The 576,716-nt window shown below is 37.9% G+C and overlaps 2 protein-coding genes and 2 long non-coding RNA genes across 10 annotated transcripts; 1 reads left to right on the top strand and 3 right to left on the bottom strand.

Moving 5' to 3' along the window:
- Positions 1-122,678: 122,678 nt before the first annotated feature.
- SYT1 (synaptotagmin 1) lies at positions 122,679-468,057 on the top strand. 7 transcript variants are annotated; one of them, XM_083859065.1, is made up of 11 exons: positions 122,679-122,728; positions 212,208-212,295; positions 252,747-252,808; positions 343,981-344,169; positions 379,533-379,717; positions 392,148-392,270; positions 395,771-395,938; positions 399,202-399,369; positions 417,925-418,042; positions 460,492-460,625; positions 464,948-468,057. In XM_083859065.1, exons 4-11 carry the CDS (start codon positions 343,998-344,000, stop codon positions 465,152-465,154), a joined length of 1,275 nt encoding a protein of 424 aa, XP_083715191.1. In that variant the 5' UTR covers positions 122,679-122,728; positions 212,208-212,295; positions 252,747-252,808; positions 343,981-343,997; the 3' UTR covers positions 465,155-468,057. The 7 variants fall into 7 exon arrangements, with proteins under 7 accessions (XP_083715191.1, XP_083715195.1, XP_083715196.1 ...); XM_083859070.1 differs by lacking the exon at positions 122,679-122,728 and adding an exon at positions 123,324-123,410 and having other exon boundaries at positions 392,157-392,270; XM_083859064.1 differs by lacking the exon at positions 122,679-122,728 and adding an exon at positions 123,324-123,410.
- LOC310908958 lies at positions 150,376-150,794 on the bottom strand. The gene is made up of 2 exons (XR_014589986.1): positions 150,458-150,794; positions 150,376-150,415 (listed from the first exon to the last, which is right to left on the bottom strand). It is a non-coding gene; the product is annotated as an uncharacterized lncRNA (long non-coding RNA).
- A 23,343-nt stretch (positions 468,058-491,400) lies between the features above and the next one.
- Positions 491,401-564,298, bottom strand: PAWR (pro-apoptotic WT1 regulator). The gene is made up of 6 exons (XM_083859263.1): positions 563,772-564,298; positions 526,768-526,896; positions 508,480-508,514; positions 499,833-499,980; positions 498,414-498,518; positions 491,401-493,990 (listed from the first exon to the last, which is right to left on the bottom strand). The coding sequence occupies exons 1-6, from the start codon at positions 564,267-564,269 to the stop codon at positions 493,904-493,906; spliced, it is 1,002 nt and encodes a 333-aa protein (XP_083715389.1). The 5' UTR covers positions 564,270-564,298; the 3' UTR covers positions 491,401-493,903.
- Positions 564,299-567,438: 3,140 nt separating this feature from the next.
- Positions 567,439-574,198, bottom strand: LOC310909009. The gene is made up of 3 exons (XR_014589992.1): positions 574,004-574,198; positions 569,823-569,970; positions 567,439-568,031 (listed from the first exon to the last, which is right to left on the bottom strand). It is a non-coding gene; the product is annotated as an uncharacterized lncRNA (long non-coding RNA).
- Between the last annotated feature and the right edge of the window lie 2,518 nt (positions 574,199-576,716).

The following is a 576,716-nucleotide window of genomic DNA, read 5'->3' as shown; positions in this document are numbered from 1 at the left end:
GTTAAGAGGCAAACTGTGACTTTCAGAAAAATTACTGTGAGTGTTATGTGATCAAAAAGAGGGCGCATCCCAACAGTAGGCCCCATCAAAGGATTAGACCTGCAACATCAGGGTGCTCTTTAATAAACCGCTATCAGAGTATTGACTCAGTGCAGACTTAAAAGGAAGACTGCAGTCTAGTGAATCACCAGCACTGTTTAGTGCAGACTGAGTGTAATGTCACTTCACTTGAAGGATTTGACATGATGAGAACACAGAGTGGTGAGATGTACAGCCTACAACCACCAAGGACTTATGCTTTTAGGAAACACTTTAAATATATTGTACTAAATTTACAAGGACTATATTCAACTCACTGCTATACTGGGTAATTATTACCATGGTAAGTGGTGCACCTGTAAGAAAGATTAAGAATATCCTGCACACATTACTGTGAGATCCTCTTATTAAATGCCTATAACATTAAACAACTTGAATGGTTAAAAATCATGGGTTTTTTCTGCTCAAGTGCATCATTTGTTTGTTTTTGAAAGTTTAAGGTGTTTCCAAGATTGATATTATTAACAAAAGAATATTTTTTCACATTAAAAGGTAACGTGTTTAACTGAGAAACACTGTTCTCTAATATTCTCTATTAGTTTTTGATTTCTCACTTCTAATAATAATTAGTCCATATTTTATTCTTTTTAGTATCTTTTTTCCTCTAGTAGGGCCTTTACTACACATATAAACTTGTGCTGCCTAGAGCTGTTTAAATCTTCCGTGGATGCTCCCGGCACCACCTGGTTCTCTAACAAGGGTTTCCAGGTCCCAGGTTCTGGCAAGGCTCAGGGGTGATGTTTGGGTGCCCCTGAGCTCAGGAGCCCCCTGTACAGCCGGATCTAACACTCACTCCAGGATAATCTCTGTCACCACCACTGCCACTTCATGGACTACTGTTTTGAAAGATAGAGTATCTTGCTAATTTTTTAAAAATCAATTACAGAGAGCCAAAAATACACGTTTATGTTACTGTAAGCAGTAACTTATAAATAGGATAGCACAATTCTGACACATTGCAGCAAATGGCCTGGACTTGACATCCTGCCTTCTTGTCCAAGGAACAACTTTCACCTGCTGGCCCTTCTAAGTTTTGTTAGGAAACAGGTTTTTTTTCTCTTCAGTGGGAAGAGGTTGGACCAAAAGCACAGACAAATGAAGAACTGGTGGTAGGAGATGTACAGAAGGGAAGACAGAACAGAGGACAATAGCGAGAGCTAGAACTGGGAACAATTAATTTGAAACAGAAAATCTATAAGGGAAAGAAAACAACAGAGTGGAGAGTTACTTTGAAAAGGAAGGTTTAAGGAATGAAAAATAAGCCAGCTTGTATTCAGTGGCAATAAAGAATAGGAAGCATTTTAGGCATGATGACAGAGGTAGGCAGTGGAGAGAAAGGATGAAAAGAGGTAGGCAAGATTCAAGAACAGAGGAGATGAATATTAGTATAACAAAATTTCCTGAAACGGCAGCTCTTGATACAGCTCAGTAGAAATTCCTCCCTTAGATTTTAAGGGTTTTTCTCCCTCTCAAACTTGCATAAGGTTGGCTTTGCTCAAAGCTTGGTAAAACAGCTAAGATATGAACTCAGATTCTAGGAAATGACAGAACCAACAGTGAGTGTTTCTGTCAGATTTTATCTGGTTTGGGCATTTTTTTTCTTTTGTTGCAATGAATACCTTTTATTAAATCTGGGCAGTTATCTATGGGGAGAGAAGTAAATCTACATCTATTAAAAAAGAAAGGGAGAAGCTGAAATAAAAAGATCAAGGGAGGGGGTGATCAGTTGGAATGGGGCAATATTTTGGAGCCTTTTCTGGACCCTATTGTTGGTCACAATTGAGCCCAGTCCAATTAAGATTGAAAGTGATAGTCATCTGCTATCATATGAAATGCTTCAAGTTTTGATAGAAAGTAAAGTATAATTTTCTTGTTTTGACAGGAAAAAAAAAAAAAGAAAGAGCTCTGAAAACAAATTCAATGGGTATGGAATATGAGTTTTGTTGTTGACAGCTGGGACATTGTGAATGCCACATGGTGAGAGCAGAAGCACACACACCACACAAAGTTTTGGCACACTGGGAACAACTTCAAGAGTTAAAATGATGTTGCTTTCCCATGACCCCTTAATGGAAGGCTCCAGGCTACTTCGCAGACTCTTGATACCAATGGTGAACCTGACATTACTGCAGGATAACTGCAAATCACTTGCATGCACTATTCAGAAGTTGCTGAAGGAGGATCCTTGGTTTATTTCTTTGACCAAATAAAAGGTGTAAACCTGCCTGCTTTGCTAAAGCCCTTCTTAAATTTGCAATAGCTTTGCTTGTAGACAGAGGAGATTTAAAGGTGTGTACAAAAACAGTATCTGACAGCGAATTCCTCCCTTTTGTATCATCACTATCTGGGATACCTTTCAGAATCCTTAGGGAGAGCATGTCTTTCCAGTCCTTCGCTTGCTCCGCTCAGCCCTCTGATGTGGTTGGTGATTCGTCTCTTTTTGTTCTTCTTGAAGAGCCTGTCTCTTTGATGACAGTCTTTGATGTTCCTGTTTAAGATTCAAAGATACTGCCTTTTTCTACCATAAAAAGGAAGTTTTAAAGCAAAGCAGAGGTCATAATAATAAATAGAGTTCATAAAATCAAACAAAATTAATTAAGATTGTATCATCAGATTCCTCATAGTTTCTAGTGGAGTGAAAATCACTGATACTTTATGGATTTTTCTGTATATATTTTTGAATTTAGGTTTCAGGGGATTTTGTTTTGGTTTTGTTTAGGGTTTTTTAGTACTGCTATATGTTTGCACAATTTAGATAAAATGTAAATTATTGCAATTTCTATGAATAATTGTAGATGGTATTCATGGATTTATTACAGTCTTTATGACGGTAGTTTCAACTCTTTCAGATGTAGCTTACGTTACTGAAAGACATTTTTGCTGCTATTGAGAGTATTTGTTTAGAGAGAGGAGGAGTCTCATAATAATGGCATCCATCCCTTTTCTCCTTAGGAATTCCTCCAAATCATTTCCTTCTGGTTCCTGGAGAATTTGCCCAAACTCTGCAGTGGCACAGCAGTGACAAAATAATCATAAGTAGAATGCGTAATTTCTTTTATTGGGAAGATACTGACAGTTATGGACAAGAAAAAGTCTTTTCCTTCTAGTGCAATACATCTTCCATTGCGGCAGTGCTTTCAGACATAGGAAGGTGCTCAAGGATTGAAACGAGCTCTGCAGAGCAGTGTGTCATGCCTTGCCTGTTGGGTTTATTCTCTCTCCATTATTCCTAACTGGTGTCATAGATTGTCACTTTTGAATTTTAAAGCAATGAAATACGCCATTAATATAATAGACTCCCTGATTTGCATGAGTTTGGATCATCAGAAAATTCATTCCCCAGTAGGGATTTTTAAACTGCAATGAAAAATTAAAAAAACTCTCACTGCATGTTAAGGAACCTGCCAAATTTTCCTAAGCTCTTCTACTTATAAGGTAGAAAAGGACAGAGAGTCCAGCTGTTAAAGGAAATTATAGAGTAGAGCTAGAACTTTGCCCAGCAGAACTGTTTGGGCTCTACACAGGCCAGTGAGCTGCAAGCAAGTTTAAAAAATGGATGCTTGGGAAGGACTATATGTGCATTAAATCACTGTATATATTTTCCTCAGAAAGCACCAAATTAGGATTTCAACCATTCTGACTGGTATTATTACAATTTGGACAATGAGCTGGGAGAGGATACTCATGCAATTTTCAGAACAATATGGTTGTATATAGAAATTTCATGGTTGGAGTCACTAACAGTGAAATTAGACTAGTAATTTTTTACAGCAAAAAACACCCCATCTCTTCCAAAAAGCATCAGAAAGTGGAAATTTCATCTCTGAAGAGTCTGACACAATTATGTGAGGTGTTGAGAACATATTAGCTGTAAGCCATAGTTCTATTCAGAGCCTCGCTCTATAAATGACATTGCAACTACTTTGTTGAGGAGAAAAGAAAGTGAAGATCTGTAATTTGTGCTGTAGGATTCACTGAAGAGAGTGGGATATAACAAGCAAGCCTCAACTTGCCCATTACTTGGGGAAATGAAATATCTATTTAAGGCAAATGCTTTGAGGCATGTAAATTTTAAAGTTCAGACTAGCTCTCAAACAGTATAGATTGAATATGTATAAATAACTGGCCACAGTTACACCATTATATTAACCCTCATAAGGCTGTTATCACAGTGATGCCTCTGCTTGTCATCTTCCAGGATGTGTCTTAGGATTTGGGTTGGGAATCACAGTGATGGAGAGTAAGAGACAAGTCCTGTGCCTTCCCCAGCTCAACAAGATTCTGAGGATGGTCTGGGGCTGATCAAGATCAGCAGGGTAGGTAAAGGGAACCATTGAGATTCAGCTGAGTACTAGGAATTTACCTCTTTACCTGTCCATCAGATCAATGAAGAACTAGGGGAAGTGGGAAATGGGGCAAACTGAGATGTGAGGAAGTATCAAGGGCAGATGGTAGAACAGAGGAAGAGATGGACAAGTGTCGGTTCCTCCACCCATGCCTTGGCTAATGATTTGGAGTGCAGCTACCACCATCCACAGCCCCACACCCACAGGGTAAGCCCAACCCAGGGACACTGGAAAAGTGCCTTTAGATGAGCCATAACCCAAAACTCACAGCTGGTAACAGCCAGTTGGAAATAACTTCATCTATAGGTATTGATACTTTAGACAAATATTCTCTGCTACATGACACATGACACAGGTAAAGAGATTAACAGAGAATGTGGTCTGGGCAACAGAACAAGAAATGTGAACAGCAGTCTATAGACAGACTCAGGGAGGAGGAGCCTGGGAGTCGAAAGAGTGAAAAAGATATGCACTGGGCTAATACCTGTGGCCTTTCAAACCCTTCACCTCTCCCTGTTGCCTTTACCACTTACACACATAGCTTGACAGATTCTCTAGATAAATTATCAGTGCTACTTTCCCCTAATTTTATTTATGCTTATTTTGCAGCCTGAATATGTACTTTTAAGATGGTCTCTGCAACACTGAGAAGCACTTTATGAAACAAGTTGCATGAGCATTCACCAAAGTGGAGACAATTAATTTCCTACTTCTTACACATGGGTCTGAGCAGCAAGAATAATAAAGCACAATGGGTGAAAGCAAATGAAAGAAAAAACAAACAAATTTCTCAGTAAAGCTTCTTGGGGTGGCTTAGAATACAGCTTTTAAGGTAGAACAATAATTGGAGCGTATTTTCACTTTGACTGTATTTCTGTTAGATTTGTGCCAAATTTTGCAAATTTTCTGGCATTGACACAGAAAGGGAGCACCTGCATCTACTTCAAAAATCTGAAAATTTTTGTCTTAAAAATAGATCCTCAGACAGTAAGGCATTTCTCTATCACACATGTCGTTTTTCTTTATCAATTTACAACCTGGATCAGGAAAGGAATTCTGTGGTTTTTGTTTGAGGATGTTTTCCTTCCCTGGGGGCTTTTGGAACTTGAAGGTAGAAAATCCTTAAGTAGGGGTAGATTTTATTCTTGAACAGTGAAACTGCATTCAGTTTTGACTGATGTGAGAGTTATTTATAATAATTAATTGCCTTCAGTAATGTCTGTTGATTGGAAAGATTCTTCAGTGTGTTAAAACTATCATCTAAAAATGCTGTACGGAGGCTTGCTCACTAGCTTGATCAGCATCTCTAGCACCAGTTGCATCACCTACTGTGCCCTAAAATATCTCCGGGCTCAAAATATATCACCAGTGCCACTGTCTTATTTTGTATGTGTCACCCTTCCCACTCCTGCTGATTGGAGAAAAATACACAGAGCTCTCTGGGATTACAGTTGGCTCCAGCCCCACTCCTGTGGTGAGACGATAAGGAAAGTCATCATGGGGAGTTTCCAGACCCCTCACTTCTCTGTGTGTGGGTGTTAAGTGCAGAAGCCCCAAATTTGTTGGACTTGATTCTTCTGCACTGTCCCTTAGAACAAGAGACTTCTCCTTTATCTACTGCTTATGAGCAGATACTCTGTGAGATGTCTGTTCTGGAGGCCTGCAGTCCAAACAATCCTCATGTGAAATGCTGGGTTGGCTATGAAAAGGTACACCCTACTTAAATTGAAAGGCCAAACTTCTGACATATAGGATGTTTCTGTAATTAGCTTGTCTGTGTAATCTTAATTTACATACAAATTTCTGTGGACAGCTACAGTTCTTAAAGTTTTCACCACAGGAGCCAGGTCTTGGTAAAAATACATTCTGCATGCAAAGGAGGCAGAGCTAAGGATTTCCAGGCAACCAGAAAAGGTATTTTCTAACCTATTAATCTCCAAATCCTGTGGACCTGCCAGGATTCCTGATGTAGATGCAGAAAATCCCTAGGCAGTATAGAATAATGCAGGGTAAACCTAAAGCTGCTCATCACAGAAGGATTTCAAAAAGGCTTTTGAGGCTGCTCATCCAAAAAGAAAAGACTGTTGCCAATACTAGGTCAGATCAGCCATGACTGTGTGTAGCTGCATCTTGAAAACCTCAAAAATGGATGGAAATTTCAGAGTTTACCTGCACAGCTTGACAGGGCTACACTGCAAAGGTTTCCTTCTTAATTTCCTTAATTCCTTTTTTTTTTTAAACTCCTCATCAAATACTTGTTGCCTACTTCTAGACCAAGCCTAAGACTTTTCAGCAGTCTAAGGATCTCTCAGTATTTCCTTGTCCAGTAGATTGTCCAAAACTTGATTCACTTTTTCACATGAAGCCTCCCAAGCTCCAGGCACATGGGAAAAACAACTTCCTCATCTCTTTTAGGGACTCCTTTCAACACAGGGTGATCTTGCTTTTTACCTTATTCAGAGGGAGAGAGACTATTCAAACTAGAGTCCAACAATAATCTTCTTTTCAGCAGGACCACTACAAATTCTTTAATCACATATGAATCTATACTATTCCAAGAGCAGAAGTTTGCTTGTCTCCTTGTTGGACATCCTGAAGTTCTCTTGTTTATCAAAATCCCTGTGGATTCAAGTTATGACATTCATTTTGCAAGCAACTCCTTCTAATTTAGCATAATTCATAAATTTGCAGATGGTACATCCTAGGTCATCACCTAGATCATTGATCCAACAGTAAGAAAGAGCTCTGCTCTTTGACTGCTTTACTCCCTGCTGGCCTCCAAGCAGATCCTGAGCTACTCATTGATAAATTTTAAGCCCAGAGGCACTGTTAATTTTTAGTCCATCTAAACATAATTTCTTCCAGTCCACAATTTCTCAGCTGCCAGCTGGCAGAGTATGGAGTCAAAAGCTATCCTAATGCTGAGATAAATGACATCCACGAACCTCACTTTGTTGAAGGAGGCATCCAGGTTTGCTGAACATGATTTGTCCCTGGTAAATCTGGGGATTTCTGATTAAAGCTTTAAAGTTTTTGTTCTTCACATGCTTATTAATGCATCCCAACAAGACAGGCTGTGTGATTTTTCCAAGGTCTGAGGTAAGCCTGGCTGACCTGTAAGTCCCCAGACCCTTCCTCTTGTTTTTAGAGATGGCACCCAACACCACTGTGCAAACCACCCAGGGAAATGTGTGTTTTCTATGTGTTTTCTTTGTGAAGGGCAGAATATCCTGGAATGGTTTTGCCATAACAGAGGGGTCTGAGCCTGGGAAAACATCATGATCATGGCAGCATTCAGTGAGCTCTTGCTGCTCCTTGAAAATTTGGAGGAGACTGTAAATCTCATGCCAGGCCATGCCCATATGTGCAGACGTATTTTTCCCAGCTGACTGTTGTTAATTTTTGTGCAGTCATACCAGTTTTTGGCTTCTCACTTAGACACCTGAATTAGGAGGACAAGTCACCACATACACAATAATTCCTCTACTAAATAATCCAAAACTCTCATTTTAATCAATATTTTAGCTCAGCTTCATTCTGTGTTTTTCCCTCTTGGGGGTATAATGATAATAAAGGAATCTGACTCAGTCCCCTGAGTTAAGAAATTGCTCCCTTAGGCAGTGTGACTTGTCCTACTGAGTTCAACTGGAAATTTATTTTGTTGCATAAAATAGAAAAATATGATTCATATACTGTTAATACTCCACTGCATGTTTGCAATTTGAGCATTTAATGAATTTCAGTTCAACAAATTAATTGCTAGTTTAGCCTGAAAATGTTTCAGAGGTCCTTGGGAGTAAGAAAGAACACAATTGCCTTCCCTCTGGATGGATCAGCACATGACCTCTGCAGCTAAGACTGTCTTAAGAAAAATGTTTTTTCTATTTAGAATAGCAATCATCAAGCCAGCAAAACCATTCTAAAAGTGAGGTCACATGCTAAGGGTGCTTTTCCTAATTATTTCTGGGCATTAATGCAAAGAAGATAATTCGAATTTCATCCAAAGTAATCAACTTTCTAGTTAAAAACAGTCACAGGACCATCAAGTTTTGAAACTAATAGAGCCTAAACTAATTTTAAAATACTTCTTTAGGAAAATATTTGAAGATTGATTATTTTTTCGAGGTAGTTGCACTTGGAAGTGCCTTAGTAATTGTGGTTTTAATTTTACATCTTGTGCATTGGGAAAAACTTTCGGCCCACTGGAGTCTTGCTGCAATGTAGGCAGGCACTGAACTGCTCATCCTTGATCCTTTAGCTTAAGTGACAGGATGGGGAATATCTACACAGAGGGCACAAGCAGCAGCAGCAGCAGTCCGTGTTTTGGAAAAGCTACATTTCAAGACTGAGAACATTGGCAGAACAAAATCAGGAAACCTCTCCCCATGGATTTAGTTGTTTCTAAACCTCAGATTTAAGAATTTGCTTCTGCCCTGTAGATGATACTGCTGCAAGTGATAACGAACAGGAAATGCTAATAGGGATTTTTGGAGAGGGTTACTGAAAGGCCAAATGAAAGCTTTGGGAGAAGCATTGTGTGGTTTTGTACTTCCCAGGTTTGTGACTCTGGAGCCTGTTAACACAAACACAGGAAAAAATCCATCCCAGCATGGATGCCACTGGAATGGTGTTAATCGAGAGCATGGGTCATGAAAATATTACCAGCACTTGTCATTTGCAACAAGTTGTTGATTTATATGGGAAATGAGAGCTACAAAGGTGTGTTTGCGGATAAGTATTCATGTTTCTCTCTTGGTATAAAGGGTGGAGAATAGAGGTGGAAAAGCCAAGAAATGAGAAGAATACAAAAGATACCCACACATCTAGTGAATATTATCTTGTTCAGTAAGTGACATGCTAATTTCCTCTTTGAGCATACATACTGCAGACCTTCTAAAGCTTATTATCAAGTAAATTAAACTGGAACCTTTGGTATCTCAGTCAGTCCAGAGAATAAATGCATTTTATTATTATTTAAAAAAAAATAGAAAAGAAATGTGATTTTATTTTCAAAAAATAGTCAGGTGGAGTTATGCATGCTGTCTGTGCTATATTTTCAGTGGTTTATCATGCGATTTCCCATCTCTACATGAAGTTGCCTATAAGCCAAAGCAAAACAGCAAAAAAATTTAGAATTTCCAATTTCTTAAATGCTTGTCACTTTGACTGTATATTAACTGGTTCTTTAAGTGATGGGTGAAGGACGAAATATGCTAACCTTGCCTCATGTCTCTGAGCTACTCCTGAAGACAAATTTCTGCTTTACTCACTGTCCTTATTTCAAAAGCATACAGCAATGAGTTCACAAAAGTGTGATCTAAACTCAGCTTCCATGTATGAGACTTCAGTAAAGAGTGAAAAAAATGTGTCTCCAATCCAAAAGACAATAGTTTGATCACTGAGAGTTCATGGTCTTTTTGCAGTAGAGTTGCATTTTTAAATATATCTGAAAGCCAAAAGATCTAGACATGATTACTCAAACCAGCAATCTTGGTTGTTCTCTTTTTTGAAGCTGGACTGCAAGGCATGTGCTGTTGTCTTGGAAATTCATATCTGTATTTCTCAGAGTTCCTCAAGTAATTAGATTTTTAGGAATTTATTTGGATTTCATTTGAAGTAGTTAGAGTAATGTATGCTAGGGAAGACAGTAAAAGGTTAGGCATAGAGGAGATGTCAGTTATTTAGCTGTTGTGACATTCAGTCTTCTTTATTCTTTCTAAATTTGCCATTAGCAGGTTACAATGAAGTTTACTCCCTCAAATCTATAAAATCTCAGTAATTCCTTAAAATCAAATTTGCAAACTCCTCAATAGGCTATGCAAGAGAATTTCTTTGAAAAATGAATTTGATTAGTTCTTGAAAACAGAACTCCGGATGATTAAGCCTTTGTCAGGTAGTGGCTTGGGGTTTTGTGTTGTTTTGGTTTCCTTTTTTTCCATAAATGTAATATTTCCTAAGAAATAAAGGAATTTTCTTCTACTGCCATTGCTGAACTGACTGATGGCTCTGTGTGGGTGTTGCTTATTGTGGTTATGCAAAAGAAATCATGAGTCACAAGCAAGTGGAAGAAAGCAGTTGCTGTAGGCACTGCCACCAACCCTGGGAGTGGCAGAGTGCTGCAGGCTTGGGGAGAGCTGCAGTTCTCTCCCATTTTGGCTCCTCATTTTTCCTTCAGTGCTGCATTTGACATGTCATTTAAATGGTGAAGAGAATGGCTGCAAAACAGAAAGAGGAGCTGGGACTGGAACTAGGCTAAAATACAAGAATAAGAAGGATTAGGCACAATGAAGAATCAGAAACTGAGAAGTATACTAGTAATGATAAAAGAATTATAGTGAAATTTGATTAGGGATCTGTTTATTACAACCCCCAAACCTAGAGCATGATTTGCCCACCTGTAGCAGCTGTGATGAAGGATAATGTTTTCCCACCTCATTTCATTCAAGTGAGACAAACAAGATCAGCAGCAAATCTGCCTTTGGAACAAGTTTCTCATTCCACTAATCCATCAGTGTTATCTCCTGAGCCGCTTCCTTCTCTTGTGAGGCTGCAACAGATGTAGTTACATTGCAAAAAACCCCATGGAAATCACTTTCCAAGTCATTTCAGTCAGTACCATAAGATTACTTAAGAAATGCTACACTGACCACTTGCAATGAGTCTAAGACCCTCCATCTGAGACCCTCCTCTGAGCCTCTCCCTCTGTTCTGACTCACGATCAGTGAGGTATCAGCAGCAAGAAGTGTCAGAGAAGAATTATCAAAACCCCAGGAAAAATTAAAAAATAACCAGCCAGATGTGTGCTGTCAAAATAAAAGGCAATTGGGTTAGAAGGGGAAATAGCAACACATGAATCTTTGCATCATAGAAAGATGTGAATAAAAATTAAGTGGCCAAAAAAATCACTGTCCTAGTTGTTTAATAAAGATATAAAAATAATAAAACTTTTCTTTGACAGAATTATCTGAGATTTTCTATTCAAATCCATCAAGGGCTCTTTATTTATTAAGAAAAATAGCACTGGAAGATATATACAGCAAAAGTTTAGCTGGGGAAAAAACCTTTTTGGTGCAAAACCTTTTTGTGCAAAAATCAATTGAATACAGTGTTGCTGCAAATAATCCCAAGGTTTTTGTTCTACACTGCCCGTAGCTAGCTCCTACTCCAGACAGTAACTAATAGCTTGCAGTTTGGCCTTGTTTTTCTGGGATAGCAGAACAGTGCTTAGAGTGAATTTGAACTAGAAGGAAGAGGCATTAAGACAACACTGAAGCATATCCCTGACCTCAGGTAACAAATGCCAGCCTGTGTCTGTGAAACACATTAAAGTAGCTTCAGGGCTGCTGTCACTCATGCTGTCTGCCTGCTCCAGAAGTGCCATTAGGGTTGCTGGAGAGAAGATGAATGGAATGACTCTTCAGCAATTTCTGGAGGCTTAGCTTTGAAGGGGTGGCATGGCACCCTCTTTTATGACGTGGTGACAAGCTGGTTGCATACCAAGCCAGTAAAAACTGGAAACTGAAGTTTGTCATGTGGCTGAGAGTTTGAATGCACTCACTGGATTTTGGTTTAACAAAAGTGCCAGTGTCCACAGACTTTCCAATTTGAATATTCCTGTAAAACAAAGCACATGTTTTGCCTTTACCCTTCGAAGAACTGACAGACTAGCTGCCAAATGTAACTCTCTTTTGTGCTGAAATATGTACCACCATTTCCTTTCTGTCACTATCATCTTTAGATTTACTAATTAGTGCCCTTCAGGGCTGGTAGGTGAAGAGCTGATGGACAGAGTAAGATTTCTTTCCGCAGCATTTTGTTCAGACAGGTAGTCAAGAAGATCAAACTGTGTCCTGTATAATATTCTCCAAGAGCAACACCTGTTCAAAAAACATTGGTCTTACAGTTTTCTGACAGCAGTTCTCTTTATGAAATTATCCTCCTAATTGATGCCAAAAACAGAGGTCTGCTATTAACAGAAGGCTGGTGCAGAGCCCAGAAGGCAGGGTACTCTGCATGCTTTGAGCAGGCTCACTTTCTATTCCTAAATGTTTCCTTTAATCCTTCAAACCTCTGCAAAGCCAGGTTTTTTCTTTTACTGCAAATGGACCATTTTGAGATAAATATGTGCTAGAAAATTGAAGCACTTTAATGCTCACATCCACCAGACTAATTTTTATGGCATGGCAATGTTTGACAGATAGAAAAGTAGTTGGGTTTTTCTAAGAACTTAAGAAATGAAAAGAAATAAGCTTATAACAAACCTAGTCTCTGAAACTGCAGGCTGCTTCTGAGACTGACAACACAGAAAGTGCTCTGTGCTGAAGAACACTAAATTCTGGGAAAAACAGGTATGTGAAAACTCAGTAAGGAGTAAAGACAAAACTAATGGAGCATTTCAGTCTCATTTTTCAATCCATAAATGTTTCCATTTATATACTTATTTATGTAGGTGATGATCTGTAGTTTTCACAAATTGAGACACAGAACATTGCTATGCAGATAGGACAAATAACCATGATGAGTAGCAACAGAAGTGACTAAAAAGCTTTAAACATTACAGGGCAAAGTATTTGCATGTACCAGGCACTCCAGATATAGATAGATATAGAGAGATAGATAGATAGATAGATAGATAGATAGATAGATAGATAGAGATACAGATATAGATATAGTAGAGATAGAGATAGAGATAGATCGATGGATATAGGCATGTGTGCTATAAGCAAAGATAATCATGTGGTAATCTAGTCTGATATTACAGTCTTTATAGCTTTATGATTTCTGCATGCAAGTTTTGCCACACAGCTTGCTCTGTGGTTTGTTTCTTTATTTCTTTAGGCTGTTTGTCCACCATTTCTAATGTGCAGTAGTAGATAGAGTTCCAATTCTGCCAGGTTCTTCTTTTTCTGTTCTCTATCATCTGTGAATTAACATTCCAGGCAAGTATCTTTGTCACAAACAGAAAATGTAAGAAAAGGTAACCTGTATGTGGCAAGATTCAATTCTTGTCACTTGCTCAAAAAGAAAAAAACCTTACTTTTCCTTATTGTTTTGAATCATATTTAAAAGGCAGTGATAATCCGTCTACAACGGATTGCAATGTGTCTCTGCTCCCAGAATTATAAATAGGACTTTATAATGCAAAAGTTGTTATAAGGTATAGTTACCTTAGACACATGGTCCTAATTAACAACACATTAATTAGCAGTACTTAAAAATGCATCAGAAGAGATATCTTTATTTTTTTGCAAAATTTTGCTCTTAATGTCCCTGAAGTGGCTAAATATCTTCATCAATAAAGTAGACATTGACCAAAATTTCATGGACATGTGATCTATGGTGGACATTTTTCTGAACATGAATAATTAAATATTACATAAGTCATTAATTGTCAGGAATGTTTGGGAGCTTTTTTTCTCCATTAAAAAGCCTTAGAAATCTCAGATTTCCTTCTTGAGAGTTGATATTAGTTGCTAGAAAGGCTGCTTCGTGGAGACCTAATATGTCTGGTGAGCAGCTATGTCCAAACCACATCCGAAACACTTATCTTGTCTGGGGAGCTGATGTCTGAACAGTACCCTTCTGCTTTAGAGACTGGGTTTTGACATTATAAATGGTGCTTAATTTTGGCAGCCACCACCTTTCATTCTCCAGAGTTACAAAAAAACCCTTCCAGGCATATTTGTAGGGAAACAGGGCATTCAGAGTCACTCTTTGTTCATTTGAAAATGAAATTGATAGGCAATGTGCTCTCCATGTTTGTCACAAAGGCTAGTATTATTGCTATTTAACCAATGACTGTCATTTACTGAAATACCAAAACACATATTTAATTTTAATGTTACTGTCACATCTGAATTGATAAGTTAGGTATGCAAATTTGATTGCAAATGAGAAATTAAGTGGCTAATCAGCTGATCGTTACACTCATAGTATGTCATTAGCATTTTTGGGTTTGCATTATTATTTATCTTTGACTACTGGGTAGTTTTACTCTCACAACACGTTATTTAATCCCACTGCCATTTTTCTTGTTATATTTAATTAAAATTTATGAAAAAAACAGTTACATGGGAAATAAAATTGATGTTTTAAAATAGCCTAGTATATACCTCACAGAGGTAGGAACAATGCTAGAAAAACATGTCTGTGCATGTAAGATACCACATATACACCTTCAGCACACAGGCCATTCTCCTGAACTAGAACTTACACATTTTCCATTGAGTGCTAAATTTATATTGAATGAGGTAGAACAAATTAAAGACAGTAACTAGTTGATTTTATGCTTTTCCAGTGTTTTGGATTGGTTTCCAGCTGGTCCACTGAACTGATAGCAGGTTACTCCTGGAGCATGTCAGGGGAGGTTTTTCTTATACCTGGTTCTCTAGTTTGAGCTTCAAGCTCCAGTCCTCAGATGGTCATTCTCTGTGGAAAGCATTAGCAGATTGTTGGAATTTTTTCCCCTGTAACTTATTTTTTTTGTACTGTAGATGAATTTGGAAGAATGCTAAGAAGATTGTTTAAGACTCTTATAAACCACTATCTTCCCTTTTTTAAAGAGGGAGATGGGGGTAGAGAAAGCTTGGAGGTAATATACATTGTCGGAACTACCTTTTTGCCTAGAAACTCCAGTAGGTCTTGGCTTGGAGCAAATTTTACCTTTAGTGAGGAGCAACTTCTTTATACATGAAAACCCACACATACTTGATAAGTACGTGTAGACAGATCACACATTTTGAAATTCCAGAATATAAGTGCCCTGAAAATGTCATTTTCTCTGAATGTGGAATGGAAGGAAATATCTTCCTGCCATTGCAGCTCTGTGGTGCTGTGACTGTACATGGTCGACACCCCCACACTGGATGAGTTGTGTGCTTTTCCAGTTCTCTTCCTGTCCCTTGATCCAGCAGTTTGCAAAAAGTTAACTAGATATTATGCACAGGCAGCAAGGCAGAACTGAGGTAAAGACACTGGAAAAGTGCATGGCAAACAAAGTGAGAAACTTAGACTGTGAGTTGGACTGGGGGACAAAATTGGGAATTTGGGATAGAGCTTCTGTCAGAGACTTTTAAATGTTTTCAGGCAAGACTGGGAACCTCTGAGAGTAGCCAGTGCTCTTGATCTCTTAAGCAGCTTGCACAGTGATCCAGGAACTGGTGAAATTTGAAAAAAAGGAGAAATGAGTCTGAAAAGAAGCTTCAGTACCATCAGGAAAGCAGCAACTTCTTAGGCACTGATGATAATGGGGAGCAAAACTGAAGGAGGTAACTGGAACAGATACAGAGTTTAGAAGACAACTGAATACCCAGTGAGACAAGAAAAATAAAATCAAGCTACCAGAAAGGGAAAATGAGACTAGTTAACAAGACTACTGGGTGAGAGAGAAGGCAATGCGGCAGTGAGTGGGCAGCAGTGCAGAAAAGTAGAGGAGGGTTGGTTATGCAAAAGAACAGGGAGTAGGATGAGAAATTAGAATACTTCTCTGGGACTAATGAAGTGAGAGGATGTGTCTTAGGAGCAACCAGAAGTAGAGAAGTAGAGAAGAGGCATTTGAGGAACATGGGCACACTGACTGAAGTTTTGAGAAGCTGGAGAACAAATCACCAAAGTCTGTTCCCAGTAAAGCAAATTTTTCTACAGAGCCTGGCACTGGACCTGAGATCCAAAGCTTCTGACATACAATAGTATGCTATTGTTTCCAATAAAGGCCAGGTGTCCATGAATTTGGAACAAATGTCACCCGTGTCAGTTTTCTCAATTTAGATAAGATAATAATGAGGATATGGCATTTTGGTCTCCTTTAGGTGTGACTGCACCTGATCAGAGACCCAGGAAGGGTCATTCCAAGGCCTCTGACACCAGATACACATTAGGGTTAAGTAAAAGCTCACATGGTATACAACAAACTACAATATATAAATACACCATGGTGTGTTCCACACCAGCGTCTGTTTGATACACACTGCTTTTGCAGTCTGTGATAGACAGTACCAGTTCTCAGGCCAAAAAAAATCACCATATCTACATAAGAAGTCAGAAGTCTGTCCCAGTTCTGATCTGGATGAAAGCTCTCACATATGCAGCTGCAACTGTTGAGAGAGTTTAATTTCAATAAAATAAGGAACACCCCAGTGGCAAAAACATATTGCTTGTTGTAAAGCATTAAGAGGGTGGATCCAATAGGTCTAGATGTGGTGGGTCGGGTGTCAACCTGAACACCATGTTGAACTTGGCCTTTTTCTACACCCTGATAGTGAACCTCACCCTTAGCCCCCAGACACCCACGCCTGTGACAGTAATTTTCCTAATCTAGCTAAATCTTTTAAATCTTGACAATGCTGAATAACTATCCATCTTACAACTAAATGCTGTCCAGATTCACAAATTGCCATTCTTTTGCCTATATTTTTTTATTAGGTAGCTATTCCAGAGACTATTAGATTAAGCTTTGTGCAACACAGGATGTCACTGGCAAAGGCACTGTCACGAGTACTTTTTCAGAATTCCAGTTTCTGGAATATCCACATAGATGTGGGAAACTCAGCTGAAATAATTAAACCAGAAGCTGTACTGTAATGACTGTATTGAATGGTAGTCTTCAGCATAAAAAAACTCAGTGATTTCTGCTGACTCTTCTCTGTTCTGGCTAAAACAGTTAAAACATTCAGTTCAAGTAGTATCAGAACTTGTTCCCTAGGTTTTGCACCTACTACTCATAAGTACATGTGATACTGAGTAGCACGTGGCCAGAGTGTAATAAGCCACGTGCTAATATATCAGTCTCTGAGGGACCAGTCGTCTGCAGAGAAGTGGCTATAATTAATTAGTGAGATTTCTCCTCAGAGGTGTTTTGTAAACCAGAAGGTTTAATTAGGAAAAATATCCAAATAACAAACATTACAGAAAACAAATGAAAAAGCTGCATACAGGTGTCTGAGAAACCTCTTGCACCTTGCTAAGACACCCCAAAAAGCTCCTCACTTCTTTAGTGCTCTTTCCTAAATACGGAATTTCTAGGAGGGATAACCTAGCTTGCAGCCAATAGGATCACCAAGAGACTTTGAGTTACCCTCTCAGAGCCCAATCTACGTCCCTGTGCTAGTGCTGAGCCAATCTCTGTCAGCAGGGTGTGGAAGTTTCTGGGTTCTTTACCTTAAGGGATGAGCCTTAAACTTTTCCCTATATGGAAAACACTTACTGGGTGTGGGAAATGCTTTACTACATACATGTCCATGAATGTTAAGTGTGAAGCTTTTTCTGCTTCCCTAGTCCAACAAACACATGTTTATTTCACACAATGGGAAATAGGTTCCACTGAGGATTTGTGAATAAGCAAGTCTGTGAATTCTGCTCTTAGATGCTGTGCAGGGAACATGCGCCTGTAGAAACCTGCAAATGGACTGGGTCCAGTGTATGGAGTCTGAGGTGTTGGTCTATCCAGCTTTAAATCAGTGCTTAGCTTTGCACTGATACACAGTGCTTTCATCCTTTGGCTTCCAGAGCTTCGCCTGGGACATGTGCTTTGATTTCCAGGAGTACCATATGAGCTTCATTATAACTGATGCAGTAGCAGCTACACTTGGGGTGGATATGGTAGTGCATAAGTCTGACTATTTTGAGCATTTAAGCTCTGGGGTTCAGACTGAGCACCCAAACATTGTGAAGGCTCCATGCTTGGGCTCTTTGGCTGTCCAAGGGAATTGACACCATTCCTGACAATGCCTAAGGCTGCCCTGCGCACAGTGTGTGTGAAACATACAAATTGTGTTTTGAAGAGCACCAGAGAAAAACCTTTAAGGTGAATAAACTTCAGAAGGGTTTGTTTTATGTGTAGTGTCTGAATCTAAAACCAAAAAATGAGGAGAAGGAAAACAGTCACAGTCAACTCATTAAGTGAGATGGGGGGAAAAAAGAGTATATAACTGTTAAATTGGATAATATATCATCTTGTAGATGTGCGTGATATTGAGTATGCTAGCATTAATTTCTTAATTTCTAAATTTTTGAGTGTTAGACATTGTGATCCATTAATGTAGTTCTGCATTTATTTTTTATATATGACTTCTACTATGACAGATAGTAAGCTTTTGCAATTATTATCCCTTTATTTCCTCCGAATGTGACCTAGTAGTTTTTGGAATATATGCCTAAGGGAAATGTTGGTTGTTTCAGTGGTTATGTAAGTAAAAACTGTAGCATACAATATAATGCAAAGGACAATTCTATAGTGGTAAGTCAGAGGACCGTATGACTTCAAAGGGCCATTTTCTATTTGTGCTTTGTGTGGTTCTGGAAAAGGGAGTTAGCTTTTCTCTTGTTATCCTGCTGCTCTGCCTCAGGGAAAGACTGGACTTGGACAGGATAAATTAATTTTCATTTGGGCTGTGTCTCTCTCCCTTTCTCCCAACATCGCATTTGAAGTTGCTGTGTTCTGTGATCAAAAGGCATGTGATGCAGAAAGTCAGTCAGCTCTGCTACCATCAGCACAACTGTGTACAATACAGATGGTACTAGGGATTATGGAGATACTATCTGACCAGTAAAGAGAAGAAAAGCACCCAGTCTTTAATAAAATGGTTGCATCAGTAGGAGTAGAAAAAACATTTGATCAGTGTAGACAAGGTAACACTTAGTAAAAAGCTTAAGGATTAACTTCTAAATGATGTGGAGAAAGGAAAAAGGAAAATGTTTACCTTCTGAAATCAAACGCATTTTCTTCCCAGGGTACTAAACATCCTGCACAGAAAAATCTTCCTACGGCCAACATGCATTGCCTAACTCCAGAAATAGCACCCTAAACCAGGTTAGTCAAAGAAAATCAGGCTTCCCAAAATTTGACCCTGCCTGCTAATTGTCTTTGGAGTTAAGCAATGAAATTGAGAGCATCTCAATTTGTACGATTGGGATTTTCTCCCCTTCCCCTTCCCTTTCCTCTTGCCTTTCCCCTTCTCCTTCCCCTTTCCCTCCCTTCCCTCTCTCCCTCTCTCTCCATCTTCAGACACAACACCCTTTCAGTTGCAGTCTCTCTGTATCATGTGTCTGTACCCTTTTTTCCTCTGTAAACTCAGCATGCTCAGGTCTTGGTCCAGTTGGCAGGACTGCTGATACATGAACTGTTCTCAGTCCTCCTGATGTGCCTGGAGCTGCCTGAAGGAAAAAGGTGTTGCTGTACAAATGGGATAACTAGCAAGGGATAATCTTGCCAAAAATAATTTCTATTAGCACTGTGGAATTTGACATGATTTTGTTGATTACCTGTTCTGGAAATAATGTATTTTCTAACTGCAGCAATGTGTGTAATGCCTACTCCAGCTAAGTTTTGGAAAACATTTATCATTCTGATGCTGCTTTCAGGTGCTCATAGCTTTATGGAAGCATTCAAATTTCATTCTTCAACCCCGCGTAGCTACTGACAGCTAAAGACCTTCACAATGCCTTCTGCTGCTAATTATGTAGAGCAATGTGGTATTGTGGAGAAAACAGTATTCTACAACTTGAAAAGAAAAGTAGGAGCTGGAAATGTGATCATTTTAATTTAATAGACACTATTTATTCTTGTGCTCTATTAAAGAAGAAATACCCCGCTTTATAGGACTAGGTATCTTCTACTTGGCTAATGACAGATCGCGAGTCTAATTGTCCATTGTTGTGTTCTGTCTTCTTACAACAGCATAAAACTTGTCTATACAAAAGCAGTGTTACAAAGATGAACCAAATGAAGCAATAAATTCACTTTCTGTTCTAGAAAGTCTCAAGAGTCTTCAACAAAAGCTGCCTTGTGGGTTTCATTGTTCTTTCATCCCAAGGGACACAGTTGCCAGCCTTCATCTTCAAAGTTCTCTCTGCCATATAGATGAACATAAATATGTCCTCTGTCTTTTCTTCAGCTTCCTGAAGCTGGAAGGGAGAACAGGAAACAGTTTCCCCTGAATGGACCAACAAAAAATGTGTTTACTATGTAACTGCATACCACTCAGTTCTGCAGGAACTCCAAACACCATTTAGTATTGTTCTTGCAAAATTGTGTTTATCAGGGAATTCCACGGACAGGCTGAGAACTCTTTTTGAAATTGTCTATTGTGTGGCTTTCAAGAGTTCATTTCTTCTTTTCAATCTAGATCAAAAACATCTACAAATCTTCTGCAAAATTACTTTAATATTACAGCTGATAGCAAAGGAATCTATGCAAGAGAGAAACATACTTCTTTAATTGTTCCAAAACTGTATTCTGTTTGCCAGTCTAGTTTAGACTGCTCTATATCAAGTTATTTTGGAGGCTACCTGCTCTAACAAAACCTGAAACAGTCGCTCCTTAAATGCTGCCTTGTTGTTTAACAAGTGCCACCCTTGGTCAAGAGAACAAGAAGTTTCTCCTGTACAAGGTAACATGAAATGAATTTGAAAAATGACCTGCCACTTGTGTTTGTGGGAAAAATTTATGAGAGCTTTGTCATGGTCAACAGGGAAGATTAATGGAAGCTGGGACTTGCGTCAATCAGCGTTGAAACACAGCAAACCAATTAAATAAATGGAAACATTTAACAGAGCCTGTACCAATAAATACAGATGAATATTAATGCAGATCTGTAAGATTTGGAGTGGGGAGAAACAGTGTAAAGAATAGAAAATGCTTAAAGGAGAAGAGTTTCACTACATTTCTGCTGCTGATTACCCAGAAGGATTTGGCACTGAAAGGAAAACTGTGCTAAGAATTGTACAGAATATCTGAAACTGCATTATTTTTTCATAATATATCTACTTTACCTTTCTCTCCTATTTTTTAGCTGTAATCTTCACATATCTTTTACATTTTTGGGGTTTGTGTTGTTGATATTATTGATTCATAAAAGAGAATAGACATGAATTCTTGTATTTTATTATGTTTGCCTTAATCATGTCAAGGCAAAGTTAATGATTGGGTTTTGAAATGTACAGCACCACAGGATAGTTAATATAAATATGGACATTGCCTTTTCCCTAGGTCAGTTATTCAGTGGGTGGAAATTCCTTCTAGCTGTGTATACTAAGATCATCCTTGTGGCTGGGGAAGTTTCTCTAGACATTAGTTTTCAGAATTTTCCCAGAGACTGTATATATCTCAAGTTTATAACTTGAGAATACAAGGTTGTTGAAGATGGCAGGAGTCTTAGGACTGCAATTAAACGGCTCTTCAGAGATGTTTAGGTTTAATGCTGCAGAGGTATCTTTTAAGAGCATGAGAAACTGCTGGGCAGTGCTTGAAGGGGGTCTGACTGTGACAATAAGGAATACTGTGGTGAAATACAAATACTGAGGATTAGTAAGTGGATACAAAGATATTAAAATTCTTATATCAAAGAAAGTGGCACTCAAAAACAATTTATAGATTCTGGTGTGCTGGAGGAAAAAGTATGTCTTTCAGATTGGAAATTTTGCAGAACTTTGGAAAAAAATTAATTATTATAAAAATCATGGGGCATTTCTTGTCTTTCAAATGACTGAAAAGGGGAATACACATTCAGAATAAGAAATGGATTAATTTGTGTCTTTCTCCTCCACTTCCGGGCCACGGCATTAGTAACCGAGACTTACACACACACACACACGCACAAGGTTTTGAAAAAATACTAAATTTTCTTAAGAACTTGATTTCTGCATGGCAACCAGTTATCTTTGGGGTGCAGCTTTCTTTCATAAGAGAACACTGCTGAAAGGGCTCTAAACAAGCTTCCTTCTATATAACCCTAATTGAATTCAAGTGTTCCTCGGAGCTGGCATGTGTCCCTGAAAGACAGAAGAAACCAAAAAGAGCATCATGCAGTTAAATTCACCTTGCTATATCTCAGCTTCAGTAAGCTGGTGGATGGTATGATCTCAGAGAGGTTCATCTCACTGCTAAGGGGAATTGTTCAGCTGAGTGAGAGCAGACAGAAAAACAAGCAAACAAGTCACCACCGGCAACAACAACAAAAATTGCTGCTTCTAATTACAGACTGAACTGAAAAGGATCAAAATCTACTCTCTGAGCCTGATGTAGTTGCTTATAAAATCGTATATTCTACACTAACATAATTTGGAGCAGTTTGAAATTTGATTTCTCTTTTTTAGTTCCAAGAGGCACCTTTTTATTGCTTTATAATGACATGAACATCAAAATGTTCAATATTTTTAGAAGTTAAGTAGGAAAATAAGTTTGCTTGCTGCCTTCCTCTCTTTCCCAGGAGAGCAACGGAGCACCTGCATATAAATAAGAATACAGCTTTGACCAGTTTTCAGAAAAGAAGGGGAAATACCTATTACTTAGCAAAGAAATAGGTTTTAAAATTTAAATCTAGTGTGGAGGCAATACCAAAAAGATGCATACAAACACAACCACATTGTCTAATTTTGATCTAATCTTGATCCCCTATTAATTTTGATCCCCTTTTTTTATCCTTAGGACTCTTGAACTGGGCTATTGTAGCTTGACAACACCACAAAAATGAACATAACAATTCTTTTGGGTTTAGACACCCTTTAGTTTTCGGGCAAGGTAAGTTTTCTCAAGGTAACCACTCTAATAGTATATAAATACATTCTTAATCATATTGTGATGGGTTATAAATGTGTTCTTAATCATGTTGTGAAAATCACTGCAGAAATGTGCTGGTTGTTTGTCCCATTCTTGCTGTGCTTTACAGACCTACTGTATTATATTGGCATGAACACTTTTATAACATCATTTTCACTAGAGGAATTCTGAAATTCTGAAAACTTTTCTGGCATATTCTAAACACGCAAAATATTCTTTAAAAGGACAAGACAGCAAGAAGTCTCTCTTTACTATCGGTCCTTTGGCACATTTGATTTTTATTTTGATTTGTAACTTGTGTTAGTTGTTGTAAGTTGTCTATGGGATGATTCTTGAAATGAGAAAAAGAATTAAAAGAACACCAATATCAATTCTGACACTAGCAGAAGCCCCTTCTCATCCAGTCCTCAGGTCTGTGCCTTCCATGACTACTCATAACGTCAAAGAAAATCCAATTTAAATTAAGATGCTCTAATAATCTCTTGAGACTTTTCCTAATGATTGCATCCATATGTAGGAATAGGAGGAATTTATAGGTAATACTCTATGCTTCATAACAAATAAGAATGGATGAGACTGTCAACTGTTTTTTGTGAAAATAATCTCCCTAAATGTCCATCACTCAATTAAGATAATTCCTCAGAAAGTGAAAGTGAACAACCGAGAGTATAATTGTAGCATATTACAGAATTATGGGATGGGTTGGATTGGAACTGACCTTAAAGATCATCTAATTCCCTCTCATGGGGGTATAGTTTCATTATAATTGTCTAGTTTTACAGCTTTCTGATATAGATTCTCGTTACTGATTCCAAACTGTAGATGAAATTAAACTGCATAATTCTAGATGGTGAAGGGTGGCTTATACCAAGTGAGACTTGCAGGTCCTATCAATTTTTTTGTAGTATTGAATTGTTTGCCCAAAAGAAGAAGTTAAAAGCCCATGTTCACCCTACATGATAGCACAGAATAAGTGAGGATGTTTTCCTGTTATGGCTGAAAAGAACCCCTGCTCCGGGTGCTGTTGGGATTAATGGAGTTTTGTTGGCTCAGCATGGTGTGCCTCCATTTTAGACTCTGGGATAGGAATTCCGCGGAGATTATTATGAGAGCTCCTGTCTTCCCAACATCTCAAACAAAAACTGAGCCAAATCAGTAGGAAAATACATAACTCACGTAAGTTATAGACATTGCTAGACAAGAATTTTTAATTTTAGAGCAAGCCACAGGCCACATTTTTAAATGTTTTGTGTTTTCTCAAAGCCAACTGAGTTATCAAAATAAGGTTCTTATTAGCTGAGCTATGTAACAGCTCAAGCAGACAGTTTTATCCAATAAGGATGAGAGGAGTTTCTTCAAAGGACTCAAAAAATCAACCCAATGTCCTGATCCCCAGTGTCATGTCCTGCAGAATAGAGGTATCCCAGTGGCTTCCTGCATCAAGTGACAGTAAATGATTTTTCTTTTCATTACCATATTAAATGGGATAGTGCTTTACTTTCCTATTCAGAGACACTTTGCTGGATTGTTCAACATAATTAGTTAAAAGCATACTATTTCAGCAGAACATAGCTGACTAATTTCCTATCTTAGAAGACACAGGTGTGTGAGGATAAAAGCTTTCTTTGAATAAATAAAAAAATATCCCATAGCTTTTCAAATAACTTCCTTTAAAGGAATCTAGGTAAATGAAGACAGAAGTACCTATTCGATATTTATTCATTGAAAACCAGAGAGATTTCTGCTCTGTCTTGTTTTTGAAACAATGTTAGAAGCTGTCCTAGAGTAATTGTATTGAGTCTAATGAATTGTCACTGGAGATGAATTTGGTCCTGGTATCTCTGTTTTCACCTGCCAGACAAAAAAAAAATGTTTTTAATCTGACTTTACATATTAATCACTCACAGACAAGGAGACAAGTCCTGGAACAATTCTGTCTTCTTTATACAGACTTTCTAATTCAGCTTGTTGTATAATGAGGTGAAAGGAAAGTCAAGATCACTCAATTTTTGTAATGACTTTGAATCAGTTCCACAGATTTTATCAGGTTTACCCCCAAACTCAAGAATTTCTAGCTGGATTAATCATTGTGTGTGAAGTATACATGGAAAAAGAAAAAAGACCTTGGAAATTTATTAGCTGACTTGTGTACAAATGGTTGCTTTAAAAGAAATTTGTATTACTTTTAAATATCTTGAATTCTCTGACTTTCAGAGTGGTAGGAAAAGTGCTGTGTTCATGCTCTGCCTAGACAGGCAAGATACTCCTGCCAGCACTGAGAGAGTGGCCCTGCAGTGTCTGGGCAAAAGGCCTGGGATCTCTGGGCTGGCAGTGGCCATGAAGGTGCTCTGGAGGTAAGGCAAGGCTGTGCTCTTCTCTTGCCTTCCCTCAGACCTTCCCCAAAACTTCTAGCACATCCTACAGGCTCCAGCTCCCTGCGCCCAGATTAGAGGGAAATATGTTGAATTTAAAAAGCAGTCTCTTCTGTCTACATTTACCATGGACTAAGAGTTTTCTTGGAAAATATATGACTTTCACAGTCTCATGGCTTTCAAATTCTGTATTGATATCATGCATCTCCTGGAGAGCTTTAATTTAAGACTAATTCTGCCAGGTAGCCTAATTTGGAAATCAGATTAAAGAGATCTTTAATCAGTAACATTTCTCTCATTAATGAAAACTTGTCTCTATCAGATGTATTGACTTACAGACCTAGTCAAAATTATTTGTTGTTTTGGCTTGCTCTAAAAAGTCACATTATATAATACAGATTTCAAGATACTGCCATTTTCAAAGTGTTGTGTTTTTGTGATTTCTCTTTTAAAAGAGAGATTGGTTTCTCTTCCCTTACCATGAATAATTGGTGGGCTGGCGTGAATGAGTCATGAGCTGCATACATCAGGGCTACTTAAGTCAACTTAAAGTCCTTCAAACCTCAGTTGATAATTAGAAATGAGAGTATAGGCAGGGTTCTCAAATCCTGATTAGAAGTCACTTAGAATAATTACAGAAGGAATAGATGCAATTTGAAATATTCTCACCCTGGTAGGCTAATTCTAGTTGGTGAGCAGAAATCTCCATAAAATATGCTTGAATTTGATAATGTAAAATTTCAGATTACGTGTTTTAAAAAAATCATTGCTTAGATATATAAAAATAGCCTAAAGTAGACAGAGAAAAATGTGAGCAGTAAGTTAGCAGCCAGATAGTGTTTGAGTGTTATGTTCTCTATTACACTATTTAGAATTGCTATTATTACATTGTCTTTAATAGTGGAAATATTACTTTGATAAACCAGCTATACTTAGGCATATCTACCCTAACTTTTTTATCATTCATGACATTCACTTGCAAAACACCCATGTGATTTCGTTATATGAGTCTATTTGCACTCTCATCTCCTTATATTTTAACCTGAATTTTCCCCCATGTATGCAATTATTTCCTCCTTTTACTTTTCCTGTTTTGATTTCTGCATTTGTGAGACACTGATTGAGAATCACAGCTGTTTAGGAATGAGGTTAAATATATCTGCTTGGGCCCACTGTAAAGCTTCAGGACTATTTTTATGTTTGGAGACCCCTTGTATTTCCCCAGAATCTTCAGAACAGTAATATGCACATTCTGGAGTACTGCTGTCATCCCAAGGCAGCCTTCCATAAAGTATTGACCATTAGTGCACTCTCTGTCCTGCTGCATCATTCACATGATTCATCAAGAGCCAAGAAGGAGCAGTTGGATTTTTCTGGCTAGTACACAATCATCCTTAATGTATTTGCTGAGATTTAAATTCAAAGCCAGGTATTGCAAGGATTTCAGATAATACAGTGTCATTAAAAGCTTTTGTATCCTCATCAAGAGCTGTAGTTTAAGCCACATGTATCCTACACCTTCCTATTATGACTGTTTGTTAGGTTTTTTTGTTGATTCCCACTTGCTCTTGCTCAGAATTCACATTGCCTTGGGAATAGATTTGCAGCTTTGTCCTGATCTGTGAGCTATAAGGATTTCTAAAGGAAAAAAAAAAAAAAAAAAAAAAAAAAAAAAAAAAAAAAAAGGAACTGAGTAACTCTTTCTGCCAACAGAAATGAGAGCAGTAACTTCCTTTTATGCTCCAGCTGAATTTTATTTTTTTAAATTATATTTAGTTAGGACAGAATGAGAAGAGAACTTCTGGAAGGATATCCATCCTAGTAGATAGATGTTCATAATCCTTTCCAGGAGAACTGCATGTGACTGATGGAGCCACATGCACACCTCTTGTACACATCTGTTTCCTCTTCTGCTTTGTGCTGACCATTTTGTTTTTGTGTAACAGGAGACCAGGAAAGCATTGGCAGGATTGCATGCAGGTGTCCAAAAGTTCCTTAAACATGTTGGAAGGATTTTAAAGTATATGCATTTTGCTGAGCCAGGAACCAAACAGACTCTCAGAAACCTGCAGGCTAAGGATGTCCGAACACAGTTTCGGATCTTCCATTTTGAGGAGTATGCCTGTCCACAGAGGGCAACTGTGAAAAGTTGTGGTTTTGAGCTGGTGGCGCTCCTTGTATCTGTATGTTGTCCAGAAATGTGTGGTCACCATCCCTGGATGAGAAATGACTGGACATGGCACTTTGTGTTACAGTATAGTTGACACGGTGGTTTTTCACCAAAGTTTGCACTTGATCATCTTGGACGTCTTTTCCAATCTAAATGATTTTACGGTTCTGTAATGTGAGAAGCAAGCATTTCTGATCAATTAACTCACTTATAGAGAACTCTTATGAAGACTCAGTCACATGAAGGAATACATGGAAAGAAAGTGTTAATTCTTCATTTAGGGCTTGTTTAAGCTTAGATAGGTTTATAACAATTTTTATTATAAAATCAAAATGACAGGAGCAGAAAAAGATGCTTATTTCAAGATACTTCACCCAGCACTTTGAGCCATGCATAAACTAGTTTTAATTCATATATCTTATTGATCTCAATAGAAAAAAACAGTGCTGCAAATTTCCTTAGCTGAATGAGGAAAGGTTACTTTTTAGGGGAACAAAGTAGAAATGTGTGTGTTTAGTAGCAAACTATGCTGGCTATGTATTTATGGACCTTTACATCACTTAAGTACTTTTCCTGTCCTCGAAAATATAGATGCTCAAAAATTCTTTGTAGAGTGCTTCATAAAAGACAGTGGTCAAACAGGAGTGATGATGCAGGTACTGAAGCTCACAGCAACATTTATTTTATCTTTTCAAAAAGATATTGCGTTTGCAGTTAATCTCTAAGTTCTTTTCTCTTTTGAGATTACTTTGATAAAATAGGGGAAGATAAACTATGTATCAAGTTATGACTGTTTTTTAAAAATCAGGTAGAATTTTGTGAATTTGTCAGAATATTCTGATCATTTATTCTGCATGCTACCTTAGTTTGAAAATCTCAGGATGAATTATCTCCTTTTCCTTTATTATCTAAGGCTGTCTACTTCTAGGTAATCCATGCTGATGTTGCTCATAGAAGGGCGATATAGCAGAAAGCATTTTCATTCTTGGTTTGTTACAGAAAAAAGCCTGAATTTCTTTTTAAAGACCAATAATAAACATGCACAAAAATGCATGTTCATTCCAATGAAATATTGAGATCAAGTTGTGAGATTTAATTTATTTTTGTCTTCCCTCAGCTTGATGGGTATAGTAAGTACTAAAGCGATCCTTCGTAGAGCATAGCACCTCAATTTAATGGGTATATGGCATAAGGTCAACTTTGGGAAATTGTCATTCTTACATTCCATCTTTGCCAAAACGTTGTTATTGAATTTTATAAACACTAATTTAGAGTTTTTAATACAGAATGTCAGGAATATATCAGACGAAGGCTTGATAATAAAGCTTTTATATAGGATAGATTATAGCTGAGAATCCTCAAATATCACTTCTTGCAAAGCCAGCTTTTAAGCTAAACCCCACAGTGTTGGCTAGACTATGCAATTCCCAGTGGAGTGATAATGAGACAGAGGGAAAAAAGTGCCTGTTCCACTCTGTGCTCAGCTTCCGCCTCTGACCCTCCATTTAATGCCTCACACAGACTGTACCTGGCTTACTTTCAAGCCTTTACACAAACATGTTTTTGCCTGCAAAAGGCTTTGGTCTTACTGGCTCCACTGTAGATTCCTAACACTAATTTGCACCTATAACACCCAACAAACTGGACATGATGTTTGTTGGATGGCTTCAGTTGTTACTGCCAGCCAGGAGGACACCATCAGAGTCTGGCCAGTATAACTCCACTGCACTTAACTTATAACTCCAAATTGCACTTAAATGTCTTCACTTCCAGTCTGGGAACATGTTTGGTGGTAAAGTGAGAAGCGGTACAAGGAGACACCTAATCCTTTCTGATATCTGTTCCCCTCAGGGAATTTATTCCTTCTAACAGAGACTGTTTCCACTTAACAAGGCACTTCTGGAACTTTCCACATGGCCAAGAGAAGAAGGTACAACTAAGCTGAGATGTTCAGGTGTCACCTGACCCACAGCTGGGGCCACCTCAGCAGCCACTGCTGCTAACCTCTGCAGAGTCTTTTTTTGGACACCATCCTGTGTGTGCCAGGCCAGAGCAGCTCTCCATGCACAGGAAGAAGCTCCAGCACAGGGGTTTCACACCTGCTATCTCCACAGGGCTGTTTGGCCTCTGCCCTGCTGCTGCTCACACTGCATCGCACTCTGTCCACATATTGTTTTTCCATTCTGATGCCCGCAAAGGACCTCACAAAAATGTTGTGGCTCTTTTCCTTGAGGTCTGGGTAAGTACATTTGTAGGAGTCTTTCTTCCTCTACTTTGGGGTCCTGAGACCCTAGTCTACACCCATGTCATTTCATTCCTTATTTAAACATATGACCTGTACTTGTTGGCAGAAATGAAAGTTTTGATCTGAGACAAGGGGTGAACATGTTCTGAGTGTCATGTATTACCAGCAGAGATCACTACATATGAGGAGTCCTTCACAATCAAAGACATTGCAGGCCCCCATGGCAATAAATGTTCTAATAGAGGAAAGCTACATTTAAAAAATTCTGAGAAACAGAAAAGTCTTATTCTCCATGCACAAGGTTGGATTTTAATATATGCTCAGGTATCTACAAAAATTAATGAAATGTCAGTTTGATGGCTGGAAATATATTTTTAGATAATATTTTAATATGAGCTGGTGAAGATAAAGTACATGCCATGTAGTCAGATAAATAGGAAAGTCTGCTGCACTTACTTGCCAAGCATGCATGCAAATAATTGAAGATGAGCAGTATTTAGACCAGGTGAGAATTAATACCATGTTTAGCAGGATGCATGGAAAAATGGATACTCTGCTTCACCTGTGCAATGTATTCTTATTTCCATAAGGGCCAAAATTATTAGGAATTACTGAAAGAGATTTCAGTACCTTCTGTTAGGTACAGTGTGATAATAGTGTGCTAATGGAAATCAAACAGTATGAGTTGAAAGTAGCCGTAATCTTCAAGCCTGTTAACAGTTGCAAAATCACTGACATTAACTGTAATATTATTCAGGATGGAGTTTAAGGCATTGGTAGGCAGATGGAGGAAAGGGGAATTAAATCACATTTTCTTTGAAAAACTGGAAATAATCCTTTGCTTTGTCTTTCATGCCTGCTCTCACACTAAAAAGTAATCTCAACATTTTATTATGATTATTAGTCATAGTAGTAGTAGTAGTAGCAGTAGTAATAGTTGTAGTAGCAGCCACCAGTTTCAACTAAATTTGGCAGAAAAACTGAAGTTCTCAAAATTATTTAACTTTGTCAAGTCTTACGGAGCTGTTGCAGTAGGCCCAGTAAAGAAAGTCTAGTGTTAGCTCACCAATCAATGCTTGGTCTCATAAACAGCCTCCATATGCTTTGGTATTTCTTGTACCTTCTAACATAAATATCACCCACAGGGCACTGACCTGTAGGAAGACATACGGTTTGGTGACTGCTGAACTAGTTTTTTAGTTCACAGGGGATGTTGCTTAAAAATTCAATCCTCAACTATCAGTAGAAATATTGCATTTTTGCTATATCTTGGAAATGGCTGGATGTTGATTTGATTTGCTTTCATTTTAAATCAACAGTGTAGTCATAAGTGACTGGTTGAATGATATGCACAACACTTCTATTCTTTCCTAACAGAGGACAGTGACTTTCCACCTATTTCTTTTCTTTTTGAAGCTGTAACTTGTGGTTATAATTCTATTTCAAATATTAATATACAGAGCTATTTCCATGAAATTCAACATTAGGAGTGACAGGGAAAGAAATGGTGAAGAATGCAAGATGTTAAGCAAAACTCTTGCTAAGCAGGATTAGTCTTTAACAGTCTCCAAAATCTGATAGTTGAACTTTAAAGGTTGTGTATGCTTCAGTAGGCAAAAGCTGTGCTTCAGCAAACCTTAGAGTCTAAGTGGCACTAATGCTAAATGCACATTGCCCACTTCCATAAAAAGAGCAGTAAAAAGCCCCTCAGAATCACACTTACTTAAGGATTTAGGAAAAAAAGTGACTTGTGGGTGGATGAGATTTAAGCATCATATAAATAAGCCAAGTGTTCTGAGGAAACTTGAATGTCTTTAGGAAATGGACTTGACACAGAGGAAGCAATAAGTCTTAAACCAACAAAGGACCCCATTGCAATATCTCATTGATAAGGCATTGTGGCTTTATGATACCTTTATTTTTAGGGAATTTCTGTGATGACTCAGGTACATTAATGCCAATTACTTGAGTATCATTTTCTTTTTTATGTCTCAGAGGAATTGACTCACGATGATAATTAAATACATTTACCCAAGGAAAAAAAAAAAAGTAGGTAAAAGCAGTATTATGTTCATTAAATGTTACCCAGTTTTAATAGGAATGCATTTAGCAGCACATGAACCTTATTTACTATGAAGTGTAAGAAGATCTGCAGGTACAGCATTCAGGATTCTTGGCGATATCAAGCAATCATGCTTGTAAATGAAGTTACTTTTCTTCTCAGTATTGTTTACAAGAAGCACTTTTCAAGAGATGCTGTTTTGATATTTATTTAAGCAGTTTTCAAACAAAGCCTCAGGTTGTGGAATCATATGCATATCACTGGTTTTTTCTTCAAATTGACAGCCAATGCATATTTTCAACAAGTCTTAGATAGTTTATAGTTAGCTGGCCATGTTAAAGATTTAAACTCTCAGTTTATGTTTGCCTTTTTCAAGGGAAGACAGTTTGCTACATCTTGCTCTCCTGCAGATCTGTGTACATCCTTTCTCCTGACAAATGGTGCTAATTCTGGACTACAGTTTCAGCCCTGCTGCCCACTACTTTATTTTCAGATAAACAGAAGCCATTTACCTGGTGGCCAGAAAATGTACACCATTCAGCTTTGTCAGAAGGAAGATATGACAGTCAAAAGAATTGCAGTGGCTACAGAAGTAAATGCTGTCCTTGGCCATGTCAATTTACAAATCTCTTTTCCATGCTTGTTTTTTGATAAGTTTAGCACAGTTCAGACCCTGTATCTGATGTGGGGCCATAAGACTATACCTGCAGTGTTTAGCTGCTAGTGCTTTGTTAGAAATTCACGTACAGTTTCTGTTAGTTAGCATCTTTCTTTCATGTCTATACTGCTGGAAACCCTGAGGCATAGGCCTAAGGCAAAATAATCACGCTATGAGAATCTCCCAAATGAAAATAGTTTCCCTTTCCTTCCTTTTTCATTTTTAGATTTTTGTTCTTTTGTCCAATGTAGTACCAAATAGGTAAACTGTGGCACATAACTATTATTCAGGTGAAACACCTCCCACTTTTCTGCGTTGTTTTTTCCTATTCTTTTTGGTTTATTTCTTCTATTCATTTTGTTTCTTTCTTTAAATCTTCCTTAAGAGGCTTTCAGAAATCCATTTAGTTTGACTCAGTTTGAAATATAAATAGCAGGCAGATCACTGTCCCAAATATCATCTGTGTGACTCTCTTTAGCACTTAAACAGCATCCGGTATGTGCCTGGCACTGGCACAGAGAGAAGAGTCTCTGCAGACTAAGCTGATTTAGACACACGTCATGAGACCAGCATGTCACTAATTGCCAGTTTACACACTGAAGAGCTCCTATCTGGTAGTGAAGGAGAAAATTTTCTGATAAATTACCATGGAGTGGGTCTTACTATATATAGGTCATGTATATTTTTACTGTGTACCAGGTTAACTCCTTAATGACTCCTGCAGTAGCACATTTGTCTGGCTGTACCCAAAGATGAGAATTTCCCAGAGGGAGAGGTCTGTATCATTGTTAAAGTACCTGCGGTATCTACCAGACCTTTCATGTAAAGATTTTTAAGAAGAAGAAAACGGAGCAATTTAATTACTGTGGTTTTAGCACTTTTCACCCCTGTTTCTGTTCCATGGCATGTCTTAATTTACCAAAAATACTACCTGGAGGATAACCTGTGGACTCTTATCTCTCTTATGCTTCTGCATGGTTCAAGATGAGGTCACCACCTGTCTTGGAGTTGTAAATCCTGGCCTTAAAACATGCAAGCTCAACCTGTATGTGTCAGTATTTCGTTTATCTATGCAGATGTGGAAAGATTATATGCAGGACTGATAGCATTCAGGAGGTATTTTTTATAAAAAATAAATGGTTGGAAATACCACTGACAAATTTTACAAACAGGTAAAATTTCCATCAAATGTCTACTTTAGCAAGAGATTTAAATTTTAAGAATTTTCCAAAAATGTAATAATGTTTTAGATTTCTTTATTTAATTTAATTATATTGCATGATCTATATGATAAAATTGCATGTGTAAAAAGTTCTACTTTTTTATATCTTTGAGTAGGAGTATCTATTTTGGTATTATGACTCTAAGGAAAACCACCTGTCTTTAAGTCCAATTTTTGAACAGTTGAACATATCCCCATTAATATGGTTTGGTTTGATTTAACTTCAGATTAAAGAAGAAAAATAAATTACTTGTTTCAAGAGAGGCATAAAAAAATCATTTTTATGTCCCCTTGTGATATCAGCACACCATGTTCAGCTGCCTAAAACACTTTGTAGGAGTCAAGTTTGAGTTTTGCCCTCAGCTGTCTGGAATAAACAGACTGAAAATCTGTGAGTACAGGAAGGGTGAGACAGGACATGTAGGCACGATGCTCCAAAACTGGAAGCTGTTTGCTTTCACAGGTTTGGTCCAATTAGCTCTTCATTTTTCAGTGTAGCAGATACATCCGCTCTCAATTTTCTGATGGTCACACTAAAGTACTTGCATGAAGATTTATTATGCTGGTGAAAAGAAAGGTGACTTTCTTTCCAAAATAGATCCACAGGTAAAATGAACACTGAATTTTAAATTTTCTTTCTTTGTGTCAAGCTTTGTCCTCAGAATTCTGAAGTTGTTTTTTATGTAGCATTTTTGGAGCATGTTATCTTTAAATGATCCTTATCATTCCAATGACTATATATTTAAAAAGAGGTAAAAGGAATACATACTGCATCGTCTTTGAACTTTAGAAGTGTAGTATATGCTACAGGTCATATCAGAAAAAATGTAAGTGTACTCTCTGCTAGAAGCCATTTCAACCACAGAACTTTATTAACAGTGTTCTTTTCTCTGATCATGATGCACTGCGTCACAAATATAATTTTTTATCAGTATTAAGGTTTGCTACAAGCAGGTGAAGCAAGAAAATATATAAATAAAGTGGCATAAAGCAGGATTAAGTGGAATCACTCCTCAAGGATTATCAGAGCACCTTATATCTCACAGAGCCTTATATCATCATATCATGTGGAAACAGCTTCTATTTTATGAGATTCTTTTTAATTCCTAACCCTTGCCCTCCTTCATTACAGCAGATATTTTTGCTTGATATAAGTATTTTAACCACTTAGTACCTTAAATTTAGCCATTTAGCCTTACGAGGCATTCAACTTCATACATTTTTAACATAATTTCATTATTTACTACTACACCACTGTTTCATTTTTACATTTAAATAATATTTTCCATTTTCTTGCCAATTCATGTAAATTGGTAAAAGTCTTTAAACATGACACAGTTGTTTTTTTCTTCTTGCACTGATGTCTGCTAAAGAGCTTTTTAAGAGCAAGATGTTGCAATATGTCCTGCATATTCAAGACCATAAATGCAAGAAGATACTTAGAAGATCATCTGAAAGAAATATAAGTATCCAATATTTCTCAATGCATATACCATTTTTGATTACACAATATTTGGCCAAGATGAGTGGTTTTCATTGTTGTCTTGCTGTCTAAGCAGGAGAATTTCAAACCCATTTATTTTTCTAGGCCTGTGACATTAAAAGTCAGTTGTGACTATTGAAAAAGTGTTGAGATATAGTTGATAACCTGAGCTGGTTGAGCAGAGGCTAGCAAGGTACCATCTGCCTAACATGGTAGAGAACTCTCAAACTGCATAGTCAAGATAAATCTCAGTTTATCCAAGACTTAGGACAGCTTAATTCTATATATAATGTAAATGCTCTGTGTAACTCATCATAATGGTTTATCTGTATACTCAATTGTCTAATATGCATTTGGCTGACAGTTGGAAAATAAATCAAGGCTGTATGTCTCTACACCAGGTCATTATCCTGAGTTCAAAGTGCTCCTTTCTGATGGAAGATTCTGACCCTTAAGGAACCATCCATCTGCCCAAAGTTAAGATCAGTTGGCCATGTAATTTCTGAAAATGTCCAATGCTGACACTTCAATCACTCCTGTAAGAAATCTCTTCCATTTCTTACCACTTCTTACAGGTAATTTCCATCACCCTCACTCCAAATGCCCAGCCTAAGACCTTGGCTTACATTTATGAGATCTTTTTTTCCTGCTATTCCTTCTCAGAGCAGTAGAAACAAGTTATGAGGACTGTCTAGATTGAATTGTTCAACAATTCCCATCATACCTATTTGCATTAGGAAGTTTCCACCTGGTCAAGCGCTCTCCGGGCTGGATAAACAAAGACAATTACAGTGTCAGTGTTTTCCAAATAGCCACTTTTGCAGAAAATGGCTTTCCTTTTATCTAATAAAAGTGCAATTGAATGTAATTTTGTTCTTTTAAGTAAACGGTTCTCTAAAAGAGATACAATTACAAAATCAACTCAATCTGTAAAAAGACGATGTTCAACAGGTTCCAAGAAGTAGAGTCTGGATTATCTTTTGAGTTCTTCAAAGCAGTCTTTCAAGTGCCACTGCTTAATAACAACTGATAGTTGCACTCTTTGTACATAAACTTAGTCCTTTTAGACTTGTAGCATAAGATAGCCATCTTGTCTTCTTTTGTTGTTAGTGGAAAATAGAGGCACTGAATTGCCTTATGGCTGCTCCTGACAATAGATAAAACCTAGACAACAATCTATGACTGGCCAGTACATTTTTTATCTTTCACTAAAAGAAGCTTTATAAAATCAATCCTATTTGTAAAGTCACCATCCTCTGGTGAATCTTGAGAGGATTCCAGCTGTTCCTCCAATCCCTACAAAACTCTAGAATATCTCTGGCTTATTTCTTTCTTTTGCAGAAAGAAGACTCTTGTCCAGTCTTGTAGAGTTCATAGTCACTTCACTCTACTTGCTAGTTCTTACTCAGATCATATGAACCTTTACTAAAGGTCTACACAAGTCGCTATTAATTTAATTGAAAGTTTCTCTCTGATTTCACAAGGCTCTGAACCAAGCCTTTTTGCTTGCATTGTGGCCCTATAGGATTTTTCTAGTCAACTCTCTAAACTTGATCAGCTTCTGATTCAAACAGCTGCCAACTATCCTGCTGGGCACTAAGTAACTGCTGCTAATTTCCCATTGCATAGATAATGAAGCCTGACATATATACAACACAGCACATGAGATTCAATCTCAGCTTCCTAAACTATACTAAATGGAGACATTAGCTGTAAATTCACAGTTTATTTTCTTTGATTTCTGAGTAGACAGAGCTTGAAACTATCCCTAATCCTTCATGTGTATCTTTTTGATGCACACTTGATTTCTCCCATATTCCATTAATAAGAGCATCCAAGAGGGTTACTCTTGTCTCTCACAAACACATGCTCTGTGCCAAAACACCTTTTTTACCCATGTATTGTCATCTTTGTTAATGGCAGGGTATAAGAGTCTGAGGAGAAAAAACACTTCAAGGCACAGGCTCTGCTCTTGCAAGCAGGAACCGATTAGGAGTCTCATGCAAGTGTGGAGACTTGCCCACCACAACTTCTTTCTCACTGTGCTGCTGTTTCAACTACCTGAGAGCCCAGATCTGTTTAGTGCAATGGGTCTGCTTGTCATTTTTTGGGAGGTTACAATAGGAAGCTGTCACCTGTCTCATGAAGCTCCCAGTTCTCTGTCACATAGCCAGTGCCAGTGTTTCCCATACCAGTCTGGGCTGCTATTCCAATGCTCCTCTCTGCCGCCTTCATGACAGATGGTGAACAGCTCTGCAGCGGCCACAGCCAAAAGTGACTCGTGGAGGTGTGATTCCACTGTAAAGATTTTCCAGCATTGCTGCTCAGAAAAACTCCAGTGACAGGAAGTGACAGTAAAAAATTCTATTATGTACCTAGAAGCATTATTCACCCCTCATTGAACACAGAGCTGGAGGGTACCACTGTGCCTATTAGTGCCAATTTGCATTACCTGAGCATCATGTATTTCTGCTGCATCAAAGCTAACATGTTGCATTCTGACTTGCCAAGCTGGAACAGCTATAAAGTTGTGGAGGTCTTTAACGGTCATTGGAACCACACATGACTGAGAAGCTGCATGGTCAGGAAATGGGCTAGCAGTGTGGGCTTGTCATCTGGGGCCAGTGCACATTGCCAACCTTGCACACAAAGCAGTTGGACCAAGGAAAAGAGCAAGAGCAGTGCAGCTGGGTGGGCTATGTGAGTCTGGTGGCAGCACCTCAGTAGCACAGTTACCCAGCCTTTGCCTGCCCATGGCTAGCTCACAGCTGACTTAGGGACATATGTGAGCATCACATGGAAAATGAGGAAGAGCCTTGCCTGATACTCAGCCTGCAGAAAGCCCAGATTTAAGGCAGTCTCGAGAAAAGACAAGAAGATGCAGTCCAGAAACAAAAAGTATTATGTGAGTTCTTAGGAGGCATAAAGAAAAATCTGTAGCATAGGGGCAATAATTGAAGTTAGAGAGGTTTCTTTTAAAATAGGCTGCCTATTCCCCAAAAATGCTAAGACTACAGGTAGTTCTACTGGGACCCTATAAAGGGGAACAATAGTTTTTAATACATGTTTTTTTAAAAATAACACAAAAATAGAACTTCTGGGGAAAAAATTAACATGCCTTTCACCTCAGTGACCTAATAGTGATAATGAGTATTATAAAGTTAGGTCTACAGAGGCATATTTGTGCCTCTTTGGATACTAAAAACATTTAGGTTCCTCAGTAACAGGATCCATACTGGCAGTCATATTCTAAAAGAATGTAGGCTAGCAACCTATGGAATTTGCATTTAAACATCTTAGAGCTGAAGGCAGGGGTTGAATTTTCAGTTAAGAGGGTTATAAATTGACTTTAACTCTCTTCCTTTCTCATGCTGGCTTTAGATGGCTTCACTTCTCCACTGATGTTCTTCACTTCTATGATTTCTAAACTTGAGGCAGTATGATTGCTTGTTGACAGTGAATATACTGTACAATGTGTGTACCTCTAAATTGCTTTTGAGCTGATAACTGTTTCTAATAAGCTTTGAGACAGTGCTCAGCATGTTTAATGTTTCTATTATTTTTCTACGTAATTAAAAACCATTGCCAATTTTTTTTCCTTGTTTAAATCTTCTTACCCCCAATGAGCTGGAAGAGGGAGAGGACTTATGCTACAGGTGCACAATTCTGAGCACAGCTGTCTCTCCTGGCTGTGTATGAAGGCTTGTCATAGAAAACAAGACCACTGCCAACCTAGCTTGTAACAGGAAAATATGTATTCACTGATTATTATTTTTGTTTGGGTTTTAATCCTCTGTAAAATAAAAATGCAGATGTAGAGCTCTATGTGTTGTTGGCACTGGTGCCCCATAGGTTTTGTCACAGAAAATTAAAATAAAATAGATATTTGCTAATTTGTGGTTAGAAAAAACTAAAATCAAAAAAAGGCATTAAAGTGATAGACCCTTCATAAGTCTGGCAACAACAGGGAAAAACAACTTCACAGCCTGATGTTGTTGCAGCTTGGCAGTTAAATGGGTTTGTGTAGGCTGCTGTTGGCAGCAGTTTTCATTAGCTTAGGGCCTCTTTTCTGGAAAGACAGAGCTGAGCTGCCAGACACAGATGTCCAGTCTGTGCAAGCAGGACTCACTAGTACACTGTCCTGCTGGGCAACCCCCTTGAGCATCTCCCATCTGCCTGCCTTTAAGTGCAATTCTCTTATCATTATGACATCTTCCTTAAGTGTCCAGGCTTTAATTTATATGTTTGCTTTAAGCTAAATTTCCTGTTTTGTTAAAGTAACCATTAATAATCACGGCAGAACTTCTCAGTAAGGAGAAAGAACTCACATTTCTGTATACTTTGAATAAATGCCACCCTCACTACAAACTTCTGATTGGTATAGGGCACTGTTTGAATTATTATTAGTATTTATGCTTCACCTAGTAAGCTAATATACAAAACTAATCTAGGATCACTGTAATGTTTACTGATTACCTTTGGTATATCCCACAAATGAAAGAGCACTTGCAAAAAAAGAAATCAGCATCAGCATGGATCAGATTATTGTTATCCTCCTGGTACATCTGGTCCCATGACTGCAATAAGATCGGAAGGATCTAGATCTTTTTGTTTCTGACTCCCTGAAAAGAAATATGAAATTATGAATTCTTCCCTGAGAGACAAAATAGAAGGAATTAATCATGTCCTCAGGACAAGAGAATTCTCTTCAAGTAATGGCTGTTACTAGAAAATATTTTAAAACATTTTTTAGAAAAAAGTATTCTTATTGATGCTGTACTGATTTTATAATTCAGCAAATATTCTCTATATGATGAAGTTTTGAAAATTAGATCTTTCCAGAACTCTGGAGATGAACGTGGTGAAGATTCTGAATTTTTCAGGATTCAGAAAGACTCCTAGATAAATAGTGCATAAGGAATAATGTGTAGCTTTAGTATCTTCCTCTTACAAAACTTTTCTCAACATCTCTGTACTAAGACAAATTTTTCAGTGCAGCTAGCATTTGGACTGGAAGGAATAAAATTTTGGAACATGAAGGGATAAACTTTCAGGATGCAGTCATATTTGCTCTGGTATTGTATATGTTCCAACAATGTGGGTTTTTTATTCTGTACATGAGAGTTTGAGGGCTCTCCAGAAAATAAAAACTTATTTGCTATTTTATTTTCACTCCCTCCTGAGAAGGGAGCTTTATTCAATCAACAAAAGAAAAGATCACTACCGTACCTTACCCTGCTGGCAGCAATGTTTTAAGAGAACAACTACATCAAAATCTTAGGTGATAGAAATTAATTTGTGTGAGCAAGAAATTGCCCCCATTGTGCAGCTAAGTAGGTGTACTATGGCAGCTCTTTGTTTTGCTTCTGAACTGTGGTGGAGTTTTTGCAGGTTGGAGGGGGCTGGTTGGTTATATTAGAGTTCATTATTTTGTAGCTCTGCACCTTGATGTGTATACCCAATCCAGTACAGCCCAGTACTTAGAGTGACACAACTGAAGACTTTTCCTGGCATCGTCCTAAATATCTCATTTGTGGCTCTAAACTCAATGTGGTTATGGCAAGGTTAAGACCAGGCAAACAAATATGTCATATGCCCATCTCCTGTCTCTGCATATTCAAATAGCAGTGGAATTCTGTCTCCATTTACTTCTTCTTTGGCTTAACTGGTATGTATTTAGCCCTTCTAATATTTCCATAAATCTGTTTTGCAACTGAATTTTCACTTTTGTTTTGCCACCCTGGATTTCTTTCAATCTGTCACTGTCTCTTGTGTAATGAGATGTCCAGAGCTGCAGGTGTAGCTGTATTTATTTCCCTACATAGATGAAATACCTTCTGTAGATTGAACGCCACTGAAAAAGCTGTGGACTTTCTGCTGTCAAGTTGTATTGCAAAAGAATTTCTTGATTGCTTCCATATCATGACCAGGTCTCTTTCTGTGTGTTCAACAGAGAGATGTTAATTTTGATTTTTTTTTTTTTTTAATTAATGGAAACAACTGGAGAAACAGTCTTTTCATTCCCACAGAACTCTGAGGTAGTTAAGCTGATTAGTAGCTCCCTATTACTCGGCTGAGGTTAAGTAATATGTGCCCAGTATGAAATTTGCAAAAATTAAGCTACAGCCCAAGTGACATGGAAGTGAACTGCAGAGAAGGTGGGCATGAATCTGTGAAAGAATGACAGTTCAGTCCATGCTCACATCTTCTGGTACATATAAATGACAAATACAAATTCCTTTTTGATTGACTCATTATGTAGACGGCAGAACTAATGCATAGCTAACTTGTATATTAGGCATGCCTTACATAAGGCGAGCAGAGGCATCTCTCTGACATTAAAAAGTGCACATTAAAAGATCTGAAGGAGTAGTGGTCAAAAATTGCAGTAAAGAATGTTATTTTTCTGTCAGACAATATGACATCTTTAAAATTCAGCAGTTCCCTTGATGTCTGTCAATGTGTCTGTTTGTTTTGAGGAAGAAAAAGATGAAACGCTGCTTTTTGGTAAGGTCAAAACCTTTCCTTTTCAAGCATACCTGGAATGTTTTGATTGTTTCAAGACTCACATTCTTATTTTGCAAAAAAAGTAAATGTGTAGATCAGTATGCTCTAAAATTGATAGCATATTTATGTTTATTTATTTTAATAGACTAATCAAAAGAAATTTATTTAGGGTTGTCTAAAACATATACTTTAGTTGATGCTGCTGGCTCTATGAATAAAAAAGAAGTCATTTAGAAGTTTTTATTTCTCTTTACTATTAGAACACCATTTTGAAATAGATTAGATAAGATATTGAGCTACCTTTGAAATACTGAACACTGTGTGCAAGGTCAACATAGCAAAAAAGCTAGGTTAGGTCACACACAGATGCAAGAACACAATCCCAAATACCAATATTAGTATACAAGCTGCGCTCAGCTGTTCTATTTCAAACACCAGCTCAGATAATTCAGCTTAATAGGGACATGTTTTATAGTAACTCTTATTGCAATCTTCCTTCAGAGCTAGTAACATACGTAAAATCAAAGCTCCATTGAGGAGTGAAGCTCTGCCTATGACTTTAACCTATGTCTTTGTCAGAACCTTGAACAAGACCAAATGAGTCAGCAACCTCCTGTTCTTTTTTGGAAAGATTCTGAGAGAGAATTTTTGAAGAATTTTCCTCTAAGGAAGTTCATTTTCATCTAATGAAAACATATGGTTTTGGCAGCACCAATCTCTAAGGAATGCAGTCAACCTTTCTTTTATTTTTCTCCTTTAGGAAGAATCAGCGTAAGTACTGAGCTCACTACCAGTAAATCACCAAGTAGCATGAAGTATTCCAAATGTAATCATAACTATCCTCACTTGAAGAAGGCTTGGAATGATGTGAATCATAACCGCACTTCATAACAAAGATAATATTGTGAAAATGTTCCTATTCAGAAGCAATGAGTCATGCTACAATGACCATCACTTAATCATTCTGACTAAACAGAGATCAACATTTACAACTGAATGTGTTATTACATTTTGAAATATTTTGGAGACAGAAATAAGGCAAAGTATAAAAAACTTGTAAAAGCTACCCCTGTATATTAATTCGTGTGACCTAAAAGCTACTAGTTTTACTTGCAAAGACTGTGGTCGGTGAGGTGTGAAAGGCACTTATTATTTCAAAAATGTCTTGAAAACATTTTTCAGTATCAGGAATAATCCACTTCAGCTTTTAACACACTGTTTATGTTCCTTTCACAGGAGATTAATGCAATGATAAATGCTTGGTATAGTTGAGAATAAAAACAGCATGGATGATCACAAAAGCAGAATTTTGCTTTTCCCTTAATGTAACTTAGTATTCAAAAAGAATATAAAGTAAGTTTTCCAATGACTCTAAACTAGGACCAGCTGTCAATTCCCTTGAGAGCAAAAAGGGCCTACAGAGAGACCTTGATAAATCATAAAGATGGGCAATCACCAACCACCACGAAGTTTAACAAGGAAAAGTGCCAGATTCTGCACCTGGGATGAGGCTACCCTGATTGTGTGCACAGACTGGGGAATGAGAGGCCAGAGGGCAGCATTATGGAAAGGGACCTGGGAGTCCTGGTCCACGGCAAGTTGAACACGAGTCAGCAGTGCCCTGGCAGCCAGGAGGGCCAACCCTGTCCTGGGGGGGCATCAGGCACAGCATCACCAGCCGGGCAAAGGAGGGGATTGCCCTTGTCCCCTCTGCTCTGCACTGGGGCAACATCACCTTGAATATTGTGTGAAGTTTTGGTCACCACAATATAAGAAAGATGTTAAATTATTAGAAAGTGCCCAAAGGAGGACAACAAGGGTGATGAAAGGCTTTGAGGTGAAACTGTATGAGGAGTGGCTGAGGACACTTGATTTGTTCAGCAGGAGATTGAGAGGACACCTCATTGCACTTTTCAACATCCTTGCAGGGAAGTGGAAGGGCAGGTACCAGTCTCTTTACTCTCATGACCAGTGAGAGGACTCAATGAAATGGGCTGAAGTTGTTTCAGGTGAGGTTTAGGTTGGATAAAGGGAAAAATCTTTTCACCAAGAGGGTCTTTGAGCACTTGGACCTGTGCAAAGTGGTCACAGCACCAAGCCTAAGTTCAAGAAGGATTTGGATAATGCTTTTTAGGCAGATGGTGTGACTCCTGGGGTGCCTGTGCAGGGCCAAGATTTGGACTTCATTATTTTTTCAGGTGCCTTCCAACACAGCATAATCTATGATTCTATGACTTTTCTGTACTTTAACTATTGATAAAAACCTATTATTGAGTATCATCTTGCAATCAAATGGCCCTTTAAAGGACTGGTTTATAATCCCATATCTAAGGACCTTGAATTCCTCTTGGTCTGGTTAGATTTAATATCTTCCCCTTGCTAACTCGTTAAAAAATAATCTTTTTTCTAAAAAAATCAAGTTTAAAAGCAAAAATCTCAAGCACATTATTTTTTTTTTTTCATACTGTCAAAGATTAAGCATGAAACAGCAATGTGCCCTCACTGTAATAACAGCTTGTGGTGTCCTGGACTGTATTAGAAGTGCTAAGGGAGTGGGTCAAGGAAGATTATCCTTTCCCTCCACTCAGCACCGGGGAAGCTACGCTTGGAGTTCTGTGCTCAGTGCTGGGCTCCCCAATACAAGTGAGACTTGGACACAGTGCAAAGAGTCAAGTGCACCACCAATAGGAAGATTAATAGACTTAAACTAGAGCATCTCTATATCAGGAAAGGCTGAGAGACTATGAACCATTCAAGCTGGATAAGAGAAAACTCATAAGGATTTTCTCAGTGCATGTCAATACCTGAAGGGTAGGTATACAGAAGAAGGAGCCAGGCTCTTTTCAGTGGTGGCAAGGGACAGAAGCAGAGTCATTGGGCACAAAGTGAAATACAGGAGTTCCCTTGTGAACATCAGGAAACACTTTTTATTGTGAAGGTGACCAAGTACTGGCACAGGTTGCCCAGAGACGTTGTGGAGTCTCCATCATTGAAGGTATTCAAAAATTACCTGGATATATTCTTGAGCAAAGAGTTGTTGCTGTCCCTGCTTGAGCAGGGGTGCTGGACCAGATGGCCTCCCAAGTCCTTTCAAACCTCAGACATTCTGTGATTTTGTGATCTCTTCTAACTAAGTATCTGAGTATTGATGATGATCAGAATTGATAATGCTTGAGTAAAACAAGAAGCACTGGACTCAATTCTAAATTTATATTGGATCACTACTAACCTTCATAAACTTTGGAGAGTATCTTTGTTCTGACTTTTTTTCCTGGACTCTGCTGTTCCTGTACATCTGACACAACTTTTGCACACAATGCTTTCTGGCTTAGTCCATGTACTTCCCCTGTGACTAGGGTGAATCTTCTGCAGAGCTATTTCTAATTTACAGTCCTCCTCCAAGTGCTTTTACTGATACCATATCCATCTGGTGGTGCTGTGCTGATACTGTCATGTCTCCTGCTGAACACTATTCTCTTACTTCTTTGTAGCATCCTGTCTCTATCCATCCTTTGAGGCAGGGAACATCTGGTTTTTGTACACTGATTAACCTTGAATGGAGAGTCCAGGGCTCTCAGGTAATACAAATAGATGATGACGATAGCAATATGATGTGAGGCTCCAGCCTAGCATATTGATTTCACCTACATATGAATATCAAGTTTTGGAATAAAATCTGCTTCAAAATCAGTTTTTAAACAGTTAGATATTTCCCTGAAACCATTATTTTGTCTTTGCTTTTCTAGGTAATACAAAATTGAAATTTTGAATAATTTCCTGTTCAGGTAGCGTGGTAATTTATACCTACTCAATGGAGTTAAATAATACTTTCTATAGAGAAGTGAAGCACATAAATATTTTCATAGATTATGAGAGGAAAATTTTGTAAACATATGAATAATGTGCTGATTGGAGCACAGAAAGCCTATAAGATATTTTTCTTTTTCCTTCAGAAAAAATAAGAACAGCGACTGTTTTTACACAAAGATGTTATCAAAACCATTCTACACAATTGTGCAGGCCTTCTTGTCCTTGAGCAAAATACGATGGAATGAAGTCAGTAAAGGAATCAAAGTTTAAAACATCAAGAAATTAATAAGGGTTTTTAAGAGCAAAAAGTGTCATGTGCTTTTTGGAGAATCATAATTCTAGATGTCAAGGATACAACACATTTTTAATCATTATTTTTCTCACTGATTTTGTTGGGCCTTTCTTACTCTGAATGTAACAATTTTAGATCCCTAATGAAAGCAAATGAAAAAATTTGGATGATGCTAAAGGTGAACTTGGGAAAAAATATAAAACTGACCACAGCTGGATAAATCCACTTTCTTAGTGTTAATTCAGACAAACAGTAGATATTATCTTTTTAAAGGCAGTTTAAGCACCGTGTGGTGCATTCCCTTTCTAGAAAGAGGACTAGGTCATTCTTTGTATAGTAGGACTGTAATAGGGTGGTAGGAAACTTGGTTTCCTAACTTCAATCTTAGTGAGACAATCTAGTCAGACTTTACATTTGTACAATCTCTTGCTATCAGGGAAAAATGTAGAGCGTTAATAATGTCAAAGAACAAGATAGCTAGCACAATTGCCGGTTGCTATTTTTGCACTCTACAAGAAAGCAGGCGCTGTTTTTTGTCCTCTCATAAAACCCCTTCTGCTTGGGGTCATAGCCAGGCCCTGCAGCCATTACACTCATCTCTTCATGCATTGTACCAGCACATCTGGCTGTGTCACCACCTACTCCCACCCATCCACAGCTCCTGTTAGAACAGCTCTGCTTTTCCAGCAGGGCAATATGCCCTGGAACAGGTAGGGTTCCCAGTACATGGAATAGCCAAGATACCCCTCTGAAAACAAGCTGGAAACCAGTCCCTTTCAATAGGAGGTGTTCAGGCAGCTCAGCTGGATGGAATGAGCACACTGGATCTCTGTGAGAGGTTTATGCAGCCAGTCATATATCCAGAAGTGGAAGGTCTGCCTTGGTTTAGATGCTGCTAACAGTGGAGAGGGTCCGCCTTGAAAGTAGTTTCTGTGTCAGTGTGTGGTGGGTTGACTCCAGTTAGATACCAGGTGCCCACCAAAGCTTCTCTATCCCTTTCCTCCTCTGGACAGGGGAGAGAAAATATAATGAAAGGCTCCTGGACTGAGAAAAAGACAAGGAGAGATCTTTCACTGTTACCATCATAGGCCAAACAGACTCAGTTTAATCTATTACCAATCAAATCAGATTAGGGTAATGAGAAATAAAAACTAAACCTTAAACTATCCACCCCCCACCCCCCCCCCCCCCCCGCCCCTTCTTCCCAGGTTTAACCTCAGTCCAGATTTTGTCTATCTCCTTCTCCCCAGTGGAGAAGGGAGCTACGGTCAATCCATCACACATCATCTCTGCTGTTCTTTCCTTTTCCAGGGGAGGACTCCTCACACTCTTCCTCTGCTCCAGTGTGGGGTCCCTCCCCCATGAGACAGTCCTTCACAAACTTCTCTTCCTTCCCACAGGCTGCAGCTGTTCACACACGGCTCCAGCACATCCCTCCCTCAGGGTGCAGTCCTTCAGGAACACCCTGCTGCAGAGTGGGTCCTCCATGGGGTCACCTGTTCTGTCAGCAAACCTGCTCAGTGTGGGCTCCTCTCTCCGTGGGGCCACACGTCCTGCCAGGGCCCTGCTCCAGCACAGGTTTCCCACAGGGTCACAGCCCCCTTCAGGCCTCCACCTGCTCCACTGTGGGGTCCTCCAGAGGCTGCAGTTGGATCTCTGCTCCTCCATGGAGCTCCACAGACTGGAGGGTCCCATCCTGCCTCACCATGGGCTGCACCACGGGCTGCAGGGAAATCTCTGCTCCAGGGCCTGGAGTGTCTCCTGCCCCTCCTTCCAAAACTGGTGTCTGCAGAGCTGTTTCTCCCACATATTCTCACTCCTCTCTCTGGCTGCTGTTCCAGAAGTTTCCCCCTTTTTTAAATGTATTATCCCAGAGGCACTAACAGCACTGCTGGTGGGCTCAGCCTTGGCCAGCAGCAGGTCCATCCTGGGGCTGGCTGGAATTAGCTTTTTGCTCATGGGGGAATCTTCTAGCAGTTTCTCACAGAAGCCACCCCTGTAGCTCCCTCATTACCAAAACCTGGTCACGCAAGAGCTCTTGCAGCAAACACAAGGGCCAGCACTGGATGCCTGCCTGCCTCATCTGGGCGCTGCAGGCACCGTGGGGCATGTGCTGCCACAGCTGAGGAGGCCTGAACGTCTCCCATTGCTCCTGCCAGACGGAGTCCTGGCTGAGACCAACAGAGGGAGCCTAGGAGGAGACTGGGAACACCATCAGTAAATGATAGCAAGGTTAGACAATGGTGACTGGCACTGAAAGCAAACCAAAAACAGATGCAAACCAGCCCAGTCAAATTAGCAGGTGTTTAACTCCACGCTCGTTGTGCTCTCTGAAGTGGTGGCTCTGGCTCCAACATTAGCTGGTCACCTGGAAAGTGTTTGTCTTTGCGTAGAAGATCAGTGTACAATATGTCTATAGAAAACAAAAATTGAGAGTTATAAGTCATCAAGACAGGTGTTATTTTCTGACAGAAGTATAGTGATCTAGTTTATTTACAGCCAGTCATAACAGCAAAAGAGCAGAACATAAATCTTGAAAAGAGTGTCAAAGGTGGAAAGACGACTGTGGAAGAACATACATGCCAGGAGAAAGGAAACATTGGAGACTGTGATTATTTTTGCCTTATTTATCCCTACACATCATAGATACATTATTAATTAAAATTATATCAGTGTGACGGCATGTATTTTACCCTGCAGATAGGTTGTGAGGAAATAGAAATTCTGAACCTTCTTCATGTAATATGCTATAGCAAAATTTAACATGTAGAAAAAAAATATAATTCTGGAGAAGAGATCAGTAAGGATCACCTAGTTCAGTAGAACATGACCCAAATTCAAACTCCTTTTAATTGTTTACATCTCTGCTTTTGTTTTGTATCTCTGCTGGCTATCATCTAGGCTGTACACAATCTGAATTCATAGAGATGAAAATATCCCTTAAAAGTCAGACTTTTCATTATATGAGTTACACATCAAAATCTATTTAAGTTATTATATGAGTTACGCATCAAAAATCTATTGAATAAAATAGGAAGTCCATGAACATATCCTATCTTCCCTTCATCTAATCACAGAGGTAATGACTCATTTTTATGACACAGATGATATTGATACATCAATAAACTATTACTTTTGGTTCTTAATTTTGATTCTTAATCCAATTAATTAAACTTTTTTAATAGTTATACATTCTATTCATGGTTACCATGGAGAGTGAAAGTACACAGTGTAACATCCGTTCTGAATCTATTAATATGAAATTAGCAGTTTGGTTATGTTTCAGTTATTTCACCAGTAATAACTATGAAAGTGAAGAGAACCACAATGAGACCATTATGTGCTGCTAACCACTAAATGATACGGCAGCACGTGATTTCTTGACATTTATTAGGAAGCTCTGTTCCCTATCATAAAGAATTGTCACCCAAAAATAAATATATGTATATATTCAGAAGACTCTCATCCACTATGTTAAGAATGTTTTTTATCTCATTGTACCACATCTTTGCTGTGCAAAGAGATGGCATTGCTGCAAAAGAACTGTTTTTCACAGACAAGTGGATCCAAACTTTCCAGCCTTCACAGTGCTCAAAAGCTGCTATTATTGGAAAGGAGATTATCTCTGCCATTTGTGTGATATCATGGTAGTTTTTCAAGTTGCATCAGGTGACTTTGAATTTCCCCTGTCTTGTGAAGACCAAACAGCTGCTGATGGGCTCTTGTAAATCTGAGCTACAGCTTTAAATGAATTCGTAACATTTAGATACCAAACAGAATACCTATTGGTAAAGAATTATTTGGTTTTGTCTTGAAAAATGTGTATTTGCATTCCATCAAGTTAGTGCAAAAATCGCTAAAGCAATTTTATTTGCTTTTGCAAAGTATTTTTAAGAGGAGTCTCTCTTGAAAAGAATCTATGACCTTGAAAGTTTTGAAATACACACAAATAAATGAGTAAAGGAAATTAAACCCTTGCAAAAAGGAAATGGAAAAGCTTATCAAGTATCTATCCAATTTTGAATACTAGAATTTTTTATCAATACTCACGAAGAAGTTACAAACAGCTAAGAGAGCCACTGATAGCTATTGATATTTATATACAGATTTATGAACTGATCCTTTTCAATCTGCAGCTTAATGCACATTCCTACTCTAAGGAGCAATTCATCCATAGGGAAAACAGAACAAACTTCATAATATAAAGTTGCAGTTATGGTGCATCTGTGGTTCTCCCTCTTCCCCCTTTAGACAGGAATATGCTACAGAAAGCAGCTAGGTACGGCCAATGTGATTTCACACAGAAAGTATTTCACATGGATGTCAAGAAAACAGTTGCTATTATCAGCACTCTTGAAGTGAGATCAGAGGACTCTCAGGATATACTTGCAATCTGTTTTGAATTAATATATTTTTCTGGTTTTGTCTGTTTTTCTTTTTAATCTAATATAGATATATGTATATATATATAATATATATTTTTTAAAATAAAATTTTGAGTCAAGTAATCTTTATCTTATGAGGAAAAGAAGTGGCTACAGTAACATTATTTCTACATCTTTTGTTTTATTATTTACATAATAATATTTTTAAATTTTTAACACCATAGTCTTCTTATGTGTATGCAGACACATCTCAGGACTTTCACAGCTTTCAGATGACAAAATCCTTTTACATTTTCTGCCTCTCATAGAATCAAACCTCATCTCCTAAGAAGTAGGAATGAAAGTCTTCAGAGCAAAGAGTTGAATATTACTAAAGTAGTAGCCATGAAAATTGATTCTATAATGCGCTGCAAAATTACATGATCTTCTAAATTATTGTGGGACACCTTAAAATTTTATACAGACAGACAGGATAGAAAGTCACACGATGAGTTAAAAGATTCAGTAAAATATGACAAGGAAATTGTTTAGATTTAAACATGGATATCACAAGAAGAGAGAAGACATGTTACATCAGTCAGTGTTTTATTTCTCAATAGATTTTAGAATGATATCTTCTTTTCTGAAGAAGCACTAAATCCATCAAAAATCAGATTTCTTAAATGGCTTAGCAGTAATTTGCAAGCAGAAATATTGCACAAAATTTTACTGGTTTAGTGGATAAACTATGGGGCTCAAAGTTAAATGACGTGAGTGAGCATCCATAGATACTCTGGTAACTTGACTGGACATTAGGTGAAATTCAAAAACAGACAGTGTTCATAAAACCTCAAATAACAACTTCACTAACTTTCAGCCCTAAAAAAAAAAAGGGGGAAAAAAAGGATTAAAAAAAATAGAAAAAAAATAAAGTGGGAAAACCCCACACGTTTAAATAAATTTTGCATACAAAAGTAAAGACCAGTTTGAGGGCACTCGAAAACTCTTCTTGAAATTCTTTTTCCATTCCAGTACTCACATATTGGTACAAGTAGCACAGTCTTATTTGCTTCTGTCAGGTTGAAGAAATAAAACAAAACAAACACTAAATCCCAGGTAAAGGAGAAAAAAATCTCCATACCTATGAAAGTTAAGCAGGAAAAATATAGTTGTTTTTTCTTGATCCAGACTGACCTTGCATACCAGTAGTTTCAGCATTTTTCTGCAGCATTTTGTGAGCAACTTTCACATTATATAAGTGATAAAAAGAATTTGTGAAAGGTACTGCATAAATGATTTCACACATGATTTTCTGCTACTTCACAGGTTACAGAATCAAATATCCATAACTTTCTGTCATACTAAGGTGAAATAAGCATAATAAGCACCCCAATTTTCTCAGTTCTTGCCCAACCTTAAAAATAAAAAAGTACTGTTTGCACTTACATATAAACAAGGACAACCACACAGCAATGCAAAAAGATACTTTGGTGTTTCTCAGCTTTGGGATTTTGCTAGTAATTGAATATTACTAGGGCTTTAATAGTTGACAATTACATACTTTCAATTTAAAATAAAAATCCCAGTTCTACGTAGTTCACCTTAATTTATGGATTGCCTATTGCCTTTGAGCCTTAATCAGTGTATGTTACCAATCTCTTTGCTGTAGTGCTTGCAGGAGTTAAAACTGGAGGCTAGCTAAACACATTGGTTTACACCACTTTATTTATGTTTCTTTATGCTTCATATGCTTCCATAGAGCTTCACAACATTCATCCATTTCCCATCTGCTTATCTGAAAAGCAGAAGGTTCAAAAATACCAATACATACCAGACATACAAATCATTATTACTGGCTTTGTCTGGCAGTCTTAAAAATGGTAACGTTCAGGTGCATACAAATCATCTGTTGTTTTCACAGAGAAGTAAATTCTTACTAAACAGGATTTTTTAAGCTTTTTTCAAAACCAGAGCTTCAAAAAGTCATTGGGACACTGGGAATTACCAGTTCTCCATCTGATACAATACAGAAAATGACTTTCAACACACACAGAGACACACACACACAGATGCACATACAAATTAAAATAACTACATAAACCAAGTTGTGTTAGTTACAAGAAAACACCCTAAATTACTTCCAATGTATGACACTCAGTAGAAATTCAGTAAAATAAAAAAAGACAGAGAATTGGTAGAGTGCACATGCAATTCCATCATTAACCTTCAGTGCTATGGGATTTACTTCATTCTCTAATGCACTAAAGATATCTCAAAGTCAAAACAACAACAAAACCCTGATATTACTCTTGAGCCGGGAGAAACTTTGCCAAATTTAAGAAAAGATTATTGACAATATCTCATAATGTACACGATGCATAGACAAAAAAAAAAAATCTGAGAATTATCTCATGGCTATTGCTAACCCCATCTGATAGTGCTTGCAATTGACAGAAGGAAGAGGTATTGAAACAAATCAAAACATATTTATGCTTATATTAATTATGGTCTGCTTTCTCTTCCTTTTTTCTCTTGAAGCCAGGAGTAACTCAGAAAACCGATCTCAAATAGGGCTATTTCCCAAAATGACTCTGACTTGACATTGGAAAAAAAAATTAGTCTGATTTCTTGCCTTACTGAGATGCTGGCTGTCAGATTCATTAATTCTTCAATCATGGGATTATATGAAAAACTGCTATCTAAAAATTGACTAGGTGTTTGAAAGCACCTGAATCTTCTAAATCTATTTAGCTTCCTTGGGAATCCAATAATTTCACCCTGAGGCAAGAAAAAAAAAGTAATAATTTTTCCTCTCTCTGAATTTAAATTTACATTAGGCCAAAGAATCCTTTAAAAATGGGCCTTCTTCAGGGCCGAGCCTTCTTGTTTCCCCTTTGCTCTGGGCCAAGGCATTCTGTCCTGCCTTCTCTAAACTGAAACTGCCACAGATTGACTGAATTAAAGGCTCTGTAAAGATATAGGCCAAAATTTACTGACATTCAGAATGTTTGTTGGAAATACTATTTCTGCAATTGCAGCTTAACGTAGGCTGGGAAAAAAAAATCCTATTTGGGAGGGCATTGAAATCAAAGCAAAGAAAAACAAAAAACAGCTTATTGCTCTTCTACCCTTCTACCTGCAAACACAAGGAAAGTTTGATAAGGAAAATTCAGCACAGGAATAGAAAGACTTATTTATATAGGTAGACTGACAGGTCTGTCACTCTATTCCTCCTCTTTGCATCTTGTTATCAAATCAGACACCCTTGGAAAACATTTTAGGTTGCCTCATGATGCAGGGAGTTCCCAAATGTTTCAACTTCAGGTTTATTTCTCTGTTCTTTGGTCAAGCAGACTGTTTTTCCACCTTCACAAATGAAAAGTTCAAAAGGCTTGGGGTGTTTAGTGGTTTCATTTTAAAACACCATCCTGAAATCCTGGTTGGAGCACACATTTTTGGAATGATATACATAGACCAGTGTCATTCTTTCAATATTAAAAAACAAAACAAAACAAAACAAAAAAACCCACCACAATAAAATCAGTTTAGGAAACAGAACACCTGATTTTTGAAAACCGTATACATGTATAAGCAGTATGTCTGACTTATTTTATTCAAAAGCTTTATAGAGAGCTCTCAGATTGTAAGAAAAGCAAAGTCTGAAATTAGCATGGGTGTATTTAGCTTAGCTTTATCTCCAGACCGGCAGCTAGCTGCCTGTCAAAAGGTTTTAAGTAAAGTTCTTGATTGTAGGTCAGTCCTCAGTAGATAAATCACAGAAGCAGGCACAGATAAGGTGCATGATTGGCTGTTCTCCTGCTGAGGAGAGACTGCATTAAGTTAGACTAATGAATACTGAATCATTTTCTCATCCTCAGGGTGGACACCACTGTCAGGGCTGAGTCACTGTGCAAGCAGTATGCTGAAGTGATTTAAAATGCAGCAGCCTTTAGCGCTGGTGACAGATGGATATAAACTTTGGGCATGATGCACTCATTTCTAGGCCTTCACAAGCTATAAGTACAAATATATATAAGAAACCAAAAGATAAACTGTGGTAGAAGTCCTCCATTTGTGCACACTTGAGGAAAGTGTAAAGTGGACACTTTTTCACAGCCTTTTAAAATGACCAAAGAGGATTCTCTTCTAGGGTAGTCAAAGGTGGATACTTAATTCCGAGGTGACTTTTTTGCCTTTTTTTTTTTCTTTCCAGAACACTGCAGAACCCCTTTGCAATAAGCAATGTGTTACCTCTGCATAATGAAAACGCAACTCTTACATTTTCTGCTGAAAACTTCTGATGTACTCACCACTTTACCTAGTCATTTGGAGATATAACAGAATCAAAATGCAGATATGAAAAGCTAGAGGTACATTTTGATTTTGTCACTTGCATTTTAAATAGAAATACATGGTCTTTGAAAGAGAGAAGATAAAAGGGTAACGTCAGCAGTACCCAACACTGAAGGAAAGGATTGATCAAATGAATATTACTAGACTCTGGATGAGAAATTACACAATATTTTCCAACCTGGCTGAGAGATAATGTCTTATGGACTTGACTTTGCTCTGGATTATGATTTTTGTTTGTATGATCCTGGTGTTTGGCATGGGCAACTACTCACAAGCCTTGTAAGTAGGGAATTGCGGGGAGCTCCCAGGGGCCTTTCATGGCAATCAGTGACCAGGTTGGGACCAGCCCAGGAAACATGTTAGCTCATACTGCTTGCCAGGGGGACTTTCATTCATTGCTTTCAAAAGTTGCCTTCTGTTGAGCCTTTGAAAAAAAACTTTGCACAACCCTGTGATTTATTTCTCTGTGGTGAACCCTCATTAGTCAAGAAGTGCAAATAATGCTGCCTTGGCACAGAGTACTCACAGAACACATCCTCTAAGGAATTCTATTCATGAAAGAAAAAAGGATAATGAAACTTCATAATATACATGCATGAATTCTTCTAGTTAGTCTGTCAAACCGTAGTCTATGGAAACCTAAATTGGAAAGCTGCTTAGGAAAGGAATCATGTGGCAAAGGGTGGCTATGAATAGTCACCAGCAGAATAGCTTAATGAAAACAATAGCCCTAATGCTTGCATGCTCTTCTATGTCATCTAAAGAATTGCTGTTCAATGTAGAAAATGGGATTTTAAGCTGACCTTCTGTTTTATCATTGGGAAAGCTAATGCTTGCATTGCAAGGGGAAAACTGGTTGGTTGTTTTTCGTTCTGGTATGTGCCACAAATGAGAATGTCAGGAAGGTCTGAAATTTCATCTCATCCAAATCGATTAGTGTTAATGTTTTCCTCATTATGATTTCATCAGGATTAATTAATGGGATCTGTGAATAATATGCTGCACATATTTGATATGCAAAACCAAACCAACTGTACAATTTATGTTTCCTTACACCTGGTGTTTTCCATATTTAGTTAGGAATATATACATGTCCACGGTGTAGACTAATACAGCTCACCTTCCTGAACTCTGAAGTGCCCTGGATGTCAGTGAAGCCTGTGCTAGCAGCTGACCCTGCTGGAGTCACAGCTTCTGCCCTGCACAGCCTGCCCAGAAAGCAACAGACTCATTTCCTTACCAGCTCAGGAGGTCCAATGCATGTTTAGATTATGTTGGTATAAATGCATCTTGGCTACTGCATTTAAAAATAGTTCAAGATAAACTTAGAGAGTGTCCAATATTTTTTTTTTTCACTCATCCAGTGGTCACTCAGAGTGCTTTATAAATTGTCTGTCTGACATGATTCATCAGTAAGTATACAGAGCAGACACAGGAGTGGGTTCCTTATAATTTTCAGGGAAGTGCTCACGATCAGCAGAAAGAAATTGCTTTTGATAACAATGGGAGTGTCCAATTAACCCCTCTCTACCTAAATATCTGAATTTTCAGAAAAGCCATTTTTAAGTGTCTTTTTTTAAAAAAAAAATTTGTTGACAGATCAGAGGATAAAAAATTTATGTCCTTTGTACCTTTTTTAAAACATGACAAACTATTTTACAGGCAATAAGATCTTGATATATCGTTATATTTTGAGGCACAGAAGCAAAATAGTGCAAATCTGTTTTCTGATTTCACTGGTCTTGGCACTGGCTCCTGGATATTTACATCTTAATTTCTTCCCCTCAGATGTGGTATTTGATTTAAGTGTTTGTGAAAACTACCAATCTGACAGTCCTGCGGATTGAAGCCTTCCATTTATTCATCCATTAACTACAAAGTTCAAGTTTTCCTTTCGAATTGAAGTCCTTGTATCTGTGTTGGCCAGACCACCTGGAGGGAGGAATCATTTAGATTCTAACCACACTCTTACCCCATCCCCGCTCTTGCAAACGCCAGCAAGAAGCCGATCTGTGCCAGCTGTTGCATATTTCTAATGGACACACTTGTCTATAGGGAATAATGTGATCAGGTAACTTCAAGAAGATGAAAATTTCAGGTTACTACCAGTCTGGGCTGGATTTGAACTGACACTCCAGAAGGAAATTATTATCTCACATTACCATTCCAGATACACTTTGGATTTTCTTTGGGGCTCTAAGAAGTATCTTAATGAAAGTAGACCTATTTTAAAAATGTATTTACTAACAAATCAATGGACTATTCAAATTTCAGTCTGTATTAATTGCACTGAGCTGTAGTTTATACTTAATAGGTAAGGAAAACAGAGCATAGTATGAATGCAACCTGTTATATCTGGTACACATTTACTGAAACAATGTCAAGTTTTGAAACAGCTTGCATCGAATCTGTACCTGTACAGTGGAGAAAGAATCCAGAAAGAAGTTGAATCCAGAAAGAAGTTAGTTTGCTCAGCTAAATCCTTTTTTCAGGCAGCTCAGGAGTTTTTTAGTGATTATTTCCTCAATTTTTTCATATTTCCATAAAGGACATAAATAAAAATAGATTGAATCCAAAGTAACAGAAGGACCAACATAGAGATGATGAGCATATTCTAGTCATATGGATTACGGAAAAAATTCAGAATTTCCAGGTTCTCATTTTTCCATAAGACAGCCAATTCTGACTCTTTAATATATAGGCATAGATATGCCAGAGGGGGAGCAAAGAGGACATTCTTTCCTATCTGTTGTTGAAGCTTGATGTGCTACACATGCTATTTGCACTGCACTGCAGCAGCTAATGAAGAGCCCCACTGTTTTGGAGAGAAAGTAGAGAGAGATGTGGTAGATTCTCCAGAAGCTGTATTAAGCCTCTCATTTGTGCTGTTGGCACTGGTTTGGGATGGAAAGGAGCTTGGTTAGGACTTCAGGATGCTGTATGTGGCACACTTGGTTCTTGGTGTAACCACAGAGAGTGCTGAGCTCATCATTCATGTTATAAAGGCATGTTTCTGGATTATTGATTTCTCCAGTGTTTCCCACTACTTCAAGTGCCCTGAAAACCCACTATAATTTTTTTTTTCTGGTGGAGAAAAGTATGAGCTCTGCTAGTGTGGGCTCTCATAAGGAGTTGAGAAGGCAAATAGGACAAATGCTCTCAGGGGCAGTGGGGATGCATGTACTGTAGAGCTGAAGGCTTGACAACAGCTAGCAATTGCTGCCAGTAATATGACCAGTCTGTAAGTTCAGTCCAGACTCCCATGTCAAACAAGAGACCTCATCCTATTGAATTTGAACTGTGAACTTGGAAAAGAACTCGCAGTAGATGAGACAGAAAAGTAAAATGCCTACATGCCTTTCCCTGTTTCAGTTTCCTACCTTTCTCTGCTGCTCAGAATGGTTTTATTTGCTTCTTGTGATGTTTTGTTAAGGAACCAATCAAAATCCTCCAAGTTTTACTCAGGTAGAATTTTTCTTCCACATCTTATTCCTTTTCTGTCTTTTTTAGTGTCTAGAACAACAAGCCTTAAGCCCTTGAAAAAAATCTTGACAAACAACTGCATATTCTGCTTTGCCAGCTGACTGATGGATTAGTTACAGGTACCCTTGCCTAGGCTGCCTCTTCTGCCGAGCTGCCAACAGTGCTTCCATACAAATGAACGATCACCAGCACTCACAGTCCTCTTCCGTTAGACCTGTATCACTTTCTACCTCTACACAGATGAAGATACCTGGATAGACAAAAGCTTCAATCAATTTACGGTTTGGAGCCTGTCACATACAGTGTGAGTCTGTAGTATTAAAGAGAACTCACAGGAGTTGAAGCAGATGTAAGAAAAACCTAGCACTTGCAAGCCGAGTGCAAATAGCTAGTCCTGTAATGATCTGAGAAATCTAAGTCTCTCAGCTGGAATCCATCTATTTTTCCCTTGTATAAGGCCTTTGGGTTTATTATAGTGGTATTTTAGCCTACTAGTAGACTGAAAGCAATATGAGGCATAGTCATTACATTCAGGAGGGAAATTTTGTACATTGTAAGGATGCTGCAAGCTTTTTTCTTCCTAGCAGGCAGGAAGAAATAGATTTGCCAATTCCCCAATCTGCAGTGCTTTTCTGAGAACTTTGAATTTCAAGCTCCAACCTTTACCAGCTCAGGTCAAAAAACTGACTAATTCCTAGCTGTATGTTAAGACTGGTCTTCAATCTGTAGAAGGTAAATTTACACTGTGGGAATCTCTTTTTCTCTGAGGTAGAGGTTGCACTATAGACTAAACAGAGAAAAAACAGTGCCTTTTGCCTCTTGCCCTTTCCTGGAAGATGCATTGGGGAGTTCAAGCAAGTATTTAGGTTAATTTTGTTTGAAAGCCTTATGCCACATGAGCAGCTCCCACACGAGAAGAGAAAAGAAACAAGAAGTAAAGAGAAGCTGGATGTGGAGAACTTCTAGTCCCTACCCCAATTTTGTCAGAGAATTCTCCCGGAGGGCGAAGATGGACCCTAGACAGTAACTCAGCCTTACCCTGCACCAGTGATTGCATCGCTGAGTGCTGCTTTGACACTGTTTCCCTTTAGCTTTCTCTTTTTAATCTATAAGAGCCCTACAAACCAAGGCAAATATCTTAAATGGAGAAACAGACAATGTAGATAGAGCATGCATGCAAATAGCATGCAGAACCATAAGAAATATCCCAGAAAACATTCTGAGGTTATGTTTAGGATAGTTGCAGCTAGACTAGACAGCTTGTTAATGGACATTAGGAGAGTGTAGTTTGGAGCAGGCATTTCCAAACATTCATAAAAGATTGAGAAGCCTTGGGTGGTCAACCCAAATCGTTTCGTGGATTATCAGATCCCATTGACCAGTTTAGCATTTCTGGCTTCTATTATAGAGCATATGCTCCTTATATCCACCTACATCCACCATGATTCTCAAAGCCAGTGGCAACTCACTAAAACGTCAGCATGCAGTATGAGACCCTTTGGTTTAAAATTTATATATTTTCAGCTCAGCTTCTAATTTTGCAATATAAGGTTTCTCAGCATGCATCAGTAAGAGATTAATCTTACATCCCTCTCAAAAATTACTGCTCATAGTTTTTCTTGTCAGCAACTGTCCTTTTTTTCTCAGCAAGTATTTTCCTGTTATATGGATGATGTGCAGATGGTCATTTCACCTTTAGATCCTGTAGTGGGAAGATTTAGTAAGCAGTGGTCCTTCCAATGTGCAAAGCACTCTGTCAAAGGCCTTTCATTTCTTAAAAGAAGTTAATAGCACAGTGGATTCATTTAATTTGATTCTTTGTTTAATTGTGCCCAGCCATCTTGGTGTTACAACACAAAAAGCTAATGGACAGTTAAGGTTGTGCAGAGTCATTAGAAAAGCCAGCTTAAATCTTGATGTCTGCCAGACATAGGTGACTGGAGGTCAGGTACTGCAATTTTTAATTTTACAACTACTAAGACTGAGTTTGGAAAAGGATAGGCAATTTACTTATCTTTTGTTAAAGCATGGGTAAATACATTAATGCCACTAAAATATTTGCCTTATTAAAATATTTGAATGAACATGAATAAATTACTTACCTGAAAAGGTTGTAATTATTTTTTCTCAGACAAGAATAAATAACTTTTTTTGCAGCATCTTTAGGCTTGGACGATCCTTTTGCCCTTGTGTATTTGTAAACTCATATACCAGTTGAGTCACCTGGATCAAAGCCACTTTTTAGTAAGACATAGAAAAAATAACATTTATTTTCTGTCAGTCTCCTCCACTGGAACTACAAAATCATTGTACTTGATTTTACGTCTTTGGGGAAAAAAAAACCAAAACAGAAACAAAAACAAAAGAAAAAAAGACCACCAAAAAAACCAAACAACAACAACAAAACAAAACAAAAACCAAACACCACACTAACCCTTAATTTACTTGGAAAAAATGAAATGGTGTTACCATCTTCACTGACCTCTTAGCTGACAGTTGGTTTGTGACAGACAAAGCTGAGTAATAAGCCACAGGTGGTAAAAAACAAAGACATGAACCTCGTACAGTCTGATTCTGAACTATTATTTGTGATACCTGGGGATTCCTTAGGAATGCTTCAATGTTTTGAAAATTTTGTCTTTCTGTCCAGACACTGAAAAAATTTTCAAGACTGTTTATTGACAGAAAATATTTATTTCACTTCTAAATATACAGAGCTGAATTTAAAAGCATTTTTGTTTCCTTTTTTTCCTAGAAACTTTCCTTTCCTTCTAGCTTTGGGAATTCCAAATATCTCCAGTTTTCAACATTTTCTCTAGCATAAGAGGTAGCATACAAACATTTGAAGGAACTGACATGAAAAAAGACTGACTCATTTTAAATGTCTCTCTTGCCAAAACAAAAAAAGAGAAGAACCACTAGTGGAAACATGGGAAATTATGATTAGGTGCTAGGAACACAGTGAGGCTGATCATCCTCTGGAACAGCCTGTCAAGAGATGTTGCATGATCTCCACCCTTACAGATATTCAAAATTCAACAGGATATGGCCCTGAGCAAGTTGATGTAAGTTGTCCTTGCTTTTGAAGAAGCAGAAGGAGCTGAATAAGGTGACCTCTGGATGTCCCTTCCAACTTGAGTGATTCTGTAGTTCAGAGTCTGACACATGACAGCGAAGTATTGTCTACAATCATTGTCAGTTCTCAGATCTTAGATTCAAGATATAATTCTCTTTCCTGGTGCATATATTGCTCTGAATTCTAGAGGAAGAAAGATTTCATATATTCATATTCATGCCACTGTCTGTATAAAACAGACCTGCAATCATTTGTTTCTTGGAAAATTGTTCTTAATGTAGCAAGTTCTTGTTCAAGCAGGAACAATCCCATAAAAGTTTGTAAATTATGTTTTGGTGGAATGTTAGGATTAGATTGTGCTGGCAAACAGAACATAGAAATGAAACATGCTCCTTTAAGTTTACTGAATGCTTCAAGATAAGTTTATTTCATATATTATATATATGTCTTACACATGAAATTAATTTACTGATAACTATTTTGAAAATTAAGAGGTCTTTGGAAATCAAAGCAATGATAATGAAACAACTGTTCATGACTTCCTGTGACATGCACTGAAAGAATCAAAATTGGTCTGGAGGAGATCAGGTGTGCTTACCATATGCACATACGGTTTGTACCTGCTGCAGGCAACAGTGAAATGCCTCAGCAATTGAACAAACAAACATAGATGAATATCTCATTTGAAGCATACTTTTTTCCTTTTTTTTTTTAATTTTTTTTTCTTTCTCCCTTCTCTGCTGCTTCTTGAAGTTGTTCAGCTTAGCATGTTGGAAATATCCAATTTGATTTTGCTTTATTTGATAAAGAAATCATTAATGATGGGATGACAAAGGATGGGGAAATGAGAAATATACTCCTCAGTATTTAGTTTGTCTCTCAGTTTTACTTGGTTAGAGAAGTTTTCTGTAGAAAATACAGAATGAAGAAAAGTTTGCAGTCTGACTGAATTTATTGTCAAATAGTTGTTTTTGTCATACTCTGCCTTCCTTTGAGACTTATATTTTATTAAGCAAAAAGTAAAGCAAAACGCATAAATAATGTATTAGCTCAAGGCATCCTCATCCATTACTTAATAGTAGTAAAGAAAAAGATTTCCCGTCTTTTCACACATTTTTAAAAATAAGACATGGAGCTTTGGAGAAAAGAATTTCAGGTTCTGAGCAGCACCACCACACCTATTGTTACTAGTTAAACCAATTCTAGGAATGTCTTGAGAATATGGATTAGTTGAGCTAGTATACATAATCACTAATGACTGCTCATGCTCTTTCATGAGAGTCAGCACTACCAAAGACATACACACGAGAACCAGATCTGCTGCACATAAATCCTTCACAGGGGAGAGACATATTGCTAAGATTCTCGTAATTGCAACAGGCAAAAGTGGTCGAGTGGTGGTCCTGTGCAGTAGCAGTCTATAATCCTTGTTTCCCATTTATGCTTTAGGAGATGTTTCACATTTGGGAATAAGATGCAGGAGAGTGCTATAGGAAAACACTTGTCCTGAACAGATCCTTACACCATAATGTGGAAGTAAAAGAAAATTTCAAACAGCATGGATCATCAGAAAATCATGCCTCTCCTGGGGACAAGCTGATAACTCAGGAATTATCCTTGCATCCAGATTTGTTAATAAGAAAGAGAAGACATGTCAGAATAGTATTTTATAAATTACTGATACTTCAAATCACATTCTGTCCAGTGCTGTCTAATCCAGTGACTAAATTACATCAACCATCACAGCTCTTGGTTGATTGGAGACCTTACTGTCTCCAGCTTCTTGCTTTCTTCTTTTCTTTAAGAAAAGACTAACCCAAGACTACTACTTACCAGCTCTTTTCCATGGTGCAAACACAGATCAGGATTTCCTTTTTTTCACCTCTCTTATGCTCTGTCAGTGAGGTCTGTCAGAGTGGTTGGGAAGGACCAAACTAGTAAAAACATAAGGACGTATGTATTATAGTTTTTCTTGGATAGATATATTTTAGATCTTCAACCAGATGAGTGTGCTGCAATCTGTGTAAGGATGATCTTTGAACTTTTTCAATCCATCTGGAACGTGTTGGACAGGTTGTGAGATGCTGAAGATTAGTGTCTAGCCATTTCCACTCCTATATCTTCTTACAGAAGGAAATTCTCTGCAAAGGTGTTACTGTGACAGGATAACCCAAAATGAGGCACAGAGCACGTATCACATGTATCACAAAAGCACCACTAAATGACCCATTACTAGACTTCTTTGAAAACAACTCATGTTTTTTTCCTATTGTAGATTTAACACCTCCTATTTTAAGACATTTGACTTAATTTTTCCTGGTAATAGAAGTTTTTTTCATTTAGGAACAAAATCAAAAGATGAGCTAGCAGGCTCCTGTAGCTCCCGGGCTAACAGCTCTGTTTCTGGCTGAAGTTTTGACAGCAGGCTAAAATATGGCAATGGATCTGTGAACTTACTTATCCAAAAATTATTATGAATATATTTCCCAGTTTTTCTACTTGTTACTTAGAATTTAGTACATGTTCAAGGTTAAGATTGCACTATTTCATAGGAGCAATAGTTCATTGATTATAATTCATAAAAAATGCAATTTCTTGTTTATTTTTTCTGACTCTGAACTATCTTCTGACTGAGTTCATATGTTTTTTGCTTTTCACCATACCATTCAGTCTTTCAAAGGCAACTGCTCCACTATGAAGGTGAAAAGGCAACTGAAATAATACAACGTATCATCAAAATAAAATGTGGTACAATTTTAGTTTAATTGCTACTCAGGGAATTCTATCTCAGTATTTTACCCTCTTTGGGAGATAAATTAGTGAGCATTGACACTTCTGGTCAGAAATTTTCAGTTATTATATAACTGGAATATAAGTGTTATTTATACAAGACAGAAGCAAAATATATTCCCTCTAGACAAAAGACCATTGCCTTAAAATTTTCATTACTTCTAGATTTGTGGTATCCTGAAGATAAAAAACTTGTATTCTTTTCCAAGAAAAAAAGCCTCGAGCCTCCAGCAAAAGATGCACAGCAGCCTCCTCACAGTATTGAAATTTTTAAAACTGCCTCATTAAAGCCTTGAGGCTTTAATCTGCTTTTGGTTCCTCTATGTAGCATTAAGCGTATTTCCGAAGGTCAACTGAGTTATTGATAAACATAAAACAGCAGGTTTTTGTGATAGTGGCACTCAGTAGTAGCTGCTCCCAGATCCTCTCTACACACCTGCCAGAGACCACAGTCGGGGTTTGAGGATCTGTTTTTTTTGACTATAAAGTTATAGGGGAGATTAATGGTCTCTCTGCAAAGAATACCTGAACTGAGATGAGATCAATTAGTCAGAGTAAGAAATTATAGGAAACAGAAGGAGATGAGTTTGAAGCAAGCTAAGGTGCTTTCTTCTGTATTTGACACTTCACTCAGACTTTCCACAAAATGTCTATAAAGCAAAAAGATAAAAACAAATTAATTTGACTCAAATCCAGAAAGCATACTGTGGTTTCTGCAGTAAGGAATGTTTTTTCAAGATTCAGTAATGGTTCTATAGTTCCCCAGTTTCCTGGAATATAGCATGCATAACTCCTTGATTTTTTTTTTAACTGAATATTATTTAAACTAGATGTTTTATAGGATAAAAACTGATGGTAAAATATAATTTCATAAAATGCCACTCACTGGACAGAGGTGGATCCCAAAAGATGGATTAGATGTCACATTAGAACTGTGAGCAGAAAAACAACCGTTATGTAAGCAAAATAACCAAAAGGTAAAGTAAAAAAAATATAGCAGCTATCAAAGTATAAATACTTTATTGTTCCTCATTTTCACATAGGCAATTCCTTTTTTCCTTTGACAGAAGCAAATGCATTCAGCACTGAATGCTCTGTTGGCAGCCCAAAGCGCTCCAAATCTTGAATAAATCCCAGGACCAACTTCCATGTTTTCTGCACTAAATCATGATGACAAAGATAACGGCCCAGCCGATTCCTCCCTGAGCATGCCCCAGTTCAGATCAACATAAATTTGGAATAGTTCAGTTGAAGGTAAAGAAGTTATTTTAAATTGATACTGTAATAAGACAGAACAAGCCCTGATTCACAATGGGAAGATCAGATAATGTCATATGTTGAGTACAGACAAAAGTGCAAGGCTTCATTTACTGAGAAGTGAATTAAAAATAGATATTTAATATATTGTTTAACTACCATTTAATTAATTTGCCTAATGTTCTATCCATTGATAAATAATATTTGCATTGACAGCAATTGTACTCCTGGCTGTCTTGCTCTGTACTGCTGTGATAATTATTATTTCAATACAAAAGTCAGTCGTTTTCCCTAATTTGGGAGATACCATCCATCATATGGATATGGATTTTTTTTTTAGAGCATACTGAAGCCCATTGGAAAAACTTCTGCAGCCTTTGGAGAGGTTTAGATCACTCTCTTCAGGTCAGGATTCTTGTGGAAAATAATAGCATGAGAGCTTTTAATTTTCTCAAAATACATAAAGCTTGTGCACAGGGTATGTATTTGAAAGAATCACAAAATCTCAGAACAGATGAAGCTGGAAGAGACCTTTGGAGGCCACCTACTCCACTCCCCTTGGCCAAGGAAGGGTCAATTACAGTTTGTTTCTCCAGGGTCATGCAGGAACATAACTCTATTTCTTTACTTATAAATGATCAACTTTCCAAATTTATGTTTCTCTTACATTAAACTCTGTACTATATCTTACTCTGCAATTATTGGATCATTTTGGAAACTCTTTTCTGGCCTCTTGTCGAGAGAGTGGAATCCTGTTGTGCATTTTCTATTGAGTATTACAATTTATTTTTTCACTGAATAGGTCATCAGGATCTGAAGTTTTAATGTAATTTCACAAATTATTGTAATTATTTGTAATTTTGACCTTTTTATGGCTCTATATTTTGATTGCAAAGCACTACACTTCTTTAGTGTGAGCCAGTGAGACTGCAATCAGTGGAGAAAAGGCTTAAATAGAACTAATGTAAAATGGATACCTTTGAAGGGTAGATAGATAAATACCTTTAAAATTGTCAAGACCTAGCACAAATGTAACACTCTGAGCCTCTTTGCTATCAGACATCACTGCTGAGCTTCAAAGAAGAGAGATGCTAAATAGCCACCTATGTTTCTACACAGATAATGCTGAATTCTTGTCCCACTGCTTTCAACTTAATTGTTTCCACAGATTATGGCATCCATAATCAATTCTAGAACTGCTCCACTGAATATGTTTTCATTTTCCCCAGAAGTTTATTAGCTGGCATCTCACAACATCCATGTTCTCATGAATCTGCTTATTTTTCCCACTGAGAACTGTAGAACAACTAGCTGAGAATAAGACCAATTACAAGTGATTGATTGATTGATTGATTGATGTTTTCCATGAGTACATGATACTGGTTGTTGATGAGTTATACATTAATTAAAATCACATCTTCTCTTACTACTAGTTGAATATCAGCCTTCATGCTTTTATGTCTTCTGGTCACAGCAAGGCCAGAAATACATGGAACAAGGGGCCGGAAAGAGCAAATCTCCAGGGTTACTGCCTGTTTAATGAGGGTGTTTTCCTTTGAACAGGAAAATAGGGAGTGCAAATTAAAAGAGGATTTTAATATTAGTCCTAATCTGAATTGCCATCTTACATTTTCACATAGAAAGAAATAGAGGGACATTTGTTTCACAGGTTGTATTTGATTTCTTCTGTTCCTTTATTCTGATAAGGTCCCTAATTCAAGCACATTTCCAATTTTCACAAATTTAGAAGTGGCTGCAATGTTTTCTATGAGTAAAGTATATTCTCAAATACAAGAATTGAAAAATTAAATTTATATATTTTTAGCTTTTATTTAGTGTGTTTTGTTGAATGAAAATTGTGTGTACGTTTTCAAAAAGATCTTATTTAAATTCCAAAGATCAGAACATACCAGTCTGAACTGTATAAAATTAAAAAAGTACTATTTTAGAGAGAGAGAGCTTATGAAACTGTTTTCAGAAGGGCCAACTGTGTCCTGCGGGAGGACAGGCCCAGCATTGCCAGCCAGGCAAGGGAGGGAATTGTCCCACTCTCGTCTGCCCTGGGGTGGCATTACCTTGAGTGCTGGAGGCAGTTTTGAGTGCCACAATATCAAAAAGGCATGAAGCTCTTATAGAGTGTCCAAAAAGTGCGATGAAGGTGGTGAGGGTCTGGAGGGGAAGCCCTGTGAGGAGAGGCTGAGGTCGCTTGGTCTGTTCAGCCTGGAGGAGGCTGAGGGGAGACCTCATGGCAGCAACAACTTCCTCATGAGGGGAAGAGGAGGGGCTGACACTGACCTTTCCTCTCTGGTGACCAGTGACAGAACCTGAGGGAATGTCCTGAAGTTCTTTTAGGCAAAGTTTATGTTAGATACTAGGAAAAGGCTCTTCGTTGAGGGTGGTTGGGCACTGGAACGGGCTCCCCAGGGAGGTGGTCACAGCACCAAGCCTGACAGAGCTCAAGAAGAGTTTGAACAGTGCTCTCAGGTACATGGTGTGATTCTTGTGGATGGTCCCATGCAGGATCAGGAGCTGGACTCAATGATCCTCATGGGTCCCTTCCAATGCAGCATATTCTGTGATCCTGTGATTTGTGTCTTGTATATTACCAACACATTTCTGAATTCCTTAGATTACTGATATTTTTATGGTGGGAAGAATAAATGCAGTGGCAAAGAACAGTGATTGACAGTGACCTGAAGACAATGAGGGACACAGTCCATCTGATCTTACCTAAAATGATGTTTCAGATATCACAGCTTGCACTGAGAAAGCTCTTTTATCAATCAGCGACCTTGTTAGCAGTTGCAGTGGGCAGGCTAATTAATGATACTGCTTTGCACAGATTTGGGGGATGAGTAGGAAATGGATATAATATAATTAAACTATTGTAAAGTCTCAGATTTGCACTGTTACTTCTAAAAATGTTGGTGGCTATGTCAGTTTAATCAAAACTAATAAATATGCATGGATTTACTTTGCATCAGTTAATTTTGGAGCACAATCCCAAATACAGCTCTGTTAAATGCTGCTTTTGGAAGTACGTGCTGAGAATTCAGAGGTGAGCAGCATTTCCTACAGACTTTCATTCCCTGGGCAGAATGGGAACTGTTACCTAGGAAGAGCTTCCCAGTCTGTGCTTTGCTGCGTGCCATCACAGTGGCTCAAGCCTCCAGCGTCCATGCTAGTGTGAAACATGACACTGCAGGGATGACAGGACAGGGGACTGGGGATACATATTACTGTTGTGAGGGGTATCAAAATGTCTCAGGATGTCGCTGCTTACAACTCATTCATCAGCAGGTCAGTATTCTTATCTTAGTAGACACAGTGCCACATTTAGTTGACTTGCTCTGACTGTTTTCAACTTTTAACCTGTTTTATATTGCACTGCAGGGTTAAACTAATAATATTGAGTTAAATTTCCTTGCATATTTTAAAAATATACAGACTTTGCAGATTGCACATCCACTAAATGGAAGTTATGCCAGTTTCTAGGAAAAATAAACACAGAATCACAGAATATTCTGAGTTAGAAGGGATCCACAAGATTCGTCGAAGTCTATCTCCTGGCCCTTCACAAGACAGCCCCAATAATCACTATGTGTACCTGACAGTGTTGTTCAAATGTGCATTTAAAAGACATTATCTCCAAACATACATATTAAAAGAGCACATACCCAAGGTTCAGCAAGGAGTACAGCATGGAACATGCCAATATTCTTGTTGCAGATAACCAGCTTCAGAGGTTTCATTGTATTAAGCCAGAATTTATCAGTGTGGTGGTATTTTGCCAGATGGCACAGGGATAGTTAAATGAGGTATTTTTTTAGAGTGAAGAATAAGGAAAAATGAAAAATAAAACAATAAATAAAAAAATATATAAAAGATTAAGCTCTTCAGCCAGTGAGGCACTGATAACAGGCCAGTAATCCTACTTGGCTCCTTCTAAACTAGAGAGGTTTAATCTTTGCAGTCCTAAGGCTAGGATCAAGAATTCTGAACAACTGACTTAGAGAACACCAAGAAAGTTGAACCAGTTGTTTGCAATTGCTTGAGGGGAATCTCAGATATACAGGCTGCCAGCAAATGCTTCAAGAAGACCTCTCTCTTTCCCCTCGAGTCCCTGGAATTAATGAGACTCATCAAAGCTTGCAAAGGAGGATACAAATTCAGGGAAAAGATGATAAAATGGGCCTGTGGCTCCTGCATGAGCAAACACCATGTGCTGGTATCAAAATTGATGGAAAACTCACAAAATGTCTTCACCAAACACAACAGAGATAACAGTAAATGTCACCTCTGTTTGTTACCATAGTGCCTGCCTTTTTGATTAACCCAGCGACTTTTGTTTTTTCACAGACACTTGATTGTTCTAGCTGCTTGGCAATCTAGTCCCTTTAAGTTTTTCTATTGTGTTGTCTCAACTGTATTTTATGCAGTACAGCTCTTAGACAAAAATACTGACTTCAGAGTAACTTACAGCTGAAGAAAGTGATACAAACAGCTGAAATGGGCTTACAAAAATCTGCCACATTCCATCACAAATCTGGGACATATTGAATACAAAATTTTCCAACATGCGGTCAAGCTTAGAAATGTTAGCTGTTTTGGACAAAAGGGTTATGATGCAACTCTAAAAAATGTCATGTGCATCCAGTGTTTTATAATGATTTTTATCAGGTAATCTGGAATAGTAGGCAGCCCACCAGCAAAATAACCATTTCAAGCTTAAAGGTGACTCCAGAACTGCCAGAGGAATGTGCCAAGGAGCCAGATGTTACTAGGAATATTCCTGTCACTAGCTGATGAGTCCTGTGGCTGCCACCAAACAGGAGAAGGAAAGGGATAATGTATCATCTTATTTTTCTGAGGCTGGCAGTCTCTGCACCAATCTACCACATTCTTTTACCATTTGAAGTAAATATTTTAAAGTCTTTTCATTTTCTTCCAAGCTTAAACATGTTTATGTATGTCAGGAAATAAAGCTTCTATCATTTGAAAAATGAAATTGTTGTTTATTATTGATCACTACTGCCGTACATTCTCAGCCTTCAGTGTCATAGTTTGAGAGTGGCAGTGTTCAAGGCAAGGTTGGAGCAGTCTGGCCTAGTGAAAGGCGTCCCCACCCATGGCAAGGGGGTTGGAACTATATATTCTTTAAGGACCCCTCCAACCCTAACCATTTTGATACTATGAAATGATACTCTATTCTGGATATGTTCTGATCTCGTGGCTTAGTAATTCTTTGATTGTCCATGAGGATGAAATAAGTAGACCTTAGAGCCTTTATGGAATTAAGGCTCTACTATAACTTTCTCCCATTCAGAAACATCCAAAGTCACAATGACAGTGTCCAAAGAAGGGTCTTCTTCATTCACTTTAGTCAGTCACAAGGCAACACAAATACATTCTAGAAGGCATTGAACTTTTTTTGATCTGTGATACCCCATTCTGATACAGATTAATATTAATTCCATGGGCAGTTATATTCTCTTTATCCTTATGTTGTTAAGGACTACCCTTCACTCCAGCAGTATAGATAAGTTTAACTTGAATATCATTCATCTGGAAAGCAGGCCAGTCCTAGATGTTTTTTCAGAGTAAAGCCTAGGCTGATATACTGATATACTGCATATAAGCTCTGGCTTGTCCTTCAACCTTAGAAAGCTTTTCTGCTTCTGATGCACACATGGGTTAAATTCAGTGAACAAATAAAAAAAACCAAAACATTTCTACACTCTCAGTTAAACTGAGGTCAGTAAACAGAGGTTTGAGCCCATCTGAATCCAGATATTTTTCTATCTCCCAACATGGTTTCCTTCAGAGATCCTTTTCAGGATTGGGCTGAGGGCTGCCAGACTCTGCAAGGAGAGAAGTCAGAGCAGAACTCAATTGCTTTCTAGGGAAAAAAACATCCAGGACATAGCTACCCATTTTTGTCTCCATCTCTCTGACACACTGCTCTGCTGCTTCAATTGTAATTTAACACTGTGACCAATAGCTTAAAAAGTGGGCACTCAAATTTCACTCTTCTGTCACTTAAAACATTATTATAATGTGCTTTCCCTCTTCTGCCACATGCAGGTTTGTCTAATTACAGTCCAGCATTTACCATGCAAGATGAACCTTGGAATTCCTCAACTATGGACTTAACTAAAGCAAAGGAAGAAGCTGCAAATATTAAGTTAACCATATTTCCCTAAACTGCCAAAGCAACCTTTTTGCTACTTTCACTTTCATGCAGTAAGCAAGAAGAGGGTTTGGCCATTTTGTTTTTGTTTTGTATCCACAGCACACAAGAAAAAGGGTAAGATTACACAGCAATTGGATCAAATAAGATATTTGTAAGCCTGAGTTTTTATTTCTAATGTATTGACAGACTCTGCCCATTTGAGTTGAATGTCTTATAACTCACCTTGTGTAAGACAGCCTGCTATTGGAACCTATGATACCAGCAACCTCTGGTTTGTCAAGTCTTTACGTAGAAAGAGAAATCAAAATATTTCTAAAAAGCGACTGTTCTGTTAGATTGGACCTTAGAGTCCAAGGCCATGAAGACCAAGTGGATTAGGTCCAGGTATTTGACCTTAAGTTGATTACAGAAAATTATCAAGCCCTTAGGATGCCACAGGAATTCTCTCTTTACATACAGAGATAATTTCCTCCCCAGTATGGATCTGGAAATTCATCCTCTTTATTTCTTTGAGAGATTTCTACTTTCAGTATTTTCATCAAGAAGGAAAGGATGGAGTGACCAGCAAAGGTGTTGACCAGTGTTGAAAATGATCAAAGAAAATGGCACAGCAATTGGCATTTCACATAGGACCAGAAGAGCTCTTATGTGAGAGCCCATCCAGCATCCCTGAGCACATAACTGGCCAGCTGAACAATTGCTCTCCTGTGCCTTTCAAGCCTGAAAAGTGATTTTTAAAAAGCTGGTACATTGGTAACTTTTATTGTGAAAAAATTATAATTTTTCATGTGTGAAGGCAAGTTGCTGGAGAAAAAAAAAAATATCAGTCTATTTTCCCTCCCAAAAATTTCCTCTGAACCCCCTTTTTCTGCCCCAGGATGCCACCTGTCTTCATCATTGGTGGAATCTGTGAAAATGCACTCCATTGTGTTCCTGAGGCTGTCTCATGTTTCTCTGCTTCTAATGCAAGCTATCAAACCTGTGGGTTTTTTCCTCTAACTAAAATACAAAGTGACTAAATTTGAAGCATCAGAACACTTAAAAGGTAGAAAAAGATATTGTAAGGCCCATAGAGCTGGGTTTTTTTGACCCACACATCATCTCTTGTCTGCCTTGAAGGTTTTTAGTCCTGTGGTTATCTGGGACTGAGGCATAAGCATCTGTAGCTCCCTTCCTCCCTCTATTATCTCTGTTGAAGAAAACAAGGAGATTTATTTATGCTGTCTTTAAAACATCCTTTCAAATTTAAAAGAAAAATCCAAGACCTGCATAAGCTTTAGCTGAGAGCTAGCAGGGATGAGAATATGGCCTTAATATCTTTCTTTCAGTGTAAACAGAGATATTTTTAAATAAAGGAAAAAACCCAGTAATTCTGACTCATCTTTTTTTCTTGAATTGATGTAATTTCAGCTGGCCTTCTGTGGAGATAAAGAATAAGGGAAAATAAGTGGGATAAATATAAGATGCAGCAACAGAAATTCATAAATTCATTTACCATAAGTATTCTTCATTAAGTTTTTGCTGTTCTTTGTTTTTGGGTTTATATTGCCATATATCATATTTCAACGGTTTTGGAGTCTTTATTTTTATTCCTGAGAGATACTAGGACTTTTCTACATAAATTAAACATATGTTGTTTAAAACTCACTAGAACATATTTTTGACCAGTTAAGCATTACTCAAATCCTTTTATCATAAAAGTCTATTCTCAAAAGATCACCTTATTCTAAGGTTACTAAAATGAAAGTAAAAGCCCTTGCACATTAAGAGTCTTTTTTTTCCCAAAAGATTTCCATTTTCTTCTCCAGACCTGCCACTTTACTTGCCAGTTGTATCATGAAAAGCTGTGCTTATAGCAGACCTATTGTACAGTGAAAAGAGAAAATGCTTTGCTACAAGGCAGTAGCTAATTCACTATTCTTCAGGGACTGATATTCATCTATCCTTCAATAAAAGCTAATGGTTAAATAGACCCAATACACTCAGCTAATCTAGGAAGAAGCTGATGGCTGGGGGTTGGGATTCAAAGTTCATGCTGAAATGCTATTCCTGAAGACAAAGATATTCTTGCATTTGCCTTAGAAAAAAATGACAATCCTAAAAACATCACATGGCTTTAATTCTCAAATACATAGTTTTATGAAACAGAACCTATGGCATGTTAAAAAGTTTAATTGTATTAATTTTTAACCATGCACCGCTTCTATGAATTTTCCTTTTTAAGGGATGTGAATATTTAAACAAAGGGATTACATTTTAAATAACCTTCTGTCTAGTCTTTTGCTACTTGAATTCCAACACCCTTAAGAAGATTCAACTATTTTTTTTCATGAAAAGCAATTTTTGCAAAGCCCTCCCAGAAGGAAGGGAGATGACAACACCACGTTTCTCTCTGTATAACTACCATCCCAGTTAAAAGTACTGCTGTGCTGTGCATATCAAACAGTCCAGTGCAAGAAGGAAAGCTCACTTGAGAAATCAACAACAAAAACAAAAGCCCACAATCAACCCAACAGAATGCACAAGGGCAGAGGAAATTTTTATAAGCAAGGCTGTGACTTAAAATACAGTGTTATATATTCTGAACAACTGCCGTAGCAGTTGTGCATGAGTGCAGATATGTCATTGCTTTTAATAGGTAACCCAAAAGTATTTTATCTGTGCTGCAGAACATTTAAATTAGTCATACTGTAAATGATCCTGGAAACAAAATTACCTGAATATATAGATGTATTGTTTAACTGCAGGACTTTAGTCACAAAAGACCTTATCCTGGGATCCCTGAAAACAGTGGCAATGCTCTCCCTGATTTCACCAGAAACAGGAGAGAATAGTAATTAGGAGCATAGCTGAAACTGTGGCTGAAGTCCTTGTTTCAGGACCTTCTCATAATGTAGATGATGAAATGCCATGCACTGCAGCAAAATGTCACACCTCTGCACACTAGTGGGTTGTTGGCAGAACATACGTGTTTTCTCAGAAACACAGAGCCATGACTGGACACATGCTTGGTGAGAGGGTTTCAAGATTTGTCTTTCCACAAACTCAATACTGCTAATATTTGTTCTCTTTCTGCATCTTTCTCCTCATTTATCAGTCAAATAATATCAACCTGTATGCATATCTTTCATGCCATAGGTTTTGGGCACTTTCTCAGTGCTGTTTTTTTAATCCCTCTTTTAAAGGATATTTGTTGGAAGGGCATCATCTTTCTGTCTGAAGCCAGACTTGATGCAAAGGGAACTAGTACTAGGACAACAGCTCTTCTTTCCCTTCAGCATGCATCAGTGAGGAAGTCTGGGGAGACATACAGTCTTGCAATAAGCTGAAAACAATTCATTTGCCTTGCAATGCTAAGGAAGTGGAACCTCTGTGACCTGCATATTGGCACCAAGTGGATTGAGCTACTCAAGGGTTTGGGGATGGAATAAAGACACTCACACAGCAGATCTCACACGTTATTTTTGTGCAGGTCTCTCAGTCCTTATCACTGTAGAATTGGTATCATAGTAGTTCAGAAGTGCAAAGCAATATATGAGTCCAAGTAGTCAGTGCTGGAGACATATCTGAGATAATGAATCAAATAGATGGAGGCCATAGAGCCAGTAAAAGGACAGAAATTTTAATGAGCTGTTCAAAATATCTCAGATTATTAAGTAAACTCAAGGTGTTTCAACATATATGAAAGGTGTGATTTGATATCTGAGATAAATTTGCTATATATTACTGCCTTCATCTGAAAGCTATCTCAAAATCTATTATAAAGGTCAAGACCTGTTAAGACAGATCTTGCTAAGACAATTTGAGAGGTAATTATTTTTAGATTTTCAGATATTGCAATTAAATAGGAAAGACACATATTTGACATTCATAAATGAGTCAAACACTATTTTGGACATCATAAAATTGACCCAGAAATAAATTTTTTCAGTCGATTTTTGTAACATGGTAGGTTACTTTTTTTGTTTGTAGCTACTGAATTTTGATAAAAGTAGATTTGGCTGAGCAGCTCACAGGTACCCCCAGCAGTAAGAGCTGCTGTGACAGGTTGTCACTAGGCAGTGTAATACAGGTATGCTACCACTAAGGGTATGGATGGGACCTGGCTGTTTCTACTGCTGTCTCTGGAAAAATAACCCAGAAGAGCTACAGCACCTGGATCCTGTCAATGCAAGATGAGATGGTGTCTTACTGTGTGACTGCATTTACATTCTTAATGCTCTTGGCTCTGGCAGGATGATAAACCAGGAAATGAAGATTGTGAATTCATTACAGCCCCTGTCTCTCGTTCTGTCATTGCGACACACTGACGCATGTTTCTAACCCTGTCACTGAGAAGTTCGGTCACTTGATCTTTTCTCATTGCACATTACTTTTCAATTACCTATTTTTTCCATGACAATCTTCCATTCTGTTACAGCTTGCCTCTTGAGTGTTGTTCTGACAAAGACTGTAGTAGGAGGTACTGTCACACTCAGCACGGGCAATTGGGAGAACCAGCTTTCTGCTACAACCTGCTGAAAAACACTTTCCAACAAGAAAGTTTTCAAACTTGTCAGAAGCAAAACATCTTTCCCTTCAGTTTGTTAACATTCGGCAAGTCAATTCCTTTGAATGTGCCTGTGAGACAGACTTGTTTAAAGAGTAATCACTGAAGGCTTTGACTGATCTGTATCACACAGTTAGCAATTTATGAGTACATGCCATTTCATTTTCTCAGGGTGTCATTTTTTTTGCTAAATTTAAGCGACACTGATAAATTAAAATATTTGGAGGGTTCTCTGACTCTGTCTTTTCAATCAGTTATACTGAATGATTACAAGTGGAAAGGCCTGGGTCATTCAAATGTACTGTTTTCCACTGAAAAAACACTGCAAAATGCAGATGAGGCATTTGATATAAGACAAAGGGATCACAGTCATCATGAAAAACAGAACTAGGAGTACAAAATAGTCAATATATGAGGAGAACACATGTAAAAATATTATTTCTCAACATAAATACATACTAAATTTCTTTTTGCCTCTTCTGCTTTTCTAGAAACAGCCTCCTCTGCTTTTTAAATGTCATCCATATTTATCAGACTGCATGGTTCTTGACATTTAGGAATTTTTTTTCATCAAACTGTAACTGAAGCTTTGACAAAGGGTACTAATTATCAAGGGACTAGATTTTTTTCTTTTTTTCTCCCCTTTTTGAAGGAGCAGCAGGCTGTAGAGAAAATGGAAATTATCAGCTACTTTTAATACTCCTATAGCAGTTTCTCTGTCCTTACTGTGAAACATAACAAGAAATAAGAACTTAAGTGTTTGCTGAAGAATGTAGAAAATGCAGTTGGAATTAACTTGATTTTAAATGATAGAATTCATTAGATTATTTACTACAGTAAAAAGTTTCCACCTGTTAAAACTACATATAATCCCTACTGAAGGAAATTTTACTAATATTTTTAAATTTAGTTAGTGATTATTCACTAATGATGATTTAATCGACTATGGGATGCATAGCTTGTACAGTGCCACAATATAGTGACTAAAAAATTGAAGCATGAAAATATGAGAAAATGCTCAGCTACTAAACAGAAGACTGCATAAAAAAAAAAAAAAAAAAAAAAAAAAAAAAAAAAAAAAAAAAAAAAAAAAAAAAAAAAGACACTGCTGTTTATCAACGAAAGTTGTTCCTGTTAGAAATAATCTACTTTCTTGTCCTTATTGGCAGCAAAGACATATTGGACCCTGATCAGAAAAATGATAGTTTTTCACAAATCCCTTTCATGAGCCTGCAAATGAAGCCTAATGCAAGTGTATAGATATACATCTGAAATCTATTATTCATCCATTTTCAGTTGCCTAGCAATGGCACAACTGCAAGAACAGTATGTGGTGAGTACTACATGGGTTTTTTATTGTTATCGATAACTTTGTGTCCATATATATCTTCATTATGATCTTGCCTGCCATCACATATAAATTATTTGATTTCCTTGACTTGTCAAACACAAGCCACTTAGCTTGAAGTGAGATTTTTAAGTAAGAAAAAATACCAGATATTCCCATTACAAAATCAATTTTAATTTAGTTACAATATCAAAGCCTGCTTTGAATGCACGCTTCATGAATTCAGCTGTGTTAACAGCAACACTTAGGTCAGATTATCTGAGCAAGTTTTATAAAAATTCAAGGCTAAACACAACTTTCATTTCTGGCTCAGCCTTGTTTTAATGTCATTGATTGCAAATTGACACTCTGTCTTTGCCTACTGTTTATCTAACCATAGTATAAGAAAAGAATAAGTCCAGTCCTAGTAAATCTTCAGGTATGACCACTGCCAAAGTTGTTACCTGTAACATCAGGAAAGAAATATAGATCTTGGTATTCTTCAAACTCAGCACCTTCTATACAGTCAACTTTACTTCTTGTCACTCCTTTTTATCCTGCACATAATCCCTACCAGTGTTTTCATGTTATAGCTTTTAAATAATCAGACATTTAGGAAACAGAAAAGAAAAGAAATAATTATAGTTCAACCCCTGAAAAAATGCATAAGAGACCACGTCTGCCTAGCTCTGCATAATTTACAACTTACAGTTTTCTCCCTGAGACACAATGCATCATTACTGACCTAAAGCAAACAAACAAAAAACCAGAAAAAACTCTCTCTGACTTCACTTTTTTCAGACGTTAATGAAAACTAAGGCATTCTTGGCAACACTGTGCCTCTTATTGATTAGTGTCTCCAAAAGCATAGAATATTGATTGACACTGATTTATGTCTTACAGCTCCACATCAATTTGATACTCTTTTCCTCTTTTTGGTTTATCCACCTCAGCATCAACTCACAGAAACTATGGACTTCAGTGCATCAAGAAAGGTTTAAGGATGCAAGGAGATGCAGTACTACGAAAGACATGCTTCTGTTGGACTTGGTTTTTTCCAGGCTATGGGTTTCAGGCATTGCAGAATGTATGGCAAAAAAAAATTGTTGTTCTGTACAGAATGAATTGCTCACTGGCCATTTTCCCTGTGGGGTGGTGGAAAGGATGATCTGATTCTTCTTCCCTCATGGAAAATGTCATCTTCCCTCTTGAGCTTTTCTAATAACTAGAAAACCAAGAAATTGTCCTTCCTACTCTCAGCAATTCTACCAGTATATAGCTGTTACAGATATTTTCATGTCAGTCATTTGATTTAAGGAACCACTGAAGTTTTGCACTGTTGTACCAAGTTCTGAAGGCACTTTTGTACCAAGTGCTGAACACATGTACATTTCAATAGGATTTTGCTCACTTGTGTTTTACATGTGTATACGTAGATAATTCATTAGCAGACCAAAATTAAAGCAAGACTGCAGAAGTTACAGAGACAAATGGGTGTACCTTTCCTGCATGGAGGAGAATCCTTGAGGGCTTCAAGAGGAAAGTCCTCAATGGATCATATTCTGCAGGCTCTCCCCACCTGTGTTTGGCTCTCCAGCCTCTTTCATTGCTGGACATTGCTGGACATTCTCCATTATTTAAGTGGTTGGTATAAATTCACTACTTCACTTCAAATAGTTGTAAAACATTACCTGTGATCTGAGAAATAATCAACTATTTATTCCGATCATGAAAAATTTCTGTTGTACTTACTATGTGGGAGGACTTCCACATATGGTGAATTTACCCAACCTCATATAAATGCTGAAGCCAGGTGTGCCAAATAAGATGGGCATCCCTTCCCTTCTGCAAGCGCCTACTTTTGATTACTTTTGCTGGCAGACAGAGTGCAGAAATTTCATGGTGGAGTATAAACAGCCTTAAGGAAATAGAACATTTGAAGGCTGGTGTACAGAGGAGAAAAGAGAGAAGTATGTAGAATTAAAATGTAGCAGACCCCCTGAGAGAAATTATTGCCTGGCAATTTAGAGTAATTTCCATTTTTAAGTAGTCCTCGTGAGGAAGAACAAGAGTCATTTTCAGTCTAGCATTTGAATATTGAACTAATGGAGAAATGGCAGCTCTGCAGTGGCTTCGGCAGAGATCCAAGTGGTTTTTTCCAGAGAGACCTTTTTCTGCTCCGTATTTAAACTACATTTGCCTTAGAACTGCTGGAGTCTATTTTAAGGTAAACTAAGATCTCATTTAGCCTTGTGATATTTTCAAGCTTCACCAAGAAGCAGTGACAGTATGAAGGGATCAAAACTATTACACTCTAGTGAACAACAACGTTGGGTAAAAGGACTTGGGTAAACAGGTGCAGGACATTAAAGACAGGAATGCATACACCACCGATACTTTGGCTTACGTGTCATTTTAAACTATCCTCCATAAAGCACCCATGTATGCCCAAGGAGGCTGTGGAGGTGCTGAGAGAATCATCTGCTGTAAACTAGCTGGCTGGTGGAAGTGAGGAGTGACCCAAGTCCCTGTCCTCTGAGTAACCTCCCACACTGCAGACCTCTGCTGGTACTCTGATCACAACCCCAAAGTACATGTCTGCAGCTATACACATACTATGTCTTTTGCTCTGAAGTGCCTGGAAAGAAGTGTCCCACAGAGCAGTGTATTTACAGACTGACAGCGGGAGGATATGTTGGATGCTCTGAGGCCTGCCAGGAGGTTAAGGGAAGGCAGTACGCTCAGCAGGGCAAGGTTTGCAAATCTGTGGAGAGTCAACATCTCAAAAGCTATCAGAGCCACACTCAGGCTCTGTGTCTTGGATTCACTCTAGAGACACCTCAGGAGGCCACAGGACTCCTTCTTCAGCCATGTGGTTCATCAGGACCCAGCAACAAACCAGGAAACTGGGTTACAGGACAGCACAAATATAATATAGGTCACACATCTCACTGGCTGAAAGCACCCCAATATTCTGTTTGAACAGAAAGATGTTTGCTTCACTCAGACGTCTATATTTTTTTACCTATGAGGTTGAGTTACACAAAGCTACCCTGAGTTGTCCATGCTTTGGGCTGATGCACATAATATTATGCTTCTGGTATAGGCATAGATTCGAAACCTAGGGAAAATAAGGATAATTTTTTTTTAATTATTTAAGGTCTTTATTCCAATAGAATTTTGCTAGAAAAATCTTTCACTTTATTAGCATGCATGTATTCACACAGCATTTGGTGGCAGAAGACAGGAGGAATTTGTGACTTCTGAATGCCAAGATAATATCCCTGTCACCTGTAAAATAGCTTTAATATCCCTACCAGCTGTAAAAGGTGTGTATCAGAATGAGGTCACCAATCTATTGCCCCAAGATGGATTTGCATCACCTATTTAGTCAAACAAGTCAATAATCGGCTAATTTCTTTCATTCTTCTGAAACATTTAAGTTAATTATTTTGTTTAATAAAGTTGCTAAGTATCTTCCCGGTTTTAAGACTCAGAAATTCCTTGTTTTTAGAAGCATAATTTTTTAAAGAACAATGAAAAAATTGAAAAGACTTTGTTACTTCTATAAATAAAAGACAGCTTGAGAATTTGGATTTTGTTTGGAAGGTATATTTTAAAACTAGATTTAATCCAGACAGTCACAAAGAAAATCTGCTTTGTGCAGTCAGTGCATAGCCTAACAGCAATTTTGTGAGGTTTGGCACAAAATGCAGTAAAAGGAAGCTTTTCTGGAGATTGCCAGCATTTCCAAATCCCTTTTAAAAGCATAATGAAATAGCTTCCTTTTCTATTCCTATTCTTTCAATTAAAAAGAAAACCCCCTCATGCTACGTGAGCTACTGTTCCTATTTTAATCGCAGAGAAGGGAATGTAGGGCAGTCTTACTGTTGCAGTCAGTGGATATAAAAATCACACTTCCATGGCAGGACTACACTAGACATTAAAACAGGGGAGGGATGCCCAGTCCAGCAAGGCTGAGCTGAGCTGTTTAGCCTGGCAATCAATGCATGTTTATTGAGCTGGTAAGAAGCTACGGATCTAGAGAAGGGCAACTGAAATGATTAAAGATAGAGCAGTTGCCTACATAAAGAGACAACTACAACTTCTCAGTTTGGAGAAGGAAAAATTGGAGGGGGTGCCATAGCTTAAGGGCAGCTGGAAATCAAGCACCACACAGCCATTTGGCCAGCTCCCTTCCTCCCCACAATGTGGTGGAATAGGGAGGAGAATCAAAGTAAAACTGGTAGGTTGAGAGAAAAACAGTTTAATCTGGAAAGCAAAAGGTGCACACACAAGCAAAGAAAAATAACAACAAAAAAATTACCACTTTCCATAGGCAAGCAGGAGTTCAGCCATCTCCAGGAGAGCACGGCCCCATCATGTGTGACAGTGACCTGGTAAGAGAAATCCCATCACTCCAAACGCCCCTCTGTTCCTCCTTCTTTCACCAACTTTATACACTGAGCATGATGTCATATGGTCTGGAGTCTCCCTTTGGTCAGTTGGGGTCACATGTCCAGGGTGTGTCCCTTCAACCTCCCAGGCACCCCCATTCTCCTTGCCAGTGCAGCACTACAAAAAGCAGAAATGGCCTTGGCTCTGTGGAAGCCTTCCTCAGTAATAACAAAAACATCTCTATATTATCAACTCTGTATTCAGCACAAATCCAAAGTGTGGCCCCAATGCCAGCCACAGAGAAGACAATTAATTCTACCCCAGCCAAAACCACCACGAGGAGTTATGATGAAAACGTGAATGTGCTGGTGAGCGAAATTAATGCAGTCTATCTTTCAACAAATTCTGTGGGACAAGAACTAGATACCAGCCAATGAAACTCAGAAAATCTGTAGGAGAATATTGACATCATCATGTTCATGAAGGGATTAGACAAATCCATGGTCAAAAAATTAATAGATACTAAAGGGTCATGGATGTATCCTCTAGCAACATGCATCCAGTGATTTTGGATGCTGGGAGACAATCAAGAGAAATGGCCAGGGTTGCTCTTCCCAGTGCCAGACAGAAGAGAGGTCTAGACAGACCATTGTTCCGATGCACAGGGTGTTTCTTATGCTCACACTGATGGACATACGTGCTCTGGTGTAACTGAAGTGTACCTACACAATGTTCTGTTGTGCTACAAATATGTGGGATTTTTCTAAGAAACAGAAAATACAACTATGAACTAGATTTAAAAGATGTATGCAAGGGAGTTCTGTGTACCGGTTGATGAGCAGAATTAAAGTACTGCCATTTCACAGAGTACAAGACAAAACATTAACTGACCTGACTTCAAAGAGGCTGACCACATGTAGAATACCATGGTAAGACTGATTTTTGCCCTAAATAAACTAAACCTAAACTGCAATTTGCTCTTGTCTTTTTTTTATACAGAGGATACATTACCAGTTTCACTGGTTGCTACCTGATGAATCTCTGCCCTGTGTTAACCCTGAGGTAAAAATTCAAATGGAGCTTTCTAGTTCCATTCCTGCTGCCTATGTGTAGCTGTGAGAAAGACAGTTAATTTTTGAGAGTGCATGTTCAGGAGTTCTGGATCTGGCTACATTAGTACTTAATATTTTCTGCAAATTTATTGGGAATTTTGGCTACTCTGTAACACCATAAATTAAGCAAGGTTTTCTAAGATTAACCCAAGTGGCATTGCTGAGAGCTTTGACCATAATTTTTTTCATTCCTTATTTTCTCCTATCTGTAAAATGGAGACTCCACAGGTTGTAGAACTTTTGCTGTTATTAATGTTTATACAGTGCTCAGGAAAAAAAACCCACCATACAAAGCCAAGATATTATTGCTTTTATAAAAGTTCGAGGTCTTGTATTTATTTTTTTTTTAAATTCCCATTTGACCTTTCAAAGGGGTGAAAGCTGAATTTTCTGCAATTCCTAAATATCATTTCAGGTCTTATGATTTTAAACCTTTGGCGTCTTTGCTTTAGCATTAGTAATCATTAATGTCTAAAGCACATACATCCCCCATCTGATATTTTGAAATTGAGGACTAGACATTTTTAAAACAGTGATGGCTAGGAAACAGACATATTTTAGCCATACTTTATTGGACCACAGAACTTAAAGGAATTGGATTTTAAAATAGTATTTTCAGTAAACTCCTGTGGTGTGTAGCAATTGAAGAGCAACACTTTCCCACCTTATCATTTATTGTGCTCACCCTCTCTTTTCTCAAGGAACCAGCTGACTCAGGCTACAAAAGCCATGTAGTTAGATAGACAGCCCTGGATATGGCTGTGGGTGTATGCAGTACCTGCACACTCTTGTACCTCAAAAATGACACTGCAGTTCCCCCCCTCCCCCCCCCCCCCCCCCCCCCACAAAAGCACCTTTCCAGATGACACCGTCTTCTAAGAAAATACAGTATGTTTTTAGGCTACAGCTTCAGCAGATGCAATTATGAATATCTGCAACCTGTTAAATTTTTTGAATACTGTGTTGCTTGAAGATAAGTGGTTATCTGGCAGTGCAGAAGTTCAGTTGTCAATCATGAGTTAGATAAGCAGAATGTTTATGCCTATCACATCTCTTTTAAAAAGTAATGATATGATGACAGTAAAAAAACTAGCACAAACAGTTCTGACATCATAAGGCAACTACAATAAAGTCAGCTACATCAGCATGACCATTTTTAACAGACTGTTTAACATGACTTTTTTTATATAAGTCAAATGTGGATTTCAGGAATGCATTTCTGGCTGTGCAAATTTTTAATGATCTGTAAAATCACATTCAGCCATATAAATTATTCATATATTTGTATACAAAGATTCAAATCTGGAAAACGTCTTTGTAATATATTTAAAGAACCACTTTGTTAATAGAAAAATATGGGTATTATTTTTAGAAGAACTGATGGTCTGATTTTATTGCCAATTGTAAGAAAAATGCAAGGTGACATTGTCTTCTGAAAGAAATTTTAACATAAAGGTTATTATTCAAACTCATAGTCAATATATAGAAGTTGCTCCTTCAGGAGACTTCACTTGCATAAAAGCCATTCTCTCTTGCCATTAGAACTCATTGACAAATGTATTTAATTTATGTTCAGTGTAATGGAACGACTCTGTCATTTCTTCCTGTTTGGACAGTTATTGCCACTTAGGAGTTTTAAGTCACATTCAACCTTGGACAATACTGATTTTTCCTTTTGATGGTCTCTGGACCAAGAAATTGTAGCCTGGCTGCACTCAGCAGTTTTGTCTTTAGTGCCCATCTTCTTCTTGGTTCATTTATGTGTTTCCCAAGGTATATTTTCTCAATATAAGCTGCTTTAATAAAGGAAATGTACAATTTCCATGTTCTTAGTTATTTGTTGCCTTTATGTTTTAAATATCTTTACATTTCTCTGTAATTTTTTCCATGTCGTTATATTTGTCAGTGCTAACAGAACATATTTGGCCATTTTGTCTCATATTTGGCCCTTAACATTTAATATCCATCAAGAATATAATGGCATCATAAAGCTTCTATCTGTTACAGCATATCACCCCTTTTATTTGTAAGCTGTTGAGCTTTTCCAGTTGTTGGCATCTTAGGGTATTCATTTTCCTACAGACTGGTAACATCTTTTTGAGGGGGACAAATGTGTATATAAGGAATACAGTCCTGAAAGGACAACCTCAGGCATCACCCTAATAAGGCTCAGGGAGTAACTAGCAAGGCTGAGCATTCAACAGGTTTTAAAAGTAGTGTGCTAAAAAAAAAAAAAATCCAGACTGGGCCTTACAGAAGTGAGGAAACTTCTGTGGTTGCAGATATTTATGTATACCTGCAGATATTCAGAATATTATGAACTCCTCCAGTCAGAACTATTGAAATTTTGAGAATTCTCTGTAATACAGATGTAATAATTATATCTGGAAGCAATCTTGATGTGTGTTTTGCAGTTTAGAAGAAGAAACAAAGAAATCAGTTAACCAAGGATGAAGTACTTATCAAAGTGAAGTTATTTCCCCATTTACATGCCCCAGTTCCATACTAGAGAAACTATAGAATGTTTCTGAACTTTTTCTGCTGCTTCTGTTTCTTAAAATCAATTAAGATATTTTTAAATGAAAGGACTGACCATAAACAAGAATTTTTTACTTATATTTTTTTTAATATTCAGCTAGCAGAAAATGAGGAAGAAAAAAATGAAAATAAAAACAAAAAGAGAAAGTAAAGAAAATGTATAAGGAAAAAAAAAAGAAAGAAGGACTATATTATACAGAAGAAGATTCTGTAATAAAAATAAAATTGGTAGCTATTGTTTCGCAGACACATCCTGGAGAAGATGACTACTCAACAGCATTGTAATGCTGCTGTTTAGTTATATGTCCAAGACTGCTCATTAGCATTCCCAAGCATGCATCAATTTGAAAGTGTCTTCCTTTCAACTCGTCGATATGGAGCCCCAAAGTGCACTTTATTTGCGTAATAGGTTTTTTCAAGATGTTCAAAATCACTTTTGGCTCCTCTGGTTATATTCAAGTGACATCCACTCAGAGGGGGAAAAAAGTTTCTTCTTGCTAAATAATAAAAGCCTAGAGTGCAAAGAAATAATGTGTTCTGGGCAGATTGCTTTAAGCAGTGACAAGAAATACATGGCATTCTCAGACACTGAATCTGATTCCCAGGTTTAGCAGATATCCCCAAAAGAACCCCTGTATATAATATTATTTCACTTACCAGGAACTTATTTTTACATGATTAGTATATTTATCACCTAAACATGCCTAAATCTAACACCTAAATCTAGACACTGATGAGTCCAGTTTCATTCAGAGTACAAGACTAACTTTTTTAATTTTTCTGCTCTAACAGGAGCTGTACAAGCCTTCTTCCTTTCCCCACTCACCCAGTAAATATTAATCTGTAAAGGAATTGGGCTCTGAGAGAAGAAAATTCAATGTATGTTTTGTTAACCTATATTTGTAGCTCACTTCTGTTGTGCTGTGTTCAGATGCTGGGTATTGTCATTCATCCTACATCATATGCTTCTTAGGAGCTGGGAGAGAGTGGATACCTATTTACAAGCCAGATGGAGTCTCTCTCGTAAGAACTTACATCAGAGTTACCTGAGCTGGAAGGGACTAGTTTAAAGACCATCTAGTTCCAACCCTCCTACCACACAGGCAGGGACTCCTTCCTCTAGACCAAGTTGCTCAAAGACCCATCAAACTCAGACTACAACACCTGAACACAAATGTAGTCCCTGAGTAACCCAACTGTTAGCAGCTTTCCACCATGTATCTCATCATGTGTTCCAAGAAAAAGCAGTTTGTGGATATGAAATTTCATAAAATCATGAAGCATTGAAGAAACAGTAAATATAAGGGTTCTGTAGCATGTAAACTGCAACTATAACCAGTGTGGCTGTTAAGTTAAGTACTTTATAAGGCACTTTCACAGCTATTACTGCCTAATTTGCCTTCACTCAATTGGTTAAAGGCATTTTTAAAACACAGTAGAATTTGTTCCTTTCCATCCTAGACTGCTGTAAAACTGAGCAGCAATACTTACATACCTTGCAGGGTTGTGACAAGGATTCACTAATTAGATATAGATCAGTTTTCAAACAGGATGACTCAACCACTTCTCGATCCCTCCACACTTGCCCTGCAGCACCTTCTTCACTGATTCTCTCTTCAGGGCTTTGGTGAAACAGCAAAGCAGGACTTTCAGCGATCTTGCTTTGCTTTACACTGCAAACTGTTTCAGATCAACTATTAGATCACTTAGCACTGGTATAACAATAAGCAGGGAACATGCTTAGAGTTGGCATCAAACACCATATGCTGCATGAGGCCAAAGATCTGAAAAAGCCTACAGACTACCTGTAGCGTCTCAGTTTCTTCTTGGAGAATTTGGGATGGGCTTTTCATCCAACCCTGTTTTCCCATGCTGTCCTCTAGCCCCTTGGAACATTCTCTTACTCCTGATGCATATTGCAACAGCTTTTCAAGAGGAATGTGAAGCTACATGCAAGACCTCCTACTCCTGTAGAGTGCAAAAATAATTTTTTTAAAAGCCTGTGAAACTTCCATTTCTTGGAAGAGAGAAAAGGAAATCTCAGTGAGGAAACCCTTTGTAGGCAAGTTTAAAATGCATGGTTTGATCTACTTCCAGCAGATTTATTCTTATGTATCTCAGTTATTCATAGCAAAGTAAGTTTAATTGGACATAGGGTAATACTTTCCTGTCTTAGAGAGGGGAAAAAACTAGTTATTTCCACACTTAAGCCACATGCAAAGGTATTTTTTCTCAAAGGTTGATACAAGAGAAAATAATTCCTACAGTTTCAGAATTGCACCATTTGTGCAGTTGTGAATCATTCCTGCCTTTAAAACTTGACAGCATGTAAAGTAGATGGACTGGTTTTTTGCTCATATTCACTACATATCTGCTTTCCCCTGACAATACAATTTCGGCTTCATAATAAATCCCTACAGCAAATCATCTTAAGAATTCTTGTCCCATAATTCACCCAATGCTTTTTGACCTTGTTAACTACAGATTTTAGAGTAGGAGATTGAAATAAATGTCAGTCTTGCTGATGTGGCCTTATTGTTTAGGGTTTTTTTCCCAAGAAGACAGCTTAATATGCTTAGACCACTGGAAGTGCTTCATGAATTTCAAGAACCATAATTAATTTATTTTAGTAATGAAAAGCAAAACAGAATGTGACAATAACTTTTTCCTGTATGCTAATGAAGCTCTAAGATCTGTAATGAAACACTGTTACATATGAAAGGAGGAAGCAGAAGAAATCCATGTTACTGTAATTCAGTGTCCATTAGATTGTCATCGCTGAACATGATCTTAAAAAACCTTAGTGTGCTGACCTGGCAATGATGAAGGGAAGTATGCTTTTTACCTCAATTGCTGCCAAACTTTAAAAATACATTTTGTGCCTAGATAAGTAACTTCATCAAAGTCCTGTTTTTTTCCTGCTGAAGTCAATACACAAATTGCTATTATCAGAAAAAGTCAGAAGGTGCCGTAGTAAAAGCTTTTCAGCATTGGACTTGAATGGCAATAGGTAAGGAGCTAAATAGGAACTCAGACTTTTTGATTCTTTTCTGTATGCATTTACAGAGGAAAATACTATAGTGGAAATATTTTTCTTATTTATATATCTTTTTTTCTTAATGGAAATAGAGGACATTAGGAGAAAAGTTGAGATCTTGGAAGGCTTGTAGGTACCTGGTGCCTTCAGTACTGAAATGTCCTACAAGAATCATCAGCTACACTGGAGACCACACTTGAAAAACAGTCATAACCATAAAAGAATGCTGCATAGGATTTTGCTGATGAGAAATGGGATAAGGTTGAAAACACTTGGGACACTTGTAGAAGGATAGTATTTAAAAAAAAAAATAAATTAAAAGTCCAACTATATAGCCATAGTATAAGCCTGCTGATGCTGATGTTGACTGCATCAGAAACCTCTACAAAAAACTGTAAGGCTGTCACTGAATTTTATGGAGTGTAAGATTATGGATAAATATTCCTATTTGTAGGAGTTTGTAGGTGGTTTTGATACACAGTGAATGCTGGAGACAGAACACGTGAAGCAAAGAAAGGAAAAAGTACTCCCCTTGGTGATGTATGATACCAAAGCTACCAAGGACCCTCTTTGGTCTTGTCACATTCATACCAATTTCTGGACATGATGCTGAGCTGAGCATCTGAAATTTCAGTGGTTTTTCAGAAGGATTTAAGAGATTCTAAATTAGTTAATACCTGCCAAGGTATCTTGCTTCTTTTTGGAAGCAATTTCATGTGATTCTAAGCTGTCATTTCTTAAGTGAAAGTGATTCATGATGCATTGAAATGGAATTTTAATTTTTTTTCCCAAATTTAATGTTTGTGAGAGCAGATGACGTAAGTGAGGCATGATGCAAATAGAAGTAAAACAGAGCAAACTGTCCCAGTAAGTTCTGGTTATCCTCCTTGCCCTGAAAAACAAAATTCTGTAGCATTAGCCTTAAGTTTCTCATTAAGAAATCCACACTATCTGCATTTGCTCAGGCTACAGGAAAAAAGGGGTTGTGTTCAGTCTTTGTGTTCAGTCTTTATGTTCAGTCTTTTTAATCAGCTTAAACCTGTTTTTTCCTGTTCAATTTGCGTCAGTGAATTTAGAGGCACTGAGTTAACAGAATTGATTTTAAAATAGATTTCAATTAAACCATGTAATTTATGACTTTAGAAAAGCCATACTTGGCTCAACATGTAAACGCAGACATGGTAAGTGCATTGACACACAGCTTTTCCTCAAGACCTATGATGGGCATGTTAAACATCTAACCTTAAGGTGCAAACATTCCCTCTACTTTTCTGGCAGTAACTTTCCAGACATAGAGCTGTAGCAGTACTATTTGATCCTGTGTAGTTCTTGAAGTTCATTTTACTTTCCCTAGTGTTTTTGGATAGGCTGTTTTGGATGTTAAATGGACTCTTCCCTCATACCATAGAGAATTATTATTCTGTATTTAAGGTATAAGAGCAGGCATGTTCTATGTCTGATTTAGGCAGTATTGGTTTGGTAGTCACAAGGAAATAAAGGATCATGATGGTGGTTCATAATTTGAATTTTTATCTTGAGGCTTAGAATGCAGCTTTATTTTTTTGGAATTATACAGAGTTTATATGAGGCTCTTTGAATTTGCAGCTATGCTTAGCATGGAAAACACAACTTTTCTCCCGTGTGAAATAAATGGTGACAACATGTAATTTTCTTCTTTGCTATAGTCCTCACTATAATTTTCTTCCTTTCAAGCAATAGTTATTCTGATAAAACCTTTTCCATTAGTCTTGTCACTGTCTGACTACTTGCATGTAACTGTTGTATGGCAAAACACACTAATTGTTTGGAGAGGTATACTTCAAAAGTTGTTTTTTATGTGAAGTAAATATTTCCCAAGAAAACATTATGGATATAATTCACTGAAGCACTTCAGTTTCAGCAATCAAAAAGAATATTTCCGCTGAAAATGTACTCAGTGTTAATTCAAACATTACTACACACACTCCTTTTGGCAGATGAATCTTCCTTCTAATTGAAGTGCTAGTAAGAATATATATAGTTGTATATATATGTCCACATATAACTATAATATTTCTAATATACTCCCAAAATATGACCTACTTCTCAGGGCTAACAATGGTTTCAGGTCAGGCTATTTCAGTTCCAAAGCTGAAAGAAGTGAAGAATGAACATCTCCGTGCAGGCAGCTGTACTGTCAGCGCCTCTGGCCAAAGAGGGTCAGTCATGGAGACGGCGCAGGGGAACAATGCAGCGAGATGGGGAGGGATGTTATGGCCAACCATGGGAGCTTTTTGGGAGATCATGACATGTTAGCAAAGGTGTTCTGACTTTAGCTTGGGACCTAGCTGAACCCTCAGTCCTTTCTTCCCCACTTCATGAGCCCCACTTTACCTTCAAAACCAAACGAAAGCTTTCTGCTCACTTTAAGTCTCCAGAGATTTTGACTTCATCACCATCTTTGTCTGTACCCCTGTCCCCACCCTCTGTGTGTCTGTGATGCTTTCAACTGTTGGTTTTCAGAAGTCTCCCACTGGTATTGTTTCTCCTGATCCCAGCAGCCAAACTGGGAGGCAGCAGGTTCAAATTTCAGCAGAGTTCACAGAGGAGAATTATGCTCTTTTGCACATTATGTTGAATTAGGCAGGAGGGATTTGTTGCTAGGGTGTTTTTTTCATCATATTTTCTTATCTTTGGTCCCTTCCTCTCTTCTCGTCTTCCTTTTTTTTTCTTTTTTTTTTTTTTTTCCTTAGCAGCTTATATTTCCTTGTTTTATCAAACCACTTGTTATCATTTGATGACACTCGTCATTCCTGATAGGCTTCTATACAGAATCGTATCTTCATGATGTAAAAGTGGAACACAGCAGTGGCCAATAAAAATAGAGTAGATGACTCTCTTAAGATAATATTCCTTTGTCGTCAAAAGAAGCAGGCAAGCACTACTGCTTCTTTCAAGCAAAAGGATAAGGTCTTCAGCCTAAAGAAAATGAATTGATAGAAGGAAACTGGGCTGATTTATTCTTGCTTAGTCATAGGCTGTATTGCTTTCAGTATGCCTGCAATTACAGAACAGCCATACAATTTGGAAGGGTGCACAACAAATGATTCTCTAAACAGAAAAGCAGCCCATTGGGTTTAAAAACATATAGCAATTCTTTAGATATTCAAGAAAATTTTCAAGCAAGTTCTTCAAGTTAACTAATTTCAAAAATCATTATTTGGATAATTACTAATTATGAGCTTTGAAAAAAGAAAGCTTTTTTTCTCTTCTTGAAATGCCAATGGCACCTAAAACAATGGCTCTTTGTTTACTAGAACCTATATGTTTCAAGTGCATTGTAGATAAATTTTCTCCCTGGACTTCTGCGCTAGCCTTGGTATGGAAGGCTACAAAAATATTTAATTTCATGCTTCTGCTATGTCAATATTAGTTAACTTTGGCAACTCCATGATTATCAGTGGGAGACATTAATTTAGAGCCCTGCAGGCTCTTCCCAGAGCATTAAATGTTCTTTTAAAAATATAGCTGGGACTTCAGTGTATGGAGATCATATCTTCAAAACTGCACACCACCAAAGGTTTTCTCTTAGAAGTCCACATCTAATTAAAGAGTATTGGTTGTAGGAGAAATATATATGGACACTGTTGCTTTTAATGAAAAAAACACAGTGCATCATAGGGTGCATATCTGGGGGCAGGGAGGGGGAGACACTTCTAGCCTTCGAAGCAGTAAGGAAAAAACATGTTCTGCATGGTGTTTACTTACATGAACTGTGAAAAGGAACAGAAATGAAACTGGAAATTGTTAAATGCAAAACCAGTCAACAGCAAGATAATGACACAATACAGTGCAGAAAGATTGATTTTTGTCTCTCTATCACACTGAGGCTTAAGTTTATTTGCTAACATAGTGATTAGAAAACAGGTGGAATCTAACAAGTATGATTCACAAGAAAGCAGTGTTTAGATAGAAAAACACTATATTATTTAGATCATGGTGTAAATATCCAGTCTTTCTGCATGAATTCACTTCTGGATTAAGCCACAACACAAATTATGATTGCAAATAAAGAACTCTGTTCCATCCATAATCAGACCCTTAGAAAATGCAAAAAACCTTCTCCCTTCTAATATCCCAGTTTGAAAATATTATAAACTATAGCAAATTGAGAACAGAGGTGGTAGTCCTTCAAGACCTACTATAGTTCCCACTTCAGCAATTTTGCTGGAACAGTAAAGTAGTTTGGATGCAAGATTCTTCATGAAACTCAAGTCTGCCTCACATCATGAGAGTTATATTTGATTGCTAATAGTTCTCTCACTAAATAACATGTCAGGGCATTTCTGGTTAGAGAATACCAAGAGGGAAGTTTCTGATTAGTAGCCAGACATTTTGAGACTAATAATTTGTTCTTTTCAATGAGGTTGCATTTGCTAGACAGATTATGAGATGAACCTACAGCTGTGCCAGTCTCTTCCATAGCAACCAAGAGAGAGCTCCCCACCTTCCCCAAAAGACCCCACTTCTCTCAAGCTGATCACACTCACAAGAGGGAAAATTCGGTACTATACCAGCAAGCTTGATTCAGTAGCCAGCGGTTTGCATGCAATGTCAGTGTGAAAATGGCAACCTCTTGCTTTGGTTCATTTGTCACTGTAATAAAAGCAAAATGAAATTTGCCAAATAATCAAACAAACCTTTGCAAAGAAACATTAAAGGAACATAATTGTTGATTAAACTTTCTTCTTGGTGTAAAATTCATCCTGAGGAAACCTAGGTGTTTAGCAAAAAGCCAGCCGCAAAGTGGCTGTGATTGTTCTTTTCTCTTGTCGTAAGATTGAATTAAAATAGGACCTGGAACACAAAGTGTCCCTGAAGCTTCATTTTGAAGACTTTGCTTCTTATTCATGATTCACAGGAGAGTTAGTATTTCTTTTTTAGGCTGTGTAATACATGCAAGTGAGAGCTTTGAAAAAACAGTAATAAGGCATTTTCTTCTGACAAACTCTGAAAGTTTATAAGTAGGGATCATATCAGGACTCTGTAAATTTTAATCCAGTTTGCATCCTATAAAAATAGCAGCACTTCATCTCTTACGAAGCTTTACTGTTTTACATTGCTGGTATAGACTGATTTGTTAAGGAGAGTGTTAAAGGAGAATCATTTAGTGTAACTGTAAAGAGAAATGTGTTTTCTGTGAACTGGGAACATGAACAACATGAAGACAGAATAATACAGCCAGAAAAGGCAAAAACCTGAGAGTGATTAAGAAAATTATGAATATTCTCTCTCTGAAGAGACTGCAATAAGTAGCAGCATCTTCACATATAATCACTTTTACATTATTGTGGCATTTATTATCAAAGGAGCTATTTTCTCTCAAAAACCTGTGAAGTGAAATTACTTTGTCTGCCACTGAAAAGACATATTCTGTCTGAATATTCTGTTGAAAGTGTCGTCTACCTGATAATTTTTAAGATAGGAGAAAATTGTGTAACTAAATACTAAAACTGTGAGAAAATTTAATATTCACAGTGCAGGTGCTGATGGATGAATATTAAAAGACATTATGTTTACAAATTAATGAAAAATAAATGTTTACAGCTGATGCCCAGTTCATATACCAAATATGCAGCAAAGAATGCTTTAGAGATCATTCTGTATAATATCTTTGTTACATGACATTCAAAATGATAAAGCCTCTAACATTTTTTTTAATCAGCTCAGATAGATCTCAGGAGGCACATACCTCCTTCAATATATGGAGATCTTGAGATGAGTTCTCAAGGGAGAGTTCTTTGTCCATCTGGCACCTAGAAAGGTATTTTTGCAATTAGACTTTTGTAACTAGCATGTTCATGTGCAACTGTGTGTTCTCCAAGGGTGACACAAACCAGACAAGAGAAGATCACTTCCTGTGTTAATTATATGCTTTCACAGTCTGCTTCTTATGACATCAGTCATATTTATATGTCATGAATCTGTGAGACAACAAATTAATGGCAAAGTAATGAGCTAATGAGAACTTCTAGCCAAAGAAGTACTATGATAAAGCAGTCCAGTCAAGGGAGGGCCACCAAGATGGTCAGGGGGCTGGTGCACATGGTGTACAAGGAGAGGCTTAGAGAGTCGGGTCTGTTCAACCCAGAGAAGGTGGCTGTGGAAAGACATTATGACTGCAAACACCTCCTTAATAGGAGGGTGTAGATAAGATGGAAACTGACTTTTTGGAGAAACATGATGAAAGGAAAGGAGGAATGAATGAAAATTCCAGCAAGTAAAACTGTGGTTAGATATAAAGAAAAAGTTTTTCACAGTAATAGCAGACAAACACTGAGAGATACTCTCCAGAGGGACTATAGAATATATATCCTTGGAGATGTTCAAACTCAGCTGGGACAAGGGCCAGATTAACCCAATGAGTGGGGCATTGAACAAAACAGCTTCTACAAGTCCTTTTCACCCTAAACTATTTTATAGTTGTATAACTGCATAAATTACTCAAGGGCTGAAACTGTGATATGAGATGCAAACTTTTTTTTTTAAAGAGTGTTGTATACATATGTATACATGGTTTGTAACTGTATAATGTTCAAACTTAAAACCCTAACTTGGAATTCTAAAGCTTGCTGACAGTGACATATTCATGGCTCTTTCAAATTTGCTGGAAAAATCCTCTTTCCTTGTGGAAACAGACTTGAACATACCGTGAAAATTTGTTAAAATCTGAATAATTTCCAGACAGGTTACAAACTGCAATTAATTTCAGTGATACAAGCAGAAAAAAATTATGAACTGAGGTAGAAAGCCAAAGATGTATTGAATTGCATTGAAGCTGATAATTAGTTTCCAACAAAAAAAAAAAAAAAAAACCTGAAGCTTTTCACAATTGAATTACAGTAGAAACACACAGATGAGAGAAAGCAGCATAATGGCTAATTGAAATTATATTTTATCTAAAATTTCTCTTAAACTAAAACACTTTTTCATTCTTCTCATGCAACTTATCTGTAACTACTAAAAACCATCACTCAGGTTTGACATGACTGTGGTCACTCTTCTACCAAAGCTGTTTAGTACATGACAGTACCTCTTAACTCTGAGTAATACATGTTCCTGCCAGGAAATTTAGTCTAAAAGCAAAATACCACTACCAAATGCCAGTGGTTAGTGGTAGTATCCTCTCCTTGGTAATGCAGTTCAGAGCTGCAGCAGCTCAAAATTAATTCCTTCTACCTGCACAAGGACTGGATATGAAACAATTTAGTTTAGGAACATCCAACTATTTTATTTCAGCTTTAAGTGTTTTTTAGTCTTTTTCAAGTGTTTGGGTATTTAGTCTTGGTTTAAGATACATCCAAAAACTACTCACAGTAAAATTCAGGATTTTAGATGTTTATAGAGGCAGTTCCCTTATAATCAGCAGTCAGTTAAACAAACATTTATCCTGGGCAAGAAAAATTACAAATTAGCATGTCAATTCTTTACAAGGCATCTCCTACACCGAAATAATGTTAGCACAGTGCAGAGGACTGTTTTTCTCCCAGTCTCAAACCTCTATCTCAAAATAAAGGTATCTTTGAGGGATTTTTTTCTGTAACTGCTATCTAAAAAAAAAAAAAAAAGTAATATAAAAATGAGTCCATTTCTATAGAAATGTTCTTGTTATTATTAATCGGGCCAGCATCTGAGTGATTCATGAACAGCAGGTTGTCATTCAGTAAGTAGTTCACGCATCTCTGAGTTGAGAAAATTTGAAGGGAAGAAAAACGAGAAGAAAAACAAAACAACCCTTCCCCACAGGACTTATAAAACACTCTGTCCATGATAAATACTATCTGATTTACTTTAAAGCAGTTAACATCTACTCAGTTCCCTACCTTATTCAGTGTTCACTTACAGGAATAGTTGGGCAATAGTGATGCATAATGCTAGGCGCTGTATAAACCCATAGCAAAAGAAGAAATAACCAGTAACTTAGAAAAATTTACTGCACAAAGCTGTTGTGATGGGAGTTAATTGACATCTAGGAGTATTTTAAACAAGCCCAAATTTTTTTTCCACAAAGTAAAATGCATTGGAAAAAAAAAAGCTGCCTCATGGAGGAACCTTTATATTAATCCCAAAGATGTTGGTTTTTGTGAGACCTAAATTCCTGACCCAAGGTCAGGAAAAGTGTCCTTTATTTCTTTCCTCCTTCCAGAAGGTGTCTGTCAGCTTGTGTAGGTAGGTATGCACACACAGAGAAACATATGCTTGTGTGCATTATGGGCACTTCCAGGTTCACCTTAAAAACACCTTGTAGTTACAATGCTAAGAAAAGGACTATTATTCTAACATTCCCACAGGGCGATTTTAGTAAGACTGTGAAAGAGTTGCAGTTAGCTGGAGCTTAAAATAAGCAAATGGAGGAAGAAAATTTGCACTGGAGTTTAGTTTGATGTGTTAGATAGTGATAGTTAGAATGAGCCCAGACAGCTACAGCATCTTGATTTGTAGAAGAGTGATACTGCTTTTCCAGGGAACGAAAATATTCTGTCCAACTTTCTTCATTGCCCTTTAGTTCCTACTCTCCCACTAGTCAAGTTAAATTGAAAAGGACAACAGTTGAAGGGGGTAGGTGGAGAGAACACTGCTGGAGCAAATGATGCAGTTCATATTCTCATTCTATCCCCATCTTTTGACTGGAGATATGTATGGCTTTTCAAAATAAAGTCATCTTTCTAGAGCATCTGACTGCTTTTAAGTCACATAATTTTTTTTCTGCCTGCTTTCATCTACCTTTCTTGTATCAAATATAAATGTGATTCAATCTCTTTATCTGGCACAGAGAGCTCCTACTAATACTTCATCAAGATAAAAAATACTATAAAAGCCAAAACACATTTTCCAGATTATTGTTGTAACCTCAGTTATATCTAAAATACAGTGTTGTTAGACAGAATATCAAGAAAAATGAGAGGGTTTTTTTAAGATGATTCTGCAACTATTCTTGCTGCAGGGGCATTGGAAACTTTGGAACATATGTGTTTTACTGAATAAGGACAATCACGGTGCTGCTAGTAGTACTGATGTGATTCTAAAAGGTGGTGAGAGAGTATGGCTAGTGAATAAAAATTGATAGGATAAAAGAAGCTGTGTAACAGAGACTTTATGTAAAATGAAAAATAAATAGCACATGGACAGTCACTGGGTTTCTGCCCATTTCAGTTTCTGCCTTTTGTAAGACGAAACCACGTTGACAAATGATGGAAGTTGGGAAGAGTTCACTGTATATTTGCAGTTTGCTAGAAAACAGAGGTGATATGATATTATCTTCCCCCACTTCATAAAATCATTGTGTTGCACTACTGACCATTGCTCTATGTAAGTGCATCAGCTAATAATGTTAGAAGAACTCCCCAGGATATCTGATAATTTGTGTGGAAAGGGGTCACTCTACACACCAGTGAGACCATTTTTTAATGTTTTCCAGCTATATGCACAGTGAGAGTTTCAGCTGTTTCAGGTGAGGTACAAATTCAGATGCTCATCAAAAAAGCAAAAAAAAAAAGGCTCTTCCTTATGTCTCCAAGGCCCTGTAACTGGCCATCGACTGGGTGGTTGACAAAAGGCCAGTACAGGATACAGCCTGGAGCCACAATTGTGGGGAATAGCAACATTGTCCTAAGTGAAGGTGGGTATTACAGGTAGATTCTATGCTGGGTCAGAAAGACTCACAAGTTTTCCAGCTGGGAAACAGAGAGAGGAGAATTCTGAGAGGCCATGAAAAAGCTCATCTAGGAAGGCCCCAGGACTGGAACTGGGAATGATCTCCTCAAAGGAAGTTTTGACTCAACCTCTTGCTATGAAGGTACATGTAAGTGGAAATTAATCTACACCAAAAGCAAAGACCTGGAGAGCTGGGGTTTTTTTCTGTCAAAAATTTCTGTAATGCTTAGAGCAAAGGTCAAGCATCTCCATGAATGGATTGAAAACTGCACTTAGAGGCTCTGACAAAGTCCTTTTAGAGCAGAAGATGCAAGCGCCTTTGCAGTATGGCAGTGTCACATCCTCATCCCCAGGTCAGGGCAGGTGACTTTCCCTGAAAGAAACATCTAGCAGAAAAGAGTTTCATAAAGACATGCTTTTGCAGAGTTGTCAAAGTTTTAATGCCCAACTCCTAATATTTTAGTTGTCAGAGATGGAATTAGTTAGGCTATTTATATTCAGCCATGACTTGTGGCACATTACACTGACAATAAAATGGAGTTTGTAAAGATAATAACTTACCCAAAACACAAGGAGTGGTTGTTAAATATTTGACTGCAATGGGAAGTTTTGAAACAAGAACAAACTTGTTTAAGACCAGAAGAAAGCAGTGAGATGTATGATACATCTCTGTGGTAGTCTGACAAACCTAAGTCTGAAAGATTCTTGCTCAAGAGAGCTGACCAGGTCAATATTTTGATTTTTGTGGGGGCACTGGTGTCCCTGTTTTATTATCTCTTATTACAGATCCATTGCCTGTTTGCCTGTTTGAAGGATCAGGATCTAAATGTAACAAAATCCATGAGGAAAAAAAGAAAGAAGAAAGTATGTATAACAGAAAAAACATTTCTAAGAGAGAATAAAATAGAAAATTCAACAAATAATTTCAGTAATACTTATCTTCTTAGTCTGAGGTTATTAGGAACATGATCACTATGGTAGAGTATCAAATTATAAAGAAGAACTGATTGATGTTCAAGAGATGAGAAGCTCTGCCTGAGCACTGTTGGCTGAGAGATCAGGCAACAGCAGGGAACACAAAATGTGTCCACAAGCAGTGTTGTTCAGAATCTTAGAAGTGATGATGGAGTGAGTGTCAATCACTTACATGGAAAGCTACAGCCCATTTTCCTTATCATATTCACCAAAAAACACGTGGAAACTTCGTATTTTGCAATCTCCAAGTCCAACCTTATTATACAGGGACTGTCACTGTGAATAAATCAGAACAGTTTAAAACCCCGTAGGCTGTTCACACAACTCAAGGCCACCTGTTCTTGGTTCTGGTGCCTTTCTGTGGCTTGCTGTAAACCCAGCATCCCGAAGGTCAGCAACTGTGAGATGTGGCAGCCTGGCTGCCCTCCGTTCTGTGCAGCCACAGTCCCATTACGTTACTGCTCACACGGCGGCCTTGCAGGACTGCCATGGATAAATGTCCTCTGCAGACAGCGGCTCTGCATTCTGAGAGAGTACATTTATAAAGCAGACACTTACTCCACACTTATTTCTATGTATGAATATATAATCAAGGAGAGAAAGACCGACAGTGGTGCAGTTTAAAAGCTACAGCAAGAAATCTGTGCCAAAGGCAACACCAAGGCAGCCTTTCCACTTGGGTTTCTGAATGCTTTGTTGCAAACATAGGACAGGGATGGAGCATGTCTTTTAAATGCACTGCCCACAAGCAGGGCAAGAATCCACTTAGTTCTTAACAAATGAACTCCTGTCACTGGAACTAACTCTGCAGCAAAGATAGATTGTTAGGCTACGTTTTCACTGAAGAACTGACACAAGAGGGTGGTCATACTCACAGACTATGCCTCCAGCAGAACAGAATGATTGTGCAACCAACTCGACTTGAAAACATGCTTGAATAAAATGTTTTTATGTTTAGTTCTACTCAGGCCCGAGTTCAGTTATAATGTAATTCTCAACCTGGAGTTGAGAAGCAAGGGCCTTCCTACACTAATCTTTTTGTTTGCAGAACATCAGATTTCACTTGTTTGGGCTAGTTCATATATTGTGGCATGCATATGGACTCCACGAGCTATTTGTGCTGCTCCCAAGGCAGGAGCATCAGCTAGAAGATCCTAGTGAAACACGACATTACTTTGTTCACGAGCAGCTAAACTTATGTGTCATCTGAAACAGACAGCTGAAACTCTGTGAAGTCTGAAGCTATCAAAAAGAGATCTCACAGGTGTGCTAATTAAAGTGGTCTTCTCCAGCTGAAAGGGGACCTAAAGAGAAGGGTTCAATCAGTAAAATAACTACAGCAGGTCGTTTGGTAATGTGGAAGTAAAAACTGGGAGTACATTTATATCTAACCTAAGAATTTCATAGTAAATGATAAAGATTTAAGTAGTGTTGGCATAGGCTTCATCAGTGAATGCCCTTAGTGCCTTGCCAAAATACCTTACCAAGCTTTTTCTTGTTCAAACTGATCTGATATGAATGTTGGGTTCCCATGCATATGTTATGGACTTTATTGGCACTGTTGAGCTGGCAAGTGGATCCAGTCAAATTCATGAGCACTATCTTTCTGACTCCAGAGCATCTGGATACTGTGGGCAGACTGTTCAAAGAACATGTAAACTACTTATGCATCAAACAGAAGCAATATTCGTGCCAGTTTAGCATGTGGTTTTTGAAATGCAAATTAAAAGGTTGAAGACAGGCTTCTGAAGCACGCTGGTGAATGCAAAGATATCTGAAAGAAATCTTTTGTCAAGCGATCCAAACACTGTCTTTCTAGCAATCAGTTTATGTAGTCCTGAAGGCTGCATAGGCCATGGGAAGGCTATTTTAGATCCTTCCCCATCTATTTCACACTCTCTTGCTTTTTTACCAGCAGAAAGTTTTAACATATTGCTGGTGCTATTCATTATTGAAGTCTTCAGAGAAATACAGACCCATGGACATATTAGTAAAGAACTTCTGCACCCTACTGCTGTTCTTCATCACTACCCATGTCTTTCTGCCTTGGACAAGTCTTTTTATTCCCTTGTAGTTTAGCTTTTGATGGCTGACATACTCAAACTCACCCACAATTTTACATTTGACACAGTTATTTGGTGCTTCATCTCTTAGGGTAGGTAAGACCTCCTGTGTTGATTGGTTGAAGAAATACATTACCAGGCTACATTTGGTAACTTCCTGTGGTATTTAACCAATATTCTCTAACCCATAATGTCTCTAATGAGCTCTGCTCCACCATTTGTTGTGGACAAAAGAGCAAGTTTGCACTTGTCTGTATCATATTTATTCTCCATTGAAAATATAACTGCTACTTTCTTCTATTCTCCAACCATATAGTAACAGTTCTTACTGAAAAGATTAGCTTAAAATACACAGTATTGGCTTTTTAAGCTCATAATGACATTTCTATCAAAATTAGTGGAAATTATCTACACCCATTTTCTTTGCATTGCCCTCTAGCTTTGCCCTGCCAGTTCTTGTCGCAGTTCAGTTTTTAAAAGCAAAAAATTATTTGTGCTAATAAAGGAATGATGCCAAAGCTCATATTTTCTTCCTACTGTATGGAACCCTGGGTATTTCTGTTCTCTTTTTACGTATATTACTGGAGAACCTTTTATTATTTAGATATATTTCTCAAATCCTTTCTTGTCCCTGCCCTTTTTGACCTCTTAAGTGTTTCTTTGCTAATCAGGCCTTATTCCTTCCTGAATAGGCTTTCTCCTTGTTCCAAAGTGTCCTTCATGAAGTAGTCAGCCAGCCAGCAGAACAGTAGCCTGCAGCTTTTTTAACCTGTGTTGTTTGTAATATAAATCCTAGACAGTTTTATATCCATTGACTGGAGGGAATTTAAATCTTCCTTACATGTGAGTCCTGGTGTCCTCAATGTGACTCTTAATACTAAGAAATATCTTCAGTTTATCCAAGTTTCTCCAAATTTCTCCTCTTGCCTTCTCCTATTTGCAACAGCTTTCTTCAATCAATGTGAAACCAGCCCAAGAGGGAATACATTTTGTAATAAAATTTTCTTTATCTTTCAACACATTTTTTTTTCATCTGTGAGTACAAGATGAATCATATCTTTACCAAACAACCAAGGTTATTTCCCATGGTCAGTTCTTCTGTAACAGCCGTGCTGCTCCCCAGTGCCAACTCTCAAAGCTCCATCTCTTGATTCACAGACAGCTTCACCACCAAAATTAAGGAATCTTTAATAAGCAATTAACTTTGTCCTGAAAGATTTGGCAATGCAAATCCCTGTCTTGCAGGTTGATCAGCAGTGTGCTTTAATGCGGAGGGGAAGCATGAAGTAAAAGGAATGACTCAGCAATCAGATTTAGGAACTCCTCTGTTCTCTAGGCCATTTGCTGGAGCTTTTTAGTTCTAATAATGTACCACAGATTAGGCATTTTGTTGTCAGAAAGAGAATGCATAAGGTGTTGCTTTTTTTACTGTCTGTACTGACTTCAAAGCTGAAAATGACTGTTTTTAGAGCTTTATAACTATTTCAGCTTTTTAACACCCAAATTGGAATTTTTCCTCTCTTTGTAAGAGACAAAATTTTAAATAAAATCAATTAATTGCTGTTATTGTTTGTGACATGGTTGGATAAAATATTTCCAAAAATTGTATTGAAATCCTTTATTTGATAAAGGCATGCTGTTAGTTATACATGGTTCAAAATAATGATTTAGAATATTGACAAAAACGTTATACTTTGTGTTTGCAAATTTTTATGAGAATATCACAAACCTACAAAATTTCAATTAACCTTTGTTCATTTACTTTCAGCACCTGTTGCTTTGTTTCTAAAGTCATGAATACGTGTGGCAAACAAGGGGTAAGGAAACACGCAGTTTTAATTAAATATAAAATGTGCTCCTCAGCCATTCATCTCAGAAAATCTTGGTGAGACAAATTAAAAATAACTTTTAATTCTGCAGTGATATTCAAGTTTACTCACCAGTTCTCAATACAGCAGCATCTACCTACTCTTCTCTTTATAAAGCAGGCAGCACAGGTAAGTTATGAATTAATCATTAATAGTATGAGTTCATTTTTTCCCTAGTGAAAAAAACTCTGTATAAACTGCTTGTAAAAAGCTACCAAATCTGATTCTTCATTACTTTTATTTGTGTAGCTTTTCAAAACAGATGCAAAGTCTGAAATCAACACAATTAACATTTAGTATTCCCAGTTGACCCCACAAGACACAAGGATTTGGATAACTTGGATTGTACAAGAGAGGGACAAGTTACAAAGGTATCTTCTCTGCTGAGAGAGAAGAGAAAGGAGAGCCCATAAGTTAAAAACCAAAGAGTTCTTACAAAGATTTGTGCTTAACGGCTGAGAAATAGTACCCTATATATTATTCCACACACAGTTTTTGCAACTGGGTTGTAACTAATTCTAAAAGCAAAACGAAAATGAAAATTGAAATTTAAAAAAAGTGTCTTTATCAAACATCAGATAATCCTTTTCTTGAAGGAAAGGTCTATTACTGTGAGTGTCAACCCTGATTCCTCCCAGTTTTTCTGTCAGGCAAAAATCCCAGTCAGTGTCAGCCTAACTGTTTGCTGTTCTCCTCCCATTCCCTCAAGACCAGGCCTGCTGTGCAGTACTGGAGCTGAAGGTAATCAGTTTAGCACATGAATATGATTTGATTATTTTTGTTTTACATAGGCTATAAACCTGTCCAATCTGTTTTAAAAATCTTTTCAGTGTTCAATTCACTTAGCTTTTGCTGATTGAATTCCCTGCCTGAAATATATTAAGCAACTGGGGTTAAAAGAGGGTAGTAATTTTTATTTTTTCACTGTAAACTCAAAGCTCTCTTACTTTCTTGAAAGAATTTTTCATTAGAAATACAAGGATTTGGTACAGAGGTTCCCACTAGCACTGTATCTGAAATTTTTAATCATGTACCAACCTAGTATTACTTTAGTGGATTTTGTATGTGATTTTATCCTTCTTTGCAGTTCAGTCATGGTCTCCTGCTGGCTGGCACTGGTGAACAGGCTACAGGCAGCAGCTGCCGGTTTGACAGCCAGTTCTGTTCAAGGAGACAGTAACTGCAGGGCAGTGCATGCCCAATAAAACAAGCTAAAATTGTCAGGGGATCCCCAAACAAGACCCTGCTATGTTGAAAAAGAGTCAGTCTCTAAATAAACTCTAAAAGGTTTCTAGCAGCCAGGATGCAAGTGGAAGAAGTCCTCCTTTGGAAGTTTACATAATCATTTAATTTAATCCTTCCTGTGGTGTTTCCCAGCCACTGCTTTATTTCTTTGATTATAATCTGCTAGGACAAATGTCAGGAAATATGAGTCTACAAAGTGATGTGAATCTTGTTCCCTATCAGAGATGTGACTATGAGCATTACCTTCATGATATTTTCTTTCTCATGTATGTATTCATTTCTGCTCAGTGTTTTTCCAGTCTTTGATGACAGAGAAAAGCAATGACTTTCAAGCTTAAAAACAAAGTTTTATTATTCACACCCTGGCGATGAGTGTACTTCAGCTTGCAAGGTGGAGAAAGGCCATAGTAGCATGGATATAACCTGTAAGGTTTATTATAATGTGGTATTTGCAACAAACCATGGCTTTTGGCTTTCATATTGTTTTGTACTTGCTGCAGCTCCATCATGGCATGTGTGATGAGACCTGCTTGTATATTTTTGTCTCACACCAGTCAAACGTAACCACTTCTTGACTTCCAGTAGCTTTATAGCCTTATGAGTTTTATGAATTACACTGAATTAAAAAAAAGGTCTTCAAAACAATAAATTTATGCCATCAGTTACACAGAAATATATACACATATATAAAAACAATGTGCATCCATAATGTAATACAGACTATAAATACAGAAATTACCATCAAATAATATTTGGACATCAATACTTTTCTGGTTCATTTAAACTTTGCATTTACTAATTTAAAAATAGAAAGAAAGAGAAAGAAGAAAAAAAATAGAAAGAAAGAAGCTAAGAAGCATTCCATCATTGTGGAAGCATATATTTTATATCCATTCGACATCTCAAGTGATTACAACGTGCAGATGAGGTCATTACACTAAAGGGAAAATAATGGTAGAATGTAGAAGACAGTGAACCAAACAAGAAAATGTTTTGCTACTGCTAATATTTTGGTGTCTATTAGGTAAGGGTTTTTTCTTTTGACAGTGAAGTCCTAGCTTGCTTTTAACCAATGTTGCATTACTCTTTTTAATAATAGCATCTATTTAAGATATCATTAATAACAACATCTATTGAAGACACTAAGTCTTAGCATTAATTTAATGGGAGCATTAAAAAGCATCTATTATATATTCCCAGTTAAATTAGCATGATGTTTTTTTAATGGATGTTTTAATAGACATTATTAACCAGAATATTATAAAATTAAAACAGAACTCAATGGGTTCTTTGGGTTCCTGTCATAATACTCTCTGAAGCCACAGATTCTAAAAAAATAACAGTGTATGTATTTTTAATTTAATATAATGGCATTTGGCAAGAGCTAGAACACACACATGCTTTTCTATGGCACAAGTAAAAACAAATATTCATTGAATTAAGACACGGCTGATCTAAAACCTATCTTACATTTTGATCCTGTGGGTCAAATTAATTAATAAAGGGTTCTTTATAAACATCTGTATACAAAGAGACATAGTTACACTTTTTTTACTATCTGAAGTGTGTTGAATCTCCTGCTGAAATCACCTCTGAAAATAATTGAGAGTCAACATTTCTTCAGAGAAAGAAACATTCTTTTAATAAATTACTATTTCCCATATTATCATAAAAACTAATTTTCTCTTTGTTTATGAAACTACACAGTGGGTGTGAAGAGTAAGTCCCAATTCCAACTTTTTCACCAGTTTCAAAGTGCAAAGCTGTAAAACTCAACAGCTCATAGCTCTGTCTATTAAGCTCTCATTTTGGCCAGTAAACATTTAGTACACAGGCAGCAGAATTTGAACCTTCTCCTTATTGATTTTCTGTTTGTGAGCCACATTCCTGAAAGTATATATTTTATCCACAGTAAACGTTATTGTTCTCATCAATTAAGAAAGTCATTGGTCATTATCTTTCCATTTCAGCAGCAATTATGATCAATTCCTATTTTCTGTACTGATCTTTGTTTCATTGTGGGAATGTGGTAGACACCTGTCATACGTTAAAAAGCTTAGAGAAAAGTGGTTTGTATAATCATTTAGCTGACATTTTGAATGCCAATAACTCTTATGTTTGGGTGAACCTTTTTCTGGAAATCTCTGAGTCCTATAAAAGCAACCCTCCACAAATTATTGTATAACACTTCTGAGTCAGACAAGACCTTTTAGCTAAATTTCTTGAATCACCAGTATTTTCTTTGCAATCCTAATAGTCTTACTCGAATACAAATCCATCATTTCATGCAACAAAGCTGCCGGACCTAATAGGAATTTCCCATTGGACTTGCTTGAGAATATGAATCCAACTTTCACTGAAGGACTAAGCAAATCCCTTCCCATCTCTCAGAGTGACTTGTCAGGAAGCACAAATGAAAATCTTTACTTTTTACATAGCTCTCTTGCTACCTGTCTGTATCCATCTGGCACTTTGAGATAAGGTCATGCACAAATGGTGTTTCCAGGTTGATCCGTGTGCATTTAGAAAATACATGCAACCAGTAAAACTGTGAAGGTATAGCCTGAAAGTGGCAAAGCAAACATACAGATCAAGAAAACAAAGGGTTTTGCTGTGTTTTCTAAACGCTCAACCTTTTAAAGGTATGTCTTAAACTCATGTGTCTAAAATAATCTTTAGATAAATGGGAGGAAGATTTTTCCTGTAACAGTGAACTTTACACTGCATTCTCTAATGTTGTGAACAGAAGCTTCTGTTGAAAGAACTTGCCCAAAGGTTCTTTCAAGAAAAGAAGATGCTTTTATTTATAATTTCTAGAATTCCCAAAATGCAATGGTGTACAAAGACACTTCAAAGTAGACTTTATGATAATATGGGGAAAAAAGATGTGAATTCCTGCTGTGCTGAGCTGGTTTGATTATAGTAAAGTCCTTAAAAACTGTATTTAACATGACTTTTGGGAGAAAAAGGAAACTTAAAAAAGGTCTTCATAACAGGCCTATATGAGTTACGAATAAACTGCTTACTATATGTGCCAGTTTGCCTTGCTTTTTCTTCTAGTTTGGATTAAAATAGCTCATACTTGTAAATCTAGGGAGAGAATGAAGTAAACACAAGAGTTCAATACTTCAAATAGATGTCGAACTTCTAAATTTCCTTTTACCAGCCTTCTCCCTTAAGAGAATAAAAACTGCTTCAGGCAAGTTCTGCTGCTACTATTATCTGGGCACAAATCTCTTCTGTTATTTTCCAGCCTTGGACCAGGGAATGGAGGGTTGGGCTGTTATAAGGCTAAGCATCAAGGGGGAATGGGGAACCCCAGTTACCTCTCCATATTTCCTGCCTTTATCTCTGGACAAAACAGAATATCTCTGCAGTGCCAGAGAGAGTGGCAGCCCAGGACTTCACAGGAGTGCCAGCTGGAGTGTAAAAATTCTGTTTAGCAAGGCTTTTGATATTCCCTTACTGGAAAGAAATGGGTCTATTGAAACTGAGTCTGTTCCTGGAACTGTCAAATGGCTCAGGACAGGAAGGGGAGCACAGGGAGCCTGGTGTCTCCTCTGTATAGCATGGAAGAAGATAAACCCCTCCTATGCAAAACTTCATTACATGAAAAACATTTGCTGAATAGGGGATGGTGACTTCTTGGCTTGCTGAGCAGGATGCTTGCCTGAAATGCAGATGACCCAGATCCAATTTTCTGTTCCAATCCCAGTTCCAAATTGGATGGAACAGGGACTTGAACTTGCAGCCTCAATTCCCAAGAGAGTGCCACTACCTTAAAACCTAGTAGCTAGAAAAGCTCTTGGGATTATTTTAATTTTAATTTTGTTACAGGGATTCAGAATTGGAGCCTATAATTGCTTTCAGCTGTAGTTTCACTGAAACAAATACATTCCTATAGAATTTGATTAAAACAGATCAGCATTTTTTGCCAACATCAATGAATCAAGAGTATTTTGGGGAGCTACACTAAAGAAAAATTATTTCAGAGTAGGGAAATGGGAAGGGTAAACGAGGAGAATGGCATGGGACCAGAGATAAGCCAAAATCCTATTTGGAAAGGAAAAGTCCTATTTGGAAAGGAAACAAAAACATCCTTTTTAATAATATCTCTAGAGCATTCCTGTTGAGTATCTGTCCTGCTTACAAGGCCAATAGACTTTCTGCTCACCAGTGATCACCTGATCAGAGAAGGAGCTGTTTATTTTTTTTAGTTCACTGAATTATCTAACTCAGGTTCAATTCGGAAAACTGCATTTACAGACAGAAATCCATCAGAGCCTTTAGGCTCAAGAACCTCAATGTCTATTGTAGCCAGCAAATCTTTCTCTTCTAGCTTTTTCCTCATCCTCTTATCCTTACACTTTCTGATGTATATTTCTATAAGCCCCCTTTTGTTTTCTACCACTTCCTTCTAATTGCACTGAGATTTTTTGTCCAGAAGTTTCAAAATCATTCATATCTCCTGCTTCAATCCTTTGAGTATACATGTGCTGATGCATTTGTTTTCCTCAGAAAGACTGATTTAATCATTTGAGCAAATCATCTACATCGAGGGAAGAATTTTGCATTCTAGTAGTCTCAAAGTGAAAGAGGTTAAATTTGTTAATGAGATAATATCATTTGGTTACAGTGAAGAAGGACAATACCTGGAAAATAGTGAGAGCTTTTTTCATCTCTCCCACATTATTCAGATACAAAACAGTCTCAATCTTGCCTGTTTTCCAGCTCAATTCCTAGGTAACTTTTGGCAAAGTGAAACGATGGAAATTGCAAAGATTAGGCAAATTGTTAAGAACCACTACAGATATATGCAAACTCAACGATATGAAAACATCTATAGCCCTGTCAACTGCATTTTACAGATTCTGTGCAGACTCCTTAGAAGGTCATGAATTCTAGACCAAATGAATGTGATGAGAATCCAGACAAGTAGGGACACAAGAACAGGTTACTAAACTGGTGAAGAAAACCTCAGACCAGGAAAAGCACCAGAGCTCTAAACTACCAGAAAGCAGTCACGTTTACTGAGATATAAAAGGAAAGGTATAGAAGAAAATCTTACAGACTTTTTTCTTGAGAAAAACATAAAAATTTGCCTTCTGACATTCAACTGAGTTGGAAAATCAATCTTTGTAATAAAGCAATACTGCCACTTCAGCATATGCCAAAATCCATGGCCCATTTATGCCAAGTGATTTTTGCTCATCCTTCCTTTCTGATAATGCTTTGTTATAAGTTCAACTAACATCAATTCTTATGTATTGGTATTGTGACTAGATTGATGAAGATTTGAGAATCATTAGTACTGCAACTATTTTAAAAATATCAAAATCCAAAAGACTGGCTTGAAAATGAAATTTAGAAAAATACATGAATTTGGAGATTGCACTTTCACTGTGTTATTTGACACTTGGGTGCTGGTTTTTTCAAGCTTTACTGCATAATGTTTTTAAGCTAGCTGCAAATGTAAAACAAGTGAAAAAATAAATCTGAAATGTTCACAAAATCCCAAGGCTCAGAGTACAGCTGGGAAGAGTTCTTGATGCCAAGAGAAAATGAGATGTTTGAAGCAGAATTTCAGATTTTTTTTTTCCATTTGTTGTTTTACTATAGGCAAATTGCAATACCAGTGTCTCCTGGTTCTGTAAAAATGCACATTTGAAATATTACTAATTAATGAAATGTGGTACATCAATTTGGAATCAAGTTTAAACTGCATGACTCATGTCATGTCGCATCATTCCACATAATCTGTTTACAAAACAACTTGTTTCCTGCAATGATAGCATGCATGTTTTAGGGAGCAGTCATTATTAAACTGGTTTACAGATTTTGATTGTGAAAAGGAACGTATCTGCATTCTCTAAATATATATGCAATTACCTGAATTCCAGCTACATTATGTTAATTCTGCTGTTTCTTTTCCTGGTTGGAAAGAGAAAGATCTGTTCTTAAAACAAGCTGATAGACTTCAAACTACAAGCTTCAATGAATCATTGAAAAAACAGAAATGGTAGAAGACTGAAATTGTGATGGAATCAGAAACAAGGATATGCAGAACAGACATCAGAAATTATGGATGCCAATGCAATGATTATGCTAAATGTGTTCTAGTGCTCTAACATCACTGGTATTTTAATGACAGGAAACATCTGAGAGTTTGTTTTATAAGCAGGATGCTATGTGCTTCTAGACCATGTGGAAGCTACTGAGAGCTGCTAGGACAGGTTTCACATAAAACAGTTTTTATACTTTTAAAAACCTTTCCTGATTAGTATTCCTGTTACATCTGCCATAGCAGACACAGTCTAAAGAGGTCACAGCCCTGATGTGAATTTGATCTCTTAGTCAGGACCCTGGGTAATGGATGGGTTTAGGCTCACTTTCTCAAGCCCAGAAGCAGGAGAACAGTTTATGACCTGGAGCCCTACCTACACAGTAGAAAAAGACCCTCAATAAATGCTCTGTTAGTCAGGGCATCCTAGTACAGACATAGCTATAATATGGTAATCTGGATTTCCAGAGTCTTCATTGTCCTCCTCCACATCCCTACCATATTGTATTTCCAGCACAATTCCACTGGGAATCTGTCATTTACAGATTGCCTATCTTTCTTCAACTAGGTAGAGACTGAGCACCAATAAAAGCACCTTGGATCTCTTTTCTTAGGTAAATTTGACTTTGTGTAAAACTGTGGCTCTGTTTTCCACTGCAAAATGACCTTTCTCTGAGCACACATCTCTGGTTTTGGGATGCAGGTTTCAAATCTGCCTTCGTTTTAACAGCAAACTGGTTCTGCCAAGGTAAGAGCCAACATGAATCCTTGAGATGTGAACAGAAGTGAAACCACTTTTAGAAATATATAGCTTTTTGCTGCTACAAGCAGTGGTTTTGTGCCCATCTGAGCTTCTTTGATTTTTTTAAAAAAGCATTAAGTTTTATTTAAAGCAAATTATAATAATAAAGACTTAAAAATGTTATATTTTTACTATAAACATTGGATTAAAGCTGAATAATGCATTAACAGGTATCTGTCAAGTGATACCAAAAATATAGAGGAAATTTGCAGAGGGAAACCTGAGATTCAGCAGCTTCTGAGTAGCCAGGCTGACATTAAATTAGGCTGCTAGAATAGAATATGCAAGTGAAGGGCCAGTGTTCTTGGGGTCAATGCCATCAAGTGAATATATAAAGAATCAGAAGAAAATTAGGGCATTTAACTAAAAGATTTGAATTTGAGAAGATAGGATAGTCAAAGATCAAACTAGCTTTACGCTCCTAAATTAGTTCTAATTGGAGAAATGCAGATTCTATTAAATCCGCCTTGAGACCAGTAAAATGTCCAAATGGAAAACAGTAAGAACGTGTCCCAAAACTGTCAGTCATCTTGTGAGCAATGGATTTTTGAGGAGTTTCATAATGGAAAATTTGGGCTAAATAATGCAATTAGTATACAGCAAGTCAGATATAGAAAGTCTAGTTCAAATGCAATTTAAATATTACACACAGGGGTAGAGAAGGAAAAATAGGGGAAGAACTTTAGAGAACTTGGAGTAAAATTATACAGCTAAATACAAACAAGACATGAAAAGGAAAATAATATGAAAAAGGCAAACAGAACCCCTGTACTCTCATAGCCAAACATCTCTCTCACATTAGGAAGAATAAAGGCCAGAAAATATCTACATGACCTTCATTTAAATCATTAAACCTATATTTAGATATCAACAGAAAATAGATGTGTTCAGTTTTGATCATAGGCATCCTCAGACTTTAGATTACCTGTGTTCTTTCACCAGGATCTCTATTTTAGAAATTCTGAATCACAAAAGGCCCATATTTCTGTTATATCTGTGGAGAGATCTGAGTACACCACTATAAGCTTAACTGTATGTCAGTGCAATTTATTACATGATTCAAATCAGAATGTACTTTTGGAAACCTTCCCAAAAGTTTACATTAGCTGATTCTTACTCTTCTCTTTAGGACTATTAACATTATACAATGCATTAGAGGCTGAAGGCATAGAGCAAAGAAAATGTTTAGTTACAGTTCCTGTGTGGAAGCTATAAATATGTGGCAAGGATAAAGAAGAAAAGATAAGAAACCAAAACCAAAAACAAAACTTAAAAAAAAAAAAATTAAGTGATGAGAAAATCACCTTAGAAATGACATCCTGAGGCAGAGGATATTGTGATAGATAGTGCTGATGGTTCCAGCAAGAGCTGCATGGATTATCATTGTATTAGTCACTTTTCTGTGGCTTATTAGGAGAATTTTAGTTCAGTCAATCTCCAGTTCTGGCTCAAGTGTTATGACCTGAAGGCAAAGATTACTCTGTTATACTTTCTATCATGAAAAAATACATTAGATATCTTTTTTAATTAGAAGAATAAACATACATAATTTTCTGCAGCAAAAGTACTATAGGAGGAATTGTTACTGAGACTGTATTAAAAATGTAGTTCTTACTGTGAAAGTGAAGTGACTTTTGCATATTTTAAGGTCGCTTCAGGGTATTCCAGCAACCCCTTGAAGTTAAAAAGAATAATATCAGAAAGAGCCTTTTTCATCTTTTTCCAGACAGTACAAACCTCAATTCCAAAACAAACTTTAAACTCACTCTCCACGACAAGAGAAGAGTGTCTTAATTGCTATACTAGCTTCACTACCACTATAGTAGCCTCACTGTAAAACTTACTATATCCTTTACTGCTACAGTATATATCTTTAATACTATTACAGGTCTACTAGCTTTGCTAATTTATATTTTGTTTTATTTTACTTTATACATGATTTCTGGTTAATTTAGAAAATACAGATTTATTTTATTTTTGTATTAATTAATTTCATTTCTAATACTGCTATGCTAGCTTTACTACTTTATACTAGCTTCATTACTACTATATAGGCTTTCCTACTGCTTTAATAGAGGTAAGTATATAAGTTATCACAGAGCTCATAACACTTAATTGTAGAAAATGTAAGTACCATTTTCCCATCTCAGTATGAATCTGTGCATGACTGCTCGGAAAGGAAGTCTCCAATGTATAATGAGAAGGCTCAAAAAGTAAGCAAGGAAAAGGTCCTGAGATACGTACTCCAAGGCTAGATTATATGAAGGAAGATGAAAAGCTCAAGTAGAAATCTCGAGCTACATGAACGGTTTAGTATACCTCCTATACTCTGCAAAGGTGATTCATAGACTAAGTCTGTATTTGCTGCACAACTGAGCTGTATCCACATTGCTGCAGTCTGTAGATTGTGTCCCAGACTGGCTTCCCCTCACTACAAAATTGTAGTGGTTATAGATAATTATAGACCATTATTTTGCATCTATTGACCCTCAATTTCTGTTTCAAACACATGCTGTAACTGTCCCAAACACAGGAGTAGCTCTCTGTTTCCCAAAGCCCATAGAGCATTATGACAATCTAAATCTGCTTTGCAGACATCCTGCAGATGAGTGGTCATTCACTTCTACTCTTCCACCTGAAGAACCAGGACAAAATCTCTTAAGCAAATCCTAACCTCCTACCAGGACAGACTGGGCCATAGCTGCATGAGCACAATCTGTTCTTTGCTGTCTGGAAACTTTGGACAAATGAAATTAATTTCAGATAGTGGAAAAACATCCATCTCCAGACCTGGAACAGCTTAAAGCAGATTTTCAGGATGACCGTGAGTTTCAGGACAAGAATAATTGTATTTGACAAGTGTTTGGTATACTTCTCTGAAGCTCCAGATCTTAGAAGGATGTCATTACCCTTTCATGCTTAGTCACTCCTGAGCATTAGTTTGAGATAGGAGAATCTACTGTCAAGATCATAAAATTGCTCACAGACTTCATGTATATTATCCATAATGAAATGGTTTCAGAAGAATCACAATACTCCTCCAGGTATTACACAGCTTCCCCAACTTTTTAGAGTGATAAATAGTGTTAATATGACCAGTAGACCACCACCGTAGGAGACACAACTCTCTAACAGGAGGGATGGGTATGGCCCCTCACAGATTGGTTTGTGGACTCCCTGACAGCAAATTCATGAAGGAGGTGTGGGAAGCTGACCCACTTTGGCTGATTCTGATCAAGGATGGACATAAACATACACAGGCTTTCAAATTCTCAATGTATAGCTGTACTTCTGAATCATGAACATGAAACAGCAGCATGTTGTTGCAGCAAAAGTGTCAAACTACATCCTTGGCAGTGTCAGCAAGAGAAGACCCAGGAGCTCAAGGCAAGAAATCTTATCCCTTTATTCAGTACTTGTGAGGAGGTCTGGAGGGACACCTACATGACTTGAAACCCTTCATCCCTCATGGAGCTTACAACTTGACTTAAAAAGCTCTGAGGAACCTGTTCTATCAGGATCTGCTTTGAGCATGTGGTTGTAACAGATGACCCCTAAGTCTCTCATAACCTCAGTTACTTTATAAATACAGACTACATGTTACTAGCAGCAAAACTTCATGGCTATGAAATTTAGTGGCTATTGATGCAGGGGCATCAAATCTTTTTTTCTCACATAACTCTAACCAGCACCAGAAATAGGAACAGAACCCCAGATAGATCCTCTGTATACTACAAATACAGTTATTTGTAGTATGGCATTACAACCTCCTTTCTGAAGGTCCTTCCAGAAAGGTACATAGATTTCTGAGATCTTTGTGGAGGACTGTAAGCTGACATCAGATATATGATAGCATCTGTAGTGAAGTGAGACAAAACATGCTAGAAGTATCAGCTAGTCTCTGTATTCATGCTCTGAGATGTTTTTTTTCTAGCACAACCACTGAATGTGTTCACCAATACACAGGTGGTAAAGAAAGTCAGTGCACTATACATCAGTGGCAAAATCTGGGAGCATAAAAACACCACAATACTGAAATACTCCAAATAGGCTGGTCAGAGAATTTTTCATGTTCTGATCATCACTAGAGGGCTGGTACAGTTTTTCAGGGCAGGTCTGCCGACATCAGAGTGAGCCTGCCCAGCTTCAGACACAGGTGAATCTGTTGCCACTGTGACTCCTACCATCTATCACAGGTCAGCCTGCAGGGTACAGTGTGTCACAGTAAATGAGACATTGGATTGTAATTAAACTGGCAATTAAACTGTAAATAACTTTGGCAAATAACCTTTTTTTTTCCTGAAAAGAAAGCCATCAAGGATTTTTTAGAAATGACTGCAGGAAAAAAAGTCAAACAAGTTCTATTTAAATAAGAGTAGAAGGGAAAGAAAACTAATATAAATCTTCTGGAAAAAGTCAAATGTAAACATTTTTATGAACCCCTGTATGGCAGAAATGGCATGATCGGTTTCCTTAAGAAAAGAAAACAGTTAGGTCAGAGATAAAGCTTAATAATTTTCAGAGGAAAAGCCAAACTGAAGAGGAAGCTAATAAAAAAACCCTTAGCATTGAACAGGTATTTTTCAACTTAGAACGAATGATGCTCTAAAAAATCCCTGAGGTTATTCCACAGATACCTTTATATGTATGAGGGAATAATGATTATAATGCCTTTCTGTGATTATGGTGGGAAAGTGTAGGCCATAGATTCCAGCAGAAGTAAGAAAGGAAGGAAGGAGTCCACTCTAAGTCCCAGAATAACTTAATCTAGGCTCTCATCTTCAGAAAGAACATTTTAATTTAGAGTTCCAACATCAAAGACCATATGAAATCACCATTTCTTTGAAAAGCCACACTAAAGGACGAGGAGATATTAACCAAAATCCTTAAACTAATTAGTACCAAACACTCCTTTGGGCTGAACTTTTCCCTAGGATCAAATTACTGAGCTTAAGTTAGCAAGCTCTTAGTCCAATCTCAGTGTGGGCAAAGACAAGTTTCTAGTGATGAGAACCTTTATCATCCCCATTCTAAATTGCTTTTTAGTCTGCCTTTATTCTTTTCTTTTTCTGTTTCTTTAAATTTTGTTTCTATCCAGGAAGCAACCTTCCTTAGTAGCTACTTCTGTTCACATACAAATAAGAATGAAAAACCCAACCAATGACTTAATGACCTTTCCATTCCTCAGCAGGAACCACTTTATTACTGCACCTCATCATCTGACAGAATTATGACTGCAGACCTCACCTCCATCCCTAACAGAAAAGAACCAATCCTGATTCTTGCAGAAATGCATCTAACATCAGGCTGAAGAGGATGACTGTAACTGTTCAGACCATTTCACAGAGGACTGGTAATGTTACCCCAAAATGTATTCTCGGATGAACAGAAAGGACTGAGAAGGAAGGTGAAAGGACTGCAAAAAGCAAGAAGCCTAGGAAGGTGATAGGGGATTCTCAGCACAGATTTATGAGCACCTATGGAAGATGACCTTGCTCCAGACTAAGTAGGAACTATGGAGTAAAGTAGAAACTATGTCCCCAGAGTGCAACTGGAGTCTCTGCTACCTTAAAACTTTGTGTTTAAATTCAGCACTTGAATTAAAAATTATGCATTGGTACATTAACTTCTTTAGGACTCTGAGGCAGTTTGATTTATAGAAGATAACAGTTGTGAAAACTGTGCTTTTAAGACGGCAGGTCTTACTACAGATTTATAACTAACTGTGAGGAGAATTAGGTTCACTGAGTAGGATTTATTTTTCTTTGCCTAAATTTTTTAAAATGCAAGAAAGGCCTTCTTTTCACTAACATACTGAAATGAATAAAAATTCAGCTTTGACCTGGATAAATATCTATCAAGGTTTGCAGAAGAGACATTACTATTGACCTTATCATCTTAACAACACAGTTGGAGAGCTTTATTTCCTTCTAATTTATACTCACACAATTTGAAGGCTATGGCATATGCTATAGAAAAAGCAGTAGGGCAAACAAAACAATTTTTTTTAGTTTGTAAACAAAGCAGTGTTGCTGACAGACAGAACTGCCAGAGTAAATGCTAGTTTACCATATTGTATTCTGGCTAAAACATTGCTATGAAGAAAGCAAAATCCAAAAAAATTTTCTACTAATTATATTAATGACATAATTTTCATTTATCTATGTGGTTTGCAAGCTCTTGAGCTCAATAAAATTCTAGACAGCAGACTTTTTAAGAGAAGTAAATACATTTTTTAAACAGACAAATTATTGTGAAGTAATGATTACTGTAAAAAAAAGAATACTGATCCTTTCTTGATTTGGCATTTTAAATACAAATGCTAGGATAATTTTACTTTGAATGAAATGACAGTGTGAGCTAAATGAAAACAAACTCCCTTGAGAATTATTTATCATGCTACTAATATTCAGAAGTATTTTCTGAAATTTAAAATACATTAACTACTTCTTTAGTAACTCTATCCCATCTTTAATTCACCTGGAAGTTCTTGACCTATTCTGCATAGTTAGATGGTAGAACTTACCGTGCTTTGTGGCTGGGCTGGCTTCCTGGGGCATTCTTGCTGTATATCTGCTGCATGGTGAAGGTTTTGTGGACACCTCAAATTAGAGACGTGAAATCTAGAAAGCCTGAAGCCTTAAGATTTTACCTCTATTTCAGTGTAATAGTTTGATACTTATATTATTCACCCGCACTCCACTCTCAAGTTAGTGTAAATATAAGCATATTTTGTATTTAAAAGGCAATTCATTTGAGTCTCTCCATAAGGAATTACGCTTAATTTGTATTGGAGACATGGAATGTGCTCCCTTATGTGCATTGTGATGATGATTCATTCTGATTTGAAATGACATTGTTTAAGTCTCGACCCTCTCCTCAAAGGTATCACTGACTGCCATTACACAGATCTTCCACCTGCTTTGTAAAGTCACTCCTCAAAATTAAATTAGAAATCCCATTTCACATTCTTTTTACTACACAGCCATCCACGTGATGCATATACTAACAGTGGATTAGAAATTTACATGAAGGAAGCCATAAGGTAAGGAGATTGATAATATCTGGGTGTTCTGGAAGCTAAGAGCTCAGTAGTTTTTCATTTCATAACGTAGATTTTGCCTGAGAAGATAACTGGGACTTCAGTCCAGCCCATCTTACCTGCACTGAAAACATTTTTTTTGGAGTATCATCCTGCGCGTCTCTTTGGTGAAAACTGACTTTCAAAGTGGGGAGGGGGATTAGGGATGCAGATCTGACAACCTGAAAGAGAATCCCTGAACTAGGGGCACCATCTACAGGGGAACAGACTGACACTGACTCAGATCAGTTCTCACATTAAACAGCTGACATCTGTGCAAAGCATATGCAAGTTGGTTTGGCTACACTTGAACACCCCCTCAGAGTACTTCTGTTTTCATTTTCATTTCTGCTGCCACAGTGTCCAGGAGCCCTGGGCACAAAGCAGGAGTTCTCAGTGTCAGCTGCTATACAAATGCAGACTAAAAGAGACCATCTCTGCCTAAACAACTTAGAAGCAGCAGCAGATGTGTACAGATCAAACAGAAGAAAACAATGAAATCAGATGACAAACTGAGACAAACACCAGTGAGTGGACTAACAAATGCTTTGATTTTACCCTTTGATTTTTAGCTGTAATCAAAACCACAAACCCCCAACGTTTATTCTCCATTCTCTCTACCTAAATGGTAATCACATACAATTGTTAGAAAAATAATATTCAAAGGTGATTTACTTCATATAACACTTCCATTAGTTGTGTATGGATGAATAGTTACTCCAGTATTTATTAATTTTACTGAAGGTTAATTCTCACTTTGGGGACGTAGCTTTCTCTCTTCTGCTTTCATGTCTTATATTCTAAGTGCATCATCACCACTCAGTAGGTATCATGTACACTTTACTGAAATCAAGAGGTGTGACAACAGAACACCAAAATGGGATTCCAAGTGTTTAATTTTCAGCTATACAGACTAGCCCTTGGATTCCTAGTCAACTGGAAAAAACACCAAAACAATCAAGAACAGACATTTAATATGCTAAAATAAATTTCAGAAACATGTTCTTCAACTCCAGCAATCAGAGCCCAATTTGAAAAGCTGTTCCATTTCCCTAAGCAAACCCCAATTCCTTTATCTCTCCACATACGAACATATCTAAAAATGAAAAACTTGAGGATGGAAAAGACCAAATCAAAGCATAAATAGGAGTAAATTACATGATAATGAAGAACAAAAAAGCATTTTTCTGCTAAAGACAGGGATCTTTAAGCTTGTGGAACACAAAGCCAGTGAATCACAACAGTCACAGTTCAGCTGGTTTACAGGTCTACCTGTTAAGTAAATTAACATGCCACCAATTTTATTTACTTATTTATCTGTCAGTGGTTTGGTCTCATTATTTATCTGACTTCCCATCTTGTACAACTATTTGTGGCAGTTGTGATACTTGGTCACACAAAGGGTGACCTACAAAAGGAAAGAAGTCAGAGCCCTGATTGCTTTTTTTTATGTGTAACAACTGCTGTTGCTCCTGAATTAGCCTCAGTTCAGTGACTGCCATTCTAGTATCTGCTCTTTATATGCCATAAAACTTGCCAAGATAGGCCTGAGAATATTGGTTTCATTGGCTTTGGCTCAGGCTTCCTCCTTCTTTATGGATCAAGCAGGAGTCTTTCTTTTTCAAAATCTAGTTTTTATGGCTCATTTTGCTTTCTAATATTGAGGTTGTATCTTGAAGTCACAATATACAGAAAGTAAAAAATAAAAATTACAAACACGGAATAATTTCTAGTCTTGCTTTTTATTCAAATTTTTTTTCTGACACTCCTGTACCTTTGGCTCGGTCAAAATCTAAAACAAAACCAGGATACATGAAGAATATAATGGAGTCTAGTTCTTCATTTGTACGTAGTAGGATTCCTGATGGAACTTCTGAATGGCTGACACTATTTGAAGTTCTCTTCTGATGCACTAAAACACATTAAAAAATTTAAAATTCCAAACAAAACAACAAAATAGAGTTTAGAATATAATTTCTTCTGGATTTGCATGGATTTATTCCTCATAATAGGATGTCTTCCTCTTCTCTAAACAGAACTGTGGAAGAGTTAACAATATAAATACAGTGATCTATGTTTCAGGATTTTAAGGCTGGCATTTGGCTAGCACTGCAAGCATTCATCAAACGGCTCCAGAGCTCTTCTAGAGCATCCTTGCCCATCCAGGATATGTTTGTCATTCCTCAAGCCTCACAGTTTCCTTTGGTTTAATTAACATAATGACTGGATTGTAACTACCTATTTCCTTGAAAATGCAGGAGTGAAATAAAAATCACAGGACTGAAAACCTCTTTCTGTAGGAATAAACCTTTGAACTTGAAAGAAACTGAAGGAAGCACCTTTTGCAGCAATTTTTTCATTGCAAACAACCAAACTCAGGAAATAATAGGCGAAAACTCTCCCAGAAATATGACAGCTGGTTTGGGGGGTTTCTTTCTTTGTTTTGTTTTGTGTTTGTGTTGTTTTGGTTTTTTTTTAACCCAGCAGAAAAATTATGTATGGGCTACCATAGTCAAAGAGTGCAAAAATTATGGTATCCTCTTCAGGGCTACTACTAGATAGCATTTCTGTTCCTTTCAGTCTGTACACTCAGGAAGGGCCACTGGCCTTCAGTGATGTCTCTCGTCTTTGCTCAAATACTAAGACAGCATATGATGTGTCATGCCTTGTGAATGTCAGACTCCCACAGACTTCTGGCTGTGTGGCTGTTAGGAACTCAGCATCAAGTCCTCATAATTACTAGCACTGAAATGTGTGGGGTTTTTTAACTGACCAGATAAATGATCCTAGAGAAAACAATCCTTGATATCTGTTGTATTGGGACAGAGAAAACAGCAACCCTTTAAAATCATACAGAATAATCTGAGCACAGGTGACACTCCTGCATATGCAGTTTAAATTATGGTTGTTCTTCCTTTCCGTAGCTCAGTAAAAGCTTACAACATAATTTTTTTGCATTTGCTTTCCTTCTTTCCTCTCATAACCTAATGTGCCCACACAAGAAAAACTGCTATTCTGACTAACAGACTTAAAACCAAATGTGATCAGAAAAGCTGGACTAGAAAAGGGCTGTGAATTTTAGAGCCAAATCCCAGCATGAAAGTATAGAAGGGGAATAGCCGACTACAGCTCTGCTGAAGGCACAATAAGTCACCCCCGAGATGTGCCTGGGGGCTGCGTGACTTTGTTACCTGCTGACGATGGCACACGGACTCATCTCTCTGCCAACATCTGCTGTTTATATTAAGATGTACTTTAGATAAATTCCATTCTCGTGTACTAACTGAAACCAACTAAATGGTTGTAAAATATATTACTACTTTCTCAAGTTTTCTTAGAGCAACTGTAATCCAGCAGGATCCTGTACAGTAGTGCATCAAACCTGGGCTACAACCTGTATGTGCAGTACCCTGTAACCAATTAAAGGTTATGGGGAACACTGGCATAAATACCACCCTGTTATGTTTGCAATCCTGCAGGTAAAATTGTTTTCCTCCTCTTCGAGGAATATTGCTTGTTATCCGCTTTGAGGCTATAAATGCAGCAATAATATATGCTGAGGAACAAAGAACTTTAGTCTGTTGTGTTTTTAAAAGCTAAGCTTATATCTAAATCTATTTCCATTTCCCTCTGGAGCCTGAGCAACTTTTTATGTTATATTAAACATTAGACAAATAGGGTAGATCTAATTAAAAGTTGAAGAAATGTGCTTCCCTTAATTGAATTTGTTACAGTTACATTTTGCAGACCAATGTTAATCAAAGCTCCAGTTCAGAGTGGATGGATCAAGGGAATTAGGTTAACCCTTGCACGCCCTTACCTGAACAGCGAACACGGTCTGCTCTCGCCTGAGCCACAGACGCCAATTACGACCCATCGCTCGGTGGCGGCTGCCCGGGGCGGGAGCGGCGGGAGGGCTGCGCCCGCGCCCCGCTCACACACCCAACCGCGCCTGCCGGGGGTCGCCGCCGCCCCGCCACCTACGGGCCACGGCCACCGCCTCGCCCGGGGCACCCGGCTCGCCCGACGGGCTTGCGGCGCGGTGTGTCGTGCCGCCCAGCGGCGGCCCCGGGGGGCCCGCGGCCACCAGGCTCGCCCGCCGAGGGCGGGGATACCCCCCTCCTCCTCCCCGGGCTCCCCCCGCTCCCCCGCCCGGCCCCGCCCGACGGGGCGTACGGGGACCCGCGGCCGCGGGATGGGCGCGGCCGGCGCGGCGGCTCCACCCTCGCTGTGCGCCGCGCGATTGGCGGCGGGAGCGCGTCTCCCCGCCCCGCAGCCAATGAGGGCGGCGGGCCGGGGGTGATGGGCTGCCTCTCGCGGGAGGGATTCCTGGAGACGCTGCAGTGTGGCGGCGCTCCCGGCGCCGCGCAGCCCCCGTGCCGCCTCCGCCGCCCCGCCTGCCTCGCCTCGCCCTGCCCGGCCCTGCCCTGCCCTGCCCTGCCCTGCCCGCCGGCGGCCGCCACCGCCGCTGCTGAAACTTAACGCCCGGCGCGCCGCCAGCCCGCCCAGCGCAGGGGGCCGGGGCAGCCCGCCTGCCGTGCCGGGGGCGCTCCGCCCGCGCACCGCAGCCTCGCCCCGGGAGCTGCCGCCGCGGGGAGAGAGAGGCTGAAGGACGGAGCCGGCTGCGCCCGCCCCGGTTGCCAGGTAAGGCAGCGCTCCGGGGCCGCCCGCAGCCGCGCCCGGGTGGTGTCGCCTGGGGCGGGGGGGCTGCGGGCGGGGGGAGCGCACACGCTCCGGGGGCGGCGGGAACCCGCCGGCTCTGCCCGCACCGCCCGCGCTGCCCGCACTGCCGCGGGGCGGGGGCCCGCCCCCGGGGCGCTCCCGGCGGGGGTGGGGGCGTTTACGGGAGGGGCGACACAGACAAAGGGGACGCCCGCGCCCCCCCGCCCTCCTTGCTCCCCGCCCTCGCGGAGCTCCGCCGTCGCCCCCCGCCCCGGCTGCATCCCTCCATCCCTGCATCCCTGCCCGCCGCTGCCCGGAGCGGGCGCCGAGGCGGCCGCCGGACCAACTTGTTTGTGCGGGTGTCACCTGGCCGCTGCCCGCCGTGCCCCCGCCCTCGGCAGGGTCTGTCCCGCCGTGCCCCCGCCCTCGGCAGGGTGTCTGTCCCGGCGGAGGGCGGTGGGGCGCGGCCCTGTGCCCCGCCCCGCCCGGCGCTGGTCCTCTGGACCGCAGGACAGCAGCTAATCTTTTATGTATCAATTCACAAAAGCCTTTCCCACATTACTTAGGAAGGCTGTCGGGCTAATGTGTTTTCTTTCCGTGCAATTTCATCTTCTCTGACATTGTTTCCTTCATACCGGGTACCACTTGCTCTGCTTTGCTTTGGGTACGTTCTGTTCTGGTTCCTGGCGCACACGGTATGGGCAGGGGATCAGCGCTCTGTTTAAAAGTTAATTTTTGCCTATCTTACTACTAGGTGCAGTAGTAAGAAAGTGGCAAAGAATGTTAATATTTCTTTTGTTTCCAGCCTTCTGAAATAAAGCCATCAAACGACTACTAGCTTCTGGTAGTCAGTATAGTAAATAAATTAAATGTAGTCATTGGAATGAGCCTTTATGGCACTTTCAACAATCTGTAATTCAGTCATCTCTGATACAAGCTGCCTTTTGCTATTATTCATCAGACCCAGCTGAGTGATTTCTGTCAGATGGGAAGTGGTAGAGAGAAATCTCTAGGTAGATGTAACTGAAAAGCTTTCCAAGTACAGTCCTAAATGAGCACAGAAAAGCACTTGGCCAGAATCTCAAGACAGATGTTGGCATCCAAATAAATAATTTCTTTTGATATTCTGGGGGATGTCAAGTTTTATTTTCCTTATTTAATAGCCATTTGCGTGTGAGGAAGTAGCTCTGTCTTTATTACCTTGTAAACTCAATGCAAAATGTTGTAGTGCAATAATGTTTCACTGTCTCCGAAACAATATTTTCTGTACAAAGGTCAGTAGAGTAGTTTTAGATACGCATACATGTTGTAGATGACAAGTGGACTGCTAATCTGCAGCGATGATATTGATCCCCAGAGCTGCTGTGCACTGTGCCATCCATGTTGTACGTTAATCTCTTATGCGCTGTTTAAATTGCTTTATTGTCCGAGAGAGTTACTTCATCCTGGGAAAGGGAAGGATGGTACTTGTAGACCCAAGAGGAGTTTCCTTTCCTGGTGAGTTGACATCTAGAGTTACAGATGGGCAGTTGTTTTAGGAGTGTCCCTGGAAAAGGGGGCAGGGGGGAGCTTTTGGGTACAAGGACAAGTAGGCAGTGAACTAATTTGCTTTGTGAGGATATGAAATGACATCTCCTGCTATGCTTAAATAAACCTGCTCGGGAAAAGCATAAGGAGATTGCACATGTGTCTAGAATAGTATTTTCTTGTCTGTCTTGGAAACAAATGTCCTGATTTTATGTCTTGAGTCAAATATATATCTTTTTTTGTTCCAAGCTTTTTGGGTTTTTAGTTCTATTAGTAGTGTCTGAGGGAAATATACTTTAATGTGGTCTATTACTTGGCTTGTGGTATAGTTGCTCAAAATTTGCATGCATACAATTCATAAATTGAAACTATATAGCTGAAAAACATAGTGTAGGCAGTATGAGTGAGAAGAGATAATTTCCAAAAGAACCACAGGGCATAAGATAATGACATACTGTAGGAAATAATCATACTCCTGCACTTGCAAAAGCATGAAATGTTCCAGTGTAGCCATTTCATACAAGCCAAATTTTCCTTCACATTAAGAGCGCCTAAGTGAGCCTTATTAATGTTTGATGCGAAAGATGCTAAATCCATTTTAAGGATTGATACTGGAATTTAAAGAGGTAGCTCACAGACTAACAGAGCAGTTCTAATACTTCCTTAAAACAAATGTGAAAAATAATTAGTTGCCACGTCTGCCATAGCAGTACAAGTGGGATATAGCTTCCTGTCTAACAGTGATGGGCAAGAAACCCCTTAAAACTGTGGCTATAGAACAGTGTTTGATTTAACAATCTGAAATGTTCTCCTACCTTAATCGTAACCTAAATCAGATGTAAGAGGTGACCACAAGGATGTTCGGTGTTTGTTAGAGTAGTGAAGGTGTGAGATAAGGGAAGGTTGTGTTTGTCAGAAACCTAGGGGGGGGAAAAAAATAAATCTATATTCTTCCACCTAGCATAGAGACACCGGAAACATAAAATCAATTTTTATGGTCTTTTGTCAGGGTTGGCTGTAATAAGTAAAAAGAAGGAGCAGCTTAGTGTCTTGGCAGAAGTTTTTAAGCCACTCAGCTGTACAGCACTCAGTTAATTGATGTTTTCTCACATGAAAATGAAGCTCTTATTTAGTGTACTGTTGTCTTTCCCTGTCAACTCAGCAGTCTGCTTCCAATTTTAAAGATATTTGTATGTAGTTTTAGATTTGCATGCATGTTTAAGCACACAGATGAACTCTTTACTGGGAACGGCTTTCTGAATAAAGGGTGCACACAGCCTTGTATTACCTGCTGTGGAAGAGACATTAAAGTTTGTGATACAGTTGAAAAGGACAAGAAAATATTTTGGCATATCTGGAAGAAAAGCATGGAGGAATTATTATGCATGGATACCATTATCTCCTTCCCTCTGCTGGTGATGCCTATATAAATATGCAGTTCCACAAAGAAATACTTCATCATTTGATTTTACTTTGATTCTCTATAGAGTATTTGTTTTAGGCATAACTCTGTATCTAGGAAAAAACTTAATTAGAAATACAGATAAGGGAGCAAACTATCAAATTGTGTTTACAGCTGACATTTACTAAAGATACTCAGGTTAAAATAAAAGCATTTGCCAGACTAAGTAAACAAAGTGTTGGGTTTACAAATATTTTCAGGATCGTTAGGTACAAATGTCATCTTTGCTAGAGTAGGCTTTACTCCTCCCTCATACACCCCAGTAAAAGAGGGGATTAGGAAATGGGGGTTATAGCGTTACATCTTTACAGAAATACCAGACACCAAAGCAGAATGCGTTAGGAGGAGGACAACTGACAAGGGTTTTTCGTGATTTCTTCTGGTGATAGGCTAAGAGCAGGCTACAGGCAATCTCTTTCAGGGGCTACATGGATTAGCTGAGCCATTTGTGCAGCAACATGTGGAAAATTTTTTCTTGTTTAAATAAGAAAATGAGTTAAAATATTTACTAATACTCATTTTTTCTTTGAGTCCTGTGATAACTGAAAGCTGGATAGGAACTGTAATAAGAACGTCTCCTTACTCGCTACTTTTGACAAATGTTAATCAGTATGTTTTAGAGGCTGGCTTTTCTCTTCTGCCGTTTTCCCCAAGTAGCTAAAGGAGGAGCACATGAGTGGCTTATGAGAGAGCTGACCATTTTTCTTAACCTGCTTTCTTATCCCTGCCAGTCTGGAGGTATTTCCCTGAAACAGCAGGCACTGAACACTTCTCCCTCTCCATACTAGAGGGAGTGGTGTTGCCATCTTTTAAATTCTCAGAGAATTGCAAACTCGGGATGCCACTTCTCTTTTCTAGACATCCCTAAATAGACTCAGAGAAATCTATCAGAACATGAAATAAATCTGGAATGTCTCCTGTGTAGTTATCTGATAACCTTCTAATATTATAATATCTTTTTAAATGGAGATGATTCAACAAATTTTAAAACAGTAAAACAGTCAGGAGGAATTATCTAAATAATCATCTCTGAATTATTATAGTTATATAAAAATTTCAGGGAAGTAAAATTTTATTTAGGAGTGGCTAAATACAGTTTGGTTCTTTTAAGGATGCTTCTGTATGTTTCCTGGACACTGTTCAGGATTTATGGCAAAATGTATTGTAGTAGCTTTAATAATGTAGCCATGGCTCTAGTGACTTGGTAGTACGGTGCCTCAAAGCTGCTCAGTGATGTTTTATTGAATTGATTTAAAATCCATTTACAAGTTCTATTTTGCACCTTTATCTTAAGGATATTGTTTTCCTGTAATCATGTGGTTGAAAAATCAGTGTAGCAGTTGCAAAATGGGAAAGCTGGTAATCATTCCTCAGCTTGGCTCAGAGACATGAGTTTACCCATGAACTCTCATGTCCATGTATTTAAACAACTGTGTAGATAGTGCTGTTAAAAATAATTGGAGTGCTTTTGTGCAAAGCACTGTGGAAATAAAGATTGCTTGACAATTGCCTGATCTGGTTCAGGATAACAGTCATGTTTTGCATAGAAAATATGTATATGTACAAATGAACACTAGATCTAACTCTTATTTGGAAAACTTAATGGCCACTAGTAGCATGTATGTTTTTTTAATTGTTGTTTTGGAGTTAATTTTTTTTATTTAGTTTGTTTGGGGTTTTTTGTGGTTGGTTGGTTTTTGTTCTACTTTATTCCAAAGATATGGACAGCATTTCTTTATAAACATTTATTTGTAAGATTAAGTATTAGAGTTGGGAGGAATTCTTAAAATATGTGATGATACAGATAGAGATGGGGAGGGTTATATTTTTAAATTTTTAAAGGATAAAGTGATAAGGAAAACTTAGTGTTATGATGTGTTGATAGAAGATAGTTGAGGGTTAAAGAAGGATTGTGTAATACATCCTTGTCAAAAGAGTTTTGAAACTTTTTTTTGAGTAAAAAGGGACTCTTTGTGTTTCTTGTTGAAATTGTAAGCTTTGTGTTTTGAATTCAGTAAGACATTTTATTTAGTTCAAGGTGATGTTCTAGTTGTAAAAATAATACTGTAGAACAGCACTGTTGTCCGTGTGAACAGATTTTTTTTTTTCCCATGTAATAAATTCCAGAACAGATAGTGGACGGGGAATTGCCATCTCCATTATTCCAACTCTTTTCATTACATTTGACAATGATCTGGAATAAAATACAAAATCCATATTCATGAGAATACTTCTGGGTTTTTTTGTGCCAATTTTAATAAAGTTTGAAAAAGTGCTATTATAGACTGATTTCATTTGGTTTCTCATTCTACATCTGAATGTGTTTTAACAAAGTGCACTGTAATACTTATGGCTACTTCAGTTTTAAAAAAAAGTGAGTCCCTCTAAATACTGGTTCTGAGAAGGATTTGGGATTACAGCTGGGTAACATGATCTAGTCTTATTTTAAAGAGAAAAAAAAATATATGCAGCTGTAAACACTGGAGTGTTGAGGATAGGAAGAGTGCCTGTCTCAGAAAGGGTGTTGGACTAGAATTAGTTTAGAGGAGGGACTTGAGTTGTCTCAACTGAAATGTCTAGTCTGTTTCCTCATGGGACCCCTAAAAGCTTACGGTTCTCTTTGGAAAGCTGGATATGCAGAAAGGCTCCTTGATCCTCACACAGTGAAAATACCAGTATTAAGTTGTGCCCTGATATGTGGAATTTCACACAGCAACGTGGCTGGGCATACAAGCTACAAGAGCGCAGACTCAAAATGACGTATCAGTGTTTTGTCCATCAGAGTAGCAAGTGTGTGAACTGCCTTACTGAGCAGATGACACCTTTCTACTTCAAGTCTGTAGATGAGTATTTTCTTTTCTTTTAACTAGACCAGGTACAAGTTCTAGATTTGAAGTTGAAATTGCTGGATTTTGTGATTTGTGTTAATCCTTGAGAATGGAGGAGGTAATCGCCTGTCCTTTTGACCTAAAAATCACCAACCCGTTGAACTTGCTGCTATTAGCTTCTATTGTGTCTCTTGGATTAAATAGCATTTGTTGTAAAAGGTGTGACACGTTGTGTGGTGTGAAGAGGTTCTGTCTGAACTTCCCTTAAGCTGCCCTTGTATGTTATAATCCTATTTCATCCATTGTAACTGATGAGAAATTTTTGTTTATTTATCCAACTAGTGCTCATCTTTGAGACCTGATTTAAAGCTTCTTGAAGTTGCTAACTCTTCTTTCCATTTATTGTGTTCCTCTGATGTGTCCATTTATATTGTTTCTCTGATGTCCTAAATAAATTGTGGTTATTAGTAGGTGCTTCACTTAAAAAGAGACTTCCTGTTACTCTTTAAGATGTGGGAGTGCCAGTGCCCTGTGTCTTACTGTTATGGCCTGGATTTGTGTAAATAGGTTTTAGTTTCCAGATGCCCATCAGTGAGATGATACTGGAAGGACCATTCTGGTTTTGGAACTGGCTGTGCAGGTGGCAAACCTTGTGGCTGGCATTTGAACCAGGATATCCTGTCACGATTCTGCTTCGAACTAGGATAAACTTGGCTTGATTAGCATCTTCCATATCCTCTTTCCGTGTGTCAGTCTAGTGGTAGTTAATTGGTGGTACTGGAAAGAATACAGGTGTCTCTAATGAGGGTCTACCTTTGAGAGTGTACTCCCACTGAATTGCCAAAGATGTTCTCCAATAGTCCAGCTGAGGGTAGAAGGCAAATATGGGTTTTTTTGACTGCAAGTGGAATATTGGTTGAATTGCAGGATTACTAGATACTGAAATTAAAGTTTATGTATTTTCTAACAGCCCAAATATTTAATTAAAGATCTGTCTGTTATACTGTTGCATTTGATAACCGTATCTGGGACATACCAATATTTCCTTAATGAAAAGCCTGACAGTGGATGCCTTTCTTTTTGAGATATTGAATTTCTTCATAGTTGTTTTCCATATGCTAATAACAAGCAGTAACCTTGCATTTGCTCATCATCTTTGATTTTCTTACTTCATGTTTTGTTAGCTTACTCAGCTGCTAGTTAGAGCCGGGAAACACCAGGCAATATCCATGTGACCTTGACAGAGGTCACTTGCTTCTTTCATGGTGTACTATAGCTGTGTAAGGCCTTTGCTGCTCTTATTTTGTATATTTGCTTTATTTTTGTAAATCTGGCGTAACAGGATTGATCTGTTTGGGGTTTTTATTAATGTGTGTTTACACTTTTATTTTTTTTAGCATACTAAGAAAACGCTGGTAGTGAAAAATTGAAGTAAAAATCATCTAGCACAAAAACTACCTGAAGTCACATGCTATGGTTTTTTCTTGCACTTGTCATTTTCAAAATGTCTGTTTTTAATAATGGGCTTACTTTCATATTTGATATGCAAATATTTGCTTTATAAATTGTACTCTGGCTAATAATTGTGAGCTGTTTACTCAAAATCAATTATTCGTTAGAAATATTGATGAAAGTTGTGTTATAGGTGAGCAAGGCATCAAACTCACTATGGAAATCAGCATTTTAGAATAATAGTAATGAATATTTTATCTTTATATCAAGCAGCTAGAACTCAGATTTTTGAACTGAGCACTGATTATTCATGTAGTGTCAATTAGATTCTAAAGGAAAAACCAGCTAAACTGATGAACAAGTCTTTTGCAGGTATAGTAGGGACTGTCTGCACTGTTACTTAAGGATTCAAATGAATCTCCAAAGCCAAAACTTTTTTCTGCCTTTCTAGATATCTGTGCCCATCAATGGAATTCCAAAATGCATGTATTGCATATATGTGAAAGGAATAACAGTTGGCAAAATTTTGATGGAATGTGTCAGTATTACTCTGGTTAATAGATTTTTAAAATTTCCTTTCAGTATTAAAATTAAACTTGGAGCAGTTAACTTGCTTTATGTTGAAATTTGGCTCTTAGAATGTCTATGCACTTTAGCTCCTAAAACAATGTATGAATTCAGTGGTGTTTATTGATTTCACAGAACAAAGCTAAATTATTTGCTGGAAGGGATCAACACCTGGCATTCTCTAGTCTGTGGTGTCACTGTGCCTTCTTCCACTCAATTCACTGACACTTTCTGTGATGAAGAAAAGTAGTCTTTACTGGGGAGGTAAAAATCCATCCACTTGGCATAGTTTGCAGTGTTGGCTTTAAGGGGTTTCAAGTAGGTGAATGTGTAAGTCTGAAAGAATGAACTCAAGGGTGGACAAAAAGATCATAGGTGGATGTAATGAGTACTGAGCCTAGTTGAGATTGTTATAGTTAAATTGTTTAAAGTTTTGTCTTCTAGTAGGCCAAATATTGGTATTTTCATGGGTCCTTTGGGGATAAGTGTATTGATCATTCTGAATACCTTAGGGATTATGCTGATGAAGTAATACAAGGATTTGTCTTCAAACTGTGAAAAATATTAGCTTAGCCTGTCCTACTTATAGTTGTAGTACTGTTAAGATACTTACAGGTAGTTGCTTCAATCAGACTTAGAGGTAATTGTATTGAATATATTCTAGGTACAAAGTTGAAGAGGTTGTATGGTAAATAGTGCAGAACTGTGCTTAGTGCTTATCTTAAGCTGTAGTACTTAAAAAAGAGTGGGGGAACATACTGAAACTTTCCTACTCCTAAAGACCATTGGCAAATTTATTGATTGTGGCTAGTCAAGTCAAGCTGTTGTCCCATTGTTATTGACTATATTAGTTTTCTGTAGCATCTTCTGTGTAGCAAGATGAGGAGGAATTAGAAGTAATGGGCTTAGCAGTGAGGTGTGTGATGTGTGAGTGGAGAGGCTCCATGTTGTTCTGCGACAGTCAAACGTTTCGTACCTGTTGGTGCAGAGATAAAGGTGATGACCTACACAAACTGCCTAGCAGAGTTAGAACTAAACCTTAGCTGTCTGATTTCAGCAAGTTAGTGCCTAAGACTGACATGTAATAAGCATATTGACCATATGGGACAGCACGTGTGGGTACAGTCACAGCATGTACTTGCTGTGAGTTTTAATAGTAGTAAATACATGTGAGCTTTTCCCTAGATAAGGCACAGAAAGAGAGCCTGAAATAAACATACTAAAATTTTTCCTGTTACAAAACAACTGCTTCAGGCCATGTTGCTTTTTCCATTGGACTTGGTCTAGTATTGTCCTTCCAATTCTGGCTCACATAGACCAGAATTCTTGTTAATGTGTTTCTAGTGAATCATATTTTGTTTTAGATGAGCAGAACTATGTCCCAGAAATACAGCTCTATTTTTTCCCTTCAAAGGACTTTTATAGTTGAGTTGGAAGACTGCATAAGAAGTCATTTATTGTCACCATCACTTCAAATAGCTATTTAGGCTTTTTTAAATCTGTTTACCTGTTTTGTTTTTTAGGCTGCTTGCTTGCCTGGACACATGGGAAAAATCAAAAGCAAACATCATACAGTGTGGTGGCCATATTCCTTCTTTATTTTCTTTTTAAATTTTATTTTATATTATTTTTATGTATGAAGGCTCTGTTAACACCTGAATTCCAAATATAGGTTGTAACTGGTGACAGCTGTTTCATCAAGAGCTGCTTCATATTTGCAAGGAACAGTGTTTGCTCTGCAGTCTCTTTAGAACAGGGCCTGCCATATCTTGTAATGTGTTTATACTGTGCCTAACATAATAGGATCCAGATCTTTGACTGGGGACATGGACTGTTGTGCAAAAAACAAACAAAAGAAATGTTGGAAAAAGTGCCATCATTTAAGGCCCCCAGAGATCAATAACTCACTGCTGTAACCATATCAACCTTCTCCTTCAAAGGGATTTTAATTGTATCATGGAAACTTCAGACCTGCGAATCTAAGCACTTGTCTGTTAGGCATTCTGCCAGATAAAAGTATATTTTGCTGGTTATTAAGTATCTTTCATACTAGAGGATTTGGACATCCAGTTTGGAGCTCTGTTCTGAAAGTATGCTGAGTTACTCTTTAAAACCTCTTTACCTTCACCTTGGCATAAATTATAAATTTTTCAGTTTTAAATAGAAGAAAGTTTCCTGTTTCCCAGTAATCATGATTTGCCATTTTCCAGGTGGAAACTAGGTAAGCTGTTTGACTTGCTACTGAAGAAAGCTATTTTATGTATAATGCTGTGCTCACAACTGGGATTTGAATTATTTACGGGTGGGACGGTACAAAGGACCTGGATTTTAGCCTTCTGCGGCCAGGAGAGAATTCATCTGACATAAAGGAGATAAACTAGTTTCAGCTCCAGTTATATGGAAAGACCAGCTACTTCATACCAGGAAGCAGTTTCTATGATAAAGGAATTAGCAAAATTCTGCTACAGCAGCTTCCCCAGTACAAGAGCCAGTTTATCTGTCCAGAGGTTGATGTAATTATTGGAGCTTTCTGCTCCCCCCCTCAATGAGAGGCTGATACAGGAGAACCTAGTACTACTCTGATTTGTGATAGCGTAAACGGGCAAAACAAGTGCAAAGTCAAAACCATAGCTGCCCAGATAGCCCAGATAGTTTTGAATGTAGACATAAAGATTTCAGGTAAAGGTCTTAGGAATAGCTTTTTGTGGAGAGTGCAAGTCTGTACACATCAGACAGTCATTTACATTGTGTAGGCGCCAATCAAAGTAGTGTCCTATTGATGTGTTGAAACATAAATCCCATATGACTGATGGAGATCAATGGCAGAGGGAGATTAGGATAGGATTCATCTCATTTAAGTTTAAATACCTTCAGAAGGTGATTCATTTGACCTACCTTAGACCTCTGTCTTGGTGTGAGATGGACTGCTGTCTGGAGGTGGGATGGACTCTGGAGCTATCTGTTCCTTTCCAGTGACTGTAAGAAGTGTGGGATCACTAGACGAGACTTAGCCAGCCAACCTGAGATGGGACACTGGAATCCTAAGTGATGTGTCTAAAGCCTCATGGGGAGTCTGTGGCAGTGCTGGGAACTGAACTCATGTTTTCTGGTTCCAAGTTAATGCAGATGCACAATATGTCATTCTGCAGAATCTTATAATGCAAAAGAAGCATTAAGAATAAACTTTATATCTCAGGGTCTTAATAGTAGTGAAAAGTTTACTGTCAGCTCCACAGAAGGATGGGTATCTTGTCAGTAAACAAAGATCCTTGGTATTGGGAGTGACAAGATTTTACTTGCAGTTACGGGCAGTTTGAAGGCAGACTTGTCCAGTCAGTGCTGATGGAAGTGGGCTTCCTTGAAAGGAAATGCCTTATATCACTGTGGATCACAACAGTTAAGAGACCCTATGTTTCCTGAAACCAGAATATGAAAGCTAATATGGGGAGTGATAGTGGCTCCAGCAGGGTTTGGGTCTTGCCTGAAGCATGCAGGGAATCAATGAGGTCTGCAAAGTGGTCTGCACAATGAGGTCTGCATACTGGGCAGAGTGCTAGAATTGCCTCTCCTCTGGTCATCTGGTCAGTAAAGCTCTCAGTGGAGAGAAGAAAAGCAGCAGCTCAGGTGCTGCTTGTGTGTATTTTCCCTCTCTGAATCTGCAGTAAGTGTTGCACCTGAATGAGCACAGTGCTTTTAGGGGTTAGCTTGGTTCTTCTTTGCTTGCCTCCCTGCACATACCCAACCCATCCCTTCCTCCTTAACCTAATTCAAGGCTGTAGTTTTAGTGTAGCTTGTAAACGAGATGAAATCATGCTTTCTGAGCTGTAGTGCAAGATCTGTTTAAACAGCTTTATGTAATTTATATGTAGAAATCTTCTCAAATGATCCTGTCCGAGCTGTGAACCAGAACATCTTAGTAATACGTGACCCTCTTTAATTGATGGCATCACATTTCTTTATGTGGGAATATACTGCAAATTTAAAGGTTCAGGATGTAAATGTCAGGGACTTTTTCTTCCAATCGATTGCTGTGGTAAAAAGAAGGAAATAAAATGTGCTATATTAAGAAGCTAAAAGAAAAGCTGGCAATGTCAGGAGTAAAATAGGATGTGTATTTTAAGCTTATGTAGTTTCTGCCTCTAAAAATTGGAAATTGGCCACTGGTTTCATAGTACTGTGTACAGTAAAAATTGGATCTTCATGTTAGATCTAAAGTAAAGTTAAATCAGAATGGCCTAGAAAGAAAAATCTAGTACTCTGAAAAACTATTTTACAGCAAAATGGTTGTCTTGTTCACACAGATCATCAGATTTTCTCATTCTGTTCCAGCCTCCTTTCAGCCACTGAACATGATGATTTTCTAGCTAAATGAACCTCTATAAGCTAGACATCAACTATGTATAAATGCAGAACAGTACATCTAAAACCTGTCACGCTGTCAGAGTACAACTGCTTTCTCTACAAATATGGAAATTGTCACTTATCTGCATTCTCTCCTTGCCCTATTTCTCCCCCATATGTTGATATTCACCCATGTGAAAGAGGCCAATTATAGTTTGGCCGTTGTATAAATAATGCAGAAGTCGTCAGTGGCAGAAAAAAAATTATGTTAGAAGACTGAAGGATTCAATAAGGAAATAGAAGCACCTTTTAATGAGGGTAGTGATGTCTGTTTCTGTATTACTTCATGTTAAAAATGGTATTTAACCCCCTCCAACTTTTAGGAGTTATAATCCTTAATCTGAGGACTGTTTTTAATAATAAAATCCTGGTTCAATTTTCAATCAGAATATTTTGCTCTGCAATATTTTACCTTTTGGCTTTTTTCCCCAGGCACTCCTGGAAGCAGGCAATGTGTCCTTCCCCTTTGGCAGGTGTTAAACAGCACCTGAACTGGAGGGATACCCCAGGACCATGTTGAGGCTCGTAGGGAGTGGGCATCTCTTCCCCCGGCTTTGCAGAAAACATTTGGAAAGCACAGTGCAATCTGGAGTCAGGCTACCTTGAAAGTAAATTAATTAGGCTCATTAAAGGTGAAGTCACAAACTTCAGAGCAGCTGGGGTTGATTCTCAATAGCTGCTGCTGGTGTAGCTGGAGCCTGGGCACGTGCTGGGGCTCAGGCAGGCTTGGAGTTGCTGTGAAGTTGGCCAAGCTAAAATAGCACATTGTTAGCTTGGCTTTCATTGGCCTGTGCTTCTGTACAGTGGACAAAGTGTGATCCCAGATGATGGACTGAATTTGCTTAACTTCTTGTCTCCCTCCCTCCAACTGCTGTTTCTCTTCGTGTTATAGAGGCTGCTGTGGCCTTAGGTTTAGTCATATTTAAGCATCCCCTGGCGAGGTCTCAGTGGCCTGACAGCCTTCAGCAAAGCTGGCTGGGCTGCAGGGCTGCTGCCTCTGTGGGGCCTTGCACCAAAGCACCAGGTGAACGATGTGCCTTGCCTTGCCTCTCGTATCTGACTCCTCATTTCCCATGGTGATGATTTTAATGTAGCTAAAAAGGATAGTTACAGAAGGAGACAAAGAAAAGCCCTCATCTTTTGTGAGTCTTAAAACAGGAGTAGTGAGGTGGTAAGCAAGTACCTCTTTATTTTTGTTGTTCTGTTTTAGTTGGTGTTTTTTTTTTTTTTTTTTTTTTTTTTTTTTTTTTTTTTTTTTTTTTTGGGGTGGGGGGGGGTGTTGGGTTTTTTTTTAATCAGGAAGCTGCAATTTTCCTCGTTAGCTTTACTCTTTCATGATTGAGCTGTTTGTTTCCAGATGGCTCCTATGTATGCAGGGACAGGGACACACACAGCCCAATCTGTTCAGCTGCCGGCCTTGCATCGAACAGCCCAAGGTGCTGGGCATGCTGACTCATTCGGAGCAGTTGGGCAGCCCCTCCTGTAGCAGCTACTCTGGTGCTTCAATTTCCAGATAGGAAGGTTTTTTGTGGAAAGGAGAGATTTCAAGGTTCAGAAATTGATATGTAAAACTGCAGCCTCTTATCACCTTTCTAATGAAATTGAATTTATCAGTGTTTCTAAATGTGTCTGCTGTTGCAAAGCACTTTGAACTTTTTTATTCTGGGTGTTGCTTTTGGTAAGCTATCTCTCTTATCCATTCTGCTATAGCTGAGTTCTTAGTGTAATGTCAGGTGAAGTGTGTAAACATTATTTTTTTTCACATTTGACAATAGTATTCACCAGAGAACAGGGATGGTGTGTGAAAATACAAAGTTAGCACCATGTGTTTACAGGTACAATGTCAATCTTGCAATGACCTTAAGCAACACATGCTTTTTTTTTTTTGGAACACCCAAATACAATTCTTTGATTGATTTTACCTATGGCTGTTAGGATTTGAATTGACCAAACAGTTTCTGCACATTTCTTTCCTTACATGTGCCCTTCTCTTCTGTACTCTTTAAAACTGTGAGGGGAGAAGGATGGAGAATGTAATTAAAAACAGATACTGCAGTAAGCTCTGGTTAGGAGGCAAACAACATTTAATGTACTGTAAAGGCTAAAGAGATGACCTGTGTATAATCAAAAAGTAACTGTCATTAATGCAGTAGACAAGGTGATTAGGTACCACCCTAATGAAACTGTTTATGACTGATTTAATGAATTAATCAACTGTTCTTCAGTTGTTAGAATCTGGATTTCTGAATGCTTCTGTTGTATTTTCCCAGAAACAATAGTGGTGGATGGGTAAGCCCTGAAGTTCCCATGGTAAGATGCTCATTCTGTGCAGCGCTATGTGCATGTGAATTGCTGAGCATCTGGAAGTCCCTCTGACATTAAAGTGATCTGTACAAGTGAAGGTGTACTCCTAGCTAAAATACAAACTTCTGAAATGGAAGTGTGAGGTACCACTAAAAATGACTACTATGTATAGATTTAATTTTTCTGGAAGGTTTTGTTGAAACCTTTCATCATACCATGTTATTTACATAAGAGAAACATAGCATATCTGAGCCGAGAATCCCTTCAGACAACAAATTATTAATATGTTAATGTGAGAATAGATTCACAGAATCATTTAGCTTGAAAAAGGCCTTTAAGATCATTGAGTCCAACCATTAAAGGTTGGGAAGGTGTACCAGAGAGATAAGGTGAATTTTATGAAATATTTAAAATAGCTTACGAAAAGCGCGTAGTATTCTGGTAAGGTTTGTTTGTATTGGGTTGCTTGTTTGTGTGTGTGGAATTACTTGGGGTTTTTTGTGTGTGTATGTGGTTTCGTTGGTTGGTTGGTTTGTTCCTTGCTCTCTTCCCAACTCTTCCAAACATTTGAACAATTAAAGCAGGGACTGCTTTAGTCAAAGCAATGCTATTGAACCCTAGGCCTTCCTATTAATGTTTAATCAGCAAATGTGAGGTCTTCTGAAACCTTGGTCACCTGGTTCTTATTGCTGCAATATTTTGTCTCGAGAATTTTGTATGGTTTAAATTTTCTGAAGTTTCTCTTCAAAATATCACTTAAAAATCAAAGTTGTTCTTACCTCTGCTGTATTACAGCAGTGTTTAAAAATAACTCCAAGTGTGTAAGTTCAGATGGCTATCACATCAGTGTCTGAAAAGGAAGTATAAATCCCACATGGAAAACATGAGTGTGTGATCTAAGCACTCCAGAGAAGGCTGGTTTTTTTAGACTCCTTAATGCCGAATGCTAATAAAATAAAGCTTTTAGAAATAAATGGCTGAGTAGCTTTAGTTTTTGTTCAACAGCAGAAAATCAGTCATTACTCAAATAATTTTGGACACTGGATACTTTAGACGTATCAGTCTTTGTCAAAATGAATAGTCATTTTTAATTCTGCATATTATAAAAAATAATATAACCCTGTGAATTGTTCTTGAACATACTTGTGATGAGCAGCATTGTACAAACTAGAGTTCATTAAAACTTCCAAATTCCAATTATGCAAGTAGTAGGGCCTTAAGATTATCCTTATTGTGGAACAGAATGTCTTAATGCTTTCCGTTGACATTTTAACAAAAACTGGGTGTACTAAAAGTATAAGTAGTTCGGATTTTAAGAATGTCAAAGTAGTGGATTTTTTTTTTTTTTTTTAATGTTTTACCTTTATGACCTGATTTCATTGTAGCATTCATAGAATTGGACAATTGTTATTGTTGAGATAAGGGAAGGTTTCAAGCTGCCAGAGAATTTTGGGGTGATATAGAAACGTGACACAAAATATTTTTACATGGATAGTTTTCAGTACTGTTTTAGTTCTCAGTAGATTATAATTTTTGGAAGGAAAAAAGTCACTTATACTGACAATAGCGGTAGTCACACAGTGTATAAGGAGTTCAAAGGTTACTTCTTGCTCCAAGAAGTAAAACTGCCCAGAAGTTCCCTTCCATGGTAAAAGATAGTGGCATATAATTCTGTTCAAATTTAGGTTGTGCTTCATTGCTTTTGTAATAGATCTACTTGGGACAAATGCCCAAATTCAAGATGTGGTCAATGTGCTGCCACAATTACTTCATTGCTGAAGAGCTTTCTTTGCCAGAAAAAGACATCTAAGACAGAGGCTACTGTGACAAACAGCTTGAAACTCGCTACAATAGATACTGAAAAAATTCGTATGGTAAGAAAGTAACAGTGTCAATAGTTAACAATTTTGCTGGCTTAAGCTGACAGGTCAGGAAACACCACTCAGATGCTTGCTCACTCCCTTTCCCAGTAGAATAGGGAGAGGACTAGAGGGAAGGGCACAGGAAGTAAAATTGAGGATTGAGATGAAGGCATTTTGGTAGTACAGAAATAGAAGTAATAATGATGTAATAATTTGAATATACAAAATGATGCACAATGCAATTACTGTAAGTGGTAGCTACTGACTGATGCCCATTCCAAGTATCCAAGAAATAGGGCCAGCTCTCCCCTCAGTTTATATACTAAGCTTGCCATCATACGGTATGGAATATCTCAGCGGTCAGCTGGGGTCATCTGTCCTGACTGTGTCCTCTCCCAGCTTCTATGGGCCCCCAGCCTCCTTGCTTTGGGGTGGTGTGAGAAGCAGAAAAGGTCCTTGACTTATTGTAAACCCTGCTCAGCCACAGCTAAAACATCAATCAATGTGTTCACAATATTATTTTCTGAAATTCAAAATACAACACTATACCAGCAACTATAAAGAAAATCACAACCAAAGCAATGACACAGTCCTGTCCATCTTAAATATATGAGAGGCAATACTTGACCGATCTCTCCTAGTTTTTGGAATCAAGGGCAAAATTACTACTGTTTAAGCAGGTCAGGATTTGTAAATGACCAGTTCTACCAGCAGTGCCCAGCTTGAAGCACATTTGGAAGTGTCTTGTTTTCAGCAGGTGCTGGGCATGCATGCTGCTAAAATCAGGCTTAATTCATGCTTGGCCCAAAGGCAAATTTTATTCATCTGTTAGAGAAACTATGAGATAGAGGCACTTTGACCACATGACTGATGGGACTGTAGAGAATGCTGCCTGATGGAAAGCCTGACCCTGTGTTGTAGGGCTGTCTTCACAGTCCAGGATATTCTGGGTGTTAGTCTGATGCATTCCACATAAGATCTTTGAGATGAATGCAGCTGTACTGGGTAATGTGATTACTAGGTAAAACTCACTTTGCTAGGCCCGTCCAGTGGCTTTTAGCATTTTTTGAAAGTAGTGGGTTTCTACTTACTCCTTGACACAGAACGCTATTGAATAAAGGTGAATAGTGTGTTCATAATACAGGCTTTGTGATCAGGATGCCTGTCTTCTGTCCTTGTAATTTTGTCTTCTTTCATACTTGTACTTGATTTGTACAATCACTGTTTAGTAGTCTCATATATGATACTTTGATTATGCAAACCTGAATGAATTTCCAAATTGCCTCAGGAACAAATAAAATGCAAACTGGGTGGTGGATTAAAAAGTTACTAAGAGATTTCTGTTGAGTACCTTTCAGTGTCCTGCTGTTTACATGATCACTTAATGGGATCCAGGGAGATCAGTCATTAAGCATTTTTTCTGAAGGTCTTGGAAGCAGGATACCTGCTGGTACATCCAAACAGATTTCTGAAAACTCTATAAAATCTCAGCAGAGGTCTCTTGCTGATGCTTCATTTCTTATTCTTACTGCATATATGGTGCTGTGAGTCTCACATATATAAGTAATGATGTTGCTTCTTCAGCTGAGTTGAATGTGCACGCGTGACTGTAGGTCTGTGTGGAGTATACATTGGTATCGTGCAACTTGCATGCCTTGGCCAATTAGGATGTTTCTAGCCTGGCATGGTTATTTTTCCTGGCCTTGGGCATGTCTTTGCTATTCTTAGGAGCTTGGACATTGCCTCATATTCTGTCATACTGTATTTGTGGGAAAAAGTTTGGGGGTGCTAAATAAATGTCATTTAGCTAGGATACTTTAGGAGTGACCTTGAAGTATTGTCTTGGGTAGCTATGCTCAGCATTTAAGCATTAAACAGCCTCTCCAGTTCTTCAGAGTGAAGCCTTGGATTATAAACTTTCTGTGGATGTGCAGTCTTGAGGGTGAGTATGAAAATACGTGCATGCAAATATGTGTGAAAATACTGGGTATTTTATATCCTTAGGCGTGAACATGTGCGGTTGTTTTGTTCAAGCTACCTATATTAGCTGTCCATCAGTTAAATTAGAATAAAAAGGCTGGAATGAAGAATAAAGATGTTTTAGAGGTGCTAAATTAATTATTTTGTGCAAACAAGATGTTCTTTTAATAAAACATAATAAAATGACATGTAAGGAAGCAACCACAAAACCTACAAACTGATGATTGTAATGCCAATGTCTAGCACCAGTAAAACAAATAAGGCTATGAAGAGTTAGCCCATCACCTGATGTTTGTTTTTTTGGGTTTTATTTCCAAATACAAATTTCCAAGTTTTTCACATTGGCATTGTGCTGAAGTCTTTTTTGAGAATTCAAGGGGTGGAGCATTAGATTTCAATGGCAAGAATACTAGAGAATTCGGGGGAATAACTGAGCAACAAACTCTCATTCTCCCCATGTTCCTGAAACAAAGGTAGGGTCTTAGGCTTTTGTTCCTAGTGGCAGCAAGCAGATTTCATAAAACAACTCCAAAGATTTAAGTGACAACTTTCATTAATAGTGAAAGATTTTAAATTAATAACTCAAAGTAGTTGAAGAAAACAAAACTCCAATCAACAGCCAACATCTTTTGAGATTTTTTTTTTACCTCCTCCTAACAGTATACTGCTCTCTAAGTTCATAGCAATGGCTACTAAAGGACATTGGTTTTTCAGCAATCAAAAAGTAAAATATTTGGACAGTTAATGGCTGAAGGTTTTTTGTTTGTTCAACGTTGTGCTCAGGTTATTTACTCTAGTATCCTCAAAGAATCTTCAACACTTTCAACGCTGTGATGTTGAAAAATCATAATTATTTTGCCATTAGGCAAGTTAATTTATAATACTTTGTTTTGCGCAAGAACCTTAAGGCCATGTACGAGTTGGGCATCTCAGGTTTTCCAAAAGCTGGAATGGTAGCTCTTTAATGTTGCAAGATGTTGCTAAATAAAGATATTTTTTGCTCGGTGCTACCACTCAGCTCCTTTGTTTAGGCAGCCTGCAGGCATTCTGAAGGACTTAAGTTTTAGCAGCCCCAAGCCCTCTTCTGAAAATAAGTGTGTATATATAATTCCCATAAAGATACCTCTGTCCGTTTACCTTCCCTTAAGAAGGGAAAAAATACTGCTAAATATTCCTCTTACAGTGATTGGTTCCTTCAAATCCATCATCTCTCAGAAGGGGTTCAGAATGAACATAATTGGCTTTTCAGTCTTGTTATTAGGATTGTTCCTTTTTTTTTTTTCTGGTTTTAGACACTGAATAAAATACATAACTTGTCACTATTTCTTTGGCTATTAATTAAAATGGAAAATACATTTTTGCTTCCTCATGTGACCACATTTATGGAGTAAATATATTGCCTACAGTTGACCAGTGCAGATGCTCAAAACCTACCCCTGGTGTACCCTCAGGAGATAGGTAAATGAATCTTAATGTACGTGTTCTGAAAGTGCAAATTGAAGCAGTTTTAATGAAGAAATCTAAAGACATCAGCCTAGAAGAGCTGAGCAAGAAAAAAACAAACAAGCAGTTTTGCTTGTTTTTTCCTGTAAAGAATAAATCTCAATAGAAGCATCTCTAAGACTTGGCAGTTTCAGCATCTAGACCAAAGGAGAGAGCTGTCAGAATTATTGAAGAATGCCAAATTAACCTGAAGTGGGAATTAAAATGAACTTTTGGAATTACAGGGTGAATGAGAAATGGTTAAATCTATTTCCTGTTTTGTCTTCAGAAAAAAAAATGCATTATAGCTCTGTATTTATTTTAATAAAGCTTGGATGCTTTAGCTGATGTTAGTCTATCAAATAGTATAAAAAAGAAGTGGTAACACTGTGGAGTATCATATTTTAACTGTCAGTGGTTTTGGTGGCATGTTGTTTCTTGTTGTGTTACTTGTAATTTGAGATGTTTGATATCTAGCTTTGCTGTCTAGTTTTTATGAGCTACTCAAATGCTACAGATTTAATGAATCTCTGTAGACTGTGCATTAGAAAGAAATCTTTCTAACGTGTCCACAAACTTGCACAACATGAAAGAAGTAAAAAAAGTGTTCAGAACACTTATAATAATGCAAGTTCACAAATTTCTAAAAGCAGAATATAGCACTGCTGTATAACTATCAGTTTCTAAAAGTTTCAGTTTAACAAATACATGAACTTCCACTTCAGTTTCTTACTGTTAAGAATTTGTTCTGTGCAGTTTCCTTCCAAGAAAACTTCACAAAAACAGGTCAACATAGGGAATAGAGTTATAAGTGCAAGTATTTCAGGAATTTAGAAATTAATGTCAGCGGTGTGTATTCGATCAAATAATAGCATTTTCATTTGGTTTTGTGAACTGCTTAAGCGAGTCATACAAGTCAATCGCTCTGAGAATTATTTGAGATGAAGTGAAGTAATGCATATAAGATAATGGTCCTTCTATAACATTGTCTAACAAGGCAAATGTAGTTTCCTACCTTGTATTCTGTTTGTTCCTTCATGGTAACAAAAAACGTTATTCAAATGCTGTAGTAGAAAGGCGAACTCAAAAAGATCATTGACGGCAAACCTGAAACACTGCAAGAGGGAGGAATGAAGTTGTTAAATAAATATACTGTTAGTTTATGGCATTGGTTGAAAGGATGTTGTAGTTTTTGAGCTGAGTAAAAATCAGTATTGTACATAAACAGATAAAGGACCCACAAACATGAGGAGCACAAGTTTAGAGTGTAGGAATTCTGCAGTGGCAGTAGAACCAGCACTGGTGCTTCTCACAGCTGTGGGAACATTCAGGTCTGGAGAACAGGATACAGTGGATGTGTCATGTGCATGGTGAGTGAGGAAGTCTGCACATGATGTGGCAACCAGGAGCACATCTTTGCCTGAGGGTACCACTCAGCAGGGGAGTAAAAGCTGTAATGCTGTAAGACTTACTATGCAGAAGTGTAGGTGAAGTGATGAAGTCAGTACTGAAGCTGGGTGTTTTTTCAGCATGAATACCTATATGAATTTTAAAAAACCTGATAAAGCCTTGAATTTTGAGTTTTGTGGTCTGACAGATTTGTAAGGTGATTTGAAATGTTACATTTTCTGTTTTTTTCTTTGGGAAGAACAGCTTAAACTGATTTATCCAAACAGCATTTGTAGTTTTTCTGGGACTTAGATGGATAGTTTAAACAATTAAAAAAAAATGTATTCTTGTATAACAATTGTAGAAATATGCCTACATTCATGACATTGGGTTTTTAAATTTTAGTTATTTATTTATTGGTCATTATTAATGTATTCCTCATTGTTCCTAGAAGTTGGTGTGTAGGATCACATGTTGAGCATCGTGGAGAAAGTCCAGTTTGATTTTTTTCATTAAGCCTTAGCTATTTTAAGAATATTTATTATGATATTCAGGAAATGTAAATTAGACCTAAAATATGAAACTGGCAAAAATTTTTATTTTACAGATTACTTTTAATGTTTATGTGGGTTTTTTTATTTGAGAACTAGAAACTCAATTACATAATGAAAAGTCATGTACATAGTCATGATTCATGAAGCTTTAAGTCTTTCCTGGGAAAAAACCCGCAAATAAATATTCAATTGCTGTGCTGTAGTTAGAATGTGAAACATATATAGAGTAGTATCAATTGTAAGTGCAGGATTAGAGTTATAGTTCACACGTTTACTAACCCAAAATATAAGTGCAAGGAATAAAACCAAATTGAGTTTTCCAACTAGCCAGCTGCTCTTTCTGCCCGTTACTCCAGCAGCATACAACTCGGGGCTGTATGAAATACGTCACTTGAGAGTTTCAGCTGGAGCAGGTTCAATTAATAGGTGTCACTGGGTATGGTGTTAGCTACCACAACTGCATATAAATCTGTTTGTGATTCTAATGCTCAGTAATGACTTCATGTTTTTGTCACTGCCACCTACACTTTGGCAAACTGCAAAAAGTGTTGCATCTGGGCACGTAAAAAAGGGTGCTACGTGATTTGTTTTCTTGATGTGATAGATTCTAATTGAATAGCAACTCCTAGAAATTTTATACTGACTTATAAAGTAATTGCTTTTTAAAGTGTAGGTGATATCCAGCTGTTCTGGTGGGGCTGTGTATAAAACAGAGATAAGGCTCTAGCTACTCAATATTTTAGATCTGGAAGTTTTTGCTCTGCATTGTTAATGAATGAAAGTTGAAGTAGTTATTTTAGTAGGAAAGTTATTTAATATGAATAACTCATTAATTAGTATAATGTTAGTAATAATTTGAAAGTATTTCTAAAAAATGTGTCCAGGAAGACTGAGTTTGCTTACTTTGCTCCATGAATTCAATGGCAAAGCAACAAACCATGCCCAGAGTGTGGGAGCTATCAAAATAGGTAGCAGCCACCAAAATAGGTTATAGCCACTCTCTCTTACTTTTTGTATATTGATTATCTCAGGATCTGGTGGCAACTTGGCACAGCAGAGAGCCCTGGGTATGGAAGCTGCACATCCCCTCTCTCCTCCCTGGAGCTGCCCAGACAGTGTGTAGAGGGAGCCTGTCCTTGTTGTTCTTCTTCAGGTGATGGTACCAACATGGAGACAGATGCTGTTATTGGGGATGAGAAATTGTAGGGAAGAGGTGAAATGCCTAGTCAAAGGTGTTACAACTTGGAGAGAGCAAATGTGAATCAGGGAAATATGAAGGAAGAATGATCTGGGAGCAATTGGTGGAAAGGAAGGGATTAAGCCACTCCTCTGCTTCATTTACTACACACTTTGCTGTTACTGCAGTAAATGAAGCTGGAATTCTACTGACAGTCTTCTTCACTACATAACCTAAATTAATCCCCAGAGCATTCTGTGCGCTAAATGATGCAAGATCCTGTGGAGAAAAATAGTGGAGCTTTAAAGACTGTGTTGCACTAGGGGGTCAAGTTAACTTTGTACCAGAAATCTTACTTCTGGCTTCTCTTAACTTCAGAGTGCTTGTCTTAGCAACCATAGCACTATTTTTACCTAAGTTGGGGGAGCATATGAGGTGTCTGGAAAGAGGGAGTAGGGGCCAAGAGGGTTGTGATAGATATACACAGATTACATGCACAACTGTAGAGTATGCAGGAAACATTCAACTGGATGTATTCCCATGGAAGTACGACTCTTCCTGACCTCATTGTGTCTTTGCTTTGAGGAGACAGTTTTCCTACTACTTAATAATTTTTGTTTTCAAAATATTATGGAAAGACTTACAGAGAGAAATGTAGGAAGGGGTTTCCTTAAAGAAGGACACATAGAAGGGAGATACCTGCAAAACAGCAGTTAGAGTTGCCAGGAAAATGATTTATAAATCCTAGCACATCTCTTCAATAGTCTCATCTTTCTTACGTAAACAGCCATTGCTTCCATGTGTGCTGACCCACCTAGCAGACTGAAAGTGAGGGCTCTTTTTGAATTATTTAATAGTTGGATTACAAATATTAATCGTAATGAGGACTGAAGCATTTTATTAAAACACTTTTTGAATCTGAAGCTTTGTTTGCAGGTCTCTTAATGCAGCCTGGGACTGTAACTAATAGATGCGCGTGAAGAAAAACATTTCACTCTGCAGCCTTTTCCACCCACATCTTTAGGGTTGCCAGAAATCCTATCTGTCAGCTAAAATGATGTTAAGTTCTGCACAGCTCTAAATCCAAATTTGACAGAGAATAGGATTAGCAGAAGCTGTTCAAATGTGATAAAATAAATGAATAAAAATGAGTTGAAGAGGAAAGCATGATATTAGTGGAACATGACCCAATTATATATGTAAAAAATACGCTCAACAAAATAGGTCAGAAGTATTGACTAGACACATTTACATACTGTTTTGAATCTGGAGTCTCTGTGTAGCCATAATAGTATTATATAAGAATTTGATATCCATGTATATTTATCTATTATTAACTCACAAAAATGTATGTAATTGAAGTGAGACATTGGAATCTGACTCTTTTCTAGAACATGAGAAACTGCATAAGCCAGAGGTTCCTGCATTGATGCAGACTTCATATTGTTTCTTTTTTATAACTCTTGACAATAAAAAATGAACAGGTAATTTATATAAATTGAGAAAATAGATTTATTAATATCAAAATACTTAGAATGCAGCTGAAAGAAGAAAGAATTTAATTCTTTCAATAATAAATTTCCCCAGAAACAAGCTTCAAGAGTACACCCATATTAATAATACAAAGTAAGCAGAGCTTCCTAAAGAGTAATGTAACTCTAAACTCTCAGATTTTATTGTGCCTATTTTTTATGCTGAGAAAATGTTAATTTGCTAATTCAAAGAGGCAATATACACAGCTTACAATTTGAAGCTATTATCCAGTTCTGAAAATATTAAGAAATACTACAAGTGGCTCTTTTCTTTCTCTAATGGTAATAAAAGAAATACTGATCTAAAAAAAAATTATATTCATGTCAAATGTAGCTGTTTATTTTTGGTTCCCTTATTTGGGTACTTTATTATTTATATATTTGGTTCCTTTATCATATGAGTGACCCACCTCTATATGTTGATTAGAAAAGTCTAATTTTGTAAAATTAAAATGTCTTGATATATTTTTAAGTAGCCAGAACTACTACCATTAATTGAAGAACATAGTAAATTTGAAATTTATAGGGCATTTCCTGGGATTTGCTTTAAAAATCTGTGCTTATTTTCTGTGTTCTATAAATAAAAGCAGTCTGAAAATCAGTGTCTTTAAAACAGCCATCAGACTTACAGTGAGAATTAGTTGAACAAGCAAGTGACCTTTTAGTGTATAGTGAAGCTAGATGAAAATGGTCTTTAAATCCTGCTTTATCTTTCTTTAGCTAAAGAAAGCTCACAATTAGAGACTGAGTTAACTCTTTGCTCAAGAAAGGTGAGAGCAAACAAGACAACAGTGAAGGTGAGAACAGCAGTTTAGAAGGAAATTTTTTTTGTCAGTCTGCTGAAAACTGAGCAACATGAATTGCTGTTGTATAGATGATTCTTACCTTATTGTACAGAAGTTTAAAATATTAGTACTAGATAATTCCAGTTTTCTAAACAAATCAAAAAGAACTTGCAATACAGAAGAATGCTTTAGTTTTATGGGCGACTATTCAGAATAACTAGCTATATCTAAAAAATCAGACCTGTATTTTAAAGTAGATTTTATAGCTTAATTCTAACTTGGTGTCATTGAAAGTACTTTACCCAATAGTAGAAATCCATAGGAATTCATTTTCCTATCCCCTGGAAATCCAGAGACTTATAATGAGTGGTCTTTCACTGGTGTGAATTTAATCAGGTGTAGATAATTCTAGCAGGTAGATGTCATGTGGTTTGATTGTTAATAGATTTCACATCACATTAATGAAATGTACTTTTTTGAACTGACTTCCTCCAGCCATACTAGGGTTGGTATGTATTTGAACAGTGGCAGAATTTGTCTCTGTAAAGGTAATGAACTAAATAGCATACTGGGGTTTTTCTATGAATGTGTCTAGAAGGACATGTCTTCCACCAGAGTAGAGCCAGTGCCAACCTACAGTACCTCAGCTTGGGCTGCTGTCAAACCTTCCCTCCCCTCCCTTTCTCCCCTGACTTTGTGGTTCTGCCCCCACTTACACCATTTCTTGCTCTTGTATGAGCAGATGGTAAGTCACTTCAAGGAACTGAGCCAACAGAGAGTGGATCTAGGAGAAGAACAATAGTAATTATTTTGGCTGGCTCAGATCATTGGAGTTGCTCATAACCTAGTCATTTAAGCATGAGTGCCAGTGCAAAGAAAGCAGCATGACTGCCTGGACGAGAGCACCGAGAGGAGCAAGAGGCTGGGAGCCTTCATTTAGATGCTTCTAGGGAGCTGTATAGTGAGTAGTAACTTCCTAGATGAGTTGAGGGACTAATAGCAGTTGGAATTGATTATCTGTGTTAGGTGATTGGGGGAGGAAAGGGAGAAGATTGTTTCTTCTTGTTGCCAATCTACATGGAACTATTTCTCCTAGAACAAACAGAATGTGCTTATTCTTTCATTCCTAAATCCTGCCTGTCAAATGGGTTGATTTGTTACTTGTCTTGAAGGAAGTACTTTGCACTTACATTTGAGATATTATGCTTTCCCAGTTTGGCATCCCCAAATATCTTCCCCTGCATTACTGCATCTGTAAGGAATCTTGACTGTTCTTTTGGTGGTGGTTGTATTTTTTGGTTTTTTGGGCTTTTTTTTGGAGGGGGGTGGGGGGAGAGGGGCACATTTAATAATTCTTCCCAGTGCTGTACATAATAGACTATTACATCAGTACATTCATGTGTAGAAGTAGAGATGATCTAATATTCTCTTCTGTAGCGTATCCTGGCCATTACTGATCCAGGTGTTAGTGTAGGGCACAATGCAGCTGAGCCATTGATGGTGCAGAGTGCTAATTTCTGGAGCTAAGGAAGCTCCATGTGTTAGGCCTTGATACAGTTTCTTGTAAACCAAACTGCGTAATCAGTAAGAGGGAGGAAAAGAGGAAGATCCTGCCTGTACATTCACAAATGTCACTTCATGAAGTTCCTGATTTCAGGTGACTGATAATGAGTGTGCTCGCAGAGCATAAAAGGCCAAAATCACTTCTGTCTGCTGGTCACTCGTTTGCTTCAGTAGTTAGCTGAGAACTGGGACTCTTGGCTTTGGTCCAATGCACAACAGAGGAAATGGGATGGATAAACAGCTTTTTATCACCAGATTTTCAGTGTCTACACTTTGTTCTGAGAAAAAAAGCCTTGTATAGGACACTCATTTATTTTTACCTTGTCCTGCAAATATTAAATGTTTGTTCTGCTAGGCATATTGACAACATTTAGTGACCTTCTTAGCAGAACCTCTACTGTGTCTCTGTTTTACTTGGACTTGCTCATGAATAATTGCTACTGGACAGGCTTAAGATCAATAGAAGTTGGATTTCTAGAGGACTTTGGCATCAGAGCCTTAAAGTTTAGCAGTTAACACTTTCTCATCATTGCATTCATATTGCATGTGCCCCTTACCAGCGGGATCAAGACCTCCTTTGCACTCTGCCCTCTGTGTTTAGATCTTTGTTTTATTACTCAGGATGTTGGAAAAGTTGCATTTCCAAATTGTGTTAGTGATTGACCCCATCTTTTTGGGACTTGCTGTTACAGAGAAGGAACAAGGTAATTTAGAAGCAGAGGGCACAGAAGATGGACCTGAGTAAGGTTACAGGGGAATGAGTAATTCTAAATTACTCAGTAAGATTGCTGCTTTTTTTTTTTTCTTTTTTTTTTTTCTTTTTTTTTTTTTTTCTTTTTTTTTTACCTCCTTTGGACAGGGGAAATACAGAAATTTTCTTTATTGTGATGACTCTAGAAGTCATTGCCTGGATACTACTAAACTGGATCAACATACCTGCTTTTGCTTCACCTGGGGAAAACTGTAATTTATAGATCTCATAATGATATCTCAAAATAACTGGGCATTCTTTATAATAATGTGTTGCACTTAGAGTTTTATTTGTAAGCTTTGTATGACATCTGAGAACCTGCTAAACACTGTAGTCTTCACATCCCAACTTCAATGTGTGATCTCTCTTCTCTCCATCCATGCCAGCTCCTGTGAGGGTCAGAACCACTGGTAAATGTGGTTTTGTGCTTGAGTGAGAAACTCAAGATCTATTGCTGCTTATTTAGTTCTTGTTCAACTGGGTTTTTGAAAGTCATCTGATGAATTCCTTGCAGGGCTGTGAACAGACTTCGTATTTCAAAATTTTTTCCACTTAGACTTATCTGAGTGTTAAAAGGATTTAACAAATACAGTGACATAAACCTTGCAAATACTGATCAGAGCAAGCAAGTGTTATTATCCATGGTTTAACAGATGGCTAATCTTAGAATATGTGCTTGTTTCATCTTTACTAGCACTGCAGACAGCTTTGCTAGTGTTGAGTAACTCCTGTCTGCTGAAACTGGGAATGGGGTTCCCATCTTCAGCAGCTGTTCATCTGAAACCAAAGTTTAACTGTTGAACTTCTCCTTTCACTATCATTAATATTAAAATTAAAGTGAGATGCTTAACTATTCAATAAAATTTTTAAACTATTGCAGTTTTTCTTCAGTGATTTATTTATGATTTTGGTTATTGTTTTTTAGGTCTTCTTGAAACTTTTAAAGCCTGACAGATCCAAAGAAAAACTCTGACTTAAAAAATGATCTCACAGTAATTTATTAAACTAAACTGCTATTTTCATTTAGGCAAACACCTTGTGTTGCCTAGAATAAACTTTGATAATGTTGCCTGTCAAAAGCTGTGACAGAACTACTGGATGCCTGGCAGTGAAAGAACTATGTTAAATAAAATCTAAATCATGTTTCTAAATCACATAACAGGAAAATAGGAATAGGAGCACCTTTTGAGGAAGAGCCATTTTTACATTGCTTGTTTTCCTATTCTACTGAAGCTGTAGGTACTGCTTGATGTTTAGAGTTTGAAAGGGGAGAAGAGTGGGAACGTGCCTTGAGCATGTGTGGTGTTATTTTTCGGGTCAGTTTTTTTCTTTTGTGTGTTCAGCCCCCACCCATAAGCATTTTGATGCTGAATGTTTCTTCCACATCATGGGGAAAATGTAAAAACCTGGAGGGGTAAAAAGAAGTTAATTGGTCTTTGCAAAGCTATAAAGCTACTATGTGATGTCACATAGGCCAAGGCATGGGAGAGAATTGAAAACCGATTGTGTCTTTGCTTTGTCTGTATAGCTTGTGGTGTTTTACTGCTATATTATAGTGCCTTTTATCTCATAGAAGGTTTGACTGAGTGCCTGCCTTGAGTGTGATTCTTAATAGAAAGCACTGAATGTTTATCTTGCACTGTTTGGACAGCGAATCTCAGAAAACTGGTGAGAACTGGTGGCAGTGATCAATTTAAGACTAGGATTCTTCTTTATTTCATATTTTGGTAAACAAAGGTGTTGACATTATTGAAGTTTTTCCCCTTTAGACACGGGAGGCAACAGGCACTTTAAATCAAGCTGACGCTGGGTTGTGCTTGTGCAAGAACTCAGTTTTTCACCTGGTGATGAAATGATGGTGACTTGTGGGTCAGGACAGACACCTCCTCATCATACCAAGTGATCTGCTGGCTAGTGCCTCTACAGGAGGCCAATTCATCTTCACCTTGAGAGGGAAATATGTAGTGCCAGCAGAAGACTTGGTGTCCAAGTACTGCATGGATGCTATTCCAGGAACTTGCACTTTGTACTTAGTGATTTTTTTGTAGAAAAAAATTTCAATAATGTTTTAAAATTTATGATATGTTTTAAAGAATTTATTAGTATGCAGAAATTATTAAAATTAAACCCTCCTTCCCTGTCTATTTTTTCTTTCATTCATGTTTGCAGCAGTACCAGGTTGAGAGACTACACTTCAAAATTTGGAAGCATACATGGGATTTTCAAACAGCCTAATTTTTTTATATTCTCTAATTCCTTTTTTTAGTTTTCATGATGTCATTTCTATCTTGTTCATTGGTAAAATGGGTTTGTTAAAGCATCATTAATAATGATGTTATTAATGCTGCTTGTTTAAACATTTTGTTCTGCTGACACTTGGCCAAAACAGATTGTAGGAAGAAATACTAATTAGAAACTTCTAATCACCATCCATACTTTTGCCTTGTGTCATAAAGATGGAGATCAAGCAAAAGCAGAATGATGTCTCTGCTGCCTTTGAAGTCCTAGGAGCTTTGGTTACAAGGTTGCACTGAAGAAATAGGTAATGTTATACCTGATTTCAGGTATTAGCTCTTACTACATGTTAAAGTCGACTGAAAGTTAATTTATACACACTGATAGTTGGGTTCAGAGAGTGGATTTTAGCTCAGAGTAGTGGTTAAAATTTTAATAGAGCAGTGATTCTGCTCACTTGGCCTGTTGGTGACACTTACTCATGGTGACTATAGCGTGTGGTGCTAAGTCTTGTTGTTTAAGACTGTGTGTGTGTATTTGATTTGAATGACAAAAAATCAGCACTGTAGCTGCTGAGGTCTGTATCACCACTGGAAACTTTTGGGACTTTTTATAAATGTGAAATTGCTCACATTTGGATCAAATTAAAGTGGAGTCTGTATTCTTCAAGGCTAAAAGAGAAGCAGCTTTCCTCAAAAGCCAGCTTCTCTGAATGAAGAAAATCATACAGAATTTCATAGTCATTTCCATACAAAGAGTGAATGCCTGAGCAGCCTCAGAGTAGGTACCAAAAACTGTGCAACCAGTGCTGTAACTGAAGGAAAGTGGTGGAGTGACCCTGCTTCAGAGAGCAGTTACCAGGCTCAGTGTGGCTGCTCTCTCCAGCAGTGCTACCCCCTTCAGGGTGAAAATCCTTGGAATAGGGTGGCTGCTGTTTGAAATGAAACATGATTTGCAAATTAGTTACCAGTACCATATATACTTGTAAGACTGCAGCTTCATTCTTTCAGGTTTTCAGTGCAGCCTTGAAGAACAAAAGGACAGAGCTAGAATTTAACTCAGTCTTTAAGTCATATGAGTCAGAGCAGTTCTGGGCTGTGCTTGGAGCCCCTTGAATATTCTGCCTATGAAAGGAAAGAGTAAGATACCTCATGGCACAGTCTCCTCTCAGATAATCTCAGAGATTGTAATGTGAATGGTCAGGAGAGAGAGACCTGGTGGAACTTTATGATCTGTTTAATGAAAATGCTTTATCGAGAAGGTCATGTTGATGATCACTCAAACTTTCATTTAACAAAAAGTGAATTATAAATAAAAACCTTTGCAATTACATATTTTTTAAAGCAAAATGGATTTATTTGAGGTAAAGAAATGTTTTTGTGGCAGCATAAATTTGCCTTTTTCTTAAACTTGAGTTCTTTTACTGTGTCAGTTAAAATAATTTTGTATGTTACAGTTTAAGTATTATATCAACTTTTAGGAAGCACAAGTGTGAGTTTTGGTGCAAAACTTTTATGCTGCACTTTAGTAATTAAAGTGATCAGAATAGGAACTACTTTATGCCATGTGTAAAGTGATCAAAAGTATGTACTTGATTTTTTATGAAAAAGAATACATGATATGTTACTTTATTTGTCAGCATCTTCAGAGTTTTCACTTTACCTAGGATGACTAACATGTTTTAGGATTCATCTTATAATTTCAACTTTCTATTTGAAATATTGCATTTTTTAAGAAAGTTACTGATGAAAATGATCTTTTGAAAATATCGATTCATCTGGCTTTCACTTCTAGGCCAGTGTTTGAAAATGGCAATCAACTTGTTTAAAGGGAAATAAACCCAACAAATCCAAAAACTAAACAAACCAGAAAAGCAAACAAGAAGAAGGAAAAAACAAGACAAATAAAACCCGCAAACAAACAAGCAAAAAAAAAACCTAAAGAAAACACTTCAAAAGCACAGAGATCAGCAGGATATTAATATCTGTGGATGGTTAGCAATCAACTTGGGGAAGTAACAAATGTGCCAGAGAGCTTCTTTATGTCAGGGAAGGAAACTCTGCAACAAAACACTTGATATGCACTCTCCACAATGCTACCCAAAATGTGTTATAAGATCTAAACATCTTTTCTAATCTTTCTGCCCAAGGCTAATTTTCATTTGGAAAGCATAATAAAGTAGCAGAATAATTAAAACTTACAGTACAAAAGATGAAGCAATGCAGAATTCTAGATTAGTTCCGGTTGTTCCAATTTCAACATCAATAACCCAAAATAACTGTTCTAAAGATGAAGTATACCCTCTGAAAATCATATTGGAATTATCCAGTGAGAGAGACATTGAACTAGAGGTAATTCTGGTTACTATTTTTCAGTAGGGTTCAGAATGCTAATGCTTTGGTTTGTAATAGGATGCCAGAGCAGGTATAGTGATGCTGAGATGGCTGTTCAGCTGCTTCAATGTGCGGTCACGTTTGGTTTTTTCTCTTACTAGACAAAAAAATTTTTATTCATGAATTTATACTAATCAAGAAATAGATTTTAAAGCAATTATGCCATCTACAGAGTTGGTTGTAATTATGAAGAACATTAATCAACAGTTCTCATCTGTCTGATTAGTAATTTTTAATCATAAGCAAAGAAGAAAACACAATTGTGTTGTAAATAAAAGTAATTGAACTCCATACCCTGGCTTGTGTTCAAATGTATGCCAAGAGGCAGTCAGCATGGCCTAGGCTAGTTGGTGAGAGATGCAAGAGTACATTGGTTTGCCCAGGTTTTAAATGAACTAGGAATATAAGGATGTCTTTCAGTCAGCCACCTGTCTGTGCTACTTCATTATTGTCCAGTCTTCCATGTTGTATGGTCAGCACCAAAATAGTGTCCTGCATGTGTATCAGCAGGTTTCTTGCTTTTGTGCATTTATTGTTTTTTCCAGAAAAAGCTAAAACCACCTGGAAAAAAAAAAAAAAACAACAAACCAGAAATCAAGCCAAGCCCCAAACCTTGTCTCCTCTGATTTACTCTTCTAGTTGGAGTCATTTTGGTCTCCTGCAGGTGGTTTCTCCCCCTTTATAGTAAATTTGCCTTCTCTGCCCTGGGGCGAGGGGAAGCTAATCTTTTTTGATATATTGGTAGACCTGCCAAAAACTATATACAGAGAATAATTTTACTTACCTCTAACTAAAATAACTGCTCTTCTTTGTTTTTTTTTTTTTCACTTGGTAATGTTGTCACATTAAAATACAGTAATAAAATTTCATAGTGAGGCTTATGAAGACAGTGATATTCATGAAAGTCAGAACAAGTAGATAAACAACATCCAGCTCTTGACCAAAACAGGCTACAGAGTGCTTGGGGTAAGCAAATGTCAACATGCCTAACAAATTTGATCACAGCCTATATGCATGGCATATTTTGGAATATTGTAGGGCAATTATAGCAACTTCCCTTGACTAAGTTTAGATAGAAGGGGACTACACATGGTCAGTGCTATGAAACAGTCTTGATATTCAGTTATAGTGGCTTTATAACTAAACTTACTTTGTAGTAGGAAAATTATCTCAGATGCATAGTTTAATTGGGCATAAACACCAAGTTATGTTTCTTTCCTCAAATAATGTGTTACTGTGTAAGTTGAATCTTCTCTTGCCCTCAGTCTTTTATATAAACACTATTTCCTTAGCACTTTACGTAGTGCTCTTCAGGTTCAAAACCCTTTACAGAAATTATTGTAATTAATTCTCACATCTCCTGTGAGAGAGGTAAGTAAATATCATTATCCTCATTTTTACAGATGGGGACTCTCATCTGGAGAGGTTAAGTAACTTACCCAAGGCCACAAGGGGGAATATTGTCATAGCTAGTCCTGCAAACTCAAGAGCTGTTACCTTAGTCCTTTACTTCATTTGCTAGATGACAACTCAAGTTGTTAATGGTTACTTCTGTGTTATAGAAACTGGCTCTGTGGCTCCCTGTGTCTTAGCCATAATTGAAAGAAGAAATTGGATTTTCTGTAGTTAGATTTACAGTATAATAATACAGCTTCTTTCAACAGGAATGCCAGGTGACTTTCCTGCTATGCCTGTAATTAAGTAGAAAAGGTAGAAGGCAATGCCCTTTACAGTTTTCCATGTGATACTGCCCAGTCCACAGAGACTTTGTCAGTTCAGGTCATGTTGTGCCTGCAGCTCTGCTTTTTTGGAGATGGACAATGTGCAGCCTATGGAGTTTTTTCCAAGCTGTGTATGTTGGACCTCAGAAAAATACAGATACTGATTGTGTATGCTTCTGTAGAGAGCTCTTTTTTCTTACATAAAGAACATACAGAAGCAGGGATCTGTGGGCTGTTATTTAAGTAATTCAAAATACTACATGCCTTTTGTAGTGTTTTGCAGACTGTTGCATTGAATATCTGAAAAAAAAAATCTTGTTTCTTGGTCTCATCCCCAACTAGAAGATGTTTAAGGAATTGAGTTTTCTGTTTGACTTTTCGGTTTCTTAAACTTTGGGGAAAGTTTAGTAACAATGCAAAGAATTCAAGGAATTTAGAGGACTACTTAAAAGGATATTGAAAGGAAAAAGATGAGAAGGTTGTATTTTAAAAGGATAATGAATGGAAAAGAATGAGAAGGAATAGAGATATCTTAGAAATATATTACTTGTCCCTTAACAGTTATATCATGAAAAATGGAATTGTAGCCAAGATATATAATATTTATATAATGTTAGTACAGCTAGTGTCTTTTAGATCCACTCACTCTTAGACTGTGCAGACATTAGGACAGTGGTACAGTGCAGGAAGCCGTGAGGCTCAAGTTACCAATAAATGGGGAAATGGGTTTGTAGGTTATAAATGGCTTTGTAGCCAATAAATGGCTGGTAGGTTTCCAGTCATGAAAGAAGTGATGGAGAACAAAAGGGAGAGGGGAGGTTTTTTAAGGAAGGTTGTCCAAGCAGTAGTTGTAATGATTAAGATAGGAACTCAAACTCAGGATGGAGCTCGTGCTCTCTTCTTCAGTCAGACCTTTCGTTTGCTAACTTGAACTTAAATTATTGTGAGCTTTTTCTATCATCTAGTGTCATAGCGTCAGGTGTGGAACTTGATTGACTTACCCATAAAGACAGAGGCGCCTATATTTTTTGGTATTGCATAGATGGTGTAAGATTTGTCTGTAGGGCTGCTGGGTGCTATGCAAGAGCCATGAGATGTCTGCATCCCATTTCTGGAAGATGCTTGGTGTACTTAAGGGTATGTTTGATAGCAGCATGTGGCTTGTTGGGGCTTCTCTTGATGTTGTATTCTGAGTCCTGTAAAACACTTAACAAGTTATAAAACTCTTAGTTGCCTCGCACAGGCATTTATACCAGAATGGAAAGATGAAAAGGTGGAAGGAGCCCAAGCAAGAGAGTGACATAACATGGTTTATGAATCCAAGTGAAGGAAAAAATACTGAGTATTTTGCCAGACATTCTGTGAGCTATGTGCTCAGCATATGTGCAGCAACAGAGATTTGATCAGCTGCCACTGGGGTGGCAAAATTAGTCATCAGTGGAAGTGTTAGGTAATTTTTCATGCTAATGATTAAACTAACTGGAGTCTTCACAGAAAGTTAGGATGTAAAGCTTGAAAAATTAAATTCCTATTTGCTAGCATGCTATTCCACCTTCCTTCCAGACATACATACTCCCTTTTATATTGAGTTATGGATTATTTTGTTTGTAAAATTCAACCAGAAACTCACCAGGAATAACCAAATCACAAATTTTTGTTTGTAGTATGTGTTATAAAATTATCTTCTTTTGAGTGTCCTACTCTTTGGTTTTAAAACCTATGCATTTATTTAAACATGATTTGCTAGGGTTTTATTCTTTAATTAGGCTGAAAAAGCTGGTCCTTTTTGTTTTTTCATAGTCTGAATACTGGGTTATCTTCAAGTATTTGTATAACTCGAAAGTAAATACTCTCTCTGTTGTTGGATTTTGCCAATTAAAGGAATTAACTATACAAAATAACTATTTAAATTTCTTCATTTCCATACACTAAAGTCACCGAGGTTTGCTTGCTTTTGGAACATCATCTAGAAATCTTCTTAGTAAAACTTTATCACTATATCATTATTCTCTGTTATGATGAACTAAGGGTATCCTTCACTTTTGCTTTGCCCAGTGGCAAAGCATAGTGTACTTTGGTGGCTGTCATAGCTTGCTAAATGAGATCACTGCAAGCAGTTCAGGATTTTAATTTACTTCTTTCTTTTGCAAACTCTTTGGCATTATTTAGATGATAAATATGCCCTACAAAAAAAGCACGAAGATTTATGTGTTGGTGATGAAGATGTAGGTGTGATTTCATGTTCTCTGACTTGACTCTCTTTTCTGGCTCGATGTCATCACTGGCAGCAGAATCAGCAGTGTAAGCCTCATGTCTCCTGAAGTCGTGGTATCTCAACTAATCGAAATTGGTAAAACTTTCTGTCTGGCACCTGTGTTACTCCTGTGTGTCTATAACATTATGCAGCAGAAGGACAGGGTTACTGAAAAGATAAAGAGGAAGGTAAAATATGGATGTGATAAAGGCAAAGATTGTTTAGATAAATGTTGAAAGGAACATTTTGGAAACCTCTAATCAAATATAGGCTATGCTCTTTTTTAAACAGAAAAGAGAACTTAGAAAAGAAGCTATGCAGGTCCTGTTGTCTACCTGCTTTGGGCTCTTGCAGGCAAGTAGGAAAGCCTGTTGATTAAGAAAGCAAACACCACTCTGCCAAATTCACCATCGAGGCAGAAAGAGGAGCCAGAGAAAAAAAAATCCCCAATACTGATTATATCAAGATCAGGAGTCCTTGATAATGATTCCATAGAGCAAAGGATAAGCTAAGATCGGAAGTCAAGAGCAAACACTGGAATGAAAGGAATGAGTAAGCCAGTAAACTCATCCTGCTGCTCAGAGGTTTTCCATGTGGCTGCCTTCTGACTCCTTGGGGTAGGTTCTCTTCTTGCAGAAGAAATTGCAGCTGTGACAGTTGATTTGCCCCCAGACAGACAATGATTCATTATTGTCCATGTGTGATAGGGTCTCTAAAAGTCATGGTGTCGGAAGAAATTACTGCAGGATTGCAGAAGACAACAATTTCTGTTCAAAACACTCTTTCTGAACTGATGTGCAAAATTCTGAGCAAATGCTTGGAAACAAACATTTTCAAATGTTGTTCTTTCTAAAGAAAATAGTATCTTAAGACAAATATGCAGAGATAGTAACAGGACAAAGTGATGAACAATCGTGTTGCCATTTTCAGTACCATGTTCACTTCTCACCAAAGAATTAATGTTCCTGTCATGTTCAATGCTGAAGTTTAAACAGTTCTCAGGAAGTCCTTTCTCTTCCTGAAATCTGTGGTGCTGCTTTGTTATGCTAACTTGAGTAATGGCAACAATCTGGCTTTGAACTCTAATAGAATGTGAGTTACATAAAGAGGAATTTTAATCAGTCTATAGTGTCTATATACTCCTGGCAGGGTGATGATTGCATCCTTCTAGGTAATGTTTACTTGGATTGTAATACATGAATAAATGGCAAGCTAACCTGACTTCAGTTAATAGAATCATCTTCCTTTTTGTCAAGGTTGCTTTGTTTTAGTGTGATTATTAACTGTTCAACTCACATTAGGTGCAAAAATACACACTTCTTTTATCACCTTACTTCAGAGAAAAAAATGTCCCAAACCTCTTATTTATTTGCATATACAGGAATTCTGGACTGTGCAGGCACTTCTCAGACCTCAAGGACCAATGCAATTACTTCTGTAGATGGTCTGAGTCTTTCCCTGGCTTTTAATGAGAGATTAATCACACTTCAGAATAATCATTCTGAAAGGAAAACAAAACAACTGAAAAAATAGTCAGGTATTATGTAATATATACTAAACTTACAAAAATTAATCATGTAGCAACAAAAGTGGGTGCTATGATTACTAGCTTTGACGAGGAAATTGCTCTTGCCAGGAAGAGTCCAATTACATGAACAGCTCTAATAAATAAGCATGAATCTTCCTTCCCCCTTTTTCTGATAGGATAGGGAAGTGAGATTTCAAATTGGAGCTAGAAAATAACTAAGTTTTACTCTTCAGTTTTCTTTTATAAAAACTTAATTTGTTGTGAATTATAGATGAAGTTATACCTACTGTAGGAATGATAATCTGTGATACTGCTGAATGTTAATTACACTGCTGATGACTTTAAAGAGTTTATCATTTAATACAGCCCTGCCTGGTAAAACTACAACTTGTAACATGTGCTAAATTAAGGTTTTAGTTGCACAGGGAAAGGGAGTGACAGCTTTTGTGGTGCCTTGTCGTATGGCCTTTTGTTTCAACATAATATTTTTTAGTGGACAGTGATTTTTTTTAAAAAAGTGAAATACAGAAATATTAATTAAGCTTAATTCAGCTACATGCTGACAAGCTGTTTTGAAAATCTAGTTATATCTGTAAGCTAAACATAATCTCTTATTAAAATGAGAAAATACTACATTTTCTTCACAAGTAAAATGTTTCTTTTTTTAACAGAAAGAGAGAACATGGAGCAGCATACCACTATATTTGGATATTCTTCCAGTCTTAAAGTACAGTTCAGCTTTTATTGTGGTGAGAGACCATTTTGTGGAACTGGGGTATAAGCCTATGAACTCAGCTGTTGAACTCAGCTGTTCTTCTCACAATTAAGCACATATATGCAGGATAAAATTACAGAGAAGATTAATGTAAAAGCTGTGAAGTCAAGCACTAAAAAACCTGGGCAGTGCTGACTATTATGTTGCCCAGGCAACTTTATTTCCATTGTCTTCATGTATTGGGGTAGGTTTCTTTCCCTATGATCATACAGGAATAGAAGAAGCATTTGTTTCTTGATCAGTGACTCTAGTCTCCAGACATAATTCTCAGTTTTTGTGCAGTGCTCAGTCTTGTCTACTGCCCATTATGTTGTCCGGCTGAGATGGATGACTGAAAGCTTGATATAAAATTTAAGACCCACAAGAAAGCTAAATTAAGGTCGTATCTTGCTCTACATGGTACCAGTAAAATGCAAAACATTATTGATATGCATGTTGGAGGAAGTGGATGTGGAGTTCATAGTGTTATTAGTTTTGTGCCAGCTTTCTCTAGCAAGAATAACAGGTCAGATTTAGGATCAGCCACAGCTAGCAATTTTTAATAGCTTCAGCCTGATCAAATTTGCATGTATTTTCATGGGTCAGTGGTTTTGACTCTTTTCCTATATCCTCTCATATTTTAAACAAAACAAGTGGACTGGAAAGAGTGTGGAGAAGGTGGATGGAAGTGCAAGAATACCAGCACATAGAAAATTACATATTTATGCCTCAGCTTCATTTTTGAAAATCAGTATTTCAATCTACAAGCTAGTCGTGTCTCTTCCACCCCCTCCTCTGAAGACTGACAGAGTAGGAGATGAAGCATGGATTATTTTAGCCCCATTGTTCAGTCTGCCAGAGCTATAAGCAACTAAACAATGACTGTGTACTTAAAAAAACATTAGTTAAGTGTAATGTGGGTGTTGTGAGCTCTGCGATAAAATAAGATGAACCATATTTTAATGATTAATCAGCTAGATACCAGCAAGCCTGGATAGCAGTTGAAGAACCTTTTACTCCTAAGAAGGAATGTTAAAAGGAGAAGAACACCATAGGTCCATCTGAGCCTATCATAAAATAATATGGCTTAAGGAGAAAAAGAAAGTTAACTGCTAGGTATGACCATTTTGGAAGTCATGGAAAATTGTTTGTGTGACCTTACAAGCCATTTAATAATCAGCAAGACTAGAGAACAGTAAATATGTTTATTGATCCAACAGTAGTAATTTAGTTTCAACGCACCATGTTTTGGGTCTGATTCATGGTGCACTAAAGTGAAAACTTTTCAGTAACTCATGTGGAACCATCTGCAATACTTGAGGAATACTTAATTTGGATGTAGCCTTTCCAGTGTTATTTCTTAAAGGAATAGATTAGTTTAACTCCGGTATGTACATTTTTTGTTTTTTCAGATGCAAGGGGGAGAATGGTTTTGGATGGCTGGTTCTTAATCAGATGCAAAATGTAGTTGAACTTTATTGCACCAGATAAGCAAAAGCGCAAATATTGAAGATTTGTGAAGAGACAATGCCAGGAACATTAACACTGACAAGTCTTGTCTTGTTTCTGGCCAATCTGCAAATCTAACCTGACAAAGAAATGCAAAAACCACAAAGCTCCAAGGTCCAGAGCAATCCTGCCAGGTATAAAAAGCACAGAGAGAAAAAGAAACCAAGAAGAGAGAAAAAAAACAGGTCTTACTTAGGCATCTTAATAGGATGGAGATTACACAGTTTATGAAATAGAGAAATACACTGTTCTAAATGAAAAAAACTTCTCTGGAGGTTTGCTGTTGTTCATAAACTTTTCTTCTCACAAGGAATGCTGTTGGCAAAGACTGGAGAGCCATGCTCTTGGAAAAAGACTAGCTGAATCTTTGGCTCACTCTTACAGTTGTGGGAACACATAGGTCACTTTGCCTAGAATATTTCTAAAATTAGAAAGCTGTGAAATTTCCTACTAAAACGTGAGTCCATAACAGTTAAGTTCACATGAAGAAGACAAACCCAAAGCAGCAAACTGAAACCACTCAAAAAACGCTTGTTCCGGAAATAACTGACAGTCCTACTGTTGTGGCAAGCCCTTCAGTCCAAGGATCTTGGTCTAGCCTTTAAATTATTTTGGACAGCTAGGCAAAGTTAAGCTAAATTAATTGATCTCAGGCCATAAGCTCTGAACTTTGGAAAAGTACATCTTCAGGTAAGAAATTCAGACCTTGGTACATTTCAGTTATGTATAGAGCAGATTAAATCAGTTAGGGTATGTAGCTGGGGCTTCAAAGAGCTGTTCTCAAAAAATATTTCTTGACAACGTAATCCACCTGGACTATGAAATGCAACAGCATCTGTGATTTCTGATAATAATGCATTTTTCTGTAGACCATAACATGTTGGTGTTGACGTTTAAGTATTGCTCAGTGAAGATGTTTCACAGCTTGAAGAAGAGGAAAATTTTCTCTTTCTCAGCACATCATCATTCTTTTTTTCTGAGTGGCTAATTTCAGCAGTAGGAGAAGGAAACGGGCTGAGCAGCAGCAGCAGCAGAAGGATCGCTAAAGGATGACCGTTTCAGTGTAGCCTTCCCCCTGTGTGCCATTTTCTGTTTGAGTTCTGCAGCTGCTCTGTTCTTTTTTACTAATTGGCCCCTGTTGCCCCTTCAGGTTCCCTCTCAGTGATGACTCTTCCCACCATCCTTCATTGTCATCTGAAAGGCTGGTACTACTCTTTATCCAAATACTGGATGCCATTCCTAGGAGAGGCTGTAACTCCAGGCAAGGAGAGAAGAGAGCGTAAGACCCCAGTAAATCTGCCCACCCACAGCACCACTGGCCATCTCCATGTAGCACAGCAGTCCAGCGTATCTCTGCACTCCACAAGGTGTTTTGGAAGGCCTGGAGGGTGGCTCATGACCTTTCTGCACTCATGTGATCTCATACAAGTACTTCATTTAGAAATACTCGCAAAGAAAATAGATTAGGTTTTTTTCGGTCCCTGTCTCTTTGGTTATGGTCTATATTTGCCACAAAACTTTGACTCCATAATTGTTAGGGTTTGCCAAGATCTGATTTCCTCAACGTGTCAACAGAGAACAGTATGCCCTAGTATACTTCAGTCAGGGAATAAATGCATCATTAGCTAACCTCACTTACTAGCTGGGACATTTTAGATAGACATCAGATATGATCAGTACACAGCAGAAGGATGCTTCCTCTCTGAACTACTCCTCAAGGAAAAAAACAGTAGTAAAGTGACCTCATGTTATTTCTCTTCTCATATTTCATGATGAGTTACATGGACTGACCATTATTGTGAGTTACTGCATTTATAAGCACATTTTAAAGTTGACAACTCACAGTGACATCTGCAACTCGGTTTCCTCAGTGCAGGTGTAGAAAATCTTTGGTGATTAACCTGTAGTATTGGGGTTTGTTATGTAAATAGAACTCAAACTGTTTTTTCCCCAAGCTAGCAGCTCATAGTGTTGTGGGAACATCCCCAAGGCAGCGTCTGTTGGAATTACTAATAACGTTACATCCTTTTATTTATTTATTTTTAAACAGAGAGAATTTTTTTTAAGCCTGTAGCAAACAGGAGGGATAAGGAATATTTTAGTCTCTCGTCTTGTGGTCATAAAGTTTTTGTCTCCTTCTTGTGACAAAAGCTTCACATAAGGCAGTAGAATCATAAAACAGCTCAGTTGGAATGGACCCATCAGGATCATCAAGTGAACCTCCTGGCCCTCTGCAGGACACTCCGAGAATGACACCATGTACCTAAAAAGCATTGTCCAAATACTTCTTGCATTCTTTCAGGCGTGGTGGTGTGACCACTTCCCTGGGGAGCCAGGGCGACCACCCTCTGAGTGAAAAGCTTTTCCTGATCTCCAACCTAAACCTCCCCTGAGTTGGCTTTGTGCCATTCCCCTGAGTCCTGTCACTGATCATGAGAGAGATCAGTACCTTCCCCTCCCCCTCTCCTTGTAGGGATGTTGAAGACCGTGATGAGGTCTTCCCTCAGTCTCTTCCAGGGTGAAGAAACAAAGTGACCCCAGCTGCTCCTCCTCTGCCTTCCCCTCCAGACCCTTTATCATGCTTGTTGCCCTCCTTTGGATGCTCTCTAATAGCTTCTTCATGTCTTATATTGTGACGCCCTATACACAAGATTTGAGATGAGACTGCCCCTGTGCAGAGCAGAGTGGGACAATCCCCTCCCTTGCCCAGCTGTCAGTGCTGTGCCTGATGTCCCCCCAGGACAGGGTTGGCACTGCTGGCTCATGTCCAACTTGCCATCCACAGGATCCCCAGGTCTCTTTCTGCCGTGCTTCTCCCCAGCCTCTTGTTACCCAGTCTGTGCACACAACCAGGATTGCCCCATTCCCAGAGCAGAATCTCCACTTACTCTTGTTAAACTTCATATGATTAGTAATAAAAGAAACTGGTATGACTAAGGCCTCATTTGAGTGAAAAAATAATAGTCTGAGGTCTGATTAACTTGCACAGAGTTGTCCGTGATCCTGAAGTAATTTACACTAAGGCTATGCTTGTGGAGAACTGTCAACAACTGTGTATTCAAATATGCAGAGTAAATAGCCGTTCAGGCTTCTTCTTATTCTGTATTTGTTTTGTTGTGCGTGTGTCCCATGGATTCTCCTACCGTGGAATATATAGTACTGCAGCACAAATATCAATCTGTCAGGAAGAGATTCAGTTAATCCAGACCTACCTCCCCTCACTGCAGCAAAGCTACAGTTTTGTGTGTTCCCAGCTGACTGGCAGAGCTTTTTCTAAGCCCAGAAGAGCATTTTACAGCATGAGCATCTGTAAGCCGTGGCTTCTGGCATGTGTCAGTAGCAGACACGTCACACGATGCAGACATTCTACGTACGCTCAGACTGCTTCCTCCTCTGAGCAGGTGAGCCTTTTGGTGGAGTCTCACATGATCATGTAGGAAAGGGGAAGGTTCATGGAAAGGATGTACGGGTTTCTCCAGGAGCAATTTCTGGAGTAAGTAGCTAGGTAGAGTTAGGGTAGTAAAAGCTATATTGTCTTTTTTTGTTTAAATGTACCACTTCTGCCTCAGGTATTTTCATTGTCTTGTGACTCTTTTAACTCCTCACAGGCAGTCATGGTAACAAATAGCAGTTGTCAACCTACTCATTTTCAAATACGGTCAAGTTAAATTTATAGGTCTGAATTAAGATGTCTTGTAAAGCTTTAAGCTTTTGACAGTTTAATGCTGAGAGGAGTAAGTAGACAGTCTCAGGAAACTTGAGGAGTTTTCAAAAGATAGCAGCTCTGCTGTTCTTATTGATGGATTCACTAAAGCTATGTAATAAAATGATGCTGTATTTTGAGTAATAGCATGGGAAGGTGCATGGGTGAGATTTGTATTTCTGATCTTCTACTATATTCTTTCATCTGGAAGAAACCATGAACTTTTTGAACAGGTGAACCCTAAAAGCATAGTATCTGTGTTTATTAGATCCCTAGGGTTTGTTTGTTTTTTTTTTTTGTTAATCTCCCTGATTTTATTATACATTATCCATCTCCTTTGATTTATAGATCTATATTAATCGGATTGTTTGTTTGTTTGTTTGTTTTTAATTTAAAAGCACTTAAAGATCTTAAATTAAGTATGCACTAGAGAGAGGCCATTTTATAAATGCTAAATTTATAAATGTCCTTTTGTTTAGTTAGCAAAATAAAACCTGGAATGGTAATAGCTTTGTGTGGAAAAAAACCCCCAAACAAAACAAACCACTAATTTTTACTATGAGCTGGTAAGATAACCATAATAATTTCCTAGAAAAAAAACATTTTTTGTTTGACCAGGTAAAATTGAGTCTCTGCCATTTTGGAAAACAAACCTCTTTATTGTTAATATATTATCTTACCTTTGGTTGTCAGCATCATCTGTATTATGATCTTAAAACTTCACCAACATTGACACACACAACAGTTGTTCAGGTGTTATATTCAGTATTTTGTTCATGGGAAAACTGTAGGAGATTGAGTCCATCCTTAAGAAGATAAACTCTTCTGTGATCCTTACTTCCAGACTGGAACAGGCAAAGGACCCACAATTTGCAAATGAGAGGTCTTTGTGATTTACACCAAGTTACTTCATGAATACGTTGTAGGGTAGAAAATCTGATGAACCTTGCTTGAAAATCTGGAATTCTCCAGGCTGAGTCAGGGAACAGATGTGAGTTCCTCCTTCTAGTTCATATTGCTCTGTGAAAAGAACCAAGAGAAGTAACCAGGACAAAAAGGACCACAGCTTAAGGATTTTAAGGATTGTCTCCAAGTAGCTGGCATGAGCTCTGTAAGAGTTAAAGGGCAAGGTGAGGCTGCCGTGTGTTGCTAACGCGCCCTGTTGTGTCTAAGCACTGCAGCCCATATGGCCTTCTCTCAGGAGCAGTGGGAACAGTGGGAGAGTGGGGGTGCCATATGTTCTGCTACACCTAGTCACTCGCAGGAAGTTAAGGACAATGTGGCAGCTCTAACTTATAATTTCCTTTTATTGGTGTGTATCTCAGCTTTAATGTCCTTATTTGCATAAGTTTAAATAACTATGTAAATTATAGCTTTGAAACTGACATATGGTATTTTATGTGCACATCTATCCTCTGATGTATACTTAAGGAATACAACACTTTGACTAATAGAGCCCAAATGCTGCACTAGAGACTGTTCTCTGCTTCTAGTGTTCCTGTATTTTATGCCTGAAAGAAAGAAAAAACCTCATTTTATTCCAGGACAGTTACATTATGTAGGAGGTTGTTGAGTCTATATGGAATTCAGACTGAGCACAGTATAACATAAACAGTTTGTCTCTTCAGAGATTAATGATTTTCAGAAATTCAGTTATTTAGATTTTTCAAGTCCAGATGAAACTAAAATTTCCAATGCCTGAGCTTTTGAGGAGATTACTGATGTAAAATAAATATTGTGGTACTGTTGACAAATATATTTGTAGTTGTTCTCTTTTTCACACTTGTGAGATTACAGTAGGAACCAATATTAATTTGTACTATAATACTATTTACAGTTTTCCTGTGCAAAGACAAACTGTAATAAGGTGAGTTCCACAATGTTTAGTTAATGTGACTACCTTACTGCCTTTATTATTTTTTCAATGGTAATTTACTATATTTAAGGTCCAGAGGACAGTTTATGCTGCATAACATAATCCAGTTACCTTTTTACCTGTGTGTGTTTTACTCAACCAGTATCAAGCATAGCTTACAAATGGGAAGCAAGTAGACACAAGTTATATTCTCATACTATAGCATTTTAATTCTTTTGCATGTTTTATGCTAATATTCACTTTGCTGTTCCATTTCCTAACAATGCAGATAGTGAGTAACTTACGCAGTCAGAGGAATGATGTAGGAAGCTTTTACAAGTGACATCATTGCAGATGTCAGAGTTTGCCAAGTCTTGGTCTGTGCTCCTACCATTGATCCTGTGTAGGCTCTGAGACAATGCAAACTGCTTCTCTTTACTGTACTTACTATCCAATCAGTTTCAAAGCCACAGAAGGTACTTGGTAGAACCCTGTACAACATAATAAAAGTAGACAGTGTGAGGAAATGTCCCTTGGCATCTTCACAGGTTTGGCATTCTGCATGCCAGGAAGCCCTGCAGTCTATCACTGTTACTGTACAACAGTTCTTCTGGACCATTTGAATACCTGTTCTTTATATGCCCTTTGCAGCATGTACATGGACATGCTCCTTTATTCTTTGGCTACTTGGAGAACACAAGCTTGATTACTGGATGTGAAATACATGTAAGATGTCTGTTAAGTATAAAAGATATGAAAGAAGTGAAAGGTAGATTATGCTAGACTTCTCTACTACAAAAATGTCATCAGAAGTATTTTTCTCCCTCTCTTCCCACCTTCTCCGTATTCTCCCTTCATCCAGCAGACTTGCTGTGTACTTCTGAGATTCTCAGGTGCCCAGGAATTCTGCAGTTCAGTAACTCTTGATTACATCCATCTTTCTGATTAATTTCCTTCTTGAAATCCTTCAGGAGATCAATGCAGATTGATATTTTATTTGTCCTTTTCCTTAATCAGTGTATTTCTTAACTACAATAAAGATCCTTCTCTTCCTTCACAGACATAAATAACTGTTTGTTAGACACATGTTGCTTTCTGTATTGATTAAACAGTTAACAATTCATCAACTCGATGAGAGATAATAGTCTCTCCATATTTTCTCTTGGAGACTTAGAAGAGGATTCCAGACAATTCATTCCAAGCAATAGGAAATGTTTCTGTTCATTGTCTCTTCTTGATCTTTCTTTTCTAGTCCTAGTGCTTAAATTGAGATGGGAATGGAACCAACCAAGAACTGGTTCAGCCTGCTTGATTAGTATATTTACTTGAGGCATTTACTTATATTAGTACATTTACTTAAATTAGTACATTTACTTACAATGTTTCTCATTGAGAGACGGAGTGACAATAATTCACTGCTTTGGGCTAACACTGCATTTACAATGACTGACACCCTAGATTTTCATTCATAGGATACCATAGCACTGGGATAAAGGCAAAGAAAGGAGCAAGTAAGATATCTTGCATTTTTCCTTATTTTAGCTGTAATGTTTGTTCCTAAGAAGGTCCAGAACTTGCTTAAAAGTCTAGAGTGGAACAAATATGTGCTTGTCTATCAATGAAAAGTTGCTTTTTGGGTATGGTTGATATGCTCCTAAGTTCCATAACAATCCCAGATACAGAACCCCCGGTGAAGGAAAGAAAGGCTGTAATAAGCATTGCAGTTAGTCTGTTGGTAAGATAAAAATTTTGTTTTGAGTAACTGGTTATTTAATTCAGTAAACATTGCTATATTTTCATTCACCATCTAAAATGGTTTAAGTATACGTCAAGTTTCCCTGAATATGGGTGGCAGTATGTTATTCATGTGCAATATTTAATCTGACCTGTATTTGTCATCAGAACCTGACCACTTTCTGTACTATACTGCAATTGTGTTTTAAGAAGGGGCCTATGAAAAAAGGCTAGTTGATAAATTTTACAATAAGACTACTGAAATCTTTTGTGTCAGCAAAGCAATTTGTGAGCATAAATACTGAGCATTAAAATACTAACATTTTCGTCAAATTCATACTATCGTAGCTGACAATAGAGATTGATCCAGCTTTGATTTATTTTCCAGACTCTGTTGGAGGGGTTTTTTTTGAAAGGTGGTGACTAGTAGTCATTGGTGACTAAAGTCTAGTACTTTTAGTTTATGAGGAACTGAGGTGTCATAGCTGATCTGAGAGCTTATACTCAGAAATTGCAAGGAACTAAAATTCTTCATAGAGACCCTTTTGTAAAAAGTGTTTTAAGTATGCATACATGATTAATTATTTAAAATCCAGATTATAACAACAGTATCAAGTAAATAATAAATGATTGTTGTTATGTTACATCTTTAGGTACTGTAACATGATTCATCATATATATTCAACACGTGTATAACTTTTCCAATGTTGTATGATAAAAGAAAGCAGTTGATTTTTTTTTTCAATCAATTTTTTATGATCTGTTAGTTTACCAGGCTGATACTGAATTGAGTTACAGTCCCAGCTGTACCAGTGGCAGGTGCTGACCCTAGACAAATTATTTACCATCTCCATCTGAGCTGTTGAGAAAGTGGTGCTGCTTTCCCTGATAAAATGTTTTGGATTGGCTGATCAGTGGCATTGTAAGGTGAATTGCTACTGGTTATGAGTCAACACGTGTTCCCTACCTCTTAAGATTAGTAGGTAGTGTAGCAAAAATGCACCTGTTTGGGTTTTTTTCTCCTATTTTGATTCTAACTTCATTAAGGCAGAACGCTTCAGTCAGTGATATAGCACTGGCATTAAGATAGACAAAGTCTGGTAGGTTAGGCCTGCACTCATCTAAATTGTGATCAAAGTGATGCATTATTCTGTTACACATCATCTGGATGGTTTTCTTTCTTGCCTACCATCATTAAATGAGTTTTTATTTTGTGTTAGTAGGAGGGAGAGAGCAAAAATACTCTTACTAGCTTTCATTCATGTTAATAACAATATTTCTTCCATGAAACCTGAAGTGATCACTAGCCAGTTAGGTAAGGAAACACAGAGAAGTTTCCCCACCCTACCTTGATGGGCAAAGTCTGTTATATTTTCTGTGGGCAGGAATGCCAGCTGCCATAGGTGGATGTATAAGTAGTTCAAAAATCTGGATTCACACATTCCTCCACATTCCTGACCTACTTAAAGCAACCTCACTGGAATGTAAGTAACTGGGTTGTTGACAAGCAGATGCTTTTTCATCCTCTTGGTGCAGTGAATATTCACATTGTTTCCTTGCATGGTAGATGATGTACCTGGGTGGATTTTACCAAGGTTGTAGCTACTACATTCCAGTGTAACCTGTTCTTTATTAATTTCACTTTTTTTTTTTACTGTTACCTTTAAAATGAGCAGAACACTTTGATTAGGAACAAGCTTGATTAGCTCTCTCCATTATGAAGCAATCAACTGCTTTTAATTACTTCCATGACTATGTTTGTTTGATAATATTCTTTCAGTCTGAGGCTTTAATTGCTTCTAATTTTTGTAGAATAATCAGTTGAATGAATCTCTCCACTTAACCAGTCTCTTTGTATTTTTATATAAATTTCTGAAGTGTGACTGTGCTATAACTTCTACCTATGTCTAAGTCAATATTTTTTTTAATAGTAGCAGGCTCTCCTATTTTCTTTCCTTGACAAGAATTATAGAAGTATGTGTGTAAAAACACTTGGGAGACTGCAGTGACCCTCTTTGGATCAACTGTTTATTGACGGTCTCTCATCTCGCTTACACTGCTGGAAAAGCCCTAGCTCATGTTTTTCTTTTTGTCCTCCAGAGGAAAGCTCCCTTATGGAGCAACCCTCCTTTCTACTTTGAAAGCTAATGACTTGCTGTAGTTCTTACCAGTATCACTAAGAAGGAAAAGCCCTGGAATTCTTCCAGGTGTAAGACTGTGGCCTCACCTTCCTATTATTGCAGCCTTGGAGTCAACACAAAGGGTGCCATAAGGAAATGAAAACCCAAAGAACCTAACTGGTCCGTTTCCGTTGTTTTTCCACAGTACTCATGTCATAGATGTCATATCTCCATTTTCAAGGGACTGAGAAAACAAATTCACCCAATTGAGAGATTCACCCAGCTGAGAGCTGAGAAAACAGATGGAGCTTCTCTGGTCTTTTGAGCAGTTTTTCAAGGAGACATGTGTAATGATGCAAAATTGCTTTAAGTCTTGAAGTTAGAAAAGGAAATTTGAATCCTTTTTTGTTGGAGCTAGTTGCATCTTGAATGCTCAGCCAGTTATGTGTAGTAAGAAGTATTGAATCTAAAAGCCTCCCTATTTTTTAGGAGAAATGTGCCAAAAGCATTGTCTTGGTTTAAGACAATTTAAAGAGATGGATACTCTAAAATTATTTACATTGGCTTGAGGTTTAACCAGTCTCTTTCCACCTATGAGGAATGGATACAAGTAGATATAAGTGAAAAAATAACAGTTTACTAAGAATTGAAACACCAACAGAAAAAAAATAACAGTAACTAATTCCTAGATACAAAATTGCTCAATTTCACAACCCCCATGGGAACAAAGAGTCACCCGAATTGTCAGGGTACTGCCCCTCTCTAAGAGGGCACCTGCCACGGGCATCCATGTGTTAGGAGACAAAGGGAGGATGGTGGCTGACCCTGCCCACAAAACGGCGCCCTCCAGGTGACTGGGTCGCCGGGACAAAAGGGCTCTCTTCCATAAAATGGTGCTCGCCAGGTGACTGTGTGGTGTGGGAAACAAATGGGAAAGAGGTGGCAGACAAAAAGAACCCTTGTAGGAAGGCAAGAGCTTACAGGACAGCTCCAAGTTGCTGATGAAGACTTGCCCCTGTATGTGTGGCATCAGTGCCACTTTCTCCTGCTGCCTGCAGGATGCCACCAGTGTTGTGCTAATGTCATCCTTGCTGCAGGTGTGTGCGTGGGGGGAATGGGTTTGTTTGCCTCCATATGGGGTGGCCCAGCCCTAGGGACCATCTCAAGCTTTGCCACTGGTGGGGTTTGCAAAGAAACTGTTCTGAAAACAGTTTCTAATTGTGGAATGCAGCTGTTATAAATGCAAAGGCAAATTTCAGGTTAATAAATGACAATTTATTAATAACAGAATATCGAGCACCTGAAAAAGAGAAAAACCACAATAATAGGAAATTGTCAGCGCGCGCTGGGTGGATAGAGGTCCGCACCGATGTGCCAGACGCCCTAGTCCACGCCAGTGCAGCTCTCAGTCCACCGTTTTATAGGAATTTTCTGCCCTTAGGCAGTCCAGGTGTCCAAGGTGGGTTGAATAGTCCGGATTTCTTTTCGATGGCCCTCCCGGACCTCATTAAGTCTAGTTGTCTCATTCCGGGAAGGCTCCTTTCTTATGTCAATTCCAAAAGTCCGTCTTATGTTGATTTCATTCCGCTTGTGGCACCAGAAGGTTGGTGAAATTGGCATCGTCGTCAGGAAGGAATTTCTCCTTGCCTTGGCGAGGAAGTGATTCTTATCAGGGTTGGCCAGTGTCTTTTGTCTAAGTTGATGACCTTCGTCCTGTCTTTGCAACTGAGATTAACAGGCTGAGAGAGAACGGTTACCCTTCTATTGGATTTTACAATTTTACTTTAGCTTTGTTTCATTATACATCGAATTATTATTTTATACACGAATTTTTACCCTATTTTTATCACAGTCCCCCACCTAATAATTCATCAAATTAAAAATTCGCTTTTCTCCCTTTATTGACCTCAATTTTAGTTTAAAAAGTCACATTCTTCCCAGTCCTCCTGGGAGGATTCATCACCTTGTTGGAGCTTCCGCTCCTTTTCGAATTCCCTTAGGGCCTCTGCAGCCCTTCTTTTACCTTTTTCTTCCTCAAGTTTCATTATTTTGGACACAGTTTTCCCTTGTGCTGCCTCTGGATCCATGGGAAGGGATGCTATTTGCATCCCTTGGACGACTGAATGTATCAGTCGAATGAAACAAGGGATCAGACACGGGAGGAAGACAATGCCTGCAATGGAGCACGTTATAAAGAATATTACCTTCTTCCACCATTCCCCCTGTCCGAACAGCTGGTCCCACCATGAAGCTTGAAGAATTGAATTCCACTTCTGGACTGGCACATGTGCCACCTTTTTTATTTCCTGTGCTAACCCTTTGATAGTCTCCCCATAGTCATCGATTTCGATGCAGCATTCTGATTCATTGAATCTGCCGCAGACCCCTCCTTCCTCTGCTAGCAGGTAGTCCAGGGCAAGCCGATTTTGATACACAAAAGCCCTCATTTGTGAATGCTGTTTTGCTAGGAGTTCCAAGGCCTCTGAGGTGTGGTTAGAAACCACTTCTACCACTGCTTGCAGCCGAATTAACCTATTCAGGAGGTAAATGGGTGTTCGATATCCCCAACTGCCATCGTTCGCCCAGGTGGCTGGCCCATAATACTCAATGATTCTTTCAGCGGGCCACTCCTCCTCCCCCCATTTCTGGTTGCCTCCGGCTATGGGTAGCACCCGTCTTATCTCTCTTCTCTGTCGGTTTAATGTTTCGAACAGAGGAGCTCCTAACAAACTGCTTTCGGCTCTGGGCAAGGTGAAAAAGAAGGGTCTTATCATTCCTAGGGTACAGGACCCCTTCCATTTCCGGGGAAGTTCGCTATAGGCCTTCTTTCCACAAATCCAATATATCCCATCTGGAGCTTTCCAGCCTATATTGGTTCTACCCGGCTCGTCCCAGTACTCTCTCAGTCCCGCTAGTGCCTGAAATGGATTAGCCCCGGGACTTTTGTGCCAACAAAGTCCCATAGTCTCAAACCACTCACAATCTTTTTCTCGAATTTGGCTCCAATATCCGGAGGGTGGTTCAGGTTGCCAGACCCGTGTTTTGTCATTCACCGTTAGGGTATTTATGCAAGGAGTATAACCCACCAGGTTGGTGAACTCCTTCCCCTCCCGGCTGATGCAGATAGTTCCTACTATCCTTTTTTCCAAAATCCATCCTTCCGGTCTCTTTACTATTTTTGACAATTTAGAGCTTTCCCATTTTAGAAGTTGTTCCGGGGCTAATCCTTCTCCTTTCCAGGGCCACCTTTCGGCTGACTTTAATCCCCCACAAATCCAGCAATCCGTCAGCCCCAATTCAGTGGCTATCTCCTGCATTAGTTCTACAAAGAGGTTTTGGTTAGGGGCCGGAAATCCCCCATCCCCGTATTGCCTTTCCAATTGCTCGTACTGTTCACTGAGCGATTTCAACCTTTCCTGCTCAATTCTCCTCTTTCTGGCCTCAGCTTCCTTTTTCCTGAGTTCTAATGTTACCTGTTTCATTTTACTTTCAGGGTCCATCCCTTCCTCGTCCCTTGAAAAACAAAAAACTTGGTCAAACTGCAAACACACACGCTTATCTTCTGGAGGCAATAACTCGAAAATGATGGGTTCTGAGTCCAAGAAACCCGTTTCCTCATGTTTGAGATTCCTCCCTTCCCAATACAATTTTCCACCCATATTACATATTTTTAGTTTCGCTTTGTCGTAGCACAGGGGGTTCACCTTATAGTAGGCAAGGAAGGTAGATTGCCTTTTTTCTCCCATCCATACAGTTTTGTTACATTGTTGACATGTTGGTACCGGGTAAGGAGTTTCGAGTTCTCGCCTTCGTCTAACGAGTGAGTGAGCAGGATCCCTGAACAGCCCGCCCTTAGGACTTGCCCCTGAGCGTTGGCACCGGACCCTTCCTTCCAATTCACAAAGGTGAAATCGAGTGCCATTAGCCCAACAATCACCCAACTGCCTTTTTAGAGGACAATCCATTATCGGCCCGGTTTCTGGTGCTGTTAAGCACCATTCACACTTCGCGGGAGGATTCTCCCCCAGGAGCGCCCCTGGAAGGGCCCCCTTGGCCCAGCACACGGCTAGGCTCAGGACCGTCAGGATTCCCCACCGAAAAACCCCTCTGCTTTGCCCATCGCCCGTATGTGAACATACGGCGGGGTAAACCATCTTCCCGACAGCAAGGGTTTGCTTCAGGGGCCCGTGTGGTCCTGATGGCAAACCTTCTCTTATAGGTTGCCCACCGGGATAATTTGATTGTATCTCCTCGGCAAGGTACCTTGATGGTCCTCTGGCACTCAGTTGCTAAGGGTTCTGCTTTAGCGTCCAATTTTCCCTTTATTCCCTTTTTGAAAATCTGATACCACTCAGGAGAATCTAATTCAAAAAGTCCGGCCCGAGTGGCAAGTACTAAGAGGCGGTCTGTGTTAACCTGCTCCTCGATTAGACAGTTAGTGCACAGACCTTTAGGTCGACTCCCTCTCCAACAATGGGTGACCCAAACCTGTTTACAGTACACGCATTCAAAGTGAATGAAAGGAAAGCACTCACAACCTGGGGTATTACAACTTATCTGGTCGGTCATCTAGGTTGACGCCTGAGTTTGATTTTGAGCTTTCCAGGAGGAGTGGTGACCTTCCAGTCCGAGGTTTTTGGGTCCTCGATCTTTTTCACCCTTGAGGAATGAGTCCAACCCTTCTCAGCGGTTCGGACTGCGGTGTCAGTTGTGAGTAGTACCAGGAACGGTCCTTCCCACTGCGGGGCGAGAGGAATCTCTTTCCAAGTCCTGATTAACACTTTATCTCCGGGCCGAATGTGATGAATCGCAAATCCGAGAGGGGCACTTTGGGGGATGAGTCCACGCCTTCTGAGCTCCTGTAAATTTTTGTTTACAGTGATGAGATAAGGTTGTAACTGCACATCCTCGACTCGGGGATGTCCCACAGGCATTCCGTGTTTGTATGGCATCCCATACAACATTTCAAAGGGGGACAGTCCCGTATCAGAATGAGGCATGGTTCTTATGTTCAACAAAGCAAGGGGAAGGCATTTTACCCAACACATCTTAGTTTCCAGCATGAGTTTTGCCAACTGAGTTTTTAAGGTCTGATTCATTCTTTCTACTTGCCCTGAACTTTGAGGGTGCCAGGGGGTGTGATATTGCCATCTGATTCCCAAGGCCTCGGTTAATTGTTTTATGATTTTCGAGGTAAAATGAGTCCCTTGATCTGAATCTATGCAATCCACGATTCCATACCTGGGGACTATTTCCTCTAATAATACTTTGGAAACCGTTTGAGCCGTGGCTTTTGCCCTTGGGTACGCCTCTACCCAATGTGTCAATTTGTCCACAATAACCAATAAGTACCTATACCTCCCGACCTTTGGTAATTCAGTGAAATCCACCTGGATCCTTTCAAACGGCCGGTATGAAAGAGGACGACCTCCCCAAGCCGCTTGTCTGGATCTGGATCGATTCACTTTCTGGCAAGTCACGCACCCCTGTACCTCTTGTTTTGCCAACTCAAAGATCCCCTTGCACCCAAAGAATTTCAGAAACTGGTCAGCCAATGCCCGTGTTCCCCAGTGGGTCTGTTCGTGCAGGCGTCTCAGGATCCCTCTGGCCACACCTTTCGGGACCAATTCCCTTCCATCCGGCAATTTCCATTTTCCCATCTCCAATGCCCCTCCCATCTCCTTAAATCCTTCAATGTCCCTTTCAGAGGGACATATTTGGATTCCGGAGTTTTCCTCCCCAATCACCTCGGGGATTCTTACTGTGAGTAATGCTGCCCTTTTTGCCTCTTGGTCAGCCAGGTTATTCCCACGCGTCTGAAATTGCAATCCGATCTGATGCCCTTTCACATGCACTACCGCAATCTCTTTTGGTTCCCTGATTGCCTCTAAGATTTGTCGAATCATTTCGCCGTGGACCAAACCTTTCCCTTTTGTGTTTATCAAGCCTCTTTCTTCCCAAATTTTCCCAAAAGTGTGAACCACCCCAAACGCATACCGAGAATCAGTGAATATGGTCCCCTTCTTTCCCTTTAACCCTTTGAGAGCTCTCAGCAGAGCATAAAGCTCACAAGCCTGGGCCGACCATTCGGGTCTTAGGGGACCCGATTCCACCACTCTTCCTGTTCTGCCATCCACCACTGCGTATCCTGATTTTCTTTTCCCCTCGACTACTCTTGCCGACCCATCCACAAACCATTTCTCTCCCCCCTCCAATTCCTGATCCTCCAAATCTGATCTTACTTTTGTCTGAAGTTCCACGATCTCAGCACAATCATGCAATAGTTCCTCAGAAAGGTCTCCAAACATGAACTGTGCAGGGTTTTGTGCCGAGGTGGTTTTCAACTCCAATCCCGGGGAGCTGATCAGAATGGCTTCATATTTCAGAAGCCTGGAATCGGTCAGCCACTTTTCCGCTTTTTGTTGCAGAATGTTTCTCACATTGTGAGGGGTGTAAACTACCAGAGAGGCTCCGAAGGTAATCTTTCTCGCCTCTTCCACCAGGAGTGCCACTGCAACTATAGCCTGCAAACACGTAGGCCAACCTCGACTCACAGGATCCAGGATTTTTGATAAAAATCCTATGGGTTTCTTTTTGTTGGCCCATTCCTGAGTCAGGACTCCCTGTGCAGTTTGCCCACTAACATCTACAAACAACTGGAATTCTTTATTCACATCTGGAAGGGTCAGTACTGGGGCTGTCATGAGAACCTCTTTTAGTTTTTGAAAGTCTAATTCATCCTGTTCAGTCCACTTCACCCTGTCGGTGTTTAATCTTTCATACAGAAATTTTACCTTTTCACTGAAACCCTCAATCCACTGCCTGCAGTATCCCAGGAGCCCTAATAATTGGCGTATTTGCCTTTTAGTTTTTGGCGCGGGCAACGCTATAATTCCCGCGACTCTCTCAGGGTCCAATTTCTTTTTCCCTTGGGACAGCCAATGCCCCAGGTACTTCACTTCGGGCTCCGTGAACTGCAGTTTGGATTTTGAAACTTTCAGACCCTTAGCTCCAATAAAGTTTAACAATTCCACTGTACATTCCCTCACCCGCTCCTCTGAAGATCCTGCTATTAGCAGATCATCCACATACTGCAACAATTTCGTCCCTGCCTTTGGGGTAAACTGAGTCAAGAGGTGCTCCAGGGCCTGCCCGAATAGATTAGGGGATTCTACAAATCCTTGCGGAAGCACTGTCCATCTCAACTGCTGTTTTCTGTTGGTATCGGGGTCCTCCCACTGAAAAGCAAAGTAATCCCTGCTTTTCTCATCCAAAGGGCAAGTCCAAAATGCATCCTTCAGGTCAATCACACTATACCACACATCCTCAGGCGTGAGCCGATTCAACAAAGTATACGGATTGGCCACTACCGGAAACCTAGTCCTGGTTCGGGCATTCACTGCCCTCAAATCTTGAACTAACCGATAGCTTCCATCTGCCTTCTTTACAGCCAGTATAGGGGTGTTATGGGGGGACATGCATGGCTCTATTGTTCCTCCCCTCAAGAGGTCATCAATAACCTGCTTCAATCCCTTTCTCCCTTCCAGGGGAATGGGATACTGTTTGACCCGTATAGGGTCCTCGGGGTTCTCGATTATAATATGAATAGGGTCTATTTCTAGCTTCCCCACCTCCCCTTTAGAGTGCCATACCTCTGGATTGATGTCTGCTTCATCCTTCTCAGTGAGTTTAAACATTTTCACCACAAGATCGGAACTTCTTACAACTATGCTAATTCCAAGGGCGATAATCATATCTCTCCCTAGCAAGTTGTAATCAGCTTCCTCTACCAACAACAAATTCCCTAGGCAGACTTTATTTTCTGATTCAATTTCCACGCTTTCTATCACAGGTACTCTAAAGGGATCCCCTTTTGCACCCACCACCACAACTTTCTCCTTACCGACCGTGCACCCTATTGGTAGATTTTGTAAAGTGCTCCTTTCTGCCCCGGTATCCACCAGAAAAACGGTTTCTTGACGCTGGGGACCTACTTTTAGTTTTACCAGGGGCTCGTTAGATGTCCTGGTCCCCAAGGTGAAGAGCCCCTGACACCCCTAATCTTCTTGAAATACTTTTTCATCTTTCATTCTCTTTTTGCAGTCCCTCCGAAGGTGTCCTACCCTTTTGCAATAGTAGCACTCGGGCAGTTCCCTTCTTGTGTCTGGGGCTGCTTTTCGGGGGCCTTGAGACTTTCGGGGTAAGGTTTTATATTTCCCCGAAGCCTGTTCCTGTCTCTGGACCTCCTTCACCGCAGCTACCAAAACCTTAGCTTGTACTTTCTGTTTTTCATCCTCCCTCCTCATGTATATTTTCTGGGCTTCCCGCAACAATTCCTGCAAGCTTTTGTCCTGCCAACCCTCTATCTTTTCCAATTTTTTCCGAATGTCCTCCCATGACCTTGCCACAAACTGAGTTTTGAGCAGAACTTCCCCCACAGGGGAATTAGGGTCCGTCTCAGAATATATCTGTAGACTTCGCCTTAATCGCTCAATCCATTCAGTGGGGGATTCATCTTTCCCCTGACATTCATTGAAAACCTTGCTAATGTTCTGACCCCTTGGGACAGCTTCCCGGATGCCCTGAATTATGATGTTCCTTAGATCTACCATGCTCCTTCTCTCGTCCTCTGTTTGTGCATTCCAGTTTGGGCTAGAGCTGGGCCACTTTTGATCCCCAGGTGTCCCCTGTGGGTTCCTCCGGTCCCAGTCTCTGATACCCGCCTGTTTTATCATCTCTCTTTCCTCACTATTGAATAAAGACCTCAGGATTGCCATCAGGTCCTCATATGTATAAATGCTGCTCCCTAGGAACTCATCCAACCTGTCCGCCACACCAAAAGGATCATCCAACAATCGCCCCATTTCCTTTTTGAACGCTCTTACGTCTCCTGTGTTGAGAGGCACATTCACAAATCCAATGATCCCTGGGGCCGTTGGTACTTCCCTTAATGGAAGTAAACTGTGTCCCACATTCTCATTCTCTCCCCATTCATCACCCACTATCCTTGCTTTCAATCGGGTTCTGCTAGCAGGGGGAGAACTGGTAGCAGTGGGTTGTCTCCCTTTCCCGGACTGCGGGGGCGGGACTGCCACCTGTGCAGCAGAGGGGGGTCTTTCCTCCGCTCGGAGCAACCCTGGTGGCGGCGGAAAAGGTGACCGAGAGTGCCCCCAAGCTGGCGCAGACGGGATCTCAGAGGGGGCTCCCACGGTCATGGCATCTATCGGCGGGGGCGCCGCCGACGGACCCAGGCCAGACGGGAGAGGCAGGAGCGGGGGTGGCAGTGAGGGAGCTGCCAGTGGGGACAATGGAGGGGAGGCATGACTCCCCACCTGAGATGCCTGTGCCCCCAAAAGCTGGTTTGGAGGATCGGAGGGGGCTGTGGGCACCACCTGCTCTGGAGAGGGTGGGGAATTCAGCCCAATGTAGGGAGGTGGGAGGTGATCTAGGGGCTCCCAGGGCTCGGTCCCGGTTCCGGGCCGCCCTTTCTGTTTTATCGGGAACAAACCAGCTCGGGTGTTTAGCCAAAGCCGGGCGTATTCCTTCTTCTCGGGATCCGAGGGGCTCTTGTTTTTCACATAGCGATTTAACTTACTACATGTCCAGCTTTCAAATGATCCCATTACCGGCCATGTGAGGTGTTCCCCCAATTTCTCTCCACCCCACACATCCATGCAATAGTAAATCATTCTTTCCTTAGATTTCTCTTTCCTCTGTGGACAATCTCCCCAATGCTCCAACATCCACCCCAAGGGACTATTTCGAGGGATTTTCATGGTTCCCTTTCCCTTACCAGTGGGGGGTCTTTCTGGGGTTTTTTTCTGGGGTTTACTCTTTTTCTGTCCCATGTTTCGCGAATTTCCTTACCAAATCTTCGAAATTCCCTGCAAGTCGACTTTTCTGCCTGTGCGTTGTGTCTTTGGTTGTTTCTCAGGGGATGGGGCTTTTCGATCACTCCCCCTCCAGCGAGCTGTGCCGAGGGTTCCTGATCGGTTCTCTAATCCTTTCGGATTTTCTTTGGACCCTTACCTTGGTCCGCTGGCAAAAAGGGTTTACCGATTCCCGAGCTCAACAGGACGTACCCTTCCCCTTTTTGCCCACTCCGTGATCGGTCCCCGAGACTTCCCTCGTCCCGGTTTTGACGAGCAATGTAAGAGAGTTTCACACGAAATCGCTTCCTTCGCGGCCGACCGCTCCCCTCGCGGGAAAAGACGGAACTGCGACCTTGAAGTCCACACTCGCTTCGTGATCAGATCACGTCTCACACACTCGCCCGATCACCCGCTCAACTAGCAGTACTTACAGCTCCTTTTCCTGCGTGGATGTCTTCGTGCACTTAGACGTTTTACGAGCAGTTGCAAGCCGCGGCTTTTCCGAAGGCCCTTTGCCTTCTCGAGCTCTCTTTGCCCCCGGATCCGTTCTTTCCCCTGTCCTATTTTTGTGGTTTTCTCGCTCCTAAATTTGGTTCGGAGGTTCGGGTGGAGCCGCGGGGTCTCCTCACTCACCAGGCCGCCGAAATCAGCGGGGGTACCCTCCTGGATCGCAGGTCCCCGCAGCCTCCTCCAAATCCGAGTCACGGCACCAAATCTGTTATAAATGCAAAGGCAAATTTCAGGTTAATAAATGACAATTTATTAATAACAGAATATCGAGCACCTGAAAAAGAGAAAAACCACAATAATAGGAAATTGTCAGCGCGCGCTGGGTGGATAGAGGTCCGCACCGATGTGCCAGACGCCCTAGTCCACGCCAGTGCAGCTCTCAGTCCACCGTTTTATAGGAATTTTCTGCCCTTAGGCAGTCCAGGTGTCCAAGGTGGGTTGAATAGTCCGGATTTCTTTTCGATGGCCCTCCCGGACCTCATTAAGTCTAGTTGTCTCATTCCGGGAAGGCTCCTTTCTTATGTCAATTCCAAAAGTCCGTCTTATGTTGATTTCATTCCGCTTGTGGCACCAGAAGGTTGGTGAAATTGGCATCGTCGTCAGGAAGGAATTTCTCCTTGCCTTGGCGAGGAAGTGATTCTTATCAGGGTTGGCCAGTGTCTTTTGTCTAAGTTGATGACCTTCGTCCTGTCTTTGCAACTGAGATTAACAGGCTGAGAGAGAACGGTTACCCTTCTATTGGATTTTACAATTTTACTTTAGCTTTGTTTCATTATACATCGAATTATTATTTTATACACGAATTTTTACCCTATTTTTATCACACAGCTTTTCTGAGTGGCTACAGTTGCAAGCCCAGAATCCCACCCAAAGCAGAACCTTCGCTTTCAGCAAGCACCCTCAGGTGGAAGGGCAGGTTGGCTTGGGTGCTCTAATCTTTTCAAGTGACCAGCACTTCCTGACCGTCACACAATTCCAGTTCTGGCCATGCTGGGTCTTAAAGAAACTGACCGTTCTTGGGCACAGATGGACATGGAATACAGTAATGTTGTAGGTTATCCAGAACAAGTACATGTTAATTTTTTTTCAGGTTGTATTGTTTTTTTACATAACAGGCTGATTTGCTGGGGATAGACTCATTTTTTAACATAAGTAGACTCTACTCTGTACATGCACTTGCATTCATGTGCTTCCCCTTTCCCTTGCATCTTAAATAGCTGCTCATGAGCTGGATTGAGCTATTGATGTTCACCTTTCTGAGATCAAGTTTGAGTCTGCTATATCCATATTAGGTATTGAATATGGTCAATAAAATGCAGCCATATTCTCTTCCTCACAGTTACAGCAGAGAAGTATTCCTATTCCCTTTGGTTTCCCATGCAGTGCACCTGTACAGAAATTATGCTTACAGCATGTTTTACTCTGTTATATTTTTGTACACAATAAAATGTGGGGTTTTTTTCCTGTAGAGATTTGATTAAGAACTTAAAGGAAAGATGGAAATACCTATTTATAAGATCTCAAGTATTAATGTAAAGTCTTTCAGAATTCACTGTGCTCCCTTTTGAGATTTGACTTACCGAGATCTAATAAAATTTGCAGTGCTCACAATCCCTCTGCCCACATTTTGTTTCCGCTATTCTCTGCAGATGCAGAAGGTTTCTAGTAGAATTTCTTTTCATGCTTGTTTTAGTCTACTAATGGAGTGACAAGTAATACTTAATTTCTTTAAATAAGTGTTATAACTACCAGTGTTTGCTTCAAATGGGCCCAGATTAGTTGTTAGGGTTTATTTTAAGTCACTCAGTTTCATCTGGGACTACTTCTGAGCATGATACAGTAAAATTTCTGTTGTCAGTGGTTGCACACTGATCCCATTTTGGATGTAACAGCACAAATGCAAGTAGAAGGACCATTAAGTGTTCTTTCCACCATCATAAGGGACACAGAAAACCAACCACAGCTAATGTTAATGGGGTAGGGAGGAAATGAATGATTCATTCCTGTAGTCATACACACCGTATAAAAATGCTGAATAGAAAGATACACACAAAAGCTATAGAATTCCACTAGAATTAATAGAAGTGTTAAAAGGAATTCTGAGATAGCTAATACATTCATTTCATACTTTTGTTGCAAGGGTACTTAGTAGGAAGTGAAGAGTTTGAGGAGGCAGATTGAATTGCAAACTATAAGGTGCAAAAAAACCAAGGATTGTCTTGACATTGTCCCTCTCCATTACAAGGCACAGTACCACTCTAGGTTAGTAATTCAGTAAGAAAATGCTTGGTTTGGGTGTTGAGTCTCAGTCACAAAAAGCATGTGATTTTTGTATAATCTATAGAGTATCATCATACTGTTGTGCTTAATCAAATTCACCAAAAAGTTTGATTAATTCCAAAATACTTCAGATTTTTTTTATTATAATTGTTTATCAAGAGCTAAAATCAGTTCAGTGGAAGTGGTGGAAAATGTGTAAAGATTGTCATACATCAGTGCTGGAAAAAGAAGGGAGTAAAAGGGAGGCAGAAAGAAATGTCCCTGTGTGGCAAAAAGATGGAAAGAGAAAAGAGGGAGAAAACAGGGATGGTTAAGGATAATGAGTGGATACTGCTGATGATCAACACACTCTTAAAAGCAAAACAGAGCAGTCAGTTTATATCTTTTGGATTGGACAGACATGGAATGCAAAGTTGCCCTCCAAGCACCATTAAGCAGACATCAAAGCTTGCTCTTTTTTTTTTTTTCCATTTTTTTTTCTGCACTTTTTTTTGTTTTTTAATGAGAGAATACTGCTTTTTAAAAATTTCTCAGATAAAACAGAAGCATTTTTTTAGCTTATGTAACTTTTCTACTGGGATTTTTCCAGTTAGACATGACATTTTGGTAGAGGGTAAGAAAAGTGAATGTGTTTGGTTCACGAAAAATTATTGGCATGGAGGAAATAAAGACAAGATAGTGCCTCTTGTGGCCATGAGTAAGGACTTTCAGTCCTTACTTGGAATTAACTGAGCGTAAGCTCACTGAGTCAAGGAGACTTGATGGCTTCCTTGAGACTTTAAGACATGAAGCGAGTGTTAATGGTGGATAAGCACTCTCCTAACTGTGCCTTGCCAAGGCTCTGTTGATGATGGGATTGGGAGAGGGGGGAAAAAGGCGGGTAGAACACTGGCAGCAGCAAAACTGGCAATGAACACAAAGTATTAAATCATTACTGGGACTTGGAATATGATTAGGGAAAGTTAATGGAAAACGAAGCCACTGTGCCAAATGACTGTTGCTGGGTTAAAGGAGGCTAATTTGCAACACTGTAATGAAATTAGGCATGCTGCCTTTGTTTCTGACACTGAACAGTGCTTAAAAAAAAAAAAGTATGGGTTGTGCATTTGTGGGCCCTCAAGTTCTCTACTAGATTTGAAAGCTGGAATGGTGCTGCCAAGGTTGGAGTAGCACTGCTTTCTGAGGGGCTTTGGAAAAGTGATGGACGATAGAATGGGTGTGTAAGATGGACACTGAACCCTTCAGCCAAGAACTGCTCTTATCATAGAGGAATTATAAGGACAATTTCTCGTCTGTCCCCTACCTTTTAAACCGAAATAATTTCCAGGAGGTATCAGCTCTTTTAGCAAAATTCATAGGGGTGGATATTTTACAGCTTTCTTAGGAAGTCTGTTTAGGCTTAGACAGCAATTAGCTGGCCATTAGAAAGGTAATCCTAACTGGAGGTCTGAATCTGCATGGCTGCAATTTAAATCCATTGATGGATCTGCTGTCCTGGGTGAAGGGTGAAGACCTTTTATCTCTCTCCTTTTTGTAGGTAATCTTACTGCACTGAAGTCTTGCTCTTTAAACTAAGTAAATCCTTCTTACCAATAATATTGTTTTGCAGTTTCTTTGAGAGAGAGGGAGTGTTGTGTTTTGGGGTGGAATTTTTGCCATTGTCTGGAAACGGTGGGTAGAATTCAACTCAGATTTTGAATATCTACATTTGCAGCCATCAGACTGTGATCTATCATCTCTTTTTAGAGAAGAGAAAAATTCCTTGCTAAAATCAGTTAACCTAAAGCAGATACATGAACTAAGCTAAATGAACCGTCTAATATATTTATTCCTTTCTGACTGTAAAAAGAACCTGAGGTACAGATGTCAATACTGTTCCTTTTTAATTCCTGCTCTTAACATCCTTCTGTCCTATTTACAAAACTCCCAAGGAGTATTTTAGCTTTTTGTTTGTTGGCTTATTTAATAGTTTCATTAAATGAGTAATATTCTATATTGCTTTTTAAATTTATGTAAGTTGCAGAAGCAGTAAAAGCCAGACTTTTCAGCATGAGTCACTGGAATGTCAGGAATTTAATATTCATATATAATATACTTTGTTGAAATACACTGCAAGTACATATTAGTATTTTAATTCATCATATCTCTGTTAAAACTTGTAAATAAAATTCGTTAACAATATGTTCATTTTTTTCTCTTATTGAGCTTGACCTAGTATATAATATTCCGTAGCTTTAAAGATGCTCCCTTAACCATAATTTTCTGTCTTCAAATATGTTGGAATGGCCTAAACGTTTTAAAGTGTAAATATTTTATTAAACTTTTATTAAACAGAGCGAAGTGTTGAAGTAGGGTAACTCTTTTGCAGCTTCTTTAGAAGGTGAATCACTTGACCCAATGTGCCTTGTTTAAGACATTTCATCTTGTTCTTGTGTGTGGGTGCTCCTGGCTCATCCCATGGCCATTTCCCTGCTACATTATACTGCAGATGGGTGCAAGTCTCCTCTCGGATTCAAGGTAACCAGATTTTGGGATGGGAGTTGTATGTGCAGGCTGAGGAGACTATTTCAACTGATGTTTAGATATTGTCACATTTTTTATTATTAGACAGCAGGTGTGAGTTTTGCTTTGCAGAGATCTTTGTATTTAAGGGATATCTGGGTGGGATTTATGCATACATGTTACATGAAAGAATGAGTTGCTCTTTTTTTCTGTTTCTGTACAAAAATGGGTGTTAGAACAAGAATGGCAACCAGAGTGGATTATAGCTCTGCTGGAACGATGCCAGAAACTCACTAAGATTCATGTAACTCTGTAATTTATCATACTTCTTTGCCTTTTAAAGGGAGGCTTTTTGTTCTAACTGTGACCTTACCCTATAGGCTATTGCCTAGGCAACATTCCCCCTCAGAAATTACCATCAAAAAACTGTTTTGTATCACAAGCACATTCATTACATAATTTTATTTATATTGTCACTCAAATAGCGTACATTGTAGATTTTATGTATCTCCCTCAGACTGAAGGTGGCATAGTATCATTTGCATTAGGGGGCTGATTCTCTCCTTCATTATATCAGCTAGTGTAAATGGCAAAAATTGTGATTTTAGTCTAATACAGAGCCACTCAAGACTTTCTAGTACTTAGATAAAAATTATATTTCCTACCTAAAGATGGAGGGTCTGTGCCCTTGTGCTGATCAAGAGGGTGTGGAGGAAAGAGTAGAGTTCAAATACCTTGTGGGAGTCCCCTTTGCCAGGGAGGTGGGAGAAGAAGGTGTCCTGCCAGCTGCTCCAGCTACTCCCCAGTCCTTCCATGTTCATCACCTGAGGCCTCCCAGGGGAAGCAGGATAGCTTTCCAGGCAGAGGAGCATTTTCTGGCTGAGCTCAGCTCTGGTTGTGTTGCTCAGGGTGTCTTAGAGCACTGCTATGGGTTCTTATAAAGGGGGCCCACTAGTTCAAGGCACCAAACTGCACACTTCTCTTTGCCATTCTGGCACCACCTGAAGATGCTGGAGAGGATTGTCACCAGAGACATTGACCACTGCTAGACATGTGCACTTACCACCTTCTCACATGCAATTACTCTAGAAATAGATATCTAAGTACAGGTTTGCTATACAGAATGTAATGCTAAGCACTGGCAATTAACATAACTGCTTCCTATTTGTGATGTGCAGGGATACAGAATTGTATAGGAGACTGATGTTTTTCTAGATACAAAATATTCCTCTTACAAAATGAGTTATTTTAATTTATATTTCCATGCAATTATCAATAGCAGCAATCAGGTAGGTGAGTACATTTTTTTCAAGGTTACATAGATTATGAAGCAATTGCATGCATTTTTATGTAGGTTTACTTCATTAAATTCAAAATGCGTGTGGATTCATGTCCTACGGCAAATTTTTATTGTGATTTAATTTAGCATTTCAGGCATTTCACTATTCAGTATCTTGCTTTCTACATATGTATATTTAATATGTATAATTTTGATCTACTGCTATCAAATAAGCTGAATTAGTAAAAGGCAACACAGTATTCAAATAATTTTGCTTGATGAATACTTTAAAGCCTATAGAAAATACAGTGGAAATGCTTAAATTCTTGTTAAAATCTGTCTATTTTACTCAGTGTTTTGCACAGTAATACACACTAAAGCCCTTTAATTTCTTGGTAATTTCTTGGGCAGTTTTCACAGTGGTAACATGGTTGTCTATCTTTTATCTAGAGATACTTCACTGTAAAACATGCTCCATAAAAAGGAGGGGGTTTAATTAACAAATCCAGTAGTATTAATTTTAAACCCAGTTGAAGTCAAAAACCAGGAGGTTTTGCATTTAAATGTAAAAAATGCTGTTCAGATGAACACTGGTCTCATCTTCCACATTAGTTTTTTTAAAATGGAGGATCATATGTCTTCCTTGAGAGCTGAATAGCTTATCAGTGTTTCATTTCCTGAGCAGTAGATGTTTGGACCAGGTTACTTCAAATTAATCTGTATCATCATATGTCTTGGTCTGTTGGAGGGCTCTGCTGACGTTAGGGGTCTTCACAGGAGCAAAGCACAGAAATGCAGGTTTCTTCCTTGGAAAGGAACAAATAGTTTTATTTGAAAATACCTAGTAATGGTACTTAAAGTATTGAAAATTCTGTTGAAGTCTTATAGGGTCTTTTAGTTTAGCATGTTAAACTGGTGCTTCCTTAAAGGGGTATCATATCCCATCATTCAACTTCCATTTTGAACCTTTATTGTATCCATGTATATTTGAGCACTTTCATCTAAACTTGATTTTCCTCCTCCCTTTTTTAAACTGAATGTCAGATACTGGGGAAATCAGATTTGATAGGTATTGTTTATTTTAAAACTGTTGAAGTGTTGCAAAATGTAATGAGATTGAGTATCAGCCTAGACATTTCATTTTAGTTTTGCATCATCCTGGGGTTTTTTTTGTCCATTTCTTAATATGTTTCTGTACCCTTGAGGTGTAGAATGCTCTCTGGTTTTGCTTACTTGGTGGATATATCTGAATTAGACATTATGTGTAATTTTCTTAATTGTATTTGATTTGTGCTTATAATAGTATGAAAACTACCAAATAGTGAAATAACCTCTTCTTCAAAACAGATATTTTAAAAAAATAAGTATATTACCTTTTTTTTAAGGACCCTCCATGTCTTTAGATTACACTCTTCATAAAGAAACACATTTGTAAAACGCTTCGTGTTTTCATGAGGTTAATGCCTATACTAAAAAAAAAAAAAGGTGCTGATAGCAATTTAATTGTTCATGCCATAGGGTGAGAGTTATTCCAGAGGAGAAGCATTCTCTGTGGGGTGTTGGGGAGGCCTCAGTGAGCATCACTCACCAGCCACCTCTGGGCAGCACCTCAAAGAGCAGTTGCTCACAGAGCTGCACGTTCGCAGCAGCAAGGGAGCAGCTGCTGCCTTTGTGTGCTTTTGCAGCTCCCTTAACAAATGGCTGATTAGAAATTGAGCAAAAAATTATACTCAGCACAAAACAGGAAGGTGTCTTGTGCTTCTGAAGTGTGCATGTGACATGGTGAGAGGAAAAGGAGATGCAGTAGGAGGAAACATTGTCTCCCTAGAGAGATTTGGCTTTTCAGCACCAGGGAAAATGAGTCTTATTTTGTGTCATGGAAAGTCAGGTGCTGCAACCCATCAGCAGCTTTTTTGGGAAGGGGCAGTGAGGGGAAGAAAAAAATCAAATCAAGATGTGTAACTGTGTCTGAGGCAGTATTTTGGGCCTGTCTGCTGTGAATTGCCATAAGTGATTAAAATGTCCCTTAAAAATGTCTAATTTCTTCTGTCATGTGAAAATACTGAGGTGAACACCAGTAGCTTAACTTGGAGGTTTGTTGGAAGTTCTGGTGTAAATAATGCCTATCAAATTAACTGCTAGAGAGCTGACCATGATCGTATGGATTTTCCCCCAAGTGTTGCTCTAAGTATTCATCAGTTCCAGCTAAATTTCAAGGAAACCATGGTGGCAAATGCCTCCATTTGGTGATAAATGGCAACCCATGTGAATTTACAGGGAATAGGAGAGGACATGGTCGATGAAATAGCTGCTTTTGGCATAGGGCTCCTCCAGATTAATCCACCTGGGTAACTGATCTGCCTTTAAGCAAACAAAAGAACAGAAGATACATCCTGGTTGAACAGAGAGGTGTAAAGAAAAGCACCCTTGCTTATCAAAAGTAGGGATTGCTGTCCTACATTATCGAGTCACCTCATGCCATCCTCTTTTCCTGTCCATTTCTCCTGGAAATGGCAACAATACTTATCTTTATTATAGAGATACTGTGATGACTGCATTAAAAAGACAATTTAGATTTGTTTGGAAATCTTTGGTGACCTTCAGGTCACAGGCCTCTAATTAGTCGAAGAGATTTTTTTCTTTGAATTATTGGCCCTTGTACTGTCATACATAGTCAGTGGGGGCCCATTTGTGTTTCAGCCACAACTGCCTCCTGATACTGAGTAAACAGCACTTTTCAAATGCAAAATAAATTGTTGGCACCGGATGCTGGTTCAGAATTAACATTATTTTTAAAGCCCTAGTCCTCTGCTCCTGACTGCTCAGGCTTATTTCGTGGCACACCAGGTATTGTAGAAAGTAGGGCAAGCGTGGAGAATGGGTTTGCATCCCCTCTCTCCTGCCACCCTCTTGTGCATATGAGAGACCTTCCTCAAAAGCCAGACCTCGGTACAAACACAGTCCAGACTGTTTACAATGAGAGAACACCTCAATTCAAACAGCTGTCAGGGAGCAGGTATTAATCATGCCAATATTCAGCAAGCCATGTGTGAGAGCTTTCTTGTTCCTTTGAGCTTAATATGGATAAAGCCAGTAAAGAAAGAGAAAATGGAAAAGGTGGCTTCACTGATAAGAAAACCTACCATAAACTCTGAATTATTGACAGTGTGTACCAGATTTGCCTCTGGAGTGTTTCATTAGTATTGTGTACTGCCTCTGCTGCATGTTAGCTTTCTGCTGACATGTCACCTGAGATAACAACATCATCTATTTAAAAGACCCAGGAAAGAGACAAATTAGTTTCCTAGTGTCCTAAGAAAAATGTGAGCACTAAATACATTCACAGTGTTTCCACACTCAGTGGAAATTGTTCTGTGTTTGTGATTTACACATTTTTCTTAGTAAAGCCAAAAAAAAAACCCCAAATTATTTTTTTCCTCAGAGCATGTGACAGACTGGATCAGGGAGATAAATCTCATTCAGGAGATGAAGCAATGTACAATAACATTATGGGACCAGCTGCTCTCTTTGTATAATTTGCTGCATGGACTGCATTCGCAGAGCCCAACAAGGTCGAAACCAATTAGCTGATTGTGCCAGAAATAAGATAGAACACTTAAGTGACAGCAGAAGTAAATGCAGTTCTCCAGTCATTTTGCTCAGCAATACTGATCTAAAGACTTATATGGAAAACACTGAGCAGTATATTGTGCCTAAGATTATATTTATCCAACATCTTTTTTTTAAAACTTACTTAAGAAATCCTGATGAATTTGCAGTACTAACAAGAACAAATTCTGCAGATGAAATGAAAGATTTTAATAAATGGAACAGCTGAGTATTGATCTAAGTCAATCCTCAAGAGCTACATAAAAGCAGCTACATAAAAACTGAATGTTTTAATAGGTTTATGATAAGATTTTTTTTATATTATCTCATTTAATGTGGGGTTCAATTATCAAAGTGTTTTTTTAATTATTCTATGTTTCTACGGATATAGGATCAGAGTCATATATTTCACTTGCAAGCAAGATGGCTGGTGATGAGATGTGAGCTACCCGGAAGGTAGCATTCAGAGCAAATGCTAAAAAAATAAACAAACAGAAAGTGGATTCTGGAGGGCTCCATGTTTTAAAGATATGAGCGGTACTTTTCAGCTCTCAAATTACCTCATGAAAGCTATAATTTGTCAAATTCTCTCTAGGCTGGTGCAGGAAAGCCCAAGGGCGGCAAAGAAATTGGGAATGATGGTAGGCTTTGCGCGTAGGGTCTACAGAAGCACAGCAGAATGTCCCATGACACCACTTATATCCGTGGGTGCGGGACAAATTGCATCTTGGGTAGGAGAAATGGAGCCAGCCGGGTGTAAACAGAAGCATTTATAGCTCTCCCGTCACAGGCACTGCCGTGACCTCAGCGTGGCTGCTGATACATATCCTTGAGCCCTGCTAGAGCAGAACATCTTTCATTAAACTCCAAGCACCTATCTGGGCTCACACAAGGCTCTCTCTAGGATGGATGTCTCTGTAAGCCAAGTCCAAATAGTTCCTGCAAGTTCTGTGGTAGAGGAGGGTGAGCAATATTTTATTTAGAGCAGGCTGAATTGAAGGCACTGAGCTGTATTCTTTCATCCCTTAACATGTATAAATGCTGTGTAACACTGCTGTCAGGAAATATTGGGAAATAACTGTAATAAGTGACATACTAAAAGAGGTGGCAAGTGTGAATACCTGTTTGTTGTAGGGCAGTGTTGGAGACAATATACTTGTGTACACAGTCACAGATAATTGTTTTCTGAATGAAATTGTTTGTCCATAGTTGTTTACTCTTTCTATTGTATTTGTATAGCGATAGTGCATCTCTGATGTTGCTATTAATATTGCATTTTGCTAGAGTTGAAACAGGCTCTAAATATCACTACTGCTAATGATACCATTTTTTGGACAACTGTTTGTTTTTTATATAGGTGGGGTTTTATTAATTTCTTTAAAATAAACTTTAAATAACTTACAAATAAAATAAGCAACTATTGCAATAGGCAACTGAATAAAAGGCATGGGCTTTTTCTGGGGAAATGCACAATTGACTTCAAAAGAAGAATGTTTACATTTAATAGTAACTGAATTTGCTAACTAGTTTTTGGAGCAATTTACAGCTCTTTCAGTCAGGTGCCTGGAGTAGGGAGCGGTGCAATCTGGTAAATGATCCATAATATGAAAATACCAAATATATGGAAAATGGGAAAATGTATTGTGGCCATAGCCCAGAGGCTGAACTGGGGACAGTTAGCCAGGATACTATTCAGTCAACACCTGGATTACTAATTTAGCTTTGAAAATTCCTTCTCAAGATTCTCCTGCAGTTACTTTCTAGGTCACCTTCTTTTGGTCCAATAAAAAATCCTGAGTTTGTTGTAAAAGAACTGCCAAGGTCTCACTGCCACTTACTCTTCCTTGCTCCTCAGTCATTTCTGCTCAGAAAAATGAAAAGCTTACTGCTCTTTAAATACCCCTTCTCAAGGTTCTGTGAGAACTGAACTGTCTAAATTCACATATCTGGTTAGGTAAGCCTCTTTCTTTATGAAAAATAAATACTTGACTTTTGTCAGTTCTTACCTCCTCAGGAAGAAACCCCATGTGTGAGCCTGTTTTGGAAAGTGGCCGTTAATGAGAGAGTGGTACAGTGGTGCTACAAAGTTCTTCTGTCCCCTCCATTCAAATTTCATCAACAGCAACTCTTATACTACATCTGAACAGTTCTGTAAAACCAGCAAAACTAAATTACCATGCCTGCAGAATTATTCTGTCTGAATCTATTAGAAATGTAGATATATTGAGATGAAGTTAAGTTATAGATTTGTGATCTCAGAACTTGAGGTCTTATGGATATGGTCCTGGATAGTCTTTTTCCTATGTATTTTGAATTATATAAGGTAGAGATGATATTCAAGTATATCAAAATGTCACTTAACTACATGTTATTACTGAACTGTTGAAGTGGAAAGATCACAAATATCTCAGGGGCTTGAAATCATGAGTTCTACAAAAAAGTTAAGTAGATTGCTTTAATTAGCACATTTAGTCTATGGAAAAAGAGTGTATGATTCTGTAAACTGAAGACTTATATTCTGTTATCTTCTGTTTATCATACATAGCTTCTCCTGAAAAATGGTAGTTGTGCTTTAGGAATTTTGAAAAGAAAGATAGGGATCTCCTTGGCTGCCAACTCCAGCTCCTTACTGTTTCAAGTAGCCCTTCATATTGATCTACTTTCTGTGCTTGTAAAACACACTGCAGGTACATGTAGTTCTGGGAAAGGGATGGAAGCTGCATCCCTTTTTCCTATTCCAAGTCTGTTACAGGTTTTCATTGGTTTAATGTTTAGACTTTTTAAAAATTTTATTTATTTTTTGATTTGCAGCCTAACTTTATTCATGGCCACCTTATATTTATTTATTCTTATGCCAGCTCAGGCTCCTAGACTGAATAATTTCTCCTTCCTTTCATTATTCAGTTCCCTGGCATATTTTCTCTTGACTTTCATTTCACCAGACCAGATATGCTTAAGCATTTTCAGTGTCTTTTTGTCAGATAGATTTTCTGTTTCTCTGATCATGTTGGCACCTCTTTTCTGAACTTCTTCCAATTTAAGCTTATCATTCTTTAACATGAGTGAACAGGGTTCTATGGCAATTTAGAGATAGCAATGATTAGATTTTGCTCATATCACTATTTCCTTCTCTGCTGAAAAATCTTGTTTGATGCAGCTTAGAGTTGCATTGTCCATATAACACTCATACTTAAATCCTATGACTTATCCTTTTCCACCTCAGTCATTTTCAACTGACAAAATTCTGGCTTATGAAGAAATTATTTTATTAGTCCTTAGGGGGATGGTCTTGCCATTTATATGCTAATTTTTATTTCATTGGTGTTATTCATGTTCTCAAGGTCACCCAGTTCTTTGCATACCAATATCCCAATGCTCCTCGGTATTGATTATCTCCCCTGAAATGAATTACCAGGATAGGTCACTAATATAGTTCTGACACTTTGGCTAAAGTAGTTACAAAAATAACAAGATTTCTCTCAAGACTGATCCTTGAGGAACTCTCTTAATAGCTTCCCTCTTGCCTAAAACTTTCTAACAGTAATCACTTTCATTTCCCCTTTAGTTACTTACTGACCTAATATTTATGATTTTAATCCTGATTTTATGTCAACTGAGTAATGATTTCCCATATGGCATGATATGAAAAATGCTTATCTGAACTTCTGATATGTGAGATCTCTCACATTTCCAGTATCTAATTATCCTCAGAACCTTGATGATAGCTACTGAATTGATACAATGTGATCTGCCTACTCATGCTCCCTTGACCTGCACGTCTTTAAATTAAATACATTTATTCTGAACACTTTATTTGAAAAAATACACATTTTTTAAAAGTTTTCCAACCATGTGATGCTATAATTGCTTTCTCCTCTTTCCTACTTTGCTGCCCTATGCTAGTCTACTCTCTTCTATACCTATAGAAGATAATGATCCTGCTACCTGAAATACCCTCTTCCTGTTCTTTCAGACTTTAGGCTGGAAATTGTTCTGTAACCCTCAGCTTAATCCTCTTGAGCCTTTCTTCTAGTTTTATAATTAACTGATCATTTATATTTTTTACTCCTGTTACACATCTTCATCTCTGCATTCAATATTTTCATCCTAATCCTAAATTCTCTACCATCTTCACTACATTTTTATATGTTTATCTGGGGTTTTTTTGTATTTTATTCATATAGGTGAAAAATACTTTACTGTTTGTTCTTATGTGCAGACATATTTATTGCTAATCCCAGCCGGTGTGCATGCATATAGTTGTTTATGAATAGCAAATATTTTTGAGTAATAAAATATCTTTGAATTAAACAATAAACCCTCTAGATCTTAATTCCATACACAAATCTTTGAAGTAACTTTTTGCTTGCAATACACTCCTTATACAGAGGGTTAGGCAGGTATTTGAAGGAGCAACATAATTTATTTGCTTAGGTTTTAGTCTAGCCTATCCTGTGCAAATAAAATTAAAGAATAGTTTTCAGACTTCATATTACAATCTGTGTTAGAAGAACAACTTAATTTCTCTTTTATGTGCTAAATCAACCTAGTGTTCAGATTAAGTACAGTTTTGGAAGACTGAAAGGAGGAAATGGAAAATACCAGTCCAATGGTGGTTGGGAGACTGTTCCCCAGACAAGTTAAATGAGTGAGATTAGTAAGGATGAAATTAAGCACCCTAGAGTGAAAACTTTGACGTTGGACGCAGAGAGCAGAAATCAATGCAAAAGGAGAAAATAGTAAAATAAAAAAAGCCAGAAGGAAGGCCATCACTAAGCAGGAACAGACTGTACAGGGGAAGCAAGAGCCAGGAGGGTCATGGGGTTTAGGTCTTTCACTGGGGTAGAACTGGGTTTCCTGCTGTGAGATGGGGGGGTGACTGTGAAAGATAGCAATGTGAAAGATAAGGAGAGAAAAGGAAGAGGAAAAAGATTTCAAGCCTTGCAGAGAAAGATGTTCACTGGAGGCAACTACAGCTTCAATGACACAGTGAAATAAAGTCTAATATAAAGACAGTGTATACTAATGTACTATAATAATTTATTCACCTGAGAGCACACAGTGACAGTGAATGGTTCTAGACATGTGCTTGTTGGAGAATCTTATGGAGTTCCCAGCAGTTCCTGCTATGGGGCTGCTCTAACACCTAGTCAAGATGTAGATCCATCATTTAATGTGGATCCATCATTTGTGGTGTTTAGTGTATATAATATAATATAGGATGCCAGTGGCATGGGAGTTCAGTTTAAGCCAGGAGGCAGCAGATACAACATTGAAAGGAGGTACAAGTCCCAGGAAACAGGTTTGAAAGAATAAACATAAGGTCAGCTTTGATCATAGCCAGAATTACACGGCTCCTTTTCTGCAGTTTTTGTGCTGAGTAGGGTTTGGCCAGGCTAGTAATAATACTACTGACTGCTTTAATATGTCTGTTCTTTGCAGACACTGTTTTAAGGCTCCACATAGTCAGGAACCACTATTTGGGTTCGTTTTGTTTGGGGTTTTTTATTTTATTTTATTTTAGTGGCTTCTGCATCATTGAGAGGACTTAGGAAATGTAAACTTTGGGGTTTTATTTTTTCCTCAGAAATTTAATTTGTAACAAAAAATAACCAATGAAGGCTGTTTCACAGAATCTGTTACTAGAAAAACTTACTTTCACCAGGAGAGTATATTCTCTGTTACTGGTTTGTTGTTCTCATAATTTTAAGTATTTATAAAGGGCTCATTTTAAGGGTTAGTTAAGTTATATGGGGGGAAAACATTTCACTAGCAAGTAAGTTCCCAGGGGAACAGTAACAGCAAGAAAACCCTGTTATGGTAATAGAAAGGTTTGTAGTTATATGAGTCTATATGGGAGTCTTATGCAAGCCCCTACTCTGATAAATCACTGAGATATTAGATTATACGGAAAAAGATGAAGATGCTCAGCTGACTGAGTTTTCAGCTACATCAGTAGTTAAGTCAGTGCTAAGAAATTATACAGATGTTTTAGTGATTTAAAGGAGTAGAATAAAAATGCACTTCTTTCTAAATGGCATGCCAGTTTAATGAATATTACTGAGAATGGTTGTAAGAAAACAGTAGGTAACAAAGTAAATTCTATTCACTCAGCTTTAACACTGTAATTAAAATACAAATGCTATTTATGGAAAAATCTGTTGTTAAAAAACAATTACAGTAGCTTGTTTTATTCTGTTCTTTCATTGAAAGACAATAAAAAATGCTACTATATTTTTCTGTTTTCAACTAAAATGCTATTGAATTTTCATACATGATCATTTTGCTCTTTTACTTTCTTCCATCTGTGTCTTTCACCTTTAAGTTTTAAAGAGCTATTTTTTCCAGAAATAATTGGGTCATTTTTAATTTGCTGTCAGCAATTTGTTAGTCAGAGTAAAGCTTACTCTAGTTTCAGCCATGGATTTGTGAAAGCTTCCAGTATTAACTGCTGCAAATAGCTTTTGTGGCAGCACACTGCTCTCCTCCCCAGCCCAGCTCGCTGGACATCCATGTTCTCTGTTATTTAAATGAAGGTGGAACATCCAGCCCTGAGATGTTGCATTCTTGTTATACTAGGTTTTTTTCTGAGCATAGTATTCAAAGAATAGACAAAACCATGCCAAAATAGTGATGATTATTAGTATATCCTAAACTGCAGATGTATTTTATATTATAAATCCTTATTTTCACGAGTTTAATAATGCATATTAGAATAGTCATATTAGAAGGGTTTCATATTTTCAAATGGATACACTTCAAAGTAAGTTCTACACAAACACAACGTTGTAATTAGCTAACATGTCACTGCTGTGAATTTTGTTCATTTGTTTTTCCATTGCCTTGATAATTATTGTGGTGAGATGATCTCCTTATTTACTGACATTCTGTAGGATCACACCAGTAATTCACCTGAAATGACTGTCTGCAGTCTTACAGGATCTTACTGCTGAGGCTTTTCGAATGCTAATGTAGGTCATAATTAATCAATAGTGATTGTGCAAAACATAAAACATTTATATGATCTTCATAGCTGGCATCTAAATTCTCCACAAGAGAGAGCCTGAAATAGTAGCAGAGCTTGTCCTTGTATCTCTCTGTTGTAGGCTTGTCCTGTTTGATGTTCTGGTGTGCTTGCCCTAAATAGTCTCCAAGGTGAGTTGTTTGTATGTCATTTCAAGTGAATATAGCTTTCCATACTCCTGTAGCACATAAAGGAATAGACTACTGGGAGAAATTCCGAATAGCATACAGCAAAATATGAAACGTTATTCTTTTCTGCTAGTCTTACAGAAGCAGCACATTAATCTATCAATTAATATTATTTCTTGAAATACTATTTTGAGTAGTTAATAAAGAAAAAGCTTTATGTGCCTATTCAAAGACTAATGGTTTGCTTCCTGTGTGAATCACAGTCTTAAGCTTCTTCTAATGTTAAGAACAAGCACATTCTTTTCTCATCTGTTTATGTTTTGTCTTTATACCTTCATTAGGATGAGAGTTTATAGCTTACATTCTCTGTTCTAACATTTTTACTACTATGTTTTTGCTTGATAGGCATTATGGTAGACTTTCCAACAGAAATAGGACTTAAAACTGGCAATTTACTTAAAGTAACTGGCTACTGTGTCCTGATTCTCCAGTGCCTAAGTCAGTATATGTTTAAACTCTGGTATATTGCCATAACTTTTTTTCCTTCTGACTGCATATTTGCACAGTACCCAGCACACTAGGAATCTGATCTTAATTAAATCTCAGGACTGACTGAAAAAAGTGAGTATTTATTATCTGGGAAAACTATGAAAGGGAAGGATCTGGGATCCAATAAACACAGGTAAAATGAAGTAAGAAATTCCCTTCTCACTCTTGTCCACTCAGAAATCCACCCACCAACAACTAGAGGAGCAGTTAAAAAATTAATTTAGGTTCTTAATTCTTCAGATGCACATGGGAGACTGAGTGGTTGTCAAATTCATTAGTGTTCTTTTAAGTCAGCACTGACGCAATATTGTGTTTACAAAAAGTGATCTATGCAATTAATTTGTAATTCTTCCTTAGGAGTGCGTAAAAAAGTGAAATCACATGAAGCTGAGGGAAAGCTTTGGTATACCATGAACATTATGTTGCATTATATTGTATAAAGGTAATAATCTAAAACTGTATGGATGCCAGGAAGTACAACTCTGCAATTGCAAAACCTGAAGATGAAGCTGATTCTGTTACCTAAGTTGTTGTTTTTTCCAAAAAATAGAGCTAATAATTTTTTCATACCCTAGTTTAAATTTTGCTTTATTGTTTTGAGTGATACATTTTGATGTTCACCTTTAGGAAAAAGAGATTTCTGACTGACATTATTAAGGATTTTGTTAAGAAGTACTGGAGGTATTGGAGGTGACCAAAGTTAAACATGGTAGGTTTTACTGAAATTACTAACTATAATAGATGCCTGACTCCCATGAAAGTTGCTGGAAATTAGGTGCTTACTCATTTAGGTGCTTTTATAATCTCCATTAGGTGTTTTTGTGCACCTTTAGACATGTAAATACTGCATCTGCTGGTCTAAACAAGGAACTGTATGCACTGGCAACATATGCAATGACTGAAGCCAGGTATGCTTTGTCAGGTCAGTGGGCTTTGTTCATTTATGCCTCTGTCTGAAGATAGTCCAGGTGTAATCAGTTTGGTTGCCAGCTGACAAAAAAAAAAATCAAGTGAGAAATTATACTTCAGGAGGACAAATGTATTTTGAAGACGAGGAGGCAAAAACTAAAATCACTTCCATATGACACAAAGCTATAAGTGTGTGATGTATCTGGGTTAGTTTCATATATAACAATAGCTGATGCTAAACACTTGGCCAAAAAACCAGAAAATTGGAACCACACAATACAGAGCTCTTCTGTTTGACAGCGGTTCCATAATACAATAGAACTTATTATTTGTAAGCTTGTCTGGTTTTCAGTAAAAGACTGAGAACAGTTTGATCTGTCTTGATACATCAAACAATATGGTGCAGGTGGTTTAAAAACAAAACAGTTAATCAAGCAAAATTCTACTTAAACTACCTTATGATTCATTAACCAGTCTATGCACACTGTCAGTTGTGCCTTTCTGAGCAATTATTTATAGAATATTTAAGTAGCCTGGACAGCATGTGGAACTGCTAAGAATAATACTGTATTATGAATTACTTCTTCAGTTTGTTTTAGTTCAGTATGGACAGACAACACGACAGTGAGTCAAGAAAACTTTTTTTCTTTAATGCAATGCAGTATAACATTTATACTGGAAGGTAAGTTTTGCCTCAAGTAATGTTTTTTCATGTTAAAATATTCCTGAAATAAACTATGAAATGGTGTGAGAAACAGAATTACTTATTTAATCTTATTTAATTGTATTTCTACTTCTTTTTACATATCATAAGTTTTTTACTATCATAAACTTTAGAAGTTGCACTTCTGTCAGTAAGGGTCACTACTGAGTTCTTACCTGCATGATTCCAATTCAAGCACAAAACACCAACTTGGAAACACCAACAGACAATATGATGGAGAAGTTCCGTAGTGCACTGAATACTAGTTGAATTTTTTAGGGAAATCAAAGAAACGTATGGAGTACTGTTGCTTCGCGTATCTGGCTCTCAGGCCAGCCCAGCATTCGGCTGAGCCACTCTGCTAGCTCTGATACGCCCAACAGTACCTTTGCGTGGGTCTTGGCTCCGCAGTACCTTTGCCTTGGCTGTCACGGCCGTGGTTCGAAAGAGGGGACACTCTTTAAGGCTTAGGAAGAAGGTTTTATTCGGGGATCACAGGAGCAGTCCCTGGTTCCAGGCCTGTGCCTCTGGGGAGTGACCCCTGGCCTCGTTTGCAGGGGGTTTTTGTTCCCCAGAAATCTCAGGGGTGGGCACAAGTTACAAGACCAATGAAACAAAGCCAGGTGGGTAAGGCCAAATGCAATACACAACATCAACAAATCAGGTAAATTGGGATGGGGTCCTGGGAGATACACCAATCACTGTCCGACACCTCTCTGAGAAGGTTTCAGGCCTGGGAGATGATGGGCGGGGAGGGGAGATGCATTGAGATGAGGGAGAAAGACAATGGGATGACCTAAACTCTGGGCAGAGAATTAGGTTGCCTTGGAAACTCTTAGCAACTTCTGATAAGAACATTCCAAGCCAAGAACTTTACCTGGCTGGGGTTAAAGTCCAAATCACATCAAACCTACAACTAAAAAACCTATGAAACAATTTCAGCACCCCCACAGAGTACAAGGGAGCTGAGAGATGTCAAATATATCAGGAATTTCAAGAACTGGACAAGCTTGACAGGCTGTAAATTAAGGGAAAGGAATTGGAAAAATTAGAAAGGCAAAAAAAAAAGAAAAAAAGGGGGGGGAAGAGTGATAATGCAGTTAGGGACATGAAGTATTTATAAAGTTTATTATATACTACCTGGAGCAAAGACAGTTGAGTAACTTTTCTTGTGCTGCACTTTGGAAAGTGGAATGACAAGGAGATGGACGTGAAGCTGGTGGCATCAGAGGTGACATCTGGTTTGAGGACTGTGACCTCAGTAGTTGCATTTAGACTGCTGAGTAATGCTTTTGGGTGTCCTGGTTGCTTGTTCATCAGTGTGCCTGGAAACCAGGGTGGAAATGGTAAGAGAAAGAAAATGAGGGAAGGTCACTGTGTACAGTTAGATATTCTGGCTAACTTGAGACATGAGCTGGGACTGAGTATCTGTACTGAGTCTGGGTCAGATGGAACTAACTTCCTTCATCACAGCTCATACGCTGCTGATTTAGGTTAGTGACTAAAACGGTGGTAACACACCAGGGTTTTACCTATTGCAGAGCAGCACCTGCATAACAAAAAGGCCTTTTCTAACTTTGCCCATAGCAAGTAGGCTGGGGGTAGGTGTGCAAAAGCTTGGGAGGGAACGGAGCTAAGACAAGTGACCCAAATTGACCAAAAGGCTGTTCTGTGACTTAGAATGTCATGCTAAATGATAAAACCTGCAGGCTGGTCTTTCCGAAGTAGTTGTTGTTTGGAGGCTATTTGAGCACTGGGATGCTGGTGGGAGGGCCTTTGTTCCACTTGCGTATTTTTGTCCTATTTTTTTGCTTTCCTTTTTAAATTGGCTTTGTCTCAACCCAAGAGTTTTTCTTTCTTCTATGATTCAAATTCTCCCCTGCATGCTTGGAGGTGGTGTGAATGGGTGGCTGGTGGGCACTTAATTTTTGGCCAGGGTCAACCCACCACAGTATCTGAAACTTCAGTGTCCTTTTGAATCCTACTGTTCAGAGATGGTCAGAAAGCTGCCAACTAGAAATGAAGCAGTAGTGTCGGTTTATCTATAGTTGAAAGAAGAATATTTGATTCAAAAATTTAAAACAAAAAAAGTAATATTAATATAAATGTTTTACAGGAACTGATTATTTCAATGCCCATTTGGGGGTTTTGGACATTTTTATGGCATTGTGGTATTACTTTTCAAGTAAGTAAAATTATCTGTATCACTTAATATTCCATTGCAGGTTCCCAGTAAACAGTTGTTTTTATGATACATTACTTCACACCTTTTAACCCTGATCATCTAATATTTATGAACCTCAGGAAATCCATAGAAAACTATGAAGACTTTTTATCTGCCTACATCAGTGTTTTGGGTTTTTTCAGTAGTATTTTTGAAGTAATGGCTTAAAGACTGATTGAGCCATTGGTCATGACATTTTGCTCATCACTTGGGGACTATCTCAATGAGTACAAACTTTTGGTACTCAGGTAGTCAACCAATACTGAAGTTGTATCTGCTTATTTACTTTCTTTTTTGAGTCTTGAGAGAAATATTAGTATCTATCATACATCATGTCTTTCAGAATGTCTTGTTAAGGTGCAAACTAAAAGACTCTAAAACTGTGACTCACCTACACCTTTATATAGGCACTACAGACTAGTTTCCTCTCCTGTTAAGTGACAGGCACTTCCATATAGTTAAGAAAGTAGTGACTCAAAGACAAATGAAAGTTATTTAAAATGCTATCTTTGCTACAGCCTGGTTGTCCTGGAATTAGTTGGTTATTAATACATTTATGTTCATAGATTTATATGCATATAATATGTGTGAAAGTTAACAATAGAAGATGCAGATTGAAAAAATATGTGGGCCTGGCACTCTTTCCTCTACCAAGGCAGAATTAACTATTTGTTAATTTGTTTGTCTGAACTAATTATAAAATCTCAAATGTGTTGCAATCTATCTCATTCTTGATGAAAACCTGGTTTCACTGTTGTGGGTTTCCTGTTTCCAAATAAGTGCAACTCTAAAAACTTGCTGTCTAAATGTGTTGCCCAACTGGACAGCAAGAATTTCAAGCTTAAAATACAAATCATTCCCACTCTTAAATGACACTTTGTTGTAATTTACTATAATTTGACTGCTTTATGTGTGCACCTATTCATGGTTTGGGTATAGATTCTGACGAAGAAGCTTCCTGGAAAGTGGATGATAAAGGCATGATGATGAACTTGTCCTTCGTTCTAAATGCAAACACCAATTTTCAAGGGAGCTAATTAAAATCTTTATCTGCTCCCTCACTGCAAGAGAGCTCTGCCTGGTCGTGTGTGATAAGTTCATGCTGATAGAGATTTCTAATTTGATTGGGGTTTTTTTTTCCTGATTTTATGAGTACAGCTCTTTTTTTTTTTTTTTATGTTCATAAGTCTTTGCCAGAGGAAATGGCAATCTTCCCCTTAAACGTTGCAGTTGGGAAACAATGCTTGGCAAGTGGATTTTGATTTTTTTTTTTCCTTTGTGTATGTGAGAAAAATGGCAACTCAGCTCATCAAAGCTGTTTGTGAAGAAAAATACTTCTTTCCAACCCAATTGGCTAATGAATGATTGTTTTGAGGAGAGCTGAGTCTGAGGTAGCATACAAGATTTTGATAAACTGTGAACTTCTATTACCAGAGTTTTGTGAAGATTGTTTTGTCATCTTAAAAAGGACATGCTAAGTTTTCTAGATATAGAGTGTATATAGATATAGAGGGGCATACTGTACATCAGCTTGATTCTGGCAAAGAACATTAAATGACTAATCTGGCATTACAAGTTGTCAGCTGGTCACGTTAGTTGACTTTAATAATTGCTAGTTGAGCAAGTCCAGAGACAGACTGGAAGACAGAACATCAAAAACTTGTCCTTCCTTTGTCAACTTGTTGACTGTATGTCCTTAAGTTAGTCTCACTTGTGGCATGAAAAAATCCATTCTTCCTTCTGCAGAGAGTTCTATATGAGATACTTTGATATCTTTCATAAATTAAAGGTTATACTTTTAGTTTAAGCTGGAAATTGTTTTTAGTAGCAAGTAAATGAATTGATCAGTGTGGAATTAGAGGTCATGAAATTAGTGTGGTACCAGAGGTCAGAGTGAGAGTTTGAGGGTAGGAGTTAGGACAATAAAGGGAAATAATTTTTTTTTAATCTGTAGTGAACTATTGATTCTTACTTTTAATTGCATGCTTCAGCATTCATGTGGAAGAAAAATGTTTACAGCAAAGCAAGATATCTGTCACAGTCCGCTTTTGCTGTAGTAAAAAAAATAATGTTTATGATCAATGAAGCAAAGGCAGAAAGAATATTACTAAGTAGCATCTATACCTAAGTGAAATGGAAGCTGGAGTGTGATATTTACACAAAATTTCAAATGGGAACCAATAAAGTAGGGTGCTAGTTGAAATAATCTTTTTGTTTTCTTGTCATTTAAGTGCAGATCGAAGTGTGTATTTGCCCATATGTATTGTGGGCTGGTTTTGATTAGGAAGTAGAGAAATGGGCCAGAATTTCCTTCACTAATATTGTATCATTTTAATAGATAAACAAGAACTGCAGTGCAAATTCTTCTGGAAGAAAACATCCCCAAAAACAAGGTTAAAAAATATCCTGAAATAAGAGAGACCAGAAAATGCATATAAGCTTGAATACTGACATGTGGGACAGGCGCATTTTTTTGGAATGGTGACAACTCAAAGATGTTGGGCACATATCACCAAGGTCTTTTTTTTATGTGTCTAGCTGTGTGCTACCATATGGATACCTAAAACAACACACAGGGAAAGAAAAAATTTGCAAGTTGCAGTTACCAGATCAGACAGTTCTAAGTCTGTGTTCACATGACTCTGTACTATAGTCACTTTGTGTTCTGCTCTTGCTTTACCAGATAAAATGAAGCATAGTTCCTCCTATTGTCCTGTTGGATTCTGTGCTTACACTTGTCTGTCTTACACTTGTCTATGACACGTAAGGAAAGAAAATTTATGTAGCAGTTATTATTATTTAATTTTTCTCCTTCACCATTCTGAATAACAGGAGCCACTACTAATGAAATTAAGATCATGGACATACCCAGTTTAAGCCATACAAATTTGTTCAGTACAAGTGGTCTCACAGTGCTAAGAACCAGTGGGTGATGCACATGTGTCATGCAGTGGTTTTGACTAATTCCTGGAAAATGAAGACATCAATTTCCTTGCCTTTGCTTAGGCAGAAATATAAAAAAAAATCAGATCACGTAGTTGAAATGGAAGAATGGTTCCAAAAATTCAGACCAGGGATGCTCTTAGCCTTGGATCTACATTGTTAAGTATCTTATCTCCAATAAGCCACAGCAGATTTTCAGAGAAGAGAAGAATATGGTAAGAATACATAACACATCTCTAGAAAATTCCCATCTCCCAACTGTTTTCAGCTCAAGAGATTCCTTAAACCTGGTTTGATATCACCAGCTCTCAATGAATCTTTTTTCTAAATTCATGTTAAGTTTCCCCATACAGCTTTTTAAAATTTTCTTGTACCCCTTAATATATTTCTGGCAGTTTCATAGATCTTTCACTTGTTGGGCAGAGAAGCACTTTCTTCTGTTTGTTTAACGCTTTGCTCCAGCTTCTTTTAATGTTACTAGTTTTCCTATATGTGTTATGCCAAACCTAAAATGATACAGAGTTTGAGTCCTCTGTCCTGATGAAAATTATTGCAGAAGATTAGAGAAACCCAACTTTGCAACTGAACTTATTTACAAACAGCTTTACAGAAGGATAGTATAATTTTTAAGGCACAAAGAGGACAGAAATTGTCTGATGATACTTTTCCTCGCAAAACCATGCATGCCTGCTCTATATGGATGATAAAAGGCACTATGATCAAGTAGCTTTTGTTTTTTGGTTCTGTGGTAGGTACTCATACTTAACACAAGTTATCCTAGAAAGCTACAAGGATAGTGATATAAGCTGGATTTTGTGGATAGTTTGAATAACAGCCAGTGTTTAGAAGATGAGGGGAAGATCTGATAAAAGTAATACAGGCTAGAATGATGTCTGTATTCACTTCTTATTTAAATCATTTATCATGTAACAAAGACTTCATAACATTGCTTGGGTTGAAGCTTAAAATTCGTGCTTTGGTGTAATTAACAACCATTTGCAGTAAAATAAAGAGATTGTCCAAATCTCTGCATATGTCGCCTGATAAATTTAGGTCAAGGCTGACTGAAAGATCTTGCTGGTCCAGATTGTTAAAGACTTCTGTGATTTTTTTCAGAGTGGGGAATATGCTTCAGAATGGAAGGGATTGTTTTTGTTTAGTACTAGAGATAAAAAATACCATCAGAAGCCCCTGAAAAAAAAATAAAAATTACTACTGTCTTCCAAAAATAAAAGAAGTTTGCAGTTCTTGGAGTTTTGGTCCTTCTTTTTTTTTTCTTGCCTGAATAATGATGATCCATGGAATTAGTCTCTTTCTATGTTTCTAAATATTGTGAACTTTTAAAAAAGAGAGACCAGTGCACACAGTGGAGAGATACATTTTTAAAACTAACTGAAGGGATTAAAGAATGTGTGAATTTTGTACCTCAACAGTTTGTGTTGGTAATAAAAGTATTTTGCATTACTAGATTTTGTTATGAGCACTGAATATTGGGAGCATGTCATAGTCAAATATGTGATAGGTGGGCCACAGCTGTAGCATTATCATCAGCAGTGGAACAGACTACTATACTTATTGACAGCAACAGAAAAAAACAACTAAATAGTTTTCTTCTGAATGTTGGTTAAAATTACTTTGTTGAGAAGATACCTTTATATTGCAATCTGAGGTAATGCTGTGCTTCCTTCCAAAATATCACATAAAGTTTTCTAGTGAAAAAAATAAAAATCTGTCAGAACATACACATCTGAAGGCATTTAATCCTAATCATTTGTGGTAGAGGTGGCAGCAGGATGACATTGTAAATTTGCTCAGTTTTACACTTTTACTCTCTGAATCTGCTTGTTCTTTATAACGTAACTGCAGACAAGCCCTTAAGTTTGCAGATGTAAATAGCCACTGTCAGAATGTGTTTTGTGCAGACCAGAGCTATACCTTCACCTGAATACCTCTCAAGGTGAAGCTGCCTGCTTACCCTCATTGTAGCTCATGTTACAGAAATGAATGGTTAATCTTTTCTGTGGACAGATTTGTTTTTTTCCCTGAAGCAATGGGAGCAAACTGAATGCATCTTCATCTTCCAGTGTTTCTGGTAGCATCCTTTATAAGTTGGTCATTGATCTTTCTTGATAAGAAAACCTTTTCCCATCATCTTTTAATACTTGCTGCCTCCTTTCTCTCTCATGATGTTCATACTTTCTCTCCCCATGATGTTCATACTACTGAGGAGGTGTCTGAGAACCAGGCTTTTGATAGAGAAGAACTGATCCATTAAAAATATACCACTAGCTTAAGTATCTTTTTATGCAATTAAAGCAAGACACAGCAAAACAAAACAACTCCTAGTCCCAACTTCCATTTTGTTTGGGTTTTGTATCTCCATAGACGACACATAAAGGTTTTCCACAGACAGTATTAGTATTCTGGCAAGCTCTCACTTGTCATCTGTAGATCACCAAAATGCTGACAGATGCACTGTTTTACAGAAATGCAAAAATTGTATTTGTGTTTCTGTATGTATCCTGCAAAACCCCAAACCATTCAGATCTCTCCTTGCTGTTCCAGCTCACTCAAGCCATCTGCTTGGTTTTCCTGCTGCATTTGGTCTCATTAGTCATGTTCACATGTACTTCAGGCTGCTTAATTTCATTATGCAAAGTATTATGCACTGTTCATCCAATAAGTGAGAGAGGTTCCTTCTGCTCCCTAAGGGGACTTGTAAAAAGAAATTTTAAGTCTCTAAGAAAACCTAAAAAATCTTCTTGAAACGTGGTTCATGCTTCATTGTTACCTATATTAAAACATACTAAAACTGTATAGATTTATCAGTCTTTTCCTGACTCCCAAATGTTAACTCCTCTCTCCTTAGAAATATTTGCATCTAGCTAGGATTTTTCAACTCAGTTAAGATCTCAGCAAAAAACTACATGTCATATTTGAAAGTTTCCTTTTTGTCAGATTTAGGTTTTCTGCCTAGGAGTGAGATTGCCAGTTCTGACAGAATGTGTTTGTGGCCATCCCTGTGAATATTGCCTAGAATTAGCAGAATCATAAGCCTTTTGAAAAGGAAAAAAATTCACAGAGGGAAGAGGGATCTGTTAATGAAACAAAGATGAAAAATCTCCATTTGCAGTCATTGCTAAGTGTGCTCTGGCTTCTCAAAACTCCAGAGGCTGACTACAGTAAACTCTAGCGTCCCTATTACCCAACAGACTTTGTGTTGCGAGATGAAAAAGATCTAAAAAGAGTTTCCCATAAGATGGCTTTTGGTACTCCTTCTATGTGTTTTCCAAGATAGAACTCTGCCAGGACCCCAGTGGACAGAAGAGTATCAGAAAACTGGACAGCCTGGAGCTGAGGAGGAAATGGCTGAGGCTTGATGGGCAAAGCCAGTCAATTAATAGTCAACTTGGATAATGAGAAAGGGCATAAAAATTGGAAATGGAATGGGAAACTGGGACTGACTAGACAAAAAGAGTCAGAATTGGCAGGGAGCTCTAGAGAAGACAGATTTAATAAGGAATTGGATATCTGGACAGCACATGTAGAGCTGCCAACATAACTGCCAGTAGTATCAGCCAGTAATCCTAGCTCGAGAGAACTGGGGATGGTTGAGAAATGAGCCAGGAAGGCAGGAAAATGGAATTAATTGTCTTGGATATATGGGAATGTACAATATATGCTACATGCTCTGAAGAAAAAAAAAAAAAAAAGAAGGAGATGGAGAGGAAATAAAGATCCATTATTCAGTGTATAAAATTAGTGGATTTTTTTAATCTTAAAAAATTCATCATGAAAAGAATTATTTTATTTTAAGAATCTGCTCTATAAGGTATTTGAATTCTAGAGCATTCGCAGAATAGAGGGTAAACCCCTTAAATTCCTTAAAAAAACAACCTAGGCACTGAATAAGCATAGCTCCCCACAAAAGAATTGTGACTGAGAGACTGTCATAAAGCCTCAGAAATCGTCTGAATTAAACTTTGACTGCTTGACATTGCAGTGATGTTCTTTTATTAATGTTGTGGTTTGCATCTAATGAGTTTAATTTCACTTTGTTGTTTTGATAAATAAAGATATTCTATCCAGACAGCCACAAGCTACAAAATAATTGTTGACTGTGAAAGTCAGAACATTTTTAACCAGCTTTTCCTGATAGTTATTTCATTAAACTCTAAGTCCTGGAGTAATTTAAAGACTTTAGTCTTTCTTTCCTTTTCTGATGGAAAAATAACATTATGTGGAGCTGTAAATTCTTGTACCTCCAGACTTTGATGACTTTAAATTCAGTGGAATGCATCTTGCTGTTATGGACTTATTCTAAAAATTAGAAGAAAAATAATAGGTATATACATTTACAGAAAATTCCATCTTCTTTACAGTATTGATTTCTTTGTACTTAACTAGTGAAAAATGAAAGCTTCCAAAGTATTTAAAATAATTTTAATGTAATTTTGATTTAATTCAGTGCTTTGATTGTTTTAAAAAATATCTTTATTTGCAATATTACAGTTTTAAATATTGTCAAGTCCAACAAAATTAAATACTGGTAGTACTTCCTCCTAAGGATAATAATCAAAAGTGCTACATGTAAGATCTGGGGACTGAGGACAGGCTTTATAGGGTGTGATTCAGGTACTGGACAAGGATTCAAGGCATTTCAGACTGAGAAGGATCCTTGAACCAGACTGGTGTGACTTTCAGAATATTGTTTAATATTTATGTACCTTAGCTTTCATCTGTAGAACAAATAAATTGATACAGCTTTACTCATATCCTTTACTGTCTAAGGGATTTGATTTATAAAAATCTTAAATATGCCTAACAGCCTTGTTCAAACAACTTCCAGCACAGTGAGCATTCAGTCTTAACTGGAGCTTCTAGTTGTAGCTGTGGGGAAAAAGTCACGTGAATTCCTTTAATTTACCAGAATAGGAGACTCTGGAAAAAGCAAATAGAGGAGCAGACAAGGGGAAAAAAATCTAATATAATCTGAATAGTTCTAGGAAATTGTTGTGTCTAAGATTGAATTGACTGATGTCACTTTTCCCCCTAAATGCAAACTGTTATGAAGTTGTCTGTGTATAGAAGTTAAAAATGTTCAAGAATAAATCCATGTCTTTCCAATATCCTGTGAATTCACTGAGCATGCTAAGTTAAGGAATCTTGTGGCTTACAGCAGTAGAAAAGCATGATGTGAGATCATTACAATTCACTTTATTTGGCTTATGATGAAATCTACAGGAATATATAACATTGGAGCACACTGAGAAAACAGTCCAAATCAGTCCATGATGAAGAAATCTTGTCCACATATTTTTCTTCTGCGTCTCTTAACAGTCTGATTAAATCTCATGATAATCAGCTACCGGCAATCAGCTGAAAGGCAGTGAACAAACCAAGTCCATTTAAAGGAGGTTTTCAGCTGCAGTTGTTCGTGGGCAAAGTTGGAAAATACAGCACTATAGGTACTGGCAGTGTTTACATGGAATGTCTTTCTTTTAAAGGGAGAAAAGGGATATTTTACTGAACTGTGAAGAAGAACTTTCATTCAAGATTACCCTGTGAACACTGCATTGATGCCAATCATATAAGGTATTTGAAAAAAAAACAAGATTCTGTTATCTTCTACAACCTATTAAATGCTTTAATCCATGGCACTTTCCAAGAATTAAAATGGAGATAGTAAAGAAATTAAAGAAGTCATTTTTTCTGATGCAAAGTTTGTTAGATTAATGAACATGCAATTTTGTGGTAATACATGATATTTCATTCTGAGATTAAAAATTAAAAAATCCAGTTGATTTGCATTTCTTATTCAGATAGTAGTTGTATTCTTTGCCTTCTCTCTCCATCAATTTGTGTTTTATCAAATCCCAAGCTGTCATGGTTCATTATCCATAGATGATCTTGAGCAGCCTTGCATCACAAAAAAATATGCTGTGGCATCTGCCATTGTGCACCACTAAACAGATCATTTCTGAGTAAGGCTTGTCTTTGATTAGTACATTCAGTAGTGTGTATCCTTATATTTTTGCCTGTGAGTAGTATCTTATGCAATGCAGCTGCATGTATTAAGATACTGTGATTTTTCAGGTTGCAGATAGAATGTCTGCTGTGCCTTTTTAGCTGATGAGTTCTGTTTGAGTTAATGCTTGTACACCTCAGTCTCCACCAGGCAGTCCCATTGCTTCGGTAGTCATTTCATAAAATTCACTACCAGTGATGTAGAGAGCAGAGTGAAATTAGGAGATGTGATTATAGTATCAGGCTTGCATTCTAGACCATTTTCTGATTTTAGGAGGCAAAAATTAAATTCACGTCACAATTGTATTAACAGCGCAATAACATCCAAATATAAATATATTTATTAAGGAAGTCCTTATTTCCTGCAAGGTGCTTACATTCATAAAGAGACTCCTCATTTTGGAAAGACAGGAGTTAGACTCAATGATCCTGATGAGTCCCTTCCAATTCAGCATATTCTATGATTTTATAAAAAATATTTAATCTTCTAATTCCCCCAAATCTGTTCCTGTTCCACCAAAACTTGCAAATAAATTTTGATTGAAGTAGTAGTGTGCTCATCACAGTGATAAAATTAATTTTCATCTCTGTTCACTATCATGCATATCTCACTTACAGGCAGTATCTTCTGAGAGTATGAAATACTGTCTTACGAATGTGTCTGGGAATAAGTCACTAATGTTATAACTCAAACTAATTTAAATGAAAGCAAATGTTTTGGGATTCGAAAGTTGAATTTTCATTTGAACAATAGCTTCAAGGACTTGAATGCACATTTGACTGTCTTGTGCCCTGAAGAGTATTGCTACTAAAGAGATTATCCACACAGACCCGTGAGCTACAATAAGGTTCTCAGGAATGTGAAATAGAATAAAGTTGTCTGTAAGGTAAATATGAAGTGGAAAAGCAAATTAAAGCAAAAATGGATATGAATGAATCTAGAAGAGTTTTTTTAAAAAATCTATACCAGTAACCTAAGGTTGTGACAAAACCTGAGGGTCTCATGCACAAATCTGAACTAGAAATGCTTCTTAATTTGTCATCTGAGTCAGAGAATTTGTTGGGTAGGTGTCCTAGAGTGTTGATGTCTATATAATATACTACAAATTGGGTTAAAGGGGTTACTCTAATAAGCAGAGTCAGTAGGAAATGCCTTCTGAGACTTTTTGAGTATTAGGAAGTGTTTAGTGAAATAGAAAAAAATTGGAAATTTTTAAGTGTTACAAGGAGTCTTCCTACTTAAAGACGCCATGATACTGGCTTTAAGCGTTTCAGATGCAATTTCTCTTTAATACTACTTTTCATTTAGAAATATTTCTGGTGTGTTGATTTTGGTGGTATTTTTCACTTTGGAGGTATTTTTTTCCTTGATAGTAACAGGGATGAAAGCAATTCTTCTCTCACAGGAACTATTACTTCCAGTGTAGTTGCTGTGAACATTTTAAAAAGGCAGAATGGCGCTCAGGCCACCTAAGGGAATCTCCACAGAGCACAAAGACTGAAAATAGTACAGATCCAGAATCAGGAGGTCCCAGACCAAGCAGTCTCAATGGTCTGACCCATTTAAATTCAAGATACATGGTAGCTGATAGCAAAATTCTCATGAGTTCTTTCCCGTTTTCCTGCCCTAGAAGTGTTTTGTTTCTGGCCCATTTGTGAAAAACAAGGAACCCTGCAATGCTGGGACTGTGCAAGAAATAAGGACTAAGTTACTGTTGAAATGAACACCAAAATTATAGGCAAACAAAGGTTGATAGTAAACTGTAAACCTGCTTCTAAAAATAGAAATATTTTAAATATTTCCTATTACTATGTTTTTTACCTCCTTTTTTTCTGAACTAACTCTTCACTTAATTTCTCTCTTGAGACCAAACTTTCCACTGATAAAGTCCTTAGGCTGTAGATTGATACATCTTGCTTCCTTTAATCATCAGCATCTTAAAGGTAAACCATTAAGCAACAGTTAAAATAGAATGTTACATAGATCTATTGTGTGCATCCATTAAAAATAGAGAGAACAATAAATGCAAAAATTACTTTAATCAATGTGTTGAAATTTATTAAGCTCTTTATAACCTCGTTAGCTGGAAGTAAATTTAACTATTTTATATTGGCAACATAGGCTGCAATGAGATTTGTGGGCTTGGAGGACTCAGATTGAATCAGGTATACCAAAGACTTCATTGGTGAAAATAAAATTTCACGAAGTAACACAGTCAAGTTCAGATCTTATTCTTCCTGAAAGAAAGAGAATAAAACTGCTGGTGCAAAACCAGGCCTCATTCTTCCCACAGCGCTGCACTTACTGTGTGTTACAGTCTAAACCAGCAGCAATTATATATAAGCTGTTAAACAACATGAGAACAATCAAACATTTGGCTCACTGAGCCAGAGGTGGTACTTGGAACTCTTGCTGTTTATTCCAGTCAATCTCAGCATCAGTAATGGTCAGAAACCAGATGCTAATTCTCCTTCATATGTTTATGTGGCAGGGGAACATGCCTTTCCTCTCCTTTTTGGCCAGCAAAAAAGAAACTAAAACTATGTGGGAAAATAATGGTTTTATGGGGAAAGTATGCACCTACAAGTGCACACCGTATCTGGGAAGAGAACTGTGGTTTTTAGATGGCTGGATAAAAGCCCCATTAGATTACTGAAGGACAAAGCCAAGATGCTGGGAAAATTCAGAATGGTTTTGAATTGACAGGTTGGTGAGAGTTGTAACAGTGGGGTTCCAAAGGGCTCTATCCTGGGCCCAGTTTTCTTCAATGTCTTCATTAATGACTTGGACACAAATGAATGCTAAATAAGTTTGCTGACAACACTAAATTAGGGAGAGCTGTCAGCTCTCTTGAGAGCAGAGAGGCCCTACAGAGGGACCTTGACCCACTGTATGAAGTTCAACAAGAGCAAGTGCTGGATTCTGTACCTGGGATGGGGCAACCCTGAATGTACAGACAGACTGGGGAATGAGATGCTGGAGAGCAGTGCCATGGAAAGGGACCTAGGGGTCCTGGCTGATGGCAAAATGAGTCAGCAGTGCCCTGGCAGCCAGGAGGGCCAACCCTGTCCTGGGGGGCATCAGGGACAGCATCACCAGCAAGGCAAAGGAGGGGATTGTCCTTGTCCCCTCTGCTCTGCACTGGGGTCTTGAGTGCTGGGGGCAGGTTTGGGTGGCACAATCTAAAAAAGATATTAAGCTCTTAGAGGGCTTCCAGAGGATGGTAAAGGGTCCAGAGGGGAGACTGTATGAGGAACAGCTGAGGTCACTCGTTTTGTTCAGCCTGGAGTAGACTGAGGGAGGGCCTCAGTCTCCAGGGTTTTCAATATCCTCATGAGGGAGAAGAGCAGCAGGTACCAATCTCTTCACTGTCGTGACCAGTGACAGGACCCAAGTGAATGCCTGAAGTTGTGTTGAGGGAGGTTTAGGCTGGATATCTGCAAATATCTTTTCAGACAGAGGGTGGTTGGGCACAGATTCCCCAGAAGAAGTGGTCACTTCACCAAGCCTGACAGAGTTCAAGAAGTGTTTGGACAATGCTTTTTAGGCACTTGGTGGAATTCTTGGGGCCAGGAGTTGGACCCTTCCAACTCAAGTTGGGTGCTTTCCAATTTGGCATATTCTATGTTTCTATGAGTCAATTATTGCAAGATTTTAGGAGGAAGAAAAAGATCCCAGGTGTAGGGCAAAATAAATGGATAAGTGGGTAGGGTATTCTTTCATGGAAAGAATTATGTTACAGATTACTGCAGGAGGTCATGCACATTTGTTAAGTGATTGACCTTGTCACAAAGAGGATACCAGATTAGTAGACCATAAATTTAGATTGGTTCAGAAAATCCTCCGGTCCTGTCACAGGTTTGGGCAAACAATGTTGAAAAAATTTTGTGACGAATTGGCTCAGAAAAACCCAGCACGATATTTCTTACTATCTTTACATCTGAATAAATCAGGATGGACATTTTAAGAAACCCCAGTGTGAAGCAAAGGGAACAGCTATGATCCAAGTCTCATAAGCATAGTTATTTTCTGAGGTACTTTGAAATCATGAGCCTGAAGCACACCAAGGGTATAGTTTCATGATAGCATGTTTGCTGGAAGTGATGATCTTATGCTCCCTTTTTGTTCCAGTGCTAAAAATGAACAGTAGTTTTCAGCCAGATAAGCCTTATTGCTGCCTCACAAGAAAATAGTGCAATGATGTGCGTGTGAAAAGTAGGGCAGGATCTCTTCTCTTCTGGCAGTACCAAAGCCTTGAGTCAGTTTAAGCAGCTTTGGAAACCACTCCAGAACTTTGAGCCTTCACAGAAGGTGGCTGGGGGCATCAGGTGGTGGAACCAGCATGTGCTTTCTGTGTAGCAAGTATTGCTCACCTCACTATTAGCAAGGGTGCTTAGCGTTGTAATGAATAATGAACTTTGGTCACTTTTATATAATCCACTACCTAAATTTATAAGATTCAGTTTCCAAGTTTGATTCCCAAGAGCAGTAGGCTGACCTCAGCTGGCTGCCAGGCTCCCACCCAGCTCCTCTCTCACTCCCTGTGTCTCGAGATGAGGGCAGCGACATCACTTGCCTTAATGGACAAAACAGGCTCGTCTTGACGAATATTAACTTAATTTATTGCTGATTGAAATAGACTGGTATGGTGAGAAACAAGGACAAAACCTAGAACACCTTCTACCCTTGTTCCTCTCAAATTCACTTCTTTATTCCCAGCCCTCTTGGTTGACCCCACAGAGCAGTGCAAGGAGATGGGAAGTCCAGTTTGTGGCCAGTTTGTTACAGCTGATACCCATCACTCCTTATTCCTCACCCGTTTCTCCTCCAACATGGGGACTTCCCAAGGCTGCAGGGGAACCCGCATGATTATGGTCCCCACTATGGGCTGCAGGGGCTCTTCCTCCCCCTCCTTCTCTCACTTGCTGTTTCTCACACTTCCTCCTCTCACTTCTCACTGCTGGGCAGTGGTTTTGTGCCATCTTAAATCCATTCCCCAGAGGTATTCCCAGGGTGTTTGTCCCCACCTCAGTTGTGGGGCTCAGCTGTGCCCTACATTGGGTGCAGTGAGGAACCTGGTGTGTGACCAGCCCTGGGCAGACCTTTCCTCTCCTCCCTGTGCCCTTCAGCCTCTGCTGCAAGCACCAGGACAGTGGTGCCCCAGACACCAGAGTGTCTCTCAAACAGTTTGAGCAGCCAGTGAAAGGAAAGGTCGTTTTCTCAGGATAGTCTGGGAGACTTTAGGATCTTTTTTTCCTAACCTCATCTTACAGCAAGTGAGCAGGTTTTGTGTGTAACCCTTTGTATGTGGCATTGAAAAGAAGAAATATTAAAATACATTCCTTCCCTTAAAATATTAAAAAATATTTGCCTTCTGTATCACTGTGAATCCAAATTTTTTGTCCTGTATATGCAAAACATGGCAGAGAACAGACCCAGCCCATGCTGGGGCAGAGTCCCAGTGGGCGTCCAGGTCTTCAGTTGGAGTCAGGCAGACCTGCTGTGCCCCTTGTAGTGCTTGCCTCTGCTTTTGGGGCTTCCTGATCTTTGCACCCTTGGTTAGGGCACTGTGCTGGGATAAATACATCCTCTGCTGTCCTCCCAGTTTGGTAAACTGGGTGAATACAGATTTCCTCTTTATTATCTCTGAATTCTGTCCATTGTGTCAGAATGGTGGTGGCCAACCAGATCGATACTTTGTCCTTTGCAGTATGACAAACTGCTTGGAGCTGTTGGCACAAACAACAGGTTTGTTTTGTTCTCACATTAAAAGAAGATGTGATATGAAACCTTGTATATTTAAAAAATACAAATTCTTATCTGTGTCTGACAGATCTCATCCCTGTGAGAGGTCCAAATTTTGTGATTCTCTGTAAAATTTAATTATCTGGCACTTTCCAACAACAGCTTGTCTACTACTGACATGTAGAATTTCATTTTGTTCAAACATCTTTTGTGTGTGTCTTCTTGATATTGATAGCAGTGACTTGTGGTAATGCTTATCTCTTTTTGATTCTGAAAATGTAATAAAGAAGAAAAATACAAAGTAATAGCTACATACATTAGTTAGGCAGACATCCATCAAATCTTCGTATCAGACATAGCTCTTCAGATATCTCAAGAAACAGAGGCTATAAAAGCAGCTGTAGCATGGCAGACGTGCCCACAAAACCAAATAAATCATTGCCCAAACAGGGAACGAACCAAGACAGACCGTTCTTGTTCATTGATGAGTTTCTTTGTTCCCTTTTCCAGTTAGTTTTCTGAACAAATTGTTACTTACTAATTAGGATTAGTAATAGCAGTAATTGATTCATAATTGGTCTCTTCATAGCTACCATAATTGAACTCTTCAACATATGTGAATCTTGGTCCATTCCCCAAATTCTGAGGGATGTAAGTAAGGTAGGAAGTCACTGAAAAATGGAAAAATAGTCTTAATAGCATGTTGTATACTGATAAGATTAGTCATTTAGAAAAAAGCATGGAATCACAAGCACATAGGACATCATCTCATCAGTAAAAGAAATCCATCATTGAAGAACTAGGAATATAAATACGTGCAACTATAGCCATAACTCTTACTTTGTCGTTTCTAGTTTAAATGACTGAAAATAGTGGATATGTAAACATACTTATATGCATGACTTTGCTCTGTGCTTGCAGATAATAAAATGGACAGATGTGCATATTGGGAGTGTTTGGGATATATTGTAGAAAGACAGGAAAATGTGATGGTATTGTTCAGTATCTGCAGAGGTCTATTTGTACAATGTTTGTCTGCAAGACACTATTTTTTTACATATATTTCTTGATTGGATATTGCTGTATTTGCACAGTGATTCTGTAATGAGGCTTTGGCTTTGTAAACCTTGGTCTGAGCAGCCAGATTCAGTGCTGACTGAAGACTGAATGCAGAAGCCTGTATGTTTCCTTGGCAGGGTATCTGATTTGATGAGAAGTACAGTGGCAGTCTGCTTTATATTGTGGGAAAATTAAAAGTATTTTTAGCTTTCTGATAGGCTGTAAATAAGCTTTGATAGCAGTAAACAAGTTTCAGAACAGAAGTGTGTGCACAGTATAGCCTGCTTCTCAGGAGAGGCACAGATAGAAGCCAAGATTTCCTGAGCTCGTCATATAATTCTTTAAAAGCTTGTATTAAAGAAAAAGCAAGGTGGAAAAGCTGTGTGAGAACCATACCCCTGATGATCAAAACACAAGTGAGGAAGATACATACTGGCTGATGAGGGATTTTATATTATCCCTAGGCAGAGAAACTCAAATTGAGTAGCTAAGGCTGTTGTATTTCAGTTCCCAGACCAGATCCTGCTAGTGTGGTGGCTTTCAAGTCAGCTGTTATAGATTGTCAACATGGAACCTTCTGAGGAAAGCAAATGAGGCTGTGCAGCTAGTACTAAAATAAATAGCTCTAAAACAAACAGCTGTCACTCTTCACATACCCTGTACCAGGTCCAAGAGAGAACACGTCATGCACTGCCCAGTGCTTCTTTCATGTATGCATGCATGAGGATGGATAGGTGGATCAGTTATGGAAAGTGTAAACACAGCCAGCAGGTGGGACAATCAAGGACGTCAGGTATATTGGCTTTTGTAAATAAGATTTAAAGTCTACTGGAATAGTACTAAAAAAGTTACAGAGGGAGCAGGTGGAAATAGGAGAGAGTGCTTCCATCTTGTCACCCTTTACCTCTCTGTGTTAGGAACAAATGGCTGAAGTGAAATGGGATCTCTTTCCATTTTGCAACCCTGAATGCCATTTAAAAAAGTGATGTTATTGTGGAGAAATGACCCACATACAGGTAGAGAATGCAGCTCTACTTTTCAGGGACAGAGGAAGAAATGCATGACAGCACTTGGACATCCTTAGAATATGTGATTCATTTTGACAGGGAAGATGCAAGCTAGCTTTAGTGAATTTTGTGAAAGAGAGCTGTTGCTATTTTTATGTGACATCAGAAATCTAACCTTTATCAGTTAGAATTTCCTTGTACTGCAGCAAATGACAACAGTTAAATAAGATTGACAAATTGTTTCAGCACAAACTGGTTATATGTGAAGGGCGTTGGCTGCAAAATTTCATTCCACTGCTGCAAAACTGTATGTAATGCATATGCAAGGGTAGGCTGGACATACTTGTAAACTCAAACTAATTTTTTAGATAAATGGTTTACTTACACAGTAATGTACAGATTTAAAAAATCTTTTCAGTCTCTCTCTCTGCTGCTGTGTGTTCTGGTGATTCTTTTTTCACTAGCAGCCACATAGTTATTTCTAGATTAAAACATACCCTGAATGTGCTGCTGAAAGATTTGAACCATACTATAGCAAACAGTGTGTTAACATGCCCATTTTATTATTGTTTATAAATGGCATGAAAGCAGCCAACCTTGCAAGTCTTTGTCCTGTGTCTTATGTGGAGAATGTTACATAACAAATGTGAGAAACACACATTCATGCTGTGGGTCTATAATGCAGCCTTGTGCTTATGACTGCTTAGGTGTGTTTGTTCTTGAGCAGCACATAGATAATGCCAACCCATCAGTTATTCTGTCAGTTTGATATCCAGGAGTCAACTGCTTCTGGTACATGTTAAATAGGTTGGACATGAAAAACATCATTTTGAGTTGAATAATTTTTACATTAACTTTCTCATCCTGCTCTATTGCATGTTTGTATAGGACTCCACTCACTATTGTGTATTAGCAGTGTGCAAGTTGACCCCATTTGAAAACCTCTCTTCATGCTCTTTTGTCAGCAATGATGTAGGATATGCTATTAATGCAGTTTTTGTAAAAAAAAAATTTTTTTGAGATTTTTAGCAGTGGTGCAGTAGCAGTGGTACTGTAAATAAACTGGTTTCAGTGAAATGAAAGCCAATTCAAACACTTTGTCCATGGAAAGTGTGAAGAAGTAAAATGTTGGAGCCTAGAGGTGTGTAAGTGTTAAGGTCACATTCTACTACTTAGAGGATCACCTCCTCCCAAATGGGTTGTGGTAGCAGAACTCAGCAGCTCTTCTTGGCCTTTCATACCACATTTTGAGAGGTACAGGTGTCTGGTGGGAGATCTTTTACATAACCTGTGTCTAAGGATATTCTTTTGAATTATAAATTACTTGATGGTGTATTTTTTTGATTTTAAGACTTTTACAGAAGTTCCTTTCTCTTTTTGAATACAGATTGGTAGTGATTGGTTGTGTTTCACACAAGTCAGCCCTTCTGATCTATCCTGAGGTTTACAGAGAAGAATTGTGTCTACAATTTCGTAGCATAGAAGGCCCCAAAAGAGGTTTCCTTAATCAAATTCAGGTGTTGTATACAGATGTTGTGAAAGGATGACACTTTGACATAAAGATTGTATCCCACCTGAGAACTGTTGAGATAACTTTGCATATTTGGTTATGTTGATTTTAGTGGAACAATTTGTGAGTTAATATGCTAGCCAAACACACTAGTCACTGTCAGCAACTAATGGATTCAGTGCTTGGCTAGGACTGGAGATAAATCTGAATCTAGTTAAAATTACAACATGATGTTCATTAGCTTCAGCAAGGGTAATTTCTGAGACAGAGTGTTGCTATCACCCAACATGTTAAATCAGCAGTTGGACTAAGCAGATGGTGGGCAGAGATCAAAGACTTTCCATTAAACAATAGGTAATTTCTCAGTAGGAAATTACTTACATTCCCAAAAAGGGTCATGTACCAAATTTCTTATACTGGCTTATAGTTGTAAGAAAGCTCCTGGTCAAGTGTTTGCGCTCTAGAAAGATGGGGAGGCACAAAACCTTATAGACATTTTGATGAATGATCTTCTGTATTATGGAATACCTCAACTCTTCACTGTGCTCAGTGCTGCATATGGATTGGTCTCAGCTTTACACTGAAGTTTGCCGCTAACTTATTTTTATGATGAAAATTTCTTAGTATTACAGCGAAACTCTACTGTTGCAAAATGGTACTCTTACATATAGTATTAAGTCTATAGAAGATTGACTGCTTCATATATTTATGTCTGCTTACACAGGATTTTGTGGGAATAAGGTGTAATGGTTAAGGATGTAGATATGGAGACATTGCTTGGCCCTTTTTGATTAACTGTTGTGTAGCATCTTTTATATAACTTCAGAAAAATCCATTATTTTTCATTTAGCCATATCATGTCTTACTTTTGGATTTAAAGCAGACGCATCAAAGTTGAGAGTTGTTTTCTCAACATTTTCAGTTTAGTTGTTTCAAGTTTTCCATGCTGGTTTGTGTTTTTGTTTGTTTGTTTGTTTTTTGTTTTTTGTGGGGTTTTTTTTGGGGGGGTGGGGCGGTTGGGGTTTTTTGTGTGTGTGTTACAGTTAGGGACACGAAAAGAACCACGTTCACCCGTCAGGTAGAAACAGGAAAAAGAAGGCAGTTTATTATGATTTAGGGTTTATATAGTATTTGGGATTTGGTCGAGGATTGGTCATTGAGAGGAACACGTCTCTGACCCCAGTGGTCAATACAGAAGTCCATCACTGAGAGGAATGAAAACAATATACACTGTTTTGAGAGACTTTGAAGGAAAGTATGTAAACTATCATCAGAAGACTTAGTATTATGGCAATATGTGTGTGTGTGTGTGTGTGTGTGTGGTGATTTTTTTGGTTGGCTTGTTTGTTTTGGTTTGGGGTTTTTTTTTGTGGGTTTTGAGTTTTTTTGGTGGTTGTTGTTGCTATGAATTTAAGACACAATTTGGCAGTTTCTGGTTGTACTTCTGCTAAACTGTGATGTAACAGTGGTTTGCAGTGAGATGACTTGAGGAGGGATGAGTTTCTGTCTTGAACCTCCTGATAGATTGTATCCTCAGTACTTACGTCCAACCTGCTCGTTTGACTTAGCCAGTTTTTGATTAACCACAATACATTGGTGTTAAAAACTCTTTGACGTTTCAGGAGCTGGTTGATTGGCACATCAGTTGTCCTTGCCTTGAGGGTCAGAAAAACTATCTGAAGAGCAGGATGAAGGGCTGGAGGTGATTGTACTTTCTGCCTTCAGTTTTTCTATCAATCCATCACAGGAGTGTGGAACTGGATAAGACTTCCTGAATTTTTAAACACAAATGGTTGTTTATGTCTGTGAACAGTCCTGTCTTGATTTGATAGCATCTTTTCCTACCCAACACAGTAATTTCGAGAAAAACAGCCAAAAGTGAGATATGAATGAGGGGTAAGAATGAGATATGAATGAGGCGTAAGAAAAAGTAGATTATTATAATAGATAAATAATAGATCATTATTCTTACCTGAGGCTTTTTATATCTCTGTATATGATAGATATAGATGGATCTAGACAGTGCCTCTGCATATTGGCATGGCTTTCTGACAACCATGTCTAGTCTGCTTCATTTGTATATAGTAATGAAAAATATATAATTATGAACTGTTGTAAGAAGGTATTTTAATATTAAAAAGGAATAAAACCTTAAAATGCCAATTAAATTTTTTTCTCTCATTAAATGAACTTACGTTATCAAAATTTTTCTCTTTTTATATGTTTTGATTTTTTGGTTTGGTTTTTTAACCAAAGTGTGGTTGGCTTGTTTTTACAGTGGGTTTGTTTGTTCTTTGGTGGGATTTTTTTTTGTTTGTTTGTTTTTTGGGGGGAAGGGGTGGGATTTGGGTTCTTTGAGGTGTTATGATTGTTTGGTTTGTTTTTTGGGATTTTGGGGGGTTTTTTGGGTTTTTGAGATTTTTGTTTGTTTGGGTTTTTTTGAGGTGAGGAGACTTTTATTCCTTTTTACCCATAGAGACAAAACTGTTGTCTTTTTTTGGTAAAGGCTTACTCAGTCTTCCTTATCTCTTGAGTGTTTGTGCAGTACCAAATACACCGGTGAACAAGCAGATGCAAAAACATCCATTAATTACTTCAGGCTAGTGTTAGAAGGTTGCTTATGTTGGAGTATCATTAACTTAAAAGTGAAATCTCATAATCAGGTCACCTGTAGACTAGGCTTCAATTGCATCAGCCTTCCAGATACCATGTACTTAGATTCACAAGGGATGCACTTTAAACTAGTCTCTGGATTAGGGTTTTGCAGCCAAACATCTTAGAAGTCTATGTGTAATGCTTTTATTACAAAATTATGTGATTTTTTTCTTTACTGTGTGATGTTGAGGTGGAAAAACTAATTTAGCTAATATGAATTAGTGTCTCTGATTTAATGAAATGTGGTTCTAAAAAATTGTATTAATATGGTTATGTTGGGACTAATACAGATGTTTGGGAGCTGTTTGAAAAAAGTTACAAATGAGCACAGAAGCAGAAATTATGAGTTTGATAAGACTGTTCAATGTATAACAAAGAAAAATGATCTGAGGAGTAAATCAGGAAAGACAAGAAGTGAGCAAGAGTTGAGGAGAAGGCAAGAAGATTATGATTACCAGTAAAGAAAGACATCAGGACTGGATAGTATTCACTTTGAAGGGATAAAGTTTTCTTTGTTTGATTTTTGTGAAGAAGGGAGAATTTAAGTGAAGGGCAAGAGTTTAGACATATCCTGAGCTACTGCAGAATTTTTTCCATTAATAAGGCTAAGCACTGAGGAAAAGATATGGGTAAGGATTTAGAGAAGTCAAAGTTTTTCTGGGCTAACTATACTAAGTTTGAACTGCTATCAGGCCACTTAGAGTAATGAAATTGGAAAAGAAGCATAAAAGGGAACTGGCTGCTTGTATTAAAGAGATGAGCCATTAACTCACAAATTACAGCTGAATCTACAATAATATTCATCAGAGATAATATTAAAAGTTAGGAGAGTCTGGTTTGGTTTTTTTCCTACAATAGGGAAAAGAAACTATAAGACAAAAGCTAGATGAGTGAAAAATAAACTACAGGCCCACAGAGTCTGAAATAGATATTAAGAAAAGGAGTAATGTGGAAGGCTGTGGAGGTGTTGGGATGGCAAGATTTAAGACTTAGATAAGGATTGAGCAGTGTAGTAGAAAACACTGTTAAGGAAAGAAGAGGACATGTTTTATAAGGAGTCTGTAAAATTCTGTTTGAAAATACTTCTGAAAGGTAAGGGATGAAGATAGCACTGTGCTATGAACAGTAAGATGGCAAATGGAGTTGAAGATGCTTTAGTTTAGAATTTATAAGGACCGGTAATCTCAGTGTGGCAGAATCACAAGTCATTGGTGGACTGAATGAAATAAAAGGAATGGATGGAGTCAGATAGTATAAGTATGGTAGGGTAATAATCAAGAAATAGTAGAGCAAGAGGAAGATGCTTAAGTAAATACAAAAAGAAATTAAAGAAAAGGGAAAGGAGAGAAGTAAGCCTACTGATTTTCTTTCAGTTAAAAACCTGAGATACTGAACATGTTGCAAGTAGACATGGTATGGTAAAACCAACTCCATTGAGGTGCCTTTGGACAGATGCAGCCACTTAACAGCTGTCAAATAGTGACACTGAGTATTTAAGCAGCTGTGAATCCCTGTAACAGTCTTTTCACTGCTTTCATGTGTTCCATTGCTTCTTATGCAACACAGAGAAGTATCATCTTTTTTTTTTTCCTCTGGTATATTACTTTCTTGCAATCTTCCTTGTCCATTTTTAAAATTCTGCTGCATTTATAATCTGTACAGTACTATTTCAAGTTCACTGGTACCTCCTATGATCATTTTATTCTTCCTTCAAATACTGAACAGATTCAGAAGTCTGGAAGCCTTTCATCAAAAAATAACCTTTTAATCTCCAGATAAACTTTCCAGGTGTCCCTGCTAAAGAATTTAAATATCCTTGACTCTAGCGTCCTGAACTGCTAGTGACATTTTAATACTAATATCTAAGATGTGTCTATAGCTTGCATTTTGGAGTTGTTCAGTCTTTATTTTAGAAACATAAAGTCAACTATCTTATTTTAATTTTGCTAACCACATTTCTATTTTCTTTGCTCCAGCCAGCAGTGTCATCTGACTATGTCAACTACCAAAACACACTGCATGTCAAAGTCATCCATTTCTACAAATGGGTACAACATTGTGACATCTGACTGGACAAAAACTAGCTAAAATTAACTAAAACCACCTAACATGGTGTTTACAGCATGAGATTAAATACCAGTTACTGCAGATTGTAATACCTGAATTCTTTATAACCGCTAAATGAATGTGCTTCAAAGTTTGTCTTCAGAGAAATGTTTTGAGCATGAAGAAAAGTGCTCTGTATGTCAAATGCTGAACATGTTCAATATGTCAAAAGACATTTTCTTGCAATAGGCATATTTAATTTTTGAAAAGATGCTGAGCCGTAACTTATACAAATTTTGGTTGTGAGTTCATCAGATTTCTCTTTAATGAGTGCTGCTATACATATCTCTTTTGCCATTATTTCAACTTGCAGAATAAACAAGTTTTGTCCATTAAATTTGATCTTCTTTTGAGTCTTGTGTATTAGAAGCTGGCCTTTGTCACATTTTCACTCATCGGGAAGACAAGTGACTAAGTCATTTTTATCTGCTTTGCATAAAGGAAAGCCGAAGCTCAGAGAATAAGCCTTTAAAATCATATATACAGGTATTGCAAAGATTAAAACCCAGAGAAGTTACATATAGCCTCTGAAACAAGGATTTTGTTTAATAGATCCATTATTTTTCTTGATTTATAAATAATCCCCTTGTTTATGCACCTTAGACCACAGTAGCCTTTTCAAATAGGTGTTGCACGTGAATCTGTACAGATCACCACTAGTAGTGTTTGCTGTGTCACTTGAAATGTGAAACACAGGTCTGCGTTAGCCTTGGTTTACTTTCACAAAGTGTGAATACTTCTTATCTTAAATTTCATGCTACTGTCATCTCAGCATTTTCCTTTTCTGCTTAGTCTTCTTCATTCTGGCAGTATTTTCTTTAGATTATTTTGATTTGCAGACTGTATTCACAAATTTTATTTAATCCATTTTAGCTGATTTTTAATGTATTAATATGAATGATAAATAAAAATGATCCATCACATTAGAGTGTTTTAAACCCAAGGCTGTGCTAAGGGAGTGGTTTATCAGCTAGTAGTAATGTGGCTCATGGAAACTAATTTGAACAGAAGGAATAACAGCATTTTTAATATCTTATTTTCCCATTTTTTAATACTTAAGATATTGTATTTAAAACACATAAAGAAAATCAGAAAATGTGGACTTCTTTCTTGAACATCCTAGCTACTCTTTGAGTATTCTTGTTACTGCACAAGTTTGACTGCCAGAAGTGTCAAACCCATAGGGCATATCAAGCACCTCTCTACCACCTCTGCGCTAATACCTGTGCTGGTAGCCTGTACATCACTGATACAAAGGTAGACTTTTATGTGGGGTTGAAAATATGGTATTAGGCTTTGGATGTTAGATTTGTCTTCTTGTGTTTTTTTCCATTTGACCTTTAAACAGCATTGTCCATATTTAAACAGATGTAATCTTCAGCTGTTTCTTGTGGTGTCTATAATCATAATGCTGTGCAAAATGGCAATTCCTTTACTGTAATTTGTGATATATTAGGCTTACTTTTAAAGTAAAGTACATTTTTCAAAATTAGAATCAATTAAAATATCAGCCAACAAGAGCAGTGACAGGAACCTGAGCCTATGACTACTCATACATTATTAGTAAAAAAATACATTTCTAAAATGAATGAGTATTTGAGAAAATGCCAAACTTTTTGGCTAAGAGCTTTCTTTTATTTTTTTACTAATTCCATTGAGGAAAAGTAAAACCACTGAATGACTCTCCTTTCTCAGAAATATAAAATGTAAAAAAGTTCCTATGCAGCCTTTCTCTAATAGTTTTCAGAAAATTTCCTTCCCCTTTGTAATGCATGTCTATGTTTTCACTTTTCTCTCCTCTACAATTTAGTGTCGTGTTTCCATTAACTACTTAATTCCTGAGGTAAGTTGTTTCTTCCTGCTCCCCAAATAGCTTTCACTTATTCTCTTGCCTTTTAACTTTTTGTATGTTTTTTTCATAAGCTAATATTAGGCCCTAGAGAATAACTTTTTCATTTGTCTTTTTGAAATGTTCCTCAAGTTTGATTAAAATACAATATTTTATTGAAATACTAAAACTACTCTTTTGCTGCTTTCTTCTGGTGAAGGAAGTGGAAGTTCACGAAACCTGCTCAGTATTCCCAGCCAAGGTTTGTCTGCACTGTGGTTGCAGTCAAGTGCCCTAAAACATACGAGCAGTTTCAAGACTCCAATGAATGTCACTTCTCTACAGAATCTGATTTACTGTCAAAGACACAATTTTTACCAGCACTCTGTTTTTTAAATACTGCTATTCTGGTCTAGAGCCAAAGAAAAGACCTGGCACAGGCAGAATGCTGTGGTTGAATTGAAAGGCCCAGTATTTTAAATTAGTAGTTTTCATTGTACTTTTCATTGAACTTCATTCAGTTTCATTTAAGGATTTTTATACTCATCCTGTTTGTGGAATTTGTTAGAATAATATCTTTAAGTTTACCCTAAAAATAAGATTTGATGTAGAACTTGTAGACATGTTGGAAGCAGGATTCTGTATTTTCTGTTTTCTTAGAGTTTCACAATATATATTAAAAAATTTTATAAAACAGTTTTGGCCATCCATATTAAAAATGGGGTCCTTTGTAGCTCAAACTTAATGGAATTTCAATTCTTTTTCTTTCAGTTTTACCAGAAATTTCCATGGTGTTAGACTTGTTTCTAAGACCTTTTGTGGAAGGCTTTTGTGATGTGAAACATCCAGCAGAAGAGCTGTACAGGGATACACTGAGACTGCCCAGGAGCTGCTGAAACAGTTTAGTCCAGTGAATTCTCCATAGTTTCTTTTCTGCTTAGTGTCCACTCCATGACTTCAGTAAAACTGTGCTTTTCTTTTCCTCTCCTCTTCCAGGTGGACACAGAATTCTGCCCAAATTCATCACAGGTAGAATACCAACTTTTATCTCACAGCTGTGTTAACTACAGCTCACAGTAACAGTTCAGATGTAAAGGAAAAAATCCACTGCAGCCTTTGAACAGCTCAAACTTCAAACTCTGCCTGTGATACATAGTTATCTTCCAGCTTTAAAAAAAAGAGAATGACTTTTTATGAACTGCTTTTACCATGCAAACTCATTCTCAAAAATATTCATATTCTTGATTGTTGGTGTGAAATTCTGATGCCATATTAATAATTTAGTGTGACAGATGGATTAACTAGAGGGCAAAACTTTTCTAGGGGATTAACTAAGGGTACAATATTTCTAAACTTTCAGCTGCTTGACTTTGCAGCTTTGACAAAGCCATTGCTGAATATTTGTTTAACCTGTCCATGTGAGTCTGTTAACAATTCTGCATGTTGATTGAGTAGCCTACATATTAGACTAAGAGCTTCCTATTATTCTTACTGATCTGCAAAATCTAGTTTCCTTAAGGTAACTGATAAATTGCTTAAGTTGAATGAGTAGCTAATTTAAGTCTAGTTGTTCATTAGATGAATAGGTAAAAGACTTAGTGGAGCCTGCAGTAACAGTTTATTAGCATAAACATTGTAAATCAAAGCATGTTACCAGTGTCTGACAGAAGCCCTATATCTGCATAAACAACCTGATGAATACTTACAGAACACTGTAGTGCTGTCTCCAAGCCTACCTCAAATAAAATACTTTTCCTTAAGCAACTTTTTCCTTGCATTGCAGCAGGCTGAATGTAGTAAAGAATGCAGAAAGATTGATTCTCTTTATTTATACAAATATTTTTCTTTTTCTGTGGCTCATTTTACTAGCAACTTTTCTACATTGGCATAAATAAAATAGTATTTTCTACTAATAACCTTAAAATCGCTTTAGAATTCCACACTTCACTTTGTAGTGACACTTGCACTCTGAGCTGGTGCAAGTCATCATTTTGTGAAACAAATCCCATGTCAGTTTGCATGGCAAGAGAGTAAATACTACATTCATAGCTCACATGGAATCTGACAGTTGAAAACTAAAACAAATTACTTCGAAGGTCAACTCTCTTCTTCATTGACCTTGATATTATTAATATTTGTACCCTGGAATGTAGATGAAACAAGTTTCCATCAAAATAAATTAACAGCTTTTTAATTTACCTATTTATGAACTCTGGCTATTTTGAAACATGTAATTTTAATCTACCTAAATCAATTTAACCAGGGACAAGGCTAGGATGTGACTCATTTGCTTTATGCCAGTGGGTAGCGTTGCGCTGCTAAAGGAAGACATTCTGACAGATTTATGTGCTGGAGAACCTTCTTGGTGTTCCCAGTTGACAGAATTTCCACAGTACCTAATGTCCAAGCGTGGGATCCAGTGTGTGAAAAAAGATCTCATTTTTCATACTTTAAACTGCTGGGACAATTCCTTCCAATAATTCTTCCTTTAATGGCAAGAGATTTTTTATTTCTGCTGTAGTGCTACTTTGTAACAATAAGTGTAACCCAAATTATGAAATGTAGGTAGTTGTAGAAATAAAAAAGTGGAAAGATAAAGACCTGTTCTTTGATTGCCAGCACAAGAAGAAACAGTTACATGAAGTCAGTACAGAATCAAACTATGATATCTGTTCTCACTGCTTGTCTCTACAGAGAACAAGTTGAAAGGTATTCCGTAATACTGAGATGGAATGCAGTCAGCAATTCTTGAAAAGAGCTTTTAGACTTCCAATTACAAAAACTATTCTTTTCTTTACCTTGTTATGTTCCATCTTTCATGGCCAGCTGGAATCCTGGCCTGAAAAAAAAATTAAAATTTCCATGTTTGGCATTGCAAGTCAAGTTTTCCTTTTGTACACTAAATATATAGATAACAACAAAATATTGCCCAGGGCTGTAACTTCATTAAAAGGTGCAAAAATGCCTAGCAAAAATTTGCTTTTATCTTTTTGGAACTCAGCATTAACAAAATTGGAGATTGTGTATTACAGAATCTCCATTCTTATCTGTATGCTTAAGTAAACAGTTTCTTCTTGAGTTCAATAATTTTTCAATAAAAACCCTGCATCATTTTTTACAGCCTTGGAAATGGAAATCAATATGTTCATGTCTGAATGGATAAATTACTAGGAAAAGTTACTTATATGTTTTGAATACTTTTTTGATTCATGTAGTAGAATCACAGAATATGCTGAGTTGGAAAGGACCCGTCAGGAGCATTGAGTCCAACTCCTGGCCCTGCACAGGATACCACAAGAATCACACCATGTCCTTTTATTAAGCAAATTCTTGAGAAAGAATACTGCAAGTCTAGATGGGAAGCAAGAATGAATATAAATGCAAGTGCTCTTGAACTCAGGCAAAGAAAACTGAGTGATACTTCAGGATGGCTTGAGACTAATGAATATGAACTTTGCTTGGTTTTAAGATATGTGCTATTATGTTCCCACCATGGCCCTCAATGAAAGACTGGTTAATGTGCAGTGTGCTCTGGGTTGTTCACTTCTCATTTTGAAGGTCCAGAAAAAAACCAGGTATATATCTTGGTGGGTTTGACTTGATTTCCTACCACATACTTTGTGTCATGGAGAAGATAGAAATGTTTGTGTTGTCATTGTTATACAGGATCAGAATAATGAGAACATGACCTCTAACTAGGGAACTATTTTCTCAGACTGAAAAATGCTCCATCCTGTTAGTTCTGCCTCTCACATCTCCTTGTATCCTCTACAGCCTGGTGACCTGCTCTGGTCATGCAAAATTGCAGGTTGTTTATAATCCTTGTTTCCAAGATAGATAGTAGTTACATGAAGCTACCAACTTCAGTCTCAAAGTGCCATGTCTGCTAAAGGAATTCCATGCTTTCAGGTACTTGTGTCATCTGGGCGATAAAAAACTGTTATCCGTACTAAAACCTATGTTTTGATTAAAAAAAAAAAACCACCACAACCAACCAAAACTAAACACTCCAAAACCCAACCATGTATTAATATATATCCCCTGTGATTTTGAAAAGGTCTGATGCTTTTGAATTACACCATTTTCCATATCCAAATATAAACCATTTTCTGTTGCAGAGGGGTGCTTAATATTCTGAAATCAGCCATTTTAAAACTATTTCTGCCAAAATCGGAGAAATTCAAAATCACTTGTCATCACTTGTGCTTACTGCATGAGGAACTGAAGTACTTGCAGGGATAACAAAAAGTACGAATTGCAAACACTTCTGGCTCTCTAGGTTGATGCCACTGACAAGAAGTCTCTCATGTATGAACTGAGAGACATCCACACTTTTACAGTGCAGTAGCCAAGACATGTATTCAGTTGTGTAGTCATAGGAAAAAGATACTGGGAGTCAAGAAATTGCATCATTCTTTCCTAGTATTTGAAAACAGTCAGAAAACCAGAAGAGAAGAGCAGGTCAAAGAGTAAGGAGAATTAAACTCAAGGAAATAATTGGGGGAGGAGTTGGAAACTGGACAGAAGAGTCAAAAATAACTGCATTTTTTAGCATTGTCAGGGTATGAAAGTTAGACACAAAGTGTTATGGAATAGATGAAGGGATAGAGTTTAAGAACTGACTTAGGACCAGGAAAAGGAAGGCAAATAGAAGAAAAGTGAAGATAGGAAGCAAGTAAAAAAAAGACCCAAAGGGAAGCATAAAACCTGTTGACCTGTTTGAAGAAGTTGCTGTATCACGTGCCTGGAGAAGAGGGGAAGTGAACACCATATACAAGTGGAAAGTGTGATATTCATTAGGCCCATAAAATAATTGCTTCTTAGCCAGGACAGGAACTGAGCTGAGAGAGGACAAAACAGATTTGTAGTGAATGAAATTGGTTTGGTCCCAGCTTTCCACCCAAGGGCATTCAGACTGAACAGAAATAGGAAATGGAATCTGGAGGTTACAGGTCAGAAGAAGAATGGAGGAGGAGGAGGAATTGCAAAATATATTTTCATTGAGCAGAAAATAGGTCTGTATTATTTTAAAAGAAATCTCATATTTCATGAAATTCATCAGCTTCATCCTGACCTCAAAACATAAATCTTCTGTTAAAACTTACCTCACAGAGAACTAGCTGGCAATTTACTTTTTGCAAAGTATAAGATGTCTTTTCAGTCTCTGAGCAGTCTTGTCAATGCTATAAACACATTTATTTAAAAAGTGTTTATTTTCAAATAATAAAATCAAAATAGAAATAACTTCCAAAAAATCCACCAAATTAACTAAATAGAAATAAAATAATAATCTTATTTTCTGTGTGAATGTGTACAAAGTTCTATTTCTTGAAAATCAAGGAAATTGTTAGCTAAAAGAGATGATAAATATTTCCTTTTTTATTTTTTTTTGTCATGAGACTGTATAATGTGCAATGCTAAGGAGCCAAAGTAAATGGAAGTTTGGGCAATTAATAGCAGTGAGGAAGATGATAGAATGTGTTCTTGCTATAGCAGTGACTAAGACTCAGCATTATTAACCAGCCTTGCTTGTACAAGGGGAACATACAAACCCAACTCTTAAAGACATTTCTTACTTTCAGTAACTTTTCAGGTAAAAGATTAAATGCACGGCACTCCACAGGCTTTTAAGAGTTATGATGCTACTAATACAGTAGGTAGCTGTAGAAAATGAAAGCATGCTAGATTGTCTAAAATTATGCCTGCTTTCAAGCCATAGTAAGTTTTATAAAATTTCCATTTAAAAGAATTCTCATGGTATCAGTGTCAGTATTGCAAATGTACTTCCGTGGTATAGGAAAAAGCATTCTGAATGAATGACATGAAGGAGTAATTTTATATTAAATACATAATTTTCTTAACAAATGTTCTAGTTGTCAATGCAGTAATTTTTAAGTCATCAAAGATTGCTTTTTTCCCCAGTATCATTTTGCACAACTCACCAAAAGACCCCACTGAATATCAAAATTAGTTACTTTAAGTGTTTTCAGGTGTTTGAATGTTTACAGTTTTCATTACAGAATGTCTTTTTTACTTAAAAGGGAATGAGAAATTGCTGGATATCAGAACCAGCCCAACCTTTTCCCCTAAAATAACTGATTTTCCAAATCTGATTCTGCTAAGGTTGAAATGAGTTTTAATGAATTTTGATACTCTCATTCGCTCTTTTTGCATAGGGTGAGTGTCTTTCACATTTGGAGTCTCTGCTTCTATCTTTAATTCTACAATAAAGATGAAAATTCTTTTCATTTCTTTCACAAATCACCAATACAAACATAAAGTGGTAGCATTTGAGAGATAAAAGGTATTTAATGGCAATGAACTTTTATAGAGTTCTTTAAATTTGGCTAATGGAGTTCATCTGCATCTAAAGGAACGATTAGCAAGTCCTCTCATTTTCTTGATGATTGATTCAGATTTAAGTATAAAAAGCTATAAGATACATCTTGTATAAGAATATTTAGCACAGATAAGAAGACTCAAATGTAAGTGTTATACCAGTATTATTTATTTGTCTTTTAAAACTTGTGTACTTTCCTATTAATACATCAGATATTTTGTACTGGTGTGAATTTCAATGACAAAGAACTATCAATAGTTCTCAAATAAAGTAATATCTCATGAATAGAGATAATTTAAAGGACCACACAGGACAATTGAGGAGATTGGAATAGCCTCTGTAATTTTATTTTATTTTTTAAAATACACCTGAATTTAATTATAATTGGCTTGAGAAAGTAAAAGACAAAGACTTTTTAAGAAAAGCCTGATTTATTTTTTTTCAAAAGATACTATTTTTTCTTTGAAATAGCAATAATTGCTCTAGAACATTTTAAAATTGAAATTTTGGTAACATAGGATCATTTTTAATTTTGGAGTTAGATGCTAGTGGTGATTAGTGTCTTCTTACAATTTTAACATTTTGAAGAGAGAGAAAAAGAATCTCTAATCTAATCTAAAAGCACTTCTTTATATCTATATAATCATTAGCAACAAATGGGGGAGGCATTTTTTTCAGTTTGAGATAAAGAATGTAGCCAAAAGTTAAGAATGAAACTATGTGCTAAACATAAGAAGTACCACAACCAATACTGACCAGATGAACAGCAGGTTGTTCAGGCCTGTATGGAAAATGCAGGAGGTGATTCAACCTCTCTTGCATGCTGGAATTGTAAGGATTTTAACATTTGTTTGTTTACCTTTTACTACCATACTGAGAGTGGAATTAATTTCGAGATGATGAGACAACAACATGCCAAAATTAATGTGTTTTTCTTGTGTTATATCTATGTCAGATAGTGTAAGAAAATAACACTTGAGATAGATTACCTGTCTCAGGGCATGCTTCATCCGCAAACAGAGTTAAATTAAAATGCAGCCATCAAAATTCGAAACTGTAAGCATCTGTGAGTAGAACAACAAAGCTTAATTAAAATCCTGTATTTTTATGGTTGATTTATTTTCAGAAATTATCTGGGCCTTTTCAACCAAATTTTACCATTATGTCTCTCTTCTAGCCTGACTGTGAGTCCATTGATTCAGTTACATAAACATATGTTTAAGTACAGAAGTAGTCTCATAGGTTTCCTGACTACTAAAAGTAGTTGTCTGTGTGCTTAAGCATCTTACTGAGTGTCTTTACCTCTTCACAAGCTCTAGCTATTGTTTAGGAAATTCAGCATCTCACAGGAAAATCTTTCTGATCATGTTAAACAGGCTAAATATGAAGTGAATAGATATTTGTTGATCTGGGGGGAAGCATAAATGTTTAGAGCTGATAGTGATTAAAGTTAACTTTCCAAACATAAATCTAATAAACCAAACATTTCAAATACTAGCTCCTTTTAAATGAGGAGGAGTACTGTGTAGGGAAAGGATCAAAGAGAGCCAGTGTGAGGCATGAAGACAGCTTTGGGATGCAGTGTTATGGCATATGAAAACTGTGCAGACTGCCTTTATTGACCCATGGTAAAAAATGTTGAAGTGACCTGGTCACTCTGTTTTCCAATTAAAACAGTATAAAAACTCACAAGAGCTACATGATTACTGTAGAAGGGCAAAGCTAATACTAGCAGCTCTGTTTTCCCTTCCATCCCACGTATAGTAGGAAAGTTAGAGAAGTCTGCCCCACCATGCTGGGCTCTGGGTATTTTCAACTAACAAATTCTTTTGTTGTTGCAAAGCCTAATGACATTTGGATGTTCTTGAGCTCTCCTACAGCCTTCCAGTGACTTGGAGATTTAAGTACTTTTTGACTCCTTGCATGAAAAATGTCAGAATGTTTCAGGGTAGCAGGGTGTGTTCTGCTACTTATTGTTTTGGCAGAATATTCAATGTCATTCCACGCTAGGGTTTTTTCTAGGGTTATCTGTGTTTGCACAGAACTAAAGTTGGTGCCTAGGGTAATATCTTCCATGTTCTGGGGAAATTAATTTCCGTGTTGTGATACAGTTCCTCAGTAACTATTGGAAGTCCCGGGACTTCCTCATTTCATTCTTTGTCATTGCAAAGCAGTATTGATGTCTTAGGCTCGGTTATGAAGGAAATCGTAAAACTACACAGAATCTTGGCTTTGCTTTAAAGAAGGTAGACTGAACTAAGCAGGAGGATGAATTAGATTGTCCCATCAAAAAAAAACTGAAGCAGATCCTCTACTTTTTGCAGTAATCCTACTACTGTAGTTCTCAGGGAGTTTTTTTCCATGCTCTTCCAAAAATTTCAGGCCAGATCAGTCTTCAGTCAGTGTTGAGGACCAGCTAAAAGCCAGCAATCTGGCCAGCTCAGCATTATTTCTGGAGCCCATGGAGGTTAAAAACCTTCCTTCAAGGTTCTTGGCCCAGACAAACCTGGCTCCTTTTGTCTTGCCTTTTTTATCTTCAGGTGGTACATGGCCTTGGCCACCCTGCCTCAAGGGGAAATCCCAACGTCAAGGTAGGCTTAAGGGGGAATGCCATCTCCAGTGCAGGGCTTTTGGCTGTCTTCATGCAGAAAACTCTGCTATATGGTATCCAAGGCTGAGGAGATCTAACTCACATTTCTCTGGATAGTATTGCCTCCAAATACATTTTTGATGCCTAGTCAATAACTGACAGCTGATAATTTATTTGGCTTCTGGCTCCTGTGAAATGAGTTAGCCATTTCGTTCTGAGTGGAAAAGAACAGGAAGATATTATCTGTACTATGTAAAATCAGAAGAGTCGAACACCAAGTTTTCTATCGATGTTTGGAAGACTAGTGTAAGTAAAGTGCTGTATTTAATAAAAAGGCCTATGGTACAGAATATGCCAAATCAATATACTTAGCAGGCTTGCAAAAGAGATGTTAGTGTACTGCTGCAGCATAGCCTTTTGCATCCCACCAAGGTAATTATCACTATCAATTACACTATCTTTCTGTATCTATCTTAGTTACTTCTTTAAGACTTCAGAAGGCATCTGGGCATAATAAAAGCATAGAACCCTGTTAAAGAATATCTCTAAATCAGTCTCTGTGTGCTGCATCCAGGCTGGAGCACGTCATCTTCCTTTGGTAGTTTTGTGCCATAAATTCTGCAGTGATTGTTGTTATTTCAGAATGGTACACTGATCTAACTGAAGGTTTTTGAACAGCCTGGGTGTCAAAGGCCTCCCTGCTTTTGCACATTGTTACAAATCTCTACTGCTACCAGGAGTCAGCTAACTTGGGATCATCTCACATCTCCCTTGTATAAGTCAAGACTCTCTAGCCCATTATCTTAGAGATGGGTGATCCATTATAGCTGATCCTTTGATAATATTTTTTTTTGACGTAATGTCACATTACATCATGTTTAAATGTTATACATTTGCATATATTGAGGAACTAAAATAATTACATTTATAATGTGTTTTTTATTCACATATTCAGTTTTATGCCCATACTGGTATAACTGCACCTTCTTATCTGAAGTAAATATTTTTGTCTCAACCTTTTAATCATATAAATAATATAATTCATGTCGGACATAAGCATGGGTATGAACTTAATCCAATTATTGTTTGGTGTGCTGTAGTTTGTAACCAAAAAATCTCAAATAAATGCAGAACATCTATATGCAATAGAGTTGGACCTCAGTTTTTGGGGAAGCTGGGTAAATAAAGAGGGAATATACATGTGGGTGGATACAGCTTGACAAAGGCATACATGCCTACGAATACAGATAAGTGCTTATACGTAAGGTAGTGCAATTTTCATTACAAAAAATCCCTTATCTTAGTATTTTAATCATGTAACACAGTGAGTGCAACAAGAAAAAGAAAAATGACAAAAAGAAATTCATTGTCAGAGGGAAACATGGAACCGTGAAGAATTTAGAATTGTTGCTGAATTTACTTTATTACGTTTAAACAATCCAGAAAATACTGTTAACAGTCCTGCAGTCCTTTAGCCCTTCATCTTTGTTTAAACTGCTCCATTTAAGAGCGTATTTCAGTTTTGGCTGAGTAATTCCTGTGCTGGTGAAAAGATAATACTGTGGGATTTAGTAGGATAAATGTATTGTTATTAGCAGTGGCAACTGAACCACATTAAATGTATTATGAGACATGTTGTTCCTTTGTAATACCAACTTGCCCACAGAGTCAAATGTGATGAGCCCTCTACAGATGGATAGTAAGAGGCGCTTGTAGCTTCAAAGACTTTTAAAACAAAACGGTGAAGGATATTTAGAGTGGTACTTTTTTTCTGTTTAAATGCCTTAGAAAAATAATCCTAAGGTGTTAGGGCCAAAGGAATGCTTCGGTTGCCCAGTATAAATCTGAAAATCCAGCAAAGTCCCAGAAGTGCAAACATTCAGTCCCCATTGCAAATGTTTTAATAATGCAAAGGTAAAAATTTTTAAAACACTCAGGGTTGTCTTGATTCTCTCCTATTGCAGTTAACATTTTTATAGAGATAAGTTAAGGCCCAATCCCTATAGGCTGATCCATTTAAGTGCTGCAGGAAACTTAAATTTGGTAGCTTTCCTGCAAAATACTGCATGCTTTAATCCTGCAAGGTCCTTCATGAGTTGTATATTATCGTATCTGCTTTATTAGTGGAGAAACTGAACAGTGACGTAAACATGGTACCAGAGCAAGTCAGAGACCAATCCAGGATTACATCTCTAGAGTTCTTGACTTCTAACCCTGTATTAGCTCCACTAATTCCACTCACCTCCACAATAATAGCACGGTGTTCACTGAGGGGTAAGGTGGAGAGAAGAAAATAATTACTTGGTTCAAGAAGTCCTCAGCTCAACTAATGTAAGATGTACTTCATTGTGCTTTTCCTGGTCCAGGTTTGAGTTTCACTCATAGCTGAACTTTACTATTTCCCTTAAAATATTTTAGAGCAAAACAAGGGGTTTTTGGTATCCAGCCACTGCTTTCTTTCCCTGTACCTGTTTATAGTGCTTCTCATGTGCCAAATATTGTTGAATCTTCAATCTTTCAGATGCTTCTCACTTTCTTCAGCTGGTTGTTTTTTGTTGTTTGTTTGTTTGTTTTCTAAACAGTGTTGGTCTGCCTGCCACATTTCTTCAAAATCTACCTTTTTAAGACTCCTCTTTGTTTTTCCTAACATGTTCAGTGATCTCTTCCAATGATTTATGATTCAGATTTGCAAAGCTCAAAATGAAATCACATGTATTTTTCAACAAGTTAAGATAAGGGTATTATCTGTAATGGGCATGGAAGATGGCAGCTGAAACACCAAAAATCACATTTATCTGTTTCTGTTGTTATCTCTCACTGCAAACTCACATTTTTGAGAGAGCACTGGACATATTACAAGACAAGTAGATCTGGATTTTTTGTCAAGCAAGAATTGCTTTGCAGTTAGGGTAATTTAATCTCTCAGCTTCTTTTTTTTACATATTCTTATGAGTGTAGCAAGATTCAGAATAAAAGTACTTCAAGACAGTTTCTTACTGTGTGCTCAAAGGAACTGTTTAGGTGCAAAGAATGGCAACTGTCAGCTCTGTTAGATGCCCATTTTAGTTTAAGGAGACAGTGGAGAAGAAGAAGAGAAAGGATATCAGGAATGAACAAATGAAACGAGGGCCAGAGAAGGAGATATTTGATTTCTTTGTTATTTTCTCCTTTCTCCTAGTCTTACTGTTTTCTGATCTCCTGAATTTTCTGATATATGAACAGAGAGCTTTCAGAAAGAAAATAGTTGACAGAGATGTTTGGATTTATTGATGTACTTGAATGAATCCATGATGTTCCTGTTTTAAGCTGTCATGTTGTTCTGTTCATAAAGCAGCATTTCACACTGCATCCTGAAATCTCTGTGTATCATAGAACTTTGCTGAAGACTGACACTGCTGTGGATTGTTTTACTGTATTTTAGGAGAATCAATTTTGCTTAAGAGCCCTTGCTTCAGTTATTCCTGAGACAGGACTGTAACCTTATAGGCAGAATGCTGATTTTTGTCAAAAGGAAAACATACTGACAGTCAGCTTTGCCTGAGTATGCTGAACTTGCACATTTTTTGTCACTGCAAAACATAGATTAGAAAATTGTCTGTGTACTTCATAAGTGATGGTAGAAACTGATTAAAGCAATTGATTCTACCCTTTGCAATGAAGTATTCATGGTTGTTACAGTAATGCCAAAAAGCACCTGTCAGCTTCAGAAAGGGCATCTGCTGATTTGTTGACAGGCAATTTCAAGTTCCCTTTTTACAGAAACTCATATTAAGGGTTGCCTTGAACAAGGTGATCTTTAACAGATACTTATTTTTTTGCAAGATGCTGAAATGAAGTTTTAGATACATCATGTGGTGTTTTCTTGATTTGTTTAAAATCCATGCTGAGAGATGCTGTAGCAATCATTCTGTGTAACAGTGTCTATTTTGCTGTCCCTTCCTATCTGTGAATGCAGTTATGCTCTCATCTGGCTGTTTATCAAAACTGCATTTACATTCCCCTTCCTGCCCACAGTATCCCTTATATCTGCTTTGTTTAAAAAGTAACAATATTGAAATGTGTTCAGTGGCACCTGCTGGATTCTGCATTGGAGTATTCAGCAGAGAACTTCAGCATGTCAGTGTTCAGTAGCTTTCCTCTTTTGGGAAGAGTTGACTGCAGAGTGACTAGAATAAATAGGGAATTGAGGCTGGAACTGCAGGAATGGGAAAAAGGGACTGAAAGTCTCATAACTTAACTGCAGTGTTGATTCCCTGCATTAGTCTAGGGTAAGTTTGCCTTCTCCAGGCCCCTTCTTAAAAGTCTAATACAGCCTGTTTTAAGACTGTATTCAGTGTTAGGTGGCCAGGCTTCCTTTGTCAGAAAAGTAGATGGGGCACGTTTTGAGTAATGATGTTTTGTGTTGAGGTAGAGTATATCCCTGCCTCAAGATGATTCAGACATTTGTTATGTTTTCTAACTTTCTGCTTCTGCTTCTTCTGGGCCATGGGTAGTACAGATTGCTTTTGTTTCATAGACTTAGCTAATGTGTTTGCAAATTGCAATGAAAGAATCTCAGAAAATTACGCTATACATCAGTTGAGACAGAACAAATGGTTTTTTCCTTCAGACTGCTCCAGTGTGCTATTTGAGTGCAAATCAGTAGCTTTTATGAAGGGGCTGAAGTTTGGTCCAAAGAAGCTGTATTTCAGAGAAGCTAATAATCAAAAATTAAACAGGTTGCCTCAAGATGGATAGGAAGATTATATTAAAGGGTGGTTTATGTTAACATTTGGCTCTACAAAAACAGAGAAATATTGCTATGTGGAATCCTTAGCTTCATTAGCAAAAGTAGCCCAATTAAAATATTTGCCCAAATGTTTTTCTAAGGATTTCAAATAGACCTTTTTTTGAATTTTCCTTGATTCAGAGATGCTAACATTAAATGTGACACATGAGATGGTAATTACAAGATAATTATTTGATTTTCACTAAATAGACATTTCCATTAGATTCCTTCTGGCAATGTCTAGCTGAGGAAGTTGATTTTATAGGCAAATACAATATAAGGATGTCTTTTCTTTGCTCAAATACGTAAGGAACAATAATGATAACTACCTCTTTTAACGTTCCTAGCCATCTGCACATCAACATGGCACTGTCTGATGTGCTGCTTTTTGATTAGGCTATCAGATTTGCTGAATGTGGACTTGATGCTTCCTTTTTTTTACTGTTATGTAGACTTTCAAAACCACCACTTGTGTTTTATCCTGTGTTTTAAAATAATATCTTTAATCTGCAAGGATTGACAGTTAAGCTCTTCTGTTGCAGCCCAGAGTGACACCTGTGATTGAAAGGTCTGCCTCAATTCCCCAGTCTCTAGCTTTCTGCTTGTAGTTTCAAGATGAAAAAAGTCATGATACTTCAGTTCATCTTTAGTATTGCAAAATCAAATGCCTTTGTCAAGCCATGTGCACATCATGTGTAAAGAAATGCTTTAAGATATGGAAATTTTATCTCTAGATGACATTATATAATAATGAATTTAGACCCAAATACCAGCAGCTATAGGCTAGTTAAAACTTTCACTGTGTTTCTGTGAGTGTGGAGATGAACTTCACTGTGGATACCAGCCCAACCCTTTTAGCTGACCAGGGAAGGAAGCCAAGGTGGCCAGGCAGGATGTTACAATGTGCCACTAACTATGGAAAGTAGCATGGCTTAGACACACTACACTGAGACACCTGTGCTTGGTTAAGAGCTCTGATGACCAAATTCTCTCCCTTGCACAGCTAGCCAGGCTGACAGCCATTTATCTCAGGGATGTGAGACATTCCTACTGGACTTTGCAGTTTCTGCTGAGTTGACTTTGCAGCTTTTGAGAATCAAGGTAGCATTTGCTGCTGAAGCTCCTTACCTGCCTGCCTCCTACTTTCTACAGGCTGTTGTTACATGTCACTCAATGTTCACTCTTGTCATTTAGGTTACGTGTTTCTTCAGCAAGTTGTAACCTGACAAGAAACTCCAGTTTGCATTGCTCGTGGCATTCATCTATTTTATACCTCTGCAGTGCATCTCTCCACTCTTCTTTTGTTTGGTTTAGTTTATTCATTGGCCTCTATGTCTAGGCAGAAGTTAAAATGATGAAGAACCAGAAAGATCTACTGACTGGTCAACCTATTACTTGTGTTTGAGGACCAGTAATACTGGTCTGTGCATCCCTTAGTGGTGCTACATACAGTTCCTTCTAGGAGGCAGCCCTATATGCCACAATGACAGTCACTGAGAAAGTAATGTTCTGGACAGTACTAAATAAGAAAGACACAATTTTTAATGATTGCTCAAGTTTGTTTTTTTTTTACTGGCTATAAGGCAATCTGATATTCTTACAAGCTGAGGTAGACAGAGAACATGGCATAAGATGAATTTGTTTTTTCCAACAGACTTTGTGATTTTTATAAAACAGTCTCATAACAGTAATCCATTGTTGTCAGATTTTTCAAAGACAGAAATACCACAGTTATTTTTTTAACATAAATAATTGGAAGGCTGAAAACATTTTTTATTTTTAACTAATTGCTCATGATTTTGTCGTCCTGATCATCTATGAATAAGGTTGTAAAGTATTTCCACCAATGTTGGTATAACTGTTTGCTTGCTTTTACAGTGTTACAGTTGAGTTATTTTTATGTTAAACATACTAGAGTGATTAGAAACATTTTTGGTAATGAAATATTATGTGTTGTAACTGAAAATAAATGTTTAAAATCTTCATGTATACTTACTTTATTTAATGATCCTGTTATTAATATAGTCTACTATCAGTGTGTCAGTGCAGTCTAGTTTCATTATCAATTTTGGGTGTTTCATTCTTTGCTCCTGTTGACCACAGAGGCGTACAAAATATCATCTCTTCTTGTAAACCAAAACAAAAAAAATCTTGATTAAGTTGGTGTCTTTTCATTCACTTAGTAGTCTGAAGTGTAGTTCAATGTAAAGGAGAAGCCAACTGTGATCGTGAGAGTAGTGAAATTGCACATGAAGATTAGAAATAGTAGTCTTGAGATATGAAGCACCCAGATAGTTATAAAAAGGTCAAAGGGAGCAGAGAGCAGTTGCTGGGGAGCAAAAGGGCTTGTTGCATGGTGGGTTCAGGACAAGCAACATTAAAATTAATGTGACGAATCAAGGGTACCAGCTTTAGAAAGTGATGTGCCTGTCTTTACAGGATTTGTTTTGCTGCTTACCAGAAATCTGAGCAGCATGTAGTCTTGGATTAGTACCGGAGGGGGTAGGCAGTAACTTGATTTTGCCTGTATTTAGACTTGGTAGACTTTCAAACTTTTTTAAATAATTTCCATTAGAAGAAAACAGTGGCGTGAATAAAACTGTATGGTATAGAAAATGTGAACTGACAGCATACCAGTGGTGAATTATCATCTCTACAAATTCTGTGTATATATCCAGATGAGCCACAGAAAGTCTGATTAGAATTTTCTCTTTATCTAAAAAGTTATATTTGAAGGGATGTATTTAAATGGGCAGGAAATAATGAAGTTGTTGCCACTGTAGGTCTCTCTAGGGTAATATAGAAAGGGTATTGGAACAACTCATCCATAGATTATGTCACTTAATTTGCTGAGGTGTTGACACTGACTATCAGATTCTATGGGTGAATTCCTTACCCATACTAGTACATTTTTGTAAAGCAGAATTGATAGATAAATAAATAAATAAAACCCTCTCACACCAGAACAAAAAGATCAGCCGCATTATGTAACACATAATCACTTCCTGCAGTGGATATTGCAGCAGGTTCTTTCATCCTATGATAAAAGCAATTAGATTTTGAATCTTCAAACAGTGGAATGCAGCTGAGTGTCTATCTACTAATGTAAAGATATGCTATCTTTTTAGGAAGGATTTAGGAGACTGATTAAAAAATCTTCATTGTGCTTCTAAAAAAGTCTTCGTTTATAGCTGTTAACAAGCAACCTAAATATGACATCTGAAACCAATTATGCTAGGAACTACTTTCTTATCTTTTCATATGATCCAAAATGCCTAGTCTAAAGAGTGTGATGGAGCAACTTATGGAGACTGTGTTTCTTTTTTTTCTAAAATGTCTCAGAAAATAATTGTGACTCTATATCTTGTTGTATATAAAAGCATGAAAATACTTGAAATTAAATTTGATGGATTGCCCTGTTACAAGTGCTGGTTGTTTCAGTCTTGAAAACTTTCACTTAGGAAAATTTCATACTCTAATGTATGAAATTTTTATGGCTTTTTATTGTTAATAAATGTTAGTATTCTCACATCTTCCTATTTGCAATTGGAAAAATACAAGTTTCATGTAAAGTTTGAAAATTCTACTCTTGTCTAAGCAAAGGGCTGAGATATACCCAGCAATCAAAGCAGGAATGGCAAGCTACACACTGGGAAAATTCCTTCCAGAGCAGCTTCACAGTTACTACATGGCAGATACAGAATAGTGGTTGAAGTCTCCCTACATATCGTGAACACATCCAGCTTAGCTACTTTAATGGTCTGTCATATGCAAATCTTTCCTGGAAGTCTTTGCCACATTTGGTATGCATCCGTATTGCTGGTGCATGTGCCATCCCATTTATACAGCAGGAGTACAGTAGCTTCACAATGAAATGAGTGTTAGTAGATGAAGAGATATGTGTTGTCCTGGATAGCTACATGGGGGAGGAAATGCTATTGTTGCCCCAAATTCTGATGCTCCTTTGGCCACATAAGATTCTTATAACATCTCATGATGATTCAGATACCCATTTGTGACTATTGTCACTGACTGTATTATCAGCATTAATAGGTTTACTTTCTTAAAAAGAGTCTTTTAGTGCCTGCTGATTCATATGATTGTGCATTGATCATGAAATTATGATGCTGACCTAGGTGTGGTTGATGGACGTATCAGAGTAGATGGGTCTTCTAACATCAAGCCAAGTGGAAGGATAAATCAGAAGCTTGAAAAGGCTTTTGATGGGCAACAAGAGATCTGAATCCACCAGGACTGAGAACCAAAGAGGGTAAGAAGGCATGTTCTAGGCACTACTGGTAGGAGAAAGAATCTGTGAATGTGGCAGCATCATGCAACTGGGAGGGCAGTACAGGGACATCTGACGAGCAGCTGGCACTTACTGACATCAGGAGCTGCTCTTGCCTATGCATGAGTTGTGTGTAACAAAAACACAGCATGTCTGATGGAGTTGTATGGTAATAACAAGAAAAAGCTAGTCAGGAGTTGAAACACCTGGGTTCTGCTAAGAACTGAAATTCTGAGGAGGCTACAGGGGAGGATGTTTGAACTTTAAGTGGCAGGTAGCTCAAAACAAGTAAACAGAGGCTGAAAAAGCAGCTTTATTGCTAGTATTATAAAAAGGACTCCCAAAGACAAATTCTGCAATGAGTCCTTTGCTGAGTAGAGAAACCTGTAGAGCTGAAAACTGTTCACCTTTAAAATATGTGGGTGACAGAGTGGAATGGCCCAGCCACAGACTGAATGAATTGAGAAAAGCAGAGTCTAAATACTGGTTTTGTCTCTAGTGTCCACAGTGATGCCGCACTGGCATTATGGTAAACTGCATTCTGAAATACTTAAACATTGAATGTTGAGACCTAAAAAAGGCTTGCAATCTAGTTAATACCTGTAAACTTAAATAGCTGTTCATGTGACAGCTCTCCTAAATATGTCCTTTGTCTTTATGTACTGTGTTGAATAAGTGCTCATCTGTATGAATGAGATGGGAGAATTTCTCCTGTCCTGTCAGGAAGTGTTTAGTACAACCACTATCTTCTTTCATTCTGTTGCTCTAAATTTCTCCCTTATTGTAGGAAATGTCTCTCAGACTTGGTTTTCTCTCTTGCATTTTCTGTTTCAGTAATTGTTTCCTTTCTATTAGCAAAAGCATACCTCCATATTTACCCATCTGCACAAATTTACCCCTAACCTGGTTTGGATCTGGTAGCAAACTCATACAGTCAGTTTGCCATTTTTCTTCTTTGTACAGTGACACCTGATGGCAAGCACACACCTGAGAATTGTCTGGGTTTTTAAAAGCCATAGTTTCTTTTAAAGCAAGCTGGACTGTCACAGTCCAAAATCTGAGAACTGATGGGTCTGTTTTTGTCTGACACTCACTGTCTGTATAAAGTCTGAGAGGCTTTCCAGTAGAGTTTGGCTTTCCTACCACTATTTGTTCCCTTATCAGACTGCTCATGAAATTTGCAATAAAAATGCCAAAAAAGTAGTTCTTCTCTTTTTGTTTGCTCATTTGCTAGAGAAGTTTTTATTCTTGGTTTTGATCTACAAAATATCAAAGACTGCGGAGCCTCCTTACATTCGTTGTTCTGCAACTCAGTTGTTTATGTACAGTCACCTCTACCATGAGAGCACCTCTTTATCAAATAATATGTCTTTTTGTTTTTTACTCTTTCGTACTGTTCTTCATCATTGCCTGTAGGCAAGGAAGAAGGGTGGTGATGTGAGTGGAAAAAATGCTGTCATCAAATATATAGTAACTTAGAGCATTGCTATTTTGGAAGGAGGGTTGTGTGTGGAGGTATATTTAAAATTAGTTCCTGTTTTCTTATATTACAAGCCTGAATTCAGTCAGTAATGACCTCAATAGTGCCTTTTTTAATGTAATCCTTGCTTGCTGACTGCTGTTCCAAGAATAAAAATTTAAGCCAAAAGATTTAATGAAATCCTTTGGGATTAGTGCTCACTGGGCTGGGGAAATTGCATATCAACCATTTCTCTGTATTCTAACCATACGGCTTGGTATTTGAATAGGAGGGTGTCCAAGAGAGACAACTCTGAGTTCATCAATAATTTACATTTTTTTTAGTTACAAACCTGGTATTTGGGATTCTGTTGCCATAGCAATCCATCTGGGCCTGAACGGATAGTGTTTTAAGTGGTGGTTGTATAGAGATTCACAGTGTGTGCTTTAAATCCCTTCTGAAGTAATCCTCAGATCTGTTCTGTGACTTATTTGAGGTTTCGACAAAATCAATGTTACTCGCAGTAAAAGTTGATGCTGTGCAAATTAAGCCCATAAAGTAGTGGAATATACATATGATTAAGGACTGTAAAGGTCATAATGTATGACAATTTCTGTTTCAATATTTGAAATTATTAATAAATTCCCACAACTGCATTTTTCTTCAAAATGCATTTAATTTGCTGCACATTATGCAATTGGAAATTATCTAGACTCTGTACTGGTTATTAGCTAATTTAAACTTCATAATCGAATGCTAGCCTCATTTTTCCAGACGTCAGTTCTGTGTTTTACAGGATGTCAGTCTATTCATAATGGACTCCTCCATTTTCAATTAATCTGATTTTCTCTCATAAATTATTCTAAAGCAGAGAATAAAATTTGAAATACCCATTTTCACTTCTAAGACTACTGGGCTTATGTTTTGAGGATGTGCTGCTAAATTCAGTAGGCTAAACACAGCTGATTTTTTTTGAGGTTTAGTTTATATTTTTTTGTTTTGCCATGCAAAATTTCAAAATTGTTTATTCCAAACCTTCCAGATATGCTGCATAATTGGATGTCCTCAGGTCTGAAAGACAATCAATAAAGTGAGCAAACCTGGGCTAAGTTTCAGCTCTGTCAAAACCAAAACCCTCCTGAAACTGATTTCTAGAGCTTTTATTCTTTCATGACAGAAATGTTGTCCAGTTGTGCTCTGGAACTGTCACTGAGTCATAATCATGATATATTAGCAGCTCTTTATTACTCCAGAGTATGGAGTTTCAGTTTGCAAAATTATTCCTCAGTGCTTAATAGAAGAGAGAGAAGAATAATACTCAAATAACAGCCATATGCTCTACTAATGAGTGTTTAGCCCATAATCCTAAACAGATAAAAATATTTTCTTCATGGACTCTGTAAAAGATCACATAGTTATTCCTGGCTTTAAAAATAGTAATGGAATAAAGAAACTGCAGATGGCCTAAGATATCTTGAGAAATATTTTAATTACCATGCAACTTCCCTTTCATCTTTTGTAACATAGTTCACAATGAAAAGTGAAGCATCTAATAAAAGGGGCTTATTTTTGCCATGATTCTGTGGTGCTAAAAATGTTCTATGTCACCTGTAATAAATGTAAATCCGCTCTGTTTTTGTATGAGTTAAACAAGAGCTTCCTGAGAAAAATTGCAAATCAAGGAATCCCTTCCTTGCAGTTGAGTAGAGTTTCATTCCATGAGCATATATGCATGTATAATCTTAAATTCAGTGGTTTTGACTGAACTGGTTTTATTTTAGACCTCCAGTCCTGCCCCAGTTTAATGGGATTATTTCCATAATTGGTTACCATAAAGGTGACTGGGATCAGAGAGTTTGGAATTAATGAAAAAAGGCTTTGTTTTGCTTACTTTTGCATATCTGTATGCTAACTGAAGTAAAAGTTGCAGATCATTTAAATGAGTTCTTACCCTGAAATTAAATGCCTTAAAGTATCTTCTGTAGATAACATTTGTTAAATATAGATTAGACTTCAAAGGGATATTACAAGATGTATTCACACATATCAAAATGTGTTTCTGTTGATATTTCCATTGGTTTCATTAGGAAACATCTTCCCTTGCAAATATTACTGAAATGAAAACGGAGCCTTGGAAGATACTAGTGCTATGACAGATGCTATTTGTAGCTCTGAAAATATAGTTGTCACTGCAGGGGATCTCCTGCACTGAAGACCCACAGGAGTCCATAACCAAGGGTGAATGAATTAATCTTCCAACACATCTAATAAAAATAGCCTGTGTTTAATAGTAGTGATGGAAACACAGTTGAATTTATTTTGTAATGTTTTAATCTTCCTCTAGAAATGCAAATCTTTCCCGTTTATTTATCTCCATATGTTTTAGCTCTGCAAATCCTTGTAAAGAGTGATGGTATTTAGTTTCATGGAAAACTGTTGAATTTTATTGATTTTTTTTTACCTATTTATTCTAGATGTGCATTGCATTTTTCATATCCTTTGGAAACTCAGACTATTAGCTTCAAAGGAGCAGGCAGGCTGTCTCGCTTTGCACTTAATGCAGCGCCGCACTTATTCATAGTTTCGCTTAAATTTGCTTCTCTAGTGCATAACCTTTATTTTTATTCAGTTATTTACAATTAATACTATAGTAAACATTTGTCTTCCCGTTTTCAGTCGTTGTAGCAGAAGGAAGTAGTGAACCTGCTGAAAGACTCAGTAATAATATGACACAGCTTGACACAGACAGCTTAGAGAAATAGGGAGGGATTGAGACAGTGTACCACAGAGCAGGTGTCACTCTGGGTGTTAATTTCTCTAAGGCACTTGCAGCTACCTCTGCTCAAATGCAAGATATACACAGGGCCCTGAACCAAAACCCTGGCTCTGAACCCCAGGAGAAGGTAGAGATTAGAGGTTCTTTTATTTTGCCTCCTTTCTGAGTGTTTCTGAATTTCAAATCCCTCTGTTTGGGAAGACTTGACTTGACAGCAAGAGGCAAAGTTTTGGTTGAACCCATTCAAGAGATATTTGAGTACAGCAGTTCAGAATAGTTCTGTCATGGTCTGTTCCAGAACATTTTGTACAGCTAACACAGAGCCCTGAGCAAGGTAAGGCCTGCTAAGGCTATTGACATCAGCCGAAATTTGATATGAGTTACGAACTGTGGGAATGAAATTAGCTGTGTTATGCCCCAGCATCTGAGTTATTCTAAACCCTTTAGAGTAAGATTTCAAATTGTTGTCCAGATAACCTTGCATCATTTTAAGTGTTCATCTCCTCACTGATGTCTAGGACAAAATGGGCTGTTAAACAGAAGAGCTGATTCTTGTGGTTCAAAAAAGTTTATAACTTAGTAACATCATAATATTAGACACTTCTGACTAAGGTATTATATAGCCTTCAGCTCCCAACAGTTCTTAATTGTTGCTTAACATGTTTCTTCAGTAGACTCACATGCAAATGAGTGATTTTGGTATGTCATAACTATTGACAGAATGATTCAGAAAGAAATATTAATTTCTTACTAAAATAGAAGGGCAAATTACATTTTATAATTATTTATAATTTGAGTCCTGTATTATTTGAGTCGTGAAGGATGATTTGCTGATTAGAGTGAGATGGCAGATGGAATCATGATCTGCCTTTTTTAAACACCAGTGTGTTGGTGTGCTGTAGGTGACAGTTTAAGATAACAGAATTTTTCATTTTCTAGTTGGTGTAAAATTAAAAATACATTTGTCTATCTTGGTAACAATGTATTTGGCTGCATTTTTTAACTGCATCCAAATTGGTCATCTTCACAATTAATGCCTTCACAGCTTGATTGTGCTTGCCCTTTCACACCAGTGTTGCCCTTATTGTAACCCTTATTGCCCAGCAGTTCCAATTTGCTCCTTTTCCCTCAAACAGCCTTTATTAATGAAGATTGTTAATAGTAAAATCTGCAAAGGCAGTATGCTGTGTTCCTTCAAATCCTGCCTTAAAACTCACCTCTGTTATGATACCTGTAAACTGGCCAAGAAAGGCTAAAGCAGCTCATGTGCTGTGTTCAGTTATTACAATACGAATTTCCTGTATGAAACAGGAGTGAGGCATCAGACAGCCCTCTGCAGCATGTTCCACTCTCCTCCAAAAGTGATGAGAGAGGCTGTGGCTGTCATTGGAGGCATATGTTCTATCTTCCTTGACTCCTCAGTCTAATGGGGTAATTCAGCCAAGATCTAATACACCATGAGAATTTGATTTTGGTGAGAGGCTTGCCAGCCTCAGAAATGTGAAAGCCTGTCGCCTTCCTGGAACTGGGGAGACCTGCAGGTGCCCAGATGAAATTAGGATGCCCAGCATTTAGTCTGATGTTTCAAGAGAGATTTGTTCCCTGAACCTGTAGATTTCTCTTTTCTGCTGCTATTGTAGTATCTAAGAGTAGAAACTTGTTTTTTAAGGAAAAAGGGTGATGTGAATTTTCTCTGCTGGGTGATGTGAATTTTCTCTGCTGGGTGATGTGAATTTTCTCTGCTGGGTGCTTTCACAAAAGCCCAGCATTTTAAATATTGGAGTAAGCCAAAACTAAATCTGAAAATGGAAAACTTCTATAGCATAAATGAAACTAGTTAGTTAATTTTAAATAGATGATAAATGCATGTATTTGTTTTTCTTACAGAAGCGTGGAGTCCTGAATAAACAAAGAGAAGAGAGTTAAGCACACATTCTCTATTGTGAACAGTAAGTGACCAGCTTACATACTCTGAAGCTAAACATGGCTTGCATTTCCTTTTAATTTTTTTTTTACTCTTTCATATTTTACTACTTCTAACAAGTGTAAGAAGTTAGTGCAGTGGACATATCTGCCTTGTATACAACTTAGTTTGATTTCACAGACCTAGACTTACAAATTATATCATCATCTCAGGTAAGAGGCCCAGATAATCCACACAAAGTATCTTCATTGCTGCCCATACTGAGAATATTACATTTTTCTTCTCAGTAAAAATACATTGCAAGAGAAATTGACTGTACCAACCTAAAAACAGCATTACACCAACATTTGCTCACACATTAAATTTTGCAGAAAAAACAGATCCATCACTGTAGTCAGATCCTGCTGGGTCGGTGTAGGAGCAAAAAGCTTTTATGGGTTTGTGTTAACCACATAACTGCTGACTAATTGTTCTGCATCACCCTGGTCATAGCTGTGCTGTTCACTGCACTGTCTAACCAACCACAGCGCATGTCTGCGCTGGCCTTTGACCACTGCAGCATTATAAAACACCCAGAAATTAAGACCACTTGCTGAGACAAGATGAGCCGTTTTTATGTTGTGGGTGATATCATTGACACCGTCTCTAGAAAAAAATCTTAGGCTGCTGGTGAAATACCAGTCATGACAAAGTAGAGCACAGACACTGCTTTCAGTGCCAATCCAAAGTAATGTGCCCTGGGAGCTGTAGCTGATAGTACAGGTGTACCACATTACTGGGTGTTTAACAGGTGGCAGTATCTTCTGAGAACCAGAGCAGGTGGACTTCTGTTAACACATTTCTATTAAAAGTTCCTAGAAAACAGTTCCTCTGTGCTAGGTGCCAATAGAACCTGCCTTTTTTGTGGTAGATAATTGTGGACGGTAAGTAATATGCAGAAAATATATGTTCTTTAACACCATTCTGCTTTTAGAATATGCATTTGGCAGTACAAGTTAAGGAATTTTTGTGTTGTGTATGAAATCTCTATTCATTTACCCAAAATGGTGTATGGAGCAGGCTAGTTTTGGATAGAAATAAATCTTGAATATTTCTTGAGAAGTAATAAAAATAATATTCTTTGTTGGAAAAGAATGTGTGTAAATGTCAATAGCAAAAAAATACCCATTATGTCTCTGGGCAGACCAGTTTGATGATAGGCTTTAACACGAAAGGAAATGTGTGACATTTCACAAATCCAAGGACAACACAACGTTTGTTTGTGAACCTGTGTGGTTATTTGTACGCTGCACTAAACCATGTTACCAGTGGACATTTTCTAGATGTGTAGCAAATGATACATATGTACCAGAGAATTCTAGAAAACTTCTCAAAACTCCTATTTATCTATTCCTTTGGTTTATGTTCCCTACGTGCTATCACACCTCTTTTTACCCTTTATCTTTCCATTTTTTGCCACGTAGTCAATCTGCTCGAACTTCATATTTTCTGCTTGCATCTCCCACACAGGGCCATCTCCTCTTACTCTTGGCAGAGCTGCATTGCACAATGTTTCTGATCTTGAGCAAATTTTGAGCTTGCTATTTCTAGTATCTCTGCAGACCAAGAGCATTACTGCGGTTGTCAGGTCATAATGCACAGAATAATGCCATTTGCCTATGTCTAAGGAATTCACAAAGGGTTGCAACGTAGTGTAAGATGGGTCAGGTCTTGCAATTTTATTTGACGTATAGAAAGATATAGTGGAAGTTGTTATTTTATGTGTGGGATACCTTCAACCTAATCAATTATGCATTGCGCCCTCTGGATCTGAAGATTTGGCCACAGGTGACTGATAGTTACATTAATAAATGCTAGCAATTCCAAGCAATTTGTACAATTCTACTGATATATGTATACAAAAAATCCACAAGTTGTTACAGACCTACTTGTAGAAAATAAATTTCACTACTGCAGACTCTGGAAGATCTCGCCATTTGTGTTTGAGTCAAGTGGCCAGAACTCATGGACAGCTGTTTCAGAATAACGTGGATTTATTTGTGTTTAGTGAGAAAAAATTTGTCAACTATTATTAGTATTTCTTCACATACAAATCCTCTCTCTTCTGCTGGCAGAATAGGTTGAAAAGACCTTTTAGTATTATCCATCAGTTAATTTTATTAGTCGTGGTATTATGATTACAAACTACAAATGATCTAACATATAATGAATATATCATTACAAAAATGAAACTCTGCAGTGGTTTTTTAACATTTGTGATGTGAAATTTATTTAACATTCCCTTTGGCATATACATGGGAAATTAGAATAATAAAACAGAAATAAAATTACTCTTACTTCTCATCCATCATCAGTGAGAAGCAATGTTACCAGCTTGATCAGGCTGTACATTTACCCATGGAGGGAAGTTCATGTATGGTACCTTTGGGCCTTCTAACAACACCCTTGAGAACTGTATGTTATTCATACACTAAGTAACTAGTCATTCTTCTGACACTGGGATTGACAGATTGGAATTGTGAAGTTGTTTCAGAATACTTTTTTCTTCCAACATGAATAAAAATCTAAAATTTAAAATATCTGGTACTTATAGGCAAAAAAAGATTGGATTCCCCACATACAGAGAAAATAAAATAAAAATTAATATTGTTAAATTAAATATGATAAAATTAAAGTCATTATGTATAGTAAGTTTGGTGGGTTTTACATGTTCTCTATTTTATGCGCAATGGTTGTTGTCATTTGTCTTTAATATTGCAAAAGATTGCAGATATCATTTGTGGAGCAGGGAAAAAATCTTGCAACATGTGTTCAAAAAAAGGTGTCTGTTGTCCACACATAGTCAGCAGCAATCAGATTTCATCTGCCACAAACTTTGGTTTATCAAAGAAGTGGCAAATAATCAGTGGCAGATTGGTAACAAGTTTTTTGTTACTCTTGTTTGATAAAGGCAAGTTCAGGTAATGTGACATAAATTAGGAGTTTGCACAAGCATGGCACTAGTACAGGAGAGGGATGGCCAGAATCTAGACTCTGCTGTGAGCAGCTGAGAGGAGGCTTAGCCTGCTGAAAATTATTGTATGGGCAGTTTGACTCCATTACATGTAGAAGAACTAAATTCATGTTAGACTTACCATTAGCTCTTGAGTGGTAACATTACCCTTGTTTGCCCTAATATCTATTTCAAAAGCTACTGTGTTTTATATTGTACCATTAACTATATTATATCTAGAGGTATGTAATGTACCAGAGATGAAGTGGTTAAATGGAGGGGTTTTTGGTTTTGGAAGGGTCCATTTTGTAAAAGTTGAATTTATGAGTATTCAAAAAGAAATGAGCCTGTGGTTCCACAATGTTCTGTACTAACCGCAGTCGCTTTCCCTTACGTTATTATTTCAGTCTTTCATGCAGTATAGTAATCTAGAAGCAGCATGGAAGTGCCCTCATTCCTTGTTTTTGCCATTTTGTCACAGGTTTTGTCATCGCAAATTAAAATTCATGTGCATATACTGCAGGCTTGGATAAAATTGTTCATTGGAGTGTTCCCACTGCCTTAAGTCTTTAATGAGGTCTTCCCCTAAATTAGTTTCACTCTTTTTTTTTCCCCTCACATGGTGAAAGAATGAACTTCTGGTAAATTGTATAGTAGCATTTGCATAATGTAAAGGTTGTTTATATTGCCTCACTTTTGGTTATCATCTCAAGACTGTTCAGAGGAGTCCGTTCTCTATGGCTTATATGCTTACAAAATTTTGTGCCACAAAACTTTATTTTTTCTTTTCTTTTTATCATTCCTATATTACAGACACCACTTTGTGTTTTTTAATGTGACATCTCTGACATGGATTTAGATTCTGTACTGCTTTGAGGTATGCTAGTTATGCAGCCTAATTTTGCAAAATGGCTCTGTAGTTGCATTTCCCTGGGATTTAGTTCAGTTGTCATCTATCATTTTAGCACTGTGATTGATTAGTCTCTACTATTTAATTTATCTGCTGCAGCTTCTAAGCTTTTTTTTTTTTTTTAATTGGTAAACAGATACTTTTTTAGACACATTTTCAAATTAAGTGTTTTCCAAGTGCCCCTAGAAGTCATGTAATCATATTTTTCTCAGCTAGGAATTTAACCATTTGAGTCATTTAATGGTTTCAATAAATAGAGGCTGATATTTTGCCTATTACTTGGAAACTTTGAACTGGAAATCTGTGTTTTATTTTCCATTTTTCAATATTATTGTATGTATTTATTCTGAAATACTAGTGTATTTACCAGCTGCTTTTTCATCCACCAAAAAACATTAAAAGAAATCAGCATCTTTCTTAAGAGTAGGAGCCAAATGCCTGAGCTGCTGCTGTGGCAGTAGATTTTAACCACCTTTGCACATTAGGTTTCAAAAGCAAAATATTATTTAGCATAATTTGCGTGTTGGAATTCCATAAGCCAGCTTCAGTCAGTAGGGTTAACGTGCTTATTCTTTTTTGTTGTATAGTATGTTCCTGTACTTCACTATTTTTAAACATCACACTGAATATCAACTTGGCCATGATTTTAAATCAGACTCTTTCAGAGGAATGTAATTTCCATTTAAAAAAGAGTTGTTTTTTGGCATTAAGTCATACAATGGGTAAACATTGCAGCACTTCTACACAATTACTGATGCAACTTTCAAGAAGCTACTATAATGAATTGCTTCTATGATCCACATATCAAAGAAATTTTAATGTCACATTTTCTTTGCTACTGCAGTTTTTATTGTGGCTCTGCGTATTTTTGAATGAGGATGTTGATAATTTGTGTAGGGATTTTTTTACTTTTAGCTACTGTCTAATATTTGTGATTAAAATCTCCCAATAAGAAGAATTATACTTTGTCATCATAATGCAGCTTTGCTGACGTTGGTAACTGCTGTTGTAGTCCCATCTCTAAACACAATCAAACAAAATTAGTAGACATCTGCAGCGTTGCATGCTTTCTGGGGGTAAATTGGTGGTTTTTGGTGGTTTTTTTTGTTTTGTGTTTTTTTTGTTTTTGTTTTGTTGGTTTTTTTTTGTTTGTTTGTTTTTTGTGGTTTTTTTTTTTTTTTTTTTTTTTTTTTTTTTGTGACAGCAAGCTTTAATCAGTATTTCCCTTTTGTTTCTAAGTTTTAATCTCATTGTACAATCTGCTTTTAAAGACTACCAGGTTAGCTGTGGGTATGTACCTTAGTAATTTGTGGTAGGTCACTTCCAGCCCAAATTTCCTTCAAGACTTCAAGGAGATAACGTGTTCTGTCACTGCTCTTGTCATGGCTTATGCTTTGATTAGGAAATAAGAGGACAAACTTTCTTGTCAGTTCTGCTGTTTCATGTTTATAGTACATAAAGCTTAACTCAAGAAATGACTGATATGGTACAAGTGATTATGAAACATACAGGTTAAGACAACACCTCTCTATGGAGTTGGTGATTGCTAGGGGACATTATTTGGCAGTTTTGGATCCTCTCCAAGTATGACTTTTCAGTGATGATTTTTTTCTTCTTTAAAGTTTCATATTATAAATCTTACTTTGAAGACAAATAGCCATCATAAGCATCTCATTTTGACAGCATTTCTTATGTCAATGGAACTCATTCAAGAGTTTATTCAGAAATGAGAAAAGACTCATCTTAGACCTGTTTACAATTGTATCTATAAGTTACAACTATATTGACAACATTTATCTGTGAAAATGGGAAGGAAATAGGAAATTCAGTTACTTTTCCATGTAAACAAGAATGTTCTGAAAAACCATTAGCACATAAAAACATGTTTTCTCATGTCAGTGTTCTGTGTTTATATTAATATCTGAAGTGTATTAAATGGGCACAGTAGGATTTTTCTTGCAGTAAACTACTTTGAAAACACAAAATTCAAAATTTTATATGTTTTGAAAGGCATGATTCCTTGGATTAGGATTTTGGGGTCAGGGGATATCCATTAGAACAGCTAGAAATTAGAAGTGATTAGGACTGCTCTGGAACACAACAAATACATCAGCATTGTGTCTGCAGTGTGCTGCTGCTGCACCTTCAGTTTTGCTCTGCAAGTGAAAGAGGCAAAGACACGGTTTTGCTGTGAGAGGACCCTCTGCATGATGGCTCTGACAGCAATATTGATTGATATCTTTCATACTAGTCACTCTTGTAGCTGTGCTAATAAATGGAACAGTACTTTGAGCTAAAGGCTCAAGTTTTTGAACATGCTGTCCATAAAGCACATAACATTAGGCCATCTTGCCAGTCTCACCAATTACTAAGTGTTAGTTATTAAAAATGCTGAGATTCTTTTTTTCCATGAGCCACGTACTTGGGAGTTTTTCTTGTTACTGCTCAATTTCTATGACTGGTTTAGTCCCTCCAAAATCTCAAGGTTCAGAAGTGTATTTTTTATTGAAAGGTGAGATTTTCATTCAGTTGCATGGATCCAGGGGCTGAGGCTTCAAAAGATAACTCCCAAACATTTATTGCAAAGTCTGGTGATACTGTGTAAAATGCATGATAGCCTGGAGGTCTCTGCTAGTACTGAGCAGAGGTACACTTTGATCTTTCACGTAATAGGTCTCCCAATACCTTTTCATTTCTAACAGGAATAGTGCCCAGGCTGCTTTTATACCATAAGCCTATTTCACTCATAAGTTTTGATGCCAAGTAAGAACATTGGTTTTAGGAAGAAGGATGAGAAAAACGGAATAAGGTGTCATTTAGACTGTGCAGCCTTAGCTGGTTTTGATTGTATTTACTCTTAGAATCATGTTTCAGTGGTTGAATCTTTAGTTCAAATAAAATTATTTATATGGACAGGATTTATTTAAAATTTAATTTTACTTTAGGGATAAAAATGTTTAAGACTTCAAACTGCATTAAACAATTGGTTAACAAAGCAATGGCTATTAAATCGTTGATTGTTTTTCCTGTAGGTAACAGGGATTCCTTTTGAAGAGTTATAGTCTATTGGGCAAATATGCCCAATATATAGGTAGGTTTTAAAATGGGCATTACATCTAAACTTTATAATTTTGTTCCTATACATTTCTTAAAATAGAATCAGTATCTTTGATACTGAAATTTTCAAAAGATTTGTTGATGGACATAAATGCTTTGCTTAAACCCTCATGAGTAACTCTCCTTTTCAAATTTGGTATGGTGGCACACAGTAACTTTCCAGGGGGGTTATTCACAGTAGAATTTGCTCCAGTGGTGAAATTGGTGGTATTGTTACTGGTGTGAAAAGCATAAGCTCATACCATCTCAGTATTACAAAGACCTTGAAGAACTACAGAACTATGTACTGCTGTCACTTATCTTACTCTTCCAGACTCTGAGATTGTTCTGAATATTGATTTGTCCATCAGTTCAAGCTTCTAAGAAGGTGTCACTGTGTTTGAGAAGTGTGTTCATTAGTACTTACTGATTTTGATGCATGTTAAAAGAAATTGAGATTATATCTGCTGTTAAGTAACTGCCTTAAAAAAACCCATTGTCTTACTCGGTGGTTCCTAATGTTGAAAATACCTGTGTAAGACTATTAATAAGTCCTACAAACATCAAACAGTTTTTCTTGCTGCACTTTTTACCAATAAAAGCTCTCCCTGCCTCCCTTATTCATTCTCCTGGGAAAAACCAGCAGCCTTTACAAGCTTGAGTAATGAGATGGAGCTAGGAGAGGGAAAGCTCTGGTATAATTATACTAATCAGCTACTTACTGCTATAGCATATAGCCCCATATTGTTTCTGTTTCTGATTCTCCTTTCATCCTTTGTTCATATTCCCATTTTTCTCCCTTTACTATTTTCTTATTGGTAACTCTACCTAAGTCATATTATCATAGAATGGTTTGGATTGGAAGTGACTTTGAAATTATCTAGTTTCAATGTCCCTGTCATGGACAGAGACACCTTCTCCTAGATAAGGTTGCTCTAAAGCCCCATCCAACTTGACCTTGAACATTTGCAGGGATGGGGCATCCATGGGCTCTCTGGGCAATTTGTTCCAGTGCCTCACCACCCTCACAATGAAGAATCTTTGTGGCCTTCCTCTTGATTTGCTTATTAAATCTTAGTTTCCCTTTTAGAGCTACTTTGATGATACTCTTCTGAAAATGATCCCATGTTACTCAGTGTCACCTAATTTGTTTTCTTGTAGTTCCCATAGTTCTTGATCTTCTCCATAATAGGGATTTGAAAAAAATAAACCCAATGGGGACAAAACTCAACTTAGGTCTGCTGGAGTACTGTAACTAGGTTGTGACAGGTTTGCAAAGAAGGGCTCAAGCTGGGATGGTGCCCATTTAAGTGAACAGAAATGTCTAGATCAGTGTCTAGACATAAAGCAATGTTTTTTTATGTGTACGTTCCTTCCTCCCCATGCCCAGATGACTTAATATTGTATTAGTGAATGAACCCAAGGTTTGTACCTTTCCCTTTTCCCTAAAGAAACATTTGTTTCTTTAACATAAGCTCAGAGAAATTTGGGCATCTCTTTATCCCAGCCAGCAAACTATCTTTGTAGCTTTGCTTCATTTTCTTCTTCCTTTTCTACCTGCTGTAGGTATGGGACTATAATGTTACATTACTTCAGATAGAACACAGTAAATTTGCTTATAAATGATATCTGGATACATTATCTTTATTTTGGTTGTTAAACCCTTAGCTTTAGCATATACTACTTTCTCTAAATTATCTGTCTATAGGCAGATAATCAAACAAACAATGTCTGATTTGTTTGAAGAGATTCTGATTTCTGCAGATTAGATATTTTACTCAGAGCACCAAAGAAACCCACGTTTCTGTGACTTCTCTTCTTGGATGCACATGTCTGTGCTCTCTTGCTTTTGCTCTGTCTCTCCCTTTTTTTCCTCTGCTCTACTGGAACATTATGTCCTCAGTTGTCAAATTGCTTTCTCTCAGATAAAATTCCAAAGCTAAATTGAAAGAAATCAACCCAGAAACTCTGGCAGATGATTGATTTCTAGAGTGAAGCTGAATTTTTTGAGTCTTAAATGAAAAAATGTGTATTATTAAAGAAGTATGGTATTAGGCTTGTGAAAAAAAAGAATCTGTAATACTTAGTATATAAAAAAGGAGATATGATAAGATTATGAAACCTTGAGGGGTTATTTGAATAATCAGCTTTTTTCTAGAGAGAAAATAAAGCTGTGTTTTATTAATCCTAATTTTCCTTTTATTTGTTGCAATATATTATATCAGGTTTACAGCATCTCTTCAGCATTAGCTTCCCAGGAAAATCACTCAAGTGCTGCTATCAGCCAGCTGAATGCTACAGATACAACCTGAAAATAAATTGGATAATTAAGCAAGGTATTGTTTTTTAGAAACAGCACAACCACTTCTGTGTAGTATTAAGAGGAGAGTTTAAAACTGTGTACAGGGTTCAGTAAACTGTTGAACAATCTATCTACCAATAAACTGTTTTTGTGAGTTAATCCATTGGTAAGTAAAAGAGAAAGAGGCAGATTATGCATTATAGATTATTATGAATTGCATGGTAGAAGGGAAGCAGTTAACACTAGTACCGTAGGACACTTGTGAATCATTGCTACTTAAAAACATCATATCTATGAAAATGCATTGAAGTCTTCTCTCAGGGTTCTCTCTAAAATTGACTGAGGTATGAGTAAAGGCATTTCCATGACCCTTGACACCCCTGTGTTGCCACACTTAATGTGTGGCTTTCAGGAGGTGAATCATCAGCCACACGACTATTTAGCTTTGCCTGTTACTAGATGTATATCCTGCTTACCAAAGCATTGCTTTGTTAGTTTTTTTTAGCTTAGAAGCACAATATATGTGATGTCACAACATATACAATATATGTGGTGTCACAACTTCTTTAGCAGGAAGTTACAACAGGGTTGAACAATTCATGTAACATCTTGGAACTCATTGGAGCCGTGTCAGTTGATTTTATACTGTGGTGCAACCTGCCTTATGAAAGTTATCTCAGTCTGGGGATTTAGAAATGTTTTAAGGAGATAATGTTTATATGTAAGTATTCTTAAAGTAATTGAAGTATAGTTAGTACATCTCATGGGAACAAGCAGGAGAAGGAGAACCCTGGGTTTCAGCCACAAATGATCAAACACTCAACTGATCCAAGAGAAAACCATCAAAATTAGAGAACAGGAGCAGTTAGAATGTTTCTAAATAGAAGCATTCATCAGCTGTCACGTTGCTGACTTTTTAAGTTCAGTTATCATGTTTGGACTTGGTGTGGTGCCATTAAAAAGGATTTGCTCATTTATTTTCAAGTGATCAGAATATATTTTAGGCCACATGTAGAAGTAGTTTGAAAATAGAGTAGGCTGACTGAATAAGAAAGAATGAACTAGGTGCTTGCAGTGATAATACAAAAGATGAAGGATGAAAGTTCACAGTTATTTAGATTTAAAAGGAATCTCCTTAGGAACTGCGTTCGCTTAAGATACTTAATATATCTATTATTACCTTTTGCTTCTCTGATTGAGTGAAACTTACTTGGTTGCCTAGAATTTGATGTGACTTCTACCATTGATTTATCTCAGAAACAGCAAGAGACTGAAATTAAAGAAATAAGGATGAGCATGGTGGTGTTCTTTGGTAAGTTAAGAGGTAATAGTATTTCCTACATATACTATATATATAGTATATGTAGGCCATATACAAAAGAATATAGCCAAGAATTACATTAAGGCTGAATATTTATTTCTTTACATGTGAAAGATGTAAAAAGGGTATAATGAAAAAGCTGCTTGCTACTGGTGTGTTAGGTATATTGATAAAGCAGAGAAATGATAACTCAGAGAGAGAAGAATGAAGGTACAGGTTTTGTCAAAGTATCAGTGAGCTCTCTAGATACCCTGATGAAAAATTGCCACTAGTTAGCTTTCTTGTTGTTGCCTTGACCTTAGTATATTTTCTGTTGAGCTTCTGTCATTTTCAGCCAAAATATGACTAGCCATTCAGAAAGCTTTACATTTTTCTTCTAGACTGTGCCTGGTTAAAAAAATTGGAAATATTTGGCAGTGACAAATGTTGTCTGATCTGTAGGCAACAGTTACTGTAGTCTGAAATGGTGTTGAATGCTGCCCCAGGTGTTTTCACAGTTAGGAGTCTGTGGTTTATACTGATGCTTCCACACAGACCAAATGATGTCAAGTGTGTTTTGGATGTATAGATTTTGTACATGACTAACAAACAACTCTAATTCAATTGGGTTTTAGGGAAACTAATAATGGTACATGCATATCTCTCAATCTAAGTACCTTTCCGGAGAGCACACTGAAGCAACTTGATTATGTAAGAGAGTTTATGTATTTCTGGGGGTTAAGACTTGACTTTCTGTTTATTTTAGAGAAATGTCTTTTCCTTGGTGAGCACAATCTCTTATCCCTCCTAAGGCTTTTTGATAAGAACTTATCCATGTCTTGGTTGCCTTGTCATTTTCTGATGCTGTTGGGGGAGTGGTGCTTCTCTGCTGCATGAAATGTATGGACACTCGTTTTTTTATCCCCTGGAACAATGCACTGCAATACAAGACTTTGCTCAAGTAATCTAAAGTTGCTTTGGTTTTGGTTGAAGTTTCATATATCAATACTGCTAATTGTTTTATCACCTGATAATAGGATCACCAATAAAATACTGTACAGTCCTTATAGTATTCATGAGAGTTTACATATTTACTGTAAAGTAAACATGTCCTCTGCTCTGATTCACTTGCTTTCCATGATCGTGTATCCCTAGTGCCTTATTAAGTCATATAAATAAGGTAGTCTTCCCATTAGCAGTTCTAAAAGTTAATAATTTACAAGTACAAACAGAAGTGGAAATGCTTTGAGTGGTGCTCAGCTATACGTCTCGTTTGGAGAAATATCTGGCAGATGCTGTGCTGTTGAAACAGTGGGATCTGTGGCAAGGGAGTGATCCTGTGTAGGACATACCTGCTGGCACAGGTTACAGTGCACTGGAAAAAATCCTGTCTGGTGGGGAAAAATTTTGTGGGAAACATTAAAACTCTATTCACTTCTCACAAAACTCTCATTTAATTTATGAAAGAAGTTTTTTCTCTTCTTCAGTAGAAAATAAAGCATATTTCTACTGTAGTTAATAGTTTGTGCATGGATGTGATTTCTAGCTAGGTAAACCTTACTTATAAAGATGAGTCGGTTCTAAAGGATCTTTCTTATGGTATGTGGGTTTTTTCCTCTGTGGTTGTTTTTAGCACCTTTTTTTCTGCTTTTTGCTATTTCTTCATGTTGTGCATCTTACTATTTATGACTTTACATTTAGTGTTTGTTTATTGAGTTTGAATGTGCAGGGGACTACCAAGTATTTGTTGGTAAGTAAGTAAGTAAGTATTGTATAAGCTTATGAGTCTTGAAGCTTGTAATCTTGAAAACATCTACAGAAACAGGAGACCCTATACTTCAAGAAAGTTGTCTTTCCATTTGTCTTAGAGTCATCACTGTAAGAGGGGCAGTTGCTGAAGCTGTCACACACAGAGCAGGAAGTCAAATAACTTGGTGTAGTCTATTTGTATTTCGCTGTTTAGTGCTGTTTGTGCTCTTACCCCGCTTAGGCAATTTGTTTTCATGCCTGGACGTGGAAACTCGGCATTTTCTCTCTTGCATACAGTGAACAACCCTTGCTATGAGGACAAGCAAGAGCAGTTCACCCCCAGGTTACAGTAATGCTACTTTTCAAACTAGCAGCTGTGTGTTACTTAAGGAAAGCCCAATAGATGGCCCTTCCCCAGAGACTGAGCCTATCCAATTCAAAGCACTGTGTGATGCCTTTGAAATATAATTGCTAAAATGACACCCATTTATTCTAGTAGAGCTGCAAGATACACAGGTAGATTTTTTTAGCTGTTTAATTAAAGATGCATATCTGAGGTAACCTAGCTAAAGGCATTTACCTAATTAACTCCCTGTAGTTCACCATTCTGTCAGTTGCTGACAATTAGTAAACATTTGGTTTCTTTAGGCCTTATTTCTCTATGTGAATGATTTAGTTATTTATAGATAAGGAAGAAAAGATGAATTAATTTCTCTGTCTTTAGTGATATCTGTTTGGACTTTCCAGGTCAGAGTGTGGCTTAAACAACATGGATATATGAAACTTTGAATTTTCTCCCAGTGTGATGCTTTTGCTGCCTACTATGAGAATCAAACAATCTACCATTTTTTTCCCATACAAGGGAGTTAAATTCTGTAATTCTGTGGTATTCTGCAAGTGACAAAGTTATGAGTTTATTTTTAAATTTACGAGTATGTTTTTAAAATCTGCTTTTGTACGGCCTGTTTTGTACATTCAGAGTCTCTTGAAATTGCAATGCATAAAAGGGAGTAAATGTTGGTCTTTAATAGGAGTAAGAATAATGTGTAATAGTCCTATATCAAAAGTCGCTATGTAAATCATTTGCATTCTGGACTGTATATAATTATCCCAGTTTCAGTGGAGGTAACAGGCAGCTGTGAGAACAATCAATTCTTATTGTTTGTGCTGTTATTTTCCATTCCACAGTAAAAGTTAAACTTACTCTTTAGACCTAAATTAATATTTTATGTCAAAGCTTGAGGAACAAAGAAAGGGCTTTAGGGGGGGAAGTGGTGAAGTTCATAAGTATAATGGAGAGCTGCACTAAAAAAGACATTTTGGTTAATGCTGGTTCCCATGGTTACTTCCAAATAATTATGCAGTTTTTAAAACACAAAACTCTCTTTGCAGTTTTACTTCCAGACAGATAAGTGCCCAGCAGTTAGTTATAATTAGCTATATAAGAAGTAAATTGTTAAGGCTTTGTCTTTGAAATTCATCTTAGCTTACATATGTTACACCTTGACATTGCATTTGTACTGGCTTCACTAAGGTTAGATTTCCAGGTTAGGCAATTCTGTCTGGCTTGAGTAATCTTAATCTTGAATAATACCATATCATAATTTGTTATTACCTCCACAACTTTTACAGTAGGCTATGAAAGTCTTTAAAGAAAAGTTATTCTTTTCTACAACAGCATTTATTCTATATTTAAGAGTTCTAGTCTTTTCTCTTAGGGCTTTTTTTATTGTGTACTAATTTTATTAAAACCATTCCAGTCCAGGAAACCACAATGATGAAAATGCATCTTCCCATGAAGTTTACTCATAAGAGACCACTGTTCTGTTGCACTTCATTAATAACAAATAAAAGTTTATCTTATTAATAATAGTAGTAATATGATTATTATGTTTGTAATACCACATTAACATGATGTGAAAAATAAACAGATTATGCTGACCTGCCCAGATTTTTAAATTAACAAACATGCTTCCTAAGTCCCCTATGATATTCCCTGTCTTGGCAATTGCAAAAAAATTGCAGAATTAGAAAAGAACAGCAGATAGCTTAGAACTCACACTGATCACAAGTCTGAACTTCTGTAGTGAAAAGATTTTGACACTTATGTATGAAGAATTTTCAGATGATTCCTACTGTTAAGATATGTGTGAAATCTTTCCATGTTTGCAGCATTATTTTTATGATTTGTCAGAAACAGGCATAACAAGAGATGTCATCTCACCTCTGCTGCACAGGTTTCCTGTTTGGTCTTTCTTGTCATTTTTCTACAAAGTTTTTTGGTATTGGAACAGTAAATCACAAAATTTGTTGTTATTATGTGATATCATATTCTATTTGACCTTCTAATGTAATTTTATTTCTGAAGTGTAAGCACTCAGTTTCTAATTAGATTAACAGTGCTTTTCTCTTTCAGCTTAACACAGAGATCTGGATATACAGTAATTGATTGCATAGCACTTTGATTATTTTATTTTCTGATTCGAGGTCTTAGCATCTTAGTTTGTCATTACCATGAGTTGTGATGATATTTTTAGGATGATGATAAACCATTAAACAATGAGGATTAGAAAACACTACTTGGTCGCAATACCGGTTCCTCATTTTACACTGAGAGGGAGGCTGTCATCATATCAGCAGGTGTCTGGCAGAGGAAGCAAGAGAAACATTTTGATTGACTCCAAAGCCTTAGAATCACATAATCATTCATTTTGGAAGGAACCTTGAGAGCTGTTCCAGCCAGGCTTCTGCTCAAAGCAGGATCAGCATTTGAGTTTAGACCAGATTGCTTGGCACTTTCTCTAGGCGAGACTTGAAAGCCTCCAGGGATAGAATTTCTGCAACCCTCTTGGGCAAACTGCTTATTTATCCTGTTGTGGAAATCTTTTTTTTTCACATTCAGTTTCAACCTCCAAGTTTCAATTTATCATTTTCTCTTGTTCTCCCACAGAACACTTTATGTACAAATAAAAATCATTGTGATCCATAAGTACACTTTACTTAAATTCGTGTTACATGCAACTGGAATAAAAAAAGTTTGTCATGTCATTTTTTCACTTTAATTCAAATACAAAAAGTATAAATTGAAGTATATAATGTATAAAATTAAAACCAGCTTTTAAGGTAAATTCCAGGAAATTTCTCATTTTAAAACTTTCAAGGATGCTATTTTAATGTTAAATTTTCCATACTTAATTTTCAAATCTCTTGCTTTAGGCCAGTTTTATCAAGGTCAGCACAATTTCACAAATACATGCTTTTTCCATCTCCAGTGGACAAGTTCTCTAGCCAAATGTGCATAGATTCTCAGAATGTTTCTCTTATGGCTTTTCAGAACTTCTGCTTTAAGAAATCACTTCTAGGCTGTTTTACAAAAAATATAATTGGATTTTCTGTGCAGGAAAAATGAAACTTCTTTATCACCAATAGATTTTTTTATCCCTTATCAGTCTGGAAAGCTTCCAGTTTGAAACTCTGGAGAAACAGATGTAAAGCTTATCTGGATTTTAGTCATATTAATGAACTTGAAAGAGGATTATTGGCGTTGCTATCCTGTCAATTCTTCAAGTAGAGAATAATAGTAGTGATCACACAGCTATGTAGCATGAGTTTGATGGGGGTGTGCCATACTTTCTTCAACAAAAGTCATCATTTGTTGTGCCTTTTTGTTACTAGAACTAGCTAGTTTTAAGTCTCAAATTAAAAAAGCTGAATAAGGTAGCTTCCTAAAAAATTTACTCTCCCTATTCTGTCTATTTTTCTACATCAATGTACTCCTCTTCACACCAAATTTTCACTGAGGAGTCTATTCCCTTTTAAATGTTCACTTAAGGGGCTTACTCATTTGAACTTCTATCTTACTTCTATGCTCAGTGTTTTCTTCTTCCATCCTATCTTGATTCCAGTTTCTTATTGCCACTTCCCCCCTCCAGTCACATTTCAGCTACAACATGAGACAGCAGCTTACCCATTTTGACCCTGAAGATCTTATGAGCTTCATTTCTCCTGAGCCTAAAAATTAGCTTGCAGAATTCCACAGAGCTCACTCAGAAAAATAGTGGAGTGTGGAAGGTTGAAACTGCCAAATCCAGTTTATGTATATGAATTTACACTACAGTGGACGACAGAACCATGCTCCAGCATCCTCCATGTGTTGATTGACAACCTCTTGTCAAACTGAAGCTGAAGTGAAATTGAGCTTGTCACCTCAATTCCCTTGTAAAAGCTACTGCATGTTTAAAGCACAGACTTCATTCAGCTAACTAGTTGCTCTCTTGTAAATGCTTAATGTTCATTCTGTATGTAATTTGTTGCTTTTTTTACCTTGGAAACAAGTATTTCACTGTGGTTGGTTTCCCTTAGGTTTTTCAATGGAACATAGTTCCTGTCTTGCACATGTCAGGAAAGCCCAAGCAAGGTGGCAACTCTCTTTTTCGAGTTTGCAGACTAAAACCAGTTCAGTTTCAAAAGATTCATGAAGAAACACAGTGTTTTTTTGATTGTCTGTGAGTTGTTATGGAAGTCTTTGGATTGAAATTATACATGGACAAATTAAATGTTTACAGTGAGCTAATGGGTTACAAATAAATACATTTTCAATGGCTTGAAAAACCTAGCCTTCAGCTCATCATCCATGTGTCAGAATAAATGAAGTAATAATCTGATGCAATGACTACTTCAGGTGAGAAAACACATAGAGCAGTCTCCAGAATAATCTGCGAACATGAGTTCAGTATTATCTAAATATAGTGCAAGTGAAATCTGTGCTGTCATAACTTATTTCATTGTGAATTAGTGTTGTTCTTCATGTATGAGTAGCAGCAAAGTAGAATGAAAGGTTAGTGAATATATAATGAGTATGATAAGGTCACCAGCACAGACAAGAAATTAATTTTTTTCCAAAATACGCTTTGTGTTGCTGGCTTTTTAAATATCCATCCAGAATTTTGCAGTAACATTAGAAACAGGAGATGCTAGGCCTGGGTCTAACATACAGCAGACTGCATTGTCAAGTGAGGTTCTACAGATAAGATAATCTTCTACAGAAGATAATTTCTAAATCATAACAGTAGTATGATTCTAAATGCGTTGTAGATAGCTACACACATTGGCAGACTGAAAACTACATGTTTTAAATCAAACACTGGAAAATATAAATTGATGGTAATAAGTAAGCCTTTCCATTGGCCTCAGCATACACAGTTTTAGTCACACGATCATGTAATAACTAAGGCAGAAGGTTCCAGAAAAAAGCAAAATGCAGAATGCTCAGGGAAGCAGCAGATGCTCATACTTTTGTTTCATCCTTATTGTTTAATGGGATATTCACGTGTTCTGTTCACATCTTTCTCTGAAGATGGGATTATCACTCTTTTTCTCTGGGCTTTTCTGTGGCACTTAACATTGTTATCTAATAAGGTTACTTGGATACTGAGAAACTTTCAGCACCCATGTGAAAAGAGGAAAGGATTTTAGTTCCGTTTTACAAAAGGGTCAGTAAGGCACATAACGCACAAGAAGTGTCCATTCATTTTGTGTGTCCAATTAGCACAAGACCTTTAACATCTTGATTATTTCACAGTGCAACGTTTTTGTAGCATAGAATGCTTTAAAAGCTTCCCTTGGAGGGACTTAAAATTGAAAGGAAGCAAGACACACAGTTAGTAGATTCCATAGTTATATGTGGAAAGCAAAAAAGTGCTGAGAAACAGTCAAAGCCAGATACTGATGGGGGAGCACTTCTCTATAGCATTGCTCTTTGATTCTATTTCCACTGCTGCTGTTCTCTGGATTTCTTCCACCTATAATGGTTCATGTCTTGACACACAGAGTCTTCTATGAATTATTCATGCTAGCTTGCCACATGCTTGTGTGCTCTTTTCTATACTGTATCTGTCTGCTCCTTCATGCTTTTGTCCCAAGTTACTTCCTGCCCTCTGTCTCTTCATTCTGTTTTCTGGCTCACATTCCTCCCTTGGCTATTGGGCTGGCCTCTAGTTTCCATTCCTTCTCACTATTCAGTCTCCTTGTCCCTTGTTGGTCCCAGGGCATGCAGACCTATAATGTTGACTAGCCATCCACATCGAAGATGATTCATATCCTCATCTATTCCTTCCTGCGTGATTGAAAGCCAGTTAAGTCTGTGTTAATCTTTTTCATAATATCTGGTTACCTGTAATGCTTCATAAGAAAAGCTGCATCTTTTATTCTGAAATTCTGTATGTAGCACTATTCCTACATTTCCTCCTGCTCTACAGTATAAATGCTTGGTACTTCCAGTTCTGAGTTGGAACAAGTTGGTTGCAGATGGAAATTGGATTGATATGGATGTAGCTGCTGATACTTTGTCTCTACTGCAAATAGACAAACCAAGGACTTTTTTTCTACAGGCATGTTGATTAGATGGATTTAGACACTTCACAGAAATCAACACTTTTCTGGTGCCAGGCTGAGCCTTCTGCCAGACTGGAAAAAGGAGGGAAAGTAAAACTGCTTGAAAGATTAATGAGATTTCTTTTTTTCTCAAAATGTCTTCTTCCACCACTATTATATTTTTAATCAATTTGAAGAAGATACCCAGTGTGTGAATTTCAACAGTTTTGGCACAGTAAACAGACTCAGAAAATAATCAGAACTATTGACAGCTCATAAGAATAGGTGTGAGGTTTTTGCCTATTGCATAGTGTTTAAATTTGTTTCGTGTATATTGCTTCATATGACAAAACTCATAAACTGTAGATTGAGGATAGATATCTTCTACAGTAAACTGCTGAATTTACTTCTTAAAATTGGTATATAAATCATACTTACTCAGCTGGAGGACAAAGCAAGAAAAAAATTCGATTACAGGGTATAACAGAGGATTGTGTTGAGGTTTAAGTGACTGCCATGAAAGGATAATGAAGTATTTTTTGGACTGTCAATAAGTCACTGTTTACTTCTGTTGAAGAAGTTAACCTTTCTTTAATAAACTCACTTAATATTGTGCCATCTTCCTTTCTCAAGAAATTTAGTTAGTATGTATTTACAACAAGCTGTTTTGCTTTTTTGATTGTCATAACCTTGGAAAATATCAAGGTCAAACATAGAATTGCAAATTAATGCAAAAATGTATTTAATATACTGATAGATGATCTACTCAAATGTTCCTATTTTTACACTTATAATTTTTTAATTGTAAGAAGAGTGAATTTAATGAGCTGAAAATGATATCTTAGTGTTACTAGTTGGAGTTGGAACACTTTACTTCAGTGATATGCTGCCTTGCTTACAGAAATCTGCCAATATGGTTCAGTCCAGATTTGGGAAAAAAAGCACCAACCAAGCTAATATTTAACACTTCCAGTCCAGCTGGACTTCACGTCCAACTCAAGAAACAGTACCATTCACTGAACATCACAGAAGCAGTGAAAGAAATAAAGAGAACAGGTGAAGAGTAATTTAATATACTGGCCAATGTTAATAAGGCTGAAATTCAAAAAACATGTTTTTTTCAAGTTAAATATCAGGTCTAACATCTTTCTCTGAGAAAAAAAGCTATTTTTTTCCTCTTTGTTTCCTAAATCTCCTCTTCAAAATTCACCATTCTGTAGAATAATGTAGAAGACTTTCTCTCTATTTGCCCTCTGCCCAATCCCACCCTACTCCCCACTCAATGTTTTGAATAAGAATTGTGTTTTATTGAAGTATAAATGTTTGGTTCGATGTCTGTGACTTCTTTCTCTTTTCCATATTTGAAGATACAAGTTGAATAAAATATATAGTTAATTATTTGTTATCTCAAGAAAATCCTGTTATGGTGTCTGTTTGTATAAAAATTATGAATCTGTGGTAGAACTGAGACATTTTCCTTTGTTAATTTTTAAACATAAATGCACAATTTTGGTTAAAAGGTTACATGCAATATGTTATCCTCCAGTGGTAGTTGCATTGAAGACTTGGACAGTATAATGTCAAAGGAGTTATGTGAGTAAATGTAAACAGAAATGAGCTTGGGACTGATTTAGCAAAAATTATTTTTGCAGTGTACTGCCTTAAATCTTTCTAGCAGTGCAAAGGCTGGATTTAGGATGGTGGGAAGTGAAAAAACTGCTGATCCGTGTATTACAGAATGCTGCAAGGTTAGAAGTTAAGAGACTCAATATCAGAGTTTGAACAAAGCTGACAACATTTTGCTCTATTTATTGGCCACTCCTGCTCTCTTCTGTACTCAGATTCCTAGGGGAAAAAAAATTAAGTGTTCTGAGCTTTTTGACTTGTCAAAAGAACTGTAACCAATGGAAACCTGCAAGTCTGATTTAGCAATTTGCTGTGGTGATCTTAGGTTATCATTGATTATGGGCTCTGAAACCAAGGAAAATGAACAGCTTCAAAAAAGTCCAAACAGTTAATTAGTTCAGTGCTTTCATTTTCACTTCATATTTTCTTTTAAACCCTACATCCTGTGTGCTGTATGTGATAGTGAAGCTGGGAGGGAGAACTGTGTAAGAGCATCCTCATAATGAGTGTCTCAAAGTATGGACAGTCCCCAGCCAGCAGACAGAATGAGGCTGGGCTGTCAGTCACAATACAGTTTTAAGGTAGAGACAGGATAATTTCAGACAAGTTGGAGAAGAACAAAATCACTGAGGCAGAGGTCATATATCTTTTCCTTCTTCCCCAAGAAATAATTCACAATTTCAGTTTCTGGGCACACTTCTTGATCTCATCCCTCTCCTCTCACTCTTGAGACTGACTTCTTGCATACAGCCTTTTGTGCCATTTCAGTAGAGGAAGCTTCACAAAAGAGATAATCTTATCCTGCCATGAACTTAAACAGTTGTGGAGGAAACATCTGGTCAGTCTGTGCATCATTGTAGGTGGATGAATTTTAGCAAAAGTCTGTTTCAACAAGTACTGTGGAGCCTTTGGTCTCTGTGATCAACCAATATAGTCAGCAAAAATCTAAAGGTAATTCTTTTGGACTGCATCTGGTCATGGTTGTTGGATAGATCTGTTAGCTGGATAGATTCATGGCTGTTGAAGTTGTGGAAGAAGTTGTGGAAGTCAAGTCCTTCTTGACTTTCAGTACACCATTCTCACAGTGCATATTCATTACTACTGATAGTTAGGACAATACTGCTACCAAACTCAGTGCTTTGAGATTTATCTAGTTTGGATTGTCCAGTGTAAAACATTTTAATTCAACCTGCTGTCGTGATGCAGGAATTGTGCTCAGTTTTTTGTTTGCTGAGGCAACAAAAGAATACATTGGAAGCACCACTGAAGAAAAGTAAGACCTTACTGGACATTAAAGTTGAACTTCAAGCTAACTGCTGGTAATTTTGCTTTCAATGACATTTTTTTGGTGACCTAAGGCTAAGAAATTTCTTTTATCTCCCTTGTTATTTCATAATTTCAGACCTGAAATATGAAGTATATTTATTGAGAAACCATTGTGGTCATTGCTTTGAAAGGATGATGCTGACAATGTAGCTGCTTATAAGCTATTTGTGTGTTGCTTTGCCCAGAATTTGAGCAAGCTAGCCACTGAAGCAGAAAAAGCACAGCCAGTGTTGTCAAATATTATTGGTGCAATGTGCCTTTATATGTGCCTGGCTGAGCATCATCAAATGGCATTTGACGTGGTTCTTTCCCAAGGCCATAATGTGCTGCATACAGCAGACTCTCAGTTAAATATTTTTTTTATTTTGTATTTATACACACACATACATGCCTGTGTTTATAATCCATCATGGTGATTTGCATGAATGTGTAAAATATTCCTCCACCTACCGTACTTAATTTTTTCATTTTATATTAATAAGCCACTTTGAAAAAAATCATTCACAAAATAGTATTCTTGAGTTAAATAAGTCTTAATGCATCTAACTATGATATACAGCAGTCACAAATATGTTTTCTGAAGTATTAAAAACGGCCTAAAACTAGTGATTTTGCAGCTGTTAAATTATGCAAGTGTAGAGTTGTTGTTTTTTTTTTTTTTTTTTTCTCAATTACTTATTGGATGAAAGCTTTCAGACCTGTAAGTTTTGGGGGGGTTTTTTGTTTGGTTTTTGTGGGTTTTTTGTGGTGGTGTTTTGTTTGGGGTTTTTTATTTGTTTGTTTGTTTTTGATGAAGCACTGAACTCTTTCTGTTAGCTATATATGAGGAAATAAAAACAGCATTTGCTGTTCCTGCCCTCAATGCAAATCCAGCTCTGTTATGTAACATGTTGTAGACAGAAATCATGGGGAAATACTACAGTGTAGCTAAGCAGCATTATTTTTGAATAAGTTGATGCTTTAACAGCATTTTTTAATATTTTTTATTGCTTTCTGTTTTAGGATTCTTCTTTTGAATATTCCTTTTGGAATTCAAAAACTGAGTATTTCAGGGGCTTAGTAACTTAGATGCCTTAGATGTGCAAATTTGAAATGAAATAGATGTTTTCTTCTCATATTTTACTTATTGCACAAGTCTTCTTTTCCAGTGAATAATGTAAAGAATAAATGTCAGCAGTGAAAACAGACAGCTGGTATAGGCGAGACAGAATCACTATGAATTTCTATTGTAGCTGAATTTCAACTAGCCTGGACTAAATAATATTGGCATCTTTTCTTCATGCAGGTTTTATTTTTGTGTTCACTTTAGATGGAGAGAAAAAACACCTACCAATCCATATTGAAACATTTGTGTTTCATTGATTGCTGCCTGCAGGGACTATCCCAGTAATGACTGTGTAACAACTTGGGGGTGAAAATGATCTCTCTGTCTAGTCTTGCGGGGGATAACTCCCTACAGGGAAGGACAAAATGGTCAAAGCCTCACTGCTACTTTGCCCTAGACTTGTCTTTTCAGTAAGATTTTGTTCACCGTACCTCCTGTATGCTGTTAGCAGCAGACATGGGGTTTTTTAGCCCTGGCTTATGAAATTATGGTTTTATTAAATCCTCTGCATTATGTTGTTAACTTGGTAAGAAAAACATCTGCATTAACTTTTATATCAGATAATAACATAGACTATTTTGTGTTAATTCTTCCCAAATTGAATTCTAAGGAAGGATATATAGTAATGGTTTGTTTGGGTTTTTTACAAGCTAGAAATTAAGTTTTGTGAGGACATCTTGTCAGACTATTTAGGATTAATCACTTTGTCACCTGTTAGCTCAACTGAATTGCAAGTTGGTAATCACAAGTGCACCATTACGATGCAATATGTTGCCAATGTAATGATTCCTGTTTTCACGTAGTTTCAAGAACATGACTGCTACTTGAGTTTTCTTCTTAATTTAGTCAAAATAATTGTTTCAGTGTTCTTTGTCTTCCCTTGAAGCATGAAAGAGAGGGAGAGGAGGGAAGAATAGGAGAGAGAGGGAAAAATGCATGGCAGACAAACTATTCATGAGCTGCTGTCAAATATACCAAATAAACCAGCTGGATCAGAAGCAAGAGAATAAACCTTCAATCTTTTCCAGTTCTAACAGTATTGGTACATTAGTTCTAGCATTAGTTAAAAATATTTCATACTCTCATCAGAGAACTTAGTGTTCTCTTGGAAACATTTTATATTCTGGTAAGTATTGAAATAGAAATAATTATTGTGTAGTTTTAGCTCACTGTGGTTCAATATTGTTTCAAGAGGGTACATGCGAAACATGCCACTGCTCAAGTTTTATATCCAGTGTTTATCTAAAGGAGAAGCAATGCATTATCCCTTATGGAACACATCAGAATATCCAGGTGATCTTTGTTTTAAGGAATATGGCTGTTTTCAACTCTCACTTTAACAGAAAATCCTGCTTTCTAAATACATCTTCTTAAACAAAGTTTCCTTTCCTTTCTTTCCAGAGGACACATTTTATTTTCATAATCTAACCTTTCTAACTTCTAAAATTGACTTGTTCACATTAAATTCAAGCTTCAGAATTGCACTTCTTTTATTTGGGCTTTGAAAATAGTGAATATGTTTCCACTGGATATATTCTGTTACTGTTTTTGGAAGTACCCACTTATGTATGAGAATTGACATAGTAGCGTTTTTCTTCTACCTCTGGGACCGTAATTCCTGTGAAACTGTATTTTCACAAAAGTATGGCATTATTTTATTAATTCAAAAATTTTCTCCCTACTCCATCCCTCCTTTTGTCTACCTGCCTTCAAACCATTATGGCTGTGTCTCTACCAAGAGCGGGTCCATTTTGTTTGTTTTGTAGTCACTTGAGGGTCAAGCATTCTTAGTGAGATGTTCAGAGAAATGTAATACTGTGTCATGTATTACTTCTGAGGGTTTAAAGGAGCTTGAGTGTCAGTGCACACTGAACATTGGTCTGTGATATGTAGCAGTTCTTTTACATGAGCTAAGTGCTACTAACAGTCTCAGTCCTCAGCTGAGAAAGTTGTGGATGCAGCACATTTGTTATCATCCAGGTGGAGAACTACAGCTTGTCAGTGTAGTTCTGGTACTCTTAAAGATTTTGTAATTCTATTAAGTTCTTCTGTTGCTTCCTAAGCTAATATGCCTTTTCCTTGGATGGATCTGATTTAAGAAAAACAAGAGTTTTCATGATCTCAGAACTGATGACTTTCCTCATACGATTTCAGAGTGTGTGAGCAGCACACTAAACAAGATATTCTGGAGAACAAATTTGAATTGGTCCACTACATTAGTATTGATTTTTTTGTCCTTTCAAGCTTTCCTGAATAAATGTGGAAGTGACTGCATGAGGCACAAACCAGAAGCCACTGTCTGTGTAAGTGCACTACTTAGCTGTGGTCTGCTTATGTTTAACACTTGTTTGATATCCAGACAACAATGAAATTAAATCAGGGTAAGTATTCAGTCCACCACAAGGCAAGGTCTTCAGCAAAAGCCTTTTATTTCTGGCTGTCAGATAGGACCAGAGTATTGAAAATTGCTTGCTTTAACAGTATAAACATTTTTTTCTTTAATTTCATGAAAACAGTTCACCTTAGATGACATGTAATGGAAAATTTTTTACAACCTCTTTCAAATACTGCCTCCCATCCAAATCCTTTTGCATTAACTGAAAATTGAAAATTTGCCAAAAACCCTTAGCATCATTGCAAATGTGCTATTTTGAGACTTAATATATATGGAGGGAATGATTTTTTTACTTCTCTAGGGAAAAAAAGCGCTTAAATGTATGATTTTGAAATCTGGAAAATACTTGTAGTCTTGCCTTTGTAAGTCCATGTAAATCTTAAATAATCACTCACTCAGCACTTCATTTTTTTGGAATATAGATGTTATAATTAATACAGTAAATATTTTCTTGTATCGAACAAGAAGTTTGGAATGACTAATATTTTCTAATTTAAATTCATTCATCAAATTTTCTGTTATTCTAGAATACCTTTTCTGAAATACCTTACAGAAATACACCATTAATGTAGAACATATTAAAGAGGAATTAACTTTTACATTTACCTTCTCTAGTGATTAACAGATGATTCCATCACCTGTATTTTTGAGTTTCTAATCCTCTTCATGGGTTTTGGAATTGTGTTGGGTGTCTGCCAGTACCAAGAAACCTCTGTTACAGGAAGTAGTTCTGGACTAACTGTATCTATGATGTTATGTTCTGGAAGTAAATCTTATTTGTTACCTGTCTCATAATCAATGCTGCATCCCATAACAGACTGAAAAAGGGAACCAGGATAAGAAACCATAAGAAAAGATGGCAAGAGAAAGGGTTATAGGCAATCAGATTTTATAGACCTGAATCTTTTTAATTTGAAAATACTTCTCACTGTATCTTGTACTTCTTGTGTGAGGATTAGACTTAGAAATTTCTTGGGGAAAAAAATTAACAGCCTGAAGAGAAAACAGCCCCACAGAATGTTGACATTTTACTGTATGGTCAGTAGGTGGATGTGTAAAGAGACTAAGAGCAAGTTGATTCATAATCCTCTATCAATTAATCATTTAAAGATATTTAAATCCTGAAACATGTATAAGCACTAAATTGCAGCATCTTATCCAAATAATTAATTTAGCAACTTTGCTTAGGTTAAGCCTGGTTTTGATGAACTGATTTAATATTGCAGTACATATATTTATAGCCATATTACTCAGGCATCTCATTCAAATTTGAAATGATTTTCCACACTTAAAAATCAAATACTAATGGAACTGTCCATAAAGTTACTATAGAAACACTAGACAGTTACTAAAAAAGGATTTGGGGGATTCATACTAAAGAGTGAGACATTCTTCAGTTCAATGGAACTGTAGGAAATTGCTTTGATTGAATTTTTATGCTTTTAGTTCTCATGTATTTATTAAAATAAACTGTTACTAGACAGTAAGATATCTACTAAAGGAGTTTGAAACATCCCTGATGTACTAAGAGAATCTAACATCTAATATTAAGCAAATGCTAAGTTAGCAAAAGAATTGTCTGAAAGAATCCATGGCCATTTTAAGCGTGTGATGGCATTCACCTTTATTACTTTTGTAAATTATATTCTGTTTCACAGTGAGAGATGGGAGAAGGTCTAAGGCTGCAACTTTTGGTAATCATAAGAAGATTTTGTAGTTTAGGTCCAAAAGTTGGTCTGCACAGATTGTTTCAGGAAGTTCAGATGAAATTGTGCTATACCAAAATTACATTTCTGAAGAGAACTGAGTTTGTCAGAGCCACATAAAGCTGCTTCTCTGTTGCTCATTATTCAACGGCTAAATTAGGACTGTTCATGAGTTTCTGCAGTTGGATTTGAACAAGATACTGCATATGGTGGAAAAGATGCTTTCTAATGAATGGCTGTAACCCACAATACTTTGGCAGTGCTCCTGTGACTGGTATGGAGTGCTCTGTGTTTATCTTTCACATTGCAAAATCCATTTGGAGCGGAGATCTCTCTCTGCTTGTCCTTGTGCTTTCCTTTTGAAGTGAACAACAGGTGAGTGTGATACTCAGCTCTCATTAAACATGATGCTTCTTTATTTACTTTGAACCCCCACCACTAAAAGGTTGAAGTCACATGCATCAAGCTAGTTTTTGAAGTTTGCACTTTGCTGTGTTGATAACTAGATAACAGATCACCTGGTGGGAAACTTTGATTGTTTGTCAAGGCCAATCAGGAGTCATTGACAAAGAAAACACTTATTGCAGCAAAGTATTCCTAGTGTAGATATGGTCAAGTAATCACAAAGAGCCTCTGAGATGAAAAGAGCCTCCATGCAGGGTACTGTATTTGTTAGCAGGCATGGAGAGAGTGCTTTTGCTATGACTCATCTACCATTCTGGGACTGCCTTACTCAAAAACTAAAGATGGACTTATTCTTCATCTTACTCAGTTGATGACAGGGTAAAAAATGCATTTTTAAACCATGTCTTCCAATATGATAATAGTGATACTTTAAGGAATGATCAGAAGAAAGAAGTAAACATCTTGCTTTCGTTCTTAAAGCAAAGCAAAAAGGTCATGGGCAGAGTGACAATAGAAGGAAGTCACTGCTGGCAGTTTTCTTCCATAACCACTCAAAACCACGGTAGGTCACTTTTGAATGGAGAATATTTGGATTTGGAGCTCCAACCAAGGCTGCAGATTGGAAGCCTCACATTTATTGCTCCAAGGTCACAGGAACACAGAATTCTTTTCTTTCTAGCCTATGAACAGGTACCTTTTCTCTTGAATGAAAAGTATTTCTCTGTGGTCTTTGTTGTTTACTGAAATTTAAAGTAAAAGTTAATTAGGTTTCTTATATGATGCTGTGCTTTTTTTTTTTTTTTTTTTTTTTTTTTTTTTTTTTTTTTTTTTTTTTTTTTTTTTGAGTCTGGTCTAAAACCAGCATTCTGCTTTCATCAGAAATTCAGTAGTTGGGCTGAATTTTACCTTAGCTACTGCTTAATGAAAATTGATTACTATTGCATAGGAAGCAAGACACTCATGAACAATCAAGTGTCAACTTGTTTAAATGCTGTAGAAACTTGAAAAACAACCACTGTCCCTATCTGAAATAATTTTATACTGAAGCACATGTTCCAGACAAATGCCGTTTTAAGTCTTTCAGGAATGTATAGGGAGACAGTGAACTGACCCCCTCCATGATGGTTCCCAGATCACAGGGAGCATCATGAAAGGGAGGATGACCTCACTTCTGCCACATTGCTGCAACACTTTGTAAAGTCATGGGCAAAAACATCAGACATCATTATGGCTCAAGCCTGGCTTGCTGGCAATTTTGGCAGCCCACACTCTACTGCTAGTGTGGATTTGTAGTGTCATGATCTAGACACAAATAAATAACATGTAGCAGAATTTGGGTGCTTTTTTCCCCAATCTGTCTTCATTATTTTATTGTTACTTTAGGCCACAGGTAAGCAATCAAAGCTTAGTTACGGTATTTTCTACAGGACTGCTGCAGTGTGGAAAAGTTACCTATGATTATTGCAATCTACCTTTTTGTATTAAAAAAGGAGCAAGTACAGGAAAGCTGCCATTGCCTTTAGCAATTATTTGTTTGAACTGTCCAGGCGAAAAATTGCCTAGAGACTTCATCGACGTATTTGCAGATTATGGCAGCCAAAAGGTGAAGGTGTGAGGCGGAATATCTTGGACATTTTCACTGTTCCAATGTCTCTTTCCTGCTGAGGACAGCTTCTTTCATTGCTGAGAAGATAGATGAAGTGGAAAAATCTATAGTGTTCTCTGTGACAGTGTGACTTCCATTAAAGGGGGGGTGGTGGTAGCAAACCCTTTTGGAGTGCATAAACTCTGCACTGCACTCTACTCTGTTAGAATAAGAAAAAGGAAGAATATGCATGGCTTTCAGTGGATTCCAAAAATTTTTTCCATTAGTTAGCCATTTTTCTCTGGCTTCTGTATTAGTTTCAGAATTATTTGTATAATGTCATTTTCTCTGCTTGGTTTAATAAAAATTAAATCTAAGCACAAACTTTAAATTACTTTTGTGGTAATAGTAAAATCTGGTTTGTTCAGAGAGTAAATTACCATATAAAGAAGGGAAATAGAATTGGGAAAGCATGTAAATGGGGAGAAAAAAAACTTGGACTACAAGAAAGATACTCTGAAAAGCGAATGCTTTGCATTTAGGTCAGCCTGTTTTAAGTTAAACCTTGTGTCAAAATTCAGCCAGCTTTCAGCCACTTTAATAAAATTTTGAACTTGACTGTTCTGAATTAGAGAGGCATTTTTGGTTACATGGATTGACAAAACATTTGTGAAAAAGGAGTACACAGACACTTAAATAACTGGCTGTCCCTTATTCCAGTTCTCTTATGTAATTTAGGACATAACTGATGGCAGCTGAAATTATCTATTATCTCTAGAGCAATTTTACTGTAAACAGCATTAATACTTCTGATTGTCGTAGCAATATACTTCATTTTTGCACTTCAGGTTCAGCTCTTGATGTGAAAATAGTTCATTTTTTTTGTTCTCTGCTATCTATCAGCGTGTACGTCAATCAAGCAGGTGATGAACATGTGCCTGTTAGGGGTTATATTTAAGATCATGAACTCATTTCATGTAGGCTTCTAAACAGATGGTTTCTTTTGGTCCCCAGAAAGATATTGTGAATTTGAACTGCTGATATGAGTGTGAAAGAATCTGTTTATATCCACCTATATCCTCATTCTAGCTTCCATCTATTAAAATTTTAAAGGCACAGATTTTATTCTGTATGAATGAAGCATATGAAAAATCACTGCACTGGATTAGTATGTAATTAGTGAAATTTCCTTCAATTAAAACTGAACACACAAGCCTGCAGCCTTGCATACTGAGTGCATTCTTTAAAGCAAAGTAGGCACTAGAATAACTTGAGACAGAGCTGTGATATAAAATTCTACAGCATATATTACTCTGATAATTTTTGGAAGTGTTTTCCTTTTTACACCTTTCCTTTTTTGATGGTTCTTTTAAAGGTTTTCTAGGTTGTCTTTTTCACTAGATTGTTTTCAGTTTCTCAGCCATTTAGCAAATAAGGACATAGCTTTACATTCAGAACAGAAATATAGGGCCTAAATTATTTCTGGTAATGAAAGTGGAATATGAGAGTCATCTTATGGATTTTGGTGAAAAGGAGATGCCTCTTCTTTCCATTATGAATATTCTTGCTATCCAGTGACAGATTTAAGGTACACACTGTGGACGACATTTTTTGCCTCTCTTCGCGAGCGATGTAATACACTTGGATTCTACTTCTGCTATTTGATTGTTGTGCCCCTGAAAAGCCATGGTTGAGATGTACACACAGTTAGTATATGTTGCTGGATGCTGTGTAGTATAAAGCCATAAGAGACAAATTTAAATCAAATCTTCTGGTGCAAAGTACTAACCACAAAATTATGAGAAAGTTCATATACCCTGAAACTGTGTAGAAGACAAATCCATTCAATTCAGTTAAAATGCATACTTCTAACATTAGCACTTACTTAACAGCCCTTTGTGATGAAAAATGTTCGTACTATGTCCAAGTCAAAATGGCAAGGCTGAGTGTACAAGGAAGGGATTGATCCACACCTATATACAGAATTAAATCTGTAGTGTGTTCAAGGTTAGTTCTGGCTAGGAAAGATTATATTTCTCTTGTTGACAGCTAATGTTTGGGAAGCTTACAAAACAAAAGTATTTGCATGTAGAGCAAGTAAAAAATTACAAATTTAAAATTAAATTTGTGGATTTTCTTTTTGTTTCTTTACTGAAATATGTCTTTTGGAGCTTAAAAAAAAAGCTCCCTCTGTCTTTAGCATTGGAGGCTTTTCAATTTACTTAGCTAATCATACTAAAAGAAACCAAACCTATTTCTCCAGATATTACTGTTACTTTTACAGTTAGGGCTTTAGTGAACACAGGAAAGCAAAATAAAATCTTTCTGAATCACATGTAAATACAGAAGATACTATTTCTTATCAAATGCAGAGCAATTTAAAATGGTCATTGTTTGCAGAAATCAAGCATCTCTTGTTAGAAACCTCTCAATATTTGGAATGAGAAGGCTTTTTAAGCCTCACCTTATGGAATTAAATTGCTTACATGATAGTCACTTCTATCTGAATGTAATTTTCTAGGTTTTTGTAAGGAAAAAGTGAAACAAAAATTTTACTTTGTGTTTCTACAGGTTATTATCCTAATATTGCGAAAATGATCACATAGTTTTCCTTAAAAAAAAAAAATCAGTATGACATGATCAGTCTCATGATTTGTGATTTGTAGCTTCAGAATACATGGTGATAACAGCACAGGGTAGTTTTTCCTAACAAGTTTCATCATTCTCAATTTAAGCAGAAATAAGGAGAGCACTCAAACTACTTGTGTTAAAGCATATCCTGGCATAAGAGGCTTCTGCAGTAAAAGTGTTTCTATTGTGTGTTGTGTATTTTAGTAGACAAATGAGCTGCACAAGGCAAATATGACCATGATCTGTATTCATCACAGTAGTACTTCTGTCCATGGACTAGCAATCAGATACAATAATTTTATCACAGTGAGTAAGCCATTTCTACTTGTGGAGGATTATGTGTATCTGTAAGGAAGGATTCAGCACTTGAACCTTTTTGTTTGTTTGTTTACTTGATTATTAACTTAATGCATTATTATCAGTGCTGGGATGAAAATATCCAGACCTTGGTTGCTGCTTGAGAATAGGATGTAAAGTTCTTACTAGGAAGCTTCTCCACACTGTGCTGCTGGAAGTTGTGGTTGACTGACAATACCTCACCTTTTTTGAGGATCTCTTTAATTTTCCCGTCACAAACTGTAACTACAAACTTTTTTCCCTTAGGTAGAGTCTCAATTTTCTCTCAACCAGAAAAAAATATTTTATTTGAAATCCTGAAACAGTCAGAATTATCATTCTCTTATTACTTTTCCTTTTTGTTCCTTTGGTCAGAATGCGAGAAGATATGAAAATGAAACCTTAAAGGGTCAAAAGTCTTTCAAAGTTCATGCCTTTCTTTGTTCTATTTGGGTTGAGTGGAAAACAGGAGTTTACTCCATATTAAAACTCACTGTACAGAAGCAACAGGGTAGGAGTTAATGAGAGTTCAGTTGTGGACTTTAACAAAGGCAAATATTTTTCAGTACATGGCTTACTCATATGACTTACTCATCCATAGTTTTTTTCATGTTAAATGAAGTAGGCACTTCAGTAGTATGTCTGCTCTTGATACATACTTTAAGGGGAGGCTGTGCTCTGGAACTCAGCAGGTTCATCCAGTACAGTCAATATTAATTCTGTAGTCCATTGACTCACATCAGAAATTAAGAAAGATTGTTGAGTCATCTGTTGTGTATTTAAGTCCTTTTGACTTCTTCAAAAATAATAATTTATTCAGTGTAAGGCTTTGTAAGAATAGGACTTAGCTTATTTGTCTTCATCCATTACAAAATTCTGTGGCTATTGCAGCCACTGACAGTTCAAAATGTGGGGTATAATTTTTTGTGTTCATGTATTTTGCTGTATATCCATAGTCCTAACTCACTTCTAGCCAAGCTTACTGGTCTTGGTGCTGCCTCAGTAGCATAAGCTGTCATAGTATGTCCACCATTTATTTGCTTTTAAAATCTTGCTACTATTCAAAAGTGGATATGCTTTAGAAATGGGAGAGTATCAGGAAGATTATAATGAAATAAATTGTCTAATTCCTTAGCATGTTCAGATTGTATTTTAACTTCTCATCATCAGCAAAGATGAGAAAAAGTTCCTTCCTTCCTTCCTTCCTTCCTTCCTTCCTTCCTTCCTTCCTTCCTTCCTTCCTTCCTTCCTTCCTTCCTTCCTTCCTTCCTTCCTTCCTTCCTTCCTTCCTTCCTTCCTTCCTTCCTTCCTTCCTTCCTTCCTTCCTTCCTTCCTTCCTTCCTTCCTTCCTTCCTTCCTTCCTTCCTTCCTTCCTCCCTCCCTCCCTCCCTCCCTCCCTCCCTCCCTCCCTCCCTCCCTCCCTCCCTCCCTCCCTTCCTTCCACCCTTCCTTCCACCCTTCCTTCCACCCTTCCTTCCACCCTTCCTTCCACCCTTCCTTCCTTCCACCCTTCCTTCCACCCTTCCTTCCACCCTTCCTTCCTTCCACTCTTCCTTCCTTCCACCCTTCCTTCCTTCCACCCTTCCTTCCTTCCTTCCACCCTTCCTTCCTTCCTTCCTCCTCAGTCATCCTGAGAAAACACATTTCTAATGGTGATCATCTCCTTTCCTCCACATCTGGCTCTATTCTTCTAATTTTTAAAATTTTCCTTTCCCAGGAGAATTCCACAACTAAAGGGCTTCAGATATTCAATATTGTATTTGACATACACAAGTAAATTTAACCTTACAGGCTAGACCTAGCTATCCAGCTTTTCCTGTTAGTTATCTGAAGGTTCACATTAGTGAAACACTATTTTTGTTGCAGGATGGAAGGAAGCAGGAGCTGCTGCTTCCTGTGTTAACTTTAAGTTTAAATGATGACATGTTAGTTGTTCATGCTTTCTGAGTGTCAATCTAGCTAGTATCACTTGTCAGAATGGTAAGTAAAAGAATATGCTGCTGCCTCCTGAGCAATTTGAGTACCTGAGGTGACCTCCAAACTTAACATTACTGCTTGTCTTTGGTTTAAATTTCTCTGTATGTCATTGTTAAGCACATTTGATTCTTCAGGATACTACAAGAAGCATCACAGAGGTACTGCTTATGTCAATAACTGTAGAGTACTGACAATTGTAGTTGAGGATGTCTTTAAGCTATCTGTCTTTTTATGAAATGTGTTCTCTTTTGTAAGCTAGTTCATTCCCATAAAATACTAGAACTAGACTTGAGAGTCTTTCCATTAATGAGTTTTCTGGGCTGTGCAGAATAGCTATTAAGATGAAAAAACTGTGACTTGGTACAGTTAAATTAGATTTGTTACTACTCACAAGTGAACTCCCTTGCGGTAGCAAGAGCGAGTTTCTGAAGCAGATGAAGAAAACAGAACATGAGGCACACAGCAATTTTTCATTGTTATTACAGGTGACGCATCTAAACTGGCAGTATGCAGGCATAGGAAGGGCATATAAATTAGAAATAAGAATTTATTCAGACTTTTTCAAAAGCATCAACAGAAGTAAGAAGAAGAATGAATTGCAGTGGGATGTGTGAATGAACATCTTCATCATCTTTATCTGGCTATCTTTCAATGCCAAAAATGAAAATATATATATATATATATATTTATAGGAGACAAAAGTAGTTTTGCACCTTTGTTCTGCAGCAATTCAAAAACCAAATGTGACATTCATGGAAAATCTGTACAAACTCGTTGTTGTTCCTAATATCATGTGCATATTACAGTAATTTTTCATTTTGGAGAGAATGAAATTACCAACAACCATCTCAAGGGAAATATTTTTCACAGTGGACTGGATCTTTCTGTTCCAGGGGTATTCTAAAAATCTGTGAATTTCCTGCTATGTTAAGTTTCAGTAAAATTAGATTAGAAGCTGCTGGGTGCTAAGAACTGCCACTTTTTTGCCATTGCATGGTAGATTCGCTTGACAGCTTTTGGGATGTTCGACTACCATGGTAGAGGACTCCTGGCAAAACTGGGCAATGGTGAATATATTCCTCACTTTCTTTAAACTACCTAATTGTAACCAAAATGAGGCTTCTGTAGCAGAAATACCTTGTGATATAAACGTGTTGTTAGAGTACAAATAGGTTTGTACAAAGTTAGTCTATGACTTTTTCATTAATTCTCTTCACTAAATGAAGAAAGGGATTTTTTTCTCACCATGTCATTAACTCTGTACTAGGTCAGGCACACAGTCATCATGTAGTGAACTGGTACAGTAGTCATACCGTCAAAGATACGTCTGTTTCAAATTAACACTTCTATGTCCTGCAGAAGATTATAACCCTGTTATCTAAAGGGGTTGGGTTTTTTACCCTGTTCTTAGTATATATAGAGGCAATTTCCCTCAGCTTGCTAGTTGCCCAGTGCTTGTTCCTGAAACGATTTTATTTTTCAGTGTATCAGACTTAGACAACAAAGAAATTGTGGCCAAGAAAGTAGAAAGGTTTCCTCACTGCATGTGTGAAAAAGGAAATATTTTATCACAAGTTGAAGCAATTTTCTTCCTTTATGCAGTGTTATCCTGTCCTCCTTTTCTCAATGCAAGTATTTTTCCAAAAAGGGAAACACAAAGGTGTTTGTTTACTGTTACAGTAGAACTTAAAAATCGTTGTTTGGATTGTAACTCCTTCTGATAGGGGATGGGATATAAATTTGTCCAAGTGAACCTGAAAGTTTCACAATAATAGCAGTAGGGGGAGAAGCAGCCTCAAGCAGCCTGCCCTCCACAGTACCCCAGGGCAGCCACAGTCTGCTGGCCACCCACCACTGTCCCTGCCAGGGGCCGCTCCTGGACCTGGCACACAGGTAGTGGAGGATTCTGCAGGTAGGGCATTGAGAGGAAAGTAAGGAATGTATTTATTGAATGTGCAGATTACTGCCTTTGCCAGAAAGATGGGAAGTTGAAATGGGGATGAAATGGTTCAAAAGCAGGGGGTTTGCCACTTCACAATTTAATGACAGTGGAAGAGGTCTCAGCAACTAAATTTACTGAACAAATTCCTTAAACTTATATCTCAGAAGTTATGTAGACAGTATGGGCTCAAAGAATAATTAGGCAAAGTTTCTCTGAATTCTTGAAGCTTGAAATCAATATGATGATTATGTCTTGTTCTGACTTTTTCTATTAATACAACTTGTCTTAAAAAGTATTCAGTCAATCCATTTTGATTCCATATTTGTATCATCAACTTATACTCCTTGTGTTCTCATCTGTTGTTTCTTCAGTGCAAATGTAAAACAGCTTTTAAGATTAAATAATAACACACTGCTAAGCAACTACTGTTTCCTAAAAAATGAAATAAGAATTGACAATTTCATCAATTTTCCTGAAAAACTTTTAAACTTGCCCTGATATAAGCAGTTTTTTTCCTTACCAAATACTTGCAGTGTAGTGTCAGATTAGCTGATTCTATATACAAAATATTTTTGCCCATTTTTTTGAAAAAGAACCATAATTCCTTTGGCACTGGAACAATATTGTACAATGTAAGTAATTAAAAATAATGGCAAAAGCTACGGTCTAGCATGCAAAAGTCAAATTCTAAAGTTTTTGCCTCACTTTCCTTAGACAAAATTCCTCCATCTTTTACTGCAGTTTGTGCTTCCTGACTCGAAGTACATGCAGGAAAAAATGAACAGAAATCTGCGAAATCTGTATCTCTGGTTGCATGTGGTTGTCAGTAGCCAGTGTGTTATGAGTAAATAGTGTGAGCATACTGTGTTGATGTGTGACTGTGTGTTCTGGATTTACCTTGCCTGGATGCAGTGTCAACTCACCTCAAAAATTCTGACCCAATATGAATAAGTTCTTTTACAGGCAGTATTGATTACTGCTGTATATTTCTGAGACATCTAAAACTCACCTCATCAGTGCAATGTTGTGAGAATGTTCTGCCCCTTCTCCAACAGCTTCACTTTCTAAAACATTTATGTACCTTGCAATGCTGTGAAATTTGTTTTTAGCCATTTTTTTCCATAGATTAGATTTTGTTGCACCACACCACACTCCTGGAGCATGGAGGAGATCAGACAGCAGGGCTGGCTTGACATATTTTAATATGTGGAGCGTGAAGGTGAAAACTGCAGTCAGCAGTGCCAGTCAAATGGATTAATGCTGTTGCTGAAACTGGAAAAAAATTACTAGGGCAGAGTAAACTGAAATAATTTGCAGTATATTCTTTTAAATTATTGAATCCTCTTAATTTTAATGATTGGATGGAGGAATAAGGACCAGGATTCATTTTGTCCAGTTGTAGATAACTATTAGTCAGGTGTGTAAGTTTGCAGTACAGATCTGAGCCGATTTCACAGCCAGCAGATAGGCAATTAATCTTATTTTAATTCAACCTCTATTATAGGATAGGATGACTCATCTTCTGAGGGAGCTGTTTCTTGCTGTTGACTGTGAAGGAACATAGTGTCTGTCAATTAAATTAGGGCAGATGAACCTACCATGCAGCTTGCTGTGTACATCTCTTGAAAATATAAACCATATCTGAAACTCAAAGTGCTTAAGGGAAATGCAGAAGTAGTTCACAGAAATGGAAACAGGAAATCATTTGGTGGAGCTGTATGTGCATTGGTAGAGAATCCGACCTGCTTACTGTTTATAGTTACAGATTTGTTGTTTTTTATACTTATCTGGTTTTCCCCAATAAACAGTGTATGTTGGGTTTTTTGTCAGGAGGAAAGGAAGATATTTGTCTTCCTGTTAAGGAGATGGTTCAGTGAATGGGTCAGACATGCTTTTGCTGCATGGATGTATATTAATTTGAAGAAGAACATGGTAGAGTATCTGAAAAGTATAAAAGTATTTTGCTTGATTCTGACATATGAAACCCCCATCTAGTGTAAACATTAACTCTCTGGGTCTTTTCCCAAAACAAGCAGAGATGTTACTTTAGGAAAATAAATCTTAGGAGGAAAAATTACTAAAAATTTGATTGCATGTTTAATGAAGATTAGTAGTACTTAGATCACAGGGATCAATTTTGTAAAAAGTGGTGCCCAAGAATTTCTTTAGATAATATCCATTTAATGTGTTTTGAAGTGGAAATTTTAAATAAAGACCATTTACAATGTTCATTTACAGATTTCAGTATTAGAAGTCTGGCTGCATGGTATATGCAACTTGACCTTATTCTTGGCTTTCATGGGAAACCATTGCACTGCTTACTGCAAAGCTGTGAGCCTGAGGGGATGGCTTTGTGTCTATATGAGATCAATATCATAATTAGAGAAAGAAATGTTCTACAATATGACATATCTTAAATTAACCTTTCAAAGTATTTTGTGGGCGGTTGAGTTTTCCAAATCATTTGATTTCTCAACTTTTTCTTCTATGTGGAATTTTGATAAAAGAAGTTAATTAAATATTTTTTTAAAAACTATTAGGAATTGTATATGATGTGTGATAGATAGCAGGAATAAAGACAAAGGCAGTATTGTTAGCACTCTGTGGAATCAATCATACTTATAATTTGATTTTTTTTTTCTTCTTATGCCTTCTCAGAGTCATTTTACAATCTCTTTAATGTTAGTTGCTCTTCTCCCTTTGCTTAGTTATCACTGAATTTTTTCATGGACATTTTTCTCCTACTCCTTTACTGCCTTCTTTTTTAAATTTCCTAAATAGATTATGTATAAAGGTGAACTTTTGAACTCAGTGTTCCTCAGCTGATTAGAAAATGGGTATAATAGGGAATCTCATTTTTAACAATGATTTTATGAGACTAATTGAATACCATCTTTCAGCTAGAGATCCCAAAGTCCTTTGTAAATGTGAGTCAGTATTATTATTGTTCAACACATAATAGAGAAAAAAAAAAAAAAAAAAAAAAAAAAAAGTGGAACAGATAAATTTGGGCATGCTCTTTGAAAAAATGCTCGCTTTTGAAGTAGAGTTCTGAGCTCTTTAGGCACTTACATTCTGGGTTGAGCTTTACCAAGGTAACTGCCTTGAAGTTCCCCCTGAACCTGCAGAGAGCTGTGGGAACTCAGTATTCCTAAAAACAGGAACGAAGGATGAGCAGAGAACAGTCACACATTTAGGGAGTGAGCAGACAAACTCAATATACGGGAAGTCTTCATCTCCCAGGTTTGTCTTACCAGCCAACTTTTTCATGGTACTGCTACCCTCAGATGCTTGACTATGACATTAGAATAATATTTCAGACATTTCTCTTTAAATTCTTCACCAAAGTAGTTTTCCTCAAGTCCCAGTGAACTAAGTGCACATATCCTTAGTTTTCTTTAAAGGCATAATGTAAAAAGGATCTTGTAGAATTTGATGGATAAAAAAAAGAATATGGTTTATAACTGAGCCTTAAACATTTCACTTTCCAAGAAGGAGCTCTAAATGATTTAATTAGGAAATTAAATCAGATAATGCTGTTACCTCTATTGCAGCTGTGATGATGCAATGGATTTTGGGTCCTGTAAAAACTGGAAGCGATGCCTGTACCTATTCAGTTCAGCTTCTGTTGGGATCATTCAGAGGTTATTACATTTTAAGTTGAGCCAGAAACAGAGACAATTTTTGTATTATTTGTACTGTATTGCCACATAAAGTACAGTATGATTTTACAGTGCAAAGTATTTATAGCACCAATAATGATGTCTCTCACTTTATGTTCAGACAACTCAGCCAGTTTGCAATGCACCAGTTCCTATAAATCTACTATTTATCACATTGTATCTTAAGAAATACATTTATGTTCTTCCCTGGGTAGATGTGTGTGTATATAAATAACTAGGGCACGCACATCCAGAATCTTTGCAGAAAACTTTATCTTCTGTGTTAGAGTGGAAATTTTGAAGTGATGGATAAGCAAGGGTTTTTTGTGTAAAAAATTATTTAAATATTTTTTATTCTAAGAATTCTTGTCACTTGAAGAGAGAGAATTTACAAAGATAGTGGACAAGCTAAAATATTCAGTAATTAAATCTTCTCTTTTCATCTATGTACTCTTGTTGTTTTATACATTTATTCATCATTTTTAGGTGACTTGTTCAATGTGAAAAACTTCTCATTTACTGCTGTTGCTTTCCTTGTCTCTAGTTAATATCTAATAGCAAGCAATTACTTTTCTTTCCAGATCATTAGAGGAAACACACCCCTCTTTTAAGCAGTATTTGGATTTGAAGGTATTAATGATTAGAGATTACTTTTTAAAACATGAGATGGCAAACAGGGGGTCTGACCTATGTTCAGTCATCTTTCATGAAGCTGTCACAGGAAGCACTTTCTTCTAAAGAATAGTATTGGAGATACTATGAAATATTCTTTTAAAATTCATATATAATACATATTATGCCCTTGAATTAATAAGGATATCTGGTGTACAGAATATACATAGATTTCTTCTGTGTGCTATATGCAGCAAAATTTAAGAAACAGATTTTATTTTCTTATCCGTATCTGGTTCTCTTTTGCTGTCTTATTTTTATGTGTTTGCTTATGTTTCCAGTACCTAGCAATGAAACAGCTCAAATACTACAAAGGATATGTTTAAGATTCAATCTACATACAAAAAATAAGAAGCCATTGTGACCAGAAAATATCTAGCCTGCTAGTCTAATGCAGAGTGAAAACTAATTTCATCTGATTAAGAAACAGATTCAGGGTGCATGTGTTCTATGTTGATTATTAATGAATTTCCTGAGATGAACTTTAGTATCAGTGTAACTTATAAGTAGTTAGGGTAATCAGTCAAAGGAGATAAATCCATAAGTAATGATAAAAACTTTTTGTTGCTGTTAGTGAAAAGTAAAGCTAGTGGAAAATGAAAATATACTTTTATTTTTTCAGGACGATAGAAAACAACATTGTATAAGTTCAGGACTTTCGATCTAGCTGAAGAGTGAGATCCCACATCCATGTTTCTACCACAGCGTGTGCTCACTTGAAGCTGTGTGCTTCCACAGGTTATTTACTGAGATAGACACTCCTGCCCACCTCTGAAATGGGGCCTTACTCTGCCATTTCTCTTCTCCAGGCTTCTTACCATAGTTTCACTGTGGTCATTGTGGCCCAGCTCTGCCCTAGTTTCTTACTGCAGAACTCAGACTCACCCATTCTCAGCATATTCCTGTAGCTATATTAGCTTAAATGGCTTTCAATTTGAAAAACATTCACATGAAAGTATTTGAGTTTAAGAAAATTTGATGGAATCTTGTTTCAAGGTTTAAATCTTTCATTAAAAAAAATATTTGGGATTTCTCTATTTTTTTCCTTCAAACAATATATTGCAGAAGAATTAAGTAAGGACATAACTGCTTTGAAGACTTTGTAACACATGGTTAACTTTTAATAAATTCCTGTTTCTTCCTATGTGAAAAGAAAAGCAAGTTTTGAACATTTTAAGCCAATTAATTAATATAAGATTAAATCTAGCTAAAATATGAAAGGAGCAAGCTGTCATCTCTTTGAGTGTTAGTCTCCTGGTAATAATACTTCTTTAACTTTTTTTTTTTTCACATAATATTCTTAGTCAGTGTAAAATACTTCCCCCTCAATCTGTCCTGGTGTGGTTTCAACTGCTGTTGGCTGTGGCAATTTCTGAGTGTTTGAGGACACTTTTCTGTAGAACATCCCTTCAAAGGAGTGAGGTATCAGTCAAAGCCAGGTGCGTGCAGGTGCACCTAGAAAAAGGTATTTACCCATGTGTTTGTCTCATCAGTCACCACTGACAGTCTCATTGTGAGATTAAAAGGTTAGCAGCTTAAAGTTCAAAAAGAGCACATCATCAGATGAATAGACTGGGACTAGTTTTCTCAGTCTTTATTTTCGTATTCTTGCTGATGATTATATTTGCAAGTGTGCTGTTATTACTGGTCTGTCACTACATAATAACTAAGGGGAAAAAATTTAAAGGCAGGCAGACAGTATCATGTCTTGATATTGCCTGAAGTAGTAAAGAAATAGTTAATTCAAGCAGTTTAAATATTTTTGTATTTGGATGGAATAGTATCAATCAAAAGGTTAGAATATATGACTGTGTTGGTATGTAAAGTTTACACATGCTCTGTGTTTGATTTGCAGGGAACACTGAGGTGGTGTGCTTAAAAACGCCTGTAGCAGAATAATGCTCTGGTCTTAAAAATGCAGCTTTGTACTTGCATGCATGGGCCTAATGTTGCAACCAGAATAGGGGTCCCTTTTGCTGACAATTTCAGTGAAAACTGAGGGATCTCAGGCTCCATTAAAAATATTTTTGAGCACCACATAATTAGCCTATTAAAACTGCTTTTTCTGTGGAGTGATTTTTTTTATTTTTCCAGTATTTCTAATAAATTATTTACTATTTGTAATTAAAAAATACTAAATACATGGATAATAACCTTACCATCCTTGCTGTGCATCCTAGACCTGATGTTAGTCTAAAGTTCTGCCTATTAAATATCCCTACCACTTGTGGATGTCACCAATTCCATACAAAGGTAGTTAATTCCATGCTACTACATCTATCTCTAATATAAAACCTTTATCTGGATTGTTCATGCATTTTGCATTTACGAACAGGAAAGGTGAATGGATTTTTTTGTAAAGAGTTTATCTTTTTTAAGAAATTCTTTGCAGTTGTGTATTACCAGGAGTTTGTTGGGCTTAGAACTTTCTGTGCCTCTGCAGCCCCTTTACTTAACATTTCTCAATGTTAAAGGCCAAGTATGAGGTATTTCGAACATTCTGTGAAATTCACTTACTTGGCTGTAACTTTGCAATAGATGTACTACCATTCTGCTAGGTAGAATTTCTAAGTATTTGCACTTTTTGCTTTTATAGATAATTAAGCAGGAGTCTAGCTCTTGGGAAAGAAGAGTGTAATGTTTTGCAAACATAAAGTGCTAACACAGAACTGCCTGAACTTCAGAGTTTTTTAGGAAAAGCTTCTTGGATCCTGATTTTTGTAATGATGAATCTTCTTATTACAAGCTTTCCTCTCTTAAAAATACCTTTGATTTTGGTTTTTTGTGGCTAATTCCTGCCACCTGCATGTTATCACTTTGAGATACATGTTTGGAGTTTTCTAAGTTTGATCTACTTTGGCCCCATTGTGAAGGATAGTAAGTAATAATGGTTCAGCAAGCTTTTTAGAACTGATGGCTTTGATTGATTGATTGATTGAATCTGTGACAGTTAAATTGGGGCTGAAGCCAGGAGTGTTCATGAATACTTCTGTATGTAAGGATAAGCAGGTTGCCATACCCATAGTGTATTGTGATTATAAAATTCTTTCTACTCCAACAGTGACTAAAGTTACTGATGCTGGAAATCTTGAGTCAGTACATTGGGGTAACAGGTTTCGAAAGATTGACAGAAGAACTCTCTGGATTTTTAATATCGATTTTCATTCTTTTTGGAGCACTGGGGATGTTCCAGAAGCTTGTGGGAGTAAAGGTCATACTAACATTTTTTTAAATGGCTGAGATAACCTAAATAATTATAAACCTGTCAGTCTGATATAAGTCTCAGGCAAAATAATGGGAATGCAGTTGTGGGGCTTGAATAACAGAGGATTGAACTCTACTGAGGCAAACAATAAGTTTTATAAGCTCAGCCATTAAAATATAAGAAAGGCAGCTCAAGTTACAGAATGAGGGGTGCTACACAGGAAAAACATTTAGGTGCCCTAATGGGTAATAATACTGGATATAACTGAAGTTTTTCGTCCAGAGCAGTAGCCAACAAGACTTAACATAATCACAGAAGGTATGAACAGGGTAATATGGAATTAAACTAAGGAGATAATTTTATCTCTCAGCTCTGTGCAGCTAGAGAATACAAAGCCTAATCTTATTTCCCACTATTCAGCAAGGATGCTGGAAATCTGATGTCCTTAAGAGCCACAATACTTGTTAGAAAATGTTCTGTATGGTGATATATTATCTCAATGAGTTTTACTCAATTCTCTTAGGAAACAAAATCATTACAGGAAGACTTGAGATTAGTCTATAACTATATATGTGGAGAACAGAAAACTGAAAACCGAAGGCTTAAAACCCAGCAGACAAACATGTTAACAGCTTAGCAATTGTAAGTAGGTGATTCATGCCATAAATAAAGAACCATGGTGGCACCTGAACACAGCAATGGTGAATTCTTTAAGGAAGGTAGTTTATAAATCAAAGTCGTGATTTTCTAAGACAGAACCTCTGCTACAAATAGGAATTTCTTCTGGGAATTCCCATGCCCTTTGTAATACTGCAGGTCAAACTGCATGGTAACAGTCATCCCTTTTGGCTTTCTAATCTGCCTTGGGGTGTCAGCAGAGCAGGTATGGCTTTGAGTTGTGCTCACAGTAGGGTCTCAGAACAGGTAGTTGAACTAGAACAGGCCTCTATGGGCACTCACTGGCCCATGGGATAGTACCTTCCAATTCGACTCCTGATCACAAGAATAATACTGAATAGTCATGCTGTTTTAGCACTGACAGTAAACAAAATATTTTTATTTCAGCACTTCACTTTCAGAGCCAAGAATAAGACAAATAAGAAATTTAAATCTAAGAAGGTCTGCTCATTCATGAGGAAGGTTTCGCAAGTATCAGCACTGCCTTGTATAACACTTGTTCCATTTACTTTAGTTCAGTTCACTGTGGGTAAATAGCTCTATAGCTTTGCAGATGAGCCCCCATCAAACCTTTGCACATACTATCTAGGGGCCCCACAGTCATTTTGAGAAACTCATTTGACATTAGCTTCTCTATGCAGTTATTAGCTCCTGGCTTTAGAATAGGACATTTTCAGTCATTAGTATTTACATTACTGCCAGTAATGTTACTGTTAGAAGTTACTAGGAGTTCTCATTGACCAGAATATAAAAATAATATTGAAGGAGTTATGAAGAGCAGAACTGAACACATTTTACTCCTCTCACAGGTATATTTTGATTATCAGAATAAGTATATTTTAGTTGAAATTAAATACTTTAATATTTTTCCTTTTTAGACTATAAATATAATTTTTCTTTAAAAATGAATTTTAAATAGTACAGTTGCAAATATCTGCATGAATCTCTAAAAATGCATACATAATCATAGAAAAATAAAGAACTCGTAGGAGCCCTAAGAACAAATCACATTTTATTGTTCATGGTACAGATATTTGCAGATATTTTCTTTAAATGAGATACTTCAACTACAGAGCATATATATGTATCTCCTCTATTTAAAAAATACCCTTTCACTGTAGTGTTTTTGTTTGACTTACCCTGTGAGAAAAATACATATGTGCAATGTAGTATTTGATTGTGCCTATGTGTTTATATTGCAGTACTTTCTAAATGAACCAGAATATATTGCACAGTATAAGTTAGTAATTTTTAGGAATTTTCTTTTGCACTGTCCACTTTTACATCTTTGTAGGAATTCTTCAAGTGGTTAATTGAACATGATCTCAGAAAGGCTGTGGTGAGTAAATGGCTAAAGTAATAAAATATTCAAGACTGTTTCAAATTTGTATGGACTTTACTTTTCTACTCACTTTCTTGGCTCCAAAGTAAGAAAACTTAGTTAAATGACTAATAGTATTAATCTGTGAACTAATTAAAAGCTATTTGAGCAGTCTGCAGATTACTGTTGGCCTTGAGGCAAGAAAATCCATCAGGTGAGCACACTTAATTATCATTAATAGAATGTTACTTTTTATTTTCTGAGTTAATTTTTTTTGCGTAAAAACTTGCTACAATTAGGCCTTTGCTCTTCTGATGTCTCTGTAATGAGAGCATTCTGGCTCTGGTGGCAGATCAAGGCTCTGCTGAAGCTCGGAGTAGGTTGGGATGTCAGGAGGACTGTATGAATTCGTGCCACCTGGCCATAATGCCATCACATATGTGCAAGCCGGTGTGAGGTTTGCTCTGGCCATTCTGCTGATACCAACAGGTGGGAGCTATATGAGAATGAGGAATGTGAAGAGAATTCACACTTGTCCACATCTGGTTGCTTTTCAGCTTTTTTATACTTCTGCAGCAGGTGGACCTTATGCTTGGGCAGTTTCTGCATCAATTATAAAAATTGCTTATGTAGATGTGTAAGAATACTGGCATCTTTATCTGCTTTGTGTGCTCTGTTTACGGAACATGAACTTATTGAAGAAGGAGCACTGAAAGAAAGAAAGAGGACCTTAAAAAGAACAGAAAACAAAAAGATCATGCTTAAGAAGAAACTGTTCTGTAAACTCTGAGCTTTTTTACTGTCATTATTATTACCGAATATTCCATCCTTGATTTCGGGTTCTGCAGAAGGCGTTTGTATAATTGCATTTTTCAAGCAGTGATCTCTGACTGGTTTAAAAAAAAAAAAAAAGAACTAGAGTATAAACCACTATAAAAATAACTGTAGCATAGTAAAAAAATCACTCATTACCCTAACCTAGTCTCTGAGTAGCTAACAGATTTTCTGAGGCCCAAAATAGGATGGTATCAGAATTGGATATTTATTGCCTTAGGATGCAAGACTTTCTCCAGGTTCTTTAGCTCGTGTTGGTGGTTCTTTTGTGAAGGAGACAGATAAAAAGTGCAAAGTAACAGTATTTCTGTTGGGTTTTTCTTGATTCCATTTCCTGGTGGTGTTAGCTGAGAGAGAAAAGCTTAGGATGACCAGTCACAGCTGCAGGTTCAGCATAGAAACTACAAAACCCATGATGACTTGCCTTAGTGAATTGTTATACAACACATGGAGCTGTAGGATATGCTGTGGGATCCTTCATTTTCTCTTCAGACTCTTGGCATTTTTCACTGATGTTCACAAAAGCTCTGTCCATGTACTCTATGACCAAGTGTTTAAGGGGATATTGATGGATATCTCAGATGTATAAAACCTATGGAAGAAAACAGTATGTTTTCAATGTCTTATGATAGTTCCTGATAAAATACTGAAATCTTTGCCATAGAATACTATTTGAAGCTACTGGGACCTAATGTACTGAGACATCTAATGTACAGCAAATTGGAAATCAGAACAATGTTTCCGTTAATGACAGACTTAACCTATATAAGCACCATATGAAAATCCATCCTCTGAGGCTCTCTGAGTCACAAAGCTGTGGAGGGCCAAGTTCACTTGTGTCTATAACTGTTGTGGGGCAAATATGATCAAGTGACCTCATCTCCAGTCTTCCCTGCTTTTTCCGTCTGTAGAAGATACTGAATGACTTCCTGACCCTGCATGATACATATCTATAAATACATGGTACAGAGACTGCTTTGTTCACTTGAACTACAGGATACTTCATAAAAGAGGCCCCAGTTCTTGTGATATCTGTTCTGTGCAAATAAGAACTTCTTAATCATATGGTTTCTTTGTATTAATTCATTTTTAAAATTAATTACTGTAGTCAGTAGCTTATTACTTCAAGTATTATTAAAAATGAGAACATTTGCAAGAAAACACTGACTGAAAATAACAAGATGGAGCAATAGAGGCAAAAAAGAAAACAGAAATGGTTGAACACTGGAAACTGTGATCTGAATTACATTTTTGATTCACAGTGGTAGATATTTTGCTTGAGTGATAAGGAAAGTAGTGCACCTGTGTAGATTGAAAAAGAAATTTCAGCTGTGGTATGAAAGGAAGTGCCCGTCCCAGGGATGAGAAAGAATGAGAAAGAACACACAGCTTTCCCTTCAAACTGAGTGGCAGACAGCAACTAGCAGCCTGCTCTCTCACACAAAGAGGCCATGTTTGCCTTCTGCACTGCATCACCCCGTGCTGAGTCCCAGTGCAGTGTCACTACTTCTTAGCTCACTGTAACCCAAGTGTCACAACAGCCCTGGGAGTGCATGGCTCTGTTCCACTTAGTATCTGGCTTCTCACAGCATTTTGCTCTCCTTCCTGTCTGAATTAAAAGGGAAAAAAGAGACTTCACTGAGTGTGTGTCTCATGTTTGTAGGCTGACAGGCTGGTCCAAGCCTTTCATCAGTTCTGAAAATTGAGATGGAATTGCTAAGAATTACATACATCTAGAGGGCCCAGGTTAACTATGCACAACTGTCCATGGTGTCTGTGGTGTAATGGGTGTGGGTGTTTACAGAACAGGAACCAAGAGTATACAAAATCCTAAGACCTTTTATACAGCACGTAATGTTTCCAAAGCAAAAAATTTCTCCATCCTTGCCTCTGTTGAATGTTTGCCAATAGATACAGAAATTATTAGTGTTAGAATGTTATTTGTCTCTTTATTTTTCCTTCACTGTTTCTGTCTGTAGCCTAACAGTTCCCTGCCACCAAGGTCAGGAGAATCTAGTTCCCCTGTGTGGTCACCAATTCTCAAAACTCTGGGACTTCCTGTGAGCCAATACATTTTACTAATCTAGGAAATAGATAAGGTAACAGAAGAAGATAGATAGTTTAAAGCTGTACTAGTAAGTAGAATTATTTCATAGCAGGTGCCCCTGAACATTGAGAAGACTGGAGAAAGTTTGTGAAATGGCATAGCCAGGAATAGAGAAACGAATAAGGAGGAATGAGGGCAAAACACTCTTCCAGTACCAATAAGCCCTTAAATCAGGTCAGTTCCTTACAGCCCTACCACCTGCTCCTTTTGATCTTGTATATCCAAAACAATGTCCATTTTTCTGTTATCTCAGCCTGCCTCAGGGAATATATATTCTCTCAATGCAATGTTTGCCTGTCCATCCATTTTCTTAAACCACAGAGCCATAGCTTTGGGACTACCCCCTTAAACACTAGTGGTCAAGACAGGTACCCTAGTGGTCAACATGTTTCCTTCTAGCAGTACTTTTTTTTTTTTTTTTTTTTTTTTTTTTTTTTTTTTTTTTTTTTTTGTACTTAGAACTGGATACCTGGCAAATGATAAAACCATTGAGAAGACACAGGTGTAGTTTTTACTAGATATAAATTATTGTTCCTTGTTCTGGTGTCAGCTGTGGGATTGGTAGTACATTTTTTAGGTTTGACCACAAAGTGAGTACTTTGCATGAAAATGACCTGTGCCTCATCACTGAAGGAATACACTCAGTTTCCAAAAGTTCTCTGCTGAGTCCTTACATTGCACTGTACTTTTCTACCTTTGTCTTGCATGCTTTGCTAGTCCTACAGCTTACATTATTTTTATCCCTACACATAGGAATGTGTAGTTTCCTGGATAAAATCATTGGCTTTTTTCCATTGTAAAGTACCTTGTGCTTACTGTTTCTTGTGTTTGTGCATATCTATACCTATGCAAGAGTGTTCAATAAGCATTCATATAAAATATAGGTGAGCTTAAATATAACACATAGAGACAAGTTTCAGAAAATAATAAAACCAGCCAAAAGTAGGCTGATGCTTTACCCCAGTATGAATAATGTGGAATTATGAATTTGCTGCAAGTCTATAATAAAATTGGTAATGTGGGGATTTTGTGTCTTTTTGATATTAAAATATTAATATCTCCAAGTTTTATTACTTAATCAAAATTGTGCATAAGAGATGTGTGAACTAAAATCAGATCTGGACTGATACTGTATAAATCTCTAGTATAGCTTTCTACTCCAACACAATTTTGCTTATTCATCAATGAATGTAATTTTACTTATGAGTGTCTAAAATGTGTTACATTATTATATGGTAATAGTATATTACCTTGCCAGTATAGCTCATTATGTTATACAGTCTATATCATCAATTTTAAGTTGTATTTTGATGTGCACAATGACCCAGCTTAGCCAGAGATAGGGAATTAGCATATTGTTTCTTGGGGAATGCCCTTGAATGTGCTTGAGTAGCTGTCTTGTGTGAGACGTGAGTAGCATTGTTTGCAGAAAGGGTGAAAATCTGTTTCAAACAGTATGCAGTAATGCTGAGTTGCTGTGCTTATTTTAAAACCCCAGGAAAGCTCTTCAGGATCATTTTTCAGTGAGTAGCAAGCAGGAGTGATGGGCAGGCTTGTCTCCTGGGAAGTTGGTGCTAGGTCATGTACAAAGCATTTTGGTAGAACTTCAATCAGGATCCGTATGGGAGGCCAGGTCAGAATCTAAGCTCAGGTTGTGAAGATACCACCAAGGAATGAAAAGTGAACCAAAGGTCTTTCTATTACTTCTGTACAGACGTGGAGGGCAGAGTGTGATGTGCTGAGGGAAGACATGAAATGTAAATTATCTCCGTGTAAATGATGTAAATTTGGCTTTTTCCCCCCCTAGTTGTATTTATTTTCAGAAGATTATTTCAAATTTAAATAGAGATGTGACTGCCAATGTAATTGAATATTAAATGCTACCAAAAATCAACCTTGGTGTGACCAACCAAGAGAGACAGGCAGCATGACTTTTTATTAATATCTTATGCCAGAGAACATTGTGCCACTTCCTAAGATGACTGGAACAAAGTGTTGCTTTCTGGAACAAAGCTCAGAAATGGAGAAAATTGCAATCAATCACATACAGCATTAGTGAAATTTGAGTGAAAAATTCCACAGAAACCTAGGAACATAACTGTAACAATCTCCCATTACTGATCATTCAGCTCATGTGTAAGCCCATTGTGAAGTTATTTTCATTCTCATCACACTTTTAATCAAGACTATTGTGAAAATTAGAATTCCATAGAAATGTCTGTGAACTGTTGCTTGAGGCCTTTTTTTTCAGTATTTTTCCTATCAATTAAATTTGATAATGTCTGCATCTGCATACAGTATAGCATATTTTAATATATTTATATGTAGTTGTCACATTAGGCATAGAAGGAAGTATACAATGCTGTGTTTTCAGTATTTTTTCCTGTATAAAAGTAACACCTGGCAGGAAAAGAAGAGCTGTTATTAGGTAAAACCTGCAAAAAATTTAATTTACTTTAATATTTCCCTCTTACAGTAATGTAGTAACTATTTAGTGATTATGATTTTTCTTTTCTTAATGAAGAAAACATCTCTACCATTATAATCTTCTTGTGACCAATAGACTCAGACAGAAATCAAAACAGTTATCATTGTTGAACCTGTAGCCATCATTTTGGTCTTTTTGTCTTAAATGTCAAGAGGGCAAAACATCACTTAGCTTTATCTTTGTCCACAAAAAGGTGCAAGAACCATAAGAGCTGGGAAAAACTCAAATTAATCTGATGAGAGAAAACATATTAAGGCTCAGGCTCACAAGGCATTTTTAAATCTAGATTCAGTAGATATTAGTAATTCCTAAATGCTTATGTCGATATGGGTCATAGTAATCTAAGAGGAAAGATCACATTTCTAGTAATAGAGATTTTGACAATTGCTGTGGAACAAATTCTGGTCTCCCCAACGCTGGAAGAATCCAAAATGACCATCTTGAATTACCTACCTTGGTTTTTTTCCTTCAGGTGAATAGGGATAGCTTCTCACGGCACTCTAGTAAGTGTTATTGCTTATTTTAATTACTCTTCAAAAAGAATGTAATGTTACAGAAAGTCATTCATTTATGGATGAATTTCTCATTCTCCACCAAATAATATGTAATATATTCTGATAGATTTTCCTCTGAGTTATGTATGTATAAATCTGGATTTGCTCTATTGAAATCAATGTCATATTTCACTTTATGTGTTTTAGTGGTATCTCTGATGGTAGAATGTATTCTGAATGTTTTTAGATAAAAAATGTAAAAGGAGACTCTAGAAACAACGTCTAGTATTTATACCCTCATAATGTCTCTTGGTAAAATTAAATATGAAAAATAGTGGAGGGTTTGTTTCCTTCAAGTATCTACTTTCATGGCTGTTAAGCTGATTCTGCAAGCATTGAGATCCAGTAAAAGTGCATGTTTACTTTCTCTATTGTATATAAATCTACAGAAGGTCTTTTCTTTTTTGTCCTGCAGAACGTTTCTCTCATTTGAAAGTTTATTTTTTATTTCACTCATAATTTTGTGTGCCTGTTTGTTGTTGAATTTGTTAAGGTTGGAAAAGACTGAGTCCCACCACTAACCTGGCATCACCATGTTCACCAGTAAATCGTGTCCTCAACTGGCACATCCACATTTTTTGGAACACTTCCAGGGATGGTGATTCCACCTGTTCCCTGAGCAGCCTGTTCCAATCCTTTCAGTAAAGAAACTTCTGCCTACTCTCCAGTCTAAACTTCCGCTGGCACATCTTAAGGCAATTTTGTCTCATCCTGTCACTTGTTATGTGGGAGAACAGATTGACCCTCACCTGGCTACAACCTCCTTTCAGATAGTTGTAGAAAGCAATGAGCTTCCCCAATGAGCCTCATTTTCACCGGGATGAATATCTCAGAGAAGCCTTCCAGATAATTTCTTGTGTGTTGCACATCTCCTAACTCCAAATCAAAGTAGCTCAAATAATTGCCATCACTTTGTTCCTTCTGTTATGAAACAACTAGAATCCTTGCTTATGGGAAAAGTCTATATTAGGACAACAATAAATTTTATTTTATCTGATATCTGTTCTTGCCCATTCACTCTCATATGAATTGTAGTTTACTTTGGTCATATAGTGTTGTTTGCATGTAGCTTTGGTCATAAGCTGTGTGTGAAGTGGGTGCATCTGTGTAAAAGTTCAATAAGGCATCCAGTGATTTCCACCATCTCACCAAATGGGACATCAAGTTTTGTGCTAAGTCAGTCTGGCCAAATGTAAAACAGATCCATCCATGAAAGTTCAGGGATTTTGCTCCTTGTTTTCAACTTTAGTAGTAAACACAGATTTTTTTAAGATGTGTTCTGGGTTTTTATTAGGTAAATTCTGTATAAAATAAGCACACATACATTTATGCACATAGGTACATATGTATGGTTTTGATTGGATTTTATTTGTTTTTTAGTTATTCTTTAGCTTTCAAATATGAGAATTACAGCCACAATTTCATTTAGCCTTCTCAGGCATCCATATGTAGCTTAAATATTGTGAGGTTCTAAGCTTGGTGATGTGAACACTGTGGCACCAAAAAATTCAGGTACTACAGCCATGTATCACTAGTCTGCAGGAACGTCTTAGTATTGCTATAGTTATTACTTTATTTTCTCTCTCATTTAAGCATCTCCCTAATGATTATGTATAGTATTTTTTTCTCACTTCAAGACCATTAAATCTGAAACAAAATTATTTTGCATTTTGTAATACACCATATTGTTTTATATTGAAGATACATTTGAAGAAAAGTATAGCAATAAAATATATCTTTGAAATATTATTTAATCTTTTTGTATGGCTAAGCTGTAATGAATGACAATATTATTAAAGGTTAATTTTTGGAACAGGGGAAATTGGAAGAAAACAGTAAATACTAAAGTAAAATATATGTGTCTTTGGGTTTTTTTATAAATGGCTAGATGACTATGAATTTTAAATTTTTTTCCTAACTTAGAAAAATCACAAGATGAGAGGTTTTTAAAATCTTTTTTGAAAGATCATTTGTTGGTTAAACTGAGTCATAAGAGCTTATATTTAGCCTTTTTTTCTTTTTTTTTTTTTAAATCAGGGGCAAGTCAAGCACATTTAGATAAATGATGGAGAATCTGTCTGCTTATGACTGGTACTATTTTATATTAAAGAATAGCAACACAATTGTTATTCAAAATAAGACATGCTGTCTAGTGAGATAATGAGAATCAATTGAATCTATGCCAAACTTCATAATCTCAGATTTTTTTTTAAATAAATGATTAAAAAAAAAATGATGGGAGATTCAGATGTAAGGTAGTAGGTTTCAGCAAAAGCAATACAAGATATCAACATTCTCTGTGTGCTGTGGAAGAGGCAAAGGGAAAAGTTCTTCCTTTGGAAAGATCCATATGAAATTCCTTTTGGTGATGGATGGAGGAGGGGGAGGAGGAGTTAAAATTAACATAAAGAATAAAGTGCAGTTGAGTTGGATCAGAAGGCTTGATACATCTGGGTGCTGAAAAACGTAAATCACTGCAGGTATAATTATGAAGGTAATTGCACTGCAGGGTAAGTAGTACCAAAAAATGAATAAAAAAATCAAATCACGAACAACCAAAAGACAAAAAGTTTGTGATAAATGGTTCATTTAGACCTGCAGTGCTGTGTGGGCAGAAGTGGACTGCAATCATAGCCATTTCAAAAATGAAAACATAAGAGAAAAGGAAATTGGACAGAAATGGCATGGAAATTACAGCCTTTGATCCATTTTTGAAGAACCTCTTATGAGACATCATCGTGAGTGGGCAGCAAATTCTTTCCAATCTCCTCTTAAAGTACTTGTGAAAGCTTGGAGACCATGAGACTGAAATAAACGTTTTAGCATGGATTGTGGGAATGTATCCCTCTCCGTTGACCTTTTTGGCTTTTATAGGCAGAACAGAATTGCACTGAATGTGTAGTGTGATAATACAGAATATATAATATAGGCAATTACATAGAACATCGTTTAGCACAGTGATATAGAAAGGAAAGTGTTTTCTGTAGTAGCACTAGGCTTTTATTAATTCCCTATAAAAGTGAGGAAGTGTAAGTGGGGATAGACTACATGTTTTTAAAGATTTGTTAGGCAGAAGCACAGATGGGGTTTGGAGCTCTTGTAACTCTGAGGGATCAATTGATCTGGGATGAGTAAGTCCCTGTTTAAACTTGCCATAAGTTGTGTTGCTGGGGAAGGCTCTTTTTTTTTTTTAATAATGCATCATTTTGAACCTTCTGAGTTATCCTGCTGTCTTGAGAGAATTACAGTGTCTCAATGTGAAAATTCAGTGTACATACAGAGAAAAGAGGTAAATTGTTAATGTGAATAACACACTGTAATTGCCATAGTCCAGCTCTGTATTAGCTAAAATTAGATTGATCTCTGAGACTATAAAACAAAGATGATCACACACTGCTTGAATCACTAACAAAATATCTGTAATGCTGTTGTAAAACATTAATGTTATGGATGCATTTGGCAGTACTCCTTATTAAATACCAGTAATTAAAATCAAAATACATTGGGTTAGCTATCTCATTCTGTAAAGCCTGAGTAATTAGCTTTCAGGTAATTGGTCAGATTAGTAACTGTACATAAAATGATTATTGTTGATGAGAAGAAATATGTTACTTCATGATTTGAAGGATCATGAATGCTGTCACATAAAAGAATAAGTACACTATTTTACATTTCAGTAAACAACAGCTGGATTCTTCCAAGAGTGCTGCTTAAATCAGATTCAAGCTGCCTGAAGCAAAATCCCTATTTATTTTCTTATTTTATTTGACTTGACTGGGTTCTGTTTTCATTAACATTTTCTATGTGAACTTTTGAATTAGAATTCCTTTTTATTCAGCAGAATAAGTCAAGTTAGTTTTGAATTTGTGAAATTTAGGATCTCTTTTAATTTTTTTAAAATTTTGTATATCATTATTAAGGTGGAAAGTACTCTCCATTATATCCAGATAAAGATTATAGGGAACAGTAGCAAAATTAATAAAAATGTTTTCTCCTTCATAGCCTATTTGATTTTCTATTTCAGATTATTTGATTATTAAATGGGAGGTGGAGACAGAGCTGCATTTTGCTGCTGTTATCATTATTAATCATTTATATAGTTAATGTGTAGCTGTTCTTCATGTTTTAGGCAAATAAAAAATGTCATCCATGCCCTGCAGTGTTTGCGATCTAAAATTAGACAAAAGAGGTAACAGATGATAGCAGTCAGCTCTTGGAGTGGGAGTTTCAGAAGAATATGTTATTGTTTACCTGCCGTCCTTTTACCACTTTCTGTTTGAAATGCTTCCTCTCAGCAGACTGCAGATGTGCCCCGTCATCCAGACCATTAATGGAGGTATTAAACAGGACCAGACCCAGTCTTGATCCCTGGGGTACAACCGCAAGTAAGCAGACTGTGTACTACTGGCCACTGCCTTCTATGCCTGGCTCTTTGGGCAGTCTTCACTGCCTGCTTGTTTAACTGATCCTTCATTGTCTTCTCTGTGAGCATTTTACAGGAGACAATTTTAAAAGCCTTACTGAAGTCAAAGTTGGCAATAGCCACTGCCGTCCTCTCATCTACAACACCAGGCATTTCATCATAGAAGGTTAGTTGAGCAAGATTTCCTCATGCAGACTGCTCCCAGTTACCTTCTTGTCCTTTATGTGTCTGATAATCATTTCCAGGATTATGTGCTCCATCACCTTTGCAGGCACAGAGGTGAGGCTGGCAAGTCTTGTAGTTCCTTGGGTCCTCCTTCCTGCCATTGTTACAGTTTGAAGTGATATTTCCTTTCCCTCAGTCGTTGTATGCTTCTCCCAGTTGCCATAGTGCTTTAAGGTTATCAAGAGTAGCTTAGGGATGGCAGCAGGCAGCTCCCTCAGCATTTGTGGATGTGTACCATCAGAGACAACAGTATTTCCTGACTTGATCATCTGCCACCAAGAGTGCATTTTCTTGTCCCAGATTTTCCCACTGGTGTCAAGAGCCTGGAATTGCTGAAGACCAGTCTTTCTAGTAGAGGGCCAGGTGAAGACAGTATCAAGTACCTCAGCCTTTACTATGCCCTGTGTCACTAGGTCCCTTGGCACACTTAGCAGTTGGCTCACATTTTCCCTTAGTCTTCCTTTTGTCACTTGCATACTTAGGGAAGTTGTTCTTGTTGTTCTTTGCCAGGTTCAGTTCCAGGTAGGCTTTCACTTTCCTAACTGCAAATCTGCACGTTCAGCCAGTATCTCTGCATTTCTCCCATGTCTCCTCTCTTTGTTTTTGACCTCTGCATGCTTCATTTTTGTGATTGAGTTTTGCTGGAAGCTCTTTTTTCATCCGTTCATGCCTCCTGGCATTTTTTTCTGGCTTCCTGCTCACATGGGATGGAGCAGCTGTAGCTCCTGCAGAGCACAGTCCCAGCTCTCACAGGCTCTCCTCAGATGACAGATGCTCCAGTCCTTTTATGATCTTTGTGTCTGTTCTCTGGGAACATTGCAGTATGTCCATGTCTCTCCTGAACTGGGAAGCACAGAACTGGGAAGCACAGAACTGGACACGGTACTCCAGATAAGGTCTCACCAGTGACTTTTTTTTCAGGTGGTCATAAAGTGTTTAAGTAATGGATGTAGTAAGGAGATTGTGATTAACCTGTGACTGATAACAGTAAGAGAAGTAAATTTTGCAAGAAAGAAAGGAGAATGAAAAAAATCAGTCTGAAGAGTCAACAGAGGAGAGTCAGTGGGGTAGAAAGCACGACTAATTGGAAGCAGCAAAATAGAGCAGAAGGATGAGATACATATATTGGGAAGGTGAGTAGGAGGGTGAGGATAAGAGGAAGTAGCTAAAGCTTGATAAAAAGCTAATTGGAGGCAATAGAAATCTTTTATGTTTATTTCAGCAAATTCTTGTTAGGGAACAGGTTGTAGAAGAAGCAGGTTGTTAAAAATAAGATACACCCTGTCTAGACTTCAAATTTCCAAAAGTTCAGTTCTAACAAGCAGCTCTGTGACTTTGAACTTGATTTCTTGGATTTGGGCTGATGACTACTTTGGTGCCTCAGTGGGATGTGCTTGGAAGAGTGACTGAGTCAAATGATCACTGTTTCAGAAAGACGTTCTAATTTGCATGGGTGGTTCTTTTAGTGGAATAATCCTCTACCTGGTTGTGGTTGAAATATATTACACAAATGCTCCAAAGAATGAGAATATTATTATGTCTCTTCAGAACATAGAAGAGCTCTACAAAATGAAGACAGGGCCAAATGGATATTTTAAATTTCCATGTCCTCATAGGAAAAATGAAAGCCTAACTTTGATTAACTGCTTAAATTCTACACAGTTTTATCCTAAGCCAGTGAACTGTTTAGAAACTTAAACAGTTCTAATAAGGGTAGCATGAGGTCTGAGCAGATTTATTTTATGAGAAAAGTATCATATATTTTGTGAGCTCTAAGTTCTGGTCAGCCCACCTTTTGTCCTTACTTTCTGGGGAATTATTTGTTTGTTGTTATTTTTCAAGCTTTTCCTTACATCTTTTGTGTTGCTTTTTATAACTAATGTGAGATTCAGTACTAATGTGTAAAACACATGCTAGTGATTTAGCTGCTGCTGTAAGCTTCTTCAACCCTAAGTCTCCAAAATGTGATTGGATTCCCTATTGAAAGCTCCTTTTTAAGAAGTATCACTGCTATGGCTATCTCCAGGTAGCAATTTAATAACTTAAACAAAAATACATCATGTCTGTGTTTGGTCTCTTTAGAAATGTTGTGATAAATACCTTTTTTTTTTTTTTTTAATTCACCAACCTCTGCTTAATATTTGGTTTCCAAATTGGAAAAGCATATTCAGTATATTAAAAAAAAAAAAAAAAAAAAAAAAAAAATCTTTCCAAAATTCTTAGTTTTGAAATACCACATGCTCTAGTATACTTAGGAGTTTTTGGAATGTGTCTGAACAACTGGCATATAAGGCCCTTTGTAAACTAGAGAGAGGATAAGGGTGAATTCCATAGGCTAGGAAAAAGTAAAATGCTTGGCAATATTCCCTTGGCTTCCTTCCCTTCAAATCAGGACTGTTGTTATACTATTTCTACTGAAACATAATTGCAATCCTGTAAGTACAGATATCCACAGTATCTCCAGTGTAAAAGACTTTCTTTCAGAACAGAACTATATTAGCTGTAATAGGTATTAACATAACTATCTTATGATAGCAAGTAATAGGTAAGCAGAAGAGGATTCACAGATGACAGATTGATAACTAAGGCAATAGTGTTTAACCAAGGATTTCAAATACTTCCATAGGATTATGTGGCAATAGGGAATGAGGTAGATTTCTTGACCATTTCTGATATCTGGGGCTATATGGAAGCATTACAGCTCTTGAATACAAAGTAGGAAATTGCTTTAGTGGTAGCCAAAACCTCATTGTATTTTATTTGTTTTATTTTGAGGAGGTGATGGGATACTGGGGTCAAATAATTCTTTCCCATTCTTACTAGAGTATTGTTTTATGTTAAAGGTTCTTATCTTCTTTTCAAACTTCAAGAAGAAAACATGAAAAATAGCTTTTTTTTTGCCATTCTGTGGTATTTGTAAGGATAATGAAGGAATAGCTCATAAAAAGATATTTCTCAAGTTTTAACATACTGACTTTTTCATTACTGTAGCAGGTGGTCATTTTCATATAAATGAAACTGGTAAATAGCAACCCAGTTTTTCATATGGATTCAATTACAGTGAATGCTTCCAAACACCAAATGCATGGAAAAAACTCTTCCTTTTCATTCTCTTTCTAAACAAATAAAATGAATCTTTAAAACTTCAATGTTTTTATATATATATATCTATATGTATATACAGACACACATATATAGATATGCTATGGTCTAAATGCAACAGTATATAAATAAAAAACACTAAAATTTATATTTTTCCCTTTTGCTCCCTTGAGGTTGATACTGAAGCTATACATAAAATAATTTAAGTCAAAAGAGATTTACCTTTTATGTTTATATGCTCTAAGCTTCTTAGAAAAGTTTCTTCCCCACTTAGTATTCTCATAAAACTCACTCACCATCTTTTTGGTCAATCATTACTTCAGTGCATGGCATGTCATGAACTTGCCATAGTTAAATTCATCTTACCTAATTTTAGATCTATAGAAGTCAGACATCATATAAATGCATTTTAAAAAGATAAAAAATTGTAAAATTTCCTCTGTACTTGTCTTTTTTCAATATGTTTTTCTTCCTTTCTGCTGTTAGATCAGGCTTAGTATCTAAAATCAGGTGAGATAAATGCCAGTTTTTAAGTCTTCAGTGCTCTAAGAGATCTGGTTAAAATAATTATCAATCTAAGAACTATTGAAACTACATGAAAAAAAGGCAGCACACAGTAATAATTACTAATGATGTCACTATCATGTGTATGAAATGTATTGCAGAAGTTCATAGTATTTTATGGGGTCCAGAAAAGTTTAAATGAAATATTTCCAAGTAAAATGAAATTAATTTTGGAATAGTTTTTTAAAGTGCTTGAGCAACATTTTAAATAATAATTCTTGAGCACAGCTTATAGGACAAGGAAGTACATCTTATCTAAGAAGTGCAGCTTTTAACCTGCATGCCACTAAGACCAAAGATGAAAATAAATACTGCTTGTGGTGGGATTCCATAACTAATGGCATTCAAAGAAATTATTCTTCCCTGATTAACTTTGAAATACTTTATTTGTACAGGCAAGTGGGAGCTGTGCCTTGGCTCAGTGCTGTAGCTGCTATCTGCAACTCATTAGGTTCTGCTGCAGAGAAACAGATAAAATAACATGAAAAGTTTGCACAAAATTGGTCCATTTAACTGAGGGTCCTTACAACTCTTGACATCTGTCTTTGTGTTGAGCAACCTGCTGACAGACAAAGGGAGTAATTTAAATTCTTGGCATTACAGATCCTGTTAATCACAGCTGATGCAGACTTCCTCTGTAAATCTGTTCTGTTTATTGTGGCAAAAGATTCTATATAAGTATGTATCTGTTTTGCTTTGGCAGAGGTGATTCCAGAAATGACCAAGATATGTAGTAATTAGATTTTCATTTCCCTCTCAAAAGGGAAATGATTTAAATTACTGTGGTAGAAACTACTGAATTCTATCCTAAGCACCCTTGCAAGGATATAGATGTTGGCATTAATTGAAAAAGAGTTCATGATGACTTAGTGATTACTTAGAAATACAATTTGTATTTTTTTAATTACTGTTACTAAGCTCAACTGTTGATGGAAAATATGTGTGCATTAATTGGTACAAGAACTGATAAGCTTATTAAATCAGGCACATTGTTTTTGTATATAAATTATATTTCAGAAGAAAGATTGTTGAGCTGGACATAAAAGTACTAATGGTGATTTGTGAAACATTTTTTTGAATGAAAAGATATGGAAGTTTATGATAAAAGGCAGCCTCTGAAGAAGGCATTTAGATTTAAAGAACTGAAGAACTTTGCTCTTTCCTTACTCTTTACTATCCTCATCCTATAGATCCCTTTTTGTGCAGATGTTCTATTTGTACTGTTACAAACACAGGAGATTGCATCTGAGTCCTTCACAGTGGCTCTAAATAAAGATTCTGCAGTTCCATGCCAGTTATCTGTGGGGTACAGATTTCCTCTCTTCAGAGGCATGGATGAGCTTGTTTCAGTGTCTGTGATAGGGAGGGCCAATAATACTCTATTTTGCCGTTTGTCATTAAAAACAGAACATGAATATCTATTGTGCTTTCCATTTAAATAACCTATAGACTGATCTATAGAGATAACTGCAACTTTCTTCTACTCCCATAAAGACGTACTAAAAACAAAGCCATGTGCAGTTTTTAATAGGATATTAACACCCTTTCAGATAATTCTTAATTAACATCTTTCAAAGCTTCCTACAGAAGTGTAAAACAGCATTGATTGTCACTAAAATATCAGTGATTTATATAAACTGTTTATTAGTGGACGTGCCTATATTAAAACTAATCGGAAAAGTGTCTATTTGTATTATTTATATGTATATACAATTTTCACTTCAAACCACATCTAGACCATTTTACAAATAGCATGTTGCTGTTTACTTTGTAGAAATTATGTCTGTGTTAAGAACTGCTTATTCATACTCTCTATGCTTATCACTTGCTACTTAAAGATACCTGAGATAAAGATTTCCTGAGTTATTAAAGCTGAAGACACAGAAGCTACTAACCAAGTGGGAGCCCTTCATTGAAATAATGGTGAGAACCCAAAGCCTCTCTTCATCTCAGAGAGAGCCCTGTGCGTGCAGCAACTCTGAATATTACATTGTTCACTTAAGTGCTTGTTCTTTGGAAGTCAGTTTGAAAATCAAATTATTTTTAAGATACCAGTTTACCAGTTTTAAGGTACTAGTTTAAGGTATCAGTCTACCACATTACCAGTTTAATATACCAGTTACCCTTGTGTTTCATAACCAAGTCAACTCTGTGAACATCATGAAATGACAAACTGATGCCTAAGTTCAGCTGAGATGTGAAACACTGTAGTCCACAAATTCCATATCAGAGAATCATCACTATATTTTGCTTAAGGCAGGGCTTATAGTGAAAGAAGTATTAATTTACCAGAAAAGCAAGATCAAAGTTAGGCTATTTTGTATTTCCTATTTTCTTGTTATTTTAAAAACCATTTTAATAAGCAAAATAAATTAATTAAAATACATATTTTTGTAATATTATCTCAATAATCAGCATTGATAATTGCCATAAGTTTTAAGAAATCGTACCATACTTGTTTACTTTTTGTTTTCTTTTTGATTTATCATGCCTATTTTCATTTCCTATTGCATGTGGTTTTTCAAAAACTGTAAATAATTTAGAGATGTCCTAGATTTAGAAAATTATATTTTAAAAATCTATTACATAAAGTATGCCTAGAAAAGGCACTTCATTGTGCACAAGATTTTTCTTGTTTTTATGTTAAAATATGATTCAGACAATGGTAGATCATTGACCTTAGTAAAATAACAGAGATTTAAAAGATATTTTAACAAAACAGTAAGTAGGGGCATGTAAGTTACTGAAACCCACATGGAACTGCCCAATATTGAGCATGCCAGACTAAATTTCCCATGTTTTTTGATAAAAAAGGAACCTCAGTAATTTTTTTTTTATATGGACTTCCTAGCATTTGTTGTTGAAGCATATTTAAAAATAGGTCTTAGTTTTGTTGCAAATGTGTAAAAAACTGTTTTTTAACTATCAGAAGTAACAAACATGATCTGTATTTAAAGTTACTGGGTAGGAAGGAGGTTATTGGTGAGATTGTTAAAGGAACACTGGTCTCGAATCAATATTACTCATTTAACAACTGCTCCCAAAAGTCAGAAAACTTCAAAGATTTGTTTCTGATAAATATTGGGGGAGGGTTGGCAGCTTGTAGAAAGAATGATATATCTGGAGACTGAGGAGAGGGTCATAAGAAATAGATCAAGTGTATAAGTACAAAATGAAAGGTAACCAGTCATAAAACATTTCTACCCCATCTGGCTTCTCATCCCTTGAAAACAACTAAGAAGGAAAAATCAGCTTGTAGGTGAGTAGAGATAACATCATGGAAAACTGAAAGATGAGTTACTGGACAAGACATTCAAGAAATGTGGAGATGTATTAATTTAGAAAGACAAAGGTGAACTTAAAGTTGGAATGCTATATAAAGTTCTTGCCATCATTTTTTTCATGGAGATAGTTCCATATTAAAGCAGACAAAGAGAAGGGTTATTAAAATGACCAAGGAAGAGTTACAGTTGTCCTGATAGCCAAGAGTCAATACAGGCTGGAAAATTAATTCCAGTAATTCTCAAATGGAAAACATAAACTTCCAAGTAGTGTTTGAATCCTTGTGCTATGTTTTCTATTTTCCTTAGAATTCCATATAAGAAATTATATGCTTCCAGCTTTGGCAATTTTTTAATCTTATTTTTGTACCAAATTACATAAACCCTACATTAAACTTTGTTCAATTGTCTGCCATTAAGCAGTATATTCATGGCATTTTAGCAGCTCGCAGCAAAGAACAGGTGTGTTCACACTGTGATGCACTAAAATATACAGCATCTGCTAAAACAGGTTTAGGAAGTACTGACCCATTGAGCTCATATGAGTTCTGTGTGACAGCACTGAATCAGAAATGTGAGACCGGCATTTTCACTGCTGGTAATATGTTTCCTCCTTGCGTTTGTGCAACTTCATTAGTGAAAGACAGCAGTAGAAAATCCCTCTGAGTTCAGCCATATCTTTCCTAGGTGATGTTTTGCTTAAAAGTATTTCAATATTTTTGTAAGGAACTGGTCAATACAGAACTCAGCTAAGTGATAAAAGAAAAAAACTGAATTACAACTTGTTGAAAAAATACCCTCTATACTAAATAATTATATTTCAAAATAATATTTAGCAACTCTTACGTTTGGGGCCATAGTTTGAAGATGTAGTTAAGTTATTTATTTATTTCAATATTTACATTTAACTGAGCCTCCTACATGTTATTTGTTGTTTAAAGTTGCTCCAGGACTACAAACTCTGTGTGAATCACATTATGAAGCTCTGGAAATGCCAGATATGAGTCAGTATTTGTGGTGTTTATCTGTAAAACTCAAACCAAGTCTTCTAGAATGGCAAATACTTCTGAAAAAAGATTGAAATTCAGCTGGGATGAAAAGGTTCTATCAGTCTGAATCACTTAGGCCTAACTTTGCTGGGAAGATGCTGCTGGATGGGTGAAATGGAAGTCTATAAAAATGAATGATTTCACACTGATAATTTGCCTTATTGCCCTTCTTCTCTATAGGAAAGCGACTGGACTTTATGAAATGCTTAACTGTATGCAAATTTATATGTAATAGCCTAGTAATGTTAACATGCACTTTGTGTGAAATAGGCTGTTCAGATATGGCTCTAAATTTTCAGCAGATGTTTAAGTCATTATAAATTGCAAATTTGGAAATGACTGCCAATTAAAAAAATAAATTAATCTTTTATACGGACTGTCATTTCATGTCTGAAGACTTGCTGAAGGGCTTTTTTCTGTTTTGAGAAAGCTCAGCATACTTGTTTTATCTAATGATTCTTGTTCTTACTTGTGCAGAGGTGTTACTGTCATTGCATTGTTCAGGGAATTAAGTATATATGGATGATTATCTGTCTTCATCTAGACATGCATTCATATCCAATGTTTTCTAGCTTGCCTGGAAATTTTATTTCTTCCAATTTTCTACCTAAAACAGCAAATATCAGTTTCAATCCTGAAAAAATATTTTTAGAACAATCACTGTTGTGAATCTGTAAATTTTTCTTTTCCCTTAGAACTGGGTCTTTTTGTTTGTTCTCTCTGTCTTGTGAGTTCCAAGGCAAAGTTACTTTATTGAGCTTTCAATATCATTGAATTTGCAATTCAGGTCTTCTGCCAAGTCAGTGTTTTGAGACTGAAATTGTCATTGTTTTTCTTTGTTGTTGAAAAAAAATGTTACGTTCAAAATTCGAAGCCAAAGTCTCTTTTTTTTGTAGAATAAATAATTATCCTGACATAGTTGACTGTTTTCACATGTGTCATAAATTTTGTGAGAACAGAGAAAGATAGGTCACAGTCCTAAAGAATCCTGATTCTATTTTCTTGGTTTATTTCAGCAGTAATTTTTCCTGGTCTTTAACTGAGAATTCCTTGTGGGAAGCTTTGTGTGTTATGAGCTCTCTAGTCTGATGCCATATTTAGACTGGCAAAAGGGTTCATTCCTCCAGTGTTGGCTCTTTTAATGGCAGGAAGCAAAATCTTTTATCCTTGATGAAATGGTGTCCTGCATTTCTGTATATATAAGAAATTCTTATACTCATTTTCCTCCATTTCACATTACTGTCTGGAGCACTGACTATGGAAAAAAGCAGCATCACAGCCTTGAGTTCTAGCTAGCTGACTGTATATTAATGTCTTATTTAAGCATTGAACCCATGTTTACCTCCAGGTTAGGAAGAGGCTGTGCTGCACTGCTGGGCATTATAGAAAACTGAACTATCAGAGATGCTGAAATGTGAGGGAGAGGAAATATGCTTGTGAGGAAAATGCATCAGGCAGCATTTTAAGATTTGTCTGTTTGACAGTGCTGCTGATTTTGCTTACTTGTTTTTATCTTTTGACTTTATTATCAGTATAACGATTTTGTTTTATACTGGCATTTAGAGAGCTACAGATGGCAGCATATTTACTTTTTTTTTCCAGAGGTACTGGAATGGGAAATTTGGGAATAAGCTTTTCCATAATACTGTGTACAAGCCTGAAGAAGTCCTTTAATTTTTATGTCTTTCAGTTTCCCACATACAAACCTGAGTTAATATTTCCCTGCTGCCATTTTCATGCTATTCTTCCACTCCCCCTACAGCAAGAGAATACTTTGAATAGTAAAAGAACTCCAAACCTTCATATTTAGAGGGCTGGAATAGGATAATCCTGCTAATGTAGAATTTTAAGAAAAGGGAACATTTGATATTTATTTATAACTTATTCATTGCACTTTGATGCAATGCCAATTTGAGAAGAAGTCTGGCTTGCTTTGGCTCGGCATTTGGGTCAATATATCAGAATGTGGAGTAACGAGGCCAAATTTAGCTGAGCCTCTGACTGAGTGTAGTTGGACTACAGCTACCAGTGCAGTCAGTTCTTGATTTGCTGGAGCATATAAACATTTGACTATATGAGTTCACCTGCCATAAACCTCAATAATCGGAGTTGGCAAGTAAGATAAAGGAATAGAGCTGTTCTTCTGAGATAAAACTATTCTTGCCATAAAATGGAAAACATAATATGCAAATTCATTGTGAATTAAAAATATTTATTCCTCAGAAAAATCCTTGTATTTGTTGTTGAAAGTGCCTTAGTTTTAGTACACAACCAAAATAAACACCTGAAATTTCAAGAGGAATCACTAACTGCAAATGAGAAATTATGTAAGTTGTTGCTGTTAAAATACAAGTGTGAAACTCATTAAATCCATGTAAGAAAATTAAATATAAAAAAAAAGACAATGAAAACTTTGAAAATATTAAATATTTTCTGAGTGTCCTACAACACAGTGAAAGCCAGTTATGTCATTTACCCTTTTATCCTTGCTCATGCCCTCCGAAAACCCAACCCCTCCCACCAAATGCACATTTTTCAGTTCTGCAGCTAGTATCTGCCAATTGAAAACAGTCAGTGAGGATGTGTGCACTGGTTTGCAAGGGCTGAGGAAGCAGGAAAGGATTTCCAGACTGCCCCCAGATTAGCCGCGGCCCCAGCAGAGTGGCCAGGGCATTTTACAGGATTGTGGCAACTGCGCTGACATGTCTTTCAGATTCTTGCACATTCCCCGTGCATATTTTAATCAATGGCTGTGGAAGCAGGAAGTGGAATTATTTCAAATTTTACAAAAAAGGACTTTGAAGTTTGTCAAATTCCTCCTGTTATAGAAGGGGGAAAAAATCATCTTGAATTATTTTTACATAAGGGGAGAATTGCTTCCTGCTCAGCACTAGGCACTTTCAGATTGTGGTCTCAAACACGTACAAACACACTTTCATGGTGTTTAACTGCAGGGTTTGGGTTGGAATCACTTCAGAGGAATATTTGAATGTTCCCATTGGATATTTTAATAATACAGGATTAAGATTTTGTCTATAGTGTATATACATTTGTGTATTTTTACAGCCTCAGTTTTATCATAAGAATTACTGAAATACATCCTTTTAAAGAACTGCTAGATGTAAAAATATCTGCAAAATATAAATCACGCTGATGAATTTATATGACACGTAACATGTTCCTCTCTTCATTAGTAGAAGGAGCTGGGAGGAGTCTATTAGAGCAGGGGGTTTGAAAGAGCATTAGAGCTGTGTCAGCTGTCTTTACCCTCATGGCTTTGAACAGTTTTCTGTCCTCAGAGCCAACTCCCTGTAATCCTGAGCAATACCTACAGCAGAAGGATTTGCTGTCTGAACAGAAATGTCTGTGCTATCCTACCTATTTCCTGCACTGTTGTCTGAAAATGTGTACCTGCTGTTGAATCTGCTCCTTATTGTCTAATTAAATTGTCTAGTGAAACAACTAAAATATGGCAAGAGTAATTAACAAAAGAAAACACTTTTTTTAATTTTTTTTTTCCCCACAGCCTACTGGGAACATACACAGAGCCACAGGCTGTAGCTGACCCACTTCTTGATAAATCACAGCATAACTAACACTGAGGCAGCTAATGCCATCTACTGACTAAAATAATGCAATAACTGAGATAGTCAGCCTCAAAAGGAGCTTGCAAAGCTGGTAGCATTAAAAATGATCAGAACATTATGTACACCTCTTTGATTAAATATAAGCTTGGAAAGTTAAACCAGGTTCTTCAGAAATCAGGATTCATTTGTCTTAAGTTTGTTCTGCAACAAGAAAGCTAAAATATTCTGACGTTAGAAAAGCCTTTCAATAACCTGATTTTCAAAATTTCTGAGTACCTTCCCTTCCATTGTCTTCAGAGAGGTTTCTCAGAATCTCTGGAAATCCATGGTGATGCTGGTTTGCTAAAGATACTTTATATGCTGAATGTCTTCTGAAATAGTAAAAGAATTGCCCTTTCTCATCCCAATTCATTGTAGCAGTGACTTATACTCAAGTGAGTTATAAAGCTGATTGTTTTCATCTCAGAGGTGAGACTCAGCTTTTTTTATTTTTGTTTTCAATATGAAGACATGATCAGTGTTAGGTATGTCGTTGCTTTATGATACCTGCAAATAACCACTTAACTTAAAATATCTTTTCCTGTGCTTATATTAACAAATACATTGCCTCAATGCAATATGCAGAGAAATTTGCATTTGGAGTAAGTGCCACATTTCCTGCTAAACATTATTCACTGAGCAAATTGGATTACATATAAAACATCATCATTCTCCAGATTAATAACAGAGAACATTCCTTCTAATAATGAATAGCCAATCTGCCCACTAAAGCAAATCAGTGTGCTTCAGTATGTTCTTAAGTGGGGTGGGGGTGTCACTTTTACTGGTGTCGCTTCTGTGTGTGCTGAAATACTATCATTTCTGAGGCAAAATCCTACTGATTGTGTGGAACTTGCTAGATTCATAAAAAGAGATGGTGCCTTTCACCCAAAAAATCGTGACTGAACTAAAGCACTGAATCACTATTTACTGTGCTTATTCTCTGTCCTTTTTTGGTACATCAAATATCCAAAGTTCACCTCTGGAATAGCAACAGCTTTGCTGCAAATCTTTACTTTTCATCATATTCCAAAATGGAACTGCATTCTTTTTTCATAGCATCTAAACCACTGCTTCACTCTGTAGCTTTAAAACAGAAGCAGGTTAAAAATTTAAGGAACTTGCCACAATTTGTCCACTTTTATCACCTTTTTGAATGAAAAGGACCTTTAGTCATTTTGAGGAGACAAGGAAATGGAATACTGTGAAGGAGATGTCATAATGTAGTAGGATATGGACTGTTACATGGAATCAAATATTTATAGTTGATGTTGTTCAGGTCATCTTCTACAGCATCTTTAATTAAGATAAGTTCAATAATAGAATCCATTCACAAGTTCCACTTCTACAGAATTTTACCTTTCCAGGCCAGATTAATTTTCATTCCACTATATGAAATCTGCATGACATAGTACCAAGTAGTCTTCATTCCTGCCTTGAAGTAGCATTTCCCAGACCACCTGCTACATCAGACCAGAATAATTCTTAGTTTCACCAAAGTCCCTCCATGGTCTAATTACTTACTCTGTTAAATTTATTCTAATATCTGTCATAAAAAATCTAGGTATGAAGTCCTATAAAATATTTAACATTTTAGAAGATGTCTTCCACTACTTCTGTGTGGGGGCTTTTCCCTGAAGTCAGTTATATAGTAGATATTGAAAGATTCATACAATCTCATTACAATTCTCAAATTGACTGCAGATTTTTAGGTTTTTTTGTCTGGTTTGTTTCTATTGCACACTCACTATACATTAGAGCGCGTCCAAGAAACATGTAAATTTTTATTAAAACATTTTTACTCATTGTTAAGATTTTTTTGTCCCTTGAGATCTCTTAAAATTTAAATTACATATTCTGGACAGTATACCTCAGCATAATCACGTTGATTAGTAGAATAATAGGAATTGTAAAACTTTTTTCATAGCTTTCAATCAGCTTTGTTTTGTTTTGTTTTCAAAATGTATGGATTGTACTGCTTCAGAGGTGTTTACAAAATTGCAACTCAGTCTTGTGTTAGATTTCCTTTTCTAGGAGCAGTCACACTCTTTTGCTGATCTTGGATTAAGATCTCCAGTGCCTGTGAATAAGTAACAATAAATATGGTTTGCATGAGGCTGGCTCCAATTACAATGGGATTGCAATTTGTCAAGAATATACTAGTTAACTGAGAAATACATTTCTTCTATATAATTATTAAATTATTTAAATGCTTATGTAATTTATTATTTTGTGATATTTAGGACAGTTTCAAAATTCTGTATTTGTAGTCTTTAGGATGAGATTTCTTGTTGTAAGTTACGTTCCATGGACCCAAAGAAAATTTCTGTACATTTTACTGTAAAATGTACAGAAAGTTAATTTCCTCCCTTTTATATTTAGACCTTTTTTTTCAAGATTGAGAATGCATTTGTTTCAAGGTTTGACAAAGAAACATATCTCTTTGCATATATAAATCATAATTTTATATATTTTTACCAAGATACTATATTGAAGTTTTCCTAAGCAAAAGCATTTTCAGGTACAAATGTAAAATATTATTATTGTTCTTTTGGGAAGGTAAAGTGTTGTCTAATTTTTTCTATGGTTAGCATGAAGTTTTGACTTTTTGGCACAGGTGAGATTTTTTCCCACATTAGTTTATTTAAAAACAACAGAAGAGTTTTATTTGGGTAGAGTTTTATTTGTTGAACTGGTTATTTTGTTGTTTTCTTTGTTTTGGAAAATAATTTGGATTCCCTTATCAAATTATTGTTATTCAGAACATTTTCTGGTCCTCTCAGAGGACATATAGGAGAAAATCCAGAAGGTCATTGCAGCATTGCATGTGGTAGACAGCTTGCTGTTGTTTGCTGTATGTAGGAATTTCCAGACAGCTCCATTACAAACTGTGCAGAAGCATGGGTGCTTAATTTGCTGTTATAAACTGGGACACTGGTTTCAGAAAAAAATGCTTAACATTGTGTGATAATGACAAACTGTGAAGGATGAATGAAGATTATGTAAAGAGAATTCATAAAGAAGTTGTATTTATAAATACAACATGAAAGCCCATATAAAATTGCCTCATAAAATTTGATGGCTTTAAATGAACCTTTGTGCCAAACAAGCCAATCTTCTTGGTTTCTAGAGGCATGGATTAGAGCAGGATTACTTAGTGGCTAGAGGCACAGACCAGAAGTGGGTCACCAGGGATCACACCAGCTAATGGGCAGAATCCAGCAAAAAATTCCCCAGTCACTGTCACAGAGCAAAAGCCTTGAATGGGGATGGGAAAGTTACCCATCCTTCAGAGCTGTCCTGCTTGCTCTGCTTCTCCTGCTTGCAAGATGGTGCCTGAGTGGTGCTTTCTGCCAAAAAGTAAAAATAATTATTTCTCTTTCTCCTATATAATATTTAAATATGTATGCCAGCATATTCAATAACACTGTGCAATAGTGTGTGAAGCAGAGTAATGCAGAGTCCCCAGGCAGATGGAAAGGAGAGGCCGCCTTATTACAAAAACCAGTTAAAAATCTTTTTAAGCAGTTATCCCATTATCAGCTACATAGTTTTAAATCATAACAAACCAACCACCACACATAAGATGTGAATATGTGATGATTACATAACTTGGTTTTCTACCCTTAATTTAGCTGAGTCACTTTCCCATAGTCTTTTTCTCCTTAGCTGAAGTAACAGGCCTGAGAACATGATTTTACAAGGCCTTCCTTTTGTAAAGTTTTACCTATATGAAACACAATAGGAGGGATCAAAACAAGACTTCTCATTGGTTAAACTGATCTGTTGAATGTGATTCTAAACATGGTGATTAAAATACCTAGACTACATGAAAGAACCTCAGCATTGTGAATTTTTTATTTATTAATTCCTTGTAATTTTTACTTTATTTCTTGTGACTTTTCATAGGACTTGTGACTCACACTTTTGTTGCATTTTCCCATCTTCCATATTTTAACTTTTCTCTTAGAATGTTCTCTCACTTTGTTCTCCTTTTGCTTTCCTGTTCTCCTGAATTGCACTCAACAGTCGCACCTCTCTGTCTGTCACCTTCCTCCATGACTGTTTTACTATCTCTAGCACTTTTTAACTTTATCTTATGGTTTTATCCCTTGATATTTACCTCTTTAGGGATTTCCTTCTCTTTCCCACCACACGCAGTTCTTGATGAGCATTTTCCCTGCAGATTCATCTCCTCTCCATCATCAGTAGTTCAGAATTCCCTCTGCAGTAGGAGAAAGTGGGCAGATGCTAGTTCTGTCCTGAGATTGCATCACCTGTAAAGAGAAGAAGGAAACCTGCATCTGAAATCAGCCCAGACTTATTATCTAAAAATGTTGTACATTTGCTCATTCATAAGACATTGCCCATCTGACACAGACTGAGTTTTTTAAATATGGAAGTAGTGAAGTGAACTTGCACAACTCTATGGATCAGACATTCTCCAGAATAGCAGTTTTCAGAAGCTTTGTTCTTTCCTCTGTGCTTGTTTCTCAGTGTAATTTGGATAGTATGTTTAAGGTTATCCGCACATTCCAATAAGATGTTATGCTCCAGAAAATGAGTACTTCACTTTTAGACTATACCTGTAACAGTCTCCAGTCTGTGACATCAGTGCATGACCCTATTTTTTATGCCATTGTCACTAGGCTGCCCATAATTGATATACTTGAAGACTCCCCATATGTAAAAGACTAAAATGCTGCATCACAATTTGCTACTATGTTTTCCCTTCCATTTACATTTCTTAAAATGCCTTGGAATTTTGTCACAGTGCCTTCATACATATGCATGACATGCCTCTGCAAAAGACAGAACTCCTTATTTTTAGAACTTATGAAAAATGCATCCAAACTTCAAAGATGAATTAGAAATCAAGATTTCTGATAAGATATTTTTGGAATCAAATCATATGAGGCTTCTAGAATGTACACAATAAAAATGCTACTATTAATGTGTCTTTAGAGAGAGAAACTATCTTGCATAAATCCTGAGAAATCTTCTTAATGTTTGGGAGATGGGAAATAAAAAACATAAGCTGAACTGACAATTTTGATGCCTACAGTTTGTAGCCTGTGATAGTTTTATATGATTGCATATTGGTTTTTTTGTGCCACATCACTAAAAACATGAAGTATCCTAAAATAGTCTGTGTTCTATATATCAGAATTCACTGAAACACATCAAAATAAAATCTGATGTGCTGTCATAATTTTAAATCTCTGTCAACATTATGTGCTGACATAAATAAATTTTGGCATTCAAGTGCTTTATTAATACATATATAATAAATGGGACAATATTTTACCCTCTGCTGGAAATACTTGCTCTGTTAGCAGGTGAAAATCCACTAGGAGTTTTTGTAAAGTTGTAAATTTTTTATTAACTCTCAACTCTCACAGATGTACAAATCTAAAGTCTTTACAAATTAATGACTTGAATTAGGAATTTAAAATGTAAATTAAATACCACAGGCCATTGCTAATCTATTCTTAGTAAATTTTGCAGTATTTTGTATTACAAATATTTTGCCTGACTTCTCAAAAAACCTCAAATTGCAGTTTCTATTTTATTGTGAAACCTGTTTTATGTTCATATGTTTATGACTGAAATAATGGCCTGTTTAGAGCTATTAGTATAAAGCCAAAAACTTACTGAGTAGAAATTATTCTTAATTTTGAAACATAAGCATCTTGATATGAACAAATAGAAATGTCAGAATTTCATACTCAAAGGTAGAATTTGCAAGCAGTTTTAGTCTTATTCTCCTGGTACCTTTAAGTCTTACATATTATTTTCCTGTTTTCAAGGGAAAAAATTGAGGTGGTTAAATTTGTGAGGGTTGTAAGATCTTTGAACTATGTCCAATGCTTACAGCTTGTGGAATTAATTTTCACCAGTTTGCTCTTTCAATGATTATGTAGTATGTCACAGAAAGTGTCTCTTCTGTGCTAGGAAACTGAACACACCAAAAAAACACTGCTGTGCAGTTTACAAGCTGTACAGCATTACAAAAATGTCAGAATAGATTCTGCTTCCTTTTTTTCCACTATAGATGGATTTTCTTGGTTAAAAACTGCTCTTTTCCAGATTGGACAATTACTGTTTGTCCGCCCAGAACTCTGCTCAGTTACAAAATCTGAATTTTAACTGAAGTATATATTTGATTCTTAAGGTTCTTATAGCTGCTCCTAAAACAAGGAAGGTGATTACTTCATACAATAAGAATCCCATTTTTAACTACTTATATTCTCTTTAAACAACAGAGCATTTCAATCAGGTCTACTGAAAGCAAAATAAATTTGCTACAATTTGCAGTTTAAAATGTTCTCAGAAAAGACTGTCTTCAGGCATTGAAAACAAGGACTTGTGATTAAGATGAGTGGCTAATGTGTGAAGAGATTATTTTCAAACATTAACTCTTCTGTTTTCCTTTGATTTATATCCCTGTCTTACTCTATAAAAATAAACCAATCCAAACCAAGCAAACAAAGAATTCCACACCTAGCAATAAAAATTGAAAATTTCATTTGAAGGAAGGGATAATAGGCAGAAACAGACAAGAAACTGTGACTAGCCTTGAATATACTAGGCACTAGATGGTGACACCTAAAATTACTTCAAAGCAGTATGCAGTGCATTACTGAAGGGTAGAATAAGTAGTTATTCTTGCATCAGAAGTGAATTGAGTTGTTTAAATTCTCGGCTTCTTGAACATTATAGCCATTTTAGTATAATTAAATGAAGATGAGTTGGATGATTATTACTTCCCCATGTTTACAGGGCCTAACCATGATTCATGGTTTGTGTATAAAGAATGCAATAGAAATGTAGTAGATCCTGGAATATGGCCAAGTGCTGTATATACAGAATTATAGAGATTTACTATACTAGATTAAATCTATATTCCATCGAGTATAATATAGGTTAGTACCCATCCAATGTAGTATATATTGGCTGGCAGTATTTAGAATGAAGTGCTTCACAGAGGCATGCAAGAAATCCTTAACCAGCTTGTTGTGTAGTCATCTGTCTTGAGAAGTTATTTCCAATCCTTTACTGCTGACAGTTTTGTAAGTGGACAAAGGAATGAGACTTTGAAAATGAGAATGATGGTTGTGAAAATAGCTTCAAGGAGAATGGGAGAAGACCATTCAGGTCACACAATTCTCTTCCCAAAGCACACATCCAGTACATTCTATCTACACATAATTCTTTCACTCTCTCTTGTGTCCCAGGATGGAGAGGTTCTTGTGTATTCTAAGAAACTTTTTGGAATATAAACCTGAAAGTGTTTACAGAGATCTGTATTAACAGAAGTTAAAAATCATTCCTGATCCCCTTTCTCAAGATCCAGTTTCGTTTTACCTTTTCAGTACTAGTTTCCATTAGAAGTGGTGGGCTCAAAGTGTAGTCAATTAAGTTTTGTACAGCATCATTAGGCTGCAAAACACAGTTAGATGAACAGCCTTACTAAAACAGTCCATTGTCTTCTATGCCATTGTAATGCCTTTTCTTACACAAATCTTTTACAGTCCTGTGTTCTAATGAGAGCCATTTAAAATTAAAATTTCCATCACTTTTAAACAATTGCAACTTATGCAAAGAGACCTGAGAATAATTGGTTATTGCTCACTCCAACTATGCTAAATTAATGTATTTATTTGCTTCTGCTGAAGTGCTGAGCAGTTGATGTTGTACTCTGCAAACTGAGCCCCTTCCTTAGCCCATTTAGATAGACACAGAGCATATCAGGATCTGTGCATGTATTCTGCCTGCACCAGAAATACCATTCTTCATTGCTTTTTTTGTTGTTGTTCTTAAAGTCTCTGCATCAAGGGCTGTCTGACGAGTGTGGCTGAACAGCCTGACTGTTCTGTAACAGCTGACCCATTAGCACCACGAGTGTAGGAAGAACAAGTGCTGAAGAGGAGGCACATTTGCTGGTGCAGTTACAGCATCTGAAATTGGGTAATACTGGCTGACAAAAAATTTCTATCAGAACAACGACATAGCTTAGAAGTTCTGCTGACATGTCTGCTCTGCAGAGATCTGCTGACATAACTATGGCCTCAGTTAGATAAGTGAAATTGAATAAATAGAACAGAGGCAGGAAGGGAGAGGTGATGAGAGGAAGGGGAGTTAAAAGTAAGAAAAGAATTTTGCTGCATAGCAGGAGAATTATGAAGGTGTAGGAGGGGATTTTTCAAAGCACGAATAGCTAAATCTATTAAGATTGCATGGTAACTGCAGGGATAGAGGTACAGATAGAGAGGAAGAATATAGAGAACAGAAAAAATTCTAGAGAAGGGATCTAAAGAGATAGAATGAAGTTGGTTAATGAAGCAGAGAAATGTGATTCTTAGGATAGCATGAGTCACACACCAGGATGAAGAAGAGGAGAGTGAAAAAACTACCATGAGCAAAGGGAAGAGGCTAAATCCACCAAATAAGTAGAAGAAGAAAAACCAAATGTTAACGCAGGTTGTGCTGGGCTATCAGGTGATAGGAAGTGAGTGTATGTGTCTAACCTCACCTGCATGCAGATGCTCCTTCAATGCACCACAGTGTGCTAGTTCTGATAACCAGACTGAAGGCCAGTTAAAACATGTCACTGAAGCTTCACATAAAGGTGTAAAGGCAGCCCTAAAAACCTTTTAAGCTAGTCAGTGTATTTCAACATAATTCACAACCTTTATGATTGATCAGATTCTCATTTCACAGCAGGTGTCACTTGTCCATTTTGTTCCAGGATGGTTTGTCACAAGGAGTGTGAGTGGGCTTCAACAAAAAGAAGCAAAGTTCAAATTTGTCTGCTAGAAATAATTACATAGAGAAGAAATAAACGTACCTAACTGTCATGTTTGTAATCCCTGCTGTAAATGCTAGGCAGTAGTTGCCTTTTTTAAGCAGAATGTAGGTACTTAAGATTCCAGTAGCCATTTTTTTCCCTGCTGTCTTACAAGTGGTTTTACAAGAAGGCAAAGACTAGATTCAGAATCTACTACTGCTAATACCAAAACGAGCTGGAAAGTGGCTGTACTTTAAATCTAAAAGTTCTTGATTTGAGCGTTGCAAAGGACCCAGTAAAATATTTAATGAGCATATAACTACAGGTTCTTGTTATGCTAGATAAAAAGGTAGAAATATAAAGGCTTTAGGAGTGTCTTTTAAGAGTTTCAGAGGATAACTTCAGTATTCTCTTGGCACAGCTGTAGGTAAGTTCCCTCTGAAGTGAGCTGTGACCAGAGGACTTTGTGCTTTAGGGCAGTTCTCAGCTGCACTGTCTCACCTTGTAGATCTCCACTTTCAATTGAGTCTTCTCTATCAGCAAAAAAATCTGCTGTGTTGAGCTTTTCTCATGTCACAGGCAACGTGGAAGTGTTGTGCCATCACAGTTTGCTTGATGGAGCTGCACTAAGGGGCTACAACACCTCCCTGAGCTTGATTCTTTAAACTGTCCCCTGCTGATGATAAACTCATGGGACTGGAATGTGGGATATGCAAACATCTAGTGAAGCAATCACTAGGCTTTAGTCAGGAATCTGCAAACAGAAAGAGTAAAAAATGTATGAGGGAAGTAAAGAATACTACTGGGTTCCAACCTAACTAAAAAAGTGTCTACAAAATTTTCAGTACTTTCACTTTGGGTGCAGGCAAACACATCCCAGTGCTTCAGCCCTCCTGAACCTTTCCATCTTTTTTTATTAAAGATACAGCCTTCAGTATGTTCCCATTAATAGCATCCACTGACAGACAATGCCTGGCCGATATTGCAGTTCTTTGCTCTTTAGCATTTCTTCTACAAGAGCCAACAGTGTTTCAGGGAAATGGCACTCTCCACTTGGGAGAGAGCCACCTGCCACTATATTTTCTTCTCTCCCAGTGGTGTATTTTGGCAGTAGATTTCCTTTGCAGCTGTGACTACAGTTGGCATTTGGAGAGTATTGGTTTAGAAAGAGAAGGCATTTAACAGAGATAACAATTATTGTTTTCAAATGATTGGAAAGGTGATGAAAATTCCAGATACATCTTATGCTTGTGGATTAAGAACAAATATCACTCCTTGCTGCTTCTGTCTTCTACTGTGACAGCTGATAATGCCTGAAACACAGTTGCTGCATTAGCTCAGATCTTAGTAGGAAGGGGCTTTTGGTGGGAACTTCTCAACTTCCCTCCAGGCTTGTTAAATTCCTCAACGAAATGCGGACTGCATGTATGTACAGCATGGAAGTTGTACTTGTTCCTAAGTTCTGAGGAGATGTCTTGGTTTTTGTTTATTTAGGTGTTCTGTGAAGTTAAAGCTGTTTGTTTTTTTGAAAAGGGCAGAAGACAAGGAAAATACACTATTAAATGTGTGGTGAAAGAATTAGATAATACACTTTTCTGTTTATAAACTTGTCTTTGTTTTCTAGGTTTAAATAATATTAAAATACTCTATTTGCTTTTCGGCAGCAAAAATACAAACAGAATGAACCTCAAAACTATGTTGAATGAATGTTTTTTCTCATTTTTTGCTAGCAATTGCTAATAAATAAATAAGAATTGCAGGCTTTTAATTAGAGATTTAGAGTTGCTGCTTAGTTTAAAATGACCTTGAAGTGGTATTCTGCTTTTCATCTTTCTTTTTTCTTTGCTAAGGTACATTCCAGCAGGGCTAATTCCCTTCTTTTTCTCCAAGGGCTTTGTTGAAGTAAAAGCAAAACTTTGACTTTTGTCTCTTCATATTCATGATAATCTTTTTCTTGTCACATTCTTAACACTTTACCGCATCCACTTTCATTCCATTGTGAATGTCCCTTGTGCTCTAAGTCCAATTTTCTGCTTTTACCTCACAGTGCTTAAACTATCCATTCTATTCTGCTCTGTTTTCATTGAGAACCAGCCCTTAGCAACTAGATAACGGCCTGTTACTGAAGATTTCTTTTTTTCACACACTATAATACATCTTTTCTTTTCCAAAGAGATTTTTGGAGCTCATCAAATGCCCCTGCTACAGAACAACGCATCCATGTGCTTTCTCTCAAATAGCTTTCCTCTTCACAGAACTTTGAAATGCTGACTTATTTATTACTTTCTTCTAAAGATAAAGAAAACAATTTCATCAGTCATGTTGAATTATTTTGTTCTCATTTTTTATAATGTAGGTATAATCTCTGGAAAGCTCTTAGCTGCAAGTTTTTTAGAGGAAGCGAAGGATTTTTTTAATAATTAGTTCTGCATTCATTATAGAGGACCAGGCTCTTACAAGTAGTGCTGACATTATCATTTGAGTCCAGTCCTGTGTTTACATGCTTTCATGAAGACAAAATGCCCACATCACAAAGCAGAAACACATGTCCTGAAAGGAGCTTAAAGGTCGTGCTAGCTTCCCTACATCCTCCTTCTGTTTGGCTCAGTACCGTCATCCTTTTCTAGAGCAATTCACTTTGATTTGGAGATTGCAGAAGGAAAAAAAAAAAAAAAAAAAAAAAAAAAAAAAAAAAAAAAAAAAAAACCAGCTATCAGAAGATCTAAATGAAGTTAAAATTATCACCTGTTTATCCTGGCCACTCCTCTTGAGCAATAGACAGCATGAACCTCTTGCTGTGTATTATCCTTCTTGTAGGCCAAGTTCACCAGCCGAACAGTGGGTAGCTCATGACCTCAGAAGATGTGGACCCTTAGTGCTGAAACTCTCCCCAGCTTCACATCTCTTTTGTCACATTTAGAAGGCCACAGATCACATAATACCAAAAGTCACATTTTTCAGCTGGATTTGGATAAAGATGCATAGTTTTACACTAGCTATAGTGATCTCAAAAAAAAAAAAAAAAAAAAAAAGGGGAACTGAAAACATAAACTGTCTTCACACTGTGACAACAGATAATCCTAATTTCCTATGCAAATATGATCAGTAAGGTTTTTTTTGTTTTCTGTTTTAAATGGATCATGGTTATAGATTAGGGATGTTGACCAATAAATGATTATAATTCCATATCTGAATATAGAGGTTTACAGTAAACAAAATAGGGGAGAAAAAAAGGAGACAACAAAAAGCTAAGCATTGTCACAGAAGTTGAAGCATTCAATAAAACATGACCATCAAGAAAATAAGAACTGAAACACAACAAGTTGTTTTTTAAATTATATCAATAAGATGTCTATACAAAGTAGAACTCTTAGGTTCACTCATGTTCATTTGCTTATTCAAAACTTGTTTCTTTCTGCATGAATGTTAACTGTATATAGCACTTAGTGTACACTCAGCCCTTCTTCTGATGTCTCAGTTGGACAATTAACTCAATCAGCTAAATCTACAGGAAAACTTAGGATGTGTGACAACATGCTCCAAGGTGTTTAGCTATTACAGACTTAACTGCAATAGCAGTATCTACTGGGCTGCTTTAAAATTGACATTCCTGTAACCATCCTGTAACCAGTGAGCTGTTCAGAGTGTTCCAAGTGTAATTACCCATAGGTTAAGTAAAATTTGTTCAAGTTTCCCTCCACAAACTTGAAAAACTGAATTATCCTACTTAAAGGCTTTTGATGAACAACACTTTCCCCTGAACATGTACTGAATCAGTGGTTTAAAACAACGAGCACTGTACTGGGTCAGAAGACAGAAGTGTCCAGAACAAAATTGGGAAAGCCAACAATAGCAATAAATCAGCCTTGCCTATTAAGTAGGATTTCTAGCTCCCTCAGGTTGTTTTGGCAATAGCACTAACCTTAGTTGCCCTCCTGCAGCAGTAAGTGGCTAATGAGGCAGAGTGATCTATCAATCACTGCCTCAGTCAGAATGCTGCTGCAAACTGTTTTCCAGATCTGGGGTAGATCTATCCCTCAGTCTAAAAGGGCATGATGCTCTGGGATCTGCCATCCTGGAAGAGGCATGCAGAAGGGCTGCTTTCAGAATTCAGCCAAAGCATCTTAGTTGGCCTCAGTCCACCAAGTTTCTTTCAAACTGGTGCCGAACCTCCAGATGGAGGTGAGGAATATTCATGACGCAGAAAGGCGATACCGTCAGGCAGAGACACCAGACTGCTTTTGTCATCCTGTTTATGAAACCAGAGAAAATTGAGGTTGTGGGTTAGATTAGAGAACTCCTGATGCTGTGTTTATAAATACCCATGCTCCTTCTATCCTTCAACTGTGTCACAGCCTCAGAGTAAGCTTCCTGTACGATATCTGGAAGATGTGCGTACCTCAAAATGGGTTGCTCAGCAGCCAGCATGCTGAGTGAGAAGCTGTCTAGTCAGCAGGATGTGCTAAAAACAGAAGTGACTCATAAATCTTGCTTCTCCTCTGAACTGTCTCCAGCACCTTCTTAGAGGTGATGCTTGAAGACAGGCATGCAAGTCCTTTTTTCCAAAAGCTGAACAGTGATGACTCTTCCCTTGGAGGTAGCAACACTGGGTATGCAAAACCCAGGTGATGGGAACTCACTCATTAAGGATAACCTTAGGCTTAGTCTGTCATCTGTCCAAGGGAATTCAAAGCTTTATCATACAAACTTTCTCTGGTCTACAGAAGACAGGAGAATATGATCACACTAAGCATTTCCATGTGCAAAAATCCCTAAAAGTTTTAAACCTAAGAAAATCCCTAAATTGCCATTTATCCTTAACTTTATTTCAACAGCAACAACAAAACCAAGTAGTTTTCTTTTTTATTTAATTTTGTTACTGCCTTATCTTTATTCTGGGGTTGTGTTCTCTAGTATTGCTCATGTGTGAGCTGGATTTTTTTGTTGGTATTCTTGCTAAACTGATCATCTGAAGAAATAATTACAGAACAAGCAATAGCTGTACTAATGGCAGAAATCAGTGCTTATACTACTTTATAAACGGCCTCATATTGGGGTTATCAGTTATTAAAAATGCTTCAGATACGCGTAAGGGCATCTTTTTTAAAGATGTCTTTCCAAAACACTGTAGGGAATGCATGGTTATTAATCTCAAATTAGGATTTTTTGCTTTCCTTCTTTCAATAGAAAAATGTTTCGAGTTGGAAATTAAATGTCATGTAATTGATTGGTAATTTTCCCTCCTGCTGTGTGCAGAAGGCTATTGGATGATGTCGTATCATTCTCAACAGGAGGAAAAAGTATCAGTCATTATAGGACAATTAGTTTCAATTTTCACCATTTTACTTCAATGGGCTGATAAGATTGTCTAAAATATCTATGTATAGTAATTAACCATAAATATCAAATAACTTTTTTTAGAGAACATTTTAACTTAAAAACCAAATCCAAGTGCAGATGCTTCCTATGGCCCCATGTTCTTCTTTCCTGCACTGGTAACATTCAAGAAACAGTAATTTTCATGTAGCTGCAATTAACAGAACCTGTCACAATCAGTCAGCTTCTGTTCATGGTTTTGCAGCATTGTTCCTGATTTCAGTACTGCTATGATGTGGAGGAAGAAAACCCTGAAAAATCTTTTTGACAGTATCTCAACTTGTGAAGATCGTGTATTTCCTTACAGCACCCCCATCTGTTCACAAGAAAAGTCTTGGACTCAAGCTGCTGTTGTTTGCTTTCTTGCAGTAATAGTAGCATATAATTATTGCACACTTGGGAGGAATATACCTATGATATGTATTGAGAAAGATGTATTTGTGCACACATGGGTACTTTACATATGTCTGATTGAGATTTGTGTGATGACCTACTGAGATTGCTTAAAACTAGAATGAATGTACCGGAAAAGTCTGGATCTTGATCATACAGAATTTGCAAAGTTTGATCTACAAAATACACTCACATGGTGTTTTTCCCATTAGTACACTTGGGTGATACCTCTGAAGTTTTAATGCCCAATACCAACTATTTACATTTTTCTAAATGCCATAAACATAAATTTATCATAGGATCTGAAAAACTAGCTGCACTCTTGCCTTTTCCCATCTACCGCCAAGTGATGTAGCCCCAATTTCATGAGTTTACTGTGTGATCTATAGTAACTTCTCAAAGGTCTTTGAGCCTTTGGTTCAGTTTGTAATTGCATGCATGATGCAGATGAGGAATACAATCTTACTGCATTCTCCTTGCTTTCTTAGCTTTATAATACAAATTGTATTATGTAGTAATGATGAAAAAAGACTCGATGATGAAGTTAAATGTGGTACTCATTAAATTCAGCATATATGACTGAATATATGTAGAGAGCAAATCCTTTTCAGGAAGAAGATGCCATTTCTATATAGTTAGTTGTCAGAATCACATTCTGAGGTGCCAATTACTTCACAACCTAAGTCCAAGACTGAACTAATGTGAGAGGTAGCCCTGAACTGCACATCTCAGCTCCCTGTGATTGGTTCCTTAGTTCATGTACCTAATTAATTTTCTTAGCCCCATGGTTACTGGTTTCAGAAATTTGGACATATAAGAAGTACTAATAAGAGAAAATTCAAAGGAGAAACAGTGAATTCAAGGCTATGCCAAAGCAAGAGTATTAATAACATTTCTCTGTATTATTTTACAATTTGTGTTATGTGGTTCCTTATGAATTTTACTATGTCATAGTTAAACTCTATGGCACTTCACTAGTTTATAGGCTTTATTAGAGCCATTGACTGGACAAGAGCCACATATGGGAATAGAAATTGATTTTTTGCGATGTACACAACAAAAAAAATTATTGATATAAAGGGCTTCATTATTTGTAAGATTACTCTAAAGTAATTTTGGAACAGCAGGAACACTCTGTGGACTGCATTAGAATTTCATGCTTAAATTCAGTTGAACACTAATTTTTGTATAAATTCTTTTGTCTTACACTGCTGTATAAAGGAAGTCTGGAAGTAAATATCAGGGGAGCAGAAACACAGATTGCAGCTTCAGGAAATGAGATGCAAGTGTGAAAGATGACAGAATGATCATGTGGGAGGAAATTACTGTAGTTTCTTTCTTTCCCTTATTTCTATTAATAACTAGCTATTATCAAGGAGCTCAGACATTTTAAAGCAGCAGTTGCTGTAGTAGACAGAGGGTTTAAGTAATACATATTGTGAAGCTTTGACAGGTAACCTCCCTGCTGCTGAAACATGACAATAACATCAACATCCAGAGACACAGAGCTGTCTCTATCCCCATTACCTCTAAATATCAAAGGAAATACATGACTAAAAATATCGTATACTTGGGGGATAATAAAAGTTTCAGAACATGGTCAGGCATTTATGTAAGTGACCCACAACTCTTGACTTACTTTGCAATGTGACCTAAACAGAGATGTTTCTCTGTAACTGCTGTGAATTCTCTGGCTCCCATGTGCTCTTCTGCATTGCCGGAGCAGAAGTTTGAAGTGCAGTCAAAAAATTATGGCTTTTAGCTGGAAAGAAAATAGTGTCAACTTCACTGTTCTCAGTTAAATTAATTGTGGTCTTGTCAACAGCTTAAGGAGGGAGTCTCGATACCATCTTGCATAGTATGGTACTGCAAAATAAAGTGATTAGCTGTTCATAGATTATATATCACACTCTGGTCTTTCCTGAAAATTCGAGACAAAGTTTCTTTTCCACAAACTTTAGTGTAAGATATTTCAGAGCCTTATACTTGTGCCACATTTAATAGATGGGTGAGCAGGGAGCTGAAAGAGAAGCGTGAAGTTTGTGCTGTGGACTGAAGAATTTTTCTTTCTCCAGTGTTCACAGTGTCCATATCCCTCCCAAAAATTCAGAGGTGATTTGGTGTCCCTGGACAAATTGTTTTCTGTGACATTATATGATTAGCTTTGAAACATGCTTAGACATGAAAGTATAATGATTTCAGTTAAATAAAATGTTTTTATTGTAACAGAGAACTGCAAACTATTCTATGCCTATTCTTCATATTTTCCAGGTTTATTGGATGTACTAAAATGTCAGGTTAAGAAGAGTATACAGAGATTTGGCTATTATTTTGATATAACTCATCTCAAATAATAGGTTTTCAGTGTGAATGTTAGACTGGAAATCTGAGAATATTTCCCTTTCTCATGAGAATTAATTTATATTTGGCCACCAAGTTATTGTCTCTCAGATGTTTTCCTAAAAATATTTGTTCTTATTTTAAGTTAATTCTGGAGACTGATAGGGGGATCATGTCTAATAGTGGGAATATTTGTTGTCTGGTCCTGGAACGTGCTGTAGATAATGGTCAGTCTTGCAGCTGGCCCTCAAAAGTTTTTGCTAAGTGTCAAAAAATATTTCTGCCAAATTCTTCTCTTTGCTGCTTTGGGGTTGTAGCAATTCTGCCTGACTTGGTATGCGACTGCTGTTCTTCCTCCATACTTGCTTAAACTTGGGCTCAGATGTCTCCCCCTCCATGTATTGAGGTCCCCATCACTCCTGGCCCACCAGCTCATGGTCTGTTTCTGTCTGCAACACTGTGCTCCTCCAGCCAGCTCTGGGACAAGTGATACTCCTTTGGCAGGACATGAGCATTTCTAAAACTGAGCAATAAAGTAGCAATAGGCTTTGGGGAAAAGATTTAGGTGCTTTACCTTGTTTATTCAGCCAATGAAAGTATTGGTGTGGTGTTAGTAGCAAGCACTGGAAAGCAGTGTTAAAGAGCTGATGCGTGGATGGTGTCAGTTCATGTTTCACAAACGGCAGCAGAAGTGTCTCCTTTCCACTGAAAGTGGTGCAGGGATCACTCTGGGGTAAGTGGGGATGTTGCTGGGACATTTCCTGTGCCTTGGGAGAAGCACAGAGAGGACATGTGAATTCGCACGCCAAGATTCTTCATCAGAACTTTTTTCCCCCATGAACTGTTGGCCTTTCATGTACCTTCTCTAAAGCAGTACTAAATCTGGATTGCATTGTAAACCTTTGTGGTAGTCATGAAAGGCTGTTTTGATACATCTTTACCATGACCTTCCATTCTTCTGAAAATGTACTTACAGTCCCAGCTTTATAAAAGGCCAAGAAAGTCTCTTTTCTGAGCTTGTCTTTTAAAATAACTGTCCTTTACTGAAGTTACAAAGATAACCTGTTTCATCAGTAGGAAGATGAATGAGTAAAAAAATGTATTATTAACATCCGAGAATACTTAAATCTATGAAGAGATCCTTTATTGTTGATACTTTTTAACATTCTGCTCATGATCCCATCTTCTGATGAATTAATTTCATCAAAAACACTCTAATGGGATGATGTGTATTTTCAATGTGGTGCAAACCTTTCTGTGGCAATACTGCATAGTTACCCTGGGTATACCAGCACTGAAAGTTGATAGTTACTTTCTCTTTCGGTGCCCAGATGCTGTAAGCAAAAATGATCAAGGGACACGACTGTATGATTTTTCTTCTTTCTTGGATAAGTTTTTTTATTACATTACGTCCATTCCATTGGATGTAACTGCTAAGCTGAACATGCTTTGTATGCTGAAAAGATAAGCTTTCAAGGAAATGCCATTTAACAGTATAGATCCCAGTTTACATCTTGAGTACAGTCAATAGCTCATACAGCTGCAGCATTAAACATTGAAAGAATGGTGACAATTACTTCTGAAAACTTGAACAACTGCTCATAGTAACACTGTAGTTGTATTTTAATAGTTTCAATAATTTTAATTTTTAGTACGGCAAAAAAAAAAAAAGAGAGGCAGTAAAGTAAAAGGACTTTCCAGAAAATTTCTCATTGGGAGGATATTATTTGGTCAGTATGGGATGTCTGACCTGTTTACTGTCTCACTGCATGCAATTTGGGTTCAGCAGATAAGAGAAATGAGCAAATATAAATTGTCTGAAATCCACCATGTAGAAAGAATGTTGCTGATTTTACACCTATAAGATTATGTGTTTAGCAGCTGCTAGATACACCTACTTAATTTAACCACATAGAAACATACCAATTAACTTTCCTGCCCTTTGGCGGTTTATTATTTTCATTTTTTTTGGTAGGGCTTTCATAGTTCGCCCCATGATTTTCCAGGAGGGGCTACACTGTTCTTGAGTTTTGCTCATTCAAAAAAAATCCCCCTTTTCTGTGAATCACTGTGGACATCCCACAGAGTTCTCATCAATTTTCTGACTATTCAGTATATTTTTTAAAAAAAGTTTGAATTTCCCATGAGATTAGTCTTCCAAAATTGTCCACATCTTACTCTGCATATGCCAGAATGTTTGCAAACTGTTCCCCTTTGAACACATTCTTTCAAATCTGATTTCCAGAATCTATTCAATGCTTTGTATTCATCCCTTTCAACTCTGATTTCCAGAATCTATTCAATGTTTTGTATTCATCCATGTCTGAAGTTTTACACCTCTTTGCTCCTCTCCTCAGAGATATTGCTGCTTTACAGTGTTCTTAAGAGGTACTTTCCAGTGGGACTCTCCCCATCAGGATCTATACTAGAACATACTAAGGCAGTCAGCCAACACTTTGTACCTCCATAACAAAATCCCTTGCTTCTTACAAATCTCCAATGTGTATATGTGTATTTCTCAAATGCTTCATTTTCAGAGGAAATTTTGTTGAAATTATGTGGAAGTTTGAGCTGATAATTCATGCTTGTTGGAGTTATTCTGGCATAGGAAACAGTAAAGCTCTAAATGCCGGGTCTCTTCAAAGGTTCAACTGGAAATTCAGTCAACACATACCTACTTTTAAATAGAGAAAAGCATTACTTTGAAGTATTCCGTATGTTTGTCCATTGTTTCATTTTACATGTCTTACAATGACTATATGGCAGTACCAGGCAGTGAATGGGCAGTAGTATGCCAAAGAATTGACATGGTCAGAAAATATAGTCTATGCTACGTTTTATAGAAGCATGTAAGAAGCATGTAAATTGTACTTTTATCTACAATTACAAATGTACTCTTTTTTATGACTGGATGCTGCACATGAAATAGGTAATGTTTCATGCATAGCACTATAAACATTGTAGTGAAAATTGAACTGAAAATCATAGTGAGTGAAATGGCGTCATTTTTTAACTTAAAAGAAATTTTTGTTTGCAATTACAATTTCATAAATGGCTGATAATCTGCTAGTGATTTATAGATCTTTACCTTCAGCAATGCATTGCAGCATTCAAGTAACCCCTCCCCCTTTTTTTTTACAGCCAGTTTAAATCTAATTATTCTGTATTCTGCAGTCTCTAATACTACCACGGTGTTTATACCATTATTGTGGAAAGCTGCAGCATTACAGTTACAAAAGCCATCAGATACTATAAGCAAGTGGGCATATGCTCCTTGCAAAAAGCTTTTTCTGAGTCAAGATTCTTTTTCAACCCCCTTCACACCTTTTTAAAATATCAGGACTGTGTCATTGGCGTGTAAAGGTCAAAGGTTCTGTGGCAAGCCTCACACCGTTTGTGCATGCCTCATTAGACATAGTGACCTCTAACTGCGCTAGGACTCTACTGAGGATTGTTCCTGGAGATCACAGGAATAGTCTGTTTTGTTGATTTTTCCTCCTTTTAAGTAAATCAAAGTGTAATGCCTCAAATTTGTTCTTTGAATATATTTTCAAAATACAGCTCCAAAACTAGAAGCAAATAAATTACATTTGCCTTAATTTTTAATTAGCTGAAAGTCGTCACTGCAAATTGTGTCTTCCATTGCTAAATAAAATAGTCAACTGCCAGGCCTGAAATAATTAAGTAATATATTATAATTAAGTAATTTAATTTTGATTTAATTATGATATACAACTTTCCTTCTGATTTAACTGACATTCATTGACAAAATGCTATAACATAAAACAGCACGAGTGTTTATGGCTTATGACTCTGCATGTTTTGCTTCATAGTATTTGGCATTCATCAGAGCATATGGAAAAAGTCTCTTAGTGTGGAATAGCTGGCATGTTTTTTCATACTGCCCAAATTATGTACTACTTTGGGTTTTTGTTGTTTTGTGAGGCAGTTGGGGAAATACAGATATCTTGGGCTTGAGCCAAATTTATGAATATTAACTGGAATCTTTCCATCAACATCGATGTGCTTTTGATAGTGAACTGCTCCCATGTTGTTGCAGGGAAAGTTAAGACCACATGCTTATGAAATCTTTATGGAGCTGTATTGTATACATATTCTGTGTCAACATCAACATGATTTTATATTAGGCTAGGGACTTGAGGGCAAGAACAGAAGTGGTGGGCAGGCAGGGAATACCACTTCGTTCGCTGCTGCATTGATAAATATTCACCAAATTGAGCAAGACCAACCCCCAATTTTGTTAAAATGTTTTTCATCATACAGCAGTATTGGAGAATGGCTTTTGTATTCCAGACTACACTCGTGTGCAAAACCCTGTTTAATGATAGGAATGGTGAGGAGGATTTCAGAGTTCATTCTGCCTGCAGTCAGATCTGCGCCTGCAGTCTTCATGACTGTGGACTCATAGAACTGAAGTTTAAGGACAAAAAGCTAATTATCCTCGTGATTTAGTGATTTGAGCACTCTTAGCAACAATCATGTAAGACAAGAAAGGTCATGATTCATCGTGTTGCATGCAGTCAGGTGCACTTATGCCCCTTCAGTTTTGATGTGTTTTATTCCTATGTTGATGTTTAAATTTCTCAGGAAAAGCTCAAAGGCCAAATGTGTTTTGAAACTGAGCAATTGTACACTCAGTTCAATAATGAATGTTTGTTATTTTCAAGCCCCTCTGTTTTCTGAAATTATTCAGATCAGTTATATTTATGAGGCAGCAGAAAATCAGAATAATGTTTTCAAAATCTGAATAAACATTTCAAGTAGCCTTGCTGTGTTGCTGAATTTCTTTCAAGTCTTCTCATCTTCATCCCACTAGCTCAAAATTCTTATGTGGCCGTGGTAGGCTGACCCCGGCTGGGTGCCAGATTCCCACCAAAGTGCTCTATCCCTCCTCTCCTGAGCTGGACAGCGGAGGGAAAATACAACCAAGGGCTCCTAGATCAAGATAAGGACAGGGAGACCACTGTCACTCATTGCTGGCACAGTCAAAACAGACTTGAATTAGGGAAATTGGCGTAAGTTGTTACTGACCAGAGCAGACTAGGATATTGAGAAATGAAACCAAATCTTGAAACAGCTTTCTTCCCTTCTTCCAGGGATTAACTTCACTCTGGATTTCCTCAGCAGTACAGGGGAATGGGAAATGTTGGTTGCAGTCATTCTGCCACACATTGTCTCTGCCCTCCCTCCTCCTCAGGGGGAGGACTCCTCACGCACTTTCTCTCCACCAGTGTAGAGTCCTGCCCACAGGAGACAGTCCTTCACAAACTTCTCTAATTTGAGTCCTTCTCATGAGGTGTAGCTGTTCACACACGGCTCCAGCACGTCCCTCCCTCAGGGTGCAGTCCTTCAGGAACACCCTGCTGCAGAGTGGGTCCTCCATGGGGTCACCTGTTCTGTCAGCAAACCTGCTCAGTGTGGACTCCTCTCTCCGTGGGGCCACACGTCCTGCCAGGGCCCTGCTCCAGCACAGGTTTCCCACAGGGTCACAGCCCCCTTCAGGCCTCCACCTGCTCCACTGTGGGGTCCTCCAGAGGCTGCAGTTGGATCTCTGCTCCTCCATGGAGCTCCACTGACTGGAGGGTCCCATCCTGCCTCACCATGGGCTGCACCACGGGCTGCAGGGAAACCTCTGCTCCAGGGCCTGGAGTGCCTCCTGCCCCTCCTTCTGCCCTGACCGCAGTGACAGCCCGGCTGTTCTCTCACATAATCTCACTCCTCTTTCCCAGTAGCTGTTGTCCAGCAGTATTTTCCCTTCTTAAATCTGTTATCCCAGTGGTGCTGCCACCGTTGCTGGTGGGCTCAGCCTTGGCCAGCAGTGAGTCCATCCAGGAGCTGTCTGGAATTGGCTCTGTGGGACATGGGGGAGGTTTCTGGAAGATTCTCACAGATGGCAGCCAGTCACCACCCCACTACTGACACTTGGCCATGCACACCCAATACAGTAATATACGCTCAAATAAAGGTTTTCCAAAATGCCCATTAAACAGCATGAAATTAAAATGCTTGTGACAGCCTCATAGATATTTCAAAATGGCTGCATTTAGATTCTCTACAGATGTTGTATTTTCATGAATACAGTGAGACATCTGAATAATTTAAAAGAATGTTGTCAGTGGCAAGTGTCACACAAAATAACTGGAAGGAAAATTGTCTTCACTTAGTGAAGATAAAAATGCATGCAAATCAATATCTATTTAATACACAGCTTTAAAAAGAAAACAATAGGTTATTATTGTGACAGGAAATCACAAATTGTTTTTATTATGTCCTTATCACCTCATATTATTTCATATATAGAAACTCTGTACATGGTTGACACCTCTGTAACTCTCACAGAAAAATAATTATGCATAAACATTTGCACTTAGGGAGCATTTATTACCTATTTTGCTTATACTTTCAAACTGAAGAGCAAATGTAAATCTGTATGAGATTTTTACAGGAATTTTGAGGTTTCAAATTTAGTACTTCCGAAATGCAAGCCATTGGAAAAGTGCTCTAAGCAATAAAATTATTCTGGCTGAAATTAACCCTGCAAAATACTTTTCCCTCTTGTCTAATAAATATTTTATGAAGAACCTGAAACTATATGCAAATGCAGTCATATTTACCCAGTAAGCATGAGAACCAAATGATATTCTGCCTATTTATTCATTTATTGATGAGAGATACATTTCAATTATACTACCTTTTGGTTTTTTGTTGTGTTTTCTTTTTATTCCAACAGCTTACCCAGGAGTTAAAATGGTGAGTGAAAGTCATCATGAGGCCCTGGCAGCACCGCCAGCAACCACAGTAGCAGCAGCCCCTCCAAGTAATGTCACCGAGCCAGCCAGTCCGGGAGGAGGGGGAGGAAAAGAAGATGCATTTTCTAAGCTAAAAGAGAAGTTCATGAATGAACTGAACAAAATTCCACGTAAGTAAAACTTGATTGATGAAGAGGCTTCCTTTCACAGACTAGATTTAATTTAGCATTTTCTTCTTTGACATTTATTTAAACAGCATACTAAATGTTTTCTAGTCGAAGCTGGAAAAAGCACAAGAATAAACTGGTTTTTTAACTTCCTCAAAGTTACTGGAAGTAGAAAAAAAAGAGTCCCAACTCAAATTTAATTTATGTGTATTCTTGATATGTCAGATTAGTTTGGTAATTTTTATGGATTAATTACTGCTGAATCATTAAAACTGAAACTAGAGAACTTCACTGTGGCTGTGGGACCAATAAGTAAAATGTTTCCTATCAGTAACACTTAGGATAAATGTGTGTGGCCCTATTGCCTTACAGCACTATTTGGCCATAACTCACACATATGGAGAAAACAAGAAAACTTTGGATCTTTGGAGATTAGAAAATGTAGAAAGAAATGTGACAATTGAGTTTTAACAAGAGAATAGCTAATACATCTGTAATGTATGAAGATAGCTATGCTTTTCCCACTAGATATTCTAGTAGATCAGCCACTGAATGCTGTTTGCATAAGTTCATGTACCTATGCCAAAAACTTAAAAGTATAAATGTATATTTCTGTGAAGTTAATGGAACTAAAGTCAGCAGGATTCTTTTGGTCTTTGGTACTGGAAAGTATTGACTCAAAGTTGAGGCCTCAATTTGTTCACATTTAAAAAAAATAATACAAGCATTAACTTTGTGCTGTTGTTTATAATACTGGAGTTCTTGAATCTGATATGTTTTACTATGCATACCTTGATATCAAATATAGAACTAATTCAATATTGTCAATGGCATTTCATATAATAAAGAAAAAATTCCTTTTTGACAGAAAAATTACCAAATGCTTCCAAGCAGATCAGTTTGGCACTTTTATAGACAAGAAGGTGAAGGCTCTGTGTGTGTTTTAGTAGCAAGCATTAGAGGGTCATTCAATCTTTAATAACTTCTTTACAAGAAAAAAGAAATGTAAAATATTTCCAGGGAAATATTTTAACATCTGTAAGAATTTTCATTTTTAGAAGGCTATCCTTTGTGTAAAGAAATGTTCTGTGACTGATAAAGTCAGATAACAAATTAAAACATTAATCGGGTTTTGTTATCTCTAAATGGATCTTAGCAATGTGGGAGAATCAGTTTTTGCAAAATTGATAGCAGACAGCTTTTCTCTGTCACTCAAAATTCCCTCTTCCAAGAATTAGCGTGTTACAGAGGTAAGAAGTTAGTGTGCCATTATTGTGGTGGTCTGTGCAGTCCAGTGCAGACCATACTAAAATGAAATTGTTTGGTGATGTCATGGTAAAACAAAACTAAGGAATAAAAATACAAAAATAGAAAAATAAACCAAAAAAAAGCAAACATGAAAATACAAGACATTGAGGGAAAAACAGTAAAAATTTGAAACATTTGTCTTGTAATTTTTGTTTCACCATGCTATGTAAATAACATAGATGAAACTTTTATGTAAATATGCTCTTATTTTTGAACCTTTAATTTTACTTTGCGAAGTCATGAATGGCTTCCAGTATACGGAACTCTGTAATTGGTAGCTGTAGCAAAAGGTTTGTGGATAGAGAAAAATTTGGAATGCCCTGCTGCATACTTTTTTAAAACTACAATGAAAACAAGTGAAAAGTCCAATCTGGAGAATCTTTTCAAGTTGAACTGACTAGAACTTCTAATATCACTTCATGAAAGAAAGAAAAAAAATGCCCCTACTGTTACCTAATGAAAGTGCTTACCTAGAATAGTTTATTGGATCATAAGACAAATCTTACTTCTTATGAATACATCATATTATTTATAAAATATGGTACCTCCTGCTGATAGTAATACCAGAACATATTGCCTCCATCTGAGAAATCTAGTCTCTTCTCCAGGATCATGCAGTAATGTTGTCCTGGAGAAATGAACCTAAGGTAGTCACAAACCCCAATTGTGCCAATTGTCTGCTCTTATTATAGAGGCTGTCGATGTGATTGGATCTTCCCAGGATTTCTATCAAATGCTGGAGCTATTTAGTATTGCATTCTGCTATATTGGGGGGGTTTTGCCATTTCAAGAAGAGAACTGAATGTTCATTGTACTACAGAGGGGCAAGGGACTTGTGTGGAGGCATTTTTGATGTACTAAATATGAATTACTGCCATTGACATGTTTGAGCATTTTATATTCCAAATAACTTTCCTTTACCTGTCTTCCTCAATAATAAATCCTACAAGAAGGAACCATATTACACACAGGTCTGCATGTATTTTTAATTTATAAACTAACATCAACACAAAAGAAGTAAGCTTAATTAGGCTGTCTACAAAATATTGGGGACAGGAGGACAGAGGAGACCTAATTTCCCTGTTGGAAGATTATAGCATTTTCTCATGAGTTATTTGGTTTATACTAGTGGGGAGTGTCAGTATGATATTTTCAGTCTATTACAAAAAAAAATTAATTGTGGTAGAAAAGTTCTCAGGACTTACCTCTTACAGCTGGCTGCATTTTTTTTAGAATCTGTCTTAAAACAGAGCAGTATGTAAATTAGTACAAACCAAATTATTTGTATAATGATTTTTTTTATTTTCTTGCTTTGTGAGAGAGAAGAAGTATGGGGCATAGGCCCCACTGGGACAGCACAGATGCTTGGAAGTTTAAGAACATTCCCAATACCATGGACCATGTTTTTCCTCCAGTAGATTCAAACTGAAGATCTGATTTGAGTCTTACACATGACAGTGGAATGTCACAGTCAGCAAGTCCTCTAATCTTTTCAGATGAGGGACAAGCCTCTTTTTTAGTTCATGCGCTTTATCATTTTTACTTCCAAAGTTCTTGTGTTCATCCCCACATGACAGGAAAGACTTTGAAATCTCATTGTTTGTTATGAGAGGACCTTTTTTTTCAGTGCTCTCTTGTTTATGTGTGAGATAAATAATTAAATGTTTCAGCTGCCTAAGATGTCTGCAGATGGAAAATAAGCCTTCATGGTTTAGTGGATGTATACGTAACAGGATAGAGTGTTGTGGAAAAGCTCACGTGCAATCAACTTGGTTTGAGTGCTAAAAAGGCCAAGCCATAGTAGGCCTAATTTATGTAGTCTTCTCTTTCTGTTTTATCTTAGAAATGATATATCAAGTATCAAGTCATGCTTATATTAAAAAAAAGTAATGACAATATTCTAATCAGGGAACACATGATAACAAAAATAAAAGTACATCAAACTACATCACTGTTCCTTCCATGTAGCTTCTAATAGAAAATTCATTTTTTAAAATACTAGGTTTTGTAGAACAGACAGATGTCAGAAGTTATATAGTCTAGACATACCAGCTAACTAAAAATACCAGAATTCCCATTAAAAGTTCACTTTGCAAAACCACAAGAAAAAAATCAATTTGAATTAATGCAATTTAAATTATACTGGTGTTTTCTTCTGTGATGTATGCACAAGTCAAGTCTTACTTAAAAAAAAAAAAATATTAATTCAATAGAAAGAAGAAATAAAAGTGCCAAGAAAAAGAAAGGACTTAATTATATCAGTATACATTTATTTCAAGAACAGTGATGTAGTTTGTAAACCGGGTTAAATTTTTCATTCGTACAAGCAGAAAATCTGGAGGTTTTTTCTTGATTTGTATCTCTTTAAAATAGAACATGCACCACATTTTGTGACAGAAGAACGTAGGCTTCCAAAAGCAGACAAATCATTTAGAATGGCAATGTCCTAACATACATTTCACTCTGGATAAAGCAAGTGGGATAATTTTATTACAATGAGTCATACAATTAAAGTGCAAGAACCCAGTAAGTTACTGAGGCATAACTGTGAGGAATTTTTTTCTCCGTTATGTAAATCCCTACATTTTGGTTGTGAGTGGCTGATTTGCATAATCACAGTACAGTTGTTTTTCCATAACTGAACTGTGTATAAATGTCACTCTAACTTAATTGATTCTTATACTTAAAATCCCTATTTATCTTTAGTCTGCAGAATTTTTATTCTGTTTACCAGAAGGTGAAAAAAGGCACCATCTCTGCTTTTACATTTTGCATTTTAAATATAGTAAATCCAACAACTGAAGAAAGGGAGGAAACAGAGCAGATAAAACAGCATTCACTCTTCTGAAAACAAAATGCATTAAAAGATTATATAAGATACATCAGTTCTTTCCTTCTTCCTTATCAGTGCTCTTATATCTGGATCTTTGTCTACAGGCTAGAAAAATATCTGCCATATATTTACAGTAGGAATGTCATAACAAGACTGTGGTAATGGCAGCAACAGCTTTTGGATGGAGACTTTACATGTCAAGATACTGATACTAACCACACACAAATAAAAATTGACATAGATTACCGTTAGTTTACTTAATAATTTTAAAATCAAAGTGATGTTGATGTGTTTTCTAATGGCACATGCCTGCATGAATAGGAGACCTCATTCTGCCAGTAAACAAGACGGCAAAAATCCAATAAAATTCCAGCGTACATCTGATTAAATAGTGATGTGCTGTTAATGTTCATGGTAAAATCTGGAACAGCTATAATAGCTGATTGCATTGAATCCAGGATAGTGTCATTACCTCCATAGTAGGAAGATATTGCATATTTCTAATGCTCTTTGCTGTCTTACATTGTAATTATATAAAAAGTTACATTTCTATACAAACCATATTCTGAAATACTTGGCTGGCTTGCCACTCTGTTTGGCCTCAGTAGCTGGTGCTCAAAAGCCCATCTTGTACAACTGACTGATAATCCTCCAAAACCAGAAGCTCAAATCTGTGATAATTTAGGCTAAAACCTGATGTTCTGTGCAGACTTGTTTCACGTTCTGTTTGCAGAAAAAGTTTTTTTATTTCCCTATCCTTGGACTAGTGAATAACTGTTGAAACAAAATGAGACTGGAGGCTGTAATGAGAACTGTAACAAAAAATATGTAAAAATAACTGTAAGACTGGGGTCTGTTTAATTCCAAATAATATTTTAGTAAGCTGACTACCATATTTGGGTAATTTAGCAAATAAAGTAATTCTGGATTTATATATTTAGCTGTTTAAGTCAAAATTGCATCGTTCAGCAGTCATTGTAGACACATCTCATTATTTCTTTCTTCCTGCTGGTCTCTGCTATTTTGCCCTTCTTCCTTTCTTGATTGATCAGCTGAGGTGTATGGAGAGTGCTTATTGCCCTCTATAAATGACAGTAAAGTTAATTTCTTAATTTTTCATTCGTATGTGGCATCAAGATTATCATGGAGTTATCACCAGATTATGTCTGTTATTAGAAGATTTAGGGTTTTGTTCATGGGGTCTTTCTGAAACTTAATTTTTATAAGCTGACAGCTTGATCATTTGCAGAAAATGAATTCATTAGACTTCTCCTAGTGGTTCACGGAGCACAGGTGTCACTTGTACAGGGAGGAGGTGGCACATTATTTTCTAAGTTCATAAGAAAGATACAAAATACTGATAATAGAATGCTTTCAGATTTAGAAACAGGATTAATAGTGTAGGCATACCATAAAATCAGCATAAAGTTTGCAGGAATAGCTATGATTTATATTTTCACAGCACATGCCAGTGTTAGTCATTGCCTAATATCTTAGGTTAGCCAGAAAAAATTGAGTTTCTGCTTCAGAGATCACCTTGAGTAGTAGCTGACTGCCTGTAGAAATGAGGACTGTGTATACATATGTTTATATGTGTATGCACATAGATTTATCAAAACAATAAGTAGAATTCTCAGCCTAGGAACAGTCGGACATTGGCAAACTCCATTTAGGTATTTTGGCAAAGAATGTTTGTATGGAGAGATTCATAGAAGATAAAGAAGTTTCTTGATATTCAGGGAAGTCCAAAGAACAGTGCTGGAGGAAGCTGGATGTCATGAATTCAAGTCTTCTTGTCTCCCTTCCTGTCATAAAATCATTTGCAGCTGCTTGTGCCAAGCAAATACATTCAGCTTTACACTGCAAAAGAAATAAGGAAAATCAAAAATAAGAATTTATTTTGGAACACAGAAGTACAAGAGAGAGCTATTACGGTACAATATTAGATGGGGGAAAAATATTATTTCTAAAAGTAGTAATTTAAATGCAAATATCAGATTACTTTGTTTTCTCCCTGAAGCCCCCAGTCCCAGAGTATAGATGAGAACTTCGACTCTATTTTTTAATGTTAAATAAAATTTCTAGATCTCCTGCTGATAAGGAAAAGCTTGAAAATACTGTCCACACACATCCAGAAGACACAAATATCATGAGACAAAAACAGTTCAACTCTGTTTTTTATAAACTTGTAATATGAAAATGCTGTGGTTATTTCTAAAGGTCCAGCATATTTTGATTGCTTTAAATGAGGAATCCTGAAAACACAGCTTTTAAATCCCAAATGTCTAAATAGATACTAGGGATGGAAGAATGGAAGTAAAAACCCATGAAGTAGATGAAAATCCTTGTCTGGAAGGAATAGTGTGTGTCCTGAGATCCACTGAGTTGTACTCCATCAGTATTTTAATGATTGATTCTGTCATGCAGAGTTTTTTTATATTTTTACATTATTACAGTTTACAATCTATCATATGCCTTCTGATAGGCTCCCCTTAACATGTCCTCTTCTTAAACTTCTGGATTCATGACAGCTGCCAGTTTGATCCTCATACAGGACTGAGCGAGGAACCTCAGGCTGTTGGAAGTACAGGCTGCTCTAGCATGACCTAGAAGTGCTGCTGATGCAGACTGGAGCTGGATCAAGCACTGGCAAGCACACATGCTTTCCAGGAGATTACATAAAATCATTGAATGGTTTTGGTTGGAAAAGACCTTAAAGATCATGTAGTTGCAACGCTCCAACTATGGGCAGGGAAGTAATCTCCTCCAATCAAAGCAAACTCAACCTGTCCATCTGATGTGCTTATGTCCAAAGGGGTTCCCTGTTCCTACTCTGGCTACTGTCTTGGCTTCTTGGACAAGCCAAGGAGGAAAGGAGAGATCAGAAGAGCAGACTCCTACAGCTTGATTTGAACCAGAGCAGCAGCTGCAGCACTCTCCATCCCCAGCACAGAGAGAGCCTGTCACAGGCTAAACCCATGTCCTCCTCTGCATCACCTTGAGAATGCACTGTCCTACCAGAAAGGAAATGCTGTCTCTAAGGCAGTTAGTAGCACACTGGGAAGGTAACCTCAGTGTCAAACAGAATGATACATTATTGATTGCATGTGTCTGGAACACCCTTTTCAGCAACAGCAGTTGGTTTTGAGTTGTTTAGTCTGAAAGAAAGGGAAGGAGAAGCAAGTTCTCCTATAAAACACATGATGCTGAAAACATTTCAGCAAAATATAAGAAAACAAAACCCCACATTTAGATTAACTTTTAAAGCCAAGGGGATGAAATTCATCCATAGCAAAAACAGGGTCAGGCACCTACCTTTGGTTTGGTGATGGCATTTTAACAAGGGGTGTCAGACTACCCCCAGGGGTCTCCTCTAGCACATCACTGTGATTATTATTTTATATGTTACAACTACTCTGGTAGGTATTTTATTGCACTATAGATATGTCAAGTTGTGCCAATACCTTATAAATGGAGTAGAGGATTCAATTTACAAGCAGAAAACTGAACATGGTTGCTGGCTTACTTTCAGTTCTGGGAATGTATCTTAAAATTTCATTACTTTGTGTGAGAGAAAGTGCACTAAAATTGTGTTTACATGCATAAAAGAAACACGATCATTGTTAGCCTTTTTCAAATTTACCTGCATATAAAGTGCCTACAGAATTACACATTATGTGATATAATTGTTTGTAATCTTGCTGTAAAAATAAGAGTTCATGGAACAATTGTTTTGAATTTAAAACTGAGAATACATTTAAAGATTGATTCTCAGCATTATATGACATAAGATATAAAAGGCACCTGTGACTGTGGTTACTAGATTTTCTTTTTAAAGGTATGGTTTAAATGCACAGTGAAAATATAGGAATTGCTGTTAAGATTTATATTCCATCCTTACCTCAGCTACTTCTGCCTAGGCACAGTAGCAAGCTAGAAGATATTCCCTCGTATTTTTATGAGAACCAAGAGTAGATAATGCCACTATTATTCTGAGAAATCATTGTAAGTTGGCACAGCTGAAGAATAGAATGCCATTTTTGTTGTTAACTGTTCTGCTTAGAACTGAGTGAGTTTACTGCTGAGAATTGTGCAAACTAAAGCCATCTCTGAGGGATTATAAATATATAATACCCTCCTTACTTTGGTTAATAAGGGGTTTTTTTAAGTGTTTAACATTTTTTAAAAGACACGAGAATGTCTTAACTTATGTATGAATTAAAATACCTGGTCATCAGTGCCATGTGCCAAGGTGGGTGAAAAACTAAGATACTGACCACCAAGAAAAGCTCTCAGGAATACTGTAGATACACAGCATCCTTTCATGCATTCATTTTATCTTTCTTAGTCTTGGCTTTTATGTCAAGCAAGCTTTTGAATGGTTCTACATCTGAACATCACTACTTCCAGAACATGCAGCCACTTTGCAAGACCTGTGGAAGTGGCCTCAAATATTCAGAAGAATCTTGGAATGGGAGGACTTTGCTCTGACTCCATAGAAAGAAGCTGTGGTGCTGAACTTGAATGACTGCCTCATGAAGGCTGAATTCCAGCTGGCAGCTGAACAAGCCATCTGCCTACTCTTGTGCAGATTTCAGAATCTGAATCTACTCTTAATTACCAACTTCAACAAGAGCTCCCTAATTCGCTCACAGCCCCTGTATCATGTGGAGACATGTTTCAGTACTGTACCTGGCACTGCTTTCCTATTGCAGTGAGAGCCACCAAAATAAAAGATTAAGGTTAAAATTTCAGATGGGAAGGGCATGTCCACCCACATCTTAAAAAGGACCTCCAGAAATTATTAGGCTTTCTACACTTATCTTGTAAGAATCAGACTCTAGAAGTTGAATTTACAGATCTGAGTTAAATGTGTTTGCCCTCTTCAGAGTGACACAGAAATAGGAGGCCCAGGTTTATTCAGAAGGAAAAACTGGTCTATGCAATATACCACATACTTTGATATCTAGGAGGCCCTCTAAGGTTAAGCCCTTTTAACAGAGAGATTCACAGCCTTAAAACACTTTCTCTGAGCTTAGAGACCTGGTTTCTCTCACTTTGAGAGCAATTGTTTCAATCTTCTAGCAATATACAATCTAATGAAGAGTAAGACAGCTCACTGGACTAGAGGCCTGGCTGAAGGACAGCATATGCATTTTGTTGTGAAATGCCTTTGGACAAAATGAGCAAATAACACCAGGTATTTAAAGCTCCTTGCACTTAAACAAATGCCTCACACAAGATTTCAGAATATGACAACGTGAATCCTGCTTTTTTTTTTTTTTTTTTAGCTGTTCCTGTAGGAAAGGCAGATCCAAGTTTTCCAGCTTCATCCCTTGGTTTCCTTTAGTCTCAGGAAGACCTGAGGCTCAGGTACTTTAGACTGCAGCCTGAACGATACTCCTGAGTCTTGGCTGGCAGCTCCTTTATTGTCAGTTTGGAGCAGCCACACAAACCATCTATTTGACACAGGGGAGTAGGGGTGTCAGCTCCTTGAAGGGGAAGGAGAAGGGGGAAGGGGTATGTGAAAGCTGGTGAGCTGCCAGTTGGTTTGGAAGTCATTTCCACACAAGAAGCTTGCTTTATCCTAGACCTCTGTCAGGACCATAACCCCTAGAGATGTACCCCAATGGGGAGGAAACATCTAGAATCAGGACAGGTATCAGATTTTTTTATTATTATTATTTTATTTTTTTATTATTTTTACTGGAAACAGTTTTTAGAGAAGAAATACATTCTTCACATACTTAACAATGTTGAATAATTTTTACACCTTTCTTATAGATACTTTTATGGTCCTTTCTTTCTTTCCATATTTCAATGGATTTTCTATTTTCCTTTTGTGTTGTTTCACTTATGTATTTATTAACACTTTTGTCCTAGCCAGAACTCACATGAAAAATCATCACAAGCAAAATACTTGCTAATCCAGCACTCAGTCTTGTTTATTCTTTAGGTATCAAACTCACATTTCCTCCCCAAAAAGCTATTTTATCATGTTTTCTAAGACCTCAGGACTCAATTTTCATCAAACATGTGCTTTAAGCTCCAATATGGCATTTCAGCTCTAAATCCTGGAGTCAGTTTTTTTGTTTGTTTGTCTATTTGTTCATATATGCCATGGGTACAAATTTACTTTCACCATGAGCAAAGGAAAAAGGACAGACAAAGATAAGGCAAGCTTACTATTCATAAATTTCAGCCTAGCAGAACATTTTAGATTACAAGTCAGTGATAGTGATCACTTTATAGGAAACTATTCCAGAATACTAGTTTCTAAATTTGCTTGTCTCATGAAATATTTATTCATGAGTTTTAAGTCTTAGGACAACGAAGTGGCCAGGACAATGGGGAACAGTATGATGGGCACAGAGGACCAATGGACAAAAAACACTGTCTGAACTCAGGGCACAGTGAAAACATAGCATGAAGAAATGTCAACATTGACTTGACTATTTTGAGACAGCCATGCATTTATTTAATGGTGACTGTAATAGCACAAAAATATTCCTGCACAATGCTCTTCTTGATATAAATATAGGCATGCAAATGGAATATGCATAGGAAGAGACAAAATGGAAAAGAGAAACTAATTACAACAATCTCTTCTCTATTCAGTTAATGCGTGAACTGAAGTGTTTTAACTGTGCAACATCCTTGATTTTCAACAGCTCATTTTTGTTAGGAACCTACTGACAGCTGGGCTTTCATTCTGCAGAATGCACAGATCTGTCCACTGCTATAACTCAGAAAACACCACTCAGAACTCAGAACACCACTGCTATATCTCAGAAAACTGTCTATGATTTTCTAATGATAATGACAAGAAGCATTTTATTCTGTTGAAGCAAATATCGATCCTGGTAATTCCTGTTGGAAAAGGAACAGAAAATATATCCTCTTTAAAAACAACCAACCAAACTTCTAAATTGTGTCCCAATTACATAAAATAATTAGTGATACCAAATCCCTAAAGGCATAGCAAAGCTAGCTGAACCCTGCAGCAAATTGGTGAACAAATTTTTTCTTGTTTTCAAGTCTTTTTTTTTTTTTTTTAACTGACCTGCACCTCTCCTGTAAATAACCTAAAAGACAGTGGGATTGCATTCTTACTTGATAGAGCCAGCCAGTAAGTGTAGCATGGGTATGCAGGCTGAGTCCAGGTATTGGAATGCTGCACAGCAAGTTTTAGAATCTCAAAAGGTTTCATCTGGTAAAGTATTTAAATGTGTAGTAACCTTTAAGCTCCTGAATGGTGCATCAAATTAAATTTGTTACACACAAGTGGTTTGAAGGATCAAAATTGTAAATAACATTTCTAATGCATCCTGTAATTTACCTGATGAACTGCTACATTGATTCTTATTTTAATGTAAATTATTTTTACTTTTGCTATTGTTATTTTAGTATAAAATATTTATTTTATTAAAAGTTTGTAACTGTACAAGTAATGTAATTTTAGAGATGTGTCACACACATATAGTGGTAGCAGCAAATTTCTTTTCAGACCTTCATATGAAATGTAATTCTTTGACCTTTCATTTGATTTTAGTGGGCTGCTTGCTGAGAGTTGCACCCACTTTTCACTTGGCCTATTATTGCAGCATACATTTTCATGATTGTTGTCAAAAAAAGAGCATTTAGGGCAGTTGTTTCGTTAAAATGATCAGTAGAGTGCTACTTTGAGATCATTTGGGAAGGGGACACACACACTGAAATTTTCCAGTGGAAGCCTTTGGAAGAATGTAATTACCTCACTTGGGACTTGAGCCAACCCAGCAAACATCCAATTTCCACAGATGTGATTGAGGTTGTTTCCATTTAGTTTAATGAGAGTTGGATGGGGCTGTAAGGCATTACAATCCTTTAGGGAAAATCCCAGGGGATCTCTCATCACCAGAAAAGCTGAGTATGTTAGTTTTATGTTTCCCCCAAAGTACAGCAGCCCTTGCATCAACATGTTACCACTGCTGTTCCCCAGAATTACTGGCTCAGGGGGAAGCAGGACACCATGGTGCCTCTTTCTGTGCCTGAGAGGGATTCAGGATACTGGCAGATTATGTTGTTTAGCTTCCTTCTGGGTTTAGGTCATCCATGAGTGTTCAGTTGCTCAGTTCAGTTGTTTAGTGGATGTACTGGAGTGCTGTAGCAATGAGCAGAGAGTGGATGTGATGATTCATGAATTCCTCCCTCCTTTCAGCATCGAGTGGCACTCAGAACCATTTCAAAGTCAGCATCAGACTCTTACAGGGTTCAAGATTTTTTTCACTGATTGGACCCCAGCAGTGCTTTGTTCCTTGCAGACAAAATTATGTGGCCTTACCATGCAGTTCCCAGATATAACTTAATAGACCTGAATTCTCAGGATGTTTTATTACAGAAGTTTGTTACTCATACAGCATTGTCATCATGAGAGTTGGGAGCCAGTAGCAGACTGAAGTGTCAGTGAACTCCTGATATGGCAAAGCAATGCTGATATTCCCTGTTTTCCCACAATATTTTATGAGGCAAGGAAAATAAAGGGTTTGTACTGACATTTTGGGAGTAGAGGACTGAGAGCTATAAAATATCTCTGTTCCTGTCTTGATGCTAGGTGAATGTAAAATTGCCTTTTCTAAAACAAAGTAATAATCAGTGATATCTTCAAGAAGGTGCAGCATTTGCTTCCACCAGACAGGTGACCATTAATGACAGTCAGTGTATGTCTTCACAATCTCCACATCAATATGTCTGATACTCTGAAAATTACTGTTGCAGAGCATGTTGACAGGATGTATGACTTGTAAGTATTAGAGGTCACGTCTGTGGTCTGAAAGTAAATGATAACCAATTTGAGACTTACATCTCCAGTTCTTCAGTCTCTTTCATCTACTGCCTCTTTTCCTTCCTTTTTCCTGGTACACTCATCACACAGCATCTTCTCATCTCATTTACACCTCCTGCCTCTCCAGAAAAAAAAGCAGTTTTGCCTGTGGCTTCTGTGACCATTACAGGAAGAAGAAGGAGAGTTAAAGCCTCTGAAATGTTTTTTGACATATGGGTGAGAGGCCTAAGGCTTCCTGACAGTGCTAGTCTCTGCTCTGTTTTCTAGGCTGTCTGCCATAGGATACTTTTGATGAAAAAGAATAAATGTAAACCAGTATTCGTCTACTTTTCCCTCTACTTCACACAAAGCTTTCTAAGAAGGAATGGAAAGCTTTCAGCTAACATTGTAGCAAAGTGAACTAAGTACTGATGTGGGGTTTTTTGGTAGCTTCAGGACTAATGTACAGAAGTTATAAATAAAAATAAATTTACAGAAGTTATAAGGAAAGGATTAGCTATTTTTTTGCTTGAGACTAAGAGGGTTCCTGTAAGGGTAGTTCTTTTTTCCTTGAATATGCTGAAAGTTCCTGTACTGACCCATGATCTAGAAATCTCACATCCCTGCTCAAACATTTTCTAACTGCTGCTAGTTGCGCTACTAGTTGGACAAGAAACATTTTCAGAAGGAGAGACAGAAAGTGTGTTGTGTATGACCTGCCATGTCAGTGGCAGTCAGCAAAATTGTGTGTGACCTCAGATAAGGATCAACAATAGAGACAAGCCAGGATAAATCGCAGCATTGCCAAGTTTAGAGAGAAGCCAAAGGAAAATTGGTTGCAGCGCTGGCTCACGGGAGGTTGTTCCTGGGCAGGAGCTGGCTCAACTTGAAGGCATATGAGGCCAATTAAATAACTCCTAGCCATTTGTGAGGGGCATGTCTGTCAGAGCCTGCTTTCACAAAGGGATAAAAGGGCTATTGATCAAAAAATACAGCCTTCATGTTTGCCATAGTTAAAATACTATGACTAGAGAGTTCTTTAATGAGGTTTGTTTTGGGTGGTATTTTGATCTCTTCAGTGAGGTTGAGTTTTTGGAAACCACTGCAGAGATACTAGATCTCTGAGCCATCGGCAGTGAGGTAAATGGCATTTAGTTTTGCTCCAGGGAAGGATTTATTCTTTCATCAGGTGTCACCTCTACCATGATGTGCTTGAATAAATATAACTCGCTTTGCTTACATTAGTGGTCTCTCCTGGGACAACACTGCCAACATAAATTATTTATGATTTGAGACAGATTTTACACTAGTCACAGCAGAAAAGAATACTACCTTCCAGAAGCACTGGCTATTGCAGGTGACAGAGACAAAAACTTTATCTTTATTAAAAGACTATTTTTCACCATAACAATAAAATCTATCAGTCTCTTTTTACCTCTGCCGGCTGTACTTCCCATATAATATAGTGTTCCTGTACATAGACACAACTTTGGCTCTGAAGCTCTACTGAAAAGGAATATTAATGAGGACTTTCTTTCACTCAGCTCAAGGACAGGTACCTCATCATCTAGCTGATTCAGGAGTTTGTGACAAGTCTGATTAGAAAGAGCCATCTCAAAATAAGCAGAAGTTATCTTCTGGTTTCTGGAAACCCTTTTTGAGATTTCACCCAGCAAACCCTAATTTTGCTGCATTGTAGAGTAATATGCTAATGTCAGCAATCAGAAAGTAAGGCAAATTTTGGCAGATTTCTTTCTGAGATAACTTTGGCAAGACAATATTATTTTGCTTCATTCCTTAGTTATTAAAATTATTGAAAAGACAGCACAAGGTTAAGATTCAAATTTTATTAAGTGTGGTGCTCACCAATATAGTTGACTTGAACTCTAGAAGTAAGAAGCTTTATATCAGATGACCTATGTTGTTTTTAAAAATAATCTCTATTTTGCTATATCTTGTGTGTCTACTGTTTTTACCATATAAAAATTACCTTTCTATATTTGGGGTGGCTTAAAACTGTGCTGATTTAAAGACAATTTACAGGTTGCTGAGCCCATGATAAAGCCTTCATATATTGTAAAAGCAGGTTGCCTTATGAATACTGTACATTGAGTGAACACAAGAGAAATGTGAGATCAAATAACCAGAAGAGTAAAAAAATATATAATAATAATAAATAATGACTAATTAGTAAACTAAATAATGTAATAAAACAGTAGAAAAGTAAATGCATTGTCCTTAATGTGATGTAGTTACAGCCACATGTATGTACCACACTCTAGAAGCTCTAAATTGCATTGGAATTAAAATATATAAAAGTATATTAAAATATATATATATAAGTTATAATGTATTATAAAATAAAAAAGTATTTGACAGTTCATTTTCCATTCCTTAGGCAATGTATGATACCATGATAAAATCATCAAATCACAGAATTGTTTAGGTTGGAAAAGACCTCTAAGATCATCAGGTCCAACCTTTGACCCATCTCCATCTTGTCAACTAAACCCTAGCACCAAGTGGCAGGTTGTTTCTTAATGACTTCCAGGGGTGATGACTCCACCACCTCCCTGGGCAGCCCCTTCCAATGCTTGACAGCTCTTTCAGTGAAGAAATTCTTCCTGATGTCCTGAACCTCCCCTGGCTCAGCTTGAGGCCATTTCCTCTTGCCCTGTTCTCATAATCTGGGAGAAGAGGCCAAACTTCACCTGGCTACAGCCTCCTTTCAGGTGGTTGTAGAGAGAGATAGCGCCTTTCCTGAACCTCCTTTCCTGCAGACCGAACAACCCCAACTCCCTCAGCCACTCCTCAAAGGATTGGTGTTCGAGACCCTTCAGCAGCCTGGTTGCCCTTCTCTCCAGCGTCTCAATGTCTTGACTTGCAGTGAGGCACTCAAAAAAGAGCACAGTTCTTGAGGTGCGGCCTCACTGGTGCAATACATCAAGATACGTTATGAAATACATCAAGAAACTCTAGATCTGAATAAAATTTCTCATTTATAAAGTTAAACACTTTTTATTTTCAACTTTTCTTCGTATTATATATTTAGGAGAAAACACCCTCTTTATTTTAGAAGTGTCTGTTACCCTGAGGCTTTTTAGTGTAGTGCATGGTGCTGCTAACCTTCAGTGCACATATTCACAGAGGGGAATATTCATTCTGTTGCATTGCCCTTGTGACAACCTGTGCAACACAAACCTCACCTTAATGCAGGTTTTGTGTTGGTGAAAAATGCGTTTTACAAGCTTCTAAGATGGAGTAAATTTCACACTGGGATATAGAAAAATACCATGAAAATCACTACTTGATTAGCAATTTCACTCTGAAAATTAGTTACGACTTAGCAAAGTATCTCTTTTCTATAAATCACCATAGTTATCTTTCCTAGGTTAAAGGAATGCTCTCACAAACATGCAGTGTTTTTTCCCTGTGTATTAGTAAGTTCTCCCTAAGACATAATCCTACAAACATTGTTCAGCGTAGTTTTGCTGAAATTAATGTAACTATTTATAACTGAAAAGAATCAAATTGCAGCTCTACTTACCAGGCAGCAAAGAAAATTACTTTAATGGGCCACTTTAGAGACTTTTCATCATTTATGATTTCTTTTTCCTAACAGAGCCCTCTATGTGTGTTTTTCTAAACAACAAGCTCAATTTTCACCATGGGATTTACTTGTCATATCTATTGCTCTTCTACTTGGAGGTTGTATTTTCATTCTTGGAGCTAGTGGGACTACAATGGAGCGGAAGAAGGAAAGGTAGATGCCAAGTGCTGTCACTAGTTTTATTTTGTAATAGGAAGAGTTGCTAAGGCACTGCCAGGAGATGAGGAAGAACATGGCTTGCATCTTAGCCTAAACTAGTTTAAAACCATGTATCTCACCCCACAGAGAAGAGAGAGCCTATAGCCTGAAGGTTAGACTGCATGGAGAATGCATTACTCATCTGTCTCACTGAGGGTGGCACAGAAATCCTCCGTGGGAGAGCCAGGGACTCAAAAACACTGTTCTCTGGGAGAAGCGATTTAGCCTCTGGCTTATATGGGGAAAATAGCTCACTGGGTAGGGTTCCAGCCAAGGAAAGAGAAGTCTTCAGAGCTCTACTTTCAAGACTATTTTCATTTTTCACACAGTGAATATTTCATCTAAAATGGTTGGAAGACACAATTTGCTGACCTCTAAGAGAGTGTCATATCCACAGTATAGTTTTTACATTTTGCATTTTGCTCTCATTCCATTAATCTGTTCTAACACGAAGTGTGGCCTGATATGGAAAATTGTCCAGGAATATAGAGCCATGCCTGTCCCACAGAGTGAAGGACATATTGGAATCCAACATTTTATGGATATTAATATGGATATTTAACATTTTGGTAATCTAGTGAGCCTTGAAAAAGGATTAAAGAGGATAAACTATGAGATCTGGAGAGCCTCTTTACTATGCATGGATTCAGATCCCTGCCAAGCACCATATATTTCTCTCTTTGGCTTTCAACAAACATAGTTACTTTAGGTTGTAATAGGTCAAGACAGTTTTCTATTATCTATAATATTATCTATTTCTCTAAGGTGGGAATGCCGAGTACTTCTTACTACTAGAATACCTTATAGAAGTCTGTTGCGATGACAGTTTCTTTTCATTGGGATTTGTCCTCCTTTGACCTTCTTTCCTGTGACTGTATCTGGTTTACACATTTTAAGACAATTTTCCAACATGAAATTTCTAACCTGAATTTTTTGAGAGGGAAAGGCATCATTTTGTTACCTTGTTGCAATTTTAGATCTCAGTGCTAGAATAGCTTATGGCAGAATTTCAGTTGAGAACAGTAAGTTTTCTTACTGAATACAATGTCTGTGGAATGTTTATTTGCCGGGGCAAAAAAAAATAAATTAAAGGAATCGTTAGACAGGACAAAGTTTTGATGATGCCTGATTTTGCTGTGAACAGCTCACATCAGTAATGTAACACATTTGCAAAAGTATTTTTTTTTAGAATTCTTCCTTAGTAAGTGAGGCTAAAGGATGAGTTATGGCTTCAAGCTTTTTTATTTTTTCCAGCTGTATCATTTTGCATAATGAAAGGACATTGCCTCCATGTGGCCTCCATTGCTGTTGTGTTGTATCTATGGATACATTATCACTGCCTCTCTGAGTGAACAATTCCAAGGCAGCCATGGAGAATTTATTTGCTGATTACTCACCTGCTATTAAAGTGGTTCCAAATGAAGTGAAATGGCAGACACACTGGCTCTTGGAAGCTCTGCCCAACTATAAAAGGAATTCTATGTGTTCTCTGCAGTGCTCAAGCAGCTTTGCAGATGCACCATGTTTAATTAGATTAGTTTTAATTAGACTGCAGATGCAAAGTTGCGTCTGTGTATTACTATTAGTCTTTTTTTGAAGCACTTTCAGCCAATAACAAACTACTATCTCATTTGCATTAATTTAAATGTGTTAACATTTTGGTTGCTGGAATAATCACTATGGAGGAACATTTATAACTTAGAGATAAATCTGTTATTGTCCTGTGGCACCATATGTAGAAAATTTAGTAGCCTAAGAGACAATCATGCAAGGAAAGATAAAAAGGAAAATGCGCTGAAGAATTAATTCACTCTTAAATAAATCTTTCTGAGATTCTATTTATACTTATTTAAATTCCTTTAGAGCACTTAGTTTCCAAGGCAATCTTTGCAAGCTTTGGACTTTATTGATTGCTCATCTACCATTAATGTTTATTTTCTTTATCATCTTTTTATTTTAATTTCTTCATGCTTCACAGAGTCCATTTTCTTTTGCTGCTTTTTTCTTTCTGTTCCAAGCTTTACTCAGGTCTGAGGAGGTGGAGGATTAATTGTTCATTACTGGTGGTGCTATAGGTTTGAAAGAATGGTTGATCAGCTATTGCAAAGTTCTTATTAAGAGAAAGCTTTTTTAGTTAATAGCAGAGTACTTGCCAGAGGAATTGGAAATCCGAGACCGAAAACTCACTGGACAGAAGTCATCAGAAACACACCCTTGATTTCAGCAGACTGACTTTTAATTCCAGGAGTGATTATTTTTTCTAGGCATTCCCTGGCATTCCTGTCTAATTTTTTTTTCCCTCTTTCTGGCCAAACCGCAGGTTAATCATTTCAAATCCATTAAAAATGTATTTATATAGAGACAGTAGCAAGAACTCTGCTGTGTGCTTCTAATGTTAAGATTCGATGATTTTTTCCAATCTCTTTGATTAGTAGCAATGAAATTAATCCAGTAAGAAGAATAGGGTTTAATTAAATGATTTTAGTAAGCAGGATGAACTCTTGAAAATGAGGGGATGCAGTGGCTTTTAAATAGCAGTAAGAAAATGTGTTTGTCAAGAGCAGGTGCTAAGGCTGGCTGTAAATACTGGAGCAAAATATTACTAGAGTGAAAAATTTATTTTGTAATTAAATTTATGCCAGTCTCAGGAGAGGAGTGGTGTTAAACATGGTATGGTGTTAAATTCATTGCTCTCGAGGTTTAGTGGCATTCTTTGTGATCTTTAAGCCTGCTGGCTTCCCATTTTTAAAAAGAACATAACACTGTTCTCTGATTATGCACCTCACAAATCATTCAGAAAGCAATTCAAAGATAAGCAGTGAACATGGAGTGGTGTCAACCAGAGGACTGTAGATTCAAGCTTAGTATAGAACTTTACAGTCAGACCCTGATGAGTATTTTCTGTGGCAAAATCAAACCAGAATGTCTAATAATTGACTTTCAGACCTGGCATATGGTTCCATTTCCTATTCTCTTCCCAATTAGAAGAAGCTGTGATGTTTCAGCATTAAGTTTTTGATGTGCCCTTACAGGAATGCTTCACTTAATGCAAAAAGTCTGGGCTGGACACACTTGTAGGATCAATCTGTGCAGAGCACAGTCAGGGTCAATAGCATGGAGGAAAGGATGCTCCTTCTGTGAACTGAGCTCGTACAACTAGATCCCATAAGGAATGTAAGTGCAAGAGTAAGTGTAAGCGAGAGGGAATTTATTTATTTCTCTCATATCCAGGAAGAATGACTGACATAATGTGAGAAAACCTTGCAGTCTGCATTTAGTATTACATTTCTGGCCTTCAGACTCAGCACAGGTGGGAGTCATGGGATCTCAGAACAATGAAAAGCCTCCCAGGCTGGCTGTCCAGCAGCAAGCCAGGTGCAGGGGTTTAAAATGGAGAGTTTTCATCTGAAATCCCTATGACATCTCAGAGCAGGAGGCTGGTTCACCTGTCTATTTTAGCAGTGGGGAATTAAAATACCCCTTTGAAGGACAGATGCCTACAGTCCTTGTTTTGGGTGAATGAGGGTAGGAGTAAAACAAGGCCAGGTCTTCTGATATTAAACTGCTAGCACAGCTCACCACTCTTTATGTATAAAAACTTTATGTATTAATCTTATTGTTGGAGTGTTCCTCCAGGAAGTAGAGAGACTTAAATTAAATTTCTTCATTCAGCCAGAAGATTTAATTTATGACAGCACTTCTAACTCATGCTGTAGTAATGGCATTGTGTAGGAAATAATTCTAACTATAAGCCAAAATCAGAGGGGAGAACAGATTTCTGGTCCTCATTATCAACATTGCTGAATTTTAGAATCAGCAGCAATCACCAAATAAAATGCAGAAGTTGAAGAAAAGTCTTTTTTGTGATTCCTCTGCTGTCCTTTGCATAGTCATACTTCACCCTCTACTTTACATCATCCTTTTTTAAAAGGGTGATCAAAATAGTAGGCGAGATTTTTAGGGAGAGTTGCTCTCTGAAGTGACACACTGATAGTTGTTTTCGCTTGACAAGTCCACCAAAAAAGTAGTGGCACAGTCTACCTCTATTAATCCACACTGTACAAGAACATGTTGTGCTGTCCTTCAGGATGATATATGAGCTATAAAACAGGCTTTTTTCAGATTCCCATCATCTGAATGTGAAACTAAAACTATCACTTTGGGTTACAGCTATAACAGTTATAACACACTCTCATGGCCCAGCTGAATATAAGGCCTGACTAGAGCTCATGTAAACTAATTATTTAGGCTAATTAACAGAAGGCTAAAGCACAGTATGAAAGAAAACATATTCCAGGCATGCTGAATTATGAACTTCTAACATTGCTAGGTAGGCAAAGAGAGAAGTGCAGCAGCAGTGAGTGTGGTATACGTATACCTTACAGAAGTAAAGATGAATGAAAAAAGAAACTGTAGCATGTAGGAAATGTGGATTAAGGCATCAAATGCAGTTCTTTCACAGATCTAAAATGTTGTATCTATACATCAACCATATAATATTGAGGCAATTTCAGTGATCTAACATGAAATTTAAAGACCTCTATGCATGAATGTGTCCTTGGTTCCTTCAGCAAACTGACCACTTTTCCAAGAAATGCAGATTCACTGGTCTTGTACAGGTATCTTTTAATGCCCCTCAGGAACAGTTTAAATTTCTTTCGGATTGAACAAGTAACGACAGACTTGAATGCCCAGCATTTGCATTGAGTGTTTTGGGGAGAATTGTGACCTTACAGTGGTACAAAATTTCAGCTCTTATATTTATGGAGATCAGAAAAAAAGCCATGGAATTCTTGTTCTAAAAATGACAGTCTTCCTTCCTATGGAGCATGACTCCAGATTTTATTAGATCGATTAATGAGGTCAAATGATGCTTTTAGACTGGTAGCTAATGTAAACCAAATCTATTTATCACTTTGGCAGTGGTTCCTGCAACAACGTTAATGATTATTACAGCATTTATGGTTATCCACTCAGGAATGGTGCTTTTTGTGCAAAAAGACACAAGTTAATAATCAATCATCATCATCCTCATCATAATTGTGCTACTAAATGAGCTTCTGAAAAAGAAAAGCAACATGGCTATTAACCTTAACCATACCTTGAAAATAGATTTTTTCTGACAAAGGCCACTGCTGATAAAAGCTTGCAGCCTTGATAGCTTCTTGCAAAATAAAGGAGGTCAAAAAACAAGGCAAGGGCCCAACCCATGTTTAGATTATTTGCTTCAGTCTTTTAAAATGAAAGTGAGCACATAAAAAGAGAAAGAAAGGTCACAACCTGCTCTTTTATTAAATAGCAGGTGAAAACGTTTTGTCTTAGGGATTTGAGTTGTATACAGTCTGTGAATAACCAAATTAAATTTCATTTTTCTGTGTTAGCAGCATAAGTGTCTAATAACATGCAGATTCAACAAAACTGTGTGTTTATATGTATTCTTATACGTATCATGGTGATAGCTGTGTGCTGGTGGAACAGAGCAGACAGCTGCAAAAGCTGTTGTGTGCATTCATACCAGTTGTGCTTTCTTGGCAAGTATATCTTGGCAGGGGAGGAGCAAAGGGATTTGTCTTCCGTGGTGCTTTTTTGAGGCAGAGGTGAGGTGTGATACAAGAATGGATTTGTATTTTTGTCCCAGCATTGGGATGAAGCTTAGGATAGCTGGTTTGTTGGTACCTTTTCTCTCAAATTTGCAAAACTGGTATAAATATCCAACCTGCTTAATAGATAGAGGTCATGAAAAGATTTTAGTTTGAATGCCTGGGGCGCCAGCCTGGGACCACTGAATCCTTCAGCACACACCCCCAGGCAGTCTGGCAGACCACACTGCAGAACAGATGGCCCAGCTGCCCTGACCAGCCAGGCACGCACCATAAGCCAGGGCAGCAGAGCTCATGAACCAGCTTATGTCCCCAGTCTCATGAACCAGTATCATGTCCAGGAGCTGAACAGAGTGCCTGCCAGGAATTCTTTCCTGCATACCCCTGCATGATTGATACTGTTTGTATACAATCTGATGTCCTTTGGAAAAATGCACACATACAGCCACGACCAACCTTGCTTAGTTCTACTGCCATGAGCCAAGCCATCCTGAGGTGGAATAGCTCAGTCACAACTCCAGCACCCTGCTCTGCCTCTTTCTATGACTGATACCTGGTCTGAGCTCCTGCCTGTGTATGGTGCACTTCAGGCATTGCTGACCATGCACCAAGACCATGATTACCTGGCAATCTTAGCACCCAATTGAATTCAGATTTGAGAGGGCACTGAACCAAAAAGTGCATCTTATTGATGATCTCCATGAACACGTGTGTGGCTCATGCTAACTGTACCTGCAGCAGTGGCACCTAAGTGTTACAGACCAGTGTTGGTATTACAGACCATAAACAAAAATTATGAACTGCGTGTGATATTTCAGTTATGGTGACTAGGGACAGGGAATTTAATCTCACACTGAAGGTTCAATGTGAATGGGCTTGCCATACAACCATTTCTGCAAAAATATAGACCAGACTATATAGTCTTATCTGGGGCAAACTACAGGTGCCTCAATAGCACAATCAGCTGGGGTACTTCTTTTGGAGGGTCCTGGCAAAGAGAGCTGTTTTGTTTCCTCTGTCCTTTGTTTCAGGACCCAGCCATAGCCATAAGCTTGGCCACTGGTGAGATCTGGAGCTGCCAAGCTGTCTGTGTGGCTTCTCTCCAGAAAGAGGACATTCATGTCCTAGGTGAACAGGATCCTAGGAGGATCTTGTTGGGAAGATAGAAGGGCTGTTTAGCAAGGGCCATGCACAGGGGAGCTCTGCGATGTGCTTGGACACACTGGATCTGGCAATGGGCATGTCTGGTGCATTCTTGTAGGCTGCTGGTTGGGCAAGGGTGCAGCTCTTGTGGGCAGTCAGACCAAGATGGGCACGTGCCCACCACACAGGCTTAGGACCTTTCACTGAAAAGCCTCTCAGGCAAGATTGTCCTTTTATTTAATGTGTGCAGTGTCTGATCTGGTGAGGCATTTTTTCTGAGTCAATGCCTGTAGGCACTACCCACGCACAAATGAATATCTATTAATAATGACAATACTTAATGAAAGAATCTTGTTCAAAGTTTTAGATCTACATTTAAAATAACAGATCAAAAAATGCAGATATGTGGTTGATTTTACTGAGCATACACTACTGCCCAGTGGAAGAAATAGCTTTTTGAGATACATTCCTGTCACAGAAAGAAATACGGCTTCTTATATGGTCAATTGCTGCCTACGTACTGCAATTGTACTAACATAATTCTTTCTGGAAGAAGGAGATTGGTTTTGCTTTGCTCCTTGATTGTTTTTATAATTGATTTATCAGTACTACAGCCATGCAATTAATTTTTGGTAAATCATTCTGGACACTGAAGATATTAAAAAGGACCCCAGCCTATTATAAACTGATCTTTCTCACTGTTTACTATACTTAAGTATGTGAATGCTTCCTGTTGAACCAATTTGAAAAAAAGTAAAAACACCGACAAAGACTTTTATGTCTGAAAGTATTAATAAATTTTTGAAATTAACTGTTCCTAAAATCCTTAACTGCAGAATACATCTGTTTCTTTAATGAGTGGAGGGCATATATAATGCAGATATATAGATAGATGTAGATATATATATTACATTCTAGGCTGTAGAAGAGTGTTTTTAATCTGTCTTTATCTTACCTTTCAGAGGGAGAAAGAAACAAGTTCATCACAGGCCTTTTCAAGGGCTGGATAAAAACAGAGATAAGAACCTGTTTAGTATCTGTTCAAAATCAGTACTATACCTCTCCTGTGTAATGGTTGGAGGGAAAAGGTACAGTTCTAAAGGGAAGACACTCATACTTTTATGAAGAGAATTGGATTGTTTACAAAATAGAAGTACTTTACATTTTTATATTTGACCTGGTTTCACATGGAGAGGCAGTAAATTTCACTGAGAATTTCACCAGATTTTTTAATGAGGTGGGAAATCGAAATCTGAATTGGCAACAAGGCTAAGGAACAGCAGACCTGTTTCAATGGGCAGGCTCATTGGTTTGGTATGTGTGAGGAGGGAATTCTGTTTACTCTGTGGTATCCCATAAATCAGTGCTTCATCTGAGCTTATGGATTCTGGTTACAGTATTGCTGTCTGGGTAATAAAGTGGCACTCAGGACTCAGGAAAGAAAAAAAAATTGTTTCTAATGCTTCAAGTAAGAAGTAGACCCTGAGATCAAGCTAGAGGGGAGGAGGTGCTCCAGGCACTGGAGCAGAGATTCTCCTGCAGGCCATGGTGCAGCTTGTGTTGAGGAAGGGTATGTCCTGCAGCCCCTGGGGGTCCACAGGAATGCAGAATTTCACCTGCAGCCCTTGGAGGACCCCACAGTGGAGCAGGTGGAGGCCTGAAGGGGGCTGTGACCCTGTGGGAAACCTGTGCTGGAGCAGGGCCCTGGCAGGATGTGTGGCGCCATGGAGAGAGGAGCCCACACTGAGCAGGTTTGCTGACAGAACAGGTGACCCCATGGAGGACCCACTCTGCAGCAGGGTGTTCCTGAAGGACTGCACCCTGAGGGAGGGACGTGCTGGAGCCATGTGTGAACAGCTGCAGCCTGTGAGAAGCGCACATAGTGGAGAAGGCTGTGGAGGACTGTCTCCCATGGCAGGTACCCCACGCTGAAGCAAGGGAAAAGTGTGAGGAGTCCTCCCCCTCCAGGAGTGGGAAGGAGGGGTAGAGACGTGTGATAGACTGGCTGCAAACCCCAGTCTCTGTCCCCCTGCATCACTGAGGAGGAGGTAGAGAATGTTAGAAGAAATGTTGATCCCAGGAAGAAGGGAGGGGTGGAGGGAAGTGTTTTAATATTTTGTTTTATTTCTCACACCTTACTTGATTTGTAATAAATTAAGCTAATTTCCCCAAGCTGAGTCTGTTTTACAACAGTGATGGCTGAGTGATCTTTCCATGTCCTTATCTTGACCCAGGACCATCAGTGGTATTTACTTTCTCTGCCCAGATGAGAAGAGAAGGGACAGAGCAACTTTGGCCAGCACCTAGGATCTATCCAGGGTTAATGCACCACAGCAGCAGAGCATGACAAATGAAACTCAAGTCTCGTTGTTTTTGCTACAGATCTATAATGATAAAATTAAGTTTTAAGGTTCCAAAGGCTGGAGTATTTTCAGCAAGGCATGTCATGTACCCTACAGATAGTAACTGTTTCACACCAGGGTAGGAAGTGCCATGTTCCTCCCCTTCTCAGCAGCATCACTCTTTTGTATGAAACATCCATGCAGAAAATCTGACAGTGGTCCTCTGATTTGCTGCTTAGGAAGTAGCAGAGAGCAATAGATGCCCTAAGGGCTGAGCAAGGCTCCTGGCCCTGCAGTAGCTGAGGTTGCCAGTGAGATGTATTGGAAAGATTACAACCTTAAGGGGCCTGATGCTGGGATGCAGGGCACCTCTGATGTGTGTGTGGTTCTGCTGTCTTACATAGCACCCAATGCTGATGATTTGGTGTGCTGAAGAACTTCCCTCTGGCTGTGAGTTTGCATTGCCTCTCTACTACCAGGGCCTCAAGCAGTGTGCATGCACCCCAGGGTGGCACTGGGGGTGCCTACTCTGATGGTACCCAAGGTTGCCATTGCACCCCAGGCCCTTGCTTGCACCATGTGCATGACATCCTCCAGCCCTTAGCTCCCTGTACATGTGGGTGGGTGCCTAGGACCTGCAGTTGACATGAACTTTGCTGCTTGATGCTCCCATGCTGTTTCCTATGTTTGAACCAAAGTAATTTTTTTTAATATGTATGAGTGTTTCCACCTGTGAAGTTCAGATACATACCTTCTTTATAAGTGTCTTCTTTATACCTACCTTCTTTATAAGACACTTTGTGATCTACTGGTGATAATTGCTATATATGAGCTGTTTCGATTTGAGAACTTTTATGTTAATATTAAATAGCAGAAAGAAATAAAACTGGTTCTAACTTTCACTGGGAAATTGATGTATTGCTCCAGTGTTTGTTATCTTTTAACAAACAAAAATATCTGTTAGCTATTTTCCTTTAAATCTTAAGTCATTGTGTAATAACATCCTGTGTTAAGATTGTATATGTTAACAGAACATTGGCAAACAATGAATTTCTATAAGTTCATCTTGTAAGAATTCACTAATCTGTTCCTCTTTGAAAGGACTTTACCCCTGTATAGTATTTTATAAAAAATTTTTGCAAATTAGCTCTGTCTTCCTACTCAGTGGAGTTCATACTTAATGCAGGAATTTATAATTGTCATATGTAGTGTGCATTACTAATTCTAGAAATGTGATTCCACTTTCAAATATTGAAATATATGACCAATTCTCATGTTCACAGGACAAACAGGGAAAATGTGATACAATCTATCCAAATGTTCAAAAACTTTAAAGGAGTATAAGACTAATGTTCATTGCATATGATGAAACTAAAGATGTATAGGCAAGAATGAATAATAAAGAAAATCAAACATACATAAGCATAATTTATTTTTCTCATCAGTTTCATTATTTTTGAGGCTTATTCTCTTAATTTTTGAGTCCTGTGATTGATATGACTGGAGTATTTTGTCCCTTTGAAATTTCCAGTTAAAAGTCAGATTTTTTTTTACTGTTCTTTTTTCCTAGAGTCTATCAGTTGAGGTTAGAGGTGCAATATATTGTGGATATCACAAAAAAAGTGAAAGGTGTTTGTGATGCCTTGAGAGGCTACCTAGAACAGAGGCTCAACAGTGTTAAAGGAATAAAGTAGGTATTTATTTAAAAGGCCTCTCAAGAATACACCTTGGGCAGTAAAAAAGCCTGGCCGTGGCTACACCCAAGGTGGACAATGGATTTTAACACATGTTTTAACACTTTTATAAGTTTTGGTCCATTTACATGTTGGGGTTAATTGTCCAATTACAGCTTCAGATTATGAAGTCCCACCCTCCCAGTTTGCTCTCCTCAGTTCCTTGTTGGGCCTGAAGCTGCAATGGTGTCCTTGGTGCTTGGGCTGGAAAAGGATTGTTTTGTCTGATTATGCTGTGAAGAGGACGTACTAACACTTTATATGAAGTTCAGAGTTACATAGTAATGCAGTACAGAATCTGGAAAATATGAAAGCTAAAACTTAAAGCAACATTTTAACCACAAAATAGAATTGTTCACATGATGCAAAGCAGTCATCTCCAAATTCTACATATTTGTTTGTCGTAGTTGAATATTAGCCTCATGAATTATTTTGTCCCTTCTCAAGGAAGTATTTGGCCTCAACTGTTGTTAATACATAGAGGTTTTTGAAAAGTATTCAGCACACCTCTCTGTCTTCCAGGTATGGTTGCAGGCTCCAGCCTTTTTCATCTTTCCCAGCTGCTCATGGTGCCCCAGTACTGTATCTGGCAATTTTCTAAATCCTGAACTCATTTTTTATTTTAAAAGTTTTATGGCAACAGATGTATGAGCCGGTAAGAGTCATCATTTTAAAAATATTATCTCACGGAATCACAGAATATGCTAGGTTAAGGAAAAGACCTTTGAGATCACTGAGTCTGATCTGTGATCCAACATTACCTTATCAGCTAAACCATGGCATTGAGTGCCTCATCAAGTCTTCTTTAAACACCTCCAGGGATGGTGACTCAAGCACCTCCCTGTGCAGCCCATTCCAATGCCAAAACACTCTTTCTGTGAAGAACTTTTTTCCAATATGTAGCCTAAACTTCCCCTGGTGCAGCTTGAGGCTGTGTCTTCTCATCCTGTCACTGGTCACGTGGGAGAAGAGACTGACCCTTGCCTGGCTGCAACCACCCTACTGGGTTAGAAAACATCTTTCACTGAAGTCATACCTTTCCCTACACTGTTTTCTGTATGAAGTGACCTAGAGGTTTTGCTGGAAAGGGGGGCTGTTTTATTTGTCACACTGGCCAGCATTACAGTCATTTCCAAGGGATATGCTATGCAGCAGGAAGCTGGGCTGCTGGTTCCTCCTCTGGATCGTTGTGTGCCAGATGCTGTGTATCATATTTCATAGAGGGCAGTGGAAGAAATTGCTGTATTTGCTGGAGGAAGTGGGAAGCAGGAGCAGGTGGGAGGGCTGAGAGCTGTGAAAGGGTAAGAGAAGAGCTGACATCCCTGCAGAAGTGTTGCTCTGCTGGGAAAGGCAACCAGGTGCCAGGACCACAGGAGGGACCTTGCCAAGGAGCCATGTGGCCACCAAAGAGGTGGTGCCTTGGCTGAGCTGAAGATGAGCCCAAGAGAGCAGCCCCAAGTGAGTGACAGTGACAGAGCCGGCAGAGTGCAGGGCTGTGCTAACACTCTTCTGCTCCTAGTCTGTCTCATTTTGATTGGGGGTGGAGGTTAACAGAGGAGCTGTTTTCATTGTAATATTTATATAGATGAAACCTGACATTTAAGCTTGAAGGCCTTTGCAATCTCCCTGAGCTACTTCTGTCAAGTAGGAGACATCTCAGCAGATTTACTTCCTCTCTCTGGGTGCTTCACCATCCTGTCTCATCTGGACTCTCCCATCTTGCTTTCTCTTGCTTTCTCTCCCATGTGTCTCCAGAGACAAGGGGCTGAGGAGCTGATGAGACTGAGCAGTGAGGAACTGGAGGAGAGACACAGCAAACAACGTTAAAAAGGGATACACAGACAAAAATTTGTACTCTGCTGGGATAAGATACAGTGTTGGGTAATTGAGTTTTACTTTGACAGAACATATCTCATGCTGTAAAAGGTGAATTAATACCAGCAGTAATAAACATAAATGACTTGCAAATTACAATAGTAGGTGTGGTTTTGCCCTCAGGTAAATATCTTAGTTCTTTTATGCAATTTGACTTCCAGATTTTGAGCATACAGTAGGCACATCATACTCTCAAACAGCCCAAGCACCTTGGCTAAATTTGTAGCTGTATCAAGGACTACTGCTAAATTCAGTGTATGTTTTTCTACAAAGAATGGAATGTTCAGTCACAGAAATTTTGCATAATTTTGCATGATAATGTCTAAAAAGCTATAGGCAGGGGTATATTCAGTCAGTGAACTCATCCGATCAGTGCACTTCCACGGACTGTTATTTTTTGTGGGGATCCTTCACTGTCAGAACATACCTCTTTTAGCAGAGTTAAGGCTTCAGTAGCTTCCATAAACTATTCACTGGAAGAATCTTACGCAACTGCACATGCTCAAAAAATAAAGGGGAGAAATACAAGCATGAGTACATTCATTAAGTTATTTAGTAATGGTTCTTTGTAGTGATGGGTCAAAGGTAGCAGCATGAAATTTAACCAGGAAAAAAAATGTTGCAGTAAATGTAAGAAAGTAAAAGTAGTATTTTGCAGACATGCTATTAAAACAAAAGGTCACACATAAGAGTGTCTGGGGTGGAAATGTAGCTGTATAAGCCTGAATTCTAGTATTTAAATTATCAGTATACACAAATATGTATTTTCAGGTTTTGTCTTTCATGGGTCATTTTACCATGTATCAGTGTTTTCTGTTTCTTTGCATTGATCACCTTTGTATTCTTTCTGCTATGGTGGTGGTATCTTTTACCTGGGTCCTTGCTTTCAGGACATTTTCTCTAAGTAACTTCTAATGAATGTCAAATTGATTTCAAGAACAGGGTCCCTGGGTAATTTCTATACAGAAAGTCCGAATATGGCTACATATGGAACTTGCTCCCTGATTAGGAGCTGTAAGTGCAAAAAGCACTTACATAAAACTACGGTTTAATAAACTACAACTGCCAGTGCGCCCATGTTCAGGCTACCGGAGGTTTAGATTACAGCAATGTGCTTCACATACAGCTATTTGGCAGTTGCGGCTTCCTGTTAAGCATCATGCCCCCTCTGAAACATAGATTATTAGTATTTATCAATTCCAACATGCTATGGGCCTCTTTTGCAGAATAATATGGAAACTGCCATTATCTGATAGTCCTTTCCTCTGACAGTTTAAATGGGGTTGCTTAATTACTTAATTGGGAATTTTTGGTGAACAGTATTTTTGGTATGGGAGTCTTCACTTTTTAATTCAGCTCTTCTCTTCAGTTCTTCATTGACCTTCCCTCTACTTGTGTTCTAAGTTAGTAAAGTTTCCTCTGACATTTCACTCAGAAAGGGAAGAAAATCATTAGGATTAAAGATTTTATTCTCTTTCCCAGACTGCAGCACTTTGATGCTGTTACACATTTTGTGACTTCCCCCTTAAAGTCTTTCCTCTGCAGTCAAATGTCCTCCAAGGCAGTTGATAATTTTAGATCATCAAACGGAAATGTCAGTTTTAGACCCAAGGCCTGTACCTCTCTAAGTATTTTCTGTAAAGCCAAATAGGGATGTCCTTATATAAAGGACAAGATTTGTAGCTCTTAAATTGAATAGCTCAGTAATACATCCTTCTCTTTGAATCTAGCATGCTCAAAGGACCAAGACTTAATGACAGGTTGGGACACAGGCTGTGCCTAGTGCAGCTCAGTAGAAGCAAGTCAGTGAAATGAAGCAGTCATCCTGAGGACTCAAGGTTTGTAGGGGCAGTGCTTTGGAGTAGGTTTGCTCTCGTGGGCTAATTGCCTTTTGCAGTTGGAGCATCACTAGGTGACCTCTGAGAACATATATTCCCACTCTGTCCATTGTGCCCTCAGAGATCGCTGCAGAGCACAAGTACAAGCATGATCTCTGGGTATGGTCTGGAGATAAGCCTTGTAAACAAGGCTTCCAAGCCCAAACTAAAATGATAATCTAAGAGCATCACAGTTGCTTTATTTGTGAAATGTATCAAGTGCATCAAATGACCTGCAATATGCACACAGCTCTGGCATTAGTGGAAGGAAGCAACAGAGAGGGATAAGAGAGCTCACATTTATTTGCATCCATGTCTGACTGTTGTTCAGCATGACTGAAGTATGCAAAATTGGTGCCCAAAATGCCTTGATTTGACACATTCCTAGAGCTTACTCCTTTCAGTGCCCTGCTATTGCCCAGGAGTAAGTCATGTATTTCTTTTTCTCTATACCCTCCTTTTACAAGTAGGCTTCATTCCTGCATTTTTGACTAAAGTCCTAGAGCATATACGGACTGGATCAATAAGACTAATTCAAGACCTTATTTACTAACTGCTACTCAGCAAATCCTCTCTTATAGATTTGTCTTTAAGAATTTTGTAGAATCACCAAATCACATAGGCATTCATGACAGCTTCTTCAAAATAAGTATTCTGTATTTTCCCAGAGGAATAGAACAAAAAAATAGCACTGAAACACCAGAAAGTTTACACACATATTAATTATCCTTAAACCGATAGTTTTTGCTTTGTCGGGTAGGTAAGTATTGCTTGTTTCAAAGCACCCCCTTGTGCAGGTAGTTGGTAAGACAAGTTGTGTGAGAAGCTTCTGTCTCCCTGACATCTTGATCCCTGGGTGAAGATCTGCATTTTCCAAGTCACCCACCCTGCTTCATCTGCCTCAGAGGTCTTTTGTTCAATGGTTCATGTCCAGAGACCTCCTGAAGCTTCAAAGCTGCTGAGCCTGGTCAACCTGGTATAATATGGATGGAGATAGTCTTCAAAATGTGAGTTCCCACTGTTGTCCACTGGTAAAATATGATACTTTGAAAATTTGGTATAAGTATGGGTAAAGTCCAACTGAAATTAATCAATATGGATCTTCAAAATGAGCCACTGCATAAACAAAAATTTCTTATGCTGTTGATAAGATTTTTATAGATACTAGTCACAGTTGGTAAACAGCAACCTGAAAAATAAAAGGCTGCAGATTTGACTCTTCCAAATTGGCTAGTGACTTTAGTCTGTCCACCTGGCGATGACTTTATAGAAAAGTAGCTTTTGAAACCGTATCTGTTTCCAAATTTGAGGCTCCTCTGGCAGCATCATAAATTGGGGAGCACAGGTAGAAAAATTCTCAAAGTCTAGTAATTCTGGAAAATTTGTCAATATTATGTAAAGTTGTTAACATTTTAAAATTGTATCATGCTTTTGAAAAGAAACAAACATCTCTTCAAAGCCAATGGTACCTGTATGTTTCACTTTTCTTAAATCTATTGTTTACATGCATTGGTTGGGCCATCTCTGTCAAAAACAATGTTCAAATGAGCCATTTCCTTGACAGAGATAGTACACTTCTATTGGAAAAAATAATCCATTCCTTTTTGTTTCTTCAAGTTTGAATTTTGCAAGGATTTTGTAAATGTCCAGATTTTGTGCCACCCCATTTTTTTTTTTACTTTAGTGTTTATGCTTTGTTTAATATAAAAAAGAAGCGTATTTTCTCTGAAGAGATAAGGAATTCTGCATAACTCTTGGTGTCCCAGATATTAATTCAATGATCATTTAATTGCATTACAAGAGCTGTTGGGTGAAATTAAATTACAAACAAATGAGAGCATTGTTAAAAAAAAAAAAAAAAAAAAAGAAAAAAAAAAAAAAAAAAACTGAGATATCTGGAAGTGTTTCACATGTTCTCCAAGGTACCCTACATTGCTCATGCTCTAGAGAACCAAGGCAGCAGTGCCAGAATACCACCTGATACAACATTTACAGCACAAAAGCACTTGAATTCACTACCTACACTACCTACACAAGCTTTTTTACACAAGCTGGATGTATGTGTTAGGATATATGTTTATCCTATTAATGCCTACATTCCCAGTCTCCTCAACCCATTGATTATCACAGTTAACTTGATGTGTTCCTCTTCTCTTACATCACAGAATGGCATCCTGATGGCAGAACCCCATCCCATAATCTTGCTGCTCCCCATATTGATGCTTCAGGCACTGCTGACAAATCAGTGAAACAAAAAGCTGATAAATTTGAGCACATCATTCATTTCCTTTTGGCATAACTCCTGTGGATTATCTTAGATACAGTGTTATGTAAATGCTGTTTCAGGTGCTAAGTGTATAAGAGACTGAGTATACATGTGAAGTTTAGAATTTGAGTAGAGCACATAGTTCTTGTGAAAGATCATGGGTTTATATTTCTGAGTGCTGGGTGAAAACAATGTAGAAGAGTCCGTTGTGCTACAAAATTGTACTACATCAGAATTGAAGACAAAATTAAGTACTAATGCATGAAATACAGAATATAAATTGTGATAAGTGCAGATCTAATACAACTTTAACTGCAGAATTGCTACTGCTGACTTCATAAAATACATCCCATAAACAGCTGTTAATCCGTTCACTGTTTGTCTCTTACCACTCATTTGCTTAGTAATCAGTTCTCATTTGTTCTACATATGGTATAGCTTTTCTTTTATAGCAGTTGCATTTAATGAACAATTGGAGGCACAAAAATATTACAGAAATTATTGTTTAACTATTCTCCTGCATTTTTAGCTGCCATTGGGGTCATTTGAATAAAAGTTAGAAAAGATATTCATTAAATCTCGCGTAAGGAAGGTGTAGATGCTCTGTCATCTTCCTGAACTGGTAATTTGTAGTGGAAGTTCCAGTGACTATGCCTTGCACTCCTCTTAGCTCCTTAGGCAATTAATTTTCTCTATTTATACTGTCCATTCCCTTTTGTGATTCACTGACGTCAACATGTCAAATTTGATTCACTTTTTGGCTTTGCTCTGTAGCTCTGTATCATATTAGAGACCTTTAGGTAATGCACTGAGCATCTTGCAGACCAACTGAGTGCATTTCAAGATTTTTAGGAAATAACAGTTTGCAAGATTTAAAATTTTGTCAGGTGTTCTGCTTAAATGTGGGAATCAGTGGTCATTAAAGCTGATTTGTGTGAAGATAATTGCCTTCTGGAGTACTTGTGTTCAAGTGTCATCTGAATTGCTTTTTTCCAAAAATTCTGATCTTTAATAAGAATATTTTATGCTAGTAAGTGTTCTCTGTTATTTATTCATGCTTCAGCCATGTCCTGCATCCTGAACTTAATGAAAAAATATAACACAATCTTTTGTTTATAGGAGAGTTTAGGTGAGAATATAGCTGTGTGCTGAAACTTTGCTAGTGATAAGGGCATGATGCCAAATAGGGCAAATGCCCATGGATTGGACAGCCCTTTGTCCTTGGTCAGTCTTCACTGGTGACCTTAACCTGCAGCTATTGCGAGGAATCTGTGAATCTGTCAAGTGCAGCAGTGGGCAGAGGAAAAGGGCTGTTCATTAGAACTGACTGCTTGGATTAGATAGTATTCCAGAAAAGGGAAATTTCCAGTCAGTTCCACCTGATTCAGCCGCAATGCCAGGTGGGTTGGGGAGATGATTAAAGAAAGAAACAAGTAATTGCTTAAATGTGCTGAGCATTTTAGAGATTGCACAGTGTAAATATTTTGGATATACTGTTTTCAGATGGTTGATGAATCAAAATATCTGCAAGTGAGTTTGATATTTGTCACCAAGCTTGTATATAGATAGGTGTGTTAAATTGGCATTGTATGGGCAAATGCTCAGTTGGGAGAAATATATAAATGATGACAGGATATTTTCGAAAGGATCTCAGGTATTTCTGCAAGGCAATTTCATTGAAAATGGCTTTGCTGTGAGAGAAATGTGCTTGTTTCTAAATTTAACCCTACTAACAGTTTACCACGTTCTTTTTGTGTGTGTGTCTTTTTCTCTTCCAGTGCCACCTTGGGCCTTAATAGCCATAGCCATAGTTGCAGTCCTATTAATCCTCACCTGCTGCTTTTGTCTCTGTAAGAAATGCTTGTTCAAAAAGAAGAACAAGAAGAAGGGAAAGGAGAAGGGAGGGAAGAATGCTATTAACATGAAAGATGTTAAAGATTTAGGGAAAAGCATGAAAGACCAGGTAAAGTACCTCTCCCTTTCTTGAACTTCTGGGTTGCATTTGAAGGTTTCTGTTTGATGTGTCTAGAAAAAGCTGTGCTTGTTGTCTCAGTAGTGGCTCTGTGAAGAGTGGACTGATTGACAGCATCTTCTCAGTGGTATCACAAGGGATGAACCTGGGTGTGGCATCACTGATGAAGCAGCTAGCCAATTTCCCTGCTCTGCTAAAAAATCATGAGCAGGCATATAATGACTCATCCTTCAGGGGGGAGTTTATCGCGGGTGTCCTGCTTGCTTCAAAAATGGAGCAACTGTGTGCAATTTTCACTGTACTTTTTTCAAGACCCAGTAGAGTGTTTGTTTATCTTACTAACAGTATTTTTGAGTATACATGATAAAGAAAAGTAGTTGTGAACTCTAAATTTCTTTTTACACAAAAGTTCAGCTGAGAAGTAGACAATAGTATAGAGGCAAAAATGAGAGTCAGAAACAAGGGGAAATAATGAAAAAGGAAAACCACAGGGACATTCAGCACAGTGATGTTTGGAGAATTCATTTTGTGCTAGAGAGGAGAAGATTAAACATGACAGGCTATACTTGGAGCTGTAAGGCAACTGAGTAACTTGGAGAAGAAGATTAATATAATGCCCTTTGAGAGCAGCATCATTTTCATAAGGGCAGAAAAGCTTGTCCTTCAGATCTGCTTGGTGGAAGAGAAGCAGAGGTTGCAGGGCTTCATACTAAGGGCCACAGACTTGACTAATACCTTACCGAAAGAAAACAAAGCTTTTTATTCACGGGATTTTAGTAATGCCCTTCCTGGAGCAAACTGTTGGGAATAAGCAGCAGAATGAGGAAATAAAAATGAAGTATCTGTTTGTCCTCAAACTCAGAGATTTCCTAAGCTAAGAAGACAAAGGGCTAGATTTTTCAAAAAGGAAGGACTGAAGAAATTTAGAGAATTGGTTTGCAAACCCTCTTAAGTAGGAGCAAATAACTTTAAAGATATCACATAGTCAAATCTGTGTTCTTAAGACAACTGGGGAAGTTGTGCTAGACCATTTCAGGAGTGATAATCCAGTCAAAAAGAGAGGATAAAAGCATGTTCAGGAATAAGAAGATGATTCCACAAGTTGGGATCTAGCATAGAAGAAAACTGAGCTGAAGCAGGTCGATCAGAAACACAAGTCAAAGCTGGGAACCCCAGAACTAAGGCCGGCTGGTCAGGGACAAGATTCAAGAAGAGAATCTTAAAGCATGATAGCTAAAGAGGCACATGGAGCAGTCCAGAACAAGTGGTGAAATGCCACTGCTCAGTGATGGAACAGTCATCAGTGTGGCTCATCAGCCAGTCTTAGATGTCCTGGAACAGGTTAGCATGCTTTTCCAGGCATGTAGGATGTAGTAGGGGAAGAATAAAATCAGGAGAGGGGGTGAGGAAGCCTTTCAAGTCTGATGACCAGCTGCAATAGATCACATGAGAGGAGTCAGAAAGGAGCTCAGGTAAGGGGAGGAAAATAATGGATAAATGTAGAGCTATCCAAGCTATTTCCAGTTTCAGTTTCAGAGACAAGAGGACAAAGAGCAAATGCTGAAGACCCTTACATCCCCATTGCAAGTGGAGCACTTTGGATACTGCACTGGTGCACAGTTTCAGCCTTGGTTTCTCCTGGAGATAAAGTGCTTCATGTGCCACACTGGTGTACTGGAGTGTGTGACACCAACACAAGACAAATTCTCACTTGAAAAAGAAATCCTCAGTACAAAAAATCACTAATGTAGATGGAGGTTTTCCAAGATTAGAAGGATTAGTGGGACTGAGCTCAAAACGCATCAGAGCAGAAATTTTGGGTTCCCCCTTGAAGAAGATATCCTGGGTTTTTTTTTTCTCCATATGATGAATGTGAAACAAACTCCTCTTAAAGCATTTTGATTTAACATTCATCCCTGCATTTGATTTATAGACTTTGTTCTGAGGTATTAATACTAAGAAATTGTGAGATATTTCCTCGTCAATGTATGAAAAATCAGATCATCAGTTGTTGGTTTATCCTAGGCTACTTTTAGCTAGCTCCTCCCATTGAACCCAGAATAATTTGGAAGAACTGCTTTGATTATGCTGATGGAAAAATTTCTTGAGAACTTTGTTATGTCCTGCTAATGATAACAAACCTAATACTTTGTCATAGGATAAATAATGTGCAATTTGTTGATTGATATTTATGTGGAATTTGTTCCATATCATGTAAGGCCTTTGTTGTATTTACAATGTATTATTAAGTGTTTTTAATTATACTCATTAGGACCTGGATAAATGACCATGGATTCTTGGAAAATAAGCATTCAAAATGCAAAATTACATTACTTTATTAATATTGAGTTCCATTTGTATCTTTTTAATGGGAAAATTTGATAAAAAGCTGAATCCTGCATTTTTCGTCTACGAAAAGAGCTCAGACCTTGAAGTGTTGCACAGATAGGTACTTTAAGAGGATTCCATTCAAAATACTTGGTATAGTTATTTAAACCTACATTTGCCAAGATATTTTGGGATTTAACTAGTGTGGTTTGTTTTACACAGTTAAACCTAAGGAGGGTAGATACACAAGAGTTGATGTAAATGTCAGATCTTTAATAAGCAGATCACCAGTTCTCCAGTCACCTCTCCTCACTGTCTGGAATTTCAAACCCAGGCTAAAAGGTTCTTAAATTAGCACTTTAAATTCATTTCTAGCTGTCTGACAGTGTACAGATTTTAAGTCCTTGGCATTCAGTAACTTTTGCCAGCTTGATTCCTAATGCAACATTTTGGCTGTCATGTTTTTCTCTATGACGTGGGTTTTTTTTATTCTAGCAGTTAATCTTGACTTACCAGTGCAGGTTTTAATATACCTAGCTGAACTCAAGGCAATGCTAAATGTACCATATTTCAGTTAAGAGAATTGAAGCACTTTAGAGGCCCTGGCATAAAACAGAAAGGGGAATAATAAGAATGCCTTTTAGCTCTTCAAAGAAGCAAATTATTAAAAAAGATGTAGATCTAATGCCATTATAAAGGGCAACATACAGTACTAATGTTGTCAAAACCTGAAAAACCTAATTCAGTCATTGTTAGATGTGAACCTGCAAGTGCTAATTACTTCTGCCTTCAGCTAAGAGTGCATAATAGCAGTTTCTAGTCATGTGGCTTCTTGCAGGATCTTAGTTCCCTAGGCACATGAAGTTGAAAGAGAGTGCCATTTGGTAAATTGAAAGCAACAGCTCCTGGGAATATAATTTTTATCTTAGTCTGGATTTTTTTTGTTTTTGAGGAGAATTTCTGAACTACTTTTATTCATGCCCATCCATGCCCATGTCAAATTATTATAGGGCCATGTAACTTGGCATGGTTGAAGATACTTTTGACATAGAGACACAGTCAGCTCAAAAGTCACACGATAGCTAGATATTACAGAAAGTGGAATGAATTTTTTGTCTCTTTTGGAATATTTTTCCTTCAAAATATCCACTTTCCTAAACACAAATTCAAAAGAGAAACTGTCTTATATGAAGATTATCAAAAAATGTAGCTAAAATGAGGTAGAATGGGAGATGAGTTGAAACTAAGGTTAGGGTTTCAGTCTTGAGATCCATTTCCATTTCAAGCAAAGCTTACTTTTTCAAGTTGAGTATACAGCTCTACCACGGGCCACTGGGAGAATTAGATTCCTTCTAGGGAAGGCAAAGTTTTTAATGAATGTACAACTGTAAAAAAGGTCATTTCTCCATGTTTTTTACTAATGTTTGTGTGTGGATGTTTTAATTTTTATTTCTTCCTCCTATGTCCTCCTTGTCTATGTTGTGTCTCATGACTGTTCTGGATTGTCACTTTGCGGTAGGTTTATTTTGCTATTTGGACGCACCTAGAATTAAGCTCTCATGCATAGTCCCCTGACAGCTCTGTCTCCTTAGCAGAGATGGACATGTAGTAGCTTTGATACACACATCAAGAGGCTGAACTAAATTGATTGGGTATTTTTTGGTTGGGTATATATTTGGGGGGAGGCTGGAGGAGAGTGGAAGAAAAGAGGTTGTCATTCGTTCTATAGTTTAAATATTAAATCAAACTGTACCAGAAAGCTCAAGTTTAAAATTGATTGGCACATAAAAATGACTTGATAATTATATTTCCTTTTTGTATAAATGTCACCATATCAAAAGTAGACAGAAGCAATGTGTGTTTTTAATGTCTTAGTTTTTAAGTGTTGCTAAAATGACTGCTATCTCATGAAACTTGCTGTGGGCTCTCACATAATCTCAGTACAGTGCTCAGGCATTAAATTCTTAGTGTTCCATACCAAAGTTTTTTAAGTGGTCTTAGTACAGATTTCTGTTAGTGCAACCTAGTGACAATTAGCACTAGTGGTTTTGTGAGATCTTCCCATCATGGTTTTCATCTTCATTACTTTCAGTCTCTACTAATGCCCCTGGTGGCTCCCACTTTTTTTCTTTGAGAGGAAAAAAAAGGCCCTAAAGATTCTGCTTCAGAGATGGTGTAATAGCTTCAGATTTATTAGTGTATTGATACAGCAAAATTCTTTATTAAGCTCGGCCTGTGGGCTAAGAAAATAAATACACATAATCATTTCAATCACGAGCAGTGGCACTGAGAACTTACTAAAATTTTAGCCCTATTACTTGGAGAATAATTGTTGTGGTTGGAACATTTTATTAGGTTGCACAGCAAATACTTTCTACAAAGCATTTGTAGAAAATGAGATTTAATAGTTCAGCCCTTTCTCATTGTATCAGGCTAAAACACAGTAACTAGTGAAGAATTTTTGGCTTACAGTATGTGTGTTAGGTTAAACAAGAGATTTGGTATTACGCGTGTATGTACTACAGCCTGGGGTATGAGTAGTATGTTCCTGGCTCTGCTACTGACTTATTGTGTCCTTCAGGCAGCCACCTGACTTCTCTGTGTGTTTGTTTTTCCTTTACATAGGCCTTCCTTTTACATTGGGGTTATGCACTAACTTATTCAGAATATTCTGATCTATGTTCATCTCTGAATAGCTGGTGTTATAAAGTGACATGACATTGAGAGCTGCAATTGCACCCAGCCAAACTTTAACATATAATGGTCTTTTAAGATTGATTCACCTCGTGATTCTAGCTGTTAATCATCAAATGCCCTTGGCCTCATGTAGCCAAAAATACTGACAGAACAAGATTTTTAGTGTTAGATGCCCTGAAATATTTCAGAGTTCATTGACCTGTCGGCATGAAGACAATAGCCCAAATGAGGTCAGGATAATCCACACTGTCATCGAGAGAGCCTGGATTTCATTTGAAGCAACTCAAACCTTTTTTGCCAGAAAAAAAATTCAAGAGGGATCTTTCTGAGGGACAGAAGCTCTGTTGCTGGCAGTGGTCTTCTGCAATATTTGGTTACATGCTTGTATGTTTTCCAGTTGAATGCCTAGAGAATAGTGACTGTATTTATTCCCCAGTTCTACCTGTCTTGGTGTCAGCATGCCGGTTCCCATTTGTTATTGTCTTCAGGCTGTGGTGGCATTAATGCTCACTGTGACTTATCCACAATACAGTGAGACATCCTAATTCACACTGAGAAAGATGATGTGCTGCAGAGTCACTACAGTGGAGAGGGTTAGTCAGAAACAATGGGGACAAGTCTTCTTAGAAAACAGGCCAAATAAGTTTATTGTGGCAGTCAAAATGCATTGGCTGAGTCCTGTCTGTACATTTATTCAATCTCAGCCTTGACCAGTTCTCCTGCGTTTTCCCCTGCCTCAAAGACAACTGTGCAGTGTGCATAAAACTTCCTGGAAAGTATGAATAATGTTTATGAAGATAAAACATTACAGCTGAGTGTTTGTGTTCTACAAATAGGTTTCCTGTAAAACTCTTTCGAAATTTAGATTTATATTAGACTTCAGAAGCCTGAAAATATGGCAGCAGTAGCTCTGAGACACAAGACTGAACTTATTTGCATTCCTGTCTCTTCCTCTCAGTCACTTCCAAGAAATCAGGGGCGCTTGCTTTGCATGCTTCCTGAGTTTGTTTTCCTCCTTTGTTAAACTATTTTTTTCTGTAAAGTAATTATTTTGTTACTTCTGTTGTAACCTACTGTACTGTTAGGGTGATACAAAGATGCAGATCCTACTCATTATCTTACATATCTTATTTTCTATATTGAAGGTCTTACTACTGGAAGTAAGCTTCTATTTTCAAGGATGTTTTTTGCATTTTCTTGATTAACTGATCAAATTTTGAGTTCTTTATTCAAGACCAGAGTCTGCAAGTTCCTAATGGAGCAGCATTTATGAAGTATGCAATTAGTCCTTAAATTAAGTTACTTGAATCAGACTCTCAAGACATTTACCTGTATCACAGGCTGTATGGAGAGCTGAACTCCTACATTATGTGTGAAGTTAGTGAGTATGCATAATCTAGAAGAAGAACAGCCATTCATATTAATGAGGCATACATTTTTAAAAAATTAAAATAAAAACAAAATATTTGGGAATATTTTATTGTTTTCTTTTTAAGCAAGGGTATTTACTGTTTACAAATTGACAGGTAATAAATATGAATAGCAAACAGCATTCAAACATGAGAATATCAGGTACTTCATAAAGTCCTATTTAGAAGATGGTCAGAGGATTATTTTACTTCTTTTTTAGGACCTAAGCCAGTAGAACAGGCCTGTGCCAAGTTTTTCTCCAGAGATCAAAGTGGCACTTAGTAAATGATGTCTGGCTTTATTTAGGTTAATTTTCACTATCAAATTCATGTAGTCCTAATATATAGTATGACAGATTTTTCAAACAGAAATAAATGTAGTACTCTGAGTGGTCCTCCCAGGTCAAGGAGCCAGCTCTGTCCCAAAGCATGCTTCCATCTGGACCACTGCCATTCATTTGGGGAGGATGAAGAACAATTGATGGAGCAGCATGCACTGGCCAAGCAGCCTAAAGCTGCCTCCCACTCACAGCCTGCTGCTCAGTGCAAGTGAGCTCTGCCTGCCATATGGCAGGTGGGGGCAGAGCACGGCAGCGTGCTTGCAGGAGTGCCTGCTACTTTTAGTGCACACACATGGGCCCTGCTTTCAAAGCGGAGCCTGGACCCAGAGGATGAACTTCCAAAATAGGCTTCCAGGTTGAGACTGGAAGATTCATCTTTTTTCAGCCTATAAACACTGGCTATAGGTGTTTATAAAACATCAAAACCAGGTTGATTTATGAGCTTAACAGCTCCAACTTAAATGAATGTATTCATATTTTACACTGAACACCTTCAGCATTTTCTGTATTTTTCCGTACCACCAGATTAAGTTGGTATTTTAGTATTCAAACAATACAGCAAGCTCTTAAAGTGAACAAGATGACCTCATGTTATAGAGCTCCTAAAGAAAGAAAACCTTTTGAATAACCCAAGACCATTTAAAAGCTGGATAACAAGCAAGGAAGCAATCAAGCAAGTCAAGGCATCGCATGCTGAACCCAGCAGGGTTTTTCTCATTGTGTGCATCAGTGTGGCCCACTGCTGGTATGTGAGGCCAACATTCTTACAGCAGTAGTGGCAAAGTAGATTTCACAATGACCAAAGCCTGGCGCAGCCACTGGAAACCCAGGCGCAACATGCTCTTTAAATTAATTCATGGAGAGAAAGCAGATGCTGAATGAATGAAATGCTGCCTCTCCTTCTGAGGGACTCTGATAGAGAACATGTTACAATTGCAGGCTTGTCAGCTTTGTGATAGAGAAGCAGACAGGAATTTTTAAACGCTTTTTTTCCCTTGGGATAAAAATTGGCCAGATCAGAATTATGGTGTTCTTGAATGGGAAAGATATTGATAAGAGGTGCACCACTGTTAGAGGAAAAGCAGTCATTTCTAGTTGTGGAGGAAAAATTGCCTTTGCAATAAATTCATTGTTGGACATGGCACAGAACATTCTTGCTACAAAATCTTACTATTTTCTTTTTTCAGCTCACCAGGCATTGCACAAGTCTGAGGACTGGGCATCATTCAAACATTAAAACAATATTTCCTTCACCATTCCAAAAGAAATGATGGAGGGGCAGGTGGACATGGAAATCAGGACAGCAGCACACACCATGCAGCTAACAAACTTACAGGCTGCAGTCAGCGTTTTGTTTTGCTTCCCAATGTCTCTCCTTCTTGCTTAATGGTAACTTGTTTCCTTAAAAGTGAGGCTGTAGGCCACCCCATGAACAAGACGAACCCTAAAACCTCTGTTAATTAAAGCATTTCTTTATATACAAAAGTGAAAGACACTTTGCATTTTAAATGGTTTGCAACATAAACTAGTCATTAACAAGACATGACTCAGTCATGATTGTGGCCTCTGCCTCTCGGTACAGAGGCAAGCAAGTACACCTGCTGCCCCAGCAGCTTTGTTACATGAGCCTCCTACCACTTTGCTTTCCTGAAGCTTCTGCACACATGGAATCTGGAGGCAACCAGCAGAGCTGCTGCCCTTGCAGATCCTCTCATTTTCTACACATAGTTTAGGGTGGGATTATAGTTATTTTAAGCTCTAGAATCTCGTTTGTGGTTGATAGTAATGGGGCAAACCTAGTGACAAGATGCAGGGGTTTTGGTGGAACTGAGCTGAAAGCAAGGGATGTTTGCAGTGTTCAGGACGCAGTGTCACCAGGGAGAGGCTTTTGTCAGCTCAGGGAATGAGAGGAAGAAAAAACCTAGGAAGTGTAAAAACCCGCTACAGGTTGTGGAGTTTCAAAAGAATTGAAAATTAAGCATTTTCTTTAGCAACTCAGAAGAGGAGGCTGCAAAACCACTCTCAATAACATTATGGAAGTGAAGATGCAACCAGCAGATTGAACAGCTAAATTGCTCTAATTTAGCTCTTTTTGTTGTAAGAACCACTGCAGGGTAGTGGTTCTGATTTCAATAGACACAGATTTATCACCTTGAAATGTTTGTACTGGATTAACACTTTCTTGGTACATTCTTATACCTGCTTACATATAAGCCTATTTTTCAGATACTTATACACATTTGAGAGGACACAGATGTTTCACTGTTGTGTGTTTCTGAGTATGTAAAGCAGAAATGAAAAAACTGCTTGAGTAAAATTCATGGTCAAATTATAAAAGATAAATCCAGTCTCCAGCACAATGCAATTACACATTTCTATTTTACATATTTCATAGAAATAACATTTTAAATGTCATTAAGTTAAAGAAAATGCTAAAGAAGACAAGGCTTAAATTCCTCTGCATCTAAATCTAGTCTTTCTGGTTACAGTTTATCAGTTGAAAAGGCTTGATGAAAAAGCTTGCTTATAATCTAAAATATTTTATTGTTTTTAAAACAAATAAAATACAGCTGCTTATTTTAATTGATTGTAGCAATGCAACAGTAAGATTCAATACAGTGTGATGCAGTATGCTGTAAGTGGAGGGTTGTAGTAGTATTCCATTAAATATTGATCTTTCAGAAAATCTCAATACAAAATTAAAATCCTTGTGGGGTGTTTCAAGTACTTTGAAGCAAACCAATTCTTCTTCCTCTTTGGAACTCAGCAGCTAAATAAAAAATGAGAAACTTTGGTGCTTCTTTTGACTCCACTTCTTCCTGAAGCATTAGCATATAGTTTGAAAGCAAATTCCTCTCCTAATAGTAAAAAAATATTATTTACAGACTGCTGTAGGGATAATTTGTCTTTTTTTTCCTCCTCCCAGTGCCACAAACTTGTCCATATCCAAACACTCTTTCTTTCCTAGTGCTTTTTCTTAGTGACTCAGTGTTTCTGAGTCAGGGTCCTCAGTGTTTCTGAGTCAGGGTCAAGAAGAATCATGTAGCTCCTCAGCTGATGTCAGTAATGTACAATGTTTTCCATCTCTCATGGAAATAGCTTTCACCTTTCCAGTAGGTTTCTCATAACCTGTGGAGACGAGTTTCTTAACCATACAGTGTTTTCTGCCTGCACTTCAAAACTCCCTCGCAAGAGAGATGTTAGCTTCCCATTATATTTTCTGTAGTCACAGTAAGAACTTTTTTCACATTGAGCTACCCACAGCTCTGTCATCTGGACTGAATAGCTTTGCAAAAGAGAATGTAGTTTTCCCAGAGAAAGTATGGATATACAGCTCTTGCCTTGATGGACTGTTTACAAATTCCTCTTATTTGGAAATTAGCATATAAGGTTCTTTTTGCATTCTCACTTTTCTCCATGGGGAATGGCCATAGGATATTTCCTCTGGAAGAAAATCCAGGTCAAAAGTAGATGGAAAAGCAGAAAGTCCAGTACTTGTCCCAGGAACAATAATATACTGGAGCTGTATATCATGCTTTTATCATGGAGTCTTCATTTAAGACTGTACTGAGATGATTCAGAGCAGTGGATCTTAAGAGTTAACTTCCCACTCTCACTTACTATTTCCTATTGTCTCCAGGCTCAAATAAACCTGGTTTGCTTCAGTCACATCTTTTTTTATGATCACAAAACCTTAAGCTTATTTTTATTACCAAAAACAAGAGTGTTTGGCATAATGGCATAACTCCATATCCTGAAAATCCCATGTATGGTCTGCCAGAGAGCCTATCAGTTTTCAAGTGTCACACTTCTTGTTGTACTAACAAAAATGTTGTTCAACAGTCAGGGAACTTACTAAGAGCTCAGTGATAAAATGTCTAAAACTAAATTTCATTTCAGGCAGTTCCGCCATTCTGAATAGAAAGGGTTTCGTTTGAAAAATACTATTCTTCCAGTCTCACAGGTGATTCTCTCCATCACTGACCTTTCCCACCAATCTCATCCAGCTACAATGTAATTTATGTTTCTAGTAGAGAGTCCATCATTCACTAATATTCAGATATTTACCTGAGACCCAGCGCCTCAGCTTGCAAAAATCAAAGCTGTTGGATTGGTTTCCTTTGAGCTATGGCAACAGAATTTCTAACTAATTTCAAAGGTAGAGAAATAATTGCTTAGTATCATTCAGTTTTGAGTCTGACCTTTTGAATTTAGATCTGGCTTCTGGAGAAGAACATTTTCTGCTTCAGAGATGAATCTTCCTTCTTTCCAAACCCACACAACTGTTGTGTGGCCCTCACTGTGTTCAAGGCTGAGTGAGAATGTTAATGCTTTCATGTTTCTTCTTTCCCTTACCACTATCAGCTGTGTACATAGCTACTCTCTAGCCTTGCTACCTTTCCAGAGAGCTCCAGCAGCAACCTGTTGTTAAGAAATGCTGTAGGTTTTCTACAACACAAAAAAACCACAATTGCAGAAAAATTACATTGCAACAAAGAATACATCTTATTCTGGCATTTTGTCTGTTTGTGCAAGTAGAAGCTTCATGTAGAAAGAACATTCATTCAGATAGGGCTCTTACTGTTTACTGTAACATGAAAATAACAATTCTGGATGAATGCTCAGTATTGATTCTTTATTTTCACACTCTCAACTTTACTTTTCACATTCTCCACAATTTTTCCCTATTTGCCCCATCACTTCTGTCTATTTTTTCACTTCTTATCTAGGAAAGAATCTGTTGCAATAAGATCTAGAATAGTTAATTATGGTTCATATGGTTTAATAATTGTATGGATTATCTTTTACACAGTGAAAATACTGCTTTCTGGTACAGGAAAAAAATTACATCATTTAGATTTTAATTATGTATAAAATCTAAGATAACGGCTGTGTCCCTTAAAAAAATAGGTTTTATGCAATAGACAAAGCTTGCAAGCAATTCTGTATTTCTTTATTTTTGTGTTTCTTTCTAAGCAAACTAAAATCAACTTGCAATCAATTTGGTTCAGCCAAGCTTTATTGCGAGAATGAATAAAAGGAAATTGGTCTCGGGAGGGAGGGAGAAGGAGGAACATGCATTTGCTAATGGCATGGTGGAAACTTGCTTCCATATTCATTCTAAAAAACATGAAAAATGTTTGGCATATGATTGTAGAAAGAGCTCATCCACAGCACATGCTCTTTATCACAGTAGTCCTACAGAAATGTGTTGCCAAATGCAAACAATGCACAGCATGTACAACCAGGTTTGACATTGCCAAGATTCTTAAGTTGAATGAATGCGTGACTTTGCTTATTTAATAGCATGTTTGCCTCCTTGTGCTTCTCTAAGAGCCAGTCTGATCCCAGAAGAACTGTTTTTTCACATCGAGATGATACTTCGTTTCTACTTACAGGTTTTATAACAATCCTTGCTTGTGATAGTCCAAGGAGCTTTCTTCCTACTTCCATTGCTTGCTTGCTGATTTATAACATGTTATTGAGCAATTCAGAAAGTAGAGATATATATGAAAACTGCATATTTGAATTTCTGCTGTTATGCTTGCTTTTAATGGCTCTAAAATAGATTTGAGGATTGTGTCTATTTTAAACTACTACTTAACCGTTTGCCTCATTTATGAATATTACATTTCTTCTTTCTAGGCTCTTAAGGATGATGATGCTGAGACTGGGCTGACTGATGGGGAAGAAAAGGAAGAAGCTAAAGAAGTTGAGAAGCTAGGGAAAATACAATATTCTTTGGATTACGACTTCCAGAACAATCAGGTTTGAAACAATCAACATTTATTTTCTGTGCGTGCAAGAGGAGAGTGAAATAATACATTTAGTTAAAGTAGATATTTCTGAAATCCTTACTAGTTGCCTGGAGTAAAGGGAGAAAATAAGACAGAAAATTCATTACAGAGGTACTACTAAATTAATATTGAATGCACTTGGATTTATATTACACCTTTAATCAAAAACTGAAGATCCAGTTTTATCTAATGATTATTAATAACCTAAAATGAAGCATCACCAACCAATGTCAAAACAGATAAATTAGAGATTTGTAAACAGTCACTAAAATGTAGCTTCAGCCTTCAAGTTTTTAAAATGTAAGCAAACACAAATGGGAGGGAAAATAGAGGGACGTAAAGGCAAGTTGATTCACTGGGTCTTTTAGAAGGTTGGTAAGATTGCTTTCTCTCACTTCCTCAAGTGTGCACTTCGCTGTAATAATGGGCTACATCAGGTTCTGTTGCTCTCCATGAAGCTACACTTCCTAAAATTCTAGTCTGAAATAAAAGTTCAAATAAAAAGGTCTACACTCAAAAAAACCAGGAAGGTTGGATGTTGCCCTGATTTTCAGCTTTCTGATTTTGTTTACGCAATTCTACTGGAGTTTTTCATGCATTTAACATAAAGAAAAGTAGATTGTTTTTGCATTCCTCTCTATGACAGACTGCTGGTTTCACCACTGGGGTCAGAGGGGTGTTCCTTTCATCCCCCAATCCTTGATCAAAATCCAAAAAATAAACCCCAAATCATAATAAACTTCCTCTTTCTCTGCTCACTTGTCAACATGACGGGTGAGTGTCGTTCTTTCGTGTCGTGCTTACGACAGTTGGACAAGAATTTAGGGCCTGATACTCCTTCAGTACTCTGCTTTGAAGCTGGCAAGACTAAACTTTGGCATACTTACCAAGTTTTCAGAATTAATAGATACTATAATGTGTAAGCCTAGAACTGACCAACTTAACAGGTCTGGCCACATGATGAACTAGCTCATATTTTATTCCCCTCCCTGGCCTCTTTGCCAGGGATCTGTTTTGTCAATTAAACCAATTCACAGCCTTGCATTGAAATTCACTGTGCTTAATTTTGGCCCAAAGCATACCAACTCAGATGAGTTCTTCACTTCTACTGTGTATCTTTCGGTAGACTTCATTAAACATATCCTGCGTTTGATGTTTTGACAATTTCAGTCAAAATCACATAATTCTTTCCTATTTAGGGAAAGAAATGACTACTGAAGGTAAATCCTAGTTAATTCCTATACATCACCTGAAATCCTTCCACATGTGCTTGTGATAAATTCCACATTCATATTCTTTATTTGATGCTGTTCGTAGAGCATGGTACTCTAGTGCATGTACTCTTGTTGCAAGGCAAAGACAATAAGAGAAATGAAGAAAAATGTCTCTTTTAGCAGGAAGGTATTTTTACATAGCTGTGACCTGGCATAATAAATAGTATTTGCCTGTATTTTCAACGATCTTCTGACTACTGGTGCTTGTTTTACAATGCAAGAGCTAAAAAGAGTTCTGAAGCCTTTCAAGAGACTGTTGTTAAAGGAGCTTTTCCTCAACTCCCAGAGCAAATTGCCTGGCCATGTGATGAGTCACACTGATCCCCCTTGAAATCAGTATGAAATCAGTATGAAATCAGTATGAAGTGTAGACCCTTCAGAAGCAGAAGATTTAAAGAAGAGGAAAGGAAAAGCTGCAAATGTGATCTGAAAAATGGATTTCCATTTTCTTAGACTAGGAAAACGAATTTTCTGTGTGAATTTTAATTAAAGGGAATGTTGATTTTGTGAACCATATTTTACAAAGGAATATAGGATTGAAGAGACACAAATCTAACTATTGTATTTAATTAAGATAATAAATTACCTAATTGGTGATTTCTATTTTGTTTTGCTGTTCTAAACTATGTTGCAGCTTAAAATTTATCAAAGGAGAGATGATATAAAAGAGTAGGAGAGGTGATTCAGTTAGGTTATTATAGTGCAGTGGCACAAAACTACAGTCCTAAAATGTGGCTAATATATTGCATAGGGTTGAGAATACTATATGACCAATCAACTCTCCAGAGCACTGTGCCTCAGTTTTAGAGAGAGAAATGTAAAGGGAAATCAAATTGCTTTTCGGTTCTGTTAACTAAAAGTCATAGACTTGTTTTTCATTCTTTGATGTGAAAACCTGAAGTAGATCCTGAGCCTATTCATGTATTTATGAACTGTTATGCATCTAGAATAAAAATGGGACACAAAAGGAGAAGTGTTTCATACAGCAAAAGGAAAATGTTTTATGGAACTTAAGAGTCCTATCAGTGGGAAAGCATGCAGGCCATACTGTGAATTCAAAGTGTCCAACTTTTAAGTCCAGCTTTGAGGAGTCTCCTAGAATCCAGAAGTTTCTTTCACAGATTGACTATACTGTTCTATAGTCCAATTGTTAGAGTTCTTGTTTCCAATTTTAAACAATTCATCCATGAGAGAAGCAAATACATTGCGATTGAAGCACTGATTTAGAAAAAAATATTCTCAGATTTCATTCCCAGTCCCTAATATCTTCAGAATGACCTTGAAGAAACACTTCAATGTTTACTTGAGTTTTGTATCTATGAAACAAGATTAAAAGTATTCTCTTTCTCAGGTCCATTGTGCTGATGAGGCCTCATACCGTCTGGGGTGTCTAGATGACATTACCTGACATAACATAACACAGCATAAGCCTTCATTTATAACACATAAAAAAACAGCCAAGACATTTACAAGTTCCATCTGTGCTTCAGTCTTATCTTTAAAGTGTATAAGAGATTTGAAAATCTATTTATTTTTTTTCTGTTTTACAATGAGATTACAAATTATTATTAGGATTTAGTTACCAAAGGTTCATTTTCATGAGATATTTTTTGAAAATGCTGTCCTTAGTTTACTGCCTGGGCCCATTCATGTACATGGCAAGAGAACATAAATATAAGGAAGACTGCAAGATTCGTTTGTTTTCAATAAAGCTCTGCCTGAGGATTTGCATTTGATTTTATCACCTTTTGTGTTTGGTTGGGGGAAGGTTACATGTTGGGGGTTTAGAATGCAAAAATTTTGTAGTCAAAATTAGACATTCTTGATTGTTTAATAATGTGATTTCTATTCATGGTGCTCAGCATAGAAAAATAATGCACAAGAGGAGAGAGCAATTGAAAGTTATTTGATTGCAGTCTTTAAAAGGATGAAGTCTGTATTTAGCTGTAATCAGCTGCCCTTTGAAAACCTCTTTTCTGCTTTAAAACAGCCTTTGTAGAGTCTGCATCTGCCATAATTGGTTTTCTAAAGTCAATAGTGTTGCTTCATTTGCCTTCCTTAAGTGGAGGGAGAAGCGGGGGAAGTATAGATAGTTTCTCCTAACCAGAAATAGAGTCTGCATATGCATTCCTCTGTTACAGTATTTTTATAAACATCTATTTGAAATTTCATTCTGCTGTTTTTTCTCTCTTTTCAGCTTCTGGTTGGGATTATTCAAGCAGCTGAGCTGCCTGCATTAGATATGGGTGGTACATCTGATCCCTATGTGAAAGTCTTCCTGCTGCCTGATAAGAAGAAGAAATATGAGACAAAAGTCCACAGAAAGACCCTTAACCCTGTTTTCAATGAGCAATTTACATTCAAGGTAGTTTTTTGATAATTATTGATACTTTTTTATTTAACCACTTTGTGTGTCATGCTTGGCTATGAATTTAGATGTCTTAGTTAAATGATAACTGCAGCAAAATGATTTTCTGTGTGATAGAAAGCCGTGATAGTCAATCTTGGTATAGTACATGGTCAGATAGGTTTAAAAAGGCACAGTTTGATTTTGAACACTTAGATTATCCTCATAGATGACAATCTGATCCATATTTTATGGCTGGATAAAACAAACAAGAAATTCAGAAAACTGTGACACTTTGACAAATGTCATGTCAATTTCACTAGACCAACGTTTTCTTAAAATACCTTTGTAATCTGATTTATGAAATTCAGGATAACGTTTCCTGAAATATATATTAAAACTCAAGGGAAGTAAATGGGTGAAGGATAATATTGCAGATTAATGTTAGACTTTGTCATAGCAGTTCTTTGCCATGCTACTTGATGTATAAAAATAAATTGTGGCTCAGGTTTAATAAAATATGAATTAAAATAAATGTAGGTAAGCCTTACGTTGCAGTATTTACATCATTCCAATAGTGTTTTTCTAAAACTGTAGCCGAATTCAAACCCCAGTTAAATAGAATAAAGGCACACTGTACAGCGTGTTTCACAGGGCTTCTCCTTATATACATTCCTCTGCTGTTACTACAGGCCTTTCTCTTTGTGCCCAATCTTATAATGACAGCTACAGATTGAAAACAGAAGCAGTGAAAGACTCAGGCTATGAAATCATTCAATGAGAAAGATATCCCTGTAGGCCACAACTACTACTGCATATATAAGCTTATTTTTTTCTTGAAGATGTTCATAAAAGTAATCTTTTGTGGGGAGTTATTTCTTTCTCGAGCTTTCCTAAGAGGGTATTTAAAAGAAATCAGAGTTCTAAATTACATATTCCCATGCAGCTCACAAAAGCAAAGAAAAAACAAATAATGCTGTCATCTAAGATGAAGACACAAGTTATAAATCAGACCAGCCACTTCTGGACTATAATGTCCACTTGTTGTTGTAAGTCACAACTTCAATATTTAAATTTTATGCTCCAGAAAATAGTTTGTTTTCCATGCCAGACCTGACAGAGTGTTTAGGTGCATCTCAATATGGTACTGATCATCCCCTGTGGTCTCTGGTCTGTACTTGAGAGAAAACCAGCAGAGCATGCCAAGTACTGTCATTGTTCTCAGCACTACAGTGACTATTTAACTGGAACTGCAGCTATAATAGCGGCTTCCGTGGGAACTCTTGGCAGTATCTATTTACTTGTGCAGAGCTTTGCTCCTGTGACCCACTTCAGGTGGTGCACAGCTTCTGTTGGCATCCTTCCCATCTCTCTGGCAGTGCTGCCCACCAGGCAGTCCAGGCCTGTGCTGTTGTCTTCTCGCAGGGCACAGGTGTGAACTGCCTGCCTTCCTCCCAAGGTATGGCTAATGGGAATGAGTTGACTTATGCTTCTGCTGTATTGCATCTTGAGCCCTGAACCTTAGTCCTTCCCTTTTTCATTTCTGTTTCCCAGACATCCATGGTTCTGTTCCAGGGTGCAAGTGTTTGTCAGACTGCAGCTGTCTGAATTGTATACCCACACTGCAGTGCTAAAAGGAACTGAGAAATCCTAGCTGCCCTACACCAGCCTGGCAAAGGGAGGTGTTCCCCCTCAGATCCAAAGTGGGAACAGGGTTTATGTCTAGAGGAGTGACACATCTGTGCCAGAAAAAAGTTCCCGTATACATGTCCTTCTACCAAACTCTCACTTACTTTAAGTCAAGACAATGATTATGTCTGAGCAGAAATCAGGGAGAGGAAACAACCCTTCACGAGAGCTGAGGTCATCCTTGATAGTCCAGAACAAAGCTGGAGACTGACACTACATTAGAAGTAATAAATGAAGGAAATATTTAGAAAGGGAGATAGTTAAAATGAGCTTTATTAAAGTTAAGTACAGAAAAGTAAATAATGATGGATGTAGTCTTTGTGACTACATTCAATTCCAAGTGACCAGGATCCATTAAGTGGTGTTGTAAACTAACAGAGAAAAAGACTCTAGAACATTTTTCTTCTCCTGTTTTCGAAACTGTGTAAAAATAAAACAAACTTTATTTAGAATTCTTCCTTTCATATAATTTGCCCTTTCTAGCTTTTTAGAAGCTGCAGACAATTTGAAGAATGAAAAATAGATTTTGCTGTAGTATTTACTGAGATACACAACCATGTACCACTGAAACTATTTGACATGATAATGGAAGCTAGATCTGGCTCTCAACTTGATAAGCTCATTTTAAATGTTATATAAGATGTTATGTAAAGGGAAAATTACTACTTATTAGTAAGTATTTTAGTAAGCAAATGAAAGCCAAACAGTAACGAAACACAACAGTCCTAGAGTTTAAGCAGACAAGAACATAGAGGTTAACAAGGCCAATGGTAATGCCACACTTTCACTTTCTAATTAATGAAGTATTTATCCCATAGAAACCATTTATACCAGCAGAATACATTCAGATTGACCAAGTGTTCACATAAATCCAATACAATTCCTAAATCAGACTTTTTCTGACAGCCACTCAGGTGTAGCTTACCTGAGCTGCATGTCTCCATCTGAATATTAAAAATGTGACTCATAAACATCCAAACCACAACATCTGTCTGAACCACATGAGAACAGCTGGAGAATTAGTCAGAACTTGGCCTTCTGCCACCACAATTTCTAGTTACACATTGTGAATTAAAAAGCATCTTAGTGATGTGAAAGGTGTAATACTGAAAAATATACCTTGGTAATTAACCAAGTATTGGTACTGTAAGAGACCTATCCAGTGTCTAATAACTTTGTGTCATATATAGTAAGGCAGTGCTGATTTTTTCATCAGTGTGGGAGCTAGCCATCTCTGAGTGATGACAGGTGATTTATTGAGGAAAAAACACCATTGTGTGAAAAGTTCATGTATCTTCAGTGCAAGTAATTTGGCTTCTTGTTTCAGTTTCATCACCCACAAAATGATTTGAAGTAGAATGAGAAAAACCCAGGAGTGATGAGTGAGCTGCCACATTCTTCTATTGAGTGCCAGAGCCTTGTCTCAAGAAATACTGCATCTGGTGACTCTGAAACAAATATACCTCATAATTTTCTCTGCAGTTCAATTTACCTGAGATGACAGCTGATAAACAAAAGAAATAGATTTGCATTGTGGTGGACCAGTCTTTATTGTCTCAGATGCAGAGTTTGTCATTTTCTTGTCTTTGCAGGTGCCATACTCCGAGCTGGGTGGAAAAACTTTAGTGATGGCAGTTTATGACTTTGATCGTTTCTCCAAACATGACATCATTGGGGAATATAAAGTTGCAATGAACACAGTGGACTTTGGTCATGTCACTGAGGAGTGGAGAGACTTGCAAAGTGCAGAGAAAGAAGAGGTAAGAAAAAACAGACTTTTTTCCCTCCCAGAACACTTCTATCCTCACCTAGAGAAACAGATAAACTAGAAATATTTTTTATTTTTTGCCAAGACAGCTCTCATCTGTTATCAGCATTTCTCAGACTTACTTTCCTGATAAATTTTTGATAAGCATCTTTTCCAATACTTACTGAATGCGACATTCTCCTCTGCTAATTCAATCAATCTTTTTGATACTTTATGCAACATTTTAGAAACGTTTTCCTGAGTTTGACCTTTTCTTGAATTGGTGCATTTTGGATATGTAGAATTTGCGTTTGCATTGTAAGTGGTGTGCATTTAGGTTTCTTGGTGGTTCTCGGGGTTTGCATCTCAAGACATGTACATGATAATAATAGAGTTTCATTGAAATACCTTACAGTTTTATTGAACTGCTATACAATAGTATCACTTAATTAGAATTATGAATTTTACAAAACCCTTGAAATAGCATCTTACTCAAATATTTATCACCTTTTTTATTTTCCTCTCATTGTCAACATCCCTTGAATTCATTATTTATTAGATATAGTGCTACATGTACACAAGACACTTCTTGGAAATATTTCATCACCAGATTGTGCATCCTATGAGATTGTTCATACTGATACATCCAACTTTTTGCTTATTGTAAGACCATTTTGTACTCATTTTTACATTATTTTTCTTTTTGATTGATAGACAGTCCTTGCCCACTCAGAGTGCATGCTTTAATTGTCTGGTGGGAGGAGAAGTAATCGTGAGTCTGAGTTTCTCATCGTCTAATTCAGCTAATAAAGTGCTTTGGATTCAAATCTTACTTTCTGTAATTAAAGGGGCAATCTGTGAATGAAATCTTTCCTTCTCACAAGTGATGGAAAACCTGAGTATTGATTTAGACTAAAAGTGATGAAAACAGCAGCAAATGCAGAGCCATGCAGCTTTCTCAGATTTTCAAAAATGGTAGATTTCAGTCTTGCCTTTTTGAATGTTTGTTTTAAAGACTGTATTTTCAGATGGCTTTTTTCAGCTGCTTATTGATTTGAAAGCCACTGCCACACTGAGACTCTTCTGCATGGCATTGTTTCATAGTGGCAATGTTCGCAGGGCTCTCTTTCTGCAGGTGACATCAGTGCCATGCTGGATGGGGCATTTTGCTTCCACTCTTAAATATGAAAATGGAAAAAAGAGATAAAGGAAGTTTGTAGTACAAGGAGCCTGTTCTTTTAAGTGCTCAGCTTATCAGAAAGCTTAAAATGTGAAATTGGAGTGTATTAATCCTTCCAATTTTTATTACCAAATCAGTCTTTCATTACACTACTATGTGATTTCCAAGTGTTTCATGCTTTTCTGTTTCAAAACACATAAAATAAGCCAAACACTATGCAGAACAGAATCATCACTTTTTCTTTGTAGTATAACTTTAAGCTTTTAGAATAAAAACAATGATGTTCCTATATGCAGCTTACAGATAACATGTTATAGATTAGTGTGGGGTTTCATCTGCCTTATTGCATAGAAAGTTGCTTCTTAAGTGTTCTAGCTAACATCCACAGTAAGACCTGATGCAGTTGCTTGGTTGCTTTCATAAAATTCATACCTTGCTAATACAATATTGTTAAAACCTTGCTTGAAACAGATACTGAGCATGTGAGCTACTTCCAGAAATGCATCCTGACTTGGAAAGTACTATTTATTAAAACAGAAGGAGATAATTAAAATAAATAATTTTTGAAGTATTTGGATATTAAAAGAGTATTGCAAGAGCTTTGAATAGTTTGCTGTAGAGATGAAATCTAGGTTGCCCTCATCTTTCTTCAAATTTCAGGTACTGTTTATGAAGAAAAACTACTGTTATTTTTATACTTTTTTGATGGAATCTTTTTGAAGTTGCCATCAAAGCATGGCGATTTTATTTATAAGGAGCTAGGCGATATGATGATATGAAAACATCATGAAAACCTATGCTTGTACCAACTCCTTTAATATTTTTTCATACTGCAGGAGATCTCATGTTTTATTTTTGTATCTCAATGCTCAAGCATGCAAGGTATCCAATCAATATGGAAAAATATTATCACTTGGAGTATATAGAGACATGTTAGTCTTAGTTTTCTGTATGCTATGTGTAGCTGATTGGTAACAGCTTGTAAGATCACTGAACAAATAAAAAGTGATCCTACAAAAACCAGTTACTCCTTAGCCAAGTGTATTTAATCCAAACTTATTCCTACTCCACTATGGAACCTCTACTTCTGTCATATATATGTTGAGTCAGATTCAAATAATTGCTTAGCCCAATTTGGAAGAGAAATCTCTACCAAGAACCGGGAGAGATGCATCTGTCAGCAGTTTGGGAGTTGTGTTTCACATGAAGTGAAAACCTTTGAATCCATATTTGATTCAAGTACCTTACCATCTTCAATGTTCCAGTCCCTGCTCAACAGCAAAGATTCCAAGCAAATTCTAGTGTATTTTAAGTAATAAGTAGGGATGGGAGAGATTGTATCTGCATAAAGGGATTGTCATCTGACCCAGCAGATATTGCAGAATTCATGACAGATACAGCTGCAACTAAGAAGCACCCTGGTTTCAGAATTAACAAAGGTAGCACTGTGTATCTGAAGACTAACACAATTTACCTATACCAGTTGTGTAGCGACTGTAGACACATATTTGTCTCTTGGTAGTGATCTTGAACATGATATGGTGGTCTGGCTTACTAAAATAACAAATTAAAACCTAAGCAACTGGATTTCATCCAAAAATTTATGACAAATCTAATTCTATTGCTAACAAAATATCTTTTGCAGACTATTACACGTGTTGTAATTGTGTAAGGAATTTGTCCTTGAAAAGCACATCTGCATGAGATTTGCAATATTTGAAGAATCACAGGCTTTATTTCCTTTCTTGCCCTTACAACACTAAGGCAAGTTTGTCAGTTCTCAGCAATCTAGTGCTAATTATAATTTTAATATGTTTGAAATTAAGTATAAGTTGCCAAAGTATCCTTAATGTTTTAATTATGACCCCTAGACAAGATGTATACTAAAGTGAATCAGTGGCAGTTGTCAACCAGTCACTTTAAAAGAACTATCTAGGTGGCATCAGTCAAAGTGAATATAAAAATCTCGGGTTTAGTTTATGTCAGATTCAGCTGATGCACATCACAGAATTACAATTTAATTACCACTTCAATCATAGGGGGCAAAACAATTTTACAAGCAGTTACTCTTCTTTTTGCTCATAAAGCTCCACTGTACATTCTGTCCTTTTTTCTAAATGTGCTCAAAATTGAAGACAGATGATGAAGGTTTAATGAAATAATGTAAGCTCTAACTCTCACAGCCTAGCCATTTGAATGGCATCTCTCTGACACTGCATTCTCTTCTGGGAAAGGTCTTATTAATATATTTATGTTGGTGAAGTACTTTGAAGGTAGAAGCCTTTGTGTGAGCATTTGTTATGACTGTGAGAGGGCTTTAGGAATGTGCAATGACTGCTGAATATTGAGAAGGCCACTACTAATGAGCTGTATACCTTGAATCCTTTTTCCTTGGCTTCTTTTAGATCTGCTGTCCTTGTGTCTAGTAGTCCTACAGTCTCATTTGACTGAGAGTGTGGGAGGGAGGAGTGGTAGATATTGAAAGGTTATTCACTTTTACCAAGTCTGACATATAATGGTTTGGGCACAGAGTGTTAAAAAGCAGATCACAAGAGTTTGCTCCTCTCTGTCATCTACCAGATGTCATTGCTATTAACTTCATCTCAGTACACACTGCATCCAATATCTGTTATCACTCCAGTACAGCAGGCCAGACAGACCTCTTCTTTGCTCACAGCGGTGTGAATCATACTGAGAGTCATCTTCTGAATACTTCAGCTGATTTCCCTCCAGACATTTTGTTATATTGGCACTTAAATTGAAAACCTGTTGTGAAAACATGCCAAGAAATTTTAGGGAATATAAGGAAGAGCAGAAACAATTCTTTCCCTTGAAAGCAGTGGAGAAGCAGAGCATTTTATTATAAGGAGAAGGATCTTCGTTGTCCTGACAGTATCCACCACCAAGAGTTCTGGAGATCTTTCACAACTGCCATCACATGAGACTCTATTCCTTATCTGGTCAGGCATCCAGCATGGTTAGTTTCCATGATGGATGCATGCTCATACCACAGGGGTGATGGTGGGTATATTTATACAAGGCTTCTGAGTGGGAAGTCTGCTGGAAAACACCACATCACTCCTATGTGATGCACAACCCCAAGCAGGAGAGATGCACAGTGCTGCCTTGGAAAAGAGTGAGAGGCAAGCCTTCTGCAGCTGGACAGTGAAAGATCAGTTCTGTGAACCTTGACTGTGCTGTTCATGAGGACTATTCTTTCCTTCCTTATCCAAAAGTAAAGGGTGAAGGAAGGAGGTGGAAAAGTAGGCCTGAAGCACATGTATTTAATACCTTGGTATACTTCATAGAAGTTAGAGACTGTGAAAAAGTTAGAGAGCCACCCAGCTTATTGATTTTCTGGAACTGAAACTTGCAGAGATCCAAGAAAGGACATTTTTACAGAAGTCACTGTCAAATTACAGCAGCAAATCACTGTTATTTTCTGGTATAGTTACATGAGCAATGGACAGATGATCTAATAGGCCTTTCCTATCTCTGGTAATAACACTTAGCTCTTTTACAGCTTTGCAGAGAGCACAGTACTTTGCAAAAGAGAGTATCATTATCCCTATGGAGATGCTGTCAGAGTGTCAGACAAATTTTAAAATGTGAAGTTGCCTTTATTTAGCTGCATGTTGTATTGGAACATTATGTTTTCTTCATGGTGTTTACATCTTTTCAAGTTCACTTCTTCTTACACCCAATTAAAACTTTAAAATGTTAAATCTAAGGAGGTTGTAATTTTCAGGTTTTGTGAAGAGCTTATGCAGTAAACAGAGGTTGTTGAATTTCCTGTTCAACATTGTAAGTGCAGCATCTGTCCTGCCTCTGAATTTCCTACTGAGACAGGGAACAAAACAGAGGTTCTGAAGTTTGAGAATAAGCAAGCCTGCTTTAAAATTCTTCAGCAGTTAATTGGGGGTTTTTTTTAATCTTGAAATTGAAGATGCTTAAATTATTTTAAAGGTAAAACAATATCATTCAAGTAGAGCTGTAAGGGTACTGTATTCAATTCATTAGAATTATGCATTTCTTTTCTCGTCTTTCATAGTCAAAGTGCTGACAATCCCACTATATACCTTTATTGAGTATTCTCTTTCTTAACTCCTTCTCTGGAAGAGACACCTTAGGAGGTCAGAGACATTCTTGTGTTATAATAAAAAGAATGTAATTGGCTTACTTGAAATCAAAAGGGGACTTGTCTTGATTCATCTCAAATTGTCTGGCTTTACAGATATTAAATTCAAATACAGGGGACGGTATAAAAGAAGGAGAAGCTCAGCGATAGTGTTAAATTCAAGCTCTTCCATGGCTTTTCTGTTCCTGGACAGTATTCATTCTGAGAGTAGAAAAACATGTATTGTATTGCTTATTGGCCAAAAACATTCTTATTACCATTTTCCTTCCATATGCGGAAGGGCATCTTGAGGGTGAAATAGTAGATCCTACACTTGGTGCTAAGCATCCAATAACCCTTAATACACAAAATAATAATAATACTTGTGTCAGACAAAGTGTATTGCTAAGAACCTTGTAGAAAATTACAAGGCCAAAGGAAGGAATAGTGGGCAATTCCCAGCCTCCACATTACTAATATTACTGTGTGGGGTTTTTTATTGCTCCAGCATAAGGTATTTTAAAACACAAGGACACAGCCATATACAATGGCAATTGGAAAGCAGTGTTCTGTATAGTGTTTTTAGACATTTTTGAGGAAGCTACTGAGAGGGATCAAACTCATCTGAAGCTAGAGTATGAAGAGATATTTTGGATGGAAACTGCAGAAGGAATTACAGGAGATACAGATTTAATTGTTGAGTACTCCCAAGTCAAAGCTCTGTATTCTGGGAGAGTTTACAAATGTATCTTTAAGACCAGCTGATGAGTGTGAAAGGGCCACAGAATGTGCTAAATCTGGAATTGTTCAATACTGTTCTCCTACTAGACTTGCATGACTTTTATGGGGTTTTTTTTACTACCAGCATCAGTGAATGCCTAATCCAGAGGCAGAAATGGCCTCACTGGGATTCTAGGCAAAAGCTTTGCATTAGTCCAGGATTATACCTTATTTCCCTTCCTCCCCTACATTTCCAAACTAACAGTGATGAAAATTGTTATCTGCTTGCTGTTATAAACCAGGATCAGGAGCTAAGGGAAGCTGTAAAAAAGCTGCATCAAAATACAGTATCATTAGAAGGACCTTCAGAACAGAGAGCAGCGTTTTTACAGTCATGAGGAAAGAGCAGGTCTCACAAAGATGACAACAGCATTTTCACTAGAAGGTTGAGGAGGAGTTGGATGCTACTCCAATCTCTTTGCTTTGTTGTGCGCACTCCATGTAGAACTAGAAACTTTTGGATTCCAGAAACATCAGAGAAAGATATTTTTTGAAAAGGAGACACAAACATTTAGGAATAGTGGTCCAAGAAAGAAAAGGATAAGCAATTCTCTTTATTTTTTTCCTCTCTCACCTTTTATACACTGGTTTAAACCATGTCAGAGATTACCATAGTAACCATTTAACCTTTTTTCAGAGCCTGTTGTGTTTCCTTTTAGTTCAACAATGAGTTTAAACTGGTATCTGAAGCACTTTGCATTATACCTGTGACAGGAATTAGCACAAAATGCCTAATCACAGTCAGAATCTGGAACATAAAACTGTTTATTCAGTTCAGAGGTATTAGACTTTTAGTTAGTTTATGCTAATGTTTCAAGACGTAGAGTACATGAATTTAGGAAGTATATCAGGTCTTATTTCTAGGCTAAATGGATAACTCAGTCCTGTAGTTTCCTGTTCAGTTGTATCATATAAGTCAGCCTTCTACCAAAGGCCAAAGAAAACCCTTGCAGTGGCTGATGTGTTGTTAGTGTGTTACAGCTAATGCAGCAGGATGAGTTTTGTGCACCTGTACTTCTCTCCTATTCCTTTCCTGTGGCCTTCTCCAGCTTACTTTGTAATTGTTACTATCATAACTAGAGAAGCACTCAGGGGCCGGCTCACTCACTTAGAGGGATGGAGGGATACTGTGGTTGTTTTGTCCTCTCCAATAGCAGACTTTACAGATTATGATTTTTTTTCTGTAGAGGCCAGGAGTATGATCATTGCAACAGTCTCATTAGAGCAGAACACAGCTCACTTTGAGCTACTATCATCAGTGCACAGATGAAATCCATTTCCATTCTCTTTTTGGATCCAGATATGTTCTGTATGTGCTTCTTGCTGGCCTAAAGCTAGAGTAAAACATGTACCTGAAACTGAATCCAGTGACATGGAGGTCAAGATGTTTTCCTTGACAATTATGTCTGCAATCACAATTACAGAAATAGTGTAAGAGATAGAAGTTTCCTAACTAGCAGTGAGAGAGTTGAAAGTGGTGTTATTGCTATTTGTTGGACCGCATGCATTTGCCTACAACATAATGGAATTAGGAGGTGCTGCAATGTCCACTTACGCTGATAAAGGCAACTGAATTGGGGAACCCTTCTCTGTGCCTTTCTCCACTTGTGGCTGACCTTGAGTTCAAATCTCTTCTTCTTAGCCAAAGAGCTTGCCATAAAATTCTGACTCAAGTCATTCCCTGTACGATTACCATTATGTGAGGTTTGCAAATATTCATCTATACCAGATACCACTGGTATAGAACATGGCACTGCAGCTTCTCAGTGCTAAGGCTGACAACAGGCAGACAGCACCTGAGCTTCCCATCAGATGCTTAATATTAGGTGCTACTTTAATTATTTCTGCTTATCTGGAATCCAGTTATTTTACCTGTATTTTTCCATATCTTCTTCAGTAACTGAAAATTAACAGGAGGACCTCTTGTTGATGAGTGGAACCTTGTCTTCAAAACTGGCAGCAGCTCATTTTTGTGGGAGTGCTCTGTGGCCTGCAGCTGACATCCCCTGTCTGTTAATGCCCAGCCCAGATTTAGGAGTGGATTATGATGAAAGTGGTTTTACTCACCCAGATTTGCACATTAATTATCAGGGCAAATATTAATTTTCTGTGATGTTTTAGAGCAGACAAGCTTTCTATGACATGTGGGTCATTTGTATTAGCTAACATTAAAATTTTCTTTTATAAAAAAGTCTCCCATTTCAAAAAAACTTTGGTTTTTTTAGAAACAGTGCTATTTCCTATCAATTCATTTAGACATTTCTCTAAATTAGGTGGTATTATTTGCCCTAAATCTGAAGGACTCCTAGGTCTTCAAGAAACATTTCAAAGAACCTCCTGTAATTTGAACTCAGTCTAGGAAACAGGCAGGATCCTGGAGCTAATAGTGTTCTCCCAATTCCAATTTGGGAGGGAAGTCACACAAGGAAACCCCCTTACAAGCTTGAAAGTTAGACATTGTTTGGTTTTGGAGCAAGGACCTAGAAACTGTCGGATTCTCAGACCTCGGCAAGGTTTGTTAAAGGCAGCTTTGCACCTCCACTGGAAAACTCTTAGAGGGGTTTTTAAGCCCAAAGAGTTTGAAAGTTTCTGATTTTAAAACATAAGTGGATGAAGAAGATAACACATCCTTTTATAGCTTCAGTAATACTCTCTCTCTCTTAAAAATGTGTGCATCACTTGTTACTTGGATGTTACTGGATTCTACTCTGTTGCTGATTCCCATTATGCCCTTCTTCAGTAGATTCAAGCAATTTAATACATGATGCTTGCTCTTCTCTACAGTACTTATTCACTGTAATCAAGTCATGTCCAATCCTCTTTTGAGAAAACTGCAGAAATTAATCTTCTGTGTTTTTCAAAATCAGGTTTTCATTTTTCCAGTAAGAGTCGTGACTTTTTACCATCTTTGTAGTTTTCAGCATCTAAAAAAAGATTTATGTACACAAGAACTGTGTGCAGCATAGTTTATTTCTTTGCCAGGCAAAGTCACCAGCCACTTCTGATGATGTCTACTGTTGATTGTTTTGCACAGCATTAGACTAGCAGTTCATGGTCTGTAGCTTATGACCTTATGAATCCTCAGCAGGAGGTATTGTCTTGTTAGATACCTTTCCTAATTCAGAAGATACTTACAAAAAGTCCTGAGTTCTTTGTGTTAGAATGTAGAAAATTTGCTTTTGGCTGTTCAAAAATGTCTTCTTTATGACTGGCTATAGCTAACTGATTAAGCACTTTCTTTCTAACTAACCTGTTGCATTACTTTGTACTGTTATGATAGGTTTTATATCACTTGCCTCCTTTGTCAGCAAAATGTCTTCCCTACCTATAAAAACAGCAGTAGACCTTGAAAAGAAAAAAGAAAAAGAGTGTGCATGTCCTTCATCAAGCAAATTTCCAATCTTATCAAAGAATGAATCTGGTTTTAGTTGAAAATACCTTTTTTTTTCCATAAAACAATGTGACTACACATTCATAATATTTTATATCCTTTAAATCAAGATTATTACAAACTTTTGTGAATTCTTCTTTTGTTTCATCTGGGTTTGATAAAAGACAAATGACTGATAGATACCACCTTCGTCCTATTTGGCCTTTTTTGAGTAAGACAAGTATAACATTAGTGCTGTTTCAGCCTTATTTCCCTTGTGGTCTAAGATTTATTAAAAAGGAACATCATTGAGCCAGAGATTTTATGATAAGTGCAGTCTTCTTTCCTAGATTTTTAGATAACTGCAATGAACTATTTCTTTTTACTGAAGAGATTAATACAATTGAGTGTGTGGTTTTGATTGCTCCAATGACCTTTGATGAGCTGCCTTGTTTTCCTAAAGAATGTGTTAAGAGACTTTTTCAAAATTAAATAGTCAGGAGAAACAGAGTAACAAAAGAGAATTTTGCCAGTATGTATTTATCCAGCACTTGAATATCTTTCAGTAGTTTCATAAAAATAAACGTTTGAATGCTTAGTTTAAGAAGTGCATATAAGCCTAGTAAGGGTGAGTCAATAGATTTGAATATGTAGCACTAGTCTAAAGGACCTCATTCTTGAACTGAACATAAATATTTAATGTGCTGAACTTAAGACATATAACGTAAGGCATTGTGGTAAGAGATATGTATTAGTTCCTTCATTTCAAGTGGAATCAAAGACAAAAATACTGAAATTATCTGAGAGAGTATTTTACATATTTCTGACTTCCCCTAAACTAGGAAGGACTAGAACTAGAGCTTTTCTGAGCTTTTCAGCTTGCCTCTTCTCCAGCTGCTTATCCTTTACCCCACCTCATGTGTAGACAGTTCTGATGCTCTGGAAAAATCTTCATTACAAAAATCAGTAAAAGAGGACAATGTGAGAAAATGTTACAAATGAAAAACAGTGATACAGAAAGGGACTTCTAGTCCTTTGTGTGGTTGTAGCACAAAAGCAGTGAATGGAAAAAAACTGATGACATTGGCTTTGGTGAAATTTTACATAAAAGAAAATCTTCACCTTGATAAATTACAGGTGGAGAACTCTCTTGTTGTAAGTCTTCACCTATCAGCTGTCAACTTAGATCAGCTGTCTGTGGTTTTTCTATTAGGAAATCTAGTTCCTTTCCCTTTTCCTGTGCTGGTCCTTGGTCTGCAGCCCTTTTCAGGTCATTGCTGCAGTGTAGTGGGAACCCTTGCTTTTCTGTGTGTCTAAGTTGTCTTTATGTGAAAATAAAGGCACAAGCTGGTTTTGGTACAAAATTGTACCATGCTGCCCTGGAAGTTGGAGAGTAAGGAAAGAAAATTTCTCTAAGTGTAAAGGAATGCAGTGTCTTAACAAAGATGGATCCTCGGATTCTCGCCCTGTTCAAGGAAACCCTTGAGCATGTGGCAAGTGTTCTGTTTGGCCTGCCCATAGCTAGCCAGCAAGCTTCTAGTTTTAAAACAATGACAGTATGTATTGCCTCTTTCCTATTTGGCAATTCAGAAGATTTTGGAGGAGGCTGCTCTGTTGTGTGGGGTTTGTGATGGGGATCATGGAAGGGAGCTGGAGGTAGTGCTAGGGAGTATTATGGAGGAACATGAAAGCTGAACTGGTGCTGCAGCAAGCAAGAGAGGAGAGAAAGGACATCAGTCAACATTTATTTAATGTCTTTGTGGTAGGTCTTATTGTCTTAGTAGTTTGTTGAAGTTTCAGGAAAGGGAAGAAGATGGCTGCCTGTGAAGGTAATCCATGAATTTCATGGAATTTCTCTTTAAGGTTTTTGCAGAACAAATAGAAACCTAGTACTATATGGCTTCAGTAATGGAGGCACTGATTTTGCCTGATAGTCTTTCCCTGATGCTGATGAATTTCAGCAGTAGTTACCAGCAGCCATAGATGATTAGTCATTCCATCATACCAATCATTACCACTTCTACTGGTTTGTGCAAATCAGCTTGTTCTGTCTTGGGGTAATCAATGATGTATGGTTGTTGTAGCAAGGATTCTGTTCATACTGGGCTTTTCGTACACTACCACATGCAGTCATACATCTTACAAGTAAGAAATTGCTAATTATTTTGATTCTTTACTGCAGTTCTTTACTGCTTTACTACTGATCCTATATATTTTTGGATGCATGCTGTAATTCCATTTCATAGTCTAAGGCTTTAATTCAGTCACCTTTGGAAACTAAAGTCACACTTGGTAGTAGACACTACATTAACTGAGCATTAAGATGCTCATACTTACTAACACAAATTTCAAATCAAGCATGGGAAGTGTAGTGTGGCCTCCTATTGCCCAGTTACAGGAGGACAATGACTTTCTGTAGTGCAGTGCATATATAATATTCTAATAATTAGAGAAAAGCTTTGTGATTTGATTTCTCACAATGTCTGATAAGCCAAGAAAAAAAATCTTTCAAATGTATTACATTTCCTTTCAATGTTGTACTTAAACTACTCACTAGAAGACTAGCCTTGTGACATACTGTAGTTAATAAGTTTTCCATGCTGTCAAAAGTAATAATATTAGTGTGCCATTCAGTTAAATTAATTTTGTTTTGTGCACTGGCCTGCATAGATGTGAGTGACATTTAGAAATACAATCAGGCAGGAGCTGAGGAGAAGCCAAGTGGGAAAACAGAGGGACATGCAATCATTAAGCAGAGCAGCCACCTGCAAGCATTTGTGGGTAGGCAAAGAGTTATAGAAAAACAGGCCATGACATTCTGCCATATATTATTCTTTTCATTCATTCCCCACTTTCTCATTTATTTTAGAAATTCAGTTTCTTCTTGTTTAATTAAGAACTTGGTATGTTTGATAGCATGGTCTCTTGTCTGGAAATCAAAGAGTCCAGTTTGGCTAATCTTTGATTTCAGCTGCCTTCGGCCAAAGCATTTCTCATTTTGCAAGAGGCATCTGATTGTGGTGCTTTTAAACTGATGACTGTGAAGTGTCATTTTCTACTAATAATAACAGTGTTTTCACTTTCCATTTTCTCTGCTTTTTAGAAAGCAGTAATTGCAGTACTCTCTCTAAATAGTTAAAAATGTAATAAGTGGACTAAAAGGAGGAAGCTGACAAAACCTAGTTTGTTAATTCTTTAATAACATTGGCTGGTTCAAATTTATTGCCCAAATTGCTTTCAAGTCCAGTTTATCATTGTGTTGGGTAATATTACATAGTTACACAGTTAAAAGAAATGTAATCCACTGATTATGTATATTGCACCAAGATGACAGAGATGTGTTACAAATTTCTGTTTCAAGTAGTGCTGTTCAGAGGGGGCTGGGGGGGAAGAAAGAAAAAGAAGTAGACATTTTTCTTTCCAGAGAAAGATCCTGATAGGGCTGTTCCCTTTAAGCCAAGGTAAAAAGTACTGCTGGCATAAAAAAGTTGTATCACAAAGAGTCAGAGTAGAGCTGTGGTAGGGAAGTCAGTCAAAAGGAATATGCAATTAAACCCTTTCTTTTGGCTCTTTCTAACTTATACTTTATAGCATGACTGTATGCCTACAGATACTACCTCCCAATACCTTTAATGAATTCACTTCATTTGAAAGATTATTCCTTGTCCGCCCTAGAACTTCTCCCTTTTTAAACTATCTCATGGACCTTTATTTCTATTTCTGTTTTCTCTTTGCTTAATATCAGTCTCTTTTCCATCTCTTCTTTAACCTGTTGTCACTGCTAGTCCCTTTTCTGCAGGGTCCAAAGTGAACACTCTGGATCTTTGCCTTGAGAATTCTTTCTTCCAATATCTCATGCTATAACCTATTTCACTTTGCTGCTTGGTTTTCTTGTTGGATGTCTTGTAACTGCATGTACATTAGCAGGGACCTTTCCTTTTGTGGCCAAGGGTGCACATTTGAAGACGGTGTAATTTATGACGACTCTTCTGAAAGAAAAAGTTAGTAAAAGCAAACAGGAGAGACTTTTGATCAGAGATTCTGTACTTCCATTTTGTAAGACAAAACACAGACTGATCAGAGTAAGGAATCATGCAGTAGGACACTTGTCTGTTCATATTTTATTGTTTTAAAATATTTTCTTTAAAGTCGCAGTAGCTACAATCATAAAGATGGTTCTGCCTTCTCTCCAGAGGCTTTTAGCACCTATTTACCTCCAGCTTGGCTGCTGTGTTCATGGGCATGAAATTCTTTTGGACAACAAAGAAATTACTCTTCTTGTCAGATTAATGGTAAAGTTGTTAAAGCCCTTGGGTTTATATTGACTAGATGTATAGATAACATTTTGCAAGTCTGAAACAGGTACTTCTGCAATAAGCCTTTTGCCTGAAAGGCTTGGGAGAGCTCTGCCTATCCTATCCACTCTTGGTATTTTATCCCAAAAGTAGTGCACAAACTTTGGGGTACAGTGGCACTTGGTGTGAATATGTATTCATGTGAACACCTCCAAAGTGCTATAAGGGCTAACATGTTAGCTCCAGCTTTTCTTCCCCTTCCTTATCTTTCCCTGCTGCACCATCTATTTCTAGTCTGCATCTGCAAACTGAGTTCTAGGAGCTTCTTGCTCACTTCCCACTCCTATGCCTAATTGTAGCAGAATCATCTTCATATTGTGGGGTCGTCTCGGCCCTAATTTGCAAATATAAGAGCAAAAAAAAATTATTTCTTTCCTGATTATTTATACCTATTGCAGGTTTGAAATTTTCTGCTTTGTTTTTTACCCATGTACTTATCAAAAATGCTGTGCCTTTGAAACTAGTAATATCAGACAGCTGTGGTAGCAATTAAATTTCATGTCTAAAGAAAAAATGTGCTCAGCAAACCAGTATTGCCCTTCCCCAGTGTGATCCCTGTTTGCTCTATGAGGGTGAAGGAGCAATGCTTTCGTAATTCTAGATCCCAGCTTTGTATATAGGTTGCTAATTCTACCCACTTGCTACTGTGGCTTAATTGAAATTGGGACCAGTTTATGTCATCAATTTCTGCATCTATGTGGTTCTGTCACTAGTATTATTGTGGCACTATCTGAGGCTTAGTGTATTCATGCCTTACACGGCAAGAAAAGGAATTTGTTGGATTTGAGATCTCCGTGTGCACACAGCATGTGGTGGCCTCTAAAATTGCCTGAAGTCCATCAGTGTGGGAATTGGGATTAGAGATTCTGTCACTACAGTTTACCTGTGTTTCCTGAATTTGAAAGACACTAATTTAGCTCATAACCCACATTTATGCTGCCCCTGTTTTCTCTACAGAGTTTTAAAACATTTTGGTTGCTGTGAAAACTATACAGTGAACATTACGAGCTTTCATTGTAAATATTGATTAGAGCAAGATGGTGTTGTTTTGGGTCTTTGCCCATAAATCACATTATATTGTGATTCTTTCAGGCTTATGCAAATATTCATAATCGAAACCAGGAACCAAAGTTGGAAACCCAACTCACCGTGTTTGTATTCTTCCTATACTGATTGTTTTTGAGTGTTATATCCAATTAGGAAAAAGCATATGGTACTGTGGTTTGTTGTTTTGGTATTGTTTTACTAAGAGGACTGCAAGCATTAACTTTCTCGTAATATAGTCCACAAAAAATGTAGAGAATGTTTATATTAATGAGATAGATATGTCTGTTAGAGATTCTGCAGTACAAATGAGAGTAATCTGCATAAAAAGCATTTATCTCTGTAGCTCATTAGGAGAGTGAACTGTCAAGGTAAACATGATTACTGACAAATAGGAGAAGCAGCATAGAACAGGCAGGAACTACTTAAGAGTCATCTCTAAAAAAGTCCAGGTTCTCAACAGGACTTCAAATAGCCTTTCCTAAGTTGAAGAAGTGTTAGCAGCACTGTCTCTGTCATTTATGTTCTGCTCCATTGCATCCTCTTTAGAAGTAATGAAGTTATGATGTTGCTTAGATGGAGAGAATCTTTTGATTGGTGTATAAGCATTATACATGAATAGGTTAATGACTATGAACTTCCAGGCTGGAAGTTTCTAACACTAACTTACAGTCTCCATCAAAGTAATTTACTAACATAAATTATTTATACACAGCCTGAAAGAAATTAATAATAACAATAAGGCATCTCCATGGGATAATCACCATACCAGCAGCACTCATCTGTACTGTGTAGCCCTGCAGGGGTTTGTAATTATCTCCTGCAAACCACACCTCTAATGATTGGGGTTTTTGCTTCATTGCAATGCTGCCACTTCCAGTGTTTTACCTGACAAATACTTTTTGAATTAAAAAAAAAAAAAAAAAAAGGTTACAAGTAAAAGAAGTATTGTAGAAATGCAGGTGATACAGATTTTCATACCAACAAGAAAGTACTAAACTTGATTCCAAAGGCATTTAATGAGGTGCCTATGGGTTTTTTTCAGGTTTTTCACTGGAATTAGCCCATTATCTGCTGCCGTTTCCCATAGCTTTCCTGGTGATCTGTGGAAAACTGGCTGTTTGCGTGCTGCTGCCTTCTTTGTGTTTCCTGCAGCTAAAAATACATTAAAAGAGGCTAAAAAAGCATTAGACACCCTCTTAAAATTACTCTTCTGTCTAGACAATTGCAGTATTTGCACAGTAACATAACATGATTACAAATGGAGAAATGCTGGTGAGAGGTGATGGTCTCTGTGGCAATAGCTGTTGAGTGTAAAGTACTTTCTTCAGCTACTGCTGAAGCATCCAGGTCAGAAGCAACAATCCTAAAGCTATTTTGTGCTTTCTGAACACACTCTTGTCTCAACACAAGATTACAAAAAAAAAAAAAAAAAAAAAGCCACCAATTTTTTTAAAAAAAATCAAAAATCCAAGAAATCCAAGCAAAGAAAAGCTAAAAAACCTCTTACAAATATCCACTGAAAGGAAGAATTAGAAGCATGGTATTGATTTAAAAGGGGACAAAAGTTCCTGTGCTGCTACAACTAAAGCTCTGCCTGATGAATCTGAAGGTGAAGCAGAGCCATTGAATATTGGGTAAAATGTAGGTACAAAGATCTCTAAGATGGAGGACTAAAATAAGCTTTCATATGTACCTTGTTTCAGTCTTCTCAGAGCCCCATGAATCCAGTGGCAAATTTAAGCTAACTCTACAATGTAATAGAGCAGTGACTGTGGAGAAGGCTGGGTGACCTGTGATCATGATAACACAAATCAATAAGTAATTGATTTCCTTCATCCTGAACAACCTGCAAGTGATGGATCAACTTCACTATTACCCTATCCAATATGGACTTGCAAAACCAAATTTCAGGTGAACAGGAGCACATTTTGCTGTCAGTGTGCCACCTGAAGCTCAGCTAAAGCCAGGCATGAGCTATGTAGATTGCGTGACTGAAGTTCCTATTTTCATGATCTGAACCTATGCTGGGATTTAGGACAGTATATGCAGTCAGAGAAGAATAGTAGTTCATGTAGTGCAGTCCATGGTCTGAAAGAAATGTAGGGTTGTTCTAGATGTGAGTAATTTTTTTTGTATTTGTGTCAGTCCTTTTGAACAAGCTAATGACATCATTCTAGCCCTTCTGGGTCAGACAGAGGTCTCTTCCCCAACTCCTCACTTTGCAACCTGAAGAGTCCTAATCTGCTTACATGTTCCTTCTGCAGAAACTATGTCATATCCTTGCTTATTCCTGCTGCTTTTCTTGGAATCTGTCCCAATTCTACCATATCCTTTTGAGCTGAGGAGGACACCATGAGTTTTCAAGATACTGCCACAGGTGCATTCTGACAGCATTTTTATACAATACATACATTTAACGTCAGGAGCTATTTTGTTTGTTCTGTCTGGGCATATCATAACTACATATAACTATGCTTGTTCTGTATGTTTCCTGACCACTGGTGATTGCTGAGATAATGTCTGGCAGGGAACTATCTATTACTATCCCTGGATTTCAGTCCCAACTTGAAATAATCAGTTTAGACTCTGTCACTTTATAGGTAAAGTCCTTTGCACATGGACTGTCTATTCTGTAGGAAGTATTCACTACATCCATGAGCATGTGAGCAAGTTGCTCTCTGCTGTGTCTAAAAAAACACTGGAAGCAAAAAGATATGATCATAGAAATGTACTTTATACTCTACTGTCAGAATAAATTGTGGAAGTATACATATGCCATAAGAACCAATGCCTTTGAAAGAAAAGCATGGCTGTCTGAAATTTTTTATTGGTCTGCTTGATGTAAGCTCATCCTTCTTGTCTCAAAGGAAAGGAGGAAAACAGCTTGGATCGTCCAACTCATCATTTCTAAGCAATATCCTCTCTCTCTCATCTGCAAGTTCCTATCTCTTATTCATCCTTTTAAAACAAAGTTCCTGTAATTCTAAACATCATTCAGCTTTTCCCTCTTTGCCAGGACTGTTAGGAAAATATTAAGCGATGAATAGCAAAAGGCTGCATTTGGCAGGATCTCAGATGATGGGCTGGAAGGCAAAACCAAATCCTTCCAGCTATTCCTTGTGTGAAGAGGGATGTATTGTGTCCTTTCATGGTCTCTATCTGCCTTTTTTTTTTTTTTTCCTCTTCTGACAGATAGGAGACAAGTCTTTTTTTATACTGAATATTTTGTACTTTGTGGGTTTTTTATACTTTGTGGTTTTGTGACAAAGTGTGATGAGAAAAATCCGTATTACTATTTCACAGGAAACAGTAGCTGTGTGTGCATGTTTCTTAACAGATTTCCACTGAAATGTAGCCTGGAGAAAACAAAAAAATTCCTGGCTTAGTTTAAAGAGCAAACAGTACTTGTGGGACTCCTGTTGTCAGGGGTGAAATCGTGAGAAGTATCACTTACTTTCTGGCCAGCACATATCTTGTCATTTGGTTCTATATAGGATGGTTTCTGCAACAGACTTGAGGTTATCAATCCAGATTTATTGAGATTTAATCTGGACAATTGGTGGTAATTTTCTCAATATTGTTCATTTGAATGTTTCCTTTAGCAGTTTGAGTCAGAGATGTAATCCTGCTAATTTTCTGTGGGGCTTTCAAAATTACATTTTCTAAAAGGTTAAAAAAAATCATGAAAGTAAAACATTATGTCTTGTTTGCTTTCACAGCAAGAAAAGCTGGGTGATATCTGCTTCTCCCTCCGTTACGTGCCTACTGCTGGCAAACTGACTGTCGTCATTCTGGAGGCGAAGAACCTGAAAAAGATGGATGTTGGTGGCCTATCAGGTATGTGTGTGTGAAAATCTGCTCAAAGCTTTGCAGGCTTGTAAAGGTAGAAAATCAACTCATTTTCTGTTGGAGGTCTCTTGGCTGAGAAGGTAAGGGCTCTTGCACCCTGCCTGAATGCTGTGGTTTATGTTTTCTTGAAAGTTGGGGCATGACTGAGTATATCAGAACTAATTCTAGGTTAAAAAAAAAAAAATCACAATACATTTCATTCCACTCCAAGACAAGGTCTGAAGTGTTACACAATCAGATGACAGTGCAAGCTCTCTGTACTTTCCTTCTCTCCTGTTGCCTAGAGATAAATACAGACTATTCAGGCAAGAGAAAAAATCTGACTACAATTCCTATTGTCTGTTTAATCTCACAAAATGTGAGCATTTCATTGCAGTGTTGCAGATAATAGGTAACAGAAGAACTCGCCACAGGTTGCCATGCTGACTGCTGTTTGAGGTGCTAGGAAGATTGTTTCTGCATCTGAAGGGCTCAAGTGTGATTGCTTACACGTGCAGAGTTAGAGGTGCTCTGCATTTGCATGCACACCAGAAATCAAAATGACAGTCCTGTACATGTGATAGGCAGTGAGGCTGATACATCCAATGTGCTCAGTATATGCCAACAGCCCTGGCAGCCTTTCTATGGGGTGAGGCTGTGCACACTGTATGTGACAGGGTGTGTGCCACCTCTGAGGGACACTGCAGTCAGCACAGTGGCACCTGGGCTGTGTCCCAGCAACCTGGTGCAGCTCCCTGTAGGTTTCTGTTCTCTGCTGCATCTGGAATTTGAACACAAGTTATTGTGTTATTGCCAGTTAATTGAGACCAAATTAAATAACAAGATGCTGTATGAGGTGAGGTCGTTCCAGGAGGATTTTGGTTTGTATGCCTTCTGTTTAGAAGAAACAGTTGCTGTGCAGTATTGAGAATGAGGCTGTTTCCAGCACAGTTTTAGGACTGAAAACTTTTACAGCTGCCACTAACACATAGATGATGTAATTGCTCATTCTGATTTACTAGGTGACCAAAACAAAAACTGGTTTGCTCTTATTTTTTTATAATCTTAGCACAAGGTACTAGCTATGTGCAAAATAAACAGAAATGGGAACTTACTAAAAGCAACCATGAAGGTTTTATTTACCACTTTCGATGAATAATAGCTGGAGGACCTTCCCATGGTGAGGGGAAACAAAGTCTTCTATCAGTTTTTGTCTTTTGTTTTATTTGCATCTAAAGTCATCCATTGCACAGCAAGCGACATAAAAGTAAAGGACATACAAGTGTTGTTGTAGTAATTACTCAGTAAAGGCTAGCCTTTTCTTGTCCACAATGGATGCTTGATTAAGACACCACTAATAGTTTCTCTAACACTCACAATGAACAGTTGCAAATTAATGTTCATAAGCACATTTACTCCCAAGGTTTCGTAATGAAAGATTAGATTCTCATAATGACAGAGCGTGGGGATTTTTGACTGAGGGTTAGCTCTGACAGCCAGAGCATCTCCATCTCCATTCTTTTCCAAACTTTATGAGCAATGTGATGGGTACTCAGCTTATAAAAAATGAAAGAGGGGGGCAGGGGAAGCACTGATGAACTGAAGAGCTTCTACAAACTTCAGATGGAAATTATAGTACATTGTGTTGGAAATAACTATGAGGAAATGAATAAACTTAATCTTCTCTGTGTTCTGAGGCACATAGAGGACATTTAAATTTCTAGGGAAAGCGAGGTTTGGTTCTCCTTTTTTAGGGCCATGCCAAACCTGAAACATCATGTTCTCTTGGAGACAAACAAACCCAATGGGGTACCATAGTTGCAACAGGAATTCAAAAGTCACTGACAGTGATAAGTGGCAGTTTAGTCTGGTATTCCTGAGGGAGTAATTATAGATGAAATAATGTTGGTTTAAAGTAGATCCAGTATCTTTCATTAGGGAATTTATCTTTTGAATAAATTATGCAGGAACAACTTTGGAAATCAAGCTGAGATTCTGTTGTCATTATTCACACTAAATAATACCTACTCTCTAAGTGCTAACGAAGGTGACAGAATTTTATGTTGATTAGCAAATATTTCTCTCTAGTTTTGTTACTTTCTCTAGATACACACTAAAATGGCTTTTCATTTTATAAAATTTTGTATGACAGTGGAGGTGGGAAAAGATTAACAATCAAATGTGAACTCAAACTGAATGTTATATTCAACAGCACCATTAACAAGAGGTGCAAATGCTGTGGTTGACACAGATGGAGGAAACAAATCATAGCAGTTTGTCAAAAATAGGCAAAAAATACCTTTTGTTGTTGTTTTTGTTTTGAGTTTGGGATATATCTTTTTAGCTGTTCTTTCCTGGTTTTGAGAAGATGCTGGAAAAGTAGAATGCAGGAAAGGCTCCTGCTTTTCTCGTGCACCCCTCCTTTATGCCTCTATGAATTTTACCTGTCTCACAGGGAGAGGGAGCAAGGCCCTGGCTCCTGCAGAGGGAGCACTGACAAGCATTCACAGCACAGTCGTGGGCAACTTTGTGGTTTCCTTCTGGCTGCTTCTGACCACATCTCGAGTATTACTGCTGCTAGTTAATATCTGCTGTGCCTTTGCACCACAGCAATGTGGGAGGTTTCAGCATTTATGTTCTCTTTAGTCTCAATACAAAGAACCAGTCACTGTAGCTCAGTAATCATCTGAACTTCTACTACTCTATATAAATCTATTAAGTCCCTAATTGTGGTCAATTGGTCTTAAATACATGCTTGATTTTCTTTTAATATGTATATTTGTGTTATGCAGATAGAAAGAGCCCTGTTACAAAAGTGCCCAAAGGAAGAGAGATTGAAGTATATTGATAGCACTACCTTTCCCAGCATTTTTACAGGGCCTCAGATGGTAAACCTTAATCCTCCTAGTCAGCATCTCTATCATACTTAATGGTTACTACAGCTGTTTAGAAAAGAAAAAAACTTTATAAAAGCATTTATCACCAGCATTTTTCATAAATTTCATTGCTTTCAGTCAAAAGCCTAGCATAAATTACTTTGGCCAGATAATAAAAACAACAAACTAATCATCAAATTCATTAGACTTACTGTAACAAAACCATATCACCCATCTGAGCAAACAACTCCCAGGTCTTAAACTTAATTTCAACATCAGGCTGTGACTAGAGCAAGTCTTGGCTCAGACACTGAAACTATTTAGCCTGAGCTCATCAAGTCACTGCAACAAGTGGAAATTATTACTTCTGCTGAGCAAGGGCCTCTGGCAAGCAATTATGCATATTCTAAAATGGTATTGTAATTATTTAAATTATATTCAAATGCGTTGCTAATGAATCTGACATCTGGAAGGTGATGTGTAGGAATTAAGGATACAAAGCAATTATTTTTGTTTATCTGAATTTGGTGGTCTTGGGTGGCTTTATAAGCATGCTTCACCTAAAATGCCTATGAAACTTAGAAGCTTAGGTCTTACAGGAAACTTAGACTCCCAAGTTACTCCATTGGTTTTGTTTTGTTTTAATTTCATTTAGGTGATTTGCGGAATTGGAAGATTTCAAAACCAGTTTATGGTTTAATCTCTCCAAACAGTCCTGAGAGACATAATCCAGCTAATTCCTTGATAAGGGCACAGTGCAGCTCAACAATGCCATTCAGTTCACAATGGTTATCTCTTAGTTATAGTACTTCATTAGGGTTATGATTCCTTCTGCTTGAGAGGAGGACTGGAATTATCTGCAGCTCCCTTATGAGATATTTGTTTAAATAAAAGTAATACTGATTTCAGATACAGATTTAAATAAGTATGAAACTTTATTCTAAATTCATTTTAATCTTATTTGTAGTTGTAATTTTGAGATATTTTCTAAATGAAATTGGTTGTGTAACTCTCAGTGCATTTGAGTGGTCTGTGGGATAAATATGGTGCTTCTTTCTACTGCACAGAAAAATTCAAAATTCATACACACATTTGTACAAGCAGTTCTGTAGATTTCCATATATTTAGCCACACCCTCCATTCGTGTTTGGTTTTGTTCCTAACATAAAATAAAAACTTTCATTTCAACTTCCATTAGCTTTCCCTGCTTTGACTAAGCCAATCGTTGAAATAAATTACCCAAATACCTTGAAAAGCATTTTCCCTCTAAACCTTCAGGAGTGGCTGGGGCTGGCTCCTAAACAGACTTGTTATAAGGTGTAAGGCCACTCAGGCCCTTCAGCTTAAGTGCCTTATTTTGGTTTTGATTTGGGTTTTTTAAGAACTTCAGTGGCTCTGTATATTACAGTGAAATATTGGTTTGTATCAAGAAGTCACCTTTTAGCAGCTGATAGTAACTGTAAGCCTTAACACATCTTGTCATCTTTTCAAGATTAATTTCAGTATGGTTTATTCCTTCTAAAAATCTTTAAAAGCTAATGTGCTTTTGTTCTCTTTGTATTATTTTAGTAAGCTTAGTTTTTAGTGAATGTATTTACCAGTAATGTATCCTAGAAGCCAGCAATGCACCCTCCACTTATGTTCTCAGCACTGCTGTCTCTCACCACTCCCCAGTTTCAATGGGGAGTAGATGCCCTAGCTGGCATGGGCTCTGGTATTGCCTTAGGAACTGTTGCCAAGTAACAGATACTGTAGCAGACCCTAAATTGTACTATTTAGTGCAAATTAATGCTTAGAAAGAACTGCAAGGAGAATGGATTGTCATTGGATCCCTGTGCTCTTCCTTCTGCAGAAAGCTGCACATATAGTTGTGAAAAGAGAGCAGCCCATAATCAGGCCCATTATGTGTGGAAGCTGATCTCAATATTTATGAGTTATAAATAGAAAATACACAGCACCCCTTTGTACCTGCCAAGTAAATACTCTGAACCATCTCTGGGGAGCAAATGATTCTATAGCAGGAATACAGCTAGTTTTCTACAATTTGAAAGATTGCATTCAAATTCAAAAGGCTTGGTTCAATGTCTTAGAAAAGAATAGAGAAATTAAAAATCATTTAGAGACCAGGTTTTTGAAGACCAAGTGAATGCTTATTATGCAGTCAGAGCATTTGCTTTAATAACTTCATGAAAACATTAAAAACCTTAAAAGCAGGCTAACACAAGTACAATATTATGGGAAAAGAAATACACCATTAATGTCATGGTCTTGCTACAAGCCCTGTTGTAAGCATAACTCAGCAAGTATTAAGGGAAGAGAAAACAGCCTTATTAAAAGGTGAAAGTAAAAATAAACAAAAAACCACCACTGCTAGTTGTGTTTTCAACTATCCTAATCCTAAGGAATCCAGCAGAAATCAGTACCAACAAATCTTTTAAGTTCCCTACTTAGTGTAGAGGATTTCTACATCATTTAACATCTCGGTCTCTCTACTCCACCAGCAGAACTTCCAACAGCAGATGGCTGCAGCAGTGCATCTCGCACGTTCGCAAAGCGGTCACACAGCATTGCACTAAATTCATTGTGGGCTCCTACAGTGGTGATGGTGTCAGTCAGCAAATCTCCATCGCATTAAAACCTTTCTCTCCTGCCTGAAAGAACATTCTTGTTGGTGTCATCTTCCATAACACTGGACAGTAGGTGGGGGGTTGCCCGAAGTGGTCCTTCCTCAATCGTTAATTAAGGTATTTGGGAGTTGTTTCTTCTAATCCCAACTCAAGCTTTTAACATCAAGCCATCTTCTTCCTCAACTTAAAAGCTAAAGAAGGAAGTGCCAAAATCAACATCTCTTCCAAAGTACAATGTATTCATCATAGAAGCTATGTTAAAGGATACACAGACTCTCATCCTTCAGGGCATTTTTCAGGAAACTCTTAAGAGGAAATTGTCAGGTAATTGTCCGTTCTGTAGTGTGTCCACAAGTTCCACTGCATCATATGCTACAGCTATTGCACACAACAATATATTAGATGAACAGTCAAAATTGTTTCTTCATACAGAGAAGCAGAGTCAAATTGTTCTGCTCTTTTATTTCTCCTGTGCTTAAAATGAGGAAAACAAGACCATGCTTTCTGATTGTCAGAGAAGTTGTGCTTAACCTGTGGGCATTGCTGTGAGAAACCTTAGGGCAATCACTGTGCTGAAAAAGTGCCTTGGCTCAGTAGCTGTATGAATAGCTTCTTGATTGGAGAAAAGAAAGGTTATTTCATGTAGAGACTGACCAAAGGTACAGGTGGTCAGCACCCAGCTGACTGGGCTCTGCCAGTCAATAGTCATTTTCTAGCATTTCTATTTATTTCCTCCTACTTCCCTTCACCCAAAACAAAGAATATGAAGACTTCTTATTCTTTTATTTGAATAGCCACATCTAAACAATGCATTTTGTGTTTGTATGCCTGGTTCTTCCTGATTAAATTATAGTAAGTTTTTATTTGGTTGTGCAGTCCCAAAGCAAGCGTAAAAATGTGTGTGTTAATCATCTCATTTTCATATAAGTAATTAATGCTATAGGTTTTCAAGTTCCTCAAGAACTTCACAGCAATGTGAGTGGCTGTAAAATGGATGTAGAAATACTGTAGATTCCAGAATCCTCAGGGAAATTAGTCAGTTCTCTTACAAGTATATTTAATTTCTTTTTACTCTCTGAAAATCGCAACCTACATCTTTTTTTTTAATGGATTTTAAGAAAAAAATAGAAACTAAAAAAGAAAATATCTTTTTCATCTTTAAGAATACAGTTTAGGTAAGTGTCTAAATGTGCAGAGAAAGTAAGGAAGGTATAAATGAGGCCATTTCCTTTTCTTAACAGTGTAAAGTTATAGAGGTTTTTAAGACAGCATGGTGAGCATTAGCACTATTAATGCAATTGAGACTTGATTAATTTTGTGGCATTGTCTGAAGAACTAGAAGCAGTTTTAAAGTTTTTACATTACTTTAAATCCCTCATGCATCCTTTGTTTGTTTAATCCCACGTGAGTATAAAAATGATGAGTTTTGTGGTTGCTTGTTATAGACCTCCTGCCTCTGTTTCCAGTGTATAACTCCTTTATGTGAACATATCAGTGGAAAGAAACATTCCACAAATCAGATCCTTGATCCCAGATTACTCCTGAAAGGAGCAGGGGATGTATGCAAAGAAGGGAACTGCACATTTCCTCTGGTACACTGCTGAAAATGTTTGTGATAACAGAGCAAGTGTGTGCTTCAGCATAAGAATAGAGTTAAGAAAACAACTGTTTGTAGTTCTTGGTCTATATCATTACATAAATCCTTTTTGGGTCATAGCTGTTCAAATCTGTTTGCACATTTGGCAAGTGAAGCTCTCCAATGGCAGCTGCAAGTTGCTATTTGGCCAAATGAAAAGGAAGCTTTCGCCTTGCCAATTCCAAAGTTTATTTAACAAAACCTTTCTAACTAAAGGTGAAAGTCAAGTCCTGCCCTTTCTTCTGTTGATGCAGTTCCCCAAAAAGGTCCCATTACCCTTCTTGAGGTAACAGAAGAGACATACAGTCTTGTTGCTGAGATTGGGATGTCAGCATTCAGTTTTTCTCATGGTGCCTTTTGTCTCTCTGAGTAGAGTGATCTGAATCTCAATGGGGTTCTCTTTCCAAATATTTTGTTCCTCAGTCTCACTTCCATGATGCTAACGATGAGGTAGGAAAACCAGCATTTGAGCCCTGTCTTGTCCCATCCAGAACAGATCATGCTGTAAAAAGGCAAAGCCCAGAAATGCCACTTTTCCCAAGTAAAGAAGGACTTATGTGGGTGGAAGTAAAATTATATGGGTTTTATTCCTGGCTATTGTTTTTGTCCATTTGTTTATTAGGTGTGAAAGTCAATACAGTCCCTTCTTCATGAGGGTCATCTTTAGCATGATTAACATGCATATGTCACTTCTGTGAAATCTGCAGATGTGTTGAAAGGGAAGATGAGGCTGGGTATGAGTGGGGGATCTACACAAATAACCCCTTCATTCAGATACTAATTTAAGACAGCTGAGGTGCTAAACAATTATTTTAAAAAGCTGAAGAGAGGAATCTGTTTGGTTTTTTGTTTTTTTTTTTTAACTCCCTTAAAAATATGATCAGTTTTGAAGCCAAAACTGGTGGTTTTTTTCCTCTGTTATACCAGCCTTGTTGATAAGATGGAGCCGGCTGTGCTTCTCTCAACTCATGCACCTATCACCAACATGATAAAGGAATAAAACTGGTAATGTGGAGGTAACAACTCGTGACATTTTGTGGTTATTAATGCAGTGATTCTAGTCCTCCCATGTTTATGAAGTTATCTTTTTTCTGTCTTCTTGATGAATATGCTGTTGCTCATTCCCTACATGAATGGCTTTCAATTCTGCTGAGCTGTCTTCAAATTTACAAATAGCAACATTTTTTAATTTCTGTGCGGGGGCTTCTTGCTGCATCCCATCAAATCAGATATTAATGAAATAATTACTGAGTAATAAAATATATAACTCTAGTTAAGGAGAGGCAAAAATAAATACAGCATCTCTCCAGTACTCAGCTATCAAGCCCAATTCATGGGATCTCCTTCTCCAGATTCCCAGTGCTGTCACAGAACACTTTGCATATACAGGTCTGCAGTTAAATCCACCTTTCCAGTGAAGTGAATATGATAATGTCCTGATTGAGGCCTAGTGAGAAAAAAGCATCCCAAATTCTTTTTGTGCCTCCTCAGAAATCTTTGCAGTACAGCTGACTCCAGGGCCAGTCTCATCCCAGTGCTGCTGTGAGGGGATGCATTCCTGCAGTAAGTCCCGGGAAGCCGAGTTGAAGTACTCAGCTGTATCGGCTGCTTCCCATCAGCAAACCATCACATGCTTATCAACATCTGAGGCATGCTAAAAGTAGCCCTTGTGAGAGCTTGTAACAAAAAGGGGTTTTTAAGTGCAGAAGCCCTGACTATGTGGGATGTGAAGAAATGCTTATGTAAGGACGTGACAGCATCAGCGAGTCTTGTGCTGCAAATTGTTTCAGCTGGTTGGAAGCTAAGTTAATTCAGGCTGCTCCTGTGTGGATAAAAAAATAGAGGGACAAAATATTTAATTTAAAACAAGTGCACATTACTTTAGAAATAAGGTGTCTGGGATCTGGATCTGGAAAGCTGTGGGAGCAAGGGTGTTTCTGAGAGAGGTTTCACTAGGGCTAAGCGAGCTTAAAGGGTGTTAGGCCAAGCTGCTTCCTGGATGGTGGTGGACACCAGGGACTGGCTCAGCTGTTCCTAGAGATTATTTGTAGTGCCCCCAGCTGAGGAACATGTACTTCAGGAAGTTACTACCTGGATTCTGGTCAGGAAACCAGCATTTGATAAGACTAATCTTTTCCTCTGTTGCTCTGTTCAGTTTTTGTGTCTGGCAGTCCCTGTGGCACAGCAAGTGACCGATTTCCTACATTGATTGAGTTCTTTGACATGAATTAGTCAAGAAATAGACTAAAGTATGAGAGAGATGTTGCTTTTGTCCAATCTGGGGATTGATTGCATTTCTTTGATCAAGGTTTTAGTTCTTCACACAACAAAATGAAGTAGTATAAGAGAACCTACAACAAAGTATTGACAGCCATTTGTTTATAAATGAAATTACTCAGACAAGCAGATCTTTCACATACACCAGTGCACAATTTCCTTTGTGTAACTAATACATCTATGATATTATGAAACACCCAGAGCCTAGAGCCAGGTGTTATGGTTCTCCTCTTCAGATTCCATGAGGTAGCAGAGGATATGACTTGATTGCTTTTCAGCCTTGAAGGAAGTTTCGCACTGGTGGAATCTTCTATTACATTAAGAGTTGGCAAAAGCCCAAAGCCAGCAGTAGTCCTCTGGTAATTTCAAATACAGTTTTGTGAACAATGAAATTATAAGGCATGATTTCCATTCATTTCAGAGTGTGACTGGGTATTCTGATGTCTAATAAAATATGTGCTTCAACTGAAACTTTTTTTTTCCACAGTTTGAACATCCATAGTATCTCTTTCACATGTCTGTTTTATGGTGTGTAATAAGAGGTGAGACCACCTTAGAGCTTTTACCTCATACAGAGGTACTTAGTAGGCTTTCTGTATTCCATCTGGCTGCCTGCTTTCAGAAAACTTACCGGAATTTATTTTCTTCAAGAGGCCTGTGATCCTGGTCAATATGCTAGAAAGGTATGGAAAGGGGGCGGTCAGTCAGCCACCAGGTTGGTAATTGCACTCAAAGAAGACAAAATTATTACCTACACTGTGTTTCCTTGGGAACTAAGCAAAAAAAAATGTATTTTGTTTCAGTGCAAATCCAGTGACAAACATGCTTTGATTCAAATTTAAATATATTCTCATTTTCTTGCCATGTGGTGGGTTTTCTTTTTCTTTTTGATCTCTATATAAAGGAAATGAATTTTATTTTTTTCTTAATCTAGATAGCTGCTCTAATCATTTCAATGATCTAAATCACTCCATTACTTCCTCTCCCAACTCTGAATATCTTAAGCTATACCCTGATTTTAGAAACCAGGTTTTGTCTGTGTTGGCTGCCAGCATCTTTTTTCAGCAAAGAGCTTGGTCCTCAAGCATTCTTTTGTGTTGTGCAAGGTTTGCTTTATGCAGAGCATTTTTAGGATAAGCACTTTGGCTTTTGTTGTTTACGTTCTGCTTGCTGTATTTTCTCTTTGTTTACAATTCCAGCACAGTTGAATCCTGATAGGTTAAATGGAAGGGAAGACAGGAATCAGACACTTGGTGCCTGACCCATCCAGCACACACCTCTTGCTTTCAGAACAGCCTAGTCATTTTTCACTGGTACATTGAGGTGCATTCAAATCTGCCTTGGCATCTGTCCAGCCCTGCATAATATCAAGCAGAAAACATCCTGTCTGAGACAACAGATTGTTAGTTCAATTATATTCCTGAAATTGAGTTAAAATTCCGTGAAAGAGGCTTCAAAATTGAAGGACCCTATGGGAATGTTGTGGGGTTTTGTTCATTTGACTTACAGCAATCAGGCTTACTAAATGAGAAGCAATGTATAAGTGCGTGTTCTGTGTGTTGTTTATGGCTGTTTATGCTGTATTTGATAACAAAGTGAAGTAGAGTAAATTGATAGCACTGCCATCTATAGATAAAACAAAGATCTTGTGCTAAGCTTGATAAGGAATGTGGAGGAGCTTGGACTTCTTGTCTAAAATACTGTTAAACAATTTTTTTTTATAACCAGAGAGAAGAACTCTGAGCTGCTTCTGAATATGATTAATAACAATTCCTAATTAATAGTGGCCAAACTTTATGGTCCTGACCAGAGTTTCTGAAGTGTAACATGTTAATTGAATAATCCTTCAGTATCTTTGGGTCAGACTCAGTTACAAGCACTCAGGACCACTGCAGGTCTTACTGGACTAAGTATATCTTTCTAATCAGGGTTGTGTTTGGCATATTGAAAAGACTAGTAGCCTTGCTGTGACACACTTCAGTCAATTTTTTCAATAAAGGGAAGGTGGTACAGTTTTTCTGGTAGAGATCCAAGCATCCATATAGTACAATAGTGCTCTGTAATAGTTCTAGTGTTGTTTCATTGGAAGATAGCATTCTGGTCAGGTGCAAAATGCTCGTGCCCAGTTTTGAATTTTTACCCTTGTTTTTCTCTGTTGATTTTTATTTATTCTCAGAAGCACAAAGGCCAGCTTCTCCATCTGCCAGTTTAATCTCTCCCCATACACTGAGTGTTTATTTTCCTCCTTGTTTCTCAAATTGCACTCATATCAGGAGAACTGAAAACTGGCTGTGACACATGGAGTTAGATTCTGCCATTTCACAATATTCCAATAAGGCATATTTTCATATTGTCCAGTGGATTTCCATTAGGTGAAGTTTCTGTTTTATTATGTAAAGGAAGATGAAACTCAGATTTTGGATGTTATAATGCTTTTTTATTTAAGCATTTCATGGCCACATAGTTAGTAAAGGCTTTGACTATTTCTGGAGTGCTCTGTGTTGACTGTTTTGGTCTGCTTGTGCATAAATGAATGTCATCTTTTTGCTCCTAGGAAACAAGACGTGTTACCTATAGCTGTCTGTGGGTTTTATTTCTTGTCAACAATTTCTATGTGAATTTTATATGGGGATAATAAACTAGTTTGAATAGCACATATTCCTAAGTGTTCTGCAAGGCACAGTAAAGAGAAAAAAAATGCAGCAATTAGTATCTCACAAACTAATCAGAAGAAATAAGGCATAGAAAAAACAGTGTATCAGTTAATGACTTAATCATATTTGCATGATAAAGATAGTGGGCAAGATGAGAAAAAATCCCTAAACAATGATGTTGAAAAGTACTCGAGAAAAATTGCATGTGAGCTGCCAGGAAGGCAAAAATTCAGGCTTCATAAGAGATGCAGAGATGGCAACTCTGTCATCAAAGACTGGGCACACTAATGCAGTCACATCACGGTTTAGACAATGTCACATAAAACACAAACTGTTGTAGAAAAGCACACACCAAATCCACATACAGCTTGCCTTCCCAGCTCCAAATCCTCCTTCAGTGAACTGAAGTATTCAGCTGCATATTTTCAAACTTTACATCATCAGCATATGCTGATACCAGACCTCCAGTTCCAATGCTGTAGCCATGAAGCTCAATAGATAACATGCTAATCAGTTAAAGGCAATGAAGGGCAACATAGGACTTACCAAAATGAGCAAAAAGCTTCTGCTATTTTTTTTTATTTCAAATAAGGACAATTCATTAATTTAAACTCCAGTGAGTGATGGGACTTCAGCTTAGATGTATACTTTTGAAAATCCCATCCACACTTATGCTTTTAAATACATTTCAAACTATACTTTTGTCAACTTTTCCTGGTCCAGTCAGAAAGACCAAATTTTTTATTAATTAGCAGTTCAGGGCCAATTTTAATAAACTGAAAGGCAGAGGGTTGGTGTCTCAGTTACAACTAAACTCTTTTGCACAGCTCTGACAGCACAGAAAAGCTGTTCATGTTTTTTTCAGTGAATTAGAGGCCTTAAATTCAAAGAAGAGTTTCTAATACTCAAGGCTTAATAGGTATTTTAGGGCTTAAGTTAATGCTTACCTGAGTCTCTTGGAAATGCACTTAAAAGGAAGATGAGAGAGGGCATGGGAATTTAACCCTCTGTCAAGTGACTTGAATAACCAAATTTGAAAAGGAGCACTCAGAATAAAAATGTGCATATTGCTCATTCCTTTGAGCCCTTTCATCTGAAAGCTGATTCTCAGATGTCAATGAGCCATATGATAAAAATATTTTAAGGAGAGTTTAGACTAGTAAGTACACTTCAATTTCTAAAGTATAACAAAAGGAAAAACTCTTTTTGTCTGAGAAGTACCTCTAGCATTTCTCAGGGAGTCTCTAAATGTTAGTATTCCAAATGGCTCTGCAAATGCAGTTGCATGAGGTAATGGAGATATGAGTGGCATAGAAATGTGACTAATTTAGTAATAGTTTCTGCTCTGAACCTTTGAAGAGGTCTTACTTTCCAGTTCCCACTTCCGAGTATGCTTCATGGGTGGGCCTTAACTCAGAACTTCCTAACATAAAAAGCTTGTATGATCCCAGAGAAGTGAAACCTCGTAAATTCAAGACCTTTATCTGTCCTCATCCACCTAAGTGTCCTAACCAGTGCTTTGCAAAGTCAAAACATATCCTGCCAGATGCCCCTGTCCCAGGCACCTTCTGATTTCCTTGTGTGTAGATTTGAGAAGAGGGTTTAATTTCCTGATCACCAGCCAAGACTATACCCTGGTAAGATAGGAAATGCTCAGAGAAGGTGGAGTATTAAATTACCTCATATTGAGTAGAAATAGGACTGGGGTTGCTGATTTTCTGGTGCGTGTTCTACTCCTGAAAACTTTGTCTTCAGAATGACTTTCTCTGTTTGCAGGGACAACTACATTTTTTTTGCCAAGCCTGCAAAGGCTGGTCTCTGTGCAAAGCTCAGTCACCCCCTCTCAGTTTGTCTCTGTGCTAAGGATAAACTGAGCCAGCCAGTGTCCATCCCAGAGGGACCTAAAGTGTGCACTTTTCCATATCCTTAAATGTTTAGGAGAGTGAGGGCACGTTGGATGGCTGAGTGAACGTATTCTGTGGGAGATGCAGTGGTGGACACTTAAGAAAAATAGTTTCCAGAAAAACAGCTATGTCCTCTCACATGTGTATGTAAGGTCTTTTTACATTTACTCTCCTTGGTACCCAGTTTGCCAATGTTGTTCTGAATGCTACTTTGAGCCTTAAAGTTGACTCTCCACTGATTTACTAGTACCTTGGGTTTTGGCCATACGTAAAGGTCTTGAGCTAAGTTTGACCTTGGAGACCATTTCCTTCTGTCTTTATTTGCACTCTTGTTTCCAGTGTGGATCAGGGCTGCCCCCTGTTGTATAGAGCCAATGTCCAACTAAGAGGGACTTCTTGTGTGCTCATGTAGCAGTAATAGCAATAGTAGTTCTTCCTTTTTTTTACCTCCTTTCATCTGTACTCAGATCCCTTTCTTTCCTGAGTGTTGTGTATTATTTGTATCATGGCTCTGCTTAAGATCTGCAGTCAATTTGATTGTGCTCGTGTCCTGAAAAACTTGGTAATAAAACTCACATAGCAGAATTCTAAATATTTTTTCTTTGTGCCATCACCTGAGCATGAATCAGGAATATAGTGGCCAAACGGGAAATGGTAAGTACTCCTTATCAAATGCATAGAGGCAAGTATTTTCTCAGGGAGGTTGCTTACAGTCACTGCTAGCAGCATGCAAGCCTGGAGAACCAGTAGCCAACACAGTTTAAAAACTCACAGGTGAAAATCTCCCCCTCAGGTTTTTATGTTCACAGAAATTGAGGTACATGGTTCCCCAGTTCAGATTTGAAATAGAATTTTTTTTCAGTTTATCCTTCATACTCAGTCTCATTGACTGAATGCAGGAGCATCTGTAGATTTCAAAGAAAAATTTGGTACATCTGTAGCTGAAACTGTCTCAAATTTCCATTGAATCAGATAATTCTTATCAGATATCCTTGAAGATGATAAGAGGATCAATGCTGTCAGCGAGTTCAAAGCAGCATGAAAATACAGTTTGCTGAAAAGCAGCTTCATTGTAATGCAAAAAAACAGCACCCCAGCCATTCCTGTAGTGCATGTGCAAGAGTTTAAGTGATTTGAATACAGGATTCCTGATAATTTCTGCCATGGATAAGACCCAGTATGATTACCTGTCGAGTAAATGGACCTGCTCATCGTGCAGGTCTTTGTAGAGATAATGCATACACCTGTTCAGAAGATGTAATAGTTGTGGTTGAAATACTAAGTCTGAAACACAAAGGTTAGGATGGATGGTTAATCTTTAAAATCACTTGGAAGCAGCTGATTTTAAGTTGCCATGGCAAAGGATTTTCAGACAATGAGAAGCTTTTACATTAATATCTTTGTGAGCCTTGTTGTGATAGAATTGTCTCTGAAGAGCAGTCTCTTTCTTGCTCCTGCTGACACACACGGTTATAAAATCATCAAGTAATTATATAGTGTTGTAATGACTTTTTGGATTTTTTCTTTTGCCACTGAGTTGTAGAGTCCATTTCTGTTAGATTTTTATTATAGGGAATGGAATTAATCAACATTTTGTTATCAAAAAAATTTCAAGATATCCCTTGTGTTTGCAAAAAATACTTGGATGTGGAAATTACAATGGTTTTCCATTGTGTTTCTCTATTAATTTTGAACAATAACTGAATAAAACCCATCTGAATAAAAACACTTTTGTTTGACAACTTAGTTGATTTGGACTTTTTTGTATTTTCTGGCTAACATGTCTAGAGTTTTTTTGAGCGTATATTTTGCAATTAGGTTCTATGGTCCTCTTATCTTCCTCCTCAGTGGCCAGAATACAGGTCTCAAAAAGCCTGTCCTCTCTGAGGTCAGGGTGAGATGAGAAGCTTATTGGTAGGGGAACTTTGTAAAGAATTTTGCAGGATCTTTGTTTCAATTTTGGGAGGAGAGAGCATAGTTCCCACTCTCGTCAGGACAGCTTGGTCTTGCCCTGGTTGTTGCTGCTTCACTTTAATGTTGCTCTCCAGGCAAACAGGAGCAGAACAAGGATCTGTTTCAGTGGTTAGCCAGCCCTGGTTGGCCACTCGTGTGCACATGGAGTCCCAACGCATGGGAAACCAAGGGCCAGAATTTGTATTCCTGCTAATCTTTGCCAGATGCACAGCAGCTCCCAGAGCTGATGGAAATGGTGCTGGTGGCACATTCTGTGTGTCAGGGGCTGGGGACCAGTAACACCGGCCTCTTCACCGCCACCTCCCACTGGCTACTGTGGGTTTGGGTGCTTTGGAGGTACACTTCCTAAGATGTCACTTTTCCTGCCAGCTGCAGAGACAGGATACAGAAGGAGAGGTTTACAGGAAGGGAGTTTTCCAAGGAGGGCTTTGAGGAAACCAGCACTGAGTCTCTAGCAGCACTGAAACTGACATTTGTTCCCAGTGGCCCTTTGTCATATTAAAATTTAATGGGCTTCAGGATATAAAGTGAGATGTATTTGTTCTGACACACTTTTAATTAAGGCTTTTATCAATTTCTTTTTACTTTAATTTTTATTTGACATTGGCCATTACTTCTTTGGGATTCTGTAGGTCTGAAAAGCTTTCAGATAGGGCTTCAATTGCAGCCTTTCAATGTAATTATTAGTTGTGTATTACATGGGAATGAAGCTGGTTCTTTTAAGTTAGCACAGTATAAACACTTCATACTCTCAGCTGCTATGCTAATGCACAGGGCAGGGATCCACATCACAATGCATTGCCTCCATTCTCTGTACTGCAACACAGACTATTTACTCAGTTCAGTGACAGCGGCAGCACACGAGTAATTGGGGCCTGAAAAGTCTCTGTGGGTATTAATTTAGCACTAGATTTTAGTCTTAGGAGGTACCTAAATGCCAGTAACAACATACAAACATATTTAAAGACAAACAGATTGATTGGATTACATAAATAGATTGATCAGATTAATCTCAAACCCATACATTTTTAGACATGTATTATTAGCTATGCAGAACATGGAGTCAACTGATGTGAGTGTGTGGAAGAGAATATTTGTACATCAGTCTAAGTTGTTAGCTGTTAACTTCTTGAAATCAGCCAAACTATTTAAGCTGAGTCAAATGAATGATACAGGAAATCTTTAGAGATTAATGATATATCTGAAGGTCTCTTAAATAAAATAGCCCAAAGTTAGAAAAGAAGGCAAAATTATGTTGGGAGAAGATTTAGTAATAAGTTGGAGGGGGGGCAGGATATGTAGTTAAGGATGCTGAGTAGTGGGTGGGGATAAGCTCATTTTATGTAACAAGATAATTTAAAGAGTGAAATACAAAAATAGCTGGAAAACTGAAAAATAACTGCATTGCAGATTTCACATGTTCACAGCTCTTCCAAAGAGCTTGAAGTCTATAATTTGAAGCAGCAATGAGGAACTATTCACCTGATACACGAGCACACCAGGGCTTAAATTCTCCAATCTTTCTCCCATCCTGGAACAGAAAATATGCTCACCACACAGCTGAAGAGCTGGTGTCCCCTGCCTGTCTATTCACATGCTGTGGACAGAAAATGTTACAGTCATAGAGTGAATGGGTTTGTAGTCTGGCAATAAGAGGAGCCAGTAAGCCCATAGAAAAGTGAATTACAAGAAGGATGGCATGAGGTTCCTGCAGCCCTTGCCTCCCTTCTCTCCCAGAGGGCATGTAGAGAAGACCTTACAGTCCAGACTTCTGAGCTGTAGATTTATGGGAGGGTTCAATCCACACACTCCCTAAACTGTAGAATGGCTTTCTACCTTTCTGGTTCATTTTTTATTCTGCGAAGCCACAGTCGTGACTAAAGACCTTGGCTGGTTTGAGCTGGAAATGTTGGAGTTGCTATTGATCTGGGTGTGCAAGGTGGCTATTTATTTTGGGGAGGGAGTACTTTGCCTTAGAATTAGTGTAGGTTTAAAATAACTATATCATTTTAAGAGTAGGTAGTGTCACGACTTTTTGAAATTGTGTATGTTTGGTTTACATTTTCCAGGAGAAATCGGTTTCAGTCCTTTCTCTTTGCTATAGGAAAACAACAGTATTTTCTGCTGAACTGCTTCTTGGAGGTAGGCAGCTGTGAATCATCCAGTAGCTGTGAGGAATATCAGCCAAACATGCCCTTAGTGAAATAACTAGAAAATATTTTTCAAACTTTCCAGTTGCCTGAAATGTCACTGAATCACACTAGAGATACCTAAGGAAACTGCCAGGATGGTGTTTTGGTCTGTCACAGGTACCTGAGAACACATCACACAAGTAATAGGAACAGTGCTGTGAAGCAGATGTTTCATTATTTAAATGATTAATGATGCAATATGTATGACTTTTCGGAAAATACATATAGCAGCACAGCTGTTGTAGCAATAATGGAAGGGAACATAAAAGAGTGACAGCTATGGCAGATGAAAATGTGAGCAGAGATGTGGGTTCCAGTTTGTTCTGCTCAGTGCTTTGGTCAGTAATCTACAGTGTACAGATATTTCTGTAGTAAATAGAACCCTGAAAATACTGCTTATCTATTATCATGCAAATCCCTTGTGTGGGAGTAATCTCTTGCAGGAGTGGTACTGAGCAGGTGTCATCCTCTCTCATTTCCACACAGCTCCCAAATCAGAATAATTTGTAGTTCTTATAACCACGACATCCTGGAAGAAATTAGCAAACATTCCCCTTGTACAATATTAAATTAGCATTCTGCATCATCTGTGGCCAATCCCAGAAGACATTTGCATCTTTATGAGATCAGCATACATATACATCAAATTATTAAGCATGGATGCAGAATTTTTTGTCAAGTGACAATCTTTTAGTTTGTCAAGTATTGATGGTATTTAAACTGAACAACTGGAAATTCCTGATTTAAGAGTATTAAAAAATCAAACCTGTGACTATATTTCTCATCTGTTCTGTCTACTTGGATGTTTTATGGAAACTTGTGCAACCATTTTTGTAATGTTTTTTTGTGCATTTTCCTCTTTTTCTCCTTTTTTATGGCTTCCCCAACAATGGTGCCAGTTTATACACATTTCAATTATTTTGGCTGAATACTTTTTAAATCACTTTATTAATTGCCTCATGGATGAAAGAAAACAAAATTTTTGCATAAAAATACTTTTTTTTTTTTGAAGATCCATGTCCACCTTTTATCATGCTCATTTAACATACTCCAGTGTACAGTACCACCACAGAATTGGAACAGTAACAAACACCTCTATCATGTTTATTCTGCTTTCATGGCATGTGTGAAAGAAGTGCATCACTTTATCTGATCTTATATGACTTTCTCGTGGCTTACGCAGACAATATTTTTATAATTTTGTTTGTGTAAAGGGTGTTTAATACCAAAATTCTGAAATAGTGTTTGGCTGTTCTCTGTTTCCAACTGATTCTCATTCTTAAAAAGTGATTTATGGTCAGTCTGAAATATAAATATTTCATGCCTAACTTGAATTAAACTCTGAGAGAAGCTAATAAGTGCTTTTGTTGGAGTGGAAAATAAGAACATTTTGTCTTCTTTATAAAAAACAGAAATCCTGCAATGTGGTAGTTGACATTATTCTGACAGTTTAGCCTATGATTCTTGAGTGCAATGATCGTGTTATTGTTTATTTGTGCACTGTAGTCTTGGTCATGGAGCAGGTTCCAACTCAGACAGTTCATGATGAGGAACTAGCTGTGTTGTGAATACTAGCCTCCAGCTGTGAGTAAATTCTGACTTCTGTGTCACGTAAATATTGCTGTGCTAGTACAAGTATCCATCAGATGAAAAAAGGCAAGTATGGATTTTCATGTTTGCTTTTGTTCGGTGTTAACATATATGCAATCCCTCTCTTGAATGGTATCAGTCTCAGAATGAACCTGCAAGGAAACTTCTGAACATCAGTTTGAAGGGAGCATTGTTCCAGCTAATCATACACTGCAAAAGAAGGATCTTGAAAGTTAGGGAAAAATATCTTTTCCAGTCCTATATAAGAAAAACTTGAGAGCTTGATGCCGATAATTTGAAAAAAAAATAAGCAACAAACGGACAACAGCATAACAGAAAAAGGCAAAATCCACAGATCATTAGGTCTAACATGGATCAAGGCATGGCCAACAACTACAATGGACTCTTCTCATTATTTTCTATACATGGGTAAAATTTCCAACAGAAGAGAGAGACATTCTCTTTAAGAATTATCACAGTCTTTACTTAAGCTCCATGTATAGAGAATAAGAATTTCATATTACTATGAGACCAAGAGAAAGGAGATTAGGAAATAGCTGAAAATTCTTACTGTTCATGCTGCTCTGCTTGTGCCAAGCAGATCCTTGACTGCCTGTCTGAGAGGGTAAAACAAGTTAGTAAATGCAAGGAAACAACCTGAGCCTTTGCATGGCAGATAGCTGGAGGTAGGAGCAGGGTCACAGAGTACCAGAACAACTGAGATAACAACAGTCTTTGGACTAATGTGCTCTGCCACTGAGAACTAAGGAGTTCATTTTAGCCATTATGAAAATACCATCATATTCTGCTCCATTTAAGCATTTTAAATGGTTACAAAAATGCTCATTTTGCTGTAACCCATCTATTGTGGAAGTATAGAAAACAATCACTAATTTTTGTTTGTTTGTTTGTTTCTGCTAAGGATAAGGGCTCTTTTGAATATTTTGATGAAGTTCAATTTCAGCATCCTTAAGTACTTTCTTAAGTGTCAAAGATTAATTAAACTATTTTGTAGAACATATTAATTTAGCATTTTATGATCACAATTTTATGATCATTAGTTCTGAAAAATGACATGCCAAGAAAATTACATCAGTATAAAATCCAGCCCATATATTAGCGGATTCCTTTACAAAAACAGTGACATAGTTTTTTTTCTTTTTTTTTTTTTCCCAACGGTAAACAGGCAGAGTGCATTTCTCAATGCCCAGAGATATGTGCATTTGCAGTATATATTACATGTTGTAGGAGATACACATCCATGGGCTTTATCATTTTGGAAAGCGCTGCCTTCTTATGGACTTGAAGCTGTTGCTGTAAGGGCCTGAAAAGTGTATGCAACATCTGTCATGCCTAATATGCATGAGCAGTAGATTGCAAAAAAGGGATTGCAGTCTCAACAGTAAATTCCTTCCCTGGTGCAAGGGAAAGTGGGGTTTTTAGATGCTGGAAGGGGACATGGACTATCCTCCTCAAGTGAGAAAAAAGGAGCAAGTATAGAGTAACTCAAACATAAATGAAAACAGTACATTCCTAACATGTATTTATGTTGATGTTTAGATCTGAACAAGTCAAATTCTCATGAGGGGAAAAACACTTTTCTTTTGTCCTTGGTCCTTAAATTGAACTTCACATTGCAAGATAGGAAAATCATTATTAGGGAATTGGTCTAGGGATGAACATGAACCTGATTTTCTAGTTCAACAAAAGACTTGTTCAATCATGGTGGTGTGTGTGAAAGATGATATAGAGTGCTACTGGACTGTAAAGGCATGGCTCTATACAATTTCAGCACAGAAGTAAACGATTAAGCCAAATGCAAAGCACTGTGACCAGGTCTACAACAAAGGTAATGCCGTTATTTTGAACAACCAAGTACGTCACATCATTGTTCAAGGAGCGATCCCGGTATTTTAGATGTTGGGTGGTGTGTTTAGGATTGACTTTACAAATTCCATCGAGTATGCCTTTTCACTCGCTGGTCTTGGTGTGTCTGGTGGGCCTGACTTTTGACAGGCAAACTAATTCAAAAGTAAATTGAGTTGTCACTGCGGCTTTAATCAAAGAGGCAAATATTATCATCTATTTCTCTTAGATTAGGAAGCTGAGAGCAGATAAACTGGGAACCAAAAAAAAAAAAAAAAGTCAGGAAAAAAGATCAAAGTGTGTCAGAATTATCCTAATGCAGCAGGTAGTTGTTCTGGTCTGGTGGATATACCGTGCTGCAATATCTGAAGCAGTGCCCCTGTTGTGATTCATTATCACTGTATAGTGCGATTGGAATTAATAACGAAAGACAATCATAAACTGATGATAGAAATTCTGGTGTTCCTACATGGTTTTATAACTAAGTGGCTAAATAACTGTTTTTGTGGAGATAATTCCATTATAGAGATAACAAAAGTAACCTTTAGAGATAAGTAGTTACATAATTTAGTCTGGTAGGGCATTATTGGCCTAATTCTCTGCTTATCTGAACAGATAAAATTTCACCAATGATGACAATGATGTGCCCACTTATTCTTGCAGGGAGCTGTGCACAGTTTTAAATTATCTGATGTTGTCTGAAGTGCCTCCTTGTCTTTGCCTTGTTAGAATCAGTTTCTCACCAGGGTTGCTTCAAAGGCAGCTTTGGGCAGCACAATTGGTTTTTGTGGCCTGGGGACTGAGCCTGGGATCGGGACATAGCAGGGTGCTGGCTGGCATCTAAATATGTAACACAGCGTGGTCCTTATTCTTCTTTTGTAGGAGAGTGCCACATAATTTTCACTGATCAGCGGTCTTTGTCTCTTGAGCACTAGCTGAGGAATTGTATTTCCACAACCATAAACGCTGTAATTGTGCCTGCCTTTACTTTATGTGTGTCACGCAGAGCTGTTACTCAAAAGTCCCACTGACTCACCTCGTGTGCACTGCCCATGTGCCTGTTCTGCCATAACTCAGTCTGCAAGACTTTGCCAGTTCCTACTTCTCAGGTTATCTAAGGTTTTTGTATGCAGCGTTTTTAATTGACAATAAATCCAAATGGGGTGCCTTGTTTGTGCAAAACACAGTTACGTTATTGTGCCAGAGGAGGACTGTCAGACACTGACTTTTCATTTTCATTACAGGAGAGAACAGCACAAAATTCTCTCAGGCACATAATGCAGCTCTTGGGGATAGTGCTGTGCAGGGCCAGGAGTTGGACTCCATGATCCTTGGGGGTCCCTTCCAACTCAGCATATTCTGTGATTCTGTGAAAATAACAATGTTTACGGAAATCTTTAGGAAATCAAGACAACAGTTTAGAAAAAGGGCTAACTTTAGCCTCCTCAGAGCTCCTCAAAGCTCTGACTGCCTCGAAACTCCATTCTACCAAGGTTTCTACTCCTGAGAATGAACACAGACAGGAAGATTTTCAAATTCTGTGTTTGGAGAGGATAAACATTTGGAACAGGGTGGGAGGATTTCCTTGTTCCCAGGGGAGTCCTTTCTACACTAGGTTAGCAGCCACTACAGCATAAGCATGCCCAAATTATTCCTCTCCTATAAATAACAAAATATGCATTGGAGAAGGCACATCAACCTCTTTCAGGTAAACTTCTTAACTATTAGGTTCAATTCTCTTCTCTCACTGTTGTCTCGCCCTGATTGTTTGTGTGTTTGTTTGTTTGTTTGGGATGTGTTTTGTAAGAAAATTCCTTGATCCCTTTAAATGAAAAAAATATGATGCAAAGACTACCTGTCTGACGTCTCGCATTGTTTAAGAAAGGTCACATTTGAAACCAGTCAGTTGTTTTTATTGACCCTGGGCCTGGACATGGGTTGCTGTTCTTGGAGTTGTATTTGATTAATTCTACTAGGACCTAAATCATATTTTCATCTTGTATTTTGGAAAACCTATAGAGTATCACAGAGATAGAGAGAACCTTTGCAATGCTTCTCCTAAATATGATTTTTAAAAAGTTACTGCATTCAACAGGTAAGAAAAGTTACCTTCTTTAAAGGAAGGTATCTGTATCATAATTGTACCAAGCAGAAGCTATCATGACATGAGTAGCTTGTAGTAGCTGTGAATACTTTTGTAAAATTTTACTTAATGTAATGTTACTCAACGATAAATTTTTCCTCAATTAGTAAATCAAATTTTTGTATTCTGCAATAGCTGTGTTAATGTGCTATTTTCAGTTCTTAGCATGAAATGGTGAAAATTAGGTCATGTGTGAATGCTACCACTTAAGCAGAAACTTTCAGAATCCTTACATGAAGAAAGACTATCATTTTAAGACATAGCTATTAGAGGGATTTTGAGATTGCTGGATTTCTTTAAAATTCTTTCAAAGCCCCTTAGAGCAATTGGGACAGTTGATAATATAAGTACTAAGAGAGTCATTCCACATGATTTAATGTGAAAGCAACTTAGAGTATATGAGCTAATGAAGCAGGCTGAAGTCCATAAATCTGGTTTGTTGTCTTTCTAAAAGATAATATCTTGGTGAAGTAATAATGTGGTGAAATAGAATATATGCATGCTAAAGAACAGACTGACTGGTCAGTGTTGCCCCTTTTCTTTTGCATGTACAAATAAAATTTGATGAAAAATAAACAAAGGAACTTGTCTACTGAATTCTGGAAGGAAATGTCTTCATTCAGGTTGCAGCCATGGCAACAATCCGTGGAATTCAAATGTCCCGTGCTATGAATTAATTCAATAAAATGATTATCTGGATATTTACTGCTCCCTGAAAGTCTCTCTTTAAAAGATTGATTCAATTTTATAGAGCACAATATAAACAGGTATGGGATACTTACCTTCTACAGTCAGAACATAAAGAGAAAGCAGGAGAAACATGATTAACATGATCCAAGTTGTTAATCCATGTTAACAAAATGGGGCAAGAAACCTGGTGTTTGTAGTTCAGCATGAAAAAATGCAGATTTTTTTACGAGTGCTGCACACCTGCACAAGGGGCACCAGATTAGTCAGGAATCTTTGGCATAGTAGTAAAACTGCAGACAGAGCTTTTCCCATGCTTCTTCCCCATGATCCTTTTTAAACAGCAGAGAAGGACAGAATCTTTCTGGGTGATCCACAGGAAGAGCATATCCCAGGGACTGCTCGCCTCATGACTCTTTGAGACCACCTGCTTGAGGAGCCACCAGTCATGCACTGAGTCAGTGCTGTCTGGTTTCTATTCCTCTTGCTTGCCACCCTTCTTTCACACTTGCCTGAGTTCGGAGGTTGATTTTTCAACAGACCCAAAGCAAAATTGACAAGCAGCATCTGAGAATTATGTGGCACAGCTATTTTGCTGTGGAAACTGCAGGGAGAGTTTTCTGTGTCCAGCACAGTTCTACTTATGTCTGATTAGTCTTCTGAATTGCTTTATTTTCTCTCCAGGAAGAAACCTAAATAATAATGCAGAAAAGAGCTTTTTATTGCACTTAAAGCTAGAAGGGAACTATAGAAAATTTGGTGATAAATCTCCCAACAATAAAAACAGTGGAACACAGATTGCAGTAGCTAGAAAAATATTTACCAAAATGGTGGCAACCTGAATGAGTTCATGCTGACCTGACAGACAGTCAACCAGTACAGTTCTGGTTGAGTTCCCATGTCTGTTTTGATGTTTTCTCCAGTTCAGTATGTTAGTGATGCCACTATCCAAGGAGGACACCATGAATTTTCTGAAGACTATTTTGATTGATTCTGATTTCACTCAGTTCTGAAAATTTCCTGGGAAAAATGTCAAGCAAAGCTACAAGTAAAAACCCTTCTCAATTATGCTTTTAAAGCTTTTATCACTGCAAGTTGACAATGGTTGCAATGGGAAATAATACATAAGAAAAGGTCACAAGCAGCTCTGTTGTAGACCATGCTGTTGGTAAAGAGGGGGATAGTAGTGATATTGCCAAACCTAGGTTCCCAGATTTTTGCTCTTGCCTTAAAAATAAATGTACTTTAAATATATTAATTAAATAAATTACTTTTGATTTGAAGTTTTGGATCCAATGCTTTCAGACTTTTATTTCTAGCCATGAGAGTTAGAGAAGTTATTTTTTTATTTGAAATGCAAACTACAAATCACTGATGGTAACATAATGCTGAGAAACTAAGGCTTCAAGAAATATACTCAGTATCTCAGAGATTGTGATAAAATCACAAGAGTTGGCAGCAGTGAATATTCTTAGAGTTTGCATACAATGACTTTGCAGTCTCACTTCTCAACTGATACAGTGGTTCCAGGAGCTGATTGCTGGCTTGACTATCAATCAATGCCAGAATTCTTTAGTGAGTTACCTCTGGTCAGTAAATAGACTGATGTCTTTGAATAAGGTTGAGATTCTGATCCATACTGAAAGAGAAGAGGGATGTAAAAGCAAACCTAGCCCCAGGAATCATAATCAAATATAAAGGTTTTAAATAAATAAATATATATATATGTGTGTGTGTGTGTGTGTGTGTGTGTGTGTTTCTAATTTAAAAGTATAGCATTTTTATATGATTGCTATGCAGAGATCTTGGCACCTAGTTTGAGGCACTACTCTGGTGTTTAATATCATCCTTCACCTCTGACTTTAGAGTTTGCTCATGCCAGCAAGAGGCTGTAAGGAGAAAAGGATTCTGCCTGCATTTTGCTGGAGACCCATAACATTAGGATCAGCTGCATCTTGGATGAAGAGCCTCAGGACAAAATACTAACTTTCACTCTCATTGAAGCAATAATTCCTTTAAATTACCTTCTGATAGATATCCTTTTTTTTTTAAATAAAAGACCTTATTATTGAAGTGTGCTAGAACTTTCCCAAAGTTGGTGTATAAGGTGATTAGGAACATCCGAAAACATTTGGACTGTTGTGGCAATGCAGTAGAAAATAAGTCATTCAAAGTGCCCCCAACAATTTTTCCCTAAAATGTGTTCAATTTCTGGATAATAATAACAACCTTTTTGAGAGTAGACTGCTTTCCTTCGCTCAGGAGATCAGCCATTCTTCAAAGCAAAGAAGTTTTAGCTAAAAGTTTCTAAAGTTCCTAATACTGTATTCTGGCCTAGTCGATAACTGCAAATGATAAAAGGTTTTCTCTCAGCTTTTGTGTTCTCTGGCTGCATTAGAAAGTGAACGAAGATATATGAGATGACACAGCAGGCTTTTTAATCCTTTAGAAATGGTTGGCAAAGTCACCTCTTTACTTACAAAAAGTAAAACATATAAGGTTGGAGTATAGGGGTTTGGGGTTTTTTTAAAGTGTGTGTCAATTCTTTTTGTAATTACTGTATTTTCACAGTCAGGGGTTGGGTGAAGGACAGTTCTTTAACATACCGAGACATGTTTATGGCAAGTTCAAAAGTTTATGAAACAAAGGTGCTGATGATTCAAGGAGAAGCAGGAAAATAAAGAGCCTTTGAAAAGCTTCTGTGGGTTTTGCTTAGAGCCCTGCCTGGAATTTGCTATGGTTAGAATGACAGAGATGCTAAGAAAAATAAATCTGAAATGCTGCATAGCACTGCATAATGCATTGTAGGCAAATTTGTATAAGAGAGCTCACTTTAAATCTTGAAAAGCACTTAAAGCCATTCTTTTGTGAAAATCTAATTGAGATACCAAATGTGTGACAGTAAGACTCAGAGTTGATCTTCTATCTGGTTTGAGGAAAAATTGATTGACAGAAATTTTTAGCAGCATGAAAGCTCTATTTTTCACACCTTTTCACTGCTTTTCTGTGCAACCTGCAACTTTTGCTGTAAACTTGTTACTCCTTAGGCACCATCTCTTAATTGAACAATGCTTCTCTATAGAGGAGCAATATCTATGACAAAATATAGGGTAACCGTCTTGCAAAGGAAAATTCAGTGAACTTAATTCAAAGTGGGGTCTCCATTAAATACTCTGCCCTGCTTGTCTCCTTTCCATTGGTAGCACAGATACAAGTCCTGTAACTTGAAATGGAAGCAAACAGGGCTTCCAACCCCAGAATTCCCTATTCCCCTTAAATTTCTGTCTGGCACACCAGCATTTCTTATCAGACACAAACATAACTGAGAAAATGGGATGCAACTTCCTTCCAAAGAACTTGCTTTTCAAGGTGGTTTTTAACAGTCCATTGAATCTTTCCACTTTCCCAGCAGCTGGTGCATGGTAGGAGATATGGTACACCATTCAATACCATGTTCCCTAGCCCAGGTATTGATAAGGCTATTCTTGAAATGAGTCCCCTTGTCTGACTCAATCCTCTCAGGGAAAAAGGAAAATTAACTCAAATTAGCAGCAAGGTGATTGTAGGCTGAGTTATCCAATTCCATCCTCTGGGTGCCACCACATTGCCTTTTAATGAATCAGTCTGAATTTAGCTTCAGCCAGAGGGCTCTCCCAGGCCCCAGAGTCCAGTTTCCAGGCTCCCACTGGTGATAAATGGTTACTGGTGTGATGCCCTATGAATACGTATGGTCTATACCACTGGCTGATGTCATGACCTGGGAGCTCCTGCTTTACCTTCCTTTGATTTTGGGGGTGAATAGAGGTATCTTGGTGCATTTTCAGCTGTATTATACACAGTTTTTATTTGCTAATATTGATATAGTATGTGGGTATTTGAATAGTTAAGACAGGTTTTCAGAAAAACAACACACAGCTGACAACAGCATTCAACCACAGTGTCTTATAAAGAAAGGAGAAAACATAACAATGAAATCAATATGCTAGGGGGTGAGCACTATATAATTAGGAAGCTGCAGCTTTATTCTTGTCTCAAAAGCTGTAGAAAGCCATGGGTACCATTTTATTTCTGCATTCCCTCAGCTATTGCTTATTTTTACTGAGACAACCTGCTGGTTGAGAGAATCCTACTGATTTTCTTCCCCTGAATAAATACAAGATGATACATGCAATCTTCTTTTTTATTGCTAGTTTACCACCTTTCAGAAACCCCCTTTCCTCTCAAAAGAGGTGGGAATACTTCCATGGGCAGAATGTTATTTCGGCCGCTATTTGTACAATGCTCTGCGTTAAGTTCTGTGGGGAGACTACCCCATTTATTTTGGTTGGGTGAGAGAAGGGTTGCCATGGGAGCCTGGTGGCTGAGGATTAGAAAAATGCACGTATGTGACAGTTTCCTACTCGCTGCAACCAAAGACAACAATCACAAGTGACGTGCAAGGTTACTAAAGCTGAAATGATGGTGCTACTTAATACCAGTTAACAATGGCTTAACAATGTATCCATCTTGTTACATTTTCTTACTCTTCAGCTGTTTTCTTTCTGTGAAATAACGTACTAAGAACAAATCTTCTCTGGATTTCGAAATAGAAACCCGTACTTACCTATACCATGATTTTGTTAAGCCCCCTAACCTGCAGAGGGGTGTGTTCTTGTGCAGGATGAGAGGAGGTGGGATGGGTTGGGCTGCTGAGGAGGAGGAGAGGATATGGCACATCGGCCTCTCTGTGGGGCTGGCACGTGGGTACAGGCACAGCAGTCCTTCCTCTTTTTTGGGATGGCATCTGCAGTGCCAGCATCTTGTCAGCATCCATCTCACAGCCTCTGCAATGCAGAGAGTAGAGACAGAGATCTTTTCATAGGACAGTTCATCATGCTGAATTTGGACTCCATGCCATGCAATGGAAGTTAGACTTTCCCACTTTTTACAGGCTATGAACTGGCATGCCTTGCATATCTGGCCCTCATTCACACACAGCAGGTACAAAATCTATAGATTTCAATCACACCTACATGGAATAGATCCCTTTGCCAATGCCATGATAGATTAGTTACCTTACAGACCCCCTTTAATAAGGAATGCTCAGAATAGATCCATAAACATATACAAAGTGTAATAGCAAGTCCTTTATTCTGCCTCTACAAAGAGCTGAATCATTAGCAAATGTATTTCAGGTGAGATTTTCTGTGGACTAAAGGACTGATCCCAAGTGGAAGAGTAACTGTGTCTGTGATTAGAGGAAATCTTGGTGGAAGGACCAGGTTGGTTGTAAACGAAAATTTATGTCAAGAGCAATTTAAATTCCACTGCAGTCTAATGCTGTCTTTCCAGCCAAAAAGAACATGTTAAAAACATTTGAAGCTGATCATTGATATGTGTTTTGGATTATTTCACTCTGCAGCAATAAGGAAATGTAAGGAACAGGGTGTGCTCATATCTGTAAATCTGGTTTGGACCTATAATTAAATAAGAAGCATGATAAAAGTAAAAAGAAAGCTGTCTCTCCTACTGCTGAGGATTTGTTTTTTAATTCTTATTTACTTTGTTTCCTCAATCACTTTGCTTTACTCATTTGGCTAGGAGGCAAAGGCGTTCCCTGCTGATTTATCTCCGCTCAGCCGGAGGCTTTTGCTATTCGGTTTGATTCCTAATATGGTAGCGACAGCAGATTTTGTCTGACTTCCAGAGGGCTCCTCTCAGCTCCTGGAATGCAGCAAGGAGAGAGTCCTGCAGAGGCCAGCAAAGACAGTTGTTCCATTAATGCTAATAGGGACCAGAAAATGGGCTTCCCCACATGTGCTGAAATTCCTGCTTTTACTACAATCTAAATCACCACTTTTCCCTTACTTTATGGTAAGGCTACAAATTGTTTCCCATTATCCAGCTGAATGGTCCTTCTTAGGCAATTGGAAAGCCTGTTTTTCATAAAGTTTAGAAAATATCTACTTCATCACCATAAAGTTTTATGTTAGTGTATGGCTTTGAGAGTATGCTGTCACAGTATCAGTGGATTAATTATAGCACAAAAGAATAGTATGTTTTGAGAATTGAAAAAACTTAGGATTTCCTAGATTTTATTTCATTTTTCTTGCCTATTTGATTCAACACTAAACTTTTCAGTGGTCTGAAATACCCACTGTTAATAAACTGATTTTTTTTTTTTTTTTTTTTTTTTTTTTTTTTTTTTTTTTGCCTTTAATGAAAGTTCTTCAGGTAATAGTCTTATCAAATTCAACAAATTTAGAAATGGCCTCTGTTGGTGACATACCAAAATCAAAAGATTAAATTCCTCTTACCAAGCACAGGTCTCTAAAAGGTTAATGTGGAGTTGGAAATTAATTTCATTCCAAATACAGAACAATAGTGTGCAGTGACATAACTTCGTGATAAGCATTTGTTAAAGATAAATCCTCACTAAGCCCTGCAATTGTTTCCTTTGTGCTAACGGCAAGCTAACCAGAGACACTCCCTCTCTCTCTCCCCCTTTCTCTCCTTGTCTCCTAAAAGTATCAGAAAAGCAGGTTTATTGTTTGCTAAATACGGTGTTTTTTTAAAAAACCTAAAATCTCAGTTCTCATTAGTATGTTCTTTTCAACGTTTCTGATCTTCATTTTTAACAGGAGAATGTTTTGTCTATCTGAAACCCACAAGTTTAATGTCACTGCTTGCTGATTGCCATTTGTGGTATATACAATAAACAGAAAGAATTTAAATTATTTCTTATTGCTGCTGAGTGAATGTGTTGACTGTCTTTATTCAGAAGAAAAAAAAAAAAAAACTAGGCCTATTGTCACTTAGATACTGACTAATGCAGAGAAATGTTCAATAGGAGTTTCCAGAGGAAAGCTGAAGCTTGGGACTCCTGGAGAATTGATTGCTTCATGTTCATACCAATGATTTTTAACAGGAACTAGGTGCCGTGGAAAACAGACCTATCTACAAATACTTCATACTTTTGAAAATCTATTCTAACTTTGGTGAATGCTGCTTGAAAAGAGTACTATTTTGTGAGCCTAGTTTTACTGAAATTACTTCTACTCTCTGTTATACACAACTACTATCTTCACTTGGAAGCAGTGTCATCCACTTTTCCTCTGGTTTTACTTTTACTAGGGTTTCTATTTATTGATTACAGATAAAAACAGCAGTTTCCCTCCTCTAGCATCCTCCTCATATAGTAACCACGAACACTCACGCTTGTCTTTTCAAATATTTCTCCTTTCAATTCTGAACAGCCAAAGGGTTTCAGAAATTCATATGTGCTTTTTGGATTCCCAGGTTACTTGATTTTATTACAGATCGTGATCCACTGACTAGGCTGCATCAAGATCTTGTTTAATGGAGTAGCAGACAGAAATACACTGAGCTGCCCAGATTCAATCTGGTTTGTCAGTGAAGCACAATGCACCACTTTTGTACCAAATAGGCTATCTGCTGTAGAAATTTGTAGCAGGTATCTGAGCTGAAAACTATCATGTACCCTTGGATTTCTGAAAGGTTGTGTCTCATTTGACTGACTTTTGAACTAAAGTGGTGTAGAGTCAGTGGTGAACATGTCAGTCAAATATCCATTTATCCCATTAACTGACTGGGGCAATTTAAAGAAGGATTTGGGGCATGAGCTATTGGTCGTGCTATAAATACTTCCATCTTTCACCTAATGGCACCATTTTTCAAGTTATCTGTCCTCCTGTCTTATAGCAGGACTAATGTTCTCCGCAGCAGTGTGTTCCTAATGCAGATGCTGTTGGCCTTGAGCACTTGTTCTTTTCCTTGAATCTTAGCTCTTAAATAACTCCTCATCTTGTTCTTTCTTGTAACTTGTCTGGAGTTAAAAAACAAAGTAAGCAGTTTGTTCTCCCAAGGACTTCAGCACTTCCATGACTCTTCAGTAAACATGATCTCAATGTTACTCTTGTCTAAGTAAAAATTTGCCTTAAGTTTCAGGTCACTGCTTCTCATTATGTGTAATCAACAGGAATGTGAGCAAGCGTGCAGCCTCCCAGCCCTTCCTCTGCAAGTACTCAAGTTAAAAATCTGACCTTCAGGCTTTTAAAACCTGGGGGGTTTAGGGATTCTAAAAAACAGGTTTTCACTCAGCTGTCATGTTTGAAAAACAGATATGATTTAGCTGAACTCAGTTGAAATTGCTGATAAATTTAACCTACCTTGTAACTTCTCATGATGGGATTGAGACAAAGATACTGCCCATCCCAATAAAATCTGCTTTTGATCTCTTTTTCCTTACTGTGATTAAATTTAATCAAAAACAAAACTGGTTTTTCCAACAATATTGGGAAACATAACCCACTTAATCCTTTCCACTCCCTGAGCAGATGCAGTTCTTGCCTTGCAGTGTTGCAGGAGTCTGCTCACCACCAGGAAGCCCATCAGCTAAGCTTGTCCTCAGCCATGGTTCTGAGCACAGAATAGGGAAAGGTTTCTTGTGGCCTCCATGTTTAAAAAGATTCGAAAAACTAATTGTGTGTTACCTTAAGTTTTACATATGGGATAAATGGTCTGTGTGTTGAGGCAGTTAAGAGTTGATCCCCTGCGTCATGCTAAAATTAGGTGCCACAAATAGCCATATGAATTCCAAAAATCTTGCTTAACAGACACTGGTTGTGTTGGGAGGCAGGAATAGGAGGGGAAAGAGAGCTGTTGAGTATTTTCTCCAAGTAATTCTGAATGTCTGTTTTGTAGGCTAAAAGCAAGACTACATTCATGTACCTTCTTCCTTCCATTTATGGATTTTTCCTTGAAGCTCAAATCCAGCAGAAAAATAATGAAAACAAAATGAGAAGTAAGATTTATATAAACTTTGCAGGTAGAAAAAGTCCTGAGTATTATTTCAAGTTGAGACTGAGAACTGGATGCTGATAGAATTCCTTTATACATGCAGCCACTGATAAATGTAGTTTGAAAATCTTTATATGCTTTTAAAATAAATATCAACCTTGATAAGGCCTAACTAGATTTGGTTTCTCAGCTGTAAAGAGTTCAGATTAGGCTGCTTTACCAGTAGACACTGATGTTGTAACTCTATTTTTTCTATGCCTTCTTTACTACAGCATTCCTGCAGTATTAGTATTAGCACAGATAGTTCTGTGCTATCTCTGGTTTAATCATCAGAATAAAAAAAAATACGACATGTCTCCTTCACATTGTCTGGGCCTGAAAGCTTACCTGGATGAGAGAAGCTGTTTATAAAGTGGCTGTGCTAGATTTTTATTCAAAGCATCAGAATTATTTTGCGTTAGATTGGCTTGCATTTTTCTGGTAACTCATTTGTATGAGCTAAGGTAATTGGGTGTTTCCTACCCTTTCGATCATAGGTAGATAAAACTCCCTGCTGCTTTGCTTTTCTATTTTTTCAGTCCTCTGCTTCTCCTCCTAACTCACCCAATGTTATTTTGGCCTGTGAGGGTATGGATGGAATACAGGGACATAATTGGGTTTGCTGCATTTGAAGAAAATTTTCATGGTTAAACAATATGATCATTCCGTGGTTTTCATCTGAGACATTCTTTATAACTGACTTTGCCTGGTGCTGAGTGAGTTGCTTCTAACCCTCTGTGGAAGAGCACACAGATTACCCCTTAGCAGGGTGTATATTCACTTTTTTCCATGTAAAGACAATCACAATACAATGAGGCCATGCTGAAATTCAGTCAAGCTATAAAACCTTTCTGTGGCAATGTTGACTTGAAGAGTTGGGACTGCAAATGTATATTCTTGCTACAGTAAAGTGCTAATACACCAGTTAGACCAATTTTTGTTTTTAACAGACTTTCTCTGTGTTTCAGGGTTCAAGAACTCCTTGGAGTGAATACTGACACTCAGATGTGGTTTTCTTTATTACCCAGTAATACTGGAATGCCTATCTATTCTCAGTGAAGTTTGAGATGAGGACTTATTTTGCCTCACAGCTGTTGGATTTGGGGTCTTTGTGATGGGTGGTGTTCTGGGAGTGGGGGAACAACTAAAAAAGCCCTCCACTCAGCAGTGTGTGCCTTAGTGAGGTGGGGCAGCTCTGCCCCCAGACCAGCCCAGCTCTGGAAGGCTTCAAGGTACTCACTGACAGTCCAGTGCAGAACATCATTATGCACCCAAGCTCCAGTTGTTTTCAGCTAAGATGGCTTTTTAACTTGGGGTGTTCTGTAATCTGTGTGTCTGATTCTCTCCTAACTCTTCTGCCTGTTGTTATTCCTCAGTCCATGTGTATTCCCCCTTCCCTCCTCCCCAGTTCGCTTGAGGACAGTCTTTTGAATCTCTCTAAGCCTCTATGTATTATCTTCTGGTATTTTACTGCCATCAATTTAATAAATTATTTTTTTTCTCTCTACATCATTAAAGGCATTACATAAATTCTAACTCAGCAGTCTGCTGGAATTTGCTGCCTGAGGTATTGCCAGTTTGCTTTGGTTTCAGTCTGGATTCCTGTCCTGGAGATCTGCCTGTATCAGCAGCTCAAATTAATACCTTCCCACTATTTGCTATAAATACCTCCTTCATCTTAGCTGCTGTTGTTTTCTTTCTATTTGTATACAAGCATAATATTGCAATATGCATTTTTTATTTCTTTATTTGTAATTTAAGATTGCAGGTGCCCTTCTCCAGTATGTTAAAATTTTACAATGCTATGCTGTCTCTCTCCCTCCTCGCTACATTCAAGTTTCATGAGCAGTGAGTTCCTCCCTTTTTGGTGCAAATACAGGAGAACAAGGTTTACTGCTTTGATGCATGTACTTTCCATGTAATCACATTTACTAGGTGCTTGGTTGAGTAGCTTTGCTTTTCCACAAGAGTATTCTGTGTTTACCTACAGCCAAAACTCAAGGTGCAATTTCCTGTTGTTTCAACCCACATTTGTCGTGCTTTATAAAACTATTTGTTTTGTCTGTGTGTAACTGTGCTGAAATGATATACAGACAGATCAGTTGTCCTTGCTCTGGCAGTAAACTTAATCAAGAGCTCATAAACACTAATTTGTGCTGGTTTTAAATAAAAGTTTTGGCCTTTTTTTTTTTTTTTTCCTCCCTGTTTTCTGCTATATTCCCCATCTGGCACTGTAACATTTGTTGTTATGTTCCAGTTGGAAGCACTGTGGGTAGAACTGCACACTCAAGAGCTGGCTGAACAGCCCTTAGGCCACTGTGAACATTTCTGTTTCCACTGTCAGCTCTCATGTTCAGCAGCCTCAGTTTGGGATTTTTGGGTGAGGGAATCACTGGCTGGCTGTCAGTTTTACAGCACCTCCTTCTTCCCAAAGCTCATGGTTCTCTGAATTCAGCATTTCAATAGCAACCTGATGTTGGTATATCTGCACACCAGTGAAGGGTTGTTATTTTGAGACTGCTTTGCTACACTCTCCATTTAACTCTTTTCATTCCAGGCAGGCTATTGTTACTTTTATAAATACCAACCACTTCTTCCCCACCATAAATGGATTCCTGGACTGCATTATTCCTTTGAGAAGCTGTCTAATGTTATTGAATATGAAATTAAATACATTTTCATTTATAAATTACCCAGTCTTACAGCATCTTCTTTTAAAGATGCTGGTGGAAATATGTAATCCAAAGTCATCTAACTCGTTCTGCTGTGACATATCAGTCCAAAAAAGCCTGATGGGGATGTGCTTTGTGTGTGTGTACTGGGTCTGGGGCATCCCTCCATGGCATAGACAGACACTGGCAAGTGTGACAGGAGCTTTTTAGGTTGAACTGGCCACAGCTCTCATGGCCATTCTGACAGCCCAGCTGGACTGCATGCCACTTCTCAAGCCCATCCATGGCCAGTACCCTACTGGCTGGTATTGGGAGAGCCTCCACCACTCAGTCCCCAGACCCCTTAGTAAAAGGGATTTTAAAATATGTTTTGCTGGGGTCAGGACTGGCACAGACACTGCACAGGAACCTACAGCAAATACCTTTTGCTACTCACCTCTCATCTCAAATACTGGGTACTGCTAAAGGCTTGGCCCATAACATCAAGTAATCTGCTGCCTGGTGTGGTTACAGAAAGTCTGATGAGAGTAAGAAAATGTCAGCATTAGCTGAGGTTGGACATTATGTAGCAAATCAACTTTTAAAAAACTCCTATATTTAAGGAAATCTGATTTTAAAAACCTTACAAACCTTACAAATATAGTTTATGCCAAGAGAACTGTTTCCAATGTGAGAGTGTTTTCCAATATTTCTCTTGAGACATCAGCTACCCCTTAAAAATAATATCCTAGCTTTAATTTGTTCATTTGTGGAGGAAGGTAGAAGGCCCAACAGCTTGTATCAATGAATATAAACTATAATTTTTATGCAGTCTAGAAGATACTTGTACTTCTTTTTAGTCATTGTACCATATATTGTTTTTTTCCCCTCTGGCTTTCCTTCCCATTCAAACCTTTCCATTCATCTGAAAAAATACTAGCTGAGAAAATCCATTATCCCTCTAAATTCATTATTTCAGAGATTGTTTTATCCGCTCTCATCTAAACATGAATAAACAGAAGAGAAAAAGTCAGGGGAAATTCTTCATGGCCTGGATACCACAGGCATCACGTGAATTGTCCCTCTCCCTCGGGAGGACGGGTTTATATGCCCACAGAGGGAGCATGTCCCATGGTTCTTGGGAAAAATCAGCAAATCTGTGGGAACTCCCAGCAAAGTTCTTCCTGTTTTGCTTTGCTCTTAGACCCCTGCTGCTTTCCATATCCCAGCTCTCGCCTGTGCTGCTGTTTCTCTCCAAAGGCACACAGGTACTGCTCATGCTGCCAGCCTCCATCCCAGATACAGTCTCGAGACAAAATAAGGCTGTTTGCTGTATTAAGTGGCTGTTCTCCCCACTGCTGGCCAAGAGAACTTCACCTGAAGCCTGTTTGGACAGAAGGGAAACAGGCTAAGGGTGCAGTATTGACCCTGCTCCAGCTCTGGTCTAAGCCCCCTGGCTTGGTCTTTCCTTGCCTTTCCACTACACTGCTGTGCTGCAGGATGAGTGTGGCTTTTAGCCTGGAACTAACAATGCACCCTGCATGTCACCTCTGTCCTAACTGCATTCACACAGCTATTTGGAAAGCTGCATTTCCAAACCTCATTTTCTTTACTTCTTGAATCAATTTACAAGCTCTTCATGAATTCATTCTGCTTCCTGGAATGGAAACTCCACTGTCTGCTGACACTTATGCTCTAAATGTCAGTGATGTTGAGCTTTGGCATGGATTGTGCATAAATTTTCTTCCGATGGGAAAAAACACGTGCTAATGAGCACCCAGTATCCTGAGCCTTTTGAAGACAAAAATACAGCTGGAGGCAGTTCTGGCACTGTATTTCTTCAACATTTCTACATTTTAGTTGAGGACATCTTATTACAGTGTTTTGTCATATGAAACAATTCAGCTGTATCTATGACTAGTTTGTTCTCGCTCAGTCTTTTTCCTCTTAATCATGTTAGGCATTCCCAAGGCTTGTAGAGGGTTTTCTCTGATCTCACTGCACAGACCTGCATGGGATTTTTTTTTCTTTAAACCATTAAGCTCACCCTGCCCACAGCCTCGGGACTTTAACTGCACACACAATCAATTCCAGTGTTATCCCTGTGGCATTTTTCAAATTTTTCAACTTCTAGGTGCTTTCCTTTTCATATTTTGATTAGATTTAAGAAGCCTTAATTTTATTTTTAAAAGGATGGGCACTGTCCTTCTGTTGCATTCAGAATAAGCCATTGTAGTAAAACCATGCCAAGCTGACTATGCTGTTGATGCTTTTTTCCTGAAGATCCATAGAAATGGAAATTTGTATGCTGAATTCTTTCCTACCTGTGTGGAAAATTATTTTTCATTAGCTACTTACTCCTCTAACATTTTTCATCTTAAAAACCCTTGAAAAACAGTCATTCTCAAGTTCTACCTTTTCCTGACATATTGCTGTTTGCCACAATTTTCTTCTTTTGAGTTGTAGTACTTTTTCCTTTTAAAGTTTACTTTTGTAAAATCTCTTAATGAACTAAGTGCCTCTTGTCTACAACATGTCTGTAACTTTTAAGAGAGTTCCCATTGTGTGTGTGTATATATATCTCTGTATATATGTCTCATGGTCCAGATTACTGTAGAAATCTTGACATTACATACTGTCAATTACTTCATAAATAATGTATTGGCATCTTACTGCAAACTTCAGGAAAACAAAATGTGTCAGCTGGTCCCCTATGCTTTAAAAGCAGTTCAGCTAGCCTCCATTGAGACATTACTGTGAGATCCACAATGCACAATTAGTTGTGAATTGTACATCTTTTTGGCATTCCTGGGTAGACTGCTAATGAGGGAATAAATAGCACAATTTTATTTCGTCCCACACACTGGTTAAAATGAATTGTTAAGCAAGGGACACAAAGCTATTCTCTCGCCTTCAGCAGAGGGACATCTGGGTGCAACATCTTTTTTCCAGATAGATGGGTGCGGTCCATCCAGAGGTACCTGTGGATGTAATGTGGTTCTAGATCCCTGTTTACTTGAAAGGAATCAAATTCATTAAAAATACTGTGATGTTTACCCGTGGAGAGAAATTAATATTCTGCGGTGCAATCTATTTGACAAAAGATAGATATTTACTCTGGAATGAGATAATTGTCCAGGGAACATAAAGAGAAATGCTTATTTTCATTGGCATTGCCCTTTATGACTAGGCTAGGCATTTAACAGGCAATTTATCATTGCAGGGCTGTAATATCAGTTCATCCTTACTAGTCTCAGTTCTTCAGTGAGACTGTTTACATGTTAAAGTATTACTCAGCCTGACTAATGGGGCCAGCACTGAGGTTATGTTGCAAGTAGAGAGATGTTTCCATTAGCACTAAACCTTATCTCACAAAAATCACTGGAGACTAGCACTTTCCAGAGGTTCTGCTTTCTTTAGATTATCATCCCTTCTTCCAGTAATTGATTCCAAGCAGTTCAGCTTCTGTTATTTAGTGGAAAAGAATCTGTCTTTTTCAGAGATTTATTCATTAAGTCACAAGAAAGTCTGTGCTTAGGTATCAGGTTTTCTGGGTAGAGTGCAAGCAAATAGATTACTGGGGAGTTGAGGAAGTTAACGTTGTGGAACATGGGAGAATGTAACTGAAGATACTGCAGTGGTGATGGGGCTCATGTATGGGACACAGAAGAATGAGGAGAGGGGAGAATTAGTTAGGATCAAGATACTTCAAAAAACAAGGAAGTGGATATACCATTTAATGAGGATAAACTCAGCTAAAATCTCTAATGGCCCACTTACTTAAGCTGGACACCACCCTGTTCTGATTTTAGACGTTTGTGATGAGTAAACTTATATAATACAATACTTTCCTGTGAAACAAGAAAAGGAGGAACATGGTTTCAGCTAAGTGATAGGTTTCTGTTTGGATTAGCATGACAATTTTACCCTCAGATGAAATAAAAATTGGATTATTTTATCATGTTATGCCCCATTCTGTGCTCCATTTGGTACCTCTGCCAGTCATTTCTGCACTACAGTGGCACCACTGGGTCTTTCCTGCTAAACAGCTGGCATTCGACTGAGCCTAACTCAACTCCCCAGACTGGCAAACAGAACAAGCTGATCAGGACATGAAAAAGAAACCACAGAAACATATCTTGTGGGTCTTGTCCCATGTCTGTGAGTTGTCTAGGTCAGGTTTCACTCTAATACAAGCATGAAGATAGAAACTACAGAATGTTAGCAGAAGCAAATAATTTCTAGTGAATGTACTCATAGATGTACAAGCATTGACATACATTGATTTCTAGTATTAAAATATTCTTCTCCAAAATACATAGTTTGCTATCAATATAGGACTATTTCTGCATCCCTTTATAAATCTTACTGTACAATTCCTTAAGGACATATGAATAATTATCAAACCTGTGTATATTGTCTGTGCAAAGGCACAGATCATCCAAGGATTGGCTTGTATCACCTGCATTTATTTTAATAAATTATTCCATTCCAATACCCTTAATATGTACTGTACTGTTTAGCCTTCCAGTCTGGTAACTCAAATTATATTTTTACAGCATCTTACCTCATTCTCATTTTTTAACACTCTACCACTGACTCATTAACTACTAAACTTTCTCAGTACATAGTAGGTATACCTAAACCATCATTTTGAAGTTAGGACAATTTTGCATTCTGCATCAAGCCTCAGGGAAAGTGATGAGCTTTTCTTAAGTACCAACTAATGTTGAAGAAGCCCAGATTTGCCTCCTTTCCATCTTCAGAACCCTGTGTGCAGTGATCTTGAACTCAGTATTAAATAAGAAATAGACCTTTGTTGGCTTTTTGCTAGCATTCTGCTCTCCGCATGATACTCCTTAATTCATAAATTGTGCGGCCACAAGGAACCCTTACAATCCCATCTTGCCTGAAGCGTAAACCTACTCAGATTTAATTTCTGTTTGAACTTTAAGTCTTTTGAGGGAGAAGGGGTCTTAACCCTCTGTAACAGAGAGTTCACCACTGGAGAAGCTACTCCAGCTGTTTCAGTCTTACTACTAACACAAAATATGTGCCTATTCCTAAGTTAGAATTTCCCCAATTCCCTCTCACAGCCATTGAGAGGGAATATCCTTTTTATACCCTTGTCTGCTGTCTTGAAGAATCTACAACCAAAATTAGGCTTCCTTCAGAGGAACTGTAGACTGTGATCAAATGACTCCAGTAGCTTAACTGTCCTGAACACCCAGGACTTCCACAGAAAGGCATATTTTGACTGTAGAAGAGTGCAGTTACTCTTCTAAAGATTAATTTCACTGCAGAATTATAAAGCATGGTTTGCTCATATTAGGTGCAGCGTTCATTTGTCCTTCTGTAGCCCCAGCCTCTTCTCAGGAGGGAAAGGAGAAGCCCTCTCATATGATAGTCTGCATTATTCAGGCTCCCTTATTTATGCTGCAGGTGACTTATGTCTGGCAGGCATTTTATATAGCCCCCAGCAGCTCACTCAAAGGAAGCTTGCCTTGATCTATCTACATCACAGTTCAGCTGCCTAAAGCCAAAGAGGTATCTACTCAAATTTTGGTGACAGTACCATACAGATTGTTGAAATGTATGAGCTTGAGATACTTCAGATGTTGCTTTGTGGTAAACTTAAACAGCAAAATAGCTGACCTAAGTGAGGGTACTGCTAATTATCAGCTCCATAGAGGAATGCTAGTTCACTCTCCAGACAGCCACATGGCTCTTGTAATGGATTAAGGATCACAGTTCTATTCTTTTAAGCAGGCAGAAGTTCCACTGAAACTATTATCAGTGAGACACCTCATCAGTGCTGTAATGTCCAGGAAGGTTTTGCTCACACAAGGAATACCTGATTAGGTACCAAATGAGTTCTGTTCCTTCACCACCAGAAGTCATTTGAAATGACAGCTGGAATTCAGTAGAGAGTGGCAAAGCCAATCTGTGATTTATACCAGCCCCGTGGCCCCCATGGACTCTGGCTGTGTGCAGCACTGAGGCAGAGTGCTGGTGTTGAAGGGACAGAGTCCTTTCCTGCCAGGCAGGCCTGGACCCTGCTGGACCCTGTTAGTCACAGCTCACCAGAGAGGTCAGAGCTCAGGACAACCATGGCACAGCACCTGCCCAAGGAGTGATGGGAATAGCTGCCAGGTGGTTGTAGAGCATCCAGCCATGCCAGCTCTGTACCTGCTGTGTGCATTTGGCAGCATTCATTGGCCTTGGGAAGACCAGCCCATAAACCATTGCTAAGAAATGCTTGCAGGATGGTTAATAAGCTGTGGAACAAAGTTAGGTAGAATTTACTCCACCTTCAGGATGTTAAAGAGATAATGCAATAAACACTTTGTACCTTTTCCCAGCAGGAATACTTCACAATCGTACAGTTTTTCTATAGTAGAAATTAAGAATTTGTTTAAATACAAGCTGCAAATGTTGTCTGTTATTTATTTTTTAATCTACTCTTACATGTATGGGATTAAAATTTGTAGAAAACACACTGAGCTCTCCTTCTTAGCTCTACTTCTTCTCTTGAATGCTTAGATCCCTATGTGAAGATCCATCTGATGCAGAATGGTAAGAGGCTGAAGAAGAAAAAGACTACAATTAAAAAGAACACTCTGAATCCCTACTACAACGAGTCTTTCAGCTTTGAAGTACCATTCGAGCAAATTCAGGTAATGTCAAACAGTGTTTTGTCTTTCCTCTGCATTTCATTTCTCAGCCCTTATAAATATTTAACGGAAATCTTGTTAATTATCACATGTGCATGCTTTCATTAGCACCTAGGTGCTAGTCCTGTGCTACATTAGATGAGTGTGACTGCTTCAAGAGGGAAATGATAAAATGTGAAGTACTTAGGAAGCTTTGATTCATCAGTGAGAAATGGATAACTGACATTTTCTGTTAACAGAAATGGATTTTGGGGGAAAAAATCCACAGGGAGATAGTGAAGGAATGTGCCAGCAAAAAGGAATAGGGATGAAAGAAAAGCCATATATAACATTTTTCCCTAAATTATTTAAAATAATAAATTTGCATTATCAGATCTTTTTGTTCTTTATGCTTTTATTTAGCCTGTTTTTTGAAAGCAGTGCAGCACCCCTGTGAAGTAAAACACCTAATTCATACACAGCTTTTTTTTTTTTTTTTTCAGTTATTCACTACATCTTGAAAACTTTTTTCAGTGATTCCTATGTCCCTTGGAAAAAGGCATTTGAGAATCTCAGGAGTCAGTACTGGAGTACCTGTTCTCTTAGTGCCTCAGGAGAGCTCCAGTAGTTAGCTGTCCAGATGCTATTCCCAAGAGCTCAGTACCTAAAATTAAGGATCTCAGAAGTCAGCACAGTGAGATGGAAGTCACCTACATTAGCAGTGGGAAATACCAGGATGAAGCATTGTATAATTTGTTTTAGGGACTCAGTTGTCTATCTTTGAGCTATTGGGAGGCAAACCATCTCTCATGAGAGAGAATTAGCTTATTTTGATGTTAACTGTCTTTTATCTCAAGAGAGCAACTTTTTTTAACCATCTCAGAAGGCATGTGGGAAAAGAACTGCATGCTGGCTTCCCACATGGCCATGGAGTCCCAGGACTGTGGAGATGTTAAGCAATACAACAGCTTTTCTGGGTGGAGCTGAGTGGGTAAAGTGTCCTTTCAGGGGCCCCCCAGTTTTAATCACTGTAATTTAAAACATCTGGGAATACATCCTTCTATGGATTGTAGGAAAGGTCATGGTATAAATTAGGTGCCATGCTTTTAAACTTGTAGTTTAAAAGTTTTAATGTGTTTTAATTGCTTGGACAAAACTTGGAGCCCCCTCTTCATTAGGTGAGAGCATGGTATGGGTTTTCTCATTGTGTATCTTGGATTTTGATAGCAACTGGGCTGGAGAGAAGCCCGGGAGCCATGGCCTACCTTTTAAATAAAACTGTGTGCTTGGATTTTATTGACTTGGTACTAACAAAGATAATCAAACTAGACCAGGTGAAGCAAGGGCACCGTGACTTGGATGCATGACTAGTCCATTTAGAATTTCTTCATGCCCTACTGCATGTACAGGTGTCTGCTGTGGATTCTAGGAATCAAAAAGTGGGAAATCCAGTGGGGGCTAATTTCCCTTGATTTTAATGAAAGCAGGTCTGTGTGCTTGTGAAAGATTTCATAACAAGGATCAAAGACCCAGAGGCAAAAAGAGATTAATCAAATCAAGTAGCAGTTTAGGCAATGAGTATCTTGATTTCCAAATAGGGCAGGATTGAGAGGAGCTGGAATGGTTGCCTCCAAATTTCCCTGTCAAAGCTTTGGTATGGTTAGGTGCATTTTTGATACTTGACCACTTTGCCTTCTAATTCTAAAAGTCATTTTATGAGGTAGGTATACTTTATTTTAAAAGCATTGTAGTTTAGAGGTTTAAAATTCCCCACACACACACTTTTTTTTTTTCCTTCTTCTTTTTTTTGATAAGTTTATTAGAGTGACTTTTTAGCTATCTACTTGACTATGTAGCCCCAATTTTAAATCTGCAATTATGGACTTTGGTCATTTGCCAATGTATTTTGAGTTAGTTATAAAAGACTATATTTAGAAGTTACTTCATCATGGATACTGAAGTGATTTCATCATTAGAAAAACACATTTTAAATGTTATTTAGACTTTATATGGTAGGAATCACTGTGACCTATGTACTGTTCATATAAAAGTCATTAAGTAAACTTTCAGTGTGAAAAAATCATGGTTATACAAGTTTCTTGATCGTTGGAGAATGAAGAAAGGTCATGGAGGGAAAACAGGTCAATAGCAGTACATCTTTGTCATTTTAAAGAAGCCAAACATTAACATTTTCAACAATTTTGCAGTGACTACGGGTTCTGGCTCTTAAGAGAATGCATAGTCACTGTAAAATTGTGATGAAAGTGATGTCTTCAAGGGTAATGGAAGAACACCACAGAGAAGTCAAATGCTGCTGCTACCAGCAGACCAGGCACATGTTTTGCCACATGCAAACCAGCCTGTGTTTGTAGGCAGCCCTGTCTCCAGGCCCTCTCAGTCCAAAGGGCTTAATCCCACCTGGAAAGTGCTAATCCAAGAGTTTATTAGAAGAGGCACTGCTTTCTACTAGCACCTCTTGGGTTTTGCCATGCAGCTGCTCCTTTAATATGTGGTACAAAGGCAAAGAGATGCTCACATTTCTCTGTAGGTTTAGTCCAGAGATCACGAGGGGAGAATCATCTCCAAGTTAATTATCTGAGCTGGCTGTTCTTACATCTTTGTAGAGCAAGGAAAAGGGTCCTTCATTCACTGTGCTCATTTTTATCTTATGATTAACATAAAAAAAAAAATCCAGTAATAACTATCCCCAAGCTTCTAGGTACAGCAGGCAAGCATTTTTTTGTAATGCAAAAAAATACTCTCATGCTTACTTTTTATATATGTGAGTGTACCATGCATCTAAAACATAAGTGTTCATTTGGAGAGGTACCATTAAAAGTGAGTGTATTGCAAATAGCAGCACTGAAATGTAATTCTGGCACATAGAAATTCTTCCTTCAGAGTATTGCCTTTTATCATGAGTGCTCTGGTGAGGGAAAGTCTTGAGTTTGAACTATACTTTTGTCATCAGCAACTATATAAATACTTCAGTGCCTGTTGGAACCATCTCTTTCTCTGGCTCAGTGAGCTGTACAATCCTGTAAGGAAATGGACTATATAAAATAAAGCTCATGACCCTGGTCTTGCTACTTTTAAAAGATAATCCTATTACAAGCCCTGAAATTAATCATTGTAGTAAGAGGTCCAGATTATAGATATATGTAAAGCTTTTAATTTAAAAATCTAGTTCCAGAGAATAGATGTTGTTTCTGGAAATGTGTTTCAGGGCATTTCTTCCTTTTATTCAGGAAGCTGACACTGGAATCAAGAAAAGAACTGTATGTTCATCATTAAAAGTAAAGCTCTATAAGGAGAAGTGTTACAATTTAGTAAAATCAGCCCAAGACTGTGAAAGTCTTAGGTGCTGTTGGGGAAGAACACCACTTCACTGAAGGAATAGTTGTTTATGCTCTTTTAACAAATACTAAAGACTTGAAAGAGAGAAATTTTGTGTATGTGCAGACAACTACAAACATAAATGCCTGGCTCAAACACCTCCCAGTGTGCCCCAGCCTAAATGGGTGGAAAATTGTCTATGAGCTGTGACAGATGGGTTCACACAGACCACGTGGGACTTGTTTAACCCTGTTTGCCAGAGGTCACCATTCCTATAGAAGTGGCACTCCAGCATCAGCTCCGTCATAGACCGTGCCGGTGTGTCAGAGCCCCGAGACACCAGGGGCCTACACATCCATTCCAATTCCCTTAAGCAGCCTGCCTGTTTTCTAGATTTCTCTGTAAATACACAGAACATACACAGTATACACACATACTTGTACATGTGACAAGTGCACACACATGTGCAGAAATGAGAACACATGTGTGTGCGTATGTATATAGTAACCATAAGGACTGTCTTCTGAATTTATCTGAAAATACCTGATTAGCATACTGGATGGATGGGTAAGAGTTGCTAAGTAGTAGAAAAGCAACTAACAGAGTAGAGTACAGCATTGCAAACAAAGCAATTTCTGAACTTCAGTTGTTAACTTATTTACTTAAAAAATAAGGATGTGTAAAAATGCACAACTTTTGAATTAACTTACCAGTAAGCTGTTAATCCGTTAAAGGAAAAACAATCAACCTCTATTTCCATATGAAGCTATTCAATGCAAGGGGGCAAGTTTCAAGCTAACAGGGAGGTTGCAAACCTGATTTTATTTGGAAGGTTCACAAGAAGCAAAAAAAAAAAAAAAGTTTAAATTTGCTTCTTATTAGGGGAATCTACTCCAGCTGTCAACCACTTCCCTCTTCATGGCTTCTCCATGGCTGGCTGTCCCCACATTCATCCCTGCCAACCTTCCCCTTACTGTCATGCTTACTGCTCTTTCTCTGTCTCGTTACAGAAAGTGCAAATTGTTGTGACTGTTTTGGACTATGACAAGATTGGCAAGAACGATGCCATCGGGAAGGTCTTTGTGGGCTACAACAGCACCGGCGCGGAGCTGCGGCACTGGTCAGACATGCTGGCCAACCCCCGGCGGCCCATTGCACAGTGGCACACCCTACAGCCCGAGGAGGAGGTAGATGCCATGCTGGCAGTCAAGAAGTAAATTAAATTTAATCAAATTAAATTAAATTGAATTGAATTATGAAGAAGAAAAATACGAAGAAGAAGCCTTTCTGCATTTGCCCACATAGTGCTCTTTAGCCAGTATCTGTAAATACCTCAGTAATATGGGTCCTTTCATTTCCAGCCATGTGTTCCTGACACAGATCAGTTGTACTTTAAAATTCCCGTTTTAATTTGCACAAATTTAAATGTAGAGAGCCTTTTAAAGGCGCTTCATTTTACCACTGCCCGCCCCAGATCTACTCTTCTTTTAAGCAATATGATGTGTAGATAGAGCATGACAGAAATTATTTATTGTATCACACAGTTGTATATATACACCAGTATGCTCAGAATTTATTTCTAGTTTGTGTATTTGTATGTTGTAAGCGTTTCCTAATCTGTGTATATCTAGATGTTTTTAATAAGATGTTCTATTTTAAATTATGTAAATTGACTGAGATGTAGGAGAGCTGATACTATATTATAGGGTAACTATTGTATCGTCTGCATTCCAGAAAAAAAATATCCAACTTGTAAGGCACTAGTAGTGTTACACTGACATCTTAAAGGACAACTTAAATCTGATCTTTCAACTGGAACATCCTAATAACACACTTCATGTCCACAGTGAATCTTGGAGGGGCAAATCCAATTGGGTAGACTTCTTTCACAGGCAACTTAGCATGATCTGAACAGTTCCATGGCTGACCTCATGGAGATGTAGCCAGAAGCTAGGATACAATTTTTTGTATATATTCCAAAGCAAACACAGACTAAAATGGCTTTAGATTGAAAGTTGAGGAAGCAGTTCCACAGGAAGCAACAATTTCATCTAACATACGAAGACAGACCACTGCAGAAGTTGTGCAGGGAGGGGGAAGAGGGAGAGGCAGCAGTAGTAAAATGCTGCCATGAAAACAAGAGTAGCTCTCCATTATCACCTTTATACAAAATTTGCATACTGTGAATTCCATCCACGATTTCACATTATAATGAGTTTGCACATTAGACTTTGTAACGAAATATTTTATGATACTAACTCAGATTAGAAGGAATGCAGAATATTTTTTAGACACAGCCGTGTGAGTTTATTATACAAAATAGTTTCATGGTAAACAGACAGTATTGTAATCCCATCAGAAGATGACAAAATTTAGCCATAGTTCTAAATGCACTTCAAAGTAAGCCAAAAGAGAACAGCTAGTGACCTTTTATATACTATTTATACTTAAGTTTTAATTTGTCCTTTAAAAAAAAAAGTGAAAACAAAGAACAAGTTCTAGAAAACTGAAGCAACCTCTTCTGTATACTAGATGCTCGTTTCAGGAGGAGTTTTTAAATGTTTTAAATGTTATTATGTAGTAAATGGCACTATTATGAAGCTATTAGTCATTCCATAAGAGTCTTGAAAGACTGCTCTGTGTATCACTGTGACTGCCGTGTGTGCTTAGAAATGTAGTTTTCTCAGTGGATAGCAATCAATTTATTCCGTAGTGATATTGTAATAATACTGCCATTCCCTTCTACTGCACTGCCGAAGGAACGCATAGCACAAGCAGTTCCAGTTGTTACGGACCAATGTAGAACTGGAGAGCTATGCAGGGGACAAGGATGCTCTAGTGAGTGGGTTGACCACGCAGCATTTTGTCAAGCCCTGTGCAATACTCTACGTTTCCAAGCGCCCTCGCCCCTGCTGCTTTCCCGTAGAGTCATCTTACAGCTCCCCAGCATGGCACCTATGCTGTACCATCTCATCAAGTCATTCAGGGCATCACTCCTAGCTCATGTATCGTCCTTGGAGGCCCCTCGCTTATCTTTCCAAGCTGTGAATATATTTATAATGCTTTGAAGAGTTCGTTATTTTCAGCAATGCAAACTACCCTAGAAATGTGGAAATGCTATTGCTTTTGGAGGGAGGCATGAGAATTAACCATTACTGTTCTTATCAATCTTCTGTGTCTAACAAAGATGAATGTAATCGGAGAACTGTGCACTGCAAGCTAAATTCCACAGCCTCCCTCAAGGCTGTGCTTCTGGGAGAGGTGTGACAGTCTCAGAGGTCAGTGCAGGGATGGCCAAGCACACCTGTTTTTCAGTACTTTGAGGGTAAAAGCAGCAGCAAAGTACTGGGAGGGGGAAAAAAGCCTGTATCTCTCCCCACCTCCAAAAGTGAGAATAGCAAAATCCATTTTCTTCCTTTTTTACATGAAACATAGAAAAAACACAAGTGAGACATTTTCTGATACAGGCACATACATGCAAAGCATCAAGCTGGAATATTTTAAAATCTTATCCTTATGGACCAAACCCCACCAAAGAGAAGAAGTAGACAGTCAGCTTCCCAGCCTAAGAGCTTCATGGTCTCCAGCTTTCAGTTATTCATTCAGGATAGCTGCAGGTTCAAAGTGCCAGGACTGACTTACTGTGTTAAGGTATTCTTAATGCTTTCTCTTCCTACACTGCCAGACTGAACGTCACCCTAGAACTGGTTTGTAAGGTACAATGATTCTCAGAGACTGAACCTGCCATGTGACCAAGGTGACATTTTTCATCCTCAAAGAAGCCACATGTACCTTTCTGACAAAGCTGTGTGAAGTATTAGAATCTGATGCTGTAGAAAGATCCTAGTTGCCTTTGTGTATATTTACTGCCTGCTTGAGTGTTTCTCTGTGTGGGTTTTCTCTGTATCTTGTAGAAATGTTTGGGGTGTTTTATCCTGCCATATCGCTCGTGGCCCGCGAGCTGACAACCTTAGCCGTATTTTACCTTCATTTTTGATGAGGTGGTTTATATTTTGTTTCACTTTGTGTAGTGACTCCCCACAGTAGAGTTTTCCAATTGTCGTTAAAATAACATACATATTACACAGATATTCAATAAAAATGTTTTATTTCCTGTTGATGTTCTGGCATGTCTCTTTTGATCTAAAATTTTGAAAGGACATTTCACTCCAGGACTTTCACACAATCACATACTTTGAAGTGTCACAAGTGAAATAGCACAGCACATTTTAAGGGGCTGTGAAAAGCTGCTTTCATCAGTAAGACAGTCACAGCCAGCAGTGCTACAGTAGATGAATTCTCCACCTCTGTTGCAGATGAAGCACTATTACCTTGTTTACCCAGGAGCCTGATTATTTGCCTCAAAAACCATCATCCTCTATCAAAACATGACCATGACAAAAACTCCCAAGTAGTTGCCTACACATCAGTATTCTTCCAGACAATTGTGCTAAAGCTGTGGTTGAAGTTTTTGTTGTGAAAGAGATGGTATATTTTAATCTACATTGAAGTGCTGCTTCAAAGATGACTATAAAATTGAACCTGTTGTAGACTAAAGATTATTAAATAAGTGCTTAAACTATGGGGGAAAGGGGCAGCAGGGAGGAGGTATTACAGGTTCTATATGCACCAGCATTTTTACAGCTCTAAAGAATACCAAGAAGACATCTTTGTCAATCAAAACCAGTTATTTCAACAGAGTAATCAGTTAAAGTCAGTCATTACAACTAATGTAAGGAAAAATGCTTCATATAATAGCTATTATACTAAGTGGGGAAAGCAGCAAAAATTACCAATTTTATTCAGCTCATTTAACCCCTAATCAACTGTCAAGAAAAACATTCTTCCCAACTGTCAGACTGTTACCAAACCAAAGTATCTGTCTCTTGATCACTTTTCACATCATGAGTCAATGAAAGTTAATTGCCTGTTAGTTATGCAAAGAAAAAATTAAAACAGTTTATTTTTTTTTTTACTCTAACAGCCCTGTTTTATTTATTTATGCTTTAACATTCCACTCCAGGCTGCCAGTTCAGTTTTACACATACTGACCTGCTTTCCAGAACATGAACCTACCAAATGCACATCCAGCCCCAATTTTCAGTATCTGTTCAAGCACTGTTGCTCATCCAGGCATTGAAGAAAGTATGAAAAACGAGTTTTCTTGACATACTACCATAATTTTTAAGCAGCCTTCATACCCTTTACCTTATATGCATCAAATCTTTATCTTCAATAGAGAAAATACTTTTAATATTGCATCAAAAAGTAGTTCCAGAAGCACATGACAAACTGGTAGACAGGACACCAACTCTGTGTACTTCTTTGTGACCAACACCTGCAGCAACACTTTAAGACATGAGCCATACAAAGAGATGTATGTCAAGATTATGCTGTATTCAAAATAAAAAAATAAAGCTCTACAAACTAGAGGATGATCTAGATGTCCTTCATGAAGCTTATAAAGAGGCTGAATAAATTGGGGAAGTGAAGATAGCTCTTCCATGCTTCTGGGCTGAAGATGCAGGGTACAGCTAGTACAGTCTTTTTTTCCGTGCATGCACTGTGTGATAACATGCTGAGATTTTGAACAGTCATTTAGCCAGAAAAATATACACCTACCTTACCAAATGAAGAGTTTCAGCTTCTGTCAGAACCAATCTCATCAGTGACAGCTCACATTTAATTTCAGATCTTTGTACACTGTCTTATTACTTACAACAAAGAGAGCACACAGTAGGTGATGATGCCCTGATGTTAAAGCACCAAATGGAGCTGACACCAGTTTTCCTTACAAACAAGAAACCAATGCACAAAAGTGGCAAAATAGTCTCTACTTTCCTAATCAAGATTATCCCAGAGTCCTGCACAGACCTAAGTTTGCTTGCACTCTCCCTGAGCCCAGGGAAAGTTCTTTTATCTATTATGTTCACAAGCATGTACCTTAGCCTAGAAGGTTTCGTGGCTTTCCTAAGGAGCAGCAGCGCCCACTGTGACACAGGCCTGTCATTGAAGAGTTCCAGATTGAGCTTAGGCTATATTTGTCTTCTCCCTTGGACCATTCATCACAAGGAGGAGGATTCCTGGCTGTTAATCATGATTGAAAGCCTGACAGGTTGGAACCCAGAATGCAATGCTAAAGTCAATCATTTTGCACTTACTCAGAAACATCCTCATCCACTTGTTCTGGTGAAAGACAAGCTGAGCGTCCGCATCCTGCTCAAAATGGCTTTATTCTACATGAAACTCCTCAAGATGTCTTTTTTCTTCATGGCATCCTTTTTTTTTTTCCTGTAACAGCCAGACTCAAAGCAGCTTTTACACATTTCTTCATTCAAATACAAGATTGCCTCTATGGTTTAACTAAGTTTAGTGTTATGAATTCTAAAGCCACCTCTCCAAAATATACAATAAATGGCTAAGTTGTTAATTTCCTTTAACTCCCTGCTTCGTCCAACTTCTTAGTTTCACTTACTCCTCTCCAGCCATACACCATGATCTGACACTGATTCACAGGTAAAAGCTCTGATGGAAGACTATCAAGGAAATTAAGAAATCATAGTGACTCACAAACTCCTTTTCAGGGATTAAATGAAGATTAAATGGTCAAATTTCAACATAGTGTATGATTAAGGGTGAGGTGCTAAAGAGGTTCATTGTTGCAGATGAACATTTATTAGTGATCTAGAAAACAGATGAATGACTTGGCAAAATTTACCTGTGCTGTAAAATTGTTTCAGCTGGAACAAATCTAAATTATGAGGCCATCTCTGATTTTGTATATTGAGAATCAAGTACCAAGACAGGCATTTCAATTCACATCAAATGTTACTGATCACCCAAATACTTTGGAGGAATTTTTGAACAGTAGTACCAAAAATGTCTCTAAAGATGATCTCAAATGAGAAGGCAAGAGAGCTAGTCAAGCCACTAATAAAAATGAAAGCAGAACCTCTTTTTTTGTACAAGAGTTACTTCCAGAAAAATAGATTTGTCTTCTCAGTAGTCTCTAAGCAGGTAATGAAAGCTTCTGAAGAACTGGGAGTATACAAAGGATGTTCAAATTACAATCCTCCTATACATATTTAGCCTTCATATATGCTCTCTGGAATATGTTTATTTGTAGACCTACTTCACACATGGACAGAACATGCTCTGTGTCCCAGCACTGCACTTGTACAGATGCCAGGATGCTTCCTGGCTTCTGTGTGGGACTGCTGCCACTGAGACATCACACCCTCCATGTAAATGTCTCAAAGTGCTTTTCAAAGATCAGACTAAACCTTGGAAAATGCCTATTGGAAAACAGGAAAATACAATCCCATTAAGAGCTGTCGTATGGTCTGGTGTACAATGAAAAGATTTCCATGGCAGCTGAATCAGGTAAGTCTTTGTAGTTGAAACACAGGGTATAAAAAAGGATTTGAGGGAGTCCTTGGCAGAAAGAAATTCTGAAAAGTAAATCTAAAAAGATCCAGTCTTGAGGGAAACAAAGACATTTATGGGGACAATATAAGTGAACAGAAAAAAATAATTAAAAAAGATGGGTCTAGTGAGTAAATATTTATCCTAGCTATCCAGAGTTCTGCTATACTACAGAAAAAGTAGCTACAGATTTTTACCAGAGCAAAGATGAGTCCTGCCTAAGTCACATAGTGCCTTCTCTTTGAGCCTTCCAAGTCTCCAGAATAAAAAGCTGAGAAGATTCAGGTTATCATTGTTGCTTTGCTCCATGCTTCTAAAAAGAGCATTTTTCCTAACACAAAGAATTAGCTTTCCCACTCCAGCCAGTCATGAGGAGAATTGGTTAATGCTCTCAGTCCTTGGATTTAACACAAACAAATAGCTGCCTGAAAGGTTTGAGCACCGTGACCATAATTAAATCTGCAGTAATTAGTAATGCAACGACAGCAAGCAGGAAAGCAGGCACGCTTCTCCAATTGACATTTTTTGAAGTACAGATAACACAGAGGAATAAACTGGCAAAAATACAGGAAGAAAAAGAAATCACTTGCAGATCAGGGCACCAAATATCTCTCTCTTGCCATATAGCCCAAATCCACAAGGTCTTACATGTTTTTGTCTTTCCCCATATCACTGTTCTGTCAAAGAGCCACAAGATGTCTTCTAACTGAACTTCTGATCCCATGTTTACTATTATGTTGTATCTACCATGTCCCCTAATTCAGCTGAGTACAAGCTCTTCCCTTCTTGATTGTTTTTGATGCTTCCTGTGCTGCACTTTTGCCTAGCTAACTTTCTAAAGTTTATTCAACTACTCTGCAACAATTTCTTAGGAACATGGGTTCAGGGAGAAACACTGAGTTGCAAGAGCCTATGCAACCAGTTAATACTTGTTTCAGAATATAAACTACAAAGATGCTACAGTGTTTCATTCACTTCCACAGCATAAAACCTACATTCTGTACCTATGTAATGTAGAATATACTTTTTTTCTTTATCATATTCTGCAACTTACTAGCAATGGAGAGTCACATCAGCACTCCAAAGAAGTTGCAGCAGCACTTTTAATGGAGAAGAAATATGATGGACTGGGTGAAACAAAGGGCTTTTTTTTTTTTTTTTCCCCATGCACCAGAAATTATATATCAGTTCCAACCATTACTTTCATCAGTTTCTACCACAACTTTCATCATCTCAAGTGCCTTCACAAAACCTCCTGTAACCTTTTCCCTAAGAGAGGGAGAACACTCTCCCTGCCTGGCACCATAACAGAAACCCACTGCATTATAACTCAGGCAGCTGAACAATCAGTATGGGCTGCACATGAGACTCACCAGTCTCCTCCCAGCCTTTTTTGAGGTTAGCAGTAATAATACTTCTCTGATTCCATGCTAAGAGGACTGCCCCTGCTCATGACCTGACTTACCCTGGTTTGACTCACATTCTCTTTTTAAGGCATGTCATGAGGAGCAAACTTTTGTTCAGACCACTATCCCATACCCATGCTCAGTTATCTTTAACAAAAATTTACATTTTAATGTCTATAGAATAGACAGTAAACATTAAGCAGAATGTCAATATGGGTGACACAGAAGTCAACTTCACTGCAATCTAGATTTTAAAATGCATTAAAAGAATAAGTAACTTAAAAGCATTATCAGGCAACTCCTTCATTCTCCTGCCAGCCCGTGTAACAGTTTTATAACGTCTTTACTCTTTTGTATGTGTGTGCATTCATTATCTCCTGGGTGACAGCTCCATAAATCCTCTCACACTCTTGGTATGTTCAAGGATAGATGAGGAGCTCCTTCATGACAAAATATTTCACATCCCTACACAATTACACAGGGTGTTCCTTGACTAGCAGCTGCTAAATCCAGGTATGCACTGGCACTCTCTATTCCCCAGCACCTGACATTAGGTCTCCTCCATGTGTAAGCAGTAATACACCATTCCTTAATGAGTGCATTACATGACATATACCACATTCCTCTTTCATTTATGCCCACACTGTTGCCTTGCTCACTTTTCCTAGGGTTTGTAGCACACACACACACACTTCTGGTCGACAGTCTGGGCATCTGAGAATTACTCCATTGCAAATGCCAGCTATTTAAATTCTGAAGCCATAGCAAAGGCCTTAAAGGTCCACAGCTTTTAACACTGCAAATCTGAAATTAGCATTGACACAATTTGATAAACAAATATATTATCATCAGCCACATCATCTCACTCAAAAGCATCTGGATCTTCACTGGATCTTCACTTCCTTAAAGATTGCTATACTCTTCCTTAATTTAAAAAAAAAAAAAAAAAAAAAAAAAAAAAAAAAAAAAAAAAAAAAAAAAAAAAGAAAGAGAGAGAGAGAAGAGAAGATTAATGCCATTCCCTGCTCATCTCATTAACAATATGTTTCCCACATTGTAGAACAGTCACTTAGTGTGACATGGTTAGCAGAGCTAGGTAATTTTCAAAATCCGGCAAGATCTTTTTCATCTGAAGTACTTGGAACATAATGAAAACATTTTATCCTGTTAATTATCTAAAACAGTTATCCATGGAGTGAATTTGGTCTTATTAGCAGCAACATGGTCTCTTCCTTGTCACACAACATGATTCAACATGTCTGGTAACACAGCCATAGAGTACTTATCAAAGGGGGAAAAAATCCTGCATTGGAAATTACTGATCTGGATAATACTGCAAAATAACTGACTCATAACTTCTGGCTCCCAGAGATTGCCTGGACAATACTGTCTAGACTTGACCCAAGGTGTAATAAGAGAAACCAAGGACTTTTTAAGGGGCAGTGAGCTATTTCTTTAGTTTGCAGGCAGTTTTCTCATGTTTAAAAAGTACAGTGTGTGTAGCAAAGACATAAAGTCAGGTCTTCTCCTTCACTGGACTTCGCAGAATGAAAAAGTGAAGGTCTTGATGAGGAGCAGCTAGCTGACTTCAGCTTGTACAGAACTGGATTTTGCATCATCCCCTTCCTCCCCATTTGGTCTAAAAACGTTCAGGGGAGGGAGGTCAGAAACTTACCGGTAAATGTAACAGCAAGCAAGAGTACCTGTATTGTAAGGATGTCCACCATCCTCTCTGAATTGAAGAGAGACAGATTTGATGGATGGACTGTTATGTGGATGAGGAGTTGGTTGGATGGTCACATCCAGAGGGTAGTGGTCAGCAGCTCAGTGTCCAAATGGAGGTCTGTGACAAGGGGTGTCCCTCAGGGGTCTGCACTGGCACCAGTACAGTTAATATCTTCATTAATGAGAGGGACAGTGGGATTGAGTGGACCCTCAGCAAGTTTGCAGAGAACACCAAGCTGAGTGGTGCAGTTGACCCAACTGAGGGATGGGATGCTGTCCTGAGGGACTGGACAAGCTGGAGAAACGAGCCCATGGGCACCTTGTGAGGGTTCAACAAGGCCAAGTGCAAGGTGCTGCACCTGGGTTGGACAACCCCCAGTAACAGTACAAGCTGAGGGATGGAGGAATTGAGAGCAGCCCTGCTGAGAAGGAACAGAATAGTGATGGATGAGAATCTGGACCTGAGCTGGCAATGGGCACTCATAGCCCAGAAAGCCAACTGTGTCCTGGGCTGCATCCAAAGCAGCCAGCAGGGTGAGGGAGGGGATTCTGCCACTGTGGTGAGACCCCACCTGCAGTGCTGCATCCATCTCTGGGGTCCCAGCACAGGAAGGACATGCACCTGTTGGAGAGAGTCCAGAGGAGGCCACCAAGATGATTAGAAGGATGACGAACCTGTCCTATAAGGAAAGGCTCAGAGGATTGGGATTGTTCAGCCTAGAAAGGAGAACACTATAGGGTGACCTATTTGTGAATTTTTAATATTTAAGGGACTCATAAGAAAGATGAGGACAGACATTAGCAGGGCCTGTTGCAATAGGACAGGGTAATGGTTTTAAATGGAAAGAGGATAGATTCAGACTAGATACAAGGAATAAATTTTTTACGATGAGGGTGGTGAAAGATTGGAACAGGTTGTCCAGGGAGATGGTAGATAGCCCATCCTGGGAACATTCAAGGTCAGGTTGGACTCCATGCCCTCATTGCAGGGCAGTCGGATTAGATGACCTTTAAAGGCCATCCAACCCAAACTATTCTTTGATTAGTCTCATCAGTCCCACGATTTGAGCAGCCACTATCTCTCACCCCTCAAGCCTCTCACCTTCATCAGTGAGCATTAGTTCATACAAAGATGGGCAAATCATCTTCTTTGCTGTTTTTGTCAATAAAAATTAGGGTAAACACTGCCTTTGTCTATACCCCATGGCTGGATGCATTGTCTCTTCAGCTTTACAGTCCACAGCTGTATTTTCAAAATCTTCTCTAATTCCAACCACAACTGCAGCTGGTTTTTGGTCAGGTTTACTATCCTAGTTAATTGAACTTCTTGTGTGCTTAGGAGCTAATTAAGTACTTAATGGCCTGACTGGCAGAATGCTACATTGATGATCAGGTTTTACTTCTCAATGGCCCTTTTTCAGAGAATCCTATGTAATTTATGTGTCTGCTCCCTCTCTTCCTTGTAAGTAGGCAACTAAAATCTTTTGCTCTTTGAGAATTTGAGGAAAACATTTTTGTAAGTAATATGTAGCAGAGTTATATATTAACAAGGCCATTACTTTCCTAACTAGGAACTTATGTAACTTATTTTCAATGTGTTGGTTGTATAAACCTTGCCCATCATATCTTAAGAATTATTTTGGTAATGAGGTGGTAAGCATTATTATACTGCTGTAGGTAGCAACTCAATGCCACTTACATGACCTCAGGTCACAGAGGGCCACGTGAGGCTGCAGCAGTGATTAGAGATTCGGTCCTGACATAGGTCAAACCTCAAGAATATCTGGACACACTCAGCCGTAAAGTATCAGTGAGAATTTTTTAGAGATTTCACCAAGCTGCTTGCACAGTATCTTGTGGCTGGTTACAGCACAAACTAGTCACCACTACTCAGTGGTGCAGTACATGCCACCACACATTTTTACCTCTAAATAAAACAAGAGTTTTGAAAACCAACCACAGTCTCCCACAAGAAACACATTACCAATAAGGTTTGTGCCATGGTAAAGCAAGAGTATGCCATGTACAAGCCATACAAGCACTTATTTGGTCACTCAAGATGGACTAAGATGAGAAGCCCTATGATTTCTGGATCTAGAGCATTGCAAAGCTAGATTAATGAATTATCTCTCCTCGACTTTCAGCTGTCAAGCTTCAACTTTTTTTTTCACTGCAGAGTATTATTTTCTTATGCTTAAATTGTTTTTCACATTCCCTTCTCTTAGTGCAGCTGTAGCTCCACTTTGTGGAAGATGAGGAAAGCAGAGAGCAACTCAGGTGTGTTAACTGTGGGGCTGTGCCGAGTTTCTAAACCTGACAGCTGTATAAAACATGTGGTCTTCAGAATCAGCCAGTAAGAATTAGTGAGGCGTAAAACCATTTTTCACTCAGCTCAGAAGTCATTCAAATCAATAACTTGCTGTATTTCTTTCTCCTACCCAGTAGAAAATATACAAAAAATTGTAAAATACAGCATGCAAAAAAACTGAAAAGAAATTTAGTTACTGTTTATCTACTTATGCAGTCATGGAAACTGCCTGATCACAGATTCATCTTTCATCAGGAAGGTGGAAGATTCTGCAATCTGCTCAGGATGCTGCTGACTAGTTTGAGACAAACTAATGGATTACAACTCCCAGGAAATTCTCCAGTTCTAGAGTTCATGCTGGAGCTGAACTGACATGGTTTCGAGTGTCCATGGACTCCAATTGTGAATGTTTTTAAAGGCATTAAATAAGAAGAATACTTCAGTTATATTTACGAATTGTTTCTAAAATCCATTTTCCATACAAATGAAGAGGACTGGATTTCTGACAAGGCTACCTACTGGCTGCACAGAACTAAAATGACCTGTCCAGGAAGGCAATTTGCAACAGACTTTCTTTAGAAAAGGCTGTTACATCTGGATGCTGAAAAAAAGAGGATCACTTTCTAGTGAGTGTGATGATTTGGCTTGAGATATCTGAATATAGGTATCCACATACAATTGTCTGTAAGTGTAACTTATGCTTAATTCCATATATATGCATCAGAAATTTGATCAATTAAACAATACCATGCACAAGGCAGTGGGCTTGTGCATTAGGGAGCAGCATAATTCTCTAAATGAGCTCCAGTGACTACACTGGAATTCAGGCATCACCAGAGACCTCTAAGTGGGCACCTCAATTTAATGCCAGTTTCAAAATAAATCTCTCCCAAACCATTCCGAGCCGCCCCCTAACAAGCTGGCCCTGCACAGGACAAAGCATTACTCTGGCACTTAGCTCTGAAGTGACTGTGCAGGGGTTTAGGAACCCCTCTCAGTGCTGGCTCCATTCTACACTTCTGCACAGCATGCTCTCTTAATTTCATGTAATGTCAGACTGTGGCAAGAGCTGTAAAGCCTTGCTAAGTGCTGGTCACATCAATCTGGTCAAAACCACATCATAGTTACAGAAAGAGAGAGGAGATGGATTATCCTTTTAGTAGGTGAGGGCATTATCTCAGCTTTGGATTTTAGAGCCAATGCTTTTAATGCTTTGTAGGTTGTACTAAACCAGATCCAGCACAAAAAAAGTGAAAACAGACAAGGTTATTTGAAATGCTTACCCACAATTCTGTTGTCTCAGTAATTAGACTCATTCCAGGAACACCTTGTCTGAAGAGAAAGCATCAGGTTTCTGTGAGGATCAGAAGACAGGTGTGCTCTGAACAATCTTCAAAATGCATTTGAAAACTTTCAGGAAGTCAAATAGTAAGGGAAAAAGTAGAAAGATTGTTGATATGACATGGAAAGAGCCTGGAAGGGAACTTCAACTTGTACTGCATATGGAGCTCTGAAGACCATATGTAACATCAAGGGATGGACACCATGCAGCAGTGCCACAAGCAGCTCTGTCCAGTCAGGTTAACTAACACATGCAGGGAGAGCACTCAAAAAATGAATGGTGATCCAAAGAAAGAACAAGGGAGGATCCCTCACTTACTTAAAATTATGGGAAAGCTCTTGCAGGACAGTGCCAGCAGTCCTGAAGCCTCCTCATATTGCAGTGGCACTGCTGGAAACAGGAAACCACACAAAGCTCTGGTTGGGACTGCCTGCTCAAGAAGTCAGAGTTGTGAGGAGAAAGTGTTCTAGGAGGTTTTGTTTACTTTGAATAAATTCAAGGAATAAACACAGCTAATAAGTGGCTATGGCATGTCCCAGACCCAAGGACACTATACCCTCAAGCACATTAAGCAAGCAGACATCTGGAACATGAGCAACAGCTCTTGTTTCAGTCCTGCTGCCAAACAACTCATGCTAATGCTGGCAGTCCCGATCTTTAAATTCCCACCAGCTCTCCCCATAGACCATTCATCTGGGGGGGTTTCCATTGCAGACCTCTTTGGAGAAATCCTCTTTCTATCCAGGGTTTAGCATAATATCAGAGAAGCAGACCATATATACAGTCTGAGTTCCTGAATGAAAGGAATGCAGAGAGGAATGGAGATGAAGGACTAGAATGTAATTCCTGTAAACAAAACCATCAGTTTCTTTTAAATTAAACACATACCTATCTTCCCACTGCTTTGTGCATATATGCATAGAAGGTCAGTAAATTCCTGAGAAATATCAGAGGCACTGGTCTAGCATCCAAAAAAACATTGCTTTAAGCTTTACTTAAGGAAATTATATTTATGAGAATCTAAAGCCTGTGTTGTTATGAGACTTTGCTGTTATATGACAGTACTCCCAAAGCTGCAGGTTAGAGGCCAAATGCATTTTTAAAATTCACTGACTTCACAATACAGTTAAAGTTCATCTTATCTATTTAATATGCAATTTTTAAAATGTCTCCCCCCATTTTATTTAATGTCAATGAACTCAAGAATTCTGCAAAGGAAACCCAGAGGAATAACTGCAAGTACAGAATTTGAGTGAGACTTTGCATATGTAAATAAGGTGATGAAGCAGAACATGACGACAGTGATTCTGAGAGTCATGAAGTAAACCTTAGGATGACAATTTCACGAAAGCAGTTAGTTAAGGGGTTTTTTAAGCTCTAGAGCCTTAAAATGTTCCTTATTATTTGCCGTCCAGGCTACCGTGCAGTAGGGAAATGCCACCAGAAGATGTCAGTCATGGACCGTGAGCGAGGGGCCGGAGGGGGAACTGGGAGGGAGCAGCAGGGAAGATGCCCGATGAAGCCAAATCCACAGAAATAAACACCCATCTGAAAAGCACTGCAAAGGCAGAGGTGTGATTGCCAATACTCTGCCATTACCTCTCGCTTAAGGAAAATGAAAATTTGGGAGAAAAAGTTTCTGATGTTGTTATATCTCAAAATTAAAATTAAGTTTCTAATCTACTAACACTAGTTCTTTTAATGCTTCCAAAGAACCATTCCACTGAGACCGAACATTTGTTCAAAGCAACACACCTGCACACGTGCCTGTTACACCCATGCAGGCACACACAAACACACACACACCTCTGGGATCAAGCATGGTATCTGCTTGGTATGTGCTACAACCATGTCCTGAAGCTCAAGTTTGTGTACTAGGTATTGAAAGCTCCATAATGACTGAAAAGATTTTAAGGCAATCCAATAGAATCCAAGAAACATGGAGCAAACCGTGTTTGAGTGTTGCAGGTTTTATGTCAGTAGATTCCCGTCAAGGTGCTCAAGAGAAGATATTGATTACTAAGGAGGCAAGTTCAGTATATTGTAGACCTACAATTTATGATTACAGTGTTTATCTACTCTTTGGCTTTTGCCCTTGCTACAAAAGATTGTAGCTCAATAGATTTTTATGACTTGTTCTCTATTTCCTTATATCCATCCATAACCTCTACGAAGTAGTGGGGTGACAAATGGAGCAGTAACAACATTCTGGCATCAACTTTCAAATACCAGATGGCAATTCACTTTTTTATTTTTAATTTTATATTATAATTGGCCCTGCAGAAACAGTAGGTTTAGCCCCCTATAAGATGAGATGGACTTTCTTCCCTTCTAGCTGGCAATCCACAAATGCTTCAAGTTCACATAAACCACGGAACAGAACAGTTTGGATTTCACATGAAGAGTCTCTGTCCTTTTACATTCCCTAACACGAATAAAATTTGGTGGCCCAGCCTTCAGCAAAAGGCAGGGTGTGGAGGAGCAGATTTTTGGTTCACCTGTTCTTTATTAATATAGATCTGAAGACCTCTATCTGCAGCAGTAATTTGCAGTAAAAAAAAAGACTGTGTTAGAATGTTAAAATGTTCACAGTCTTCCAAATAAGCCACAGGTACTGTTTAGCAATGAGTTACGAAAATTATTTACAAATATATACTAATTCAATTATCCTGGAAATTACTGTTCAAGTAAAGGTCAAGAACAAATTCAGCTCCAAAACTGCAATTTCATTAATGTTTTACTTTCCTGTAATCATATCTTCAGCACTGACAGTCCATACCTCACAGAATTTGATTACAACTATATTAGGGTATTTTCCCTGTTATTTGGTTTACTTCAATTGAGTAAAATCAAGATGAACCACACCTAACTTGAGTCTGATTCAATACACATCCCTATCTACCCCCACTCCAAACAGCCTGGAATTACTTAAAACCTCTATACCACCTACTGACCTGCAGTACTGGAATTTGTAATGGAGTTCATAAACTAATACTGCAGGTCAAGAGAAGAATGTTGAAAATGGGAGACAATAAACAGATCGGTCAAGAGACATGACTTCAACCAATTTCTAGCTCCTGTGGAACGTGGAAGCTGGGAGAGCAGCACTTTGTGTCCTTGCACACCTTCAGAATTCTGCCTCTAAAGACTAGGTAGCACTGTTCAACTTTTATTTTATGAAATATATTCTGAGAAATCAAGGTACATTAAAATGTTCTGTATAGGAGGAAAGACAGACAATTAATTTTTATTCCCCTTTGAATTAAACTGGTGTGTGAGTCATCATTTCAGCAAAACAAGGCAAGTCCCACCTCTTCCTTCTGAGGAAAACTTGCAAGTCCCTCAATAAAAAGAAGTCTGCAACCTTTAAATGAAGGCTCCTTTAGGTTTGGGGGGGTTTTGGTGGTTGTTTTTGTTTCATGATTTTTTCCTTTTTTAACATAGCTCTAATAGTTCTGTATATCTCATGTACAAGGAAGAGTAGCTCTTATGAGTGCAAAAATACAAATGAGATATACAGCAAATTATCTTAAACAGCAGTTCCAAGAGACACTGCAATATATGTAACATGTATGAAAGTAACCTTCCAACGCCTAGTGCTGCCACGTATGAGATTTCACCCAAAATGCTTTGGTCTCTTCCGGCCTTGTGAAATGACCTGGCCCCCAGCCAAAGTCTTTCTTTGCCATTTCAGAGTAAGAACACAAATAGAAACTTTCTGTACAAGTAGAGCTGGACATGGATATCTGGACCTGACCAGGTGCCTTGGTCTCTTACCATATCAACGTAGGGAAGCCCTTTACACTCAGTACACAGCTCCCCAGTTACCTCACCTTGTACCACAAGCAGTAACAAGGGTATTACACTAGGTCACTTTTCCCTCACTTAGGGACAGGGCTTTTCATTCCACCAATTCCATTAGGTGTGTCCTCTTCAGCCTCAGCAGGAGAGGAAGCAAACTTAGGATAACAGAGGCAACCAGCAGCTTGGCATCAAATTTTCTTCCCTTTCTTTGCCTTTGCCTCTGCTTTGACTCCCTCAGAAAGCTCTCAGCTGGCTCATTTTCACTCTTTTGAAAAACTGGATTGCTGAACTGGCTTCTGATTTCATTCTCCAGCTGCCTGCTTTCCACACTACAATCCTCTGATCTTAGACTCACCACGAATTTATCAGCGTGTGCTACCCAGCAGTATTTCCGTCTTCAGCAGCGCTCAGAGTCCCAGCAGCCCCATCCCCTGCACTCTGCACCTTGAAGAGTGGACAGGCAAGCTCTGTGAGGAGCAGCTGCCTCTAGGAAACTGCTGACTGGAACATCTTGACTGAGAGACCTAAATATCTCTAACAAGTAACCAGATTGCTGAAAACAGAAATGCTGGTTCAAAATGAAATTTTCCTCACCTGTTCACATAATCTAGCAGTATATACATAATGAGCAATAAACTGGATAGAGAGCCTGTTTTCTCAGCATCAAGGCAGAGAACAGGGTAAATAGCTATCAGAAAGACTCTATGATGAATTGTTTAGGGAGATCAGTGTTTCAACCAGAGTTTTGAGTGACTTAAGCAGACTATAGTCAAGCAAGTTATGGAATTTCTCTATCCCACTCCTTAGCACAGCATCTAGCTTGGTTCCTCCTGAGGGCTGACACCCTTCTCTAGTCATCATGCTGCTGAAGCAGATTTCATGAACACCTTAATACCAGTGGTTTCCCAAATACAGGCCACAAATCACATGCCCCTGGTCTACAGAAAGCTGGCTAGCTCTATCATTCCACTCATTTCACTTAGGAAGAGAAACAACAAATGAGAAAAAGAGGAAAAAAATGTACTGAAGAGAAAAATGGATTGTACAGCTATATCTGTATTAGATTAACAGAAAAGGAAAGAAAACCTTATAGAGATGAGCTAGAAACACACATGCTTTACTAGTGTATTTTTTCCATGTAGTTTTCTGTAATTGCTACAGAAGTGGTTATGCAACCCTGAACAGATCTTCTATTTAACATGGTTACATTTGTGAAGAAACTTGGGAATTAGGTGTTCCTGTAAAATGGCCCTGCTTACAGTGGGACTGCCCTCTTCCTGGCTTTCTGGCACACAGATCTCATAGGAGGACTGCATGATAAGTACAGGGAGACTAATTAATCTTGTACTGCATCTGGTTTTAATTAGTAATTTAGGAACATACTTAAAAACAGATTCTAGAATAGCCATCCAAAGTACAGGCATGTTTTCCAGAATATCCAGCTCTCCAGTACCACCAAAACCCATTAAATCACAGTCTTAGCAATGACCACCAAATACACCTCTCTTCTTCTAAGAAATAATTACTTCAAATCCTTTCCCTACCATTTCATCCTAATTGAAAGGGGAAGGAATGAGAAGTGTTTACTGTATCTAGATAGCTAAAACATTACTTCTCTTGAACATAAGTTAGAAAACACAGAAAATTCCCCAGCTGAGATCTTGTGGGAAAACTTACACTAGCAGATCTATCCCCTTTAGAGAAAAAAACTCCATCCCTCTTAAATAAAATCAAAACCCTTCTTCATCAGACCAGAAATGAAAAGGTAAGTTCCATTTCCTTCAACCTGCCTGTCACTATGAGTAACACAATGGAATTTCTCTTTCCTTTTAAAGGATCTTTTCAAAGGACTATGTGCTTCCCAGGTGTGCAGGGTTTGGGGTTTTTTTTTACAGTGAGCACAGAAATCATTCCATGCTTATGAGCAGCACTCATTCTGTGCTACTCTTTAGTTTCTTATTCTTCCTTTGTTATGATTCAAAGGAATGGGTTAATACTGCTAGTGACAGTGGTCTGTAGAGTTCACAGTGCTCTGTCCTCACTACTCGTTGTTGAATTATTCCTTTCCTTTATTGAAGGAAGTCCCACCATAGCCACTCTGGTATCTCTTCATGTACTTTTAAATTCTTCCTGGTTTTTGCAGAGCTTGCAAACTCCCATATTTTTGCAGCTTCACTGAACCAACCTTGCTGTCAGCCAGTATCAGAGACTCACCCACACAGCAGCTCAAGGACGGGCCCAGCAGAGTACAGAGCTCTTCCACAGAATTTGCTACTGTTCCTGCTAAGCCACTTCCAACGCCTGTAGATACTTAATTATTTTTGCATATCAGAGACAAGTTGTAAAAACTACATGTGCCAAATACAAGTCCAAAATATATCTGAAAATACATAGTAAGTTTTAAGCCTTTTTTGTCATGTTTCCCAAGGATCATATAGGCTTAATAACACCATATAGGTTTTTTTAATCAGCTGAAAACTGACAAAAGCAGTAGCTTTTAAAACTTATCTGCTTGAAAAGGAAGAACCCCCCCCCCCCAGCTCTCACCTTTCAGAGCCCACAGTCTGGATGCCTTTCCAAGTTGACTGGATGCCTTTCTGGTTGACTGCTATTATTTTGCTGAGTGCTGGGATAGCCTGTCTGCTGGCAAGAGGACTCCAGCCACTCTCCTCTCATATTTGACTTACAGTAACCATTTTGCTTTAGAGCCTGTTTGTAATGTCCTATTCTTTTACACTCTGACCTTTCTTCGGTCCCCTTCTAATTCCTCTGCACCTCAAAGCTATGGGTCTTTATTGCACTAAAGAAATAAAAGGAAAAACAGAATCAGTATGAATGAGGACTTTTATTCTGAACATCGTTTTTCACAGGTTCAACAGAGCCTAGCTGCCGTGGTTAAGTCTTGCCATGTCAACACTCTAACCAAAGAACAGTGCCACTTCTCCTCCCAAGCCAAATATCATCATCTCATACAAATATCCTCCCTGCAGGTGTACTCACCAGCCACGAGCCCTACTTACCATCCAACCTGACCTTTGTTCACATAATCGTCTCTCATTGACACACCCAAAATTCTTGCTGTGACAAAGAAACAAAAAATACTGTAGCAGACCTACAATGAAGTCAAGCTCCACAAAAGTATAGTTAGAGGAAGGAGAAAAGACTAACATAGTCAGCTGTTTCCCTATATGACACCTAATTCAAAGCAGAGGCTTGCAGCTTCCTTGGCCTTGCAGCTTTCAATCTTGGGCCTGGGATCCCAGAGCTGTGTTAGTAAGAAATGATTTAATTAAAAGTAATTTAATTATTACTTTACTTATATTAAAGTCCATTAAAATCCAAAGCGATGCTTGTCAAGATCTCAAAACAGTTTATTATTTTAATTCTTGCATAATGATGAGAGAAAAAAAATGGTTTGTTTCAATCTTTTTGGTGAGGAGATAAGGCACCCTGCCAGATTACAAAGAGGAAAATTCTTCCTGGTGCCAACGCCTAGCAAACTGCATCCTGTGTCTCACTGCCTCGGTGCCCAACAAGGCAGCTGACAAATCAGTCAGTAACTTGCTGTAAAACTTTCCTGCTTCTGAATAGCTGGACAGACTGTTATTTGCAAAAGAGCAGTGGGAAAGATGGATAAAAGTTTCATAGAGGAAGAGCAGAAGCTGAACGTGACATTTTGCCAATTTGCAAATAAATGGAAGCTGATTCATCCTGTCCAGTGGGTTTTTGTATCAGCACAGTTAATGATACTGCCCTGAAATATGTTGGTTCAGCTGTCTAGCTGCAGCAGCTTAGTGGACAGCAGAGTACATCTGGTGTATGGCCTGGGAGAGGAAAAAACCAAACAGAAAGTGCTTACCTCTAAATCTTGCTCCCTGCATAGGTACTTCAGTTATTTACTTTCCATAATCACACAGCTCTGACTACAGCACAGGGCCAGAAAAGATTAATAGATTCAAAAAGTAAGTGTTTGGCAGCATTGATACAGGCATTTCCTGAATCCTTCAGTTAAGTGTTTTTGACTCCATGATATTAAAAATGACTAAAATACACAGAACACTCCAATTGCAGAGATAAATAATCATCTGCTGGGATAACCTTCCTTAGATTTAGACTGTAAACTGAGCTACATTTCAGATTAAGCACTGAAAATCTCAAGAGGTTATCAGTAAGGTAAATGATAACTAAAGAAAATGAAACCAAGAAAAAGGACAATTGCACTCACTTACTGTAAAATCCTCAAGTAGCTAAATGAGATTTGTCTTTGTTTAAAGTGTCATAAAATATATTTCAATTGTGTTCAAGAAAAAAGATCATGAAATGACAGACTTTAAAAGTTTCAAGTCTTTATTTACCTAGAGATTAGATAAAAATACCAAAGTAAAATGCCTTGAAAGGCCTGCATCTTTGCTTACCCACAGAACAGACAGACCAAAGACATCAGCTTTATTCATCCATTTTAGTAACACACTTTTGGACAAGGGACTTAGTTCCTACTTTGAATACTTTGACCTCTCATCTAAGGTAAATTTACAACCTTATGAGTGGACCTGGTAACAAAATTCAGAAGGTGGTAATGCTCTGTGTTACAGAGGCAGCCCTATGGACACCTGCTGCCTTTGAATTAGTGAACATTCCCACTTCCTGTTACTCCAAAGAGCAATCTACTTTCTTTTCGCAGTGGAGTATGTCACACAGGTAATACCAAGAGTAGCTTTCAAATATATTCCCACAGAAGGAAGCCAGGGCAGCTCTTCCTGCTCTCAACTGCCTCAGCTACAACATTAGCAGCATTTCAAAAGCCATTTAAACTCAGTGGATATAGGATGCCAAATAAAAAGGATGTGATTCAAGAAGTTTCTCAGTGAAGACTGCCGACAGCTGCATAAAAGGGAGCTGAAAGAAGAGCATGCTTACAGAGCAGCACCACCCACTTCAATCAAAACAAGAAGCACCTTTCTTCAGATCAATATGCAGTTCTGGGCTTTTACAATCCAGTGCACCCAGAAGAGTTTCCTTCCTCTGATTCTAAGCATTTTTTAAAAAATCATTAAAGCACCACCCTTTTACACAGGCATAGTGAATTACATTAAAATGTGCTAAATTACTTCACTCAGTAACATTATGTTCAATGTGCTTTTAAAAAGACTTTTAAAATTATTTTGTTCCACACCACTTGCATACAGCTGCCTGGCACACTACGAAAGCAAAGAGTATTTTGTTTGGGGAAGTGTTTCTTTTTCATAAATCTCTCAGCAGTTGTTAACAAAGAATTTTTTACATTTAAATTTGCAAAATGCAGCAGGAAGGCTCTCAGATACAGGGAAATCAGAAGTCCTCCACACAGTCCTGGCATTGCAGCAAGTGGTTCCCATCTTATCCTCAGAACCAGCTCTGTTATGCTTCTGCTAGAGATCTAAATGCTTAGAGCTAGCCATTCCCCAAAACATTAACCATACTTATCAACATTACCATAGCAAAATACAAATGATGTGATATTTGAAAATCAGTGTCCGACATTTCTGACCACTCATCTACAGCCTAGCATAGTCTAGGAAAGATATGATCAAAGCTCTGGGTAAAGATGGTCATTTGCATTTCTTCAAGGATAGAGAGTCATATTCTTCTCCTTTTTAAGTGTCTGTGCAAAGGTGAGGAAATGAAAAGCTGGAGATTACATTTTTCTCATAAAAACATTTAACTGTACTGCAGTGATAACTGGAATCACTTCTAGATCTCTATAAAATATCCAGTTTGTCATCCTTTCCTTGTTGAAAACTAGGGGAAAAATGATAGAGGAAACTAGATTTTCTTCATCCTTACACAAAGATATTCTCTCCCTAATATTAAATCCTGTATAGTCTCAACCCACACATTTGCTCCTTGTTTTCTCCCTGCTTTAAACCAGCCTTATAAATCCTAAAATCTGGAGAATGAAAATTGAAAGTGACCACTCTTTTTAAAATGTCACTTCTCATACAAAGCCAAAGCAACAGAATTACAGGAGGGTTTAAGTGATACTTTATTACAAACCATAGTGAGCCAAAGCAATTAAATGAGAAGAAAGAATGATTCAGCTGGGAACAATTAGCATTTTCTCTATAATTGCTTCACAGAGAAATATGGGAGTTATTTCTAGAGAGTCTCAACTTGCAAAGCTTCAGCAGTTTTATTGTCCCCACCCATTAAATATATTTGGTATCTGGCTGTAAACACACATACATTGTTGCAATCAAAATTTTAAACTCTCTAAACTGCATCATTGTTATAATGAGCCTTCAGGCAAAAGCAGAGACTAACATTTATGAGAGAGAAAAACAAAGACTTCATTCTACTACCCATCCACAAAACCTGATTTCCAGGGAGAAATACTAATGGAGAGTATATCAAGATGCCAATTATCAACCTCCGGATTTCTAAAATATAATCCTGTGTAACACAAAAACACTGTCTTTTTTTAAAATTATGCTTGGTGTTCTTCAGAAAATACTGATACTAAAAAAGGACAACACTTAATGCTATTTTGTTGCAGATTACACAATAGCTCATTCAATGAGCCCCTAATACCTAAATAACTTCAGGTCATTTAATCAAGGACAACCCATAAAAATTGCTTGAGTTCCCACCCCAAAAGACCAAGAGGAGACTAAGTTCTCATTTTTGCTGCTGCCACTTTTAAAGTGCATCTATTTGCTCTTCCAGAAAGCATGAATTTTATTAGCTGTAACACCTAAAGAAGTCAACAATGAGATAATCAATTATAAAACCTGTTCATTTTCAACAGTGACTCTACCAGAAAATGAGGCAGAGCAGTAGCAGAATATATGCATACATTTTCATTAGCTCCCCAATTATTGGAATTCCAGATCTGAAAACAAAGTTTGATTCTCATGTTATTTAATATTTTTTTAACATTTACAACATATCAATTAAAAATCAAAGTAGACTTGGATTATCTTCACTGTTGAAATAATGCTTTTATCTTTTTTTACCTGTAGATAACAAAAAGCCTTACCACAAAAAATACCTAGGTGTCAAAGGCATCAATTGAAGATACCAAAGATAGTCCTCCTTATCTCAAATTTTTTTTTCTAAAATTTGCACAACTACTGCCAAGGTTCACTGTTTAACCTTTCAATAACTAACCACAGAAAGATTTCCTGAAGCAAGCCTAAAATACAGCTACAAAAGTAAGACTTTTCTGTCTCCTTCATTAGCAACATCCAATACAATTCCGTCACTAATTGCTAACCAAGCTTTATATAGTTTGGTCCAAACCAGTAGAAAATCCAAGTTAAGACATTTCTAGAATGCTCCTACTATTCTCTGCTATACTGCAGCACTTGCAGGACTTCACTGAAGTGACAGTTGTGTTTCCTAAGAAGCTCTTCAATGACTACCAAGATAGCCATTCAGAAACAATGATGGATGTTGTCTTTTTAGCCAGATTTTCTTCAATGAAGAATCAGAATGGTTTGGGTCAAAAGGGACCTCAAATAAAATCTAATTCTACCCTTCCTTGCCATGCAAAAGAATGCCTTTCACTAGACCAGGCTGCTCAAAGCCTAAAAGAAAACAAGGACTTACAGTCTTAAAACATTGCCCTCAGATCTGCTCTTGGAATTCTTCCAAAGACATTTTAACTTCTAGTGCTGTTAAAAGAAGGCCAGGTGGGTTTGAGTTTATTGAGGTAAGCACCTTCATCAGGCTGTAAAACGAGCCCACCTTAAAGGCATTAAGTCTTTTCTGGGGGCAGCAATTTTCACTTCAAGAAAAGGCCTAGCAGACTTTACATTGCATAAGAAAATGAAACATTCTCTTTTTATGTGGTATGAAAGATGTCATCCATTTCCTAAACAATTATTAAAACAAGCCAATTGCTTAATATTGCATCAAATGTCTCCACTGAATCCAGAAACTGAAGGTCAATTTTGTTTAAATAGAAATCCTGCTTGATATATCAGCAAGAGAGACTATGGATGTGAGTTAGGCCTTCCTGCTCAAGGAATGCCAAGTGAAACATATGCATCCATTTCCATACTTGAAGAGCTGTCAGCTGCTAGACAGGAAGGGCGCAGCTGCAAGCCTGTAGATTTAGGTGGAAATCCACTAGATCTGCATAGAGAATTGGGCTACTTTGAGACACATTAGACAGACATGTATCCTGTTATTGGCTCCTGTCCAAATCCTTTCCATACACCACCATTACTCTTACATGTGACATTCCCACAAGGTTTCACTTTTAATAGTTGGAGACTAACAGAACTTTTACAGTACAACATTTTACAGTAGAACATTAGATTGTCTCAATATCCTTATCAATATTCAATTCCTCTCAAAACCTTGGTAAGCTCTTAAGTGTCCCAAACCAACTTTCAGAAGCAATACATTCCTCAGTGTATGAGAAAAAAAATTTCGTATCAATATTTGAGGTCTATTTAAGAAAGGAGAAAATCCAGCAAATAGGTCTATGGATGTTGTTATACTTCATAAATACCATTAAATTTCTGTAAGAACAAGGGAAAGAATATACCAAAAGATACAAAGAGTCAAGTTATGAGAGAAAAATTAGCATATGCATAGGAAAACATACCAACTGCTAAGAGCAGGCAGCTATTGTATGGCAAATCCAGTGATTAAAGGAGGAGCACAGAAAAGACACTTGTGTACTTGGAGCTAAAATTTCCCACCAAGACTGAGGAACCTAAAATGCCAAAGGTAAAAACTGAGGAAAGACAATTTTGTATTTTAAAACAAATCTAAAAGCCACCATGATTTCATAAAGGCACTCATCCTTAACCAAATTCACCTAACATATTAAATTTACTAAATGCAAATTCCCTTAATAGATAATGTCTTATTGATAAAGTAACCATGGTGTTGAATGCATGGCTGCTTGTGGTATTTTTGTTTACATTCTTTTAACACAAAAACATTACAAACTTTATGATAAGCTGCCATATAGTTATTATCTCCCTAATATTTAGTGATTATCCACTTGTTCTCTTTATGTGTAGTCTGCAACTACGAGTGAAAAGAAGATTGCCTTTAATGATTCTGCTTGTGCAGGAGAAAACATGTACCTATACAGAGCTTTCAGAAGTTAAATCAAGTTAAATCAATTCACTTTCTGTAGAAACAGCACTGTGACATTCTTCCTTTTCCTGGGAAGGATTATACTTCTACTTTGAAGTAGGAGAAAAGATCATTTCTATCTAATTGACAGAAGGATACTCACTACATACCTAAAGCAAAAACCAAGTATAGTGCAAGTATAGAGATTTCTCTCCTGTGTGTCTGCATATGTTTACACCCTTGAAAACTCCAATGTGAATGCAAAACTAATTGTAGAAGTTCAGATTGGGAGTTTCCCACTATAGTGGACAAATACAGTTAGAATTTTAGACAGACAGTATTAATTCTCCTTTAAACACAGTAAGTACTCAGCCAGGATTAAAAAGAATTTTGTTTTATTTGAACAAAGGCAAACAATCTTTATTATTAAACATGTATCTTTTACCTGCAGTAGAAGAATCTCAAAATCATTTTTTTTAATCTGATAACAAGTATCACCACAACTAGTCAATGTTCAAAACTAAAATGGATATTCAGTTACTCATAGGTTAACGATGTTTAAATTTTTAAAACACATAAAATGGATATTTCTTAAAAATCACTCTGCATTATGAGACTGTTTTCAGAGGAAAACTCAACTACCATAAGTTTCCCAGAGTAGAAAAATCACAGCTAGCCCTGAACAAGAACAGTTACATTAGAAATCCAGAAATTCTGCCAAATATTTCTGTCAGTTTTATGTACAAGTTAAAAAAAAATAGTTCTAATTCTGGCATTACTGCTGCCAAGAAGAGGTAATATGAAGACAAGTAACTCTTGTTTATGTTCTTTGTTGCTATTTTTCTTTGGTTTAAAATGTGCATGAAACACATTTTATGAAACATCTCATTTGCAACTTCATATTGATATCAGTGTGTACTGCAGTATGTCCTTAATAAGGCTTCAATATGTTTGACATCTCATGCAGCACATGGGTACATGTATTTCCTACCTAGTACACAGAGAAGGAAATCAGATGTTCTTCCAGAGCAAGTTTCATGCTTATTCAAAAGGCATAGATCTCAACTGACTTTATTGTGCCTTTAAATGTTTAATTTCATGGAACTTATAAATTAAGGGACCTTTTAGTGTTTCAACAATATTACAAGCAATACTCATTGGTGTATATTGTAGTTCAAAGGGCTTATACAAACCCCTTATACCATTTAATCCCCTGAGTAAAGGTTTTAAATGGTCTTCCATGGAATCTCATCCGCTGTGAAGGAAAACAATGAGGCATCCCGGACTATAAGTGTCTTGAAAAACACTTCAGAGCTTTGAAAAGTTTTTCCTCATCAGAATGCACAAATGCAAAATAACCTATCCTATATCCAAAACAATCCAAAGTGTAACAATAATAGCTGGATTTTCAATTTAAGAAACACTGTCATTAAATGCACATTATGAAAACAATTGGCAAATCTGAAAAGGTAATGGTTATATATATTTCACATGTATGTATTAATATAACAATACTGTTATATTGAAGTTGCTTTTAAGTTTTAAGGTAACAAGAACTCTATGTATGTAACTTTCTGACACAAAACTTCAAAATTGTCCAGAAAAAGCCTGGACTCCTTGAAATGTTTTCATTTCTAGTGTCTTTTCTCAAAGGACATGTACATTTAATCTAACCAAGAAGGAAAAATGTGCTGTATTAGGTTGAAATAAAGTACAAATAATTTTCAGTTTAAATGTTAAGTGAGGTCTGTGGTTAAAGTCTAAGGAAAAATTTGTCAGCTATCATGTTATAGAAGAATCTGCACACAGTCATAACTGGATTGTAACATCTAACCAGGCACTTTTTAAACAACTTGTTAGTTTAAAATCAAGGCTAAAAAAGGGGTTTGTATACCATTTGAAGTTTCAAAAAGGCACATATCACTAGTATGCCCCTCTACTTTGTCATGTACAAAAAAATTTTCACTCACTTAAAAAAACCTCAAGAACTTGTATGGGTTATGATCACTACAAATTTTAAGATGACAATAAGAAGTGTCTTTGCTAAAATGAAAGCTCCAGGCTTTGTTTGAATTCTCAACACAGCAAACTAATTGATTGCAAACTTGCATTTCACTGCTAAAGCAAAAGCCATAAAATAAACTGCAGTGCACAACTTCAGTGTGATTCTAAGAACTTATTAATGCTGATACCAGAGGTGATTTATTTGGCTTTGTGGTGTTTTGCATTTGTTTGTTTTGCTGTATTTAGTAAAACCTTCCCCTTCTGACAGAATACTGTTAAACACAGAAAAAAATTTGCTACTCCCTACTATTCACCTTTCTACTGTCCATCTTTCAGACACAGTAAAAAAACTCAATATACAAGAGTTCTAGAGCAAGTCATCAATCTGCAAAATGTTATACATCAGTAATAAGGCATCCACTTTACAGCTGTTTGAACAAAAAAGGAAGAATTTCCCAAAATATATATTCTGAATCTGTGTAAACAAAGTTTATATGTATTGCTTCCATTCATTTCAAAAATATACACCCACATGGACTCAAAGTGATCTTGGTGTTACAAATTTTAGATTACTGTAATTTATGCAGACATAATCTGAAGATACAAAATCCAAATATTTTTGAACTTAAAATATTGAAACATGTCAAAAATTTTAATTATGCTTACATGAAAAGAAAGCTAAAAATACACCCCAAATTTTATGCCATTTCACTGAATGAAGAAGAAAGTACTATGAAAATAAACATTCATCGGTTTTCCTAACAATAAATACAAAGACAGTTATTATAACATACTGCAACACAGGAAATATTACTATATTGACCTTAATGTTCAATCAGTAGTTTTTTAAATCTTTCCTCATTGACATCTGAATCTTCTACCTTGTCAGCTGTCCAACAACTTTTAAGAGGGTTTTATTTTCTTGCTTCAATTGTTCATTTTCGTCTTCTATATCATCTAGATCCTGTACAAGAAAAAATAAACACTCCTCAGGATGGAAATACAAACTCTTGATTAGTAGCAGCAGGAATTTAGTATCTTAACTCTGAAATGAGGAAGTTGGGATAGGGAAGAATTAGTGTCACAGTAGGTACCCTTAGAACTGTTAAAACGGCCTGTTTCCAAGTGTTACTGTAATTACAAAACATTAGTATTATATTCCCAAGCACCTTACAAAGAAACATGTTCAAATGAAAGCTACAGCAGGAATTAATGCATAAAGAAACCAAAATAGAATGGGAATGATTATTTTTCTGGCATAGACAGAAAGTGTATTAATCAGCTACTACTCCTGCTTCCCCAGTTGCTTGTCTACAACTATGGCTCTCATGTATATAGATCATTGGTTATTACCACAAGAAGACCCGTTTTTCATATTAAGTATCGAAGTTCTTAGAAAAAGATATGCCAGTCCACTTTTTTCTGTTTTCTGTGAAGAAGAAAATAAAAATGGACTTTGTACCTTCTGTCTAAAGTGCTACTGGAAGAACAGACAGTGTGCATGCGGTAGGAATGGGTGCTCAAAATAGATTGCTTTCACCCCAAATGTTGGGTCTTTTCCACTAATTACCATTTTTTTCCAGTTCTCATTTCACTTCTTCACTCCTAACAAGATTTTTCAAGCCTTTAAAGTGAAAACCAGTGATAACAGCTGCTTAATACAACCATTATTTCAATAAAAATAATTTTACCATACAAAAATCACATGCAAGAAACAGAACATGAACTAGAAAAGAATGAAGAAACAGAAGAGTGATGTCAAGGATAGGATTTTAAGGAGAAAAATGAAAGGTGGGCAAAGAAAAAAAAAAAACAGGATTCTCACTGGAGATGCTATGTGCTTTCTGATTCAAGTTTGCCAAACTGTCCTCTTGCCTTAAGTAGTAAAGGTAAGATTTGCTCTCTCTTGGCCCTTCGTTATACAGTGTTTGACATACAAAGCCCAGTTTCTTATTTCTTTCATTTCAGAAGTGTATAATAGAGATCATCTGTTCAATTGGTATAATGATTTTTAAAAGTCTCTTCAGTTTGCCAAGCTAAAATGCATGCCACAATACCTTTGCAATCCTTCTATTGTTTTCTAGAGTGGAATCAAGAAATCACTAGCAGAAAGTCCTCTTTGCCTCACAGAAGTAAAGCTGCATCACAGTATGAATCACTTCCAGGAAAAGCATTTGACCACTCCAACATAATGGATACAAGTGACTTAAACATCTAAACAGGGAAAGCTTTGGTGGATAAATACTATAAATACAATTTACTATGAACAAATACACTTTATATTCTCTTTTGTGCAAGATCAATAATCAGATGGAAAGCACAACACATCTTCAATAGAATTATTTCTTTTTAGTTTGGTATACATAAAACTTGTATTATAATGTCCAAACTTGTTAATCTAGCCATCAGATGCCTCAATTAAAGCTTAGCTAAAAATCTCTTGTTTAAAGTTCTAGTACAATTGACTCAAAATAAAATATTAAAAGTTTGTGAAATGTTTATGCTGCAAAAATAACATTCCAAAAATTACTACATGTAAAAGTTTCTTGAATATAATCCAGGAAAAATAACTGCTGCAGTTTAAGGATCTACCAAAACAATGGGCTGAGAGATGGAGGGGATTCTGCCTCTCTGAAATTTAAAGTTTCTTATTCAAAATTACAACACTTATTTATGCTTATTAGCAAAAAAAAAGATGCAATAGCAGGAAAGCTTGAACTTCACACACCAAAAGAACTGATAACTACACAACTGACACTAATTGGACTGTAAATCCTCGCTGACAGACTCTCCAAACACACTTTTAACTACAATGACATCTTAGGAGGTCAGAGATGACTAAGTGTAAACTAGTTGACAGTTGAACTTTGCATACAAAGTATTTAAATATTTTGAGATGCCTTTCCTTTCACACACTTAAGGTTTTTATGATGCAATTCCTCCTTTCTTACAAAGAACAAGGCAGACATACTTTTAATGTCTAATATACCGGAATGAGAGAATGCCATTTACAGGAGAAAGCCTTTTCTATTTCTCAATATAAATGCAGCTCATATTCTTTAAGTATCTCTGATGTACTGTAAAATGATATTGCCACATTAAATAAATATACACACTTAAAATGAGAAAAATTCTACCAAGAAGTTTTCATGGTTCTTGGAAAAAGTTTTTCAAATGCGACACAAGGCCTTGGCCAGTCAGGGATGCATCTGTGGTTATGAACTGACTCCAACTTCTAGAAAGAGCATTTCGCTAAATATGGACTGAGCACTCAGAAAGATATGGAATAAAATGTTTTTTTAAGAAGTTATCTAGGGTATCTGATGCAACATTCTTTCAACACCTGCACATCTTAACATCCAATAACTGTACATTTTGTTGAACAGAAAAGCTGGAGAAAAACCATGAATGTGTAGATGGTCAAATTTAGAGACCCCTATTTAGGCTGCCTACCAGCAAATTTTTTAAGAAGACTTCTGCATAGACTCACTCATTAAATAAAGTTCAGTCCTCAGGACATCCTTTTATCTGAACAGAAGGCTGAAGATTGCAACTGTTCTTCCATGAAAAGCATCAATCCTGGTGATAGGCCTACACAGGGACACTCCATGAAGAACAGATGGATGTCCAAGCACTGGCTCTCATGTTTTCAGTTATGATAATAAACCCGAAGCAAATACAACTGCCATATGAACTTCCACAACCTTCTATCATGAGAATGATGTGGTATTTCTACAGCTTTTTGTAATTTTTTAAACCATTCTCTTTCTAAATCTGAATGGACAGCCAATACAGAAGCAATCATAAATTCAAGAGTTAATAAACAGAAAAGTAAAACTGTATTTGTTTTAATGGAAGCATCACTTGAGACATGAGTTCAAGAAGACAAATAATTATGCTGGTCATAAAACCAAAAGGTAGCTATTTCATTGTTAAGAAAAGCCCAAGAGACACAGACATAAATAGCTTGCACTCTACTGAGCAAAGAGACAGTGTTAAAGGTATGAAAGACGCTGACCTCATGGACCAAAAAATTCCCTTCTCTTCTGTGTTTAAATGTATCTACCTAGAGAGCACCAATAAGATGGTTTTGTAGATCTCATGGAAAGGTAAAATTTTAGTCAGTTTATAACAAAGTTGGTTTTGAAATTACTTTATTCAGTTTGTTTTCTTCCATACAACAAGCAGAAACTGCCCTTGTACTTAACAGAGGCAATGCACAGACACTGCATGATTTAACCACGGATGTTCAAAGACAGTTTCTAGTTAAGACACTTGATGGATTTCATTTAGGACGTCATTCTTCAAATATAGCCAAAAAAATAACATTGCTTCTGGATCATCAAACCTCTCAAAAAGTTTTGGTCCTAAACCCCAAGATTTCAGTCATTTAGGTTCTTGTGATTTGATCTTTGTGACCAACAGAATGAAATAGCTTTGCCATCCATTATGCAGAAGGAACAAACACCTGCCTCAGCTGGAACAAGGCCATCAGCTTAGATGTGACAGATTCTTTGCAGAATGAAAGAACTGCATGAAGAGCAATGCCTCCGTTGAAATAGAAATCTTGCCAAAACATACAATACCTCATTTATCCAACAGATTAACTTCCAACTTTCTACATATAAAAACCAAAATATGTGTTTCAGAATAATCTCTTTTAATTTTCTAGGTTAGTTTGAAAACTTCTAAGTGCTGTCCTCCTTTGCTACTAATGAAGAGCTGCAAAATACAGGTCTGACACTCTTCATGCAGTCATTGTCTCCCTTCACTGATGGACTGACCAGAGCCTTATCTGCACTGGACTAGAAGAGAGGCATATATCTCTAGTACATTGAGACTCCACACCTCAGCCAGGAAGTGCAGGATGAGGTCAATACTCCACTCTATGGAAGAATTCCTGTTTGCCCTTAAAACTGGTGCAAATTTATTCTATCAACTTTAAAACTTCTTATCCTGTTCCATTTCCAAGCATGTCTCATTCTTCTACCCCTCTTCTCCTGCCTTCACACCTTGCCTGGTGATGTTACCTGAAGTCTCCTGCCCTCTGCCTTATTCCACCTTTACTTGGGATCAACAATAAAGAGTATAAGAATATCTGTCAAAATATGAAGAGCTTTTGCTCTATGAACACTTAGAACAAGAAAGAACTGAGGTACTCCAATAACACTGGATTAGGGAAGTTAATCATGACAAATACAAGCCACCTTAGAATGAAAATTTAACTTTACTGACATACCTCTTCAAAAGCTACACAAATACAAAAAAAATCCCTCAATTAATTCTTTTCTGACTTTTCCCAATGGATGAGAAAAATGCACTGGCCTGAAGAATACAACACAGAATGCAGACACTTTATAGAGCCATGTAAGAAAGTATTTGCTTACTCTGTTTAGTAAATCAATTTCTTCTTTCAGCTTTCCAATTAGTTCCTCTTTGTCCTGTGCCATTTTCATTAATCTTGCATTTTCCTGTCTTTCTTTTGCAAGTTCCTATAACCACAATACAAAATGAAGTTGGAAATGTAAGTTCTTGTTTTAAGAGTTTTAAGTCAATACCATCTAAAACAAATAAAGAAGAACACATACACACACTTACCTATAATTCCTTTCCTACAGCAAGTCAAACCCACATCTTCAAGTCCTTTTATCTTTCAAGGAGCTAAAGAATTACATCTAAGAATATTTTACCAACAGCAAATCTGTTTGATATCTGATTCGAGTTATAACATTTTAAACTTTTAATAAGTGCTAATTTATATTTAACTTAAGCATGAACACAGAATTGGACAGGGGCCCAAAACAACAGCTCCCAAATTGTTGTTGGTTGAATTTTCTATTGTTAGGTTTTTTATAATACCATTAACAAGAAATGAAGACTAACTTTTAAATCTGTGGGCCTGAATGTGAGAAAGAATGAAAATCTTCATTAGTTAAGAAGGTGCTCAAACCATCTGTTTTTTGCTACTGGCAATTAAAGTATTTCAGAAAGAAGCTAATTTAGAAGGGAGGATTATGGTATACTCTATTCTAATGGAGGTTCCTCAAGACTTAAATCAAAAACTGTAATTTCTACAAAATACATGGTATTTTCCCCTTTCCAAAGAAAGACCTATTCAAATTGTGTTTACTTAGTAACTTTCACTTATACGATTCAAGAATATTTGGTAAGTTACCCACAAAAAATCCACTTCAGAGGAAGACAGAGAAGCCAGTAATAGATTACGCAGATGACATTACTTAGCAAAATATTGGCTTAGGTGAAAAGCTCAGCTTTAACATTATTATATTTTCCCCAAATTTTTTTTTATTAAATCAGTGTGAAACAATGAAAATAATTTTAAATATGTATTTTAAATGTTTATAGCTGTAATGAACAACTGGATAGCAATTAAATTTTGCAGTATTTTGGTATACTAAAAACATCCAAACCAACAGTAGATCAGAAACTGGCTTGTAACCCTGTGAACAGCCAGTGAGCTCCTCCTTTCCCTAAGATATTTGCTCTGTGTTGGTGTGTCACAAGGTACATAAGAGAAGCACACAGAGCACTGCCAGCTCTTTAAGTGTATTATCTTTACCTAAACTATTTCTCACTTATATACCAAATGAAAACTAAACACCTGTGATCTGAAAGTCCACATTCTTCTCAGTCAGTCTGACTCTTTATACATTTTTGTAGACATAACTATCTGTACTTCAAGCATTTTGCACCATTTCTATGTACTTTACCTTCAAATTTCCCCATGAGGTTTCAAAAGCTCTTTATTTCATATGTATGCCATGGAAAGGTTACCTGGTACTTACCCTTTCAAGTTCCTCAATCCTCTTTTCCAAAGCATTACTTGGTAGAGAACTGCCAGAAGAATTTGCATCTCTGCTGTATCTGCTGAAAGTTGTTCTCTCTGTTCGGGAATATCTATTTGGAGCATCGTCTTCTGGTGCATTAGCTGTGCTGTGAAAGGCAGAGCAAAGCAGACACCTCTTTATACATCTAACAAAATGAAAATAAGAGCAGTCACAGAAGTGCTTTCCAAAGCAGTCAATAGGTCAGTCTAATAAACTGCAGAGAACATATTTCACACTCTTGTGTGGCTGAGAACTCAATAAATTCACTGCCTCAGGGATTCAAACACTTGGATAATGCAGCTTTCATCACATGGGTAATAAACCATAAACACATACTTATCCTATATTTCAAGTTTCATGAACTATGCACATTAAAAACCAAGCTAAATAACTTTATTTCAAGAACCAAAGTGCCACTACAGAGGTTAAACCAAGGATCTTTTTAACTAGATGAAAACATAAGGAATGAAAAAACAAGTACATATCCAGAACACAAAAAGAATATTGGCTAACTTTTTGAGAACTATGGGTTTGGTCTGTAAGGGAAATGGAAAGTAAACTAAAGTGAGAAAGTGATGTGACCCAACAAACTAATTTTATGCCATCACCAGATATTTACTTCAGAACTTTGATACAGAGGAGTTTGTCAGAGCTCTGTTGGTAGACACTCACTCCTTAAGTGGTCCTATGGGGTTTTTTCAGTTTAGATCATGTGTCTATTTATTAAAAAGTCACTGTCACAGAATCAACAGAAAAGTACTTCAAGTGCACATAAGCTAGTTTTTTAAAAAAGCATGCAGGTTCTCCATTACTACCAGTATGTACAAAACCAGTACTAATTTAAAAATATGGATGACAAGTCAAGCATTTTCAGTCACAAAACTAGCAGTGTCCTTCTCATAGCAATTTTCTTCCTAAGAGTAACATTACTTACCTTCAACAAAGATTCTAATTAATAACTAAGAATAACAGAACAGAGTACCCTGGGAGCAGGCAAAGAGACTTTCCCTCTTCAATTCACCAAAATTACACTTCTTAGACTTAATATATACAAACTGCCAAGACAAAAACAAAAAATGGAGATACTCAAAAGCCACCTGGAGATGGTCCTCAATAATCAGCTCTAAGTGGCCCTTCTCGAGCAGGGGACTGGACAAGATTCCCCCCAGAGGTCCCTTTCAATGTCAACCAGCCTGTGATCCTGCAAAATCACACAGCTGAAGTATGTATACACTGGTGTTCTAGACCACTCAGGAGAAGAATGGAAAGCACTACAAGCATCCCTACAACATTTCCTTTAAAACACAGAAGTGTATGATTAATGTATTCATTTAATAATTTTGCATTTCATAACTCTAGAAAACCCCTGCTGACAACATGCAGATTTAGATGGATACAGTGCAAATCAAAAGCAGGAGCATCTGGCAAAGGGATGTCTTTTCGTGGATATAAATATTCTTTTGCTCCAGTATGTGTGAAGTTTCCAAGACACACTGACACAATTGTAAGGAATTTTGTAGCTTAATGTTATTACCATATTTAGCACTGTTTATTCTTCATCCAGAAGATTTTTCAAAAAACATTTCTAGGACCGGATATGCATGTTGCAACACAGCATAAGAGAAATATTTTAGCTTAACTCTATAAATTCTAGATTATTGAGCTTCCTAAAAGACATGTAGTTTCATGCTGTTAATGTCTCAAGGAGAGATCACACAAAAAAAATTTCATCATTTAAAAATGAATACTTTTGCTAGCATACTGGAGTATTTCAACTCAGCTCCAGTGAGTGATATTGGCAGAAGCTTCTACACAAAGATTAGAAGAAAGAATACCTGGACAGGAAGGGTTTCATTAATAAAGAAAATGCTTTAATTTTCAGAGTTTTTTTTCCTGAAATTCACACTCAAGAATTTCCTCACTGGGCAGCAGACCCTACTGAACACCTTCCTCTTCACTGTAGGAAAGTACAAAGGACATATCATGGAGGCTTCTAGGAAATGGGATTTAAGAGAAACATTTAAGGAGGCATGAGTCCATAACCTAACACAAGGAATGTGAGAGATAAAAAGTTCATTATTTTGGTTGTTATAACCAATGGCTGGTACACAGCAATTGCAAAAATGTAGTATCCACAATAACAGAAACATCTTTCACAAAGAATGGAACTTAAGTCTTCAGATGCAATATCATTTCATGAGTGTTAAATGAGAAAATCACAGAATCAGAATATCTTGAGTTGGAAGAGATCTATCAGGATCACTGAGCCCAACCGTCAGCCCTGGACACCCCAAGAGCCACGTGTACCTGAGAGCATTGTTCAAACACTTCTTGAACCAAGACAGGCTTGGTGCTGTGACCTGGGAAATCTATTCCAGTGCCCAACTATCCCCCAGCTGGAAAACTTCTTGATATCCAACCCAAACCTCTCCTGACTCAGCTTTATGCCCTTTCCTTGAGTCCTATCATGGATCACAAATGTCAAGAAATCTGTACCTGACCCTCCTCTTCCCCTCACAAAGAAGTTGAAACTGCAACGAGGTCTCCCCTCAGTCTCCCCTTCTCCAGGCTGAACAGACCAAGTGACCTCAGCCATTCCTCACAGGGCTTCTGCTCCAGTCCCTTTACCACCCTTGTTGCTCTCTTCTGGATGTTTTCTAAGAGCTTCATCTCTGTTTTATATCGTGGCACTCAAAACTGCCCTCAGCACTGGAGGTGAGGCTGCCCCAGTGACAAGGGACAATCCCCTCCCTTGCCAGGCTGGTGATGCTGGACCTGATGCTCCCCAGGACCCTTTCCATAATGATGACTGAAAACAGTGTCACTGAACTTGGTGCCTCTTTACTAAGAGTAAGTAAGTATTTATGAACCATGCCCAACAAAGATACTGTATATGGAAGTATACTGGTAGATCACGTTTATATAAAAAATATAAATATATTTTACAAGGATTTTTTTCTGGCTATACTTAAAACGATATAGCATAATCAGCTTGACTACTCTTACAGAGAAACAGAAATTTTGGTTTGGAAAGATGTTCCTAGTTATTTTCTTTACAATAAAATCAGTTATTCATACAGGGACAGGTTTAAAAGCATTATTACAGCAGGTGAAATATCTCTTGCTCCTTCCAATGCTTCGATTCTCTCAATATCTTTCTAAAGCACCGTCCAAACTGCCATTTCACCCAGTGAAAATTACCCTGTCAAAACTGTATTTCAACTACAGAAAGTTTATTTTGATGCCAGAATCTTATAACTATACTTGATTTGGAAACTCCTAGTTATTTATGTCACTGCAATCCAGTCAGTTGCTAACAGCTTCACTGGAAGAAGGAAAGGACAATTATTTCTACATAGGGCAGCTTGGCATTCTGTTACTTCAGACTGCTTAAGCCAAATTTGTGGCTTTCAGAGTTGAGCTAAGGAAAGGTAGTCTCATCTTCTCTACAGCTGTACTTCCCTAGGCTCCTCCACTTTTCCTGCCTCTGGCCTTCAGGTGAATGGGAAACTACTCAAACCACAATGCAGCAATCAAGCAAGCAAAAGGAAATCATCATCTTGCACCCATAGTGGCTCCCTGAAGCAGTACCTTGTCCAGCTGCACGTGCACTGGCATAAGGGGCAGTGAGGAACTCAAGCTCAACTTAGACTATCAAAACCTTTCACAGAAATAAACCCTACATGTCTATACCTTCTCATAACATCAGCAGCATCTCAATAAAGGCTACAAAAGTCAATAAAAACCTCTTAAGTGACCTCTGTCTAAAATAAAATGTTCTTACCTGCAAAGCAATGGCCCTAAGGTAATAAACTAGATGAGACAATGCTTCCAAAGCCAGATCTCACTGAGAAACTTCTAAACATAGGCAAGTGGGCAAGGCTGGGCATAGCATTATGAAATATTTTGCAGCTGTGTTTTGTTGTTGTTGTTTTTTTTTTAATTAGTGAAAGCAAGGTTAGTATGATGGAAAGCAAACCATTATAGCCTAAGTTTTATAATTATCTAAAAACACTGAGTAAGGCAATTTCAGCAGTGTTCAAACATTTCCTTCAAAGCCCCTCCAATGAATGCTCTGAAGCACCTTCTTTTTATGGTCTCTATTTCCCCATTTATCTTTCAACTCTTACATGAATGATAAACTCAAGTATGATGGATTCTTTAACAATTACTGCTAAATAGGCTCTATCTCTAGGGTTCTGTGTTAATGTGTTGTACCATCCTAATGAGGGGGCAAAAATCCTTTCTGACATTTTGACTGGAAGCCATAAAACCATACACCATATTGTATTCATTTTCACTAGTAAACAAACTTACATGGGGAATACACTTCTGAACCATGAAGAGATTTTAATCCAGCTCTTTCTGTAAACTGATCCAGTAGATCTGTCTGATTAAAGAACCATGCAAAAATCTTTAAATCCCAATTTGCAAGGTTTGCTCTACAATTTTTTAAAGAAACTAAATTTGTTCAAAAACTAGTAGACAGTCTTTAAAGTAGGCTAATAGAACAAACTGTGTTTATAAAAATACTCCTATGTCTGCATAAATATCTTGCTTTACTGTTACTTGCAAACAAGTCTTTTAGTTCACAAAAGAAACATAATTCAAGTTTACATGTAGATTCATAATTCAAATTTACATGTAGACTCAAATATTTCAATAAAGAAAATGCATGTTGTCCTTCTCATGTTTGAGAAATCACTGGTAACATCAACTATGCTGATTCCATCAGACCTGAATCAGAAAACCATTCTTACTAATAGCAATGTGTTCGGTACTTAAAAAAAACTATTCACAAAGTAGTGCAAAAAATTGCAGACCCGGTTTCATAAAACTAGTTTGAAATGGCCAAGATGAGCCATATTACATTAAAAAACCTGAGAGAAAAATGGAAGAATGGGAAGTTGATATGGACTATTACAACTTAAGTATACCTACACATTCAATACACATGAAGCTCAGTTAGGACACATGACTGACCATAGCTCCCAAATACTCTCCTGCATGTCCTGTGGCCTTCATGTCAGCATGACCTTATAGATTCTGGTTGTGCTTTTAAAAGATCTCACAGTACCAATCCAGACCACAACAAAACCATTACTTTCTCTTGAAAATATTTTCTGCACTTAATCATGCAACTACAAATGAACCCTTCCACAAGTTTTTGAAAATTTCTGAAGTGAATTCAGAAAACAGACTACAATTATAGACTAAGGTCCTCACCACAAACTTTTATTTACTTTACAGCACAAAGAGACAGGCTCAGTTTGTCCAAGTCACTAAGCACACAGCAGCCATCAGAGTTCATTTGTAAACATGTTTTCCAGTCAATGGACACTCAGTGAAACAGGTTTCCCAGCAATGTCATATAAATGTTTAGTCACGGATTGTTGCAGCCATATAAGGGAAAGTAGACAGTGTAATTCATAGTGTAAAATCTGTGCAATTCCTTGAGTCCTGGAACACACTGAGAGAACAATGGTTCTGTAAGAACATACATAACTGATCTTATCTGCTTTTAAATATCTTCTTTTGTCAGGTACAGGACAATGGGTATCTCAGTGTAGAGGCAGAATCACAGAACTGCTGAAATTGTAAAATAATCTTTAAGACCGTAACATAAAATATGAAAACAGTTACATGGAAAGGGAAAGGAAACATACCAGAAGTCCAGAATAGTATCAGCAATCCAAGACTAGAAGTGAGAAAGGACAGCTAATGGAGACAAAACCCCCCCCCAAAAAACAAACAAACAAAAAAAACCCACAACAACAACAACAACAAAAAAACACACTGGAAATCAGAAAAATAAAAAAGAGAAGACTAGGACCTCAATGATTAAATATAAGGATATAAGAGAAATAAGGAAGAGAAGGGAAAGGGTGCCTAACTGGGCTAGGAAATGGAAACCAGTAAAGTGAAGAAACACGCTGAGATGAACAAGATGTCATGTTTGATAAGGAATACCTAGGGAAGAGCAAGAAGGCAAAAGAGAAAAAGCAGTAGTAGTAGAGATGGAAGAAAGCAACCCGAATATTTCTGGCAAATAATTCAATCTTTCAATGAGAATCTATTGCAGATCCAACATTTCAGAAAATATACTTTCTGTTTTGCTATCTTATGTCTATAAAGTCTATCAACCATCTCTATCCCCCAAAGTACTGGCCACTTACTGTTAAAAGTAAGTTTCAAATAGGATTTCAAAGTGCTTGTCCATATGCTTCACTTTCATGAGTGAGAAAACCTAAGGGAGTACACCCAAAACTGTTAAAAACACATTAAGCTGAACGTATTTGAGCCTTGAAGAAGCATATGATCTCAATTCAGCATTTATGTATTAACATTCCAGTTCTAGGTGGAATCACAGAATGGCATTTTCCATTTCACAGATTCACAGAATATTCTGAGTTGGAAGGGACCCACGGAGGAGTCCACATGGAAGGATCACGGAGTCCAACTCTTAAGTGAATGGTCTATGCAGGGACTGAATCCACAGCCTTGGTGTTATTAGCACTATGCTCTAACCAACTGACTTTCAAGGGACTCCTACCGTATTTGGGACTGCAGTGAGATCTGAGTGATCTGAATGAGAATTACTGTAGAGGAGGTTGCTTTCTGTAAGACCTTCACCTACTGCAGATGTTGGAAGAAGCAAACAAGCCCAGAACAATTCCTCTTCTGACTCCTTTAGCATTCAAACCAGAGAGCAAAACCACTGGGAGTCATATCTAAAGTACTCTCACAGGAAAAATTAGTTCAGAGAGGTAAAAATCTTCAAATACAACAGAAAATTAATAGATACTATTAGCTCCAATCACAGCGGGCATTGTATACCTCAAGTAGAATAAAGCCCACTGAGTATTTGTGAGCACTGGGCACTGTGCTGACAGTGGTAAATAATCCTTCACTTTCAACATGAAGTTTTAAGACTGTGCAATGAATAAGATAGATGGCAACATCCATAAAATATTGAATGGCAGCTTGCAGCAAGTCAGATTCCTCCTGAATGCGATGCTAGTCCTGACAGGGGAAGTTGATAAAGACTCTACATCCCACATATAACTACAGCTGACTGAGGGAAGACTGCACAACCAAGTCCTTATTAGCATTTTCTAGCTCTGGCGTTTCCTACTTTTGCAATGCTAATCAGAAGAACTAGGTTATTTTCAAATAAGTTATGAACATGGTTGTGCAAACTTCTATTTATTACCACCCCACGCACAATCAAGTCTTTGCAAGTGAGTATATACAGCATGCAAGCAGAGATAAGGTTTATGAAAAGCCACAAAAGTATGACACACACCACTAAGTATTTGGCAGATACAAACAGCAATAAAATTCTGCACCAGGACTGAAGAGGAAGTAAAGACTGAACTAAAATGTGCTTGATTAATAAGAAATGAATCATGAAATTACATAGTTATTAACCTTGTGACAATAAGCCCACCCATTCTGCAATGGCAAAGTGACTAAAAAAAAAAAACCTACAGGAATAATAAGCATCACTCAGCTGGGTTTGTGAGAACCTGGGAATACAAATATAAAAGACGCCACGTGAGGAAAGCTAAAGCATAACAGGACAGGTTATTATTTTTTACACTGTGGGAGGTGAGACTCCGGAACAGATTACCCAGAGAAGCTATGGGTGTTCCCTCCCTCTAAGTGTTCAAGGCCAGGATGGATGGAGCTCTAAGCAATGTAGTTCACTGGAAAGTGTCCCTGCCCATGACGGGGGGACTGGACTAGGCGATCTTCAATGTCTCTTCCAACCCAACCATTCTATGATTCTACACATGAACAATTTTGAGGAGTAGATAATACAGCAGTGAAGGCTAGATAATTGTAGATTCTCTTTGCACTTTTTTCTACAGCCATATATATATACACAGATGAATTAACCACCTACATATTTTACCCAAGTAAAGGATACCTAAAAGAGAATGCATTCATGTACCAAATAAAAACATTCTTACACAATTGTCTTGCTTCAGTTAATGTATTTTAGACCCTACATTTTTACCATAACATTTCTTAATAGTTGTGATAGTTGTGTCAGTATTAATTCCACATGGACAAAATTTTCACACACTGGTCAGGTGCATCAAGAGCTTCTGATGTATTTCTCTGATTAAAAAGCTGGAGTAATGACCAGGGTAACACTTCACTCAAAGACAAACAAATAACAAACAGAACATGCTATATATGAGAAATACTTGCTACAACTGAGACAGCAGTATGACAAAACCATCTTTCACTGTGGAGAGCAACAAAATTATCTTCCTTTATTAAACTTCAGAATACAGTGGTTGATAAATTAAACTGTGAAAACACTGGCTGCTAGGCAATGTGTAGCTGAGTTTGACATTTGATTGGGAAACTACCGGCCCTAGTAAGACCCAGTAAAAACACTAGCTGAATTTATTTTAAATTAGTAACATAATAGAGGGCTTTGGATAAGCTTGCTGCATCTCTCAGGTCCTTTGCCTAATATCAGGCTATGTATCTACAGTAGCAGTATGATGGCTTCTACTACAAATAGAATTTCATCAGCATTATTTCTGGCAGAAATGTAAAAAAATTGTTGTGTACAAAGATCTCATACCTTTTATACCTGCTTGAAACCATCCTGGAGGAATCCTAAAAGAAACAAAAAGCAAAAACTAATTATTATATTTTTCTTGTATCTATACTGCCAAAATACCTTATCACTCCACAGAAAACTAAGACTGCAGTGAGAGCAGTCCCACGCCACTGTACAACTCAGTTTTGCATTTTTTTTTATTGTCAGGGATAGACAATACCAGGACTATTGTTACCATGTAACTGCTTCTGAACACCATCTCAGAAGCCTTAAGTGTCTGCCTCTGATAACGGGATGCACTTATTCCAGCCCCCTGCATGCACAACATGTGAAACAGCCCACACCCTCCCACCATTGCACTTCCACTACCACTAACTAGTATGGAAATACATAAGCACATTGATAGTTGTTCATTGATTTGTCCAAGAGCAGCAGAGCAAAACTGTTTCAATTCCTCAGCACCACTGCCGTCCCTTTGGATAGGAACAAAAACTGAAGCTGTCAAGTGCAAAAATTAAGAAACATTTCAAATGGCAAACAATGGCTCAGATTTGAAAGAGTAAGTCCATAAATATTTTTAGGATGTTGTAAGAACATGAACCAATTATTTTCTTTGCCATAGGGAAAACACCCCCCAGCAAATAACAGGTAAAAAGTCAAGAAATAATATTTAAGGAGTTAATGAACAATTGCCTTTACAAGAAAAAAAAAAGGCTAAGTATAAAATTCTGCCTACTTACAACGCTTACTGCAGGCAGAGGTAAATGAGCTCCCAAAACAAGATAAAAGAGAAATTCCATCCACTCTGAAAATTCTACAAAACATTACACTGCCTTCACTGATCAACACACTAGTGACTTTGTAAGTAAATAAGCTAAAATTAGGACACAAAAAGTATTATTTTACTATAGAAAAAAAGACTAGAAATATTTGTATGATATAAAAAAACTTGATCTGAAAGTACATTTTATTCTATGGAGCATTTTCAATTTCTGCCCTATGCGTTACACTTTATCCCTAAGATAAGCAGAAGAACAAAATTCAACAAATTAATGGGAACTATTTAAAGAAATCCACAATCTTGGCAAAACTGCTGGTTTAACACTGATAACTATTTTTATCATTTATGACAGCATCTGAAAATTAATGATTCATAGCTGTGAAACAGAAATCTAATTTTACCTCTAAAAGGGCAGAGGAAAATAATTTTAAATGGTACCAATGCTATTTTTAAAGTTTACTTAAGGGTAGGTTATCTTTGAAAGGTCATGGAAGCAGGGGGAAGTTTCTGAGGATTAAAATGAAGTCATTCCTTTCTTCAAGAAGGGTCATGCAGGGAACTGCAGGACAGTCCTTAGCTCAGTAGGACTGAGTAGGAAATGGAGCAAATCCTCAAGGACAAGAATATGAAATCAGTATGGATATATGAAAAGGAAACCATGCCTGACCTGATAGCCTTCTATGATGAGAGGACCTGTGAAGGAAGGCAAAGCAGATGATGTTTACCTGGATGTTAGCAAAGCTTTCAACACCTTCCCACACAACATATGTATATAGAAATAGAGGCCAGCTAAGTAGACCATGAGATGCAGTGACTACTGGGCCCAAAGGGTTTTTAATAGCAGCATTAAGTCCAGCTGGACACCAGCCACTTTGCACAGACTGATAGAGGGGCCAGTACTGTTTAATGACTTCATTAATGACCTGAATAATGAGACAAAGTACAACCTCAGCAAGTTTATAATACAAACTTGGATGAGAGATTAACAATACATCAGGTGGCTGTGTTGACATCTAGAGGGACACAGGCTGGAAAACTGGCTTACAGAGACCTCATGAAGTCCAAAAAAAGGAAAATGCAAAGTCTTGCACCTGAGTCTGGAGACAATCCCATGCAATTTCCACATGCTGTGGAAAGCTGCTGTGCAGAAAAGAACCAGGGAGTCCTGGTAGACACCAAGTTGAACATAAGCCATCACTCTGCCCATGCAGCAAAGGTGGCCCATGGCACTCTCGGGATGCACTGCCAGCAGGCTAAAGGACAGCATCCTGAGGAGAGCTACAAAGACAGTGAAGGGACTAGAGGAGAAGTCACACATCGAGTTGCTGAGGTCACTTGGCTTGTTCAGCCTGGACAAGACTGAGGGGAGACCTCATGGCAGTTACAACTTCCTCATGAAGGGATGAGGACAGTCAGGCACTGATCTCTCCTCTGTCATGACCAGGGACAGGACCTGAGGGAATGGCCTGAAGTTGTGTCAGCAGAGGCTTAATTTGGATATTAGGGAGAAGTTTCTCACATCTCAGGATAGTTGGACACTTGAACAGGCTCTGCAGAGAAGTGGTCACAGCACCAAACCTGATAGACTTCAAGAAGCATTTGGACAATACTCTCAGGCACATGGTGTAACTCTTGGGGTGTCCTGTTCAGGGACTGGAGTTGGACTTGTGGGTCCCTTCCAACTAAGCATATTCTCTAATTCCCCTCTGCTCGGCCCTGGTGAGACCACAGTTGGCATGCTGGGTCCACTTCTGGACTTCTCGGCATGAGAAAAATACGCTGGAGAGAACCCAGCAAAGCTGGACATATGATTAAAGGTCTGGAGCACCTGACACACAAGGAGAAGCTGAAAGTGCTGGAAACGTTCAGCCAGGAGAATAGGATACTCAGGAGGCATCTTGCCAACGTGTACGAACTCCTGATGGGGTAAAGACGACAGAGACATATCTCTGTCAATGGTGATAATAAAAACCTAACTGGCTACAGTCCTGAGCAATTTGCTATAGGTATCCTGCTTTGTCTGCAAGACTTAAACTGGAGACTTCCCAAGATCCCCTCAAGCCTTAAGATTTTTAGCTTTAAGACAGTCAGCAATGACTGATGAGGTGATTTGACTCTGAGGTACCTGAAAGAGATTCAAACTGCTTCATCTAATACATTAAGATACATGTTCCCTGTATTTGAGATCTGAAACACCACATCAGTAATAGACACAGCTCCTGGTGGTGATGGTCTCAGAAACGTCCCAGTTGCCCCATTAGCAATGGGCAAGTGGTTTAACTGTCACTCTAGGCTTGGATGGAGAGTTACATTGGGTCTAAATTTTGCCTAACTGCCTCTAAATACAATAGAATAGGAACTTTGGGCTCTAGTTGTTTTTTTAATAGCTTCTTTTTTTCAAGAAAATGATTCCTGGTGAACATAAGCCTCTGTTTACAGTGAAAGGCAGAATTCATGAGAAAGTGAGAAATTGCACCTAAGATTGCAGTCTAGTGAAGCACACATATGTTTGTACAAAGAAATCTTAAGGTATCAGATGTTTTGTACTCTAGACACTAAAAAGATGCAATGAATGCACTGTATATCCTCATATTTGCTAAAACATTTTCATATACTAAATGCAAATATAAGCTGTAAAGCAATTACATAGATCTGTACATTTAATTCAACAGGACACTTTTAAAAATTTGGCAGTAGTATTCAGAAAAGCCAATTCTTTAGAAAAAGCTGGGAAAGCAAACAAATGCTCAAAGTGCATAGCAAATACTCTAATAATTTGCTACAAATGACAGCTGTTAAAACAAACAAACAAAAGACCTTGAGTCAATTAACAAGTCCTCTGTAAGAGATGTTTTTACAGTAAGTATTAGTGGTTTTTCTTGCTGTAATTAAAACTATGAAAAAAAGTTTAAAAAGCACATCTGAAGCATAAAAAAATTCCTCTGAACACCAAATTATTATTGCAGATTTGGTTAATTATGACTTTTATTACTTTGATATCTCTAATGTAAATGCAAATCAATCATTCTTTAAAGTGATGATGAAAGTACTAGGAAAATGTACTATTTACCTCTGCTCTCATCTTATGGAATTTAGTTTGTGTGCATCCAAAAGTCTCTGGCAACATGAATGTAAGTAATCACACTGTAAATAGCATTATATGCCTACCAATCAAAATTAATCTAAGATTTCAAACTATTCAGAAGATCTTAAATTGAGACAAGCACCTATAATTTAAGGTCTTGTCTCCTTCTCTTTTTGTGAACTGAAGGTTGGCAGAAAATGAAGAAAGGGAAGAAGAGAAGGAGTGACATGCCTGTTCTGACGAAGAGTTAACCTAAAAGCAGATTATTATCCTTGTTCATAAATACTTATTTACCAATCTGGCTTATATTCCTTAGTATTTTTTAATTTTGAATTTTAACCCACATTTAGAATACCTAATCATTACTATAAAAGTGAATGATTTGTCGTGAGCAACAAAGGGATCAGTTTATTTGAATGTCTCCTTCTAAAAGAGGAAATCTTTTTATAGTCTGTGGAAATTCTGAATGGAAAAACAGTAAGTAAAGAACTAATCCATAACAATGCTAATGGTTTCTTTCATACTGGTGAAAAAATATTGCTGCCAAAGACATGTACCAACATCAATTCTTTGTCCAAGGCTGAAATCAAACACACACTTCAATGCAGTATTCCAAATACATCTTTAAAAATACTTTTACTTTTTGCACATGATCTCAGGCAGCTTACATTACCTTTTAAAAGCATATACTTCACTAATAAACCAAATAATTAGTCAACACTGCAAACTACTGCAGAGTGACACAGATCAGCATGGCTCCAGAAAATTGTTCATGTTCCCTTTTTGTTTTGTCTACAAAAATGATTGTGTGGATGGTATTAATGCAGGACAGGGTGTGATCTACATGAAAAAAACCAAGCAAAAAGAAAACATTTCTCTCATTCCACGAGTTCCTTCATCTGATTCACTGCATAGACTAACACACAGACATGCACCTGCTGCACAAGAGAATATATAAGGACAGAAAAGGCAGCTGAGACCATTTCAATTAATGAAACCATTTACTGCCAAGTAAATCTCTGTCAAACTAAGATGCAAGGAACTTGGCAAACTCTCCTCTTTGCTCCTGGCTCATCTTGGTATTTCATCTGGCCAACGGAGAGATTACATAAACAAGCTGGTCATCAGGCTTTAAATAAACAGAATTGTCTGTGTTTACAAGTGTCTGACAAAGTTTTCCAGATGTTAACCAACCCTATTATTACAAATTTGCTAGTTAAAATGCACTAACAAACATTGTTTTTAAACAAGTACAGACTCTGGAGTCAGCTGGACTATGTAGAAGGTCCACTGGAATCCCTTGAAACACTACTTAAAAGTTTTGCAAACAATTAAAGTAAATCCCCTGGATCAAATCAGGCTCTTAGGGCTCACTGGTATATATACTGACATGAAGAATATACACACGTTTTGAAATATAACTATACACTAGTGCAAATTATTACTACATAATGATATTCCTGCAACATGCAAGATTAAATTTTGACTGAAATTAGGGCATCAAAGTAATTTTATTTTCATATGTAATTCAAATACGGGCTTCCTAAAAAGTTTTTTCTACATTCTTCAAGATGTGAGCAAATAGAACTTCACTACATAGAAGATGATCTCCTGCTGGGGTTTCTTGCCTTTTTACATACCAAGGTAAATTCTATATCCAGCAAATCAAGTTAACTCCTGTACCTTAAATCACATCTTGATTAGCTACAGCTACTTCTCATCTTCAGTAGAACTCTGCACTGAGATGTGTTTGGAAATGGCAGTTACGTATCTTCTGCAATAAAACAAGGTTTCATTCAGCTCTTCAAGTGGGATAACATCTAAATGCTCAAAAACTGAAAGGTAGTCTGACCTCAATACATACCAGGAATGACTGGAGATGATAAAAACAGCAAAAAGACAGATGAAATACCTTTTTTTCCTGCCATCAAAATTTCCCAAAAGCAATTTTCCCTCAGGAGTAAAGAGATACCATTTACCTTCCATTCGTGAATCACAGAATCAAAGATTATGCTGAGCTGGAAAGGACCCATCAGAATCATCGAGACCAATGCCTGGTCCTAAAAAGGATACCCCAAGGATCACTGTGTGCCTGAGAGTCTTGTCCAAATGCTTCCTGACCTCTGTCAAGCTTGGTGCTGTGACCACTGCCCTGGGGAGAGTGCCCAACCATTCTCTAGGTGAAGAGATTTTCCTGATATCCAACCGAAACCTCTCCTGACTCAGCTTTATGCCATTTCCTCAGGTCCTGTAACTGGTTACAAGAGTGAAGAGATCAGTACCTGCCCCTCCTCCTCCCCTTGTGAGGATACAGACCACAATGAGGTCTCCCTTCAGTCTCCTCTTCTCCAGGCTGAACAGACCAAGTGACCTCAGCTGCTCCTCATATGGGTCCCCCTCCATACCCTTCATCATCCTTGCAGCTCTCCTCTCAGTGCTCTCTAATAGCTTTTTTTAAATGTCTTTTACACATTGTGGCACCCAAAACTGCACAAAGGACTTAAGGTGAGGCCACCCCAATGCAGAGCAGAGGGGACAATCCCTTTCTTTACCTGGCTGGTGATGCTGTGCCTGATGGCCCCCAGGACAGGGTTGCTGCCAGGGCACTGCTGACTCACATTCAACTTGCCATCCACCAGGATGCCCAGGTCTCTTTCCTGCTCCCCAGTCTAGGCACACAACCAGGACTGTCCCATTCCAGGCACAGGATTTAGCACCTGCCCTTGTTAAACTTCATACAGTTGGTGATTGCCCAATTCTCTAATTTGTCTATATCTACAGGGCCCCTCTGCCTGTGAGGGAGTTGACAGCTCCTCTCAATTGTGTCACCCCTTTGAAAACATCTAGAGATGTTTTTCATGAAAATGCAACACAGCTTTGTGAACCTTAACTTTATTTTTTACAGCCTCATCCACTACCTTTAATTAATGTGTAGCTAATAGGACTTCAAATTAGAGCTAATAAATGTACTAAAATGCCTGGGTTCAAGTGACAGATACTACTCCTGCAAAGCCAAAGGAGTTATGACTTATCTGCCTGTTTACACAGAGCTGGGGGGGTCATAGAGAAACACTGCAAGAACACCTAGGGAGTCAACCAGAGTTCTAACAGAAAGGCAAGTATCCTCAATGCGTACCTATGCAGAAATCTATTAAGGACATAAGGTGAGAGAAAATAATTACAGAAACACCTGCAGGAAACACAACTTCCAGGTAAGTCAAGCATCTTCCAGAAGAAAATAGCTCCCAGAAATAAGGAAACCAGAAACACACATTTAAACAAATTAACAGAGCTTTTCTTTCACTCATTATTCTCTACTTTTAAATTCATCATTGAAACAATATTCATCATTGAAGAGTCAGAAAAAGAGTTCAGGACAAGCAATTAGGCACTCAGAACAAAAGGTGTGAAGGAGCTGATTAGATCAGGCTGAAAAAACCTGACTAGATTTTAGGTGACTCACAGAAAAAGCAGAGCAGGAAAAATGACCAGAAAGACAATGTGGTATCCCTAAGAACTAAGAATCTGTAGGCTCCCCTCAGACACAAGTATTTGAAACCACACAAGGGCTGAACTACACTCAAAGCAGTGTTTTCAGAGCAAAGGTCTGTGTTGCATACCCCAGCCTGTTGATAAAAGGTATGCAGTTGTTTTTGAGCTAACAAAGGCTAATAACGTCCTTGTAGCACTACACAGGCAGCCAAAACTGTTGCTGTGATGTTCATATTATATAAGAGAACTGGTTCCTGGTACATTATTCCTCAAACAGTCCTCAGATATGACATAAGAGAGCAGTAGGTAGCATGAACCAAAACCATGCCAAAAAACGTTGCTAATAATTAAGCCACAGGCTCTATCAGCAGCGTGGCAGTTGAGCTCACACCCAGGTCTTGCACTTTTTAACAGTATAAACATAGTCAGACTGTCTCCACCAAACAACTACGAATTACAGATGCCTCCTCCCTCCTGAGCCATCACATCAATTACACTAGACTGCAAGGATGTAGAGATGGAGAAGAAGGCTATCCTGCCCCAGCCACCCTCCCACCACCAAGGAACTGGAATATGCATCTTCCAAACACACCAGCACATCTGAGTAACTACCACTATGATATTCTCTAACTTGGTATTAATAACATACATGTATCATACATGTTACAAAATGTCTGACAACTATTCCTATGTGTATTTGTGCAGAGTATACATTTCTGCTCATCTTTCAGCAATACTGAGCAAGGTGTCTCCCCTCTTCACCTTGCAGCAGGAATCCTCTTGGTTCGTGTTGGTTCTTGCAGAAAAGAAGCTCCTCCCTCTCTGAACACACCCAGCAGGTACTCATAACTGCTACCTAGACTTGTTCCTGACATGAAAGCAGTATCCATTAAAATTCTCTCTCTAGAGTAGAAGCACAGAAAAGTGCAGGAATCAGGAGTATTACCATACCTTACAAAAGCTTTTGATATCAGTCAGGCTGTGTAATCTATTTGTACAAGTAGATACGTCAGGAAAACCTTCTTTTTCAAAATATTTGTATGTGCTCAAAGATTCTTCTTACCAAAGAAACCTCAGATACAGTTTATCCTTATACTTTCAGGATCACTTTTCTTGTTTCCCCACAAACATAAAAGACTGGGAGGCGATACCCACTATAACCCAGCTGACTTAAAAAGCCAGTCCAAAACAGAAAACTTGTGGGGAGGAAAAAAAAAAAAATCTTTTACATGAGGCCCCTTTAGACTGCTCAAAACATTAGTTGGGAATTTGAGGAACTACTTCCTATTCCTTAAATCTGTATAAAAGTTCCAAAAAAGGCTCCAGACCAGTGTAACAGCAGCTAGTGCTGGTGCAATTCTGGAGCACAGCTACATGAACTCCATAGTGAAAGAAAAAAACTGGGCAACAAACAACAAACCAAATATCTGCTCATACAGGCTGAGTATACAGCAGCAACATCTGAAGACAAGAAAAAATTAGAATAAAAGTAAAAGCACCCATGAATGAAATCTTAGCAGAAGGATCACAACCAAACTTAAGGAAACTACAAGGAAGAAATCATAAGAAATCATTACACATTGCTTCAACACTTGCTACACATAAGCCTGAAGAGCAGGCTGCGCTGAAAACTCTGTAGGTTCCTAGGCACAACTGTGAATCTAAAGTAAGAATAGGAAGCTTTCAAAATGTCTTGCCTTCACAGATACAGGCTTGATTCAACTTTAGTTTTCATGCAGGTCCTGTGACAAGGAGTAGTGCACACATACACAGGCACACAAAATCAAATACTCAATTTTAGGAGACTTTATGGGTACATTTAATTCTATTTACATCAGAGTGAAATGCATTCATCAAACAAAATTTTAAGCTTAAACCACTTATCTACTAAACTAAACTCTACTGAGCACAGATGTTAAAAATGTTCTTAATTGTGTATTTCTTTCTGAGAAAAGCAAAATTTGTCATCAAAGGTAATCAAATTTATGCTGACAGTGATCAAGCACTGAACACAAATAATACCTTCCACAAAAAATTGAAAGATCTCTCTTCTTGGTCAGTTGTCAGGAAGACAAATCTTGATAGTCATTTTCAGTATCTCCCTCCAAGCGCAGAAGTTAGGCAAGTCAAAGTAGGGATGCTCAAGCTACATCCTCAAGGCTATATGTTGCTTAGCCAGGCAACTTTACCTGGCTCATAGGCAATTTACAGCCACCCTCCTTCCCTTTGAAAGTGCTAGTAAGCATCAGTAAGTGCTAGCTCTCAGCTTCCTGATTTCTCGGGGGCAAAAAGGACCACAATTTCACTTGAAAGCACTTTGCAAAAGAAGCAGTACTGGATAGTGCACATGCAGTAAAGCTGAATCAGATTTGCATGTGCAGATCCTTTGGCACAGTAAAATCCACTGAACATGCATGGATCAGTAGCACTATACCAACAGACACACATATACTGAATTTGCTCAAGTGGCAGAAGAGGAGGAAGATTTTGGAAGAGGAAACTATGTTGCTACAACATCTTATGACATAGCCCATTCCCATGAGAAATTCAGACCCTGCTGTTCTACTAAAAACACAAATCCATACAATGTAACTAAAAGCTAGCAATCTCATTTTTATCAAAACAAATCCTTGAGAGTAGTTAAAGCCTCCAGTTATACCAGACAAGAACACCATACAACATTATCACTCTTAAACTAAGAAGTTACCTTGAAGATTAATGAAAAAGTTACTATATGGTGTGGGGTTTTTTCCAACCTGCAATAATACATACAGAAAAAAGCAATTAAAGCAAATTAACACTGCAAGGTCAACCAATTCAGAACAGGCCAGAATGTCCCAGACCTATGCAACTTTCACTCAAATACTCATGATACTGCCCTTTCTGACAACATGATGTATTTTTCCACAACTTCTCTTAATGGAACACAAAGAACAGTACTCAGTAATGTGAAATATTTTGCATTTGCTAGCTCTTCTTGAAGTGGACACACACCTTAATTACTTAGTTATTAACACACTCAAACTGCCCTGAATATAGGCCCATATTACCAGAAATTACCTGAGCGATTGCCTGATCATGTGTGGCCATGAAAACATGAAATTCCTGTTTTCCTTACACAGGCCACAGAAATCATCTGGGTCTCCCAAACCATGGGAGCCATGGCAGATGGTAACTGAAGCACCTGGTTCATGTCATGACCTGCACAGGGCAGCAAATTCCTTCCAACTAATGTCACTTAAAAAACATTGCACACACACAAAACTGACTCAAGGTGCAAATGTATTTTAAAAATTAGTGATCTTTTAATACTTAACATTGAATTTGAATACTTTTTACTTAATTTTTATGCAAACACTTTCAGATATATAGTCAGATTTCCTCGTGAGTTTTCTACTGCAGTCCCTATTATTGCTTAAGTGCTTTGTGGATACTAATGACTGCTTTCATATCATCTCTGTGAAGTGCATCACACTCCACCTGCAAATAGAAAACCCAAGAAGAATATTATCTGGTAGTTAACTCTAAAATATTAGAGTCATATAACCTGATTGGGCAGAATTACTTCTGACTTCCAAACTCAAATATACATCACCATAATTAAAGTATTTCTGTACTTTAATCACATTTACTTCCTTACTTTTAAAAACAATAGTATATTTTAATCATGTTATTATGCAAAATAACTTTGCTTAACATCTAAAAAATGTAATGCTGAAAAGAAAACATGTTTAATACATTTAGACATGCCTAGTGTAGCACAATCACATCTTATTTATGGATGGAAGTTAACATCAAGCAACATCACGGCAAAATACTTACTAAAGATTAATTACTACTCTTGAATGCATGCACACAGTTCTTCTTTGCAAGAACTATGTGAAACCAAGATGCCAGACACCTTTGAAAAGCCACGTATGAATAGGCATGCATATTATTACCACATACTTTGGATAATGAATGTAATAGTAAAAAGATGTTGTATGATATCACAATGCAAAAGGAAAATCCAGAACAGGCAAAATAGGCAAAGAGTGTGACTTGAGTTGCCTGGCTTATCTGGCAATATACTCTCAAGATTCAAGTACAAAACTCGGGAGAAGCTTGTGTCAAGTAGGTTTTTAGTTGTAAAGGAGATGCACATACAAATTCCGATCCCTGTATTTCTCACAGTCTGCCACAAAGCTAAGATGGAATTTTATTCCTTACCTTTATTTATTGCCTTCAGCAAAACTTATAAGGTGCCTCTCATAAACACTTACAGTTTTGTAACACTGATAGATATCCTTGCTTCCAAAAATTTCAATAGGTTAGGTCACATTTAAAGAAAAGAATGGTATTGAGGCAAACAGAGCTACATTTCTGTAGAAATATCTTTGGACCATGTTCCTTTTAGAAAGTGCCTGCAATATTTTGGTGAAATGTTAAGCTTTTTTAGAACAAAAAAAAAAAAAAAAAAGGTTAAAAAAAGATCAGATGTGGTTTTCCTTCAATTTTCAAAGGCTTTTGAATGACTTACAATTAAATGCGCAAGGCGTAACTGAAATGCCATGTTAATAAATCGAGCTTTGATTACTTTGCCAGCCACCTAACCTATTCATACTGAATTTACTACAATGAACCCACCCTACACAATTTCACAGTAGACATTTGTAGATATTTCATCCTATCCTCACCTCCAATCAACAAGGATTCTTTCAAAGGTACTGGGTAATTTCTACACTAAATTGAATGATTATCCAAGCGTCTATCACAAGCTAATCTCTTGCAGAGAACAAAAATCTGCATTGCTGCTACAGAGAGGAGTGAGAGCAATTCAAGGCATGGCAATACTATTGTGTATATAAGTCAGTGCTCTGAACTGAAAACTAGGGCAGCTTTGCCTTCTCTTTTCTTGGATTAACAGCACCACAGGAATTCATTTCTAGGATCAAGCTTTAGCCTGTCTGCTAATGGACATAATTTGTACTTACTGCAAGAATATAATACAATTTACAGTCTGACAAGGTTAAGTGCTACAAATGAAGTGACTTTTTTTTTGTCTAGCAAATCCATTCTGTGTTTGTGACTGCAATTCAATGTGGATGTTTAACTGTCTAAAATGTATCTCACAAAGCTGTGTCTTGTATAAAATAATTTTGTAAGATTCAACATCTTAATTTCTTGACTTTCTTGTTCATGTACATGCTAAGACCAATACAGAGAGAGCAAGAAATGTGCATTACAGTTGCATTCACAAAGCAAATTAATGGCTGGAACAAAATGACTTATTTCCAACTGAAGTGCAAGGGTCTTAAATGAGGCCCTGGGCTTTGCAGCAATACATAATATGCATTTAGATACAGCAAAACAGTTGTCATGGCTTTAAAAAAAAAAAAGAGTGAGTAATCTCATAATGGGGTCCCAGGCTTCATAATGCTTGAGAGTCAAAATTCCCCTACCAGCTCGATACCAGCACTACAAATACCATGGCAGAGCGATCTTTGACGATCAGTACAGGTGCAAAAGATACTGGTAACTGTGACAGTTATGCTCTTCAATTTATTAATGTGGAATTAAGAAATACACATGACAAATTTTGCTTCTGTGTGACGATAATAAAGATCAGCATTCCCTTTCTACTCTAAGATACTCTAAATCATTCTAGTATTTATAAGTAATTATCTTTCAGTTGAAGGATTCAGAGTATTAGTTTCACAAAGGTTGAAGTTCAGTATCTAAGTGATTCAGAATTTCCTCTTTCCATGCCCACAGGCACAAAAATCAGTATCTCTCACTCTAATTGATTCCTATTTCCATGATAAGATAGTAATAAAAAAATCATCCTGACATGTTTGGGTCAAGTTTTCCAGGCAGAGGAAAGGATTCAGCTCATCCAGCAAGACCCTTTTTGTCCTCAGTGAGGAAAAAAACATACATCTAGAACTCAATAACCCCCACCCTCATGCCAATGACAAAATTAATTTTGAAGTTCTCAAAAGCCTTTTTGTCTCTTGATGCTTTTGAAAACACACATTTACTCAACTCCCATATATAAAATGTCAATTATTCACAACTGATAAATTTTTTGCAATGTACTCATTCAGTGCACAGCACAACTAGCATTCACAGACACTACAACACTTTAAGCAAAACACAAGCAGAAAGGAACCAGAGGTAACATAAAACAAAAGATTTCAAACCCTAAGGTACTGAGAATGATACTTCTGTATTATTATTATAGCATAACTGCCAAAAGACAGCCCATTGTAATCTGAAGGTTTTAATGGATGGAGGACCTGTACATGTGTCCCTCACTGCAAGGCTTTGCATTAGCTTTGTATTGATCTTCTCAGCCTTCCCAACTGGCTCTCCAATTTTCCAAGAACACCATAAGGTGACATACACATCACAACATACTACCATGCTCAATTATCACTTTTGTAATGACTCAGAGGTTATGTTAACCCTACTGCCACAGGATTACATGAAGAAAGGCACATATCTGGGGCATACTTTAGGAGGCCAGATGCACAAACAACTGAATTCCAAGAGGCACATGACCATGGTATCAGTAAACCTGAATACTTTGATACAACAACTTTGCATATGGTGTTTTTTGGCAGGTTTGGTTTTTTTTGGGGGGGTTTGGGTTTTTTTGTTTGTTTGTTTGTGTGGGGGGTTTTTTTGTTTGTTTTTGTTTGGGGTTTTTTTGTGGTTTTTTTGGGGGGTTTTTTTTGTTTTTGTTTTTTTGTTTGTTTGTTTGTTTTTTTTGTTTGTTTGTTTGTTTTTTTTGTTTTTTTTTTGTTTTTTTTTTTTTTTGTTTTGTTTTGTTTTTGGTTTTTTTTGAGTATTAGCTAATAGCAACATCTTTTCCACATTTAGGAACTCAGAAAGTCTTCTAAAAGACTTAAAAATAAATCTTCATTAAACAAATTCGCTTTTCCAGCCAAATCTTGTAGGCTTTTTGATGCCATCTTTCTGTACATAAATATAACACCATTTTCAATTCAGACATTCACTTCATGTATCATTTCTGTTCACCTCAAAGAAAGACACTTCTATCAAATAGCTTTGCACCATTTTCACTTTTGCCATCTCTGCTGAACAAGAGCTAGATTTTCTGTAACTACCAGGCACTGAAGATTTCTAGTTAAAGTAGAAATGTTAGTAACTTTTAAGTAGTAATTGTAACAAATGCTTGTTCCTTAGCATTACAGATTTTTAGCTCATTTGTAAGAGTTCTAAGCTTACAGATATATGACTTATCACCATCAGCATCCATCTGCACCCCCATACACATCGCTGGAATAGCCTACAGTACTGTAACTCACGAGATCAGAACAACTGAAGAATGGAATTTTAGTCCTATTAAGAACAGGAGGAAAATCAAGCAAGAAAGTTAGAATCAGATATAACACTTGTGGTCTGGGAGCTGATTTAGTGTTGATTCACCGAGTGAGGTGTGGCTTTCCACACTATCTTTTGCTGAAGTTAAATAACAAATTCTTTGATTGTAATAGTTTTCCAGTGCTTGCAACATTTCCAGGCCTATCATCTTCTATACTGCCAATATAAAATAATTCAGAAGATGATTTCAGTCAAATAGCTCTGCTTCAGGGAAAATACTCAAGTCTGCTGTATTTTTAGATCTACTCTTAAACAAACCTGGTATGTCTGTGCTTTGGATCAAGAATGTTAAATTCAGCCAGAGTTTTCAAAGAATGTACATATTGCCTAAGAAAATGAGACCTGTAACCTCTGACAATATTAAAATGGAACAAAAATATCAGATTAAGGACTGGAAAGAAAACCTTATTCAGCAACGTATTTCCTCATCAAATATGAAGTCATTACCATCTTATTTACCACATTCACAATAATTATGTATTTACAAATTCCATTAAATTGTAGTAAGAATGGACAAAGATGGGGAAATAGCTGTAAGTACAGAAATGTATTTATTCTGCTCAGTACGTGGAAGTACAATATATATTGGTCAATGGCAACTTAAAATGAGTTCTTACATCTACAACATAAGCTCTACTTTTAAAAAGAGTATTAGTCTTGCACAGAGTAGAATCAAAAGGAAATTAAGTCATCAAAGCTGAAATAACACTGCTGTCAAATTCTGTTCAAAATGGTCAAGGTCTAAGTCTTCCAATAAAAAGTGAATTGACAGAGCCAGTAGTAAACTGATTAAGTCTTAATAGCTACAACTTTCTAAGGCTCCATCTGTTCTGTAAATGTGCCACTCTGGGCTTTTGCCAGATCCCAGACCTGTGACTCTATTCTGTATTGTCAGTAACAGGACACTCCTGCTGTGTTCCATCAACAAAGTAGTGCCTATTGGAATACAGAGGTGACAAACTTGGAAATGCAGGATGCAATTAATACACACAATTTGGTAAATAAAAACTGAGATTGCTGGTCAAGAAGAATAGAAAATTTGGATTAAAAAAAAAGAGGGCACTGGAAAATAACCAAAGCATTATACAATACCACTAGAAGAAACTAAAAATTATAGCTTTTGAAGTATCTGCTGAAGAAGTGAAAACAGTAAGAAACAGTCTTACAAACAACTTGGAAAAAAAGCATAAAAACTTTTCAGCACAATGGCTTCTGACAAATCTGCAAAGACAACACATCTGGTTACATAAGGCATACTCAGAGGAGACAGTCACTTTGCAAAAATACTTTTGATGTTCACCATGGAAAAGAATGGTAAAAGTGTCATATCAGAGCATTCTCTCTGGAGAACGGTCCATTGACAGCAGAAACACTGTTAGAATGTGAAAAAAAAAATTAATAAAGGAAATTTTAAAATGTCACCTGCCAGAATGAGGCAGCTATTTAGTCCTTGAGCTTTGAAGAAATTATTGATGTTACTGAAAAATGTAATAGCTTAACTACTCAAGATCAAATGGAACTTCCATTTAAAACCACCCTAGTACCACAGCATAACATAAACATCATCCTCAAGAAGATTCTTAAACACAGAACTATAGAGCAGTAAACTTGATATTTATACTGGATAAAGTGTTGCTAGTAAATCTAGAGCAATTAAGGAATAAGTAAGTTAATATTATTCCACGTGGAAGAGTCACCAAGGCACTGTAGAATAGTTGCACTTTGCAAATCTAATACAGCTTTTTTTAAGTTATAAAAACATGTCCAGGACAGAAATTTGATTGACAGCACAGTACATTTCAAAGGCACTCCCCAAAACCTCCTGAAGAAAGTAATCTCCTCTTGGAATACAAGAAAATGTCCTGTGAATAAACCACTGGTGAAAAGGTGGGCAATAATGGTGGACCCCAATAGTCAGCTTTCACAGTGGATGGAACCAGAACAGTGTTACAGGAACCTATGCAGAAACCTTTGCTTTTCCATGTATTTGGGGAGGAGATGTCCACAGATGCTATTCAGAACAGAAAAGATATAGATCAACTGTAAAAACACGTAGGACTCCTTTATTGGGAGTGCCTGGGAGGAGGAACAGGAGATTAAATTTAATGTACATAAGTATAGTGTACATAATTGAAACAAAAGGTGAACGTGTTTCTAAATTTACACAGGCATTGACCTCTGAGCTCGTTATTCTCACTCACAGATAACTCCAAAATGTTAAGTTAGAATAGGCATACACAACATAAACAGTAAATTCAATGCTCAAGAGACAAACAGCTATCAGGAATTATTAGGAAAGAAACAGAGAACAAAACAAACCCCGCCACTAAACCACTCCATGACTGTATGTTGTACTGAATGTTTCATTGGTTCTGGTTTTGGGTAGCAAACAAAACAGAGCCCATCTGGAAAGTAGAGAATGTTATTAACTCCTGTATGAGGAACAACCAAAAAATATAGAATTCTTCAGCCTAGGGAATAGGCAGCTGAGAGGAGCCAACCCCTCTCGGCAGCACTCAGTCACATAAAGAGGAAGCAGTTGCTCCCCATGTCTTCCACTGGGACACCTTGCTGAAATCACACAGAAACACAGAAAATGACAGATTCAACTTTAACAAAAGGAGACTGATCTTTACATTCCAAGTAATTCAGTCTTAGACTTCTCAGTCTCAGGCTCTTCTCAGCATTAAAGGCATCCACGAGCATATAAAAGACTAGGCAAAATTTCAGAAGGAAAGTGCATCCAGATCCACCAAACCCAGCCATGCCACCTCTAGTTATGGATACTTAGAACACTACCCATGAGCACCAGGTGCTTGGTTTGTTTGCATGTTTTTCTCCCTGGGCATGTGCTGTTGCCTCTGTTGGAGTCAACAGGCAGAGCTGGATGGCCTCAGTTTGTACATGCTGTTAGGTAACAGAAGGAGAAATAAGACTGGTTAAAGAGACTTAGGGCACTCAGGAAAGAGATAGAATATTTACCACAGGTAATATGAAGGAGGGTTGTAGTGGGCATAATTGGCAGTGTTTTGATATTGGGGAAGGGAACTGCAGGAATGAGTGTGGTCATGGGATTGGAGAGCAACAGCAATAAAAAGGGAGAAAAGGTTTCACAGAGCAAGGGCTACCCTAGGAATTTGTGTGTTGGTTTCAATCCTAGAATCAGTAATTAGAAATCAATTGACAAAATAAATTAGGAAAATGTGTCCTGATTTATGGGTCTACCTCCAATTAATTGAATATTCTAAACCTGTCAGTATTTTTCACTTGAATGTCCCAGTCTCTCTTCCCCCTACTAAATAGTAGGTTCTATGATGAACATCAAAACTATGATCTTCAAGACCTCTACAGAAACAGAAGATTCTGTTGTCTGAATCTTTGTCTCAGTAGTGTTAAGTTTGAGGAATGGAACCTCATACTCTGTTTTCAGTAATGTGTCAACTACTGGACCTTAGGGGTTTTTTCACATAGGGTATAATCTACTGTAAGAAATACAAAGAAGAAAATACTGCAAGTTTTATATCTGAGTAAAATGCCAAAATAAACAATGTTAAGATCTCACCTGGAGTAAGTATGAGCAAGAGGTATCTGCACTGGAACTCTCATTTTGTATCGTGTTCTGTTGAGTAATAGCATCCTCTTTCTTTCGTTCCTTCTGCCCTGCTTCATCATCTTCATACTCATCAAGGCTCTAAAATGAAAAATATTTAGTTACCAGTTACAATCTTTGTATGTTGCTCCACATGTTTCCTATATTTCACAAAAATTGATGCATCAGTGAATATTTTCAAAAACTAATTTCATATTTAATTTTTCCCATATTTCACAAAATTGATGTATCAGTGAATATTTTCAAATAATAATTTCATATTTCAGGAAAGGTTAATTAAATGTTTAAGTGCTTTTCTTTCCAACTAACAGCTTTTTCTTCATCACAAAAGTAAGAAATAATCAAAACAAGATCCAATTTGACAAAGGTTTAGACAATGTTGTGTGAGTTCAGGGCTAAACCTGCTAAGAGCAGGAGCTTGGACTATACTTGAAGTTGGTTCCATTGGAATGATTCTATGACCCTGTTTGCCACATGCGATTGCACGTGGCAAAAATATTACCTTTCCACATAAGAAATCCAGAAAAGAAAAAAAAAAGTTAATTGTACTCTTCCCTCAACAGCTGATCTATTTTGACATAGTGGCAGCACCTGCTGAGGTTGAAGTGTCAGTCTCAATCACCCATTTTAATTTTGGTGCCCTTGGTTTTCATTTTTCTTTCAAAATTTACCATTGAAAATCAGTGATTTTTAAATTACTTGGACAGTCATTAATTACTCACAGTTTACACTTATATGTAACATTCTGATTCTTCAATACAAATGTTTCATACTAGATTTGCTGAAATCATTTCTTTGAGAGGATTAAGTTTCTAAAGCATTGACTGCTGTCAGACCAGAGACAGGAAAAGTAAGTAGGCAAGTAAAAAAAAAAAAAAAAAAAAAAAAAAATCCCTATCACTGCCTTTGGGTTGTCAGCTATGTCTAGATCAGTCTATTAATTAAATGTACACATATTTATAGAAAGAAAAAAAACCCCTCACAATCTTATGGCTAGAAGACCAACTTAAAGCAGACAAAGTTCAAAAAAAAAAAAAAAATTTTTAAAAAAAAATCTGGCCATGACATCACAAGCTCTTTGCCAGCACTCTACATTATAACAAGAGATGTGTGAAACCTTGTTACAGAAACACAGGGAAATAATCAGTTTAAAGACATCAGAAAAAGCTTCTAGACGAATGTACAGTACCTTGAGGAACAGAGAACAGGACTAGCAGAGAACAAAGATGAATGTCAGTATCTGAGCCTCAGAATACTGACTTTGTTTTTCATGCATTAGGAATTTCATCTGAAATAATTTGACAATCTCTGTCATCATCTTACACAAAGGACACAAAACTAGTCAAAAGTATATAATGAGAATGCTGGGATACAGTATCTTTGAAAATAAAACCAGTGTTATTTGCTAGCTGAAAATAGCATTAGTGTATCAAAAACTAACTCCAGCTCCTCCAAAGCAAACACTATGGTGATACAAGTCCTAGCAAACTGGCAAACCAGAAAGGTACGTTTCCACAAGTGAACCTGAATAAAAGCCATTTAAACTCTCCACAGAAGTGCTCATGACAGCAACACTAATGCAATTTCACTGGTCTACTTCTAACCAACCTTTCAATGCAACTGATGCAGACCTGCTCCTATCACTAAAAAAAGGTATACTTAGAAGGTTACTATGACTAAATCATTGCACATTCAAAAACACTTCCAATGAGTCTTTTCTAATAAAATAATTACAAATATGAAATGTAATTTTTTTAGGTCCATTTATAACAAAGCATTTAAAAAACACTGTCACGGCACATTCTAGGAAATGATCTTTAAATCAACACCCTCTGCCTTTTATAAACTGTAAAACTGAAAAATTTTGATAACATGAAGTCTTAATTTATCCCATTACCATATTAATCCATTATGAAGTGACACAATAAGAAATAATAAGGCCCTACTGCAACAAGAACTGGAGTGATCTTCACCTCTTACAGAGCCAGCCTTGTTCAGAAAGAGCTAGGAGGCACACAGAAGATACCATGTAAATTTTAACTAGCGCCATGCAGACGAAGAATGACACTATGTTAGAAAAACAGAAACATTTCCAGATTGGTCTTCTGGTCTCCAAGCTGTCATGACAGAGAATGGAAACAACTTTGTATTTTCAAGGAAAAACATTCTTTAAGGAGAAAAATTAAGCTCAAATATCAATATTGTAAGAAAAAAGTCTTAGTAGTGACTAGAGTAGATAAGTGTACCTTTCTCCACAAATTGTCTTCTTCAGATACATGCTTCTCATAACCTTTCCAAAGACAATGAGCAGTCCATAGAAATATTTCTCTCTGAATACAAATACATCTGTAATGAAGAATCTTCTTTAATATAGTAACACCTAGCAACTAACTATTCTTTTAGCAATTTTGAATAGAAACAAAATCTTGTATGAAAGTTCTAGCTGCATAATTTTTTAAACTAAACATTTTCAGTTAGGATTTGCCGGCAATGTCCATTCCCAGCCTTTCTTTTCCTCTCAGGAAGGTCCAAAATCACCAAAGCCTGAAAATCAGTACCATCAAAAGGCATTCAACCACCCCAAATAATCCATACTTCCAAGGTTAAAGGCCTTCTTCCGAAGCACAGAACAGCAGGTTAAAAGTTTATGTAAATCTAATTCAGAGCGTATAACATCTATTTGAATGGCTTTGGGGGCTTGCTCTCCACTGCAGTTCCCTTCACCCAGCAGGTGTTACACCAGCCGAGGCCAGCACTAATTTGAGTGGTTAGAACCACAGAAGCACCACGGTTTTATCAGTTGTAAGAGAGGAGGTGGAAGAGTCACGAGCACAGGTTGACATTCACCATCCACGGCTGACATGGCACATCCGGCCAGGGGTGCCAGTGCCTTCCTGCCCTAAAGCAGATTCGTGGTCACTGTCAGAGGCTGTGGTTTCCCAAACACAAAGGTTATGCTCCCCCTTCCAAACATGCAGACACACCAATTTACACAATGTTTACAAATTGCAGGCTGAGCACAAACCAACACAGTAACAACTACATTACTTTAAACCTTTTACTACCTTTTAGTAAGTCATTAAGTTTTGCTTCAATAACCATTAGCCTTAAAAAAGAAATGCACTTATTTTGACTCATGACAAAATAAGCTTTCTTATTAAAAATATCCTGCTTATGCACTTCATCTTCAGTTATTGATTGCTAGCATTATTGCTATTTATGTTCTTAGCTGACTTTTAAAGTAATAAAAATCAGTAAAACCACATTTCAGTTTTTGGGTGAAGGTTGATACATTATTATTGAAAAAATTAACAATGTTCAAAATGTTGTTAGACACTTTAAAAACTGGGTTTTTTCAAACTGCCCTGCAGCTGAAACTGCCTCAGCCCACAAGACATTTCAATCAGCTGGATGAGTGTTCTGCTCACGTTGCAGGCTCTCTCAAATATTGCACTTTGGTGTAAAAACTAGTTTCATATCATTGAAAAAGACGTAAGTACAGCAATTACTTTCCCTGTCAGCACAGAAGAGAAATGGACTTGTAACCACCGAGGTGTAATTCTGAGCCATTATATAATTTTCTCTGTCCATTCCCTTTCCTCTGCTTTTTTATTTTGCCACTAGGCACATACCATTTCAGATTCTTATTTTTCATTCAAATCATCTGAGTTTTGTATAGCAGATATTCAATGTGACATTCCCACATCTGATGTTAATATAAGCAATCCACAGAAATTCTTTAGGTTTTCTAGGATTTCAGTAAATGTTTGAAGCTGTAGTATAAACATTTTTCTGTAAACCTCTAGTATGGAAAATACAAGCAGAAAAGATGCTTTCAAAAAGAATCAGACCGAGGAAAGAAACTGCCACAAAGATATCCCCACATTCCAGCACACCACTTCCAGTTCAAGGAGACATTGTATGAAGAACACTTCTAATGATTCACTGGTGTGCTTCCTACAAATTATTTGTGCATTGCTAAGAACAAGCAAAAGCTGGGGAAGGGCTGTGTTTTCTCAGGAAAGAAGCAATATTCCTGTCCTCTGCAGATCAGCTCATGAGCACACACAAGCTGCTCTCCCACAAGAAACCGTGCTGAGTCAAAACATCCCCGTTCCCATCCCTCTTCCTGCACCAACCTGCTTCTGCCTTGGAGTTCTGCTGGCCAAGCACATAACTGAGGGCTTCCCAGTTTATTTCATGAAAGGTCAGTCAGGTTAGTTTCAGCACTTTTAATTTGCTCAGTTGATTCTGCCTGGACCAGATACAAGCCCATTCAAACTATTTATTTTGCAGAACTCCAGGAATGGTTGTGCTACATCAGCTTTTTGAAAATGATGAGCACTTGAGATAATACCATATTGAACCAGTACAGCAAGATGTGCAAGCAGATATGTACTCTCAGTAAAACCCCATGTTCAGCTTCATGTTGGGCAATAAACAGAAACTCTGCATCACAAGCACCATTGGTTATCTTGATGGGCTTTCTTAGCTCAACCATGGTAATAATATAGAAGACGAAACAAATCAAGGCATCTTCCCATTTCCCTGAAATGATGAATAATTTAAAAAGGCACTTTAAAAAAAAAAATCAATTTTACCATACGGATATTTCCCATGCTGAGAAAAAGTTGGAAGTGCACTATCAACTTCATTGCAAGACACTGTAAAACTGCAAAGGTTTCTATTAAGTAAAAGTATTTTCTAAAAGCTTCCGCAGTAGAAATACAAGACAAGATATAAGAATTGCTTTTAATGCTGAAAAAAACTTATCCAGGCAATTAACTACTGCAACACACATTTTGGGATTCAACATTATCTTTCCCTTGGCTGACCATTCAGGAAAACCTGGAAAATTACTGCAAATAAAAGACAACTATTTTACACATGATTTCGCTATAATCACTCTTCTTACTGCAACTCAATCAAATGCTTCCTTGCTTTACCATGCACAACTTTAATATCAGCTAAATGCCATCTTCCTACCTGCTTGTATAGTATCAAATCCCTCTGTCAGCGCCTCCCATCAAAACTAAGCAAAAATCTCAAACCTCTATGATTTTTAACATTATATGACTTTCCCTCTGTGAAACGCTAATATTAATCATATTTGTAACACACTTTTATTGCACTGTCCAGACAGCACCCAAAATATTTAAGTAAAACACGTTTAGAGTAATGAAATCTTTTTATTGGAAAAATTGGTTTTATTGGAATAATTTCATCTATTTCACTCTGCAAGCCTTTCAACACACTTCACTTGCTGAAGTGCTTTTCTTTACAAGTAGAAAACCATTCCTATAGAGGTGAAAAGAGATAATGTTATTCCTATGAACTGTCTAAAACCTACAAACAGTTTTATCAATTACCCAACTAAAGATTTTGTTTTTTTAAAGACTTAATTCTCACATTAAGAGAGTCCAGAAAAGGATACTGAACTCCAACACCTTATCCTCATGATTTTTGTGCACTTCTAAAAGTCTACATCTCTAACTGGAGCAGTCCAGTATCAACCATGGAATATCACAAGCGTGGATTTTAACATAGAAGAAGAGTAAAGGCAGGAATCTTTGGTATCTGAGATCAAAAGAGACCCCAGGACAGCCATGGGTCAGTGCCCAGCAGGTGGGCCAGAGCACAGCTGACTGCAGCCATAGGATTCACTCATCCTTGACCACGCTGCCAACAAAGCAATCCTGAAAGACAAGCATCACCTAGCGATCAGTGAAATGCACATCTTGCTCTATAAAACTCACAGCATTCCTGATTATAAGTCACATTTACATTTTTTTGAACTCTATCCTTTTCTCACCCATAATAAGAATTTCTAAGTCCCTACTTTGTATATTCAATTATATTCCAGAGCACATACAATTTAAAGTCTCAAAATCCTCTTAGAAATGTTTCTGGGAAAAAAAAAACCCAGCATATTTGTCTGTATTAAGAGCAAAATAACAAAGTATTTTGAATTCTTTTAAAGCTTTATGTAAAACATCAACTGCATCAACACCAGAATGTCAATTATCCCTCATTACAATAACAAAAAGCAGCAATGTTAGCAATGTTTGCAGTTTGTTATTCATCAAAATACACTGTTTGGTCAACAGTGTTTTCAAACATACCACAAGAATGAGTTCAAAAGTCAAATGTTTAACTTAAACTAATTGCCAAAAAATCCTTTATCACAAGGCTTGTCAAGAGTGATTGGTGGATATGCTTAATTTAACTACTTAGTACATGGTATTAAAGTCACAGAGTAAAATTCCAGGAATACAAAAAACTTGTCTTGCAGAAGACAAGCTATCTAGCATTATTAAAATCTTTCTAGAAAAGGGAGAGACATCACAAAAATTATGGATTGGCAAACTATCAGAATGAAGCACTATTTAAGGCTGAAGTCACTTTTAGCATTTTAGAGCCCTTCTGACTGATCAACACCTAAGAACAGAAGTATAAAGCAGCAACAATGACTGGGGATCCTTATGCAATGACATCCAACTGCTTACATCTGTTCCATGGGGAGGTTATTATATGAATATAATCATGACTCATCCAGAAGAAATCCCAATCCCATTCTCTTAAAAAGAAAATGTAAATCAATATCAAATAAAGCGTCTAGGAAAAAAGCAGCCAAATCCTCCTAATGGTGTTGGTATGATCTTACTTTCAGAACTAGAGGGTCCTTATATAGGACACCTCTGTGTACTAAGAGTGAAAACAAACATCCCATTCCTCATTCCAATTTTGCACACTGCTCCTTACTTCTACTTTGATAGTAACGTCTTTTTCCTGCTCTGCTGATGGGGGACATCTGGTGTAGAGTCAATAAAAACTACATTCTGTACACAGAAATCACTAATAGCGTTGAACATATGAATCTAAAAGTTATAGAAGTGGTCCCAGTCTCACAGAGAAGTGGAGCCAGTCACCAAACCAGTCTCGTTAACCTTCTAATTAACATTCTGAAATGACATATCCTATCTGAAACAAAGATGGCAAACCAGTGGTTGAGCAGAAGAAATTTGGTGAAACAAAGTTTGCCTGGTTCGGCCAGGGAGGAAAAGAGAGACCTGTTAAACATATTTGCACTGTTCACAGAATAAATATTTATCAGTTTGCATCATGCCACAGATGTTAGGAAACAACAACCACAGACTGCAAGAGCAGAAGAGAGAATTCTTCCTGGATGTATAGAAAACAAGCAATCATTTACACACTTGATGTCCACCAACACTATTTTTTCTGTTAAACTTGCTCCTGTATTAGGTAAGATTTTAGAAGATGTTGGTATTTGAGAGCATCAACAGCTGAACAAAAGCCACTCAAACAACAGATAATGGAGTAAAAATGTCTGTAAAAACCATCACTTTGACTTTCACTGCCATGTATTTATAGCAAAAGTTAGCAAACAGAAACAGTGCTCCAAATGAGAGAAAGATGTATTGTCATGTAGCAAAAGACCACACAGATTGAGCACCCTTCTCTTTAAAGCCACAGAAACAGGGAAGAAAAACAATCTTGGTGAAGATTAGCATGCTATTTTCAAAACAGAATTATTCCTTTTAATGCGACCATATAACACAGAAGAATGTTCTTTCTCCCAGTGCATCTATGGTGCTTCTGAAGAGAAATAAAGATGAGATCAGTACTTGAAGAATGTTCTCAAAGGAGACCAAACAGGTTAATCAGTAGAACTGTATTTCTAACTGTCCTGTTTGCTAAAGCATGCAGTTTGTAGCCATTTATAATGTCTGAATATCAAGTTCCATTTAATTTTTTATTTTTTTATGCAGTCACTCCATAGGATTCTGCTCTCTTACCTAATAGGCTAGTTGTCATTTTTCTTATTCTACTCACTCAATCTCTTTCAATGTTTGCATACAGTGGGTGTGGGATTGGTCAAACTAAACAAAGGCAAAATGGCTGATGAAAACCAACTGAGCACAGGCAAGCCGGGACAACAGACTCAGAATCAAACCCCAAGGGAAAAGAAAACTTCGGCACAATACTTTTTTGAGAGTTGTACTACACTTCTCATTCGAGAGTGAGATCTTCTCAATCTACAGAAAAACTGATAAAAATATCCATCAATTTTCTCCTCTCCCAGATGCTTCTTTTGAGTGCTAATACAAGTAAGTGTACTAACCAGACAGAGATGGCATATACATTCAGCCGTGGGGCAGAAAGGGAAAAGTAGTACTGAAAAAGCACTTCAAATAGGATAGGCACTTATCTAGATGAAAAAAAAAAAAAAAAAAAAAAAAAAAAGTTTGATTTCCAAGGCAATAAACAAGCACTTTTGACAGACTCAGTCAGGACTGCTGTCAGGAATAGACAGCAATGATCAAAACCATGCAAGCAGAAAAGCACTTTAGTATCAGCACTGGTACTGAAGCCTCCCTAGGACAGATTTAACCAGGTAAGATCAAAAAAGTTTAAAGTTGTTGCTGAAGTCAATAATTTAACTATTTCTTGGGGGAACACCTTGTACCTACAAATTAATCCTAGTGACAATTCTGTGAAGCGTTTCCCAGCCTAGACTTCCAAAATCACTCTTTAGCTCTGTGTTTGGAGGGAAGTCCTCTTCCTTGGGAGCATCGCCAGCACTTTTTAAATAAATATATCCATGCCCAAGGATCATGATGGAAATCCAGTCCAGGTTCTCATAGTGCAATCTCACATGCTAACAGCCTAAGAGTATGCTGTTACCTCCACTTGTATCCTTGCTTCTTATGGAAATGGCATTCAGAAATCAAAGCTCTTTTGTACCCGTACCTTTTGGAAGTCACTAGTGCTGGCAGGTGTGTGCGTGTTGTGTTTCTGACAGTAATCAATACTTAGATTCTTTAAGACATGAAAGTTGTGAGGGGGTTAACTCAAGTATGCTACAAGTGAAATATGCAGATTAGTTGCCACAGTAATTCAAGGACTAGACAAAAGAGGCAGTTACCCTTCCACCTAAGCAGTCAGCACTGTATACAGCCCTGAGCCGGCTCAGCAGGTGTTTGACTCTTCCCATTCAACAGCTCTGTGAGGAACTAAGGGAACTATGGTATTGACTTGGGAGTGAGGAGGAGAAAGCGTGGGAGACAGAAAAAGCTGTGGGAAAGGCTCACAGAAAGAACATGTAGCTGATGCCTGGTGAGAGGGAGCTACTCAAGTAAACAGATATTACAGCAGCAAAAATAAGCAAGCAAGCAAAGGACACATCTGTTTCCACTGGTCTGAGAACCAAAACTACACAAGGTACTTATTTTTCGTGGTCTTTCTATCACTGTCAAAGCGGGCTGCCTAATTTTCTCCACAACATGCATCCAAATATTTTAATTTTTTGATTAATATGAAGGTCTAAGACAGAGCTGGGCACACTCCACTTCCAGTAGGTAAGAAAAACTAGGACTTCAGGGTGGGAACATGCAAATAGGCTTGCCAAACAAGGTTTTGCCACTAAAGAGTATTTCATGTGCACACTAAACAGTGCCAGCAAGTTCAAGTACCTTAGTACAAAAGTAGCATTTGAATATGATGACCTCAGACAGAACAACATGCATAGACATAAAACCAAATCCATCCAGGTGTGAGGAAATCCTAGAACAGGATCATAATGGGAGGAATGAGTCATGTCATGCAGTTGGTTCAAAACAACTTCACCCACTGGAACCTTACACTACTGTAATTCATTCCATAAGAGAGCAATGCTATTCCTACAAGAAATCAAACCAGAACAAAGCATGAGTTAATAAAGCACGGAAAATGCTGGATAAATAAAAGTTTATATACACAAATGCAGAATTTATACAAAAAAGGCAATTTTCCATTATGTTATTTTGATTGTTGAGTGACTGGTAAAGTTGGGGGTTTTTTTAGCTATAGAGTTACTTGCATACAATATAGCATAAGCCTTGGGTCTTGAGCAATCAATTACTTGTATGTCACCCCATCTAGACATGATCGACAGCTCAAGCAAAGAGCCTGAGACCAGACAGCTCAAGCAAATAAATAAGATTTCAGCTCATAAAGCATTTAGTATCTTGATTCATAACATCAACTGGAACATGCATTTTTCAACTGCAAAACTGCAAAAGGAATATTGGGTGAAGTCCTCTCTTCTGAAATACTCAGATATTTGCTCATTACTGGTGACTGGGAAACTTTGCTACAAGGTGACATGGATTTGCTCTGTGCTCCAGACTCAAAGCACTGGCAAGGGTCTTCCTTGCTGAGGCACAGAACAGAAGGGCTAAACCCCTTCCTCCCCTTCTACTGAGTGTCATGAAAGCATGAGGTTAAGGTTAAGACTGATGCAAAATTAACAGGCATCATGTTTGCCATGGTAACTGTTCACATGTGTTGTTTTCTGTAGACCAAACTGTGGTAAACACAAGGTAATTCAAGCTTTACCATTCCTCAGTGAAAGCAAGGTAAACAATTACATGCATCCTGTAGGTAGAAGCATTCATTCCGTTACCATGGAGCAGCCCTGAGCCATTGCTGTGTCCAGCCTGACAGCCTGTCACTCTGACCAAAGAGGACAAGGAGAGGAATTCACATGAGTTGACAGCACTAGAAAAGGGATTCCATTCAATTTGTCTCATATAATTACCTATCACAGCCAAATAACAGTGAAAACCAGACTTTTCCCCCTTGATTTAAAGAATCTTAATGACAAAAAAACCCTTCCAAATATAAATTGATGCTCCAGTAGGGATCTTCATGTTGTTAACAGGAGGACACACACACACAAAAGCAACAAAATAAAACCCCCCAGCCACAGCTACACTTATAGTCCAATCCAAACCAGAGGGAAGCAAGTAAAGAAGCATCCGAGGAGGAGTCAGGAATGAGGATTTTGCTGTTCACGTTATTAAAACATGCTTTTAATTTCCCAGACTACAAGCGAAAGCCTGTAATAAGGTCGCTTGGAAAACAGAAGGCTGAGTGAGCATCTGAGGGTGAAAAGGAATGTTTTTACAGGCGCAGTTAGTAAATACCACTGGCTCCTGCAGACATTCTTCCTTAAATGGAAATTAACATTGCTTTAGGTTAGAAAAGAATCTCTTGATACAATAGATGTGATAGGGTAGCCATTAACCTTTTAGCACCTGCACTAAACGAAACAAAAACTAGCAGAAGGCCTTATATATACAGCTTTCTGTTCAGTAAATATTTAAAACTCTTTCCCTTCCCTGCGACGATTCTTGGCTGTAGATCTGGAAGAGCAAGGAATCCTGAACTATCATAAACAATATTAAAATAATGTAGAAACACGAAGTTTCTTTGCATATCCATGACTAACTGTGTGAGGGCACTAGACAATTTAAAGAAAGCAAACTACTCTAGATACAATCAGAACTGAACCTTCACCCTAAAATTGAGCCAAACTTTATTTCAACACTGAAATAACTCTGCATTGCTTTGATTTTATTTCAACTTCCTATATTTTATTTTCATGTCCCCCTGCAACTGCTTTTCCCAGCCAAGAAAACAAGACTTCTCCCTCACCCAAGATTCCTAAGAAATTTAACAACTCAATGGACAAGGGCTAAGGTTCCACAACAGTTAGAATCAGCAACTGTCCAGCTATACTCTAACTCTCCCTCTTTTCTGCTACTGCCCAAGGGCATCTACCAGTCCTCTGCATCCCCTCTGCTGACACTGGCAAATTGCATCAGGGTCACTTCCAAGCAGAAAGGTGAAAAGTGAACCTCTATGAAAAGTGAACAGTACTTTGTACACCTTGGTCTAGCTAACTACAGGGTCAAACGTGTGCCAGGATCAGCACAGGCAAGTCAGGTAAAAGCAAGGATCTAAGGCAGTCTGGACATGGAAAAGGATAAAGTCTCAAAAATTAAAACCTTAGCAATTCAAACCAGAGAAACAGGGGTTCAACAGAAATTCATCTAAAAGCACATCCTAACATTTAACATTATTAACTATTTTGGGATATAAATAGTGTCCCTAATAATACTAAACACCATGTATTTTTAGAGGGAAACAGACTACTGATTCAGACTTCAAAGCTCCAACACAAGGCCCAGGTGACTTCTTGAACCTGCAGGCTGTATGTGCTACAGAACAGTTTCCCTCGTAACCTGCACAGCTGCTATTACTGTAAGTTGAAAAAGGAGGACTACTACAGAGCTCCAGAGCTCATCCATCCAACCACTGAAGTGTCACCACCATGCCACATCATGGCATAGCAGTCCTGTGTTAATGTTCCTTAGGTAAAAAGCCCATCAAGAGTCAAAGACTGGATTAACACACCCCTTTTCACATGTTCTTCTTGGCTCTACTTGCAGCAGGGCCACTGCAACTGAAAAAAAAAAAAAAAACTGCAACAAAAATATAAATTAGCAGAATGGAGAGACAAGAACAAGCTGGACTTAACCTGCCTTATCCAACACAAACGGCATGAAGTCAGAAATACCTACAGCCTGGTCAAACAGCCCAGCCTCATCTTCTGTTCATCCTGATGCCTGCACTGCCCATCCTTCTGTCTTGGCATATTTACCTGTACAGGAACTGATCCCATTGTAAATGAGTTCAATTAGTCCCAAAAACGCCGATCTTGAGACCTGCCATTTGCCCTGCTATTACAACAGGTGCACAAACACAGCTGACAGCACAAGGACCTGGCCTAACTCCATGTGAAATTTGTAATGAATTACCCCCTCTCTTGGCAAAATATACAAAAAACACATTAAAATATGTATACTTTGTGTACATAGCATACCTCACATTAGTGACTCATGCTAACATATGCAAGTCATTTTAGGAAAAAATATCCATTAAAAACAAGACCACAAAGGATCGTAACACAGGTACTGCACTATGCCCTACACTGCTAGGATTTAGTATTCTCTTATTTCTGCTTTAAGAAAAAAAATTCCACATTTTTTAACAGGGAATTCCTTTTTATAAGTAGAGCTTTGTACACATACACATTCCTATGGCCTTTTTTTAACTGTACTTACGACATAGATTGTAAACATTAAAAAAGGTAATGATAATTTAGCTGCAGTAGTTTATGCCTGGAATATAAGAGGGGCCTAGGATTTTTCTGGCCATCTTTATTTCTGCAAAATGCAGTATCTTATTAAATGGAGTTAGGATAATGAAAGGCTCTCAGTCTCTTCTGTAGCTCCTTTTCTATTTATGGTTTGTGTTTGAAGACTGTTTCCAAACTGTGGAGAAGGAAGCAAGACACAGGTGCATCTATGCATTCTCATACCAAGCAGCCACAAAGGCTTTCACAGTCATTCACTACTGATACAAAAATGCTGTAAGAAAAGTTTTCTTCCAAAATCTCAGCTCACATTGTAAACAACCAACTGGGTTAGTGAAAACAAAAACGCACCTTGCAAATAGGATGCAGACTGATTCACTTAGGCATTTCATTCAACCCAGTAAGATTTTGTCACAAGAAAAGTACATTACAGAAAAAAACCCCAACAATATACAAAAAGTCACATCCAAAAAAGGAGCATAGAGCAGTTTGCCTAGAAAAACAATCGTCATCACTGGAGATTTTAAAGTACACATCAATGGAAAATAAATATCAGGAATAATACAGGTGTAAGAATGCTCTTGGGACAAGATGACAAACTAGACAGTTCTTCAAGGCTCCCTGCAGCCTTATTTTCCAGGAGTTTTTAACAGTAAACTCTTTGCAGGAGGAGTTGCAGTGGCAACAGAAACAACAAATAAAGTTAACAAACTGTACCAGGAACACATTTATCCTCACCAACCTTCATGCATACATCCCACAGAAACCACCTGCAGTTGCACAGCAAACTGGGAGAAACAAGCATAAGCAGGAGGGCAATTCTGCTGTCACAGATTGCAGCACACTGGCTCTTCATCAGAAGACATAGGTACATATCAGGAATTCCCCTAAGCAGAATATAGTTTAAATCTGAGAAGGTAACAGTCAAAAAAAATAAAGGAAATTAAAAAAGCTGTTCCACACCTGCTTTGCTTTTAAAGACATTCCCACTCATCCCTCCCAAGAAAGATTGTTAGAGTGTTTCTAGAGTGTTTCCCCTGAACGAGGGTAACTGCTCTTACGTCACTTTGATTACAGGCTCTTTTTTTTAAAGCACAGAATATGAGTTCCTAAATTTTTCCCTTCTTGACCTTATTCAACTGACTGCACCAGAGTATTAAATTCAGTATTCAAGATTTTTACAAGGTAACTACACGACAATTTTGTGATGGTCTCAGTTAAAATATTAGGAAAAAAAGATCTGCTAAATTACACGGCCTGTTCATTAGTCAAGAAAATTAAGTAAAATAGATCTCTCACTAATTTACTTGGAACTGACTCCTATCTAGCAAACATCTGCTGATCTAGATGTATGAACCTAGAATTGTTTTTGTAGTTATAATCATAATTTTATACTCAAATTCTCTGAAAACTTCTCCAATATTCCAAGGTTTCTTAGAAATCAGTATTACCAGACCAGAGACTACTTTGGATAACTGCTTTGAGAGCAAGTTGTCTGGACATGATCATTTTCAAATGTTTATCCTTACTGGAGATTAACCAACTCCCTTTTTAATGTGAATACTCACACTTGTTTCCACTGGGCAGAGAACAGAAATAGTTCTTCAACACATACTCCTAATGGCAAGTGCTCATCAATGTAGCATAGTAATATCAATCTAACCAGAAAGACACAACAACATGACTTACATTATGACTAAATAATTGTTGAGGCAAAGAATTGCACATCTAAGTCAGATGGGTCCTCCAAATGAAATGTAGCATTTGGCCATGGCCGTGCTACCAGACCTTGAAACTGAAAACATTCTTTTAAAGTATCCAAACCCACTGCTTGAAACAACCCCCTTATTTCCCACTGTATGGGCTAACAGCACACCCACTATCAGTAACTCTGCCTTAAGTGAGATAGGCACACAAGAGGCACTGAACCCAGTACTAACCCTGCCACGGCTGATGACTGACCATAACCCCAAGTCAAAAGCAGTTGGCCCCTTGAGGATCTTCTCTGGCAGATAAATGCAGGTTCCACTGACAGCAGGACAGGTCTGACCCAATCTGCAGTGGTCACAGTTCTCAGTAAGAGATGCTGCTGTACACTTCCAGAGGAAAGATCTGAAAGATCTGAAAACTACTGTTTGAGAGTTTATCTGTGTGTGGAGCCAAGTGTTGGAAACACTGAGAATATATCTGACTCTGCTGGCTTTGATACATAACTTTAAAAAAAAAAGAGACAAGAATTGTCATTTTTTGTTTTTCTTTTTAGTCAATCCAATAGTTTGTATTATTTATTACACTCCTACAGTGCTTTAATTTGTGGTTTTCTTCATATGCTCACCCTCCAGTGAGCAACACTCCTGGCAAAGCTACCCATGCTGAACTTTTAATTATTCAACAGCACAGACTAAACATTCACCTCTATTCACCGCAAAGCACATGCACTGCTACGGTCTATTCTTAAAGACAAAAATTTTAATAGAAGTATTTGCAAAGAATGCCTATTTTGAAACACAGCATTCAATTGCTTGGTGAAACCCTTTGGCAAGGATATTGTGCATTCCTAGGAGGATTTAAACGAGTTTGCCGCAGAACAAAACCTGGGTTACGGATAGTAACTTGGATACAGTCACACACACACACACACACACAAAAGAGAACATTCTCACTCCTCCTGATCCCTTTCCTTGAAAAACCACAACCATCAACATGCAAAGTCCGTTTTAATAAGATAATGTGAGGGACTTTTGGGGAAGCAAAAAAATACTGATTGCAATATAGTTTCTACACCAAGTTAAACTTGTTTGTACTTCTCAAAACTACTACGGAATGTAACTTTGCAAAATCCTACAATATTTGAAGCTGCTACTTTTAAACTGACATTTCAAAAGAAAATTTTACATTAAAGAATAAAATTGTACATCTTAATTTGAAATTCGGCTCCTGATTTTTTTTTAATATGATTTGAAACATGCTTGCTTAAAATAATTTCCTAGTTGTTCACTCAAATCTCACTTTTCTGTTCAGCTTATGAGTAGGGCATCAGAATAAAGAGAGGCCTTAACATAAAAAAAGAAATTTAAACCAGTGTCATTAAAACAAGGCTTCTCAGCATTCAATTCCCATCTTCTAGGGAATCTTCATATACATGATAATTAGCTTCCTCAAAGGCTAATGCTTAAATGTCATTTCTTTGTGTTGTAAATTCTGATTATTCATAGTAAATAAATTAGTGATACTCTTTTATCCCTTAAAGCAATGCAGAAGCTTGAAGTAATCATACAACTGGCAAAAATTAGGAGTTCCCAAACAGGGAAGTAAAACTTCATTCCTCACATTCCAGTAGACTTAAAAAGGGGTCCGCTAACACAAACGGGGAAAGGGCCAGTGACCTAGAACTTTACTTATGGTCCAAAACTATTAATGAAGTCTGAAGAATAAGGAGTAATGGGTATTCAAAATCCCGACTCCTGTGATGTAGCAGGAGACTGAATAAGCTGTGCTCTAATTTGCTCTGACATGCAGCCCGTCATGGCTGCAGAACAGCGTGTTACAACAGACCCATCTTTCAGGAGTCACATTCTTGGGAAACAGCCGATTCCCGGGGATTTTCACACGACCTTTATTTTAATAGCAAAATACTTAAGAAATTAAACTACATATCTTACATAGAAGTCATGAAGGAAGAAAAAGAGTTGAGGGGAGAAGAACATGCTATTTAGCCTTACTGGAGGAGACAACAATAAAATCAAATGGACTTTATGACCACTCTAACGTTATAATTAGTAATAAGCTTTATCGCATCTGTAAATTTTAGATTATCATAGTTATCCACTACTGGAAGACAGAGACAATTCAAATATGACCCTTGAAAATTTGTCAAAAGAAAAATCTTTTAAGCATCTCAAAAGTCAGCTCTTGTTCCCTGGAGTATTTTATAGACAAATAAAAGCATAATACGAACCAGTATTAAAGTGACAAAATTATTTTGTGCTTTCCTCACACTTGCTCAGATTTGGGCTCCACAACTAAATCAAGCACTTTATTCACAAACCAGCTATTCCACAGCATTCTGATCAACAAAGCAAGAAGAGAGCTTATTTTTGCATTGCCCACGTCCAAGTTTAATAACAGCCCAACTAAAGAGTCAAATCAAAGGATGAAACTCATTTTTAACCTAGGAACAAAGAAGAACTTCATCACCAAAAAGTATGTATCTGACGATACATTCATATTGCCCATTAAGGGAAGCTTCAAAAACCCAATAAATTTCATTGGACAGACAATTTAGAATTTGGTTTTCTGAATGGAAACCAAGGAAATAAAATACCATTCTTAAAAACACAAAGCTAAGTTATTCACAAAACAGTAGTATCATTTAGCTTTCAAAACCATCCTGTAAAAAAAACACTAAACATACCTTAAAACTTAAAAAGAACATATATTCTTCTTACAATAGTGGAGTAAGCACTTTTTTATCAGCACAAAGGCAGCACATTGCTTTTATAAAAACAAGCACCATCAGATGATTAAGATATGGGGATAGATTTGAAAAGTTAAATTTTTCTACTAGTCAGAATAAACAGTGCTATTTTCTGATTCAAATTTAAACTATCTGTAACTAGAGAACAGATACATTTGTATGTGCATTCCATAATTTGCCAAGATCATGAGTGTCCAAGTGGCTCTTGTAAGCAATACCAGAATTTTTTAAAATACTATGAGAATACATATCTATCCAAATCAGCACTGAGTATTTTTGTAACTAGAAATACTTCTGGTTGCAACTAAAATGCTTCAGTTTAAAGAAGGAGGAACAAGCTAAAAAATATTTCCTACTTAAAATTACTGCATTGGGTGTATCATTTGTGGATCCATATTGATTTCATTTTTTGAAAGAACAGTTGAATTAAAGTGCCTAGGCCCCTGAAACATATGGAAAGAAAAGGATCTGAGAAAAATGTAAACTTTTACTAGCTTCTGAGGAAGTTACCTTGAGAAATAGGTAATTCTTTCTTTGTTTCTTATTCTTTAATAAAAAAGAAACACCCCACACTCCCTCTGATATGGGTCTGATGACCAGTAACTCCAGCAAGGAGAACCAATAAAAAGACACTCTTCTCAGGTATGCTTCAGCTCACTTACAACAAGGACTAAGAAAACCAACAAAAAGAAATGCTTTATACTCCTACTGTTATTTACTCTTATTTATTTCCCTTTACTCTTATTTAAAGATGATTAAAGTACAAAATCAGAGCAATTTCTGAAAATAGGAAATAAAGTAAACAGCAGGAAAATAAACTAGAGAGGGTTTTTAGAGCAAGAGCACATGATGAAGAAGAAGGGCTTGTTCAGCATGCTACAGAAGAAGTCAAGGAGTAATTTAATAGCAACCTCAGACTATCTGAAGAGATGATGGGAGCCAGGCTGTTCTCAGAAGCAGCAGATGATAAAGCAAAGGGTACAAAAAGCACCAACTGGACACTAGGAGGAATATTTCAGTAAGAGAGCAGCAGCACAGCACTGGGTCAGGTTACTCAGAGACAGTTGGAGACACAGCCTTAGAGGCTTTCAAGCTTGAGTAAGACAAAACTAAGGCTGATCTGATCCAGGGCTGCTCAAAGTATTGCTCTGACACCTCCAAAGGCCTCCTCCAATCAACATTTCTGTGCATTTACAGAGCCAGAAGAGCTGTTTGATTTATCTTTCATGCCCTGCCACCCATTTCCCCCCGAAGTGGAAATCTCAGGGTCCATTTGGCTTTAATTTTTCTTGCCTTTGGGCAATAAGATCAATACTGCCTTTTTGAGATGATTCAGGCAAAATGTTCTGTAATTCAAAGCTCAAGTGTAAAGAAGCATTCGGGCACAAGTCCAAAGATGCATCTAAAAAAATATGCAGGAGCAAACAATTTGCTAAAAAATGGTCCATACAAACAAGTAATCAGATGCATTTAAAAAGCTCTCCTAAAATATACAAAGGAAAATCTTTTAAAAGCCAAAGCTTATGGTTTTGAAACAGCCAACTGATTCTCTATTATTCATTACGGGAATGAAGAAAGATGGACTGTTCAGAATGTACACATTCTTCTGGATAGAAGTTCACTTCTTCTTCCTGTAATATTTGCTAGAATTACCCATGCCCAAAAAGTGAGCTGCCCTATCCAAATGTACCTTTCCTGCTTCACTGTTCCAACTCTTACTCTACTGGCTACATAAACAGATACACAGTAAAGCCACAACTCACATCATACACTATATGATAAAGACTATATATTGAGCAAAGGCACCAAATCCAATAAAGGTCAGCTTCTAATGGATTTGTGATCTGATACTTGACTGAAATCAAATCAAAATTGGCAAGATCAGAAATCTCTCTCCCTTCCATGAATTATTTTCTGCTCCTTTCTCTCAGTGCATTCACTTACATTCCATTTCCTTCTGCTGCATAGTTGGATCACTTCTTTTTTTTGGCCTTTCATTATGGAATTTGTAGTTTTATTTCTACTGAGAGTGGCAACTTTCTCTCTAAGGAAAAGAAGAAATGGGACTCATGGATTAAAAGGTGCAAAGGAAAACCAACCACAAAAGCCCTGTTCTTCTCTAAGATAAGAAACAATATGTCTGTTTGTCACATAGAGACTTTGCAGATCCTATTCCTTGTGTATTGCTGCATGATCTCAGTGAGAAGCTAAAGGATACACAGATGTGGCTTTTGACTGCATTATAAAGTACCTTCTCAAGAGGATTCCCCAACCTTCCCCCTTTGATATGAAAGGGCTATTGGATGAAATCAAGTAAACTTCCAATCAATATCTATAGCAAGCAGTGGCTTTGTCAGCAGTGACAAAGGCAATGCTGGAAATTGATGTTTGAGCAAAATCAGGAACCAAACACAAAAATAATGAAATTTTCTGGCCAATTCATAGTAGCATAAACAAAATCAGTAAATTTGACTTGGAAATTAAGGCTTCCTTCAAATTAAGCTGAAGCACATCCCTGAGTATATTTTAATTTTATTCATGTCTCAAAACAAACTACATTTAGTCCTCCTACCAGACATTAGCATCTGGAAATGATGTGCCCATTCTGGTACAGTATTCTACCAGTAGAAACAGCACAGAGATTTGCTGTGTACAAGCTCCACACCCTTTCCTCATGCGATTTACTGTCAAGAGACAACAAATCAAAGGACTTTTTATGGGGATGAAACAGGCAGCCGCCAAATGTCTGAAATGGGTAAGCAGCCAAAACAATTCCTTGTGCCTCATTACAGGCCCATTTAAGTATCTTGTAGCAAAACGACACTAAACATTAAAACAAAAATTCTCAAGTCTTCACTTAGCTTTGTGGTTCTCTTTCCAAATGCTTTGTAACAGTTGAGTGGAAATTGTTCCCTCTTGTTAACTTTTGTCCAGGTTTCGGTGCTGTTGCATCATGACATACCCACAATGAGTGAACTGCTCCAACACGGTAGCAAGTTTAAATGCATCATGACTATGTGAAGTGAATTCTTGGCAAGTTCTTCAAGTCCTGGGTCAGTTAATTACAACAGCAGGTATCTACTTATATTTCAACAAGAACTGACTCAAACATCATTTTCAAGTTCAGCATTCCCCAAAAATTAAGGAATTCAATCCAACTGTGTACAAAACACTCTGACTACTAGATTAAATATTTAGAGGACAGGATTATGTTCTGAACAATGACAAAAGCCTTCTGGAGATAAATGGCTTTCTACAAATCCACCTTTCAAAGACAGCTCGATCTTTTGAAGAGGACTGGTCTTGAAAGTAAAAAGACTCATCTATGAACTTATTAAAATTGTAAGCAGCAAATACATTTAAGCAGAAAATAAGCACATTCTTGCAAAGCTTCCCAATTAAAAAAAAAAAAAAAAAAAAAAAAAAAAAAAAAAAAAAAAAAACACCACATGATCACACTTCCACAGACTTTCAGAGGTGTTCAAACATTTCACAAATAGTAAGAACAAAAAAAAAAAAAAAAAAATCCGAACAGCAGCAAATGCTAATTTTGTTCAAAACCAAACCATTCCACAAGTAGTCAAACTGTCTTTTAATTTAAAAGCAAAATACACACAACACACTTTTTCACCCCAACACCACCAGTTCTGAGATCCCATGTTAACACATCATCTCCCCTGAGTGAAGTGCATTTAAGTATCTGCAAAATACCCCCCTCCCTCCTGCCACATTCCCTTCTTCCCCTCCTCACTTTTTCAGCTAATACTTTGACATTACCAGCCTCACTAAACTCAATCCTGCAAATTCCTGACATTCATGTCTTCTTAATCTGAAACGTAACTTGAGGAGATGGTTAACATTTGACCTTTGCTCTACCTCAGACATACCTGGAGACACAAAAAAAGTCCAAGGCATGCAATATCCATTCACAGCCTGAAAGGACGTTTTATTTTAGAGTTCCCAGCACACAATCTTTAAAAACAGCAATCCCTTAAAACTTCAGAAGATAATTTAATAAAAATTTCCCTACAAGCATAGAGCTTTGCATAAACATTACAAACTTGTACCGAGAATAAAGACATGAAGAAATAAGTAAGAAATAAATCCCCAGAAGCTTACATCCAGGAGTTATGGTGAAATTAAGAATTAAATAGCTACCACAACTAATGAAAACAGTCAGTCTCATTTAATTAAATTGGATACTACACTAGAGAATGAACAACAATAAATCATACATTGATTACAGAAGTGGACATGGTACCCAACAGGCTATTAAAAAATTAGTCAGAAACAAATTAGTAAGATAAATGGAGGATTAGGCTACACAACAAATCAGAAATAAAGCAACCAGGTACTTTGCAAAATAGAAAATATACCTGCTTTCTCTAAATGAAGCCAAACAAAGGCTCAAATATCAGTACCTCTACCCTTTTCTTTTTTCATCTTTAAGATGAAGTTTTAAAACTGAACCTTAAAGATTATTCTGGCTTTTATCCACCTTCCTACTTTCCTTCACTATACTCACACACAAAAGGACTTTTGAAGATTGTTAGCTGCACTTTAAATGAGTGCACTTTAAGCGACGTTTTTCATTGTTGTACTTTGGGAAACAGATTTGCTACAAATTAAATACTCACAGTGATCAATAAGAAATGTTGCATTGCTATAACATGTTTTTACCTTAAATGAACTTGTCAAACATAGAGGCTTCACATCCTTGCACCTCTTAATTGCTGGAGTATGCTACCAACAGTATCTGGTGGTGCCAGAATTTTGAGGGAAGAAAGAAAAGAAAAGGTTGGAATACCAGGGATGAACATGATTGTTTAATGAGGCGGTGTCTCTTTGCTCGAATACAGTCCTCAATTGTTGTTATCTCTATCTGCTTCAGGCATTTTGTTTGTCATACAGTTAAGGCATGACTGAACATGCCATTCTGAGACTGTTCTTGTTAAATAAAACCTGTGGCTACAACTGATAAAGGGAATGTCCTCTTACAGACATGATGTATGCCACCTAAAATTTAAGTCAAGTTCTTAGAAGCAAAAAGTGAGAAAATAAAGTGATTACTTTTCTTTTGTTCTCAAGAAATGTTTGTTTTCACTTACATCTGCACCTTTCAAATCAACTTGTACCAGTAGCTGCTAACACATGAAAACACTGACTAGAAAATTCATGATTTTCTCAAGAGTAAAGTATTTCAAGGAATGTATTTCCGTAACTACAAGCCAAGTAAACTGCAAAAGCTTTGTTTTCAAACCAGCTTTCTCTATATGTAAAATAAAAAAGGAGCAAACAGAAGACATTATTTATAGTCCTCTTTGGAAGGTTGCCTATCACAGCAAAAACATGTCCTTCCTGGGACCTATAGCTGATTCAAAGCCAAGACCTTTCAAACGAAACCAACTGCACTTGCTTTGGTTCAAGCCTAGATGCAGAGTTGAGTTTGGAGTCTGGTGGTTATCCCTAGGCACAAACATCTGTGACCTATCACTGCATTCTCCAAGCTTCTGTGGACAAGCAGCTCCCCATCTCACCCAGCACACTCTCACACATCCCATTCCGTGTACTTGGTTCCCCAGGCCAGCACCAATCCCTCTGAGCTCACCTCTTACATCCCATCATCTATCAAGTTCTATTAAGAGTGCTGGCCTACAAATAGTTCATACACACAAAGACAGCCAGAAAAATATGGTCCAGACTAAGTTCCAGATACAAGGCAGCATCTGTAATCCCTGATGGCAACTCCTTTATGGCAGTGCACATCCAGTGATATTTTAGGGGATTCATTCATGATTAATTAGTGCAGGCTCCTAATAAACAGTGTCCAAGTAAAAGAACCATCCCTGCACAGAAGACAGAAAAATCTGAATTCTGTAAGTTGAATAAAAGTAGATAATAACAGAAAAAAAATTCCACTTAAAACTGTGGAAAAATATTTTACAGATCTTACTTCCTTTTTGCTAATCAACTTTTAATACTGACCAAATGCTAGTGCAGCCACAGATCCTAGTTCATACAGTCCCTCCAAGCCTCCACTGGAGTCCTGCTATGCAGAATCGATGACTGTGGCAAACATCCAAACAGGGAAAAAAAAAAAAAAGACTCTTTAGCTTTTGTTTCAGATCTGGATCTCTACCCTGACCTACTGGTTGCATAAATGCTACCAATTTGATTTCATGGGGAAATAAAGAGGTTTATTTAAAATTGTAATTTTAAATACTAGCTCATACAAATGTAACCAAACTAATTTTTACATTTAAGCTTAGATTCATACACTTTTTATATGAACAAAAATTTTTGTCACCTCTGTTTTAAGAAGGGCTGCAACATACCTTCCATTTCAGAACCGATAATTAAAAAAACATGGAATATACAACTCGACTTGAGCTTTCTTTTTATTCTCCCTTCTGACACTCAAATTCTGCTGCTCTACTTTGTCATGTGCTCATCTCTTTCATTTTTTCAATACGAGTTCTGTCTATCCTATACTCATCTTCACAGAATCACTAGGTTGGTAGAGACCTCCAAGGTCATTGAATCCAACCCATGCCCCAACACCCCAACTAAATCATGGCAACAAGTGCCACATGCAGTCTTTCTTTAAACACATCCAGGGATGGTGACTCCACCACCTCTCTGGGCAGACCATTCCAATACTTTATCACCATTTCCGTAAAAACTTCTTCCTAATATCCAACTTATATCTCCCTTGGCACAGCTTAAGACTGTGTCCTCTCGTTCTGTCAGTTGCTGCCTGGAGAAAGAGACCAACCCCACCTGACTACAGCCACCTTTCAGTGAATTGTCCACAATGATAAGGTTACCCCTGAGTCTCCTTTTCTCCAGGCTAAACATCCCCAGCTCCCTCAGTTGTTCCTCTCAGGGTTTCTGCTCCAAGCCCCTCACCAGCCTCGTTGCCTCCTCTGGACGTGCTCAAGTGTCTCAAGGTCCTTCCTAAACTGAGGGCCCAGAACTGGACACAGCACTCAAGGTGTGGCCTCACCAGTGCCCAGGACAGGGAAAGAGTGACCTCCCTGATCCTGCTGGCCACACCATTCCTGATCCAGGCCAGCATGCCCTTGGCCCTCTTGGCCACCAGGGCACAGCTGGGTTCAGCTGCTGTCACCAGCACCCCCAGGTCTCTTTCTGCCTGGGCACTGTCCAGCCACACCATCCCCAGCCTATAACATTGCAGGGGGTTATTGTGGCCAAAATGCAGGACTCAGCACTTGGACTTACTAAACATCTTTTTGGAGATGGTGTGTAAAATGAAGGGAGAATCCAGCCACATAGTCACTGCAGATTTAAAACAGTTAACATTTATGCCTGGGTTTTCCCACTATTCTTCAAAAACTTTTATCTCAGTCTCCAGATTATGAAGAAATGCAAAAGGCTTTATAAATACCATCTCATATGCAAGTATGAGCACTGGATACAACATGCACTCAAGAGACCAAAACAAAATCAAGATAAAAACAAACCAATCAACAGCACAATAGAAAATCACTTCTCCTCAGTGAGCTGCTTTTTATTTATCATGTTCATCAATTCTCTCCAGACACATCAACAAATTGCCTCTTCTAAAATATATATAGTTCGCTATCTTTCTTTATCTGCTTTTTTAAATATCATGACAATTGTCATATTTGCTGAAGTTCTGTAACATATTACAGGATAGACACATCTTGAATTTATCCTTCAGTTTAGCCTTTTTTTTGTTATTTACTATGACTTCAATAAATCTACTAAATTGCACCTCAGTTTCTGCCTCAGGATAAAAAATCCAAGCATATTTAAAGAAAGACTTTTTCAGGTATATTTTAAAGAGACGGAAACCATTCCATTCTGTCAAACTGGTATAAAACCTATTCTTTTTAACATTGCTCCTTCCAAACTGAGATCTGTTACACAAACCTCAAGCCCAATCTGCACCGATTTAAAAACACCTGTACTTACGCAATGTAGTGGCAAGCCAACCAAACACTCTTAGAAGTGGGAAGCAACACTGGTTGCTTCCAAAGGTCTGATAGTCAGCTTGAAAACCACTGTATCACATCTGCATACCCACAATTTGTACTATTTCCAGATGGAGTCAGGTAAGGTCTGATTTATTAACCACAAGTTCAGCAGTGCACAAGCACCATCCTAGTCCTTCCACACTGATCCAAGGAGGACCTCAAAACAGAAGAACAGCTATTCCCAACCTAAATTAATAAGCTGTAGCACCTAAGTACAAAGCTGTAGGGATGCTTACACTCATCATAATGGGATAGATACTAACTGATAGCTTGCACAATGTAGGTAATCCTGGATTCAGATCTTATTTTCTGGTCTCTCTGCTCAGGCCAGCAGGAAGTGATGAAAGCTTTAGAACATAAAAACATACAAATAACCTCCAAAACATTCTAAATAAACTGACCACGAAAAAAATTTATGAAAAATCAAAAAGGGAAGCAGAATGGTAGCTGGGAATACTTCACGCATGCAAAAATACATCAATATTCTCATTTCCAAACTCTTGGTTTGATTCTGAAACATTCTTGCATCTCATAAAAAATGTAATATGCTATGAGAAGTGGCTTTTTATATTGAGATGCTTAGCAACACCTGCATTCAAATAGCCTCTGGGTAACTTTGACAAAAACTGATCTGACATCTGACAAGCCCCTTGTTCTTTAAATGAAAGGAAGAAGCAAGCCCACAAATGGGATATATTAAAACACCCATCTATGTTTTTGCTTAAAGAAGATTGTCAGATAAGAAGATGCTCCTCAGTTTCTGCCTCAGGCTAAAAATAACACCTATATTTTGCTGTAGAAGTCGACTGCCGGAGGTGCAGTATTTCACACAAGGTAATTACAATGTACTTCATCCTCAAGAGGATACAAGGTATCTTTATGCACACTCACTGTACAAGTTCTACTAATTTTTAGCTTATTTCTACTTTCACAAAATTACCTTTAGGGTTTCTATGTCTTTCTAGCCATTAAGAAGTACTACAGACTTGGTCCTTTTTCAATTCTCTAAGTAATGGCTCAAAAGAGTAGAGAAATAAGCTGAATAGGAAATTCTTTGACAGATGTGTTAGGATGAACAAAATCCTAGCTATGCCATTCAGAAGTGTCTGAATGCAGGTACCTAAATATTTGGTTGTCAAGTGTGGGTCCCTAATTTAATCGCTAAGAGTGCTCAAGGTGCCCAATTCCAATACACTTCATTGAAATGCTTTATCAGAGTACTTAGCACACCAAATACAGGCTTCTTATACATTCAGCTGTAGAATTCCAACTCTGAAAAACTACCACATTTCTGAGATGACTAAAGTCTTTATGACCTTTCTGAAAGAAATGTGACCATTTTCTAGGCTCAAACATTTTGAAAAACAATGACAAATCTAATTTAAGCTCCGAAATACCCTTTACACCTCTTTTCAGCATAATGGATCGTAAATGAATGTAATTTAAAATGTGAAAAAAAATAATGTGGACCATCTCAATTCATATCTTCACTATTTTTTAAAAAAATAATAAAACCAAAGGACTGCTCTGTCAAATGTCTCTACTCTCAGTTTTTAAATCTTACAGCATTTCTCAGCATTTTGCAGATGTTTTTAGCTTTTGTCTAATTGAAATGACAATGTCATACAATTTTCCTTTGAAGTACCATGTTACAGACACACACACACACACAAAATCTTCCATCTTGGAGTTAGTGCATTAATTTAAAGAGAACTTTTTACAAAAGGAACTCAGAGCTTTCACAGGAAGGAAAAATGGTAACCCTACCTATGGCTGTGTAACAGACAGAAGTTAAACAACTCATTTAGTACAGGTCTAAACCATAATTTTCTACAGGACCAAGCACTTCCATGCTCCACTCCAATTTCCACATTCCAGAATACCTACATCTTTACTCAAAACAAATCTTACTCAAAACTACTCCTCAAAAGAAAACAAACTACAAACAGATAAAGATAAGCTTTTGACTTTGTCTTCTAGAGGTACCTGTAGCAGCTACCAGTTTCAGGAAAAAATACAAATAGTACCTGTGGAAAGATAATAGTTACTAAACCAGCACAAAGAATAGAGCAGTCATGCATGGAATCTTTGCTGGGTTCCAGGCTGTTTTCCTAATTCTGAAGAACACATACAAGACAAAACGAGGAGAGTTGATCAGTGAACAGAGGTGTGACTAAGGTACTGTTAAATACTGTTTTCTGACCAGAGATCAACGTGGTTTTTGATATGTGACTTGTTGAAAACACGAAGTCATGGTGCTATTTCAGATATAATTTAGTTTATAGAAGTCCATAAGCCTCATCACCACAAATAAAAAAATACACACACACTCCATCTCAGTCTGTGAGTAACAGCCTGGGACACAGACTGCAAGCACAACCGCTGCCAAACTTCACACAACTAAAGCTAATAAGGTACTGGCATAGTTCTGGCTGGGCAAAGCACTGCTTAATTGATCCATATTAATAATAATTCTAGTTCAACCTGCAATGACAAAGTGTACGGAAGAAATTGAAACTATACTTGGTATCACTGATTACTCTGTTCATTGCATCTTGGAAGAAGTATTCAGATTAAATTTTTTCTAAGATCAGACTAAAGAGTTCCTAGAGTTCTTTTGAAATGACTGGTTACCCTATATTGTTGGTTTTAGACTTTTTTGATGTTCACTTTGTTTAATAATCTGAGTACCAGAATATTAATTAGCTCCTAAACTCTGCAATAAAGGTCATCTTTCAGAAGCTCAGCTATCTTGAGGAATATACAGAGTAACCAGTGAACAGGGATCATGACACAAAGCTAACAGATGCCACATTGAGTTTCTGCAGGGAAAAGAAGGAAATAATAGAGAGGTATCTCATCATATAGCCGAGTTCTTAGAAATGTGGACCTCACTGTCAGCTGATGTTTTGTTTGCTAACAGTTTACACAAGTTAAAAAGGAAACCGAACAAGTATTTTTCACATAAATTCATGCTATTTTCTGTCTATTTAGCAATCTCTGTGTGGTGTTGCAAGTCTTTGAGATGAAAACTGCAAAGCCGCTAGCAAACTATTTCACAGGAAACACCAGACACTTCTGCAAGACTTTTCCTATGTGTCTGATTATGGCCATGGTAGGAGCAGGACACTGAGCAAGGTGGCTGTTTAGTCAGATACACTACAATTAGTCTTATTTTATTGGTGTACAGAGAGGAAAATTTAAGCTAAAGAGCTTTACAAATTAAATACACCTTAAGTGTGTACAGTGGGAAGAGACCAATCCAGATGAGTGCAGGTTTCAGATGAAATCCCACGTTCCTACAAACACTAAACTGTTTGCATATTGCATAGAAAACAGTTCACAAAATATGTACCAGTACTACAGCGGACAAGTAGGATGTGCACAAGTTCCTACAATTCACAAAAATAAGTAGCAGGGTCAGAAAGTGCTGAGAGGAAGAACAGTGAAAGAGAGGAATTCCCTGTTACTGCTTCCTTGGCTTCTGCCCACCGCTGTGGGCTCTCATACATCTCACAGATGTATGTGGCTTAGACCCCACACATACAATCAGCTGTTACCTCACAACACTTTTTTCACATCTGAGTGCTGCATGCATTTTGCCCAACTATCCTGCCACTGTACCTCAAATCTTGTTATATCACCTATTCTGCCAACTAACGCCTGTCTAGATTGTTGCTCTTCCAAAAAACCAAATCCATGTTTTTTCCAACTGCCCCAGTCAGTCACCAAGTATAGACCTAGGCTCTTTGCAACAGTGCATGGCAGGAGACAATGGATGTAAATTTAAAGGACAGACCAAAAGAAAAGAAAACATTTTCATCTGAAGGAGAGTCATGTTCCGGTTGCACTGCCCAAGAAAACTGTGAAGACTTCATCCTTGGAGATTTTCAATATCTGACTGGATGCAACAAGGTTGAATTAAAGACCTCCTGAGGTTCCTTTCAACCTTAATTACACTTAGATTCAATACCTACATAAAGAAAACACCCAGCACTGCTCTGGACTACACTTCTACAAGTCTCTCACCTACTAAAAAGCTTCTGACTTAAGAGATTCAAGACATCAGTCACTTAACTCAGGTTTCAGATCAAGAAAATCAGTGAAATATTGCATAAAACACTGTGCAAAGCCCATACCTAGCACTTTTTTTTTTTTTCAATTTTTGTTTAAAGTTGAGTAATGATTGAGAGTTAAGATAGGTAAAAATTGCAGATGGCACAGCATTACTTTTGTTTCTCTGAGGGGTTTTGTTTGGTTAATTTATTTTCTTAAGCCTACCTTAACTCAGGATATTGTATTTTGTACCAAACATAGCTACATCTAAGACAATGTCACTATTACATGGTAAGACTATACAACAGAGTTGAATATAAGATTTGCAGGCCTGGAGTAAGAGGGACCTAAATGTTCCATTCAGTTCTTCATAGCAACATACAAGCAGATCAAATACAGTAAAATCCTGAAATAAAACATCAGGGTTGTGGTTTTTATTTTAACTTCCCATGACCTTGTGCAGCACAGAAAATAAGTCATCCACTTAGTCTTCCAATTGAAATTCTTCAAATACACAGCTCCAACCTTGGAGGAAAAAAAAAAAAGTTGCAAAGAAAACCATACATGAGTTTAAATGAATGTAATGAATGTAAACTAGATACAGTTTTAAGAACTCAGTACAAACTTGTATGGAACTAATCAACAGTGGCCCTTCCAATCTGTCCTCAACCAGGACTCCCAGGTCCTTTTCCACAGGGCTGCTCTCCAGTGTTACATTCCCATTTGTCCGTACATCCAGGGTTGCCCCATCCCATGTGCAGAATCCAACACTTACAATTTCTAAACTTCATAGGGTTGGTGATTGTCCAGCCCTTTTATTTGTCAAAATCCCTCTGTCTCCATAGCAATTAACAGCTTCTTGCAACTTAGCACCATCAGCAAACTTAGCATTCCTCCGAGTCCTGTGTCCAAGGCACTCATGAAGATGTTTAGAAGCACAGGGCCAAGGAGGGAGCCCTGCAGAGCCCCACTAGTGACAGGTCACCAGTCCAATGTAACCCTATTCACCATAACCCTTTGCTCACAGCTGCTCATCCACCATGCAACATGTTTATCCAGCTGTGTGCTGGACACTTTGTCCAGAAGGACCCCGGGACAGATGTTATCAAAACTTTACCCAAATCCAAAAAGATCATAACAGGCATCCACTGATCAAATGGGGAGTCACCTTGTCAAAAAAGGAAATTAAGTTTGACAAGCAGGACTTGCCCCTCATGAACCTCTGCTGGCTGTGATCCATGACTGCATTGTGCTTCAGGTGTTTCTCAGTAATTCCCAACATAATCTCCTCCACAGTTTTACCAGGAACTGAAGTGAGACAGAGACCTGTGGTTACCAGGGCATTCTTCTGGCCCTTCTGAAAAACTGGGGCATTTGTCAAGTTCCAGTCAATTGGGACCTTTTCAGATTCCTGAGACTATTCAAGAATCATCAAGAAAGGTCTTGTGATTACATCCACCAGCTCTTTGAGTACAGTACCCTTGGATGAACCCTATCAGGTCTCATAGACTTTGAGGGATTCAGCTGGACAAGCAAGTCCTCTACAAGACTGGTGTTCACTGAGAGTTAATCATTCTCACAGTCATGGTTCTCCAGCTTAGGGCACTGGGACTCCAAGAGGCCACCACCACTGTTGAAGACTGAAGTGAAGAAACCATTAAATGTCTCTGCTCTGTCTAGGTTCCAGTTTGTGAGGTGACCATCCTCATCACATATATTATTTCTGCACTGTCTTTTGCTATTAACATACTTTTAAAAGCTCTTTTTACGGTCTCCCACAGTTCTGCCCAGCTTCAGTTCTGACTGAGTTTTAGCTACACAAATTTTATCCCCACAGGGGTGAAACAGCCTCTTTGTAATCATCCCGAGTCCATGAACATTGCTTCCACTGGACATATACTTTCCTTTTTGCCTGAGCTGCAGAAGAAGATCCCTGCTCAGACAAGTTGGCCTTCTGTATCACATGCTTGACTTCCAACATTTTCAAATTACCTGCTCCCAAACTCTTAGAAGGTGGTGCTTCAATGACCAGCACTGTTAGACCACAGCACCTTCAAAAGCATCTTCCCAAGGGACCTTACTCACCAGTTCCCTGAGCAGCCTGAAGTCTGCTCTCCTCATGCCCATTTTAAACTGGATTGCTTCATAGCCACTGTGGCCAAGACACCCACCATTGCTCCATTCCACTCACAAGACCCTCTCTGATGAAGGCAACAAATCAGGAAGGGCACCTTTCCTAGTCAACTCCCCTAGCATCTACATTAAGAAGCTACCATCCAGGTATTCTAGAAATCTTCTGGACCTGTTTGCAGAAGCTGTGTGGTGCTCCCAGTTAACATCTGGCAAGTTGAAGTCCCCCATAAGAACAAGGGTGGCAGATTTATAGATATTCCTTAGCTCTTTAAAGGATAATTTGTCAATCCTGTCATCCTGGCTAGGCTACCTATAGAAGACTTCCACAATGAAGTTTTTCCCTTAATCCTTATTCAGTAGCTCTCAACTGTGCCATTGCCAACTCCAAGTTCCATATATTCCAGCCTCTCTATGACCTATGTCACCTCTTCACCTCACCTTCCCTGCCTGATCTCTCCTGAAGAGCCTGGAACTGTCCATTGTAACAGTCACAGGACTAATCCCACCAGGTTTCACTTACGTTAATGTTGTCACATCTCTGGGCCTAAGGAAGCTCCTCTTGCTGTGTGCATTGGCGTAGGAACATCTCAAGTGCAGTTCACTGCAGCCAACACCTCATGGGGATGACTGAAGGACCTCATGAGCACACAGTCCATCAAACTTGGCCATGCAGTTCCATTGCTTATCACAGGGAAACCTGGTTTTCTCCCAGGCTTGCCAGTGATAAGCAATAGGATGGGTACACCAGGTTTGGAAGGTACACACACAGCAATTTAGAAGCTGCCACATGGATTTGGGGATTCAAAGTTTTCCAGACTTCTAAGTTTATTAAAAACTTAGTCGTGATTGGGTTTTTTGGCCAAATAACTTCTAGTATCTAGCTATGTCAGGATATTAAAGCATACTCTTAAACAAAACAAAGCTTCAAAAAGATAAGGATAAGCTCACCATGTGCCAAAAAAAGATGGAAAGAAAAAATATGCCCTTTGAACAGGTATCCCCAGGAGACTTGGTCAAAATCAGAATTCACAAAGGCAGCAAAACAAATTGGATATAAACAATCTCAATACAAATCTTTTATCAGAACCTGGAAATGCTCATATTCACCCTGCTACATCTGAAGGAAGAACCATAAATGGAATCCTAATAAGATGTGCTCACTACACAAAGCCAGCAGGAGAATGGTCTAACCTATCATGAATGGTTGTTCAGATCAAATAAATGTATTTCAGATTTTGATTATAACACTACTACATCTGCATGAATGGTAAGGGTATCAGTCAAATGCAGGTTTTTTCCTAGTACTTTGAACAACCACTTATTGAGGCTCTTTCTTCCCCAACACATGTAAAAAGAAACAAGCTGTTTTTCAGTACAACAGATGGAAAGACACTACCTCATTAAGATATAACAAGAAGACACTTTAATCCTCAGGTAGGGAATCACTAAGAAAGACAATGCTGAAGGCAAATGTCTAATCAAAAGAGCTCAACAGCTAGTATAGGATTCCACTCCACTCCCTAGTTTCCAGCCATTCAGAGAAGGATTTCAATTCCTTTATGACACACACAGTAATTGCTATGCCTGACACATGTAGCACTTAAATTTTCTTTATGTTTTTCCAACTGGAAAACAGCAACTTTCTGTTAATCTCCTCAACTGAGCACACTGGACTTCTCTAGTAGCAGGAACTCTCTTTCCCCACAGAAGGCACTCCCTGCTCTGCTTACTTCCAAGGCTGCTGTTCAGTGTGACACCCACCAAGCACCACATATGCAGTACCTTCTACACACACAGGCAGACTCCTGACAGGAAGCCATCAGCAGGGTTGCAAGGAGTGATATTCTTACTGCTGTTCATAAGACAAGAGATGATCACAGACTGGCTGAACAGCCTTTGCAGAGTCCGTATTTGAACTACTTCTACCTTTCACTCCCGTATTTCCCACAAATGGGTCAGGAGACTGTGGTGTCTTGGGTCTGGAAGCCTCAGGTACAAAATACACAGATCAGTGTTCCTTACACCTTTTAAAATCATTCATCGCCCTGCTATTAACAAAAGAACACTTCCCAACTTAGATGACTTCCATCTGTTAAGTAAAAATGTAAACTTTATCTATACTGCACACATTACATAAAACCCAGCTATATAACTGTCTTTCCTAAATGAACCAAGATTTTGATTATATACACATCTTTTTTAAAAAAGTAACCACAAAAATACTTGTTATTCTCCTTTTTGGAGTTCAGTAAATAAAACCCAAAAAAAACCTTACTCACATAGCTATACCAGCATAATCCTCAAATGTAAAGTTACAGAAGTAAAGCTGCAGTTTCACCAGTGCAGCTTGGCTTGCTTAGAGCTGGACATATTATTATAACAATACAAAACATAACTCTCACCCTATATGTGGATCCTCACAACGCACTCAGTGAATAATAAGAGCTCTGTGTTTCTTAAATAGGCACTAGCACAACTGTAAATAAGAAAAATGCTGCAAGTGAACTCAACATCTACATCAAGTGAGTACCTGCAAATTAAGAAACACATTCCAAACATAATTAAAAATGGTTATGAAATTTAATATTTAGGGAAGGGAAACATACACAGTAATGATAATTGCATATAATTCAGTTACCTTTTACAACCTGAATTGTTATGAATCCACAAAACTCAAAACCCAGAGCACTTAATATTTATCCAACTTTCAAGAAACTACTTCATGATCATTGAAAGGAAAAACATTGTGTTTCTGAAGCCATTTTCAAAAGTCATCATTATTTAGAAAAGCACTAGTGCTGATAAGGTAAAAACCAGCCTTTACTTTTATCATGGTGGTCTCTAAATACAAAGCATTGTCAACTTCCAACCTGTCACCATCTGCTTTTACAGCTTCCACTACAGTTTCCTGTCCTCCACCAACATCTATACAAAATATAGTTAAGACATAGAAGTCTTTAAGAACTGGCCTTATTACCTTTCCATTGAACAGGAGAGAAATTAATCATTAATGAGTAACCTGCTAACATTTTTCATGCCTGTTTCAAGATAGCTGAGACAACACAAACTTTTCTTATTCTGCCACCTTTCCTATCAATAAATTCTTTGGCTACATTGCAAAGGAAATTAAATCCTACTTCTTTGGGTCAAACTTATTTTTGTATTCAGTTTCAGGAAGAAAATCTTTTAGACACTTTCTAGGAGTGCATTTTTTCAACAGGTACCTATTCTAATTTCAGAGGATCTTATTGGTCTCCACCACAATGGGATGATGATCATAAAGAGGAGATATTTAGTATAAAATGTCTATTTCATTCTTACAAAAATTATTTTATTGAAAAAGAAGACATTGAAACACACAGCAAAGCTCTAAAATAAGAGAAGTAATTTTAAAACATACACCATGAAGAACTACAAGTGGTAAAATTCAGTGTGTACTACTACTACAGTCACTATGTATTGCACAGGAAAGCTATGCCTAGCATCTAGTGAGAAAGACAGCAAAACCCTGGCGTGTTGCAGATTACTCCAACAAGCCATCATCTACATCAGAGCCTTCTTTTGTCTGAGAACTTCAGCTGACCAGGTTAATTCAATACTTTAAAACATTTTCTCATGACTACAGAGCTGTATGAAAGACATGACAAGTAAATAGTCTGCAAAGCATTAACCGGTAAGTAGGCACTCACATTTGACACTGGAGACTGTTTCTGAAGCTGTTCACTACCAGGAATGATCTAGTGTTCCCTAGCTAAACAATTCTTAGGAATGCATGTGGCAATGAATAAAAACATTTGAGAAAGGTGAAATACAGAAAAGACATAGCTCTGCATAAGTACATGCTGGTTAAACAATGCAACGCTTACTAGTAGTAAGCTTCCCCAATAACATCTTGTACAACAGTTACCTACAGTTATTAAAATTTGACCCCAAAGATGTGATGAAATGATTAACTGCTAGTTATAGAAACAGTTAGTATAAAGGTACAAGAAGTCTCCAAGAAGCATCAACACGTGGTGACACTCAGCAAAGTTTAGGCCCTCAAAAGTTTAGGGAGCAGGTGAGAACACATTTCTCAATGCCTAAATATGTTACCCTTAATAAAAAAAAGATACCCTTAGAAATGCAGCAAATTCAAACACAGGACTCTAACAGCTGCTGAGCAAGGAACATGTTTTCCTGGAAAGCAAGACATATTTTGAGTAATACTTTAACAAAACAAACAAACAGAAACCCCAACCACCACCAAACTCACCAAACTAGCAAACCCCAAACCACACCACCAAAAAACTGCCTCAGGAACAGCAGTTCAAGAAACTAGTTCAAAGAACTAGGATGTTAGTCTCAAAGAGCAAAAAGAAACCCACTCCTCAAAACCAACAAGAGTACAGCTAGGAATAGGGTACACAACAGAGACCCCTAAAATATCATGTCATACAACCCCTGCTGCAATGTGCAAACCCATTCCTGACTGGGCTAGGACTCGTTCACTCAGAGAAGTGAAGATGCAGCATTTTAGACCACCTGACATGAACGTGTGTGCTGTCAAAGTGCCAAGGATGTCACAAGCAAGGGTTAGTAACTTCAGGTGTGAACACAATTGCATCTTCTCCTGCTGCTTCAGAAACAAAGATCTTTAGTTTTTAGAGTTACTTTAATAACCCCTAATATTAACCAAGAGAACTACAAGTTTTTTTCTACAAAAATATGGTGATCACCATTACTAGTGCAGAACTGTAGACAGAGATCCAACTCTGTTCAAAGTTTCCTGTGGCCTTTCTTATTAACTGCAAAACAAGCTAAAAGCTTAGTTATCATTCTTCTGAATTCCTCTAGGAGTATTACAAATCAATGCCAGATTTTTATACAAGTAGCAAACCGCAGAGGACAGTGGTGTTGGCTGATAAAAATACCTTCCTCTGCCTCAAAAAAATGCTCTTTAAACCACTACATTTTTTCCAGCGCAGGAAATTCTTCTGGGTTCCAAACAGAATAATATTTACACCTGAACATCTATTCCAACCTGATAAATCAATTTTGTCTCATTAATATTGTTTTGACCGTACTTTAACAGGCACGTGCCTCAGTTTGATGCTCCAAAAGCTTTGAACTTACTCTCTGTCAACAACAAGCTACCAAAAATAAAAATAAAAAAAAAGGGGCCGCAAGTTATGACGGGTCTAATTTATTAGGGATAAATTAAGCTGATCTGTCCCCGGCCTGTCCGCCGGCCCGTGGCAGAGCGCGCCCCCGCCCCGCTCACCTCTGCGGCCGGGATGTTCACCACACCTGTCGACCTCCTCTTCTCCCGCAGCTTCCTCTTCTCGATCTGCCCCTTCCCCTTCCTGGCGCTGGGCCCGGCGCTCTTTCCCTTGGCGGCGGGTTTCTCCTCGCCCTCGGGGGATCCCGGCGCGGCGGTGAGGGGCTCGGCCCCGCGGCTCCCGGCCAGGCCCGGCGGCGGCTCCTTGGCGGGGGCGGCGCGGCCCAGGCCCAGGCCCAGGCCCAGGCCCAGGCAGTTCACGGCCCCGCCGGCGGGGGGCGCTGCGCGCTCGGGGGGCAGGTTGTTGTTGTTGCCGCCGCTGTTGTTGTTGTTGTTGAGCTCGGGGGAGGGGCCGCCCCCCGCAGCCCGGGGCTCCCCCCCGCCCGGCGCGCCCGGGGCCGGCGGCGCCTGCTTCGCCCGCATCTTCTCCCGCTTGGCCTTCCACTCCTCCAGAAAGTCCGTGGTGCTGCCCCCGGCGCTGCGGTAGCCGCCCGTCGCCATGTTCCCGGCGGGCTGGACGGGAGAGCACCGCCGGCACCGCCGCCCGCCCCAGGCGGCTCCGGGCTGCCCGGAGAGCAGAGCAGAGCAGAGGAGAGGAGAGGTCCCGGCGGGAGAGACGGGGGCGGGAGACACGGGGGCGGGGAGAGGCTGGGAGAAGCACAAATACCCTAGAGAGAAACAAAGAGGGGACGTGAGCCGTCCCGCCGCGCTGCCCGTGCCCGTCCCGCCAACTCCCCGGGCAGCCCCGGCCCCGGGGGACGGGTCTCCATCACCGCCCGCCCTCGCCCGCCCGGCTCCCACGGCTGGGACCGCGCCGCCCCTCGCTCCCCTCGCTCCCCGGGCTCCCCTCGCTCCCGGGGCTCCCCTGGCCCCTCACCGCGGGGCCGGTACCCGCCTCCTCCTCCTCCCGCTGTGGCACGACGCCGCGCAGCCCGTCCCTGGCCCCGGGCCGTGGGTACCGCTCCCCCGCAGCCGGTGCGGTCCCCTCGCCGCCTTCCCTGCCTGCCCGGGAGCCGCGTTCCCGACCGGCGGGGCGGGCCCGGAGCGCGCTCACCTCCCGCCCGGCGGGGCGGCGGCTCGGGCTCGGCTCGGCCCCGCTGGCGGCACCAGGTGAGCGGCACCGCCTCCCCCGCCCGGAAGGAGCGGCACGGCCCCGGGCCTGCCCCAGCTCCCTCCCCTTTCCCCATCGCGCCCGGACACGGCCCAGGCCGGGGCGGAAACTGCCGAGATGGCCCCGACAATGGGGTGAGGGCGGGGACGCCCCGCCCGGCCCGGCCCGGTGTGCACGGCCACCCGAGCGAGCCCCGGCACCTGCCCCGGCGGCGCCGAGCGGGCACGGGCACGGGCAGGGACACGGACCGGACCTCGGCGCTCCGACGAGCCGCAGCGGGGGCTGGAGGGGGCGAGGGCGCCGCGGCAGCAGCGGAGCGGAGCGGGGATGAGCGGGGACACGCGGGTCGGGACGGCCCCGGCCCCTCCGCTGCCCCGGCGGCTTCAACGGGGCCGGGCGGGGGCTGCGGGAAGCGCCGGGAGGGGCCGGGGAGGGCGGTCTGCGGTCACACCCTGCGGGGGCTCCGCCGGCCCGCCCCGCACCTGCCGCACAGCCCCGGCCCCGGGGCCCCGACGTGCGGCCGCGGCCCGCGGACAGGTGCCGGCCCGGCCCGGGGCGGGGCGGTGCGGGGCAGTGCCGGCGGCGAGACCAGCCCAGCCCAGCCCAGCCCGGCACCCGCAGCCCCGGCCCGGCCGTCAGCGGGGACAGGCGCACCCCAAAGCGCCGGGCCGGCGCTGCCCCGTGAGCGGATCGGGGCGCGGGGAAGGAGCCCGAGGTCAAGCGGCTCCCGCTCAGAAGGATTTCCTCCGGCCGCCCCGGCGCTGCCGGCTGCTGGAAGTTCACTCCCGCGGGCGGAAGGTTGGGAAAGATCCTGTGTTTTCCTGACGTTACAAGAAACCGGGAGTCAAGGGGTTTCCGCCAGTCGTGCTGCAGAGACTTGATGGATATCTCGTTTATAAATAATAACAGCCCGCAGTGGGGAAACCTGGCTGCGTTAAATGTTAGGAAAAACAAACATGCGAGGACCGTGGTGGGAGCGTGTTGGACAGCCTGTGTAGGTGATAAGGTGGATAAACCTGCACGGAAAACTCAGCATTTCTTTTTGTTTGCTCGAGCTCACTGTGTCTTAGCACCCTGGAAATCAGTCGTGGTGCTTTTGAAAATCACGGTTTTCAATAGACCGTGGCTATTTCAGTTGTGGCTTAATCCTGCTTTATCAGTGGTATGCTGAAGGAAAGGAGTTGAGCTGTGCCACCTTTCCAGCTGGGGCAGGACAAGATACAGGCTTACATCAGTCATGGAAATCCATAGAGCCTGGGCTTACCTGGCTGAGAGCTCATGATCACCTTTTCATTACCTTTTCTCCTCTTTTCAGATTCACTCCTGAATTTGTCCACTAGTTAATAAAAATCAGTATTACTTGAGAATATAAACTTTGCAAGGATTGTTGGTTTCTTTTTACAGAAAAAAATATATAGATGATAGGGATAAAAAATATCTAGCAAAATGGAGCTCCAGATACAAGTTCTGCACAACGTAAATAACAGGATTAATCCATGTAGCCACTTGTGCCTTAAGTGAGTCTCTACCTCGCTGTCTTTCACAGCAATGGGCACAGGCTCACCCTGCCAGCCCTCTCTGCCCTTCTGGTGATCATTCATTTACTTGGACTTTTCACTGAGCTCACATGTGATTTCTGCTCTGGTTTGGATCTAAGGATGTGTTTGGTGTGGTGGTTGGTTTTGAAGGGGCGTTTAAATGTTCATATATGTGGAAGTTAAGGTGCAGCTTCATCACTGCAGGTGAAACCTCATCTTTCAGGCCAAGGGAAAATCCTCAAACAAAACCAGCCAGTTGTTCACTGTTGAGTTGGAAAGCTGTAAACAGGCAGAAAAATAGATGGTAAAAACATAGTTCTGGGCTAGCACTACTCTTTACTACTCAGCAGTAGTTCCTGCACTCTTACCTGTAGAATTTTTAAATTAGACAAGTACTCAATTATATTCCTATTAAACATAATCTAGAAAAAGGATTTCTGACATGAGTTCTTGTCTTTCCTATCATGTATTTTTTTTTTCATTTATACAATGAAGAGCTTTTCTTGAGAGAATCATGTAACTATGACAATAAACAGTATTTCACCCTCCTTATTACACACCATGAGCAGCACAGCTGGCCAAATATTAGCAAAAAAGTCATAGTAGAAAGTTGTTACTTACAACACCTTGTGTATATTGAGAAATATAACAATGTATTTTAGTTCTTAGACACCCTCGGTTCTCTGACCCCCAGGTCATGCCAGCTGCCCCTTGAGCCCCTCTATCTGCAAGGCTTAGATGTGCCTGCCCTGCTTCATGTCCTGTGTGCCCACCTTCCTTATGTGTAGGAGCTGACATGTCCAGGCTTTAGCTGCACCTACCATTGCCGTTGGACTTTTTTTTTCCTCTCCGCTCTAAAAAACATTGTGAGGTTGGTTTTTTGTTGTTTGTTTTTTGGGGTCTTTTTGTGCCAAAAAGGCTTTGTTTGCCTTAGGTCTGTTATAAATTAACAGAAGTTATGCTGTGGTGAGTGAGGTTGGGCTTAAGTGCCCAATACAAAAATGCTGACTGTCAGATGTTTGCATCTCAATAAGGTTGTCTGTACTGGAGAGCTTTCAGGGATAAAGTCCCAAATAGTTTAAGTATCACGCTGCATGTTTTCCTCTGCCACAAGGGAGAACAGCTTAATAGCTTGCAAACTTTTTTAGAACAACACTTTCCTCTTTTCTTACAAAGAAAAAAAAAAAGTCTTCAGGATATTCTTAAGTCCTAAAAATACAATTCATTTTATTAGCTACGTTTTAAACTGGTGTAATGATAAGGGTCCTTAAGCCTTTAGATATTGGGGTTTATATATTCTGGAATGAGAGTCTTCCCTAGAGGTAAAATTACCACCAGGATTGGGTAGGATGATCTTGATCTCCTTTGCCATGGAAAAAATACTTCATTTTTCAATTTAGAGTAAAACCCATAATTCATTCTTAAATTCTCAAGGAAATTAAGTGCCTTTTGGGGTTGGGCACTTCAAAGCTGCCTCCTTTGTAAAGGGCTGCAAGCTACTTGAGATCTTTGTAATTTCTTCTAGAGATTCAACCAAATTATCCAACCTTATTAAGGTTCTGAATTCAAGTTTATCTGAGCCATAATCTCTTCTGAAGTGGCAATTTTCAAGGGCTGGAAAAGAAAACAGAGAACATAATAAAAGGTTAATGGCTGAGGAAATTAAGGACAACATCCAAATTCCTGCCTAATGTCTGTTCACTTGCTACCATCATGCTCTTAGCTTAGCAAACATCTGCTATATACACTCATATCTGCATGTTCTGCACTGAAACATTCCCTCCATCTCACCCTCTTCAGTATCTCCCCTCAAAGTATCTGTTGAGTTTACTGTGTTCACCTGCCTGATTCTCAAACACACATCTTCTTCCTTTTACTCCAGACTTTACTTTGCCTCTGCCTCTTACCTGAATTTCCATGAAACTCTTCCACTTAGGGCACCTGTCTACTGCTTCCCATATTGGATCCTCTTTGAAGTTGTCAGCATTCTTCATCTTTCTTCTCCCAGTCCAAACCTTTTCAGTCACATAATTGTTCTACCTGCTTTATCACTCACGGTTTATTAAGCTAGGTATATTCAGCTTGCTCTGGTGCTGTCCCATTAAATCTTCCCCCTCTGTTGCTTTAAATTTTACCTGCTGGAAAACCCTCACCCACAGCACTGTACCCTAACTAACCCATCTACCTACTTATTTCTGCACTATCCATCCAGAAATGCTGTTGCTTGGAATTGCTGTGACTCGGTGAAATCTTACAACCATATTTTTGTAGGAACATCTGTTTTTTTTATGCATAAAATTTCAAAACCCTCTCTTTAAACTTTTCATGTTAAATCTCTGGCTGTAACTTCTGGCTAATGTTCCTGTAAATTCTGTACCTATGTTCCATGCCATTTCTAATGTCAAATCTCTTGTGAAAAGTAAAACACTCCTCAAGTATATACTCCTCTTTTTTAACCTTTTATTGCTAATGGTCTTGGGTGTTTTTGTCTAAAGGCAGGTGAACTGTTATCCCTTTCAATTTAATACCACTTTCTACTGCTTCTGAGCTATGCACACTGTTCTGAGAGTCATCAGGGATATTTCATTTCCTGAACTGTTCTTGCAGAAATTGATTAAATTATTCTCTTTTTCCCCCTCTCTACAGATTGGGGCCATAGTGCTAACCTTCTGCCAAGGTATTTCCTCTGTAACAACTCATCATGGTCTAGTTGCTGTAGTCAGTGGTTTAATTAAGTGGGTTGATTTCTTATGGTTTGTGTCTGCAAACTTGTACAAATCTGAAAATCCTGCTTTTAATGAAATGTCATTTTATCCTATTTGCTGTGCTACTGAATTGGATGCTTAAACCCTTTTTTTCCAAGTGCCAGGGTCCGATGTGAAATCTTGCGTGTAAATAAAACAGAGCTTTGTGAAATAGCTGGATTCATCAAGAGGCATTAGCATTCAGGATCTGTCCTAGAGTGCAACCTCTGGTCTCTGTATGTGTTTTATCATTCTTGAACTCTGCTATCATTTGACCAGAAAGCTATCTATTTTCTTTGAACTAGTTTGGTTTGACAGACAAACTAGTATTCTTTCTTGCAGCAAAGTTTATTCATCTGTCTGATGGAAGAATGTAGTGTCAAAAGGCAAAAAACAAACTGACAGAAGTTTGCTTGGTTTTTTTTAAGCGTTTCATCTTAGAGTATGAAAAGTTGATGCAGAGATTGCTCTGTCCCCAGCTGGCAGTTGTTGGATAAGAATGACAGTGGGGATGTGAACGGATTCAGTATCTGTGCAGATGACTTCAAAAGTGTGATGGGAAGGTTTCTGCCACAGTTCCCAGCCTGACTCTGTCAGGTCTGTTGTTGCTGTTCATGTCCTGCACCATGAGGGTACAGAGCAATGATTTGGCTTGTCTTACCTCCTTGCTATTTGTGGTGAGGTTCAATCAGCAGAGTTTTGACAGAGTTTATTGAGCAGCTGTGGTATTCAGTTCTTTTTTTCACCCAAACAGGTACTCTGGAGAGCCAGATTTGAATAGTGAAGCAGGTGAGTATGCCCTAGAGCAACTTATTGAGGAATAGGGAAAAGAAGACAGTCAAAATGTTAAACAGTGAGGGATAAGGAGATGGAGAAAAAGCTGATGCTGACGAGCCTCACAGTGCTTGGGAAAGAAGGGAGGAAAAAGTGGATACTGTAAGGCAGACTGCAAGTGTGCTTAGGGACCAGTTTGCAAAAGGCATAGAAGCAATTCCTCTGATTGCAGATCAGTAGGGCCAGGATACGACCACCATACAAAAGAATAACTTTTTAAAAAAGTTTTCCTTACTTTGAAGGAGCCTTAGGGGGCATCTTGCAGCAGAGCTCTTCACTATGGCAGATCCATCAAAATTAAAGAATTGGAGAGAGACATAACAAATTGAGAAAGTGAAAAATAACAAATTGGCAAAATGAATGGCAGTGATAAAGTAGCAGGTGGAATTCCGTGTAGGGAGTTGTAAAGTGACTTGTGTTGGGACAAATTTTCTAAGACACAATACCAACTGGAGATAGTTGAGCAGCACAGAGTCTGTTGAACTAAAATGCTCATTCAGAATGCCTGTGCTTCCTTGCAATAAGAATACCAGGGAGCATAACACAGAGGCATTGGATTTGGCCATATGCTGGTTTATTAGTCTAGCTCCACACTTGCCCTTTTGGGAACAGAGATGTCTTGCTCTCTTCATATTCCTTTACAAGAGAGAGCTCTCTAGTCTTACAGGATGTCAGCCAGCCTTGGGTGTTTTCTAGGGCCTGTATTTGTGCCACATTGTCCCTCTGGAGTCTTGAGTTCTTAGGAATACCCTAAATGGGCAGCTGGCTTTAGTTCTTCATCTTCATTAGTGGAGAGGTTGCCAGGTTACCCCACTGCTGTGCCATCCAAGATACTGTCTATCACCTTGGTGATTAAGAGCTGACTGCACCTCTCCGTGTGACAGAAATTGTATCACAGGTGTAAACTACCTTACAAGATAACCTTAAGTTATCTGAATAACACTACCTTTGTTCTTTTTTATGATGTTTCCAGCACCTGTGGAGCCTACTCATTCTTTTTAAAGACAGCACCCTCTGACCATACACCTGTTTTAGTTTCAGATAGTCCTGTGAGAAACAGGGAGTTGGACACAATGATTCTATGAGTCCCTTCCAACTCAAGATACTTCTATGGCCTCTATGCAGCTACCTTCAAACAAATTTAAAACATTGTTAAACAGATTTTTGGTGTGCACCAAAGACAATTCTGTTCTGCTCTGTCTGTTCTGTTCTGTCTCCTAATGTAAACAGGCAAATGAATAATTAGAACCCAAATCTAGTGGTTCTTGGCTCACTGTCAGTCTGTGTCTTGTTGGTACTGGTTACAATTCATATTCCTTCAAGGCTCTTGTGTTGTGGTTTTGGGGTTTTTTTGTTTTTTTAATTAACAGCATTCTAACTCATAAGAATTAATTTGGAATTTTTTTGTCAAACCAATACAAAGTCAATAAAAATTAATTAGGCCTCTTGATTGTCATTGTGTACCTGGTTAAACTGTTATACCTCATCCTTTTGATCTAACCTCGTCCAGGTAATGAGTTTCATGCAGTAGAAAAGTCCAGTGAGCACAAAACTATGCCCCAAAAGAATCATAGTTAAGGCTGAGGGATCTCCTCAGAGAGCTGACTAAGAAGCTTGGCCTTTGCTGAAATGCAGTAGATGATGCATGCAGAATTTAGTGTGATGGCTTTTTACAATGCTTTGTTTGAGCTATCCCTTCATTTGGGGGTTATTTTTCTCCTGCAGCACAGGAGGAAAAAAATTTCTAGGGCCTACTGTGCTTCATATGACACCATAATGAAGTTGCCTTGGAAAAGGAATCAGGCAGATATTTCAGGAATTTAGTACTGGTTATTAGTAGCAATCATCTGGAAGTGTCCAAAGCAAACACAAACAACAATCAATCAATGGCAGTGACGTGTCAGTGAGTGTAAGCAGAGGAGGGGGAAGCACTTGGAAGAGTTTAGAGTGGGTGTGTATGAAAGCTAACAGACTACAAAGGAAGTGAATAGTTTTAAGAACATAAATAAAATATGCATCCTATTGTTAAAATTTTGTTGATATTTTCTATTACAAAATTTATTTCAATGATTCCTGGCCATGCTATAAACATTTGGGATAAGAGTTTGAGAATGTGAAAATCGGAACAGAATTTATGTGCCATTGTAATGATTTTATATAAACAAGTGTGGACATGCTTAAAAACAAATGTTGTGATTTGCTTATAATACAGGATTTGCTGTTTCAAGATGACAAGCTTTAAATACACATTAAAAAGAAGATTTAAGTTCAAAAGTTACTTGAGAGAGGACAAGCTGCATGCTTCAGCAAACCCACAGCCAATGCTCAATTTATTTATTCCCTAGATTAGGACCCAGCAGGCATCCCCTTATCGGTTTGCTTTTTTGTAAGACACTCAAAATGAGATGAAGGAAAACTAGAAAATTGTGAATTATGCCTGCAAACACCTCGATGGGTTGAAAATAAGAAAGAAGTGTAAGACCTTTCACTCTGGAAACTGTTTTGATGTTTGGAGCCTATGAAAAATTGTGCTGATTCCTGAGCAGGGGAATAACTGGATTGAGTGGGAACAGGTGACTTTTAGGAATGGGCTTAGTTTATGGTAAAACCACCCCCTTGCATTACAGATAACCAAGAGTAGATGGGAACTCGTTGGCTGGGTAGAGACATTCCTGCTGGGCAAAGATTACATTATCAGTGGGAAAAAAAAAAAAAAGAGATCCAGTGGTCAGGAAAAGATTAATGTGCCTTTGAAACCATTAGAGATGTAAGAAGCTGGGGATAAGGCAGTGTGAGGAAAGGGGAGTGGGAGGTGAGGAACAGGGGCTGAGGGAGAGCATGCACTGGTGAGGCTGCTGCACTTGTGGAGTGAGGAATTGTGGACAGCAGAGAATTCAGCCAAAGACAGAACTGTGAGCAATGAGCTCTGGAGGAAGGAACCAGTGATGAGGTCTGCAGGGGGACTGAAACAGGAGAGAGAAGGCAAATGAGTAGAAAGTGCAAGAAGCTTAGCAGAAACATGGGCCGTGGTCTGAGAGGCTGCAAATAGGCAGCACATACAAGCGGGTCTGAAGGGGAGTGCTGGGATCTGAATGTCCAAAGGGGAGTTTCGATGGTCGGGGGTGGCACTCAGGAGCAACTGAGAAAACCAACAGCTGAGGTGGGGAGGAGATGGAGGAGAGGCTGCTCTTTCCAGCAGCTGTGGCATGTCGGTGAGCTTGTAGCGACTTGTTGGTAAAATATGAAGGAGTTGTTGCACTCAGTGCCTGCATGTAGCAATCCTGAGTGCCACTCCCCACACAAAGGGAAATTTAGACAGTACTCAAGGTCCCGGGGGAAGTGACTTCTGGGATCTTTCATGGCTATCTCCAGGGATAGCAGGGAATGTAATTAGATTCAAAGCCCTCTCTTGCACAGAAAATAATTACATATGGTGGCTTGGAAATAGGGCAGAACCCTATCCGTGCAGATCTGCGGAGAAAAGGCTGAGGAGATGAGAAAGATGCGAGTGCCCGCGGTGTAGCGCACCAGAGGAGACTGCAGGGAGCCCAGCAGGACCTCAGAGCACACAGACAGCTCTGGGCACAGGGCGAAGCAACACACAGATGATACTGAGAGGGGGCTGAGCAAGAAGGAGTTAACCACTGTTTCGGCATTTCAGCCAAGTGCAGTGCTGCTGTGAACCGCTGATTTGACAACTTTTGATATGGGGGATTACTTTTTTTGCTGTCCGTCTTCTCTGTGGCAGAGCTGTCCCTGTCCCGCGGTGCCCGTTCCTGGCCCGTGCCTGTCCCTGTGCAGGGGGTGCCCGTTCCCGGCCCGTGTCTGTCCCTGTGCAGGGGGTGCCCGTTCCTGGCCCGTGTCTGTCCCTGTGCAGGGGGTGCCCGTTCCTGGCCCGTGCCTGTCCCTGTGCAGGGGGTGCCCGTTCCTGGCCCGTGTCTGTCCCTGTGCAGGGGGTGCCCGTTCCTGTCTCGTGTCTGTCCCTGTGCAGGGGGTGCCCGCACTCACCCACTGCCGGCTCTCCTTGGGTTTCAGTTTCCGCCTCCCGATAGGATGGATCTCAGCTCACAGCCAAGCGCACTCCGCCATTCCCTGGGTGTCAAGCTCCTCTGCCGCGCTCCATCAGCCAGACTCGGCCTGGCTGGGTTTACCCGAGAGGCAGAGCTTGCTCCGGGCACTGTCCTTTGAGCCCTTGGTACGCGGCGCCGGGGGCAGAGCGGGGACAGGGGAAGGGCCGTGCTGCCCTCCCGGACCCGCAGAGCGCCAGAGCCGGCCCGCACGGCGGCCCTGTCCCGGGGGAGGCTGCGGGAGCCCCAGGGGAGCCCCAGGGGAGCCCCCGAGCCGCCCGGAGAAGCGAAGCCGGCTGGTGCCACCTCCCGGCCACGCCGCCTGCCAGCGGCCCTGCCGCGCTCGGGCTCCTGCACGGGCTGCAAACTGATTTCGCTGTCATCGCCTCTGGTAAAGTGTATTAGCGCTTCAGTAGTATCGCTTCCACTCCTTCCCCCTTCTACTTCTGAGTTGTGCCTTTTTTATAGACTAAAGAAGCGTCATAAAAGCCTGTAGAGAAAACGCTCTTATTTTCATAAAGCACAAAGAGTGGCTGAGGCTGCATTACTGGGCAATTATTTAACATAATGCACCGCAAATAGGCATGGCTTAAGTGGGGGAAATAACTTAGTCTAATTTGGTGTTTTTCATACAGCTGAAAATAGAGAGGTGACTACTAACTGCCCAAGAATCACCCACCCCATCTGCAGTTGATGTATGTATTTTTATTTTTAAACAAACTTTTTCGTTAAATCTTCTTTCTGGGCAGTGACTAGATTGTGTGGCAGGATGTGTATATTGTGTAATTTTGTGTAGATGTGCATTTTTGTACCAGCTGATGTAAAAACTCATGCTCTTTTCTTTGGCAGACTTGGGGTACAGGCCCAAGTAACCACAAACAAAGAGCAACAGCTTCATTTTAGCTGCAACGTAGCAATTCCCTCAGATCAGGTCTATCTTTTCTGGAATTAGAGACATTAAAATGCGTATATAAGCAGCCACAAACAAGGGCAACAGGAGTATTTTCTGTCTGGGGAGAGATGAAGGTCAGGGGGAGCTGCAGCAGCCAGCCCAGTGTGGCAGGTGCTGGTTTGCTCAAAGAGCAATTCAGCCCCGTGAGTCTCTGCTCCAAGGACTCTGTAGAGCAATGGAGGAGCACAGAAAGATGGTACCAAATAAATATATAGGTTCTTTCTCACCATCCACCATACCCGATTGTGGTTTTTTTTTCTTTCTTCCCCAGCAAATAAAGCAAAGGGAAAAGACCACACCAGAAGATGAGTCACACTGTCTTGGCTAACTATTTCTGCTAAGCTTGAATAGGTTTGCAAAACAGACGTGTAGAACCCAAGCAAGGGCAAAACAATTAGAATTGGAATGTGGGGCTTTTGTCCCTGTTGTAATTGTCCCTGGGCCAGATGAGAAACATTAGACATCCAACAGGTGATGTTTTCAGATGAAAGAACTGAACAGTTCCTCCTTTCTCTAAAGGCTACATACTTTTCCTATCTAATCAGTGATACAAAATGGGGAGGTGCTGACAAAAGCAGGAATAGCTGATTACCTCATCAGTATGGCAGCAGCTGTCCCTTTAAAGTGAGCAATTAAGTGTGAGTTTGTGAGGGTTTGTTTTGCTTTTTAATTCTGTCTTCAGTGCAGGAACCTGCAGTCATTTTTGGGACTGTTCTAGTCTTATTTTACATCTATACTGAGGCCAAGCACAATTTTATTTGCTACTACTCTCTAACCAGTTCCATTGCTGCTCTTGCAATCATAACAAATGTAAAGCAAGTAACTCAAGTTGCCAGCATTTTTTCACTCATGTTATTAGTGGCTTTAAGAACCTGGGGAAGCTGAATCACCACAACTAAATGTAACAGTGTGTACATAACCATGAGTAGCAAGAGCTTCTTCTGAAGAACTTAAGAGCATTCTGTTCCCCAGCAGACAGACTGGCTATCCCTCTGTGGGAAAAAAAACCCCTCTAATTTCACAGAAGTGTCCAGCAGAGCTGCAAGAGAACTGTTCAACAGAACCTTTAAAGCAAGTGGGAAAGCAAACCTCTACAATGCAGTGACAATTGTTTCTTCTGTCTCCTTCAAAATACCTTTCCCAAAAAACTGTAATGGCTGTGGAGTTTGTTTTGTTGGGTTTTTAAATGGATATTATATAGTGAGTTTGTGTCATACTTTGCTGTGACAGTCCTCTGGATTGTAACTGCCAATTAAATTTCATCTATAAAACATTAAAGTGCCGTCATTATCTACTGGCCACACTGTACCATGTCAAGATAGAGAAACTAGAGCTACTACTAAGAGGTGAAAAGTGACTTTAAGTATAACTAAAAATGAGGCTGCTTACACTTTCCATACTGCACAGGCTTGAGGCCTCAGCTGCCAAGAGCCCTTACCCATTCTTTCTAGGAAGGCCCAGCCTGGAGCTTCCCAGGACCCATAGCTGCACCACATTTCAGCATGGCAGATTTGACCACCTCCATTTATACTTCTGTCATGAGACCACAAGCAATAGAGCAGAAACAAAAGGGTCCTTGACCCTTTCTTGAGGAGCTGATGAGCTACTGAGATGAGGTCATATGACCTCGAGATGGTCATAAAAGAACAGTAAAGTGCCAGCTGTGGGAAGTCAACTCTTCCAGGATCACCAGATCAAGTGC

Source organism: Zosterops lateralis (assembly GCF_965231275.1).
Source record: "Zosterops lateralis genome assembly, chromosome: 4".
NCBI classification, from domain to species: Eukaryota; Metazoa; Chordata; class Aves; order Passeriformes; family Zosteropidae; genus Zosterops; species Zosterops lateralis.
Note: the sequence above shows the minus strand (reverse complement) of the source record. Positions and strands in the feature narration are given on the sequence as shown.

Bases quoted from the DNA above. Each gene is read 5' to 3' on its own strand.
- SYT1 (XM_083859065.1), top strand. From the start codon at position 343,998: ATGGTGAGTGAAAGTCATCATGAGGCCCTGGCAGCACCGCCAGCAACC. The intron at 379,718-392,147 runs GTAAAGTACCTC...TCTTCTTTCTAG, and splicing joins GGAAAAGCATGAAAGACCAG to GCTCTTAAGGATGATGATGC. The intron at 460,626-464,947 runs GTAATGTCAAAC...GTCTCGTTACAG, and splicing joins TACCATTCGAGCAAATTCAG to AAAGTGCAAATTGTTGTGAC.
- PAWR (XM_083859263.1), bottom strand. From the start codon at position 564,269: ATGGCGACGGGCGGCTACCGCAGCGCCGGGGGCAGCACCACGGACTTT. The intron at 526,897-563,771 runs GTGAGCGGGGCG...TTTTCATTTTAG, and splicing joins TGAACATCCCGGCCGCAGAG to AGCCTTGATGAGTATGAAGA. The intron at 498,519-499,832 runs GTAAGTACCAGG...TTGTGGTTATAG, and splicing joins GGATTGAGGAACTTGAAAGG to GAACTTGCAAAAGAAAGACA.